The sequence below is a fragment of the Carettochelys insculpta genome, chromosome 6, assembly GCF_033958435.1.
Source record: "Carettochelys insculpta isolate YL-2023 chromosome 6, ASM3395843v1, whole genome shotgun sequence".
NCBI lineage: Eukaryota > Metazoa > Chordata > Testudines > Carettochelyidae > Carettochelys > Carettochelys insculpta.
The window spans coordinates 98,313,569-98,890,284 of record NC_134142.1 but is presented as its reverse complement, the minus strand read 5'-3'; the positions used below and the strand labels follow the sequence as shown (position 1 = coordinate 98,890,284).

The 576,716-nt window shown below is 40.6% G+C and overlaps 1 protein-coding gene across 3 annotated transcripts; it reads left to right on the top strand.

Annotated features, from left to right (window-relative positions):
• Positions 1–96,769: 96,769 nt before the first annotated feature.
• Positions 96,770–559,242, top strand: LUZP2 (leucine zipper protein 2). Of its 3 annotated transcripts, XM_074999009.1 has the most exons (12): positions 96,770–96,790; positions 369,583–369,700; positions 370,034–370,104; positions 374,234–374,315; positions 382,549–382,611; positions 433,060–433,122; positions 442,020–442,082; positions 475,922–475,996; positions 481,132–481,296; positions 537,639–537,731; positions 557,055–557,135; positions 558,880–559,242. In XM_074999009.1, the coding sequence occupies exons 4-12, from the start codon at positions 374,241–374,243 to the stop codon at positions 558,982–558,984; spliced, it is 783 nt and encodes a 260-aa protein (XP_074855110.1). In that variant the 5' UTR covers positions 96,770–96,790; positions 369,583–369,700; positions 370,034–370,104; positions 374,234–374,240; the 3' UTR covers positions 558,985–559,242. The 3 variants fall into 3 exon arrangements, with proteins under 3 accessions (XP_074855110.1, XP_074855109.1, XP_074855108.1); XM_074999008.1 differs by lacking the exons at positions 96,770–96,790; positions 374,234–374,315 and having other exon boundaries at positions 369,650–369,700; XM_074999007.1 differs by lacking the exons at positions 96,770–96,790; positions 369,583–369,700; positions 537,639–537,731 and having other exon boundaries at positions 370,044–370,104.
• The last annotated feature ends 17,474 nt before the right edge of the window (positions 559,243–576,716 follow it).

Here is a 576,716-nt window from a genome sequence, read left to right as displayed (position 1 = left end):
CCTAGTGGCTTACTAGCAAGCTTTAAGTAGCCCTGGCCTGCCTTCCTCATGGCCCCAATGCCTGGTTAAGGGTTGACAAATGAGTAAACAGGTTTCAAAATCTTGTTAAAATGGTTTCTCAAACAGCTCAGCACATGGACCTCTAAACAGAAGCTCAGCGCACATATCTTTCAGAAAACCAGCAAATACCTCCTGTCCCCTACAACTCGCTTGCACTCTGTCTCATACCCAAAGAATTCTGTAACAGTTCCTTCACCTGGAGAATCGCACATGAAACTGTCTTAGCTGCTCCTGGTAGCTAAGATAAAACAACTCTGGTGGTTACTATTAAATGTAGTACCTTTTAAAGTCCAATTATTCAAAGTAGTTTGGATTTTGGATTCAATATGGCTTTTAGTGTCTAACTTTGGGAACCCATGTACTAAAATGTTGGTTGTCCTAACTAACTGGAAAATAGGTTTTTTCCCTGCTGGATTTACAGTAATGGCTCTGGAATCTAGGATTTTCTAAAATGTCCTATTATGCTATGATGACAAACTTAATAAAATGAAACCATCCTCTTAACATTACGCAGATTTGCTCATTGAACATAAGAAGATTGGAAAGGGGAAGTAAATGTGAAAAGTGTTCCATGAAAATATCCTGAGAGATTTTCAATGATTTAGTATGGACCAGTAAGTAATGTAAATATTTACACATTTATTGAGAATTAGCATAATTTGCAGCTTGAAATTGTCAAGACTCCCTCCTATCTAAGAGAGATGCTGTTGGGATAGGGTGGTGACATTGCCCTATGGTGAATACAGGACACTCACTTCCAGAGATGCACTCCCATGTCAGGGCTCCTTGGTGTTGGAAGCTGTTGTCCCAGGGTGAGGCACTGGGGGTGGGGGCTCCACATCCTTTTGATGAGGAAGAGCAGAGGATGGGGGCTTAGCAACCTCTTGGAGGTAGGGTGGGAGCTGAGAATAGGGGCTTCACTGTCTCTCAGTGGTGGGAGGAGGCAGGAAACAGGGTGGCCACCCCCATCGAGGAGCTTCACTGCAGCAGGAGCTGCTTCCTTTTAGGCATGGGGCAGCGGGAAACAAGGAAGCTGGCCCATGGCAGAGCTTGCTGGCAGCAGGGGCTGACATCCTGGGGTGTCAGGGAATGGGACAGCTTCCCCATCGAGGAGCTCACCTGTAACAAGCTGCTGCCCTGAGGTGCAGGGCAGCCTCGCTACAGTGGGGGTGCTGCCCCAGGGCACCCTGTGGCTTGGAGCAACTGTGCAGCTACCATGCAGTGGAGCCCCGGATGGCAGACACTGTTGCCCTGAGACACGGCATGCTGGGGAACAGAGCCCTACAAAATACAGGGAAACTTGCCCATTTTCTTAGGATGCCTGTGGGATAGCTTAAATAAGGGACACTCCTGGGGAAAAATGAGATGGATGGTTACACTGCCCTGGGAACACAATTATACAATCTCAAACACTTTAAAGCATCTTCCTGCTTTACAGCCGTAGCTATTACTTTAGGAATTCAGAGCTGTGTGTCTGGCTGTTTGCGGTGCAGTGGTAAAATTTGGTTTAAAATGTACAATGTATGTTTTCACTAGTCAGCCTGATGGCTGTTTAAACCAAATCAGTGCACATACAGAGCCCCTATTTTGCTGCTGCAGTAATGAAACATACCAAACCCACAGCCCTGAGAGGCTTTCTCACTGCAACGAAGTGCTGCAGTAGCAGTTGGCTAGCTTCACTTATTTTGGTTCATTCACTGCAGCTTTTATCTCAGAAAAGAACTCTTTTTTCCTCCACTGTTTCCCAGATGTCAGTTTCTTTTCACTTCTCACGTGGACCAGGTTTTATCTGAGTGACACATAAGTGCGTGTGTTCAGAAGAGGCAGACCTCCAATGTCAAGATCAGATGCTATCATAGTCCCTACCCTTAGGGGAGTTAATGACTTCTTCTGAGGCCTTGGCTATGCTTACTGGCACTGACCTAGTTCTTGTTGGTATTATGGTTTCAAGTATATTTTGCCTCCTTCCAAGCTACTTGTGCAGTGGGACCATACGAGCTATTTATTTTAAAAGCAGGGTGTTCGCAAGCAAATGTGGCTTTTTAAACCTCTGGAACAGCTGGCTTTTGGCTCTGCTGCATCATACCTGCTAATATTTAGTCCTTCATTTACAGACATTACTGTGAGCATTTAATGCTTAGTAGCCAAGGGCTGCTTTACCCTAGAAACATGAGTGGCAAAACTGCTGGAGCTGTAAGGCAAGAGGAGAAATTTTGTATTGGCATAATATAAGCACTTTCTGGGAGAGGCAGTAGCTATGTCCTTGGAAGGAGCTCTCCCACCAACTGTCCACAGGGGTGTTCAGGTCAGTATGACTTCTGTCACGGTGGGGAGTGAAGCAGGGATGGCTTAGTCACATCCCTAGTGACATAAATTATGCTAATATAAATAGTAGTGTGTACAAGCCCTAAAGCAAAAAGCAAGCAACCTCATACTGAGAGGTGCCTGACTCACTTCAAGGATGGGTGATACAGTTAAAACAAGGCAGGAAACTACCATAAATTGATGGGGCAGCGTGCAGTGGATCAGAGATTTAAAGAGAAGGATGAATAAAAGACTGGCTCATCTGGCTTAAAGATTTAGAGCTTTTCACAGAAAAATATGGTAACATTTTAGCACAGGGACTAGAAAATCACTGCTTGTTACTTAGGTGAAAGAGGGGAGACTGCTACAATCGGTAATCTCTCTAAATTTACCAAGATTCAAATATACAAGTGCAGAATGTTCTGTCAAGTGGAGCGATATGATACCAAACAAATACAGTGAGCTACATAAAAATATAATTTTATATAAAGAAACAAAAAAATATTGCTGCATATGCATGTAGCTGTTAGTAAAGAAATATATGCCCAATAGAAGAATATATGGGTAAGCATGGGATGACAGCTAGAATAATACTGATCCTGGTGGCTCTAATTCTGTAGAACATAAGAGATGCATAACTTTATGCAAGTAAGTATCCCACTGAGGTCTACAATGTCATTCATACGCTTGATTGGAGCCTTTTGTGTTTGCTTCCAATTGTATTCACACCCAAGTAAATTAGGAGATGCTCCACACAGCAGTCAGGGAGACACACACACACACACACACACACACACCCACCCACCCACACCGTAGTACCTCACTGATGCAACTGTCAACTGTTTTGAATTTTTAAAAGGTTACAGAATTTGCACAGTTCTTTCCAATTTCAATCTGCTTATGGGACTGGTGTAAATGTTTCAAAAATTGGAAATTTGGGGGGGATTTTTGTTCTACTTTTTATTCATTGGTCATGTCTACTCAATCTGAATTAAATAAATTGTAATCTGTAACTGAGATCCAAGTCAGGCCTGTGGCAATTCAGGTGAATCAATCATTAGTGTTCCTTTAAACTGTGAGGCACAATCACAGGGCAAGGTGAATGCATGGGAGTTTCCCCTCCTAGGTCCGTTTCACTTGTCCTCTGAAATATTTTTCTGTCTTGGGTTGTCAGTCTAGTGCCTTTCTAAAATGTTAATATTTAACCTAGACTATAGAAATGAAATTAAGAGATCAATAGTAGCGCTCCAGTGGTTTTAAAGCTTTCTTGAAGGAAGCCCATTTGTCTATTTCCACTCTCGGGCTGCTTGGTAACATTTTTATTTTCTCCCTTTTAGTAACTATTTGAGTTACACAGTTAAAGAGCTGGTCAGTTGGAGCATATTGTGAGTTGTGGAGTGTGGAGGTTGCTTGGCAACCCAAATTGTTGAAAGTGGACATCCAGTTTTCTCCTATTGACATCTTTGTTTTGAGAGGACTTTAGGGAAGGATTGTAACATCCTAGTATGTGATTGCATTTTACAAGTCTGTGTCTTCAATAAATCCTTAAGTTGTAACAAGATAGCTTTGCTTTTTGTGTTAAGCATGAGCTGTCGCACTTGAAATTTGGCAACCCAAAGGGGTGCAGGTCCTTGAAAGGCCCTCTGAGACATAGTGGCAAGTGATGTTGACTGCCAAGAACAAAAGTTTTAGTCAAATGTGAAGTCCCACTGCAATGTGTAAGGCAGCTTGCATAATAGCTCATGTGAAAGGGAAATGGCAATGCTGAGCCATTAATGATGGGGAATATTGAATGTGTCATGTATACAGATGGGCCGAAAGGCATGTAGGTATGGTAGGGACAATAACAATCCCACTGAAGCCAAGTGGCCTTTCGGTCAGACCCTACATTTGGAGTGAGAATAAAAAATTTGAGGATATTTGCGTTTGGGACTTTTGTTCAACTCCATCTCTAGATAAAGGTTCCAGCTCTACAATGGGCCAAGGCCTTTAGTTTGGAAAACATGGTTGGCTGGGTTACTTTGTTTTTTGAAGACTCAAATGAGGTGCTTATCAGATCCAGATACAATGTTTCAATTTGTGCAGATAACTTATTAGGAACAGAATAATTAGTTCTTTTAAACTACTGTCTTAACCCTTTGCAAAGGATTTGCTCTCCAGGTGGAGAGAGAGAGGGTGGGGGGCCATTATTGAAAATTGTTGTGCACCTTTCCCCGTTCTCTTGGAATATCACTTTCAGGCCAAGCATCTAATGGCATAAATGAAATGTGGTACAGTATGAAGCAACCAGACAGTGGATGTTATGTTCTACAGCTAGCTTAACTCTCGCAGGCATCAAATGTAGGCAGCAACGCAAACAGTCCTTTTTTAAATTTAAAGCAGATTCAGAATAACATCTCTTGTCTTCAGTAGTGTTATTACTAGTATTTGCTTGTCTGCAATATAAAAATACAGAACAGACAGTGCCTGTGCTTTTAGATAGTGTTCACCTTACAAGACATAACAGCAAGAATGTGCTATGATTGAGAAAGAAATGGCCTAACTCAGTGGTTCCAAATCAGAGTATAGGCACCCTTGAGGCTCAGAGCCCTTCCAAGGGTACATCCACTCATTTAGATGTTTGCCTAGTTTTACAAAAGGCAACGTAAAAAGCACTAGCTATGTCAGTACAAACTAAAATTTCATACAATGTCGTCTTTACACTGCTCTATATACTGTCAACTGAAATATAAGCTAATATTTATATTCTAATTTATAACTGTATTGTAACAGCTGGAAAGTAAGCAACTAAATATTTCGGTAATAGTGTGCTGTTACTTTTGTGGGTTTTTAAATGTCTTATTTTGTAAGCAAGTCATTTTTAAATGAGGTAGAACTCTGGCATGAAGAAGACAAATCAGGTCTGGCCTACAGTAGGGATCAAAGTCAATCCCAGAAATGCCATTCTAGTCTCACTATTTGCATTGCTAGAATTGATGTATCAGGATCACCTTTCTTCCCTGGTATAGATCAGCGATCTTCAGGCTTGTGCTGACATCCCTTACTCTATGCGTCAGAGTGAAGTACCAGGGTTGATGGCCGTGCCCAGAGAGATGAATTTTTGCCGCATGTTCACACATTAACAATACTATGATGAGGATTTTCTGCAGTAGATTGTGTGAGCGATTTTAGAGCTGTCCAAGAGTCAAGTCAGAGCTATGCAAGTGTTTGAAATGTAAGTTGAGGGGTGACTGAAATATAATGTGGTGGTACTGAATGCTTATGAAGGCCTCTATTTTACCATTAGTCAGTGGGCCATTGACAAGAAATTTATTTACTGCACTTATATTTAAAGTACATGAAGGGACATTGCATTTTGTGTTTAAGAATTATAACCCCGTCCTTTACAAAAATATAAATATGTGCTAAAGAGAGTGCTTTTACCACAGTTGAATGGAATCCAAAAAAGAGAGTGAGCATCCTGCTGAAGAGGCGGGACAGTTTAATATGTGTGAATTGAGAGAGCCAGTCTGACTCAGAAAACCTGCTAGTTGATGTCCCTCCTTTCAAAATGCATCTGTATTTTTTTAATTTCTTCTGGACCTGCTCCCATTAGCTTAGTGGTGAAGCTTCAATTAACTCCAAATGAGAGTGGGATATGGCTTTAGAAACAACTACAAAATCAGGAATACAATGTTGGCACACAGTATGAGTCTATTTTTGTGGAAGCCCAGAGTCAGCATACACAGTTCTTCCTGCATTGGTTAAAGGGCCTCTGTTCACGATCTCCTAGCTGATAAACCCTTCACTCCACAGTCTGTGCGTGTTGGAATTTGTGTATAGCACTTCTGCAGAAATTGATATTTCTTGTTGCATGAACGTGTGAACACCCACTACCCATTATGAAGATAACATTCCAAATAAGCAAATGCAGACCCCTGCTCTGTGATCATGGATTAGTCTATCTGTAGTACAAGCTGTTGGTTTCCATGAAGGGAATGGATTTCTGTCTGCTCTATGGAGAATTTGCTCTGGAGTCTAGCTCCACAGCGTTCCATCTGTGGCCTTGCACAGCAGGATTGCATAGTAGATTTTAGGATGCCTGTTTGGATATGCAGCAATATGCAGACTAATGTATATAGTCCACAACCAGCAGCTACTTGCTTTTAGCTCCTGGAGAGAAGGGGCTCAATCTTGCCAAGTGCTGTTGCAAAATCATGCCTACAGTATTGGATGTGGAATGGTTCTAGGAGAAGGAAAATGGATTATTTACCATTCTCTAATGGAACTCCCTTGCACTAAGTACATATCTCAAGCTTCAACAGGGTATGTATTATGTCCCTAATGAGTGTGAGATGTAGGAAGAAGTGTTGAATGGAAAGTAAAAACAAGGAATACAGATGGGGGGGCGGAGATTGAGTTGGGATGTTTGAGAGAGAGGAAAGGGGAGGTTTATTAAATAATTACCATTATTCGTAGTTTCAGGATTGCTGTACTGCTGAGAATGCGTAAAGAAGATTTTGCAAATGGAATCTTCACTCTATATTGCTACACCTAGTGTGTTGAGATTTACAAGTGTGTAAAGCGTAATGAAGGTGAACTGAATAATTTAGCAGAACAACAAAATAAAACGGTCCATAGCCCTGCCTGTTGCTTGTAAAGTGGTTTATTACTATTCATCATTTTGCTGGGTGAAACAAGTACTTAAGGATTCTGTCCTATAGAATCCAGGTTTTTCTTTAACAAACGTTGTGAGACTGAAATGGACTTTTTTTTTGTATCCTCCTTTTCTGGCTGAAAAATCTCTTATGAAAAGACTTATTTTAGTACTATGGCAGGCATCAGATTTTATTTTCATTCTCTGTCATAATGAAGGCAATGGAGATTTTGAATAAAATAATGACAGACAGAAGTGGCACCCCATCTGCTGGACTGTCACCTAGAATATAATTCTTCAAAGCCAACATCCACAGGGATGGGGTAAAATAACCTTGGATGGAAAGTAAATTCAAGAATGCAAAATGTTTTAGTTTCAATGGCATTTCTAGTGATGATTTTTTTCAGTTTGCTTCTTTTCTAGTTTTAAGAGTGAAAAGAGAAATCTGAGAGGTGCCTTTACTGAAATATTAAATGTTTGTTTACAATAAATATGATTTCAACTGCAGTATTGAGAAACTCATTGACTTTACTGAACTAGCATATGGTACGTTACTTGGGACCCTATGCAAACCAATCTTTAATTTCCTATTATTGAATAACTGATAGTAGGGGTGTGCCACCTGAAAATTACTTTATTTTGTGACTTAAGAACTCTTGCCATTGTGACCAGCATGGAGGGTGAAGTTGTCTCCTATCCTTTGAAGAAATGGGGTGTGTGTGCATGCATGCAATAAAAATGCTAGCTTCCCATAATGCCTTGATGATTCTTCCCCATCAGAGTTTTCGCTCAAAGGGGGCATGGATGTGTGCAAAAATTAACTTAAACCTTTCTGTTGGGGGGCAGGGAGGGACAGCACATTCTGTGCCCTCCGGCTGTGGCAGGAGGTTGCTCTACCCTCTCCCACCCTTTTCTAACTCAGCTCTGTCAGGAGCTCACTTTCTCTGCCACTATGGCCCCAGGGATGACAGAACTATTTGCCCCCCTGTAATCATTAGGGGTTGGGGGGGAATATCCTCTGCTGGTCCGTTCTTGTGTGGGGGTGAGAGGATAGCACAGTTTACATACCCTTTCCTCAGTGGTTTCTCTTCCCAGGTTTTAATCAATAATTAATAATACTTTTCTAAAATTTCAAATGGTGTCCCCTTCTGATTGTGGTTTGGCATAGCTACTTCTCTGCTGGAACCTGGACTGAGACCTCTAGATGTCCTTCATGGTGAACACAATGTCAGTCACATGGTGACAACTTCTGGTTTCTGATAGCTTAGGAGCTGAAGTACAGCTCAGGCTATCTATAGCTCATCTTTGCAGTCATCTTCAGAGTAACCAAGTTCCCTTAAACCAACCTATGAATACATGAGCTTTATTTAAAAGTAGTCAAATACTCAAGAGTTTCCAGTTCAAAGGGATGGACATGGGCCACGGAAGACTGCTGAATGATTTGGAAGTTGAAATGCAGGTGGGAGAGCAGGGAAGCTGTTACTTAAGACTTTGGCTGCAGCTTTCTCAAGCTAGCAGTATGCAGGAGGATATTTTTGTTTAAGAAAAGGAAAGGATTGGTGGTGTGGGACATTAAGTCGCAGAAGAAAAGGAAGGCATTCAGTAATTGCAGATGGATTTTAGATAGTGGAATCTTAGAAGTATACGATACTAGAACTCAGAAGGACCTATTTGGTTATAGGAATAAGGGGATTTCAAAATGTGCAGGGTCCTCTTGAAAAGAAACCCATGTAGAAGAGCTGCACATGATTGAAAGGGGCACTTTGGAAGTGCTGCAGCTCCCACTATGCTAATGACGCTGCATATTCATTGCAGTGCTTCATTAGCATATCCCACAGTTTCTTATTAGCATTCCCCTTTCAAAAGGGGGGTGCTAGTGTAGACCTAGTCTGTGTCCTCTTCTTGTGAACTGCCTTTTCTGATCACGTTGAACTGCCTTGTCTGATGATTCTAGCATGTCTCTTGTCCTAGTCTTAGATTTTTAAGTGTTTGCAGACAGGGACATTGTTTGTTCTGTGTTTTGTGTATCACGTAGCATATCAGGGCTGATAAAGGTACTCTTTTCATGCTTGTCTCCCAGGTACTGTAAATCCTGATTTTTTTTAAATGTTAAGATAATTGCTTCTGGTGAAGGATGCAAACTGGAAACTATTCATCTAAGAGGCTGGAAGAGAGAGAGAGGATTTATTCTGGTATTTGTATAAATTGATTGTTATGGAGAGCATCAGCAACATTTGCTTAAGATCTCAGAAAATAGGGCTTTTTTATTTTCCAACAATGGACACCAATGGTTTAGCACTGTTAATTTGCCTTTATACATGAAAGACCACCAAACTAAGTTGTAAAATGCTGCCTTACTGGGCTTAGTTTTGTGGTCAGATACAATAGTTTAAATCCAGAGTAATTTAGTAGTGGTACCTCCCATTTGCACCATGGATTTGAGAGTAGAATTAAGCTATTAAGTTTGAGAGACTGAGAATTTGATTGCACAAGGGCTTGTATGGTGGTTTTTCCTTTGTATAGGAGGTATAATAATACTTAATGTTTGAAAAGGCATTGAGAGCCTGGATGGAAGATGCTATAAATTGGTAGAGTATTAGTGATAATGAGCAGATGCAACAGGGACTACTGTGGAAGGAGTTAAACATTTAATACAGAATGTTTTTGCTCTGGTAAATGTTTCTCACCCTTAATGTTGTTTAGCCATCACATGTGAATACTAATAAGCAAAACCCAAAGAAAGCAAACATTATTACACTGACTGAAACTTGAGGCCTTTCTGAGTGTTTGAAATTTGTTCAGAAAGTCAGCAAAATGCTTTGCTGTTGCTAGAAGTCATATTCTGTGGGTGCCACTGAAAAGCCAATATTTGTCCCTCAGTGCCACACTGGTCTAGCTAAGATATGAAAGTTTCTCCCTTTATTTACAACAGATAATAGTTGCATTGGAGATGCTATGCGTTAAGTAATGACTTTCTAATGGGGGCCACTGTCATTCACAGCTAAGGCCCCCAGGATTGCTTAAAGTTGCTGCTATGATATGATTGGAGCTTGAGCAGAACTGCTTGTCCTTGGGATTCTACCCAGTAGTAATGGAATCTGCACTCTTCAGGTCAGAGTCTGCACTCATCAAAGATCTACAGAGGTTAAAAAGGAAGATCTATGCCACCTTTCTGCTCTCCGGATCCCTGGGGCTGTCCAGAACTTGTTTGAACATCTGAGATCCTCTAGTGTGTTCCACTGGCCATCCCAACCCATCGTGCCTGCCCTGCTGAAGTGAGTAGCAGGAGGCACAGAGATCCTAAAATAGAGGAATCTCTAAATGTCCCTTTCAGATGGATTTCCAGTTAATTATTGTGTAACTCACAGTAACCAGAATGTCCTGGAGTACTTGGCCCTTGTTTTTTTTTTTTTTAAGGGACAATTCAGTAGTTTTGAAACACATTTAAACTTGCATTCTCAAGGAGAAGTTGCATTACTGGCCTGATCCTTTTCTTATTAAAGCCAGTGCTAAAAATCTTGTCTGCAGTGGTTGGTTGACTGAGTGAGTCCCAAAACTGAGGGGGGGAAAAAACTGGTAACCACCGGTGTAGTTCAAAGAGCAGTATTGGAACAGAGTGAGTACAATGCATAAATGAAAAGGCTTCTGAGGGCTGATGCCAATCTAGTCTGAGAAAACAGCCTTTTCTCTGATGTGACCTACTCCTTTCTCAGAAGAGATTAAAGAAAAAAAAGTATTGCGGCCCTTAGCTTTTGGAGAGCTTAAAAAAAAAAAAAAAAAAAAAAAAAAAAAGCTAATTTAACTCTAGCGTGCCCTAGTATCATTTCTTCAGCGTCATCTTACCGAAGGGCATTGTGAGCTTAAAAAATAAACACAAAAGCTCTTCCCATGCCAGATTAATTTTCCTAGTTTTTATGTATGTTTGAACAAACTGTTTCAAAATGCAGTTTTGATCTCTTCTCTTGTTTTTCGTCTTCTAATGACATCAATTATCTTGCTCTGCTCATAGACAAAAGGGTAAAAGCAAATTCTGAGAGAGAGTTTCCATTAACATAGCAAATTTTAATGCAACTAGCCTGTGGTACATACAAATAGCACCTGGAAAATTGAAGATTGTCTTAAGTGTCAAACATTGACTGTAAATGAAATACATTCTGTCATCTTGGAGGATATACTCCTGTTTTCATCCCATTATTTTCTTATTTCCGTTTGCAAAAATAACAGAGAGGGTGAGGGAGTCAACACCATTGTTGTGTCTCAAGAGCCAGGACATGAAATAGCACAGTGACTTCCTTACAAGTTTGTGCTAAAACCATTTAAACAAACCCCTTGTGCTTATTGGTTGCCACAAACTTCTGTTTTAGTTAAGAAAATATGGGTGTAGAAAAATAATCTTTGCATCCTCCAGCAATAATCCCCTTTATAAATAAACACGTACATTTTAAAGTACAGTATGATAGTCTGGCTCAGACTTCATACCACTCATTTGTGTTTTTTGCATATGTTATCCCTTAATTTCATAAGCAAGTGCAACAAGATTGTGTCCATTATGCGCTGTGTTGAGATCTCAAGCCATTATTATATTGTCCTGGTGCTATCTGAGAGAGCTTTTATTCCAAATTAAAATATTTTCTTTAGCTCAATGTGACCTTTAATCCTTTACATTCTGCATTCCTATCATTTGTGGGGCTGTAGCTCATAAATGAAATGAGGATAGGCATTAATTTACAGGGCTTTGAAAATGCAAGGAATGAACATTAATGGTAAATTGACACAGTGAAATTGCATGATTCAAGGTAATTGTGAGCAAATGTTGTCATGAGAGAGATTTACATAATTAAAAGTTCCAAACTTCATTAACATACTTTCTCCAAAGGGAGCGCTAGACAATTAGATGATGCCAGCACAGAAATGTAAATAGCTATTACTTGAGAAAGATTCATTGATATGCTTTGAGAGAGTCAAAACAAAATAATCAAACAAAATCAAGCTGAATGAATCTCAACAATTTGCATGGAATTTTGTTGTGTTAGAATTTCTGTGGTTTGAAAGCTGGGTTGGAAACACATTTCTCCTGAGATGACTGATTTTGCCATTTCCTGTCAGGCCAGGAACTCCATGAGAATAAAGATCTCACAAATTCAGCATCTCTTTTCCAACCCCTGCTGGGAGCAGGAAATGTCTCTCCCCAGTAAACATTTTTATGTGAGCACTTGCGAAGTACTTTTTCAAAGTCAGTTTAGGTTTTTGGAGATGGCTCAAGTCAATTTTTATCTAATGAAAAAGTGCTATTGTGTGGAAAAGCAGTATCAATAACCCCTGGCTTCCTGAGCTATACCAGGGGGATAGCAACTTACAAAAGTGATAGGAGAGAAGAGACAAAAAGAGTGAACAGAGCTATTAGTGGAAATGTAATGGCATATGCTGGCTCTTTGAATCTCACCAGGGAAGCCACTGGGGCAGCAGTGTTTGTCAGTTTTCATGATTTTATTTGCATGTTTGATATTTCATATTTTACTTCAAGCCCCAGAACTTGGATTCATGAATATTTCAGCTTTCATAAATCCAAATAGAGGTCAATTTGTGCTCCTCAGAGTTCTGAAACAAAGGTTGAAAACATTAGGGAGATTTCTGGGAAGGGGAAACCTGGTGTTTTACAAGGCTTTGAAAAGACCTTCATTGGGAAGTATGAGATGCTAAAAAACTGGCAAGACCTACGGTGCTGGGAAATTATCAGCTTTTTTGGTTAACTTTCAGCATCCTTTCATGAACTTTGGCTTACCACAGTAGACAGAGGGCTGTGATGCATGAAGTCAGATTAGATTAGTGTGTACATAAAGCCCATGCTGGGTCATACCAAAGGTCCCTTTAGCCCCATATCCTGTCTGCTGACAGTGGCCAATGAGGGAGTGAATAGAACAGATAATCACCAAGTGATCCCTGTCCTGCCATCAATTTCCAGCCTCTGACAAACAGGCTAGAGACCCCATTCCAACCCATGCTGGCTAATGGCCTCTGAAAAACTCCATGAATTTATCTTGCTCTTTTTTGAACCCTGTTAATGTCCTGGTCTTACACTTAACTTGCATCAACTAATGTCAGTGTGTTGCTTAGAGGTGGGCAATAAGTCACCTGCACGATGCAACGTGAGTTGCACAGGCTTAAGCACCATTGTGGGCGGCATTGTGTTAACAGGAGAGCTTCTTGCAGGGGGCTGAAGTAATTAACTCTATGGGAGAGCTCACTGCCTTCAGCTTAGCGTGTCTGCGCTGGTAGTGCTACCGCAGCACAGTTGTATTTGTAAACTGTCATGTTGCCATCGCCTCAACGAGCAACAATGCTGCTCGAGTGACAAGGAGAACTAGTTGAGGCCCCTTGGCCTTTCAAAAACCTAATTGCATTTCACAGAAAATGTGTGTGAGGAGGAAGAGTGACGCTCATGTTAAACTACACTTCAAAGCCAGAAATAATTTGACAGTTTTGAGAAAAAGGATTCCCAGAGGGAAAACTTGGTGAAGTGATTTATTCCCAGGCAGAAAGTGGTTTTATCTAATGAACATATAAAAAAAAGTTGGAAAAATTGTATCAGCAGAATTAAACAAAGACGACTTGATCAAATCTCTTCAGTAAGGGTTACACAAAGAACAGTGGCAAGAAGAAAAGAAGCATTGTCAGTGTTTTGGATGCAGCCATTGTTCTCCAGCAGTAGTTGCATCATTCCGAACAGCCAAGTGCACAACTGGAAAAACAGTGTTTGCAGGGATCTCAGTCTCAATGAGGTAGAGAGCTGCAAAATACATGCTGATATTTAGTGCTTCAGTGTGGTAGTGTGCATGGTCTGTCCCTCTAAGCATAACTCTGAGTTGAATTAGTTTTACCTGACCTAGAAGCGAGAAGATGTGACACTGCAGAACACAGCTGAAAGTCTGTTTTGATTTATTTTTATGTAGTTGGAAGCGCAGTCTCCTTGTGATGGAGTTCATGCAGCACAGCAGCACCTCCTGCACGCCGTCTTGGAGGTTCCCTCTGAGTCAGTGTGCCCTCATAGTGTTGCCTTTCTGCTGCAAACCTGCCTCAGTACAGGAATTGCAGCATCCTTTTCCTGACTCAGCCCTCGATCTGTGGGCTCTTTCCCCTGCAACTGGGAAGTGGGTGGCAGGGAGGAGGAGAGAATCTCTCTCATTTCTATAGTCCAGCCACTTCCCCAGTGGTGAGAGAGAGGACATGCAGTCTTTTCTTGTACCCCATGTCTTAGTCTAGGGGCCCTGTCAAGAGTAACTTTGTACTACCTCTCCCAAGCTGCTCTGCAAGTTGCAATACCATGGCCCACTTTTCTCTGCGGTCCCAGCACCTTCTTTGCTCTCTCGTCAGTGTCCCCAGCCTGCAAGAAGCACCCTCATGCTCCCCATGTCTCCTCCAGCAATGGCTTTGTCCAAGGTGCCACTTTCCTACAGGTTGCTGGGAAAAGTCATCTCTCCTGGGAATTGCTGCAGCAGCTGATCCTGCTCTTCCCTGCAAAGCCTCCTGTAGCTGCTTTAAACCTTTTCCTTTCTGGCACGGGTGAACACACTCTACTACTCACAGAATTCTGGTTTGAACTACAGTGATTGTGAGGCTACTGAATGAGAATGAACATGAGAATGGAGCAGATTGGGAACGTGAATTATACTAGAGCCTCAGTTATGAACCTCTCAGGAATGGAGGTTGTTTATAGTTCTCTGAAATGTTCGTAACAGTGAGCAACGTGTTTATGGTTGTTCTTTCCATGTGTTAAGGTGGTTCTTTCCAACATTTACAACTGAATATTTATTTAATGCACCTTTGAAACTTTGCTGTTCAGAAAGTTAAAAGCAGCACTTGTAGAAAGTTTCCCTTCCATGTCAAATTTTGTAAACTTCCCCCCTTTTTAGGAGTTTATGGTTAACACAGTACTGTGCTGTAATTGCCTTTTTTGTTTTTCTGGTCTCTGCTGCTGCCTGTTCGCATCCTTCCAGTTTCAATGAAGTGTGCAGTTGGCTGCTTAGTTTAACTCTGGAGTTTTGCTATATCTGTAAAAATCTTCTGTCTGTCTGTCTCTCTGCATGCAAAGGTCAACTAAAGCTTATCCTTGAGAGCAACAGTGCATAGGGCGCTAGATTGAGAATTGGGATAATAGTGTGCTCTGTTCCTTGTTCTGCCATTCCCCCACCTACTGCCTAAGTGTCATCACTTCTATGTGACTCACTTTCTCCATCTGTAAAATGGGAGAAATTTCCTTCCTTTGTGGAGTACCTTGACAATTACATGTTAAAAGATCTCTATATAAGATGAGTAGTATTTATAGAATCTTCAAAAATTAACCTCTGAATAATTTGACTCAAAGGTTTGCTGTTTTTCTTAATACTTGGTTCTAAAATAAGGGCTTTTTTTCTTGTTGGGAGGGTCAGGAGAGTCTTTTTAAAAATGTATTGGTTTGCTTAACTATAATCAAGGGTGGGGTGGTGCATAGACAGGTGGTAAAAGAAGCTGTTGTAGCCTTTTTGGGCAGGAGACATAAGTACGCATTCTAGTTATAAGCCACATTAGGTTGACTGTTCTGGTATACTAGTTTCCAGATGCCAAACTGTTTGGTTAATGTACCACAATTAAGAGTCTCTGCATGAGAGAGCTTGAATAGGGTTTCGTGGAGGACTTATGGCAGGAGTGAGGTGCACAGACAAAGCTACAATATACTTGGAAATCTGGGGTGTACTTGCCTGACCTTGACTCTACTAATCCTTTTCTTGAGAATAAACTTTTTTAATTTCATTCAAAGGAAAGTCCACTTTGGCAAGGATGTTACAAAGGCAGCATCCAGCATGGTGCATTAAAAATTGTCATTATATACAGTATCTACCGAAAAACAAGCCAGAAGGCTTAGAGAAAGGAAATTGAAAGGAATATACTGCAAAGAGCTTTAGCAAGATTATTTTTTCTAGTCTTATTGCAAGTCTGGCCTAGGATGATAAGACATACAATTAAACACAAGCTGATGCCTCCTGGAAAATTTTGAAAAACATCATATCTGAACACAGTTCTGTTCATATACCCTATTCCTTTCTCTCATTTTCTTTCCCTGTTCTTAATTACTAAGAGTATTGCCATTAGAAATTAGATCTTTTTGTTGATTGCTTATCTGAAATCCTTATCCTGTATTTTTAATATCAGTGTTGGGAGCAGTGGAACAATAATGAAGAGAAACCAGTGGTTTATTACGCCAAAGGCCATATTGTCGATAAGGAAGCTCCGCTCTTTGTACAAATACATATGAAGAGGTTCAATTGCTTTAAAGGCAGTGTCCCATTTTGGGGGTAATCTGAGTCAGTTGCAGATCTTATGGGATCATTAACAGACCTATACTACTAGAGCAAATACGGAGCACACAGCCCGTGCTAACACCTGACCCTTGTGTGAGATGTTCCTTATGCCATTTCCCCACATGTATCTGCACCTGAATTCCTCATAACATCTTCCTTAGGATTTACCTTGCGCCTCAGTGAGCAATAGCCTGATGTTCACACGCAATAGCAGTAACTGTGTTTTATTGTGCTCAAAAAAACTGTGCTCCTTGGTTGTGAATTTAGACTTGAATGGGAATACGGACATCAGTTAACTCTTCAAGAACTAAGACCCCTTTTCATGTAAGGTGCTTTGCAATATAGAATATTTTAAAAATATAGGACATCAAACCAGGAATATATCCAAATAGCATTTTTTTTAATGCTACTAGGTTACATCAGCCATTTTTAGGGGATACAAATGGGCTGGTTTATATTTCTGGTATGTATTCCAAGCATAGGTAATACTCAGGACTTTAAAATAATTGATAATGGATCTTATCCAGGGAAGGTAGAACACTTTTTTAAAAAAAATCAGGATTAAGGTGAGATCATCCGACACAAAACTGGGACAATGCCATAGGTATACATTTTGATTATCTTTAGAACCATTTTAAAAATAAAGTAGTGTTAAGTCTTTGTGTTATGATTAGAGCTTTCAGACTTTATAATCTTCTTCCAAGACCTTTTTCTACTGGGTTTGCCTTGGAGTCCTATCTCTTTCTCTTTATGCATCAAGGCCTCATTTCTCTTCCTATTTGGATATTCGTAATGTTGCTGTCAAGTTTGAGTTACCCAAGATGCCTTCATTTTTTAATCCCACAAGCAAAAACTGCTGATTCAGTTAACCCTTATTTGCATGCTTAACTTTAATTCATTCCTGTAGTCTCACAAACATCAAGAATTTGATAGATCTAAGTCCAAACTGTCATGGTATTTTTAATCTGTCTTTAACTCCCAATCCATAAAACACTTAGCATGAGTGGACTTTGTTCACAGAACAAAATACCATTGACATCAAAGTAGCTATTCACGTGACTAAAGTTATTCTTATGTCTGCTTATTGTCAGGACCTTAGATGATGATGATAACCTCATGTCAGGAACAGTATCGCCTATAGGATGCTGGCACTGAAATATTAAATAATAAGGTAGCTGCAAAACTCGACAAATTGATGGACAAGTTCTGAGAGAACATGGTTAATACAGGATGTGGCAGAACAATTTCTCAAATGGGCTACCCTCTTTTTTGTATCACATCCCTGCCTACCCTTACTGCACCATAGACCTGTGATGATACAAGGATAAAGGTCATTTGCGCAAGAAACTGAGCCTTTCCATGGGCCAAACACCTAAGAACCTCCCCAGATTCCTCACCTAAAATGGAAGGCATGCTTATTTGACTCTGCCTCCATTGCTCACTAGGTATGTATGTAAAACAGCTTGCTAAATACGAGTTTCCTCTGTGGTGAAGATAGGAAAAAGAGCAAATCACACATGTCAGCTATTAGACTTACTGCTTAGAGCGCTACAGGAAAGTGCTCCAATGTCATGGCCATGAAAATGGTGTAAGAACCTGACTAGAACACAGGTTCCATAATTCAGATTGACTTCCATTGTAAGTCTTCATCTGTTTTGTTGGATAGCTTGATCATTTCAAACTTATATTTAAATCTTAAAATAGCAATTGACTGACTTTTTTGAAGCTTTAAGCATGTTAGCTTTCTAATTTCTGTTCCATACACTATTTTTATTTAGAAAAATTTTTAATGGGGGGCAGGGGGGGAAGATACCCCAGCTGCAAATTCTTTAAGTGCAATAAGCCATTGCAGCTCATTGCAAGGTATATTTTAAATCAGTTATGACATGACATTTAGAGATTGGAAGACATTGATTGTGGTACATTCACTATTTTTAAACACTCTGTTATGAAGCTAATGAAACTTTTTGCTTTACTTTGTGACTGAAGACTTGTATGGATTACATCCAGCAGGTGATATGAAATAAACTATTACCTTAGCAGCATGGTATAGTAGGAATGATAATTAGGAATTCTAAGTAAAGCAGGCAGGAAAAAAAAAAGATGAAACTTTGCAGTTGGAAAATGCAGTTCTAAACTTCAATAATTCACAAAATTGTATCTTTCCACAAAAAAGTTGTAAAAAGAAAATAAGAGAAATTCTGACATCAGAATAGAACACTTAATTTTTTTTAAAATATTTCATATTTTTGTTATGTACTGTAAAATAGTCAGAATTGAAATAAAATGGGCAAGGAATAGGATTTTCCTGTCTGGGTAAGTAGAGACAAATCCAAAGAGGGTCAGTTAATTGTTTTGTTTGATTTTCATTGGTCATTTTTATTACTGTTTCTAAGCAAGTCTCCCTTTCTATTTTTGACTTTCCCTATCAACATTTTTGCCTTTGATTCAGTGAAAATATACCAAAGGTATGATCTGTTTTTCTGGTTTTGTTTGGCCTAATCTTGTCTGGTATCTGGTCATGTAATGAAAATCTAAATTATAAGATTGATTACAGTAGCTGATGATCTTTTTTAATTTAAACAAAACCTAGACATGTTACTTTATACAAGTTTAAACACTGAGTTGAAAAGGAAACCCTTAATGATTATGCAAACATACCATAGTTTTAAATCCTCTATATTAATAAGCATAAGTTCCTATTTCATATGCACAAGTAGTTAGTCTGACTGTCCATCTAGATTTTACACATGTATTTTTAATTCTTTTTAACATTGCCAAATACCCTGTAATTTTATTTCTGTACATAATTTACTCTTGCAAGTTCCACCCTCATTAGTATTTGATAACTTCAGTACGTTGCTAATTTTACAGTCCAGCAGAGTATATATACCATTTGGAAACTTAAGTTTCCTCAAGAATAGTTAGGCACATAACCAATGAGCTGAATGAAGATACTGCGATGACAGGGTGTATACTGTAGCAATTATATAGTGCAGCCATTCTTGGATATTAGTCCCAGAAGTATTAAATGTATATAACTTTGTAAAATGAGTGTTCTATAGCATCACCAAGAATGACATAATTCAAAATGGACCATCACCAAAACCAGCGATGGGTTGGGTAGTAGAATCTATGCCAGGGGTCCACAACCTTTCCAAGATAGAGTGCTGAAATTTAACCTTTTTGATTTCTGTGTATGGTTGGAGTGCTGGTGATACTTTTTAAAATCATTACTATTCCTATTTACAACAGCTTCATTAATATATTAAGAAGCTGGGTGTCACGGTTTAGGCACAGGTAGTTAACATTAGCTGGTCTTTTGTTAATCCACAGGTGACGTGGTTTTGTGAAGCACCTGGCTGCATGGGGTAAGATGGGCAGGGATGAGCTTCTACCTCATATACCAATGAAAATTAGCTCAAGTACCACTCTTGGAACCTATGACAGGGGTTGCTGACCCCTGACCTTTCCAGTGAACCTCTGAGCACTTTTAAGACTCTGTCCTTACAATTTGCATTTCATGTGTAGCTCCACATCCATTTGGAGCCCTACAGACTAAGAATCTACTTGAAAGGTGCTGACTGCAGGATTGAGGCTATAATCTGGAAATATCAGGTTTTTTCCCTTTAAATCTATTCAGCCCTTCTCAAGAGGATGTGTTTATTAATTTCAAGAGTGAGACATGTGGATGACAATTGAACATGTGAATTACAACTGTTGCTTTCTCCTGGGCAGAAATTAATCTCCTGTATCATATTATTTGTAGACTGAAAGTATTGGATATGCAATTATGGCAATGTAACTGACGTAGTGTCAATGTATGCAAGACTTTTTTCTTCAACTGAACACTGAAATTTCTTCAGCCTGCTGTTCCTAGAATTCATTAGCCAGTAGTTTTTATATCCTTAGGGGTTTTTCAAAATGAAGGAAAGAAAAGCAATTAATAGTGAAATGACAGACTCAGCAGCTCTTCACAGTGAAGCTTTCTATGCTGAAGGAAATTTTCTGGCACATCTGCTAGCTACTGTCAAGTGCATGATGAGAAATTGCCCCTGGCTATTAAAATATACTTATTAACTTTTGTGACCCTGCTCTGCATAATTATTCTGACATAAGTATCAATTAAAATTTAGGCATTTTAATTTAATTAATTACATTAGTTTAAAGGAAATGTCTTCTCTGTGCTGGCCAGGCGCTTTCTCCTGGTAGGGACAGATTTGTAGCTTCCATTTCAAACCCTACTTTGGTTACCTAAAATGTCTTCATTTTAAGCTGCTATTTTTTTATGCTTATCATACTCCAAAACTAATTTTTCAGCAAAGAAGCAGACTTTGTCCAGCTGTTTTTGAATCACTGGAATAAATTAAACTAATTTTTTAGAAGAAAAATTTGTCTGTTTGCCTCAAAGAAACTGAAGAAGTGGGTCTGTCCCACGAAAGCTCATCACCTAATAAATCATTTTGTTAGTCTTAAAAGTGCTACACAGCTGCTGTTTGTTTTAGAACACAGACTAACATGGCTACCTCTGTGTTACTATTCAACATGTAAAGAGTTAACTCAGGTTGATTCTGAGGATTTCTGCTTCTTTTTTTATAGTTCTAATCCTCAGAAAAACCAAACACTAAAAGATTTTTTTCTTGTCAGCTGTATTTATTTTCTCTTCCATCAGTTTGAATTATGGAAGAAGCTCCTTTGCAGAAAGTTTCGTCATGTATATGAAGGGGTAATTAACAAAACCTTTTTGTGATGTCCCACGATGGTCCAGTTATTTTTTTTATAGGCTTTCTGATTGAAAGGCAATCCATCCTGACTTGATTCTCATAGTTTCAAAGCATAGAATTTTTAGTTTTAAAGCAAAACCATTAAATTTATTACATTAGAGCATGTGGTAAAGATATTAAAGGTCAATGCATGCATCAATTTCCAAGCATTTCATAAAGTCTAAACATAGTATTATAAGTTCAGTATCAATACTAGCACATAAGTGAAAAGTCTAGTTTCCAGCTATGAATGTCCATACTCCACTGAGAAGGGTGTTTTACAGACAAGCAACCCAGAAGCCTGTTTTGATCTCATGTTACTGTATTTAATAAATTAGAAAGTAGAGCCATAGTGAAATGGTCCCTAGAGATCATAGGTTTATGGCATTAGCAGGGCCAACTGATCTTAATAGAAAAACTTTCAGTTCCCTGATTGGGAAGTGGACCAAATGCTTGGTGAACAAATCTGCTTAGGTACTGTGTCTGACCGCCATTCTTTGCGGGGGGGGGGGGATCATCAAAAATCTGAGAACGGACAGTCAATTCCAAAAGTTTGGTCAGGGACGCCAATGGATGGATTGAAAACATGTATATGAAATAGGAGCTCTTTTGTGTAAGAGATGCAATGCCATTTGGACAAAGCACAGTCAGTCCTAAGTAGAAGCTAAGCGTGAAAGGCAAATCGAGATTTGACTGAAGGATGAGAGCATGAGGAATTCAAAAGGAAAAGGTGTGCTTGAATTTCTTCTCAGACAGCATTTTTAAAATGGGGAATGTGATTGAAATAGTGTCAGAAAGGAGGAAAGCTGAAATGTAAAGTGACAAACACAAATCTTAATCCCCAAGCTACAAATTTTATATTGTTTGATATATATAATAGACATTTCACATTAGCTGGAATTTCTGGTCACCAAATCACATTTATGCCATGACTGCTCATTGTGCCCATTTAATTAAGATTGCACTTCATACTTGATGGGGGGAAGAGACTGTAATTTTTTTAAAAATACTTTATTTCAATCAAACGCTTACAAGAGGTGAACATGCTTTATAAGCAATTCATCATGGTTTTACAAACTTACTAAATAGTCACCTAATTAAAGGTCTACTTTTGACCTAACCAGGTTACTCACAGAATCACGGGCACTTTCTCATGCTCCTCTACTAACATCATATATGCCATCATGTGCCACAATGCCCAGATGCTTTGTATATTGGACAGACTTCTAACTCCCTTAGACAAAGGGTCAATGGGCACAAAACAGACATCAAAACACTCCAGATCCACAAACCAGTTAGTCAACATTTTAATGGAATGGGGCATTCTGTCAATGACCTCAGGGTATGTGTGTTACTGAAGAGAAATTATCGCACTGTTTTAGAAAGAGAAGTGGACGAGCTGACTTTTATGTTCAAATTTGGCACATTAACACATGGTTTAAATCGTGATGGGAACTTTCTGAGTCACTATAGGGGCTCGTCTGCATACTTAGCTCAATCTAACTCTTGACCTTCTTCCCCCCCCCACACTCTGATTTGCTCACCTTGATCATCTTTTTCTGATTTGTCCTCCTTGCTTCCTGTTTTTGGTTCTCTGTGTCTTAAATATTGAGTCTGTTCTGGTCTGGATATGATCTGAAGAAGTGGGTCTGTCCCACGAAAGCTCACCTAATAAACCATTTTGCTAGTCTTTAAAGTGCTACTTGACTGCTTTTTGTTTTGATAGTGTATAGACTAGCATGGGTTACTCTTAGTTCTTCAGGTTACAGCTGTGAGAGAGTGAGACCCTTGGCTGGGAAATGACATTTTCTTTTTAAAAGTGTGAGTCCTGGGGTCTGAAGCTCTGACAGGCAAGCAGCTTTCTGCTCCCATTTATTTGTGAACCAGGGGAAGAATGACAGGGTTCCATTGCTTTCAGAGGCTGCTATTCAGAATTGCAGAGAACAGAAGGGAAGGTGCACTCACCCACTTATTGGTGCTCCCAGGGAAGCACAGTTTCCCTGAGATTTGTCTGCATGAGCTTTCTGTGCACAATTTTTCCAGTGATACTCTGTCAGTCGTCAATATATTCAAACCTGGAATTAGACAGGTTGTGGGACTGAATGGCAAAAGGGGGCAGAGCTGCTCTCTAACAAGGTACATATCCTCGGTGGCAAGAATGACATTACTAGTTCCTATCCACTGAGGATCCTGTGTTGGTGTGAACGTTCTTAAATGGGAGATAGGCAGCTTTCGAGGGGTGCAACACAGAAGTGGCTTTTTAAAGCAGCAAACATCATCAGAGCTGTGGGAACTCTGGTATGAGGTGGCTCCTACCTAGCCACTAAATGCCACTATAAGATGTGGAGCCTCAAGACAGGATGAGACAGTTCTTCCCAAGTGTCTGGAGACACCTTTTCAAGTGTACTTCAGGACTATGCTCTCTTCTGACACCACATTGTAGGGAAGAGAACAGAAAATGACATGATAAAAAGAAATTTGCCTAATGGCTGTTCACACCACAGGGTAGGGAACCAAGCCTACTACCAGATTTACTATGGGGAGTGTTACTTATTCATTTAGATATATTATTGCTTTTTTTTCAAGTTAATATTATGTTCAACAATTTCCGTATTTCATGCATGGACTCAGTGCTTGCAATTGGGAAGTATTGGCTCGTAAGCGTACCCTGGGGAGGTATTCAGTAATCTCAAATTCTTGATAGGGATCAAGTAACAGGGTGCTTGCTAATTTTGAGACACTCCTTACCTGTCCATTGCAGTGGCTGCTGCTGCTAATGCCTGGTAGAAGGTTTATATAAGCAATACATACTTTAATTTGATGCTTCCATGCACAAATTTAACTTAGTTAAAACCAGCAAAGAGCAGGTAACACAAGTGGCAACAGAAAATGTGATGGAAGTCAAAGGGAGATTAAATTACAGCAGTGTGGGAAATAAGTTCCCTCACATGATGCATGTGCCATACAGATCTGCAAAGTCTCCTTGATTTTTCCAGTGAAACTTAAATACTCGCCATGTATCAGACACTATAGACTTCTGAACGAGAAAGCTCAACACTCAAAAGCACCTACAACTGCAAGTATGAGACATGCAATGTGCCTTAAAACCAAGGATTCTGACTCTGATCCTAAACAGTATTTTTTCACCGAGTAGTAATTAAATGGATACAGTTGTGTGCAACTCTAAATTTCAATTTTTCACCTCCTGCAATATTTGTTTTAGTACTCACAAACTTTTTGCCTTTCTGAGCTGTAGTTTGCAAATCTCAGTTTTCTATCAATTATTGTAAGTTGTAAGAGCTTGTCGCATTACATTTTACCTGGTATGGGATCCTGGCTACATACCAGTATTTCCTTAATGTGGAGGTGACTCTACTTGAGTGCAGTCAAAATTCTTTCATGGGATTTCTGAACATTGATAGCCCCTTAAATCAGATGATCTCCATCCCTTCAAAACCATTGTGTGGTAACTAAAAATAAGGAGCATGCCAAAGGCCAGAAAGACACTATGTAAAGTCCAATTGTTACTGCTGCTGGAAAGCCCGTATTTGTAGTGCTGTCCTGCATTTAGAATGGTCTAATAATAATGGAAGGAGAGCTTTCAGAGATCATTAGATACCGACTGTCTCCCAGTCCTGCTCAAAGACTTGCTCAGTCATGCAGAGTTGTCTTTGGTGAGAGTGCCTCACAGTGTGGGGTTTGTGTCAGCTATCAATAAACCTGCTTGCCAGAGAGCAATGGAGTGTGGACTGGGAGCAGGGCTCACTTGATCTCAATAATAATCTCTTTAGACAATTTCAGTTCTGTTGAAGTCAGTAGTAAAGGTCCTGTTAGCCACTGCTGCATCCATCTGGTGGGGCTGGGCCTGCATAGAGAGGGTACCTCCAAGTCGGGCTATATTAACCTTTTTGATTATCCTCTGCTGGGCTATAATGATATAGGATATAATGTGAGGTGTGTTTGAACCAGCCCTTCCATCTTTGCTAGGCTGGCCCTATGTCAACCCCTCCCATCAGATCTGAAAACATCAAAGTTCTAGTCAGAGACCAGAAGTGTTGGTGGGACTTTTGGCTGAAGACGGCAATGAGACCCGTAGATCTGAACTGATTTTCTTTAAAATGACCTGCTTGTAGGTCTTGCTGAGACTTGCTGTCAAGCCAGATCTGGAGACTATGTACTTTAATGAATTTTACAGTTGGTAACGTTTATATAAGAAATTTAAGCTTGCATTATTCTCTGCATTGTATTTATTTACAAACAAGTTATGTTACAAAGGTAAAACTATTTCAAGAAATAAGCCCAAGAGGGCAAGTTTAAGGTTGAACTTTTAGCTTACTCTATACTTTATTTCTGAGTATTCAGTTTTCCATCCTCACTGTTACATGAAGACATGATTCTCTTTCATAGCATATCGTAAAGTTTGATGCTACAGGCGTTACCTGGCGGGGGGGTCACAGTGATGAGTTTTAAACTTCGATTAAAGATTAAAAGTGAGAGATTCAATTTTTTTTTTCTCAGTCACAGTGTAATATAAATGTAAATATCATTGGTTTGTTTGGTCTAAGCTGTTTTTTGTGCGTTGAAGTAGTTTGAGCTTAAATTCATCATTATACACGAATAAAAGTGCAGTTACATTTTTACTTGATGAAAATCCACTCAGTTAAAATGTTTGAGTTATTTCTTAAATGAGCAAACTGTACTTTTATTAGTAATTTTATTACCCAAAAGATTTTAGTTATGAGGAAGGGAGCGCTGCCTAAGCACTTACTTTAGATTTACAAGATAGTATTTGAATATTGTTAGAGCTGATATTTTTGTGGGACAGATGTATCCTATGTAGTCTGTGTATTCTGTATCTCTAATTTTTGTGGAATCCTATTTCTCTGTTTGGAAAGAACAAATTAATAGTAGAGCAAATAAATATCTAATTTCAAGTTGCACATGAGTGCTTTATGTGTAGACATTAAACCATCTGCTTTTGGATCATATAGAAAACTGCTGAACTGGACATTTGTAGTCATTAATCATCTCATGCCTCTTTCTAAGAGTAGAGGTAACAGATGTGGTGTCATGGCTAAAGTCCAATTGGATAATTATATTGTGCTTGCTTTAAAAAAATCCCCAGTGGCTAATAATTTTTTTCCTCTAAGTTGTGTGCTGTCCTGATTAAGGGCTCTTACCCTCCACCCCAATGGAAATTGCTTATCCCAGTGGGTTTCAGTAAGGGGTGAAGTTTCTTAGTTTTTCAGGTGCTGCATAAATAGAATTATATAAGGTGCTACATAAAAATCAGTCCTTCAATTCATCCTTTCTTCATCTCTGAACCTTATGGACCACACCACAACTTGGTTTTAATGACTGAATTTATAAAGGAAATAGTTTAAAGTAAAAACGTAGAAATTAAACTGGCAAAATTCATGCTCTTTGTGAACTTTTTGATATGCCATGATAGAAAAGAGATGTCCTCAGGGGATTAGGCGTTAGATTTGGCTTCCAGTTGCTAAATCATCATACAGAGAATAATGAAGATGTGTGTAACTAAAATATAAAGAATTACATGTCAAATCAAGTGAAACTGCAGTGATTTACTCTAGCTGTGGATCTGGCTCTGTGTATATATAGTATCACACTTGTGTGATGCTGTTCACTAGTGTCAGCTTTTTGCAAACATGAATTTATTAGAAGTGGAATGTATTCAGGGTTGCAAGACCTGTGGTGGGACCTCAACGCTGCTGCACAGAATGATCCAAGATGGAAAGGACAATTTAGTGGCTGCCAAAGGAGTTGTCGGAGACAGATTCTGCCTCCAGAATTACACAAATCAAGAGACCACAAATTCTGCCTGCATGGGTTGTAGACCCCTTCTTCCAGCTTCAGAACTTGAATAGCAGCTTCAGACAGGATTTACAACTACCCCTGGGACTTAGCTTATGCTGGGATGGATTTTTGAGTACCATCACTTGCACAAAGCATATGTACTCCAGCTTCCTTCATGCAGGAAAAATAGGCATATAATTTAATTCTTAACACAACCTCTCCTTGCCTCAGTTTCACCTTTTACAAAATAACTGTGGATTCTGGGGTTGGTACTATGCTAGTTCCCCCATGCTAGACACGCCTCAGAACTGCTGAATAGTACACTAGCTGATATTTGACAATTAGGGACCGTCACTAGACAAGAATAGCTAAAGTGCAGTAAGTTTCTTGAGGCAACCTAGAGATTTCAAACAACCACTCTTACATAGCCACTGTCTTAAGAGAATTTAAAACTTCTAATTGGATTGTCAAAACAAAAGTAGTCGACTTATTTCATAATAATTCATTGGAAGGTCTGAACAATTAAACACAGAAAATAAGAGCGCACATCCCTGCTTAATCAAACTTCCTTCTTCATTCAAAATAGTAAATTAAAATGTAAATTAAAGTGTTGGTTTTGTTCCAGACATAAAAGTACTATGAAAAATAAACTTCAAAGGTTCATGATTCCTCACGAGAATTTAGGTAAGTCATTAAGCTATACTGACTTCACAGGTCTATTGTATTTGTTAGGGTTTTTTTTAAATATCAGTCACTTGAATAACTTTACAGATGTTTACGTTCCGCTACAATAATATTCAAAGGGTAGGCTGAGGATTCTTAATAGGTAGAATCAGATTTGTTTTTTCTGAGAAAATAATCTGAAATGGAAATCTAGGAACAGTTTTTATTACCTCATGTTCTTTATTACAAGATAGCAATAGGTGCATCTGTCACACCTACTATCATTTTTGAAGAAAAAAATTACAGGTAAAATGTTGTCTCTTTTGCTTCTATGTAGAAGACACTGATGATGAATTAGTACTTTATTATCCAGCTTTAAAAACTGTTTTGGGAGACAATATTGAAACAAATTGCTGAAATAACCTAATCCCTCATTATTTTGTTCACCAATTAGACCTAATTTCCAATACCCCAATTATGGTCCATTGATTTTTGGATCCCACACTTTTCTCATTTACCAGACATAATTTTAAGTCTGAGTTTATATACGTAGACCTTTTGTTTGGGCTCTTCTGTGTCTTTTTTGCAGCTTTTGCTGTAATCTATTATGACATTCTGCAGACTTTCATTCATTTTTGGCAGTTAATTAGGGTAAATTTGTAAATTTAGATATATGAAATGTCTACTACGTGCTAGGTTGCAGATGTCTTTTGTTGAAGGGTGGTGAGGAATATTCCCAGCAGCTGAAGCTACATGGGACTCCATAATGCGCTCTGATCATAATTCCTGTAATATGGAGAACCACCCTTCCAAAGGAAACAGAAATTCAGGACTATTCTGTCCTCCACAACCCTTCTTTCCCCCCGTTGTTCAACATGTAGTGTTACACCATTTAACGAATTGCATGCTTTTTGCAGAAGCCAGCCAAAGCCCTAAGTGTCACTTAATAAACTTTTAATTCCAACTGTATTTGTCTGCATACGCCTTGTGCTGGTCTGCTGAATAAGGATTAATTTCACTCACATTCTATATGTAATGCATATATACTGGAGGTTACTTAAAATTAAATGTTACTGCAACATATGACTTAAATTTACAGTGCCTGAGCATTCTGATCTCTCTTGCTAAAACTAAACTCAAACTTTCATGGTTTCAGAGAGACTTCATTAAAATGTGTCTATCTACTTAATTAAAAGCAAGCTTCCCTATATAGAGACAGACAAACAAATTAACATAATATGCCTCAGCTTCTCTTGGGGAATGCAAAGTACTTATCTTTAGAACGCTAATTGCTGCATTTAAGGTTTTGTTAAAATGAATTGATACTTGCTAAGAGTGCAGATGTGACAGATGCAGAAGATGGGTGAATAGAACAACATTCAGATACCCACATGAAACATGGTATTTAAATGTTAATGCATTTATTACAATAAAAAGAAAAAATTCATGTAACAAATTATTCCCAGTACATTGAAATCCTTTATAGAGTTCTGGTGACTTGAAAACCTACACATTATGAAAAAGGATTAAATACAAGATTTAGCTAATAAAGAATTGTTGCAACATATTTAACACGGAGGATTAGTTTCTCACTAAACAATCAAGCATTGTTCAGCACGAGTACAATTACGGCATGTACATCATAAATTGGTGCTTAATATTGTGTATTCTGAATAGTTTGATCAACAGCATAATGCTGCCAGTCAGTTCTGTAAGTTTATGTTTCATAGGGTATAATGAAGCCAATGTGTTCTGCTGTCTCCTATCAAATATTTCCTAAATGTACAGAGTAAATGGAGACTGAGGAACAAAATATTTCTTCAATGTCATTTTTATATGAATAAATAATTCCCATATCCTACAAATTCAAGTGGTTGGTTAGAATCCTAGGGAGAAGTCACAGGAGGCAAACAAGTAGAGGGATTGAGTGGAACAGCCAATCACAACCTGCAAGGCCCATATAAGAAGAGCTGCATGGTAGAGCAGAGTAAGTGACTTCCTGTAGCACTAGGAGGAAGAAATGAATGAAAGAAAACATGTTTATTTTTGTTTCTCTCTCTCTCTCTCTCTCTCTCTCCCTGTGGATGGAGCAGGATTGCTTGCAGGGTTTGGAGAGAGCTGGAGACAGCTGCTGGCTGGCTGGCTGCTGGGATCTGAAAGTCTGAGATGCTGAGGCAAGGGTCAAAAGGGTGCTGGGTTTGTGGGGAAAGTGGCTAGATAATTGGCTGCAGTCACTCATGGGGAAATAGCAGGACAGCTGTAGAAGCAGAATTGATGGTGGGAGACAGCATGCCAACCTGTGGTGCTAATCCCCAAGATGACCAGAAGGTACTCATCCAGTGAGGGGGAGTCACACTAGTCTTTTCACTTTCACAAGAAAGTCAAAAAGCACAGCCCATCACAAAAAAGACAGTCCTCTGCCAAATTTCAAGTCATTGTTCCTAAATATGAGATTGCTAATGTGCTCGCATCTTCCAGTAAAATACAGCCAAAGGCGGGTACCTAGCTTATAAAGTTTAAGATCAAATGATTAATATTTAGCCAAGTTACAAGTAAATGGGAAATGTTGGTCAACTTGACCAATAGGTGGACTTTTCAATCTTACCTATAATGTATTAATTCAGCAATGAATATGTGGGAGTCAGGAAGGAAAAAAATAAAGGTCCTCTTTCTAGATTTCAGAAGACTATCCGGCACAACAAAGCAAAGCTATATGAAACATTGGAGACACCCTTTCAAAAGGATATAATACATGGCCATTGGGACATTCCTATACAATAGTCTTACTGATTACTTAGTACTTTTTAGCTTGAATACTTTTTCAAAAAGGGCTAACCCTAAAAGCTTCTTTGTGAAGTAGCCCCATTCAGCAGAGGGGAAGTGGAGGAAGAGAAGTGAAATGATTTGCCATCTCCAAAAAGGAACTTTATGAGAAGCAGCACTAGAAATGAGATGTTCCAAGGGTGAGGCTCAGAGATCTACTCAGTCTGTAGTTTGTCTCCTGACAGTTCTGGGGCCCGATTCTGTTTCCATTAAATTCTGTAATCTACTCATTTTCTTCAATGTGTGCAGAGCCTTTTTTGTTAAACTGCTCATTAGAGCATAATGCATTATTTAATCACTGAAGAAATTAAATTGGTAAGGGTTCATTGCCAATTCACACCACTTGGAGACCTGTCCCAGGCCATTTATTTTCAGTGGACCAAATACCTATGCCTCTTACAAGAAAAAGGCAAAAGTCCGGCAGTAGTGCTGTGTGGACAGACAGAACAGACACCCTCTTCAGGGCAGTTCACCAGCCCTTGTATATCCCAGAACAGGTCTCATGCCAGTTTGGAGTCGCATAGGATTATGCATACCTCAGTAGCATGAATCTTCATGATCACAAAGCCAAGTGCTGGAGGGAAGCAGCGTGCTATGTCCGAAACTTGTCCCCATCCTTGGCAACAGGCTGTAGCTTGATTACATGGGTAACTCTAATGCTTAAAATTGAATGAGGGTTTTATTGTCTTGTACTGTCACACAATGCTTTTATTTTGGCTTTAAGCCATCAAATCTGGATCTTTGCTATGAAATCAATTTATACCAATGGTTTGTATACTTTTTGAGCAGAACCTCCGCTTTTGAATTGTAATATTTGTGTCCCCCTGAACCAGACAAAACAGATACTCACAAAAGTATGCCTAATAGCCTACTCCTAAACCTAACGGAGACTTTAATGCAGCTTTAAGTACTTCTACCTGTAAGTTTCAAATAAGCAGACCCTTATCAAGGACCCAGACAAGGGTTCCTTAGCAGCAGGATGCTTCTACCTTGCAGCCAGGCTGTACCACTAGTGCAGGACCAATAGCTGTTCTATGCCCCTTCCACCTCATGCTTTCAGGGTAGGAGAAGGTGCATGTGATTGGTCTCTCGGGTGGGCCAATGCTGGGTATGGAGGCTTCTGAGAGCAGAAATGGTCTCACTCATGCTGAATATTGACTGACCACTGACCCATAGGCTGGGTGGTCTGCTGAGGTGAGTTGGGTGGAGGTGACTCACCCTCCCTGCCCCCCATGGGGGGGCTGGCCCAAGCCCTACCAGGAAGGGCTGATAGGAGCTGGTGGGTATTGCCACTCTTGTTGCTCCAAAGTTCCTGCACGCTCCACATAGGGGCACACCACCCAGTTTGAAAACCTCTGATTCGTACACACCTTTAAATGTCAGAACAATGGACTTTTAATAATAATAATAAAAATAAATGTAGCAATTGCTTTAGAATTCCAGTTAGAAAAATATATTAAGATGACATTAAGGCAGAAGAAAATGAGAATAAAACCCATTGAAACTGAAACAACTTAGTACAGAAAATATTTAAAGCTGACTGTTCCCTACATGTATTGTGAAGATATGTTTCATATGCACTAATCATAAATGGGAGGATCTTGTTCCTCACTATTGAGTAATCTTGCATGAATATTTTTTACTCTAAAAATAGTGGTTTAAAGTAGTGATGGCAAAAAAATTCAGGCCATTCTTTTTCTTCAGATAGGTCCTAAAAGCATAGGTGCTTATCCAACTCATCTGAGGCTTTGAACACTTCAAAATTTAGTAGTAAATCTATTGAGAACTGACTATCATAAAGTTTTCTGCATTCTGTTGCTTCTATAAATGTCCCCAAAAGCAGTTACTCTCTCATTTCAGCTCTCTGTTCTGTAATCCAGCTGGAAATTGAAAATTCAGGGAAGTACAAAAGAAAAAAAAATATGAAAAAACAAGTTGATCAAAAATGTCAGGAAACCTTAATGGATAGCAGGAATTCAGTGCTAGAAGTGGGTTAAGGAGTGTGTATGTATTAAATGCTGTGCATTCTATTTTTAAAAAGTTTACCTTAGCCAGCTTAAATAATACAAGGCAGAGAGTGCTGAAAAAATGGTAAATCTAATTCATGAATATTTGTGAAAGCTGCTTTTAATTAGGAAATATTCAAAATGTTCTGAGCTTTTTCAAATAAAAATATAGATTTTTTTAAACCAATTTTTATATCAGATTTCTGCTTTTCCTCCCTTTCATTCCCTCTTCCATTTCCAGTGTCTAAATGGGGAAAAACATTAAAAAGTGTTGAAAGAAAAAATGGGCTTGCTTGGATTATCATAGTATGTAGGAGCCCAGGTATGGACCAGAATGGGCTAGGTGCTATACACAAACAGCCATCATTGGTCCCCCTTCATGTCGTCTCAAAGTACCTACAACTTAAATAAAATAGACAGACCAGGTGGGGGAACAGTTAGGCATACAACCAGCATAAGTAGTTGGAGGGATTAGAAATAATATTAGTTCCACAATTTGATTGGAGGGGGTTATATTGTAGGTCATCAGCTAGATGTAAACAGAAAGGAAGAGGTGTGTGGGCAGGGGAGAAAGGAATAAATGGGGTAGTGTGGAGTGAAGCTGAGTGTGCGGGAGGTGGAGGATTACTGCAAACAGCGCATCAGCACAGGACAGAGAAAGTCAGAGGACATGCTGAGATCATGACTAGAATGTCCACAGGTCCCTGTTTTGGCTCTTTCTGTTCCTACTGGCTGGAGTATCTGGAAGGCAGCTCTCAGCAGTTTTCCTTCACGGCCACCTGCTGAGGTGAATGAGATGCACAGCTTGGTTTCTAGTGCCCTTAGAACTGGAGAGGGTCTCCCCTGCACAGTTCTGAGTTAAGGTAAGTGCTGGGAGTAGGATGGAGTGGTCCTGGCTTGCCCCTGTCTTACCTCAACCCTTTGTGCATCAGAGCTAAAAAAGTACAACCTTCACTTTTAGTTAACTCAGTTGTTTTCTCCGCCGTGGGTTCTGGTTGTTTAGTACAGAACGTCTACCTTATCCCTGAATGTAGGTGAAATACAGTAAATTATTGACAATTTTTGACCTTGGCAATTGTTTATCATTAATCTATTACTGACAGCAAGCAATGTAAAGCTAGGAAAGGAATATTGATCTCAGTGTTGACCTAAATATGGCAAGTGCTGTAGAAAATGAGAACTGTTTTATTGTAGCAATTTGACTTCAGTTGTCACTTCTAATTTTCTGTGGTTTTGTTGTTTTTGGTTTTTAAAAAGCTGCCATTTCCATAAATGAATTTAATGTTTGTGAAATGTCACATTCGTGTGCTGGAACCTGAAATGCTCAATTTATTCGCATACAAAGTGGCAGTAGCCCTCCACTGCTCTGCAAAGCTGATGCAACCCTGTTTTTTTTCCAAGCAGTGCTGTGTATGAAACATTACCCCAGTATCTGTGGTCAGGTATGGTGGGACAGTCCACTAAGGTGCTCATTAGTGCCAGCTGCATTATGCTGTGTGTTCCTGTTCTGTAAGAACTGAGCTAAGCCACCATTTCATTTCAGAGGTTAATGGTTTCAGTCAACTTAGAGATGAAAGACTCCGGCAGGGGTAGGTCTACATTTCAGAGGACAAAATAGCGGGCAGACGACACTTTTTTTTTTTTTCCCCTTGGCTACTAAGAAAAGTCCAGGGGAGCCTTGCTACTTCCCTTCTGTCTCACCAGGTACAGTGCCACTCTAGTGCCCTCAGGGGGAGAAATGGTAGAGAGGCCCCATGTTTTTAATCATTCGAAGTAGCATCAAGTTCGTAGTGTGGAATAGTGACTACAGTGAAGGCATAGAAGTGGAACCATAGGGTCCCTATTTTGTGCTGCACCCAGGGCACTGGGGTGCTTTTAGTTTAGCCTTGCATAATGTAAAAATGCGTGCACCATGTGAAGAAGAAAGTATGTGCCACCGTTCTTGGGAAAAGTACAGCGCTAGACATGCAGAATCAATAAAATATATTAAAATATGAAGAAGGCATGCCTGTTCTGAGTGCTCATTAACTCATAGGACCATCACAAAATATGTAGTGCTAACTATTGAAAACTTTCCTATTGCCTTAATACTAATACAGCATTCCTCTTGCAGTAGTACTCCCCGTGCTAAGCATAAGCAAGTAAAATGGATTACTAGAATTACTGTGGTAATGCACAGATACGTAAGGCAATGTTTTAGAGTGACCTCTGGGAAAGGTAAAGATGGCAACAGGCATCTTCTTTCTTTTTCCCCACTGCAAGGGCAGGACTGGTCTCCATTTTCTGGAACTTTGTTTTTCTATCCTCAAACCTCATATCAACTCTCTATAATTTATTAGCAAACATGGAGCTTGATTATGATCAGTCACACCAGCATTCTTCCACTGCAGCAATGTATTTGTCAGTGTAACTGAGACCAGGGCTTCCCCATTTTCCTCAGCATTTGCAGAGTGGAAGATTAGGTTCTGCTCTTGCAATTTATCTGCTCTCTTTTAATATGGACCTTGCATGTTGGTTCTGATTATCTCATAAAGTGACACACATTGTTCAGTCATGTACAAATCCAGTCAGACACAATTCACAAACTTCCTATGCATGTGATTGGCTCAGGAGAAAACAGGGACAATTCAGTATTTTCCTTAAATATGTTTTGCCTCAAATCAGATTATTCACAATCTTTTTCAAAAAATCACTGAAGACCAAACCTTATTTTTACTTCCTTTGGGATTTAATTTGTTTTTAATTGTACATACACTAAAAAAAGCTGTTCATTTCTAAGATATAGGCACCCTAGATTTTAAAAATTTATCATCTCCTATAACTGAAATACAGCAATACAATTGTTTTGCTATGAATGGGCTATAATCAGCCTAAGTGTTCAAATCATCTTTCTCTAGCAGTTCTCCCTTGATTTCAATGCCTGGGAAATAAAAATGTCAGCAGAATTACTGATTAAAGGCATGCATTAGTTCGTTCTGACTGCTTTTCCATGGAGTCAAAGAGCACAGCCCTTTTGTACAGGTGAACGCCATTCTGTTGACTGCCCTCTGTGGGGCAGCTGGAAGCCACTTCAAAGCAGGGTGGTAGAAAACACCTGAAAAGAATTAAGGCTTTTGATCAAAATGAAAAATTGTCATTTTGGGTTCACACTTAGCACAGTATCCCCCTCTCAGCTTTACTGATATAGTCCAAAGGAGAGGATAACCTCCATGTCTGGTACCAGCTCAGCTGCAGGAGGTGCCAGGACAGTGCTAGAAGCTGACACTGAACTGCCTTCAGACTCCACTCCAGATTTTCTGTCAGGGTTTACTCCCTTAGCCTTGCTCCTTCCGAGGATAACCCGCAAGGCAGTGGGGTGTGGAGAATGTGGTTAAGGATCCCACTACTTCATACCTCCCTGTTACCACGAGTCGCCATAGCTCCCTGTGGAGCAATGACCTCATATCCCTGGGACCCTCTTCCCCACCTTTTGCCCCCGCCCCCCCAGCTACCATCACCATAGGACCCTCCCCAACCCACTACCCCCATCTGCTCCCATGTCCGCCTTCCTCACTGCACTGGCCCCTCTCCCTGCAGCTGCTCTCAGTGCCCCCAGGTCCACCTTCCCCCATCGCTCTTCGGGCTCTTCTCTTCAGAGACTACTTTTCCTGATAGTGCTGCCTTGCAGGGCACAGGTGGAACACCATACCTGAAAAGGACAACAAACATGGGGCTCCTCCCTTGGCAAACTCCCAGAGGCAAACTGCCTTCCCTGTTAGCTGCTGCCCCGTTCCCTGCTCAGAGTGTTCGCTGAAAGCTCCCTTCTTATAGAGAGAGCTGCTAGCTGGTTAGGTCTGGCTCAAAGCCTTGCCTCCAGTCTAATCAGCCCTTGCAGGCTCACCTGGCAGCTAGCAGAGGAGAAGTGAGCACACAGAGAGCACACTAAAGACTTGCCAGACACCCTCCACATCTGCAAGAGATGCAGCCAGGACTGTCACTCTCGTGTGGGTCTTCATAGTCACAGTAGATGCTGTAAATGAAGTCCTCAATTGAAATTATAAAGGGCGCGATCCATAGTCTCTGCAGGCTGAAGGATGCCTATCACTATTTAATTATAGTCATTCAGATGCTGTTAATGGGCATTCTATAAGAATCAGTTAATTGTATTCAACCTACAAGTATGTATTTAAAATTGAAATCTCATTTCAAATTACCTTTACATTAAATTCTTGGTTCAAAAGTCTACTAATGAAAAGCACAAACGCCTGTGTTATTTCTTGTCCTCCTAGTTCACTGCTTTTTGTGTGGCATTATAGTTGTTCTACCTTGATATTTCTAGCTCTAAGCATGATATATATTCTGAGTTTCCCATGGGGAGGGTTGCAAGTACTGTAATAGATTACTTCAAAGCACACTGAAAAGAAAAATGCAACCAGCCATATTTATGATTCTAACCATTTTCTTCTCATCATTTTGAGTGATGAAAATGGAGCAGTGTATTCTATCTTAGCTTATAATCCTTTTGTACTTGGAAGACTTCAAACACAGACTGGGCTGTTTGAAATGGCAAGATCATGACTGACTGAATGATTCAATACTTTGAAGTACACAATACAATAAAATTACAAAAATATAAATGTGGCTTACTAGGACTAGCATAAAGAAAAATATGCACTGGTCATTTTAACAACTTTATTTTCCTTGACTTGCAAGTTACCTTATGCACATTACTATTAATATACATTAGTGAAAACATGCTTCAGTTTCTAGGAAGGCTGGTAGAAAAATTGTTAGAGATGCAAAAACAATTCAGAAGTTTTTAATTTCTCTTTTAAGAGGGAAGAAATTATAAATTAAAATGACAAACATTAAAAGGTGACTCGAGAGGTCCCATTTTAAAGACCAGGCCCATATAGTTGTTTGCAGATTGCACCAGTTGAAAATTATGGAATGAACTATTTGACCCAACTAGGAGTGATATTCCCTTTTTTCTCCTTTCATATTTTGGAAGATGTTTGATTAACAGTACTTATGGCTCCCAAGGCAATTTTGGGATGTGCATTGGAGAAATGCAAATGATCAAAGTATATTATACTCTTACTCCTGTTGCATTGGTAGCTACTCCAGAAGTGGCTTGTTGACTCATCTAGTAGGGCAATACTAATGAGTATAGCAACCAGAATATACTACAATATTAATATCAACAAACCTATCACTGATGATCTAATGGGGAGATAATTCAGGGAACTTTACCTTTTGACATTTAATACGTTTACAAAGCGATTAATTATTTTAGGCACCCAAGCACCAAGTCTTAAAGAGCCTAGCTTTCACTGGGTGGGTGTTCAACATTTTCTGAAACTCTGGGCATTTTAAGTTGGTGACTCAAAAAAATCAACATACCCAAAATCATTAGTCACTCTTGAAAATGTAGGCCAAAAGATATAATTTGCTGCCCCGCCCCTCCCCCATCATCAACAAGCCCACATATGCATAGAGGTAGATCTTCTGTGCCCAACATGAAGAAAAATTGCAGGTTACTGAACAGATCAAGAGTTTGCAGAACTAGAGTATTGTAACATCTGAAGTTAGCAACATAATCTCAGGAGTTTGGTGACGAGATGGACATTAGGCAAGCTAAGCATCCATAGATTGAATTAGGATGCTACTATGCGCAAATGGTGACAGTCTGTGAGAACTTTGTGGTGGGAGATGGCAGGAGTGGTTCTTCGTAGTCTGGGTGCAAATGGTGACAGTCTGTGAGAACTTTGTGGTGGGAGATGGCAGGAGTGGTTCTTCGTAGTCTGGGTGCAAATCCTAGTAAACTGATGACCTTTATGGTGCCATTTTGTCATTTTCAATGACAGCATATGCTGAGAGACAAAAGTCTGGAAACAGAGGAGACTAATGAAAGTGACACACTTAACTTCTGTTTGAGAGAGAGAGACAAAATGAAGAATGTTAAATGTTTACCTTATTGTTATTGGGTAACTATGGGAAGGAAGTGACAAGCAATTAAAATCAGTTCCACGGCACATTGGTCTGCCTAAGCTACTCCCCTCTTCAAATATCTTCGCTATCCTCTCCTTTGCCATTGCACAAGTTCAAGCTTTTCATCCTCACCCTAGCTATATCCCTTTGTACTAATCTGCTTTTGTATTTTACTGAACAATCTCCAAATGCCTTCATTCAATTACATTCAGCCATCTGCCTCTCTTCATCTCACAAGTTTCTTCTTCGTACCGATGAAATACTCTTCCTGAACAAATCTCTAAAGCTGCTACCTTGTCCTCCTACAAATTCATCTTCAGAGGCCTCCTCTTACATGATGCCTGCAGAAAATAATAGTTGATAATGGCTAGTTAAGTGGGAGGTAAAGGTGGAATGCCTCATATTTAATGGTATATAATATGTATGGAAATTCTTAGGTCATCCGTGGCACTGTAAACCTTTGTGCAAGGCTAGTGTGTGTCAATGTTTATTTCTTATGACTCTTAACCTTGTTTCTTTACCCTTCTTATTTTACACATGTGGTGACTATTGCCTCACACTAAGTTGTCATTTCTTTTGGGAGCAGGGACTGTATCTTAGGATCCATACAAAGAGATCTTAAATTTGATTCATGAAAATTAGTAATTATTTTTCAAAGTGTGGACTATTAACTTTTTTTCCCAGTGCTTAGAAGATGTCAGCAGAAAGTTTTAGGGTGAAGTAGAGCTTAATACAATACTTGTGTGTGTGGTTTTTCCCCCCCCACTTTTAAAGAAGATGCTATCTAGCACATGTTAATAGAGCCAAGCATCTACGTGACAATGGCCCCTAATGTGAGATACAGAATGGTTTAGGTTTATTGCATGTTCATATAATAAAGATTGGTTCTCTGCCATTCAAGCTCACCCGAACCTGCTTCCATCCTTCTAGCCATGCTCTCAAAGCATCCCTGTGACATCTTCAGCAATTATATTCATGGAAGAATATTGGGACAGCATTTATATAATATCATCCAGCTGTGGTGTGCCAAGTATAGTGTTCCTTTGTGAAAGCTACTGGGCACACTGTCTACTTTCTCCATGACATTCCACTCCTCGCTGTTTGCTTTTTTCATCTTTTCTCCTGCTCACTTGCATGGTCTTCCTTGTCACCTGGTCATCTTCTCCACCTCCATGCAAAAGATTCCTTGCTACCCAATCATTCTTCTCACTGTACTTGATTTCCTTCTCCTCTGCTACTTTGGGCATGCTGATCTGCTTGTTTTTTCCTTTCCCTCTGCATCCATGGACATGATGCCTTGTTTTCTTTTTCCAATGACTTGTCCATCCACTTCTGCTGGCATTCCTGGTATCTTTGGAAGCATCTGGGAAGGGTGAATTGTAGCTGTGATCATCACTTTTCAGAGTGATTTGCCTGTAATATAGAAAGTGAAGATGGGTCCAAACACAGAAACAAAAACAGCTACCTCTCTGTGAATGTATGTGAAATATGACTGAATTTTATACCTGGGGTGTAACTTTTTGAAGGAATAACTTTGCGTGAATACATGCTTGCAGAGCTGCCATTAACAGCTTGAGTCTATTTTCAACTATTTCCATATATTTCTAAAAATGTTATTCACATTATCATATGGAATAGTTGAAAATAGACTCTGACTGTTAAGATTAAGTTGAAGATGCCTGAATTCTGTCTAAATGGAAATGCTCTGATGCCATCTTGCTTTGTTTGCAGAAAATAGGTATGCATGCCAGCAAAACAAGTTACTTTTTACTCTAATTCTTTTTTAAATTGTTGTTTTCCATAGGGCTCTACTTACAATTTTGTATATTCATGTAGTATTAAAGGTGAACAGAATTATAGATTTATTAACACCCCATGAGTTTTATTAGATTAAGCTGCTAAATCTTGAAGTTTTGCCATTCACTTGAATTGGAATAAGTCCAAGCCCCTATGGCTGCATCTACACTAGCAAGTTTTTTTTTTTTTTTAAAAAAGGCCTTTTTTGAAAAAAAACCTCAGTGTGTGTACACACAATGCACTCATCTGAAATCCAAAGAATACAGCCCTTTTCCTGATGGCCTTCTTCCTCTCCTAGATGAGGAAGAGTTCCTTTTCCTGATTTTCTCTTTTTTTTTAGGGGGGTGGGGAGCATGTGTAGACACTGCATAGGCCCTTCTTTCAAAGCATTTTTCACTGGGTTGATTAAAGGTTGCAAGAATTTTTCATTCACTAACTTTGTTTTGAAGCTTTTTTCACTCTGAATCCTTCTGATGAATTATAAAAAAAAAATACAAATATCAGTTGCATAAACTTTATAGTTATGATATACATCTCTAAAATCTGTGGATGAGTAATAAGTAGAAGTGAAATGTAGATGTTTCTGGAAGACAAGGTACTAATGACTGAGCTGAAGGGGAATCTCTACAATAGTAGTAGTATTGGAGCTTCTATTCCTCATATTGTATCCTCTAGGAAGAGAGAGCTGCTTGCATGATTGAGCAGGGTATGATTCTATTCTCTAGAAGGAGGTAGTGACATACACAGAAAATCATCTTAATGACGTTAAGAAGAACAAAGAACTCAATAAACAAGACTATGCTGCATCATTAACACTTGTCAAACATGTTTCTAATCAACAGTAAAATTCACAAGAGGTACACTGATCCAGTCCGTTGTCCACATTTGGTAGTGTTTCTAGTTTAAATGGTCTACTAGTATGCCTGATGAAGTCAGAGAAAATGACAACCACTTTTTCCAGATACAGAACCATGTTAGGAAGCACAGATGCCATCATAGATCTGAGGGCTTAATCACTTGAAAGCATTTGTAATTTTCTGAATATATACTCCAGCATGAATTTTAATACTGCAATATTATATTTTCCCCTGCCCTCCAGAAACTTCACCTTGTTGCTGATAAATACCAGGGGGACATCTCTACCAGACAGAACAGATTAGGTAAGTAATTTAAATGCAATAAATAGAATATTACCTCAAGGTGTTTTTATTTGCTTTTGTTCCAAATTGCATGGATTGCCAGGGGAAAGGACTTCAATTTAGTAATTCAATAAAAAAAACAAAACCCTTCCTTCTTGTTGTAAATTGCTCATTGGCTTTTCTTCCTAAGTTGAAAGTTTCCATTCTTTAGTGACCGATAACTCGTTTTGCTCCTTCAATTTCCTGTCATGCATACCTGAAGAGCATCTTGTAACTTATTTTCAGTTTGTTTTGCTTTCCGTTGCAAATTGGTTTCCCTACATGTTCACTCTGTTACCTATGTCTCAGGGTTACTTTCTTATTTGGGAGTATTCAGTGTTTTTTGTTTTTCTTTCTGGTACTGGCCCATATGGCATTCTTCACTTCTAAGTGTGGGGCCTCATTAATTTTTCATTGTATTTATCATCACACTCCCTAAAAGGTACTTTTAACATTACTCTGTTGTTGGCTTGTTGAGATTATTGGAGATTTATTCCCTTCGTTCCAGTTAGTTCTCTCCAGGGGCATGTTGATGGGTGCAAATTATTGTTTCACAGGTATATGAGAAGTGACTACGGGAAATTAGAGGGCATCTTGTTGCAATGCAGAATAAGATAAGGAAGTTCTGGCACCAGATGGATTAAGGGGAGATAGTTGTGGGAAGGGAGATCTGTTATACTCTCAATTTGCTACACTTTTGGAGCATTTTATTTTCTGTGACTGAATCCTTATGCAGAAAGCCTGTATAAGGCCTTAAACAGCACTGAAGTTCTACTTACAAGTTGCCTACATATTTCGTATCACTTCAACGATATCAGCTGAGAAAACCGTACAGTTACATCTATGCAGCCCCTAATATGAGCAGTTATACTGATATATATTGTATTTTTTAAAATCGATACAAATCAACCATCTTTATACCAGTACGACTAGGTCCACACTGTGAGTGGTACTGAATAAACTATATCAATCTTGTTAGTGGTACAAAAACTGCACGTGGCCCAACCCTAAATCTTATTTTAAAGAATTAGGAAGGACTTAAGTGATGCACAGGCTTTGTTGATTTTCTGCACAGAGACGAATTCAGCTTGAGAGTGTGTACATTTAAAGATGCTCTTTGTTCTTGTTGATGCATTTTTCAAAAATACTGAGTTTGATTCTTTAAACCTTCAGAAAAAAGAAAAAAATCTTCCTCCCCTGGAAGTGGTACAAAAAGTTGTAGATCCATATCCTTTCCCCTCATTGGGCTGATGCTAGAGCCACTTACTCTAAACCTGTCCTTAAACAGCACATTGAGCATTACATACTTGCTTTCCATTTATATTATGGGGTTTGTCTCAGTGCCAACCTTTCTTTTTTACCTGCTTTAGCTATGTTTGTATGTTTTCATTTTTCATATAATGCAAGCACCTTCTTCATCATTTGTATTGTCTTAACTCTAATCACTACAAGGACCAAAAGTACTCATTGATATTTGGGTGCCTCACTTTTTGAGCGCAAAACCTGAAACACCTTGAACTATTAGCACAGTTCATATGGCATGTGTTTTTGCTGAGATGATGGCTGCTCTGCTTTTCCTGTAGTAATTAGTGGGTAGCATGTGTTCACACAGAAGAAATTGTACTTAAATACCTGTAATTATCTTTATCCTTCAGCAAGTTTATCAAGTCTTTGAGCACCAGAGCTAGAATTTTGAAACATACATATTTATGCAGGTGTGTGTGTATAGATTAATGGAAACCACAAACATTTTCAGTAACTTGGCCAATACATGCTGCATCTTTCTCTCCTTAAATCTGAAGTACAAAGAGTGCGAGTTACAATGAGAAATAAAGCATAAGGGCAAACTTTTACCTTCTGACTCCAGTTTGGGTTGGCTTTTCTAACCTCTTGCCTTCGTGTGGGATTAACAGATGATTTGACAGAAGACAAAGTATTGATTCATTTACACTGGTATCCTTCAAGGCTGCAAACATGCACCCTCCTTCTTAGATTCTTGTGACTAATGCAATATCCTGAGTCTGTTCTGATATGTCTATGATAGAAGAAGTGGAGCTGTCCCACAAAAGCTCATCACCTAATAAATTATTTTGATAGCCTTTAAAGTGCTACTGGACTGCTTTTTGTTTTGATAGTACATAGACGAGCATGGCTATCTCTCTGTAAATATCCTTTCGTGTGTGCCGATAGATTCATTGATCAATATCTCCCATCTAACTTAAAAATAAGTACCAAATATCATTTTGCAAATGAGAACAACAAGAAGTCTTATGGCACCTTACAGACTAACAGATATTTTGGAGCATAAGCTTTCATGGGCAAAGACCCGCTTCATCAGATGCATGAGTGGGCGTGGTTCAGAGAAGTATTTAAAGAGTGGGGCCCCAGAGCTGTTAGTCTATAAGGTACCACAAGACTTCTTGTTGTTCTCAAAGCTACAGACTAACACAGCTACCTCTCTGATATTTAGCAAATGGTAATTTGTTTCCTACTGACTCTTGGTTTAATGCAACTGCCACCCCTGACAGCAAAAGTCAGGATGCCGTCCCTGACAGGAGTGGGGAAACTGCTCTCGTTTGGGTGTCAGCCTGACTCTTGACAGTTGCCCAGTCCCAGGAGTGTCAGCCTCGTTCTTGGCTCCTCTCTATTTGCAGAGCCGGGAAATGGACCGGGCAGCAGCCCTGGTTAGCTTCCTGGCTCCAAGGAGTGGAGGGGAGCTGGGAGCAAGGTTGCCTCTTGTTCCTGGCTCCCCTCCGCTGGCTGGGGCCAGGAAACTAGTGGCAGGGAGATGGGAACCAGGCTGCCCCTTGGTTTCTGGCTCCCCACCACTCTGGGAACCACGAAGCTGACCAGCCCTGGTGAGCGGTCAGTTTCCTGGCTCCACTCCCCTTGCAGACACAGGAAACTGACCATGGCATTGGACTTGTTCAGTTTCTTGGCTCCAGCCAGTGGAGGGGTGCCAAGAACCAGGGGCAGCCCTGACTTGTGCAAAAATTTGAATTACACGGGGGTTGCAGGAATGCAATGCCTGTGTAACAAGGGTTTGCTGTATCTTCAACTCATCCCATTTTGCAGTGAATGTCACAGCTTATCCAGTTGCAATAATAGTCTGTACTGAAAGTCCTGTAATGCTTATACCACTAAGGTGAAGGAAGGGCATAGTGATTAAGCTTAATCTTAATGTCCTGGGTTTTATGTCTTCACTCCAAATCCTTGTGTACTGATTCTGTATCCAGAAAAAATACACAAAACATATTATTGAAACTGTAACTTAATTCAATTGAAGTTGCACCTGACTAATGATTGGCTCCTTCAACATTCATTAAAATGGATGACATGTATTTCTCTTTATTTGATTTTTTTATGACCAATGGATCAGAGTGCAATATTTTCTAATCTGGATTTGAAATTGTGCTATTCAAAATCGTGGTGTTTGCTATGGCTGTAGGGGCCAGTCTGAAAATCTGGATTTGCTCAAAACCAAATTAGTCTGAATGTCATACAGTCAAAAGCTGGCCTTGATTTCGCTCTTTAGCTTTAATAATATCACTGCCCTATATATTAAAGTTATTTTGTACTGTACTCCTCCCTCATCTCCCTCCATCACTTGTTCCCTGCTGTGGGCACTAAGTGCCCCTAATCTAGGGGTGACTTATTTGGAACTCAGAAGGATATTGATGAAGAACAAACACCTTTACTTTTAAGAGGAACTAGGTAAAAAGAGACTTCCAGAATTCTGAAAATGATTTCCCAGTGGAAGATAGATGCAGGCTCCCCTGAAATAGTTTAATTTCCCCTTTGGCATATGACTCAATCATTCTTTGTCTGCTCCAAATATATTGCCTAGGCTATCTGCACCTGTTGGAAAGGGCTTGGCAATGGATCTCTGCTTTATTTAATAGGTGAATAGCAGAAAAATCAATAGCCTGTGGCAGTTAACTAATATGTTATAGGTTTCATACCTTATTCTATGCTTTAATAATTCCCCAATGAAAGGCACTTGGTAAATGCTGGACATTATACATTTTGATTCTACAGTTCTTACTACTGTATAAGAAAAAGGTCTTGAGTAGTTTTATTACTATTTTTAATATTACAACTCAGATCCATTAAAGCAAACCTCTCCAATGACTGTGATTTAAATTTAAAAATTTGAATAGCCAGTTCACGTATTATAAATAAAATATTTTAAGCTGGAAAGAATCCCCTGGAATTCCATTAGTGTAATGACAATTTATAGAAAAACACATGAAGAAGGCTAAATACCATACTTGTTGCTTACTTAGTTTTATGCATTTACATTAAATATATTTAATTTCACCAGCTATTCTGCTGAGGCAACTCAATCCTGAAGCCTAGTCATTTGAAACTCAGGTGATTTCTTTTAAACTGAGAGGGGAAAAAAGATAGGTAATTGATTTTTCCACATAGGACTTGAATGCTTTTTTTATTATAATAGGTTCACTTTGATTTGGAATTATTCATAAAATAGTTTAAAAAGATGTTACATGGAGAGTGTGTGTTCTGTTATTTGTGAAGCAAAATTGGAAAGATCACAGAATAACTTTCTCTAGGATATAAAGAGGACAGCGGGAGAAAGTTTTTGAGGAACCAGCAGTAGCTGACTGCCTTGCTATGATCTAAAGCTCACTGAATTCAGTGGGAGACTGAGTTCACTGGGGCTTTGGATTAGGTCTAAGCCATGTATTAGATTTTAAATGATGTTATGCAGGTAAACAGAATGAAAGTTAAGTACTGCAAGTCTGAAGAGAAAGCTACACGTTAGAAAACCTGCAGGGGTTTAATTGGAAAAGTTGCTAAAGAGACAACAAGGGTGGAGTTAGAAGTGCACACAGATTTCATTCAGTTGGTTACAATGAGGCTTCCTTGCATTTAGTCTGTGTACAGGCTAGGTATCTTGCACTACAAAGTAGTTGCATTTAACATTAAAAAGTAACTTCTTTTAAAATGGCAAGTGAGTGTGGGAACTCTCTCCTGGGCTGAGTTACAGCCTTTAAGTTGGTATTTACAGACTGTCCAGAAAGAATAAGATTTATGTCCATATTTTATCTGGCTCCTTCAAATTTTTTTCAACTTGAAACTTGAACATAATACAATCCCTATACTGCATTTTTATTTGTATTCTGGGTGCAACAAGTGACCAGGGTCCCGTTATGCTAATACTATACCAATATATCCTATCCTGCATGCCTTCTGCCTCACCAAAGCTCAAATATCCCTTAAAGTTTTGTCAAAGAAAGGATTGTGGAATCAAGCCTAGTAATAATATCCTACTGCTATCTAATTCAATTGCTTTACCTGGAAAATGTAGATTGCTAAACAATGTATGTAAGTTGTCTCTCTTTTCCTCAAGCACTTGTTGTAACTACATGTGTTCCTTGGAGCTCCAGATGCTTGAACTAGGCTGGGAAAGTGAAGAGTTAACTCTTGGTATTCTGCATCTGTACTTTTCTTTCATTTGCATTGAAATTCACCCTGGCTTTGACCAGAATGGAAGGAGTGAGGTTATCCTTTTTGGGATGTGTGAGAAAGATGCTTTCGGTAGTAACTGCAGTTTCATACCTATCACAAGAGCCCTCTAAAAATTGTGCATGGAGACATAAACAATTGCTGAACTTTCAGGGCAGAAACGAGGTGTTCTTTTTCGCAGTTCATTAATTTGTTTGCTCATTTTTGGACTCTTACTTGGATATGGAGTCAAAGGTGCTCCAGCAGTCCTTAGCCAGTGGAGCATTTTCTCAGAGACCATCCTAGCATACTTTAAAGGAGCCTTTTGTCTATTCTACATCATATTACCAAGGATGCCAGCTTCAGGATTAATTATGTTGAAAGGTGGCATGAGCCTTTAGGAAATTGGCTTCTCATATATTTGTACTGCATAATGGGGCCCAGATAGCAACAGTGGCCTTTGGATTCTACCATAATATAAATATTTATGAATATAAATAGAGAGAGCTACCTTACTCCTGCTGGATCCTGTACGAGACACAGTTTAATTGAATTTGGTATTCTGGCTTTAAGAGCAGAGTATTTTTAAAGATTAGTCTTACAGGGACAATCTTTTTTTTTTTTTTGCATATTTGTGTTTTAACTAATGCTATTTAACCAATGCTTCCCTGAAAAACAACAACTAAGGTAACTAAGCAATTGGTGCAAAACTAGTTTTATAATTTTTCCTTCAGTCTATGGACACTTACCAGTGTCTCTTACTGGAGATGGCTTTTTATATGCGTTTCCATTTGCAAAACTCAGACTAGAAATTATTACACCATCATTAGCTGCTTACTTTTTTGTTGGGTTGAGAGGTGATTATACTTAATGCTTTGATTATTTCAATTATGGTGTTTACACAGTTCAAATTTTTTCTACACGCTTAGGTTGGTTTTTATCCTGACACCTGAAGCGTTAAGTATTCTGCACTCTATTTGGGGTCCAGCTTTATACTCCTGTCAGTGTTGAATTATTTCAGTCCAATAACTCATGCAGATATTAACCCTCCTCTGCCCACAAATCTTTGCCCCAAACTCAAACCAAAAATTTTTCCCTCGTTCCTTTCAGCTTTTGTAGCTATTTGAAGTTACGGGTTTCATTTGAAAATGGAAGTGTTGAAATATTATGAAAATCACATTCTTATAACCAGGGTACATGAATGTCTTACAAATTCTTAAAATATATACACACAAACTACATTTCTTCTCCTTTCCCTTTACATGGATGACCCTTGTATTTTGTTGTTTTGGCTTTTTCATGAGAAACAATTTAAGATGTTTCAAATTTGATTCTGAAAAGGTTCTTGTCATTGTCTAGTAGAAACCAAAAAATAAAAATAGAAAAAAAGTCATCCTTGTAAGATTTTTCTGCTGAAATTGTAGAGGCAAAATGTTTGTTTTAGGAAAAGCGTCTAAACTGTACGTTATTTCTACAAATCAAAAGCTGGTCTAAGTTTTAAAAATCCTCCATTACTAGAACCCTTTCCTAAATGCCTGGTCCCGAGTGCCTTGTAACTTCACCGCAAAGCTGAAAACTCCTGTCATTGTCTCTGGAATAAGCTCTAAATCTAATCTACCTTCTTGGAGAACTGTACTTTAGCTAGGGTTCATTGGTCCTTCTTTTTGAAGCAAACAACTCAAACTCTTCGATTGCATTGACTAGCACGTATTACTTTTACAGGAACAGTAGCAACAGCAGCCATTTAATTTTTTTATAAATTAATCCAAGGTAAGAAGCTGAGGTTTCATTGCACCCCATTTTAGAGGCTTTGCTCTTCCTTTCTCTCCATAAGCAGCCCTTGCCTTTGTAACTCAAGTGGGAGACTGGAAACAGGTGACGCTATATTCCTTTTTAGTTTCTGGATTTCTGGGCCTGCATTTTCTAAGTGAAAGACCTGATACAATCAGAGGGAAACAGCTGGAAAAGAACAGGCAGCCAATAAGTGAGACTTTAAGAAGATTAAATCAGTTGATTTTGCTATTTCCAGCACATGAGCTTGTCTGCCTTGGCAAATGATTTTGCTTAGTAGAATCACTTAAAGGAATATTTCCAGTCTGTTGTATTTTAGACAAATTGGCTTAGACTAATTCTCAGTTTTCCCAGAGAACAACAGGAAGCAAACCTGCAGGCGTTTCCCATAAAATTCCTGCTGATGTGCACTTTTCTCAGTATTTTACTTGGATAAAGATTTCACTGGTGGAAAATTTATATTTAAAGTGTCTAGGTTTGTCCTTACATCCTTTGTTAATGTGGGGAAATTCTGTTGAACACAAGGCAGGTTGTAGGCCTGTGATGGGGTGTACCAACTCTACAGTGGCTAGCAGTGTGGGGACAAGGCTTGCTGGGTGGAGAAGGCCCCACCCTCACATCCCTGCTTGGCACACTCCAACTGCAGTCCAAGAAAAAAGACCAGGGAGGCCAGTCATTTGGGACTGGACACCAGGGGAGAAGCTCCTGCTATACCTTGGGAGCAGCAGCCACTGGAGGTGGAGCAGCCAGAGTAACAGCAGCCAGAGCCAGGACAGCACCTTTCAACTGGAATAGGGTAGGAAGTAGCCTAGGGCAGGGAGCTGGGAGGCTGCCCATGAGCTAAGCATTTAGCAGCAGGAATCTCTGCTGGGCTGGTGGTTGGGGAGTCATGCACACCACTGACAGGGCCCTGGGCTGGAGCCCAGTGAAGAGAGGGGGCCTGGGCTGTCCTTCTCCTGTCCTTGTGATTCCAAGGAAGTGAGAGCACTGTCCTGCTAAGATTGGTTAGGTCATTGAGGCCTGATTGGGGAAATAATGACTGGGGCACTGGGCCTGGATGTGATATTGACTAGGCCACTGAGGCCTGACTGGGAAATATTGACTCGGTTGCTGGGCCTGACTGTGCTGTTGACTAGGCTAAAGAGGCCAGAGCTTGCTAACATTGACTAGGCCACTGGGCCTCGTTATGGAGGGGGGAGCCCTCAGAAGAGGCACAGGGCTGGATGCCCTGGCACAACTGGGGGAGAATGTGGGCATGAATCAATTCCCCTGGGTATTAGGGGAAAGGTTAGGGACCTGAGAGGAAAGCCCTAATTTAAAAAAAAAAAAAAAAAAAAGGGCGGGGTGGAGAAAATATATTTTTTGGAATGCTCCCCACATACAGGCTGCAAGGGCAGGTAGACGAGGCGTGCAGCCATGCTGTACCCCGTTAAGCTCTTGGAGTGGCTGATGGACCACCAGGAGAAACAGCTGCAGAACTAACTGCTCCACAACTGGTGACTAGCAACAGCTGCAGGCTGTTCACCAACAGGAGCAACAGCAACTGCTTGAGGATCTCACCAGTCAACAACAAGCCCAGCAAGAATGCTTGGTGCAGCAGATGGCTTCACTGTGGAAGAAGCACCCCCCCAATATCCCCAGATGCAACTGAAAGATGCCAGAGGTGGACTGGAGGGCTTACCCCTGAGGCTCACAAAGATGGGACCGCATGATGAGCCCACGGTGTACCTGGTAATAGTTGTGTGTTGTGGCTGCTGCAGGATTGCCCCCAGAACATAGCCCCACCTTACTAGCCGCCTCTGTGATCAGGCCAGGCCAGCTGACCTACCGCATTATGGACCCCTAGGATGTGAAGGAATACTCTGTGGGTGAAGGCAGCCATCCTGGACCAAGCAGGGATAAGTATGAAGGTGTACCACCAGCGGATGCAAAGGGAGTGGTACCCCATGGAAGCAAGACCCTGGGCAGTGGCCTGAGACCAGTGCTGCTGGAGGCTGGAGCTGGACTGGAGGATGGCAGCCCAGCTAGCTGAAATGGTGGGCCTGGAGCAGTTTATGCAAATCCTACCCTACAGTGGGAAAGAGTGGGTAAAATGGAACCACCTCAATCCATCTCCCTAATTGAGGACTATATGGAAGTGGATGAGCCCCCAATGGCTCAGCTGCCACCGCCACACAACCCAGAACCAGCAGGGAAGAGACTGAATGGGGGTCCAGCGGCACCCGGGGAAGGGGCCAGCACCACCTTCAGTCGCCCTCCCTACCCAAGGCTCCCACCAGGAAGCTCCTATGTGAGAAGGAGACAGACCTGCCTTAGGAGTGAGAGACTCCTCCCTGGGAGCCCCCACCAGCTGGTCCAAGCAAGGACCACTCTTACAACTGTGGTCAGTAGGGCCATTTTAAGGGGATATGCCCATTTATGAACTGTAGTTGTGGACAGGGTCCTGAGCCTAGAATAGGGACCAATCCAAGACAGTGGTTCTGGTCAGCATAAATGGGATAGAGTCTGTGGCCCTAGTGGACTAAGGGTGAAGTCAAACTTTGATCCAGGAGGGACCAACTGCCGGGCCTGTCCAGAGGGGCATGATGGTGCAGCTACAATGCATCCATGGACATGTGAGGGCATACTCCATGACCCCGGTGTAGCATATAGTTGGGGGCTTATTAGGAACAGTGTGTGGTGGTGGTGGTCTCAAAGCTGGCATACCTGGTCTGGGATGGGCCTCACTTTGCAGACCTCCTGTGAGGCAAACTCCCTGGAATCTGCTGAAGGAGGGACCCCCATCCCAGACAGTGCTGTCTGAGTGGGAATCAGGAGAGGACCAGAGGAGGGAACATTGGATGCCCCACATGGGGGCATAGGAAAGAACTGGGCTTGTTTAGTTTGGAAAAGAGAAGACTTAGAGGGGACATGATAGTGGTTTTCAAGTACCCCAAAGAGGGTTACAAGGAGGAAGGAGACAAATTGTTCTCCTTGGCCTTTGAGGCTAGGACAAGGAGCAATGAGCTCAAACTGCAGCAATGGGCTCAAACTGTTAGATTAGACATTAGGAAAAACTTTAACTATCAGAGTGGTTAAACATTGGAATAAGTTACCTCGGGAGGTTGTGGAATTTCCATCACTGAAGATATTTAAGAGCAGGTTAGACAGACACCTGCTGGGGATGGTCTAGATGATGTTTGATCCTGCTAAGAGGGCAGGGAACAGGGCTTGATGACCTCTTGAGGGTTCTTCCAGTTCTAGTGTTCTATGGCTCTGCCTGGCACCCCGGAGACAGTGCTAGCCATCGACCTCTGGCAGACAGGCATTCACCTGGGAAGGATTACTTGGAGGAGCAGAGGAGTAACATAACCCTTAGTCAGGCCTGGGAGCAGGCAGGAGGATCCCATCTGGAGGGGGTCCCATCACAGCACAGGGTTAAGGGACCCTGGTTAGAGATCCAGAACTATCTGTTATATCAGTTGGTACAGAGTCCTCATACTAAGAGTGAGATTTGCCAGGTACTGGTGCCCCAGCGATTCTGATGGGCATTACTGCAGCTAGCCAATACCATATCCCTGGGCCAGACACTGGCACCATGAAAAGATGCTGCATAGGTTGGCCCAGTGATTATTTTGGCTGGGAATTCACTGAGGTCAATGACTATTGTGCCTCATGCACTGAGTGCCAGAAGACTAGCCCAGTCAGAGGCCCATGGATACCACTGATACCATTAGCAGTTGTGGGGATGCATTTGAATACATAGGCTTGGAATTAGTGGAGGTGGAGCATAAATGGAAACAAATATATTTTGTTTTTTGTGGACTATACCACTTGCTATTGGAGGCACTCCCATGATGAGTCATGACCGCCCATGATTGCCCAGGCTAGCTCCTAAAGGTGTTTGCAAGGATCAGACTTCTGAAGGAGATCCTGATGGACCAGGAAACAAATAAGTTCCAAGCTCATGGCTGGGCTATGCTGCCTGCTGAACATCTGCACCCTAAAGACTTCTGTATACCATCCACAGACAGATGGGTTGGTTGAGCATTATAACCGGGTTCTCAAAACTGTGCTATGCAAGTTCAGGGACGAGGACGTGCATCTGTGGGATAAATGGGTACTGGCTCTGCTTTTTGCTTTGAGAGAGGTACCCCAGGCTTCCACTGGGTTTTCTCCCTTTGAACTGCTGCATGGGTGCCACCCATGGGGGATTCTGGCCTTAGTGTGGGAGGCATGGGAAGAGCAGGAGACCCATACCCAGGGTCCATCCACCATGTGCTACAGTTGAAGGCACAGGAGGGCCAGGTGCGAAATTGTAACTAGGGAGCGAGGTGAGGCCCTTTCAATTCAGGGACTGGGTGTTGCTTTTACTAGCTGTTAGCAAAATGTCAGGGCTCAGTCAAAGTGACATGCAGAGTGAGGCCCATAGACTACAAAGTGTGGCTGCTGGGATGGTATAAAGAGACCTGCATTTACCATGTGAATCTCCTAAAGGCATGGAAAGAATGAGAGGCCATGATGATTGCTCCTTGCCCCCCAGAGCTTGGGCCACAGACTTGGGATTCACAGGAACCCTGTCCAGTTCACCTTGTACCAGACTTAAAGTTGAAACATTGGGAAGATATCTCCAAAAGATGATTGCCCCTTTCCCGCAAGTCTTGTTGGAAAAGCCAGGGAGGGCCAGGTTAACCAGCCATCACAACACTACTACCCGAGGCCAAAAGGTGAGGGATAACCATTGCCCCCACCCCAGGAAGATGTGGGACTCCATTAGGGAGGAACTGGGTAAGATGCTGGCATTGGGGGTGGTTGAGGGGCGAGTGGCGCAGCCCCATCATATTAGTCCCCAAACCAGATGGGACAGTGAGGTGCTGTGTTGATTTCCACAAGATGAATGCCATCTTAAGATTCAATACATACCTCATGCCCCAGATGGATGAATTGCTAGAGCGGTTGGGGCATGCTGAGTTCATTTTGACACTGGACTTCACAAAGGGATACTAGCAGATCCCTTTGACCTTCTGGGCAAAGGAAAAGACTGTTTCCCCAACCCCATTTGGACTATACTAACTCACAGTGATGCCTTTTGGACTTCATGGGGTGGCAGCTGTGTTTCAGCACCTTGTGAATCAGGTGCTGGGCCCCTATAATTGGTGTGTAGGTGCATACATTGATTACATCATTGTGTACAGGATGAGTTGGAAAGTGCCAGAGAAGAGAAGTTGCTATGGGCACTGAGGAAGGCTGGATTGACAGCAAATCTCACCGTGTCACCTGGGCCAATGAGAAATGATGTACCTGGGATACACGGTGGATAAAGGGAAGTTGTGGTTGCTAATTGGTAAAGTATGGGTCCTTTGGGACTACTCCACACCAACTACAAAGTGCCATGTGTAGCAGTTCCTGTATCTGGTGCACTATTATCGCTGGTTCATCCCTAACTTTTCGACCATAGCTGCCCCATTGACTGATTTGATGAGGAACCATCAACCCTGAAGAGTGGAGTGGTCCGGGGAATGTAAGGTAGTGTTTCTGCACTCTGAGAGACCAACTAACCTGGGACTCATCCTCACTCAGATGGATTTTGACAGGCCATTCATCCCACAGACAGATGCTTCTGAGGTGGGCTTAGGCATTGTGTTGTCCCAGGGGGTAGACAAAGAAGAGCACCCCATATTCTATTTAAGCCACAAGCTGTTTCCCTGTGGGGTTAGGTACTCCACAATAGAAACAGAGGTTTTGGTGGTAAAATGGACTATTGAAGCCCTTCATTATTATCTGCAGGGCAGCTTTTTTTACCTTAGTGATGGACCATGCCTCACTTACATGGCTGAAACAATGAAGGACTCTACTGCATGAATTATGAGTTGGTATTTGTCTCTGTAATTGCTGGGCTGGTGGCTAGGGAGGCACGCCCACCACTGACAGGATCCTGGGCTGAAGCCTGGTGGAGAGTGAGGACCTGGTCTCCTGTACACCAACCCCAGTGACCCCAAGGACGGGAGATCACTCTCCTGCTAAGATTGATTAGCCCACTGATGCCTGATGGAGAACGTACTGACTAGACCACTGAGGTCTGATTGAAGCAACATTGATTAGGTCACTGGGCCTGACTGTGTTATTGAACAGGCCACAGAGACCAGATATTGCTAACACTAACTAGGCCTCTGGGCCTGGTAATAGAGGGGAGCCCTCAGAAGAGATGGAGGGCTGGAGACTCCACCACAAGGCCTAATACAAGGTTAGTGTTTACCTCAGCCTACCAGTAAATGTGGAAAGTACAAATTCCTAGTCTTCAATGGAATTTTACCTTGCATTGGGTAACACAAAGTAAGAGTGCACCTTTTCCTTTGAAGATGCATTGTGACAGTATTCAAAATGTCAGAGAGGGATCAGATGGCCTGTGATGGAATGCTGGGATCCTAGTGGCAGAGCTGAGAATGTTGCAAAGGGAGGAGTTAGCATGGGCACCTCCATCAACCCAGACATTTCCAGGGCATTCTTTCAGCAATGAAGTATTATTCAAAATGAGCTAAGGTGAGATCCTTGTCCCTTAGGGTATGTCTGCGCTGCCATAAGACACTTGTGACTGGCCCATGCCAGCCAGCTTGGGCTCACAGGTCTGTTTAATGTCAGTGTAGACATTTTGGGCTTGGACTGGAGTCTGAGCTCTGGGACCCTTTCCACCCTTGCAGGGTATACATAGGTCTAACAAAGGCCTAGCGCTCGGGCTCCAGCCTGAGCCTAAAAGGTTCCACTGTAATTAAACAGGCCTTTAATCCAATCCCATGAATTTGGGCCAGTGCATTTTTAACTGCAATGTAGACCTACTCTTAGTTTGTACTCGGGCGGCACGCCTATTGACTTCAATGATAACATTGCCTGAATGAGTTCTGAGTGAAGAAAATCTGGATTTGCTCAAAAGAGGGCTAAAGAAGTCTCATCAGCCCATCTACGCAGGGAAAAAAATAGGGGGGAATATTTTAATTTAGAACTTAACTCAATTTATAACTTAACTAGGGGGCTGGATTTGATGACCTCCTGAGGTCCCTTCTAGTCCTAGGATTCTATGATACAAGCCAAATCTTCTTGAAACACACATGTTTTTGGATAACTTTATTTTATTCATTGTCATGTGCCTTTCCACATCTGCTTTTCAGCTGGCATGAGACCTGAATTGTGTAAAGATTTATTGTACCCTTTAGTGTTGGGACTTAAGGGCACAGACTCATGTAAGCCTTGCTCTTTTAAGATTTCCTGAAGAGCACGGATGCTGATGATCTAGAGAGTCTGGCTAAGGTTCACATCAGCATTTGCAACTTTTGGTCCTTATTTGAACTGAAGAGTGACTCTGAAAGTTTTGGGGTTTGATCATTGCTCCATGAAAGGAGTTTAACAAGAAAATACAGTCAGGCTGCATCTCCACTACAAAAATAACTTCAAAGTTGCTTAGTTTGATGTACAACTTTGAAGTAACAGACTTTGAAGCTGTGTGTCTACAGACACCCAACTTTGATGTAGGGCACTACTCCATTCCCGGGAATGGAACAAGGACTTTGAAGCTGGGCTCCCTACTGTGAAGTAAGGGAAAAATGTGTGTACACTGTCTGCTGGCTACTTCGACGTCATACCTAACTTCCAAGTTAACTTTGGAGTTAGTTCCTAGTGTAGATGCATCCCCAATGTCAGAAAACTGCTCTTGGCCTCAGATTGGAGCAGAAATTTTAAAACACTGGTGTAAAAGACAAACTTCTTATTGCCACCTAGTTTTTAGCCAAGGTATGAGAGACTATTTCACTGCACAGTAAATAAAAGAGGAAACTTAAAATGTGGGAATTCATGACTTCATTCTGAGCAATATGGATAACAAGATTTGAGAGGTAATGGTGGGTGAACAGTTGGAAAGACTGAGTAATCTAATTAGGTCTGCAGTCAGGATATGGAGTGAATCATAAAAGTAAAGTGAGAACTTTGAATTTCAGGACAAAAAGTTAGCAAGAGCAAGGACAGTGCAGGGTGTGATGCCTTAACAGTGGAACAGAGGGAAATGGAAGGTGTCTGGGAGAAATTGGTGTATGCAAAGGTTATGCATGTCATCTAGCAATAAATATACCAGCAACAAAGAGAGAGCAGAGCACATGAATACAGAAGTGCATTAAGCAATCCTAGTCAAGGGAAAAATATATATTTGATATCAGAGAACAGGAATGATTGCACCCTGTACATGTTTGGGGGGCGGCGGGGGGAAGGAAAGCTGGTAGCTACGTCTCTAAAAGCATACAGGTACCTAAGCCACTACAGGATCTTAAGACCAACATTTAGATCCTCAGCCTCCCTGTTTAGCTTCTGCCTAAGCCTGTGGGTAGTGTCTTTAGCTGCCTGTATTATTCAACATTAAAGTCCCTGTGGCACCCTACCCTAGATACTGAAGTCCTGACACAGCTGAGTGGCTCAGTGTCTAAAGTCCAGTGGTATTCTCAAACTATCCATTCCCCCACGGATATGAATTGTCAGGATGTAGTTGGTTTCACTCACCACTGGGGCACCTCTGTGTGTCATGGGATTAGCTCAGCCTGATCTGATGCACACTTCTTGTGCTTGCTTGAGCCATGGCTCCTCTTGCTCTTCATGAGTCTAAATCCTCCTCAGAGCTTTACCCTTCCTTTTTTGAGGTTTGGTCCTCCAGCTAGCTCACTATCCATTATTCTCCTGATAGGATAACAAAGTCTTACTGGACTAGCTGTCCAGGTGCCGTTTTCAGCAGTCTTCCTGTTCAGGACTGTACCAGTTTCCCAGTGTCTGCTAGTAGAAGCTAGGTTCCTCAGCTATGCCATGTTCCAGGCCAGAGAACTTACCATCAGCACCAACGGTTGTAAGATTTTAAGAGAACTTAGAAGCTGCACCATCCCAACCCTTGCTGCTGTTTCCCTGGGCTTCTTCCTACTCCACTCTTTTCAGGATTTTTTTTTCTCCACCTTCCCTCAAGTTCAAGATCCCAAGCTTCTGGTTTTCCCTCGTTTTTTCTCTTCATGTCTCATTAGGCCCATACATACACACTGGTGTTCCATTCTGTTCTTTTCTCTAAGGCCTTGCAGAGATGACTGAATAGTCTCTAGATGCTACTAACTGCAATTTCTCAATTCTTAGAGGTTTCTAATCACCCAATAATACTCCTGTTATAACTAAATAACAATATCATTTTTGTTACTTCTGAATTCCTGAAGTCTTTTTCCTTTCTTTATCCAAGTGCTTACATATGTGTAGAAGGTGATTCATGATTTCTTCCACTTTGGATGGAACACAGTGCAAAAATGACCAAGATATTTAGTAATCTAAACAATAGCATGTCATTTATTCTATCCAAGCCCTGACGTATGTTCTCATTCTTAACTCTAGGGCACAATGCAAAAAGTAACTTTCCTCTCTTTGTCATTAATCCATTTTTTGCCAATCCACTTCAAATAATTCTGTACTAGGCTTTTGAATTCTTGTTTACTCAAGGATATATCTGTCAATACTCCCATTTCTTTCAGCATTTTATCCGCTGTGGTTGCCTAAGCAGGATAAATTAATGTTGGCTGTATTAAATCTAGCTAGGGCGCCATTTTTTAAAACCTCTAGATTTTCACCAAACTTTTTCAATCATTATCATCAGTTGTCTTATTTCTCCACAATTATGAGGACTTAAGTCACAGCATTCACTAGGTAGTCTTTGAGCATTCTTTATTATGTATTGTAGCTCCAAACATTCTGATTTCCTATATGATAAAAACATACTAAATCCTTAAAGAAATGTTCTCTTTCTGCATATGGATCTCAACTACGTTACATTCCAGACTTACTACTTCATTCTCTACTGGTATGTAGTTGAATATTTCTCTTATGAAAATAAAACACCTTCTCCCCTTCCTATATGCTGGATTCTGATTACTGTCCTATGTATAGTTTTCCGAGGAGTACTCACGTCCATTTATCATGTCATTTTCCCTTGAGAAATATCTCCTACATGCCTATACCTTAAGGCTATATCGACACTAGAGTCTTGTCAACAAAACTCATGGAGCCTCAACATACAAAATATATTTTTTGACAGTCTGACAAAACCGGGCACTTCCGCCAAGAGCCTTCTGCCTCTCTGCAATGCGGAATAACATCTTTGTGGACAGATTCTGTTGACAAAAAGGATGTGTTTTTGCTACAGGGAGCCCTTGCTTGACCAGAAAGGGCTTCTGGTTCACTGAGCAGCCTGGCTGCTCTCTGTCAACAGAGTGGATTGCTCTTTTGATACACTTTTGTGTGTGGACATGATCTGTTGACTGAAGTTTTGCAGGAAGATCTCTTGTGACAGTGATTTCTGGTAAAACATAGTCTAGGACTTGCAACACCTTAGGAGAGGAAGGACATGTGGCTTTCTGAATATCTGAAATGCCAATGTAATTTCTTAAGTAGAGTTCTTCCTTTAAATGTAACCAGTGCTGCTGTTGATCACTTGGTTTTTAATCCTCATTTAATAATTAGCCACTTAATAAATACTTTATCCTCGTCTGTTTTTTTGTTTATCTCCTCATTGGTTTGCTATTATGACACTATATATTACCCAATTCATTTCCATCAAATACTTTAGTAGATGGCAAAATATTTTAACTTTCCACAGCATTTGTTTTGAAAAGTTTCAGGTTGCTCTTTGTTTTTTTACATGTAACTAAAACATCTGTCAGCCTCCTTCCATTTACAATATTCTGTTTTTTTAAACAGTCAGCTGCTTTCACAGGATTAATATCACCTAATCTTATCTCTTTAGTTGGGATCTTGTAATAACATGTTGGTTTATTTCTTCCTCAATGTTGGATGTAGAATTTGTTTCTCTTTCCTGATATAATAAACTTCTAAATATGCTTCTTCTTACTCTACACTATATCATTCTCATCCCTTAATAGATTCTTTTTCAGGTTTTCTGAGTGACTTCATTTGGGGTCAGACAATCTCCCATCTCAATCTTCACTATTTCTCATTTACACAAACACTCACTTACTCCTGTCAAGATGAGCTCCAATACAACTTCAATTAGTGCTTGTCAATCAAGTCTAAGACTCCCCCAGGTGCAGCCTACCAAGTTAATTAGCCTCTTCTGAGCCACTTTTATTTCTTCACAGGTGGTGTTTGCAGGAGAGGAGGGACTCCATATGCCACATACCAGATTGGATCTCTCACAAAACAGGAGAGGAAGGGCTGGTAATGGGATAAGAAAGTTAAAATGACTGTATTGCCAATTGGGTAGAGCAGTCCAGGGGGAATATTTTAAGTCAGAGGTAGGAAACCTCATGCAACTCATCTGGCTAAGCCAGTTGTGGGCTAACAGACAGGCTGTCTACCTTACATCCACAGGTACCAGTGCCCAGAGCGCCTATTGGCTGTAGTTCACCATTGCTGGTCAGTGGGAGCTGTGAAAAGTGGATTCCAGAAGTCCCTGCAGGTAATGCTGCTTCTCACAGCTTCCATTTTTCGAGAACGATGAATGGCAAACTCCAATCAATGGGAGCTTTAGGCATTCACTACATGTGTGTACAAAGCCAACAACCTGTCTGTTGGCCTGCCAGTGGCTTACAAGCTGCATGAGGCTGGTTGCCCACTATAGTTTTAGGTAGAACAGCTTCAATAGGAGAAATATAAGGATATCAAGAATGTGAGCCTAGTTAAAAAGCAGCAAGAGGGGTCATCAGTAAAAGATGGTGGAGAGTAATTTAAATCCCTCACATGTTTGGTGTTTCGAATTCTATTATAGTTTTATACAAAAAATGTATTTTATAATCTGTCAGCTGTTTAACCATAATTACAACTTCTCTGTTTTGTCCCTACATAGGAAGAATTTTTTTAAATTTCCCATGAGCTCTAATTAACTGGTGAAACCATATGCTTGATTTCCCTTTATTAAATATATAGGGAAGTCAGCTGTTTTGGGAACAAAGTAAACATTTGTAATTAGGATCATATGCTAGTTCCCCTATTGGTTTGTGCTTGTGTATGTGTGTTAGTTAAATGCTGGAGGTGAACATTGAGGAGGGATAAATAATTCTTGGAGAAAAAACTTTGTCCAGCTATTTCTCAAAGATGTTTTATTTGTTTTGAAAGTAATATGTATTTTCTTTTGAATTCATTATAGAACTAAAGAACCAATACAAGATTAATTTGTGATAGATCAGGATTTGCACTCATACAGCAAGACTGCACATGATAGTACTCCAACGCTATTCTACTTCCTTCAATTTTCCAGGCCAACTTCTCTCCTTTGATTTACAATAGTCACTTTCCCTAAGTAAACACTTTTTCACATGCCAAAATACACGAAATACAACAGTAACAAATCACCCAGCTGAGCTGAAGGTGCTTGGAACACATTTTTTTTTTAATTTATAGCAATGCTTGTGCATTTTGAGTCCTATACCCACTCAAATATGATATTATTAGAATGTGGTGTTCATCTTTTAGTACCGCTGGCCTCTGAACAGAGTGAGGCTCTGTTGTGTGAAACACAGTGGATTGGTACAGTCACATAAGAGGTCCATGGTGGCATCTCTTACTCTTTGGATAATAAGTATCAGAGAGGTAGCCGTGTTACTCTGTAGCCGTTACTCTGTAGCTTCAAGAACAGCAAGATGTCTTGTGGCACCTTATAGACTAACATATTTTGGAGTATAAGCTTTCGTGGGCAAAGAACCACTTCATCAGCTGCATGAGTGGGGGGCGGGTTACAGAGGGTGTATTTAAAGAGTGAGGTCCCAGTAAAAGGGAGGGCCAGAGCTGACAAGGTCTATTCAGTAAGGTGGAAATGGCCCAGTATCAACAATACTTATCAAAAGAGGAAAAAACAAGTCAGATCAGACAGGGGGATGTAAGCCTTTGTCAGAGTCTAATGGGGAGATATTAACACCCAGGGTAAAGACAGCTTCTTTGTAAGCGTCTTTGTACCCCCCCGCCCCCATGCATCTGATGAAGCAGGTCTTTGCCCATGAAAGCTTATGCTCCAAAATATCTGTTAGTCTATAAGGTGCCACAAGATTTCTTGTTGTTCTCTTCAGATAATGGTATTTAAAGAAGCTAGATGTAGGGAAGGGAATATTGCTACCAAATCTGAAACTTTTTTTTTCTAAATTTGGTGAAATTTTGAATAACTTTTTTGTCTTACCATCAATTTTATCTGTCTTTGCACTTATGAGCAGAGCCCACTTGGACAGCCAGTCTGGGAAGAATCATCTAGGAAATGGAAAGGCAGAAGAGTACCAATAAAGCAAAGACTTCAGATGGATAAGTAGACATACCCCCAGAGGCTGCAGGCTATACAAAGCAGTAACAGGATCCAGTAAGAGACGGAAGCTGTTGCTTTGTATTAGTGTGCCTGGTAAGCTGAGTTCTTGGGCCTCTGGCCAGGACACATTGCGGTACCGCTCATCTAAATGGCAGAGTGCCAACAGTGGGCAGCATATATTTCTATTCATGATGCACATCTGCATGTACCTTGGGGCCCATAACAAATTTATTTGACCCATGGATGACAAAAAATAGAGGAAACACTGCCGTGTGTGCTGGAGCAGGTGAATCCCAGCTGGTGGGATGATTGGGGTGGTGAGATAGAAGTGGAAAGAGGGAACTGTACAAAGCTAGTACTACTGCAAAGAAGGTTTCAGTGTGCTGGAAGAGCGCTTCTCCACTCCATAGATTCCCCTTCCCAGACATGACTGTGGATTCATGTGGCTTTGGACCTGAGTCTCTGAGCATGTCCCCTGCAAGACATTCAATTCAGAAATATCTGCATGATTCTGGTTGTATTTGCACATGAATAAAAGTAGGAAGGGATGAGTGTGATGATGTGGATTCTTTTTTGGTGGAGGGGTCTTTGCAAAATCTGGTTCTAAGGTGCTTCTGCAGGTGTGTCTGTGTTGCCTCCCCCCATTACATGAGTAAAAGGTGGTATAATTACCCTTCTTAGTGATTAAAAGTAGTTCTGGGGAGGGAGAGAGAGAGACAGAGAATTTGCTAATTCTTCTAGTGCAGGAGGAAAGCCATGCAATTCCTTTCCAAGCCTAGCATGATTGTTTTCCGTGAGTGGTCCAGAGGGTGCATGCATCAGAGTAAAGCATCAATACCAGTTTCAGAAATGCACTTGCTACTTGAATGCTAATCTGTGGGGATCAGGACACAAAATTAGCCCAAACTTTCGTTCATGTAAAGGGGATGACAAAACCATAGGGTTTTTCCAGAATAAACAGAAAGGTTTTATTGGAGTCTGTCCTCCTTTGAAACTCCTGCAAGCCAAAGTGAAGAGAGGTAGGCAAGCCAGTGTATCAGAAAAAAAAAAATCTCTGTTCTGGCTTGATTCTACCACATTTACTCACTTTAAGCAGCATGTAATTTGAGTCATCCCACTGAAGTCAGTGGGATTAGGGAGGGATGGTATGGTACTGTACTGCCCTAAGTGTAGTAGCAAGAGCCATTCTGCCTTAGTTAAACTTCCCAAACTTTTATATCTTGGGATTGTTTAAAAAAGCTTCAGTGTACCACATTTATTGGCACATACTGATGTGTGAGTATTTATAGACCTCTTCCCTCAAATCCCCATGCACGCGCATGAAAATAAGTACCTTTGCTTTCCACAGTCAGTATTATGAGAAGATAGAGACATTGGGAGCTCAGAGTGCATTATCAATGATATTGTACTTGGGTGTTGCCTGGAAATACATTTAAAAACCAGCTGCTATATTTAAAAACAATCTTTAGCTAGCTAAGGGAATGGTATAGAACAGACAAAGCAATAATGGCTTTGGATACTGGTTAAATGTTAGAGTAAATCTGAAACATCTCACGGCTGCAAAAGCTGTTTACTGATAAGTATGTTCCAGTGCAATGCATTAGTCCTGTTATATGAAAACATAAAGCAATACAGAGTACTCCAGCATGAAATATATATTGCTACCTTCCCCCAGGAAGGTTTACAAGTGCTGTTCTGTTTATTCAGGCTTCCGATTGACTTTATTTTTCTAGCAAAGGAAGGATGAAAGAGTCTGCCTGGGTCCCTCTGCTCTGTGCTTATGGACTTAACCACTGATCTTGCAATTGAATCTAAGTGGGATGAATTGGAGGGTCCAATGGTTGGACTGAGACCTAAGACATGGACCCAGCTTCAAGAACAGTAAAGCTTGAAGTCACACAGAAAATACAGATCATAAAGCAAAACAAAAAGTCCACCACAAACGCAGAGTGCAAGTTTGGGCTGGAGGAGGTGTGGAGAGATTATCACAAAACAACTCCATTTCACAGAAATGTATTTGGAGGTGGGGTTTGAAAGACAAGAAGAGAGAATTTGTTAGAGGAAGAGGTATAATACAGGGTCAGCATAGAAGAAAGTATAAACATGACTGGGAGAAGTATGCATACCTTCTATTAAGAGCTCAGAATGAAATTGTAGAAGTGTGTACACACAAGTGGGGGCATAATGATCTCATGCAACACACGATTTCTGCATGGAATTGTGGTTATTGTGCATACCAGCTGAGTCACAGGACTTTCTGAAATTGTCTTCATTACTGATGTAATGCTCAACTTTTCTGGGCTGTGATTGGTTATTTTTTTATTGTCATACAGTGAAGTACATGCAGTGGTTCTGAAAAGAAAGTACAGTGTGGTGAGAGTCATTGGGCAAACAATTTAGAGTTAACAGTTGGCTAGTACATTTTGCCTTCATTCTCTTTGGGAATAAAATGTGAGTATTTACAAATTGCCCTATGAACAGCCAAATTTCTGTCTATGGGTTGCTTGTGAAATTACACTTTTTATTCACAGTTGTCCCTGTAAGATTGGTTCTTACCGACCTGGCATTATTCTTTTCTGTTAACTGTATGATTGTCTATGTAACAGAGTGGTGGTGACGGAGTGGGACAGAACAGCAGGTCCTTTCATGATTCCAGGGTGAGGATATGAGGGTGAGTTAGGGAAGCAGAATTAGGGTGTCTGTGGGACATTGTGATATTCTTCTTGGCTGGGGTATTTCAGTAAAGGCTTGTGAGAGAAATCACTTCTAGAAGTAGTAGCGAAGGGTAATTTCTGATCCCAAAATTAATTTTCTAGTTACTTTTTTTACAAATACTTTACTTCTTCAAGCTCTATGAAAAGTAAAGGAGTGGGAATGCAGTAAATCCAAATGTATTTGTCCAAATATTTGCAAATATAGTTCCCCATTATAAGCCTCACTTCCATTCTACACCATAAAATAATATGCTGAGTCACTGCAATTACATTTTGATTTACTTTGAAGATCTTCTGTCTCTTGGTAGTATGACTCCTGGGTATTGAAATATGTATTTTATATTGTAAATTGTATTAGGGGGCTGCTTAATCCCACTGGAAGTCATAATTTCCACATACATCAATTGTGAAGAGAATGAATTTGGGTGGAGAATTAGCATCATCAGTAGATGAAACTGAGTAAACTCGGCTTAGATTGTAATATCTCTGGCGTGGAGAGCCAAATGTTTTGTATAATGCTTTAACCAATGGGACACTGATCTTAATTGATGTTTCTAAGGGCTTGTCTCCACTACTGGGTCACATCAATTCACCGGGGATTGATTTAGCAGGACTAGTGAAGGTCCAGTAAATTGATTGCTTGGACATGAACTGAACTAGAATGAGATGAATAAGCAGAGTCGATGGGAAAGTTCCTCCCACCGATCCAGCATAATGTTAACTCCAGGGTAAATGGATGTAAGCTATGTTGACTAGTCATGCTACTAATGTGCGTAGATAAACTTTCCCATGTGGTGTAGACCTGCCCTATGTTCTACTTCCAAAGCAGAACCTTGCCCTTTGGCCAAGACTGTGAGTGCAGTTAGTAACATCCCAAATGATGGATGCTGAAAACTGACTTAAGACATGGATATGAATTTGGTGACTCAGAGGCATCTCCTGTATAGAGATGGTTGATTTCTCATCAGCTGTTGCAGCTGGTAATGATTGTCACTTAATACGAATGGATTAGGTGTGTTCAGCCAGCTCAATTCTAATGAAATGTGCTGTATTTTGAAGATACAGTGCATGTGTTGTGGTTATTTGACCAATTGTAACTGTTTCATAAAATTAGCCACTGTGCTAATAGACAAAGAGCAAGCTGCTTACAATGAAATACTTACTCAAAATTGAAGATTAAAGCATTTTTAGCGCTGATTGGTTTTCTAAGATAAAAAACCGTTGAGCTCGCTGTTTCTAAACTCAGGGATGCCCTGTCTATTTTAGACATAAATCTTAATCAAGGGATTTCAATAATCCCTTCTTCATGCCTCACTTTCACTAGCAGGAGCAGAGACTTTTCACGGCAATCCCAGATGGGATGCTGCTGTTTCATTAGTGTAGTTGATTATATTCCTAAATTGTTTGCTTCGTTTTGCTCCTTATTCTTTTGTTATCTTAACAATTTTTGCCAGAAATTTTCACCTTTTTAATATATTTATCTGTTGGCATCCAGGGATTGTCACTTGTTTTTAATCTTATCTGCTATCTGGGGGAATGGAACAAGACAACTATTGTTATATTTCACACCAGCCCTATTTGAAATTTAATTATGAACATCTATGCCATTTGGATGAGCATCCTGATAGAGGAATGATGTGACTTGACTAAGGATGAGGCATTGGAGAAGACAGGGAAAAATGGTCCATAAGGTGATTGTGTGACTTTTGTTATATTTTTATTGTGCTGTATCAATAATTTGCAACAGTATCAATGACACAGTGGTTTGCAATTGATAATTTATTTTACTAGTTTGACGTATATCTCTGTCTGTGAAATACCTGCCAGCTTGCTGCAGTATCCTCAAACTTGCCTTTATCTATTCTATCTACTCCATTTTCAAGCAGATTTAGTCTATGGCTTACTCATGGGTATTTTGATATGAGCTATGTTGCTTAGGTGTGATCTATTAGATAAGTCATATTGTACTGTTTCAGTTCCCTCACCGGATGAGCACACTCTTCCAGCACAAATGCTTGTCAATGTAAATTTAAAAATGGGTTTCTGCAAAATCTACAGTATATGATTTGAAAGTCACTTTCTATCAACATTTCTTTGAGTAAAATGTACATGGCTGAATATATGTGGAAAGGAATCACAGCCTAAATGGATATTTAGTTCTATGGAGGATAGACTAAAAGATCAGAAAGGACTACATTTGCACAGTTATTAGGAGCCTTGAGTAAAGACAGCTCACAGTTATGCTGCCTCAGAAACAAACCAATGATCCAATTGTGGCTCAAAGAAACACAATGCAGTCCCTTCTCCTTGCCAGACCTATTTCTACTAATCTCTGCTTGCCATTATATTTTCTCCACCCACTCCTTACCCACCTACATGGGACTGGAAATAGGGATCAGATCTGGCTACTCTCACCCTCTTTTCTACAGAAAAGCCTGTAGTATGGGAAATAAACACGGGGGGCACCTTATGCATCCTCATTTCTCTACAAAGACATGATTAAGCCAAAAGTTAATTCACTGGAAAATTAGAATGAGCATTTGTTGAAAATATTTTACATTATCCACTTAATTTTTATCAGCTCAGGGTTGCAGAAATTAAAAAGGGAATACCTGAACTTCAGAGTTATTAGCACCAGACTTATGAACTGACCAGTCAACCACTCACCTCATTTTGAGCTGGATATGCAATGCGCGCACACTTACAGTACGTTGTTAAAAGTAAGCTATTAAAATATAAAGGGAACACTTTGGGGGGAAAAAATTCACAAGGTAAGGAAGTTGTTTCAGTGCTTATTTAAATTACAATGGCTAAGAACAGCATTTTTCTTCTGAGTTACAAACAACTTCCTCTCTTGAGGTGCTTGTAACTCTGAGGTTCAACTGTACTTAATTTAACTATCTAAAACAGGCCATTATGAATATTCTGTTTATGGTTATGATCAGTAAATACCATTCTCAAGCTCTTAAGAGTTGATAAAAATACTTGATTGTTACATGTAAAGGAGTAAGATGAAAAATGTTATGTACTAAGATTTCCCAAAAATTGATTTTATTTATTAGCAAATTAGCTCTTCCCCCTCAAACAGCAGAAAACTTGTTCTCATGTTTCATGCCTGTTGGCTATTTGAGAAAACAAAAAAAAAAAACAAACAAAAAAGCTTTTTTCTGGATAGAATCTTTCTTTTGACTCCAACGAAACCCCATCAGTCAGAAAATAAAGAAATTTAAGTAAAAGCCATGAGGGTAAAACAGGGTTGGACTAAGATCCCACCAAGCCAGAAAATATATAGTTAAAAGGCAAAGAAGCAGTATTATGATGTAACTATACAAACTGACTTTAATAATGAATCAAAGCCAATGCTCATAAATTACACTATGGGACTGGTCAGAAATATACTTTGGGCCATTGTACACTGTGGTGAAATAAGATTATTTCCATTAACTTCAGTGGGAATAGGATTTGGCCCCTAAGGAGAGAACTTTTAAGTTATCATTGTTTAGTGAGTCTCATAATTTTGAGTTGGAATGGAAAAGTGAATCAGGACAGACACAGGAAAGTATTTTAAATCACAGGCTGAGACTTTATTAAACTTGACATTGGAGAGAGGTATTATGTAGGGCCACTTCATATCAGGCAGTGTAGAGTGTACATAGCTTCTGTTAGTTAGACTCTCTACTGCCTCCTCTAAATATTCAACTTCTGTAAATCCTTCCTGCTCCCTCTATCCCCCCAATAATAAGACCTCAGTCTACAAAGAATTCAGCTCTCATTTTTCAGGTAGCCTCTAGGTTTGGCACCAAACCCCCAGTTCTTTTATGGCTGGGTGCTGGACCTTCTGGCCTTTTGTCTGCTCTGCATGCCAGCTGCAAGTTGTGAACAGCTAAACATTTATACCATTCCTAACATTTACATTTTAAATCCTATTTCTACTTAACCTTAGTGTCTCTATGAGGAAGGTGAAAAAATGGAGTCTGTTGGGAATAACATTTCTTCCTGACCACTGAACAGGTGATCAGTGAGAGCCACAGCAGCTACAGAAAAGGAGAGTAGGTTCAGCTAAAATTGGGACTAGAGACTTCAAGAAACCATAAGCAAATGTTTAATTTAAAGACAGCTGAGAGCTAGAAGATGGTTGACTCCTCTTGCTCCCTGTGAGCTGACCCTGCTAACTCTTCCCCTTTTACTCTAAAGCTGTCCAGCACCTTGCAGATGGACTAGTCTTCCATCTGTTTAAACCAGCTGGGTGGCATTTTAACAACTTTGGGACACTGTAGACAGTTGGGAGATATTAAGATTTCATAAGGGCCAGATTCAGGCAACACTGCTAATGGCAAGCAGCCTCTTAAATGGAGTACTCCCCACCAAAATCAACATGAGTAAGAGTGGCAGAATTTGTTCCTGAACATTAGTAAAAATTTTCAGTTTTCTTTCAGATTGATTTATAAAAAAAAGGGGGGGGGACTTGGCAAAATAACTTTAATTATTACTCAAACTGTCAATGAAACAAAGGCATGATTATATGCAAACCCTCCTGAAAAGTACTTGCGGGGAGGAAAGATGCTGCAGGAATAGATGGCGGTACATTAGCAGAAAGAGGTGAGGTAAAGTTGTCTTGGCCTCAGCTAGTATATGAATCCTTTATCTGATAAGCAATGAAGTCACATTCAAATATAGATCTTGATCCAAAATCTTATGAAATCAATGAGCGCTTTTGGATCAGGCCTATCCTGACTGCTTCACTAATCCTCCTAGAATTCTGTATACCAAATATTTACAATCTGAGTCTTGAAGAAAGAAGAAAAGCTAGTTGTGTTGTGAATCTTCCCTGTTTTTTATTGCTAAAGCTTGATTCAAGCAAAGAACTCTGATATTTTTCTGTCCTGAATGGAGCTAACAATAGTCCATAAATTCATGTAATGCTGTGAAAGAAGCAAACAAAGAAACAGTGGCTAATGCACAAAAGGAAACACACATACTCTGTATCCACGTGGTAAGACTGCTATGTAATGGAAAAATAACTCTTAGATAAAAAAATCTTCTTTGTTGAAGAAGAGAAAAGGCACTGCATGCAATAACATTGCTTTCTGATATTCTTAGTGAGACTAAGTGCAGTCTTCCACAAACAATTCCACTGCAGTGAATTGTACCAATTGTACAAACACTGACACATGTACTTAGCTTTCCACTTGGATACGAAGCCTTAGATTTCAATGGGAGTGCACCTGTGCATGAAATAAAACAAGTGTGTAAATGTTTGCAGCCCTGAGCCTTAGTAAGGGACTGTCCTGTATGGCAAAATTCTACTTTGAAACCATCCTCTTGTGAAACTATCCTTTCCTCACAGACCCATTACTATGGTCTCAGCTCTGCAGTGTTCTGAGTATTCTAATGATGCTCTGGCAAAGCATTTAAGCATGAGCTTAACTTGAAACTTAAAAATTACATGATCAGTAGGACTGCCCCATACCATGCTTTGTTTTGCACAGAACCAGAGGGCCCAGTGCATTTCAAAAATGAGTCCTGTAACAAGAACTGCAATTTGCACATTAAAAGGAATTTAAATAATTCCAGGCATCCATTCCACTTTATTATTGATGGAGTTATACAATATTGGAGATCACTGAATCAGTACAAATGAGCCCTATTGTAATAGCATGCGGTAGAATCATTTATAGGTTTTATGGGCTATTAACAGTAATATGCAAGCTATTTCCCCTTCACAAGTGGATGGAAACACAAAAATACTTTGCAACGAATTTTAACCATGCCAAACATTCACATTTTATTTTTCTGAGAAATACTGACTATCTCTTGGTTACCTGTTTTGGAAAAACTGCAGCAGAATTCCAGAATTAAATACAAGTAGCTTTTGAAATGGTTATCAATAGATATGAAGCCTTCATGTTCATCTGTGAAATCTAATAGCGGTCTGAAAGATTCAAAAATAATTCAAGATTTTTTTTAAAAATGAATGAACCAAGAATGTTTTTGGAGTGCAACTGTGGGACTGTGGAACGCTTTTAGAAGGCAGTAAACTATTTTGGGGGATTGAAACTCTGAAATTTGGGCAGGACCACATATGCTGCTGGACCAGATAGCCCTGGTGGCTAGGAGGGGGAAGAGCCAGCTAGACCAGTGACTGGAGCTCTGGCAGGGCAGCTACAATTGGGTTGGTGGTAAAGGGGGCCAGAAAAAGCAAGAGAGCCTTGTCCTGGGAGCAGTGGCCAGGAAGTGGCTTATGGCTGGGGCTAGGTGGAAAGCCATGGCCTGGGGAACTTGCAACTGGATCCTTGGAGCTTGCACCCAGCAGTTGGGAAGGAGTGGCCATGGCCAGGAACTGGTGGCTGGGGACCCATGTCCAGGGAGCCTGCAAAGGCTGGGAAGCCATAGGCAACAGCTCAGAGGAGAGCCTAGGAGTCAGGGCTGGAGGCCAGAAGGGGAGGATTAACCTCCACCCATGTGGCAAAAATCCCTGATCTGTGCGCTCTGGTCCTGAGGGCATCTGACCAGGGAGGTTCAACCTGTACAAAGCAATTCTGATAAAATTGGGTTAGAAATCATTGCACCATATTTCATTTGATTTTTATCAGATTAAATAACTATTTCTAGGGGTAGAGTCTGCTGCCAGCTACAACAGTGTGAATCTGGCAATATGCCCACTATAATTTTCACTTCAGTATTTATTTTTTTGTTTTGAAATGTTGTCTTGTTTTGAATTTGAGAGACATATGACTGTTTGAATGTTAATGGTTCATACAACATGAATTTGACCACCAATGTGGAACACCAGTTTTATGCTGGTGTAACTCCACTGAAATCATTGGAGTTATACCAGGTCTATACTCTGGTAAAATGAGCAAATCAATTGAACAGGCCCAGACTGTAGTTTGAAATGTAGGTAGAAATGAAAAGTGAATAAATTAAGCATGAAATTCTTGTAATTGCAATTTATTTGAATAAAAATCCTTGTATTCATTTAAAGAGATGAAACAAGTCTATCAATATATCAACAAAACATGAAAAAAATGGACAAGTAGCTTTATATAACCTGTGAACACTGTTCTTAATTTTGAGGGAATCAATATATAAATTGTTACAGAAACGATCAAAATCCATGATAGTATCACACAGAGAGGAAAGTGTTTCAATAGTTGCAGCAATGGTTACATGGCAAAACTCCTATTGCTTTTAACAAAAAAGAGTCAAGGCCATAATTTGTTGCATTAAAATCAATGGGACTACCAATGAGTTTAAACTTAAGCATGTGGATATTTTCTTTGCTAGACTAGGCTAGTGTGCTTAGTCTCTTGCAGAATCAAGACTTTCATTAAATCAGAAGTTCATAATCCTTTGAATATCCATAGAGAACTTAGTTTACCTTTGTACTCTTTGGCTCCCTGGAGCATTTTTGTATCCTGAGATCATTCTTTGCCTAATGCTTTGATGGGATAATAAATTAAGTTTCCTTTACATCTTTACCATAAGAATGAGTTATTACTCCATCATGGTGTTGTTTTGGTGCAGTCTGGTAAAGCATTATGTATTTTGCTTGGTAAATGAACATTACAAGACAGTAAAATGGGACAAATTAGAAGTTTAAAGTGGGAAGTTATTAAAAATTATTTTAAATATATGTTTGGCTGACAGTTCTGCAAACAGATATACTACATGGAATATAGGCTAGGTAAAAAGTTATGTGGAAAAATATTTTGAATAGTATGTTAAAATTGTTGCAAAATAATGAAACACTTTCATTGTGTTGGAAGTAGCAATATCCTTTTCAAATTTTGTTCGCACTTTAAAAGAATTAGTTGGAGGATGCAGGGATAATGGAACAATTTTTAGGAATGGGGTACTCAGCTGTGCCTCCCATGCCTTACCCCATCCACACTCCTCGCTGCCTGAGGTTGGGGCCACATCTGAGGCGTGGCTAATGAGCCCTGTGTGTGAAGGGGGAGCTCATGGTTAAGGCCCCAGGGCCTGAAGTGAACCTTCAGGCTTGGTGGTCTGGACTCCAGAGCAGGTAACAAAGTCTCTGGGGCCAGTGGTTGGGAGTCCCAGAGGTCCTGGGGCCTCTGGCTGTTAAATGAGGATATGTCTATTAATAAGGAGGAGCAGAAATAGTGTTCTTACCCTGTTTGCCAGAAGTCAGTAATGGAGGACAAGGGATGGGTCACCTTTTCTCTACATTCCCTCTGAGGCACCTGACGCTGGCTACTGTTGGAAGAGAGGACACTGAGCTAGATAGACCTTTGGTGTGGCCCACTATGGCCATTCTTAAGTTCTATGTTATGTTAATTACCAGTACAAATGCAGCAGTTCATATAAAATCTGTAACTTTCAGAAGCTCTAATAATCAGTGACATCTGGAAATTATTTGCATCATTCAAATTCAGAAAATAAATATCTAAGATCACACTTTTGAAGGAGCTTACTCAACCTGGTCATCAGTTTTGTTCCCCAGACTCTGCTTCTGGTACTAATAATATTTAAATATTGTAATTTTGTGCCCACAAAACTAAAATCCTCTGAGGAAAATTGACTGACAACCTGAAAATACAAAACACTGAAGAACATCCACTACAGTGAATAGTCCTACATTGGCAGATAGGGATAGGAGGGACTGCTCGGTAAAACATGCTCATCTCTGTTGTTTAATTCTATCATACAAAATGCTTTGTATGACTAAGATCAAGATGAACCTGAATAATATAGTACAATGTAACTAATAATAATGATAAAATAGTAAGATTGTTTGAAGTTGCAGACTCAGACCTTGTGCACGTCTGAATAAGGATCTGAAGTAGTAGTAATGCATATTCCTATTGAAGTCCATGGAATAACTCATATTGGCATCCATAGTCCTGAACCAAGTCCGAGAAAGTGAAAGAAGAATTAGCTCTGATATTTTCATGTTTTCCATTGCTTTTGGATGAAGCAATAGATATTTATTTTTAATTATAGCCCATCAACATTTCCAGCTCTGGTTCACAGTTATAGAGCATTGCTAATTCACTTTTTGTCACTTCACTGTTGGCACTTGGCCTGGAACCATGTCAGGCTCTGATGCCTCCTGATCTGCAGCTGGAATTTGTCAGTCCTGGCATGGCTTTGATTCAAAGTGATTGTGTCACAAACCAATTTTTTTTTCACAAGCCATAAATGGGCTGCTATTTGCACAGGCTGATTTACTAGACAGTCAACCTAACTTATTATTTTCTCTAGAAAAATGTTGATGTTTGGTCTTCAGCTGCAATGTTTGTGTATCATGTTAGGATGGATCAGCTTGTACACAAAAAAAAAACAACAGAAAAACCCCACAGTTAGTGACCATATTTCCCTGGACCAAATATGGGAGGTGGAGGGTGGCTCCTTGGGATGTCAGGAATGGGATGGCAGCCATTTCAGTGCTCCTCTTTGCTCCCTGGAAGTGCCAGAAGTTGGGAACCAGGCACCTGTACTCCTCCCAGCTCCTATGAGGTGTGGGGAGCTGGGAGCTGAGTGGCAGCTGCATCAGTGCTCCTCCCGGCTTCCCACCTGCTGTCTCCTTCTCCATGTGACCAGAGAGCACATGAGTACATGCTTTCCGGCCAGTGGCTTCACCTTCACTGGGGGGCAGGAGGTTGGACTCGATGACCTCTTGAGGTCCCTTCCAGCTCTGTGATTCTATGATTCCAAGGGTTAGCTCTGTAGGGGGCCTGAATACAGGGCAATTAGCCTCTTTGTTTAATATAAATTGGAACTGCTTCCTCCTGCCTTCCAGGCTGTCCCAGAGAAAATGGGAAGATGGTCACTCTGCTCATAGTAAATAAATACGGTATGGGAAGACTAAAGAGAAAAAAATCCCCAAAATACAATAAAAATTGAAAAAGGGTGGGGAGGTGGCTAAGGGGAACTGGATAAATAATCTCACTTAAACAAACCAGACAATCAACACAGTTAACAGGAGAATGGCTCTCCTGTCAGTTACACTCATGTAAACTAGGACTAACTGGATTAATTTCAGTCCAGTCATTTCAGATACACGCTATGAGGTGAATGACCACAAAATTTCGTGGCAATGCTTGCTTTGATGAATACTTTATTTAAAGCAAATGAAAAAAATAAAACTGAAAAGAGAGAACCCATAGCTACAGTCAGAAGTAAAAAGTCTGTTGAGAGCTCTAAAAAGCAATTGTGGGAGTTAGAGCCCCATTCCAGCAAAGTATTTTATCAAATGCTTAACTTAAAACACACAGGCAGCCATGTAATTAGGGCCTAAATATGTATTGTTGCAGTCCAAGACTTAAATTCACCTGGAGGTTTCTGAAGCAGAGTTCTATCGCATCTGTAGGGTGTGATCTTATAGGGGTGGAAGGAAGTTATTCTATGGATTGGGTGCCATTTCAAATCAAGAAGGATGAGGAAGATATGGTGCTGCTGCCTACTTTACAAGCTTTAGCTCATTGGTTAGAACTGTCAAGGAAGGATGTAGGAGAAAACTTCTTTAGCTGCCTGAGGAGGAGAAGAGATTTGAAGATGGATCTCCCAGCTCTCAGGAGATAGCTCTAATCTGTGCTGCAGGTTATTCTGGTGGAGGACTGGAACCTAGCTCTGCTATTTCCTTGGTAGATGACCTGATCATGAGCCTATCAAATCTCTTGTCTCTGCACTGCTTCTCTGCTTCTGGGTGAAGTTGTCTTTGGTGTGTGTTGTGTGTTCTAGCTGTGTTTGTGTGTTGGTATCTGATTTTGTGTCTGTCGCTTGACGTGTTTTGTTGTTTTTCCCTGCTTTTCTTTGCAGGGGTAGGGAGTTTTTTTATGGGATTTACTTCTGAAGGGTTTGGACATTTAACCTTCAAACGTGGGTTCAAGGTGGACCTGATGTCTTCTGGGCTGGGTCTACACGTGCCCCTTCCTTTCAAAAGGGACATGTTAATGAGCGGGTTTGAAAGATGCTAATGAGGCGCTGCAATGAATATGCGGTGCCTTATTAGCAGCCTGGGGTGGCCTATAATGATGTGTAGCTGATCTGTGATTGCAGGCAGCAAATCTTTCTAACGGCTGGTGATTGAACACTAGCCAGGGAAGGCTTTGTGTTTCTCTACACTCTTTCCTGGGTGTCTAACAGAAAGGCCTTGCCAACTCATTGTCATATTTGGGATTGTGAAGGAATTTCCCCCATGTCAGAGTGGCAGAGACAATGGGTAATTTTTGTCTTCCTCTGCAGCCTGGGGCACAGGTCAATGTCAGATACTTTGTAACTTGCAGTCTGGAAATTACGACTTGAGCGTTTCAGTAAGTTGGCCAGAGGTTATGTAGTTGGCAAGGTTCTGTGGCCTGCAATTTGCAGGATGTCTAACTAGATGATCATGACAGTCAATTTAGACCTCACTCTTTGAATAAGTAAGTTGGATTATCATAATTTAACTTTCACCTTTTGAAATTTTTCACATGAAAATATTTTGATCTTATATCATACTGTTTAAATGTTATACTAACTCTTAAGTGTTGGCAATTTCCCCATTCACTTCAGTATACAATCATACTGCCCTTGAAAAACAGGGAAATGCAATAAACTTTTTTCCCTATTCTTTGGTTTCATTTTCTTGTATACAACTCATTGATCTATTTTTCTCCACTGATGGATTGTTAACCTTTCTGCAAAATATTTTAATGTATAAACTAAACATCACACTCAAACCTTGAAGACATCCTATGTTTTCAAACAACATGGGAAGTGATATTAATTGAATTGATATAACTGAAAGCTAATAGACAATTAATAAAGGAAACAGTTTTCTCTTGGAGCATAACTTGAATGCATTTTTAGCACCTTCTGTGTCCATGGAAACAATTAGAAGTTGGTAACAAAATCTTATGGCAGTAAAGCTTTCATTTTCTGCTTCGCTGCCAAATTACTCAGCATTTGAATTGGGAAATAAGCATCTGATTTCTTTTAGTACCCAACTGCCATTTTTCCCTCCTTTTAAAGAAAGGCTCATGCTGCAGCTGCCTTTCAGACCTAGTCATGCTGCCTGATACTAAAATTAAGCTAAATACCCTAACAATACATATTCAACAGCCAAGTGAAACTATACATCCATCATCCCCATTATCAAGCCAAAAAAAGTTTAAAAATGCATTGACAATTGGTGTGAAGAGAACAATTACAAATTGCCCTTTGAGTTTGCATATTTTGCTAATTAAAACAATTTGAAATATAATTAAGAACACCAAGTACTGTTACTATAGATAATGGGCCAGATAAGACATCATTCAGGGTTACAAGGCACAGCTGAGAAGCAATAATGATGGCATTCACTCTTTTAATAAGGCTAAGCACATAGATCTTTTGGGAAGAAAGAGGCTGCAGTAGTAATTTACCTTAAATGAAATTCTAATAGTCCTATTAAGGAAAGATCCCAATGCCATTACTTAGAAACCTTTCTAAGGGGAACTACTGCAGTAATAAGTTTCATATTTCTATAAGTTACAACAAAGTGGTTTATTGTACTTTTCTTCCAAACTTAGCGCCTGCTCCTGCAAATCCTTTTGAAATATATAGAACTACTTGGCTAGTACAGACTATTCAAATGAATTGGAACTCGCAGCATGAGACTGTTTTTTTATTAAAAAAAAAAAAAATCCAACACAAGTCAGGCAGCATTTCAACTTGTATACTCCAATGTTTACACAGGTCATATCTTAATCACTCCCCATTGTCACTCTCTTACTAGGCAAATATTGGAAACAAATTTTTACTGTACATGTTTTGGTAGAGTTGAAAACTAACATGGCATTGGCATGAACTTCCTTTTGCATACTATATTAAACAGGCAAAGTCTACAGAGTAGCACTGGATGGTATAACAATATGAACAAAGCTATGATTGAATTACATTGGTAGCACTAGAGTAAGGCTACTGTGACGTGTTTAGACACTCAGGCAAACCAAAGATGGCACATTTTTAGGGACAACCTGAGATATTCTTGTGGCTTGGGTTAAACCGAGTTTAAACTGTTGGGTGTGACCTCCACACATCATTTAAGACAAAAAAGCAGTCAAGTAGCACTTTAAGACTGAAAAATAATTTATTAGGTGAGCTTTCATGGGACAGACCCACTTCTTCAGACCATAGCCATACCAGATCAGATTCAATATTTAAGGCACAGAGAACCAAAAATAGTAATCAAGGTTGACAAATAAGAAAAACATTATCTAGGTGATCAAATCAGAGAGTCGAGGGGCAGAAGGCGGGTGGGAGTCAAGAATTAGATTAAGCCAAGTACGCAAAAGAGCCCCTATAATGACCCAGAAAATTCCCATCCCGGTTCAAACCATGTGTTAATGTGTCGAATTTGAATATAAAAAGAGTTCAGTAGCCTCTTTCAAGACTGTTGTGAAAATTCCTCTTCAGTAAGATGTAAACTTCTAAGTCATTAACAGAATGGCCCACTCCATTAAAATGCTGGCTGACTGGTTTGTGGATCAGGAGTGGTTTTATGTCTGTGGTGTTGATAGTATATAGACTAGCATGGCTTTCTCTCTGTTACATATCACTTAAGGTAGCAGAAGGAGACCTCTAAACAGCCATCTCCTAAGTCAAATGGGTGTGCCAGCCCATCCAGGACTCTGGCCTGTGCATGTGAAGAGCTTCACTGTGTATATGTCTTTGAATGGAAGAGAAGTTGCAGGGGGAGGGCCTAGGGACAATACACATACTGGACAGCTTTATAGAAGCTTGGAGCTGTAAGCAAAGAAACTGCCTCCTGTTGTTTTGGTGGCTCTTGTGTTCAGCAAAACAGTACTCTATGTTCTTGGTAAATAAGACTGCATAATAGATACCAACCCTACATTTTGACTTTTATCCTGCAAAAGCCTATTGGATTCTGAAAGCTGACTAGCTGCTCAGGTTGAAAAAAAATATTGATGTAAAATATTTACGACGTCTATTAGTAAAATGAGAAGTAGAGCTGACAAGCATCAAGTGATCTGAGCTGTAATAGATTTAAGAAAAGTAAGTAGCTAAGGAGTTGACTCTTCTCTTTTTCTGGTCCTTGGAATGAAGGAGGACACATTTGGTGAGAAATTTATCGTACTTGGGGAAACATAAAAATTTCAACATACTGTAATGAAAATCAATCCTTCGAACCAAGAAAAAGAGTAAATCATTTTTAAAGGGCTAAGTCATGTTCTCATTGCCATCACAGTGACTTCAGCTGGAGCAGGGTTAGGCTCAAAGGCTGTTTCTACACATGCCACTTTCTCTGAAAAATTTTGGGAAGAAGGGGCCTACAGAAGGACTTCCTTCTGGAAGACTCCCCAGGGGCCATGCTTCTACATGTTGTTTTGGAGTCTGGAAGAGCATATTCTGGACTCCAAATCATGTGACCTTATGCTAATGAGGTGTGGGGAATTTGCATCCATGCCTCATTAGCATCTTTTGGGCCATTTATTAGCATGTGGCATGTGTAGAAACGGCCAAAGTGAATTTCTTTACCATAATCTTTTTTAGGACTTGAGTTACTGCATTTAAGTTCTTTACTATTGTATCTATTTCAGATTCTAGAATTACATTTTCGTAGCATAGGCTTAGATCCTCGATAGGATTTAAGCACCTAATTCTCACTAGTTTTAGTGGGAGCTAGGCACCTATTGATCTCTTTGAGGATCTGGACCAGAGTTTATTCCAGATTTATGCCATTGGATGTAATAAATAAATTTATTTTTTAAAATAGCCATTGAGATTTTAAAAGGTAAGGAAGAAATGTAAAATATAAGAAGGATGCAATAGTTAAATTATTTTACTTTCTTTACTGGACTTTTGAAAAGCTTTTTTCCATGGGATTGCCAACCATGTTCTTTGAAATAGAATGACTGAATAAGGTTGTCAATATGCATTGTCTGACCAACTGATTAATTGAGGAGATGATTTGTTTTGTAGTATTCTTTCCTCTATACTGTCTCTAGTTTCAGGTAACTCATGAGCAACAGGGATAGACAGAATCAAATGAAGTCACGGCATTGCACAAATCAGAGTTCATCTATTGATGCTTCTAGATGCTTTCGTGGTAAAGGTACAATAAAACACTGTAGAGTAGAGATTGCAAACAGGAATTCAGTGTTCTGGTGAACTTCAAGCATTTATTTTTCCTTATTGTGATAACTCAATAGCTCCTGACATGGAAACGTGACAGGGGACATTGACAAGTTAAAAGAAAAAATTCTTGTTTAGCTAGAGTTCATAACTTATGAACAACTTAAAGAATTTAGACTTACAAGAGCAGGTTATCTTTCACATAAAACAGTGGTGAAAATGTTCCTGTGCAATCCCTGAATCTGTTAAATTGAACTCAGATTTTTTTATTTATGTTTGCCTTGTGAGGGTTTTACAATTAACACACAATATTCATCTCACCTTAACACATGTTAATTCTTGGGGTGTATAATTTCAGGAGGTTTGCTTCTCCTGCACCATTGAGCTCTGTGGATAACCAATTAAAATAATTTCCAGGATGTCTGGAATCTGACCAATAGTGAGGGAATTATTTTTGTCCAGATTATGAATTTACTCCCCATATATAAGCCATGGGAGAAGTTCCATAAGTCCAGGGAATTACTGGCCTTTTGTCGAAGGTGGGGCATGGATGGCAGGAGACTAATCGCTTTATCATTGTCTTCGGTTCACCTCCTTTGGGGCACCTGGTGTTGGCTACTGTCAGCAGACAGGATACTGGGCTAGATGGACCTTTGGTCTGACCCAGTATGGCCGTTCTTATGTACTTGTGTGAGTAACTATTCACCAGTAGGAATAAGGACTTCACAATCTGTGTTTTGGTTATTAGTATCACTAATTTAAAATGGGTTATGTTTAATTATGTTTTGAATATAGAACAAAGAACATTCATCTTATGCTCTCAAATAATTTTATAAATATTAGCTAATTATCATAAAAGTAGACATGCAGTTGCATCCATTCTACAGATTGTGACATTGAGGCACAGTGAGGTAGTAGTAGTAGAAGGCATCCTTCAGTCTGCATAGACTATGGATTGCGCCCTTTAAAGTTTCAATTGAGGACTTCATTTACAGTGTCTATTGTGACTGAGACCCACACGAGAGTGACAGTCCTTGCTGCATCTCTTGCAGATGTAGTGGGTGTCTGGCAAGTCCTTATTGTGCTTTCTGTGTGCTTGCTTCTCCTCTGCTAGCTGTCTGATCTTCATCTCACCCTTCTGAAGGCCCTTGTGTAACCCCTGCCTCCATCTGCTGCGGTCGTCTGCTAGTTCTTCCCAGTTGTCCAGCTCGATGTCTACCTCTCTGAGGTCTCTCTTGCAGACATCTTTGTAGCGCAACTGGGGGCGTCCGGGAGGTCTTTTGCCAGAGGCTAGCTCACCATACAGGATGTCTTTTGGAATCCTTCCATCGTTCATCCTGTGGACGTGGCCAAGCCAGCGGAGTCGACGCTGCCTGAGGAGGGTATGCATGGTTGGGATTCCAGCTTGCTCGGGGACGGCGGTGTTGGTCACTCTGTCCTTCCATGATATTCCAAGGATGCGCCTGAGGCAGCGCAAGTGGAAGACGTTCAGCCTCTTTTCCTGGCGGGCATACAGGGTCCAAGTCTCGCTGCCATAAAGGAGGGTGCTGAGGATGCAGGCTCTGTAGACTTGCATTTTGGTGTGAGTGTACAGCTTGTTGTTATTCCACACTCTTGCTGAGTCTGGACAGAGTTGTGGCTGCTTTTCTGATCCTCCTGTTTAGCTCAGTGTCCAACGACAGGGTGTCAGTGATGGTGGACCCGAGGTAAACGAACTCGTGGACGACCTCTAACGTATAGTTGTCAATGCTGATTGATGGGGATTCAGCAACATCCTGACCGAGTACATTTGTCTTCTTTAGGCTGATGGTAAGCCCAAAGTCCTTGCACGCTTTGGAGAACTGATCCAGCAGTTTTTGAAGCTGGTCTTCTGTGTGAGACACTACAGCAGCATCGTCTGCGAACAGCGTGTCTCTGACGAAGACTTCTCGCACCTTAGACTTAGCTTTCAGCCTTGCAAGATTAAACAGTTTCCCATCAGATCTTGTGTGCAGCAAGATGCCCTCTGTTGAAGATGCAAAGGCATGCTTCAGGAGGAGTACGAAGAAGATCCCGAACAATGTTGGGGCAAGCATGTATCCTTGTTTGACGCCGCTCCTGATTCTGAAAGCATCCGATAATGCGCCGTCATATTGGATGATTGCTGAGAGGGTGTACCCCGAATCGCAGTGCGGATTCTGTGCAGAGAGGTCTACCGTTGACATGGTCTTCTCTCTAAGGCAGCTGCAGGAGAAGTGCAGAGAGCAGGGAAAGCCACTCTACATAGCCTTCATCGACCTGACCAAGGTCTTTGACTTGGTCAGCAGGGATGGTCTGTTCAAACTGCTCCACAAGATAGGCTGTCCTCCATGGTTACTCAAGATGATCCAGTCGTTCCACGAAGACATGAGAGGAGCCATCCAATATGATGGCACAGTGAGTTACTCATACAGATTCTCAGCTGGATGATACCATGAGCTCCAGCAGAAGTAATCTGATTTCCACCACCTGATGCCCCAATTCAGAGAACATTTCTCTCCAGGAACACATTTAACCTGTTTTTAAAAGCATGTGTTCAAGTGATTTTCTGAATAGGAGTGGACTTATCCTCATCTGAGGAGCTTTCCAGAAGCATTCTAGTGATCTGCTGAATGACAGTAACATCACTGTCTTGAAAATTAAATGGCGCACAAAATAATGTTGATCCAATAAATTCACCTGTACTCTTAGCTAAGAGAATTAGTCTATACATAACTTTCCAACTTTCTACTTGCAGAAATCCAGACACCCTTTTCATGCCCTCGATCCTGTCCCTTCCCCAAGACACCACACCTGCTTACTCTATCATCTCTCCCTCTGTCATTCACTTTTTCTTGGGTTTGGGTACCTAGCAAATAGCAGCTGCAAAGCCAGCACTTGGGGCTGGGGCAGCATACAAAGTCCCTGTGGTCATCTCTGAGACTAAGGAGCAACACACGATGGCTGATTCCAGAAGCTGAGTGGAACCATGACAGGCAGGGAGCCTGCCTGAGTCCCACTGCACTTCTGCCCAGGGTTTTAATGGCCCTGGTCAGAAGCTGAGTGGAACCACTAGGGTCCCATTTTGAAAACAAGATGCCTGGCAACCCTACATGGAACACTAACACATTAATTCTCTTTCTGCCATTCATCTGCCAAAGGTTTGTTTTCATTTCTTTTCATTGCCAAAGTGGATCTATACCTCAAAAGTTTTCTATTTAATTACTTCTGTTTTTTTTTCTTTCCTCTGTCTCATTCATCCTTGGAACAACACCAGTAAATCCAGCAATATTATGCCATTGATCTTATATTCTTTTTAGTATTTGATATACTTTAAAGTAATGATTATGAAATAGCATTGCCAAAACAAACAAACAAAAAAAAAAACAAATCCACCAAATTAGTCTCTGCTCAAAACTTCAAAGAAACTTTGTCATTCAATTGGTAATGTGCTTACTCTTTTGTTTGGATAATGTAATATGGAAAGGAGACTAAAATATACCTGGAAGAAAAGGAAGGCATAGCTATTTTAAAAGGTAAATCTAAATCACTTGTTTGCTCATCCTGTCCTCCTTTTGATCCAGTCTCTGAATAAAGACTATATTTTAGTAAGACTGAAAAAGTATGGTCGTATTGCCCCTAAATACCAGATTATCAAAGGAATAAACATTTGATCTTGGTGGCCTGGTGAATTTTATTCTGAGAAACTGCTTGTCATTTTATTGGCTCGGTCGTCGTCGTTGCTATTGCCAGTGCTTATGTTTCTGTGGCTATTTGGGATGAGAATGAGTTGCTCAGTTTGCTGGAATATTTAGTCAGATACCTACCACCTGTATTCTTCTGAACTTACAAGGTTCCCATAACCATTCCTTTTGTCGCCCAACAATTTAGATGGTAAGATGTGAGGTTTGATAAAATCATGATTGTAACTAAATAATTAAAAGAACATGATGGTGAGGAGAAGAAGAAAAAATGAAATGGTAGAGAAAGAAAAATGATCAGCTCCCACATGAACCCCAGTAAATCTCTAGAGCACTGTCTTTACTAGAAAACTGGATGATGTTAGTAATGACCTTGACCAGCTATGGTAATTAGCACAATTCTATGCATGATTATGTGGTTCAATATGTCAGCTGGTCATAGTTAAATTTTTGAGCGGCAGTATGGATTGGTGCAGGTGTGGGCAATAAAAAGTGGTCCCCGGTGGGCTGCTGCTGCTATATCTACCTGCACCACCTCAGTTATTGGATGATCACAGCTCTCATTGGCTGCAGATGGCCATTTGTAGCCACTGGGAGTGTTTGGGAACTGGTGCAGACTGGGACACTGCTTCCTACTGCTCCCATTGACCATGAATGGTGATCCATGGCCAGTGACAGCTGCAATTGCTTGTTACCTGTGGAGGCACAGCTAAACACAGAAGCTGGGTTCCCACCACAGACTAACCCTGGTGGACTATATCTGGCCTACAGGCTGGTATTTGCACACCCCTGGTCTGTGAATAGGGCAGAAGGTAAGGAATCTGCATACTTGTGTTCTACTTCTAGCATGGAAGATCAATCTTGGTCATGATTTAATTTTGTGCATCTAGTAGGGACATGCAAAATCGACCTCTCAGGGTTGCTGTCAGCCCCTGTACTCCTGGTGAGTAGTAAGAGAGGTCAATAGGAGAAATTCTCCTATAGACCTTGCTCAGTATGGACAGCCAAGTAAGCCGAGCTCAGATTGATTCTAGCTACGCAGTTGCCATAGCTACAATTGTGCATCTGTGGTCAGTGATTATCTAGTACTGCCTCTAAGTTTGTGTTAATTACTAGATACTGGAATGATGAAGCACCTGAAATCCATCAAGAACAGGATGAAAGAATACACTGCATTGAAGTTCAGACCTGTAAAGTGGGAATGCCTAAAATGATGTATTCTCCGTTTTATGCTATCTGTTGGAGACTGAAGGCTAAAAGGAAGACCTCCACAACCTCAATCATGGAGCTCCAGTATGTGGATAACTATATAGTTGTTGCTCTTTCTTCTGCAGCCCTTCAGACCATCTTAAGTGCCTTTGCTAAAGCATACAAGAATCTCAGCCTCACACTGAACATCAAAAAGACCAACGTGCTCCACCAACCTTCACCAATGGGACAATCTCATGCACCTTCTATTGAAGTCAATAGAGAACTGCTGGAAAATGTGGTGCACTTCCCATACCTTGGAAGTCATTTTTCATCTAAAGTTGACATTGATGTGGAAATCCAGCATCATCTGAACTGTGCAAGCTTTGTTTTCACTCACCTAAGACAAAGGGTCTTCGTGAACTGGGACATCGATCCCAAGATAGTGCTTCTTGTATACTGTGCAGTGGCTTTTTCCAATGCTACTATACGTGTGTGAAACCTGGACAACACACATGTCATTTGAGGGCATTGAACAGCATCGTCAATGCTGCCTCAAGGGAATCCTAAATATGTCTTGGGAGGATAGGTGCATGAACACCAGCATCCTGGAGGAGTCAAACATGACCAGCATTGAAGACATTCATTCATTAAACTTAGTTGGACTGGTCACATGGTTTAGATATCTGATTAGCGCCTCCCAAAACAGATATTCCAAATTGGAGGAAGGACAGAGGAGTGTTGGGAGCCTGCAGAAGTGATATAAGGACATGGTGAAGGCACACATGAAAAAGTGCAGCAGTGGTGTCAACACTTGGGAGAACCTTGCCCAAGACTGTCCCCAGTGGCAAATGATAATCTGTGAGGGGGTGGCACAATATGAGAGATCCCACTGCAGTGTGGATGAGGGCAGATGGAAAAGTGTCAAAAACTGCCCTGTGCCTCTCTAACAGCTACTAATACCTGCCTCTTCTGTGGTAAGATCTGTGGCTCCAGAATTTGGCTGATCAGCCATCATTGGACTCACAAATAGGAGTGTGACATCAATATGCCTTTTTCATTATCAAGGGACCACCAAGAGAGAGATTCTTATAATGACCACTGGTGGTCAAGCTTTGCTTGATTCTTTGCCATATAGTATCAAGGAAGATAAAAATCCTAAAGTGGTATCTAAGGTGACTTTGGCAATTAAGATCCACCTCCTCAAGTCAACAGTGACACACGTGCTTTAATATCTTTCTGAACTGAGGATTAGTTGACATGTTGACCCCTCTATCAAGTTTCTAAGGCAGTTGTGAAAACCTCTAAGAGAAAATTTATTTATAATTTTACTAGTTTTAATAACAAATTGCTGATGTAAGACTGCAACGATAGGTTTCTGCTGACATTATTTATAAAAAGCAAACCAACAGTAGTTGAGTTGAAAATCAGAAGAAAGAGTTGGATTTTCTGAATGTCACTGATGTATATTTGTGAATTTTCATATTCTAATATTTAGCATTAGGATAAAAGGAAAACATCATACATGGAGTAATATATCCTTATATCATACAGTAATTAGTCATGAAACTTTTTATGTTCACTTATTCATCAAGCTATTTTGAGAAAAAAGGGATAAATATGAAATAACTGGTTGAGAGACTAATAAAGGGAAAGGGTTTGCTGCTATTTTATGAAGAACATCTTAGTTATACTGAAAATTGAATTCCATCCTCACTGTAACTCAGTCATTTTCAATTGGGCACATGTTTTTTTGCCTGCATGTTCTTGAGATACAGGTGAATTTTTAGATTGGAATGAAATATATTTGGCCATTGAATTCTGCATTTTTAAATTTAGATACTTCATCTAATCTTCCTCATAGATCTTATGGAGAAAGGGGCAAGTACAGTACATAACAAATCTAAGATCCATAAATTGAAAAAAAATTACAATAACTCTTGTGATTTCTCCAGAACTTAAAATGACACCACCTCTGCTCTTACGGCAAATTAAGGATACAAATATTTTTGTATGATTATGTCATAAGATTGGCCTTCCCTTATATTTTTTGCTTCTTGCATTTAGGGTGTCCGTATTTTATAAATTCCAGAACTGAAATGAATTTTTCTTGGTAACTTATCACTGAAGTAAATGTGTCATACTGTTGGGCTTTCACGAAAAATTAAGGGAATGAACATGTTCGTCTGCAACTGTAGTGTGTGACTACTGACCATCACACACTCTTCTATATCTCTAAAACAGTGAAGTCAGTGGGGAACTATGCTGCTTTCTTTGTGAGAGACCAAGACGCATACCTGAGTAAATTAGTAATTGTCTGCTTTGATCATAGATTAAAAAAAAGATTTTTGGATTTGAAAACAGTAGAAAACACCTGTGTGTGGAACTGTCAGACCTGTTTTAAGCTCATCATTTGAATCAATATGGACAAATTTATAAAGAAATGCAATTCTGAATACCCAAAGAAATAGATTCAAATATTTAAAGGTACAGTTTTACAAAGTAGTCAGTGACTTTTGAATACTTCAGTTGTTGATTGCCCACACTGACACACTCAAAATGGAGACCTTCAAAATCAGTGACTGGTTCTGAAAATGTCGAACTACCCATCATTTCACCGCATTTTTTTCCAAATACTCAACAAAAAATGTCAGCTTCTCAGTTGGTATATATTGGTGAGACTCCACTGGAGTCAAAGAGCTGTGCTGGTTTTCATCCGCTGCACATCCAGTCCCTGTGCTTCTAAAACAAGTCCTCAGGTATCTTATTTCAAACATCTCAGGAAAACAGCAGCAGAGAAGAATATATAAAAGCCCCCAAAGTGTGGAAAGGAAATATTTTAGCTGAAGAGACTTACAGAAATTAATCATGCATTAAGGAAATCTTACCTGCAGAAAGGCAAGTGTGTATTAAACTATTAATTGCGAGAGCAAGGCTCAGGAATGAGTGTGAAAGATTTCAAATGGGAATGAATTTTGGCCTGGTAGAGGTATGTCAAGTTGTGAAAAGGATGCCTTAGCATTATGAAATGGAAGTACCTTCTGTTTCTGTGCACAATACTTGACAACTTATATAACAGATGAAGTCTGATTCAATTAAATATTCACAGCAATGTCTGCTTTTCTCATTTGTGATTTCATCATTATGTAATTGAATGCCAGAGCTAATGCTATCTGATCTCCCCTGTTTCTCTGAAGAGCAGTTCCAGGTACAATTTGAAATTATTATGTAGATAATTTCATTTTCCTACTGCTCTAGTTCAATAAGGGATTACTTCTAGGGAGTCCACATTTCTCCACAGATCTCTTTATAAAAAAAAAAGTCTGTTTGATGCACTAAATCTGTATAAGGAATTTACTGGAATGAGCCAGGAGTGGAATAAGCTATTGTAAATTTATTACCATTAACACATTCAGATTGTGGCACCAAAATGCTGTTTGTTATGCAAACTCTTCACTAGATACAATTATGTACAGAGGTTATAACCCAAATTCTATCCAAGCATAAACAGTCACAGATCTAGTATTGTTAACAAATGGACAAGAACTAGAGGGAAGAGTAAAGAAATTTTGTACTTCTAAACAATAGTGTTACTTTTGCCACTTTGGAAGGAAGAGGAGAATTCCAGGAAAGCTCCCTCTATAGAAATTATTAGGCAAAGGAGGATCACTAAATGTCCCAACCCAACTTGGGAAAACACTTAACTTGAAGCATGTAGTTAGGTCTCATGACCATTTTCAGACAGCTTAGTGTTGAATACCTCCAGCTGGGTGCTTGTCCCCAGGTCTCCATGGGCCACAGATGAGGGTATGAGGTTAAAGACAAACTCTGAGAGAGAGGTCAGACTCACCCTAGATTGGTGGTGGTGATTTCATTAAATATAACAGTCAAGTAACAAAAGTAAACTTCCACTTGACCACATCACAAAGAAGTCCAAACTGTAATCATCTTATGCATCCCTGACTTTGTAACACCATTCAGATAAATGGCGAGTTGTTGTTTAAAACCAGTTTCTTCAAATAAAGGGCCCCTATAATTGCAAGAGGTCAGAAACACAGCCTAGTATAATTCAGATCTTACTCAATAATCACACTGTTGCCAATCCTTTAGTATCTAATACCTAGATGTTTATAAGAGAAAAGAAAGAGGGACGAATTTAAATGGTCAAAGAAAACAAGCACATACACTTAATAAATGTACTTTTATCAGCTTTGAAGCAACGATGGAATAAACCGTGAGCTTGTGAAGTCTGCAGTCAGAGGTGCTGGGTTAAAGGAATTTTGCTGTATAGATAAGAAATATGCTTAGACCAAGACTGAAACTGACTTAAATTTGGTATAGTCACTAGCAAGCTTGTTTTGTTTGTAACTTTTCACATCTTTCACTATTATTAGAAATCACTTCATCTTATGTTCTTTGTGAACAAATTGTTTTAGTATTTACTATGACCAGTCTCAGTGCCATATATTAAAATGACATGTGAATTCTCCCTGAAATTAAGAGGTTGCTGCTGCCCTTTTAAAAGGAGCAGTAAACTGAATACGCATCTGTGTATAATAGTCACAAAGACACTGGACCCTAAAGGGCACATGTTTTGGGGGAGTGTCACACTATGGAATTGTAGTGGATGTCTTGTGAGAGTTCTCATGAGTAATATGGTTGCATCTGTTTGTATGGAAAGATGAGAGGATCCATATAGTAATCATTCCTCCAGGCCCACACTATGCCTTATTCTTTCAGCACCTTCCACACTTTACAGGTGATTTGTCCTTGAATGAGTATGTAGTGTTGGCACGTATAACTGAGGCTATCAGTATTTTTTCTTCCACCTTGACTGTTCTTCACCAAAATGCAACATATTAACAGAGGAAAATACCGTGTACTTAATAGCAGTGAGATTTTTGAAAAGCTGTTAGTTTTGTACCAACTACCATTCTTTTGAACTCAGTGGGAGTTTTGATATTTATCTCAATAAGAGCAAAATTAGCCTGAGGCTGAGGACTTTTGAAAATCTTGAAGTTTGTATTCCTGATCCATTGATGTTCTTAGTGGAGAAGGGATAGAAAACTATTTCTGAATCTTCTTAAATTGTGGGAAAAATTTGGATCTAGCACCCCTTCTGGCTCTTCTGAGTTAGTTCCATCACAAGTAACAATATCTAATAAACCAAGCTGGATCTGATTACAAGCAGTTACATGTCTAATTCATCAAACCAACCATGATAACCTAGACACATGCACAATGGGAAAAATGTAGTCTCCCATGAGAAATTTAATTCCGTATACTTGGCTCTTTTGACTTGTCAAGCCCCATTTGAAACAGGTCATGAGTAGTTGAATTCAGAAGACAGGAGATTAGATCTTTCTCTGGGTTTCCTGCTGTTACACCAACAATTTAGTATGTCATGTTATGTGACATTTTCTCACATATTTATAATACCAGACCCATTTTCTTGCAGGCTTGCCTAGCTATGAAAACCATTTTCCTGGCCTGTCCCTTATGCATTTGAGAGTGCAACAAAAATTCCTTTCAATTACCAAAAACATTCCAATATTTAATTCATTGTTCAGTTTTTAATCTTTATTTTAAAAAAAAGGCAATTTCTCCAAAAGGCTCAATGAACTTTCAAGCCTTCAAGCACAGGTGACAGATTGAAAATCCTGGAGCAGATTACATCATTCACATAATGAAAATGGGAAATGCCTCATCACAAAACTCTGTGGACCAGTTGATTACCCATGTCAGCCACAAAGATTACTTGCAACTGCTTTGAAGGGTAATTTTGACTTTCCAAAAGCTCAACTGAAGATGCTTAAGAACACTCAGAAATGATATCTACGTAAAATGTTACATTCTTAACCTTTCCTCGCCATTCCATCCAGCAGCTCATTCAAAGCAAGCTGCCAAAATGTCAAAGCAGCAAATGAAATACAAAAATGTAGTTAAGTTCAAGATTGCTCCCTCTGCTACTCTCACATGGCATATGGCAAGGAAAATCTCATTTGTTGCATTGATCATTGTATTGCGAAACTTAGATTAACAGATGCAAAATTAGTGCAATTCATACATTGTTAGCCAAATGTTCAGCTTTACACCACAGCGATGTCATATACACAGTAGTTTGATTGTTTGGGGTATTTTGCTGCGTACGCCTGTTTGCAAGATCAAACCTAATAAAGTGACTTTGAGGATTACCAGCACTACTCTGACAAAAATTACCATGGAGCCTCTGATAATCCATATATATCTCATCTACAGCTACATTTCAATTTTATGTTGCATTTGAAAGAGGACATTTCCAGAAGCATAACAACATAGCAGTGATGTGCACAGTACAGATGTGGATGGAAAAGTGCACCAATTCGAAGGACAAATCACTTCTATATCTCCTATGGGATGGGCATTCTATTAGGGAGCCATGACTCTGGGGCCCCACCTTTATCACTCACTGTGCCCTGTCAGAGCCACAAGTTGCCACAGGACTTTTTGTTGTAATAGAGACAAAAGTGTAACCCTGGGGCATTTGGAGGGAATGATAGAAACATGTCTCCTCACCCACTGCAGCTTTTTACTCTCCTCTTGAAATCCTCAGTTAGGCAGCTGGAAGATGAGTAGTGTTTCAGCGATTAATGTTCTCCTTCCCAGTCATAGGGTACGTCAACACATTTCACTCTAACATCAAAATTGGTTATTTCTGAAAAGAACGATCACACTGCAAGAGCATTTTGAAATTTGGCATTCGCAGCAGCCAGCCCAATTTCAGTATGAGAACAACGATTAGGGACACCATATTTCCCTCGGCCAAATACGGGACATGAGGCTGGGGTGATGCCTTCATGGCACCTGAAATATGACTGTCCTGGCCAAAACAGGAGGGATGGTCACCCTACTCAGGTGGCAGCTGCCCCTGTGGGGGCTGCCACCATGTGGGGTGGGGGGAGCTCCCTGGCTGCAGGGGGCAGCTGTGACTCCTAGCTGCTCCGTACCTTGGGGCATCAGAAATGGAGCTGCTGCCCCTCAGGGGACCTCCCTGGCTGTCCTATACCTCAGGGCATTGGGAGTGGGACTGCAGCCCTGCTGGCAAATCTCCTGGCTTTCCTGAGCCATGAGTAGCTTGGTACAGGCGGCAGCTGCGCCAGTGCTCCTCTCCACTCCCCTAAGCAACAGGGAGTAAGGAAAAGGGGGGCAGCTGCACTGATCCTCCTCCCAGCTCCACTGCCAGTATGGTTCCCGACTCCCCTGAGGTGGGGTGGGGAGCCAGGCAGCAACTGCACCTGGGTGGTCCTGGCTCTTCCAAACCACCAGGAGACAGCATCAGGTGGCAGCTGTGCCAGTCCAGCTCCTGGCTCCCCTGCTGGTCCAGCTCCCCTGAGCTGTGGGGAGCTGGGTGGCAGCCACACCAGTCCAGCTCCCCTGAGCTCCAGGCAGCTGGCCAGCAGGTGGCAGCTGTGTGGATCCAGCTTCCAGTACCCATGCTAGTCCATCTCCCGTCACCCCGAACTGCGGGGAGCTAGAAGCCAGGTGGCAGCTGCGCTGGTCCAGCTCCCAGCTCTCCTGAGCCACAAGGAGCCAGGTGGCAGCTGTGCCTGTCTAGATACCAGCTCCATTGAACCGTGGGGAGCTGGGAACCAGGTGGCAGCCACACCCTGGATTGGGGGAAAAGGGCAGCTCAGCAGGGGACCCTAGTCTGGGGCAACTAGCCCTTTTTCTAAAAAATGTTCCAGTTCTCACTTGGAGTTATTTATTCACAGCTAGTCTGTTCCTAGGCTAAACTGTGAGCTGCCATCCTGTCTGCTGCTCCCAGAACCCAGAGAGGAAAGAGCCCAGCCGAAAAGTAATCCCGCTGAATGTCCCCTGTTTCTAGAGTTAGTATATTGAAGTAACAGTTGATAACTTGGTCTGTCATAGGATCTTGTGAAATTTCCCACCAGAAATGGTTAGTCTCTATTGCAATAGGGAGAGGGCTTGCTGCCTCACAATGAAAATCAGTGGTAAGGTTCCCTATGAGATCTCATTAAATAATAAAGTTGATTTTACCTAACCTGTTGTTGCTTTCCTCTGATAAACATGGTTCTACCATAGCTTTTGATATACAAGCATGTACACGTCAAATATGCATAAACACAATCTTGGATTGATTGTTGGGGTGAGTTTGACTGATTTAATTTCAGGCTCTTTTTGGTAGCACCTTCAAGGTGAGGCACTTCAGGCTTATTCAGCCTCCATTATTCTCAAGTTTCTGCTTTTAATAGGCAATATTTAATCATTCTAAATATTCACTGAAATAAATTGAAGTGTAACATAACTTATTAATTTATTACTATGCCTGCATCCACTTTTCATGAAATTTAACTTAATTTGCTGTGGAAGGATATTTCCCCTATGAACTACAGGTTGAACTTGTGTAGTCCAGCACAGTCTCATCTGGTAACATCTTTCGTCCAACATGATTTTAGTTAGCTGAGTGACCATTTAACATGGGCATGGCCAAGCTTCCTGTGGTCCTATTAAGTTTGTTTACAGCCAGTCAGTGTTCTGTGCTGTTCTACAGATATAATTTACCTCTAAATGTCTTCTCTGAACCCAGTAAGCAGTGGAAGTGTTGGTAATGCTGCAAGACATTTACTGCAGGGCTGTCTACGCTAGAAGCATTAGTTGACAGCATTTACTATTGACAGGGTAATCTCGACAGAACCTCTGTCAACAGATTGCATCTACACACAACTTGCTTTGTCGACAGAGAATTGCCAGACTGAACTGCCCTGTGGTGCTAGAAAGCAGAATGGTAGCTCTAAGAGGGCTGCCCGGTGACAGCAGTGTCTAAGCTTTATTTTTGTCGACAGTACTATGTCCAGAGATTGTTATGCCTCAAATTTTTGAGGGATAATATTGTCACAAAAAATGCAGAGTTCTGTCGAGACTTTGTCAGCAGAACGCATTGTGCGTAGACGCTACCTGAATTATGTCGACATAAGGCCCCTTTTGTCAATAAAACTCTCTAGTGTAGATGCAGCTCAGGTGTGAGAATAGTGGAATGTTTTAGTTGTTTCCTTTGAAAATGACCTGGTCATTTGGGTATCAGTCCTTTAGTGGTAAGAAATTATCTGAAACAGAGAAGCTGTCTCCTCAGGGATTGACTAAACTGGGAATTGGGGGATGGTGCTTAGAAGTCTACTTGCACCAGACCTGCTTTCTTTTCACCTCCCTCATGTTTTTCTTTTTATTCAAGCAGATGGAAGTAGCCCTGGCTGACCCTGTTTCCTTTCAGTTATCCTGTGGCATGAGCAATGAGGCATTATGAGCTGTAGAGTCATATGAATAATTTGTATAATGGCAGGATTAAAAGGGATTGCCCGTCTGGGTTTGCCAGGAGATTGAAAACTATTTTTGCTTCTTCCTGGCACCCTGAAATGCTTCTGTCACTTGTCTATCTTATTTCTTTGCTGATATAATCAATATTTTTATATTGGGCTTTGAGTGACAGTTGCTTTCACACTCCAGAGGAGTTTTAACTGATCCTTGCCTGCTCAGGCTTAAACTGATCACTCAAGTTGGAGCTGAGAATGACTTTACTCCAACAGTACATGGACTACAGTACATGGCGTTTATCTACTTATCCCCAACATTTCCCTGGAGAAGTTTGGTGTGAGTGGAAGTTGAAAGATGGATGACCAATGACAAGAACACGATTCCTACTCAGTGCAGACCTATCCAATACAATTCTGGCAACTTTAAAAAAAGAGTGTAAGTTCCCTTCTATGTTGAACTGGAATGCTGAAGCCTAGAGCATTTGATATTAATGGTAAGATGGAGAGCCTTACTTTAGCAGTTGCCTGTCATGGCCCCATTTTCTATCATTTATGCACAGGACTAGAAACAGTTGTGCTGAGAGTAGCTGAGGGATGACTAGACAGATGGGGTGAGGTGGCAGAGGTATGCAAGAGGGACTAAATCTAGTACACAGATAAAGGGTTCCTTCCACTTGACAAAAATGCTAAATAGTGCTTGTAGTTGAACCCGGGAGTTGTAACTGGTTGGTGACCTGAGTACAAGGGACAGGGCTCACTTATTTCAATTACTTACTACTACAGGCAAAATTGTTGCCCAGGTAATAGTTTATAGAGGTTTGCCAATAAAAACATCAGCACTGTCCTCTAATCCAGTGTCTAGTGTGTTCCTTGTTTCAAAATTATTGAAGCCAAGGAACACCAGGATGCAAGCCACCCCTATTTACACCTTCACTGGCCACATACCCTGTGCCAGCCACTGGGAGAGGAGGTGATACAGGAGTTGTTTTCTGTCCAGGCACTCTTTGGGGCATGCCCTTGTGCTAGTTGATACTCATCCATCTGGCTATCTGTGCTGTTAGACTGCCTCACAACAGCTCCAGCATCAGTGCCAATTGGGATTAATCATTTTACACAATATTTTGCATTCGAGGAAACTGATATTTTCAGATTGATTGACTAAAGAGGGTAACTGTTTGCTTGTGAAAGGAAAATTAAATCAGTGATCACTTAATCAGAGACATTTATATAGCCTCCCTCCATCTGGTATCTATTTAGGATTTATTCTCTCAATACCCCTGTGACATAGGTAAATGCCATTATCTCTACTTTACAGATAACAACTGAGGCTTAGGGAGACTAAGTAAGTGATTGGATCAAGGTACCACAGGAGAGTAAGGGAAAGAAAGTGGGTCTCAGAAGTCACAGGTTAGCAGTCTGACCATAAGCCATATTTTCCCCCAATGTAACCGTGCATCCGCAAAGTTCTTCTATAATATTTCGAGACTTATGTGCTCCAATATATTAACTATTCAGTATTGAATCTGACTTCTTTATCATGTAAGTGCCTCAAGGTAATTAACAGGGCAATTAAATTGAATTAAGGACTAGTAAAACATTTTGAACTGTTTTTCTATTGTCAAATAATGGGATATTGTCCTACCCTCTCTCCTGTTCTTCCCAAGGCAGAGAAAAGAATTGCACCATAAGGTTCACTTTGTATTCCATGCTTAACAAAAAGAGAAAGCAAGCTTCCATTTCTCATTTTTTAAAACCATAGAATGCAGATGTAGTGCTGAAAACTTGGAATACTACTACCCCTGCTTTGAGGTTAAGTGGTATTAATGCAAAATTAAGCTGCCTGTCCCTGCATGGGTCTGCAAAGAGAAATTTACATGGTGAATGGAACTTCCCTACGGTGTTCTCCTGATGGAGAAGTGAGGTAGAATTTTGCTTCTTGCATCCAAAAGACTTTTGTGGACAAGAATCTCCAAGTACCAGAGTTTGTGTCGCTCCTCCACTATCATTTTATTGCTGGCTGAGGTTACTGTTTGGGTCTTTCTGTAAGTCAGCTGGAGGCAGGAAGTGCTTTTTTAATTAAATTATTTTTTTTTAAACTCACCTAAGGACTCTTAAGGACAGATTTTTTTTATAAAACAGCACTAGTAAATGCTGCTTCTCAGAGAGACTTGTTGCACTTTGTTCTCTCAAGGGCTACAACTGTTATTTCCAGATCACAGCTAGCTCTTTCCAGCTCAAGGAGCAAAACCCTGACCTTAGTCTTATCTGTGCGTTTCCAGTAGAGCAGGGAGGTGGCCTGCTAATTCTTTTTTGCTTTTTACAGTCTATTAGAAGTCACTAAATGATTTCTAGCATGCAGCATCTGAGACAACAGATTTATAATTCATCAAACTGTCCCTTGTGCAAATGAATAAAACAGATGTATGCCACTATGCATTACAGAATCTTGAGTTCTCTTGTAAAAACAATTTTTGCATTTGAGTTGGCCTGTGCAATGGTTCTGTGTTATGAAATTCTGGGGTATTGGCAACAAGTTTCATTTTTGATTTTGGTTTTTTCCTGAGAGTTGTGTAAAGCAGAATCCCATTAAATGGACAATCTTTTCTCAATTATTTAGAGATCATATATCAAATGGAAACTACAGAAACCCATTACAAAGGTACTTATAATAAATGACAGCCATTAATTTTCTTATAGTGACCTTCATAAGTGATTTCTGTGTAGGGAGTCAACTAAAGACTAAAGGGACAAGGATGGTTTTCAGTTAATATTTAAATAGAGGTAGTTCAGAAGGAGAGAGTCCATAAGGCATGCAAGTGGAACTGTGACCTCTCCCATCTGTGAAGAATGAAAGGGAAGGGAAGGGAAGGAAAGAGCCCAAGACTGTGGGAGCACGACAAGCAGGTAGGAGTGCAAGTTGTGACAGTATGAGGCCAGTGGAGTAACTTACAAAGGGAAATGTGCTTCAGAAAGCAGAAACAGCCCTGGCAATCCAGCAGAGTAGGAGCAGCAGAGAAAGAGGATGCTGTAAATTAGGGCCAGCTGGTTTCACTTAAGGATTCCATGGGTCTTTTAAAAGCCTTCCCCCAGAAGGGGGCGGGGGTGGTAACTGGGAGAAGAAGTTAGAGAGGAGTAGAGAGTGTTAGTGTGGTGCAGGAAAATAACAGTGGCACCCAAGACAGCAGGGGAGGTGAGCAGCTCCCACAGGGAGTGTTTGGGGCTCACTGCCCCTGAAAACCTTACGGTTCAGCCAAAGGCTGTGGGGACTGGGTACTTAGCCTGACCAAACCAGAGGGGCTCCTATCTACTGCCCTTTGAGAAAGGGGACTGAAGCCTGAGACCCACTGTGGACTAAGCCGAGGTCTGCGCCCAGGAGTGAAGCTGACCTTGCCACAAATTTTAATATTAGATTCATAAGTGGTAGCAGGAGGCCACTTGGGTTTTGGAAGAGTAGTAGGACCATTTTGAAGCAAATGTGATGGTGGAGATGATGCTTACGGGAGGAGCTGAAGATTAAGGGTAGTATAGGTACCCTCCTCTGAGCATCTAAAATCAGTTTTATCTTTTTCTAATGCACGCAGGGTTTGACCAGGTTGAAAAACTGACTGTACATATCCATAGTATACTTCTGTTAAATATATTCCCTGCACTAGACAACATAATTACCTGTGACCCTTTGCTGCTGCTAGTAAAACAGCCAACTTAAGTAAACACTTTTAAAATACTTTTGTGATGGGGTAAATAGAATCTTTATGGCAGGATTAATGTGAGCCCAGTTAGCACTTGAATAAGAAATGGGTAATTAAGGATTAGCCCCATTTTAGAAGAACTAGCTTTGGTGAAAGGATTGAAGGACTGAGAGAGGAAAGCAGTAGTAAGGAATAGATACCCTGGAACTGGCCCTGAAGAGAAAGGGTACTGGGGGAATCAGTTCCAGCAGTTGCCAGAGATATTCAGAGCTAAGAGAACTCCTCAGCAATAAACAAATTGGGAAAAGCTATATGGAGAGATGGAAATCCAGAGAGACAGGATTGGAGAGTGCAGCTCTATGCCAGATGCCCATATAGAGCAAAAGGTCATAAGAACTAGGTGCTAGTTACTTATTACAATGGCTTTGGGCTGGAACCCAGCAGAGATCGTGGGCCTGTTTTCCTACCAGGCCTTGCAAGCAGGGCAATGTAAGCTTCAGAAATAGAGGCAAGATTGAAGCTAAAGGCCTGCTACCTTGTCACCAAGGCCTACATTTGAAAACATTTTTCACCCAGTCCTATAATTCCAAATTGATTTAGGAGCCTCAGTGCAGCCAAAGGGATCATTGGAAGGGGGAGGATTTAACCAGCTTGGCTGCATCTACACTAGCAAGCTTTTTCTTGGAAAACCAGGCCTTTCTTTAAAAAAGAAAAAAAAATGCAGCACATCTACACACAATGCACTATTTTAACCTGAAATTGAAAGGACACAGCCCTTTTTCCGGCATCCCTCTCCCTCTCCCAGATGATCAAGAGTGCCTTTTTCCACAAGAGTCTTTCAGAAAAAAAGTATATGTAGATGCTATGCAGGCCCCTCTTTTGAAAAGGCAGTTCTCATGGCACCAGATTTTTTGATCCCTGGCCCATTCTTTCAAATGAGCTGGGGCCGTGTGCATGCTTTTTATCAAAAGAGTGGATCGATCTTTTGATCTGCTTTTTTTTGTGTGTGGACGTGATCTTTGGAAAAAAAAAAAAAAACTTTTGGGAGATCTCTTCCAGAAGAACTTCTTTCAAAGGATCGCTGCAGTGTAGATGTAGCCCTAGAGAAGAGAACTGTATTAAAAGAAAGCCCAAATAACTGCCTGCAAGGGGAAATAAAGACAGAAAAAGTCCATGCCATGGTGAGATCCACTAGTGAGTGAAGCCTCTACACAATTGCATACACAATAGCCTTTATTATTCAAAATGTACGATTTTCAATTCACCCAATTACAATAATCTTTATGTTTTAAAATATCATCCTGCAGTGATTTAGTATAATTTGTAATTAGAGATGGTTGGGAATTTTCCAGTGAAAGTTTTTAGGAGGTGATAAATGGTGGTTGGAAAACTGGTTCATTAATACTCAAACAGGTTGTGGAAAGCGGTCAATTCTCATGAATTTTTCAACTCAAAAATTTCTTAGAGAAAAGTGACACAGGCAAAATATTTCACTGTGTTTTAATTGAAATATTTTTCTCATTCAAATCCCATGTGAAATTTCAGCTACTTACAATAAAAATGTTTCAAGGGGGGTTAAAAATGAAAGGCAAATTAGGCATTGATCCTGCTAAAGACTGTTTGGTAGGTCCTTACAAAACCTGTAGATGAGCTTTTAAATAAAGCTGAAGGTAGTTTAGGTACCCATATCACACTGACATTCAACAGGATTTGGACACCTGTTTCTCATGGGCTCCACGGACAATCCCAGCTTTAGTTACTATGTCTAATGTTTCATAGCTAAAGCACTGCATTTAGTAACTGTCAGTCAACATGCACCTGTCATTATGTTGCCCAGAATTTAATAGGTTAAATGGATAAAATATTTTAGAAGGCACCTAATCTTCCTGGAATGGGGAAAGGTACCCCCCCCCCTCATATGGTGGATTATTTCAAAATTGTCTACAATGTTTTGTCTTCATTCTTTCCTTGAAGTGTTTGATACTGGCTAGTTTAGGGATAGGATAGTGTGCTAGGTGAGATTTGAGTCCAATCCATAGGTAATGATTTTTCTTATATTTGTCTGTTGAGGATTTCATGCATATGACAAATACTAGATTTAAATATGACTTTTCTTTACAACTCCATCAACTCTTCCAATCTTTCCTTATTATTGCCATTTTTTTCTTTTTCCATTTACGTATAGTAGATTTGAAAAAGGTTGTGAATGGGCTGAATGCTGATATCTCACTCTGCTTAAGGTGTTTTGTAACTTAAACTTTTTAAAAATATGCTAGCACTGGTACATCTCCCTATCATCTAATTTGCAATTTGTCACATGCAGTAAATAAATATTTGGAAACACTTGGATTATGCACTAGAAAAGCTAAATCTTTTCATTTCTTTGGATTTTTCACTGAGTACTTTGGCTAGTTCATATCCCCTCAAATAATCAGTAATGTAATGCATAGTATGTCATTGTCATGTAAGTTATGCATTTTTTTTGCCCATTGTCTAAGTGTGCTTGAGAGAGACAGCTAGTACTTACAGAATGCTAAAAAGCTGTTTCAAGTCCTTGGTTGATGGAATAAATGGGATCATACAAAATTCAAGGGGATTTCAGATGCTGACAGTCTGCAAATTTAACCCTTGCTCTGCCTCCAAGTCCCTTACCCATAAACCCAACACAGCATAAATTCCAAAGGTGCCTCAGAACTTTAATGAATGTTTGCACAGTGGAGCAGGGCAAATAATTATATTTTTCATTGGCAAGAATTGAGAGGACAAATACATAATTAGGAGCTGGAATACAAACAGAAGTGCCACTATTTCTGAAGGGACACCACCACTGAAAATGACTATGCTATCTGTTTTCGTTCTCTCCTTCCACTGCAGTTTTTCACAGCATCTGACTTCCCTGTTGTTTGTTAGCAGCTCCAATTACAGTGGATTTTTCTATATGATCATAAGAATAGGTGGCTGGACTGAGATCATCGACTCATTGACATAGATGCACTTTATCATAACTTCTGATCATATATCAAGCAGATATACATAAAAATGAATAAGAACGAAGAAGTGAGGATCTTTGTATCTCATTGCCAAGCCACTAAGATATCCAGCTTACTACTGCAGAGTACTTATGCCTGTCAAAAGATTTTTTTGACCTTGCTTCTCTTCTGAAATGGTCTAAATGAGAGGAACCTGATGCAAAACCCTAGCTGCAAATATAACAAACAGAGGGAGGATTGTGTAAGCTATAAACCATCTGAGAATGTTAAATTAGTTTGGATGTCTTGTGATCAGACCTTACACTGAGAGTTTTCCAGTATTACCTGCCTCCCTTCAGGCCAGCTTAGAGCATGGTCTTCTGTAAGGCACTTCATTAGACAGACTTCCAGATTGTAATTAGGACCATTTGAGGAGAAAAATATTAAGGGTAAAGAGAGAAAGCTAACTGAACGTATTAGGGAAAAAAGCAACAACAAAAGATTCAGGTTCAGCTCTAGGTAAAGACTTTTTACAGAGGACAAATGTTATATTTCAAAACCAGTCTGCTTATTCCTGTTGCTAGTTCAGAGACCTCATTTATATCAAATCATCCATTTCTGAGGTTCAGTGACAGAAGGACGACTTATCTTGGTTTAGTGAATAATTTGTAGTAAACATGCCCTCAATGTATTTAATCAATATATCTGGTCATGGAGGAGCCTGACTCATGATGCAAGAGAACAAGTAGTGTTACATGTAATAGTCTATTTAGGTTCTTATACTGTACCCATTACTATAAATCTGTGCATACTGGTCTGCAGGTCTATCTCTAGAAGTAAAAGAACGGGCTCAGAGCAACTGTTCAAATCACCCTTTCACACTGAGAGTGAGAGAAATGGGAAACAGTCATTGCTGTGTCTCCATGGCAACATGCATGGAAGGAAAAGGAGAAAAGACCTCCAGCAAACAGATCCTGGATGGAGAAGAAAAGCTAAAGAATAGCTGACCTATTTTAAAGTTGTTAAACATGGAAAAATTACTTATGTTCAGTGACAATAACTGAGACCATTATATTTTGTATTGAGAAACCACCTAAAACCAACTGGCACTGGGATAAGAAAAGCCACGAGACTGGGCTCTGTAGTGATCCATCCCCTTGTATGGCCGAAAAAGTTCAACTAAGCTTCCAAGATATTCATCTGAACTGCCAACCACTATGAGTTTTTTTTGCTCATAGCCACTGCTAATGTCAAGTATAAGATGGCTTTAACATTGTAATGAGCGTAAGGTTCTTTTTTGCCTGATGCTTTTGTTTCCTAGCATGCTATAATAAGGAATTCATGCTTTGTTACAGATAAGGGTACAGCAGGCAACCCATCACTCAAATAACATTCAGCAAGTTTGCAGACATTTAATGATATGTTTTGACAACTGTTGTTGGTTTTCTTTCTAGATGGATAATAATGGATTTTATCCTCCATTAATTTCAGATTTCTTTGTTTGATAACCTGTCTTCCTTGCCAGAAAAGTCATTTCAGCACTATATGCAACATACTTATTTTATAAAATAATTCTGTTTATATTCTTGGAGTTTTTGCTCTCTGGGTCAGTTACTCATCATGAATTCCACTGAAGTCACTAGAGCTATGCTAGTATAAAAGCTTCATAGGTCTGCTGCTTCTTATCAGATGAGACAGTAACTAACCTCACTATCTCCCTTGCAAAACAGGGTAGTAGGTGGGGGGTGTGGGAGAAAGGAGGATTGGGATTTTGTGTGGGGAATGAGGGTACTTGATCAAACAAAAAACAAAGAACCTCACAGTATGGCCAAATAATTCAGACACATCAGCATCTTTGGGTGTTTATCATCAAATCTAAACTCAGAACCTTGAGAAATTTGCTTCGAACTAAGGGAAATATGGCTTTAAGTCCTCCTTGTTACATAGAAGAGATGAGTACAAGGTGGTCACATCATATCTAAGCATCATTCTTGCACTTAGATCTGCTAGCACTGATCTCATCATCCACAAGGATCTGAATGCCTGGGCCTGTGATTCATGAATCTTTGCTTCCAGTGGACTACGGAAGGCTTGTAGTTTACATACATCAGCATGTGGCACCTTTCGCATAAATGCTTATCAGAGTACCAAGGTCAAATGAATTAGGATGATACATCACTATCCAGAGGTCAAAGGTGTCAAGTTCATTTCTCTAACCTTCCCAGTTTGATGGAATTTCATAGATGCAGTCTGACAGCAGATAAGAGAGACATTAATAGGCACTCAAGTATTTTCATATTTGGTGTTTAAGATAATTGAGGCCAATTCTGGTAAACGAGCCAGATTCAGTTTTGTTTGGCCAGTCTGGAAAACCATTTATATCTAGTAATCTGGGACATGGCTGGAGATAGTATTTGCTAGTCTATGCTTAGGAAATGAAGTGTATTAATTTGGCAGTTCAGTATCTTTAGTAGAAAATAATAGAATTCTACATCTTGACATTAAAAGGGGAAAAGAGAGAGAGTATTTTTGGATAGGCTGTGCTGGTTTGAAAAAAAAATGGAAACAAGATGCTTCTATTTCTCATCCTGTAAAAACATCAGCTTCCAGATCTGCGCATACCTTCCAAAGTCGCGAATCTTCTATCTCAGAATATACCAGATCTGTTTCATGTGACTCGCTCCCATCTTAAGTAAAACACGTCAAAGAAGAGAGCTCTGAGTATACATTAAACCTTTATTTCCATTCCAAAACCCCTAACTTGGCATTATTTATCACTTCAATCACTGTAGCACTCAAAATGTGTTAGCTGTCTTCAAAACAATAATTGCATCAAAGGCTTCAGAATCTGAAGTTTTGATCTTGCAGCCATTGACTTTAATTACACTAGTGCTTAGAAGTGCATAAGAGTTCCCAGGATCAGGGAACTTATTAAGGGAATTTATTAAGCTCCCAAACCTCTTGAAACTATATATCGAAAAAGCTGTGAAATCTGGTACTTGGATAACTGGCATGCTCAGTTAACCAGCATCTGCCAGGGACACCTCCAGTAACTGGCATGTTTTATTATCTGGCAACACCCATTTTCCAGGAATGCTGGATAATAAAGCTTGTGCTGTGCAACACTTTCTTCAAGTCTAATACTGAAGGATGCTCCTGATCGCTCTCACCTCTCTTTGAAATCTAAGAGGGTAAATCATCAGCTGATCTAAACTGTCAGACATCTCCAGTAAAAACTGTTCATTTCACTGGAAATTATGCAGCGGGGGGGGGGGGCGGGGGAGGATTAATTTCAGGTCAAATCCCAAACTCTCCCTCCCCTCAACGTTTTAGGAAATAAAGTTAGAAAAAAAAGCATTTATGGTCAAAACCTTCCTTTTTTATTTTGACAATTTTTAAGGATTTCAAAAGTAAAAGGTACTTTTCATAGAAAAACTGATATCTTTCAATTTAAAAAATTTAGTTATATTTACTTTAATAAATATTAACTAATAATTCATTAAAATCAACATGAATTTGCTTAATGTTTGTCACTGAAAACCCTAAATTAATCAGATTTCACCCCGGTCTAACATTCGGTACCGTAGGGCTCAGATGCTGAACCATTTTGTTCATTCAGATGTTTTTTAATTCATTGACCAGTAGAGGAAAAGCTGGTATTAGTTTACACTAAAACATAACTGAAGGCTATGGACAGTGTGTAACTTATTTCCCTTTTGTTATTTAAATACACACTCACTCACTCACTCTGGTGTCAATGACTCTCTGGTGATCCTCACAAGGAGTTCAAATTCCACTGATAATGAATATTGTATAAGAACCTAGATATGCAGATGTACAGAGGTTTATCCATACTAACGCTATAATTTCTATAGTAGCTAATATATTTCCAGGGTGGAAAAATCTAGACGAGGGGCATATGCGGATATCTAATGTAGGATGACAGGTCGTCCAAGTGTATAATTAGGCTATGCTGGGGAGTTAGTTATTATTGAGCTGTTATTCCCAGTAGTTGGAAATGAACATATAGCTTTACTACTTAATAATAAAAGTTTAGTGGTGCACAGTGGTTATTAGTCAATTATTCAGTTGTCCAGTAGTTTCTGATATAGGCCCTGATCTTACAATAGGTACTCCAGATTGTTGACCCCATGCACAGCCTCATTAACTTCAGTTTGCCTTCCCACTATGCTTTGCAAGATTGAAACTAAAGTCTTCCCCTGTACACAGGATAAGAAATAATTGTGGTAATGGTTGAAATGTGTTAACCTTCTAAGGGGTCTTATTATACCCCTTTCCAATGCACATTCCATCTGCAGGAAGAGCCAGACTGTGCCATTCATACAGAAACCTGTGTATGGGACAATATTGTACAGCCTTGGTAGCACTATTCAGCCCTGGCATTGATCAGGTCAAGGCAGAAGAACATATGTGGTGCCCCATATTAGGCTGGCAGATGGCATAGAGCAGAAGAGAGTAGTCTTCCTCTATATAGGCTGGACAAAGAGGCTTAGGAGTATGGCACCATTTTTCCCCTCATCCTGAGTAATTTAATCACGGAGGTTATTACTGTGATCAGCATACCTGGAGGCAGCACAAGTGGAGATGATCCCTACATAAATATCATTGATCTGATTCTTCTTTCACAGAAGTTCAAGAGTTCATATAATTGAAATCAAATCCTTTGTAAACAGGGGAAAAAGCAATAGGAGAATAAGGTAACATATATACTAAAACTTTCAATCCCCAGAAGAGGCAAATGATAGCACAAAAACCATGCCATAAGAGGCGGATGTGTGAAACTGCATGCAAACCCACAGCCACAAAACAGGAACTCAAAACTGGAACTTCTGAGCTAAGCCTGTTTAAACTGCAGAAAATGAGGTTCACATATTTATTCCTGGATTCCAACCTGTTCTATGAGACTGGCTTTGTGTCTTACCCACCAGAATCAGAGGACTATTTTCCTGTTCCATTTATATGAGACCGAAGTCTTACATCAACAACCGTTCTTTTGATATCTCAGATATATGGCAGAAAATGTGTGAGCCATTAGCATAACTTTGGTGCTCACTAAGTCCATCACAAACCCTTGTCTTATTGTAGTTCCTTCTCAGCCCTGTACTTTGACTCTGTTTTAGATTGCTTCCTTGTCCACCTCTGAACATGCGGTGTAACTTCAATTTAATACATGCCATAGTGTTTTACTTTAAAAAAGTGTGCCATTTAGTCTAATATTAATTTTTTCCAAAAATTGGCTATAAAGTAACATTCAGATAGCACATTTTAAATTCTCTTATTTATTGTTGTCAGGTCAGGTTTTTTTATGTCATGCATCTGATGCATGCAATCTTTTGTGGTGTGGCTGCTGTTTGCACTACCATTTAACTTTGCTTTATTAGAAACAGGGGACTTTTCTGTGCTCCCTGATGTAAAATTTGTTGCACATGTGTAGGCCCTACAGCAAGATTTGGAGGCAGTTTATCTATTTAATTTAATCCTTTCTAATCTAATCTAGCTACTTATATGACCCCAATCATTGCAGAGCCTGAGGGTCTGTTTTCTCTCTCACTATCTGTGGTGTAAGTCTGAAATAGCTCCCATGGACTTCAGTATTAATGATTTGCAAGTTCAGCTACTCATCTTTTCAGTTTAGCCTCTGGTTAGTATGTCTCTATCTGTTCTTTTGCCTAAACTCTTAAAGACAGTAACTGCGTCTTACTTTATAGCTGTATAGCACATTTTTAGGTAGCATTGCAAAGTGCTGCAAGGCACTGTTACGGTGTTTTTATTGCTTGTCAGATAAATATGCAATCACAAAACAAAAAAAAATGCTAGAGTTCTGCTGATGAGACTCTAGTGCTATGCCTCCTTTGTTGTTTGAGAACTCAGAAATTATATCTTTAAATTGCCTGATTATCTATTATTTATATCATGTACAGTGCTGACATCTTTTAAATGCAGTGCTAGAATTCAACACAAATCTTACTTTATACTAAAAGGGGAATAAGTATAATTTCTAAGACTGGATTTAGGGTTATGATGATAATGCTTTAAATTACAACTTGAAACAAATAACATAATTTGAGTGGTAGAAAATTTCTGAAAAGTCAGTGAATAATGTAAAATATATTAGTAATGTCACCTTATTCCTTTAGGTAATATATTTACAAATATTACCCCAGCAACATACAGCTAGAGATAAATTATATACTTTTTCATTGAAAAAAAGAATTCTAAACTCCCAAATCTGATGGTGAATACAGCAAACCATTCTAACTGTGAGATCATTCGAAATGTCTCTGCATTGGTAAGTAGAATCCACCAGATGGCGTAAGGGAATGACTCTCAATAAAATTGTTCATATGCAATTTTGTGGATTTAGACTAAACTAGACAACCAGCATTGGCATAAGAAGGAAGCAGAAAGAAACTCTTGTGGCTAAAACATAAGATTGATACAGCTTCTATGCCTGGCCATGTTCCCGTCCTTTTTTTTTTTTTTTTTTTTGAGAGGGGAAATTTCGCTTCATTCTTTCTATAGATTTATTTTTCCCATCTGCAGACATGGGATGATAATATGTAACTATTTTATGGAAATGTTATCTCCTTTTAAGTATTTGAGGTATATCTCAGCATGGGACCTAGGCAATGTCAGTCTTTCTTAGATTCAGGAAGGCACTTAGACATGTATGTAACTGTAACCATCTGAGTGCTACTACTGACTTAACCAATTTGGAAACTAAGCACATGCTTTACTGAATTGGGGCCTTAGGAGTTAAATTCTTTGGCCTAGGGAATCAGTTTTCATAACTCTCTGCACAGTGCCAAGCACCTGGGTGCTTTATGAATAGCAATAATGACTCACATTTATTAAAGGTATTGTGATCCTTGAATAAATGCTTTATTAAAGTGTTAAATTATTGCTACAGAGCTGTCATCTTAATACTGCAGCCATAGAAAGAGGTTTAACCAAGTATTTGCTGGTTCAGTCCACCTTGATCATTCATGATTAAGTTGAGTGCAGCATAGAACTTTCATACCTGACTGCAGATATCCCATGATACGTACAGATGGATGCCTAAGTTCACCTTCTTCCATAAAAGATACCACAGAGGTATGGTAAGTAAAATTCCTAATTTGTTTTTCTTTCCCCATAATTCTTTTTAAAAATTTGCTGGATGGGGCTAAGATTTAGGAAACTGCATTGCCTGTGAGCTACAATATGTACAGCAGACTGGAAACTGTATTAATTTTAACACATTAATTTTGCGCCATAAAAGTCAAATTTAATTGTCCCCCTGTTCACTTCACATCAATTTTATTGAAATCAAAATAATGTAAAAATTTAAATTACAGGTCTAGTACATTTCCCCAGATACTGCACATAAACCAAAACTCTGCAATTCTAACTCAAGATCTGATCTTTTGGCCACTGAATTCAATGGAAAAACTCCTGCTGTCTTCAACTGGAAAATGATCAAATCCTCAGTGCTTACTCAGGCAAACTGGAGTAGGACTGGGCCTTCAGTCAAACTCAGGTAACCTGAGTAAGTTTTGTCTGAGTAGTGAAGGCTGCCAGAATTGTATACCTTTAGAATTACATTTTCCAGTAAGAGGTGAGGAACCAGAAATGCTCAGCTAGGGGAGACATTGCTTCTGATTTATTCTAAATTATCTTGTATGAAACTTCACTGCTGTCAGAATTCTGTGCAGTCTGAGGGCACAGATTTTCTGAATTATTAGTAGTTAGTGTTACCTGCATTCGGACTCTCCATGTTCTCCTATGCCATTTGTTGTTGTGAGTGCTGATGACTAAAGCTATGTGGTCTGATTCACTGTGTTGGCACAGAAGGTACATTTTTCAATTCGCTGCACCACTGACAGTCCCAGTGCCCCAAGGAGACTTCACCTCCAGAGGAATACAGGCTGTGTTTTCACAATCGCCCTCCCTCTTGGAGGACCATGGCAAATTTCATTAAGCGTTCCATGGGAGCCTCATCATGTCAAGGCGTAAAAAGCATGTGCTGAATAACAGCATCCCTTTCACCAGTAGATTGAGATCACCCTTCATCACCATAACCTGATATGGCAGACTGTGTCACCTTAGGCCAAGCTTCAGACTTCAACAAATCAGATTTCCAGTAAGGAGTGAATTTAGTCAACAGGCTTTAAATCAGAGTGCCCACTGAAAATGGAATTCTAAATGGTGTGTCTGCCCATCCTTGCTTTCTGTGGTAGATGAGTGGTCTGCACCTTGCAGCATCAGACACAATGGCTGGCAAATGGTGATCAGTGGCCTATGGTCCATGTAGGAGCAGAGGAGGCTTGTGGCTGATGGGGTGTGTGTATGTGTTTTTCTGGAGGGCAACTCTGGCAGACCTCTAGCTGACATTTAGTGATGTGCTCTCATGGTCTGCATCTGTTCTGAAGAAAAGTCTTTGTTTTATTAGTAGCCAGCAAACTTTGGATTTTGTGTGAGAGTTTGAAAATCAAGGAATAGCAGAGAATCGACTGCTTCCTTTTCTTTTGCGTGAACTGTTGTCTTCTGTCAAGCATGTGCTGTCTGTAACTGTGTTCCCTGCTGTTGCACCAGCATTTTTTTTATCATAACAAGGAGAAACCCCGCAGTGATATCAGCAGACATTTTACTTTCTGAATGGTACACAGAGTTGGCTTCAGTTAGAGTGAAAATTTCCAAGAAGGACTAAAAATAAAGAAAATTATTGCCGTATAAGACAAGTCCCCAGTGTAGAATAACAGGCAGAAGTAGAAAATGATATCTGAGAAATCCAGGACTAGGTCGGGGCTGGGAGAGAATAGTGATGGGATCAGTTTTCAGCATCAAGCTCCTGAATGGACTGAAATTAGTTATTGTTCAGTGCCTGGAGTCCCAGACTCTGATTGACTGTTTTGTTCTGGGCATCATACAATTTACTCATGGGGGAATTCTGCACCAAAAAATGGAATATTTTAAAATGGATTGTCACGCTAAGACTATCAGATCAGTTTTGGTATCTTATTTCAAAAGGCCTGTCAGCAGCTATGTATGCAACAGTACAGATGACCTCCACCCCCACAACAAAAATTGCTAGAAGCAGAGAGTTAAAGAAGCCACTATCCTAACCCAGATCCTGTTTCTCTGACTCATCCTAACCAGAGCTGAGCTGCAGAAGTGAGGAGGGCACCCCCATCCCCTTCCTGCAAAGCCTAGCTGAGTAGCACCTCCCAGACCAGATTTCCATACTCCTACCTTTAAAATCATAAAATCATAGACCACTAGAAGTGGATGGGACCTCAAGAGGTCATAGAGTCCAGTCCCCTGCCCTCACAGCAGGACCAAGCACCATCTAGACTATTCCCGATAGAAGTCTAATTTGCTCTTAAACCTCTCCAGTGATGGAGATTTGACAACCTCTTTATGCAATTTACTCCACCGTGTAACCACACTGACAGTTTTTCCTAACGTCCACCCTAAACCTCACTTGCTGCAGTTTAAGCCCATTGCTCCTTGTCCTATCCAAGGTGAACAAGTTTCTCCCTCCTCCTCCTAACTCTTTTTTAGGTACTTGAAAGCCACTATCATGTCCCCTCTAAGACTTCTCTTTTTTTAAACTAAACAAGCCCAGCTCTTTGTCTTCCCCCATAGCTCATGTTCTCTAGACCTTTAATCATTCTTGTTGCTCTTCTCTGGACACAATATGCCATTTGCATCCTAATCAGCACTGAGTACAGTGGAAGAATGACTTCTCATGCCTTGATCTCAACACTCCTATTAATGCATCCCAGAATCATGCTTGCTTTTTTGCAACAGCTTGACTCTGACTCATAGTTAGCTTGTTGTCCACTATGATTCCTGAATACCTTTTTGCAGTACTTCTTCCTAGACATTCGTTTCCCATTCTGTATGCATGAAGCTCATTGTTCCTTCCTAAGTGGAGTACTTTGCATTTGTCCTTATTAAACTTCATCCTGGTTACCTCAGATCATTTCTCCAGTTTGTCCAGATCATTTTGAATTATGACTCTATCCTCCCAGCTTGGTATCATCTGCAAACTTAATAAGCGTACTCTGTCAATTGTTGATGAAGATATTGAATAGAACTGATCCCAAACAGAACCCTGCAGAACGCCAATTATGCCTTTCCATTATAAGTTGACTGTGACACATTAGTGACTACTCTGAGAGTGGTTTTCCAGCTACCTTCCTTATAGTAACCCCGTCTAAGTTGTATTTGCCCCCTTTATTGATAAGATCATGTGAGACCATATCAAATGCCTTCCTAAAGTCTAGGTATACCACATCCACCAGTTTTTCCTTTATCCACAAGTTTTGTTATCCTGTCAAAGAAAGTTACCAGATTGGTCTAGCATCATTTGTTCTTTATGAATCCATGCTGGATGTTAGCTATCACCTTATTTTCTTTCAGATGTTTGCAGGTCAATTTCTTAATTGCTTGCTGCATTGTCTTTTCCAGCACAGGTCTGTAGCTTCCTGGATTGTTCTTTTTTGCCTTTTTATAGGTGTGCACTATATTTGTGCTTTTCCAGTCTTCCTAACTTCCAGGACTTTTCAAAGATGGCAGCTGAAGGTTCCATTACCACCTCTATCAGCTTCTTGGTTATTGTAGGATGCATTTTACCAGGCCCTGGTGACTTGCAGACATCTAATTGTCTAAGTAATTTTTAACTTGTTTTTTTAATTTTATCCTCTTACCCTACCACCTCCCACTAGCATTCACTATGTTAGGCATTTCTGCATCCAACTTCTTGGTGAAGACTGAAAAAGAGAAGTCATTAAGCACCTCTGCCATTTCCAAGTTTCCTGATACTGTTTCTCCCTCCTCACTGAGCAGTGGGTCTACCATGTTCTTGGTCTTTCTCTTGTTTCTAATATATTTAAAGAATGTCTTCTTGTTACCCGTTATGTCTCTGGATAGTTTGAGCTCATTTTGTGCTTTTGCCTTTCTAACCTTGCTCCTGCATACACATATTGTTGGCTTGTAGTCATACTTGGTAATTTCTCCTGATTTCCACTTTTTATATGACTCCTACTAGAGGTCAGCTGTATTTTTCCCATCCCCAAAACCCAAATGCTCTCCCAACTATACCCAGAGCCCAGGGATCTAATACATACTAGGCTTGCATGACATTACTTTCATGCTGCTTCCTTCATTGCATGCCAGGGCTTATTTTTGTTGGAAACCTTCCAGATCCTTCTAATCTTTCTCCTGGCATTGCCTTCTATTTCTAAGCTGTGGAGCTGGGCTCTACTGGGCTCAGCAGACACTAATGGTGGCCAGCAGGTATGCAACCTGTTTCTGTAGGGGGAAAGCAAATTCTGTGCAGACAGAGCTGCCCCTTCCATTAGATGGACCAGGGCAACCACCAAAACTCCAGATCTGGGGTGCTTCCTGTGCCTCTGGGAAAAGAGCTCCGGAGCAGCTTGGGGTTGTGCAGGGCGGTTAGTGTGGACCAGATCCCATGAGACTCCTGGCTCCAGCCCACCCCACCAGCATTGCTCAGGGGCAGCAGCCAAAAAGAGGTGGAATGAGGTGGGGCTGGAGGGGGCCCGCTGGTGGAATGGAGCTGGAGCAGTGCCAAGAAGGTGCAGGGCTGGGGTGGAGCAGGAGTAAGAATAGGTGGGTTGGGGGCAGGGCCTGACATAGAAAGCAGGTTGTTCTGGGCCCCCCATCCCCCTAGGAACGGCTCTGTTTTCAGAACATTAATTTTGTAGAAACTCTGCATTACACAGAGGCACAGACAATCTCTTAGGAGTAGAACATACACACACTGAAAGCCAGTCCCTGTGCCAAAGTTCTTACAATCTAATTGATAAAACAGAGGAAAGGTAGGAGAAACTGAGTTAAATGACTTCCCAAGGACTGCGCTGCAGATCAGTGGCAGAGCTAAGAATACACTCTAGTTCTGATTTAGTGTCCTGTCCACTATGACATTCCTACCTCAATCTTGCCCTGCGCCCCACTACTGTGGGTGAGGTGACAATTCTGAATAATTAAAGAAAAAAATTAATACCTTTCCTAGCATAACTGTGGTTTTGGTGTGAAATTAACCCTTTCACCTAACTGTATCCTAAGGTTGAATCACCAAAGGAAGACCAGGGCAGTTCACCTCTAGAACAGACAGGCTCAGTCCAATAACTCCCATCTTCTTGTGATCTGAAGCCAGAAAATATTGTTTTCCAAGAAATGAAATTAGCTTCTATTAGTCTTGTTCTGTTGTGGGTAGATAAGTGTGCTGGTAGGAAAGATTGGCTCACACTCCAGTGTCTTATCAGATAATTATATTTTATTTAACCTCAAACAATTTTTAAAAAAATGACCATGTGCTTCCCTCAGATAATAGCATCTGTATAACTCTTAGAGCACATTATGGGAACTGTTTGCTGTCATTGTCTGTGGGGGGAATTTAGTTCTCTCCATTGTGAGATCCTAACAAGGAATCTCCAAATAAAGCTAGTCTAAAATGCTACTTAAGGTCAGAAGGCCACCCCAAAGCTCACTGACTTCTATGAGAGCCATTCAACTGACAGCAGCAGTCTGTGGGTCAGGACCCAAGAAGAGGAAAACATTATTCCCAGTTAGACCCTCGTAAAAAAGTTCTAGTAGTCAGCTGAAATGAGTTAGAATATACCTAGATTGGGAGTGAGCATCCCAGTCTGAACAGGCAGGTCTGTGCTAGTGGACCTCATGTTGGATGATGAAAATAGCTGATGAAGTGGCAGGGCTGAAGCAGTCATGTTAGCCATTGGAAGTTCATACCTGCGCTTTCCCCTGGGTCCAACTTCCTGTGGATAGCCTGAGGTCAGGTCTACGCTAGGGGATAGAATTGATTTAAAATATGAGAATTGCATAGCTGGAGTTGACATATATTAAATCAGTTTTTGCCGCTGTCCCCACAGTGGGAAGTCTATGGGAGAAACTCTCCTGTTGACTTCCCTTACTCTTTGCGACCGTGAGGAGGAGTGGGATTGATGGCAATGCCCAGATCATTTGATATAGTGCAGCCACACTAAGCGCTGATCAGCTTTGTATTCTGGGATCAATCTAAATTATTACTCATATGCATGAAGATTTGACAATTTCGGGTGTTTTTCCTTGTTTTAATTATATTTGACAGTGTTTAATTTAAAAATGTAAAACCGTAGAGGAACACCCCTGCAGATACCTGTTGTTTTTAATTATTTTTTGCATAATACAGTGCGAAGAAATTCATCAATCTGAAGATTTTAAAGCTACAAAGGAACTTTATAATCATCTCCAAAGGGACCTCTTGCACAGAACGTCACCCAGTAGTTCCTCCATGAAAGCCATAACTTTTTTTTCCACATAGCATACCTTCTAGAAAGCATACAGACTTAATTTGTAGACTTCAAAGATGGAGAATACCACCCCCACCTTAGTAAATTACAATGGTTATTTATGTTCACTATTAAAAATGCACACCCTATTTCTAATCTGAATTTGTCTACCTTCAGCTTCCAAACCTTGCATCTTATCCCTATTCCTTCTAGAATAAAAAACAAACAAAAACTGTCTATTCCTATCTTCCTCCTCTTGGTGCTTCTACACACTGACCAAGTGATCTCGTAACCTTCAAATGGATAATCAATATAGGTTTAGGTCTTTTAATCTCTCATTAGAAGACATGCTTTTCAGACCCTGAATCATTCTTTTAGCTATTTTCTGAATCCTTTACAGTTTTTCCATATTTTTCTGAGGCAGTTTACGTGCAAGGATGGATTGTTAAAGCATACTTTTTTTATATTGCTATAGTAGCTCCTCACTCCAGAAATTGATGGCTGTTTGCCTGCATAGTACTAGCATGAATCCAAATGACAACTCTTGTTTTGTGTGTTCCTGCTTACTCCACATCAGGAGTTGGTTCCTGCTTTCACGCTGTACTGATTTCACACTTGAACTTCCTTGGAAATTGATAGGAAAACAGCATATAAAAAGACAATTCTGCCGTTCACTTTATCTGGCTTCACCTGTTTCATTGTCTTTCCTGTCTCATTTACTAATAGGCTTACGTTATCCCTAGCTTTCCTCTTGCTTCTCATGTATTTGTAAAATGCTTTCTTGTTACCTTTTATGATCCTAATCCCTAGCTAGTATAATCTTGTTTTGTGTCTTGGTCTTTCTAATTTTGTCTATACATACTTGTGTTGCTTTTATATATGTATTCATCCTTTGGAATTTGACCAAGTAACCACTTCTTGCACGATTCTTCCATGAGTTTCAGATCATTGACAATCTCTCAGTGAAACCAGGGTGTCGTCTTATTGTAACTTCTCATTTTCCTACACATACACATAGTACCCTTAATATCTGTTCTTGTACCCTTAATATCTCTCTTGAAAAAGTTGCCAACTCACTTGAACTTTTTACTTAGACTTTCTTCCCATAGGCCATTACTTGCTAATTGTTTTCAAAAGTTTTAAATTTGCTTCTTCCAAGTCCATTGTCTTTCCTCTATTTTTTTAAGTACTGTTACTTAGACTCAGATGTAGAAAAAGTACCCCGAAAGTTAGTTAAGTAAAGGTACAGCTGCTTGCGGGGTGACAAGATACTTAAGGTGCAAGTCACCAGTGTTTTTCTGGAAAACACACATCACATCGTGATTGTTTGCAAGTATCTTTCCACCTCTGTCTAGACTCAAGAATGCCAGCTTTCCATGATCATTTTTGTGCAAGCTATATGTCACCTTCATATTCTCAAATAGTTCCTCCCTGTTTTTCAGAATCAAATCCAGAATAGCATGTCCTCTATTCATTTTTCCATCTTCTGTAATAAAATATTGTTTACAGTGTATTTTGAGTACTAGTTGGATAATCTATGCTATAATTTCATAGAATCATAGAATACTAGGACTGGAAAGGACCTCAAGAGGCCATCGAGTCCAGCCCCCTGCCCCATGGCAGGACCAAGTACTGTCTAAACCATCCCCAACAGACATCTATCTAACCTGTTCTTAAATATCTCCAGTGATGGAGATTCCACAACCTCCCTTGGCAATTTATTCCACTGTTTGACCACCCTGACAGTTAGGAACTTTTTCCTAATGTCCAACCTAAACCTCCCTTGCTGCAGTTTAAGCCGATTGCTCTTGTTCTATCCTCAGAGGCCAAGAAGAACAAATTTTCTCCCTTCTCCTTGTGACACCCTTTTAGATACCTGAAAACCATTATCATGTCTCCTTTCAATGGCCATGTCTACACTAGCCCCAAACTTCAAAATGGCCATTTCCAAGTTTACTAATGAAGGGCTGAAATACATATTCAGCGCCTCATTAGCATGCAGGTGGCCGTGGCACTTCGAAATTGACATGCCTCGCTGCTGCGCAGCTCGTCCCGACAGGGCTCCTTTTTGAAAGGACCCCGCCTACTTTGAAGTCCCCTTATTCCTATGAGCAGATGGGAATTTGCATGGCCATTTCAAAGTTTGGGGCTAGTGTAGACACGGCCAATCTTTTCTTTTCCAAACTAAACAAGCCCAATTCTTTCAGCCTTTCTTCATAGGTCACATTCTCTAGACCTTTAATCATTCTTGTCACTCTTTTCTGGACCCTCTCTAATTTCTCCACATCTTTCTTGAACTGCGGTGCCCAGAACTGGACACAATACTCTAGCTGAGGCCTAACCAGACATTTCCCCAGGATGTCTGCGTAGTTGATGCCCCAACCCTACCAAGTGCTGTGTTTTTGGTTAATATTGTTCTCAGAGGGGTAATTGTGTTAATCTGTAGCTTCACAAATAATTAGAAGTGTTTGTAGGCTATGTCTACCCTAGGCTTATGCCAGCATACCCTATGCTATGTCTAGACTGCAGGGTTTTGCCAAAAAAAATGGTTGTTTTGTCAACCAAACCTGGTGAATGGCCAGATTGCAAAGTGCATTCCGTTGACAGCAAGTAGACAGAATGGAGCGGCTTTGTCAACAGTTGTAACCCACTCACCATGAGGAAGAATGCCTCTGTCTAATGAGATCTGTAGATGAAAGGCAGGTGTGGACATTCCATGGGACCTTTTATTAACAGAAGAGGCTTCTGGGATGCCACACATGCCCCAGTGAACACCCTATCCACAGCAATTAGCACTCTATGGTTCCTGCCTCCAGTCCTTCTTAAAGCCACAGGAGCCTGGGGAACCCCATGGCAGGAAGCTGAGAGGGTAGGAGCAGCCATGTGTCACACAGCTGTCTCCAACGTGCTCAGAGCCTCACCCAAAGCACAAACAGCAGAGCCACAGGTCCTGCAAGACCCCTCTGGACCATTGAGAAAGCAGCCCTCCTTGGGGCTCAAAGAGACTTGCCCCTTCATGGTACAGAGCAGATATCCTGGCCTTTCTGGATCTATGGGCTGAGGAAGAGACTTTCCAAGATCCCAGGGCCAGGCATCACAATGCAGACATTTATGGCCACATGGTTGAACAGGGCCACTCCCGCCACACACTTGAGCAGGTCAGGACCAAGGTGAAAGAACAGCAGCAGAGGTACATCCAAGCCTAAGATGCCACAGGCCACTTGGGCAGAACTCCCAGCCTAAGCCTGGATTTGGGGCTTGATGCCCTGATCATCGGTCATGAGCAGGATGAGTCAGGAAAAAAAGGGCAAGCCAGAGGAGAGGCACCAGTGGGACCCTGTTGAGACTGGCAGTCTTTTGATCATCCTCGACCCAGTCTTTGGCAGCCAGGATGCCTTCTGGGCCGCCTCAGACCTTGGGGAGGGTTCCTCAGGTGACCGCTCCATTTGTCACACACCCCAGGGTATGGGACGTGGGCAAACATGGGGTAGGGTGTTAGTGTCACTTGGCTGGCTTGGACAGGACCATACACTGTGGTCCAAGCATGTGAAACCAGGTGCAACATTAGCATGCACCACCCAAACCCAGCAGACAGCCCTAGGGTATGGGAGGCCAGAAGAGTGTCAGGCCACGTGGGAGGGGGAACCCTCCCAGTATCTGCCATGGCTGGAAGCAGGCTAGCCACAAGAGTGCCAGCAGCACCTGCTCTCTCAGGTAGTAGTGAGAGCAATGGGTGCATGAATGGCCCCATGGAGGGTCAGTCTGCACCCGGCTTCCCTGCCGCCCATGAGGGAGCCCCTCTCTGTCTGGACACCCTCCGTGGCCCTTAGCCTTTGTACTGGGAGGAGGGGTAGAGTCCCTATGTTGCAGGCCCACTGTGGAAATCATGCATGCATTTGCTTCTGGGACTTCTCCATCCCTTGGCCTGAGGAGTGTTGGTTGCTGCTCACGGTGGGGGTCATGGGTTCAGGGGCAGTTATGAATGAATGAATGACTGTCTCCCTCCTTGTGTTCCATAAAGCTGAATCAGCACTGACTGAGGGTGGGGCTACCCCCACATTGCCCCCACACCACCTCTGGAGCTGGAGGAAGAAGTCATAGGTACCGGAGGACATCACACACCAGCATGTGTCGATCTTAAAGGACATCCAAATAACTCTTATCTACTGCATTTGTGAGGACATGGAGTGGCAGTCACGGGCATACAATCAGCTAATGTTCTGCTGTGGTGCTGTAGACATGGTGTGGTGGGACATGCTGGCCCAGATGCCTGCTGCTTACCCCACCACCCTACACACACTTGCTCTCCCACAAGGTGTCCTGGACCCTTGCCTGCTCCCCTGGGTGATGGTCATGCCCCCTCGTCCTCCACCAACCTGCAGCCCACCTCAGCCCCTTCTTGTCCATACCTTCCCCATTCTTGGCAGCCAGCCAGCCAGCCCCAACAGGGGCCCTGAACACATGGCAGGAGGGGATCCCAAGGCCAATACCACTCAGGAGTCCACTCTTTCCTGGGTTTGTGCTTCATATTCTAAGGCCTCTCATCTCATGTCCCCAGCTCCTCCAACAAGTTCAGAGGCTCCCCAAATCATTCCACAGTCCTAGCCACCAACCCCCATACTTTTTGTGAATAGTTAAAGCACACATTTGTTGTATTATTTATTATTCTAGGGTTGGGGAGGGGGTGAAGGGACAAAGGAGGGGTCATGGTGGTGATGAGCTAGGGCTGTAGGACCTGGGGCAGGTTACTGGGGTCTGTGGGAGAAGCTTTCCACACTCCATCCCAATGGGCCTGGCAGATGGCAGCCATGCTCGGCTGCTTGTAGGCTCACCCCTCGTGGCCAGCGGCCACCTCGACCCTGGGAGGAAGGCCTTCCTCCTCCTTCCCCTCCACTTTGTGAAGGATACAACAAGCTCCCACAGCCTCACGGATGTTGAACTCCCTCACGGTGAGACAGGTCAGCAGGCACCTGAACCATGCCTTGAGGCAGCTGAAGACACATCGGCCTGCAGCCTGGCATGGTTCAGGCACTTACTGGGATCCAGAAATCTGGTATATGGCTTCATCTGACATGGCATGAGGGGATATGCCATGTACCCCATGATGCAGATTGGCACCTGCACATTCCCAACTGCCAGCTCCTGGTGGGGGTGAATGTGCCCATCTCCAGCTTTCAGAACAGGCTGGAATTGCAGAAGAGGCAGGCGTCATGTGCCTTGCCTGACAATCTGATGTAAATGTTCCTGCACTGTCCATGGTGGTCAACCAGGGCCTGTAGCACCATGGAGAAGTTGCCCTTCCTGTTGATAAACTTGGCCATATGATGCTCCAGGGCATGGATCAGAATGCAGGTATCATAGATGTCTCTGTCACAGTTCAGGAATCCCAAGGTAGCAAATCTGGCCATGAACTGGTCAAGGTCTCCCAGATACATGACGCCCCCCACAACCAGATCAAGATGATGGCCCTCATGACCTGCAGGGGGGTGGGGGTGGGGTTGGGGGTGGGGTGGATGAACACACATGACAGGGACTGAGGGAGGGAGTATCTGAGTCCTTGGGAGGTGCCCATCTACTTTCTGTCCTCCCCCAACTTTTCTGGGAGCCTCCTCCGTGAGGCCACCCTCTGAGCAGCAGGGCTGCATGAGGGTAGGATGGCACAATCCTCTGGGGATGGGGCTTTCCCCTGTCCCCCACTCCACCTCTCACACACCCCAACCCCACTTCCCAAGTGTCCCTCTTTAGTGCAGGACCGCAGTCCAAGAGTGCATTACCTCCATGAAGAGGGCCCCGATGATGGACTTCCCCATGCCAAACTGGTTGCCCACTGTCTGGTAGCTGTTAGGTGAGATTCCAGAGGGCATTTGTGACCCTTCTCCACAGGGATGGCAGGCAGCAGCTGAATGTCATGTCTCCAGAGGGCCAGGGTGATCTAGGCACAGAGATCCAAGAAGATGGCCTTCCACATGCGTAAGTTTTGAAGCCATTGCTGGTTATCCAACCTCTCCATGACTCACCAGTCCAAACTAATGTGGTTTCTGCAGAGCCACCTGTTCACTGTAGGGTGTGGTTGCAAGTGTGTAGCTCCTGCAGCCAGGATGACAGCCCCAAAGATCATTTTGGGCTCAACCTTGTTGAGGAACTGGAAGGCAGCTGCCAGAAAGTTCAGCACAGCCACAGCATGTCTGTGTGGGGCCACTGCAAGTTCCAGCTCCATGGCACCAAGGGACCAGCTGTGTCATCTGCAAATACAGAGCAAGCACAGCTGGTACTTGGAGAGCTCTGCTGTCCCTTGTAGGGGTAGGTGAGCCCACAGCAGGGACAGTGAACAGCTCGCTGAAGGGATCGCTTTAAGCATGCATCTACACAGGGCTCTGGTACCAGCTCTCGGAAGGATCTGGTGACCTGCAATCCTGACTGATGTGGTTCCGTGTGGCTGTTTTGCTGAGAGTGCCTCCCATCTGTCTGGCTGCTCTCTGTCGAGAGCAGATCACTCTTTCAATGAGCTTAGGTGTCCGGACATGCTCTGTCAGCAGAGGTTTTGTAGAAAGATGCCTTCCGACAAAAGTTTCTTTCAACAAAGGCCTGCAATCTAGACTCAGCCTTAGAGATTGAATTCTTTAGTGTCTAAGGTGCTACAGGACTGTTTGTTAGTAGTGATAGCTCTGACAGTTAACACCAGTTGAGGCTCCAGAGACCCTTTTGTACAGGTGTAGGAGCTTATCTGAATCTTGTTGGCCTTTGCAGGGCAGGGGTTGGTTCCCATTGGACTCCCACTGCCATTCCAAGAGAACAGTAATAATTGCTGCTACTACTTACTAATAACTGGTTAATATTTATTTTAAACATGGAGATCTCTAATGATCTGCATCACCACGGTTATTGGTAAGAACCAAGAACATAGAGGTTTAATTTTTAACCACACTGTATCGTTTAAACAGGATGGTGGTGATATATTAGAAAATAGCTACAGAGATGTGATCTGAATGACAAACATGAACCTCAGAGGATGGGTAATATTGAAGAGGGAAATAAAGTGTCTTTGTTTGACTTTATTGATTGCATAAAAACTCTGTTTTGGCAGAATTGTACCATGCTATTTTACAATCTGTTGCTGAATGTATCTCTGTGTAAATGATTCCTTGATTTATTTGTATTGGTACAATACAGTGAAAAATGATATCTGGTTTATCATTAAAAGTTTGACTATTCTGAAAAATATTTATGCATTTAAATATAATAATCAATAGGCCTGAAATCAAGAAATTAATCATAAGTCAAACAAAAAGCTAATATTTTTCCTAGCATAAAGAAGCTCTTATAAAATCTTCAACTGAAAAGGTATGAACATAATAAAAAAGAACCACACCTAATAAAAGGAGAAAACAGATAATTTAGTTTATGGTAGCTGTGAAATGCTCTTGAAAAAGAAATCTATCTCGAAAACTTTTTTAAGCTATAGTTACAGCCACTAATAATTTCTCACTAACAGTTGACAAGCAAAAGAGACCATTGCAATAAACAAAGAGGGGCAAAAAGTATCTATTTGGCATGGGAGTATATTCAATACTGCAAAATAGAGGATATACGTCTGACTGTAATTTCCATATGAACATTATCCTTCCCTGGTGAGGCTAGGGCTTAAGTGTAACAAAAGATTTTCTTTCTTCATAGTATTTAACAATGTTTTTGAGATTCACAAATTACATAAAATCTGTCAGGGGGGAAAAAAAAAAGAAAACCCTGCACATCTCAGCATCTAAATATTTAAATTTAGAATTTAAAGATTAGAAAATCTAGTGAAAGGATGACATGTCCTGAGTTACACTGACATACATGTTAGAAGATACTTAGGAGGCTGAGAATGTAGAAGTTTCAACTAAGGTCAGTGGTGCCCTAATTTATGCCCTGCTCAAACATAATAAAGAGTCAGTCCCCACCCTGGAGACCTCACAGCCTAAAGAGACATCATAAACAAAGGGTGAGAATGTTGTGCATGGCAATAATTCAGGAGTGTGTGATTTTTCCTTCTGTGGTGTCACTTTTATGCAGCTTCCCTTCAGGATGCTCTGTCTTGCACTTGGGGGCCTTGTGCAGTACTGAGCAACATAAGGATTGTGTCAGCACTTTTCTCCATGCTGAACTTTGCGTTGGTTATAGCCAGGATTTTGAACTTAATGTCTCCTTGCCTGGGATAAAAATACTGTTACTCCTTTTTGGCTAGGCAAAGTTTGGCAGGTCTTGCATATTGGTCTAGTGAAGAAAAGAAACGGGATGGGGCTGGTACCTTTGATGCAACCCTGCTGATCTAAGAGTATGTACAGCAATCTGGTTCCCTGAAAGTAAGAAGAGCCAAACAACAGGAGAGAGGCTTCTGACAAAAGTCACTATTTTTGCCAGCTCCACATTCAGCTTGTCCTGGCTGTGTGTGTCATTTCTGTTCCTGCTTGTTTGTTTCTCTACACATCTGAATCTAAAACAATACCTAGGGGAGCCTTCCAGCTGCATATTTTTAATCCCTGGGGTGACTTGCATCTGCTTTTGCTTTAGTTTGAGGTGGCTATGAAGATGCTTGTTTCTTACAGCTCTCTTAAATGAATGTGGCTGTTCCAGTCACCAGCTTTAAAGATGTTTTACCCAATCTTCAGTGATTCTGTCTCAATAGGACATTGAGGCACTGTTATTTTTTGTTGATAGTTTAGCATCTTTAAAATTCTCTCCAGTTTTCTGATCCTTATCAAAAGAAGGCTTTGTCTAAACTACAGACCTTGCAACAGTATAGCTGTGCCTCTGAAAGATCTCCTGTGTAGCCACTCTATGCCGGCAGGACAGCACTCTCCCACTGGCTGAACTAAACCACCCACAATAAATGGTGCCCCCTATGTCCGCAGGAGAATGTTTGCCACTGAGATAGCACTAGCTACACTCGTGTTTTCAATGATGAAGCTTGTGTTGGCTGGGGGTTGTGGTTTTCCCCACATCCCTGACTGACAAAAGTTTTGCCAACAAAAGTGCTAGTGTAGACAAACCCTTAGAAATCCTTCAGAGATTGCATAGGTTGGCTTGCTAAAAGAAGAAAGATGAGCAAAATCAAAATCCTTAAGTCAGCGTCCATTTTACTTGACCTCCCTAAATAAAGGAGAAAAGAATAGGCATTTGGATAAATGGTTGAATGGGCAGAAATTTCCATCTTGCTTTCTCTGCTTGCCTGACTCTCTTACCACTTGGTTTTTTTTTATCAGTATGGAGTTAGGACAGAGCAGATCTTTCTTCTCTTATGTGTTTGTGTGTGTGACACATCCTCTTATTCCAGCACTCTTTGGGTGGCTTGCAGAGAAGACATCTTAGTTTCTACTAGCCTTGACATAGAGGGTTCCTCAGGACAAGGCTGTGCTGTCTCAGTGGTGAACTCAGCACATTGGAGAATCAAATCCACCATGTTTACTACAAAAATACATACAAACAGCTCCTCCTTCACATAGCTCTCTTGAATTTGAGCCACAGGGTTTTCCCTGCTGCCACTGATCAGCCATAATAAGTTACTTTGTCATTAATTTGTTTCAAGATTCATTAATTATGAGCTTGAGCCAATACCCATTCATGTCACCAGGAAACATCCTATTAAATGGGAGCTGGATTTGGCTCTGTGATTTTTAACAACAGGAGTCACAAGTTGTTTATGCAGCCCCTGAGATTCTTAAAAATCATTTTTAATGACTTATCTGTTTGGTTTGACTGAATGTGGTACCCATTTTTGCAATGTGTTATGAGGCAATGTATATATTTCAGTAACAGTCACTGAAATTATTGCTCTGGTTGTGGAGCAGACAACCATTTCAAAGTCCCCTTTCCCTTTGATTTCAGCATTCTATTCATTTCAAAGGGGTGGAAGGAGGGGAAAGGAGAATTTAAGGGTGAAGACAATTAACAGTTATAATGGGCAAATAGGTGGAAGAGCACAGAACGTACACATCGAAGCTTACCCTAATTTTCAGTGGAAAGGACAGGAAAGCAAGTCCATTATTTTTAACTTCCCAACTTCATCCATACATTAATAATTTATTGTTCACGCTTGTTTTTTTTCTCACATTCAGCTATATTAAATGACTTAGTGGGGGTTGATCCTACTTGAAGCAGGGGGCTGGACTAGATGACCTCCTGAGGTCCCTTCCAGCCCTATGATTCTGTAAATGTCCAATCATTTTTCTGGTGCTTCACAATTAGTCTTTTGACAATCAAGTGGTGGTGGTGGGGCAGGTGGGTGGGGGGGGAGGCAAAGAGGGAATCACACAAATAGACCTTGTGCATTCCTCATTCCTGAAAGATCATCTAGAACCCACACAACAAACAAAGTTACAAGTTAAACTGTTATTTAGGATCATGTTTAATCTCTATCCCACTATCTTTTGAAGTCAAAATATAACAAGACAATGACAGCATGCAGTGTAGGAAGTGAGAGATGCTCCTTGTTCACATTTTAAGGCAGGTATCAGAGAGGTAGCAGTGTTAGTCTGTAGCTTTGAGAACAACAAGAAGTCTTGTGGCACCTTATAGACTAACGGATATTTTGGAGCATAAGCTTTTGTGGGCAAAGACCCGCTTCATCAGATGCAACCCTAAGAAGGTGGTAACTTGAAGTCTCACTCATTATGTTGCAGGTGCTATCTTTCCTCCCCAGTCCTTAGTAAGGGGGCTGTCGAAGAGTAGCAGACACACTGAAGGAGTGAGGGTTCATCCCACATCTGACAGACTCCACAATGGGTAAGGGGCAGCTCAGATTCACCTGGGAATAATTAATTTGTTGATTAATATGGTGGAAGTTAATTAGGAAAAGAAGCACTTGGGCATGATAAAATTTCAAAGACTGCAATTAGAGAAGGCACTCACATGTAGAAAGACATCTGTTAGAGGAATGAGACATCCATACTCCAAAGAGAGGAAAATAGGGCAAGAGGCTAGGGCTGCCTACAGGGGACAATAAATTCAGGGAGCAGAACGAAATTAAGGTAGGTAGGTTCTGGCTATTTTGAACAAGTCCCTTAGCTACAACCCAATGGAGTGGGTGTGTCTTGGCTTTCCCACTACCCCAGATGTGAACTTTGGAGATGCAGGGTCTAACTCCCAGAGACATAGATCTGCTTAGTCCCACTTCCTCCTCCCTATGTGTCTGCAAGTGACGGAGACTACTAAGGACCTGACCAGAGGGCTGGAATATTGATTTGAGTGTGATGGCATAAGTGGGAGGGAGCCATCCTGTTGCAAAGGTACTACCAGAGAAAGTCCCTGTATTTCAAGGGCAGACTAAGGCTTCAACTGACTTTGTCTAAGCTCTGCTCTAACTTAGACTATCTGGAAAATGGACCTCAGAGATGCAGCAACACAGCAGAGGAATAATCTGGCTATACGGCATGTTCCTTACTAGGCTAGTAGAAGTAAAGAAGAGGCTCTTATCCCCCTATGCTAATTCTGCAGAAGTGAAGGATTGCTCTTGCAGTGATTCTCCCTGGCTTAGCTGTATTGATTTTAGAGTTACATCTAGCTGGACTCATTTAAATGATGTAGTCGAACAGGTCTGATTACATTGAACACAAGCACAACAGCATTTATTTTAGTAATTACAGGGCTGGATTTTGGTACCGATGATTGTGTTTTTCTATTAATTTGAATGGAAACAGGATGTGGTACAGAGAATATGTGTCTTACCAATGTGAATTAGGTGATAAGTTGGGTGTAACGTATTCATATCCCTGCTGCTTCTTCCTGAAGTGCGCACATGCCTGGAGTTTGCGATATTGCTTTAGCCATGTTGGTCCGAGGATGTTATGTGGGTGAGGTGGTATCTTTTATCGAACCAACTTCTGTTGGGGAAAGAGAAACTTACACCGAGTTCTTAAGGGTTGGAAACATATTGAGGATGTTGCAGCTAAATGCAAGGGGGAAAGATAACAATTTAACAGGTTGCAAGAGTCAATATGAGGTGAAGTGGGCAGTTAACACTATTATGGCCATAAGTCAAAGGAGGGCTACTGGGTTACAGGATGTTGTAAAGAGCCATAAATCCAGTGTCTTTATTAAATCCATAATGTTTGGTGTGTGAGTTATGCATTTCTGTTCTTTGGCTCATCTTCGAAAGTATGTGTTACCTACAGATAGGCACTCAGATACCGCAAGACATGCTCTGAGGGGAGAGCCTGTGATATAGATCTTACAGGCCTACATGCAGGAGGGTGTGAATGCACCACCCTTGCCCATGTCTGGTCTCTCTCCCTGTTCACCTGGTGTGATGTGCAGGAGGAGCCTGTAAGGCCTGATGGGGGAACTCAAGGCACCCTGGAAGCTGTAGTTCTTTGGCCAGCTCCCCACCTAGAGAACTGGCCATGGAGCGGAGAAGGTACTGCATTTCCCAGTATGCCCTGGCTTCTATCAACAGAAAATGGGTGGGATGAATATTTTGGAATATTGTTTTTCACTTTTGATATTGAAGGAAGATCCCAGAATGTAATTGCTGTAAAATCTTTTATTACTATATACATTTTTAATATCCAAAAAAGCAGTCATGTATCACTTTCAAGACTAACAAAATAATTTATTATTTATAATTTATTTGTTAGTCTTTAAAGTGCTGCATGACTGTTTTTTTTGTTTTGATAGAATACAACCTAACCCAGCTATCTCTCTGTCCCTATTCAACATTTTTAGTATAACAAACCATTTTACCAATCACTGTTTCCACTGATATTTTTCATTAACCTCTCTTCTGTACACTCATTACATGACTACTTTGAACTCCTTTATATTTTAAAAAATTGCAGTCCACAATTATTAGAAAAAAGATCCTCCCCTCCCAGTAATTCCTGCATACGGGCCTGTCTTAACACATTTAAAACTGTCGTCTTCGGTGAACAAGAACACTCCACCAGAGAAGTAGGTCACATCATTGAATAGATCTTTCAGACGCCCTGTGAGAAATTACTTCAATACTGTGTGTGTGTGTGTGTGTGTGTGTGTGTGTGTGTAAGTAAACCTTTTGACCACACAGCCCATAACAATCTATAACCACTAACTCTTCTTTGTCCAACAGCTGTAGAGTTGAGAATTTGCCCATTTCCTTTGAATGATCTCTTGCAACTCTCATTCCCCATTGGTTCCACCCTATGTTTTGTAGTGACAGAGTACCTCTCCCAGATCTGAAGAGAAGCTCAAATAGTTGTCTTTTTCCCCCTGCAGAAGCTGGTAAAATGAGATATTACCTCACCTGCATTTTCTATTTGTTCGTGATGAACGTTCCATCCATTTTCCCTTTTTCTAACAAACACAAGTGCCCATCTCTCAACTGATGATAATTGGAGTTACAGCAGAGTTACAGTTAACCCTGGATAAGGAAGGGGTGTTCTTGTTGTCTTGCTGCTGAGGATTATATATGCTCAGCTGGTGTTAGTCAATGCACTTCAACTAAAGAGGACCTAAGTTTATTTGTTCCAATCGATCTATATAACAGCTCAAACATTAGAAAAGTATGTTAGTATGCTCTTTGGCATACTTGGCTTAACCCAATTCTTGACTCCCCACCAACACCACCCCTCTACTCTCTGATTTGCTCAACTTGATAATTTTTTTTCTGATTTGTCAACTTTGATTACTGTTTTTGGTTCTCTATGCCTTAAATATTGAGTCTGTTCTGGTATGGCTATGGTCCAAAGTTAGAAGGGCCACAACTGGCCAAATCTTTAAGTTTATGCAAGTTGAACATTTCTGCTGGTTTGTTTTGTTGGAGTAAAGACTAACACAATTACCTCTGCTACTATTAGTATACACATGGTAGTTCTGGCACCAGCTAAGGATTTGGCCCAATACTTCTTTTCATGCTGCTTCTCCTCAGACTTTTCGTATGACAATACAGCTGAAAAGAATGATCTGTTCTGTTCCATCCTTCCTGGAACCATCCTCCATCCAGACTACCATCTAAACTTGTTTGTAGTTTAGTTCTTATATGTTTTAAATTGTTGAGTGAACACTGGCTATTTTCTTGCTCTCTAAGTCAACAGTGCTGCAAATAACCTTTATAAAAAACTTACTTTTTGCTTCAGCCCAGATAGCAGTTCTGACTTCTACACAGATTTGCCTTCCTTTTTGCTATGACTTTATTGTATGAGCCCTTTGACTCTTACCTTAGCGCACAAGCTGTTCTGTCTGGATATTAATTACAGCTTCTTTGTTGCAATTCAAAATCAATTGCCATGTTGATTCTTTTACATCTTGCTGTTACTTCTGAGACTATGGATATCTGCTGAAGGGGAAATGTACAACATTTGTAACTGACAGGTTGATTAAATATTCATTGCTTCTTACTGCCAATGGGTCTGAATCTCCTCACATTGATTTTTACACCAGTCTAACGCCAAGGACTTCATCTGAATTATCCCAGTTGACACCTGTATAAGTGAGAGAAGATTGAGGCCCACTGCATGTCTATCAACTAAGCTCTGGTGTATTCCACAGTCTCTTTACTGCTTGATATTGTTCCTTATCCATATACTACCACTTAATGAACAGATTCAAAACCTTTGAGTTTCTACTTCCCTGGCTGATGATGATGATCGGCTACATTTTCCTCCTTAAAATTGTCTCTCTAAAGAGTGATCAGCACCTTTCTCCTTACATACCACAGTGTCTGCTCCGACATCATTCTAGCCATAGCAACCAATGGCAATGAAACCTAGTAACTTAAGAAAAAGATGGTCAGAAATTAGATGTTTCATATAAGTATTTGTGGATATTAGCAGTAAGCTATGAGGACAGAAATATGAACAAAGAGGTCATAAAAAGAGCTAAAGTGAGGTCTCCATGACAATTAATTTGTAAGAGAAGACACCAATGGCTAGGCCGTGAGTTACAAATGGATCATAATTGACTGCTGATTATGGATCTCAGTTGGAAGCCAGAAAATCCAGCAAGAAAGAGGAGTAGACCTAGGATTACCTGGAAGCATACAATTATCAATGACATTGAAAAACATTACTTTGAAATGGGAGGATTTAGGTTACATGGCAGAAGATATGCAAGCATGGAGAACATTGATAGCCTGATGTATTCAGAATTATGGACTGGTCTAAGGATCCTTTTTGTTAGGTGTCTGAAAAATCTCAAAAACCTATGCATTTCCTGTTAGTTAAGAACAGCCCATGGAATCACATTTACATTGCTCATTTGTAAAGCAGTTATTTCTCTGGCCCCTTGAAAACACGTGAGGACATACCCCATTTACCAGTGAACCAAGCATGCTCTTGCCTTTTGCTTTTCTTTCGCTTTTCTTACTCAGCTCCAGAACCATGAAATTTCTTTTAAGGATTCTAGAAAATCTAGTTCTTCTATTCCACTCTAATATATCAGTTTTAAGTTATTTTGATTCCACTGATGTCAATGGAGTTACATAGTTGAGAAAACATTGGTATAACGGAATGGACAATTACAGTCAGCCATTTTGCCATTCCATATCAGGTATCTGATTTTTTTTGCTGCAAATCACTTTTACTCTTATTTTAGTGTCTCTTGGACTGTGATATTATATTTGATCAATAAAATAACAAAAATTATATTAACAGTACATCAATGAGAAATAGTCCATGTTAAACCATTGGATTTATATTCTGAACTCTGTCTTGTGAGAACTGTAGCATATAAAATTGCACATGTATTACATATGCCTGACTTCCCACCCCCTCCATAGGATGTGAAGGTGAAAGTTGTATTATGGATGCCACGAGGTAGCATGATAACAAAATGCACGCTTGAGAGCCATAGCCAATGTTTTAGTTGAAGGGAATTCTAGATTAAATATTTCCTCTTAAAAATATCTTGTAAGTACAAAGTAGGTTTATAACTTTCTGAATAGCAGATATTGTAATGGTACTTTTATATTCCACAGTACCAATTTAAATATCATGAGTATTTTAGTACAGTTATGCACCTCATTTTTAACTTACCCTATATCAAGAAGCTGCTATGTGCCAGGTTTACCATGCAGTTGCTGCTGGCTTCCCATTCACAGGTGTGCCAGAAGCAGTGTATGTACTTAGCTGACAGAAAAGGCTGTTTCAAGAAGAGCAGACCCAGCAGAGAGGGACATTTTCCTTTTCTTCTCTCTTTTTCTCATTAGAAGCATAAACTCTCCTAGAGCTAAATTCTAGGAGGCCACTTCTTCTGAACCACTTTTTTCACAATATACCTGTGATTGTAGGTGACAGATCACTGTACGTTGTTATCCTGCTGACGTATTTAAACATGTCCTCAACTTTAATTATGCTGGCAGACATTAACTAAAATGGAATTTCTCACTTGAATTTGAGAACAGTCTTGAGTACTTGGTTGGATTAGGGTTGAAGTATTCCTTATCTTGTAGGATTCAGTCCATATTTATTATTATTTTTTTAAAAAAAACGACTCTGAGATCATTAAATGGGAAATGCTAGAGAAGTCCAAATCGAGCTCTTTTATTATCCCATATGCAGAAAAATACTGATTTGGTAAAAACTGGGAGATAATTGTATTTAAAATTAAATTAAACAACTTAGAAAACAAATGTTATTTTAATGGAAAGAACTCAAAACAAGAAGGCTCCTAAATGTTTTTTTCCCCCACAAGATTGTGTAAATCAGCAGATAAAGGGCTAAATTGTGTTGAGCCTGGAGTGGGAGTACAAGAGGGAAGGAAGAAAGGGGACAACAGTTTACCGCTTTGTGTGCCTTAAAAAATGTCAGTAATATCCTCTGTCCTTCTCTACAAGATGTGGTAATTTTAGTATCAAGATCTAACCTCTTAAAGGTTATAAAAGAATATGACATCCTGGGGTTAGGTTGTAATAGGTATGGTGTAATGGGGAATATCAGGGCTGCGATCCATATACGTATGCAAGAATCATTTAAGTCTGTAGGGTTAACTTTAGACTTTACACTGGTATGAAGGCATGCAGAACCAGAAAATTTGCATCTCGATTCAAACCATGTGTGAATGTATCGAATTTGAATATGAAAGAGTTCAGCAGTTTCTCTTCCTAAAGCAGACTGAGAATTCTTCTTCAATAAGATGCAAACTGTTAAGTCGTAAACAGAATGGCCCACTCCATTAAATGTAGACTAACTGGTTTGTGGATCAGGAATGTTTTGATGTCTGTTCTGTGCCCATTAACTCTTTGTGTGAGAGAGTTTGAAGTCTGTCCAATATACAAAGCATCTGGGCATTGTTGGCACGGATGGCATGTATGATGTTAGCTGAGGAACATGAGTGTGCAACAAAGCCCACTGCCAGCTTTGTCCACATCTATTCTGGTGATACCATCACTGGACCTAACCAGGTTTTTCACAGAATCGTGGTGGTGCATGGAAATGCATTGCCTAGAGAGGTGGTGGATTCTCCATCCCTCGAGGTTTTTAAGTCCCGGCTTGACAAGGTCCTGGCTGGGATGACTTAGTGGGGGTTGATCCTGCTTGAAGCACGGGGCTGGACTAGATGACCTCCTGAGGTTCCTTCCAGCCCTGTGATTCTGTGAATTCCACTTAGCCTGTCACTTTAACATATCATTTCTGACACTTTCCTTCATATCTTCTCTTTCTAATCTCATTGGGTGAAATCTTTACATTCTTTTAGTTTTTATCTAGTCAATGCTCTTTTAATGACTTCATTGCAAGGATCCTAGAGAAAGAGCTTCATTTATTTCTGCAGGCAATCTCAAGTATAGAGCATGTGAATGTTTCTGTCTCCAGGATACAAGCCACAAGCATAACAGAAAGAACAGTAGAACAACAAATAGCTCAGCATGCTGAACAGAGAAAAAAATGTGCATTTTTAAAAAAAAAATCACTCTCTACTAAAATATTTAGTGTGTGTTTACCTGGTGGTGCTTGTATTCACAGGCCTCTGAGTACTGCAAGGTCCTGACATTCACGAGTTTAACATTCACAAATTCAATTATTCATGAGTGGCTGCTGCTTTCCCAGGGCTTCAGGCTGGGAGTGCTGGCAGACGCCACTTCCATGGCACTCCAGGGCCGGGAGTGCCAGCAGCTGCTGCTTCCCCATAGTGGGGAGCACCAACAGCCACTGCTTCCCTGGGCTCCAGGGCAGGGAGCACCAGTGGCCACTGCTTTTTTGGGACCCCAGGCAGAGAGCACCAGTGGCCACTGCTTTTTTGGGACCCCAGGCAGAGAGCACCCACAGCCACCACCTCCCTGGGTTCCGGGGCATGAACGCCGTCAGCTGCCACTTTGTCAGGGCTGCAGGGGTGGGAGCGCCAGCAGCCACCACCTTGCCAGGAACCTGAACAGGGAGCGATGGTGGTGGCTGCCTTGCCGGGGCTCTGGGTAAATGACACTCATCATTTGTGAAATTCAGCATTCACAGGGGTTCTCAACAGTGAAACCGTGTGAATGTTGTTACCCTACTGTAGTAAAACCACTCAAAATTAGTACTTCAAAAAGACAGCATAGTCCAGTAAGCAGGTACCATAACTGGCATTAAAAATAGCCTGTATTACCCATGCACTCAAAAGGAAACAAAAATCTATAAGCCAGACTCTACTGCCCTCAATGGGCAGCACCTTGCTCTTCCAGGAGTCTCGCTATAGGGTATATGTTGCCTTTTCCATATGCTGGGAGTAAGACAGGGACAGAGCAGAATTGTTCCTGCCCTGCTTCCCACCTTGCTTCCAAGGAAGAACAAGATGCATCAACCCTGTGCCTGGCACAGATTACTTCAGCAGCAGCCAGAGGGAACAGCCAGTATTTGATGTCCAAAGCAAATTACAACTCTCCCATCTAAATTCATCTACTCAGGGTAGCAAGGAAGGAGCAGCAGTTGGCAGCTCTCTTAATCTAGTGGACTGATAATTAGCATTGGGGTTGACAGCAAGTACTCAAAGGGTGGAGCAAGGAGGTTTTTATTCCCTCACACTTACATTCAGGCAAGTAGGCCAAGATAGAATCTAGGCTACAATCTTTAGTGTCAGTTGGAAAGGGAGGAAACTGATTGGTGTTATACTTTGGCTTTTAGTGAGGAGGACAGCACTTATATTTTTAGGGATTTGGATATTTAAGAGAAGTACAGGTTGCTTAGTGTGGCCCACAGTACCTCTGGGGAAGTATTTGTCCTACTCCTTTCTAATGCAGCTGCCGTCTGAATGCCATTTAATGATAGCCCCTACTGGAGCACAGTTCAGAGGTCACACACAATGCAATTCTTAAGTGGCCCCATGTCACAAAATATGTTCAATATAGTTGCTTGTAGAGGCTTTAATGATACAGCACATGATGTTCATTGCAATTACTTTAAAAAGGAGCAGATGAGTGATAATACTACACTAGATTCCTAAAACCAGTCAGAGAAGCAGTACCCTGTACATGATGAAGAGCATTTAATGAGCAAGAGGTCAAAGAGAGAGGATTCTTGCTGCTTGCAGGGTCTGTATAAAGGATATGTGTATTTACAGTATTATGTAGATGAACTGATCCCGATGCTTCCTTCACCTACACACCCACCTGCTTTTTGCTTGCCTTTGAGCTTCTTCCAGCTGATTTAAGGTACTAAGGCAGAAGGGCACAAACTTACAGCCTCTGTTAAATAACAAGGGTGGTAGGCAGAGCTCTGGAACTAGTAGATACAGTAGTCTAATCAGCAGGTGAGTAAATGTATAAAATCCAATTATCTCCAAATCATCAAGTGTTAGAGCAGAGCAAATCATTCAAAATTAAAAATTGTATGTCAAATTTCTGTTGTGGAGTGTCTATGAGCAGGTCCTTTAATTTGGTTAGTTAAAACTCTCTGTGTGTTTTCTCACTAATTTCATTTGCTGCATGGCTAGCCGTTTGATACTTAGCTTAGAAAGCCAAGTAGAAATTAGACCGCTTCATTGCAATTGGCCACTCATGGCTCTTATTATCAAGCTTCTGATATGGGTTTGCTTGAAGAAAAAAAATTAAATTTGCTTACTGAGAGCACTTGAATATGAAATCTTAAAGCTAGGTTTTTTGCAGGAATTCATTATACAGAATTCAGTTTGGTTTGTTGAAGCAAATTGGAAACTCTGAATTTGTGCTCACTTTGCTAGCTTGAGCAGAAGGCCATGGCACTGCATCTACACTGCTGGCCTAGCATTGGTGGTGCAGCTAAAGCTTGCATGAATATATAGACCAACACTACAGTGACATCTGGGTTTGCAGTGAAAACATAAGTTTTAGGTGTTATCAGTCAACAAAGACAAAAGATTTGTTTATTGACATGCAAATTCGAATATACAGGTTGAACTTCTCTAATTTGGAAGTCTCTTGTCTGGTAACATCTGTGGTCCATCACGATATAAGTTAGCTGGAAATCCACTTAGCATGGGTGTGGCCAAATTTCTTGTGGTCCCATAAAATCTGTTTCCAGCCACCAGTCTTGGCTCTCAGTATTCTGTGCTGTTCTTCATCTGTAATTTACCCCACATGTCTTCTAAGAGCCCAGTAAACAGTGGAAGTGTCAGTAATGCTACTAGGCAATAATGACCTCGTGTTTGGCAAATTTTCTCATTTGGAATCAGTCATGTCTCGAGGGTGCTGGATAAGAGAGGTTCAAACTGTTTTAGTAAGGCATTTCCTTTTTCTTATTTACCCACATCTACACAGTAGTCGCACCCAGCAGTAATGGTAAAAAACCTTTTTTCTAGCAATGTAGGCACTGGGCTCAGAAGAGGCCGAGACACTATTATTGTAATAGTAAATAAGTTTAAAGGAAAGCCACACATGTTCACAAAGACACAAGTGTTTGTTTAGATAAGATTTTTCATTTCAAAGAATAATGCCAAGGAAATGTTTTCGATATGTCCTATCCCAAAGTTGCTGCATTTATTATAGTGGGCATCTTATAAAATATGTAACAAAGAAACAAAATGTTTTCATAAATTGTTAAACCACAGAATTATAATATATTTGGTTAACAGATAAACTCTGGGGGACTGTTTATCTATAAAACAGATTGGGTGCTGCATCATTGAAATCAGTGGAGTTGTGCCTGATAGTACCAGGTCTGAATTTGTCCCTGTATCTTTCAGGGAAGCTTTCTTCAGTTTTGAAACTGGCATCAGCAGTTTAGTGAAATATACACTATTGACCTGCAGTAACATACATAAATAACCACAAGCGACTGTTTCTTTCTAATCTTTACATTTTCATTCCTTTAACAAATTGTAGGAAGTTCCTAAACTCCATTCTTTCTACAAGAAGTTTTACCAAACATAACCTGCTAATATGAGGTCTAAATTTAAAGTATGCTTCTCTCAACAATATAAGGTCAAATGCAGACCTGACATTAACAGGTATGATTCCACTGATTTTAATGACACTACACCCAATTATGACAGGCCTGTGACGTAAGAGGAGCAAAAGATTGTACTAATGAGTGCCAGAATTTATCCAATGTATATCCATTATGCAAATATATTAATCTATAGAAACAGAACAATTTATGAAAAATACAACCTGTTATAGTTTGTATGAGGTGAAATATATATTATAAATGTGTGAGAACTATTGCACAGAAACTTCTGGGTAGACCATGTATCTATGTTCATTTGTAAAGAAGTTTGTTTGCGAACATTCCCTACAGGAGCTTTCCTAACCTCCATTCTTCCTAACATTTCTTGAGAGAATGAAAATGCAAAGATTAGAAAGGAATGGAGCTGTGGGTATTTGTTTATGATATTGCAGGTAAATAGAGTACTGGACTTTCATTTCTCTACCTGTATTTCAGAAAAATGCTGTAACACAGAATGAACCTTAACTTTGCTGGAGGAGAGGAAATGCCTAAGGTAGGAGTGCAAGGTTCCTTCATTCATTCTGAAATGCAGAGCTAGATCCTCACCCCTTGCAAATCTGCATAGAACAATTAACAATAGCCAGTTGATAATCTTGCCCTAGATTTCAAACATACGGTGAGCCAGTAAACAGTAAAACATTATAGTGAGCTAAAATTAATAATCAATGCTGCAGTCCTTTCTCTCTCAGTCTAGAATGTGTGTTTGTGTAAGTAAGCAGCAAAAAATCATGTTAGTCCATGCTTTTCCAGAATTCCTGGCATGAAATATCTTTGTATGTTTTATATCTAAAAATAATTCAAACAGGAATCAGATGCACATGAACAAGTTATGCTGAACATATTTTTCTGTTTGTTCATTTTTTGTCCATGGTTCAGCTTGTAAGAGCTGTTAGCAACACCCTGCTGGACATCTCAGGCAAAAAAGATTACATCAAAAACAACACCTACAGCTATACCACCTTATGTTGTGCTCCTGTCAGATCTCATAACTGGAAAGGGTGAAAGTATGTCACTGTCTGAAGGGGAGACTGCCCAGGAAAACCTGCATGCATGGTACTTGACAATTTCAGTACATAGACAATAACACCCAAAGTGAAACTCAGGTGATAGTCAGCAGAAGCCAATAGAAAGCAAGCCAAAAAGACATCATCACTGAGACTATGAACTCATATTAATTGTTTAGACACTGTTTTAAATGTTTCATTAACTTCCATGTTTATTTGAATATTTGCTTTGCTTTAATGATATTCAGGTGCTGATTTGCTGAACCAAACTGAGTAGCACAGCAAGAAAAGATAACCATAGAATTTTCCTCCTCTCCTGAGCCAAGCACCCCCAGCCCCACATCTAATGCCATCCTATTCCTCCTACCCCTCCCACTTCTCCTCAGCCCACGCTCACTCACCTTGTAGGAGACAGCTTGCTCCATGGGGGTCTTCACCAGCTGTCTGCTTTTTCACAGCAGCTGTGCCAGGTTGCTCTCGTAAAATGGCAGGGGCTGAGAACTGGAAGCAAAGGCCAGCTCTTTGTTGGAGTGCGGGAATGACGGGGGGGGGGACTTCATGCCCCCCCCCCCGAATTTCACATACCCCCAGGGAGAAATCATGCTCTAAGGGGACTCGGCTACCTTGTGTTTGTGGGGGGGGGGGGCACTTCTGTGCTGATATTCTACCTCTAGTAGATATCCCCCACTAAAGGGTGAAATATCTGGCTGCTACTACTTCTGGGAGCATGGAACAACATCTTCCCCCTTTGCAATTTTCCTGAGGCAAGTTATTTATTAACAGGTAGAAGGAGCCATTTCAGTCATCAACATGTTCATACCTTAGACATGAAAGAGCTTGCTTCGGTGGATGGGGTATTGGATCGAATACTATTCCTGACTCTTCTACTGATTTTTTTTTTTTGTGTAAGTTTAGGTACATCATTTCGTCTCTGTGTACTTAAATGTCTCCACTTGCAATGTGGGACTAATCACTTTCTTGAGACAGTGTTATAAGATTGACAGCTGAAAGGTATTAAGTATTAAATATATTTGTCTTTGCTGAAGTTAGAGTGAAATATTTCTTCTGCTCCTCTTAGTTCTACTCTAATCAGCAGTAATTATGAGAACTGAACAGTGGCACTAGTAAACAAGAAGACTGGCTCTTATAACACATAGCTTGACTAGAATGATGTTTGTTTGCTGCTGTTTCATTGAAAAAAGGTATGAACTTGCACAACTTTTGTGAATGTTGAAAAGTTGCTTAACTTTTTTCCACCCTATATTTATCATTTTTCCCATATTTGTTAGTTTTTTGCTGCTTGTATCCTGTTGAATATGCAGCTTGTTCCTCTCAGCCAAAGTTGGAATTTTTAAAAACAAATACCAGAGTTAGACATCCACCTCCCACAAAAAAAAAGGTGAGAGTTGGCTCTTTATTCCCTTAGGCTCCTTTGAAATTTCCAGGATCAAATTGCAGCCTTAAAAGGTTTGGAGATAAATTTTGGATGTTTATCAAAACCAAAGTCCTGAACATCTTTAATTAAAAAAAAAAAAAAAAAAAAAAGGCAGGACATAAATCTGACATCCGGAATTGGAATACACATAAACCTACATGGGAACGCTTTAATCTCCATCGACATTCAATAAAAGATTTGAAAGTAGCCATTCTTCTACAAAAGGATTTTACCACAAGATTACAAGAGGGAAACATCTGAATTGGAATTCATTTGCAAATATGAAACATTTAACCTGGGGTTTAACAATGATCTCAGTTATCCTCCACATTACAAGCGCAGTTTTTCCACCTTTGATATTAGCAGGATTGGTACCCATGCCACTTAACTTAATTTACTTCTTCCACTGGTCCTATTAATGACAGATGACTTCCCACCTTTTTTCTTCTCCTCGTCCTACCCCCCTCCACCTCCCACTGCTATATAAATCCTGGATTATTCTTATCTGCTCTAAATCTGAAGAAGTGGGTCTTACACATGAAAGCTCATTATCTAATAAATATTTGTTTAATCTTTAAGGTGCTACAGGACAGCTTGTTATTTCTGAAGCTGCAACTAACACTGCTGAACATTTTGAGATTTATCCCTGTATTTTTCTCTAGTACTTCTTTTCACTGTGATAAAATTTGGAGTGGTTTCTGGAGCACATCATCACTGATGGAACATCCTACTCTTTAAGCTTTGTACATGCATTGCAAAACATTCTGCCAGATAACACTTAAATGTATGGACAACTTCCTGATCTGGGTATAACATGATTTTGTTATCAGATGCTAAGCATGTAGAAGTTTTAGGTTCCTATAGAAAATTGCATAGTAAATATGTGTTTCATGATGGTATAGGACTAGATTTTTTGTAGCACATACAGCTGAAGGACTAATCACTCTTTATCACATGAACTCTTGATTTGAGCTCTCTTCTTCATTTGAGCTCTGTTCCAGCTGACCTCAGTACAACTTCTGTATGGAGTGGTGACAAACTCAGGCCTAAAGCAATTTCCTTTCTTGCAGCACTATGTATACTCATGAGATAAGGGCAGAGCAATGGTTAAATATCTGAAGTGAACATAGTGTTAGTGACTTGAGGTTAAAAGAGAGAGAATTCAGTTCATGAGCATCAAATTAAATGAGAAGTGTTTTGCAAAAAATTTTTACCTTGAAATTTGTGTCCTTCAAACCAGTTCCAGTCTGATACGGTAGTGCTTATCATTGTAGCACTTAACTCTTACATAGCAATTTCCATCCATAGATCTCAAAGCTCTTTGAGTGCTCTGACAATAGAAACAGTCAGCTATTGTTAGCTGTAAATAAAGCAGTTGTAAATGTAATGGACAAGTATCAACATGGCATAATCAGCCTGTGCAGTACTGTACAGCTATGAATAAATTGTCATGCTACTCCTTGCCTTATGGGAAACAAAGGTGATTGTATAACATGTGTTTAAGGGAATTATTTTGCCATTTCATGGATTTTTTGCACATTATGAAGGAGACAGCAATGAGCTTCCTTATTTAAATTACATGAGCTGGGTACTTCCATCTCAGGAACACTCTGCACATTTTTGAAAAAGAGAATTACTGAAAAGGGATCAAGTAATAGAGTTTGAAATGGGCCTTACAGGACTTTTTAAAGTGACCTGAGGATAATTTTGTGTGATATCATACATAAAAGATAATGTTATGTGATGTCAGACACAAAGGCCAGATTCTTGCAAAAAGCATGAATTTTATTTTAGGTGAGGAAAAGAACTAATCCAAGGGGTGAAAAAGGTGAAAGGGTGAAATTTCCTTTAGAGAGCACACAGTGGGATTGATTCACTCGTATTGTTCCACCTTTGTCCTTCTATTATTCCATTTAAAGTAACCGAGTATGACTAACATAGAAATCGCATCCCAAAGCGAAGAATCAGGCCCAATATAAGTGACAATGTGTACTGAACTGAACAGAACAGGAATGCCTGTACCTGCTGCAGCCAGCCATAACCTTTGAGATGTTTAAATCAGGATATGTAATAAATACAAACATTAGACGTCATAATTAAAATGCTTCACGGACAAATGTAGATGCTGATCTTTTACAGCCCTGTCTTTTACAAACATTTGGTGTCTTTCTATAAAACTGCAGACACTCTTTACTTAGTCATAGAGAGTGGGCTGTACTTGTGTATTTCCATCATTCATAATCACATGAACAAATCCACTCAGCTGAGCTGCTTGCCATTTGCATATGAACCTGTGCCATGAATGCATTCTCTGTGAACACACCAAAATATCTGTTAGTCTATAAGGCGCCACAGGACTTCTTGTGTTCCTGCAAGCACATGGTTGATCAGAATTAAATAATGAGAGAAGGGGGACACTTGCTGCCTGATTAATAACTGTGAATAAACAAGGTTAAAAATGACCATAAGCATTTCTAAAGAAATTATTAATTCAAATTAAAAAATGTATACCCATTGAAACACAACTGATACTGCCTCAGCCCTACTATATTCCTCATCTTGGGAATCTTAGATTCATAGGATTCAAGGCCAGAAGAGGTCATCTAGTCTGACTTTCCTGCATATTCCACAGGTCATGGAATTCCCCAAAATAATTCCTATAATAAATCATTTTAGAAAAACGTCTAATCTTGATTTAAAAATTATCTGTGACGGAAAATTCATCACAATGCTGGGTAAATTGTGCCAGTAGTTAATTAGTCTCACTATTGAATTTCTTTTGCCTTGTTTCCATTCTGAATTTGTTTAGATGCAACTTCCCCAATTAGATTGCAGTATGCTTATTTCGCTAGATTGAAATGCCCAGTATTAAACCTTTTTCCCTTGTAACTACATATGGGCTACGTCTACACGAGCCCCAAACTTCGAAATGGCCACGCAAATGAGCTCATGGGAATATGGGGACTTAGAAGTAGGCGGGGTCCTTTCGAAAAGGAGCCCCATTGGGATGAGCCGCGCGGCGGGGAGGCGCATCAATTTCAAAGTGCCGTGGCCGCCTGCATGCTAATGAAGTGCTGAATATGCATTTCAGCGCTTCATTAGTAAACTTCGAAATGGCCATTTGCGTGGCCATTTCGAAGTTTGGGGCTTGTGTAGACACGGCCATGGACTGTAATCAAGACACCCTTTTAACCTACCCGTTGTTAAGATAAATATGTTGGAAAATGTGCTCAGTCTTTCTCTTGATCTTGTTACTTTTCCCTGAACCCTCTCCAATGTTTCAACATCCTTGAATTTTGGACACCTGAACTGGATAGAGCATTCAAATCAGCATTTACATCAGTGCCAAAGGTAAAATAGTTTGTCTACTCCTGTGTGAGATCCCCCTTGTATGCATCCAAGGCTTCCATTGGACCTTTGAGTCACTGTCCTCCTGAATGCTCATATTCAGCTGATTATCCATCAGGATCTGAAATATTTTTCAGAGTCGTTGCTTCCAGGATAGAGTCCATCTTCATCATAAGTATGACACATCTTCTGTGTTCCTAGATGCTTATATTTACATTTATCTATATTAAAACACACATTGTTTGCTACTTCTCAGTTTACCATATGACCCAGATCAGCTTGTATCTGTTCTCTGGTTTGTATTTTTCAAACCACTCTCCTAATTGTTGTGTGAGTGGCCAGCTTTATCAGTGACAATTTAATAGTTTTTGGTCACTCTGCCTTTTAATACTTTTATCAGCTGTAAGAGACCCAGACCAGCAGGCTGCCACAATCTAATGGAGGGCAGACACACTGAGCTCTTGGGAAACAGTTTCCTCTTCCCTTAGTTATTAGGGCCAAGCCTAGTGTAGCACAGTCAAGCAGGCACCTGGGGCAAACTGAGAGCTTGCCAGAAGCAGCAGGCTAATCAGAGCATCTGCTGCCTATTAAAGTAAGAATTCATGTTCTAACGTGACTCTTTGAGTAGCAGAGAATTATTGGCAGAAGACACACAGTGGGGAGAGCTGGTACTGGGATCCTCTCCTGAGAAGAGAACTCTGCTAAGAGCTCAGGGCATAGATGGAAAAGCCTCTAGTGGAGAAAGTTCTGATTGTAAGCCCTGACAAGATGAGATGTTGGCAGGATGGGGAGAAGCCCAGGGAACTATTCATCTCAAAAGCAGAGCACAGGAGAAGCCTGAGAAAAATAAGTTCAAGCATGAAGTGAGCCGAAGAGAGAGTGTATTTGGTATATATATTTTCAGCTGAAATATATTGGAGGAAATCAAAGTGGGAGATCTTGCCTTAAAAGGCTAGTGGCCCTTTAGAGGTTATGAAGTGTACAGGTACACAGCAGTACAGGAATGGGTTGTAGGACAGTCGTGGTGACAGTCTGCAATAGACAGAAGATTAGGGGTGTGGGTGTAAAGGGATAGACCTTGACTACCTACTCTGGTATCCTTGGGAGAGAGGAAGGAGTCTCCTACTACCATTTACTAACAAAAGCGACATGAAGGTCATTCATAAAGAATAAGGATTTCTCAAAGCATTGAGATGAGAGGGTTTGAAAATGATGGTGCAGAGTGTCATGGACTGAACCTGATATAAGGATATTAGCTTTTATTTGTTGTACTCTGTTACCCTGAAAGAGATGGAGGTGGGATCTGGGGGGAAACTATGTGGTGTAGCTGAAAGGCTGAGTCACAAGGTGAAGCAGAGCACCACAAAACCAGGGTGGTTATTGATAGAGAAACCAGATGAGGAGAGCTTGCTTTGCCAGGCCAAGCATGAGGGGGTTTGCCAACAGAGAACCTACTTATGTATGCTCAGTTGCAGGGGTGGGAGGGGGATCTGATCCAAATACTACTTAGACCCAGTGGAAGTGACTTGACCAACCAATGATTGTGGGAATGAGTAGCAGACAATACAACAGGAACCCGGTTTCACCTCTCCAAACCTGCACCAGACTCCAGCTGACTAGCACGAGGGGCAGAAATTACTTTGTGATTAAGGCCTGGTTTACACTAGGATGTTAGTCAAACTTAGCTGACTTAGGTCAATTTTCTAAGGAATCAGTCCACATTACTGGGTTTGTTCTGCCACCTTTAAGGAATCTATACCTGATACTGGTACTCCTGCTTTTCGTGAGGAGTAATGCCAAAATTGGCCTTGCTTGGTTGACTTTAGAGTAGTGCAGACAGAGTTGTGAAATTCAAGATTCTTGGCCTCCTGGAGATGTCCCACAGTACCCCAATGTGATGACGCTGGGCAAAATTTTCAGCTCCACTGCTCTCCAGGGCCAAGTCTACACTAGCCCCAGACTTTGAAATGGCCATGCAAATGGCCATTTCAAAGTCTACTAATGAAGCGCTGAAATACATATTCAGCACCTCATTAACATGAGGATGGCTGCGGCACTTTGAAATTGACGCGGCTCGTCCCGACAGGGCTCCTTTTCGAAAGGACCCCGCCTACTTTGAAGTCCCCTTATTCCCATCTGCACATAGGAATAAGGGGACTTCGAAGTAGGTGGGGTCCTTTCGAAAAGGTGCCCCGTTGGGATGAGCCGTGCAGCGGCGAGCCGCATCAATTTCGAAGTGCCACGGCCACCCACATGCTAATGAGGTGCTGAGTATATATTTCAGCACTTCATTAGTAAACTTCGAACTGGCCATTTGCATGGCCATTTTGAAGTTCGGGGATAGTGTAGACGTAGCCCAGGTGTGCAGGAAACAGCATGAGAAATTTTAATTTTCATTTCTTGTTTGGCCAGCATGGTGATCAGAGCAGGCAGCACACCTGAGCAGCACATCTGGCCATTAATTCTCATGGTCACAGATAAGCTCCAGCATGGAGCATCCAGGAGATCATGACCTTATTTTTGTGGAGGGGTTGGGGGGCAGGACTCAAGATGTGCTGGCAGAACAATGAAACAGCGAAAGAAAAACACATCCATGCCAAACATCTCACAGGGCATGGCAGGGGAAGAAAAGGATACACCCCGGATGCGCATGATGGGGATGTTGCTTTTGCTGAGTTCTAAGTGAGGAGGCTTCTGCAAATGGCTTTTAAATGGCCAAATGCACATGCTAACACCATTTTGCACTTGCTTAGCCTGTAATTGAACTGCTCCTCACTGCAGTCCAGGCTGCTGCCCATGTATAGCTTTATGATACCAGGGAGCCAGGGATAAGCTGGGTCTCCCAGGATCACTGTTTGCATCTCCAGGTTTTCAGTGGTGATTTTATGGTCTAAGTTGAAAATTCCATTCTGCAGCTTTCTGAACAGACCAGAGCTCCAAAAGATGTGTGCGTCATGCACCTTTCCCAACAATTCCACACTCATGTCAGTGAAACAGCCTTTGTGATTCACAATGCCTATAACACCATGCAGAAGTATCCCTCATTGTTTATGTACTCTGTGGCGTGGTAGTCTGATGCCATGATAGGGATGTGTGTTCCCACCTCTGCAGTTAGCGAACCCCATAACGGCAAAACCATTTGCTGCAAGAGATTGAAGCTGGAGAGGGGTCCATGGTAGCCTTGCAATAAGGTCTATGTGGATACTCAGCAAAAAAGGTGTGCAAATGTTGTTTCTGGTTGCTTTCCAAGGGGAGGGCAAGGCGATAAGTGCAATATAGGAGGCTGACAACACATACCCAGAAATACCTGTGGCACTGTTTTGTCTCAGCAGACACTGAGAGCTTAACTCAGAATGCAATGGGGGGGGGCAATCAGGAACTATGGGATAGTTACCCACAGTGCACTGCTGACAAACTGAAAGCACCATTGACTTGATGTGCCAGTGGGGATGTGTAGCCTCAACTTAAAACCGGTTGCTAAAAATTCACCTTAATATATTTGACCTCTTGTCCTAGTGGTAGATGTACTCTAAGAGTGGGCCTAGAGTCAGTCTGGCGTCTGCAGCAGAGTAGAGTGTATTCCTCTGTATATGTAAGCACTGGGGACTTGGTACTTTGTGCTATTGCTGTAGTGGACCTATATGGGCTATCTAATATGTGCCCCAGAAAGATGTCTTTTCCTAATGGATGGCTTATTATGTGCAGGTAGATGTTATTTTGTTGATGAGGACATTATTTGTTTCTGGACTTAATTCCTGTCTCTTCAAAGGGAGGAGTCAAGAGTTCTGGACCTCTTGGCTATGTCTACACTAGCCCCAAACTTCGAAATGGCCACACAAATGGCCATTTCGAAGTTTACTAATGAAGCGCTGAAATGCATATTCAGCGCTTCATTAGCATGCGGGCGGCCGCGGCACTTCGAAATTGACGCACCTCGCCGCTGCACGGCTCATCCCGACAGGGCTCCTTTTTGAAAGGACCCCGCCTACTTCAAAGTCCCCTTATTCCCATCAGCTGAATTGCTGCCTACCTAACCTTTTATTTCTCTTTATTCTTCCATTGATCAATGATGATTCATTTTTTGTTCATGTCAGTGTGATTCATTTTAGATGTCAGAATTAAGATCTTATCCACAGTGCATGTTGGGGAGAAAAAGAAGAAAATATTGAACTTCTTTATACTTCTCCTGTTCGGAATGCGGAAACAAGTGATCTGAATCACTACCATGAATGTCACTCCTGAGTTCAGGAAAAATATGGAAAAACGAGAGATTATACTTTGCAAATAAAGTTTGTTTCAGTAGAAATATTTTCAGTGACCCCTCTGATTAAAGCATATTGACTATTTCCTTCTGAAACTTTGACTAGGAACTTAAGAAAAATGACAGAGAAATATTAGGGGCTAAATTCTTAGTTAGCAAAATTTAGTGTACTTACATTGAAGTAATTAATTTGCTTTAAGAATTTCGTTGTAGGTGTGGCCCTTCTCCAAAACAAACTCTTGTGCTCCCACTTCGGTATCTAAAATTTGCTAAATATAATGCGGCTATCTAAAAAAAACCAGAGTTTGAAGTTATATGTTGTTTACATCTACAAGGTGTATTTGCTTAGCCAGTAGGCTGGCTTATTCATTGAGAAGTCAAGCTGATCCTGAATTCCCTCTGAATTTCCAATTGAATACAGTATGCCTCCTAATGTCCTATTCTGTAGTGTTGCTGTTCACTGTTAGAGGAAGCTGTGCTGATGCTCAGTAAAACAAGCACTAGAAAACATACATCTGAGATGATGAGACTTACTTGGTTCATGTGGGTGCTGTGATGATTTCTCAAAGCTTTCACTGAATTCTAACGTTATAATGGCATTAATACTCATTGACATCAATAAGAATTGTATGTGTAAAACTCCAAGCCCGTGAAGTGGTAGGCATGAAGCTTACCAAATTGCTTGTTCCCATATGTGGGGTGGTGGGCAAACCTGCAAATGGTGCTGGAAAATCCAAGAATTTCTAGTAGCATAGTTCATTGGGAGTAGAGGCACAAGGGCCCAATGAGTTTGGCACCTGAAAACTCATGAGGCCTCATTTGGAGTCAACTGTTAAGCTCTGGGTGCAAAACCTTAAAGTATGTGCACAAATTACAGGGAGTGCAAAAATCAACAAAAGTTGCTCGATCAAGCCACAGTGGGAGAAAGGTGGTGGATTGCCTATCACATCTCCCCCAGGGGCCTTGATCTAGTAGACATGTTTAGTGTGGGAGACACAATTCTGAATTTACTGGCTTTTTAATGGTGACTTTGAGTTCAATTTTTTACTAATCAAAAGATTCTTGTGAGGTTTTTTATGCTTTAACTTAATTTTGTGCACACTCATTCTCATATTAGATAAATCTTTTTGTCTGTAGAATTCTGTCACCAAATTAATTTTGCTGGCTTTTGATATCTGTATTATTTATCTTGGTTAATCAATGAAATGTCTACAGTTTTCATTTCCAAGTTAGTACAGTTTTTAACTGTCCATTAAAGCATTATACACTTGATATATAACTTTTAGTACTGGTCATGGACAGTACATTGTTTTGACACACACACATTTTCTGATTAAGCTCAACACTCCTAAAGATACTGTATGTTGTTGAGGTCAGTTCCAACATTCTCAAAGGTCTCAAATAATGATGGGCACGACAACAGTGACGTAACAGTATATTCTCAACTGAAATATTTGAAGTGATTTTTTGTTACCATAGATTCCTTTTACCGTGCTTGGACCTGAATCTTATTGCTTCTAATCACCAGTGTTAATTTTTCAACCTACTTTCTGTTGCTTTTGCCTGAAAGTATCTGGAAGTTTGCTGCTAAAGTTCATTATCATGCTGTCACAAAATAATGCAACGGTGATAACAAAAGGCACCATGGCTGAAGATCGTTATTTTTGAGGCTCAGCTTTTCACTGAGATAATAATTAGCCTGTGCTACAGTTGTAGTATAGTCTACATTTCATGAGATGAAATTGACATTCCCTGTAATTAGCTTCTTGATTTTCAGCAGAGTTTCTGCATGTAGACAAGAAAAGAGGAAGAGGGAAAATAAAGCAAGGAAAGAAGATGCCACCATATGGGTCAGTGACTTTCATTTGCAGTGAGTCTCAGCTTCAAGGGAAGAAAGACAGAGCTGCTATTCAGCTGATCACTTGGTTTCATGTGCCCAGTTTTGGTTACAGGTACTCTGAGATGGTTCTGAAGAACTTCAGTGGTCACAGGACGATGCTTTAAAGTAGAGCATCCAATCTAAAATGTAGATTATCGCATAATCCCAGTAGCAAAATCAGAGTAGATAAATCAAATAGATCTCTGCCACCTCAACTTTCATGAAATAAACACAAACAGCCCTGCTCAGAATCTCACTCGAATAAAATGCAGTAAAAAATGCAGCAGTGAAACTTTTGCTAGTAGTAGTCCAGCATATGATTGTCAATTTTTTCCCAGTCTCCCATTTCATAAAGAAGTTAGATGGCTCCTGATGCAGAATATACAGATGTGAATTCAATGATTTGCCAAATAGTTTGCCCAAAAATTGGTTAAGTAGTAAATGACAGCTCAGATATTTAGATTTCTCTGTATCACTTGGAGAGCTGGGTTCATTTAAATAATGTGCAGTTTAATCCAGTCAAATACAGCATATATTAACTTTCTTTCTCCTAGATGTATGTCTCACTTTTAGGTTGAGTGACTGTATGGTAGAAAGCAGTGTGGACTTTAAAACAAATTAATGGTTATGGATTTTCAGTCTGATATGAGGATTTTACATAATCAGATGAATGGGTTAACAGGTCAGCAATGAATGGCAGTTTGGAGGAAGTGTTACCTTTGACTATATCACTGGTGACAATGTTCTGACAAGTTTTGCTGTCCACAATTGGCAACAGTTGAGATGATGGAACAGGTTTGGAAAAGAACTGTGAGAATGATTTAAGGACTAGAAAACATCCCTTAGCTTGAAAGATGGAAAATGTAATCTCTCATCAGAGGGAGGGTAAGTAGGTTGATTGCTTGTGGTTTGCATAGCACCTGTAAAGTGAAATTTGTAGTGATGGGGCAGGCTCTTTAATCTAGCAGATAGCAGTTAGAATAACAAGATATAGGCTGTGTCTACACGTGCACGCTACTTCGAAGTAGCGGCACTAACTTCGAAATAGCACCCGTCGCGGCTACACGTGTCGGGCGCTATTTCGAAGTTAACTTCGATGTTAGGCGGCGAGACGTCGAAGTCGCTAACCTCATGAGGGGATCGGAATAGCGCCCTACTTCGACGTTCAACGTCGAAGTAGGGACCATGTAGACAATCCGCGTCCCGCAACGTCGAAATTGTGGGGTCCTCCATGGCAGCCATCAGCTGAGGGGTTGAGAGATGCTGTCTCTCCAGCCCGTGCGGGGCTCTATGGTCACCGTGTGCAGCAGCCTTTAGCCCAGGGCTTCTGGCTGCTGCTGCTGCAGCGGGGGATTCATGCTGCATGCACAGGGTCTGCAACTCGTTGTCGGCTCTGTGTATCTTGTGCTGTTTAGTGCAAGTGTGTCTGGGAGGGGCCCTTTAAGGGAGCGGCTGGCTGTTGAGTCCGCCCTGTGACCCTGTCTGCAGCTGTGCCTGGCACCCTTATTTCGATGTGTGCTACTGTGGCGTGTAGACGTTCCCTCGCAGTACCTATTTCGATGTGGTGCTGTGCAATGTCGATGTTGAACATCGACGTTGCCAGCCCTGGAGGACGTGTAGACGTTATTCATCGAAATAGCCTATTTCGATGTCGCCACATCGAAATAGGCTACTTCGATTTAGGCTTCACGTGTAGACGTAGCCATAGTGGCTAGAAGCTCAAGTGAAAGATATGGTGCAATTATTTAATAGCTAGGATAAGTACCTATATGAACATCTTACTTAGAGATGTACTGGGTTCCTCATCACACACAGTCTCTAAGTATGGACATCCTGTATTCTTTTAAACAAACAAAGCCTCACATATATATGGGCTTGTTACCAGAATTACATATTGAAATTCCAAAGTGTGTTGTGCAGGATGCCAGACAAGGTGATTGTAGTTGCCCCTTTGGCCTTAAAATATCAAATGAATCTGTAGACATTTCTTTCTTTAAACAGGACAAATGGGGAGAGCAGGACCTTCTCAGAGCTCCACTCATTCTGTATTGAATTCTTGCAAGAAATCCCAGGAAAACAGGCACCTCTTCACTTCCCAGCTCCCTCAGTAACACAACAATTTGATTCCTGGAGCAGCAGGAAATAGGAAGTAAAAACATGGATCTAAACTCTGCAGAATCTCAAAGAATATTTGGGATAGTTCTTCAGCTGGAGTAGATCAGCAGACCTTTTGACCCACAGTGTCATGCTGGATGTGATGTGGATATGGCTGATTCCTTACTCCATCTCTTTGTTCCCTCCTCAGTTTCCTTTGTCAGCTTTCTTTAACCTCCCACTCCTTTTTCTCTTTATCCCAACTCCAGCTACTCATCTCTTCTTCCTCCTTGCCTGAGTCCCCAATTAAGAGTTCTTCATTGGTCAGAAATAATACACTTAAAGTACGCAGGCACTCTAGTGGCATATTCATTTATTAGCTTGAATTGTTTGCTTTGTTTCAAGAGACTGAACAAATAACTATCTTTACCTTGTGTGTATGAGAGAGATGCAGCACTTGCCTCTCTGAGGGATGCTTTCCAATATAATTTAAATTGTATCCAACCAAGCTTGCTTGTGCTCATATTTTAAAATCTCCATTGTGAACATTCAGTTGAAATGTATTTGCCATCCAAGGTCAGAAACTGTGCTGCAGAACTGAATATCTTCTGTAAGGAATGAATCATGAGAGGAGGATTTTTATATAGTGGAATATTTATTTGCAAATTTTAAAATCAGTACCAGAAATTTTGAACTGTTTGCACCTACAAACCACTTCTTTGATCTCTTGGTGGAAATGTGTGCCAAACATGAATAATTTACCAAAGCCACATTATTTTCCTAATATGCCTGAAGAATTGACTTAATATCTAGGAAATAACCACTTGAGAAGCTCTTGCATAGCAGGAAGTTACCGAGAGCAATTGGAAGCTACTACAGTAAATGATTCCTGTTAGTAATGGTTCTTAACTCTGACATTACTCTCTTGCACTAAATCATTTGTGGTTATGTACATTTAATGTCCATTGCCCCTAACATTAATTACTTGATCCACAGAAGTGCTGAGTACCCACAACTATGGCTCGCTCACTACGTTCAGATGATGGAAAGCTCTGAAGCAGTATTGGCTTTATCAGAGCTATGTGGATTTACAGAGGAGCTTGCTTGATGGGAGTTGAGTCCTTCTTGAATTAAATGGAAGTTAGATAGTGCTCACTATTGTCCATTAAGTAGCTTGCTCTCCCACTGATGAAAAACAGCTCGTCATATTATTCACAGGCAGCAGAAAAGGAATCCATTCCTTGTACATTCATACATAATTTGGTTATGTCTACACTACAGTGATCTTTTGAAAGAAGCTCTTCCAGAAGATCTCTTCTGGAGGAAGTCTTTTGGAAGAGTGCATCCACACAAATAAAAAGCGGATAAAAAAAATCAATCTACTCTTCTGCTAGAGAGTGTCTACACAGCCCCCACTCTGTAGTAAGAACATACCAGGGATCAAAAAATCTGGTGCTATGTGGACTGCTCTATTGAAAAAAGGGCCCAAGGTTCATCTCCACACACTTTTTTTTTTTTTTTTTTTTTTTGAAAGATGCTTTCTAAAGAATGCACACTTCCTGATCTGGGAGCGGAAAAGGGCTTCTGGAAAAAAATCTGTTCTTTTGATTTTGAATCAGAAGAGCACATTTTGTGTATAGATGCTGTGTGTTCTTTTGAAAAAGGGCTGGATTTTCCGAAAGAACTTGCTAGTGTAGATGAAGCCTTTAAGAACTTCCAAATTAGAATGGAGACCTTGATGTAGGGAGGCATTCACCTGCCAGGAAGAACCCACCTAAAATAATGGTGATCTGGGTGTTGATCAAGGTCCTAATGAAGTTGATGGGAAGTCTGTTGGGCTGATGGGTATTCCGTGCCTTTTTAAATATTACAACAGAATGACCAGTGTGTCTGCAAACCGTATGGATTTACTAGCCATAAATCTTACATGGAGGAAGTACAGCAAGCAGCAGGTACAATGATAGCACAAGCAAGCAGCACCAGACCTGTTTGGCAGGTGTCCCTGATGCTGTCTTTAGATTGGAGGGTGGATACTCTTTCCCATGCCTCAGAATAATCCCCACTGAAATACTGATTCACATGGGTGAGTACTGAGATGGTCTAAGCCTGTAAGGAAGGTGTGATTTTGTGCAAGTTGTGTTCATAATGAATGTTACAGGGAGGTTTCCATTGACTCTTTCCAGTGAAAAAGTTTTATTCAAGAAAGTGTTGGTTATGGTGATTTTTTTCTTTTGTCTGAAACAGTTCATTCCAGGACAAGATGACATTAGTTTGCCTCCATTTGATCTCCAGTTGTGCCCCATGACAATTGCAGTTGAGGTGTCCCATGCCCCGTTTCTTGCCTATGGACATAGTTCTGGGGCTTTACTTCCACCTCCATAAAGCCTCTGATGATGCACCATGGTTGTTCATTTATCAAAATGTTTCAGTATTTCCAAATGAAGTTTTCAGAAACGTTTGTTCTGCATGAAGTTTTCGTATTGACTTCTGATTTTGATCTGCATAACGTCTATTTAAGTTTACTATGGGATGGAAATTGTGCTTTTCAGTGAGCTCTGCTGAGCCTCCATCCCTATAGAGGAATTCCAAGTATTTCATCTGTACCTTTTCAATCTGAAATAGCTGATTACCAAATGCAATTTAATTGTATATTTTAACATAGCTGGCAAATGGAGAAAAAACACTTCCTGCCACATGGCAGCCAGTTGAATATTCGTTTTATGAAATCGATTTAGCATGTCATCCTGGTATAGGCAAAGTTAAAAATTGTATCCATTTTTTAATGATTTACATTGAAATTTATTTCTGTGTCTTAAGAGCATTGTGACTGCAATTGTGGCTCTTCCTATGCTTATCTAGGCCCACTCCAGGAAAACAGACTCTGTATGTGGTAATATGCTGTTCTTGGTACCCTGCAGAACTTTTAGAAGCTGAAGCTAGCCTACAATAAGGCAAGCTTGCTTACTTAGCATACCTTTACATGTCAACAAATAACCCTAAGGCTTCGTGAGCTATTACCTGATTTTCTCCCTGGACAGCAAGAATACTGCCCACTAAAATCCTAAATGAGAAATTGTCTTTCTTTCAATGCCGTACTGCCAGCCAGGGGAGGCATTTAAGCTGGATCTCTCTTGATACTGAATAGGAGTTGCCAGAAGGGTGCTTTTTGCTTTTCTCTGACCCTTTATCTATGTCAGAGCCCTGATCTGTTGGTGTTGCAAAACTGCTCTCGTTCCCCCTTTCTCTCCCCTGCCCTAGCCTCAGGTATTTATGGAAGGGACAAGAAGATGACTTGGATGTGGATGAGCTGATGTTTGTAGCTTGATCTATTGGCAGTGTTTCATATGATGCTGTTTTATTATGAATTTTAAGTCTGGGATGCTGAAAATTTATAAATCTCAATAAGCAAACTGTTTTTAAGCAAACAAATTTTATTTCCCTTTTACACAGAATAGGATTCTAACAACAGCATTAACTTAGTCTCATGTTAAATGGAATATATCATGTATTGCAATAATGGAAAGCAGTGTTAAAAGTAAGTGAAGGAAAAATACATTTGCTGGCTTTAAAGGTATATTGTGTTTAAAGCCAGGAAATAAATAGGGATTTTAATATTCTCATTTGGTGGGGAAGTAGGAAACTTTCTGGGCTTCACTTTTTAAAATAACTGCTGCAAATCCTATTTGAAGTTTAAGGAATATAACTGTCTTTGAGTGATCGAAAAAGAACATTCAGCTGGAGCCATTGTAATACTGCTCAAGAATTTTGAGACAAGTGTCCTGAATCCTCACAGCTTCACATCCACTTATGGTCAGCTTGCACAGATAACTGAGTTAGGTGTTTGTCTGCAGCCAACTGTGATACCCTTGGTGCTGCTGAGACCACGGGAGCACAAGTTTGCAGCTGCCTGAATCTAGGGTGGGTGGAAGTTTGTTTTAGCTTCCAAACAACTTACGGCTGTTTTCAGAAATGGGCTGTTCAGGCAACCAAAGATTGTTATAATGCAAGGAAATTCTGTGAATTCTTACTTATTTGCCAGAAAGGGGATGCCGCTGGGCCATAGGATAGCAAGGTTACAAAGACTTACTAATGCCAGGCTACAGAGAAATTCTTCCATGCAAGTGGAGTTTTCAGTTAAGTAGATTCACCATGTTTCCATTGGTAGAGCCATGCAAAGTAGGTGAAATTAAGCCAAGGTCTTGCCTATCCTGTTTCCAAGTGAGTACTGAAGCCTATCGGTACAGAAATACAATTCATACTGTACTTGTTTTGAATAGGTGCAAGAGAGAACAAGATGTCAAGAGTGGAGAATCCAGCCCAAAGCTAGTAAGTGTAATTACCAAAACAGAAGATAGTCTGATGGAGGGTATGCATTTCAATGTGACTATGACTTCGGAAATACCTTATTAACATATCTCCTGGTGACTACTGTTCACTAGTTGACCGTAGATATGTTTATATTGTGGTTACAAGCAGCTTTTGTGATACATGATGGAATGTATAATTTAATGTCACTTGAGGATATACGTTACCTTTAGTTGTATTACATGGCTGTCAGACTCTTCCGTCACCTTTTGTCAACCAGATATCATAGCTCAAATCATTAATGTAAAATGAAAATATCCCCTACAATGTTGAATCCTACATATATCATGTACTCAATGAATCTGAGTAATTTGCAACTAAATGTGGATGCATTACACTGTCTTATGCTTTCTTTACATTGTTTAATTTTATATACTAAATTACAATACTTTCCAAAGAGTCACTTATTGCTACCATGCTACCATGATAGGTGTGCAAAGGGTCTGGGCATGACTATGCCTTATAAATCAAATATGATCATTAGGAAATCCCTGGAGAAATTAGAAGCTAGTTTTCTCACATACAACCTTATCTAACTGGCTTTTGAAATACAGAGTTCCCCCTCCAGCCAAGCGTTCCAGATGCTTACTTTTAAATTCATAAACAGTCCTAGTGAAGAGTCTTGTTGTCCAAAATATAACTAACTAATCAAAATTGTTTCTATAGATGCTACAGAGCATCTGGGGGTATTTTAGCCAATTTTGGAACCACGTGACCTGTAACTTGAATTCGCAGATTCAGCTTGTAATGAATTCTAATATGAAATCTGAAATGAAAACACAAGACAAAAAGCTATGTGGAAATTCTTTGTGAATGTCCCAGAATTACAAAAATAAGGTCAAGTCCAACTTCAATAAAAAGGTGCTGATTCAAATGTGATAAAAATATAGCATGTTCACAGTTGCCCCAAAAAATTCAAAGCATAAATTAGAAGTGACATTTAATATCACTACTACTGTATTCCTGGTCCTACTGCTACAGTCATGATCTGGGCTAACAAATTCAATCAATTTCTTGCTTCTGTGCAAGAAATTGAGTATTTCTAATCCCAAAGAATCCCCAAATGTTCTATGAAGTCTAGAAATAAGAATGTGTTCAGGTACCACTGAAAAGCACCTCATTTTGTCATGAAATATGGTAGATCTTTGAGAAAGCACACACAACTTGCAGCTTAGGGTAGCAAGTGAATAAAATTTTACTCAGCACTTGGCTGAATTTACCAGGGAAGCTTATTAATGAAATTACCAGAAACTGGAACTCTCCCTATCTAGGGAGGTATGCATTTAGGCTGTGTAAGGCCTTGCATATTGGCCCCACACATTAAGGGAATTATCTCATAAGCTACTGAGTTGGCCTATACCATCAAAGAAAGAAATAAGGGCATCATACGTGCACTTGTAGCCTTGATCATTTATAGAAGTATCTCCTAAGATACATTAGCAGCTCAGAGGTCAAACACAAGGGATATGGTTCATGTAACTGTGATTCATATTGGACATAAGCATAATTTTATGCTGTTTTATAAAGTCTACATTGTATGTTTGATCCCTGAGATCCCAACAAAGGAAAGAGCCAGAGAAAAAGTCATGGCAGGAATCATTAGGGGAAGGAGAGATCTGGAAAGTTCCTCTTAAACAGTTTTCTGAAAAAAATCTCTTGTCAAGAATTTTAGTATCTCCCACAGAAAAGCAATATTTGGATCCCTAAACCTCTGCAGAGCTTCAGGGTGCATCAGGATCCCCATGCATTTGCCCTTGGGACAGTCTAAAATGATGATTTGCTCATGGGCTTCCTCTGAGAAGTGGTACACCCTAATCTCTTTCTTCCACAGCTCTCTGGGCTCATGGACCACCCCTTCTTCTCCAGTGATAGTGGATTTACATTCATAGAGAGCCTCCTCCATCTTTAGATAATGAAAATTCAAACTCTCACTCAGAAAATTCTTGCATAAATGTTTATTTCGTATTCTTTTCATACATCAAAAATACCCGTGAGTTAGTTGGTAGAGAAACTGTTAGACAACAAATGCTCTTAAAATTGCAAATGGGCAACCCTGCTTTGGCGCATACAACTTACATTTCCCCCTTCATTTGTTTTTTAGAACCAAATAATGCTGTGCTCACAGGTTTAGTGCTCTTAACCCAAGTCCAATGTTTAAAATAATTTATTTACAAGTTGATCAGTGATCTAAAAACACGCTGCCCAAAACAAATGTCTGTTACAAGTTATTCCAATTACTTTTCTGGGAAGTTTTATGCCAATAACTGGGAACACTAGTTTCTGCAACTGTTCCTGTGTACCTAGAAAAATTACTGTGCTTTTCTAAAGAAGCTAACGCTAAAGTACTGTGCTTATTCTGGACACAGAAATAATTTAATTTAAAATTTAAAAAGTGGGGGTTTGCCGAGTTTAAAATCTTTGATTGCAGATGTTTTGTTACGGAATGGAGTAACTTTAACTTACCAGGTTTGATATCTCATCTGATTGGTAAAGCCAGATCTTACTCCTCTACAGTGAGTAGACTAAGACAGTCATACCACCAATTTTTAGATATTAAGCTCAACCTAAACAAGACACTTATTTGTTTTAAGAATGTGGTAATCAAGGTGCTAAGCAAGTTTTGCAATGTGAACTCAGACCAAACTTCAAGTAACTGCACAGTTCCCACTGAATTGATGGAAAGCTCATGTGTCTGAAGAGTCTGCCCACATGTATTTCCAGCAAACTTTAAATTTCTTCTCTCCTCTCCTGGCTCTCTTTCTTTACCAAAGGAAACTTGTGACTTCTGAAGGGAGGCAGAGGGATGCTTAGAAGAGGAGAATAGAGCAAGGTGGGAGCATAGATTTCTGGCAGTAGACATGCAAATAATTTGAAGTAATTTAATTTTTCCGTAGCTTATTCTTTACAATATATCTGCTCTTGCTTTGAGACTGGTAGAGGTCACTATCCAGAACTGTGTATGTGAGATGTGTGTTATGGTTTTGTGTGTGTGTGACTTTTTGTCTTTTAAATTTCTGGAAATACTAAAACTATCTCTAGCGAGCTGCAGTGCAAACAAATGGTTTTTGATGTAGCCTTTTCTATTTTTCCTTAGGCTTGAGGGCATCCATAACTAGAATGTTCATTCAAGCTATTTTGTGGCTCTCTTCCACGGAAATACATACAAAATTATAGAGAATAGTTTGATGATATGGATTACTGACCACTAGAGAACACCTGCTTTGTACTAAGAACCTGAATGAGTATCTTAAGCAAATAAGAAACAGAAAGGTAGCTAGGTAACTATTCAATTTTAGATTAATTTAGGAGGTTTTCAGCAACATTTAAATGGAATTATTTAAATATTGCTGATGGGAAAACTAACTCTTGTGTCTCAAGAATTTTGTGGTTTACACAGCTGCAAGATGACACCTGGATTTCATAGTTTGGACTAATGCCTCAAAGTATGGGAAAACATCAAAAGAAATAGGTGCTACTGTCCCTTTCTAAGGTGCCACAAACAATTGAAGGGAGTTTAGCCTGGGTAAGAGAATGGAAGATGAAGCCTAAAACTTGGCCATGTTGTAAGATTGGAATAAGTTCCCACTTCAAATTTTGGAACTTGTGGGGCTTGGTTTTTGCTCCCCCACAAAAACAAATGGAGTAGTTTCAGTGTAAGTAATACAGGAATCTGGTTCTATGGACCTCAGCTGATGTGGAAAAAATACCTTAGAATACAGAGCAAATCTCATTGCTTTGCAGGCAAATTACACTGCCTAGAAGGACATCTTAGTGTTCCAGAGCCTCACTCATGATTTCCTATTCTGTAAGTTACAGAAACAGAATTTGGGACTTCATCCTGTGGAGGAAAATTAATTACTGAAGGGAAGGAAAAAGAAAGCAAGTGCTAACAATGGCTGTAGCCATCTCCTCTCTATCTAAAAGTTCTCAGTTTTTCAGAGCCTCTTCGCACCTTCAGCTTCTCTTTTCTTCTGCAATAATCATCTCTGATGTGGTCAGAATCCTTATTCATGAGAATCTGTTCTTTAGTGTACCTGGTTAGTGTGCTATCAAATTCTCTCAACCACAGACCAAGAGATAGCGTGAAGTGCATTTCAACTTTGACCCTCTTCTTCACCTCCGCTGTGTGAGACACACTGCGGACTCGGAAAATGAAAGCCAGCTTGCTTTTTTTTTTTCTTTTTTTTTTGAACTGAAAACTTTGTCCTAACCCCTGTAACTGTGATGGAAGAATGGGTGGGAAGAGAACAGTAACCTGTTCTCAGGAGATGTAATTAAGTGGGAGGTAGATAAGGAGCAAGGCACCACTGGATGCCAGTCAACTTCTTATGCTTTTTGCTCTAGACACTAGCAGCTATGTTCGAACCCTTATTCTGAGTCCTTGTGCATGCTTGGATTCCAGACTCCTGAGGCATTAAGTGATACCAAAAGCCTTAATGCTTTTATCATCTGGGTGCATTTGAATGAAATTGAGGATGTGGGGGCAAGGGAAGGACAGAGTTAGAATAGTACAGGGAGGTATAACAAGAAGGAACAGGATAAACATTATAAATTAAGAAATAAATCTGAAGATCAGGGGAAAATGAATTGTTATGGTTCTTATGGGAAAAGGGACAGTCGTTGTGTGTGTGTGGGCGGGGGGGGGGGGGGGGGAAGATTCCAAACAAGGCCAAAGTAAGCTCTAGAAAATATAGAGAATGAGAGTAAGCTAATAGCTATTCTTCTTCTGACTTCTGTGCTTCTCTGTCCTCTATAGATGGCAATGACTAATTTTAGACATGAATTATAGGTTAGATTGGTCCTCCTAAAATAAGTTTCCCCATTATCAGTTGGCAATCTTGGGTAACCCAGTGCTTTTTCTGTGCCAGTACTTGCCAGTATGGAGTACATACTCCTCGGCAGCCCCAGCTGTTTGGGGGGAACTGACTGATTATTGGCTCCTCTTTTCTTGTCTTTTTTTCCCCTTTAAAATGAAAAAAGAACTGATTGTAACCTTTCAGAGAGACTAGACTTATCTGAATCATGTCTTAAGTAATATGTCCAAGAGATTTTAATGGGACTGCTAGTGTAATAAGGTGCAACTCGAGGTTGTCTGGTGTGGCAGGTGGGGTGGGAGAGGAGAGATTCACAATCTGGTCCAAAACAAACAAGATTAAATCTGTGATGGGTCACTGCCCACACTAATTTATCTTATAGAAACATGGTAATAAGTAACACTTAGGATTTCCAAATCCTTCACTCTGGATAGTCTCAAAGGACTCTTTAATCACAGATCATGCCTCATAACACCTCTAAGTGGTGTCTACTCACTTTTGTTTTAAAAAATAAGAAGCTCGTGAATATATGAGTCAAATAGTAATGTGGTGGGGCACCTAATTCTAAAAATCAGACTCCCAATCCTGGAGCTTTTTGCATCCAGCCTGAGAAAATCTCCAATTTTCTCCCGTAGTCATAGACTTTAAGGTCAGAAGAGAGCATCATGATTATCTTATCCGGCATATCACAGGCCACAAGATCTTATCCACTGCTCCTTTAAATAAATTTTTAACCTCTGGCTGAAGTACTGAAATTCTCAAATCTCCTTTTTAAAAACTTCACTTGACAGAGAATCCACCACTGACTAATTCAAACCATCAGATTAACATTGGATGCGTGCTTCAGAGGAAGGCAAATCTCCTCACAAGGCCTTTATCAATCTGACCTGAGGGGAATTTTTTTTCAACCTCAAATATGTGATCAATATGTGGGCAGAGATGGTGTTCACCTTTCGAGGAGGGGAAAGACCGTATTTGGACACAGACTGGCTAACCTAGTGAGGAGGGCTTTAAACTAGGTTCGACGGGGGCAGGGGAGCAAAGCCCACAGGTAAGTGGAGAATATGGAAACCTGGGTGATGGGTCAGAAATGGGAGACAGCATGGTCAACAATGTCAGAGTAAAAAGAGGGTCAGGGCAAAACAGGGAGGCAAGATCAAATCAATATCTTAGATGCCTATATACAAATGCAAGAAGTATGGGTAATAAGCAGGAAGAACTGGAAGTGCTAATAAATAAATATAACTATGACATCGTTGGCATCACAGAAACTTGGTGGGATAATACGCATGATTAGAATGTTGGTATTGAAGGGTACAGCCTGCTTAGGAAGGATAGACAGGGAAGAAAGCGGGGAGGTGTTACCTTATATATTAAAAATATATTAAAAATGTATACACTTGGTCTGAGGTGGAGATGGACGTGTTGAGAGTCTCTGGGTTAGACTTAGAGGGGTAAAAAACAAGGGTGATGTCCTGATAGGCGTCCACTACAGGCTGCCTAGCCAGGTGGAAGAGGTGGATGAGGCTTTTTTTAAACAACTAACAAAGTCAAGGAGGGCCCCAGATTTGGTGGTGATGGGGGACTTCAACTGCCCAGATATATGTTGGGAAACTAATACAGCGGGGCACAGAATATCCAGTAAGTTCTTGGATTGTATTGGAGACAATTTTTTATTCCAAAAAGTTGAAAAAGCTACTGGGGGGAAGCTGTTTTAGATTTGATTTTAACAAATAGAGAGGAATTGGTAGAGAAATTGAAGGTGGAAGGCAGCTTGGGTGAAAGTGATCATGAAATCATAGAGTTCACAATCCTAAGGAAGGGTAGAACAGAAAATAGCAAAATAGAGATGATGGATTTCAGGAGGGCAGATTTTGGTAAACTCAGAGAGCTGGTAGGTAAGGTCCCATGGGAAGCAAAATTGAGGGGAAAAACAGCTGAGGAGAGTTTGCAGTTTTTCAAAGGGACATTATTAAGGGCCCAAAAGCAAGCTATCCCACTGTGTAGGAAAGATAGAAAACATGGCAAAAGACTGCCTTGGCTTACCCAGGAGATCTTGCATGATCTCAAAATAAAAAAGGAATTGTATAAAAAATGGAAACAAGGAAAAATTACAAAGGATGAATATAGGCAAACAACACAAGAATGCAGGAGCAAGATCAGAAAGGCTAAGGCACAAAATGAGCTCAAACTAGCTACAGACATAAAGGGAAACAAGAAGGCTTTTTTATAAATATATTAGAAACAAGAGGAAGACCAGGGACAGGGTAGGGCCATTGCTCAGTGAGGAGGGAGAAACAGTAACAGGGAACTTGGAAATGGCAGAGATGCTTAATGAATTCTTTGTTTCGGTCTTCACTGAGAAGTCTGATGGAGGAATGCCCAACATAGTGAATGCTAGTGGGAAAGGGGTAGGGTTGGAAGTGGAAATAAAAAAAGAACAAGTTAAAAATCGCTTAGGAAAATTAGCTGTCTGCAAGTCACCAGGGCCTGATGAAATGCGCCCTAGAATACTCAAGGAGCTGATAGAGGAGGTATCTGAGCTTTTATCTACCATCTTTGGAAAATCATGGGAGACAGGAGAAATTCCAGAAGACTGGAAAAGGGCAAATATAGTGCCCATCTATAAAAAGGGGAATAAGAATAACCCAGGAAACTACAGGCCAGTCAGCTTAACTTCAGTGCCAAGAAAGATAATGGAGCAGGTAATTAAAGAAATCATCTGCAAGCACTTGGAAGGTGGTAAGGTAATAGGAAGCAGCCAGCATGGGTTTGTAAAGAATAAATCTTGTCAAACTAATCTGATAGCTTTCTTTGACAGGATAACGAGCCTTGTGGATAGGAGAGAAGTGGTAGATGTGGTATACCTAGATTTTATTAAAGCATTTGATACGGTCTCTCATGATATTCTCATTAAAAAAAAAACTAGGCAAATACAATGTAGATGAGGCTACTATAAGGTGGGTGCATAACTGGCTGGATAACCATACCCAGAGAGTAGTTCTTAATGGTTTTCAGTCCTGCAGGAAAAGTATAACAAGTGGGGTTCCGCAGGGGTCTGTGTTAGGACCGGTTCTGTTCAATGTCTTCATCAATGGTTTAGATATTGGCATAGAAAGTACGCTTATTATGTTTGCAGATGATACCAAGCTGGGAGGGGTTGCAACTGCTTTGGAGGATAGGGTCATAATTCAAAATGATCTGGATAAATTGGAGAAATGGTCTGAGGTAAACAGGATGAAGTTTAATAAGGACAAATGCAAAGTGCTCCACTTGGGAAGGAACAATCAGTTTCACACATACAGAATGGGGAGAGACTGTCTAGGAACGACTACAGCAGAAAGGGATCTAGGGGTTATAGTGGACCACAAGCTAAATATGAGTCAACAGTGTGATGCTGTTGCAAAAAAAGCAAACATGATTCTGGGATGCATTAACAGGTGTGTTGTGAACAAGACATGAGAAGTCATTCTTCCGCTCTGCTCTGCGCTGATTAGGCCTCAACTGGAGTATTGTGTCCAGTTCTGGGCACCGCACTTCGAAAAAGATGTGGAGAAACTAGAGAGGGTCCAGAAAAGAGCGACAAGAATGATTAAAGGTGAGAGAATGTGACCTATGAAAAAAGGTTGAAAGAATTGGGCTTGTTTAGTTTGGAAAAGAAAAGATTGAGGATTTCAGGTATCTGAAAGGGAGTCATAAGGAGGAAGGAGAAAACTTGTTCTTTTTGGCCTCTGAGGATAGAACAAGAGGCAATGGGCTTAAACTGCAGCAAGGGAGGTTTAGGTTGGACATTAGGAAAAAGTTCCTAACTGTCAGGGTGGTCAAACAGTGGAATAAATTGCCAAGGGAGGTTGTGGAATCTCCATCGCTGGAGATATTTAAGAACAAGTTAGAGGTCTATCAGGGGTGGTTTAGATAGTACTTGGTCCTGCCATTGGGGCAGAGGGCTGAACTCAATGGCCTCTTGAGGTCCTTTCCAGTCCTAGTGTTCTATGATTCGAAGATCACTTAGACCCTGAGCATGTGGGTGAGACCCACCAGCAGAGAGAGAATTCCTTAAATGCATTTCTCGTTGAGTGATTAGGTGGACCAGATAGGAAGAGGCTGAAGGGTACTTAGTCTTGCTCTCCTTTCTATTCCATAGCTTTGTTTCATATCAGATTTTTACAGTGTTTACTGAAGCAAATAAATGCCCAGTGTTGCATAATTTAGCGCACATTTTGCATATCAGACTGTCATCACATCTGCAATATTCATTTATGTACAAATGTTTGTGTATTATGCTAATATTCCCATTTCTTTATGCCACTGTAAAAGGGAAGAAAAGAAAAATCCCACTTAGCTGCTTATATTTTATGCATTTATTTAAGCAGTTAACATTTCCAACATCTTAAATGTTTGCACTTGTAACAGAGAGGAAGCCGTGCTAGTCCTTACACTATCAAAACAAAAAGCAGTCAAGTAGCACCTTAAAGACTAGCAAAATAGTTTATTAGGTGAGCTTTCGTGGGTGAGCTCACCTAATAAACTATTTTGCTAGTCTTTAAAGTGCTACTTGACTGCTTTTTGTTTGCACTTGTGTACAGTCAACTTTGAAAAAGGAAGCAACACAACCCAGGACAGAGAAGGAAACTTTTCTTAATTCGCTCTTTATCTTTTCATTTTAAATTAGCATAGTGAATCAGCAAAAATAATTAATAGGCATGTACTCAATTTGATTTAATTCAGGCTACGTGCGCAGCCATATGAGGTGGTAATTCTTCAAAAAAATATATTGGCTGAGAGACAGGGCCCGTTGGTAGTTCACTACTATGTCAGCGACTGGTGTCAGGCCTTGTATGCTCGCTATGCTGTGTCAGAATCTGTAAGGTAATGCAAGATACATGCAAACTGATAATACACGCATCCTGGAAACTGATAGGTGCTATATGTATGCGATGTATACAAATGGTTAAGTAGATGGTAGTCTTTAAAATGTATTTGACAAACAATGCCTAAGCTATGCCTATTCCAGACAAAGTAATGTGATTTCACCTGCTTGAATGAATCTCCAATGTACATCAAGATACATTGGAAATGCATTTACATGAAAGTTAAACAAAGCCATCAGGCTAGTCAGCTGGGAAAAGTGATCATTTAAGAGTCTCAACAGGGGGTGGAGCCTGCATCTGCTGGTAACCTTCCTCTCTTTTGAAGCCTGAATTCAGACCCATTGTTCCTTTTTCCATAGCACTAACCTGAAGGAATATGTGAAAACATCGAGGTTTAGTTAAAGCATGAAATATATTTTCTGTGAAATATAAAAGCTATTTTTTTCCCACAAGTGGTTTTAGTCAGGTGAATAATGAACAGGTACTTTCCTATGAACTGTGAAGTATAATTTTGGTTGCTACGGGGTCTGTGTAGCTTTTTGTGTGTTCACTTTCTTACACAACACAGAAAGCCTGGAGCCTCTAAACAAACAAATTACTAACATTCTGAGAACAAATTTTGTAAGGAAATAGATGTGTGGCTAACTTGTGCATTTTCTTCTCTGACAGGTGACTGGCAGATGAGCTGAGAGGTAGTGGTTGATGGTCAATTGACCTCCTTTCTCTTTGTTCTTTTATTGTGTGTAGTTAATGGTCCTGCAAATACTGACAGTACTCAATTCCCTTGGAAATCAGTGGCTGATATTGCTCTTCACCCTCCTGTGGAATGTCAGTGGACTTCCAAGGAAGTTCCATGCATGACCTGACAGAATTATATAATCACTGGAGAGTTTGTGATTTGACAAGTCCAGAAGATAAAATCATCCAGAGGAGTTTATATATACATTGTTCAGCAAGAGAGAAAAATATTGTCTCTTAAAAATAGATAAATCTATTCACCTGGTCACATTTCTTACCTCAAAATTTCATTGTGTAAAAGGAAAACTGGTAGAGGAAGAAGCAAGAACTCAAGTAATCTGCCAGGATCACAGCTCTGTTAGAGTTGTGCAGAAAGAGTTAAAAATTGATGTAGCCAACTTGCACAGCACATATACATTTTTGCCCATAAACAGAAAGGAAAACAGTAGAGAAGAGGCATTTGGTGAAGTGACTGTAGTTAGATACAGTTAGACTTGTTTCATATGGCTTGTTGCCTCCCACATGCCAAGTTCAGACATACCCCATTATGACACACACAATGTGTGTTTCTGCTTCTTTATGATGATTTAAATTGTATTTCATTTCCAATATAGAATATTAATATTAATCTTTTGTTGAATCACTATTGAAATCAGTTGGCCACTAGTACTGACCCTTTTTTATTGGCATCTACCTCGGTATTATATGAAAAAGAATGCTTAAGCTTCTGTTGTAATTAAAATATGTTTTGCCATAATTCACAACCACTGTGCTTTCTATGATGTGAAGTTTGAAACTGAGCTGAGCAATGAATTACGTGTTTAAAAATATATATATGCTATGAAGCAGCAATGTCAGAGGAAGCTGAAAATATTACAAAAGACTCAAGGAGAGCATTAAAGTGCAGAAAGCAAAGGTGAAGCATGAAAGAAATATGGAAAAAAGTATAGAAAATAAGGAATTCATAAGAAACAAAAGGTCAGGGAAGGATGTAGCAAGGCCTATTAATGGAAGTAGTAATTTATTGACAAAGTAGACAGTGCTAAAATTAAATTAATTCCCTTTCAGAGGTCGCAAAGTGGGAGGGAATCGAGGTGCCTGAACTATTTACATAAATTTCCCAAGAGCGAATAGTAATAATGAATAAAATAAGAATGTTGCCAGAACAGATGTGTTAGAAATTAGAGTGTCTTTAACTCAGAAGACCGATTAGACTACAGACAGGACCACAGTTAGGGAAAGAATCCAAGCTACAGTAGAGCACTGCTATAGAGATATCCCTATCTTGCTGCTTCCTTGACCCCACTGATTGCAGAAGGAAGAGGAAATTCCCTGTTGTTCACTTGCTTGCAATATTCTGGAGTGATCGGAGCCTCCCTGCCTGTGGGGTAGTCTCACACAACTTGGTAATGATGCCTATGCAGCCCACAGTTCGCTTTATCCAAGGTCCTCCATAGTGGTGATATCATTCTTGGGCTTGGCAGTTTGCAATCTGTTGCTATCTGTGCAACATAGATATAGTGTGCTGCCAACCATTTGGATTAGTCTTCTTGCACCTATGTAAAATTGCACATGCTGCAAGGTATTGGAAAATCAAGCTTGGTAGCTCGAGGAAACACTGGGCAGTAATAAGTGGACTGTGCAAACAACTTGTGGATTTCTCTTTCTAGGGTTCTAAAATTTTGCCTCCAGAGATTTGAGATGTGTGGTACACATGCACAGATGACTAAATCTTTAGGGAAAATGTTTTATTTATATTGGCCAAGACATGTATGTTTCACCAATTAATGTCTGAATTTATTCTGCTACTGGAAACTTCAAATCCTCCTGCCCACAAGAGCCATTGGAAGAGGAGGACATTTTAGAAGTTAAATGGGCATCCATTCTGAAGGTTTTTTTTTTAAATAGAGGAAATTAGATTTGTTTACTGTGTCAGTTGGACCAAATTATGTGCCCAGACAATACATTTTGCTGTGAGATTCATTTAACAGGCTTCATGTTTAAAACAAAATAAAGTAATTCTTTACACAGCACAGTCACCCTATGGAACTCCTTGCCAGAGGATGTTCTGAGGGCCAAGAATATAAAGGGATTTAAAATACTCTAGATAAATTCATGGAGGATTGATCCATCAATGAGTATTATTGAGCATGAGCTGGGATGATGTCTCTAGCCTCTATTGGAGCTGGGGATGAGCAACAGGGGATGGATCACCTGAGTGCCTCTTCTGTTAATTTCCTCTGAAGCAGTTGGCATTGGACTAGATGGACCATTATTCTGATCCAGTCTGCAGGTCTTATGTTCACTGTCATGTACATCAACATTACAAACAACTTCAATTCTAGATATGTATTTTCTCATTTGGACCATGAGGCATGAACACTTTTCTTTCGTCATTTGAAAATGAAAATAATAACATTAATCTAGATCATGAAAACCCTGGACAATATTTAGTAGTTTAGTCTTCTAAAACATCACAATAAAATGAACGTGTGTGTACCCCTGCTTTTTGCCGAGTTCAAACTGGTCTGCTGGCTACTGTTTGCTCAGAATGCACTGATAGGTAAGGGTCAGTCTTCTTTTGTTCAAAAGGTAAGAACTTGTGCCTTTCTAATAAAGGGATTTGAAGTCTATGCCTGCTGCTGCTTAAAGTTCTTTAAGACCACATTAACAGGTATGTACTCTTACTATAGGTATGCTAACCTGCATAAAACAGGGAAAACATTGATTAATAGAATGCTAGGCTGAAAGGACTGGGAGTCAACTGTGGAAAAATGATTTGTCTTGCACACATGCTCAAGAGTTTAACTGATATCCATATTTGAGGTCAGCAAGGATTTTCTCTGGGTCAGGTTGTCTGAGACCCTTGGAATTTTTCACCTTCCTCTACTGCATGGGATATGGGTCATGTGTAGTTTAAAATTATATAAATGATGAGTTCTCTGTACCTTGAAGTCTTTAAACGGTGATTTCAGTTTTTTCAGCTAGCTGATAGGGGTGTGTTTCATTAGTGGATGAAGTTCTGCAGAATGCAATGTGCAGTCAGATGAAACGATGATGATGGTGCCTTCTGAACACAAAGTCTGAGTAATCTTTCTATTTGCTAATCATCAATGTGATAAAGAGAGAATTATTTTTGACTGCTGTGTTGCAAGAGATGAACTAGTGGTCATTGCCTTTTTCCTTCATCTTCCTGCCTCATCTCCTCTTGGAGCATCCATTTACTTTTCATAAGGAAGGCAGGGAAGGGTGTGTGTGGATGCACGGTTTCTACCAAAAAAGAATATTATGCACGGTTTGTAGGAGGGTACAGATTGAATGCTATAAAGTTACACCCTGCCCCTCTCCCAGTGCAAAATATTCACTTGTTGAACTTCAATGATTTGCTTTTATCCATTGTTTGTCAAAGGTAATTGTGGGTGAGACTGGCAAGTGTTTTGGCTTTCTCTGTCAGACAAAAGGGGCATAAATTAGTATTTTTCTACAAAGTGTAAAAATTAGTTTGCTACTTGTGCTATCATAATTTTGTCATCAGAAGTTTGGAAAATTCCTAGCAGAATTAAAAAGTGAATTAAGAATTTCTAATTTTTCAGATGCAGTCATGCAAACTGTTCTTCTCTCTCCTTTTATGTATAATGTATCTGCCCTCTGGAGGAGAAAACCAAACCAAATCAAAACTTTCACCTGAGCTCGCATGTTTCATCTTATTTCCCAGAATTCGAATCTGAGCAAACAATGCCTTCAAACTTGTTCTCTTTTACAAGACTTGAGTGGGCAGTTACTGCCACTTCTGCACACGAATGTCTGTCAAACATTTCATTCATTCACAGTCTGATAATGTTTGAGTTCTGCTGTCTGCTTGTGTTACTGGAAATACTCAGGGTTTCTGTTGGTTCCAAGAAGCTGTCATGCAATACATCTCTTTTAACTTTACATCTGAAGCACTTGCCCATATGATGCTTTACTTTGATGGTGAGCTTCCAACTGGCAAAACTTGATCCGTAGTAATGGGGATTCCACCCTGAGCGCTCTTGCTGATATTTATTGATAGTTTGATGACCAAGACGAAGCATTGCCTTCACTTGTCTGTGCCACAATGCTTGTGGCACATAAGAATATTTTTATACTGAGACAATACAGCAAAGATGCTAAAAGAACTGGAAAAAAACCCCAACATATTGCTACAAACGTGAAGAATCCATTTTTATTCCCAATGGAAAAGTGAGTTGGAGGGGCCCTAATAAGAATTAATGAAGAATATTATATCATTTTTAGTTGCTTACATTTTAATGGGGGTTAGGGCTTACAATTTAGGGACATGACCTTAAAGTGAGCTGGAGCCCTGATTCTTGAATAGCTATGAAAACTCCCATTTAAAGTCATTTTTATAATTGGATGTGTATAAGGACGACAGGATTGGTTTGGGGAGCATAACTCGGGAATTCAAGCATGACAAAATAGCATTTACAGTTCAGGTGATATATATTTTAGGGGTAATGCAAACGGTCTTGTGTTTTTTTTCCAGTTTTCTTTCAGTATAACATAACTTACATCATGAGCATTATTCCTGACTTACTAAAGTAAAAAGAATCCCACTCTAATTGTATTATTCAGTTGAAGTGCTTCATTCCTTTCCAAGAAAATGGCAAGATATAGAATAAATATGGGAAAGAAAAAATATTGAACACAAAGGAGCAGGCTTATCCAGATGGATTCTTTTTTTTTTCCTGCTCATGGCAACAGGAAAATTACTGTATGGGTTGAGCCTCTTTAGTCTGGTGCCCTCGGGATCTAACCAGTGCCCAATAAGAGAATTTGCTAGACCACAGGAGGTCAATATTGTCTAACAGCATTGCCAACACTTCCACTGCTTACTGGGCTCTTAGAACACATTTAGGGGTAAATTACAGCTAAATAACAGCATAGAATACTGACAGCCAGGGCTGTTGGATGGAGACAAAGTTTATGGGACCACGGGGAAACCTTGCCACACCCATAAATGGTCATCCATCTTACTGAAATCATGCTGGATTATGGATGTTGCTGGGCAAGAGTGCGCTTGAGTGGAGAGGTTCAACCTGTATTCATTAACATTTGGCATCCTCATGTTATCCATATATCCTAAAGAACCATTGTCATCACTGTTGTAGACTGGATAACTAAAACACTGTAAGAACAAGAACCAGTTTTTTAAAGGTAAATGTAATGCTGCAGATAGTAGGACTTTCAGAAGTGCTCAGAGGCAGAACTTCTTCCTGTCCAGCTGTACAGTACAAACAAGTACTATATTAGGAAAAAAACTATTTCACCAGGAGGGTGGTGAAGCACTGGAATGCATTACCAAGAGAGGTGGTGGAATCATCATTGATAGAGGTTTGTAAGTCCCAGCTTGACATAGTCATGGCTGGGGTGATTTAGTTGGGGTTGATCCTGCTTTATGCAGGGGCCTGGACAAGACGACCTCCTGAGGTCCCTTCCAGCCCTAGAATTCTATGATTCTATGAAATTCAGAATAAAATTATGTTGGTTATCATTTGGTGATGGTGATGAGAAGGAAAAGTAGTTGAAGGAGGCAGGTAGTCAGGCAGTTTTTGGCATCTCTGCACCATATAAGCCAAACAGTGTTAGGACAGAGATCATCACAGACCAGTGGGGAGGCAAAATTAGATTTATAGGCTGCATGGATTACACCCACTACTCTTCCTGAGGAAGGAATTTAACCTTGCTCCACTGCCATAAGAATTATTTGGTGAGTGTATGGTCCCCTCTTTGGGGTTTTGACATGTAAATTAACATGGAGCTCTCATCTATTAAGAAGCTAAATAATGTTCTTCATTATGCAGAGGCAATTGTAGCAATTTCAGTGAGGGCTGTATATATTTGTCTATGAGTAGTCTATGGATTTCTATTATGCATCTAACCTGTATATCAAACTCAGCACACATGCACAGCATGTGTACATACAGCACTAACTGAAAGCTGAGAACATTGTGTTAACAAGGCAATTGAAACCTGCAAGTTAAATGAAACAAAATCCCCTTTTGGATAAGCAGCTTTGTTGAAAATGCTTTTCTGTACAACTTCATTAGTTGTCAGCTCTACAATTAATATATTATGGCTGTGCCCAATGTTTGTGACTGGGTAGTACAAACTCCACTTTCTCAAGACTAGTGTTTGTATAAATAATTGTCAGAAACACATAATCAATGTCCCTTACACAAATAATATTTCCATTAGAAATAAAAATGGCTTCCTGCAGCTTTGTTATGCTAGATTAAAGAGGTTCTTTAACTTTAGAAATACCTGAATTCTGCAAAATCAGTTTATGGAAAATTGTTTCCCAGCAAATAAAGATAGATGTAGGACAAACAAATGATACTGGAGATGAAGAGGAAACTTTAAGCAGATAGTTTATATATTTCTATTGCAAGTGCCCAGAATGAAATATTAATAGGTTACTTCTAAATAAATATTATTCAAGATGATTGCACAAAAGCAACCTATAAATTGAAAAGTAAATACACATCCAACTTCAAAATATTTTCTAGAAGAGATGTAAAACAGTAGTTCGGAGCTCTCATGTTCCACTAAGATTATTCCACCAGTTTTTCTAAACTGGGAGTGGTTCCTAGATGTGGCCCATCATGCCTCTTGAGCCACAAAAAAGTCATACGAGGCTAAATTATTAGGGTCTGATTCACCAGAATACAAAATACCAGGAAAACTTGGTGATTCAGATTATCGGCATACCTGTGCATCTAGTGCTTAATATATGGAAATAATGTCAAGATCCATGAACAGCACAATTGAAATGCAAAATATAATGCAAATCATTATTTTTAAAATGAGCTAATCCCACATTTGAATTTCTGGGTAATACTATTTTTCTACATACTCAATAAATAGCTTCAAGCAGCCCATTATCTCAAAATTTGCATTTTGATGTCACGAGAGAGAAGGGTAGGGCTAAAGTAACTTTTTGAAGGAATATAATAGCTTGGGATACTGTGCACTGGTGACAGGCATGTCATGTTGTTGGCTACTTTTATTTTGGCAGCATGATTGAACAAAGTGAGCAAGAGAGAGAACCTGAAATACTGACTGACTGATTGACAAGGCATACCTGTGTAACACATGAGGTTGAAGTCTCGATTCCATGCCAGTGTCATTTGGATTTTATTTTAGAGGAGGAGACAAAAAAAACATTAATCAGTGCTTTTAGTGGATGACTCTTTCTGTAGCAATGGCATGCCTTAATTATCTCTAGCAGATGGGGAGTAGGTAGCTTATGCAGAAGTACAGAAGTGAACCATATAGAAAATGTCAGAATTGTCCAAAGTGTTTGACAGTTCTGTTTAGCAAACTATGCCCAGTGTGGGGGGGAGAATTATTTGGGTCCAATGATGGAAGCTAATTATTTTCTGTTATAACGTTTTACCCCTAAGCAGCCACAGAGTTCTTAACACATTGAGCTCTCAGATCTTCTAGTGTTCTAGATATTTGAGTCAATTCGGAGGATTCCAAAGATGGCAGCCCTTGGGGGAATCTTAGCAGCTGCTGTGGTGACTGTATTCCAAACAGTGCCATCAGCAGTTGGTACAAATGTTATGACCTAGGGAAAAGAGATTTACCAAGGGTGGTGTCATGCTATGGCAGTTCCACCAGCTGCTAAGGAATGAGGTCTATTGATTTTATTGTTTGTAGTCTGTCCTCGGTGGACAAATAGCTTCCTATTCTGAAATATACAAAACTTACCGGGTGTTGTCACTGTTCAGCACTTCATTAGACACTGTAAAACCATACAGCTGTGTAGGAGTACTCTCTTTGCTTGCCCTTTTTGTTATAAATTAGTTGCAAGTTGTTCGTTATGAGCTTATTCTATGCTAGTATATGGGCAATAAGACTTGAAATGCTGCAGCAGTATTCTGCATTGCTACACAGCCCATATAATTATATAACAATATCAGCTTCTAAGGGTTAAATGCAGTCTTCTGGCATCTCTCTAACATACATTTTTTTTCCTCAGCAGGCTGGTCCCGAGGGGATTAGAACTAGAATACCAGTGAATTTACAGAAGGCATTGTATTATTGAATAATTATTCTGAGTCATTCATTAGATTGCTTGCATCTGAGACTGTGTTTTAATTAGCTATATGTAAAGGATTTGCTATCGGTAACATCTAGAACATCATGAAAAATAAGATTAAAAGCATGTTAATCATGTTTGATTATTTAGGGAAGGATCAACAGAGTTTCATAGGCTTTTCTGCTGGAACTTCTTGTGCCATAATTTTACAGTTTGCCTGGCTTATGCAGAAAAAATGGTGAGATGTGGTGTAGCCTTTGATAAGTTAGGGGTGTGAGAAATGAGATAAGCCATCAATGTCAATTCAAAAGAACACAGTTATCAAAAAACAGGACTGACTCAATTGACACATACTCATTTTCACAGCATTAGGGCATAACATGAAGTACGGGGGAGAAAAGAAGGCATAGCTCAGTCAAATCTAACAGTATAGGTTGAACCTCTCTACTCTGGAATAATCTCATCCAGAGAACATCTATGGACCGTCATGATCTTAATTAGCCATATCATGGCCAAGTTTCTCTCAGTTCCATAAGGTTTGTTTCCAGTCCCCAATGCTTGCTGTCAGTGTTCTCTGCTGTAATTTATCTCGAAATGTCTTGTAAGAGCCCAATAAGCAGTGAAGTGGTGGCAATGTGCTAGACATTACTGACCTCCCTTAGTCTGGCACCAGTCAGATCCAAAGGGTACCAGACAAGAAATATTCAACCTGTACTAAATTTCAAAATCTTGTCAGTAGAGTAGAAAGAGCCAGTGTCCAATTTCTTATGTTGTTGTTAAGCTTAATTACTTTCGCTTGTGTACAATAGATTAATCACCCATCTAGTTTTTGGGCATTTTTGAGTGGGGCAAAGTAAAATAATTTCTTGTCCTGTTCTGCACAAATATCTGTGCCCTTTCCATACTAAAGACAGTGTACATATTCTGTTCTCATTTGCACTTGTGAAAATTTCTAGTAACTCTAGAGATGGGTGGTGTTCCTGGAATAACATATAGCACAATTCGGCCAATAATACTGGTACTGGCCTAAATCAAATTTAATTCTTGGGGGAGTATGTGGGAATAAGAAGTGAGTACGCATACCTGAATCATAGGCTGGTATTCACAAATGCTTCAAAATATTTAGTTTTACAAAATTTCACAGTACACTTGGGATGAATTTCTATGTCACTTGTACCCTGTGCAGATCCACTGATCTTGCTGAGCATGTAAGACTGAATAGAATTTGGCTATTTATTAAGCCTGATTATTCCTCCCTTATGTAGCTTTATATTGGGAGTAATTTCACTGAAGACAGTCATTGAACAGTTCTGTAAAAGGAGTCAAGCCTGGGAGTCTTAATTACTGCACCAGAGCTGGCAGGTTCAGCTAATTGGACAATCTCTTTGATCAACAGGTTTCTCTGGTGTGAATATTCAAGTAGCGAATAGTGCCAGAAACTTAACTAGTGCACAAGCTGTATGCATATAAAATTCAGATCCCTGAATTCAGCCACATCTTAAATCATGGCTGTTTATCGGGACTAAAACGATGCATTTAATGTGTTTTGTTTTTTTTAAATTATTATTGGGTCGGAAGAATTTCTTAAAGTTGATCAACTGACTACATCCAGCCAAAACCGAGGTGGGGGTGGAGAGCTCAGTTACCAAACATTTTTTTGGACAACAGTTCAGATAAATATTATACAACCTGTTCTCCATTGCCTTGTACCCATTTATACAGGCGTGAAACAATATTATTGTTGCTTTTAATAATGAAATGTGTATAGCAACATTGTACGTAAAGTTATGAATGCTCCTTTGTTATTAGAACTTGCATTTTGCCAGTGTTTAGACTAGATGACCCTTATGGGTCTATGATTCTATTACTAGCACGTTTAAACCTGATTTTATTGAACAAGTCTATCCTGAAGAAAGGATGTGTTGGTTTACCTTTTTGTACATATAAGTTGTAAACATGGTCCTTGGGACAGAAACACCATGTCTACACTAGCACAAATCTTTGAAATGGCTATGCAAATGGCCATTTCGAAGATTACTAATGAGGTGCTGAAATGCATATTCAGCGCCTCCTTAGCCTGCTGCCGGCTGCGGCTCTTCGAAATTGCTGCATTTCACTGCCACGCGGCTCATCCAAACGGGGGACCTTTTCAAAAGTACCCTGCCAACTTCGAAATCCCCTTATTCCTATCAGCAGCTAGTGTAGATGTAGCCAAAGAGTGATAAATCAGTTTCTCAAAGGGCATGGTTACACTACCAAAGTTTGTTACCAAAATTTGCCTTTTGGTGATAAAACAGGGACAGAGTACAAACTGCAATGTGATTTTGTAGGAAAAAAAATGCCGTTTCAATGACAAGCTTCCATCTCATGAAGGAATTTTTATTTCTTTTCTCTCTCTCTTGACTGTTGAGAGAAAAGCCACGTACAAGCTATAAGAGGCTGTTTTTCAACCTGATTGCCCTCCAGGAAATTTTTCACAATGCCCAGTGCAGCTGCTCTGGTAAGCACTGTGAACCCTACTGCCCTGCAGCTGGATAAACAGCAAACCACCCCTCTCCCTTGAGAGCCCTGGAAACTTTAAATTCTATTTCCTACTTTCTGGCTTAGCATGGACTGGTCTCATGGCATCTTCCCAGCAGATCATAGCTCTCTATTGCACAGATATGCTCTCCAGCTTGGACCACTGTAGAACATTTAGATCTAATCAGTTTTTGGGGAGAGGCGTTTGTGCAGTCCAGGCTGAGAGAGATCATAGGAATTTGGACTCTTATGGGCAAATTTTGCAAAGCTTGTGTGAAAATAGCACATTGCAGTGCAGAACAAATATAAAGGAGCAGAGGCAGGCAAACAGTGACTGAAACACACCAGGATCTCTCTCTTTCTCCATCTCTCTTTCACCTAAGAAGGCAAAGGAACCAGCTCTTTTACCTTGCAAGTGTTATTGAGCTGAGAATTTGTTGCAAAGGTTTTACCTTGAACCAGTTATAGTTTTGTTAAATTTAACCAAGTGGAAGGTGTGATGGTGGTGGTAGTTTTTTGGCAACTATTTCTGATTTGACTCTTGTTCTCACTTAACATCTATCTCTTCTAGTTAAATAACCTTATTTTAGTTTTTAACTTAAAAATAAACTCATATGTTATTTAAAAGGAATAGTTTGGCAACTTCAGATAAAGTATCAAACTGTTGCATGTGGAACTGTCCAAGAGAGGCCTGTGTAGTGCATGGAGATATTTTTGGGGAAATTTTAGGACTGAGAATTTTGGGGTTATTTTATAAGTAGTAATCAAGGCTTCTGGAAGCTGGCTGGAATTCTGGTGTGTTGCTGACAGGTTGCTGGAACCAGGATGCTGGATTAGGGCTATGACTATACAGAGACATTCAGGAAGTGACCAGCATGCTCTTGGTGAGAGTTCCAGGTAGTGAGCCAGAGGAAAGCATTGTGAGGCACCCAAGGCTGTGGTTCAGGAGATGATGCAGTTTCTCTCTGGTATGTGAGGCACCCTGGGATGTGACAGAAGGATACTGGTTTTCTCCTCTGGTCTGACAATATTTTTGCTTCTCTGGGTATTTGAACAGCAGTGAAGTCTTACGGAACGGGAGATAAATACCTGCTTCTTTTACCAGCTTGCAATTATATCTAATTTATCAAAACAGCCATAGCTGCAGGGAGATGTGTCATTCTCCAGTCTTTGGAGATTTTAGGTTATATTTTGCTAATACTTCAAGTGGTGATTTGCATTAAGGGTCCAGATCCTCATTTCTCCATCTCTGGTTTCTTATTTTTTGCTCACTACGCCCATACTGAATTACAGAATATTAAGCGACTGTATGGACCAGTCATTCTGCTTCTTGAAGGAGGAAATGCTTCCTCCTCCACTGGCTTGTGAGGAGTCAGATTCCCCATGAACAATTTGAGCTTGTGCCACTATCACCAGAGACTGAGGTTGCTGAGACAGCAGCAGATCTAAAAACCAGAAGTGGCAACAGCTAATTAATTAAATGTTAATTGGGCCAGGCAGGGTTAGGATGAGTCTATAGCCTAGTGTTTAGGGCATTCACCCAAAGAGATGTGGTTAATACTTTTGGGGTGGGCTAGCTCAGTGGTTAGAGCACTGGTCTTTTGAACACAGGCTTGTGAGTTCAATCCTTGACGGGGGCCACTTCAGGGTCTGGGGCATATAGATTTAAAAAAAAAGTCACTGATGGTGATAGGTCCTGCTGTGTGTGTGCAGGGGACTGGACTTGATGACCTCTCAAGGTCCCTTCCAGCTCAGAGGTATATCTCCACATCCCTTCTCCTCCACCATGGAGGGAAGGTTGTCTTCATTTGAACTATCCTATTGATGTTGAGAACTAAATTCCATTTTAAGAAAAGCATAGCCACATCTAGAAATAATTGGATGCCATCTGTCCGTCACGAGATAGCGTCATGTGTACTATGTTGGTGGCTGGGGGCAGTTTAACAAAGTTGTTGTCTGGGCTTACAGGACAAGGGCAGTTCTGTGTTATGGTATGTGTGCACCAGGGACAAGTGGTCAGTGACATCTGCAAAGGGATAGATGGCAGGAAATTTTCAGCACCACGACACCTCTTCAGAAATGTGAGATCTGAAAGGTGTAAATGTACAAACCTGGGTGAGAAAGCCTTTCATATATACAGCGAGCAACTCTAACACCCATCCTTCTTCCCCAAGTACAGGTAAACACGAGGCTGGATTAGGACCTGTTTGGGGCATCACACTACTCACTCCTTTTTTAAGTAGGGCTTGGAAAGAGTTTTTCCTCCACCATCAGATAGGCTTCAGCAGAGTGAGGTTTTCTCACCCTCCCTACAGTGAGAGTCAAGAACAATCTTCTCAGATATGAAGAAAAGGTGGTAGGCCATTTGTCATAACTTATTCCGTATGTTTAGACAGATGCTCAGTGCAGTTATTCCATTGGGAAGGCATCCAGGGACCAGATAAATGGTCTGGTGAAGGACTTAAAAGGAGTTACTCTGTAAAGGAACAGAATGTGGCAGGAGACGTGGAGACTCTTCTGGTACATTGGGGACCCAGTACCCCTGTTGTTCTCATTGCCTTCCTTAATCTCTTATAAGCATGGTGGATGGTAAACTCCAAGCAATAAGTTGGCTGGGGGACCTGAATGTAAATCAGAGGGGGCTAGTGGAGCCACAGTAATGATTTAAAACAACATGGGTTGACCCGCACTGTACATTTTATTTCCTGAGTAGTCCCAGACATCAGTGTAATAAAGTTGTGGCCTGATGAAAAACCCACATCAGGTATCTTCTGTCCTTTCAGTGTACTTGGACAATGGACATAGCTACACTAAATGAGTAGCAGGCTAACTGGCAGTGGGCTGTTTTGCATTCATTTAAAGATCCACATGGTACCTATTGAGGAGCAAATAAGCTGTGCTGCAAGTCCTAAATAAGGGTGGAGGTGAGTGGAGTGTTGAACTGGGAAAAAAGGAGGGCTGCTTCTCGGTGATGACCCACACCACTGAGATTGATTCTGCTTTTACGAAACTGGTGTAGTTATAGCTGTGGCTTACACCGCGCTGCTAACAGAAGGAATAGGATTATGCCCAACAGAAAGAGAAGCACCCCCTGGGGTTTTTCTAACTCCCACTAGTTATCTAAAACAGCCCAGGAGTTGGTGGAATTCATTGGCTGTTATCTATCCCAATTTCTAAGAGCTGTTATCTATCCCCAAAAAGTGTGAGTTTTGAGTTTCAGGGGATGGGGCTACTTAAATGTTAATAGGAGGGTATGACATACTGACACAAATGACACTCTGTCCTGTAGAACACGGAGGTTCAGCGGATCACGCTTCCCAGCTGAGGCAGCTTGCTTTCAGAACTTCCCGGTCATTAGGTCAAAGCCTTTTTGGGGGTTCTGGGGCATCTTTGCCTTAGCCTTACACATGACCCTTATAGGTTCATGAAACTAAAACATAAACACATCACCATATAGACAGACTTGCCACAGGACAGGATACAAACAGACAGAATACAAATAGAGTTAATGAGAGCATTTACTGAGAGGATATACTTACATAGTTAAGCAGATACCAGAATAAGATGCACCATTGCATCATGTTACTTCAGCTAGCTATACTACTAATACAGATTTTTGTGGTACTGTTAGGTATTCACACCCTACTCTATCTAACTCATGAGCAGGCGGGAGGAGTGGCAAAGGGTGATCAGGCCTTGTCACAGTAACAGCGTTTGGTCTCTCCAGGATTCGGAGAAGTTCCTCCTCCTCCTCCTCCTTACGTTGTAGCCCCCCTTTATAATCCTACTGTTTGCTGGCTCCACCCGAGGCCTGACACATCACAGCCTGGCTGCCCCCCCTCAGCCACCTTCCCCATTTTACACAACTACATATCTCATTCTTATTTTTTCCTTGTTAAAGTATGCATCTGGCTCCTCTGGGCTGATGGGTCAGAGGCCATGGTCTTTCCTGTTTTTCAATTTAGGCCGAGAGAATGTGGATGCTGCTGAAGTTACATACTGCTGTTGATGCAGGCTGTATACAATCCAGTAAATCCTGGTGCTAACTGGTTTAGACTTGCCCAATTTACTCAGTTCCTCTCTTCTTCTCCTGGGGTTAATGTTTTAGCCAAATTTGTGGCAGAGTTAAATCCTAAGATTTCAATTCAAACGCTAAACATGATACATACTTGGGGAACTACTCTTGTGACTAAAGTGGCATAACCCTTCACCCTTTTCTGAATAGTTATAACTATGTAGCATGAGGTTTTGCTCATTAAAAATAGTAAGAATCTATATACTTTTATCTATATTGGCTTTTGTCATCTATAGTGCAGATGTTCTTCTCTTACCTCTATATACGTTGTACATTGTAATAAAAGAGAAACCTTTCTATTTCACTTTGAAAAGTTGTTTGCCTATTTCATTTGCAGATATTTTTAAATACCAAAATATTAGTAGGGATTAAATATTTTGGAACTGGAAAAATAGGAAGGTTTTTTAAATTATTATGTGTGATATATTTGATGTTTGAATCACTGTAGAAGTGAGCCTAATTTAGAACTTGACTGCACAAACTAAAATTACTGTCTTTTAACTTGACAATATAATCAATGATCTATAGCAGCAGATTTTGAGAAATGATTTTATACTAAGAAATAATCACAATTTTCACATCTGATGTTTTACAGGAAAAATCTGAACAAAAAAAGTATTCATTTAGCTATTTTTCTTTTGATTTGCTTCATAAACAGCATAGGTGGTGGTTTGTCAAAATCAGACATGGAAAACTTTTTTGTCAGCTATAAATATTTTTAGTATTATTTGGTCCATACCAGTATATTGTCGTTTAGAATGTTAATATTTTGATGGCCAACCTTTGTTCTTGTATAACATCAATATAACTCTGGAGTCTCATTAGTAGTGCAATAAATTTGCTCTTACTTTTTCCATCCAGGCACACACCCAATGTTACATGAAATTAGAAAACACTAATAGCCAAACTGAAATATAGAACTGGTTAAAAAATTTTGGTAAAAATACAGTAAGTTATGGCACTTTGGATTAAGGTTTTACTACAGGCAGTCACTATGGAGTGACACTGGAACAAGTTTCAGTGGGAGTTATCAGCTGCATGCCCCACCCCACATGCACACCTTGACCCTTCTGCACATCACACTGCCTCAACTGAGGCAACCACTAGGTGCAGCTGTGGTGCCCTAGACATAAAACCAACAGCTGGGGACTTGGGAGACTAGGACTCTGTGGCTGACAGCAGAACTCCTGGGGCTGGCAGCTGGGATCATCAGAAGCAGCTTAAAATGTAAGTTCCCCATCTGTCTTATGAAGGTGCTCTGCAGGTTTCCTGAAAACAAGGACTCACCAGTCTGATTTGGACTGATTGTTTTGTGAAAAGTTTTGCCCACAGGTAATGTGGCACTTTTGCCTTATAATTTTTGTATGTAATCTACTGTTATGCTTACTATTGCTTTAACTATCACCAGTGGGCACACATTTATAGCAAAACACTTGCAGAATGACGAGCAGATTGTGCATGCCGTTTTTGTTCACTTTGTGCAAACCTGAATGATTGCAGAAAGTGAATTTGGTAGGAGCACCTGCAAATGTGTAAACATTTTAAATTCTCATGTGACCATTTGCATTGGCAATGCTTGCATTTTCATCCAATCAAATAGCATTGATCTTCCCATCTGATTTATCTAAACAAGTACTTCTCACAGGCACCAATAAATGTTTAATATACATAGAGACCTGTTTGCCAACATTTTTAGGTTTAAAAAACAGAAAACAACCCCTCATTGAATAATTTTACATGATTAAGCTTGAAGAAGCAACACTCTGCGTAGAGCATCCACCAGCAATAAGAGGTTATATTCATCACATAATCTGTGAAATATTCATTCAGCAGTAGTTTATAGCCAAGGTCTTCCACTCAGAAATTTTCCATTCTGTAAATGACTAAAGGGACAGTGACAAACACTGACTACAGGGAGGTAGGTTTAATGGGCTGCGGTTTCTTTGTGGTTTGGTTTAGGTGCATTATACTTTTCTTACAATGTCCTATCGGGGAGGAAGAAACCGAAGCAACTGTAAAGTTTCCATAGTATCTGTGTGATAATCCATCAAAAACATAATCAGCATCACAAACATAATCAAAATCTACAGGCACAGTCTCTGGTAAAATGTTTTCTATCCAGGGTTCTCATGAGAACCTGGACAGTTGAACCTCAAAAATCACTCTTCAGACATTCCATGTTGGCAAAAGTTCTTGAAAGAAGGACAATAGTGTGGTCTAATTCTGTAGCATCATCTTGCATAATGCAAATGATCTCTGAAGAGATGGTTTTCATGTGAATTGGTTCAAGGTTGTAAGTCGTAAAGGCTTTGGTCCTGCACCCACTGATGTCCCTGACAAAACTTTTGTTGACTACTATTATGCCCCATTATAAGGACACTCTTACATACTTTGATCTAACACTTACTTCCCCATCTCTTACCACCATCTCTTGCTCTTCCATCTGGTTTGCCAACAATGATAAAAAATTTTCTGATTTGTCACCTTGATAACAATTTTTGGACCTCTGTGCTTTATATATTGAGTATTCTGGTAGGGCTGTAGATCTGAAGAAGTGGGTCTGTCCCATGAAATCTCATCTAATAAATTAATTTGTTAGTCTTTAAAGTGCTACACGACTACTGTTTTGTTTTGATAGAATACAGACTAACATGATTATTGCTTTGTTACTGTTGACTACTATGTACAAGATCAGAAGGCTCAGTCTAACTCCCAGAGAAATCAGTGAGTTTTTTCTCTTATTTAGCCTGTATCAGGACCTGAAAGATTTTCTTTATTTTAACAAAAACATTTTAATATTCCAAAAAATAAGAAACAAAAAGTATCTTAATGATTCGAAACAGGCAAGGCTAAGGAAGAACTGCTGCCAGCATAGAGCCGTATTGTGGTGAGAATGAGGCTCCTGAAGATCCTTCTAAATCAGGTTCTTCCTGGAAGTGATACAGTGCTGACACTTTACTAACAAAAACATGAGGGCATGTGGTACTATATGGGTGGAGTATGACACAATTGAGACTCACGTCATGTACTCACTCAAATAAGGACCTCTTGCAAGAGTGAGCACTGCAAAATTAGTTCCCATGTGAGTAGCCTGACTCTGCTGATTCCTGTGCAGTGGTGTATATGACATCTGAAGTTTGCTGCTCATGATGATTTAGAGAAAGGATGAAGGGGAAGGAGTGTCGAACACATTTTTTGTCTTCCCTGTACGAGAAAAAAGTATTTTAGCTGAATCAGCTCTGCTCAGTTACTTTCAGGTGATCAATTAAGATTCCAAACAGCCATTCTGAATTTGAGGTAACTTGCACGTTGGATTATGGGCCAATGCCAAGGGCTGGTTCATTTTAGCTGTTTCAATTGATTGGCAAGTATTTTAGCTGCTGAATGGTTCCACTGCTTAATCACTCTAGACTGTGCATTAGGGAATTTCATCACTATCTTCAACAAGCTACTTTGGAAAGAGGAACTACTTATCATGTCTTGCTGTGTGTAACAACTCCAAGAATAATCAATAACCAGATATAGTGTTAAATAAAACCAATTAGAGAAAATTAAATATCTTTTTTACAAGGAAAATCCTGTCACTGGTAAGTGACAGGGTTTTTTCCTTCCTTAATAGGAGCACTATTGTTTGAAGTAAATGGAATTGTATGTATATGATTGCATAATATTTTTGAGTTGGAATATTTAATATTATAGTTAAATATAGCCAGCCTTCATCCTTGTAAAACTTACAATTTCTGTTGCAAATGAGGCTGGGAATGTGTTGTATGAAATCAGGCTTCCATACATCCAGCCATAAAATGGCATACAATACAATTTTCCTTTTCATGCAGATTGTATACTTTTCTTTTGGCCAGGCAATAGGATTTTTATTTGCAGTAGGTAATGTCATGAAAATAGCTTCAGTTATCTGTTCTGTTTATCAGAGGAATTTATTCAGCACAAAATCCAAATGCATCAAAATTTCCAAATATTCCGTTCTTTCTAGAGCAAATACATTTTCCAAAGTGAGTTCAAATTTACCTGATCTCACAGAGATGGGGGCAGTATAAATACTTACACAGATGTCTGGGGGCCTGTACATGTGTAATTAATATATTTGATATACTTCTGGTATTTTTCCAAGAACAAGCAAATATAGATATGAAAGCAGTTTACACACTTAGCAAAACCTAGCATAGATCCTGAGCACTCACAGCTCTCACTGATTTCCACAGAAATGACAAGTGCTCTGAATCATTTAAGGTGAGAGTGTAAGGCCAGTATTTAGGTTATGCCTTTCTGGGCTAGTATTGCTAGCTTTGCAAAATACCCAAACCAGTATGTGCTTTAAGCCTGGGATCTTTCAAAGGGGCGCAAAGGTTTTTGAGTGCATAATTGCTTTAGCTACTTTCAAAACTGCCATCTGAAATGTTCCTATCCCACAGCCATTTGTTGATATATTCAGGAAAATATTTCTTTCCATGACATACTGTGTGTTTTCTTGTCTAATTAATTAGGATGACCAGATCTACCAATTTTTAGCAATTGTCTCAATATTTGAGGCTCACATATAAGACAAAATCCATTACCTCCCCCTCCCATCCTTCTTATTTTTTTTCTTTCTTTCCACATTTGCTGTCTGGTCACCCTCGAAATAACAACTCGGTGATGAGACTGATAATATCACATTTGTCAGAATGAATAAGCTGGTAATCGTAGATGGTAACTGACTGAAGGCTTAGCCAGTGAAAATTATTTCAGAACAATACTTGATACTTAACATGCAAAACAGAATTGTCTCATTATGTTTTCACCACCCAATTCACTTTGTTGATTAAAGAAGGCATGACTGGCTTCTTTTCACTGTGGAGAAGAGGTAGATAGGTGAACCTTTCTGGAAGCTTCACCTCTTCCTGGATAACTAAACATCTCAAATTGGGAAGCTTTTCTTAAGGCTTCCGTGAAAGAAAAGCATATATACAAAACTGATTTATTAATATGATTCTACCTATATATATTATAGAATAATGATGGTAAATATTTTTGTAATGTAAAAATACTTGAAGGATTTTTTCCAAAAATATTATTTTATTCCAAAATTTTCTACACTTTCAAAGGTTCAGTTAAATAATTAATTTAATGTAATTTAAAATAAATAATTTGATCTTTGTATGTTGAAAAACCAGGAAGAGTCATCAATAAAAAAACTCTGATCAAATTTTCTGCGAAATTTTAAACTCAGTTTGAAAAATTATTATAACTTTCTTATACAGCTTGAATGGAAAACATAGGGGGTATATATTTAACTCATACATTTGAAGTCTGCATATAAACTCATATTTTTTTCATTTTATTTACCAATTCATAAGAATTATGAAATACTTAAAGCTGTAAGATGAGCTAAACGGCATGTGTTTAGCTTTAGCTGTCCATGTATTTTCATTAACTACAAAAGAATTGCTCACATGCTTTAATGTTCCTAAATTCTTTGAAAGCTGCTTAGTTTCTATAAGATATTAATGATGCTGTATGAAGTTTTAATAGAAAAACTCACCTAATGAATCAGGGAGGGGAAGTGGGGGGAATAAATTTACATATATCTGTCATGCAGGGTTTGATTGTGCCACTGAACTACAACCCTGAGTTTGGGTGTAGTCCTTGGCTACGTCTACATGTGCATGCTACATCAAAACAGCTTATTTCGATGTAGCGACATTGAAATAGTCTATTTCAATGAATAATGTCTACACGTCCTCCAGGGCTGGCAACGTCGACGTTCAACGTTGGGCAGCACCACATCGAAATAGGCACTGCGAGGGAACGTCTACACGCCAAAGTAGCACACATCGAAATAAGGGTGCCAGGAACAGCTGCAGACAGGGTCACAGGGCAGACTCAACAGCAAGCCGCTCCCTTAAAGGGCCCCTCCCAGACACAGTTGCACTAAACAACACAAGATCCACAGAGCCGACAACTGGTTGCAGACCCTGTGCATGCAGCATGGATCCCCAGCTGCCGCAGCAGCAGCCAGAAGCCCTGGGCTAACGGCTGCTGCACGCGGTGACCATAGAGCCCCGCAGGGGCTGGAGAGAGTGTGTCTCTCAACCCCTCAGCTGATGGCCGCCATGGCGGAACCCACTATTTCGATGTTGCGGGAAGCAGATCGTCTACAAGTGCCCTACTTCGACATTCAACTTCGAAGTAGGGCGCTATTCCCATCCCCTCATGGGGTTAGCGACTTCGACGTCTCGCCACCTAATGTCGATTTCAACTTCGAAATAGCGCCCAACACATGTAGCCGTGACGGGCGCTATTTCGAAGTTGGCGCCGCTACTTCGAAGTAGCATGCACGTGTAGATGCGGCCCTTGTGTGGAGTCAGACCACAACAAGGGGCAATGTGGCCTGTTGTTTGAAGAGGCCCACGGATTGTTACACACCTTTTTAGGGATGTGACGTACTACCCTAACACACCTCATGGTTGGGCTGATCAGAGTGTAGAGGAAGGAATGATAACTCCACCTATACTCATCCTCATCTTTCTGCCCTCTCCTCCCCCTTCCCCACCATAATGTCAGACCCCTTATGAGCAATTCTGGCAGTGCTTTGACTGGGGAGGGAGAGGCAGCTACTTATTCTTGTTTCTGGACTGGGCACCCATGTAGAAGCCAAACAGAATCTGTCTCACTCTCATTATAGTTGCTCAGCATAGCATAACAATTATTACATTACAGTCGATTGCCTCTATTGAATTAATAGTAGATGTTTATCTGAAGGCTGAGAGAACCAATTATCCAGACTTTTTTTTTTAAATTTTTAGTGTGTGAAGTGAGAGATTTTTGTTCACCTTTGCTAAAATAAAGTTTGTGGGGTTTTTTTAATTTAACTATGTCTTGGCTAGAAACTAAAACAAACACACAAGCAAAGAATAGCAAATTCTGGCAAAAGCAAAAAAATTAAAAATATATATCTGTAAATACATATTTCATACCACCACTTATTTCTTCTCATAGAAACTATAACACCAACTAGTCATATGAAGCGACAAAGGATATATATGGGGTACCAGCAGCAGAAATTTTTATCTTTTGCTTGTACAAAAGTAATGTCTAGGACCCCAGACATAGACCAGGAGCTCATTGTACCAAGCAGAATGTAAGAAGAAAGATCAAAATGAAGGCCCCATCCTGAATAAGCATTGTTATAGGCTGGGGACTGACTGGCTAAGCAGCAGTACAGTGGAAAGGAACCTTGGGGTTATGGTGGTGGAAAGGCTGGATATGAGTAAACAGTGTGCCCTTGTAGCCAAGAAGGCTAACAGCATATTAGGGTGCATTCGGAGGAGAATTTTGAGCAGATCTAGAGAAGTGTCTGTTCCCTTCTATTTGGCACTGGTGAGGCCACATCTGGAATATTGAGTCCAGTTTTGAGTCTTCCAGTATAAAAAGGATGTGGAAGTGCTGGAGCAGGTTCAGCAGAGGCCAACAAAAATGGTTCAAAAGGCCTATGAGGATAGGCTGAGGGATTTGGGCTTGTTTAGCTTACAGAAGAGAAGACTAAGGGGTGATTTAACAGCAGCCTTCAACTTCCTGAAGGGGAGCTCTAAAGAGGAGGGTGACAAACTGTTCTCAGGGGTGTCAGATGGCAGAACAAGGAGTAATAGTCTGAAGTTAAAGAGGGAGGGGTGTAGGTGGGATATTAGGAAAAACTACTTCACCAGGCAGGTGGTGAAGCATTGGAATGCATTGCCTAGAGAGGTGGTGGATTCTCCATCCGTCGAGGTTTTTAAGTCCTGGCCTGACAAGGTCCTGGTTGGGATGACTTCGAGGGGGTTGATCCTGCTTGAAGCAGGGGGTGGGATTAGATGACCTGAGGTTCCTCCTTTCCAGCTCTATAATTCTATGAATACTTATGCTCCAGTTAGTATACAGGATACCAACTGACAGGGTAAAGTCAGATGAGAGCACAGGGAAAAAATGAAATGGTGCTCGGCAGCATGATTGGCAACTGTTTCAGTATACCAGCTATCTTGTTATACATACAAAAACTCCAGCAACTTCACAGTCATGGCAGGGGAGGGATTTCAAGGAGGATCCAATTTTGCACATCGATGAGAAGCTTCTGTTGTCTGTGAGGGGCACCATTGTAGAATGCATGATAGTGGTAGCTAGAGTACTTAACTAGGAAGAGGTGGTCACCGGGGAAGAGCTGGAATCTATATTTCCATGAAAGGAAGGATGTGAATGAGCCTTGAAGTGAAGACAAGATGGTTGATATTTATTTAAACTGTATCTCCTTACCTCTGACACCTCATGCTTGGTGTAGTAGTCTTACTTCTCCAGGCGCCTGTGATTGTTGGCCATATGCCAAAGCTATAGTTCCTGACTCTCTTGCTGCTCATCCCTGAATACAGGCCTGAGCAAGAGACTCTGCTGCCATGACCTGACTAAGAGGTTGGGGGTCACAACTGACTGACTGCTGCTCAGCCATAAGTACAAGCCCAAACCATAGACTCTTGGCTGTTGTTCCCTGATGAAGGGCTTGAACTCTCAGCTATTGCTATTTTTCTCCTTTACCCTGATCAAAGGCTAAAGACTATCCAATGACCCCCTCTGCCATACGATGTTTGTGTACATACATACACACTTTGCCTTTTTTGTGTTTAAAACAAAAACAAAACAAAACATGAAACCAGTACGCAGCTGGCTCCCTACCCCTTCCCCCCATGCAATCCCATGGCTGGAGCTGCCAAGGTGATGGTATTCAGTACCAGCACAAAAAAGGTGCACATGCACTCTGTGTGTGTGTGTGTGTGTGTGTGTGTGTGTGTGTGTACATATATTTTTCCATCCCTTATTTATATTGCCTTAAAATTAACTTACACATTTTAAAAAGCCTGGGCTGAGTACAGAAAGCTGTATTAGTCCAGGCACAAGAATGAATCAATTTTGCTGTTTTTGATGCAAGAGTTATAGCTCTACTCAGGAGCCATGATTTAAATTTTTGAAATGGAAAGGTTACCTAATGAAATTAAAGCCTCCATATATATAGAATTACTTTCAATTTATCATCTAGTTGCTGGGGTATCAGAACAGATTTTGTTGGCATAAATGAGAATTCCATGAAGCTGCTAAGTTGCATTGTGACTGATAAATATGAAATCAACCATGTCCTGATATTTCAGCACAAAGTTTGGGGGTGTTTTAATTGGGAATTTAATTTAGTCACTTATAAAACTTTTATAAGAGTGAATTGGAAAAAAATGGATGCTAATGTGTTTATGATTTGAAGGGTTTACACTTCTGAATGGTAGCCAGTAACATGTATTTGAGAAGATCCAGTTTCCTGTTTGGGAGGTTGGTGACCCAGATCCTGTGACATGGCCACTTCGTGCAATGTGGTTAATGTAGGATTTTGAACACTGAAGTGGTGTATCTGGCCCAGGAAAATTATCCAGCATGGTGAGCGCTCTGATGTTTGAGTCCAATGCCACTCACCCCCACAAAAACCATAAAATCATAAGAACATAAGAACATAAGAACATAAGAATGGCCATACTGGGTCAGACCAAAGGTCCATCAAGCCCAGCATCCCATCTGCCGACGGTGGCCAATGCCAGGTGCCCCAGAGAAGGAGAACAGAAGACAAGTGATTTATCTCCTGTCATCCATCTCCTGCCCTTGTTATGAAGGCTAGGGCACCATACTTTATCCCTGGCTAATAGCCATTTATGGACCTGACCTGCAAAAATTTATCAAGCTCTTTTTTAAACCCTAATAGAGTCCTGGCCTTCACAGCCTCCTCGGGCAAGGAGTTCCACAGGTTGACTGTGCGCTGTGTGAAGAAAAATTTCCTTTTATTAGTTTTGAACCTACTACCCATCAATTTCATTTGGTGTCCCCTAGTTCTTGTATTATGGGAAAAGGTAAATAATTTTTCTATATTCACTTTCTCCACACCATTCATGATTTTATATACCTCTATCATATCGCCCCTCAATCGCCTCTTTTCCAAACTGAAAAGTCCCAGTCTCTCTAGCCTCTCCCCATATGGGACCCTTTCCAAGCCCCTAATCATCTTAGTCGCCCTTTTCTGAACCTTTTCTAATGCCAATATATCTTTTTTGAGGTGAGGAGACCACATCTGCACGCAGTACTCGAGATGTGGGCGTACCATAGTTTTATATAGGGGAAGTATGATATCTTTTGTCTTATTATCGATCCCTTTTTTAATAATTCCTAACATCCTATTTGCCTTACTAACTGCCGCTGCACACTGCGTGGATGTCTTCAGAGAACTATCCACTATAACTCCAAGATCCCTTTCCTGATCTGTCGTAGCTAAATTTGACCCCATCATGTAGTACGTGTAATTTGGGTTATTTTTTCCAACATGCATTACCTTACACTTACCCACATTAAATTTCATTTGCCATTTTGCTGCCCAATCACTCAGTTTGCTGAGATCTTTTTGGAGTTCTTCACAATCCCTTTTGCTTTTGACTGTCCTGAACAACTTGGTGTCATCTGCAAACTTTGCCACCTCACTGCTTACCTCATTTTCTAGATCATTGATGAACAAGTTGAACAGGATCGGTCCCAGGACTGAGCCCTGGGGAACACCACTAGTTACCCCCCTCCATTGTGAAAATTTACCATTTATTCCAACCCTTTGTTTTCTGTCTTTTAACCAATTCCCGATCCATGAAAGGACCTTTCCTCCTATCCCATGACCACCTAATTTACATAAAAGCCTTTGGTGTGGGACCGTGTCAAAGGCTTTCTGGAAATCTAGGTATATTATGTCCACTGGGTGCCCCTTGTCCGCATGTTTATTAACCCCTTCAAAGAATTCTAATAGATTAGACAGACACGACTTCCCTCTGCAGAAACCATGCTGACTTTTGCCCAACAATTCGTGCTCTTCTATGTGCCTTGCAATTTTACTCTTTACTAGTGTTTCTACTAATTTACCTGGTACTGATGTTAAACTTATCGGTCTATAATTGCCAGGATCTCCTCTAGAGCCTTTTTTAAATATTGGTGTTATATTGGCCGTCTTCCAGTCATTTGGTACCAAAGTGGATTTAAAGGATAGGTTACAAACCACTGTTAATAACTCCGCAATTTCACATTTGAGTTCTTTCAGAACCCTTGGGTGAATGCCATCTGGTCCTGGAGACTTGTTACTATTCAGCTTATCAATTAATTCCAAAACCTCCTCTAATGTCACTTCAATCTGAGTGAGTTCCTCAGATTTGTTGCCTAAAAAGGCTGGCTCAGATTTAGGAACCTCTGTAACATCTTCAGCCGTGAAGACTGAAGCAAAGAAATCATTTAATCGCTCCGCAATGGCACTGTCTTCCTTGATCGCTCCTTTTATATCTTTATCATCCAAGGGCCCCACTGCTTTTTTAGCAGGCTTCCTGCTTCTAATGTATTTAAAAAACATTTTACTATTGTTTTTTGAATTTTTGGCTAGCTGTTCCTCAAACTCTTTTTTGGCTTTTCTTACTACATTATGACAGTTAATTTGGGAGTGTTTATGTTCCTTTCTATTTTCCTCACTAGGATTTGACTTCCACTTTTTAAAAGCTGCCCTTTTCTCTCTCACTGCCTTTTTAACATGGCTGTTTAGCCATGGTGGTTCTTTGTTAGGTCTCTTACTGTGTTTTTTTATTTGGGGTATACATTTAAGTTGGGCCTCTAGTATGGTGTCTTTAAACAGTTTCCATGCAGCTTCCAGGGATTTTAGTTTAATTACTCTACCTTTTAGTTTCTGTTTAACTAGCTTCCTCATTTTAGTGTAATTCCCCTTTTTGAAATTAAATGCCAGAGTGTTTGACCGCTGCGGTGTTCTTCCCAACACAGGAATATTAAAAGTTATTATATTGTGGTCACTATTTCCAAGCGGTCCAGTAACAGTTACCTCTTGGACCAGATCCTGCGTTCCAGTCAAGACTAGATCGAGAATCGACTCTCCCCTTGTGGGTTCCTGTACTAGCTGCTCCAAGAAGCAGTCATTTAAGGCATCAAGAAATTTAATCTCTGAATCCCGTCCTGAGGTGACATGCACCCAATCAATATGGGGATAATTGAAATCTCCTATTATTACTGTGTTTTTTATTTTGATAGCCTCTCTAATCTCCCTTAACATTTCAGCATCACTATCACTGTCCTGGTTAGGTGGTCGGTAATATATTCCTAATGCCATATTCATATTAGAGGAATGAATTGTTATCCATAATGATTCTATGGAACATTTTGATTCCTTTAGGATTTTTACTTCATTTGATTCTATATTATCCTTCACATATAGTACCACTCCGCCACCCGCACGACCTGTTCTGTCTTTCCGATATAATTTATATCCCGGTATGATAGTGTCCCACTGATTGTCCTCATTCCACCATGTTTCTGAGATGCCTATTATGTCAACTTCCTCCTTTGATATGAGGTACTCCAGTTCACCCATCTTATTAGACAGACTCCTAGCATTAGTGTAAAAGCATGTTAGAAAACTACCACTATTTATATGTCCGCCTTTCACAGACGTGGTGGATTTTTTTATGCACGATTGTTTCACATCTGATCTTGCCCATATATTATTTCCCACGTTCCCTATCTGACTAACTTCTAGGAAATCCCTGTCTATGGAGCCTCGTGTAAGAGAAGTCTCCGTCCGATCCAGGTGCTCCCCCGCACCAATCGGCTTTCCCCCACCTCTTAGTTTAAAAACTGCTCTATGTCCTTTTTAATGTTTAATGCCAGCAGTCTGGATCCACCTTGATTTAGGTGGAGCCCATCCTTCCTGTATAGGCTCCCCCTACCCCAAAAGTGTCCCCAGTTCCTAATAAATCTAAACCCCTCTTCCCTACACCATCGTCTCATCCACGCATTGAGACTCTGAAGTTCTGCCTGTCTATCTGGCCCTGCGCGTGGAACTGGAAGCATTTCAGAGAATGCCACCAAAGATGTTCTGGATTTCAGTCTCTTTCCTAGTAACCTAAATTTAGCCTCCAGAACATCTCTTCTACCCTTCCCTATGTCATTGGTACCAACATGTACCACGACGACCGGCTCCTCCCCAGCACTGCCCATAAGTCTGTCTAGATGCCTCGAGAGATCCGCAACCTTCGCACCAGGCAGGCAAGTCACCATACGGTTCTCCCGGTCATCACAAACCCAACTATCTATATTTCTAATGATCGAATCCCCCACTACTAAAACCTGCTTCTTCCTAACAGCTGGCGCTCCCTCCCCCGGAGAAGTATCCTCGGCACGAGAGGATACAACATCACCCTCTGGAAGGAGGGTCCCAACTACGGGATGGTTTCCCTCTGCTCCCCTTGACTGCTCTCCTTCCCTGAGCCTTTCATCCTCCGTAACAGCCTCAGGACTGTCAGATTGGAGGTGGGACAGCCCTACTATGTCCCGGAAAGTCTCATCCACAAACACCTCTGCCTTCGTTAGCTCCTCCAGTTCAGCCACCCTGGCCTCCAAAGCACGCACTCGGTCTCTGAGGGCCAGGAGCTCCTTGCATCGAGCGCACACATACGCCACCCGCCCACAGGGTAGGTAGTCATACATACTGCACTCGACACAATAAACAGGATAGCCCCCACTCTGCTGCTGGGCTTCTGCCTCCATTTCCTACTCTAGTTATATATGAGGGTTAATTAAATGTTTCAGATAGAGGTTGTTATAAAGGATTTAGTTTAAGGGCAACAGAAGTAAGTCACTGGCTCCCTCCAAGCTCCCCCTCTCAACTCCCCTCTCCAAACTCCCTCCTGTTAGCACGCACCCTGTTTGCCAGCACCCGGTCGCAAAGCTCCCTGGTCGCTTACTAGCAGGGTTTAAGTGCTCAGCCTCCCTGATAGCTCCTCCCTCTGCCTACAGCTCAGCCAATCAGCACACGGTGTTTCAATTCAAACCTAATCAGCTTCCAACTGCCTGCCTGCCTGCCTGCCTGAGCACACGGCCTTTCAAACAAACACACACACTCAGCTCAGCACTCCAAACAAACAAACTCCAAACTCCAAACAAACACACAAGCCCAAAACCTCCAAATATAAGCAGCCACTTACCCCAAGGTGCTTTAGTTTGCTCCTTCCTTCTCCTCCTCCAGGAGAGCCTCTCCAAACTCCCTCCTGTTAGCACGCACCCTGTTTGCCAGCACCCGGTCGCAAATCATAGAATCATAGAACACTAGTACCGGAAGGGGCCTCGAGAGGCCATCGAGTCCAGTCCCCTGCCCCGACGGCAGGACCGACCACTATCTACACCATCCCTGATAGACATTCTATCTAATCTGTTCTTAAATATCTCCAGCGAGGGAGATTCCACAACCTCCCTTGGCAACTTATTCCAGTACTTGACCACCCTGACAGTTAAGAACTTTTTCCTAATGTCCAACCTAAACTTCCCTTGCTGCAGCTTAAGTCCATTGCCTCTTGTTCTCTCCTCAGAGGCAAAGAAGAACAAGTTTTCTCCCTCCTCCTTATGACACCCTTTAAGATATCTGAAAACTACTATCATGTCCCCCCTCAATCTTCTCTTTTCCAAGCTAAACAAGCCCAATTCTTTCAGCCTTTCTTCATAAGTCATGTTCTCCAGACCTTTTATCATTCTAGTTGCTCTTCTCTGGACCTTCTCTAATTTCTCCACATCTTTCTTGAATTGGGGTGCCCAGAACTGGACACAATATTCCAGCTGAGGCCTAACCAGCGCAGAGTAGAGCGGAAGAATGATTTCTCGTGTCTTGTTCACAACACACCTGCTAATGCATCCCAAAATCATGTTTGCTTTTTTTGCAACAGCATCACACTGTTGACTCATATTTAACTTGTGATCTACTAGAACCCCTAGATCCCTTTCTGCTGTACTCCTTCCTAGACAGTCTTTTCCCATTCTGTATGTGTGAAACAGATTATTCCTTCCTAAGTGCAACACCTTACATTTATCTTTATTAAACTTCATCCTGTTTACTTCAGACCATTTCTCCAATTTATCTAGATCATTCTGAATTATGACCCTATCCTCCAAGGTAGTTGCAACCCCTCCCAGCTTGGTGGTATCTGCAAACTTAATAAGCGTACTTTCTATACCAATATCCAAATCATTAATGAAGATATTGAACAGAACTGGTCCCAAAACAGACCCCTGTGGAACCCCACTTGTTATGCTTTTCCAGCAGGATTGGGCACCATTAACAACTACTCTCTGGGTACGATTAGCCAGCCAGTTATGCACCCACCTTATTGCAGCTCCATTTAAGTTGGACTTGCCTAGTTTGTTGATAAGAATATTATGCAAGACCGTATCAAATGCTTTACTAAAGTCTAGGTATACCACATCCACTGCTTCTCCCTTATCTACGAGTCTCGTTATCGTGTCAAAAAAAGCTATCAGGTTGGTTTGACACGATTTGTTTTTTACAAAACCATGCTGGCTGTTCCCTATCACTTTACTACCTTCCAAGTGCTTGCAGATGACTTCCTTAACTACCTGCTCCTGGCACAGAAGTTAAGCTGACTGGCCTGTAATTTCCTGGGTTGTTCTTGTTCCCCTTTTTGTAGATGGGCACTATATTTGCCCTCTTCCAGTCTTCTGGAATCTCTCCTGTCTCCCATGACTTTCCAAAAATGAGAGCTAACGGCTCAGCTACCTCTTCTATCAGCTCCTTGAGGATTCTAGGATGCATTTCATCAGGCCCTGGTGACTTGCAGACATCTAATTTTTCCAAATGGTTTTTAACTTGTTCTTTTTATGCTGTTGTTTTATGGGGAATGGACGGGGCACCCCTCTGCCCAACTGTTCTTGTGTAAGTTAGCAGACCACTCTAGCTGCCCTAAACAGCTGACTCAGCCTCAGGATCAGAAGAGCCTAAAGTCATCTTTCACACACACGCACCCCACCTATCCTCCTAGGCTATGGTGTGTGCTCCTCAGTCATAGTTTTATTTGAGCATGTTTACAAAGGTGGATAATGCTGAAGCTGTTGTTTTTCTGGGCTGTCTCTAAAAATCCTTTGAAAAGTCTCTCCCAAAAGTCTATAACAAAAAATAGGTGGCCTTGAGGTGGGTAATGAAGTATTTTCATGGGTTAGAAATTAGCCAAGAGAATCAAAAAAGAAAATAATTGGTCAGTTACAGTAAGGGAAAAGATTAAAAGCTGGAACAGCCCAGGGTTGGTCCTAGGACCTAGAGTGTTTAACATAAAAATCAATTATTTTGGAGAAGAGGATTAACAGTGATATAGCAAAATGTGGAGGTTTTAGAAAATTATTTGTTAGTCAAGAGAAGAGAAGACTGATGGATTCCAGAACAACTTAAGAAAGATGAATTGCTACCTGATGGAACACAAAATTTAATGTTGATGAATGCAAGGAACATCTATCAGAAGGAATCATGTTAATTCCCCAGACATGTTTGTGTTCTAAAATAAGTTTGCTGACTTAGAAAATAGCCTTAGTTGTCATTGATCAACAAACATATTTTCAGTCTGCAGCCATAGTTAAAACGGAAATCTTAATATTACGATGTATATGAGGAATACAATTGAAAATGGTGCTGAAATTATTATAGTTGTATTACATACATAGATGAGACACAATCTAGGGGTGAAAAATAATGAAAAGGATGGAATGGCTAATTCAATGCGCCTGTTTACATCCTTCTATCCCTTCCCATAGGGAGAAAAAAAAAAGGCCCAAAGGAAATAATTAAAACAGATAAAAGGAATTTTTTTAATGTAATACATTGTTAACATGTGAAACTTATTCCAACAAAATATCATTGAGGTCAAGAGCTTAGCAGGAATCAAAATGATTATGTGTTTATACGAATGAGAGAATCTATGCTTTACTCAGTTCAAGGAAAACAAGTGTAATAGCTTGTGTTCAGTTTAGGATTTTATGCAGAGGAAAATGAGATATTTAAGAACAGGTTAGATAGATGTCTATCAGGGATGGTTTAGATAGTACTTGGTCCTGCCATTGGGGCAGGGGGCTGGACTCAATGGCCTCTCGAGGTCCCTTCCAGTCCTAGTGTTCTATGATTCTATGATTTTGCAAGTATATTTTTATTTCCAAGCCTGCCCACACATGGTCTTTAAAGAAGGCATTGGTGTTGCAATATGCTGTGTGGAACCTCTGACAGAGCTTTGAGGGTTCGTAAGGAGGGGCCTAGCTCTCTGGTGATTTGATAGATTTACAGGATGATATCAAGCTGACTGATTTTCCTTATTAATCCAAGTGAAGGTTGTACTGCAGCTTGTTGAAATGATCTTTCAAATGGTTATAGAAACAAGAGATGAGGGCAGGGAGACAGGCTTTCTAACTTGGTTTAAGGCCAAGAGAATACATCAAGAAATGTCAGGCTTTGCAAAATAGGATCATCCCCTCTTTGTGGGCTTTGGTTATTGGCTGCCCAGCTGAATTCTTATATAGGGCATTCTGAACCTTTTTCAAATTGAACAGCATGTCCTAGCATTTCTCTTCCCTCCCTCGTTACGCACTGAATAAAGGGCCACATATGAGACTTCTAAACATGTATAAGTTATTTATTAGTTCACAGAAACTCCACAGAATTAACTCCATGGAATGTGGCAAAAGAGATATTATCAAGTAGGAATCCATCTGATTTCTGTTTCCTTAGTAAAGCTGTTCATTAGCAACTCCAAACAAATGCAAGGACGAGAACTAGTTGCCACTGGAAGCCCAGAATGAAACTCCAGCTGATGGATACTGTGGAGCCTGCTCCCATTGACATCAGTATTACAATGAATGCAGAACCAGTGGCAGGTATGAAAAGAGCTATACAAAATAAATATTTTAAACTGTGTAATTTCATTATCAGACTTGTGGCTGAATCACCAAGTTCTTATCTAGATCTAAGCATCTAATATTGGGTAATAGAGAAATTTGGGGTTTTCATTCAAGGTCATCCCTAGTGTATTAAACAGCCTGAACTTTTAGAACCAAACTGTTAAAAAATAAGGTTAATATTCATTCATGTCAGCTACTGCAGATTTGTTCCTTGGGCATATATCTGGATAGTTATTTTTTAGCTATATGTTGAAACTCTGAAATCCAGGATATTCTTGTCCAGCAACAAATCTTCCAGTCCTGGGGCTGGGGGGGGCGGGGGGAGGGGACAGCTAGACAAGCGGTTGGAGCCCAAGGTAGGGGCAGTCCAGATGGGTTGGTGGCAAGGGGGGAGCCAGCAGCAGTCAATGAGCCCAGGCTGGAAGCAGCAGTGAACTTGCCTTACTGCAAGAGCAGTGCTTGGGCAGGGAACCCAGCAGCCCAGGCTAGGGAGTGGCAGCTTGTGGTAGCTCATTGTTGGGGTCAGGCAAGAAGCTGTGGTCCAGGGACACTGAGGCCAGTGGGCAGTTGCAGTTGGGGAACAGCTGGCTGGGGCTGGGAGATGCGGTTGGGACCAGGAAATGACAGCTGCATCTGAGCCATGGCTGAGGAGCCTGCAGGGGTACGGTGACAGCTGGGAGGGTCTCCCAGGAGCATCACGCTTCTCTCCCAATTTAGTGCAAAACAATTTAGTAAATAAAGTAACTACAAATATTTGAGAGATTTGATTCCCACAAAAGGAATCCCCAAATGAAGTTGGTGTTAACAAGCAAATATCAGCACAATTTCAAATGATGTTTCAAAAGTCTCCAAAATACTGTGTACCACAGTTTAAAGATATTCTCCTTTATTTCGATTGCACATTAAGAAGCTCGCTATCCTTGGATTAAGCACTGGATTTTCACCTTTTAAAGTTCTGGCTGGTATGTTTTCAACGTTCATCCCAGATGGAATTAGTTTGAAGGTTTTAGCTAAAGCACCTTAGCAGATAGTTCCTTACGTCATCACAACTGCTATATCCTAATCAGGTTAGCCTAGAAATGAGCTAGCATGAAAACTGAATGTTTTTTAATTTAATTACACTGTAATGATCCTTTTTTTGTTTTTTATAAAGGCAATCACTTACTGAGAACCAAATCCTTCCACCTCCCATAAAGCTCAAGTCAAAGGGCTTTGCAGAAAACAGATTTGCAGTACTGAATAGATTTGCCGTGTTTGCAACATGGAATTCATGGGAGCCACAGTTCTGTCTATAGCTATTGTCTATTCATTTGGACATTCCCCTCGTGAGTTTTCTGTGATGCACCTCATCTCTTCACAGCAAAATCATACCACTGTTACTGCCATTCAGCCCAGAGCTTCAATAGGAGTATTTGCATCTGGAAATGCTCACCAGTATGATTAAGGATGGTGAGTTGCTGGAACTGAGCCAAGGAGGCTTGTGTCCCAGCCCCATGCTGGAAGTGCCAGACAATGGTTCCTTTTGACAGACTGATTGCACGTCCACTCCTAATACTAATAGCTGATGGATATTTTTTCCTCTTTCTCCTATTGTGCAGCTGTCCCAAAAAAAGGCAGGTGGGGCAGGACTGTGAGGTGAAAGCTGTGGGACAGATGGAAGACTTCTTAATGTTGCAATGGTGCCTCTCAGTATCTTGAACAATTTGACAAGAGCTTCCCCTACAATCCAGACAGGCAGATTATAAATGAAAGAAACCTTGTTAATAAATGAAGGTAAATTAAACTGTTACACTGAGGTCAAACATTTATTGAACCTCATAGGTTTTTACATCCTTTTCTTGCCATTCTAAGTCTGGTAAAATTATCCCAGAATTAACTCGTATCTTCCGAGAGTTAAGGGCAAGAGGGTACATCAGATTTTTTTCCTGCTACTTCACTTATTTTCTTTTTTATTTTGAGCCCATATGGGACAGATGTATTTTTGTGCCCAGTGAGTCTCTCAGATTAGCATTTATTTTCCTAGAGCATAGGAAAGTAAACAAAAAAATCCTCCCAAGTCCCCTTTTTCATATTTTATAAAGGGCCTCTTTGTACATATGTGTTTGCTTGTGTGTCCTTTTTCTGTCTTGCTACAATCTTGAAATGGCTTACTCTTGTGTTCATCCTTGTTGGGCTTTCGAGCTCCAGATACCTAACAGGAAGGCTTACTAACTCTTTGTTATTTAATTCCTTTAAAACACATTTTGCTGTGACCAGATCTTGTATCTACATAAGTTGCCACAAACATGAACAAATCAGGCAACAAAGCTCAGCAGTAAAGTTCAGCTGCTTTGTGAAAGGCCTCTTTGCAAGGTGAGCTGTGGAAAACTAGAGTTGCAGGGATTTCACTTTTAGCTTACGGGCTATACTAGCCTTAATTCTGTGAATCAAGGGTTTGATGGTAGATTTCAGTGTTAGTCTTTAAAGTGCTACAGAACTGCTTGAGTTTCATGAGAGATTTCACATGTTCCAGACCGGTGTGTCCTCTTCTTGACCTGATTCCCAGTGATAAGAACATTTTACCTTTTATGAAATTTCCAAAATATTTAATCAAAAAGGTGAAAGACAAGAACAAGCTCAGTGAGTTCTTCCTCCGAAGAACAATTGAAAAGACATTTATTTTTAAAGTTGATAGGACAGATGAGCTATGAAGGCAAGTGGCAAGCATTTTGCAAGTTTTGCAAAACTAGAAAGTGCATAATGTTTTTGTTTTTATAACACTCAAGTGTGCTAGTTTCTTTGTAGGCACATGCATAAGGTCCCTACTTTGAAGAGTTTATATCTCTGCCCCCAAACTTGTGATCACTAAAATGTATGAATAATTTTATTAATCTGAGTGATTCTGTAGCTGTCCTGCTATTTTTCCCATGGGATTTCTTAGGTGAAGAAACTTAAGATGTTAGTGCTTAAGAAGTTGACACAAAACTGACAACACACACTTCAATCCCTTTACTAATTGCAGTTTTATTTTTTGACCCTTGCCTACCTTAACTCTTTCTTTTTTTTTTTTTTTTTTTTTTTTTTTTTTTTTTTTTGGTCTGGATAGTTTAGTCTGACTGTTTTTGGAATACTTTTTATGCTTGAAAATAGGTACCAAGTGTAAGTACTTTAGATTCATATTATATATAGCCCTGACTCCCACGTTTCCTTGTTTACTCTAGTTTCTTTAATTTAATTGCAAACTCTGCTCAATCTCCATCCACAAAAAAGTAGCCTAGGAATTGGAGATTTGTTTCAGTACATATCTGGGGCCTCACTGGGTTCACACTGCTGTAGCTGAGGGCAGATTCCAACCTGCTATGTCTTTGAGTAATGTAGTTAGACATTAGATCCATTAAACATTGTAAAGAAATGGATCATTCACACTAGAGCTATTTTATAAGCTTTACTTGCCATTTCATATTGCTCTTTCAATGCACACATATATAATTAGTAAAAGCATCAGCATTGGCCTAATAACTGAGTTAGAAATTGGTGCTCTTCATCAAGTTTAATTTTCTGTCAATATAATCTTAGCTGTGCCACTGAAAGAATTGAGGGATAGACTTCAATCTGTTGTCCCCAGACAATCAGTTGAATGAAATTTGGAATTTTTCATATCATAGGAAACTTTAAAACTTAATATTGGTTTTCATTCCAAATCTGGATGAAAATATGAAATTGATTTTTTTGCTGAATTTGATTACTAAATATCAAAATGTTAGATCAAAATGAAACAGTAATACTCAAAATTAAACTGTTTCCATTTCTGAGATTGTACATTTTGTGCTGGTTCAGAGTTAAACTTCATTTCCTGATATTGTGCAATGCCTCAAGAGAGCTGTAGTTTGGAAGCTTCATGTCCCCAGTTGTCCCTATGGACCTGACTTCATCTTCCACAAAGTGCTAGATGTTTTCAGGATTGTTGTATCCGTATGGATTCCAGAATATTAGAGACACAAGATGGGTGATGTAATGTCTTTATCGGACCAGCTTCTATTTGTGAGAGACACAAGCTTTCAAGCCACACAGAGCATTTTTTTTCAGGGCTGCAAAAAAGTAGTTCAAGTGTTGCAGCTAAATGGAAAGTAGAATGTTATTTAGCATATGTAGTTAGCACAGATTCTAAGGGATCACCTTGAATATAGCTTTAACAGTCATGCTGCTTTGTTTGTAGTTCTGAAGAACTCTGTGTGGCTTGAAAGATTGTCTCCCTTGCCAGCAGAAGTTGGTTCAATAGAAGATACGTGCCTTAGCTGTCTTGTGTCTCTACTATCCTGGGGTCAACAAAGCTCCCACTGCACTATGTATACATCCAAAGAGACCATGCAAGGTGAACTAGTCTGTTGACTACAGAGGAGTTATAGTACAAAAAATGGGTAGTGGTTGATGGGTTACAAATTGGATTTAAGGTTTATTATCAATTTATGACTAGATTTTAGTGTCCAAATTATGAATTTAAGTCTTAGGCTCATCTTTTGAAGATGATATTCAAGTTTCCCTTGAGAACAAATACTGTGAGAGGTCAAATATAGTGACAGTTTTGTGAAGAAAGTATACCTATGGATGAAATGGATTCTTTGTCTTACACAATTTTTCTTTGAGTTCTCCTGAGTGCAATTGTCTAGTTTCACCCACATAGTTACTGGAACACTTAGTGTGCTGGCAAAACAAAAAGCAGTCAAGTAGCACTTTAAAGACTAGCAAAATGGTTTATTAGGTGAGCTTTTGTGGGACAGACCCACTTCTTCAGACCATAGCCAGACCAGAACAGACTCAATATTTAAGGCATAGAGAACCAAAAACAGTAGGCAAGGAGGACAAATCAGAAAAAGTAAGCAAAAAAAAAAGTTATTAGTGCGCTGGATGATCCATGTGGCATGTCATGTGTACAACCCATGGATCTGGAAAAGCATTTTGGTGACTATATCAATGAAAATATGTCTGCAGGTTTTGTACCTGTTATGGTAGGGTCCAGTGTGGCTTTGGTTTGAAGGGTTCTAGTATGTGAGAGGCTTGCTTCTGAAGATGAACCTGGAAATTTCAACTGATAATTTTTCTAGATCCTAAAAATCATGATATTCATTCAGACTCTGTATTACTCTGCTCATTACACCAATCTGTAACCCACTAACCTCCCCTGTTCCCCTGACCATTGGGCTTCTGAGACACAACTCAAGCTGGAGCTGCATGTACAGAAGAAAGTGATAGACATGGACCCTTGGTCACACCTTAACACAGGCTCAGAACCTCTATCTTTACAGGGAGGGTGACTCCAGGTCTAAGCCCTAGGCAGGCACAATTGGTTATTCTTGAGTCCAGGCTCACACTGCTTCATAGACATGGACTAGTGGTAACTGCTAATGCTAAACAACAAGAAGCCCTGTGACACCTTATAGACTAACAGATATTTTGGAGCATAAGATTTTGTGGGCAAAGACCCTGTTGCGCCTTATTTTGATGTCACCCAGAGTACCTTTCTCACATCTGGGCCATGTCTACACTAGCCAAAAACTTTGAAATGGCCATGAAAATGGCCATTTTGAAGTTTACTAATGAAGTGCTGAAATACATATTCAGCACCTCATTAGCATGCGGGTGGCCACAGCACTTCGAAATTGACGCGACTCGCCACCACGTGGCTCATCCAGATGGAGGCTCCTTTTCGAAAGGACCCCGGCTACTTCGAAGTCCCCTTATTCCTATGACCAGATGGGAATAAGGGGACTTCAAAATAGGCGGGGTCCTTTCAAAAAGGAGCCCCTCTGCATGAGCTGCACGGCGGCGAGATGCGTCAATTTCGAAGTGCCGCGGCCCCCCTCATGCTAATGAGGTGCTGAATATGTATTTCAGCACTTCATTAGTAAACTTCAAAATGGCCATTTGCATGGCCATTTTGAAGTTTTTGGATAGTGTAGACACGGCCCTGAAGAAGAGTTCTGTGTTGCTGTAAAGCTTGACTCTTTTACCAACTGAAGTTAGTCCAATACAAGATATAACCCACCCATCTCATTTATAATGTACTGAAGTCATTTGACTCTGATGCACCATGTGATATGGTCAGAGGAAAATCCACATTGCTTGGAGATGTTCCATGGAGGACTATCTGACCCAAAGGAGATGATGGGGGAGGGGTTTTGAAAAACATTTCTATATGAGAATGTAATTGATAAGGAAATAAAGCTTAATGGCTTCTTCAACTGATTAAAAACAAATTATGTATTAATTTAGGGTCAGTTAAAGAACCAGATCCAGTTCTGATTGAACTAGTCAGGAACGAAATATTTCATTTAAACATCTATTTTCCCATGGGAGAAAGCAATATTTGTGCAATCTGCATGTTCTGTTAGCAAATCATTCCGATGGAACATTTCCCTATCATATTTTATAACAATGATAGCTAACACCTTTGAAATCGAAAGAAGTGACAGCAGATTCATTCAAGACAGAAGGTAGCCCCATGATATGTCTGAGCAGTTAGGGGGAAAAAAAGGCAGGAAATATTCTAGTAGGATTTTCATAAACCAATAATTTTCACAATGCAGTTCAATAGACTTATGTTCATGCTATTGCTAAATTATTCTAGTTTTTTAAATCAGTGTCATGAAATATATTCTAATATGGGTGAATTCCTGCAACAGCAGTGACACAGACTGGGGTCAGCAGTTTTTCTGAGGCACAGTGCCAAAATCTGACCTTTTGATCTCTCTATATGCTCTAAGTGTTGATGATACCTTTTTAAAGTCAGTGATAATCCTAATTAAAACAGCTTCATTAATAAATAAAGATGCAGAATTTTATCATTTAGATGGTGGCTGATAGCATTAGCTAGTCTTTCATCAATCCACAGGCGGTGTGACTTTGAGCAAGCTCCCGGCTGCATTGGGAAGGAGGAGTGGGGCTGACATCCCACTTCATGTGCCAATGAAAATCAGCTCATGTGCCACTCTTGGAACCTGTGATGGGGGCTACTGACCCTGACATAGACTAATATCAGATTATTTAGATATCTACGGATATATTCTGGATAATTAGTATGACATTCTAGGCCAGGTCTTACCAGATGTAAATCACCACTGTAAGGAACTATGCCACTTTTGTCTGAGAATCTGGTCTTGCATCTGGAAAAATAACTGTGATTCTTTGGTTTCTTTGTTTCATCTTTCTTGTTTTGCACTGCACGTGATGCTTAATTTTATTTTTTAAAAAGAGATCCTGCATTTAGTATGAGAAAACTATTAAAAAAAATTATGGCTACAACTTGCAAACCAATATGCTTTGCAACATACAATTTTGGAACCAAACCAAATAGAATTGTTTCTAAATAGAAAGTTGTTCAAAGATTTCCCATGAAAGCCAAACTGCTCTGTGTCAGCTATTAAAACCCATTCACTTCAATTAACATTCAGTGAGAAGCAAAGAATGCATTTGTGTCAAGTTTGGTTCATTTTCTGGAAATGGAGCAGAAGAAGATCCAGTGAAAGAAAAGAGGAATTTACTGAAAGGATGGTGGAAGTGGCATCTGCTAATATTATAGTATTTTGCCTTCATATAAGCGATATTGCAAATATTCTGGTGAAAGATTAGAAAACTGACTTTTTAAACTATGTGATTGATATGTAACAAACGTCCACCATAATTGCTATAATTCCCTTTGATCTTTATAATACAGTACAGAAGCTTAAACATGTACATGTTTGACCTCTATGGGTCAGACTATGATAGTCCAGCACCATCCATAGTCCAGGATACCCATACTCCTGGACTGGAGCACCCATGCAGAAAATCCAGACCCTATGCTCAGTAATTCATATTCCCCCACGCCCCCATCTCCCAGAGCTTCTGGAGCACTGGAAGGGAGGGAAGGGAGAAGCAGGGACTGGTGGGGGTGGGCTGCTCAGAAGAACAGGCAGGGAGGCTGCTCTGCTTCTCAGCTGGGGTCCAGGAACACAGCCTTGCAGACAGCAGTGGTGTCTAGGAGCACAGCCTGGAGACCAAAGGGTTAAGTGTGCTCCCATGGGGCTCCGTTTTGTCATTTCTTGCCCCTGTCATGGATCTCCACAGCCATAATATCTCCTCCCGAGTATCTCCCTCCCTCCCTCCACCTCACTGATCCACTGCTTGGTCAATGCCGGCCCCTCTGTTGCTGTTTGAAGCAGAGCCCAGCAGCCAATGGCAGCAGAAGGGCTGGCAGTGACCTGCCATGGTCCAGCAAATTTCCTGGTTCATGAACAGTCAGGTCCCAAGGGCACTGAACCTGGGAGGCACGATATGTATCAGGAAGTTTCTAATAAAATTTGATTAGAGCTAAATATTTTTTAGCCTTTAAAATACTATATTAATAGTATATAATGAAAATGATAAACTAAGAATTCCATATAAATCAGTAAAAGAAATCCTGTTAATACTCTCCTGATTTATTTCCTGTTAGAGCCCTGCACTCCTGCCATGTTGAAAAGAATGGCACAGACTTCTCCAGGGGAAAAAAAAACATACCTTTATAAAGGCAGACACAAATGGCTTTATCTTCTTCCTTGTTTGGCAATGTATAAATGAGGATAAATTTATCCCATATTTTGTAGAGCTATAATGGCATCGTAGGATTTTACCTCTTGCCTACACTTTTTCTCATGCCATCCTCTAGAGAACTTTGCAAAAAGAACATTAAAATAATCTAAATATTGCAACACTGATTAAGCACTAAAGGCTGAAGTGGAAAATATAAAGTTGCACTGATGACCAAGATAAAAACAGAAAATAAAATATCATATGGCCTCCAATACATACTCTGCCACAACAAAAATGTTGCACTTGATGTCCATTTTTCTTGACTATTAGAGAAAATCTGCATAACTTAACCATGGTGGGGGGTGTGGCTTTCTTGTTTTTGGTGCAACAATCTAAGTATTTTTGTAGAGTTTTACAAGAGTCTTTTTTTCTTGAGAATTTTCCCTCTATGAAGATATTTTGACCTGACTGCCCACTATTAATTTGTGTTACTTAAACAAAAATCAGCTATTTTTAAATATGCATTCAAAAAGCAAATTTTTTATTATTTTTTTTTTCTTTCTCTCTGTATGTGATACAGGTGCCAGTACATGGGACAGTGACCCACGCCCGTTAGGTACAACTTTGTAATAGCAACTTTCTTCCATAAGAGTTTAAACCACAGTAATACCACTAACATAAGCACTGGTGGTCTAAACCATTACTGTAGGGTTTTTATAAGGAAAAAACAGTGATGGAGCCAAATAGGGCTGATGAAAGTTCTCTCTTGGATCCCATTTAGTACCACTATAGCTAACAAAGCCAAATGCTTTAGCAGTGATTGAACTGGATTTAAATATGATTGTACCGGGCCCTATTAAATTCACAATCCACTTTGACCAATTTTGTGCTCATAGGATTTTAAAAGTAGTATATTTAATTATTTTGCTATCTGAATCTGTTTCATGGTGTTATAATTGTAGGGATCCCTATCCAGAAAGGTGTTGCTGCAAGGTTATTAGGGGAGAGGGGTTTGTGGTACTGCTACCTTTACTTATATGGGGCTGCCTGCTGGGAGTCCAGCTCTGAAGGCAGAGCCACTACCAGGAGCAGTACAGTAGTAAAGATGGCATGGTATTGTTTACTTCTGTGTTGCAGGGTGCTACTCTCTGGTCACCCATCCTGCAGAAGGTGCATAAGTAACATTGAGAATACTGTGACCTTCCCATAATAAACTTGAACTCCCTTTTTGGTGAGGACTCCCAATTTGACAAACACCGTTTGCTCCTATAAAATCTATATAGAATCATAGAACAGACCTGTGAAGATCAGCTTGTCTAACTTCCTGCTTGAAGCAGGAGCAACCCCAGCTGAATCAATCAATCATCTGTTGAGCCTGGTGATCTAGCTAGCTTTCTATCTACCTTATAGTCAATTAATCCAATTCATACTCCTAAAAAGACTTGTGAATATGCCACATAGTGCTGGGGTCCATCTTGAATCTGGTATCTGAAATGGCTTTCTCACCCTAAGAGGATACACACAATGAAATCTGAAAGCAAAGAACCCTAAGGACACAAGAAACAACGAAGGAGCAAGTTGAAGGGAGAGCTACCACTGTATGCATCTCTTTTGTTGGCAGAGAGCTAACCTTATGAGCTTTCTTTGTGTAAAACTTGAGTTTGGGTTGAGTTTCTGGATGCTATCAAAGCCCTATAGCACAGCACTCTTTGTATTGCTTTGCTTGGGAGATCGTGACCCCAACTCTGTGCTTTGGCTGGGAAGAGATCAAAGGTTCTGGCCCAGTAAGACAGGGTGTCCCAGAAAGCAGGTAGGCAGGCTCAGTGGCATGATTTGGCACACTGGGTGATAGCCCCAAGGGGATCTCTGTGATGCTAAAGTCAAGATATATCACATCCACCACTTTTCCTAAATCCACAGAATCCATTTTCTCATGATAATAGGCAGTTAGATGGGTTAGAATTGACTTGCCCTTGGTGAATCTACATTGACTGTTCCTGATCACCTTCATCTCCACCAAGTGCTTCAAAATGGATTGCTTAAAGATCTGCCCCAACTTTTTTTAAGGGACTGAGGTAAGGTTGATCTGCCTGTAGTTCCCCAGATTCCCCTCCTTCCTTTTAATAAAAAGTGCACTATATTGGACCTTGTCCACTTATGTGTTACCACCCTGATCACCACAAGTTTCCAAAGATAATGGTTAATGGCTTTGCAATCACATCAGCCAACTTGCTCAACACCCTTGGATACATTAGATCCAGCCCCAAGGACTTGTGCATGCCCAACTTGTCTAAATGGTCCTTAACCTGCTAAAATGCTGCTTGCTTCCTCTCCATACTGTTCTGCCCAGTGCAGCAATCTGGGATTTGACCTTGTCTGAAGATTGAAGCAAAAAACTTTGCTACATCCTTTCCTACATCATCTGTCATTTGGTTGTCGTCTTCGTTCAGTAAGGGTTTCATGTTTTCCCAGACCACCTGCTTGTTGTTAGTGTACTGTAGAAATCCTTATTACCCTTCACATCCCATGCTAGTTGCAACTCCATTTGTACTTTAGACTTCCTGATGATACCTCTGAATGCTTGGGCAATGTTGTTATAGTCCTTCCTAGTCATTTGTCCATGCTTCAACTTCTGGTCAGCTTTCTTTTTATGTTTAAGCTCACCAAAAATTTCTCTGTTACACTATGCTGGTTGCCTGCAGTAGTTGATATTTTTTCTATAGATAGCGATTGTTTGTTTCTGCACCCTCAAGGCTTCTTTAAAATACAGCCAGCTTTCCGGGACTCCTTTCCCACTCATATTAGCTTCCCAGTTGATCCTGCCCATCAGTTCCCTGAAGGAGTCAGTCTGCTCTTCTGAAGTCCAGGGCCTGTACTCCTTTCTTCATTGTGCCAGGATCCTGAACTTTTTCATCTCATGGTCACTGCAAACCAGGTTGCCACCTACTTCTGCTTCCACTACCAATGCTTTGCTGTTTGTGAGCAGCAGGTCAGTAGGAATTCCTTCAGCACTCTCACCAGGAAGTTGTCTTCAACACCACCCAAAAGCTTCTTGGATTGTCAGTGAACTGCTGTATTGTCCTCCCAGCAGATGTCAGGGTGATTTGAAGTCCTCCATGAGAAACAGGGCCCGTGATCTGGAAACCTCTGTTAGTTTTCTGAAGAAAGCCTTGTCTACCTTATTTTTTTGGTCTGATGGTTAATATCATCCTCAGTGATATCTCCTGTGAAGCTCTTGCTGAAAACTTAACCCAAAAATGCTTGACAGGCTTTTTCTCTAGCAATTATACTGCTCTCTCACATACAGGGTGTCTTTTCTATCTTTTATCCCCTTGAACAGTTTATACCCATCTATGAAAATGCTTCAGTATGCAAGTTACCCCACTAAGCCTCTTTAATTCCAGTCACATCATAATTTCTTGATTGTACTGGGGCTTTCAATTCCTCCTGCTTCTTTTCCAGGCTTCTTGCATTGGTGCATATATACCGAAGATAATTGGTGGTTGCCCTACTTTCTCAATGTGAGTCAGAAGATCTCCCCTCATGCATCCTTCTCCTTGTTTTCCTTCCTGGTGTCCCCCTCCCCTCCTTCCCCCTGCCCTTACCTCAGGGCTTAGCTGCATACTTGATCTAGGAGAATGTTTACCATAATAAATAAGGTGAGTCTCTTAACACTTCTTCCATTTTTAATATTATGTGTATGTTTCACATAATGTTCCAAACTCTGATCTGTGTTGGTCATTTTACTCAGAAATTATCTGAGCCACCTGTATGTGCCTTTTACCTCACTGCACTTGCTATGTACAAGCTTTCCTTCCATTATATGTTATACATCTTTTTGGTATCTGGAGAAGCAGCTGTTATGAAACCCTTGTGTCTCATACTTTTATATGTTAGACTAGAAATTGAAATAATGTGTTCAGTGGTGCATCATCTTCTCCCAAAACCACTCTGCAGTTTATTTATAATGCCATTGTTTTTCAAATTGGCAAATAAAAGATTGGTTCCCCTTTCATGCCACAATTTTACCAAGTCTGAACATAATAAGGTAATTGATAGGCAGCTGGCTTACACTTTTAAGGGTCATTTGCCTGGTTTTCATATTGAAATTACTACTGCTTGTATCCAATGTATCTGCATCACTCCTCTTTCTCCAAACAGCCAATGTAGTTAGGCTAATTTAACAGTATGACTAAAAGCAAAATAAGATTTCTCCTCTCCGTTTGTTACGAAATAAAATTGGGAGCCTCTCTGCCAAGAGGGAAGTTCAAAAATCCATGGGTAAGTTGTAATTTTCTGCTGAACCATCCAAGTGAAAAAACGGATCTTTTTCGGAATGAAATAATGTACTCTATTTTTTTCTAATCACAGGACTGTGAAACTCTAAATAAAATAATCACAAAATCCTCATGTGCATTGCACAGATTATTTTCCTCTATCAAATGTTATGAAGACAGGTATAAATTTAGTTTGCTTTCCAGTCTGTGCTCAGAAGAATTTCAGGATTGAGTTAAAAAATGAATTGCTTCAGAGGTTGGATTAAAGGATAAATAATTATGTCAGGGAGACAGGACTGATAATTCTGTTCTGTAGTAACTTAAATTGCTTCAACCACCTTTTTTTTTTGAGGAAGAAAGGGATAGTATTAAGGAAGGAAGAACTTCTTTCAAAAGAGTGTGTCCACACAAAAAAGCAGATCAAAACAGTTATCTGCTCTTTCAAAAGAGAGCATCCACACAGCCTCTGCGTTTTCGAAAGGCTGGGTCAGGGATCAAAAAATCAGGTCCCATGACGACTGCTCTTTCGGAAAAAAAAGGGCCTGCAGAGCACCTACATGTTGTCTTTTGAAAGAAGCTTTCAAAGAGTGTGCTGTTCCTAAAATGGGAAAGGAAGAACAATTGCAAAAGGCTCACCACATTCTTTCGATTTACTTTTGAAAGAATGCTTTTTGTGTGTAAATGCTCTGCGGGATCTTTCTAAAGAGCCCCCTTTTGAAAAATCTTTTGAAGGAACTTTCTAGTGTAGATGCAGCCTTACTGTTTGCAATGCACCTGTTTAGAGAACATGTCTCAGTGAAGTGTATGCTTTATATGTTATCTGTGTAAGGTTTATATAACTCATGTTTTACAAGCTATTTTGCAGTTCCCTCAGATTTTTGCCAAAATCATCCAACTTACTTTGTGTACATTTAACACATTTGCTAAACTGAACTTGATCTAAATGTATTTTTATATTGCTCTTTAGTTTTGAACCTATTAGTTTTGCATTAAAGGTGGCACTTAGTTAAATTTTACATAATGTATAGTCTTGCCAATTTTTGAAAGTGACCTCTATGGCAACTTTTGTTACCTCCTCAGAGATTTAAGCTGGTAACGTGATTGCCATTTTTTTTCTTTTTTTCTTTTCTCTCTTGTTTTTGTGCTGGAGATAGTGAAGTACAAGCCTCGGGCAATTGCATCAGTGTCTTAGCTGTGTAGAAATGAAGCAGCATGTATCAATGCATTAACTTTGTTGCTATTCTAACATTGTATCTGCCTGTGAGGTGATATTTAAATTAGACTCAGACATTTTAATACCTTGAGATGATACAGTTTGACTACTTTCAATTTCTTTCCAGAGCTGAATTTCATGTTCTGATTTATGTAACTATGTGATTTTGAATATTTCCTAAGTAGCATCCTGGATTATGATAGGTGATAATCTGCCCTCTTCACTTTTGGAATAACTCCACTTAAATGAGAGAGACGATTTTCTTAAAGCCATCGCTGTTCATGGCATTTCATCTTCCCTTGCCTGCCACTCCCACCCATCCACTTACTTCCATCCCCAACCCCCATGCAAGTACAGGAAGCTGGCTTCCTTGTCTAAATGTTGGATCCTGCAATGCCCCTAAAAACATCAGCAAATCCCTCAGTAGCATAGTGTCATTTTCACAGAGGAGCCTCTGCTCAGTCACCAGCTCCTGTTATTCCTCATATCCATCTGACTCTTCTGCTGCTCAAGCAATGTTATTTGAACTTCCAGAGCCTCTCCAGCCCCAGCCTCATCTTTTGTCCCAAGGATAGTAGCTTTCTGCAGTCAGTTTACCATTTCATAATGATCTTCCATCTCGAGCAAACAATCTACAATTATTAAGAGAAAATACTATTTTCTACTAAGGGCCAAATTCATCACTGACATAAGGAAGAACATATCCAACTGATAGTCATACCTGCTTATGACTGCAGTGAATCTGGTCCTCATTGGAGTGAAAAAGAAGAGGCTTGTGAACAATATGCTGAATCATGGTTTATCAAAGCTGGTAAATTTGATTGCTTTTTGATAGAATTATGAAATTATTAGATTAAGAGAACACAGAAATGGAGTATATGTGGGTTGCATCTGATGCTATCTCTCTATACTTAACCTCAGTCAAATCGGATTTGTCTTGAATGTGAGCACTGTCAAGTTTAAAAAAAAAACCCAAAACTTTCTGGAGGGCAACAAAGGTGATCGTAATCAGTGACAATGTACTGTTATGTACCGAGTTGAGTGAGGCATCCAGTGGTCACCTTTATTAGTAATTTAAACAAAGATCCCATTGATGCAATGCCTCATGATTCAGAAGGTCACGTATCAGAGACCCTTTCTGTGAATATACCTGCTGACTTAGTTGGAGTTTGGAGTGCTTAGCACTGAACAAGAAGCATTTAGATCTTTGCATTATTAGGCTGTAAAATTCAGGAGTTTGCACCAGCAAAGACTCTCTAATTAGAAAGACAGACAGAAAGTGACAAAATGAACTCCTAAAAGAGATCTAGGGTTACTGGTAGATAGAAAAAAATGCATAATTTTGCAATACATGACAATAAAATCCAGCTCTTGATGCTTGTAGTCAGTTGTAACTATCTTGTAACTTGATGCTTGCAGTCACTTGTAACTATCTGCTTCTATCCTCTGAGAACCAGCAGACATAGCAGTGTTCTATACATGTTATGAAACACAGGTAGAGCACACTGTTCCATGTGCCTATTGTAATGAATCTGGTTTGTTATCAACACAGTGCCCATTAAATTGATTTTTTTTGAACTGACATGAAGACATACTAAATATTAGGTTATATTTAAAAATGCAAAGCAATTGAAGCTGTCATGTTAATTGACCAGAAAAAAGGATGTGATTATAGTCAGATACCATTAATGAACATTATATCAAATGAATGATAGCATCATAGAACACTAGGACTGAAAGGGACCTCAAGAGGCCATCAAGTCCAGCCCTCTGCCCCAATGGCAGCACCAAGTACTGTCTAAACCATCCCTGATAGACATCTATCTAACCTGTTCTTAAACATTCCCAGTGATGGAGATTCCACAACCTGTCTCGGCAATTTATTCTACTGTTTGACCACCCTGACAGTTAGGAACTTTTTCCTAATGTCCAACCTAAACCTCCCTTGCTGCAGTTTAAGTCCATTGCCTCTTGTTCTATCCTCAGAGGCCAAGAAGAGCAAGTTTTCTCCCTCCTCCTTATGACACCCTTTTAGATACCTGAAAATCGCTATCATGTCTCCCCTAAATCTTCTCTTTTCCAAACTAAACAAGCCCGTTCTTTCAGCCTTTCTTCATAGGTCACATTCTCTAGACCTTTAATCATTCTTGTCGCTCTTCTCTGGACTGTCTCTAACTTCTCCACATCTTTCTTGAACTGCGACGCCTAGAACGGACACAATACTCCAGTTGAGGCCTAATCAGCACAGAGCAGAGCAGAAGAATGACTTCTCATGTCTTGTTCACAACACACCTGTTGTTGCATCCCAGAATCATGTTTGCTTTTTTTGCAACAGCATCACACTGTTGACTCATATTTAGCTTGTGGTCCACTATAACCCCTAGATCCCTTTCTGCTGTACTCATTCCTAGACAGTTTCTCCCCAATCTGTATGTGTGAAACTGATTGTTCCTTCCCAAGTGGAGCCCTTTGCATTTGTCCTTATTAAACTTCATCTTCTTTACCTCAGACCATTTCTCCAATTTATCCAGATAATTTTGAATTATGACCCTATCCTCCAAAGCAGTTGTGATCCCTCCCAACTTGGTATCATCTGCAAACTTAATAAGTGTATTTTCTGTGCCAATATCTAAATCATTGATGATATTGAACAGAACCGGTCGTAACGCAGACCCCTGCGGAACCCCACTTGTTATACTTTCTCAGCAGGACTGAGAACCATTAAGAACTACTCTCTGGGTATGGTTATCCAGCCAGTTATGCACCCACCTTATAGTAGCCTCATCTACATTGTATTTGCCTATTTTTTTTTTTATAAGAATATCATGAGAGACCGTATCAAATGCTTTAATAAAGTCTAGGTATACCACATCTACCACTTCTCCCCTATCCACAAGGCTCATTATCCTATCAAAGAAAGCTGTCACGTTAGTTTGACATGGTTTGTTCTTTACAAATCCATGCTGGCTGTTCCCTATCACCTTTGCACCTTCCAAGTGCTTGCAGATGATTTCTTTAATTACCTGCTCCATTATCTTTCTTGGCACTGAAGTTAAGCTGACTGGCCTGTAGTTTCCTGGGTTATTCGTATTCCCCTTTTTATAGATGGGCACTGTATTTGCCCTTTTCCAGTCTTCTGGAATTTCTCTTGTCTCCCATGATTTTCCAAAGATGATAGATAAAGGCTCAGATACCTCCTCTATCAGCTCCTTGAGTATTCTAGGGCGCATTTCATCAGGCCCTGGTGACTTGCAGACAGCTAATTTTCCTAAGTGATTTTTAACTTGTTATTTTTTTATTTCAACTTCTAACCCTACCTCTAAATCCCAACTAAATTCACTGAGTAATTTGTGACCTTTTATTTTCTCTGTGATTTTAAAAGAATCATTAACCTGCCCTTATTTGGAGTATTTTATCATCATTACTGACTATACTACAAGTGTGTGTCAGTGTACATGTGTGTCTGTGTGGAAAAACAGTGATCTATCCAAAGTCTGTGTAATAGCTCAAATTAGTTTCAAAATATCAGCTAACTTTTTGGTAATGTGTGAGGCAGTTTCTCCCAGTGGTCAGAGCATTGGACTGTGACTCTGAGCAGCCTGCTGGCCTTCAGTTTCCCCGGCTGTAAAAACGGCATGGTATACAGACCTCCATCGTAAAGTTTGCTAATCTGTTAATGAAAAGGCCTATATAAGAGTAAGTTGGCATCATTTGTTCACTCACTATGAAATTTGCACAGTAATGGCTCAGCCCAAACACTAGAAATAATAGTTTGGGATGAATATTCTACAGTCTTATAGTTGTTACAAAAAAATCTGTAATCTGGTTTCCTCCTTGTCTTCAGTACACTCCAACATTTCAAATAGACTAAGCATGCAGTAGGCTGCTATACTCTCTCTTACAGTGATAGCGTCTCAAAGGATCTACTCAGAACTGGGGAATCATTGTAGGAATTAATGCAAAATGCCACATGCACGTGGGTCTCTCCTGAAAGATGTGTTTATGCTATCTTACAAAAAGGAGTATCTAGTGTTATCCTTCCTTCAAAAGTCTTTGAGTATGGATTGGTGCTTTCAAAGAGTCATTGTGTGTAATCAAGCCTGCAGAAAACTGTGTGACCATCTTATAGTTGTTTAAAAAAAAATGAAAATAAAAATACAGCATTACTGGGCAAAAAAAAGTCATCTGGCACTTTAAAGAATAACAATATAATTTTTTAGGTGATGAGCTTTCGTGGGGCAGACCTGGAGGTATCTGATCTGGAAATTCTGATGAAAGTTGTTATAATCATGAGGGTTAGCCAGCAGCCTGGAAGTAAAAGGGTTAACCTCCTTAGCCAGGTGGGGTTGGCCTATAAAAATGTAGGTAAAAATTAAATTTTGGCTCCTCCCTTCTTCTGTTCTCTGTTCTTCTTCTTCTTTTCAGCTATAAGGGGGAGAGAGACACAATATCTCCCTCCAAAAACAGGCCCTCCAATCTTCTGTAAGTAGTTTAAATAAATCTGTTAGGCTTTATTGTTTTATGGTTTGAGAAGTGGGGTCTAATGTCTGTGCACTTCTTAAAAATGTTCTTTTACACTCCTTGTACTAAGTTCTAGGCCCATGGTGGAGACTTTCCATGTGTTTTACTTTGTAACTCTTCCATGAAGGCATAAGGCTTGCAACATAAATATTGTTGTAATAATAAAAATACTCTATTTTTCTTTTTATTAACCTGGTCCTGGCTTTTACTTTTGGGGTTAAAATTTCCCAAGTAGTCTCTCCCTGGTTTCCTTATTATTACTTGGGTGGTGACAGCAAATTTGATCCCCAAAATCTAAGGTTTTTTTTTTTAAATTTTTTGGGGAAAGTTTATACCAAAACCTGGTAAATAAGGTTTTGAAGGTACTTTTGCTGGCCCTCACTTCTGCATTTATCTTGCTAAAGTGGGAAAGAAGCCATAACATAGTGGCAGTGGCACTTTAAAGACTAACAATATAATTTTTTAGGTGATGAGCTTTCGTGGGGCAGACCCACTTATTCAGATCTGGAAATTCTGATGAAAGTAAACTGGCATGGCAAAAATATAATAGTGAGATTGGAAAAAAATTAAATGAAAACTGACAAATCAGCTGTATAGGACAGTAGAGGAGGGGCTGAAGGGTGGGGAAGAAAATTACTTAGTTCAAGTGTTTATTAAGGTAAGTGACTTGCCTGAGATTACTCTGAATATCAAAGATGGGGAAGCTGTCTTTGTAATATGTAAGATAATTGCTATCTCTATTCAGACCACGTATCAAAGGCATAGCCATGTTACTCTGTCTCTAACAAAGTGTTTCTTTGTTCACAAAATCTTATGCCCAAATAAATCTGCTAGTTTTTAAGTTACCACAGGACTCCTCATTGTTTGAACATTACTAGAAGTTATTGTGTAGTGTACTAGTACTGTTGTTTCCCATTCAGTTATTTTATATTAAGGAAGTATGAAAAGAACTGTATCATCAGAAGTTTTACTTACCAGTATGGTTGCAATTATTTTATTTAAGAAGACTGTTTATAATTCTAGCCATAGAAAGGTAATCCTTGATGTTTAAGGCGAAGATAGTGCATTTCTTCAGATGGGTTTGTGCGATTTCTTTGTATTTCCTTCCAATAGGTTTTTAATTAAATTATTACAAGTTAATAAATATTTGTCAACAATTTCAACAGGCAAAGCATGAGAGAAATGATATTTTTATAAATCAAATGAAAACCAGAACCAATCTTCAATTTATATTAAAAAAAAAAAGAATCAGCTCTACTGTTAAAATGACAGGGGTTAAAAGATATATAGCACAATAAAAGATGGAAAAGCAAGGTCAGTTCTTCACATTTCACATGGCTTAAATCAAGACAGCTGTATACAAGACATCTTATAACAGCATATCTGAATATGAGTAGCTCAGTTTTCCCAAGGACAGCACCAAGAGGGTTCCCTTCAAAATGTGGATTTTTGTGAGTGCCAGTTCTGCCTTTTAGGGAGACTGTTGGATTCAGATTTGTATTAGCTGCTCTTGTGACCCCATACTGCCTGGGGGCCTTAGTTCTGTTCAGGGAATTATAAGCAGAATGCTTCTGGGTGTACAGGGAGACCCCTCAATTCCTAGAGCTCTATTTAGGGTGCAGGGACCACCTTCTAAATACTCTGGGTGGATGGTTATCAGGCAGAGTACGTGCATGGGGCTAGTTAGGAGATGGCACTCTCCAGAGTTCTGAGTTTGCAATAGGATAGATGTGGGTAGCATACACTGCAATACTGTTTATGTAGGGGTGATATAGTTGGGAGGTATCTTTCTTCCTCAGATGTCCAAGGATTTCTTGCCTCATTTAACTAGGGCTAATGCTCCTCCCCTCCCCCACAAACACACCTGAGGTATCCTTTGGTATAGGGATGGGAGGACAGCCTGCATCAGTCAATCAGTTTCCCATGACCTCCCGGCTGCTTAAGAGGATCTTGCTGGTTAATCTGACTAAATCATTTAGGAAAATACGTTCATGGAGTCATCACTTATTTATTTGTATTGTGGAAGGGCCGACCCAGGTTGTGCTTGAACTGCACAGATATACCATCAGACACCATATGTTTTAATGTATCTCTGAATTTAGTAGTTTTGTTTGGTTAGGATATAGCAAATGCAAGTGAGTTTTGTTTGGTTAGGCTATAGTAAATGCAAGTACTGCTGAGCACACTAACAGAGTGACGGTCACTTACAGTACTTCTACGTAGCCATACAATACCGTTTCTATCACATTGGAGTTGTAGTGCCAATTGTGGATTTGAGATTTCTCATAACAGCATGGACAAAATGTCAGGGAAGAAGAATGTTGGCACTGTGATTTCCCTCAAAAGAGAGAACTTATGTACAGAGGGAGAACCGTAACAGAATTCAGGACTAATTCTTCGGCTTGCAGAATTGTATGCGATTCCAAAGCTCACTTCTGACTTTGGTGCATCAGGGGAATGCACCATTGCCCTTTCATCAGTCAACTTTGTATGCACAGAAGGGGATGAAGGAGGGATTAAACAATTGGCATATGACTGTAGCTGTGTGCCTAGTAACCTGGAAATCTTGGCATTTTCTGGGTGAGAAACTGACAGGCAGGCCACACTTTTTTGACCTTTTCACTATTGAGTCATCTGTAACTATGGCAATATGACTCCCTTTGGTGTGGTCTGTAATATGAAAAACATTGCCTCAAATTAATATAGTGAGGCACATGTGGAGAATCATGCTGACCTAAGTGCCAACTGTAATGAACCAGGAAGCTTCCTAGCAGTAACGCTTAAGCTGTGTCTACACATGCCCCCTCATTTCAGAAGGGACATGTTAATGAGGCACTTCAGAAGATGCTAATGAGGCATTGACATGAATGTGTAGTGCCTCATTAGCATAATGGTGGCTGAAAGTGATTCAAATATGTTGCTTTCAGAATGCTGCCTCCCATGTAGACTTTGAAAGGACTCCCCTGACTTTGAAAGCCCCTTCTTCCTAAAACTAAATAGGAAGAAGGGGCTTTTGAAGCCACAGGGGTCCTTTCAAAAGATCCCCATCTACATGGGCAGTGTGCATGCTAAAAGAGGCACTTTTGAATCGTGCGTGGCCACCATTAGATACACATGTAGATACAGCTTTGGTGTGGGGGGGAAGTTAGAGTTCCTATTTTCAGTGATGTATTTTATTTCTCAGATGACATATGCTTCACAAGTTAGTTGGATATTAGTTTTATTTGTGCATGTTGGGAATGTCTTACTAATTCCCCAAAGGAAGCTCTCACTCACTGCAACTTGTGTATCTGTAATTACTGTAATGGTGTTCAAATATCTCCCATTTTATCCAAGGAGGAGCAATAGAAACATGGGTTAAAATCTGAATACTTTCCTCTGTAGCATATTATTGAAATGGAAAACTCCAGACTCCTTTTACATGAACAATTAACTCCAACTCCCTTTTGTTATGACCATGGGTGCCTCATTCACTTTGCAGAAAAAGTTGTTCTCGTTACACAAAACTACATACTTTCGTTTTAAATTCCACACTTTTGTTGTACTTTAAACTCTGAACACTTGTTACCTGCTATGCACTGTAGTTTCTATCCATTCACAAGATAGGGCCATTTACTACTGACGCACACAATTTGAGAAGAATCCTCTACCACCTAACAAGTTTAACCCTAATGCAAGGGAATTATGGATTAAAATCTGGAAGCACCTCCATCACTGACTTTTAAAAATCAAGATCAGAAAGTCCAGAAACATAAAGGGGGAGGGTAGACCCTCATAAATCTGCAGCCGCTTAAGAATTTCCCTTGTCTATTAAGGTTATTTTAAAGTTGACATGAACATCTTAGGGTACACAAGCCTATTTCTGCTCTTCTCATTTTAGTATTAGCATGAAGTTGTGATGGTATGAATTTTAAATTAGACTAATAAGGTTTAATTCCTACATTGCAGAGGACCACTTTTCCAGGCAGCACACATTAGATTGATTTTGTTACTTTAGATGAATAGAACCTACTTTTCAGCTATGAACTTAGTACAGGTCCCCTTCTGCTAAGCAATACAATGTATAATCAGAGTAGATATTTTGTATATATTATTTTTCTTCCCTCTTCCAGGCAAAATCTACAAATCTGCTATGCATTCTATAACCTTAGAGTTAAGTGCCATCCAGTGTGTTTTCTCCCTCCCTGGTTGCCACTTAAACTGCTAGTAATAACAAATCCTTCAGGACATCAATAGAGTCACTGTGTTGAATAATCACAGCCTATCAGGCACTAGGCTTGCAGCAGCAGCTCTATTGCCTGTGACATCACTCCTGAAGCTCAAACCTCACTCTAAGCTCCCTTCATTAGTCAGTCTATTGGTCTGTCTCCTTTTCCACATCTACAGACCTTTGCACACCAGAGTATGTTGCTCTAAGAAGAAGCGCTGTTGAAATCAGAAGCTGAGAGAAAGAAAGAAAAGGATACAGAGAAAGAAAAGGGAGGGAGGCAGTCTACAACATGAAATTAATCTCAGCTTGTTACTTGCTGCTGCTTTTCCCTGTTTTAGTTTTCAGCACTAGGTAAGTACAGAAAGCTATTTTACTTGGAGTTGTCTTGTTCTGTCTGTTATGTCTTTAAGATCTATTCTGCTTTCTTCAATCGTAGATATTCCAGCTTCTTCTTCGATGGCTGTAAGTTTAAAGTGTCTGTCTTTTCCTCAGATTATTCCATTTCACCCACCTTAACGCCAGACACTTTGAGGGACTGGGTCTTAAATTCATTACTCCAGTTTATTTATGCCTTTACCTCTTTCATAGGGAAGCTGATTGCTCTATAGTAACCTGAAGCCTCTGTGATGAAAGAAAATGTTTAACAGAAATAAGCTTGATATACAGTGCAGTTATAGCTAGGGGACTGTGTGCCAGTGCAATTCAGGGAGCCAAAGGAAAAAAATGAACATAATAAATATTTTCCCATTAGAGAGCTGAAATAAAAATAAATATTACAACAGTCTTACTGCAGTGAGGGTTTTGCATGTGAACAGAGCCTATTCGAAGGCTTATTGTTTTTCATCTTAAACATGAGAGAGATGCTGCAGTGGCAGCAGGATGCCTGAAAACATGTTAAAAAGTTCTTGCAATCTAGAAACCTTACTCTGTACTGTGTGAGCACAATAGACCTTGGATAAAATATGAACATTGTCTATTACAGGTTAAAATCAGGGTTGACTACGCAGCATTCTGAGATGCACAATTTCCTAGGAGATATGTTCATAGAGCTGGAGGCATAGCATGTGTAGCAAGGAAAGGTAAAGCTACAACAGTCTATCCTACTGTCACATTCTTCATTGATGGAAAGTTAATATTGTGCACAGACTAGGTGTCTTAGGCAAAGGCATTTTTAACTGATACTGCTGTTGACATGGGCTTTCTAGCTTCCTGATGTTTATCAACAAACAAGTGACATTTCTGTGCTATGTTTTTTAATAAGTAGTCGATAAACTTTGCTGTCCCTGGAGCATGTTATCAGCGCATGCACATCAGTGTTTGTCAGGGAAATATGTCCAACTACTTATTCTTAGCACCTTGCCATAGAATCTTCAGATAACACTGCTCTCGGTGATAACGCCCCATTTTAAGCTGAAGCACCCTCAGATCTAAAGGATGGTGAGAGTTAATATTTAACGTGTGTGAACATAAGCACACAACAGCTGCAAGTGTACCTGATAAGAACTGGGTCAGAATGCAGGGAGTGAAGTTGTAAGCTTAGCAAGGGTGTGAATGCAGGTGAAAAAAGTCACTGTTGGACTGTCTTATTACTTTTTATGTGATTAATATCCATTAGCCCCAATCACTGTGAATCACTTTCATATTCTTTGAAATATCTTGCAATTCCCCTTTGTATGTCTTTGTGTTGTGATTCAGTAATTATCCATGGATCCTTTTTGATTTAATAAGTAGACCGACGAAACATTGTGTCAGTGAAATGAAATTCAGAATAATAATTTTACTTTATCTTAAAACTGTATGTTCTTTGCTAAATTACACTGTTGACTTTAAAAAGAGTGGATACAGGGAGCCAACTTCTCCAGGTGTAATTTTTCATCTTAAATGGGCTTCTGAGTGAAGAGCTTTGTGACAGAGTAATTGTGTGCCTGTGTATTGGTTAGTTAAAATGAGGCAAAAAAAAAAAGAATTATCACACATTTCCATATTTGATAAAAATCAAATCCACTTTGGCAAAAATGAAGGGATAGAGATGAAACTGCAACTGGGGATCTGGCCCAACACAGCATTAAAAAGAAAATCTGACATCTTAAGAAAAAGCAGGGCTTGCATATAAAGATGAACTTCAGTCAATAGCTCATGATTTAAGATTGGCTTATACTTCTCCCTGCCTTTTGTCAGGGTCCAAATAGGGAGTTGAAGTTGACATTTGAATGCCACATGTGATCAGTGTAACTCCTGGGGGGAAAAAGAAAAAAACCAACAATAACAGAGAAAGATTTGAATGGCATGTGATAAGTTACAGTCCTGTATGATTTAATGTTGGTAATAGGCAAAGAGCACACAAATAGAATGATTATAGTAGTCAATATGAATCCATATTCAGGCAGAGATTTCAATCTCAAATCTTGTTTTAGTTTTCTTAATTTCAGGCTTCTGCACCATAGATTGTAAGATGCAGCTGTTACTTATTCTATGCCTCTGAAACTCTTCTGGCTTATCCATTCAACAGAGAAGTAAGCAGAATTCTAAAAATGGGGATTTGGAAGTATACAAAAAGAAATGTCCTGAAATAATGGAACACTATACTAGTGATATTTTTTATTCCTTGATTGCACTGCTTACCTAAACAATGGAGTGATTTTTTTGTGATCATGATGGAAGTTAAAAAGTGACACAGTGCTATCAACGTGCCATTCAGCAGGGGGAGATTGTGCTTTAATCTGTTTCAGCAGAAGGCTATTTTATATGTGACACTAAGTAGTTCTTGCAAACATATGGTTAATGTATAGGCTGGAACCCAAACAGGGCAGCTTTGCAAGAACAGTTGCTTTAGCAAAACGGGAACCTATTATCCTGCTGTGTGAAACTGCTTAGCTTAGGCAAAGTAAAGATCATGAGTGACAATATGTTGTCTACCAGGGGATTTCTTTAGAAGCACTTTCTTAAGTTATTGTATGTGCAGGAATATCTCCATATAACCTGTCCGCCAGTGCTGACATCAGTGAGCAGTTACATGAGGAGACGTGAGTAATTACCATTTACCATCTTTGCCATTTGGTGATGTCATCTTCTTTGCATCATTTTATTGTTATAGTTTTTGAGACCTCCGCTGAGAAGCCTAATTTTAAACGGATTTGCATTCACATAGCAAACTGTGCACATAATGCATGTTGATTTTGATTCTGGAATTTAGCATCTGAAAAGAACAAAGTGTCAGGGGTGATGATTACTGTGGATTTTTTAAATCAAATTATATGGACTTTCCATAAATATTGGATTCAGATGTTATACTCCCACTGAGGATCTGGTCCTTGATGTGTCATTGTAAAGAAAACCCAGGGCCGTTGAAACATTCTTAACAATATATCCTTTTCATAAATTGTTGGGGTTGTTCACAGCATCAAAGAATCATTATTTAATGCAGTCAGAGGAATTTGAACAATTGCAAACATCTAAGGTTTGATTCAAGATGTATTGACCAGTCTAATATGCAATATTAACATCAGTGACTAACTCGTGAATAAAAACTCTGCTTTGAGGCTTATTAGAGGTAAAGAGCACAAGAGCAGCAACTCTGTGGGACTAAAAATGTCACCCCTCCATTTACCCAGTGGCACTTTTTCTGAAGTTTGGAAAACTCTCTTTGTTGTCAGGTGTTCAATGTTTTTTGCACTCACTAGTTTTAGTAGGACTGAGATGTTCTCCTGGTATTTCCTCATGAGAAGGAATGATGGAAAAAATACTCTTAAAGAATTATTATATTGTGGTAGTACTCACAGGCTTCAGTCAGGACTGGAGCCCCATTGTGCTAGATGCTTCTTAAATATATGTGAAGACAGAGCCTTTGCTTATAAGAGCTTACTGCCCGAGGCCCTGATTCTAGAACTGACAATCTGGAGGCAGTCCCAAACTCTTTTGTGAATCCCCACAGATATATCTAGGTGCAGGAGTGCATCTATGTTCAGTTAGCTTCAGGCTTGAATTGTAAATACTGGAGATCTCACAGGGTTTCTAGCCTGTGTTATATAAACAAATAAGGCTTTGAGTAAGTTCAGGTAAATGCTTCTGCATGCTTATTTACATGTATTCTCTAAAGACCAGATATTTAATTTTTTCTTCAATGAGCATTTTGCCTGGACTTCGATTAGCTGTAGGTATTTGAAAATCGCCTAGTGCAATGAAAGTGTTTTTCCCCTCCAAACTCACTGGCCATGGCCACACTAGCCCCCTCCCTTTGGAAGGGACATGATAATGAGCCACTTTGGCAGATGCTAATGAGGTGCTGCCATGAATATGCAGCACCTCACTAGCATAATGCAAGCCGCGTGTGTTTTGAAAGTTCCACTTTCAAAATTCACACTGTTCATGTAGATGGGGTATTTCAAAAGGACACCTGGACTTCGAAAGCCCCTTATTCCCATTTGATTTTGGGGAGAAGGGGCTTGTGAAGTCCAGGGGTCCTTTTGAAAGGACCCTGTCTATTTGGGAGGTGTGCATTTTGAAAGTGGCACTTTCGAAATGCGTGCGGCTGCCATTATGATAATGATGTTCTGCATATTCATGGCAGTGCCTCATTAGCATCTGCCAAAGTGGCTCATTACCATGCCCCTTCTGAAAGGAGGGGGGTTAGTGTAGCCTCAGCCATCTAGAACAATGTTTATGGTACTATGTTCCTGCTTGCTTATCAAATGCCTGTTATGAAACTGAACTTTCAATGTCCTGTGGTAGCAAAGCCATTCCTTTATAAGGACTATGTGTGACCATGATGAGAACATGCTGCAATTTGATTTCAGGGCGATGTTAGTCAGCACCATATCTACAAACACTGCAAATTTAACATAATAATTGTAATAACGCTTCTAACAAAGAAAACCATTAAATGATCATATAAATAACAGGAGTAAAAGTCATATTGCTTCAATAGCAGAAGAAGGGATGATAGTAGTTTTTTTTAATAGGATAGTTCCACAGAAATCTTAAATTGATAATACTAATCACTCAGTAATTCACTTTGGAAGAACAGACACTACTTCAGGGGCTTGTGACAGGATGAAATTGCTTGGTAATTTGTGGCAGACGTGCTGGGCAGGCTGCTAGTGAAGTTACATATTTGGATATTTTACACTTTTGCTACTAGAAGTGGCAGAGGAGGGAGTGGAGCTTTGCTGAATTCCCTGTACCTTGTAGTGCACACCAGCCTGTGCTAGTATGCCTTTGCACCATCAGTGCCTCCTTGCGATGCACCTACACTGCAATTAAACACCAGTGGCTGGTCTGCATTAGCTGACCAGGGCTCACTGGTCTAAAGCAGAGGTCTGCTACCTGAGGCTCCGGAGACGCAAATGGCTCTTTAAGGATGTCTGCGTCTCCCAACGCTATAATTGCAAAGTAAAACAAAACAAAAACAAAACAAAACAAAACAAATCTCTGTGAATGTCAAAAAAGCTGAAAATGAACAACTCGTATCTAAAGAGCAAACAATATGAGATCTCAAGATGTTGGATAACTTCCCCTAGTGTTCTCCAGAGAGAGAGAGGCAGTTCAGGAGTGAAAGTCAGGAAGATAGTGGCGTGTGCGCGCGTGCACACACGTAAATTGTCAAGAAATAGCATATGTAAAAAATCATGTATCACATTACAAATCATTTGCTGTGTCTATGCTATGCACGAATCTCGAAAGGGGAACATCGAAAACCTAAGTCGAAACAAGGGATCTCGAAGTAACATAAAATGGATCACTGTACCAGTCCCCTATTTCAAAAGAGCCCCCTGGTCTTTCAAAGGGGAGTGTCTGCCCCGCGACGTGAGCCCTTTAGAAAGAGCAAGACAGGAAACACCATGCATGGAGTCATATGGGCAGCAAGCCCTTCCAGGTCCCACAGCCAGCTGCTTCCTTAAAGGGCTCCTCTCAAACACACCCGCCCTGCACACACACAGCACTGATGAGCAGCAGACAGCACTGCAGGGACCGTGCCCTGGGAAACTTGGTGTGCATGGAGCACCTGCAGCTGCCCAAGCCTGATGCATCCACTGACACCAGGGCCCAGATGGCCATGGTCATCCTGGCCATGGTGGAAGCCCTGCAGCCCGAAAACCTCTCACTGCCACTGGGGTCCTGCAGGCCCTGGCCACTGGGCAACTGCTGCACCCTATTCCCTGTCCCCTGCAGCGCCTCTGGAGTCACCCTAGCAGTGGGGACTGGTGGGAGAGGCTGGTATTGGGCCATGAACTATGTTGGACAATGAAAGGTGGCTCCAGAACTTCCAAATGTCAAGGCAGACATTCATGGAGATGTGCCAGTGGCTCCACCCACCCTGCAGCATATGGACACCTGCATGCGGCCTGTACCCCGGTCGACAAATGTGTGGGGATCACACTGTGGAAGCTGGCCACACCAGAAAGCCACCATTTGGTGGGACACAACCCCGGAAGGTCACCCTGGGAGCCATCCTCCTGGAGGTAAGCCAGGCTGTGGCCCCACACCCACTCTGCAAAGGGAGGAGCGAGCCCCTGGGTGGGGAGGCCATGCAGGGGAGAATCATGGAGGTGGTCCAGGCAGTCAACTGTGTGATCCTGTGGAGGGCCGTCTGCCTCAGGGACCCAGGTGACCCCATGGTGAGATTCTCTCAGGGTTTCAGTGGCCATGCAGCTTTAAGAGGCTGGCCCAGAGACTATAGAGCCCCGCTGGGGCTTGATAGACCATCTCTGCACTCCTTGAGGTGGCTACCATGGAGGACCTGCTATTTTGAAATAGTGGCCCAAGAGTGTTTACACATGCCCTGTTTTGAAATTCAATTTTGAAAGGGGCCACTCTTCCTGAAATCAGATGGGAAGAGTGATTTTGAAATGCATGCCCCCTTTTCACTGAAAACAATTCGAAAGAGGCTGTTATGCATGTGGATTGGATGTTCTGTGGCCTCCTTTTAAATTGCTCCCCCTTTTGAAATTAATTATGTAGCATGGGGCTAGTGTAGATACACCCATTGTCTGTGTGCTGGCCTTAAAACAAGGGTTACAACAAGGGTTACAAAAAGTATGGTTTAATGTTATTTATTAAGGGCCATCTTGTATTCACATGTATGATACTCCTGAATTGTTCATTTATTTACTAAATTGGCAAAAATGGCTCTTCTTGCTATTTTGGTTGCAGACCCCTGGTCTACAGGGCTGTTTAACTGCAGTGTAGACTTCCAGGCTGCAGCTGAAGCCTGAACTCTGAAACCCTCCCATCTCACAGGGTCCTAGAGCCTCAGCCTAAGCTTAAGTATCTATGTTGCAATTAATCAGCCTTTAGACTGAGCCTCAGGAGCCTGTCAAGTGGCATAGGTCAGCTACATTTTTAATGTGGTATAGTTTTACCCTTAAAGGTTGAATTTGCTCTCCTAGTTGCTTGTCCGTATTCACAGCATCTCTTGGCTTTTGTGTCTATTTTAGGTAATAAGTAGGTGGATCTCAGAGTATTCTTTCCCTCTCACATATGTTTGAAGTATTCCCATGCCTACTGTTAAATCTGGAAGAAGATTACATGTGGGTGCCCCTAGAGCATATTAGATTGATGATAAAAGCAAAATGTTTAAAAAATTTCTCCTCAATTCAAATCTTCCCCATGCTGTAAACATTTATTACTTATTATTTATTACTGTTACTGGAAGATGAAGGTGGCTATATTTGTGAACACTGCCATGGTAGCAGCTAACTACTTCCTGCCTTTCTAGTTGGAAGAGCAAGCCTCAGACATGGAATTGGTATCATCAGCTAGTGTTGAATACCTGAAGACTGTTCTCCTCTGAGACACAATGGTGCCCTTCCTTTTCCCCATGACAGCATATGTGGTATGTAAGAAAGTTCTGGAGACAGTCTGACAAGGGATTACCATGCTCGCAGGAAAGAGCAATTAACGTGTCTCTTGATTTTGAGAATTATCAAGACCACTCGTATGTTGTTCTTTCTGAATTCCTTCTGGAATTCTGGGGTGCTGACCGCTTATAATTCTTTTCATATTCTATTATTTGGTGTAAAGGCATTCTTATATTTATCTAGCTGGAAACTGATATGTGCTTGATAAATGGGACTTGTGCATTGGGATAGGTGGCAAGTGGGATAAGGTATATCACTTGTATAGCAAGCAGTACAGAATGTCCAGATGCAGGCTCCTCAATGGACCATTTTGCTGAACTGCAACCACACTTATTTTTTAGTGTATCGCTGCTAGTCAATTCCCATGATTTCCATTATACTTAATGGTCCAAATCTACCCCTGGTATAATTGCATTCATTTCAACTTCACTGCAATCGATGTACTTAAATCAGAGGATGGATTTGGCCCAACTACTATACAATTACTTTAATGACTTATGATTTAGGGTCTAATACTGAAAGAGGCTAAAGTTGCTCAATGCCGATAACTCGCAGTATTCTTGCTGAGAGACAAAGCTGCTCTGAACCTTACAGAATGTGATTTTTAATGCTAGTCTTATTATGTAATGGGCAGATATTCGGTAATTGTTCATGTGTAGCTTTGGGTTTAATAAATAATGGACTTGCTTTCTCCAAATGTTCACATTTTAGCGTTGAGACTGGTGTATCTAGATTTAACGTTATATACCAGTACTATTTCCCCTTGTGTATTACACAATGTTTATACACCTATAAACTGTATCAAAGGGTTGTTTTCTTCCATGACTTTCTTTTCCAATGATAGAACTAATTTCTAGTTGAAAAGCAGAATGTGGGATCTGCTACATTTTTGCCTGACGTATTTCAATCAGTACGCTTAAGTTAGGAATATTTTCACAAAGTTAGGCTATGTCGACACAAGATAAATTCAACATTATTAATATTGATTTTGTAATTCTGGAATTAATAAGTTTGAATTTGACCATCCTCCCCTATCACGTGCTCCTCACAAAGTTGACTGCCACACTCAAATTGGCAAACATTGACTGCAGTAGTGTATTGTGGGAACCTATCCCCCAGTTCCCTCAGCCCCACAGCATTATGGGTATGCTTGCTGGTCTTTGACATAGAATCATAGGGCTGGAAGGGACCTTAGGAGGTCATCTAGTCCAGCCCCCTGCTTCAACAGGACATCATCTTCCCCCATTGTATTTTCCTCATTCCCCTCCCATGCTAAGCAAACATCCGTTTTTCCTGTTGAAAAGAAGGAAAAGTAGGGCATCCACACAGATGGCAAAAAAAACATTTACATAAATGTTTTTCTTCTGTAGCTGAATTCTCAACTGGCCAGCCACTGAGTGTCCCCCATCCTGTGATTGCATCTGATCCCTGAAAAAAATACAGGGACCCTGACTATACTCTCAAAATTAGAAGAAAGAGGATAGAAAAGTCTAGACAAAAAGATGTTTGACTTTATTGAAAATAATACAGCAACCCCAAAAAGCATGGAGAAAGAGAATATAGGAAAGTTCTTCAGACAAGATTGTTGCTGAGGGGAGTGTCTTTGGCTTTCCAGTGCTCTATAAGGCTTCTGTTCAAAGACAGTGTTCTCAACTGGCCATCCACTGAGTGTGGTCCTCCTCAAGTATCTTAACCACTGGGGGAGACTTCCCCCCACAGCAGGTGCAAGCCCTCAATTATCTTATCCAGTAGGGGAGACTTCTGCCTGGTGGCGGCAAGCCCCTGAATATCTTAGCTGCTGAGGAAGACTTCCCCCCCATGGCTGCAAGTCCCCGAATATCTTTCCTGACCTTGGAGCCCTAAACGCGCATAAGAGAGGACATGGTGCTGCCTGGCAGCATGGTCAGCCCGGAACAGCAGGCACATCCTTTTATTGAGTTGGGGGCTACCCACATGATGTGGCTGAATGTCGCAAAGTCCCATACTGTGTGGTGCCTGTGAGGGAGGGAAGGGGGTTCATGCATAAATGTAAACTACTGAGAAGAAGTTTTTCGGCATCTTATGCAAGCACAACCCCCACAACAGCCTTGTTGCTATGTGATGCGGCAGGGCAGCATCTGGCATCAGGCAACACAGAAAAAAATTAGTGTAGAGACAGAACTATGAACTCCCTGCAGGGGCTATTTGTAGATGCATGCAAAGTGCTTATAGCAAAGAAAGAAAGTAATTTCTCAGGCTCTTACATAAACATGAGCCCACAGCCACATGCTTGCCACTCCTGCTTTGAAATTCAAGGTCTTCCTGTTACCTAATTAACTGGAGGGCAGCCACCACAGTGGAGCACTCAGAGGTATTGTAGGTTTCATACAGGACAACTCTGGAGGCTAATAAATTCAATTTTAAGAGCTGGTGCTTCCATGTTGGCCTTTAGTCGAACTTCTGAATTTGAGCTTGACGCTATACTCGTCAGGTAACTGCAATATTGTAATCTCGATATTAATGCCCCCTAAATCGAGCTAATGGTATTTACAGTGAAGACAGTCACATGATAATATCAAGCTAACTGCCTTAAATTTGAATTTATCTTGTAGTATAGATGCAGCCTCAGTAAACCTTTCCAGTCTGCCAAACTGAATTAAAAATCCCAGGATCCAGAAGGGACTCAAAGAACTTCTTGTATGATTTTTGACACTGTAATTTCTGGCCCTTGCTAGGAAATATACAAAGATCTGAATTAATTTTTAAATGAAATTTGAAGACAGTGCCTAAAACTTTTGGAAACCTCACACAACTCACCTCATTTCATGGCTGGCTTTGTGTTCTAGTTGTTACTTTGTCGTAGAAACAGATATACATTTTTTGTCATTAAGCTTCCTAGAACTCACTTTGAAAAGTTACAGTAGCACTGTATGGCTCTGGTTGTCTGTGGTGCATTCTGTAGCGTTGCACTGCAGACAAATAAAATTACAGTAGAAGTTACTTTTGGCCTTTGCAGTTTGAAATCGGTAGGTTTTTATTTTTTTTTTCATGCAGGCTATGCTAAATTAGATCATGTTGTCAGTCTTTTTTAATGATTATTATAATTGTGGCCATATATTAATTACTGCTGCATGTTGTTCGTCGTCCATAAATTAAATTATTCTGTCTTTTTTTCAAGGTATTGTGCTTTGATTTTTTTTCCATGTTTGACTAGGACCAGTTCTCAAATAGCAATTTTTATAATGTGGAACTGAGAAGATAGCTAAGTCATATATGGATCTGATACTGTGTTTTCTTGTTATCTTGGTTTACTCAATGGCTATTTAGCTGCCTTGCTAGTGCCAAATCCAGAAATATCACCTATATCCACGAGAGAGAGAATTTGGTGTAGATCTTTCTCTACTTTTTCAAGTCTCCTTTATTTTGTAATATTCTGTCCAGGTTTTAGATACAGACTATAAATTCTGTTCAATTATTACATTTAACTCTTTATACTCTACTATGGTGTCAGGTGTCACAGGCATACGAGAGACTAAATCTGAAAACAGATTAAATAACTTGAAAATTACAGTGTAAAAATAGCTATTGAAGGTGAATTAAAATTTTGACTCACCCTCCTTTCAGACCTGTATTAACAACTTCCTCTTCACCAGGCAGTGACCTGCACGTTGCTTTAGGGACTGTATGTTAGCAAAATTAATTTATTGTATATTGATATAAATTATGAAGGGAAGTAATAATTCTTAGTTCCTATCCTTTTATTGCCCCTCCTCATGGCTGAATTGGCAGAAACAGGACTGGACTTTGGTAAACCGAGAAGAAAGAAAAATGTCTATATATATATATATATATATGAAATATTAAATTTGAACAAACGGGATGTGTGTGAAATGCCCAAGTACTTGCTAACCGATATTTACAAAAGGCAAACAGAACTTGTGGGAGAAGATCAATTACGTCATGGGTGTCCAACCTTTTGGCTTGCCTGGGCTGCATTGAGTGAAGAGGAATTGTCTTGGGCCGCATATAAAATATATAATATAGTTAATGTATATAAATCACATAATAATGTTAAAAGTTTACGATCTTCTGGGGCCGCATTACTAGCTGTCCAGGGCCGCATGCGGCCTGTGGGCCGTAGGTTGGACACGCCTGAATTACGTGATGCATCCCTGAGGTCTTTCTGCTCCTTGGGGAAGGTGAAGTTGCAGTGTTCCCAACTGGTGTATATTAGCCCTGTAATCTGTGAAAGAGAGCTCTACACCATCTTTCCATCTACTTAACGTGCCATTGCCATTATAATGTCTAAATACCTCACAAACATTCATTTATGCTCACAGTACCTCTCTGAGTTAGGGAAGTATCACCCCCATTTTACAGGTGGAGGAGACTTGTGACGGAGAAATTAAGTACCTTGTCCAGGTTACGCATATTCTTTTGAATCCCGTATCACTTGAATTCCAAACAAGTGCACTAACCACAAACCATACTTCTTTGTTTTGGGCTCTACGTTGAGCTGCAGCATTACTTGACTCCTACTTTATATGTGGGGGTTGGAGGTGTATTTTTAAACTCCTACAGCCTAACAAGCCCTTCCTCAGAAAGCATTGATATCATTGTCACCTACTTCATGCACCATCCATCCTGGCACCCATCATGGTTTTAGAGTGACTTCTATTCTGAATAAAGCAAATATGGGTTCATGAGAGATCACATTACTTGCTACTACTTATCCTATCTTCAATAACTTGTGTGGTTCTTGGTTATCATTGCTTTGGTGTTGGGAGGAGGGAAAAGGATTATTTCATCATTATTGGTAAGCAACAGGAATGCTTTTAGAGCATTCTATGGCACTTGGATTAGCAGTATTTGGTGCTACATTACAGGTGCTTGGGTGGTTTCATTGACATGGGCCAGAGGAGTGACAGCAGTAGAAGCAGTTCCTGTGGTTCCCTAATTTAGAATTGCTAAATGGTCTCCGAGTGGTAGCTGTGTTAGTCTTTAGCTTCACAAATAACTAGCAATCCTGTAGCACCTCAAAGACTAAAAAATATATATGGTAATGAGCTTTCACGGGAAAGATCCTCTTTCTCAGATTATTGGAGTAGACAATTAGAATCCAGCTGATAGGGGATTTTGAAGGACCCTTTGTGTAGACAAGCTGCACGCGATCGAAATGTGGCACCATCAAGGGCTCCTACACCGGCGCGTTCACTAATGTGATAGATGCCATCTTGTGCCAGCAATTCCCCTGTGCCATGTATATTAGACAAACCAGACAGTCTCTGTGTTAAAGGATGAATGGACTTAAATCCAACATCAGGAATTGGAATACACACAAACCCATAGGGGAACATTTTTAACCTCTCTGGACATTCAAAAAAGGATATTCATTTCAGTGTCTCATTAGTATTCTCAGATTTGGCCATTAGCATGGCCATTTTGATGTTTTCCCCTAGTGTAGACATAGCCATACTGAGCCATCCCTCACTCTCTCAGCCCTTGGATGATAGGCCTGTCCTCTCCTACAGACAGCCACTCAATCTAAAGAAAATATTCATTAGCAGCCACACAACATCCCACAGAAACACTACCCCAGGAACCTATCCTTGCAACAAACCCAGTTGCCAAAAATCTGTCAGCATATCTATATTAGCGGCACAATCACTGATTTAGCCACATCAGCTACCCCGTCAAGTGCTCCTACACCTGCACATTCACTAATGTGATAGATGCCATCTTGTGTCAGCAATTCCCCTGTGCCATGTATATTAGACAAACCAGACAGTCTGTGTTAAAGGATGAATGGACTTAAATCCAACATCAGAAAATGGAATACACACAAACCCATAGGGGAACACTTTTAACCTCTCTGGACATTCAGAAAAGGATTTTAAAGTAACCATTCATCTACAGAGGGAAACATCTGAATTAGAAATTGTTTACAAATTTGACACATTTAAATAAGGACTTAACACAGATCTCCATTATATTATGCATTACCAAGCTCAATTTTCTATCTTTGATATTTGCAAGAGTAGCACACATCCTACTTAACTTAATTTGCTTCGTCTACTGGTCTTAGTCTTATTTTCCTTCCCCTCCCTGTTGCTCCATAAACCATGGATTCAAACTGTATACTCCAATACTCTGAGGAAGTAGGTCTTATCCATGGAAGCTAATTCAATACTCAATAAATTTGTTCACCTTAGAGTTGCTAGTTGAACTATAACAATGTCCTGAGCCCAGGATGGTGGGAGCCAGGGTTGTAAATTGTGCACAACGTGTATCTTTTGGGTGATTTTTTTCATAGTGTTTGATTGGCTGACTGATGTTTACTACAGATTACCCTATGACAATTGGGGGGAGATAGGTGAGACTTGACTGAAATGTAGATGAGAGAGAAAAATGTGTGAGAAATTGAATCAACAAGGTTGTGAAAAGAGGACATGCTTCAGATACTTTTAGATTTGTTGTTGAGGGAGAACAGTTAGCTCTTCCTGGTACAGCAAAAGGATTACCAATTTATTGTGCAAACAGAAAAGTGTGTGTGTGTGTTGTAATATTTGTGTTCAGATTCCATCCCCAGCTCTTGATAGGTAAAACTTCGGCAAAAGGGTGCAAATCCTGCTCCTGAAATGGTGTTTAGCTTCACAATTAATTTTAATTACCAATTCTGAAATAGCCACAAAGGCCATTGCACACACACCAATAAATTATTTTGTTAGTCTTTAAAGTGCTACTTGACTGCTTTTTTTCCCCTCTCTCTCTCTCTGGGGAAGTAGCCAAAAGATCGTTCAGTCCTGGCTCAGATCTATTCACACAAAGCCCCCTCATGCATGATTTCCTGATACTTTCCCCTGTTTCCTAGTCCTGAATCACCCATACACACAGAGAGACTGGACCCGGTCCATTAGAACATTCAAAGTGTTCTGCATCTCCCATCTGTGTCAAATTTTTCTGAGCACTGCATTCCCATCTCTGCTTGTTGCCTGATGAGTGTGTGTTGATATTTCTGCTTTATTTCTGTTCTAGTAAGAAACTCCGATTTCACAATCAATACAGGTTTACCATTTAATGTAATGAAACTTCACACTCAAGATACTGATTTCTGTGGACTCTCTGCAGTCAGTTTTGACTGAGTGATTTTTTTTCCCCCACACATCATTGTAAGTGCATGTATAGTGAATGCAATTGCTCTGGAATTGCTTTCTTATTTACTTGAATGAAAGCTGTTTGCTTTTCAATATACATAGATGTGCAAGTTTTCAGCCTGAAAACTTTATGAATCCAAGCATTTAATTTAATATTTTTTCCTTTAAACCATCCTTTCTTCTATCCTGCCTTGAGAGTATGCCCATTCTCACTCCATCTGTCCTGGATGATCACCTGGCATCTTAAGTGTTGTTGCAGTGTACAACAAGGTCAATGGAAGGACAGCCACTGATTTCAGTGCGTATTCATTCAGAGAAAAGAAATAGCCCAGTTCCAATGCAAAAAAAGCATCAATGCCATTTGAAATATTTCATAAAAATTTGCTTTGAAAATATCATTTTAAATTTTTTTAATACAAATTGATTCCATCTGTTAGGTCTGCTACGGTTGCATCTGGTTGAAAACCACATTTATTGGTCCTGTAGCCCAAGACAAAATATTCAGTTGTTTCTAGCTTTTTCAGAAGTCATGTAAGAGAAAATACGTAGGAAGTAACAGCCTCCAAGTTATTGAGTTCTTTTGTCCAAGGTGACTTACATAATTTGTTTATACAGTTTAATTTGAAAAGCTAAGGCCATTTGCATTAAGTAGGTGGTTCACAAGAGATGGTAAAAATATTTGTTTTGTAAGTCAGACATAGGACATATTAAGACTGTATAACCCATCTCTCCCTCTTTTCTGCAGTGTCGTTACATCTCCCGTGTATCTCAAGATTCCTTTTCATATGACATTTTACATTAATTGTGAAGGGAAATCCTTCTTTGGATATAAATCAGTATGTCTAATTATGTTTGGTTTTTATTATGGGAATGTGAGAGATGTCATAGTGGATCAGACCCATGATCCACCTAGTTTAATATTCCGTTATTAACAGTAGCCAGTACCAGATGCTACAAACAAAGGTGCAAAGAACTCTGAAATACTCATTATGAGACAACCTCAGGGAAAATCTATTCCTGTGTCAGGGAGGCAAATGGTCCATCAGATAGTTTGAACCAATCTTGCAAAAACAATCAAACAAATTTTTTTTAGAACTCTTTGAAAAGTCACTGTATGTCTGTCATGCTAGTTCTTCTTTGTTTTCTCTTCTCACATAGAAGTGTCAGCCTCCCCAATTAAAGGAAGGTTGCAAATCCAAATTAATGGTAAAAGCCAATACGGGCTGAACCTCTCTAGTCCAGCCCCTTTGGACCTGACTGGTGCCAAATGAGAGAATTTGCCATGGGAGGTCAATATTATCTAGCAACAGTAGCAACAATTCCACTGCTTAATATGCTCTTGGAAGATATTTAAGAGTAAATTGAAGCTAAATAACAGCAAAGGACAGAGATCCAGGACTGGTGGCTGTAAACAAACTTTATGTGACCACAGGAAACTTGGCTACACCCATGATAAGTGATCCTCTGGCTAACTAACATCATGCTGGGTTACAGATAATGAGAGAGTGTTCTACATGCTGCCTTACATCAACCCGTGTAGTATATTAAACTTGTATTTTTATAATTTTTCCCATTTGAATTTGAACACTTATTAGAGGAACAAAAGTTGACCCTATGTTATCTACACAGATAAATTCACACCTTGTGTATATATAAGGTATGTGCAAAAGTAAAGGGCTTATTTAAAGAAACAAGTATCACTGGATATGTAATAAAATCTTCAAAATTTGTGGGTTTTTTTAGGCAGCTGAGAAAGGATAGGTCTACAACCAACTAAAATTCATATTACTTCCCCACTCTCAGCAAATAACACCTCTTAGGCCTCTTATATTCACATTTACAGTTAAGCTTTTTGACTGACACTGACATTTAGAGCTTAGCAGGCTTATGTTTGCTACACCACAATAAATTTTGTATCTTTTAGTCGCTTGTTATTATGGACTTTATGATAGTGGTTGGGTTTTTGACACTACTCCAGTTAGTTTTCCCATTTCATTTTTCTTTCCCCCCCTATTTTCCCCATTATTAAAGTCTATCTGCTTGCTAGTGGGTAGTCATAAAAAGAACTGGAAAAAAAATCTAGCTGTGAATCTTTCATATCATCAAGCTAGCATTAGACGTGCATCACTTTTTAAACTTGGCAGTGAGCATTCTGATACAGTATGTGACGTGATTGATTAATCCTTAATATTACCCTAGACTGAAGCTAACGTGAAGTTGCAGCTCATTACATTTGTTTACATTTGAAAAACTTTGTTCGAATGATGGTGCAGAATATCCTCATTGGTTTGGCAGATTTGGGGAGTGTAGCTAGATTTAAGCTCCCTGAATGAAATAAGCAGAGCAGCCACCCACACAGGATTTCTTTCATCAGCAATCAGTGGGGCCTGGTTGGTATTTTTGGCTTTAAACTTATCAGTGATCTGAAAGCAATCATTGCTATGATTGACTTGCTCAGAATTACTACAGTTTGAACATCTCTAATTTGACACTCTCTTGTCCAGAATATTCATAATCCAGCACGATGTTAGCTAGCCAGACAACCAATTATCATGGGTGTAGCCGAGTTTACTGTGGTCCTGTAATGTTTAGAGCCACCAACTCTGTTTTGTGTGCTGTTATTTAGCTTCAATTTACACTTAAATGTCTTCTAAGAGTCCTTTAAGCAGCAGCAGTGTTGGTAATGCTGCTAAACAATATTGGACTCCCGTGATCCAACAAATTCTCTTGTTTGGCACTAGTCACGTCCTGAGAGTGCTGGATTAGGGAAGTTCAACCTGTACTATTATTATTATATCTTTAATACCCATCTTATAATATTCACATCAGAGGAACCTGAATAAAGGACTCTATTAACGAGACATTGATAAGAAAAAAACAGGTTTTATATGGGGAAGGAGGTGGTATAGATAAAAATACAAATGATTCAGAACCTGATCACTGGTATAAATTTGAGGTAATGACACCGTTATGGAATTATACCAAATTTACGTCACTATAACTGCGATGAGCATTTGTCCCTGTGACTCAGGGTGCTTTATGCATTCAGGAGTCCAGATTGCTGCAACCTATTGAGAGAGACAAGTGTTTTGGTAGTGGAACATATGTGTATTTTTATCTATATCCAATCCCAACTGCTTGCTATCTTATAAAAATAGTTATGAAAAAAAATCACTGAAGCTATCACCTCAATGGAAATGATAATCTGAGGGAGGTTTTTGAAAAGTTTCACCAGTTAATTTTTCTGATGCTTGCTCTTCTCCCTAATAATCTCATCACTAAACTATGGAGAGATACTGTAATTACTTTCTGTAACCAAAGAATGCCTTTATTTTCCAGAGTACAGAATAATATTTAAGATGAACATGCTGCTGTGTAAAGCAGTTTCTGTACATATTAAGATACATTTTGAGATACAATCATGGCAATTATGACTCTGGGAAAATTTGCTTTCAAATACATGCAGTCTCTAAGGCTGGCGGAAGCACTTTGGACATTGTCCTGAAATAGTTGTGCCCACAAGTGTATTATTACTTCCAGGGAGGAATAAACTAAGGCTGCAGGAGGAAATAAATTTGGAGTCATAAATGAATTTAAAGGTGGAAGCTCAAGTTGCACGAATCCCTTTCCAGTTTTTGCTTTATATTAGTTTTTTGTTTTTATAGCTAAGATACTTTATTTTGTATACAGTGTCCATATGAAAACAGAGTTGGGGTATATTTTAGAGCAGCGGTTGATTCGCTGACTTGAGATACAGAGGGACAAGCCAGAAAGAGTCTGCTTCCATTATGAGAAATAGTGATTGATATCCCATCGAGAGAAACAATGGGTGACCAGTAGAATTTTTATCTGGATGGGGAAGAAATAGAGAAACAAAACCAAAATAAATTTTTGATTTATCCATAGGTCAGGGACATGGACGTTTGTATTGTTCATCAGATACGTGTCACTGATGGTATTAACTGGCCTGCCATGACTCCGCTGCAGTGAAATTTATACTGGGCAGTAGCTTTAAATCAATTATTTGATCAGCCTCAGTAATTACTCACCAAAATACCCATTTAACTCCTTTGATGGTCTCACTGTACCATCAACTTAAAACGAAATTTAATTTTGACTTCTTTTGAAATGGCACTGTAATATGTTTGATGATCTATTTTCTACTCCATATTAAGAGTATTTTGTGACTGAAGAAAAATTATTTTAACATGAAGCCGTATATGAAATCATTAGTATGACAATTATTAAAAGCAAGACAAAAAAACTGTGCTGTCAGCCTTTGTTCACTTAAAGAAAAGGGTAACACAAGAAACTGCTAATATCGTTTAATTAAAGGCACAAAATAACCTTCAATCGAGGTTTAAAGGTTCTGTTCTTTAAAGAAAGCTAAATGTTTTTATATACACACTGAAGTTTGTGAGCTCTCCATCACTGTGTCACTTGACATTTGATGGTAAAGTAAACTTACTGTAATCAGAGTTACACCGGTGCTTAGGTGCAGTAAAAGAGTTGATGGAACAACCCCCACATTATTAATTGCGGAATCAAAATGGCTTCAATTCAGTTAAACGTCTAAAGACACTGGGAGCTGAACTCCTTGTCATTTATAGTGGAGTGTGGCTCCTTGGATGTCATGGAGCTGCACAAGTGTCAAACAGTTGTGGCAACAGAATTAGGCTTCTGTTTATCTGAGCATCCTTGACCTGGGAGTTTCACAAGGATCAAGTTTCCCTGTAAGAATTTGCTATTGCTACTTAATTTTGAATACTCAAAAATGCCTACTGGGTGTAATTTTGTTCTTTCTGCTTCTCATTTTAGTATTAGATCAGGCATTCAGCAACATAAACAACAAAAAAACTATAGGAGATTTTCTGTAAAAACTCCAGATGCTGCCTGTCTGACTACATCTCAGTCCTCGTTTCCATGTTATAGCCTTTGGCTCGTGACTGTAAGATCTAATTGAGTACTCTCTTATACTTCAGTTTCACTGATTTTAAGCTGGTGTAAAGGGACAGAGTCTTGGGTCTTGTGTGTCCTGCCCAGGTCTTTTGCCATTAGGGGAAATACATGCCTGTGTTGGTACTGAGACTCGGGCATGGATAGCATAGCAATGAAAGGACATGATTGCCTTCCCTTGATTCAAAGGTAGTTGAGAGCCAAAATGATGATGATGTGAAGATCAGGGCTGCCCTGAGGGATGCTTTAATTCCAGTTTATGCCCAGACACAATGGATCTGAATCCTTGACCACACCTTTCATTCTTTCAACAGGCACACTAGCCTGCCTGCAATACTTCTTCCTGAAGAACTTCCCGTTCTTCATTTTGCTCCGGAATAAATGCCTGGTACTGCAGTCTCACATTGGGCTATTGCTGTTCTGCATCTTCATGATCCTGAAACCATAAACTTTTTTGTAAGATATGATTATAAGCCATACTTAACCCTGCCTCCCTCCTTTTATCTCTGTCTCACATCTGTAGCTTCATTTCTTTGCATCCTTATTTATCTGTTTAATAGCAGGCAGGAGACCAGTGCCCCTTCAACATTTGGTGTTGTAGAAATATGAATAGATATCTGGTTAAATGAGAATGGGCAGAATGTGTTGTTTTATGGTGCCCATAATATCCATCATGCTCTGTTCTCCTGACCATGTGCCGTCTCCTAGTGATTGAAGGAACTGGTGTGTAATGGGCCAGATCCTCAGCTGGTCTAAATTATTGTTGCTCTGCTGAGCTTTACCAGGATCTAGCTTGCTATTATCAGGTCACATGATTTATTTTTAACCAGCTATTGAACAGATAAAAAATCAAGAGACAGACATTCAGGTGTCACAATGAGGGGAATGTGATGTAAATCTATATAGAGAGAGATTCTATAAAGGCAGATTGGTCTCAACTGTTCAAGTGGGGTAGAACTCAGGATAGAACATTGCACGGTGTGCTTGCTGGTTTGGTCCTTAGTTAAGAGTAAATTATCAATGTATTTATTTATTCCCTATCACTTTAGTGTTCTTTAGCAGGCATAGTTGTGTGACAGAGATCTTTACAGAACATACACACCTCACTGAGTATTATATTACTGAGAGGCCTGTGTTTATTTGTTAGGAGCCAAACCCAGCTTGCACTTCTGAGCTGCTTCTGTCATTCCAGCTAGGTTCCTCCTGAAACCTAACACTCTCTGGCCAATTGACATTGTGAATACTTAGAAAATTTTCCAACTTCCTTAGATAGCTGTGTGTGTTATAAACTATATAGGTATGTGCAATTATGTGTATGCTAGTTATTATTCAAGTTGTCTTCTATTTCGATTTACCATATTGTTGGTAACGTGTTAGTGTCTCATCTGGTATAATCTGCCTGGTAATTATTCACTGTTTCACTTTGAGTAGTACACAGCCCAAACCTGTTGTTTCGATTGGAAATGTCAGTTGATGTTGCCAGAGGAGAACTGAAATGCTGAGGCTTCCATTAGTACAGATACATGCATTGATCTTAGGTTATAAAGAAAGTTAAGATCTGTGGCTGAATCTTTGAAGAAAAATGAGGGACACAGGTTGGGTAGAATGCAGACAGAGGAGAAAAAGCATGTCTGAAAGGAAGGATGTAACTGTATTTAACGTGAGGTGAGGCATGTTTTGTTGAAGAACTTCCTAAATCAAGCTAAGCTGAAACAGTAAGCCTACAAAGAAATCTAGCTTGTTTATCCTTCTTCTCATCCTTTAAAATAGATGTTTATGCTGCTCTTGAAGGGGAGAGAGCAGATAGAAAATATCTGGGATCTTTAAATGTGAAAAATTTTGACAGGTATATGAGAGACATCTCTCCATGTGTTGTCTGAAAAAAAGGAAGTCATCCAGAAAAAGTTACTCATAGAAATACAGCTGTCACCATGTGGTAGAGTTATTAGTAGCAGCACAGTAGCAGCAAGGAATGACATCAGCATTTGCAGAATAACTGATACCTAGCTAGTCAAGACCCAAATAGAGCACTGATGCAAAAAAATCTATGAATCTGGAGCAAGGGAGTCATATATATTAGTTAAAATATTTTCAGATTTATTCTCAGCCAATGTAATTGGAATAGCATTTGAAACTGACTCGTAGTATATATATCTAGATACTGTATCAGGTGGTGGTCAGCTCAATTATTTTGGTGGAGGATGGGGTGGAAAAACTTGCGGCATTCCCCATATGAGTGTCTCATCTCCTGTGTCAGAAGAGGTATTAACCACTTCTGTGAAACCTGTTCTCTGCAGGGATTCATACAGGGAGAGTGGCCAAGGCGTATAGTTTCCTATTTGCCCCACTAATTCTGTGGAAGTGTAATATTGACTGACCTGTAAGTTTTCTGTAGTCTTCCTTCCACTTTGGAGCTACCTGCTGGTATTCAGGTTCCCTTCAACTTGGAAAACGTGTATTGTCAATGGAACTACATGCAGGAATAAGTGTATGCGCAGATTGCAGGACTGGGCCCCTGGTTTATTTCATGTAAAAGCAGGATTAAGGCTCCATTTGGTAATTTACTGGTCTTTACCCTTCAAGAACAATGAATGTCCCTGTTTTGTTCTCTTTGATAGAAGGAGTTTTGCCTTTCCACCTCCTGAGCTAAAAATTCATATATTGGATTTTGGACGCAGATGAAACTGCATTGGATTTCATTGTAGGGACAGATGTTGACTCACAGAAGCTGTGTCTACACGTGCCCGCTACTTCGAAGTAGCGGCACTAACTTCGAAATAGCGCCCGTCGCGGCTACACGCGTCGGGCGTTATTTCGAAGTTAACTTCGACGTTAGGCGGCGAGACGTCGAAGTCGCTAACCTCATGAGGGGATCGGAATAGCGCCCTACTTCGACGTTCAACGTCGAAGTAGGGACCGTGTAGACGATCTGCGTCCCACAACGTCGAAATTGCCGGGTCCTCCATGGCAGCCATCAGCTGGGGGGTTGAGAGATGCTCTCTCTCCAGCCCCTGCGGGGCTCTATGGTCACCGTGGGCAGCAGCCCTTAGCCCAGGGCTTCTGGCTGCTGCTGCGGCAGCTGGGGATCCATGCTGCAGGCACAGGGTCTGCAACCAGTTGTCGGCTCTGTGGATCTTGTGTTGTTTAGTGCAACTGTGTCTGGGAGGGGCCCTTTAAGGGAGCGGCTTGCTGTTGAGTCCGCCCTGTGACTTTGTCTGCAGCTGTGCCTGGCACCCTTATTTCGATGTGTGCTACTTTGGCGTGTAGACGTACCCTCGCAGCGCCTATTTCGATGTGGTGCCGCGCAACGTCGAAGGTGAACATCAATGTTGCCAGCCCTGGAGGACGTGTAGACGTTATTCATCGAAATAGCCTATTTCGATGTTGCTACATCGAAATAAGCTATTTCGATGTTGGCTTCACGTGTAGACATAGCCAGAATGAAAACATTGTAGTGTTTGATACAGCTTGAAATATGGGTTTTAAAAAATCCTCAGTTTCAGGTGAAACTATGTATTGTATCATCATCGTCATCATCATCAATAGCTCGGGGGAGAGGTAATACGTTGGTGGGTAGAGAGAGAATCCAGAGGGACCTGGATAAATTGGAGGACTGGGCCAAAATAAATCTGATGCGGTTCAATAAGGAGAAGTGTTGAGTCCTGCACCTGGGGCGGAAGAATCCCAAGCATTGTTACAGGCTGGGGACCGACTGGCTCAGCAGCAGTATGATGGAAAGGGACCTAGGGTTATGGTGGATGAAAGGCTGGATATGAGTAAACAGTGTGCCCTTGTAGCCAAGAAGGATAACGGCATACTAGGGTGCATTAGGAGGAACATTTTGAGCAGGTCTAGAGAAGTAGTTATTTCTCTTTATTCGGACCGGTGAGGCTACATCTGGAATATTGTGTCCAGTTTTGGGCCCCCCAGTACAAAACAGGATGTGGATTTTCTGGAGTAGGTTCAGCGAAGGGCAACAAAAATGATTAAGGTTCTGGAGCACAAGACCTATGAGGATAGGCTGAGGGATTTGGGCTTGTTTAGTTTATAGAAGACAAGACTTAGAGGTGATTTAATAGCAGCCTTCAACTTCTTGAAGGGGAGCTCTAAAAAGGAGGGTGAGAAACTGTTCTCAGTGGTGTCAGATGGCAGAACGAGGAGTAATGGTCAGAATTTGAAGAGGGAAAGGTGTCGGTTACATATTAGGAAAAACTACTTCACCAGGCGGGTGGTGAAGCATTGGAACGCGTTGCCTAGAGACGTGGTGGATTCTCCATCCCTTGAGGTTAAGTCCTGGCTGGACAAGGTCCTGGCTGGGATGACTTAATAGGGGTTGATCCTGCTTGCAGGGGGCTGGACTAGATGACCTCCTGAGGTCCCTTCCAGCCTTGTGATTCTATGGGCTCAGCACCCATTGGTGTCTGATGCCTCTCGCTATTTCCTTCCATATTTCCGTATCCAGTGCAGAGTGGCTTAGTTTCTGTAGGCTAGCTCTGCACCAATCTACTACATCATCTATTCATTCTCTGTGGGGTCTGCCTCTCCTATTCGAACCATCCATTATGCTGAATACTAGGATCTTGATTTTTTTGTTCATTGTTCATTCTGCAAATATGTCCAAATAGTTGTAGCTTCCATTTTATAACCTTTTGCAGCAGGTTCTCTGTCAGCTGTATCTTCCTTTATAGTTCCTCATTGATGACTTTCTGCATCCATCCTATTCTCAGAATCTTTCTGTAACAACTCCTTTCGAACGCCAGTATTCTTCTTTTCGAATCATTCGTTATCACCCATGTCTCACATCCATACAACATGCTGCTGAATACACATTTTCAAGATGCCCAGCTTTGTTTTTAAGCTAATTGCTTTGCTTTTCCAGATCTTATCCATCGCCTTCAAATTCGCTGTTGCTTTCGCTATTCTAGTTGCTATTTCCTTCTTAGTCTAGATCATACATTATGTTGCTCCCCAGATATGTGAACTTCTCTACATTTTCTAGTTCAATACCATCAACACTGATCTTCCTTCCTATTTCCTTATCTCCAAATACCATTGTTTTATCGATGTTCATAATCAGTCCGAACAACTTCCCTTCTTTGTTTAACACCTGAACCATTTTCACTAGCTTTTCCTCATCTTCCTCAATGATAACTATATCACTGGTGAACCTCAGATTGTTAATTCTTTTCCCATTTTTTCCTTCTACCTCTGCCTTGATCTTGTCCATCACTCTCTCCAGATGTACAATGAAGATACTTGGTGATTTTGGATCTCCTTTTCTCGTACCTCTACTTGTTTTAAACCAACTTTCCAACTCCCTGCATGTTCTCACCGCTGCCTCCGCATTATCATTGATATCTTTCAACAACCATATCAGTCTGCTATCCACGCCGTATGAGTCCAACACCACCCAAGTCAGTTTCTGTTCTATACTGTCAAATGCCTTTTGAAAATTGACAAAGCAAGTGTATACATTTTTGTTCTTTTGTCAAACTTTCTCCACTATCGGTCTAAGTGCCAATATCTGCTGTATGGTAATTTCTGTCTTTTCTGAACCCTGCATGCTCGTCTGCTATATGTTCTTCTACCTGTGATCTTAGTCTCTCAGTCAGTATCATCACCAGCACCTTGCCAAGATGACTCGTTAGGGCAATTATTCTGTAGTTCTTGCAGTCCAATGTACTTCCTTTTTTGTCACGAGCACAGGTCTTGTCCATTCCTTAGGCTCCTTCCCTTCTTTCCATGCTATATTATTACATAGTCGGTGTATTTCCTGAATCATGCTTTCTCCACCGTATTTGATCATCTCTCCCGTGATCTTATCATTTCCAGGGCTCTTGTTCTTTAGTTGTTTCACTGCTTTTTCTACTTCCTCCTTTGTCATATCGGTCTCGCTGTCGATGCTCGGGGGAGATATCTTTTTCAATTCTTCAATCAGTCTCTCTGAGACGCTCGGGTCCAACTGTGCTTTGTATAGATCTGTGCAATATCTCGTCCATCACTGCACAATCTTCTCCCTGTTCATGAGCACTTCTTCGTTCTTTTCTTTGATCACCATCAGCTTCGGTTGCCATTTCCTATTAATATTCCTAATTGTATTATACATCTCCCTGGTCTTACATTCGCCATAATACTTCTCGATATCTTCACATTGCTCCTCTAACCATTTCTCCTTTATCCTTTCTGGCTGCTTTCCTTACCTCATTGCATTTCGTCCTATATTGCTGTTCTGCCATCTCAGAAACATCTCTTCTGATCTTCAACGCTCTTTTCTCTTGTACCAACTTCACGTCTTCTGGGTAATCCACTTATTGATCTTTTCTTCTTCTGGAACAGTCTGCTCAATTGCCTCTTCTATAGCGATGGCTATCCCTGTGACGCTCTTATCTAGGTCTTTCTCTGTGGCAATGTTCTTAATCTTCTCTTCGAGCGCTGCTCTGTATGCATTCCCTATTTCTTCCTCACATAGCCTCGCCACATCTCTTCTTTTCTTAAACTGTCTTACATTTTCTTTTGAGTTTTATCTTGATGGTTGCGATCACTTTACTGTGGTCTGAGTCTGTATCCACTCCTTGGAGGGTTTGGCACTGCTGTACTGATGTTATCCATCTTCTTATCAAAATCATATCTATCATGTTCTTGGACTTGCTGTCATTCAATCACCATGTCCACCTCCTGCAGTCTTTTTGTTGGAATCTCATGTTGCAAATCACCATCCCATGCTCTGTAGCAAACTCAAACAGTTTCTTACCTCGTTTGTTTCTTTCTCCATATCCAGACCTTCCCATGACTGACTCTCCACCTTCATTATCTGTTCCAACCTTCGCATTCCAATCTCCTCCGATGATCAACACATCTTTCTTCAGTATCTCCTCCACTGTTTTTGTCAAGTCTTTATAGAATAGCTCAATCTCTTCCTCTGTACTGTCCGACGTGGGTGCATACACCTGAATGACTGAAATGTTGAATGGTTTTGCTTTGAATTGCATGACCATCATTCTTGCACTCACTGGTTTGTATCCTAATAATTCTCTTCTAGCTGTTTTGCTAAGAAGGACTCCAACTCCTGCTTCATGCTTCGTTTCATTTCCTGACCAAATGACTTTGCAACCGCATATCTCTACTGATCCCATCCAAGTTTGGGTATATGAAATAAAAGCAAAGGAAATATAAATCTGGATTCAGAAAATACCCTTGTTGAAGTGGAGTGGTGCCTGCTTTAACACTTAGCCCACCAATCAGGGCATTCACTTAGGAGAGGTGAAACCTGGGTTCAAGGGTAGAGTTTCTCACCTCCTGGGGCTACAGAGCCTATGTACTAGGCTGCAGAGTATTCAGGGTTGGGAGTCTATCAGTTTCTGCCCTTGCAAATGGTTGAATACACCCAGGGGGCCATCAGACTCACCAGGCCATGGGACAAGATGCGAGGGGCTGGGACTCAGGGTGAGGGGAAGGGAATGGAGCTAGATCCCTTGTGCAGACCTCAGTGCTCCCTGGAGCATGCTGTGCAGGGCTCCAGCTGTAATGTAAAGGGTCTGGGGCTGCAGAAGTCAGGCAAATGGGAGCCCTTGGGCCTTTTGAATTGCTGGACCCTGGAGCCGTTCCCCCATTGTCCCCTTCTCAACCCTGAGGGGCGGGGGGAATGGGGTGAGGGCTGAATACGTCAGTATTCATTGGTCCGGAAAGAGAGAATGAATGACTCTACAGTCTGGTGATCAGGGTGCTCACCTGGAAGCGGGGGAAAAAACCTGAATTTCAGTTTGTGTACCATTTGATAATGGACCATGGAGCAAAATAGGGGCTTGACTTTAGCAGTGGTAATAATAAAATGGTGTCCATGTACACATTTATATACAACCTAAATTTAGGAGTTGTGAAGTCTTAAAGTAATTTTTAAATTTAAAGTTACAGCATAAACTAATCACAAGCCATTTGTTAAAAAAAATCACCAAGGTCATAGAGATTTCTTTTCTAATTATATTTTGAATACACAAACTAGAGTAATATCAGAGACCTAAATTACAAAAAGTCAGGTAGGTTGTCAGTTTTCTTCTGTAGTGAAATGAGAACGTTAGCTGTTGTTAGTAAAATAATATAGTTGTAAAAATATTCCAGAAATTTACTTCTCAGTATGCCTTGTAAATTTAATTTCGTTTCAACTGAACAGGAGATTATTTTGTTTCTTTTTGCCTTCTGCTTGCAATTCTGATTGCAGGGCTGTGACTTTAAACTCTCTGATAAGCAACCAAAATTTGTGTAATTAAAAAGAAATAGTTAGGAATTACAAGTTTAATAATTGGGTTCCAGTGAAGTAGATCACAGGGAGACAGCATCTGTCATACTTTTCAAAACAGATGGTTCCTTTCTTGCGTTGTGCAGTTTTTCCTTTGGAAATGATCTTTGTGTCTTTGAGTCTCACTCAGATACTGGGGCGTGATGACATGTTCTGACATGCAGTCTAGTGTAAACTGAACAGCAGAAGGGACAATTTGATCCCTTACAAACACAGTCTTAAAACCACCATTTTTATGCTGGTATGTTGAATAGTTGAAGAATTGTAACTGGGGATTTGAAAGGAACATATGTGAGTTAGATGTCCAGTTCCTGTTGAATTTTAACAAGACTTAGGGGCTAAGTCCTTTTGGCTCCTTTTTATGTTTTTTTAATCTTACAAAACAATGTTGCATCATTTAAGCATACTGCCATTGTACAGAGAGATGCTGCTGTGAATGAAAACCATACAATTATTTTTACTTAGCAGGTATTTGTATAGCGGTATATAATATGTGGGTTGCAGCTTGCACAACTTCAACATCATTCCTAGAGGAATGTAGTTCAAAATGGGACTTATTTAAGCTTTTATAAACCTAATGCCTATTGTTTTTTTAAAAAAAACAAAACAAAACACCTTACACTGCACCCTTCTTGTCAAGCTGTCACTGAAGAGTAGATATAGAATACATGACAAATTCTGCATAGGCATAAATGTATGAAATTGCTGCTGGGCATTTTAAACTTATAAAACAGAGCTACAGATATAATAAATAATAATGGTGTTTATGAAAGATTTGGAAGGGTTACCCCCTAGACATGTCCATGTGTTCATCCTGTCTTGTTAAAGATAATCTGTGCTGTCATTCCCATTTTAGATACAATTAAAGTCAAGTAATTTTGAGATTTTCAAAGTAATATATTAGTCTATTTGCTATCATCTTTAAGACTTTGTAAACTCTCCATTACGCAATGTTGCATAGTTCTCAGAATTATATATTATCCATTGTAAATTGCCTTCAGTTTTAAAACAAAATGCTCTGGAAAAGTTCTAGACAATGGTGTTTCCAACATACTACTTAATCTTTCTAAAACAATCCTAATCTCTCATTCCATAACAGAATATGTGTATCACATAACAGGAAATACGAACTCAGAAATAGCGACTGAATAATAAATATTGAGCATTTGGGTTTTATAGAGCAATATCCTAGTCTGATTAAAATCAATTGCAACTTTGCCATTTATTTCAGGACGTAGTCCTGTTTCTTCAAGCGCTTATAAATATTAACTACATTAATTCATTCTCCCAACAAACATGGGCCTGGTGGTATATTTGTTATTCCCACAAAACACAGTAAAGATAAATGTCCAACTTTGTTCCCACTGCTCTTAAAAACAAACAAACAAACAAAAAAAACCACGGTGAAATTATTGCCTTTCCCCAGTCATTCAGAAGTTTGCCACTGATGTCCGTGTGGCAGGATTACACCCATAGTATTTTTGTAAAGCCAACCACTAATATCTAGACACCATTGGAGAAAAAAACACAACTGAGCTGAATATCAAGAATCAACGTGAGTAACAAGAAACTATTCTCTAAGACAGACAACAACCATCCAAACAGGCCTTGAGAGATCAAAACTGACACCCAGACTTATGTGTGAAAACAGACTGGAGGTCACTGTGGTCCAAGACTCAACTGGTGTATATAAAATTATATACACACATCACTAAGCAAAGGAACTCTTGTATTTTGTGGCATCTGAAGTTTCTGATTTGCCTCCAGTTGATCCCCACAGATGATAATGTATAAATAAAAAACGGAACTCTTTTGTTAATACCGAAATCTGAGCGAAAAGGTTGCAAAAGTCTTGCCAGTTGAAGATCACAAAAGGATCTTCTGGCTGCCAGAGGTACCTGAATTTTAAGGAGCAGGTTGACGTCCCTGGATTGTGAACATTTTAAGCGAAAAGCAGTTAACTCTTCTCTCTCAGGAGTGCAGTCGTTGCCTCCACTAGAAGTGCAACTAAGAGGCATCACCTGACCTTGCTGTTTGAGCGTCAATCAAATGACTTAAAAAAAAAAAGTGGGTGCCAGCCCTTGTTCTCAGTTCAGTGGGGGTAAATCTGGAGGGTCTTTTCTGCTTATCACTCTACTTATTGTGATCTTATATTACCAATAATAAAGGAAGAATATGACTCAGGGTGTTGTAACAATAGCCTTGGATGTAGAATTCCCTTGGCATTCTCAGCCTTATTATCTCTCCTTGCTGCACCTGGCACAGGCACCAGCTGTGATCAGGACAGAGAATGGCTGTAGCATTTTGGGCTATAGGTATTCTGGGAAGTAGAAGATGGAGTATGTAAGCAGGTAGGGGAGAAAGCCTTTTTGCCACCTTTGGTCCTGGAGAGCTCCTTCTGTGCTAGTCCACCTGAGAATTGAAGCACCGCCTCCAGCTTTGTGTTTGTTTGTTTTTTTGTGAATACAGCTAGGGTGTGCATAAAATACTGAGTTAATATGCCTCTTGGAAAAATAAGGTTCATATGGATACAAAGGGGAATGCTCTCCTACCTGTTTCAAGGACAGTTCATTCTCACTATGAGCCACTGTTTATATGAAACCTGAAATTTTAAATTCTGTATATATAAAGAAATTTAAAAACAAAATTCTTCATGCATGGAATCAACAGTTTATGGGTGGGAGATCATGGTTCATCCATAGAGGCAAAAGTTTGATTCTTCAAGAAATTTGGACCATAAAAAGTATTTGAAGTTGTTGAGATGACTATACCTGTTGCCTCAACAAAACATGTACTTGCACAGAAACACAATTATGGATAAACTGAGGATACCATTAGGTATATGTCAGGGCTGTGCACTGTTATGTGGGTCTATACCATATTTGCTCATGGGCTTCTGAAGTAACATAAGGATGGAAGAAACCTATTTGTTTAGAAGATGTATTCAGATCTCTTCCTCCCCATCCAATGTCCTGGCAAGCTGGTAGGAGAAGACACCAGTCCCACTTCACCCAGATATACCATGCACTGGGGTTGCTGGTTCTACCAGCATTTTAACTGCCCCTATGTGTTCAGCTCCTCTGCAAGTGCATCATGGTTTTCACCCTCAGGGAAAAATGGTATGATGCACCCTGTTTTCTCCACATCCTGTTATTAATAACCAACATCTGTCCCAAAGAGAATATGAGGAAAAGAATTTCTAAAGAGATGTATAGAAACAGGTGCACTTTTAATAACACCAAGCAGGTGACAACATAGTTCAGTCATGAGCCTTTTTCTGTTTTGGATCCTTAGAGGGAGAGAGAGAACATAGTACAAGATACTGCATTGAATTTCAAAGTTGTATTATCAGCATTTTAGTATCATGCTTTCAAAGGAAAATGTGCAATGTCCTTGTTCTCTGTTTGCAAGATACTGTCTTAGTTTGTGATTCAGGATACACAGTGCTGGGGAATTTCCAGTTGCATTACACTGAAAATGTAACAGAGAGTAACCCGTGCTAGTCTATACACTATCAAAACAAAAAGCAGTCAAGTAGAACTTTAAAGACTAGCAAAATAGTTTATTAGGTGAGCTTTCGTGGGACAGACCCACTTCTTCAGACCAGAACAGACTCAATATTTAAGGCACAGAGAACCAAAAACAGTAAGCAAGGAGGACAAATCAGAAAAAGATAATCAAGGTGAGCAAATCAGAGAGTGGAGGGGTGGGGGGGGAAGATCAAGAATGGAGGGGGGGGGGGGGCTTAATCTTGTACTTGGCTCGCTCAGTCTAATTCTTGATCTTCCCCCCCCCACCCCTCCACTCTCTGATTTGCTCACCTTGATTATCTTTTTCTCATTTGTCCTCCTTGCTTACTGTTTTTGGTTCTCTGTGTCTTAAATATTGAGTCTGTTCTGGTCTGGCTATGGTCTGAAGAAGTGGGTCTGCCCCACGAAAGCTCACCTAATAAACTGTTTTGCTAGTATTTAAAGTGCTACTTGACTGCTTTTTGTTTTTACACTGAAAATGGTATTTGTTAGCAGGATAAGACACTGATATTTGTATAGCATACGAATAAAATAGAAAGAAAAAATCTATCATAATGTACAATATTCCATATTTGAAATCTCTAATTTTTATATTGCAAGAAAATGTAGCTAAAAGGAGGAAAAAAAAACAAAAAAAAACTTGCTGAGATTTTTCTTTACCTCAAGTATCAATTTTAAAGCCACCAGCTATGTTTCAAAATGAATTATCTATTTAATTGCAGGTGGGATTTTTCAAGAGTGTCATAGATTCCATACTTCTGAAAAATCTTATCCATATGTAAAATGAAAGAGGATGTTTCAGTTCCCAGTTAACACAATTCCATTTAAGAAAATTCGTAGGAAAAGTCAAATCAAATTATTTTGAAAGTATCACAAATCTCTAATATTAATTTCTTATAATTTCAAGTTCTTTGTCTCTTCCATCCCTGCTTTCTATAAACTGCAAAACCATATTAAGTCTACTAATACCAAATGTAATTTCATGCCATTGCCGAGGTTGAAGTCCCTAACTAAAAACAAATGGAAAAAAATACACAAATAATCTTTAACTGTATGAAAGTAATTTCACACTACTGTACTAATAACTTTCCTGGATGGTTTTACATGTTAGCACTGCATTGGGTAAAAGATGTGGACAGCATATAAACAGAAAGTGGCTTGCTTATAACTTTACTATAGCTTTAATTATTTGGCTTCTTTGCAGTTAAGTCAAATCATTGATGGTGCTTTCATGTAGCCTTTGTAGTTTAATATACTTTGAACTGATGAAAATAGGAAATTTAATTTAGCCTTTAATAAACACCATATTACAATATTTGTGAAAATCATTTTTTTTGTTTTTGTAACATTGTGTGTACATAACTTAGATTTCCGGTTTTCAAAATGACAATGCCGCTCATTTTATAAATGAAAGATCTGGAGATGTACTGGGAGTACTATTTAAGTACAACCATCCCATTTGTGCACATAGACTGTGTAATTTTTCATCACAATAAAGATTCAGAGCTATGAAATTGCCAGAGGAGAAGATTAGTGAAAAAATTTAAGTCAGTTGAACTACAGTGACATCTTCACATTTAAAATTTGCTGAATTAATGCACTTCTTTTAAGTTAATTCCTGAGGGCAGCTATGCATTTTGAACTGTTTGCCTCCTGGATTTTAATCCATGGTTCTTCTGGCTGATTTCAGTGTGGCATATACAGTGATGATACTAGTAGCTGGTAATGTAATGTTCTTAATTCAAGTGTCATGTTACTACTAAGGGTACAGATGTACTAGGACACTTCTACCAAGTTCCTTTTAAAAGACCAAAAATCAAAAACAAAATCTTCTAATGGAAGCATTTTGTGTACTTCTATCACAAAGAAAAGAAATTTCATAGAATTTATTTCTCTGGCTTTTCAGAGTTAGCCATGATGCATTTGATTGGAATATAGCAGATTATTAATCATTTTTGGTGCTGGCTAAGTAGCTTTGGGATTAGCTATCCAAAGTACGTGTAATTGAAATGTTTTAAGCCTGTGGATAACAGAATTGTATTTTTCACAAGAAAAATAAAAAATAAACCAATAGTATTTGTGTATTTTATTTACTATCAGCAGAGTAACAGGGGGATCATTAAACAAGGAAGACATGTATCATCTCTAAGTGTAGCAACCTCCTGTCTGTGCAGCATTTTAGAGTGAGCCTTTCAGTCTGAGTCAACAGACTTAGGCTATGGGGCTGACATAGTTATCAACTGCTGAAAATAATTTTATGGGCGGTAGAGAGAGGAAAAAATTAGATGATAAACCTTTTTTATGAACACATTCCTACATAGTATAAAGATGGCTCAGAAGGACAAAAATGAACAGTATACAATGTTTTTATCCATATATACAATGGCAAACTTGTTACTCTAGAGCCATGTCTACATGTGCACGCTACTTTGAAGTAGTGCCACTAACTTCGAAATAGCGCCCGTCACGGCTACACGTGTTGGGCGCTATTTCGATGTTAACATCGCCGTTAGGCGGCGAGACGTCGAAGCTGCTAACCCCATGAGGGGATGGGAATAGTGCCTTACTTCGAAGTTGAACGTCGAAGTAGGGCACGTGTAGATGATCCGCGTCCCGCAACATCGAAATAGTGGGGTCCGCCATGGTGGCCATCAGCTGAGGGGTTGAGAGATGCTCTCTCTCCAGCCCCGGTGGGGCTCTATGGTCACCGTGTGCAGCAGCCCTTAGCCCAGGGCTTCTGGCTGCTGCTGCTGCAGTGGGGGATCCATGCTGCATGCACAGGGTCTGCAACCAGTTGTCGGCTCTGTGTATCTTGTGTTGTTTAGTGCAACTGTGTCTGGGAGGGGCCCTTTAAGGGAGCGGCTTGCTTTGAGTCCGCCCTGTGACCCTGTCTGCAGCTGTGCCTGGCACCCTTATTTCGATGTGTGCTACTTTGGCGTGTAGACGTTCCCTCGCAGCGCCTATTTCGATGTGGTGCTGCACAACGTTGATGTTAAACGTCAACGTTGCCAGCCCTGGAGGACGTGTAGACGTCATTCATCGAAATAGCCTATTTCAATGTCTCCACATCGAAATAGGCTACTTCGAAGTAGGCTTCAGGTGTAGATGTAGCTTAGTTTCAGTTACTTGCTAGCCACAACAGTGTCCACCAAGTTCTCCGGTTTGTGCGCATGCGTTACAGCAGCCATACTCTCAACCACTGCTCTAGTCATTTTTCCAGGTCCATTTCAGCAACTTTGCAAACCTCAGTTATTTAATGCCTGATATCTAAATGTTTTTATGGCTTTTGTGAACAGGTCCAATTTTAGCTCTTTTTTACACACTGTTAATTTCCTGATGGTTGGAACCCTGTGCTCACACTTGTTCTCTAAAATCAGCTGCATAGACAGCACTCTAAAGTTGTGACTCAAGGTGCATCTTAGGTTCAAAAGTCGAGTCTCTCCAAAACACAGTGTGGACATTCCCATAATGTCATATAAAATGCTGTTTGCTATCCTTTGTTTCCTTCCAGGTATAAATCACAGCTGCAGTAGAAAACATTCAGGTAGAAAGTCCCTGTTTGTACGATCTCTGCTAGAAATGCCATTAGGCTGTTGTGCTATTTATAGTTCCAACAGGTGGGTTGCAATGGCAGAAATAAGTAACAGTTGTTTGAAAGGCTGCATGTTTCTGATTGTTTATTCAGCACTATCTACTGAAGTGAAAACTTCTTAATATTTGTACTCTAGAATATATAATCCCTGAAGGGCTTCCATATTAAGAGTAGACTTGGACCAATGATGTACTAGATTATATTAGGTTGAAGGCAGATTTTTGGGCCCAAAGTTGAATCACGATTAGATTTTTGGTTTGTATTTGTTGAAGAGAAATGACCCGTTCATGATGTGGGATTTTCTTCATCTTTTAATAATAGAAGTGAAAAAAGCCCAAAAAACCTTAATTCTATCCTAAATGAAAGTACGCTAGATAGCTATCCTGCAATATATCCTTGAGGATGTCTGAATAATTAAACCCCTTATATTTCTAGCTATCTTGTGTGTCAGGATCTCATGGCTCATTCAGTAATGTGTCCATCTGACATCACTGAGGCTACGTCTACACTACAGAGTTTTATTGACAAAATCAGTGGAGCATCCGCGTTCCGAAGGCATTCTGTTGACAGTAAATCAGCAGAATGCAGCACTTTTCAACAGTCTTATCCTGCTCCACACAAAGCATGACACTTCAATTGACAGAGGTCTGTTGATAGAAAGCAGGACTGGACATTCCAGGGGCCTTCTGTTGATAGACAGGGCTTCCAGGACACCAGTCTGCTGTGCTTCTGGTTGGCTGTTTTGTCAACAGGGCAGCTGGGCAGTTTGGATGCTCTCTGTCCACAGAGGGGATCACTCTTTGAATACACTTGGTAGTCTGGCCACAATATGTTGACAGAAGTTTCGTTGGAAGGTATCTTCTGACAGTAATTTCTGTCAGCGTGCTCTAGTGTAGACATAGCCTGAGATAAGACACAATATTCCCTTTTTCCCTTTGAAATCTAGTTTTATATTATTTTGGAAGAAGCTGCAAAAGGCTCGGTCAGGCAACTTCAAATTAGGAATGACCTTCTTAAACATTGATCCAGATCAGGGTAGAATGAGCCACAAATAAGCAAATGTGGAATCATTCTCTGTGGATGAAAATTATAATGCATGTCTAACGGAATAAATTAGTGAATATACAACCATTTTAAGCACTGTATTTACAACTCTTATCTCCTAAACTTGCTTTTCACCTATTATTATATTCTTACCAGAGATAAAATTATAGTGGACAATTGGTTAAAAAAATGCCTAGAAAGATGATGAACCCAGATCACATTCTTTTAAATTACTATTAAATCCTACTACTATAGCTTTAGACGCTCAGAGTGACAGTGTTTCTTACTGTTGATACTTTCGCATTTAGACATAGATATTGAAAAATATAATACCACACTAAAGTACATAGTTATTAAAATGACACTTTCATACTGGATGTAGACCTGATCCTAAGGCTATTTAGATCTGCTCCATTTATGCTACTGTCAGATGTGATTATTTTAATGGCCAGCACTTTCTTTTATTTCATTTAGTATTATGGAGCCACCATATCTAATGGAGAGCAAACGGTATTCTTTTCTTTTGTGTCATTCTTACCATAACCCTATTTCATTACCCTCTGTATTTTTTCCCATTTTTGATTATAGAGCCAACTCATGTAAACCCATTTAAGATAATGGCATCAATGAGGGCCTAATTTGGTCTTGAGAACTTTAACACTGACAATGTAAGGGAAGAAAAAAAATCCCAAACAAATGGGGGGAAAATTCCAATTTCCAGCGGAGGCTGTAGTTAGCATTTAAGGAACCAAAACAGGAATATAAGTGCAATTGTTAAGAAGTTATTGAGAAACAATAAACAAGGAACTTCACTATGAACCTTTATTTTGCAGAGTTGTGCCCATTATAGTTGACCATTTCTGTTAAAAATAATGAGCAAATAGTTCAAAGAAGTTTTAAACTTGTTCTTCTTGGCCATGTGTGCACTTAGTTGTGGAAAACAATTTAACTTGTTTGCTCAAATACTGTAGATGGTTTAAAGTTTTCTCCCCACAAGCATTTTCATCAGAGTTAGTATAATGCAATCCAAGGAACAGAAGAAAAATGATACCATGGATAGGATCCTCATCTTCATTTGAGGCACTGCACAACCAGTCTCCACCTAGGAGAGGATTCTCTGTTCAGGCACTATGGAAACAGTCTGAAGGCTGCCTCCAGAGAATGCTGTCATAAGCTCAAGCATAGACACATGTTGGAGGTGGGAGAAGCGTGCTGGATTAGGGTCATGGTTCTGAAGAGATTCCAACAACATTGCAGATGTGAAGGGAGCTTGGGGATGCTGCAGTAACTTAGGATATGTCTACCCTCCCATCAGAGGTTGGAGTACAACACATGTGGACATACCTAATGTAGCTAGTTTGAGTGCCAACAGAAGTAAAGGTATGTCAGCGCATACTTCAGCATGCAGTTCTGAACCCAAGCTCCCAGATGGTCTTGTGATATCTGTGCATCTTGGCTTTGCTACTACTGATTCTTGTACAGTAATCAACCCTCATGTACCCCAAAATTTGTGTAACTCAGTGAGTTGGGATGTGGAAGGGGGTGGGGAGGTTAAGCCTGGAGTATGTTAGGGCTGCAGGAGGGGTGGGGGGGTGGAGATGAGCCCAGTTAATGGGCAATGGAGAAAAGTCAGTGGGGGTTGTGGCTGGAGCCAGGGTGCACTGTGGTAGTTGGAGCAGGGGGCTGCAGCGAAGGCTGGAGCCAGGGTGCGTGGTGGTGGCTGGAGCAGGGGGCTGCAGCCAGGGTGCGTGGTGGTGGCTGGAGCAGGGGGCTGCAGCGACGGCTGGAGCCGGAGTCCATGGTGGTGGCTGGAGCAGGGGTGCATTGTGGTGGCTGGAGCGGGGGGCTGCAGTGAAGGCTGGAGCCAGGGAACGTGGCAGTGGCTGGCGTGCACCCCCCCCCACGCTGGCAGCCCTCGGGGAAGAGCTTCCCCTTGACAGGGGATCTCCTCCCTACCCCGCACCTCAGCATATCTCGAGGGTTTACTGTATAAAGGCTGAATCGGGGGTCAGCCGCATAAAAGCGGGGTTGTGTACTCTGGATTCGCATACTCTGAGACGTTACTGTACTAGCTAAATTTGAGCTCGCGCAGGCACTGTTACATGTGCTGCAATAATACCTCCAACGGTAGTGTTAATATATCCTCAGACAGAGGGCTCAGGCTATGTAAATTACTTTGGAGCAGCCCATGATTCCACAGAGTTCCATAGAGCAGCCCAGGATTGGGACATCATAAATGTAACTTAACACCTCATCTAGCTTAGAGGTGTGACGTAGAATGCCACTCATGTTCTCATCTACAACAAAGCACCACAGTGTCAATGGTGTATTGCAAATTTTGAATAGAAAGCCATGGAATAAATAAATTTGATAAAAATCAAATGTATTTTAAATAATAAGCAAACTTGATGAAAGCACAGTTTTTGTTCAGACCTCCTACAAACAGGAAGAAGTGGTGAACATTGCTAAATAAATTCCTTGTGTGATTTCTTTTATCTGCAATAGAGGTAGCCCTATAAAGTATATTTGCAATACTGTACTCCCAGTACAGATGGGAAAACTCACATTGAAGTTAAAGGAAGTTCATAAGGAGACAGAGATCTAAACTAACATGTCCCCGTGAAGAAATGGCACTCAATGTGCAAAAGGCTGGCACTTTGTAAGCGCATTTTTGTTGTTGGTTTGTTTCTTTATATTTGATCTGGAAATCTTTAAACTTTATTTATTTTGATACTGTCATTTTCTCTACCTCTATGTGGACATGAAAGAGCTGTTTTCTTTATTCCATTGTCAATATATTTGTCAGATTATTATTACATTAGAGAGTGAGAAAAATATTCTCTTGCAGTGATAGCTAACTCAGAGGGCCTGGCAGCACTTCAGAGAGGTGTGAAAATCCATCCATAATCAGGTTCTTCTTCTCCCTGTTAATACAGGGGGTAGACATTTGGGACCTGTAAGCACCTGTCTAAGTGGGATAGGTTACATACATGACCATAGTTTATGTGAGCTGTCCAGGAAGCAGAAGTCTTGTGGCTAGACTGCTATAGAGGAGATTGTGAAAGGCATAAATGGCCTTCAGTGGAAGTTATTTTATCTCTGCACCGCTTCCCCAAATCACTAATAGCATTCACCTATTTGTAACCTGAAAGTCAGTCTTTTACACATTTAAAGGAAGAGTAAGTAGTAACTGGACAGAGGATGTGGTTTATGACAGTTGACTGAGAACCAAGTAAGATCCCTTAAAGTGCTATGGAATTCTACCATCACGTGACCTAAAATGTTTACAGGGATTTGTTAGTTTTGCAGTAAAAGTATTAATTAATGTATTTCAACTGCTGTTTCTCCCTGTACCATTTTTACTGATCCAATGTTTGGACACTTCGAGGAATCTCTTTCAGAGATTTGTTTTGTACTTAATTGGACTATATGTAATTTCATTTATTGTTGATCAGCTCTCCAAAGTTTTATTATGCATTATACATAGAGACAGGCACACTTCTAAAGACTGAGTCAACTCAACAGCCTTGGAGCAGCTAAGGTGTGCAGAATCTATTTTAAGTAGGAGAGATTATTTAAATAAACATGCTACACAATGTGCACAAAGAAGCTTCCACTTAGCGTCACATCCCACTTTGTTCATGTTGTGACCACAGGCTGTTTGGAACTCTTTATAGCACACTGAGAGTAAGTGAAAATATCTTCTGTCCCAATGAAGAATCTGGAGAGAGAGAGAGACTGGGTCGTAGGTGGTCATGTCTAGAGATTAAAGCAGCAGTCATGAATTAAAGTCCCAAACCAGAGACTGGCTGCCAGGATTGTGGATTACAGCCGAAATCAGAAGTCAGGAATCAGAGCTGAGTGTCAGCAGAAGAGAGGTGAGGCAGAAGGGAAGACCAACACCAAGGCAAGAATAAGGTAAAAGCAAGGCAGGGAATGAGCAAGCTTAGGGGCTGTCAGCAAATGCTTTGAGCTGTTACTGAACTGATGCTACTGGAGGCAGGGTGGGCGGTCAGGCAACCAGCTACAGGCCAGCTGTGCTGCTTCGGTTGCTCAGAGATTGACTCTTCTGCAGTTCCTGATTCCTGACACTGGAAAAATAATTAAAAAAACAAACTTGAATGTGAATACTTTTTTCTGGTGGAAAGTTATGAACAGTTGATTGTCCCCGTGACCACTTTTTTTTTAGTTAAATTATCTACCACTTTGATCTTTTTGTATTTTTACTGTAAAGTAGATAGGCCCTGAGGTTAAATACGAACAACAAATTTCATATTTCAGTAGGAAATGCCCTTTTAAATAAATGTAATATCACTTATGTTTTCTTTCAACCTCTGAGGGGAATCATCTTCAAAGAATCTTCATGCCATAGAACACGAACACGCACCATTAAGGCTCTGAGTACCTTGGAAAATTTTCTTATTGCTGAAAATTATGCTTCAAAAGTTTTCAATCATTGGGAGCCTCTTAGAAAATTCTGTATTTGGTAGTTCATTCTCTTTTAAAAATATCTTGTGCAGATGGGAACTGTTCTTAAAGAACATGCATCAGCTGAAGTATTCATCTGAGAACTTCTTATCCTTGTAGCTTATGCATTTAACGTTTTATTACAGAGGTAACTGAGTTAGTCTGTATGTTCAAAAACAACAAGAAGTCCTGTGGCACCTTATAGACTAGCAGATATTTTGGAGCATAAGCTTTTGTGGTCAAAGACCTGCTTCGTCAGATGCATGAGTTAATTCTCTTGTGAAACGCCCCCACTCTTGCATCTGATGAAGCAGGTCATTGCCCACAAAAGTTTATGCTCCAAAATATCTGTTAGGCTATAAGGTGCCACAGGACTTGTTGTTTTTAAAATTTTATTGTAATGGTGCAATATTTTCAAAACATTATGTTTAGTCAAAAAGAGAAGTGACCCAGAGATTTCATGTGGGACCTCCTAAAATATTTCAGAGAAACTAATATAGTCATTAAACAGGTATATATATTCATGGCTCTGGGCAGTACACAGATTGGTTGTGTTTAGTCATAAAAGCAGAAATTTGAGGTTCTGTTCTCAGTTCAACCAGTAATACTCAGCTTTTTGGTAAGTCACTTAGACAAAATATTTTAACTTGAGTAACTAGGAGACTAGGATTCAAGACCAGATTAACTCTTGTTGGGGGCCCTAAGATATTAGATTTTGTGGGTTTCAGAGTGCTGGAGGAGGCTGAGGGCTGTGACTGCAGGTGTGAAATCTTGGGAAAGGTCTGAGATGAGGTTTTTGGGGTACAGGAGAGGCTCCACACTGGGGCCAAGAGGGTTAGAGAGAGGGAGGGGCTCTGGACAGGAGGTTGGGGTGGAGTGTAGAGTTGGGAGTTAAGGTGCTGGAGCAGACTTAGGGATGAGGTATGGGGTCTATAACACACAAGGAAGATAGGGCATGGGGTTGAGGTGCAAAGTGTGCTGCTCCCCCTTTGGATGTAGAGGGGAAGCAGCTGGCTCTGCATAGCCTTCACTGTGCTGCAGGCATATTCCCCCGAACACTTCTGTTGGCCACAGTTCCTGGTTAATGGGAGTGGTAGGGGTGAAGCCTGCAGGTGAGGGTAATGTGGGGATGGAGCTTCACTCAGAAGTTGAGACAATGTGACTCCAGCCCATTGGGATTTTGGGGGAACAACAAGGTGTGGAGCCACCTCCCCTCACCCCTGCTATGCAGGGCCAGATAGTTCACCAGGACTTTAGTTCCTGCAGCTTAGGGACCCAGGCTAAGGCAGTTTCACAAAAAGATTTGGACTTATGGCAGCCCAGAGATCTTTTTGCGGAGCTCCCCTTAATCTGGGGGCACTGAGCCCTGCTTGCTTAAAGTTCCTTTCTTAATCCATCTCTGCTTGCATCCTGTTTTGGGTGCATAAATAGACTTTATTGCCAGCTATAGACATTGGAGAATGAAAATTGCAGACTTGATTTCTCCACTTTTCTTTTGACCCAGCTCTAAAATTCTGAAATTTAAGATACTCTGGTTTTGTAAATCCCTGAAATTCTTAGGTGAAAAGATCTTTGTGAAAGCAAGGTATTATTTATGATGTACATTAGAGGGATCTCAGTTACTTAAAATTATGTCTGTCCATTTCCTAAGAGATGTAATGTACTTGTGTTAGAATGCTGGGCACAGGAAATAGTCTGATTTAATTTTCTGTCATTCATACAATCTCCATTCACACCCTGGTGCTGATGTATTACAGCAGTGTACCCATCAACCATTTCTAACGCCTAATGCTGTTGCAGTTGCTGTCTTCTGAGGACTATTCTACAACTCTATATTGGGGTAACTGTATAGCTCCTACACAGCCTTCACTGAAACAGCTACAGCTCAGGATGGCTAAAAGACACCCCCTCCCCCCAACTACAGACTACATCCAGCACCCGAAAATCATGACTGCTAAGGGAGATTTCCCCTGTGTGGCCAAAAGAACACCGGCTACAGCCAGCACTCGAAAATCATGACCTTCACCACGTGAAAGCTTTCTGGCACCTTGTGCAGCATGTCCTTTTACCGTTTTGGGTAATGATGCATGTGCCCACGTGATGCAGCTGGGCACGGGAAAGTTACAGACTGTGTGGTGCCTCCGGGGGGAGGGAAGGGGGAAAGGTGGGGGTCAGGATAAAATGTAAGTAGCTGAAAAGAAGTTTATCATCCAAGCACGATCCCAACTCACAGACTAGATAACACGTAGTGTGGGCGGACAGCGTTTGGTGCCAGGCAGCACAGAAAAAAAAAAAAAGGCAGCTAGCAGGGATACACATAGAACCACAGCCACACTACTAGCAAAGAAAAAGAGAGAGGATTTTTTTTTTAAGTCTCTCATGACCCTACAGCCATGGGCTTCCAGGTGCTGAATCGAAACGGTCTTCCTGTTGCCTGATTCCTCCACAGCTGAGAGCAGTGGAGATGGAAGAGACCAGAGCAGAGAACTGCAGGGACTTGTGGGGCACATACAGGACATGTCTAGAGACTAATGAATTTGATTTAAAGACATGGCGCTTCCTCACTACCCTTCATTCAGAATTTTAATTTCGAACTAAATGCTTCACCCGTCAGGTTACTACAATATTAAGATTTCAATATTATGTCAATTTTAGTGCTCCTTAAATCGAGCTAATGGAATTTACAGTGAGGAAAGGCACTTGGAAAAATTGGGACAATTGACTTAAAATCAGTATTATCTCATAGTGTAGACATAGCCATAGTTTTTCCAGCCTTTCTCTTAGTCCTTCAAGACTCCAACTCATTTTGGTTGCCTTATGTTATATCTTCTGCTTCTCCAAAGTTTTAAGGTCATTTCAAAGGAGCTGACAGCACTTGGGCCCATATTGCTCATGTGATAATACAGTAGTTCAGTCTAAACTGATTTCAGTGCTTCCTTGTATTCATTATGGAACCAGGGAGCCTGATACAGAAAACAGTCACTACTTGCTTCTTCACTGTTTCTTGGAATTGGATTAAAAACAAAACTACTTTAAAAACATTAAAGCTTGGAGTTAATTTAAAATAAAATACTCTTTTTTGCAAATCTGCATTTCCTAAAACCCCAGTACCCCAGGTGTTCTGGTATGATGTGTACTCAAATTAAAACAGAAGTACTGGGAACATTACAGGAAAGTGTGAGAGAGCCTACTTTTGCAGACCTGGGATATTTTGGACAGTGCCACTTAGAAATTAGCTCATTGATATGTCAAATATGGTACATATTGCATAGAACCTTCCACCCCTTCTCCCTGCCCCCCAACAGCTTTGCATCTTCAGTCTGCTGACATGTTGCTCAGAAACAAACTGAGTAACTGACAGTGAGGAAGAGACTGACAGGTGCAGTGACAGCAGGGTTCTTATTATGTGACATTTTGGAAGAGGAGGAAGCAATACCAGCAGCAGCCTGCACAAAGGAAAGCAAGTGGCATAAAAGCCCTGTTTCCTCTTTCAGGGTTTAAAAAATATCCAAAGCTTTCCATGATATGGTTCCTTCTTTTCTAGTGGGAGTCTGGGCTGCGGAAGGACTGCAGGAGTGAAAAAGTTAGTCATCTGAAGTTCTTATGGAATTGCATTAGAACTTAACCTAGTTTGTGACTGCAGTTCTTTTAGAATCTTCATTTCATTGTAAATAGTAACACTTTCCTCGTGAATATTTAGTTACAAAATATAAATTATTAAATAAGCTTATTTTGATTTGGGGGATAAACCTGTAATTTTAAGAGAATAGATAATTTATTAAGATGCCCACTTGAACATGAACGTGTTCCACCTGTACATTACAAAAGGCTCTTATGGTCTACTCAGTGATAATAAATTTTGGGTTGGCACAGATAGCAGAGAAACCATAATGCTCACAGCATTGCTTCCAGGAAGTACGAAAATTAGTGCCTACTTTGCTTCATAGACTACTGTCTAAATTCAACAAAACTTTACATAGTATTAAATGCAAGAAGGGTGTCACTTTGACACCAATTTTAAATACACTAAAGTCAGGAAAATGCAGTTTCTTTCCCCTGTAACTGACCCTCTTAGTGTGTGTTGTCCAACTGCTGCATTTCTAATATGCAGTTCAGTAAACTTAAAGCAAAAAGCTACTTAAATCCCAGGATAAAATATTTTTCCCAAATTTCGCAGCAAGGGGGAAAAAAGCACATTAAATGACCTTTTACCCTTCTTCTTTACCTTTGGATGTCTGAGGAGAATGAGCCCTTTTTAGCAGGTGCAATACTAAGATGGGGTCTCTCCTGATAGCTACAAGTCTGGAATTGCTTCAGAGAAGACTAGGGCAAATGAGTTATGACCTTATGTTGGTGGTCCTCAACCTCTATATTGATGTATCAGAAAAGCTGAATGACCATTAAGGCAAGGCACATGATGGTATTAGTTTTAACTGGACAATGAGGTATTGATGAATAACAACATACCTTTTGGATTGGTACTGACATTCGAGCTTTCACATGAACAATCCCTGAAGTGTTTTTTGGTGCAAAGACAGAATTATTCATTTGTCTCAAATGTATACAATGAACAGCCCAGAGCTCACTTTTACCCTACTAGTATTGTATTATTGCTCACACAGAAAATCAGGGCTTGACTGTGCAATGAAAACATTACGTATTCTCTGTGTATTGTAAGAGGGTACAGTTTTACCAAGCAGTGTTAACTGTAAATGTTCCTCTTACCAGGCAGAAACTCTTTGTGGCTATATGCCAAAATAATACCACAAGTCATCTAGAAAATGTTGTTGGCAAAAATCCTTTTTGCAAAAAGGATTTTGCAAAAGGATTTTAGTAACCCTGAAAGTTTCACAAATAAAATGTTGGGAAGCCTTTAAGGACATATTGTGTTCAGGACAAGTTGTGTTCCCTTCATTTTTATTGAATACTGACAACATAAATGGTTAGTTGATTAGCCTGAAGTGTGGCATTGATTATGGAGTATGTTACAACTGAATGACTAAGCATATCACAGTAATTATCTATGGTTTAAGGTATTACAACATGCCACTGTAACATGTGAGTGCCATTCAAGTAAAGTCAATAGCAACAGCAAAGTCCTTATAGAGTCTCTGGAACTTCTCCCATTTCACAGAGTTAGAACTGTCCTTGGGGCTGGGTTTATAGATTTGTTTTTCAATATGGATTAATTTTCTCCTTTCTTTTCCTTGTTGGTAGAGGATAAGCAGTGAAAAAGGTTTCAGTGTTGTAAGTGTCATAGTTAAGGCGAAAAGCTTTTTTGAAAAGTAAATCTGACCTTCAATTGTTTCTTATAAATAACTTATTGAATTCAGTTTTGTTGAACCTAGTGGTATGTAGTCCTGAATTAAAAATAAAAAGGAGTGAGGGAGGAAGGCTGACTTCTGACTTGTGTACTTCTCTAAATGCACATTGATATAAAGAGAGAACACAGCAGCTACCGATATTATGGAATGCCTGGTGCTCAAAGAACAAGAAGTCCTGTGGCACCTTATAGACTAACAGATATTTTGGAGCATAAGCTTTTGTGGGCAAAGACCCACTTCATCAGATGCATGAGTGGGGGCGGGGGGGTTCCAGAGGGGTATTTGAAGAGTGGGGTCCCAGTAAAAGGGAGGGCCAGAGCTGACAAGGTCTATTCAGCAAGGTAGAAAAGGCCCATTATCAGTAGTATGTATCAAAAGAGGAAAAAACAAATCAGATCAGACAGCTCCATTGTCAGTCTAATGGGGAGATATTAACACCCAGGGCTGAGAAGCTGTTTTTGTAAGGGGCGAGCCACTCCCAGGCTCTGTTTAATCCTTCGTTGATGGAGTCAACTTTGCAAATGCAGTTCAGAGATTTCTCTCTCCATTTGATTTTTGAAATTTTTTTGTTTTAGGACTGCTACTTTTAAATCCATTACTGAGCGTCCAGGGAGATTGAAGTGCTCTCCCACAGGTTTCTGTACGTTACCATTCCTGATGTGTGATTTATGTCCATTTATTCTTTTATGTAGACACTGTCCAGTTTGGCAAATTGTAGTGGGGGCATTGCTGGCACGTGATGGCATATATTAATAGATGTGCAGGTAAAGGAGCCCCTGATTATATGGTTGATATTAGGTCCTGTGATGATATCACTGGTGTAGATATGTGAACAGAGTTGGCATAGAGATTTGTTGCAGGGCTTGGTTCCAGGTTTAGAGTTCCTGTGTTGTGATATATAGTTGCTGCTGAGAATTTGTTTATGGTTGGCAGGCTGTCTGTAGGTGAGGCCAGGCCTGCCTCCCAAGATCTGTGAGAGTGAAGGATCATTGTCCAGGATGGGTTGCATAATCACTGATGATGCATTGGAGAGGCCTTAGGTAGGGGCTGTATGTGATGGCCAGTGGTGTTCTATTGTTTTCCTTGTGAGGTCTGTCTTGTAGCAGGTGGCCTCTGGGTACCCATCTGGCTCTATCAATCTGTTTCCTCACTTTCTTAGACGGGTATTGTAATTAAGGAAAGCATGGTAAAGGTCTTGTAGATATTTGTCTCTGTCTGATGGATCAGAGCAAATATGGTTGTACCTTAGTGCCTGGCTGTATATAATGGACTGTGTAGTGTGCCCTGGATGAAAGCTGGAGGCATGTAGATGAGCATAGCGGTCTGTGGGTTTTCGGTACAGGATGGTATTTATGTGACAATTGTGTATCTGCACGGTAGTGTCCAGGAAATGGATCTCTTGTGTGGTCTAGTCCAGGCTAAGGTTGATGGTGGGGTGGAAACTGTCGAAATCACAGTGGAACTCTTCAAGAACTTCCTTCCCATGGGTCCAGATGATGAAGATGTCATCAATGTAGCGAAGGTAGAGGAGGGGCACTAGGGGACGAGAACTGAGAAAGTGTTGTTCCAGGTCAGCCATAAAAATATTGGCATACTGTGGGGCCATGTGGGTGCCCAAAGCAGTGCCACTGATTTGAAGGTATAATTTGTCCTCAAATCTGAAATAGTTGTGGGTGAGGACAAAGTCACAAAGCTCCTCCACTAGTTGTGCCTTGATCTCATTAGGGATAATGTTCCTAACAACTTGGAGTCCATCTTCATGTGGGATATTGGTGTAAAGTGTCTCCACATCCATGGTGGCCATGATGGTGTTTTCAAGAAGGTCACCAATGGATTGTACTTTCCTGGGGAAGTCGATGGTATCTCAAAGAAAGCTGGGAGTGCTGGTAGCATAGGGTCTAAGTAGAGAGTCCATCTATCCAGACAATCCTGTGGTGTGAGTGCCAGTGCCTGAGATGATGGGGTGTCCGGGATTCCCAAGTTTATGGATCTTGGGTAGCAGATAGGATAAACCTGGTCTGGGATCTTCGGGATCAAGGGGTGTGTGTAGATTTGTTCCTGTGTTTTTATAGGGAGGGTCTTAAGTAGATGTTGTGGTTTTTTTGTGTATTCCTGGGACACAGGCTTGTAGAAAGCTCAAAATACATAAGGACAAATTCATCTGAAAATCTTTTCTGAGTAGACATCAGTTGGAAAGAAAAAAGCCTCACCATCTCAGTGGGCCTCCTGTTAATACATAAGCTATGTCTTTGTGTCACTTTACCTCCAAAGAAATCTTGTACACCATAACTGCGGAATTATTAAGTATATTCAGTGCAAATAATGAAGTCTTGTATGTCTCATATATCCTGCTCTGCTCCAGCTGTGATCAAATGAGTTAGAACTTTATCCCAAACCCATTTCAATATACATATTGAATTATATTTGATTAGGATTCCATCCCTGCTGTTGTACAGGACTCCCATGCAATATGCATCTTCAATTCTAATTAGAGTCAAAAAGGAAAAAGCAAATAACAAAGGATGTAAAACAGGGAAGGGTAAAATATGTTCCATGATGTAGCGCTCTGAGACATTTTGCATTTAACATGAATCGTACATGTGAAGTTGGCTCAGGATCACATGTCATTCTTAATTTTTTTTTAAAGATCCATGTAATACCTTGGCTTAACAATCATGTCTAGGTCCATTATCAAGGTTAATAAAAGTGAATGTATATTTTAGTAAAACCATAAAATATTGTTATAAACTTCAGCTAATGTGTCATGATCATGGGCATTGTGCTTCAGCCTACTTCTGTACTGGCTCCCCACTATTTCAACTATATTGTTTTGGGGGGAAAAAAGGCTGCAGATTTGTTATCTGCCCCAAACTTGGGAGGAACAAATACAGAAGATAGCAATTCTTACTCATGTTCAGGCCTAAACTGACTATCAGGTCTGGGGTCCGAAGACATTTGTTTTCCAGTGCATATCATCCTTGACTTGGCAAATATTTTGCCTTCCTCTTTGGCACTGAGTGGGTAAAATTTCTTAGGCTCAGGGGTCATGTCCCTTGCAATCAGTTTACCATATTTTAGGATTCATAATCCCAACCTTTGAAAATGTACAAAATGGATATGATAATCTCTATTATTTATGAATTGTATATCGCTCAGATTTATACAACAAATCCATATTTATCAAACCAAGTGCCTTGTTAGCCAGGGGAATGATATTTCTTCCTTCTCTATGCCAAAGTGCCTGCCAGTGTATGACAGAAGTGCTGCAGTCACCACATCTGCACAAATGCATTGCCAACATTTGCAATTAGAGAGTCTCAATTTCATATTGCTTTTTCTTGCATAAAGAATCAGCATGTGCTATTTCTTGATGCTAATAAAGGATTGGGATTCAATTTTTGGCTCTGCCACAGAGGTGCTGAATGTCCTCAAATAAGACATATGATCATCCCCGAGCCTCAACTTTCACTGTCTGTCAAGTGAAGATAACACTTCCCTGCATTGTGGGACAGAGTGAAGCATCAAAGACTGGGGGGAATACAGCTGACCATGGATCAGCTGGCAAAAGCAATGGGCCAAATGCTCACTTGTGGGGGACGGGGTAAGGAAGAGTGGGTGTGGATGAATGTACTTTGGGATGAGCAGCAAGAGCAAGTTTGAAGGCAATGGAGAAGAGCTGGAGAAACAAAGTGACTAGCTTAAGAACAAAGCTGAGTGTCTTGTAAACATGTATTCAGCAGCATGTTGTACGGATGTGAGACGGGCGATAATGAAAGATTTGAAGAGAAGAATATTGGTGTTCGAAAGTTGTTGTCATAGAAAGATTCTGAGAATAGGATGCATGCAGAAGGTCACTAATGAGGAACTATATAGAAAGGTACAGCCTGTCAGCGTCCGGTGGTTTCTCCCCACTTAGTGACCGAAATAGTGCAGGCGAGCCGGGCGCCAGGACCCACGGTTCCTCGGGGGGATCCAACCAACCCACCAGGCAGGAGAAGAGTGCAGTCATTGATGGGGCAATGCAGACACACCTGGGGCCCACCCTATCCCCCTAGCAGGCAGCGGCCAGGTCAGAGAGTGAGGCTTAGGCACAGCTTAAATGTAAAACTAATAAATGGTTTATTAATAAAACAGTAGAAAACAAACATAAACTGATCTATATAAACTACTACTATTTTAACTGCACTTAACTTACAATGATTATTTTACTCTCCATGAACACCACCTGTATGGTTAGCTTTATTTATCCGCAAGGTAAAAAGTTAGATTAATAAATTGGAGGGAAGGGGAGAAGGTAAAGGGGATCTGGGCTGGGGAGCTACTCCTGGCCCAAGTGGCTGGCAGTGGAGGCTGCCAGGGATTTCACCTGTAGCCAGCGTCATTAAACCCCAGCCCTTTCCCGGGGATCTTCGACCCACACTGGGATAAATATGCGGAAAGGAGTAAAGAGGGAAAAAGGTGGCTTTATTCACGCCTTACGGCACTGAGTCAAGTTCTTTACTACAGTAGCTCTATTTAACTAATAGTTCTAGTAACTCTATTTAACTAATATTCTTAATAACGCTATCAGATTAATAACACTAAAACTACAACTAATTAATTAATGTTTAAACAAGTGTGCCCCTAGTTGGGGATTTATGGGCTCCTTAGGCCCGGCCCTGAGGGGTTGGGCCCCCGGGCTCTGCCCTCCCCCTGCCGAGAGATGGCACAACAAAGGGCGTGACCCTCTGTCCCCCATTAGGGGTCCCGGTGCCCACTACAGCAAAGTGTCTTTTCAAGTAAGTGTGAGGATCAAATCCAGTGTGAGCGACTCCAGGCTTTGCCACGGGTCAAGTAAATAAAGGTTATGTGTCTCAATGCCAGGTGGGTGTCCAATCCGGTTTGTTGTCCAGTCCAGGTAAATAGTTGTCTCAATATGGAAGCGGCGCGTAGGTGGTGGAATGGCAGGAGGAGCGACAGTGTTGAGGAAGCATTGGTGGGCTTCTGGTTTCCCCGCTGGGTACGCAGTGCCTGTGGCTGAAGCCACGGGCCAGTTCGCTGCCCAACAGGTACGCCAAGAAGCCCAATTGTTGCTCCTCGATTGAAGCGTGCCGCTTGTGAGCGGTGAGGCGTTGGAGCGCTGATGCCGCTTCTTAGCTGGCAGACCCTGAGGTGGGCTGCAGCTGTGGTGTTTCTCAGCTCAGGGCTGGCGCTGCCTAAGGGGCAGGCGCCGCAGTGATCTCAGCTCCTTCGCCCAGGTGGGCTGGCCTAAGGATCAGTGGACGCCGCCTCTGCAGCCAATGCTTTCCTGTACTGGGTCACAGGATCCTTGCCTGTGTCCCCCAAGGGCCCCAGAATGAGCTGACAGCCCTGAATTTATAGAGTGATCTCATGATTATTCATTAGCTAATTACCATATCCTATACACCTGTTTTCGCTCAGGTCCTCTGAGGCTCCGAAGGTGCTAGAAAAGCTTACCTTGGGCCAATCAGAGGCCTGGAATTTAAACCCATGATCATGAATAATTCATGAGTTCAGGTTACCGGGGAAACCAACCGACTCAGAGTGACCGTTGGGGGGTGCTGCTAAATGGCAGCCTATGACACTTTAGATTTTCCATATACCTGCATTGATTTTTACACTGCCAGAGGCTTGTTTCCCCTGACACAGCCAAAAGAGAACCTGCTGCAGAAGGTTATAAAACGGAAGCTACAACTATTTGGGCATGTTTGCAGAAAGAACGATGAATGAAAAATTAAGACCCTGGTATTCGGCATAATGGACAGTTCGAATAGAAGAGGCAGGCCCCAGAGAGAATGGATAGATGATATAGTAGATTGGTGCGGAGCTAGTCTACAGAAACTAAGCCACTCAGCACTGGACAGGGAAAAATGGAAGGAAAAAGTGAGAGGGGCATCAGACACCAACAGACCTTGAGGCCATGGTTGATGATGATGATGAGGTACAGCAGCCCTGTACAGGGAGAGGGCCACGGGTGACAGCAGAGCATTGGGGTAAGGATTCGGGTTAGGGCACATTTTCCTTTGAGGAATATGATCACCCAAACTGTAGAATAAAATCCAACTCTTTTGAAAGCTTTAGAGAAAATGGAATTGTGTTGAAAAATTCTGTTTTGTTTTTGGAATGGAAAAGTTTAGGTTTTCCGTTCCCATCTCTGTCTGTCTTCCTCTGGAATAGACCAGAAAGCCCACTCAGAGGAGCTTTTCTGGTGAAATCTATGCCCTTATTAAATGATTTGGTTTCAACAAAATGGTGTTTTTTTCTGTTTTGACCGCCATTTGTGAAATTTCAGTATATTTATTTGTAAAATGCTTTTAGATCTGGAGATGAAGCTGCTGCAGAAGGGCAGAGATACATATTTGTTCTCAGATTAATCAGCTACAAATACAAGAGTGGGCTTGCAGTAGGTGCTCTTCATGTGCATTATATTCTTTGACAAGTTAAAGTCCTGAATTAAAAAGAAAATAATTGAAAAGTAAAGAATAGTGGCATAATGGGAATTCAGTGCTACCATCAATCTTGGCTCTAAACCTTTTGAGATAAATATTGTACTACAGTTTGAATCCTTATGAATAAAAGCAAAATTGAAAAAAATGGCTTCCTATTCTCCTGTGCTCCAAGAATGTCTACATTGCAGCTGGCTTGTGCCACTTGCCTAGGGCTCAGGGAGCTCTGTCTCAAGAGCTGCTTGCTTGCAGAGATGCGCAGTCTTGAGCTGCAGCCCAAACTCTGAGACCCTCCTGTCCTGCAGGGTTTCAGATTTCAGACTCTGGCCTGAGACCAAATTTCTACACCACTAATTATACAGGCACTGAGCCAAGTCTCCCAGTCAAGGGCATGTAATTACAGTGCAGACGTACCTTAAGTGAGCATTAACTGTTATGGAGGAGCCCCACTCAGGGCTACTTCTGTTTTCAGGCTTTGAAAGTAACATATCTTGATAAATATATTTTTAAATGCTGCCTAAACTTGTCTTTGTAGTTAGATACATACAGAAACAGAAGCCTCCTGTAAAGAGAAGGGTGATACACATTTAAAACCTTTTCTGCATCTTATATTGACAGGGTTTCATCTGAGTACTGCTTATTATTGACAAGGAAACATCCAAAAATTATTGAAGCAGATTTCATGTTACTATAACCACACTCTATACCAACTCATTTATTCCCAATTTTAGTGCACAATTTCCATATGCCTTTAATGAAATATTTTCTGTTGTTTGATCCTACTTACAGCCGAGGGAGTTGTAGCTGGATGAAAACTTCAGGATTCAGCCGTAAATATTTCCATTTTAATTAGTGGTGAAGTAATTTTAAAATATTTTAGTTAAGCAGATTAAGGAAAGAAATTAACAGTGGAGAAAACAATGACTTAAAAGCTTTCCTTTTTTCTCTAGTGTGTTTTCACTCAGTTTTATGCCAAGAAATTAGTGAGGAACACACGATCATCAAATCTGTATTCCAAGTCTAGGTAGGAACAAAACCAAATGTTTATGTACTTACTGAAAGTTTAATCAAAAACATTTGACCCACTGAAGTCCATGGATTGTAGCACATTAGAAAATGTTGAATAGTTTTAAAATTATTTTATTTATAAATTATAAATACATCCTGAAAATGCTTAGAAACCAATGGAGTCAGAGCTTCACTGTGCTCGATGTACCACAAACATCTAGGCTGAATCTACACTAGCAAATTCTTTTGGAAAATCAGGCCCTTTTTCAAAAGAACACAAGTGTCCACACACAAAATGGGCTCTTTTGATCCAAAATTGAAGGAATGCAGTTCCTCTTCTGCAAACCATCTTCCACTCCTGGATCATCTCCTTCCAAAAAAAGCATGTGCAGACCCTCTGTGGGCCCTTTTTTCAAAAAAGCAGTCCTTATGGCAACGGATTTTTCGATCTCTGGCCTGTTCTTTCAAAAGTTGGGGTGCCTTGTGGATGCTCGTTATCAAAAGTGTGTATCGATCTTTTGATATGCTTTTTTGTGTGTGGATGCCCTCTTTCCAAAGAAGATCTTCTGGAAGAGGACTTCTGGAAAAGCATCTTTAGAAAGATCACTGTAGTGTAGATGCAGCCCTAGTGAATGACAGTACCTGTTAGAAAGAGCCAAGAAAATGTAAACTCCATTCACATCTGGCTAGCACAGGTGTCTTGCATCTTGAAAGTGTGTGCTTTGTGACCCCCAAAGAGACAAGATACCTGACAACTCATGATTCTAGAGCAAAAGAATCAAAGAGAAGTATTATATCCGTAACTTGGAACATGACCTGATGAATGCAGAGATAATTGTGGCATCTGAAGGAAAGTGTTATGTCAAAAATAGCTCCCAGGCTTCCTCAGAATCCAACATAAGGATGAAATTCCTTTAAATAATATACTCAAAGATGAAACATTATGCCAGCATTTCTGTATCAACGCTTTTTGTTTTAGATGGTATTTGTTTGAGGGTACTCATTTTGGCATCGTCTTAGTGCGATACAGAAAACACTTACGTCATTTAATGTGGGGTTAAGTTTTTCAGTGCAACCAGCATAAGAGTAAAAACAACAAGAAGTTTCATGGCACCTGAAAGACGAATAAATCTATTAGGACATAAGCTTTTGTGGGATACAACTCACTTCCTCAGACGCTTGAAGGGAGGGAAACAGACTAGAGTGCAGCATCAGTGCAATTTAAATCAGGTGGATGTGGCTTGCCTCTAGTTAATACCTCAAATGAGTACCTTAGAACCATGACAGTCAGTGAACAAGGAAATCTACAGAAGGAGTTATTAATCTGAACTCCTGTCTTGCTCCTATTATCAGCTAGCATGTGTGTTGTTTGTGTGTGTTCCTGCCATATGCTGTCCTAGTTCTGCCTAGCTAAGTGGCTCAGCAGACCATGGGGAAACTACCCAGAAAGAACACAGACTTAGTTTGGTGGCAGAGATGCTCAGCTGTTTGTCGTCAAAGCACAATACTAGTTCCATGTATAATCTACAGGTGCCCTAAAATATATATGCCTCTTAGCATAGAGCAGTTCAGTTAGCAGCAGGACTCTCCACTGCCTTCTTGGCTAGATGGAGGTGCACTCTTAGCCCTTCTCTTTTATACATTGATTAAAAACAAAAAAATCATATTACACACCAGACATAGGCAGTGACTAACCCTATCCCTTATACTGCTTGCTTGAACAGCACATCTTCATCTGCAGTCCTGTCCTGTCCTCTTGTCCTTGTTTTACTTAGGGTCAGTTCATATACCATCTCCATTATTGGGTTTGTGCCATGCCTATGTGTCGGTATGTCCCTGTGCTATCCTTCTGGAATGTGCTTACATGAACCCCCTGTGCCTGCTACTTAGGAGTGCTTGCGTTTTTTAGCAACGCTAGCTGATTTCATTTTGTTTTGTTTCAAGTTGACCAACTGAACAGTGAATTTGTAAGAAGGTGTTTGCTATGTGCCACGGCCTCCCTTTTGCTCACAGTTTGACTTGTTGACCTTGGTCAGGCCACAGGCCTTGTTCCAACTTGGCCCCTTGCTGCTGGCTGTCAACAAGCATGCACCTTCCTCTCTTTTCAGTTTCACATTAAGAACCCTGAGATGCCACAGACAGAGGGAGCCTGCTTATGATCAGTGCAAAGCTCTTTTTGAGTCTGTTCCTTGATTTAATTGTTCCTTGCATAGTGACTTATGCCTCTGGAAAGTCAGATGCAAAATGCTTCCACCAATATAAGGGGATGGAGAATTGTGATTTGGTTGCTTTTTGTATCTACGTCAACAGGTATAAATAACTACAAATGGTTCAGGGCTTTGGTGAATTGGGCTTCTTACGTTTACAAGAAAATTCAAGTAGATTTTCATAAAAGGCTTATTTTAGAACAATTGGATTCTACAATGGAGTTGATTACATTTGCCTTGATTATGTGTGTGTTGTGCATGAACACTAAACTTGACGCTTTTTGAAAATAGAACTTTCGCTCTCAAACACAGTAATTAAAACAAGTGTGCTTTGCATTATAGCAATGTACTGCTAAAGTTCTCTTTAGTATTTTAATGTGCATATGAATTAGGTGGCAAAAATTTAGTTATTCTCACTTTAAAAGAAAACAGTCCCCACTTTACTATCTGGTGTCTGTATTTGTACTGATTTTTGCTTGTTTATATTGAGTAAGACACTTAATTGAGAGGAGAAAGGAGAAGTTAATATTATACATTTTGTCAAATTAATAACAATTTTAAAAATTAGAAATTAAAGATGGTATCTTTGTGCATATCAACACCAACAGGAATACCAGGTATTATTTTTATATATCTAATCAAAAAAAGAAACTGTGTTACATTTTTACGAATATTTTTCTCTAGATATGTGCAAGATTTTTTTTCTTTGAGAGAGGTTACATAGACCAACAAAATCATATGCCCTAAGTCATAGGTTTGAAGACTATATAGGAAAAATATTAAAAATTATTCCTGGCCATTCAGGCAGTTTATCTAGAAGCTACAGCTGGTATAATTTCTGTAAAGTAGTAGAGGTCTTACGTTTTAGCCCCAAGTAGATAAATAATTTAATTTTTGTCAAGCATAACTTTTAATTAAAACTTCTGGACTAGTACAAGTTAGTTTCTGATCTAGAATTCCTCTGTTGCAAAGAGCATATTTTAAGAAGAAAGTGATCATTATTTATAAACTGTTTCTTTTTTAGTAAACCCATCTGAGCAATGGAATACATGATATTTTAGTTTTGATCTTGGATTTTTTTTTTTTTTGAAAGGGCAGCTCTCTTACAATAGGCAATGTTTTCAAATATGGACTGAAAATTTTCAGAAACAACTAATGATTTTACAGAAATTTACATTCTGGACCCCATCTAGAAGGAATTTGAGACCCAGCCTTTCAACATGTCATAGTTTCCTCCCACCAACAGTGCTGATGTGGATTACTGTGCATTGGGAATTAGAACTAGAACATCAAATAAGTGCATGGAGAGGACACATGGAAAACAGCTATTAGACAGAAAAAGGGTTCTATTGACAACCACTGGGGAGAGGCCTCAAACCATTTATCACCTCTGTACTGGAGCTGGGCAAATAGTGGATTTTTTGTGGTGGTTGTTCTCTGACAATTATAAAAAATAGAAGAGGGGAAGTTATATGTAACTCACAAATGTCATTTTGATTACATTTAAAATTAAACCATTTTGAGTCAGAATGTTTCAGTAATATTGAAACCAAACACTCTTGATACTACTTTCACATCCAGGCATTTTTTACAAGGAAAGAGATACATGAAATGGGAGGAGGAGCATCCCTTACAAGCTTGAGCCCAACAGCTGAGTTACTTATCAAGACTGTGGAACACCCGAATGCAGTTCCCCCCCCCCCCACCCCCCCGCCATCTGATGGATAGAACAGATTTGAGCTTCCGTTTCTTACACTGCCTGTGATTTCCATAGTCAAGGGCCTATGGGATATAACCTTAGAAGCCTTTCCGTAGCTTGTATCTTTAAGCAGCTCCACCTTTAATTATCATGGATTAAAAGTCAGGTCTTCCACATACTCAATGAGTGCCATCAATGCCAGGCAATGGAGTTGTCTTCTTGATGTGTCCCTGACCCTATGGCTATTAAAAATGTTGTCTTTTTCAGTTCAGCTGAAACTATTCACCAAGTCAGCACAACTTTGTGACTAGCTTTGGTCACCTGGAGTGTGCATTTTTCAGTGAATAAATTATCCATATGAAAATTTCTGTACATTTATATTCTAGACTTCAGTTTATCATAGAAGTATAACATTTGGTTGGTACACAGAGGCTACTTCTTCCATATCCAGTCAAATGAATTGCTGCTGTAAAAGTCCAGTGTTAATTTATTGTACTGTATATGTGTTCATATATATATATAATGTGGGGGGGGAGAGAGAGAGAGAGAGATACACATCTCATACAGCTGAAAGGGGCCTCAAGAGGTCATTGAGTCCAGTCCCCTGCCCTCTCAGAAGGACCAAGCACCATCCCTGGCAGATTATTTTTTTCTTTTTTAAATCTATTTGACCCAAACCCTAAATGGCTTCCTGAAGGATAAGAGGGGTAGCCGTGTTAGTCTGTATCCGCAAAAACCTTGAGAAATCCTTGTGGCACCTCATAGATTAACAGATATTTTGGGGCATATGCTTTCGTGGGTCTTTGCCAAAATATCTGTTAGTCTATAAGGTGCCACAGGACTTCTCATGGATTTTCTTCAAGGACTGAATTCACAATCATGGGTTTACAAGGCCAATGCTCAAACCACTGAGCAATCTCTTCCCCGTCTCCTCCCCTATGTGGAGAAAGAGGGATAGAAGTGAATCTATTTGGTAGCATTAGAACAGGCTACTGGCAAGATTTCATAGCTGAAACAAAGAGGTATTGTAAATACCAAACCCACTTGCCCATCCTCTTTCTATCTAGTATGTGTGACTCAAAAGCACATCTCAAAATTAGCTTCCCTCATCTACATACTGACAAAGACCTGTAAGATAATACTGACATTATCCTTGCCATGTTAATAAATACAACTGGTATTTTAAATCTGTCACAATGCTACATGAAAACCAGTGAGGGCTGTGCATGCAAATTACTTTTTCCGGCACACAGGGAAATGTGAATCATTAGAGTAGGCAAACAAATGATAGGAAAGCCCAGCCATGGTCTCTGCCTATTCACAGCTATACAGGAAGGAGTGACTAGCATCAGTTTTGGTTTAATGAAATGTGTTTGCACATGATTTCCCCTGAAAATATCAGCCCCACTATAGTCTAGGTCCAATTTTTGCTTGACTGAATTTTAGTTTGCTGAATAATTCCACTGCTTGGGTAAAGATACTGTACTCATTATTGGTTGTATACCTTGGTTATGTTCCTTGATAGGTATTGTGGATGCCTGAGAAATTTCAAATAGCAGTTCCCATCAGCTCCTTAATTATAGGAAGAAGTCTCTGTGGTATAAATTAGTAAAATGTTTATCATAAATAAAATAGAAAATGCTGTTATGTTTCACAAAAATTAAGAATTATGCCTGATTCTGACTGCATTAACTTGAGCTGTGCCCCTGAGTGTCACTGGTTCGAGTTGAGAATCTGGCCCTCTGTGTAAAAGCCCTGCAGCATTTGTCTAATTATCTTTATTTATGCAGTGGGAGATACAGGAACATACAGGCACATGTTCCTGACGTAGGCGCATGTTCCTGATGCAGGTATCCCAACCCCCTCACACAGTAATCTTTTTGGTATCAAATATAAACAGGTGTGTTTTAACTTTTACCTTCATTTCTATTCATCATCCCTACCCTTCACCCACAGGACAATTTTCACAGGGCCACACAAATCAGGCAACACAACAAATGCATCAGCAGAAGGAAATGCACTGAAAGTAGGTTGACTAAAGAGTGCTTTAGATCTTCATGAATTACACAGCCACCCTTAGCATACTGCATTATCCTTTCTGGTGAGGAAAGCACTAGTTTATGGTCAGAAAGACTCAAGCTGGGGTTGCATTAAGATTTTTAGCACCAATATAGCTGAACCTCTGCAAATTCCTGGTGTAAATGCTCTGTATTGATGTAAACTCCCTGCTTGTGTGGGGATAACTTATGAGTTTGAAAGCTCATTTCATAAAGTAAACAAAATATCTTATGGGGTCTCAAATTTGCCCTGTGCTGTGCCATGTGTAAGTCACTTTTCACCAGTGAAGCGTTTAAAACAAAGCACCTGCATTTGTCTGCATTAGACTCTTACAAGGCATTAAGGTCACATTTTGACTATTACAAAAACCATCTAGATCAGTTATCCCCAGACTTTTGATGGTTGCATGCTTCTCCCCTTACTCCAGGAGCAAGGGCAAGCTGTGGGTAGGGAAGAATGTAGACAAGAGTAAAAGGGCCAGGGGACAAGGGTGAAGTTGGGGCTGGGTTGGGAGTGAGGCCGGGGTAGGAGGCAGTAGCAGAGCCAAAGACAGGCAGTGGTGGAGGCTGGTGGCTGGTCCTGTGTCCAGGTGAAGCTCCAATCCCAGCTTTACACCTGGCCTCAGACCGAGGCTGGGAGCAGAGCTGCAGCCAGTGGCCAAGGCTGAGGATCCTTGCCAGGTGTGCACAGGGCCAGGAGTCAGGGGCGCAGCTGTGGGCAGAAAGGGACTGAGTGACGCCCTCTCCCCACCTCTGTGGGGGGTGACCAAGGCCCTGCTACACCCTCCCGAATGGGGCTCAGAGCTCCCGTAATGGGTACAGACCACACTTTAGAGACCTGTGATCTAGGAGGCACAGACATAGGTTGCCATGTCTCTGGTAAGTGCTAGGATTAATGTGTTTTCAAAATCTCATAGACTCCTTGTACATCACAGGCCTTACACTGCACTCCCTTTCCAGGTAAGATCCCATCTGACATTAGTAGAAGTTTTGCCAGTGTCCTGGCAAATGGATTCTGCAGATACACAGGATGGAATTTATTACTGAAAAACCTTTACCTTTGGGCAGTAACATTAGTAACGTGCTTATAAGAGGAAACGAAATTTTGGCAAAGCACTCCAAGGCAAATTGGTAGGCTTATAAATCAAACCCATCCACTCTACCCTTCTCCTCACACTGTCCCAATACCAATACCGCAGAAATTGAGGAGGTTAGTTAATCTGCTTTGGAAGGATAAAGAGGTGAATTGCACAGGCTCTGATTAAATCCCCCTGCATGAAGTCTAGATCGAATATGCTGTTCAGATCACTGTGCCATTTCTTATGGCTTTTTTATGATCCTTTGTATAGTTCAGTTTTCTACACAGGCATGTGAAATTTACAGATAATGTAGTTCTTCATTATTTCCCTGAGGAAGATATAACTGCACTGTATTCTGGCATGATTTGGTGCGTGCAACTCAAATATCAGTTGACTCTTGGTCCTTTTTAACTGAAAGCCTTCAAAATGTGTGAGGACTCAGAAGGGATGTTCTTAAAACATTGGAATGTAAATGACTGCCTTGCACTTAGAAGTAGCGGGGGGGGCGGAATTTGGCTTGCTAAGGGAACGGAAGAGAAGAAAGAGGAGGGAAGAGGAGTGAAACTGCTGGAAAAAGGGACAAGGGCTGGTGTGACACTGACTCATCCCCTGGGAACTGGATGGGCAGAAGTCTGTAAAAGGGATGGCCCTATACAGTGCAGCCAGCTCCTACATGGATCAGACTGAGGCAGCACCCACCTGCCACCACTCCAGGTGATGGTAGACCATCTTTTGCCAAGACCTGCTGTGGCCACTGTGCTAGCTGCCCCTTTGTTAAATTCCTTCCCAGCCCCCCTGTCCTTCACCACGAGATTGGCCTAGGTGTAGTGGAAATGTTTTTTGCCTTCTCCATAGCAGGTTCAGGGACGGTTTTGTTGAGCCTGGCATGAAGAGAGAGGTAGGCTGTGTGACAACTCATTACAGAAGTTGGGCGAGATGCCCAGTGCAGGTACTCTATAGGAAAAGTACATGTCGGCCAGATGCAGGGCTTGGTGTAATGGACTTACAAAGGTGTTGTTTAAAACAAAATAATGGTGGAGGGGCTTAAGGCTCCTATGACTGGTAAAGCAGAATGCTAACAACCCATCCTTTCTTATACCACACCTTAAGTAGAGGGGCTGGCTGGGTAAGGTCCCAACAATGGGCTGCCTGGGGACTGAATAGAAAAAGAGGGAGAGATGGCAGAAGTTCCCAGGTAATTTATTGAATGAACGTGGGGTTTCTTGAACTGTGTACTTTTTTTTTAGTGGGTAATCTCAGCCATGTAATTATAAAATTCTGGAGGACTGGGGTTCAGCGAAGTTGCTGGTTGTGTCATGGTTTCCATGAATGTCATTGTGAAAATTATCAGAGAGGTAGCCAAGTTAGTCTGTATTTTTGAGAACAACATGAAGTCCTGTGGCACCTTATAGACTAACAGATATTATAGAGCATAAGCTTTCATGAGCAAAGACCTGATTCATCAGATGTATACATCTCATGTGTCTGGTGAAACGGATCTTTGCCTACGAAAGCTTATGCTCCAAAATATCTGTTAGTCTATAAGGTGCCACAGGACTTCTTGTTGTTCATTGTGAAAATTATGTAACACCTTTACACACCATCTTTGAAATGAGGGTGCAATTTCCTTTCTCCTGTTCTGGTCTATTTAGAATGTAAACTCTCTGGCAACGGGGCACACATGCAATGGGGACACTGACCTTGGCTGTGGCTTCTTAGCATTCCTGTAACACGAGTGGGTAACACTAATGACAAATGATTAGAGAGCAATAGTGTTACTGGGGGATTTAATCTCTTCCAGAGAAGCACATGCCATTTCTGTTAAAACTAAGGGAATCTTGAGCTACAGGTGATGCGTGCTCTCTTTCTCATTTTTATATTTAAATTATGTCTTCCTTGTAACAAAAAAAAAAAAAAAAAAAGGTAACCCAAAAAGTCCTTTTATAGATCATTGACCATGAAAAGATCACATATAACATGTTGGATCCAATTCTGCTTTTATATGGAACTTCATTAGGAACAATACTGGGATACACAAAACATAACTATATATATTGAACCTGCAGGTTATTCCTAATGCTGAAATCCCACTCACAAGAACAATGTGGTCCTTTCATATGTGTATGTTCCCAATCCCCTTTGAAATGAATGCATGGTGCACCTGTGTATCTGAGGGTACATCTGATCCATAGTCTGAGGAAGTCATAATGCAAAACAAAATTTCCATACACAGATGGACAATTGTGAACTTGCTTGAAATCTGTTCCAGTCTGATGATTTAAAATGAGAATATTGTTGGCTGACAGTTTTTGGTTTCTAATTGATGATTATTTAGTGCTTTCTAGAGGCTGTAGTTTATGAAACAATTTTACTCTAGCAAAATAACAAACTATCTTGGTTTTTTTAATTTGTGTAAGTATATTAATATTTTAAATTAAAGTATTAGTGGAGTCGGAAATCTCTGCACTCTGATCAGATGTGCATAAAGGTAAATATATTCAACCTGATACCATGTCTCTTCTTAGTGTCACTTAATGTCACCCTCCTAATTGTAAGTCCATTGAGGCTGATCAGCCTGATTCTGGAGCCACAGATTTTATCACAGAAGGAGCAGGAGCTGGTAGCTGTTGGAGGGGTTCATGGCAGTTTTTGATGCTTTCCTTCTTCTCTGCCTCTCCTCATCTGCAATGCCGTGGGACTTCTCAAATTGTGCCACCCCCTGATGGATCACTGTTTTCCACTGGGGACAATCTTGGGTAAGGTTCTCTCAAGTGTCAACACAGATGCTGCGCTTTTTCATGTGTGCCTTCAACATATCCTTATATCACTTCCGCTGGCCTGCAATGCTCCTTTTGTCCTTCCTCCAACTTGATAAACAGAATCTGTTTTGGGAGGCACTGATCACACATCTGAACTATGTGACCAGTCCAATAAAGTTGTTGATGAATGCTAATGTCTTCAATGCTGGTCAAGTCTGACTATTTCAGGAGATTCCTGTTTGTGTGCCTATCCTCCCAAGGTATCAGTCAAGTGCCTTTGTGTATACTGTTTATGGGGAATAAAATTAATCTCTTCCATGATTCCTGGAAAAAATGGTCAATGACCATGAGTAGGCAGATGGGAGTTGTTGATTAACATGTCGAATTAGCTGTTTCACTCTTATCTTCCTTGCTGTGTATCTGTATATTTTACTTACCTACAAATGAAGGTGGTAAATTCTACTGAGCAATTAGTTTGTTTCAGTTGTCCTATCTGTGGAAGACTTTTGAAGTCAATACATGCTGGAGAACTAGGCACGCATTCCAAATTCAAGGAATCAGCATTGTCATCGATCTTTTAAAGCCAGAAAATTTCAAAGTCTAATCAGTTGAGGGTAGTTTCAACATTTCTGCACCTGCTATTTAAAATATTTTCATGCCCTGGAGCTGAAGTCCAGCACTGTACACGAACTGAAGATAAAATAATCATAAACACAGGGCTCAAATTCTTATTAACTAACTCTATGCTAAGAATATGGCTATAGAAAGGGTCTTGGATTAATAACCACCTGAAATGGAACTGTACTTGTCCTAGAAGTATATGGACTCTGTGTTCTGATGGATATCATTCTAGGCTGGAAATCTAGAGACCTGAGTCCCATCCTAGCTCTGTTGGTAAACTCATGTGTGACTGTGGGTAAATTATATCACTTCTCCATCTCTTTTTTTTCTCCTCTCTCTAGCCAAATTATCTATTCAGGGTTAAGCAATTCAGGGCAGAGATTGTCTATTTGAAAGGGTGCTTGTTATGCCTAAAACAATCTGATCTGTAAAAATTAGTCACTGAAACATAATGCAAACAAGATAAGGCTAATTAATATTAGTGCTTCAGGTATAGAACAAAAGGAACCAATTCTGTGGAACCAATAAGAAATATTTGTATAGGAGACTTCATACTATTGATTCTACTAAGCTGTGTTCGTCCAATTAGATGAATTTTACTTACCCAACAAAACAGCAGTAAACCTTATTTCTCTTAAATTGTTGAGAAGAATGTGACTGTAAATCTAGCTATCTGTTTTGTCAGCATATGAAAGGATACAGTTCATTAAAAGACAAAAATTATAGTGATATTGAACAGTTTTATTTTATTACATTAGGTCTTTAATGCATCAATTTAAAATTTTGCTTTGTTTTAATTCTAATTTGTAAAAATGTTAGGTATATGTTAGTTGTTAAATCAATGGCTAAGGCAGTAGTAATGCTGAAGTAGTATTGGAATAAATTAATGGTGAATACTGTCCCTTACATAACAACAATGGCAGCTCATTCATGTAATATATGGGAAAATTTGTTTTCCTCTCTTATGCAGCTGGGGACTATTCCATTCTGTTCTATGGGTTCCTGTATGATTCTTGTCCTACAGTCTCTGAGCACCTGAATATTATCTGAAGTAACATATTTCCCCCAGATTCTATAGTGAAAGATATAATCCCTCAAAATCCTAAATAGATTACTCCAAGTGGGTTCCTCAGAGGTCTGTTTTGGGACTGGTTCTGTTCAATATCTTCATCAACACAGAAAGTATGCTTATTATGTTTGCAGATGATATCAAGCTGAGAGGGATTGCAACTGCTTTGGAGGACAGGGTCAAATTTCAAAATGATCTGGACAAATTGGAGAAATGGTCTGAGGTAAACAGGATGAAGCTTAATAAAGACAAATGCAAAGTGCTCCACTTAGGAAGGAACAATCAGTTTCACACATACAGAATGGGAAGAGACTGCCTAGGAAGGAATATGGCAGAAAGGATCTAGAGGTTATGGTGGACCATAAGCTAAATGAGTCAACAGTGTGATGCTGTTGCAAAAAAAGTAAACATGATTCTGGGATGCATTAACAGGTGTGTTGTGAGCAAGACATGAGAAGTCATTCTTCCGCTCTACTCTGTGCTGGTTAGGCCTCAGTTGGAGTATTATGTATAGTTCTGGGCACCACATTTCAAGAAAGATGTGGAGAAATTGGAAAGGGTCCAGAAAAGAGCAATAAGAATGATCAAAGGACTAGAGAACATGACCTATGAAAAAAGGCTGAAAGAATTGGGCTTGTTTAGTTTGGGAAAAAGAAGATTGAGGGGGGACATGGTAGCAGTTGTCAGGTATCTAAAAGGGTGTCATAAGGAAGAAGGAGAAAACTTGTTCTTCTTGGCCTCTGAGGTTAGAACAAGAAGCAATGGGCTTAAACTGCAGCAAGGGAAGTTTAGGTTGGACATTAGGAACAAGTTCCTAACTGTCAGGGTGGTCAAACAGTGGAATAAATTGCCTAGGGAGGTTGTGGCATCTCCATCTCTGGTGATATTTAAGAACAGGTTAGATAAAAGTTTCTTGGGGATGATCCAGACAGTACTCGGTCCTACCATGAGGGCAGGGAGCTGGACTCGATGACCTCTCAAGGTCCCTTCCAGTCCTAGCATTCTATGATTCTATGATTCCTATAAAATGGTGCACTTTTTTACATTTTACTATACCAATTTTGCCCAATTTTGAAGACTTTTATCAGGGAAGAGAGTGGGGGCATGGAAATTATATAAGATGCTAAAGGTGCTAAGATCATTCATTACTGGAATATCTCAGTCAATTAAATTAAGGCCAGGAGTGATTATTTTTCTTGAAATTAAACAGAGAATTATTCAGAAAACATTTACAAATCATTCACATCTCTTGATATACTAATACACTTTTGTGTGATTGTATTCTTCTGTGATAGTTTTCTTTTATAATGTATTTGCTGTAGTTAATATCATTTACTATGTGGCAGAGTACCTTGAGTGCCTGCTTCAAAGTGTGCATTTGGTTGGGGGTTACTCTGAAAAAAACAAAGCAATTGTTTTACTCCCTGTAACAGCAGAAGATTCATTTAGGAGCCATGGGAGTAAGGAACACTTTGATGTGTATGCATTGTCAGTGTGTGCATGGAAGGGCATTGGACAGCTGTTAAGAAGCCATTACTGCTCATCTGAGTAAGTATGGACAGGGAAGTAATTTGCACTAAAGAAAGATTGTTACAACTATTTGCTCCCTGGAGCAAGAGAGGAAGTGAAGAGATGATTTGTGTCTCATAATACCTAATTCAATCCTTTGTCTGCTATATTTTGTCTCTTACTCAGTGCTCTTAGTAACAGCGTGCCCTAACTTTATAATAATTACAGGAGTTACATTTCACTGTCTTAGAGCAAATAATAATAAGAGATCATCATCATATGGACCCACGGGAAGGAGACTTTGGAAAATTTCACAGGGATTTCAACAATTTCCTCCTCACCATCAGTCTCAGCCTTGATCATTCCACACAAGAGATCCATTTCCTGGACACTATAGTACAAATCAAGGATGACTGGAAATTGGGTCACTCCACGGAGGCTTATTGGAAACATGGGAAAATGCTGAGTGTACAATTAATAGTGAAGGTGAAGAAAGAGAGAGAGGAAATGAAACAATAGAAATTTACTGCCAGAAGAAGCAGAGATTGACAAGTTTAAGTCCTTTCCTCACTATTCACAAAGAAAGGTTAAAGCAAAAGTTAGCAACACCTTTTTAATGGGGGAAGAGGACAAAGGGAGGAAATCATAATATTGTCAGATCAGACAATTCAGAGAGTTCTCATTAAGTCCTTGTGTATTGTCACTATTTGAAACTATAATAGAATTCTGAAGAGATGGATAAAGAGACAAGGAAATAGATGCTATGCATTTTATTAACCAAAACTTGGTAGGATAGGAGATATCGATTTAGTAATGTTAAGAATTTTTTTGTGGGGGGTACACATCCTGTCTACCATTATTTAACAAGGGGGTGGGGTGTAGAACTCATTAACCAAAAGTGGTTTTGCAAAACTCGTACCAAGAAGTCACCATTTAATTAAAGGCAATCAACATGGATTTAAATCATAATTTAAAATTGCAGAGAATTTTTGAAGGGCAATAAAGTTATGCAAATCAAAAGAGATGTGATGCACCAGCACACACAATAATTATCATGTTTCAGCTTGAATCAGGGAAATGTAGAGTAAATATTCTAGGCAGAGAGAACAACACATGAAAAGAGAATATTCCGTTATTGGGTAGTGATGGCTAAAACTATAAAGCATGAGAATGGTGCTGAATAACCATATAAAACATGCAAAATACTGAGAGACTGCTAAGATACTGAATAAATAACTTATTCTCAGATGTATAGGTTTCACATACTGATATTACATTTGAAAAGTTCTGCTTAAGCTTGTGCACCTTATGTAAATTTTCTCTTTCTGGTCATAGAAAGACCATGGTGTCAGGTCTCTGTGCATGTTTGTGTAGGTACATTGTTTTCAATGTTCACATCAACCTTCTATCCTATTGTGCGTATTTTGGTAATAAAACAAAAAGCAGTCAAGCAGCACTTTAAAGACTAAGAAAATAATTTATCAGGTGATGAGCTTTTGTGGGACTGATGCGCTTCTTCAGATCATAGCTATTCCCGAACAGACTCAGTATATAAAGCACAGAGGTCCAAAAATTACCATCAAGGTTGGCAAATCAGAAGAGCAGAGGGGTGGCAGGAGGGGGATGTGGGGTGAGGAAGTCAAGAGTTAGATAAAACAAAATATGTAAAAGAGTCCTTATAATGAGCCAGGTATGTGCTGTCCCAGTTCAAACCATGTGTTAATGTGTCGAATTTGAATATAAATGAGAGTTCTGAGCACTCTCTCTGTAAACAATTGTTAAAGTTCATTTTCAGTAAAACACAGACTTTCAGGTCATTAACAGAATGGCCCACTCCATTAAAATGCTGGCTGACAGGTTTGTGAATCAGGAGTATTATGTCTGTTTTATGGCCATTAATTCTTTCTCTAAGAGAGTTTGAAGTCTGTCCAATATACAAAGCATCTGGGCATTGTGGGCACATGATGACATATATAATGTTAGTCGAGGAACATGAGAATGGGCCCGTGATTCTGTGTAACCTTGTTAGGTCCAGTGATGGTATCTCCAGAACAGATATGTGGACAAAGCTGGCAACGGGGCTTGTTGCAAGGAAAAGTTTCAGGATTGGTATTATGGCGGTATAGCCTGTGGTTGCAGGTGAGAATCCTCATAAGGTTGGGAAGTTGTCTATAGGAGAGAACAGGCCTGTCACCTAGGGCCTTCTGGAGTGTGGCATCCTGATTAAGGATAAGTTGTAGGTCTTTAATGATGCATTGCCATGGTTTGAGTTGGGGACTATAGGTAATGACCAGTGGTGGTGTTGGGTTTTTTTTGGGCCTATGTTGGAGTAGTTGGTTTAAGCTCGTCACCTAATAAACTATTTTGTTAGTCTTTAAAGTGCTACCTGGCTGCTTTTTTGTTTTGATAGAATATGGACTAACACGGCCATCTCTCTGTCACTATTCATTTTGGTAATATGCATTAGTTGTTCTTGGTGTGGCATGATAAAGAAATGGTTGTCTCTTGAGGATCAAATTCACTCTAGTGCAAAAGTGCAGCACAAAATACAAGGAGGCACTTAAGTCTTGTGCTAGGCTTCTGCACAAGTATGAGTATGATCCAAATTAAAAAGCCGTTTGTTGCACACAATAGTACACGGCTATGCAAGCTTTTAAATAATTGTCAGTGCCTCTTAAAAAGATCAGAAGTTCCCACTTCAGTCCAAACCCCTTCAAAATACAAACTTTTAATAATGAGAAGTAACTTAGAGGAATGGGTAAAATATATCCATTTAACATACAGGTGTCCTTTAAGATGTTGTTTTGTTTCCTGGTAGAAGTTTGCTAAGTGCTGAAGAATCCAGCATTGCATGGTGAAACACAGTAATAGCTTTGTGATTCCCCCCCGCCACCCCGCCCCAACTGCAATCTTAATATTTCCTGGCAAATATCACAGTGAATGGAATCAGTGTTTGACTTGATCAAGATGCTGAATGTTACAGTGAATTGCTGAGTGTCATCAATACCTATGGACTCCAGTGGGCATTGAAAGCATGCAGCTTATCACAGGAGTGCACAGCACCTCGCAAGCTAGTCTTTCACCTCTGCGGAACTGGATTCATAGTTTGGCTAAGGTAGCTCACAGCTCAAAAAGGTGTTAGAAAATGTAGTGATGCTGTAGCTCATTCCCACAGGGAGAGCATTACAAGCCAGCCAGAGGCAACCTGTGCAAACCGGGCTTATCAGAGTGAGGAGCAGTCAGATAATAAGTGAAAGACTGGGCCCTAAAAAGGCTACAGAGCTGAGGGGTGCTCACTCTCGCTCTGAGCAGCAAGGGAGAAGGAGCTGAGTGCCAGTAAGAGCAGGAACCAGTAGCACCTGAAGAGAACAGTGCTGGTCAGGCTCAGGGAGCCAGAGAGCATCTCCAGCCTGATGCATCCCAGGCTGGGGGCCTTGATAAAAAGGTCAAAAAGGTGCAAGGGTCACAGGGAACTGGCCCAGGGATAGGGATCAGTTAAGGGGAGTGAAGGAGGGCAGGCTGTAGGTGACACCAGAGGGTCGCTGTATTGGGACCCAGAGTAGTGTGTGTGTCTGGGTCCTTCCCTTCCCCCTGCACCACATCGAGCCACACTGAAACCTGGGCTATACAGACTGCAGCTTGCTCCTGAGGCAAGGGCCTAGACTTGGGGACTGCAATTGGCCGTGTTGACAAGTGTAAGAACTGAAGACTACTTATACCCCCTTGTCGCCTCCCCTTGGAAGGGTGTGAGGCTGGAGCAGTGGGTACTAGTGGAGCGCAGTGTCCTGAAGAGAATGCCATGGTCCGGGGAGGGCCATGGGTCTCAAGCCAGAGAAACAGATGGTGGAGGAGAGAGACGACAAACAAGAAAATGGCACACTCCAGATCTAATGCCTGGTGTGATCAGTAGGTGGTGCTGCAGCAGTGATGCAAACCTGTTACAGATGGTCTTGTTTGTTCACATCATTAAAACCATTGCAAAACTGGAAACATCTGCTCAACAGAGAGCTGGAGAAAACTAGAATCTGCTTTGCAAGCAAGGATTAATTAACATTAGGAGCATTATGGGAACTCTAACACAGGGCCTCCCTGAACTGGGTCTGATTTATGACCACACTACCAGTCCATGACATTTGTAAACAATAAATTAGCTCTCCTATTTCAGCAGAACCCCTCTTCCTATAGAAAATAGGTTCACAAGGTCCAAAGTATAAATCTTTGTCATCTCCTAGCTCCACAAGCAAAGTCAATGCACACACAAGGTGCTGTTAAGAGGAAATCCATGCATTAAATAAAACTAACATTTAGATTGGATTATCTCTCTGATTTCTTTTGAGATGAGTTGAGAGAAGCTACCTGTAGGATATTGGAAAAGTTGGCTTTTGTTGTGGTTTGAAATATGCGCCAAATGATCAGCTACACTGCCCTGTTTATCATTGCAAATTGTATCCATGAATCGATACTGTAGCTGACTATATTCAGTAGGGAGATGGTATTGAGGCTTTGTCTACACAGGCAAGTTTTGTTGAGGCAGTGTGACTTTAGAGTGTTCATGCTGCAAAGCAACTTTTGTTGTGACAAATGGCAATTTTCATCAACAAGAAACTTTCGGCACCAAGGAGGACTTATTTCTTTTCTCCTTCCTGTGTTTTCAACAAATATACAGTGTGGACACCTCAGGGTGTTTTGTTCCTGATCCTGGCCTCCAGGAAGTGACCCACAATTCCTTATCAACCCCTCTAATCATCAGTTTGAACTCTGCCCTACCCCCTTGTAAATTGTATGAAATTTGAATCCAATATTCTGCTCCCTGAGACACCCACCATGGTATCTTCCCACATGCCTTTGCCTGGCTTCCCAGATGCCTGTGCCTAGTTATCAAACCAAATGCTCACCCACAGCGACCACTGCAGAGCTGTTGGATCTGACATAGGGAAAAGATTCTGTTCAGTCACAGCTGCAAGTTGACCTGTAGGACTGGGACATGTATGGGCACATTTCTTGATCCTTATGTGAAAAGGGTATGAGTGCTATATGCTGCAGTGCAGAACAAAGATTAAAGAACTCATACAAGCCTATCATAAGGCCCATGAGTTGAGATGATGCTCTAGTGCTTCACTGAAGACTTGCCATTTCTATAGGAGCTGAACATTATCCTTGGAAGTTGAGAGAGAACAGGAGAACCAGTGTTTTCTTTCCCTCATGGTTGCCAAGAATGTCTGGCCACCAGGAGCTGTTCTGTACTACTTATGGGCAGGAGCCAGTCTGAGCAACCACTTTCAAGGGCCCAGGAATCAGGGGACGAGGTGCAGGGTAAGGGGTTATGGCCTGTGGAGTGCAGGATCGAGCATGGTTAAGTACGAGGCTGACATTGCCCACATCCCTCTGTAACTAATCAGCATGGCCAAACAGGGTGTTGATGCTCTGAAAGAGATTCTGCAGAAAGAGACGGTCAAAAACCTTTGGAGAGGTTCTTGTAATTTTTTTTTCCGAAGATTCCATGACAGTGCTGCTTTGTCTCCTCCCCCATTGCAGGGCACTAGCCTGGACCATTCATTTACCACTTGTGCAGGAACCAACATTGAACACAGATGAGCTGCATATGAAGTAGTTTCCTTGCTTACTCTGATCAGGGAGATGTTTTCCAGGATGTTAGCTGTAAGTGGAGAATTGTGGCAAAATTAAAACTATGTTCCTGGAAAGAGAATTTTTGAGATTTGGCTGGAATTTCTTTTGTCCGTCCACATAACCACCAGTCACCCTGTCACTCACCACGATTACAGTACTTGTCAAGATGAGTTCCATTCAAGTATCTGTGAGAAAGTGAGTGAACATGTTGTAAAAGAGGTTTGTCAGTGCATTGTTACAGTGTAGCACTCAATCTTAACAGATTGCTTCTTGCTCATTGTGCTGAATATTGACCTAGAAAAAACCGTAGAGGATTTTGTTCCCAAATTGCTAAATCAATCAGTGAATGAATACAGCCATTGGAAACCACAAGGACAGCCAGACCTTAGTCAGGCATGGAACTCATGGAACCATGGAACTCATGATGAGGGTCATGGAAGAACAAAGAGAGACCTGAAGTATTTAGTCATGTTCACCTCTCTCCCCTCCAGCAGATTCAAAGTTCTGTATCCAACAACGGCCCCCCCCCATACCCTCACATTGCTTTTTCCTCTCTGGGAGTCCTCATTTTCCTATGCACTTCACCCCATTGCCCAATTTTCATTACAGTACCTGGACTTACACACATTTGTGAGTTGTAAAGTGTTGCTAACAGCTCCTTTCACAGCTCTCACTGGGCGCTATATGGTTCTGAGGCATGGACCATCTACTCGAACCAGGAGAAAAAATGAACATCTTTCATCTTTGCTGCCTTCGCAGAATTAGGAATATCAGATGGCAATATAAAGTTTCAAATGCAGCTGTCCTGTCAAGATCTGGCATACCCAGCCTCATAGGGATCCTCAAAAGCAGAAGACTACAATGGCTTGGTCATGTGAGAAGAATGGGTGATGAATGTCTTCCCAAAGAAATTCTCTTTGGTGAACTGTCATGTGGGTTGAGAACAAGAGGAAGACCAAAACTAAGATTCAAGGATACATGTGTAACGCTGCCAGACTTTGATTGCCGGCACTAGGGGTAGAACCTGCGAACGTAGGGTGTAAAGCCCTGCACTCTACCACATGAGCTAAAGGCCAGCTGACTCTCAGCCAAGGCTGTAGAGCAGAGACTTCACTAACTGCAGATGAGATCTCAGTACCTGCGGGTACTACACATGTAAAAACACAATGAAAAAATTCAACATTGGTCCAAAATCCTGGGAATCTGCATTAGCAGATCGAGATACCTGGCGACAATTGCTATGACAGGGCACATCATCCGTTCGATAGTATATGTGCAAGCCATGCAAAAGAGCTTTGTTTTAGAAGGAAAAACTCTGAGACTCAAGAATTTGGAAATAGATTGACATGCAGTTATTGCAACTGACTGTGCAAATCCAATATTGGATGGATAAGCCACGAGAGAAGCTGCATACACAAACTCTGCCCAGAGATCCTCACCATCACTGCTAACCGCCATATCTCAAGATGAAAAGGGCCATAAAGCAACCAGCATCTGTAAAACATCTTCTTTTGGAAACTTGTTAAGCACCCACACAGTTAACTGAGTTGATTTGCCTGAGTTTGCAGTTGGCAACATTAACATAAAATACAAGCAATATCAAAACTTGCATGCCATCCAGTTCATTTTCAGATTATAATCTAATTTGTAGTCTTAATGATGATACTAATCTCCCTAATGATCATTGTCACTTTACAAGCATTGTGCATAACCAGCTGCTTCTAAGCTTTCTCTTGTGTTTGTTAACTGAGAGCAGTGTTTCCCAGATTTAAAACATTCATGTACCCCTTTAGGGACTTTGGACTTATCGGAGTATCCCTCTTACAGTGCTGTCCCATTCCAGTGCTTATCTGCTCACTTTTGGTAATTTGTTTTCTGCCATGTACCCCTTGAAATCCTTTTGCATACCACCGGAGGTATGTGTACCACATTTTGGGGAACACTGACCTAAAGTATTGAGACATAGGAAGTGCGAGCAGGAGGCTAAGGAAAAAAAGCCAATGGTTCTGTTTCATAGATTAATTTTTACTGTTTTCTGTCTCTTTCTGTTTTCTCAGATACTTTGAGGCTGGCAATTGTAATTTTATTTGATCTGATGGTTTGGGTTTTTCTAAATAGAAACGGTCAGTAAATAGAACAGGGCTTAACTGTAACAATTGCATTATGATACCAATGTGCTATTTGCAGTCATGTTGTGGCGTTTGGTCTTGCTCTGATGTGCCCTAGGTGGAAGAGCAAGTGTTGTCTGTTGCTGTTCAGTTCATCAAAGTTGGATGTGCTTAATAATTAAATTTTCAGATGTTTTTACAATCAGGACTATGCAGGGTGCATATGCCCCCAAACACCATGGTTGAGAGGCGTAAAGGACTGTCCAGCAGTGGCCAGGGCGAGAGTCTCTGGGTATGCGGGGGAATAGCGGCAGTGGTGGAGTGGGCACTCACAGCAGGCATCCAGCTCTCTCTCCCCACTCACAGGCAGTGGCTGGAGAAGCAGAGCAATGCAGCCAAATCTCACTCTGCTCCCCTGGAATGTGGCTGAAGGGAAGGGGCAGAACTGCCCCTGCACTGACTGATGGGAAGTGGAGTGACACACTGAGGGAGCAGAGGGAGCCTGGACCCCACTGCTGTACTTTCCCTGCCACTGCTGTGAGTGGGGGTGGGGCGGACAAACCCAGCTGTCAGTGCTGGTCCTCAGGCTTTACCAGTCTCCTGGGCCACATTGCTCAGGGAGAGGAGCTGGGGGAAGATGTGGAGCGGAGCAAAGGCAGAGTAGGCATGTGGAGGTGGGACCTGAAGTGAAGCAGGATTACCCCAACTCTTCCTCAGGCCAAGGAGACAGTCACTAGGCCGGTGGCCCCCCATGGCCCTCCCTCACCAGTCACCACTTTTTATGATTCATGAATGTTACCATTTCATTTAAGGCATTTTACTTCAGCCAGGGAAAGCTAAGAACTTTCGTATTGAAGCTGGTGTTTTATGGCTTCTAGCCATCTGGGGCCTCATACCCAAACCTAGGTAGGTGTGCATTGGCGCATGTATTACTGCATGAATACTTTGTGCACACAATTACTAGTTGGTGGTGCACAAATCTCGTTGGCATGGAAATAAGGCTAAATGATCTAGCCATGTGGAATCACATACTTGGTTTTGCATATGAGTAAACCTAACTACAGTCTGAAATTCAGAACCAGAAGTTATATTATAGCCTGGCCTGAGACTTGACCTTTGCCAGCCCAATAACACACATACAGTGGCAATATGTTTAAATTAATGTGGTAAATATGAGTATTTCCCACCTGGTAAAGACTGATATTGCTCCACAAATATTTCCAGTCTTACTGTAACAGTTTCCAAGTGCCAAATTTTTCTTTACACTTATGTCTTTCTTTACTGTAATGTCTTCTGAGAGTAGAAATGGGAGAAGCATAATAATATAATACAGACTAATCTGCAGAGCAAAATGCACAGCTTCCCAGTATAACCTATATTTCCATATCCTCTTAGTGGTGTGTTGTCTTGATTGTCATAACAATGGCACATTTCTGAAGAGATGATTTGTATCATTTCTCCACATAAACATATCCAAGTGACTTATCTATAATGAGTAAGCCAACAACGTCAGAAAATATTCCTAGTTGTCAGGCATTTAAATAAAACCTCTTTTTCTTTTCTTATTTTGAAACATCATTGAAATTAAATGACATCTACTGAAGCTGAACATGGTTTATACAAAATTAATAAAGATAGATATCTGAATAATACTCAATTGAATGTAATAGAAGTGAAATGTATTTTAAATATTACATGGTCACTAGGTTATTTCCTATTTACATTCACAAAGCATTTGTTACTGACTACACAACTTCCTGAAGTTTTCATGCATATTTGAAGTTCACCTGCATGTATAGACACATAGCAAATAAGTTTACAGTTCTTTGGGCTGATATGCTGACACAAAGTATTTACGTGGAGTTTTATTATGCTCATAGTTCAGTTTGGGAATGACATTTATTTAAATAATTTCTAATTGTTTAGAAGTCTGTTAAAGCTTCAATTAGCAGCAAAGCATCTGTGTACCTACTACATACAATACTGTAAAGATCCATTTTCTTCCTCCATTGGCTGTCAGCTCAAATAAATAGGCTGTTAGTTTATGTGTGATAAATGTACTGTATTTAATGCAATGGGACAGTCCCTTAATTTGAGCACCTAGCATGGTGTCAGCCTAAATCTCCCTTGCCTGATTTAATTAGCAAAGCTTCATGTTAATCAATTTGCAATTAAACTTTCCCAGCCTTGTGCTGGGGAAAAAATAATTCCCTCACAAAATGAAAAGTTAGAATTATCCCAGCAATAAAAGTAATTTACATGTCTTCAGTAAATGTGTTAAACAGCTGATGAATTATTCAACACTAGTTGTCTGTAGCAGATTTACAGATTTTAATGAGCTTTACTAATTTGACTTACCATACAATTTCTTGAATATTTATTAATTGAAAAAGGTTGATTAACGATATATATCTAAATCAGTACAATATCATTTCCTAATAATGGCAACTATATTTTCCAAATGCAATGATTTATTGGCTCACTGATGTGAGCAACATTCCCTCCATAGAGTAAAAATTGATCTAACCTATTTTTCGTTGCACTGTTGTACGAGGAGTAAAAAGTAGACTACCCCTCCTTGCCTTGTTTGTATTTCACATGTGCCCTTCACATTTGCGTGATGTTCAGGTACATGAAACACAATTATAAATGCTCTTTTCTTTCTGCTGCTATTTTAGCTAGAAAAATATTGAGGTCTTCATCATAGAAGTGTTGTGCTCATTGAGAGCACTGCAGAAGGATAACAGTCTTGTTTTTATGATGCCACTTCTCTGGCATGCTGGAAGTCCTTTCCAGTTCCCTCTGCTTTCTCTCCATCAGTGACATTTTGTTACGTTTATCTAATTACATAACATCTACTTGGGTGCAGAATGTGTAGCTTCACTACTTTAATTTTAAGCGCTCTATAGCTTTCAATTTTGCTATTACTCCACAGTGAGCCCTCCTATGACCTTAGAAAATTCCCGTGGCAGACTGTAAATAGCAGCAATTCTACTGAAATGGCCCAAATTTTGCTGGATTACTCACCTTCCCCTGTACAGTTGACTTAGTGGAAACCATGTCTGTGCATTTCGGACTGTGATATGGTGGTGGGATGAGAACATGCCTACTTTAGGAGAGGGAGAAACACGGATCGAAAGTTAAGCTGTGAGTTTTATCTGCCAACGATTATGTTGACTCTGTTGTTGTTATTCAGGTTTCCCCTTTGCAATCAAGCTCCCTTTCTGGGGAAGTCTTATACAAGGTTCTAATGTGTTTCTATTACAGCACTACACAGTTTAATAGAAAATTGTATACCTGTAATATTCTGATATTCTATTATTCTAGGTCAAAAAGTATAGACAAAATGTTACTCCTTTACATTTGATGCTCTAGATGAGGGATTCCCAGCCTATGGATCGAGACCCAAACATGGGTCGTCGTTAGATTTGTTAAGCGTGGCCAGCAGCTCAGAGCTGCATGTGATCTTAAAGGTGGCATTTGCAGCTCCTTACCGCTGCCGCATCCAGCAGCTCTCTCTATCAATAAAGAAGCAATTACACGTTACAAAGATCTTTGATATTCGTAGCCATGCCAGGCAAGCCACTTAGACTCCTTCAGTAAGTAATTTTTACCCCCTGCTGCCCTCTCCTTTTGCCCCTCTTCTGTTCTATGTAGCTGATTTGTCAGTTTTCATTTTTTGTTTGTACCCTCCCCCAGCCCCTGCAGTCTGAGTATGACCCCCAGTCCCCAGCCCCTGAATTTGAGTCCTTCCCCAGCCTGAGTGTGACTCAGCCAGCCCCTCCACTCTGAGCGTGGCCCTTCCAGCCTGAGTATGACCCCACAGGCCCCGAGGGTGACTCCTTCCAGCCCTTGAATGACTTCCCTCAGTCCAAGTGTGACTCCCACAGCCACAATTAGGACCCACCCACTTCCGGAGTGTGACTCCCCACAACCCCTGAGTGACTCCCCCCCAGCACTTCAGCCTCTGAGTGTGACCCTCCCAGCCCCTCCAACCTGTGTGGACCCCCCAGCCCTTGAGTGTGACTCTCCCAGCCCGAGTGTGACTCCCACAGTCTCCCAGCTCCCCTAGCTCCTGAGTGTGAGCCCCCAGCCCCACCAGCCTCTGTGTATGACCCTCCTAGCCCCCAATGTGAGTGTGAATCTCCCAGGTTCTGTGTGACCCCAGCCCATGCATGTGATCCCCCAAGCCCAAGTGTGACTCCCCCCAGCCCTGGAGTGTGATTTCCCACCAGTCCCTCCAGCCTCTGAGTGGGGTTTAAGCTGGGGGAGTGGTGCAGGGAACGATTTGGGGCTGTGAGTCTTTCCCCCACCATAGTTCAGATCAACTATAATAATAAAATAAACTGTAATAAAAGTAGTGTTGTTATTTTATTATTTATGTGTTTTCTATTTCCCTATGAAATAACTACTGTGAATATAAAATGTGAGGGGGGGCACAATTTTACTTTCTTACCTCAGGCTCAAAATTAGCTAGTTATGGCGCTGCTCCCCGCAACCCCATCCTTGTTTTTGAGTTGCCTTGGATTACCAAGTCTTCCAAAGTTTTCAAAATGGGTTCACCTCTGGAAAAGTTTGGGAACCACTGCTCTAGCTCCTCAGCTGATTTACATGGGTGATCACCATTGATTTCAAAAGAGCTATTACCCTGCTTTACCATAGCTCAGGATAGGGTCCTGTATTTTTTAATGTAACTTCTATAGAACCATGTTTGCTTCACCCCAGTTACATTCTAGAAAAGTTTAAGGTATATAGGAAATTAATAGATGGAGTGGTCCTGGTAGGCACCATAATCTCATGGGGAAGGGAATTTTTCCAGGTATCTTTACCACTACGCAAATGTCCAAGCCTTTGCGGTTTGCATGAAATCTACTAGATTTCCTGTTGTCCGCTGAGCAAACCTTGTTTTCTACAGTTGGAAGATGCAAAGGAAACTTAATGCATTGAAATCCATTCTTGACCCTTTTGCATTATTCGCCTATGAAGGCTATAATATGGCTCTAAATCTATATAATAAGATTGTAGGACTGCTGCTTGGTCTGCGCCAGTATAAAACAAATAGCTACAGGCATTGCTGAGAGCGTCTTCCATTTCAGTCTCAGACACTATCAACCGGAAAAACTGTATAGATTATTTTATTTTGTTATGTAAAATAGACAAAAGAGGTATCTCTCCTACTCTCTAGACACAAACAATTGCTTAAAAGCATAACAAAATGTGAAAACAAAATAACCCCCTAAATAATTAGGCTTCTATGAGAAGAAAAAATAAAGGAGAATACCCTACGGTTCCTTCAAATTACCCCTCCTGCAACCTTCCTCTCCTCAAAACCCTAGAGAAAAAAAATTGAGCATTCTGATATAACCCAAAGGTGAGTGCACAGACAAGAAGTCTAACATCGCTACCAGCTAATGATAGCATTGCTTTGTCTAATGTGGTACAAATCAGTGCTATAGAGCTGAAGATCCTGGATTCAGATCTTGAAGACCCCATCTGGAAGACATGCTCATGGAAGTGCTTATTTTGAAGCTGGCCCCATCTCTACTGCCAATCAGCAATTTGGTGTCTGTATTTGCAATTCACGTGGTTGTTATGCTAATGAGGTACTGAATATGCATGTTAGCACCTTATTAGCGTACTTCAAATTGCCTCTTTACCATGCCACCTTCAACAGGAGGTGACATACAGAAGCAGTCTTAGAGTCCTGGGGGGATCCTACTTGGAAAATCTCTTCCCTTCTGCCACTCCTCATGACAGTTATACTCGTATTTTTAGTGAACTAGTTTGATCAGAGTTATCACAGAAAAATCTCCTCAAGCAGAAGTGGTATAACAGGAGTAGCAACAGGAACATGATCAGTTGTAACTATGCTCAAACTATTGATCCTTCTGTCTTTATTAAAATTAATAGTAAAGGTGACACACTAATTTCAAACTCATATTAGTCTTTTATTTTACTTCATATGATTTTTGTCTTAAAACTCTCCAGCCAGGGTTTCTTTTTATATAAGTAAATATTTAACATGAAAAGATTAGAAGAGAGCCAATATGGATTAATCAGCGCAGCCGTCAGAAACTTTGAGTCATTTTTATTATAGGAGTCATCACTAAGAGTGGAATATAAAGGCAGACAGCACTAAAAGTGACCCTTTGATGACTCATCTTCCATGCTGATTGCATACCCACGAAAGAGCAGAAGGTGAGACATTGAAATAGTAAGCCTTGGTACCATTCATTTTTCACTGAATCAGAAACAGCAGCGGCCTGTACTCTGACTCATGTTGAGATGTTGCAGTAGCAATATAAATGAATTCAGCAATGAGGCATGTATTCATGTCTTTTTATGGTGTTATTTAAATGACTCCTGATAACAAGGGCTTTCTAGAATTCTTGATATTTAAGAGATGTAGCATTGATATGAATACTACTGAAGGTCCACTAAGGCTATGGCCACACTAGCCCCTTCTTACGGAGGGGCTATGGTAATGTGGCATGTTGGGATATGCTAATGAGGCACTTCCAGGAATATGCAGCATCTCATTAGCATAATGGCGGCCATGCACGCTTCAAAACTGCTGGTTTTGAAACGCATGCCACCCATGTAGCCAGGAGCCTTTTGATACAATTGCACTGATTACAAAAGCACCTTATTACCAAGACCAGATTGGAAGAAGGGGCTTTCAAAATCAGGGGTCCTTTTTAAATGGCCCCCCTGGCTACACGGGTGGTGTGCATTTCAAAACCAGCAGTTTCGAAGCAAGCATAGCTGCCATTATGCTAATGAGGTGTTGCATATTCAAGGAAGCTCCTCATTAGTATGTCCCGAAGTGCCACATTACCATAGCCCAGGGTCTTGTGTGGCCATAATCATGACATTGCTTCTTTCCATCATTGGTTTTTACTTCTACTTATTTAGTGGAAAAGCAAATAGTGGCTTAAACCTTTGTTTTCTAGTTGGGCCAAATTAAATGCAGCTACTGCTTCTGTTATTTGTGTAGCATTCTGTTTTCCGTTCAGTAGATTTTTAATTTCTGAAAGGTGCCTCCTTGGCTAGCTCTAAAGACAGGACTGGAGGCAAAAAAGTCAGTTCTGTTCATTTGACTTGTCCTTGATGTAGTTCTATGAATGCTAATGCCTGAAGCAACGCAGCCAAACATTTCATATATGGGTTCAAAATGAGTCTAGGTGACCTGGTTCTTCTGTTCTTCTACTGTCTAGAAGGAAATTCTGTTCTGTTTTATCCCTGCATCTTTTTAGACTTGCTGTAGTTGCATAGGGGCGCAAAATTTGGTCTAAATACTGTAAATTAAATGTAATAAAAATCCCCAAGACTGCAAGCAATGCTTCTTTTGAATGAATCAAGTCATAAAATAGATTGTCCTTTACCCCTCTTTATTTATTAAATATAGCTGAAGCAAACATTGATTTCCAAAAGAGGCTTTATGATCCATGTCTCATTTCCATGCATATATTACATTTATTTTAATTATTCATTTTATTTGCCCATATAGTTTCTATAGTCCAGGTAGTGCATAGTCACATTAATTTCTTCCTTTAGTTAGATTGTTATTAAGTGACTTTTAATTTTTCCAAAACTGCCCACCAGCCCACTAGTTTCAAAAACGTAGCAAAAAAATAGAATGTGATGTTAGGGTTATTATAGTCTGACTCTGTTCTCTAATTTTCACAATTAAGGCATATTGGCTCAACATTTCATTTAGAGACTGTTCCAAGTGTGCACTGTGGGTCTCTGTTACACAGGTGATGCAAGCCTGCAGGCCTATCTGCATGGAGGGGAAGGAGGAGAGCAAAGGGAGAGGGCCAAAGGGAGCAACTGCCTCTGTGTCCAGTGAGTCTATGTATTCCTTACGTACCTGAATGTGGGATTTGAAGTTGTTCAGCACCTTGCAGCATCAAGGTCCTCATGATCAAAAATTGCATATTGTCCCTTTTCTGCCAAGTTTAGCAAGGAAGACAGAATTTCCAATTCATGGTTAGTGATTGTAGCTAAACAGAACCCTCGCTTTTGCTCTAGTCCATCTTGCCTTCCCTAGGTGCTTCAGAGCACGAAATGGTTAAAAGGAATAGCCCAGCCTTGGAATGCCCAAGTGTGCAGATGGGCTTATTTTAGCCACCACCTTTGAAGCTCCCGGAGCAAAGCTAAGAACAATGGGCTAATTAACAGCTGGGCCTCAGACTGCCCTTGGCTAATTACCATCAGTTGATTCACCAGGACGCTTGTCCCAGACAGGAGGAGAATCTCCTGGCCCATTAAGATACAAATGCCCCTAATTGTCTCTATCTCACAGGTGTGAACTACACCCTTAAACTGCCTGTGTGGACCGGCATCAGACAGTTTACTTCAATTAAACCAAGGAAGAAGCCTATGTGACCCAATGGGTATAAAAGAGGGGTCTGGTAGACCCCCTATTTGAGCTCCAATCATCTTTCCTGCCAGACAGGAGGGTGGGGGTCTCACCAGGTCCCCAGGGATGCTCAACTCCTGGAAAAAAAGGACCCCTTCCCAAGGGACTGAGAGAGAAAAACTGGCCAAGCCATGTTGGTAATGCAGGGGTAAGAATAAGACCTGCTAGGTATTTTACTTTTCATTTCTTTTGCGTGCATTCAACAACTATAGATCTATGAATTTAACAAGTATAGATCTATGAATTAGAGTGTATACTAGCTATTTGTAATTGAAGTATAAACCTTGTAACAATTGTAACCACAAGAACTGAACTCACTAGGTAAACAAACAGACATTGTAACAGTAAGAGCTTAACTTGTTAGATAAATAAACAAAGTAATTGATTAAGTGGTAACCTGACTCCTCCTGTTACTGTGTAAAACCGAACACACAACAAAGAACCTAGCTGCTTTTCAGCGGCTCTCAGCCTGGTCACTAGTGAGCTCTGCCCTGGCAGTTGAAATCTCATATTAATACAAGGGCATAGTGGCATCTCACCTGACCATTGGCTAACAGAAACAGCATAAAAATTATTCCCTTCTGGAATACATTATCTCATAACAAGGCTTTGCATTTTAGACATACGCTCTCAATTTTCCAAAATATAATCCTCCTTTCCTTGATGCATGTAAGCTGTATGTACACATCTATAAAGAGCCAGTTCTGTATGCCTGATTCCTATAGATACTGATGGATGAATGCAAACACACAAATCTGGAATGCGAATCATAATTATTTGTAAATTGTGAAAGTGTTTGAAACAAACCCAGGCAAAACCATGAAGCCAGTGGCTGGTATGCTTCCCATAGTAACTAGCACTGTTTCTTATAACAGTACATTGGTGACTCTCATCCTGAACATGGGCAATGCACTGGTTTTTAAGTATTCCACAACCTCAGTTTTAACACGAGCAATTCCAAACGCATGAAGACTCCCCCTGCATAGTGGATTCTTCTGGTGCATGGAAGTTCCACCACAGTGGCCACTGTAGGGGTCACAATATCCTTATATTCCGGTGGCTATTGGCAGAAATTCTTCAGACTTCAACCAAAAGAACAAATCAGCCACACAGTAGGAGTGTGATTATTAAACACAAAGCATATCTTTGGAAACCCTTCCCTTGGCTGAAGTTGAGGTTCAGGCCCAGAAAGACTGGATTCATATCTCCCAATTGTGATTTCTTTAATCTTGGTCAAATTCTTCTGGGATTCATTTTCTGAAAAGAAACAGTTTTGAGACTCTTCAGTACTCAGATATGGGATTCTCGAATTGAGGCTACATCACGTGATGCTCTCTCCTCTGAGACTATTCCTAACCACTGTATTGGGGCGGAGTGCTATTCTGTTAGAGGTGCCGTTTCCCAAATGAAGTGTGGACCAGGTGAAACTTATTGATGTCCATCCCATAAGCACTTTTGTCAATATTAGGCCACTCCTCACCCTTGCCTGCTCATCTTCCACCTACCTTTGAAGGAAGAGCAGCAACCCTGAGGTTATTCACTGTTTCCAACTGCTCTAGCATTGTAAGCAATGCTATGTGATGCCCACTCAGGGAAATAAGGGGCTACCTATCTCCCTTTCTTCTACATAAGCAAGCTTACAACTGATCCCTTACTGATGGCAGTATAGTGTTTTGTGTTCTCCAGAGCTATATAATTACCTCTTTGCTTCCTTCCTTGCTAAAAATGCCTGAGAATGAGGGTATGTGCATCTGCATATTGAGTCGTAGTAGAATAGTTACATAAATGTGTGTGTGTTTGGGTGGGAGGCTGGGGGAGGCGTACTTGGCATGTATACAAGTATGGCATTACAATGCCGAAAAGAGAGAGACCCACAAGAGCACACTGAGGAACATTTACCTACTTGTCTGTGGTACTCTTTCTCTGAAATGTATTCCCCTCACACTGATCTCTACGTACTGACATTGCTGTTTCTGCACAGTTTGTCCCTTTTTATTGTGTGTAAATTAATGTTTAAGCGATAGTGTGTATATACAATGCAAGACTTTAAGTTTGTAATGGCAAGTGACACACTAGCAGTGCTTTTTTGTTTTTGTTTTGTTTTGTTTTGTTTTTATTTTTTTGTCTTTTTGTAGAAGAGGAGGAGCCCGTACTGATCTGGCTCCTCGCCACAGGGCTGCCAGGAAATTGTGCCAAGAGCTACAAATTTCTCTCTGTCAAATGAGTAATCACTGGAGATTTGACAGGCAAGGAGGAAGAATCAAATACATTGCACTGTTTATTCCTTGAACTTAAAATATGTGTACTGGGGTAACGTGAGATTAGAATTCACAATAGATAATATTAAACAGGTCCCTTTTAGAATAAGATAGTGCTGAATAAAAAATGACATTTCTGTCCTAAAGGGAATTTCAAAAATTTAAAATTTGGTTTTGTGCTGAATAGGAGTCAAAAGATAAAATGCCAAAATATATTGAATCAAAAAAGTTAGTGAATTTTTGATTCAGAATTGTTGAAACATTTCATCTCAGCATTTTTGTCAAATGAAATATTTAATGCCAAGTCAGGCTGACACTGATATTAGTGACCACCTGAGCCACCTTTGTTTCAAGTGAGAATTGGATTCCAGGTACTTCATGCTCTCGTTCTTGCATACTGGACCTGATCCCCATCTGGACTGCATCCCCAATGGTGAATCTCAGTGAATCAGACATAGGGTGAGACTATGGCATATCTTAGGAAATGTAGTCTGGCAGAGGAGCTAAGAGCAAAATGGGACTAGAACTACAACTTCCATGATGCACTGCAGTATCTGAAACAGATACAGAAACTAATGTTGACCTGATCAGAAACTAATATTGACCTGATCAGAAGCTATTTTTTCCTGTTCCTCACACACTATTTTATCAAAAACAACAGCTTACTACATAAAATATCACTACAAACAACCCCCCCAATTTTCCAACAGGAGAATATCTTGTTCAAAATGTGTTAGCTTCCTTAGAAACAATGGTATTTAGGCAAACGTTTTGGAGATATTGGGCTTGATTCACAAAGTAGTGAAGATTCAAGTATGCAAAGTGAGAAAGATATTCTGTTTTGTTATACTGGCTGTAGTAAAATGATGTGAGACCTGAAGTCTAGGTACAATGGTCAAGACTTTGACAATATAAAGCACATTTGAACTATGAGTAAGAGGCAGGCTCTGCTAACAGAATGTGGCACAAGCAGGAACAAGTTGTAACAGAGCAACTCATGAAGTAACATCTTTGTACGAACACACTCCCCACGAGTAACAGTCATAGGCCATTTCTACACATGCCACTTTCGAAAGTAGCGTGCTAAAAAATGGCCTGAAATATGCTAATGAGGCGTGGATGCAAATTCCCTGCATCTCGATAGCATAAGGTCATGTGATTTGGCATCCAGAAGACGTTCTTTCAGACTCCAAAACACCGTTTAGAAGCGCAGCCCCGGGGGAGGGGGGTCTCCCGGAAGGAAGTCCTTCTGGAGGCCCCTTCTTCCTGAAAAATTTTGGGAAGAAGGGGCCTCCGGAAGAAGGACTTCCTTCTGGAAGACCTGCCGGGGAGCCGCGCTTGTAAACAGCATTTTGGAGTCCAGAAGAATGTCTTCTGGACTCCAAATCACGTGAATTTATGCTAATGAGGCATGGGGAATTTGCATCCCTGCCTTATTAGCATATTTTGGGCAGTTTATTAGCATGCCACTTTTGAAGAAAGTGGCATGTGTAGAAATGGCCATAATGATCCAGGTTAATGACAGGGTCTAACCTGACAGTATAATAGATAGTCTATCCTGCCATTCAAAAGAGGGATGCTAATGAGCCACTTTGGCAAATGCTAGTGAGGTGCTTCCATGAATACGCAGTGCCTCATTAGCATAATGGCAGTGATGCACATTTTGAAAGTGCTGCTTTTGAAACATGTGCCACTTGTGTAGACAGAGGCCTTTCGAGAGGACCTACCAGATTTCTAAAGCCCCTTCTTCCCAAAACAAAATGCAGCCAAACAGATTTCATCACTGAAATAGAACAAGAAATGTATCAGGATACGGTGAGTTCTGACACAACTAGTTTTGTTGTTGCTGTTATTATTATTGCTTCTAGCCCCTATTTTCACCCTTATTAAAATGGCTTTAAATGAATCAGGAAGATGTTCTATCAGCAAATGCAGCTCCATTTCTATGCTGAGCTTGCTTTGATGAATTCTAAAGGAAAAAAGGCAATACACCTCATGAGCCACACAAATAGCTTGCACATTTGAGGCAAGGTAAAGCTGCTATATTTGTTTGCCTTTTTTTCCCCATTTTTATTCACAGAGATAGAAAAATAGACATGACCTCCTTAGCTGTGTTGGAAGTGAAGGTGTTATCTAGAGGAGGAAGGTAATGTAATATTCTTTTAACAAATGGAAGTCACATAGCAGAAGGTGTGATGACAGAAGAACAAAGTGCTATAAGAACAGAACCATTATTTCAGGAAGATTTCTCACTTACAGAAAGCAATTTGCTAAAAACACCATGATCTCAGGGAGGCAAATAGTCTGCGTGTTACAGGATATATCTACAATGCAATTAAACACCTGTTGCCAACTCTAGTCAGGTGACTCAAGCTTGGAGATCTTGGATTACAGGGATTTAAAATTGCTGTAAAAAGTGTAGATGTGTATTATCCCCTTGCTCTGCCAGTCCAGTCTCCACCCTTTCCCATCTCCACCCGTAAGTCCTCTAAATGGAGGGACATCTGTCCATTAGGTCCAAAGCAAGGAGGGGATACTATTACGGAGGTAGATGATCCCCCTTTCTGCAAGTGAGGAATTTAATAAATGAGTGCGTCGTGCAACTGTGAACAAGCCCACGGTAAAAACATCTCCAGCAATAGCCTGTGGAACACTCAGATAAACACTTGGTGTTGAAGCTCAAGAACAGCAACAAAAAAAAGAGTGATCAGGAGTCCTGATTCCTATTCCTGATCTTGCTAATGACTCATAGACATCAGGTACCCTTAATTTTTATTTCATTGCAGCATGCATGAACATACGTGAGTGAACTCGAGTGTCAGTATCAGTGTAGCCGGGCCTGTAGGACAGGGTACTTTCTGAGCCAAACGTGACCATCTGTGTACTACCACAGATGAGTTATTACTCCACATGCCTCAATTATACCACCTGATTTCACACCTGACATACCTCATGAGTACATCACCGTTTTTCTTCTCCGCCATTCTATTTTACATGGTAGCATATCTTAAACCTCATACTGCTAAGTTACAGGATATGTCTATGCAGCAATTAAACACCTGTGCCTGGTTCTTGTCTCCTTGAGGCGTTTTGAGACCCTCAGTTGAAAAACACTAGGTTTCAACACTGTTCCACTTAATATCACCTTAAGTAAATGAAGGAATGTGGTTTAGATAAAATTACCATCTGAAAAATGATGCTCAGAATAGTCATCGATAGGTTAGTGATGGACAGAAAAATATGTCTAGTGGGGTATTGCTAGTGTCTGTTCTGCATCTGGTGCAATTCAGTATCTTCATTAATGACTTGACTATTGGGGTGGAGAATATGAAGCAACATTATGTGGACACAGGCTGATTATCTGATTTCCAGGGAGGCAGGGTGGGGTGTATATAAGCTCCAGAGCTCTGCCCCCAACTACACTTTCTCCCAAGGCCTCACACTGCTTCGTCCCACCCATCTCTTCCTACCCCATTCTGCCCCACCTCTGTGAGCACCCCACCCTAAAGGATAGAGGACTGGTGCCTTGCCATAATGTGGGGAGGAAGGCAGGATCTAAAGGGGCCATGCTGATTACAGGGACAAAAAGTGGGGCATGACTTAAAAAACTTTGCTCACCTCTGTTATAAATGACCACACAGCTCTTTCTCAGCAAACACATGAATTTTTAAAGATTAGAAAAAATGGAGAAAACATATTAAATCATTAAAAAACCCTACCTATGTGCTGAAAAACCTTACTAATGGAGATGTCCAACTCTAGCTAAAAGGTCTGGTAGATCTGAGTATTTCGAATATCACAGCAGAGTTCTCCCTGTGATTAAAAGTTCATCCGTCTTAGATCCAGAGCTAGCACTGCAGCTGGATAGAACAGTAATTTCTTTAGACAGCTCAGGCTTTTGTTCTTGGACTTTATTTACTGGCTAATCAGAAAATAATGACCTTAGTTTTGAAAGTTTGGATGCTTGCATAACTGGAGCCTGGGAATTAGAAAGAACTTATCCCTGGGGATTTCCAGTGAAATCCATTTAGCACTTATTATTGTCCCAAATATATATATTTCTCTAGCACATTTTAATATAGTCTTTTGAATGTCTAGGTCTTACATTTGCCACATCTCCATGCTCAAAAAGTTATATACAGTTTCAGCCCACAATAATACATAAATTTAATACAATAAGGTCTTCCAATAATATTGTGGGAAAATGGCCAGCTTTTTCAAAGGAAGGGTAAGAAGTAATCAGCTTAATCTATAGTAATTCAGGTTTATATTTGATATTAGAAAAACAAGGGTTCTTTTAAGATTTACATTTAGGTTTGCATTTGTTATCTTTCTAACACCAAGGGTAGTTTTAACAACTGGAATCCCTGCCATTGTGGGTCTTTATGAATAGGTTACAGACAGGGATGGTCTCTGTATATTTGCTTATGCCTCAGTGAAGGGTACTGGACTAGATGGTCTCTGAAAGTCCATCTCAGCCCTGCATTTTGATGATTCTGTGGGAGTGAAACAAAAACACAATGCCTGTCTTTCTGTTCTCTTTTAGAAAGCTGAGCAAGCAGTCTTCAGAGAGAACATTTTTTATTATTCAGTCCCTCAGATATTTGTCAGTGTGTAAACTGATCTGTAAGCAAACCCCTGTGTGACCTACTAGCCTTATTTTTATTAGTACTGACCCCCAATGGGCAATTGTATCTAATATACAAGGTAGTCATGTTGCTGGCACTGAAAACAAGGTTGCATTTTGTATATGAAGCAGTTTTATTTTGCCCTGCTGTTATTGAAGTTCCATCTAGAGCAACACAAGGAGATTAAGATGTATCAGGGCAATAAGTGATTTAATTAGCAGTTCTGAAATCTTATGTACAGCCTGATATAAACTTGACAAGAATAGCTACAAAGCTATAACTGAAGTTATAGAGATTCATGATGTACACGTTAATCTGGATTTTTTACAATAGGAGGATTAAGCAAGCCTCTGTCAAGTCAAAATGTCTTTCCTGATTTGGCTCAAGCACTTTTATACAGACAGGAGTGTCGTAAGCATGTCCAGAGAGATTAAACATGCTAGATTTAATACACCTGTGCAGTAACAGCAGCTGCACAATGTAAAGCTTCCATTCTGAAAGGAACATTGTCAACTTGAAATCTAAACTATAAAAAAAAAAAAAAAAAAAAAGAAAAGTGTTAAATGTTATATACCTGCCTTTCTGCATCTCTGTTAGTCATGTGGATTTCCAGTCATAGTTTCCTGTTAAAGGCTTTTTTTCTCTCCAGCTAGGGCTAGACTACAGCACTTTTCCAGGATACTGGAGGTCTCTTGGAAAAGGTTTGCCACATCTGACAACATTCTGGCAAAACACAGACATGTTCTGTCGCCATCCCTGTAAACTTTGTTCAATGAGGAAGAAGGTGTGGCTTGCCAGAGGGTTTTTTTTCCTGAAATGTGCAGTGTGTAGACTGGCCAAATTTTTGAAAAGCACCTCCCAACAGAAAAGTGGAAAAAGATTTGCAAATTGCAGTGTGCAATTTGTTCATCGTTTCCCGACATTTCTCTGTAGAGTAGCCTAAGCCTCCTGTTGGTGTAAGAAGGACTCTCACAGATGAAAAGGGAAATTGACTACACTTATTTTTGTTGTAAAATACACAAAATAAACTTGTAATAAAGAGAATTTTCTACTAGTTTTTGATTTTACTTATAAGAATTGTAGGCAAGGCGTTTTCAGGAAGTACTTTTTAAGCTGAAGAAGTCCTCTTAACCAGTTGTTAACCGTGGCCATTACAGACAGTAAGTTGATTTTCTTTCTTTCTCTTTTTATTGTGCTTTCATGCAATGATGGTTAAGATGTTCAGTTCATTAAACTCAGTTGCATGTGTAACACTGACAGACCCAGATCATCAGCAGGAGGAACTGAACCTGTGACTTTTTGGGCTAAAGCTCTGTACTCTACCACATGAGCTAAAGGACAACTTCGCCTCAGCTGAGTCTGTACAGCAGAGAGTTCACGCTCCCTAGTAGGTGGTCTCAGTGCCTGTGGGCAATCTTCAACTGATTTTCCCAGCTACAGTTCATATATTAAATCTGTTTTCAAATACTGCACTGGACACATTAGTGGAACTTTAGTGACCCTGGCAATCATGTCCATAGTAAGTTCTTCCTTTGACAGTAAATTTTCAACCATTTTACACAGGACTAAATCATGTACGCTTTTCGATGTCTAGCACCAAATTAGAAAATTGGGTAAAATGAGCTATCTGAGTTCTGAGGGTCTTGCTAAGGTCAAAATAAAAGGACAGGCTATAATTCTGGGCCACTTTGTTGAGACGTTATAGTGGGGCCATTTATATCTGTGTTTGCTTTTCCATTGGGCCTAATCAGCACATTTGTTTTAAGAAGGAGAATATAAAATAATTGTATTTTATCTTACTCTACAAATCTGGCCATTAGGTAATTACTCCTCACAGTAGAAATGGCTCAGGGCACAAAACTGTTGCTGGATAGTGTCAGAAATGTTTCCCCAATACTGAGTTGTGCAGATATGAAGCTCATAATAGATTTATGCCTGTCCTCGAAGTAGTTGCAGTTGACCATTTAGAATATGAGTCAACAATGTGATCCTGACGACCTGTCATTCTCACATGCATCAACAGGTATTTTTTATGCAAGACTCCTTAGCTAATTGTTCTGCATTTACTTGGCACTAGTGAATCCTCATCTGTAGTGCTGTGTTCGGTCTGGGGTACCACGCTTGAAGAAAGATATGAAGAAACTGGAGGGAGTCCAAAGGAGGACAATAAAAAATGGGAAGAGGTTTAGAAAACCTAATCTATGAAGACAGATTTTAAAAACAAAAACAACCCTTTTCCCAACATTGAGATATATTTCTGAGACAAGCAGTTTCACGAGAAATGAATGATGCAAATGCCGTGTCATGCACAGTGCAGAGTTACCAGCTCAGTATAGCTACAGTTCATAGCCAGATAATACAGAGGAATGGTATCAGAAGCAAACACATGGCTTTAGATAAATTGACTTTCATGCCCCTGCAAAAACAAGAGAAAAGAGGAAGGAGAAAGACTTGCTAAAAAAGGAAGGATTAGGCAATTAAAAACAGGGTGAAAATTTACCTGCCTTCAAATTCACTCCTACATTTTTGGTTTAAATGTTGACTTTCTTATCACTGAATTTATCATCTTTGGGAGAGACTGCAGGGAAAGGCCCACAATAAGACAGAAGGGAGAAAAATAAATGGGCAAAAATGGTATAAAAATGGACCAGGTACGGTGAAAAAGGATGTGGGTGTATCTTGGAAAGGAACACAGAGGAAAAGGTAAAAAATAAATACAAGAGAACAGATGACTTAGATTTGTGAACTTCATTTTTGTGCGTATTGTTCTGTACCCAATATGGAACCAGAATGTCGTTCAGGTATTTCTATGGGAGAAAATAAAATGTTCAGTTTAAATTACAGAGGGAAATATATTTAATGTGACTTAGAAATCCTCTACAATTTAAAATCAGAAAGGATTGCAAAACTGGAAATTTGATAAACTTTACTTCTGTCCATTAAGAAATAATGTTTCTTCTCCCTTTTTAGATGTTATGTTGTGCGTTTAAGAGCACGAAAGCAGAGGTTGATGAGATGAGGCATATATCCTATTGCACCCTTAGCATTGCAGCATAACACTAAAATATGATAACTTCTTTGATACTAACTTCCAAAAAGTAGTTTGAGGCACCTAACCACCATCTAACAGTGAAATATAAGGGTAGCTAAGATTGCCTGTAATTTAATTTGTCTGATATTTTTAGATGGATCATCTTTGGAACAGGTAGGCAAACGTTTGAAATCAATCAACAAGCTTTCAGGCCATTGGTAAATTTTCCAAAGGGGCTTAACTTAAGAGCTTAAAAGCCATGAGACTTAAGTTCCTGAGTTACAATTAGACTCAAAGTTTACGTCTACACGAGAAGCATCTGTCAACAGAAGTGACTGTTGGAAGGGATTTCCTCGCAAAACTCGTGTGGACAGGTTACATCTACACATAAGAGCGGATCCACAGAGCAAGCTGCTCTGTCGACAGAGAGCAGCCAGACTGCTTGGCCCTCTCTCGACAGAATGGCTGACCAGAAGCTCTGCCAACAGGACTTTCCAGTGAACTGTAAGCCCTATTTGGTAACTAAAGGGCCCTGAAGAATCTACACAGCTGTTTTCTCAACAGAACGCTGTTGAGGAAGGCGTTATACCTGAAGAGGAGATATAATGCTTCTGACAGATGTGCCAGGTTTTACCAACAAATTGTTAACAAAGACCATTTTGCATGTAAACACTTCGAGTTTTTTTCTGGCAAAAGCCCTTTAGTGCCAGAAAGACCATCATGTGTAGATGTCGCCAAACTGTACAAATGGTGCAGGATGAAGTCAATATACATCTGCTACAAGTGGAAATAGGCAACAATATTCCTTATTCTTAAATTGAGAGATTGCATTAAGATAACACTTAAAACTTAATCATTATTAGTTGCATATTGAACTACCTTATCAAACTGTAGAAATGTCATTTAAATATTTTTGTGTTTTCAAATATAGTGATTTCACTTACAACACAGAATACAAAGTATACAGAGTTAACTTTATACTGATTTTGATTGCAACTATTTGCACTATAAAAACAATTTTTTTCAGTTCACCTACATACACCATACAGCAATTTCTTTATTGTGAAAGTTGAACTTACAAATGTAGATGTATAAATAAAAATCACTGCATTCAAAAATAATGTAATACTTTAGAGCTTAAAGTCCGCTCAGTCCTACTTCTTGTTCAGCCAATTGCTCAAACAAGTTTGGTTACAATTTGCAGGAGATAATGCTGCTTCCTTCTTATTTACAATGACACGTGAAACTGAGAACAGGCATTCACAGGTGTTGTAACTTGCATCATAAGATATTTACATGCTGAATGTTCTAAAGATTCATATGTCCCTTCATGCTTCAACCACCAATCCAGAGGACACATGTTCATGCTAATGACAAGTTGTGCTCAATAACAGTCCAAACCAGTGCAGACTGATGCATGTTCTTTTTCATTATCTGAGTCCAATGCCACTGGCGGAAAGTTGATTTTCTTTTTTGATGGTTTGGTTTCTCTGGTTTCAACTTTAAAGTGTTGCTTTTTTAAGACTTCTGAAAGCATGATCCAGCAGTGGTGTAGCTAGGGCAGGAAAAGTGGGCAGGCAGCAACTTTCCAGAGGGTGGGAAAAGATGGGACTCAGGAGGGTCCTGGAAAGAGGAAAGAAGGATACAAGGCACCAGGGGGATGCAATGCCCTGGGGAAGGGTCACTAGTGGGATGGGGGATGCACTTTGCCCCGTACCTTTTGCCACTCACCAGGCACATGGGCCATAGAGGCTGCAGGGCATTCATGTGGGGCAGAACGGATTCCTGAAGACTCAGGCTCTACCTGCCCCTTCTGAACCTTGCTTGTCTATCAGCCCAGCTGCATACCCCTCCTTCTGGTGCCATGTGCTGCTCCCGTTTCTGGCCCCTGTCCTAGCCCCATCGAGATGCATCGCACATGAGGAACATCTCCAGTGGAGCTAGCACTGGGGCTGGAGATCAGGGAGTAGCACGCAGCACCAGCAGGAGGGGACCCAGCTGGGCTGACAGACACTGAGCCTTGGTCAGAAGTCCTAGTATGTGTCTTTGAGGGACTCTGGCCCCAGTTTGTGTTGTCCCAGATGCTAAGTAGGTGGGACATAGCGTACTCAGGCCCGTCCATGGTTATGACCATGTGTTCTTTAGTTTCTCTCTCAGATGTTGGATGGAATTTAAGATTTTTACACCTTAGGGTGAGCATTGTAGTTATTTTTAGAAATCTCACATTTGTACCCTGTCTGCATTTTGTAAAATCTGCTGTGAAAGCATTCTTAAAACAAATGTGCTCAGCTGTCATATGACAGCTAAAATATGCAATATATCTCAGAAAGTGGTAACAGAACAGAAGATGTACTGCCCTCCCCTAAGTTCATTCACAACTAATACATTTTAACTAATACAGTCACGTTTAATGAGCATCATCAGCATGGAAGCATGCCTTCTGGAATGCGGGGCTAAAGTACAGAGGGGCATGTAAACATTCAGCATATCTGGCTTGTAAACATTGCCACGCGAAGGTCTGTTCTCCCTTTCAGGGGACACTGTGAACAAGAAACAAGCAGCATTATCACCTGCAAGTTCCAATCAAATTTGTTTATGTTGTCGACTAGCTGAATAAATAGTAGGACTGACTGGACGGTAGACTCCAAACCTATACATTTTTTAGGGGGGCAAGGATTTGAATGCACTTATGTAACCAAAAGATCTACATTTTAAAGTTCAACTTTCAGGGTAAACCTTACACAACAGTGCCTGTATGAGTTTAATTGAAAATATTTCTTTTGTTTATCAGATATTTGTAATCAGAAATAATAATATAAAGTGAGCAATGTACTCTTTACATTCTGTATTTTAATAAAAATAAATATATTTGAAAATGTAGAAAACATCCAAATATATTTAATGAATTTCTATTGGTATTTTATTGTTTAATAGTACAATCAATCACAATTAAGTTTTTTGAGTTAATTACGTGAGTTAACTGTGACTAATCGACAGTCCTTATTTATTTTTTTTTCTCTTCAGAGGTCCACTGGTCTAGTTGTTGAGCTGGCAAGAGTTAAGATAGTGTAAGAAATCCTCGAAATATACACACACTTGATGCTTTACTGGAAGATTTGGCTAACTATTAATCGAGCTTAAGATCATGTAAATAACACAGGCTACACAATCGTAGGAGAACACAACATGTTTATATTTTAGTTATCTCTTTAAAACCGTTTATCATTACAATGGGAGAGGTTCATTGAAATGGAGTTGCAACTTCTGTTTTAGTTCTTCCATTCCCTTTCTTCAGTTTTCTTATATAACACACATGCGTGTGCACACACATGTATGAATGTGGAGGGCTAAACTGGCCTTTGCTTGTTATAAACCCAAAGATATTTTTAACAAGGTAGAGCAAACTCAGTTGAGCTGTATTTGGGTAATGCAAATCTGAATAATACACACTTTGCTCTGCATGCTACAATCTGAAAATCTGAGCCAAAGTTACCTTTCTCTGCAGCTCACACTTTAGAAGGACTTAAAATAGTGTGAAGAAAGCTGGTTCAGAAGTTTTAAAGTAATGAACGCTTGAGGTTTCACTTGACCGGATATATTAAATTTCTTCTATTTAGTTGTTTGGCGCATGTTTTAAAGAGGTATTGTTTATGAATGCACTTGTATTGCCTTACCATTAGGGAAATGCCAAAATTTTTTTAAAGGAGGGGCAGCAAATATAATATCACACACCTTTGGGGGAAATAGATTTAATGTGAATTGTGAATGAAAAATGCCCCACTTTGCATGGCTCTATATGAAATGCCTGACTAGAGAGCACAATATGTACAGTGAAATATGTACTTTCCTATGATCTTTGTCAAGAGTCTTATTGAGCTGGAGCACATTTTGTAACAAGGTTATCTTGGAATATCTGGCACCTTTTTTTATCTGGGGAGCATGCAAAGTAAATTAAAATAGTCCTCATGTTGCTAACTCTCTAAAAATCAATGATCCATTTTAAATAGGTGAACATTTATACTTCACTGATTTATTTGAAGAGTTATGCAAATGTGGAATAATTCTTATTGTAGCCGTGTTATGAATAAAGAAAAAATACTGTCATTGTTTGAATCTCATGCAATAAATTAGTATGTTTGTTTGAAAATAGTGTATGTTATAAGTAAGTGCATTTATTTTTATGAACATGGTTGGTTTATTTCTCCACTATAGAAACAACTGGTAATAAATAATTTTTAGATTAGTAGGTACTGGAAACCCCATATCTGTTTTCTTCCACCTACAAGTATTACAGTGAGATTACTGCATCCTTCATCAGCCCAAATGTCTTGTTCTTGAAGCAGTTCAGTAATGTTTCCTTTTATCCTTTTGTCTGAAAGGAATCTTATGAGGAATCTTTCATAACACTCCTTGCAAAATGATTTTTCTCCTTTGTTCATGAAATACCTGTTCCCACACAGACTTAAAAAAAACAAAACAAAAAGTCATTCTGCTTTGTTATTTTCTTTCTATATTTTATCTCATGTAGTATTCAGTTTCTAACACTGAATCATATGTCCCAATTCTCCTCTCACACCACTAGAAAATCAGGTGTAAACCCACCAATGTCAGTGAGATACAATAGTGTAAAGATTGCTTGAAAGAGATTAGAATCTTGTCCCAAAGTTTCCTGTTGTACTTTATGATTAACTCACTAGTCCTGTGTATGAATTGATCCTCTCTGCTCTTTACATTGAGAAAACCATTATCAGAAATGGGAGAGAGAGATTGGATGGGGGTTTTAGGAATACCAGAAGCTGGGGACCAATTTTCCTGTTATCCTTCACCTTAGCTGTGTCTACACCACAAAAATAACTTTGAAGGAGGCAGTTTCGAAGTTGAGAGTCTACACACACCCTACTTCAAAGTTAAACTTTGAAGTAGGGCACTACTCCATTCCCAGCAATAGAGTAAGAACTTCAAAGTTGGGCTCCCTACTTCAAAGTTAACTTCGAAATAAGGGAAATGTATGTAGACTCTCTGCTGGCTACTTTGACAGAGTGCCTAAATTCGAAGTTATTCGAAGTTATACCCCTTGTGTATTCATATAAACCAATGCAAAGCATTGTCTGATTAGTGTTTTAAACCTATTTTGCACTGGATTAGAGTGAAATCAGTACAAGATAATGGAGCATCTAGCCCCTTGTGTCTGTTGTTCTGGATATGAGGATTCAGGTATCTTTTGACCAGTTAACAGAAAAAACAAAGGTCTTCTAATAGAACTGATATGAAGCGAGAGAAAACTCTGGTGAAAATATGTCCGGTAAGTGTAAAGGATCTGTTTGTTTATCTATGTAAAGCCAGTAGGCTTTCAGACTGGGGGGGTGGGGGAGGAGGGAATTATAGTCTTCCATACACTACTGTGTGAGAGGTGAAAAATAGTTTGCAAACTGTGACTGAATATTTGGAGTTACTGAATGGATGGACAAGGACAACAAACATTCAGATGCATTCTGGTTTACACCTGAGAAAAAGCACGTCACCAGTTCTATGCATTATGTCTCTAAAAACTTGTGAAAATCATAGCCCAAAAGGCCCAATGCCAATTAGTGAACAAACAATATCTGTGCATACCTATGACTCATGTTCCTTAATATAGTCCTCTGGTGTATGCTGAGACATCTGGACTAAAATGAACCCCCAACATATTTGTTTAGGCTGTTGCTGTCATCTTCTACCTTCCAGAATTTTTAAGTTGACTTTTTGTGTTCACAAGGCATAGAAACTCGTATCACTTAAGTAGTTTGTAGCAGAGCTGTTTGCCTAAGTTTTTGTGCTGTGTTTTTTTTCAGAAGTAGTAGAAAAACAAACAAAACAATTTCAGCAAACTTTATAATGTTCTATTAAAAATGTTGGGTAAATCAAATTGTGGAAATAAATAAGTTCAGGCCTGACAAAATGTTCATTTGACCCAAAAAGGAACGTGATGTCAGTTTTGAACTTTTAAAACATTAATAAATATATTTGAATAAAATTTGAGGCAAATTCCTAAATGAAAAAAGTCCCTTTAAATCAGTAATTTGAAACATTTATTTAGAAAACATTAAAACAAAATATTTAGAGTTTTTTTCAGAATTGTTGTCAACAAAAACAGTTTAACACATATGACATGAATTTGCAAAATGTTTAAGTTGACCTGAAACTTTTCAGGGTGGTAAAATTTTAGCCAAATAAAATAAAATAAAATGTCCAAGCTCTAGAAAACCAGATAAATTTTGCCCGACTTTCAGGAAAGGCAAATGTCTGCAGCTCTGATTTAAATTGTCTTTTCTGAAGGGGTTTTTTTGGTTCCTGATTATGGTCCATAAATTAAAATACTTTTATTAATGAAAATGTAAATTTTGAAGATTTATTACTGATTTACATTTTTAATGTGTATTACAATAGCACCTAGAACCTCAAAATGAGTTTTGAACCCCTTTTGCTGGGTGCTGTACACAAAAAAAAGAAATCAGCAAATTTCAGAATTCCTGTCCTATGGGAAATCCTGACATTTCAACATTTACTATCGCTCCACTTTGGAAAGTTGATATTTCAGTTTTCTCTGTGGAATGGAAATCTTGAAAGATTACAGTTTGGAAATTTCAGCACTCCATATCAGTTTGAACTGACCCCAAACAGCTTGGAGATAGGTGAACATTGTGTTGCAGTTCCTCATTGTAGCCCATTGTCCCAGTGGGAGGAGGAGCACTAAAATAAGCTCCTTTTGTTTCACCTAGTCCTAGGCTGTTCTGAAGACTGGAGGAACCCTAGAAATGAGTTAGACAGCCCTGAAAGTTTGTATAAATTGTGGCAGTCTCTCCACCTGTCCATATGAGGTTCCTGGAGCTTCCCCCATGCCCCTATAATCTCCTGCCCTGACCACCCTCCTCATTCTCCATCCCTGCCTTGACCCTTTCACCCCATCCACCACTGCATCTCCCCACCCTGAACCACTCCACTTCATCCTACACTTAATTACCAAACCCACTGCCCTGAACCCCTTCCCCGACCCTTGGGTGGTTGTGATAAAATAGTTTCTGTAAGACATTTGTTGTTTTCACCCCGTCACAGCAGTTTCTTATCATTTCCTTGTAGCTTTAATGTTTACCAGCTTTACTAAAAATAATGGTTAGAGAAAAGTCCTTCTCTATTTGTATTCTCTTGGTAACACATACACTATTTGTGTGTATTTGCGCATCAAATATGTGCAATATTACAAACCATGTTACAGTTCTTTTAAGTTGGACTTCAGGTGGATGATATCACAAGGTATTTTAAGAGTATTTAAGGAGATTGAATATAATCTGTACTGTATGTCATATAGTAGTGGTGGTAACCTGATGATACATTGCTTTATAAGCAATGTCAATGCTATTAAGGTAGTTGGGTTTTATTTTGTTTTTTCCCAAATGTCAGGGGAAAAATTGCTTTACATAGCAGACAAAAATGTGCCTTCAAGAAGACTTAGAAAAGTATGTCCAATCTATACATTCCTCATAGTATTTTGTGCCAACTAGCAGGTCTCTGCCTTCTCTGTTGCAGAGGGATTTGGGGATTGGTCCAAAATAATGTAAACATATTTTTTTTAAGAACAGTAAATTGCAGGTAAAAGAAAGTGCTAACACAGAAGAGACCTGGAATGTAAATTTTGATATTTAAGATGTCCCATACCTGCTTATGATTCACAGAAATAAGTCTCCAAAAATGAGTTTTAAAATGTTTTTTCTTTTGTTTTTAAAAAAAGAGATATTGAGAGAAATATGTTCTCTCCAATGTAAAGTTGCAAAATGGATCCCAAGTCTAATTTCATCTGGGAATCGTATATATTTCCCTTTTGGACACTTAAATAGTTCAGTGTTAGTGCAGGAATGTGATTGGGCCATATAAGTGCCTTTTGTTTTGCTGGGTATGCTTACTTGCTTTAACGTGTGGAATTATGTGGATTATCTGCATGCAACAATGGTCCCTACTTTACGACACAGTGCTGGGGGAATGTTCTCCTTAATGACACAATGAACATAACAGCTCTGTCAAGGAACCTGTGCAGATGGATTGTCCAGCATCTGCATGACAGCTCTGATGTGATCTGTGTGGCTGATTACCAGCACCTGAAGCATGTCAGCTTGATGCTCCATAACGTTTGAGATGCTCCATTATTTCATTCCCATGCTCATCTTTCTTCTTCTGTTCCATCCTCTCATTGTCCCTTGGCTCCTTCAATTCTTTCTTTTCAGCAGCAGCCTGAAGCAAACCTTGTGCATCAAATCATCTTTACTTTTCCTAGGCTGATTCCTTGCCCTGCACAGCTGTGCATCCAGCGATAACCAAGAAGGCTGGGATCCCCAGGTTAAATCTGTGAAGCCAAAATGCAACATTTTACAGAGAGACCATAAAGCACAGAAACAACCAATTTTTAAACACAAGCACTGTTCAGATACTTATCACCGTCTGGCTGTCCCAGGGTAAGCATGCATAAGACATAAGACCCACAAAATTGTGAGTTACCCAATGGAGCAGGAGAATTTATTGGAGCAGGTCTGGGCATAGGTGTCCTGAGGAGAGTCAACATTCCAGTGGGGCCCTTCAATCAGTAATTTCCACACATTTTCTACAGGCTGTGTTCATCCTGGGAGATATTTTGCTGCTGAGGGTGAGCAGGGAAACCGGGATGGGTCTTCTGCCAGACCACAGCTTCTGTCCTGGCCCTTATGTGGCTTATCTGCATGCAACAATGGTCCCTACTTTACGACACAGTGCTGGGGGAATGTTCTCCTTAATGACACAATGAACATAACAGCTCTGTCAAGGAACCTGTGCAGATGGATTGTCCAGCATCTGCATGACAGCTCTGATGTGATCTGTGTGGCTGATTACCATGAAATGAGAAAATGCATCAACATCCAGTTCTGCATCTGGTTAGCCCCATGTTGATACTAGCAACAGACAGACCCAAGCCTGCCTCTGCAGTCCTCCTGTCCCCAGAACTTGCTGCAGTGCTTCCAAAAATCAAAGCCACTTACCCAGCACACCCTTTGCTATCTGGGCTTCCTCATCCTCCGACTGCTGTGACTTGCTAGCCTCCTCTGGGGTAGAAAATATCCCCTGACTGCATAGATTTGTGGACACTGAGTCATCCTTTGACTAGCAGTACCCCGTCATCCATGATTTCTAACTTCTGGCTCCACCTACTCTGGGATGTCCCCTGAGGGCCTGAAGTATCCACAGGGGTCTTCACTGCAGAGATGGACTTGCCCCAAGTATATCATCCAGTTCTTTATAGAACCCTGAGTGCAGCAATGGAGCAGTGGTTTGCCTCATGTACCATGTGGTAGCCATTTTACAGCTCCTTGACTTTGACCCTGTACTGCAGTGCATCTTGGTCATGCACCTCAATATCTGTCCAAAGTTGTTATTCCTATGGCTCAAGTGCAGCTGGGACCAAACAGACTCCTGTCCCCAAACATGGATGAGATCTAGCACCTCAGCATGGTTCCACGTAGGGGAATGATGGTGTGTGGAGCTGGCATGGTTACCCAGAAAGATAAGAGGAGAGCACTCCACATGTCACTGAGCAAAGAGGAAGAGGACCAGGGCAGTAGAGCTCAAACTAATGACCAGGGAGGGAAGAACGGGCATTGTGGGACTGGTACCAGAAGCCTGTTACAGTGCTGTAGTACACCTTGGCATCCACAGTGGTACCTCGGCACTGCAGCTACTCCACAGAAAGCTCTATGCATCTCATTGAGGGGTTTACTTAGAGTGCAGCAACTGTGGAGTTAGTGAACATTTAATGCCTTACAAGAGTACTCAGGAATTACTGTACTGGGAGATGATTTACTGTGTTATAACTTGATAGTGTAGACAAGGCCTGAATTATCTCAAAAATGGAGTTACTCCATCTCTGGTGAAAAGCCAGCTGTTCCAGAGTGACTCACACTTGAACAAGAGCATATTAATACTATGGTAGAACTAGGAGAAGTAGGAATAAAAGGCTGACTTTAATTTTTCAGTTCAATTACCAACTCAACTTATTTAACCTGGAGATAACTGTCATACAACTCTGCACAAGATGGTTTTTCCAGCAAAGCTGGGCTTTTGTTGGAAAAACCCATGGAACATCAACACTCAAAATATGCTTTGTCAACAGTCTGCTGACAAAATTCAGCACGTTCACCAGCAGCATTACACCTCTCTGTGTCAAGTATAAAGCCATTCTCAACAGTTTCCTGTCGACATTACAGCTGAGTAGAAGCTCCAGTGCCCATTTATCGACACACAGGGCTTTGGGTTCACTGGGCAGCCCTGTTTGCAGAGCTTCTGGTCAGCTGTTCTGTTGAAAGAGGGCTGGGCAGTCTGGCTGCTCTCTGTTAACAGAGCGGAGTGCTCTTTCAATCAACTTTTAGGTGTAGACAATCTGTTGACAAAAGTTTTGCTGGGAAATCCCTTCCAACAGTGACTTGTGTTTATGAATGCTTCTTGTATAGACATAGGCATACATAAACATTTGAATCTCCAGAAGCAAAGAGGGGCTGTATTTACACACTCACTTGTTTAAAACGCATGTATCACACACAGTTTTGCTTTAAAAAATCACACCACTCAAATTCATGGGCCAATCCTCAAGGTTTGAAGTGCTTCCTCAAAAATGATATATGCCTTCATTTCCCTTTGACGTCTTTGAAGTCAGTGGAACTTAATGGTGTTCAACATTTGTGGGAAATTCTTTGTGTCAACTTGTTGGATTCAAACCAATAAATGCCTTAAAGTGGGAAAAAGTTACTTGGAATTCCGATCTTCTACACTAGAAGGGCAGTCCCTCACAGAAGTGATAAATCAAGAAAAGATATTCTGTTGTTTTAAGATTTTATACGTAATATAGCTTGTATACAGCACCCAAATATCCTCTGATCTTTTTGTTTCAAAACAAATAAGCCTATGTTCACTAAAATTGAAGCAATAAGCGCTCTGTAAAGTTGCCAATCACTTCATGGAAAGAATCGATGGGATTTTCTGTTACAAGGAAGAAACCCACAGAAATGGCTAGAACAATGACCATACTAAATGTAATAATTATTTTCCAGTACCTAACTTGCTTAAATAGCTTCACCAATCTAATTGACTTTCAGTAAAAGTCAATGGGACATCAGTTTCTGTTACATTCTGGTGTGTAGTTCAGACCAGTGAGGGATTATATGACCGCCCTGCCTTGTAATGCTGAGCATATCAAAGTGCTCTGCATCTGTAGTGCTATCGTTAGCTTGTCTTCCAGGTGGAAGACTCCTGTGTTTTAAGCAGAGCTGACTTGCATCCCTGATTCCAGCAGCTTGCTTGTTACCCCACTGCCACCCACTGCCACCCTCTCCTGATTACATCTGGCAAGATAACCCCGATATCCTCACTCCTAAATTTTTCCAAAACTGCTCTGCAGTGCCGAACATGCTCCTGGATCTTTCAGAGAATTGTTATTCTTTGTTTATTCCTCTAAAGATATAATATACAGCAGCTTGCCACATTAGCTGGAGTTAACATTCACTTTAAATCAAATACAGCATGCGTTGGTTTAGATTTATTACAGATTGAACCTCTCTAATCCAGAACTTTCTCATCTGGCAACATCTGTAATCCAGCATGATTTTAGCCACCCAGATGACCACTTAGCATGGGTGTGGCCAAGTTTTCTGCACTCCCATTAAGTTTGTATGCCACCACCAGTCCTGGCTCTGTGTTCTGTCCTTTTTCTTAGCTGTAATTTACCCTTAAATGTCTTCTAAGAGCCCGGTTAAGCAGTGCAAGTGTTCGTAATGCTGCTAGATAATATTGACCTACTGTAGTCTGGCAAATTCTTTTGTTTGGCACCAGTCAGGTCTGAGGGTGCCAGACCCGAGAGGTTCAACCTGTAATAAACTCACTTAAAGTCCTATATCTTTTTGAGGTATGAAGTATAGAGTTAGAAAATAGTTTCTAGAAGCTAAGACTTAGTTTAAAAAATGATAGTCTTTGTATAAGGTTGAATCTACCTTCCAGTTTTATGGTTGACCCAACTTTAGCCAAGAGCTTGCACAAAATCCAAGGTGCTAGATTTCTTTGCCAACTTAAGTGAAAGATAACTTAGGATTCTTTGGTTACACCCATAGTAAAGTTGTTTTAAGATATGAAGGAAGTTTCATGTTGGTTTCTTTCCACTGGTGTTTGCTAAAATGGAAATTGATTTGTTTCCTGCAATCTCTTCTCCATGCTGCGATTCTCTTCTTGTTGGGTTGACAGTCCCGTTTACTTTCTGCGTAAACTAAATTCGTATGGTTTCTGCATATATGTTGGAAACACATTCCAGGTGGCAATACCTTATTCTTTTGTTTGCTGAGGTAAACTCAGCAGATACACTTTAAAAACCTGGTTCCCAATTTGTTTTTAATTTTGAATGTATCCTGTACTCCACTTATTAATATTAATAATCAGTATGACAGAAGCTTTCAATCAATATGCCAAAAGATACTTTGTAGATTAAGACAGATTAAGACACTAGTGACTTGGGGGACGTTAAACTGGGTAGACTCAGCTGAAACTCGTTATCAATGAGGCCCCTGCTTTCTTGCTCTGCAGTGCTGTTAGGTTAACTTTTTGGAAAGTTATCATTTGGTGTATGTAATACTTCTGTCTTACTGCATTTGTCAGCCTGGGAATTTCTTCTCTGCACGGTATCTGAACATCTTGTAAGGTAAATGTTAAGTGCCACTTCTTCATCTGGGTTAAATGTTGTTGAAATAAATGCTGATTTACTTTAGCTGAGTACCTTTCTCATTTTGTTTCCTTCCTTCCTGTGTGTGTCCAGGAGGCCAGACACACTTTCTGGGCCTCTGGGCAAGGGGTGTGTGTGTGGGGGGGGGGAGGATGGGGGAGGGCTGGCTCTGCAGTTCCAGAGGGGGCAGGGCCTCAAGCAGAGGGAATGATGATGGAACAGTCATCCCTAAGCACCACCCACAGTGTACTGTGCAGATACTCCACGCACACTCCCTCCTGCCGACGCAGCCCTCAGACTGTCCAGAGTGTTCCATCCAGCAATTTAAAGGGCCTGGGGTGGGAAGTGTCAGACCCTGGGGCAACTGCTCCCTTTGTGGCCCTTGCCCCACCAGTCAGCAGGCCTATATGTGTCCTATGCAAGACAAGATATTTTTAAGGCAAGACAAATATTTTCAAATTGGACATATTCAATATTTGTGAACGTGCTCAAAATCTGCAATTCTAAGAACAAAATAGTGGTTTTATACATTGAACTACCTAATGTACTTATTGATTGACTTTCAGATCTAGTGTAGAACTGCCGTAAGTTTCAGTCTGAGCCACACAACCTCAAAGCACTTTCAACAAAGCTATTTTTAGAGTTGATCTTAGATATGAAGTTCCTGCTATGCAAATGGTGATGTGTGCAAATATTGTGAGCTTTTTTCTTAAATCCATTTTTAAACAGCATTTTGATGTCCCCATATGGGGGAGGAAAGCATTTTAATCCTCCTGCCTTTGTGTAAAGCCCATTGTAAATGTAATCAAACGTGTACATATAACAAAAACAATGTTTATGCAAGTCCTCATTCTTTTTTTGCTTTCTGTTTCAATTGTGCACAATTTTAATTTTTCATTCCTCCTCTTCTGCTATCACTGTACTCCTTGCAGTAAGGAAATCCTGAACGCCTGTCTCAGGATTTCAATTATTTTAGCTGGCTTCTGTGTGAGGGTGTCACAATAGCTTACCATGAATTTTCTTTCAAAATCTTGTCAGAACTACTCAAAAGAATTATGGTCCTTTATATAATTAACACCATGTGCAGTAGCAAAGATTGTGAAGGTAAAAATTAACTTTACTCCATCCCCAAAAGTGGGTAAATGCATTACAGAATGTATTATTTATTACAAACAAATCAATCAACAGGGAGTTTGGTGTGTCCATCTAACATACAAACCACATCATATAAACCACTCAAACCCTCAAGACTAGATCCAAGGTCACCTTTTGCCTTCTTTCTTCTCTTCTCGAAAGTAAGGATTTTTTTAACTACTTGACTTGAGCGTAGATTATATTGACTTTCGTTTTGTAAATTTTATTCAATGAGCTTATTTAGCCTTTAAAAGTTTATTTCGAATAACTTATGAGCTGAAGAGCCAGTGTTCAGATCCCTAGAAAGGTTCTCTTCAGGTTTAGATCATATGAGTCAGTCACAGAGGAGTCTAGTGGTGCTTTGTCATCTGTGCAGAGTCTTTTACTGCAAATCTCAATGTGATATTCTACACATAAAGGCAGATTGATCTTTGATGTGCTCTGTTGACCAAAGGGCCTCCTGGAGAGTTTTGTTGGCAGTTTCTGTAGACAAAACAATTTTTGTGTGTAGATGCTCCACGAGCTTTGTCAACAAAACCCTAAGTTTTTGTCGACAAAACTCTCTAGTGTAGGTGAAGCCTCTGGTGCTCGCCACTGAAATTTGAAAGGTTACAATTTTGGATTCTCCTTTTGATTCCTTCTTCACACCTTGCTCATGTAAAATCTTATTTCTTAGGGGATAGAATCCTTGTCTTGACTTTTTTTTTTAATGTTTAATTTTTCATAGATCCTCTCAAGGACGTCAACCAGAATATCTTCGTGCAGACAGTTAACTGCTCTGTATTTGAGCCTAAGGCAGTGGACCTTAGCAAGACACTTTCACTAATAAATTAGTGCCAGATCTTGCATCGCTGATGTCAACGGATGTTATCCCATTGACTTCAGTGAGCATAGAAAATTCTTCCAGATGGTCAGTTATAATAATGTAGATCATGAGACAGCTCCCTAGTCACTACTGTATCTATTTTGCTACTCGGTGTTCAACTCATGAAAAAAATATATAGTACAGATTGGAAAGAGCCAACAATCCCGTTACAATAATATTACTGAACTGGAAATACTCATGAGGTTCAGCTTTGGAACTTTATGAAAACTAATTTGGCAGAAATTCAAAGGCCTGGTGAATATCACAATCTGGTAAAAATCAATGCTAGAAAAACAGGAAGAATATTTGAGATACAGCTGGACAGGAAAAGCACACTGGAAGGGACAGTGCTTAAGGGTAATATAAAAGATAATTGAAATCCTTAAGTGTAGATAGACACTCATGCTTTGGTATGATAGAGGGTTAGAAGAGCTATAAAAATAAGTGCTTGAGGGACAATAATTAAAGGAACAACATGAAATACTGTGCAAGATGCAGAGAATATTTCAGCTAATGAGTTCCTCAAATATATTCAAAATGGACAGAAGGAAAGAATATATTGATTCTGAAAAATAATGGTAGTTGACAAAGTGGGTATTTAAGGAAAGAAAAGGAAAGAAAATGGTTAAACAATTATTTTTCACTTGTTTCTGCAAAAGAATATAAGAACAGGAGCTGAGTAGCTCAGAATGGGATTCCAATTTCCATCATGCAGATGTTGGACTTATGAGAAGATAGACTGGTGGCCATGACAATGAAAGGGTTGTTGTCCAGGGATCGATAAATCCAGCACCATAAGTATGGCTCTTTCGAAAAAAGGGCCTGCGGAGCAGCTACACATTTTTTTTTTTATTATTATTTTTTTTTTTTTTTGAAAAAAATCTTTCAAAAGGAGGTGCTCTTCCTGGTCTGGGAGTGGAAGATGGCTTCCGAAAGAAGAGCTGCATTCTTTTGATTGTTGAATCAAACGAGTGTATTTTGTGTGTGAGCACTTCATGTGTTCTTTTGAAAAGTGGCCTGATTTTCTGAAAGAATTTGCTAGTGGAAATGGTATTTGTGCTCACTTGAGGTACTTATCTGGGGCTGGGGCTGGAAGTATTTGGAATAGCACAAAAGGACTGTTTTTGCTAGATCTGTAATCCATTTCATAGACTTAGGAAATTTTGACAATTGAGATCACCAAGATTTTGGATGATTACTTATCCAAAGCAAACCTGAACTGTGCATCTTTTGAAGTTTTCCATCTTTAATCTAGCTGTTACTGAACTTCATTAATGACTTTTGAACATGTGAATATTCTCGTTAAGGGAAATGGAGTTGATAGTATATAAAGTATTAAATTTGGAATGTAAACACACTCTAACATAAATGTGATAGGCTGTAGATTAGCAATGAACTCTATATTTTAAGATGGTTGTGTCTGCCCCACATTTTTAAGTGAGCTCTACTATTCATTCCTTGGAAAACCTGAATAATCAATTGTTATAATCAATAGTTGGAACATCCTAGTCAGTTTAATAAAAAACAAGAAGTCCTGTGGCACCTTAGAGGCTTTCTCCCTTTTTACCCATGAAAGCTTATGACCTAATCAATTTGTTAGTCTCTAAAGTGACACACGATTGCTTGTTATTTGCGAAGCTACACACTAACGTGACTTCTCCTGTGAGACAGTTTAGCTAATAGCTAGCATATGTCCTCAGTGCAATTAGAGGTGAAAGTGCAGAGGTGGTGCCAGCCTCTTTCCAGTGGGGGCGCTGATGTGAGCCAGGCAGAAAATTGCTACCAGGCCAGGATGGAAGCTGGAACTAGGCAGTGTGAGACACTTGATGCTCACAGACAGCAAGAAATTTCCAGGTAGGAGGCGACCCAGTTCTGGGGCAGGCGGAGCCCTTGGTGAGCATCAACTGTAGGCAGTGGGGCTCAGTAACCAGGTCTCGAGTGAGTCAGTCCAAGGCCACTGTGAGGAGCACTGGACTCCCCACATAACTTAGGTGGCACTTGCTCCCCACCCCCTGGAGTCCAGCCTTGATTTACCTCTCTACTTTTGCTGGAGTTGGGTGCCCAGCCAGCAGCTGTCACTCTTTTTACTCTGCCTTCAGAATTGTGAAGCTAGGGCAAATTTTGGGGTGACTGTAGCTCTCAGAAGCCCTCCCCCTAGTACTACCCCTGCGTGTGGGCAGCACAAGCGGCCATACCCTATCCGGTTTTGATCTAGCTCGCTCGAATAATACAGGTAGTGAATATGCAGCAGTTTCGACTAGAAGCCTGAGTGCATAGCCAGAGTCTTGTCAAGTCCAACTGATTTCAGTGGGTTTTGCATTAGCTCCATAACTGACAAATGGCATAATTTGTCTTCAGACAAAGATCCGGATTTTCAGAATCAGTGATTCAACGTACCTCTGTTTTGGGGGACCCAGCTTGAGACCCTCAGGAGACGCCTGCTTTTCAGAGAACAGGTGAAGAGCACTTTCTACAAATCAGACCCTTCTCAGGTGTTTCAAGTTGGGCACTCCAAACCATGGTCATTTAGGGGAAAAATGGCAAAGTGTCCATAATGGTCAGTTTTCAAGCTTTTATATGCCTCAGACAGAGGGGTGGAGTATTTTCACACAAGCCACTTTTCTCCAAGTTGTTAGTTGCACTGCCTCATCACTGTGTGATTCTGTGGCTGTAAGGGGAACCATGTCTGTTCTTGCTTTGGAAATGAACAGTGCTAGGAAGGGAAATGCAGATTAAGTGAATGGCAATGTAATGGTGGGGAGACTAATGAAATGTTGCTGGTGTGTGGACCTGTGGTTCTTCAACTTTTCAAGGTAGTTGTCATGGCCTGGACTCCCACTGATGTCCTATCCTCATGCAGCTGGGGTGGCCGACCAGAGTGCCCCTGTTGGGAATGGCAACTCAGACCTAAACTTTGGATAGTTTGGATGCAGTTGGAATAACAAAAATTTTGGGTTTATGCAACTGAAGTGAAACTTTGAGTGTTTTGAGATTTGCTGGGAGAGAAGACAAAACTTGGCTTTGATGATGGTAAATTTTCTATCTTATATTGGCTAATGCCATGACATTCTGACCTTGCGGGATGCTTTCTGTCCTGCTTACAGCCAGCCTCTTATTAGTTCAAGTCATAATATAAGGATTAGTGGTTCCTCTCCTTTCCAGCTTTCCCCATTTTCCCTCTCCAGTTCTCGATTCTAGATTTGTCTCATGTGGATCCTAGGTTTCATTTTACTGTTGCTAGTAATGTCAGAAAAAACAGAAAATAGCAAAGCATTCATTGGGGCACTGCTTTTAAGTTCTCTTGGTTTAATCCTGTGTGGATGTCAGACAACTTTTGTCAGACACTTCGTTGAAACCAGAAAATGAAGAAATGTAGCATTAATGAAATATCATTACTCCTCTGTTTATCTTCCATTTAGCCTTCATGTCATGCAACTTTCCCTTTGGATAATACTTTTGTTAAGTTCCTTGCAGAATAAATAGGGGGAAAAATATAACTTATTTTTGTGTTTCTTTGGGCATTTATGCTGTTAGTCTGTTCCTCCTACTACCTGCTGAAGGTCAGAAGTGAATATCCTTCTCTTTGGGTTGTCTCACAGAGGCTGTTCCCAGTTTCAGTTACGAAGTGCAATGTTTATTTGGTGTGGAGTGAAAAATAACTAGAAGATCACAAAATAAAAGGTAATTGTAAATTAACACTTCTAGGTCAATACCTGGATGGAGACTGTTATTACAAGTGCAGAGCTATAGCATGTTGTTATTGAACAAATTTACTTTGTCCTTCAGTTCAGAGTTTAAACATGTTTTTGAAAATCCATTTGTCATGCCTCACCAAGTAATGTTTTTTTTCTCAGCAAGATATATGTAGTTGCCTTCCTCCCCGTTCCTTGATAGCTCTCACTTCCTTTTCATTTAAAAACAAATCGTTTATCTTATTGTTCTTCAAGACAATGTGGCATAATTTTGTGTTGTGTTTTTTTGTAACCCAACCACAGTAGTATTTCGCTATAACAAAATGTTTTCACATTTCTTTATGCTAGTTGGGGGCTTATAGAAACATTTGTGTTTAATATAAAGGCATCTCCCACTTCCATCAAAGTGATTTGAGCAAAAAAGCAGATGATGGCTAGGTAATTTGCATAAAATTATATTAGTCTCCTTGATTACTTTCAACAGTTCTTTCAAATAATGCCTAATTACTATACAAATGGAAATAGACTATTTCTAAGCTATCACATGGAGTAAAATGCAGAAGACAACCATAAAATATACATGATTTATATACAATTCATGCTGGACATCACCACATTTAGCAAGTGTTGTTAATGTTAAAAAAAAATCTAATTACACTCTAATTGCCACCTAAAGAGTGTGCTGTAACGCTCTTCAGAAACTATGATGCCAATCTTCCAGAAAACTATTACGCCTTTAATACTCCCACCAGAGAGCTGGATGGTCAGTGAAAAATGCCAACAGCTTGGGAAACACAGGCTGAAGTATAAACTAATAGAGAGCACAGGAGCAAAAAAAATATTGTCTTGTCTTTCTGTTCTTTGTAACTGTAAAACTGATGATAATTCACTGGAAGCTGCCACATATATTCCATACTCGGCTATCAGGGTTCCCAAACAATCCTGTTAATGGGTATTTTGAGGTTATTCTTATGTTATTGTATAGCATCCTTAGGGAGCCTTTGAAAGCAGAACAGGGTTATGAACTGTTTAACTACAAAGTGCACAAAACCAAGTTAAGACAAAAAACTGTCTTTGGGATCTATAGTAGTATGGTACTTCTGTGGTTATAAAAACTGTGGAGCATGTAGCTAAAACTTATCCTGATAGTATAGTTTTTGGATCAAAGACACCAAAGATTGGGATAAAAGACTTATAGCTGGCTCAGGTCAACTGGTTCTCACAGCCTGGACTCCAGCCCTAGCCTGAAAAGCTACACAGCCATTTTACAACCTCAGAGCCTGAGCTCCATGAACCTGAGTAAAGACCAAAACTTTAACAGGGTTCAAAAAAAGAACTAAATTAATTCACAGAGGATAGGTCCACCAATGGCTGTTAGCCAGGATGGATAGGGATGGTGCATGTCAGGGCTGAAAATGTGTGACAGAAGATGGATCAGTTGATGATTACGTGTATTCTTTATTCCCTCTGTGGCATCTGGCATTGGCAGGAAGACAGGATACTGGGCTAAGTCAACCTTTGGTCATTCATATGTTCTGATGTTGCTGGGAATTAAAGAGCCTACGCCTGCTACCATAGACCCAGAACTGGGAAGCCGCCAAATGGTCCTGAATCTGAAAGTTTGACTGAGTTGAAGCAGAGGAACTAGCCCTGTGGGATTTTTTTACATGTGGTGGAAGTTGTTAACACAACTTGTGGATGAATCAAAGAAGGAGACAGATCACTGGCAAGGCTGAAGTAGGTATCAACAAGGGGCACTGAGGCAGAAAAGCACTCTTTCTTTCAACCTCTGGACAGCAGCTGTTGAAAACAGCTTTCTTTGGTGTTCTACAGAAGGTTCCCTTGTCTTTGGAATTCACCTGCCATTGTCCAGAATAGCATGGACGTGATACCTTCAGTCCACCGTGCAAGGTTAATCTATTTGAACAGATGTGGAGACAGAGCTGAGCAGCTATCCTGGGGAAGGATTCACATTTAATGTATAGGGTACACCTCAATTTTATGATGCTTGATCTTATAAAGGACGGGGCATATGAATCATATTTCTGCTTCCACATCTTACTTCAATCTTTCAGCCATATTTGAATTTAGTAAGTGACTTAGTGCCAAAGAGATACATTTGTCTTTAACAAATCAAAATCAGTCATGTGGTATATACGTGTTACCATTTGTTATGCATATAATTGCTTTATGATTAAATTATGTACCCTAGTTACTGCAATTTCAATCTGTTCAGTTTTACGAATTCGGTCTCCAATTATTTCATAACAGTTATATGTTTGTGTTGTTTGACTTGTGGTATCGAGACTATATGTAGTGCAAATGAACTACTACTCACAACTGTTATATTTTATTGATTTTTTGATTGATTGATGGGAAGGACACCTAGAGCCCAGGAAGTATTTTAAGTTATTTCAGACAACTTAAATGTGGCAGAGCAAAGGAGTTTACCCTCTGACTTTGTTGCATCAAACAAAGATAATTTCCTCTGAACAATCTCTTTGGTAAGATCCGTTTAATAATTAAACTGAGAGAAACCAGAATTCATTTTCTCCCTTAAGTTTTTCATTAAATATTTTTCATGCTTCTCTATAATTAAAACACTCTGCTCTGCTTATACTAACAGTCAGCTTCCTTATAGCATCCCCAAGTTTGAGACACAGATTGGTCCTATGTGGAGATACAGTTAAATATGTAGACAAGGTAACTACAGTAATCATTCAGATTTCCAGTTACATAGTTGACTACCCTGACATTGGCTAGAGAGTGAGAATTTTAAAATAGAATTAATATTGCTGCTTCTTCCCCCTCCCTCCTACACCCTCCTCTTCCTTTTTTCAAACTTAACTGAATAAACCCCTTCAGAGACTTTTGGACCATGTGTGTGGAAATGAACTAGGAATGATGAATTGGGTATCAGTTGTTGAACATTCAGGGGCTAGTGATCATACTCTCTTTAGATTTGAGATGCTTATGCACATAATGTAAAAGGTAATAGCATAAATATTTAAGGTAAAAGATAACATTGGACTTTCAAAAGTAGATGGAGGAGATGTGGAATGAACTGCGTAATAACTGGATGAAAATCCTATATTGCATTGGAAATCAGCAGAGGGAAATATTCAAAAAGTCACTCAGAAAAAAATATAGGCTCTGGGATTTTTGCATTAAAGGATGATTATAAGACTTTTTGGGAAAAAATACACCTAGTGACAAGTCATAATTTATTTTGCTCCACATGTCTCCTCCCTTCTCCCCTCTGTTTCCTCACTCTGTGGTAGTAATTTCAGCTAAAAATTGCCTGGCAAAAATTGTCCAGCCGCAGAATCTTCATACTAGTGTTTCCCTCGTGTATATTTTCCTTTAAAAAATGCTAATACCTCTTTGGGAACAGATCCTTTTTGCCTCTCCTGTGTTCCCAATGGAATCACTAAGAAATACCAAAGCTTATCACTCATAAGTTATTTCCATTTGTAGAACCACTTGAGGACCACACTCAGTGCCATATTCTCTACATGAAGTGTGGCCTTACCACAGACTAGGAGCTATCCAATATGTGGATCTAAAGCATAAGAGCTTGATTTTGAAATTTATGGGAGGTAATCTTGTCTATAGATGTTCCAGGTATTTTAAAATTCATCCTGAAGTATTAGATTATGCAGTCAGTTAACTGGCAGAATTTTCACTTCCTATTCCAGGCATGGAACCACTTCAGAATGAAATTTGTCAACACATGTAAAAGTTGGCAATGTTGAAAAGATGAATTTTGGAAAGAGGGAAGAAAAAGAGGGAAAGTAAGGATGGAGAAGACAAATCTCATTTGGATCAGTGTGCCAAACATATGATTGTTCACCCAAATGGGGTCATAGCCACTATGTAAATCAATAATTTTGTTTTGTGAGTGCCCAGATAAATCAAGATTAAATAACTTCAGAGGGGATAATACCTCATGCTCTTCACTGCCTGTTGTGTAAGCACACATTATTGGAAAGCCATGACAGCTGCTGTCCTTAATCCAATTTAGCTTATTATTGCATAGCCTGTCTGGCCATGAAGCAAAGATCATTATTGCTGAGTAGTCTGCAACCTTTTATTTACAGCTACAGTTTAGAAATGTGGATAACTGTAACTATATTGAATTTTTGTAAATGGTTTCTTTAACTTTTTAGGTATTAAAAAAAAGGAACTGTATGAGTAAGTTACTAAATTGGGCCTAAGGAGAACGGAATTCTCTTTATAGCATTGCCAAAGGGTTTCTCTATATCCTTGAATCCCATCTTCTGCTTCTACATTGTAGCCTTTCCTCTCACCTTTTGTTTATCTTGCCAGGTGAAATAGGGATGGTGAGGAACAGGAGGGGTGGCGGTGAGATCTGCGACTCCTCGTCCATTTTCCAGCACAGTTATGCAAGGTGTACATCAAGTCAACTCTTTCGTGAAGTACTTTTTGCCACTTCTACTTGCTTAGAGAGAGAAAATGAACACATTTATTTAATGTCCAAAAAGCAGTTTGCAATTTTCTTTTTCTGAGTACATACTGAATTTCTGACTTCAAAGACACGCCAAAATAATCATCACAGAGTGAAGATGTCAACCTAGAGACAGAATGGAATTGAGCCAGCTGGACTATTTAACGAGTGTTTGTAATGAAAATATGCAGGTAGAAAAGTCATATTACGAAATGCATCATATTCAAGGCAACTTAAGCACCTAATCCACATTATATGATAAAGTCCCTCTCTTTCCACAGCTCTCCAGTGATTCAGCATTGCTCACTGAGCGATAGCTAATTGTAGAGGAAAAACGTGCTTGAAAAAAATTGTGAACTATCCTCTTATGTGTTTGAATAAGCCAAATAGTCTGCAGTTATTCAAATTCCAAGACATACTGGACACCTGCTTTATTGATTTAAAGCCACTTAATACATTTTTACTTAGTTTATCAAATTTCCATTAGTTTATAGTCCTTACTCATGCAAGAAAGGCAGCAGAGATGATATATTTATGCTTTCTGTGTTGTCAGTTTCACTATGTAACGGGACCAAGTAGGCAGCAGTTCCCTTCTTTCAGCTGTATTTTGCTTCAGAAAGAGTGGAAAGGCAAGAAGACCAAATGAATCTAAAAGGGAGTTAGAAGACATCTACATGGAAAAAATGTTATGAATAGAATGCGGGTTTGCAGGATTAGGAACAGGATATGGCACTTTCCATGTTTAGTTTGCCAGTTGAAATCTGGTTCATGGTAGTAGTGACAAAGTGTGTTGCTATTCTGCACTCCCAGTAGTAGTTCAGTGCAGGTGCTGGTGGACAGGCGCCTACCTCACAATACCACCTCTGTGCACAAGTTGAAAGTGTGCTGGCAATGTCATTGGAGGGGCCAAAAGCTGTAGGACCCTGGGGATTGAATTTCTCATTTTCTTTCTCCAAACTGTAATTTAGGGACATTGGCAGGATTAATATAGGGAAGCTTGCAGTACTCTGTGCTTTTTTGTTCTCTAGTTAAGAGGTGCCCCTCAATTCCCAGGACAATCAATCCAACATCTTCTATCAGCATCAATTTTACACTCACTTTCTCTCTCTCTCTTTCTCGATCTCTCTCTGTAAAGAAGAAGAATGAGTCAATTATGAACTTAGGTGTTTTTGATTAGACTTCATAGCAGTCATTTGCACTACAAAAATGTGTTTAAGGCTAATATTTATCTTACTACAGTTTTATAGGCTTTGCAAATGAAATGTCGTCTTATTCTAACTGCAGTGTAATGGCCTACAGGAAGTTCATAAAATCTATCCTCTCTGCAGCTAAGGTAAAGTACTGTGTGCTTTAACAACTTTTGTCACCCAGCACTAAGTGAAAAAATTGAGTGTGCATTAGAATTGGCCACCGAGATTCTCTTTCCCATTATATGGGTTTGCCGACTCTGGGGGACTAAACGGAATGGCATCTGGTCTCTCCAGTCAGGAGCTATGGCCACTGTATGTTATAAAGTCAAGACCAGGAATTTCAAATATTTATTAATATGAAACACAAGGGGAATAAAGCAACATAAATAGCAGTAGCTGAATCGCATAATGTTCATGTAAAATCCTGGTGCGCAGACTTCTGCATTTACACAATCAGTGTTAACTTACCCTCATTTTAGATTTTGGAACCACCTGCAAGAAGTAAATTCAAGAGCATTTAAGGTAGAATTTAAAAGAAAATGACACCTTTTATACAGATTTTTAGAAATCTTACACTATGTCTACACTTGCCCTCTTCTTCGAAGGGGACATGGTAATCAGGGTGATGGGAGATTACTAATGAAGTGCTGTGATGCATATGCAGCACTTCATTCAACAAATTCTCACCTGCAGCAACTGCAAAGTGTCAAACTTCAAAGTACCTGTGGCTACACAGCATGCCATCACCTTGAAGCCTGACTCTTCGAATTTGCCAAATGAAGTGCTGCGTATGCATCGCAGCACTTCATTAGTAATCTCCCACCACCTTGGTTACCATGCCCCTTTCCAAGACGAGGGCAAGTGTACGTATGGCCTTATTAATTTAGGAGAAAATATTGTACCTGCAACAGAATAGCTAGAAGGTTTGTTCTTAAGTGTTGTGGTGAGTTGCTGAGGCTGATTAATTGTTATGGCTGCTTGGTCCTGCTGTTCTTGGACCTCCAATGTCAATTACTCGAGCAGACAATTTAGTTTACTGATTCAGCAGACCATAGTGTTATTCATAAGGATAGACCACAGGCTCAGTTCAGTGGTGATTGTGCTTGCCGAGTTTATCGTTAACAAATCATGTTATTTTTGCCCAATAGGAGCCACAGGTAACACGTGTTTCTATGGCAAAGTACCTGCTCACCAGCACACCAAAATGTTGTTTCCTCAGTGAAAACAAAGATGTTCCTTATAGGACTTTTACCTATACATGGGTACGTACAAGGAAGTTATGTATCATGCTGCAGATGTTAGTTACCTCCCTTCTTCTCATACCTTTGGAACAAAGGTCTTCATTCATTAGTCTGCCATTCTCTATTTCCCTTGAAAGGAGTGGTGTGCACTTGTGCCCTCTCTCATGAATATGTTGACGTAGTTACTATAGAGATCTCTGCATGTTTGTACCATCCTCTCCAGTCAGGAATATGCTTCGTTGGCCAGATGACACCTGATGTATTACTATTTTGTCAGAGACTGGCCTGTTCTGGCTCGCCACCATTGGTTCATATTGTTACTTAGCTTAGAGTTCTGTCAAGGCTTACATCAGGGGTTAGCAACCTTTCCAAGGCGGAGTGCTGAAATTTGACCTTTTGACCTCTACGTATGGTCCGAGTGCCAGGGATATTTTTTAAAGTCACCAATAGTCCTATTAACAACAGCTTCATTAATGAGTAAATAAAGATGCAAAGCTCTACCGTTTCAGTCTTTAAATCGCCGTCCAACTTTTTTTTTTTTTAAATATCTAAAAATGTCCAGGATTTTGATACAGGTTGAATATCTGTTATCTCTGATTCTATGGTCTGGCAGTACCTGTGGTCCAGGACCACAGATGACGTTGTACCTAGGAGACCCTAGCCACAGAGGTTGCTAGGGGCTGGGATTTAGTCACTTTGTCAGGCAGCCCCACTGGCTGAGAATGGAGCTGCCACTGGCCCTTGGTAGGGAGCCTTGTGGCCCTAGTGGGGGTTGCTGGTGCCTCAGGTAGGGTGCCTTGGTGATCAGGGGTGTGGAGCCCTGGCTGGCCCTGGGCAGACAGTTGGTGCTGGCTCCAGACAAGGAGCTCTGGCGGTCAGGAGTGGAGACCTCGAGCAAACAACTCCTGCCATCCCAGGGCACAGCGCCCCGGGTGGACAGCTGAAAAGCAGCTCACATGTAAAGCATGGCACTCTTGTCGGGGGATGTCAACCCCTGCTTTAGACTTTTTGAAAGCTCACATAGATATCTCTGCTTTGATTACACCGAGTTCACATTTTGAGGTTTTCTTCTCAACCTAACAGACAGAATTGAACACTGGCCTACATTGCCAGTCTAGTGAGATGTAAGTTGGAGAAAGTCACAAGCTGCTAGAGGAAGGCATGTCCATGCTGCCTTTTCCACATTTCTTGGTTGGGAACAAGGGACAACCAGAGTCAACGATAGCATCAAATCCCTGGGCATGGACAAAACTCATTCCAGAACCCACCTGTGGCCAAATAGGCCAAAGGAGGGAAAGCATCAGGGTGACTTTTGCTTCACGGAGTGCCCCGCAGCATGAGCTTTAATGCCAGGTGGCAGCACAACTGGCTAGCCTGCCTGCACATTTCCCTCCCACTCCTGATCCCTATGCCCACAGCACACTGGGGAGCAGTGAATGCACAGCAGAAGGACCTGGTGGTGGGTGCTTACTGCTGCTTCTCTACATGCCAGGAGTCACTCTCACTCTGGGAGGAGGAGGGGTACAGCCACTCCTACCTGCTGTGACCAGGGAAGGCTCCATGTAGGGCTCCTCACTCCAGCAGCTGCCACCACCACAGCATGACTACTCCCAAGAGGGTTAAGCTCTCGGCAGAGCTGCAGATTGTGAGAAGGCTCCTGGGAGGAGAAGCGAAGGGGGCAGAACACAGCCAGAGCTGGGGGAGCCCCACAGCAGGGAGCCAGCAAGGTGTGGGAAGTCTCACTGGAGGCCCTACAGCTGTGAGCTCCCCAGCTAGGGGAGTCCCACAGCCTTGCAGTGGCAGCTGGTGAGCTCTCACCACTTGCCCTGGAAAGCAGTTCACGTGCTGTGCTTGGCACATGTGCTGGGGTTTGCCAACCCTTGACTTACATACTTCAAAAAATTTATGGAAGGAACCCCATTGGCCATTAAATTCTAATTAAGTATAGAGTAATTTCAATAGAACCTCATTCATTTTTTTTACAGAACTCTGTTGGTTTTGTGGCTGTTGAATTCTCTGTGACAGTTCTGCTCTGATGGAAGCTCTTGACCAAGTTGCTGCGATAGCTGATATTGTAGCGTGGGGTCGTTGTCCCACATCCCTATGTATCCCTCACTGTCATGGTGCCTGCACCTGGTTTGTCCAGGAATTAGCTGGTTTTCTGCAGCAGGGCACTTTGGTCTGACCGGTGAGTTGTCCACCACCACTCAGTTTGCATGATCAGTCCTGAACCCACATCAGTCTCTAGCTTGCCATGTCCTCTTCAGGACACTACACTCTGGCAGTGACTGGTCTGGTAGTCCCTTGCCCCCTTCCAGGGGATTCAGCAGTTCTAGTTAATCCCAGGGCACATACCACTGTGGCCCACTGAAGCCATGGTCTAGCCCCTCACATCAGGGCAAACTACAGGTTATTAGAGCCACCCTGGTGTGGCTAGTTGCTGCACAAGGGGAAAGGGGAGGGACTCAGACCTGCTCACTACTCTGAGTCTCAGCCCAGGAACTTTCTGGCAGCAGCCTGGTTCTGCCCTCCTCTTCTCTTCCCCTTCACTGCCTTGCTCCCTGGACCACTTCCCCTGTAGCTCCCTTGAACCATCTCTTTCGGGGCCAGCAGTCAGGCTGGAGCCTCTCTTTTACTCCACCTAGCCTGCTCAGCCTTGCTCTACTGCAGCGCCTGCTCTGTGTACGAGGCGGTCCTGCCCCTTCCCATGTACCATCGCATAACTTGAATGTCACGTAAGTTGAGATGGTGGCTTTATCCAACCTGGACCTAAAATGAAACCAGAAAAATGCTACAAGTTACATTTTCATTTATTGTTTTTGTCTGGCAGCAGGACTGGAAATGTTTGTTATATTGTAAACAAGTAGTATTCTAAAGACATTTTCAATACAGAGAGGAAGCCGTGCTAGTCTATACACTATCAAAACAAAAAGCAGTCAAGTAGCACTTTAAAGACTAGCAAAATAGTTTATTAGGTGAGTTTTTGTGGGACAGACACACTTTTTCAGACCATAGCCAGACCAGAACAGACTCAATATTTAAGGCACAGAGAACGAAAAACAGTAAGCAAGGAGGACAAATCAGAAAAAGATAATCAAGGTGAGCAAATCAGAGAGTGGAGGGGTGGGGGGGTGAAGGTCAAGAGTTCGATTGAGCCAAGTATGCAGATGAGCCCTTATAGTGACTCAGAGTTACTTTGAGTCACTATAGGGGCTCGTCTGCATACTTGTCTCAATCTAATTCTTGACCTTCACCCCCCCACCCCTCCACTCTCTGATTTGCTCACCTTGATTATCTTTTTCTGATTTGCCCTCCTTGCTTACTGTTTTTCGTTCTCTGTGCCTTAAATATTGAGTCTGTTCTGGTCTGGCTATGGTCTGAAGAAGTGCGTCTGTCCCACAAAAGTTCACCTAATAAACTATTTTGCTAGTCTTTGAAGTGCTACTTGACTGCTTTTTGTTTTGATTTTCCATACAGTTTCACATGGGGGGTGGAGTTGAGCTGGGGCTGTGTGGGTGAGGTGGAGGGTGAGTCAGAGCCATGTGGTTTACGGCGGAGGGCAAGCCAGAGCCATGTGGGGTAGTGAACTGGGGCCACAGGGGGGGTTGGGGGGGTTGAACCAGAGCAGGGGATGTTTGAACCAGGGCTGCAGGGGTTTGAACTAAGGTGTGGGGGTGTTTGAACTGGGGCAGAGGTAGTTGAACCAGGATGAGAGGAGTTTGAATGGGGAGGGTTGAACTGGGGCTGCATGGGACCAGGGGGGTTGAGCCAGGGCCGGGGGTAGCGGGATTTTGAGTTGTGCTTAACTTCTGTTAATGTGAGTTAACCACAACTCAGTCATGCATTTAGAGGGGTTACTTTTTTAGTAAAACAGATTCTTTTTGATTCATTCTGTTATAAGAAAATGTGGTGATATTCCTCTTTTTCATCCCATTGATCTTTGAACTTGCTCACAGTAGGAAAAGAACATTTTTGACACAGCAAAATTGCTAATAGGCTAGTGGAAAAGTCCTTTGGTGATTGGACTTTCTAAGAGAATAAAGGCTTCTGATTTGTTTGCTGGATAATGCAGGATGCATTGGAGAGAAAAGCTGAGAAAATATAGCAGTTATGTGTTTTGCATCCATTTATGTGGCAACATAAAAAAAAATTGTGGAAAACTGAAATAGAATTATAAGTGAGTCAATACAGTGTATTTCCCAGTCAGAAAACTTATGCAGATATGCTAGAAAAGATTATAAACTTTTAGCCTGTAAATAATATGTCTGTTGTCATACCTGATAATATGACTGACTTAAACCCTTGTACTCCAAGTGGAGTATAGGTCATCTACAAGTCTCCTCCACTTCACTTTGCCTCTGGACAAAAGTTCTGACACCAGGACTACCTTGGTGGTGGTTGTTCTTCAATCTTCTCCATATTGTCCGGGGTCTTGCTCTTTTGCATTTTCCTTGCGGGTTCCATTTGAGAGCTTGACAGACTATGCTGAATTATGGTTTTCTGAGAGTACAGCTGACACGTCCCCACTTTCTTCTCCTGATATGAGTGTCAAGTTGTTCTTGTCCTGCTCTGTTCCATAGCTCCTCATTTGTGACATAGTCTTGCCATTTGATGTGAAGGATGTACCTCAGGCATCTGTTTACGAATGGCTGTAGCTACTGATTTTTAAGACTTTTTAGTACACCAGATCTCACATGCATACAAGAGTACACTCTTGATATTTGTGTTGAAGGACCTTAGTTTCAGCTTCCCAGATATTATACATGAACTCCATATGGGATGAAGAGTCTTGAATGCAGCTGTTGCTTTCTGTACTTTGGCATTGATAGCCTCATCTGTTCCTCTGTCTCTGCCCACATTACTCCCCAAGTAGGTGAACAGCTAGAGAACAGCTTCATATCTTCCAGGTCATCCTGATGGGTCATGTGTAGGGCCAACTCCTCCCAACACTTGTAGGTTTCCTTGTAGATATTTCTGTAAATTTTGTTTTTCTACAGACAGGGTTGTTAACCCTAAGCCAACCTTTTTTACCTCAGGAAAAGATGATTCAAATGTGTCTGGTCTGTCCAGTTTTAGGTGACCCTTCCAGGAGCAGTAGCTTTGCTGGTAGAGCTCTCCGAGTGATTGAAACACACAAGGCACTTCACCATGACAAGGAATGGACCATGGCTCTATTGTGAAATAGGCACAATGTGTGTAGATGATGTATTTTGAAATAGCTAAGTGCTGTTTTGCATTTTTGTGTGACGCCGCATTATATGAAATAAGCTATTTCAGAATAGCTTATTGTTGGAATAAGGCTGCTCTGTAGACATAACCTAAGGGTACGATGAAGATCGTCTCATTCAAGTGCCTTCAGCTCCCTTGGGGTTCAACCAGATTAGGAAAAGTGTTCAAGGTTAGTTTTGGGGATAGCAGACGTGAATTAATGTGACATCAGCCTTCTTCATCAGCTGATCCTTAGCACAACATAGGAGGTACTTAGAACTATATAGGGACTAAGAAAAGCCTAGGACGTCGTCTGGCCATTGGCATGAATTTCATCCTCATTGATGAAGTCTGAGATTTTCACAGATGTCTACTGGAATTGGACATCCAGTTCTGACTGAATTTTAGTGGGAGTCAAGTTTCAGAATCTTTAAAAAAAATTGTGAGCCTTTAGAAATGTTCTTGGGACCAAATTTTCTACACTTTCCAGTGAAATTCAAACAACTGAGCTTACCCTTTCATGAAATCGAGAAATGTAACACTTTTTCAAAATTCATGGATGTAAATTGTTGGAAGTACATAGCGAGTTTTGCTCCTACAAGCAAAAAGGTGGTGAAGTAGCCCCTGGCATCCAATTGTGGAAAATCTTACTGTGAATGGTACCTACTTACACAAGCTGCTTCTAATGATCTCTCCATCCTTTGGCTGCTGATAAAGTTGTGCAGAGCTGGCGAAGGTTGATACCCTGATTCCTCATGCAGATTGCTTTGGCAAGAATACTGTTAAGCTATTCCTAAAACTTTTTGTTTGTGGCCTGGTCTACACTTGGGATCAAAGTTGATCCCAGATAGGGAATTCTAGGCATGCAATTTGCGTAGCTAGAATCAACGAATCAGGATCAACTTTCTTCTGTGGTGTAGATCAGGGGTCTTTGGGCTTGTGCTGACATCTGTCACTCTGAGTCAGCATGGAGTACCAGAGTGGATGGCCAAACCCCGAAATATCGCTTTTACTGTGTCTTTACACATGCAGCAAAACTGATCCCCAGAAAACTGATCATGGTGCACTGACCCCATTATAAATATAGGCATACCTTCTGGCAGGACACTTGTGAGATGGTACTTCCCTGTTGCTGCTACATTTCCCTTCTTGAAACAGCTACTTCTGAGCCCAGGAAAGTGCATTAAACACAAAAGGGCCTGAGAATTCTTTGAAACAGGTATAGGTAATAGCGTCTGCATGACATTTGCGCTATATTATAAAATATGTATCTACTTTGAGAGGATGATGTCCTTCTGCCTGTTGGTCCAGCAGAGCAAGAGTGTAGCAAACTCTTCATGCTTTTCTAGACAGGTGGAATTGCCATGTTGCTAACTACCCCAGAAGTCCTGGATTCTCTTTTGAACCTTCTCCAGTTTCTTTTCAGGTGAATTTTACTTGCATTTATTTGCTATTCACTTGAAGCAGCCTTTGATCTCACAATGTGTAATGGCAAAGAAGTCAGCTTTGTAGTGTTTGCTTTCTTTGACCCTGAAAATATATGCCACCTAAGCATCAGTCAAACGTGATAGGGAATGAAGAAACACAGCTGTCTTGTGTATGTGTCGATTGGACTTGCTCTGAGAAGGGTTAGATTACATGATTCATGACACCGGTGGTAACACTAGTAGAGCTGATCTAGTATTCACAACAGAAGGAATATATTGAAAAATAAAAATTTTCATGTAAATTGTACTGAACAACTCTTGATCCCTCTCTAGGTTATACCAAATATCTATTGCTGAAGTGTTCATGTTTAGAGATGTGTGTTTTGTCACATTTCCTGCTGACTTTCATTTTCTCAAGCATTTAGTTTTAACTGCTCCCTTTTGTATCTCCTTTTAAATATTGATGTGTTGCAGTTCTGCAGAAGGATTTGGCCAAAAGCCAATTAAATGAGTTTTGCATGCAGTTTGGAAAGCACATGGCCCTTTGTTTACATGAATTTTATAATCCATAAGTATGATTGTTTCCTTTATCAAGACATTGTGGATAAGGTAATATCTTCTATTGGCTCAATTATATTTTTTGGTTTTTTCCTATTGCATTCGGAAGATAATAAAGAAGTTTTCAATGGACTTGAAAATTAGACCCCCAGAAACCCTGATAGCTAGGTTACCTAACAATTTCCATTATAAACAATTTTTGTGACTTTTGTCTGAGAAGCATTTACATCATCATAATTTGTGATAGGTCTTTCAAATTCAGCTAGGAAAAAAATAGCTTTAGAAACAGATAAATGACTTTTTGTCCCATGAAATCACAAGCCACGTTAAAACTATATCTTTGAAGTCATCTTTTAATTGCACATTCCTTAGTTTCTCAATGCTCAGTTTGAAACATCTGGGGTCTGACAGGCAGAAGCTGAGCTCCCAGAGTTGCAGCTGAAGTCAGTGACAGGTGTGCTTGGCAGTGTGAGTCAGCAGAATGAACACAGATTTTAGGAACCAGGGTCTTGAGTTCTCATTCTGGCCTGCCATGGATTCACTGCGTAATCTAAGGTAATTCCCTCTATTATCAGATTTGCTATCTGTTACTTGGGGATAACAATAGTGTCTTGCTTGAGAGCAGGACAAAAAAAAAAACAATTTTGAGGCAATCAGATACTATAATGACAAGCACCATAGGAAAGCCCATTAGAAAATAGGAATTATGTTTCTATTGCAGGCTTTGGGTGGAATGTAATAAAGAAGGCAGAGACTGCTAATTAAATGAGGAACAGCAATGTTGAACATCTGCCTCATTCCCTGAATAATATCTATCCTGAGCACTGGCTGAGATGCTAGGAAAGAAATAATATATGTGATCATGGAGAATCCAGCTTAAGCACCTGATCCAAAGCTCAGAGAAGTAAAGGAAAGATTGCTGTTTATGTCACAGGGTTTTAGCTCAGGCTTATATAGTCAGTGTTCTTGTATGCAGACTAGGACTGTTCAGAAAGGATATAGATGAATGGGAAGTGCAATGCATATCAGGTAGTAATTAACCTCAAACTCTGATGATAAGCATTAAGAATTATATTAATATTTTGTGAATGCAAAGTCTGCTGAAAGAAATGTATTAAATGTGTTTGGTATAAAAAAGGAGACTGTAATTTGTTTTTCATGTGAAACTATCATCATTCAGTTATATCATATGTTTTTAATAAATCCATTAAAACATTACTGTTAACGCTCCGTGACCTGACTGAAGTTATTGAGGCTCTGTAGGTTCTACAAAGTAAGCAACTTCAAAGTTATTTTTGAAGTACAACTTCGAAGTAAGCAACTTTGAAGTAGAGTGTCTACACACACCTTACTTTGAAGCAGGGCACTACTCCATTCTCAGGAATGGAGTAAGGACTTCGAAGTAAGGGAAAATGTGTGTAAAATCTGCTGGCTACTTCGATGTAGTGCCTAACTTCGAAGTTAACGTCAAAGTTAGTTCCTACTGTAGATGCACCCTTAATCTGTTATGTCCTCTTGAAATATTTAATTCCCAAATAGAGCTGTTAATTGATTCCTGTGATATACTGCATGTGCAATATTGTCTACACATAGAATGTAGTTGTGTTGATGTTTCAGTTGAGAGGACCATATATTTGACTTGTTTTTTGCCATGTGATTACAGGTTTATGTACTCAATGATGATTTTTTTTCTAATCCTCAAATATTTTGGCACTGTATTTCTTATGCAAGTTCTACTTGATTTCTTGGCCTTTTTCAGTGATTATTTCAGTATTTCACTGACCGGCTTTGATTCTTTCTTAGGCCAACCTTCTGCTTTGATTTGTATTTTTGAATCCTTCTTGTATTTTTTTTTCTTTTTCACAAGTTCATACTGGGTTAATATCTAATTCCCTCTTCACAGATCATTCTCAAAACTTTTCGTTGTGTCTTTTGTTGCAAATAGTGAATAACATAATAAACTTCCTGCAGATGCTCCCTCATCATCTTAATCACTCATTCAATTCTCTGCTGTTCTCCTTGATTCTTCCAGCTGTTTCCAGCCTGCACTAACACTCCATCATGCTTTGTGGACTTCCTAAACATTCAGCTGTCCTCCAGAATGCCTTTGCCTACACAATGCTTTCCTGTACCTCTTTGCTGATACTTTCCTTTCTGTTATTCCCCTGATATGCATGGTATTTTTCCATTTATCTTTTTTTACAGCACTCATTTATCTCCCCTTCTGTTCTGAATTGGCCTCTTACTCTCCCCTTCCCCTTTTTTTCTGTGATAATTGTATTCAAAGATCTCTAAAGTGATTTATGTCTGAAGTCAATAATTAGCTTTTGGTGAATATGTCTGTAATAAGTGGTATATTTTGGAGTCACTATTCCTTCTGTATTTAAGACCAATGTGTAATTTCTTTGTATAGTTTCAGAAAACACACAAAAAGATTTTTAGTGGCATATATATCCTAGTTCAGGGTAGCAAATAAACACATGCTTAAATACATCCTTTTCAATACAAGTGTTCAGGATAATACTGTACTTAAATACACATTTCGCTTTAAGTATAAGCTTTATCATGTGTTTAAAGTTAAGCACAGTCTTGATTAGGGTAACCTGAATGGAGTCTGTGGAAGAATTACCTAAGTAGATCACATAATGAAGAGTGAAAGAACATTCTTTAGAAACAGCTTTGGGGCTTTTAGTGTCCTGTTTCATCACAAACAATAAAACAGAAGAAGAAAAGTATATCTCCATAAGCCTGTAGAGTTTTCCATTCATTTGTTCCCTCAGAGCTAAAGGGTTGGCAGCATTGCAAAGTGTCAGGGTCATACAAGATAAAGCTTAACAATCTGCAGGTAAAGCACAGCCGTAAAGCTCTGGATCTTGAGGTGTCTGCATAGAGAACTTCTCCATACGTGTTTCTCTTCAGTACTGTCCCTGAGAAGCCAGGCTTTTATCTACCTCCTCAGTCACGCATTTCTGCTGTGCCTCTCACCAGGGAAGGTGAGGACAAATGCCCAACCCAAGGATTGCTACATCATGCACCATAAAGCAGGTGCTTTTTGGCTCCACTTTCGTTCCTTTGTTTTCTTGTGATGCAAATGGATCCTCACACAAGAGATAAGTAGAGAGGGCCATCTTGAGACCAGCCGCCTTCTGTGGCCATTCTTTATACCAAGCAGCAAAGAGAAGTACAGGGGCAATGCTATTTATGAGCGTGGGATAATAGTCGCCTGAGATAATGTGTTCACAGTGGAATGAACAGAATTGAAGGCAGTGTAGTGTAGTGGAGAAAAAAAAATTAATGCTAAATTGTTCTGAAGTTGTCCATTTTGTCAGACTGTAGGTGAAAAATGAACTATACTGTTTCTTCTGTCTGTTTTGCTTATCGCTCCAGGACAGATGCAAGAGTGAATTGCAGGAGCGAAGAGAAAACTATTAGGAAAAATTACTGAGTGAATAATTTTTTATTCATTAGCATTGTCTTTTTTTCATTTGATGATGAAATGAGTTTAAAAACCCTTTTTCCTCCAGAAATAAATCTTTCAAGGAGGTGAAGCATCCCTAATGTGTCTGCCTCCTGTAGCAAATATTTTCTTTTCCAAAATGTCTGGCTTGCATGTAAATACTTTTCAGCAATTATAAGGAAGAAGGATTTCAACCATTCAAAGTGGAAAACAAATCAACAATCCCCTACCCCAAACCAAACCCAGTATATCATACCCTTGCTAATATCTGAATAATAGGCAGAACCTACCTATACAATGATTAATCTTTGAGAAAATTCAGGGCCGTGAAAAATGTGTCATGGGCTGTGAAATTTGATTCCCTGTCCTCAGTGAAGTCTGGTCTTCATACACGTTTACTCAGTACTATACAGATTTAATGGGGAGACTAGTGTTTCTCAGACTTGGTGTTCTGACCCAAAAAAGGAGTTGCAAAGGGAGGGCAAGGACATTTTAGGAGGGGGTGCAGTATTAGCGCCATATCTTCCATGCTACCTTCAGACCTGGGTGGCAAGAGGCCACTGGCTGCTGGCCAGCTCTGAAGGCAGTGCCCTGCCAGCAGCAGAAGTAGGGGTAGCAGTAGCATACCATGCTGCACGTACTTCTGCACTGAGGCTGACAGCAGTTCTTCCTTCAGAGCTGGGCCCCTGGTAGCAGCTGCCATTTTCTGGCTGCCCAGCTCTGAAGGCAGCAGCACCACCACCAGCAGCACAGGGTAGATAGAAGCATAGCAGAACAGCAACTGCTCTTACAATAGCTTTGCAATCCCCTACAATTCCTTTGGGTCAGGACCACTACAATTACAACATGAAGTTTCAGAAGTAAATAGGAGAAATCATAAAATTTACCATTTTAAAAAATGCAACGACTGTGAAATTGTCCAAAATGGACTGAATTTCTAAGGCCCTAACAATGAAGTTGCAATATTAGGGCTTAATTCTGCGTCCATTGAAGGCAATCATAAATGTTTCATTGGCTTTAGTTTTGCAGAATCAGGGCCATATTCTTTTATATGCTCCATGTATGAATTCACATTGATGGTGATCACCTAACTCCCTTGAGCCTGCTTTGCAAATCCTGACCTGTAATTCTTTACAGGTTACCTTTTTTTTTTCCAGAAAACACTGACTGCTGCAGATGTGGGTGTATGTATGCAGGCTGTATGTATAGAGCTCAATCCACCCCAGTCTGAAATACAGAAGTCTGCTCCCAAAGAGCCGGTGTGTCTCAAGCCAATTCCCAACAGATACTATTAATATAGTAAAATATTACCACCACAGTTGACAACTTCATTAGCAGTTTTGGAGAAGGGGCCTATGGCGTTGCACATTACTGAGAACACCAATTAGTCCTACAGCCCCATTCATTTTAGCTTTTATAATTTCCTGCCTCACAGGATTGCTTCATGGATTCATTAATTAATTGTTTTGTAGTGCTTTGAACATGCGAAGTGCTATTTTTATATGAATATTTATCTTAAAATACTATAAATTCTTGGAGATTGTTGCATTTTTAGACTTAAAGACAACCATGATTGAAATGTGTATATTTCAATTAACAAGGTGCTTGTCTGAATTTACACGAGACTTCTTTTCTTTCAAAAATCATATTGATATTTGGAATAAGTCACTTTTGATTAGATGAACCTGGAGATGAGTGTGTTCTCTCCATCAGTCAGAGTGCAGCTTTGCAATAATGCGCAGTGAACAAATGTCATTCTAATGTACCAACATCCATCACAAAATGTGGCAATATGCACATGAATCATCTGGTAGAACAGAAATAAAGAGATTAGCATAAACTGTTGTAATTTAATATATTGCACCCTTCACTTCACTTTGGATAAATGCATCAGTTTTGCTTTGGCAATTGTACAGAGAAGGGAGACCACTATTGTATGATACCAGCAATATTCCATTCCATTGACACTATCCCCTGCATTAAAGACCTGGCATTTATTGTGCAGATAAGTGTGGGCCCAGAAAAATCAGTTACTCTATTAAAAATTAGGTGACTATGAAAAGTTTTATTTAGGAACAAAAAAATTGGATCCCGCAGATTATCGTAGTCAATTCATTCTTTGTGGATGATCTGTTCAAATTAGTATATGGTTGTAAAGTGATGACCTGTAAGTCTTTTAATCGTAACAAAACAAAAAAAAATTATCAAAACAAAAAGCAGTCAAGTAGCACTTCAAAGACTAGCAAAATAATTTACTAGGTGAGCTTTCGTGGGACAGACCCACTTCTTCAGACCATAGCCGTACCAGAACAGACGATCTGTTCTGGTATGGCTATGGTCTGAAGAAGTGGGTCTGTCCCACGAAAGCTCACCTAGTAAATTATTTTGCTAGTCTTTGAAGTGCTACTTGACTGCTTTTTGTTTTGATAGTATATAGACTAGCACGGCTTCCTCTCTGTTACTAAAAAAAATTATAAACATTTCACAAATAATAGTGGTAAGTGTGGCTTGCTATGATTCATGCAATCTTTTTACCATATTCACTAAGTCTTTGGATAGTTGCCATCTGTTCTTCACTAGTCCTAAGAGCTTCATAAATTTTAGTATGAAGTTGTTTTCATACAAAAATTCAGACTGGACTTTTTGGACTGTAACCTTGTAAAAAAAAAAAAAAAAAAAAGCCACTGGGGGCAGTGGGTGACTAGTAGGCAAAAGGCTGTATCTATTTAAGTTAATTAGAACTTTCCACTAAACTTTGGGGGGCATGATTCAGACTTTAGGAGAAAAGTTCATTGAAAACGTTTAATCCAGGCTATTTGGGAAATATGTACTAACAATGGACACAATAACACTGAAATTGGGATTCAGTAGGAAATGATTTGCTGCACATAATAGGACTAAGTTCATAATGATTGTTCATACTGAGTATCTCAGCCAGCTGTAATCTGGCAACTGGGTTCTCTGTGATACCTCAGTCAAGAAGGATAAGATATAGATTTTGAGCCCTAGGATAGGTAGATGGAAGGAGGAAACCAACTCTGTGGGTACACTGAGGCATTGACAATAAAACTTTCTAAAGTACAGATCAACCAAAATCTTCCACAAGGATTGACCACAGGTGGGGTTTTCTTGACTTACGTATTTGTATAGGAAAGAGATGTTGGACTACAGAGGATACCAGATTACAGTAATAGCACAATTATGCATTCAACATTATTAAAAAAGTTACAGCCATCAGAAAACGAAATATATCACATTCTATGCAAAAACTCTTTGATCAAAGTCAAAGGTTGTTGGACTTTTACTGCATTAAAAGGTGAGTGGATAAGCTGAACATTTATGGAAGACAGTGTGGAGGATATTGCGTAATGTAACAATCTAAGGGCTAGCCCCTTCACAACCCATTTGTTGGCTAATTAGGGAGTGTCACAATGGAAGCCTTCAAGAGGAATGGTAACTAGTTGGTGTCCATCAATCCATCCAAATTACAATCCTCTCAAACTAATTTCAGATCGGAGGCTAGAACACAGTCTTCTTTAAGAAGTAAGCTTTTTTTTTTAACCTCCTATAGGTGTCAGAGACAATGGAATAGCTGTTAGCTAATGTTCTCAGTTTATGTAAGATTGCATCTGACAAAGCAGAGTAAGAACAATATGCATTTACCAACTGCTGAAAGATAGTTCTGAATGTTACCTCTCTGTATTGCCTACATGTCAGTACCAACTACTATTTCACATATTTCATGTTCCCCACATATATACCAAATAATTGTATTTTCTCTTTTTCAACTCAGTATGCTTCTTCTTCCCCTGAACACCATTAGCTCCTCAGAAACATATGATCTGTCTGTAACCCTGGGCTGATTTATTTTACTAATAAATCACAAAAATGACAGTTTGCTTTGTGATACTTTGTTATAACAGATCATCAGCCTGGCTGATCATTCTTAATTACACATCAAAGTGATACATCACAATGAAGTATCCTGATGGAGGTGTCCTTTCAAGAATATTGGTAGAAGGGAAAGATTCACTTATAGAACTAATGATATACAGCCCACAACTCTTGCAATTCCTCCTTTCTGAATTAATTTCTTTTGAGCAACCAGGAATTTTCTTAAACATTGGCAAGCTATGCTACGGTACAAGTGAAATTTTAAAGCACCAGGACACCTTTCAAATTTTCCTTGTTTTTTTTCTAAAAAACTACACTCAGTTTTGTACCAAAGCTAACTAAGTTTCACTTGTGTCATCTTTTCAATTTTTATTTAAAATTCCTTGCATCACAAATAGAGACTCATGAAATTCATAAACAGAGTCCTGTGAAATGGGAGTGTGATTTGGTTTTTCCCTGATTTGAGAGGGGTGGGGAAAGGATATTGCATGTTAAATCATGTAATGCAATTAAAATAGGGAACAATATTAGGGAGGAAGGCCCTGACACCTGATATCATCTGAGCTGATCTGTCTACTAATAGGACAGTCTTTAAAGATGGGCTACAAAGAGGAAGATGGTAAGAGAGTTTGAAGTGGTGTTCTATCAAGACAGATAACTGTAAGATCCCAGGAAAGGGAGAGGGAGCTCCTAAATCAGAGGAATACAAAAATAAAACCTTTCAGGAATCTAGCAATTCATGGTATGGCCCTGACCTAGAAAATGGTGTGCTGATATTAGTGATAAATTTGCATTTAGAGAATTGATAAACATTTGAGAATAACTGAGTGAGCAGTCATGCAAATTAGCAGAAATGGGGACTACTCAGGGAAACTGATGGTTTTCCTGCCCAGAAAGAAAACTTCTTTTTTGGACCATAAATCAGTAGTAGAATTTTTTTCTGCTATGCACAGGTAGTCTGATTAGTTGCTATATTGACAGATCCATTAGGTATCTGAATCATCTGGGCTGGGCTGAGCTGAGGCTATCATGATTTTAGAATGAATCTCACCTCAAGATTCTTGATATTAGATTAATGAACATACATTTATGAGCCCTGGCTTCCAGGAGATGAACAAATAGTCTGTAGTTCATGTTTCTTCTTCTTTCTTCTTCCTGGATTCATGTTTCTTCTGCAGCAAACACAGGACATTTCTCATTCAGATCTGTGGCAAATAGTTCTATTTTGGGCACCCTCACTTTGGAAACATACTCTACAGGACTGAATCTTAATCATAGCTCTCTGAGGACTGTGTACTGAACTGCTCCACAAGGGCATTTTGCTAGCCTAGCAGAATGTGCCAGGTACCAGCCATGTAAAATAAGATTCTAAATCATCTGGCTGGCAAGGAGTAGAAGGGATGACTGTTTCACTGGATGAAGAAAAACATTTTTCTGTTGAAATCAATGAATTATTTGTCTCCTGCAGATGTTTTTCTCACTGTCATGCTTCTTTTGGTGCAGATTATGAGACGGCACAGTTTGATCTTCTTGAATGCAGATGCAATGCCGTATAGAGGAAAGAGATCTAATTTTGGGGAGTGAGATATGGAGAAAGACTTCCTAGCTGTGTGCATTCCTCAGGGAGCATGATATGGCCAAAACTGTGTTTTGTAAGGCAATGGGCTTGACAGTCAATAAATGTTCCCCCTGAGATCATTGAGGTCCTTTTTTATAAGGACAATCCCTGCATTCCGTAACAGTCCAGTAGGGTTCATAAATGTGACAATGTGGGGTGCGGAGGAGTGCACCTTGTTGGTGTGCTCAAAAAGTGGTGAAGAAAATGAATACACTTCCAAAAGATTTGCCCTGTTTAGTGTGTGTGCGTGTGCACTCTCAAATCTCACTGTCGGTTTCAATAGTGGCACTTCTGGGGCGTATGTATAGCAAAAGTGAAATTCAGAGACAAACATTGTGACATGCCGCTGTAACATGCTTTCTTGGAAGCAGAAACGTGAAGGTTGTAGAGCCATCAAGGAGAGAGGTCCTGCTCCTGGAATGATACCTGAACACCTGAGAATGAACCATAAGCTAGGCATGTTTGGCTGTTTCCATGGTGCCTCTGAACCCTTGATCCTTGTCAGCCACAGCATGGCTATTTTCCCTGCCAAATTATCATTGGGAGGTTACCTTCTTGCTACATTTCCTGCTTTCCCTAATACAGTGCGAGCCTTGGGTAAAATTAATGTTGCTTTGTGTACCACTAGCTTTTGTGTGATATTTTCCCATGTATATTATAAATTTACCAGAGCAACCGGACAGGCAGATGCTGTACCCTGTAACTGACTTTTGTCCTCTTTGTGTCAAAAGGTTCCTTTAAGAGGGAACTGGGCCAGGCCACTTGTTCTTCATTTAATAGCCTTGCCATTGGGGCCTGATATAAGGTAGCTATTATCTATAAAGATCAGGTCTCTGAAGAGGTGGAATCAGAAAGCTGTGGAAGAGATAGCAGTGAGAAGAAGACTCCTGATGGGGATTCTTGTCTTGAGGCACAGACGAGAAGGTGGTGAGTCTGGAGGCCAACTTAGACCACGACCATGTAAAAGAATCCTAGGTAGAAAGGCCTAGGAGTAGTTGGAAAGGTAAAGAGATGGGAAAGATTCTAGGTAGGAAGGCCTGAGAGTGGTTGCTCAGAAGAGATCAGGGAAAGCTTGAAGGATTCCTGGCTGGACTCAGAAAAGACTGAACTGAAAAGGCATGCCAAGAAAAAAGTGAAGACAGACAAACCTCAAGTAAGAGGAAGTAAAAAGACTCTATTTTGAGACTGCATGTTAATAAATCTGATCCCAGGAGAGTGCATTATTGGACACACTACCTTGTGGGTTTATTGAGGAGCCTGAGTGAAAACTCAGTCAGGATGTTGCAGAGCCACCAGAGGCCATAAAGAGGCTCTCAGAATTCACTTTAACTATTTATATTTTATAGACAAACAGATATTTTGGAGCATAAGCTTTGCTGGGCAAAGACCCCCTTCGTCAGAAAGCTTATGCTCTATAAGGTGCCACAGGGCTTCTTGTTCAATAAAAGGAGTAGGGTCCCAGTAAAAGCGAGGGCCAGAGCTGACAAAGTCTATTCAGTCAGGGTGGAAATGGCCCATTATCAGTAGTGTGTATCAAAAGAAGAAAAAAACAAGTCAAATAAGTCAGAGGGGATGTGGCCCATTGGGTGGCTTTCTTGTTTTTGAGGATACAGACTAACTTGGCTACCTCACTGATATTTATATTTTACTTATACATTAGTTTAAATAGAGTCAGATTTTCATAGACTTTGCAAGAGAGAAAAAGAGAAAGAGGTCAGATTTGGAAGTTACTGCCAACCTGGAAAGTGTTCTCAATTTAAGGTTCTTCATTGTTTCTGAATTCACAGCACCGTGCAAGAGAAGAAAAGGACAATCAGTAAAATTGTGGTTGTCATACTTACTGGCAAAATTAAGGGGATAAAAAAACTAAAATGTGTTCAGAATTCAAGGGGTGGAGTGGGGTGGGGTGTGATGCAGGGATGAGGGACATAGAATATTTCCAAAAGAGATCTAACAGACCATGGAAGTATTTCCCAAATGCGGTGATATTAATTCCTTGCTTGAGACATTATGAAACTTGAATGGCTGAAAAACTAGGGAACAATCTGGCCGTCACAGGGAGATAGACTAGGCGTTTTGATAAGCCTTTTCTGTGACTAACCTCTAAATCTCATTAAAATGTTTCTCGACATTTTTATACAAATTCTCTGGTTTATTTTATTGTCTTCAGCTGAATGCCCTCTTTTATAACAGGCCAGGATACATTATATTAATGCTGGAGCAAGTAACAGAAAGGAGAGTGTATCAATTCTAAGGAACAGATTGTTCTATTCAGTTCCAAACAAAAACAATGTTGAAATTAATGTACAACAGCATTTTTAAACATTCAGGATATTAGCTGGTACAGGACAACTCTAATCCAATCATATTTTACAATGAAGTTTAAAATGGTTATGGAATCACAGTGGGAGTAGGTATACTCATCTTTCTTCTAACCCTTGATTTATATGCCCCCATATAACAGGTGATTTAATTGTTCTGTTAAGCCATTTATGAGTTATCAGGTCTCTCCTCACATGACCTTATGTGCTATATATGTAAAGCAGCAATTATTTCAGACTCCTAGGAAAATTCTTTCACTTATTAATTCTTTTGTTTAATTAAGGAGGCAGCTACTCTCAATAACAAGGGGCTAAAAATTGTTCTAGAGATAGAATCCACAATGACAACTGATCCTGGCATGCCAAAATTCTGTGGTTCAAGCACTGTACCTGCCCTTATAAAACTGCCCAGTCTACCATACTCTTAAGTGCCAGCTGTATGTAACAGTAAACTGGTGTGACCCCGAACTTTTGCTCCAGCTTTGGAAATCATTTGGCTATTACTCTGCAGGCTCAATTCAAAGAATAAAACCAGCACTGTCTTTGACAGAAGGCAAACATTGTCTGCTGCTCTGTGATCAAGCAATGCAATAACCTATCCAAGTTCATTTGCTACTATTGTCCTCTTCTCTGAAGGAAGCTGGAAGCAGCCAGGGATAGCAAAGGTATGATCTGGGTGCCTGTAGGATAAGAGCCATGAAACACAGTATCAGCACACTGGTGTGTTTTTTGGATGGCAGTTAAAAAAAACAAACAAAAAACTGAGCCAGTCTGTGGTGGGCAGAAGAGAAATATACTAGTCATGGGATCTATCATAAGCCCATGGCTAGAGAGGCAGCCAGAGAACAGTTCCCTAAACTAGAAGTGGCTTTCTAACTGCCCCCTCAGTGAAATTAGACCCATTATTTCATATGTGGAAGGGACTACAGTGGTATCCTAAAATCTAAGAGTACTATGAAGAAAGAATTGTCATACTGATCTTCATCTTGGGTTATCTAGTCCAATGGCCTTTCTCTGACTGAAGGGAGCCACACAGAGTGTGACTGATACATTTTCTAATGCATATGTGTCTTGGTATGGGCATGGCATCTTTTATCTTTGCTCTTCCTGAAGAGGGAGCTTTTCAGCTCCCTTTTTGTAGCATGAACAATTACAGTGAAAGCTGAGACTTTTCCTTGTGTCTCTGGATTGTTTGCCTACATTTCCTTTTTTTTAGCTTGTCTGATTACATTGCTTTCAGTTGCCACCTGCTTCTTGTAGCAGAGATTCATGAATCAGTGAACACTGTTTTATTAGACTAACTTTAAATTATTAAGCCATGGAACAAGGTTTCACAGTTTGACCCTTTTGTCAGTTAAAGTAGACTTTTTAAAATTTCAAGTGAGTTATGATAGGAGCTTACTGATTTAGAGAGATGGAAAAAAATTGCAGAAGTCATTACTTCAGCAGGTACATGTATGTTAACAGCACAATTAGATGTAAAAATTCCAGTGACAGCAGTGACATTACATTTTGTAACAGTCTGTGACAGACAGAAGTATTGGACTTGGCTATCCTGAAAAAGAGAATGGGGAAAAGGCATGGCTAATTAATGTAAGTAGGATTATACAGCTATGCTTTTTTCAAATCAAAGGAGTATGTACTGTAAGACAAACAGGTCATGGCTAAGAGCTTCTTTAGGCATTCAGTGGGAATGCATAGAAGATGAAGTGTGTATGTACAAATAATGAAACTCAGCAGTGTGGAAAGTGGTAATGTAATCTATCAGGAATTCCATATTAAAGACGTCATCTTGCAAGGTAGATCTGGAAAGTGCATTTTCCCCTAAGTGCGTGGGATCAGCCCATCATTCTTCTGTTAGCCTGAAAATAGTGGGAAAAGCAGAAGGCATTGGGGTGCTTTCTAGAGACTCTTAACAGCATCACTTTCAAGACTTCAACTTTAAGAAACCTATATGGAGTAAAAACAACCAGAAGCCCTGTGGCACCTTATAGACTCACAGATTCTTTTTTGGAGCATAAGCTTTTGTAGGCAAAGAAACCTTATGCGCCAAAAAAAATCTGTTCGTCTATAAGGTGCCACAGGACTTCTGGTTGTTTTCGCGGAAACAGACTAACTTGGCTACCCCTCTGATACCTGTCTATATGGAGTAATTGCTGTAAGTGATGTCTTTAATATGTGGATATTTAGAGAAAATAATTTAAATATCTTAACTGTTTACCTTTTCACAAATAGAGTTTAGTTTTTTGGCATGGTCCGAGCAAGTCAGTCTAAGTTCTTTTATTTTTGCCTCTCATCACACCAAATTTCTTCAAGCCACATTGTGTGCATGCACAAATGTCTGCAGCTAATTGCCTTCAGTGACAATGACAGTAATTGCTTCAGTGACATCTGTGCATTCCTATGGCATTCAAGTATCAGTAATCAGAGTTTAGTCAATAATTCTGTGCATGACTCACTAACTAAATAGTAGTTTACTCCACTCTATTGGCTCTGTTTGAATAATACATGTTTAAGTAATGTTAGTTATTACCCTGTATACATAAAGGGAGCTGATCCCTTATGTACAAAGGAGCCATCTTTCATAGAATTGCACTTTTATAATATTATTTTCAAAAGTAGGATCTGTAAACCAAAACTTATGGTCTTAGATGGTGCCTGAAATGTAGCTGCACCCACTAATTTCTTCTCCAAAATCATCATGCTATTTGAATAAAGACTCATCCATCTACATTTTAGTGCTTGTCTGCATGGATGGGGTCAACAAGAAGATTAACTTGATTTAACTAAAAGTGTGAATGTGTGACTTTTTGAATTAATTTTCCACATATCAAAGCCTGAAATTGACTTAAACAAGTATTGTTTTTCTGGATTGAAGTTCATATTCCAATTTTCTAGTCTAAGTCAGCTTTGAAGTAAGGGTAGTTTAAGTATACATAATAAAATAGAATGACTTACAGATTTCTGTTTCAAAGACAGGTTGTACTTTTCCCTCTGGATTTACAAATCAATTTTCCTTTGTCTTAATATTGTACGTGTTATTCAGCAAGAAACAAATTCAAACCTGATTTCGAAAACTAAAAAGCTGAGTTTATAAAATTTAAGGAAATCACACTCAGAGGTGGAGTGATCTTCAAAGATAGAAATCTCTTACATATAAGGCTATGAAAATTTGCAGATTCTGATTTGATAATGGAAACTTTCAAAGAATACTAAAAAAACATCTATATGCATGTTAAACAATTGGGTATGTAACAGAACTAAGGAGCTTGACAAGCACAAAGTTCTGCCTGTTTCTTTTTTTTTTAAAGTGCCTGCTGAAATGAGATGCATATTATAATTCTAGTTGTGTAGTACACAATGCAGAGGGTAATGCAGATCTATTTGAATTATGGGACATTTGGTGGACCAGAGTCATTCCAGCTACAACTCTGTTCAACATAATGAATTTAGCTTTCTCTGTCCTCACAATAGCTGTCTGCTGCAGCAAGGTTTATCAAGAGGTGCTGACAGTCTTCAAGTCTTATTAGAGTTAAGGGGGGTTGAGGGAATTCAGCACTGTAGCAGGCTGCGGCCAGGAGCTGGCTAGTTCCAGATGGCCTTTTTTTGCCTAAATCTCCTCAGACTTGCAGCACATTCTTTCCAGCAAACAAAGCTCATAAGAAAACCATTAATAACCAAGCCATTTCCCCTCAGGCTTCTCTGCTAGGACATAGTTTTCCAGTCTTCTTTTCATAAGTTGGAGGTTAGAGTCAAAAACATTTACTTCTTTCCTTCTGTGTTTGGTTAGTTTCCTGCTAATCTCTCTTCTGAGACCCCGCAATGGGGGATGGTTTCACAGTCGGACTCCAGTCTGAATCTGAATGTCCACAATGCAGTGATGTAGTCCTGCAACCTGAGTCAGCTGATCTGGGAACTGAGACTCAGTTCAGAGGGTTTTTTCTTCACGGTGTAGGCATATTGTAAAAGGTCAAGAGTCCTTAAAGAAATAGCAACCTTTTTGACTCTGCAGATGCTTCCATCTTCCTCACTCTTCCTCTCTCAGCACATGCTACCAATGTGTCGTCGTCTTCTCCAATACTCCTGGACTGGCATAGCCTGGTTTCCCAGATGTCCCTGTTTGACCTTAATAGGCCAGTGAATTCTGTGAAAAACACTTTTTTTTTCCAGATCTATATGTGGCCCAGATCAACTACTGATCTAAATCAGTGCATCTTTATTGGTTTCTGTGGAACTATGTTGATTTACAGATGACCCTGATCGTTTTAGATCTTGCAGTTCATACTTAAGTTGGTCATTTTCTCTGCTGGTATAAGTGGGTACATCTCTACTGAACTCAATAGGCATTTGTTGATGAAAACATGAACACAGAATTTATCCATGTGTAATTGTATATAACCATATGTACAGAGAAATACAGTTTGTCATGCTAAAATTTAGAACAGGAATGAAGTTTCATACAACAGTTAAAATATATGCAGATACATAAAGCTGTCTTACTTTAACCAGTTTGCCCATCTCTAGCTGCTATTGTATATATCGGGAAATTTACTGAAGGGAACTTATATTGGAATACCTAGAATTTCCTGAAAATGAAGCAGCATAGGCTGTAGACCTCTGTTTCCAGTGATCCACCAGAAGTTTATATAGAGGAACCCTTCCTGCTTACAGAAAGCAAATGTTGATAGTGATGGTAAATCCTGGTATGTGGGAAAAAATTAAGGTTGGTTGAGACACCGTTTTGGAGCTGCCTAAGGTAATAGGCTTTCTCTGAGGTATGTGTATCAGGGTAAATTCCTTTTTGTGAGCAGATCTCCTTTTAAGACCTGAGAGATTCTTGCTGAAGCTAATACAAATAAAAATAGACCTCTCAGACCTCAGTAGAGGATGGAACCCAATATGTTCTCACCTTTCGTGCTCCTTTATCATTGTTTCACCTCTTATCTTACTATTTTCTTTTCGGTTTTCGTGGGGTTTCTGCCACCTTTTAACTATAGGCTGTGTCTGCGCTAGCAAGTTCTTTTGAAAGATTTTTCAAAAGAAGGGGGCTCTTTTGAAAGAGCCCATGGAGCATCTACACACAAAAAGCATTCTTTCAAAAGTAAATTGAAAGAATTTGGTGTTCCTTTCAAAATCACTCTTCCTTTCTCATTTCAGGAAGAGCACCTCCTTTTGAAAAATTCTATCGAAAAAAAAAAAAAGTGTGTAGACTCTCCGTAGGGGCCCTTCTTTCATAAGAGCAGTCCTCATAGTACTTGATTTTTTCAATCCCTGGCCTATTCTTTCGACAGAGCCGTGGCTCTGTGGATGCTGTCTTTTGAAAGAGCAGATGATTCTTTCAATCCACTTTTTTGTGCGTGGACACACTCTTTCGAAAGAAGGTCTTTCAGAAGAGATCTTCCAGAAGGGATCCTTTTGACAGATCTCTTTAGTGTAGATGTAGCCATAGTATGGAAATATAGTATAGCTTATCATACTAATCAGTTGCATACCGTTCTGCATTATTGTACTCATGAGCTTCATATTGGCCTGTATTTTCTAATCAACAGAGTATCAAAAATTGTAAAGACTTTAGTCACACACAGAACAAGAGTGCACTGAATTTTAATCCATTCCTAGAACTGAGCTCACTCCCCTCTTTTTTTTTTTTCAATATTTAACTGCAGGAGCATATCACCTGTTTGTGTATGAGTAGTGTCAAAGTTAGACTCAGACTCACAATTTATCAGACCACTCTGTTTTATTAGCAAAGCCGCTCTGCTAATACATTTAGAAGTGAGCCCCCCGAGTGGGGCTTGTGTCTCTTAATTTATACAGTTTTTTGGAGAACAAGTTACAGACAAAGAAGAAAAAGAGTTTAGTCACCACCCTTCGAGATCCCTGAGACCAGTCACGTATCTTCAATTACCTGCCACCCTTAACAATCTCCTTTAACAGCTTCCAGTTAACTTAACTAATTGCCCTTCACACCTTCCATTCTGATGCCTGCTTCTTAGATGCGCTGGCTCCATCTTAATTGCTTCTCCATTCAAAAGCTAACTGTCCCTACGTGTGCTCCCTCAGATACTTTGTAACATGTTTTGGCATGCCCTCTCATATACAATGTATCCAGCATGTCCCCTTATACAACGTTATACTTATACAATGTTATACTTCCACAGTAGGTATTTGAGGATAAGGGTGGGCATAATGACTTTTGGAAGACATTTTAGGTGTGTTCTTTCTTTTCTCCCATCCTGGTATTGGTTTTGCTCAGGGAGTTGTTAACCACCTCTCTTTGTCCCTCAGGAAGTGGTCTTGGAACCTGCAGGAGACTCTCTGTACCTCACCCAGAAACTCTCTCTCTTCAAACCTAGCAGCCCATTCACACATTGCTGATTCTAGTATTGCATCCTGAGCCAGAAAGCCTTATCTGACAACTCTTGATACCTTTCTCTGAGCCCTGCAGACCTCAGTCTTTCAATTTCTTGATAATTCACACCCCAGGGTACACTCTAGACTTGAAATCTTGGAATTTGCACCAAAAGGTGTAATAAATCCTGTACTATGGTTAAAACAGGGGTACTAGTCTCCACACGTTAATGTTCTGAAGATATTTTTCTTTTATTTTTTCCTCCTTGACTCAATTTTTCCTAACTGGTCTTGCTGTTACATTTTTTAAAGCATACAAATGGTTAATCGTTTGTCCAATCACAAAAAAGTATGAAAATGTGTGTGTTAGAGTAGGGTGAATAGTATGACCCCTTCCCCTCCAGAAAAGCTTCAAATATCCCTTTGGACGTGTATTGAATTAGTCCAATATAGTTAGTCTCATTTTCTAATTACTTTAGCAAGACCATTAATGGAATCATGTTCCACAAGCCGCAAATATGTTAAGTTAATGTTAATCTCATAAACTCCAATATTGAGAAAAAAGAAATATGTATTAGTTTCCTGCATGGATTCTTATCCCATTGTTTGAACCACAGTTCAGGATAGCATCCCTATTCAGCAAAGTACATGTTTATTTATCTGCATATACATTTAAACTGATGCTTTAAGTATTTTCTTTAATTAGGAATGAGAAGTGCTGCACCCAGCCAATCAGGGAAAAGAGACCCCACCACAGAATTTCGGTAATCTGTCTATCATGCATAGCAAAGAGAAGCACAAAGTTGGACCTTGGATGGAAGAATGAGAGCTTTAGCTCTGTATATCAGCTGTTTAGGGAGACATAGGAAGCATACCACTCAGATGGGAATTATTTAAAACTTTGCACTTAACGTTGCCTGGCTTAAGCATTTAAGGATCTGGTTTATTCTAAGGGCAATCTAAGATCCTAAGCACCCTATCCTATGTGTTCCTCCATAGGTCTTCCTAGGTAGTCCCATATCTGGAGTGAGAATGTCAGGGTGGGGAACAGTAATGGTGCCTTATTTGTCCAGGCACTCTGCTAGAGTAGTAGGCACGATCAATCTCTACTTTCTTGCCTACCAAGACTGCATCTACATCAAGTTCTTTCAAAAGATTTTCAAAAGGGACCTCTTTGAAAAGATGCTATAGAGCATCTACACACAAAATGGCCATGTCTACACTGGCAAGTTCTTTCAAAAGAGCCCATGGAGCATCTACATACAACAAGCATTATTTCGAAAGTAAATTGAAAGAATGTGGCACTCCTTTCGGAATCACTCTTCCTTTCTTGTTTCAGGAAGAGCACCCCGTTTCGAAAGCATCTTTTGAGACAAAACGTGTGTAAACACTCCACAGGGCCCTTCTTTCAAAAGAAGTCTTCATTTTTGATCCTTAGCCCATTCTTTTGAAAGAGTAGGCACTGTGGGGATGCTCTTTCAAAAGAGCAGATCACTCTTTTGATCCGCTTTTTTGTGTGTAGGTGCATGGTTTCAAAATAAGTTCTTTTGGAAGAGGTCTTCTGGAAAAGCTTCTTGTGAAAGATCTCTGAAATGCAGATGTTGCCCCAGAGAGCAGGAAACATTGGGTAGCTTCACTGTAGCTGAACTGGAGTGGAGCAAGGTACCCTGTACCCTCCTCTCCACTTGCACCTATGAGTGCCTCAGGAATTATTGTTGAATTTCTTTCTCTATTCCTAGGCTTTTCAAGCCATTTCCTCCTCCTCCACTCCTTGTCCCTTGAGAAAGAAGACTAATTTTATCCATTGACTCACTTCACAAAGGTGATTGTTAGAAGAAATTGATTCCTTTTCTGGAGTGTTCTGTGATTTATTCTATGAGAGAAATAATACACAAAGAAATTGTAGTACATTTAGGTATTCTTATTAGCTCGAGTATGATTCATTTAAGTAAGTGAACATCAGAATACGTAAGGTAATGTAGTGAAGCCCATCTTAACTGACAGCTCCAGGGAGAGTGTAATTGGCAGCCAAGTACAGATGGCCTTTACCTGAAAGTTGAACAAAATGGCACTGGAAACCTTCTGAGGATTCTTTAAAAAGGTTGCTTATAAGATGGATAGATAACCTGCTACTGGTGTTTCTTCGTGCATGCTTCACTGTAAACAAGGGCATGACATAGGGTTGCTAGATGAGATCATCAAGCGTAATAAGCAGTTTCTAATGATTTTAGAGGAATGGAAAACAACAATTTTCTTAATGAAACTAACCAATTTCTGAAAGTAGAAATTCCTTTCCTGCTCATCAAGAAAGTAAAGTGGGAGGCAGTCTCTGAAGCTTGTCAAGTTGATTACAGATAATGGTTCTATTGCCACTGATGTGGGACAAGTATGCATACCTGGTTAGAAATTGCATCTAGTTGTGATAACAAAAATCTAAGATTCTTGTGCATAAAATTAGATTTTATTTTCTTTGCATTTAACCAACATAATAATCGGAAAATAGTGAACTGGCTAGGATTTCAGCCACCTTTATTTCTAGAGAGAGACTTGAAAACCCTGACCCATCTGAACACTGCTGCATTTGGAAATTTAAATCTTGGTATTAATATTGAAGCATAAATCTATGGTGGTTTGACTTTGACTCTAGTTCATTATAATCCTTATTTACTGGTGAAGATAATAGAGGAGTACTTGTGAGAGAACATACTGCTCAGTATCAGGGAGGTTTGCAGAATCAGACACTATATGTGTGTAGAATCATTAAACAAAAAGATCTCCATGTTCTTACTTTTTGTAGCTATAAGGTGACCAGATGTCTCCTTTTTAAAAGGACAAGTTCCACATTTAAGCCTCCCTGTAGATGTCTCTACTTTAAAAAACAAAAAAAGACAAATTATCCTGTATTTTCTGTCTCTTCCATCCCATCAGTTCTGGTGGGTCCTACTGCAGGCTGGATCCTCATTTACCAGCCATCCATCCACCAGCAGTGAGTGGAGAGTCCAGTGGCAGAAGATAGAGGTGGGTGCTCAGGGCTGTTGGCTGGGCAAAACTGCAGTGAATGGGGACAAAGCTGCAGTGGATGAAGCTGGGTGCTCTCCCTGATGGTCTGGCAGTGCAGTCCTTGCAGATTTCCAGTTCCTCCTACCCTATTTCTGGCCGGCACTGAGTTCTTGCTGCAGTGGCTGGTGTGTGTAGGCAGGCGGTTACGTGTCACCTCTGATGCCCACCCACTGACCCTTTACATGCTTCACCCTCATTGTCCTCTACCTGCTGTTATCATTCATCCCATGCCTCACCCTGATGTTCACCCTTCCCCCACCCAGCAGGATGCAGCCTGCTCCTAGCACTGTGCAGAGATCCAGCCCCTGGTTGGATCATTCATTTCACTAACAGACTGGCTGTCAGGCTCCTTCCCTGGCTCACTTTGGCTGGGTTGGCACCCAGGGAAAGCTCAAGACCTTCTGGCCTGGGTGCTGGCCAGGAAAAGCCAAACCCTGTATATATCAAAACCTCATGTGGCCCTGGCATGGAGAAGCTTTGCCACCCCTCAGCTAAACTCTGGAGTGGTGGGAAGAAAGCTACTTCCAGCCTGTTTGCACCCTGACCATGTGAGTTCCTAGGCAGGGGCTCTTAGCACCTTCTCCACATACTACTCCCTCCTTAGGAACTGCCCTCAGGGAATGCAAGACTGCTCTGTCCCCTAGGCAGCCTTCCCTGCTACGCTGTCTCTGTGGCCTGGTTTCCTGAAGTCAAGTTCCTGGACCCTGGTGCTCAATGCATCCTTAGAGCTTAACCCCTTTCTGCCTGTACTGTAGCCTGGGGACAGGAGGCAGCTGGGTGTTGTCATTGCCCAGCAGCCCCTTGGAGGTGTCAGCTGCTTTCTATATGCTTCTTGCTGCAGGGGTTGGGGAGAGAGAAGATATGACTTCTGGGGAAAAAAAAACATGGGCCAGGTCAGTCCTGTCCCAACTCCTTTGTCTGGAAGTCGCTCCCATCCCATCTCATTCCTCCCACCCAGTGCCAAATGGCAGCTGCTTGCAACATTCTGCTAGAAATATAAGGAGGGGAGCCTGTGATCTTGTGTGCCCCCTACATGATGCCTTGAGAACACATGGCATCAGGTATCAGGAGAGGTAGATCCATCTCAGGGAGCTAGCCACGCATGGAAGATGGAGAGCACTGAGTAGGGAGGGTTGGATCAGGTGAGATGGTCAACCCCCTCTCCACATGAAAGAAGTGTGCAGGAATTTGTGTGTCGCCTTTCATTGTACAAACCTTAAAGATAGTAATGTAAATAAAGATACCAGAATTTCTTTTTAACAGGAGCTCAATCCATTTGATACTAATTTGACCTCCTCTACTGCACAACCCTTATTCTCATTGAATTTGTGTGAACATGAGTAATTTCACCAGATCCACTATTCAGCATAGGGAAATATGGTCACCCTATATAGATAGGCAATGCCAAGCCTATGTCCTGCACAGTGGTGAATGTTGAGCTGTATAGCAAAACGTATTTTCCAAACAATGGAACAACCATCACTGAAAGGCAAACACAGACCAGACTGGGTCCCAAAAGAATATAAAATGAATGTGTTCTTTTCCTGAAACTAAAGATGGAAGCCTATCTAACTTAGCTGGCAGTGGAGAATGTGATTAGACGGGTCTGAAAATATATGTGTAGGCTGTTCATCTCATGGTTATTCCTTCTGCTAATAATTGTACATATTCAACAAGCCCGTTGTCACAAATTTACTGTCCAAAAATTCCCAAAAGTATGAAATTCAGGTGTGTCAGTTGGACCTACACAGAAATAAGTAGGTGGCATAGATGGACTAATAGTGTAAGAACAGGAATTTTTCCCCCCAGTCAGGCAAGTATATAAGGCCTAGCATCTTATGGGTTTCTCAGAGACAACAAGGAGAATAGATGTGAAAACAGTCCTGTAACCACAACACCCTTTAAATGCAGCTCTGGAGAGAGACTCCAATTTCTTTTCTTTTCTTTTCTTTTTCATTTTTATGGGTGTGGTCTTTTAATAAAAAGACAACTTTTTTTTCATAGAGACAATGTAGTGATGTAAGATCTTCCACTGGACCAACTTCTGCTGGTGAAAGAGGCAAAGTCTGAGCTACAGAGAGCTCTTTAGGTCTTCCAGACTCACCATACCTGAATTAAAACTCGCTGGCTTCATCTACACTATGACAATCTGTTGAGAAGTTACTGTTGGAAGACTTCTGTTGACAGATCACGTCCATACACAAAAACGGATCGAAAGAGCAATCTGCTCTGTTGACAGAAAGCAAACCAGACTGCCTGACCACTCTCTAACCAGAACAACCAACTGGAAGGTCAGCGAACAGGACTGCCCAGTGAACTGGAAGCCCTGTCTGTCAACACACTGTCTCTCTCACTCACTGGCATAGCTCCTAGCTCTCCCTTGCTGTGAGTGGGTCTTCAAGTACCTTCCTTTTTATTTTGGTAGTTTCATGTTTATTTTAGTTTTCCAAGTGAATTTTGGCTCTTGTGAAATAGTGGCAGCCTTTTTTTATTTTTTGTTTTGTTGTGGGATTAAGAACAGCAAAGGCAGTTGTAAGGATGGGTTACACTATGCTGCCCAACAAACTTGCTTTACCCCTTTCCTAGCAGGGAATTACATCTGGGATGGAAAGGATAGTTTGGTCTGCTAGCTCAGACAAGGTAGTCAAGTTGGCTTTTGGGGTGACTCGTGGTGTTCCAACTGACCTGAAACGACAAACTGATGTCATATTGGCCACCAAATGGATGGTAACAGTTCTTAAAAGTTTTATCCTGTTTCATATGGGGTTTTATTAACGCTGCCTGTCACTGTAGCGTCTAAACACATAACAGTAAGTTACATGCTCTAAATACCTACTAATTGGAACCTGATTTGATGCAACAGCATAGAAATCAAAGCTTCCATGTATTTCCTTTCCCCATTCCATCCTCGTTTTGGCTTAATGTGTTCACGACAGAGTGTGGGTGGCTGAATAAAATGTTATCTCTTGGTAGATGGTTGTGTGAAACAGATATTTGGGCAGACAAGGGGATAATTGGAAGTGGGTATTGATTTTATAGGACACAAATGATCTTTGATACCTGTGGCACATAGCACCATATAGGCCACTCCCTTTTGCCCCATGTTTCTATTCCTTTTCAAAATGATCTTTTGATTTATTCTTCTGACATGGAAGGAACATTTTCCCTTGATTCAGACCCACAAAAGCATAGTATTTTTAGTATCTTTGAAGATAACTAAAATGCTGCATACTATAGATTTCATATGTTTAAATGAAGGATAAAATTTCTATTGCCAATAAACTACTTGAGCACATAAGCTGGAGGCAGTAGTCTGAGATGTAGTTTTAAGAACTAACTAGATAGTGATCATCTATCAGTGTTGCTGTGGCAGGCAGAAAGTTTTGTTTCAGAATGAAACATCTCCCTGCTTTTCACAGTATTGAGAAGAAATTGCAGATGATGTAAGTTTGATTAAAGAGATGGCAGCTCAAACATTTCCACACTGTTTCCCCACAGTCACATCTATATACTGCTGGCAAAGTAAGTTAATGATATTTGCTTCTGATGAAATTTCAATTCAGTATTATGTACTGAGCAATATCAATGATCTATAAACTGATAAGTGCAGGAGAAAAAACATTTAATTAAAGCTTAAAGATATAATAAGTATCCAAAATCTGATTGCATGGTGCACTGTTTAATTTTTTCCCTTCTATCCTTCAGGTGGATTAGGTGAGCTGTGAATCACTAAATAAATAGGCTAGATTTTTCAAAACCTGACCAGTGCTCTTGATAAGTTCAGAAGCCCAGTATGGGTCTGACCCAAAGATGACCATTAACTTCAGTGGACTCTGAATAAAGCCCTAAAATAACCTCGGAAGAGGGTTGCAGGATTCAGGCCTTTGTTTCTTCTTATAAACTGATGCCCAGACTCTCAAATATATTTAGGCACCAAACTCCGATCTATGCCTGAATCACTAACTGGGTACAACAGAGGTTAATCTGAAACAGGGAAAATTCAAATCTCTTTAGAACATCCAAGAACATCCTACAAGGATGGCTCAAAAGCTCAATAATTCCTCCTGTACAATATCTTACAGGGAAGAAGAATCTCCTTTACTACCAGTCTGTGTAAAACACAGAAGCATTTGTCCCAGCCTATAACTGTGTATAAACTGTTGTCCAGACTGTGGCTGGAGGATTTTTGTGCAGAGATGCAGCATTTGACAGTTTGGCATAAAACATTTCCTAAACATTGGTACAAGGGACAGTAGAAATGGATCCTGCTTATGATTAATAAAAATTGGATGACCTAAGACACTGATATCAAGTGCTTTGAGGAGACATTTTGAGAGGATTTCCTTCCTGTGCTTTGTCTGTTAGACAGGGTTACGAAGAACTGGAAAGACAACTGAAAGAAATCTTTAAAGAAAGGAGCAATATCCTCCGTCAACTGTCGAAGACATCAAAAGAACTTGAAGGAATTAAAGTAAATCTCCAGGTTAGATTACCTTTGACATTTTTGTAATAGTCAGTTGTTCTCTTTATTTGTATCTGTTTGTTACAAACATATTTTCTTTTAATATGAGACTAATTGTAATTTATGGTCCTTTCATCAGGGAGTCACTTTTCCCACTAGGCCAAGAAAGAAAAATTCAGACAGCTTATCAGCTAGATTGTTTTTTCTGACACTTTCTCTGTCTTGCTGAGAATTATTACTTAAACCACCAGTCAACAATATGAGCATTTTAAAAAAGAGGTCACCTTTAATCACTTTATAGATGAACAATACTAAAGATCTCCTTAACAACTCTCCCTCTCTCCATTTTTTTAGACTTTGAAAAATGGCGAGGCATCTGCCAAAAGTGATGTGCAGAAACTTCTGGAGCTAGGCCAAAAGCAAAGGTAATACACTGTCTCCTTCTTTGTTTCTTGTCAACAGCTTGAAAACTGACAGATCATGGAATTGAGTCTTTCCTTTCTTTGAACACTTGTTCAAAGCATGGCACAGTAGTCATGTCTACTAGCTATCGGCCAAGACTGTTTAACAGAGGGAGAGGGAAACAAAGCAGGATTGTTTCTGTCACCCTTGAAATACTAGCTGTTACGTTACACACCTCACTTGATAGTTGGTCATTAATAATATTCATGAGAGGTGACATCAGAAATAGACCTAAAGGAACTTGGGTTGGGTTTTCAAGGATAGCTCAGAGTCAATGAAGTTCTAGACTTACTTTTTTTAAGTAATTTAGTGAACTGTGTACCTCACTGAGTCATTGTAAGTGGGCCTGATTTTCAGAGGGTGCAGCAGGGTTGAAAAATCAGCTCTATAAATTGAACCTCTCTAATCCAGAGCGCTCTCCCCAGCAACATCCACAATCCTTCATGATTTTAGTTAGCTAGACAAGCACTTATAGCTGTAGCCAAGTTTCTTGTGATTTCATAAAGTTTGTTTACAGTCACCATTCCTGGCTCTCAGTGGTCTGTGCTGTTATTTAACTCTAATTCACCCCAAATGTCTTCCAAGAGCTCAGTAAGCCATGGAAGTGTTTGCAATGGGCTAGAAAATATTGACCTCCCATGGTCTGGCAAATTCTCTTGTCAGGCACTGATCTGATCCCACGGGTGTCAGATGAGAGGTTCAACCTGTAGTTAGTTTTAACAATTGCTGGGTTTGGAAAAGGGGCATGAATTTATATAAAACTCATGAAACTGAGTACCTAGTTATGAAAATTTTACAGGGTAATCTGTGACAAGATATAAAAAAAGAAATACATTAGTTGTTGAGGGGCTGGGGTTTTGTGGATGTTCATGTCAAACTGATCCCATGACTCTAGTGAACTGGAGACTTTTCCATGACTAGGGCCAACACAGTAGCATCCTTAGCCATAGCTCAAAACAACAATAAATAGATCACATCAGTCTTAAAAATAGTCAGTCTGATAAATAGATATACCAATATAATTTTAACAAGCAGACCAATATGGGGATTATTTTTTTTCTGAAATTGATTAATGTGTCTAATAAAAGCATGTATCTTCGTTTTAACACAATAAAATATGCATTAAAATGAATTGGATATAGCCAGTGTAGGTACATCACATATTCCTTTGGTTGTTGTACAAAGTGACACTTGTAATCTTGTAATTATTTTATTGTTAATATTGTACCTAATAGTAGTTTTGTAGTGCTTACTAAAATTAGATGGCTATGGCTAGGGTCTTTCCGAATTTACAGTCCATTTTGGCCAGTTTCTTGGTCATAGCATTTTAGAAATCTTAAAATTCATTATTTTAATTAGTTTAAATCTGAAATTTCATGGTGGTGTAATTGTAAGAGTCTAGACCCGGAAGGAAGTTGGGGGGTGAGGAGAGTGGCAAGGTTATTGTAGGGAGGGTTACGGTACTGCTTTCCTTATTTCTACACTGCCGCTGGTAGGGGTGCTGCCTTCAGACATGGGCAGCTGGAGAGAGGTGGCTGCTGGCCAGGTGTCCAGCTTTGAAACCAGCTTTACTTCTGCATTGCTGCCTGAAGGGCTGTGCCCGTGATCTGTAATGGCAACTCTTGCTCAGCTCTCCAGGCAATTGAGAAAAAGTAATAGAGAAAGTATGGTATGATCATCCTTATTTCTACATTGATGCTGGTAGGGCATGGCCTTCAGAGCTGGGCTCCTGGCCAACAAACATAGCTCTCTGGCTGCCCAGCTTTGAACAGCATAGAAATAAGGGTGGCTATGCTGTATTGCCCTTTAAAATAACTTTGTGGATCCCCCCAACTCCTTTTTGGGTCAACACCCCCAATTTGAGAAATGCTGGCCTCCTCTATGAAATCTCTCTATATTCAAGCATAAAAGAACACAAAGGACAACATTTCAAGGGAGCAAAGTCTGTAGTATTTTTTTGTTTTGTTTTGTTTTTCTGGAAATGAATTTGTTAGGCCTGTAAGATACAGAAGGCTTGTGATGAAATGGTTTCCATATCACCTGTTATATACTAAAGAATATAGGGGTCTGTTTAAGTGTCCATGGAAGTCAATAAAGAGTCCTTCCATTTACATTAATGGGTGTTAGATCAGATCTTCATATGCCTTATAAATGCCAAAGATAGATATTTATGTTAAACGGGCACATTTTGGACCTGCTTGAACTGTGGAATAGTGGGATTTAGTTAATATATCTAAAGATCTTTAAACATGTTAGCACCTATGTAGTTGGACATGGTTAAAATATCACCATTGACTACTGGTAATCAGCTTTTACCAAATTAGACACTATTCTTTATCATCCGTTTTTTCATATAGTAAATGTTGGTAAAAGTCTTGAAAGTTTCATACGAGCTTTAGTGATTGCAAAGTATTTTTATACCAATAAATCTTAATGATATTAAGCAGTGATCATCACATCTTGGAACTTTTTAATATGTGAAAATTAATATAGTCTTTGCAATTAGGGAATAATTGATAATGTCCTTAAAACTTAATGAGAAGGTAAAAAGATGGTGCCAGCTGAGACTGTCATTGTTCAGTGTTTCAATTTGCAAATAGTCTCTGAAACATTTACCAAAAACATTTGTGGTTTCATCTCTGTGTATGAAAATGTCTTTTTATGGAGGTACATCAGTAAATCACATGGTTATTTCCTCAGTGTGACTGTCAATAACTATTTTGTGAATTAAAGGATTTTGGGTGCACAAATGGATTCGTCCACATAACTTACAAAAATATTCAAGAAGCCTTTTTGGAGAACTCACTCTAAATCCTCAGACATTATACAGCAAGGTATAGAATCAACCATTGCTACAAGAGCAATGTAGCACCAGTGATTTCAATGAAGCTGTGCAGATTTACACCATCTGAGGATCTGACCCTAGTAGTCACCTGTCAGAAGTCCAACTTTAATCTTTTCTTTTCTGAGCTCTGTTGTAGTTTTTATGCTGCCTTGGAACATGGTCGTCACCTATAGTGGTTCAATTTCTGTCACTTCAGTGTGCTGTCAGCACTTCAAAGTGACACAGACTTTGTTAGACAGCACTGGAAATCCTGCTGCTGATGGCTCTTGGATTTCACCAGCTGCACTATCCAGAACTGTGAAGCTTTCTAACACCAGTGTAGAGGAAGACTAATGTGGTAGATAAGCCAGCAACTTCGTGCCTTATTATGTACAAAGCTCATTCTACACCACTCAGGCAGCCACTGGGCTAAATTGTCTCCTGCACTGAGCCCTGCTTAATGCAGGCAGGGGTTCCAGTTTTCTGATTGTGAGGGTTGGTCTATGTGACTGGCATTCCTGATTATGCTGCTGGAACGCTCTGATAAGTCACTGTTGTAGTAGCACCACAACCACAGCAAACAGCCTGTGTTGGTGAAGGAGGAGGAGGAGAATGGGCTGGCTATCATAAGAACTCTATCAGACATAACTGTGCAAGACGACAATTTTCCAATTCCACAGGAATACTATGTTTGCAATATGTTGCCAGTTAATGGTACCGTTTTTGCTTCCTGAGCAATGGAAAGGGGCTGGATATCAGTAGCTAATCTATAAAATCTCATTTTTTGTTTTTAGTGGTGTCTGTTTTTGAGCAGCTAGACAACTCCTCAAAAGACTGCAGTTCATCTCTTGTTTCTAGAAGTAGTAACTAGTGGCTTCCATTTACCTGCTGGAATTTCTCTTTTCCTTAAAAGCAAGTTTAAACCAGCTCTCACACACAGTAGTGTTTAAATTCTTCACTGTTCCTATAACTAGTCTTTTCATTAGAAATTACACTCTTGGCAGATGTTGTGCACAGAAGGCTGCTTGACAGATACAAAAGTAGCCAATTACAATTATATATAAATAAAAATAGTTCTTTTTGCATCAGTGCTAGAGTTCAATGGACCATTTATGGCTTTGTCAACATAACACATGGGCATGTCATAATGGTTGTTATGCTGCATAATTAAAGGAGTGTCTTTATTAAACTAAAGTAAACAAAAAATCGTGTTTTCTAATGGGGGGCAGTGGTGAAGTTTGTGTTGTTTTTTTTTTCCAATGACCTAGGGAAGAAATGAAATCTCTCCAGGAGGCTTTTCAAAAGCAGCTTAATGAGGCAGCTGAGAAAGCAGAAAAACAGCAGGCTACTGTGAGTGATTCTCTGTCCTTTCTTTAGTATTCTTGTTTGTTTGTTCTATCTTTCTACCCCACTCCCTTGTGATTTATTTCATTAGATCAATTAACTTTGCATGAGCAAAGTTCTAATTATTTATTGATTATGCATTGTGCTGTGCCAACCAAAAGACCTTATTCCTTACTCTGAGGAAACTGTACTAAAAACTGTCTCCTCCCACCACCACTTCATACTGATGTAATTCCATTGACTTGAGCGGAGTCGTGCCAGATTGAAATTAGTGACCACAAGAATCTAACCAGGCCCAACTCCTCAATCTTGATCTCATTAAAGTCAATGCGTGGTTTGCACTTTGACTTTAAAGAAAAAAAACAAAAAAAAACAAACAGATTTTGGTTCTCCGTATTGTACTCCATGAAGTCAGATGAAAATGTGTAATTTTTTGGCTAAATCCTTTGTTAACCAAGAACAACATAATTAACCTCCATGTGTTCCCATTCTTCTGTGGAGCTTAATGGGCCAGATTTTAGTACTGTGAAGAACCTTTCCTCATTTCTCTTGAATGACATAAATAAGAAAATGTCTCATATAAATCCCAGTGGTCTAATAAACAGAACATCTTTGTAAATAATCTCTTCAGTTGGGTGACAGATAACAGAATATTTTAGTATCAATCGAAAGTGGTTTTGTCAGATTTCCTGGTGAATGTCTGCATTCACCATGGCTGGAAATGCCAGTTGATTTATATATTTGTTTGTTTATTTATTTTCATTTTGCCATATTTCACTGTTTTCCAGGGTCAGAGATCAAGAATGGGGTGAACTTAAGAATAGGGTAAATAAAAATGATTTTGCAAAGCTCTGCAAATCTTTTCCAAAATACGATTTTTAGGTGAAGGTTCATATTTCTCTTGTTCATATCTGAGCCAGATTGTGAATGCTTGTTTAGCAGGATATGGATTTATTGGTTTGGGAATTATGACAGTTTCAATTATGTTAACATCAAAATTCCCATTGGCTTCAGTGAGACAAAGATCAGATATTGTGGTCCCTCTTCAACAAGATACTTAAGGTAGTTTTATGGAAGTCAGTGGCACTATTTATATGCTTACAATTAAGTGCGTGTTTAACTGCATTGCTGAGATGTAGCCTATATCCAGTTCGTATTGCCTTTTTAGGAAAGAAATAGCTGTGTTCAAAAATGTACATAACAGCATTCTGCTGTAAAGGAGAAATAAAATGCATTTTATAACCATCAATTAAAAGAGAACTTCCAAGGCAATATTCATAGTATGTGAAAGAACTTTTTCTTCGTTGCTCTTTCAATGCTTGGGAAGGGACTCTAGTCCTTTACAAAGTGTTTTATCCCTTTGCCACATATTAAGGTATTTTATTATTATTATTATTATTATTATTGGGTGAGAGAACAAAATAATAAATTAAACCTCCAACACTAAAGCTTTGTTTTTTGGGGCAGAAAGTGAAAGAGCATGCTTAATTTGATTTATTTATCATAAAAATCAGTCACGTTATCATCAGGTCCTGTCAAGGTAGTCATGGAAATTTGTATGAAGAAACAACAAGAAGTTTTGTGGTACCTTATAGACTAACAGATTTTTGGAGCATACGCTTTTGTGGGCAAAGACGTTATTTGTTGGATGCAGTGTAGCTGGACTCCACCACATTGCATCTGCTGAAGCGGGTCTTTGATGAAAGCTTACTCTCCAAAACATCTGTTAGTCTATAAGGTGCCACAGGACTTCTTGTTTTTGAGGATACAGACTAACGTGGCTATCCCTCTGATACTTATATGAAGAAAATTAAAAACAAATGATCTAACTAATCTAGCAAGAGTATTAAAATGGGAATAATTTCTTAAAGTCAGTGGCAAAACACAGCATAGGGCTGGTTTGTCTCACTTCTCTTCTCCAACCAGTTGAAAACATGGTAGGCCAAATTCAGATTTCATTTACATTGATGGACCCCCACTGACTTGGGGAAGGATCAATAAAGTGCAATAATAAAGGTGTGTATTTAGTGGCAGAATTCATCAAGCAAAACAAAACAGACTTGAAATTACAATCTGCTGACTTCTTGTTTATGTTACAGTGTATGTTTTTAAGACAGCTTAATGAGTGCATCTTGAATTTGATCAACAGAGGTATCTCTAAAGTTTGGCATTAATTTCACTCCCTCTCCCCCTCATATTTATATAAACTTATATCTCTTTTAGCTTTTATTATCTATGGGATTTCTTTCATGGTTTATTCAGGGTAGGGTGTAATCCTGGAGTGGGATACTAGGGACCAATTCTGAATTTAGCTACCGTGCAATGATGATTCTGCACCATAGACACCTCACTTTCAGTACACAGGGAGATAAATCACCAGTGTAACAGACAGCAGAATTAATCCTAGGTTGCTGTCTTCGGGTTAGAAGAGGAGACTGTGATGTAGAAAGCTTGAGCTCTGTTTTCTCCTAATGATAGACCTCTAAATGATTTCAAGGGCAGCAAGGTTGAACTCTTGACGTTTGTCCCTGTTCAAGATAACTCATCTCTTAGAGTGTGTAGCTTTTTGGGAAAAGAGTGTAAATTTGAAAAGTGTTTACAGAACATCAGTTGAAAAATACAACAAAAATGGAAATATATTATTATTATTGTAACTTAATCCTGTGTTCTGACCTTGTTTCATACTTTTGTGCATTTGGTTCCATTTCACTGAACTGTAAAGCCTTATTCTAGTCATACATGCATATGTTTCAGTTTGTTGAAGTCAGTGGAGTTACTTCTGATTTACCTTGTGTAAATGAGATAATCATTGTTTGATCAAGCCCATTAAAAGAGCTCAAACTGGAGTATTTGCAGAAAATTGCTAGAGGACAGAAGGTTAGAATGCCATTTCTCTTCTTGGCAGCTAGGAATAATATAATCAATCTCCTACTTATTCTGTGTTACTCAATTGGTAAATTAGCATTATATATTTTAAACAAATAGAGAACACCTGCCAGAGGGCAATGATAGGATATATTAAGTAACTGCAAAATGGTTATATTTAAGAATGTGAAATAATCAAGAAAATCCAATTATATTACAAATAATGTGGAAATATTATAGAGGGCTTGACCTAAATTGGCAGGTCTAAATTAACACCACTGTAGCATCTTGAATACATTACTCAATGGTCCAAACTCTTCAGAACGTACTATATTAACCCTTTATTTCTCATGAGTCAAGTTACATAAATGAAGTCTAGGCAAAATCTTATGGACTAGTTACTGAAACATGCAATTTTGAGTCAATTGAAACTTACTAATGAAGTGGTGTGGTGAATATGCAGCACTTCATTAGGCTAATTCTCCCCCGTGGCAACTTCCATATGTCAAACTTTGAAGTGCTGGCATGCTTGTAGCCACAGGCACTTCAAAGGACTAAAAGCACTTCAAAGTAGCGTGGGCACTTGAAAGTGTCCGTGTCTACATGCATGCTGGCACTTTGAAGTTTGACAAGTGGAAGTTGCCTCAGGGGAGAATTAGCTTAATGAAGTCCTGCATATTCACTGCACCACTTATTTAGCAATCTCCCACTGCCCTGATTAACATGCCCCCTTCGAAGTTGGGGGCAAGTGTAGACAAGCCCTAAATGTTTTAGCAAACATTGTGTTTTTATTTATTCATTAGTTGTAAACCAAATAATCAATATGTGTGTGCGTAAGTGTCTCTGATTAATGTCCTACCAAATTTCCAGTCAATTTCATGGTCATAATAATAAATTTCCTTATTTCAGATATTTAAATCTAAAGTTTCAGTGTGCTTTAATTGTAAGAGTCCTGACCCAAAAAGGAATTCAGGGAGGAGGGTCAAAAGAGTATTGTATTTCAGTATTGCTACCCTTACCTTTGCACTGCTGCTGGCAGTAGCACTGACATCAGAGATGGGCAGCTGCTGACCAGGAGCCCATCTCTGAAGTCCAAGCCACCACCACCCGCAGCATGGAGGTAAGGAAGGTAAGGTTAATTTCATACTTCATTTTACCTATTTTTATATTTAAAAGTGTATTATATTTCCCCCTTCATATAACTTTGGTTAAAGCATCTGAAACAGATTTCTATTTATTGTTTCTTTAGTTCCCTTTTTTTAGATTAAGGAGTAATTGGAACAAAAATAGAGTTTATATTTAGACTCAGAGGGATATCCATTGTAGTCTGTAGCTTCACAAATAACAAGCAGTCCTGTAGCGCCTTAAAACCTAGCATTCATTTATTACAATTTTTTTACAAGCTTTGATGGCTTGCTATTTGTAGAGCTTGTATTTTTATCCCATTTTTAAATGACAGTACTTAAAATAGCTCTCTGTAGGTATATCTGCGTAGCAAAGTTATTGCTAAATATCAGCCTTTATTTTGAAATAACTTTGCTAGTGTCTACACAATGCAGCCACTATATAAAAATAATTTGGCTTGTTTTGAAATAGGTAAACCTCATTAAATGAGGAAAAGCATCTCTTTCAACTGATTTCAAAATATCTATTTTGAAACAAGGGCTGTGGAGACAGGGAATAAAGTAAATTTTGAAGTAAATCATGCCTCCAGTGGCTGTATTTTGAAATAGGCTCTATTGTGTGTAGACACTACTTCAAAATGCATTTTATCTGCATTATTTTGAAATAAACTCTTCTGTAATAGCTTATTTTGAAATAAGGGTGCTGTGTAGATACACCCTGTAGCTGTGTCTACACTTGCATTCCTCTTTCAAAAGAGTCATGCAAATGAAGGAAATTGAAAATGCAGATGAGGTATTGAATTACATATGACACCTCATTTGCATATTCCTTCAGAAGATCTTCTTTGGAAAGAAAGAAAGAAAGTGTAGAGAGGGCTCTGTCAAAAATAAACCCTATCTTCAAAAGAACCCTTCTTCCTGAAATATTCTGCTGAAAATTACAAGGGCCTCCAAGTATCCTCAACTCCAGTTCATATTAATGGCAGTTAAGAGTGCTTAAGATGTTACAGAATTAAGTCACCAAAGAGGCCAAGTGTTCACTATTTTCTTCAACTGGCAGGGCCGATCCAGCTTTTTTTTTATTTTATTTTTTTTATTTTGGAAGGTTGGGGTTTAGTAGCAACAGAATGTAATGGCCAAATCCTGGTCCTGTCAAAGCCAAAAATTTGGATTTGAACTCGCTGCGAACAGGGTCTGTCCCCAATTGAATACAATTTTCCACTTCAAAAAAAAAAATTTCCCTGGCCCTGCAAAAAAATCTGTTCTTGTACTGTCTGTTTTGTTTTAATCTCTAACCAAACTAAACTATTAGAAAATTACAACTCTCAAAGCTGAATTGTAACAGATACACTACTGACTATGACAAGCCTGCCAGTTGCAGCCATGGTAATGAACAATGTCAATGCACATGCTGTACTCCAGAGCATCCCTAATTGTTCATGGCTCAAACTGTCCTAAGCGAGACAAGTCTAAGCATACAGCTTGCAAGCTTTGACTCTGCCATAATGATTACGTGTTGGTATTCTTCTGTACTTCACATTTTTTGTTAAATAAATGATTCTTAGAATTAGATCATTGCCATCTGCTAGGGCATTTTTAGATTTCAATGGAAGGGGGCATAATTAGAAGTTTCAAGGTCCAAAACTACTGAGAGTACAGGCTGGTAGATGTAAGCAGTTGTCCTTCACAAATGTAGTAAGCCCTGAAACACACAGCTCTGAATATGCCCAATGCTTGTTTCCTAGAGACAAAAAAGCACTGTGCTTGTTTAACATTGAAACATTCACTGGCTTGGAGCTATACTATATTTTCAGTATTTACTTTTAGTTACAGCTAGATATCAGTTAAAGGAAAATAATGATAACCATTGGATGTCAAACTGGGTGAAAAGACTGAATAATGAGGTGCAGAAAACTTCTGAGTGGCTTTTCAACCTTTAATTTACACACAATGATAGAGTAGAATGTGAATGGCCAGTCATGCATACGATGGTAGGTGGTGCATTAGGGTGGAGGAGGCAGAAAGCAGAGTTTCTACACCCCCATAAGTAATGATTCATGCATGATTATCCTATGTCCCCAAGCAGCGTTTTTCAACTCAAGGTTCTTAAACTGCTTGCAGTCCTTTGTAGCCTTGAACGATGCTCTTTTCTTGGATTTGAGGAAAAACCTAATGAAACATCCTGACACTGAGACAATTGCCTTAAGGCACCAAGATATAGAAGCATACACAGACATACTCAAATGGATAGATGGGTTATCGTTATATTATCTCCAGTAGCCAAGTAATAGAAATTTAAGCCTTTTGTGTGGCTTATTGCCGCTCTGTTTTATGATTAATTGTCTCTTCAGCTGTTAAAGATTAAGTGGTGCAACATTAGAATTCCAATGAAAGTAAACAATAAATGCATTTTTCTTAATTTAGATATAATTTAACTTGAAAAGTAAAGATTTTTTACTGTGGAAAATTCAGGTTAGTTGATTTATTATATACATTCTGAAGAGCCCATATCAGTTTTGATTTACATTTACAGTTGAACCTCTGTAGTCCGACATTCTGTCGTCTGGCAACATCCATAATCCAGCATGATTTTAGGTATCTGGATGACCACTTATTGTGAGTGTGGACAAGTTTCCCATGGTCCCATGAGGTTTGTTTACATCCATCAGCCCTGATTTTGAGTGTTTTCTGCTGTTATTTAGCTGTAATTTACCCCTAAATGTTTTCTAAGAGCCCAGTAAGCAGTGGAAGTGCTGGCAATGCTGCTTGACCATCTGTGGTCTGGCAAATTCTTTTTTGACACCAGTCAGGTCCCAAGAGTGCCTCCTATGGTCTGACAAATTCTCTTGTTCAGCTCTAGTCAGGTCCCCAGGATGCCAGACCAGAGAGGTTGAACCTGTACTGTGCAAAAAATCTTAACGTGATACATAGGGCTTTGTGTAATCAGGAATAATCAGTATTTTCCACAGTGTAGGCCTTTATGCATTGGGCATGACAAGCAAGAGTTCTATAGAACTCTGCCAATCATCCCTCACTTGAAGAGACCTCTCCCTTAACTGAATGAAAGATAGCTCATTGGCTTCATGCTGGTATGGTTATTGAGGCGCCAGGTCAGATGGTGGTTTTTAATTACTGATCTCTGCCTCCTGGGAAGTGCTTGTTGTAGAGTTAAGACACTGAGGCTCGTGTTCAAGGGGTGAAAGGATCTCTATCCTATTGTCTTCCTTCTTAAAGCAGCAGGTTTTTCCAAAGTGAATTTATAGGAATACTTTCACAAGTGCTGTTACGTGAACTACAAAGTTTCCTCAGCTGTGTTTGCATGAATGCTTTTTTGTTCTTGTTTTGTTGCAGAGAAAATTGGTCTCATTATTTTTAACCTCTGCATTGCTAATTTGTGTAGGACTGCCATGGTGTTCTAACATAAAATGGATAATTTCACATCATCATATTTATTTTAACTGCATACATCCTTATCTCTCACTGTCCGGCAGCTGAGTTATCTAGCAATGAAGTGACTGCAGTCAGACACCTACAAAGAAAGTATAACTTGACTTGTGTGAACCGAAGTTCTTGATTAAACTATATGCTCTGCAGAAGCTAAGAGTCAGACTTCTAAATGTATGAATGCCTTGAGTTTATCATGGCTAGGCACAAATTGTAACACCTTTGCTCCATGATTTCTTCCAGTGGCTTCAGAAGCTTGATTGGACCATGCGTATAGAATTAATGCTCTTTAGTGTCAGGGTATAAAGATGTGATAGATGTTGTGTTAACATATAAGAGATTGAAAACTGTAGAGATTTTAAACAGGCTTTAGATTGGAAAAATAGCTAATTTAATGGTTCCAAAAATCTTCAGTTCTCTGAAGAATACCATGGAATTTTTTTTTAAAAATTCTGGATGTATCCAATCTATTCAAAAACAAAACTAGGACTCTAAGAATTCTCACGTACATTGAGTTTCTTTATTAACCTATCTTGTTTAGCAAAACCCCTACCTACCCGTGTTGTCACTTTATTACAGATTATTTAATAGATATGAAATTCAAGTCTACTAATGCTAGGCGCACCTCCTTTTGTTAAATAAGATGTCTTATCAGCAGAGACTGATATGACTAGTGGCCTCATTTTTGAATTGCTGCCAAAGGTTGTGAAGAGGAAAAGAAAAACAAGAGAATGAAAAAAACAATGATTGTGGTATTGGTAGTATGTTTCAAAATTTTACATTCAACATTTTTTTTAAACTGGCAGATTAATTTTCTGAAGACTGAAATGGAAAGGAAAAGCAAAATGATCAGAGATCTCCAGAATGAGGTAAGAGGTGATATTTTATTGTCACTAAAGCATTTTTAGAGTGAATTTAAAAGAAATTTCAATATTTGAATAACATTGAATTCACTTTAGTTTATTCTGTAATTTCAATGTTTGAATAACACTGAATGCACTTTAATTTATTCTGTGAGATTAAACCAAGAAAGGAATAGTGATGAAATTAGCCTTTATTGTAAATATACTAATGTTTTCAACTTTGTTTTACTTTCTGGAATAGTGAATTTTTCCATGTTTGCTCATATGTATCCCATTAAGCCATGATATGAGATGGTTCAGGTGCAAACACTCTCTTTTTCATCAGAGTTGTCTACCTTTATTTTTCTGAGTACGTAATCTTGAAACACCTAATGCTGGTTTGTATGTAATCCTGTAAATGCTAGCATCAGAATTAGAGTGTTTTGAATATGTTAAGCTCCTCTTTTACTATAGTAGGTGTTTAACATACATCTGATTAAGAGATGTATAGGTTGTGTTTTAAAATGATGGGCACTATAGTGCCTGATAGTTGCAGATACAGTATGTGGAACAATCAGGCATAGAGAATTTTGTTTTTTGATTCATATGGTATCCAAAAGAAGAGTGGATCAGGTATTGTGAACTAGCCAAGATTTGTCCTGAGGTTGCTGTTTCAACATGTTACGTCATTTATCAGCATTTAGCACTGTTACCTGAGCATATTGAGGAAAACAATTTGGTAGACCCAGAGATAAAGTGGAAGGAGACCACTAAAAATTAAGGCCTTCTATCATTTCTATGGATTTCCTGTCTCTTACTAATAAATTCTGTTCCAACTCTTCTTAAATCAAACAACTGGCACACAGTATTCTCTTCACATACAACAGTCATGCAGGTTTTGCACACATTTTTTTCTCAATTACTTATTTTGATTGACTTTCAAGGTAGCCAGATGATATTTGTAAAAGTGATAGAGAAAAAAACTAGCAATCTCCCACAGTTCCTACATTGAAAGAGATTATAGTTTTAATTCATAATTGGAACATATGGTAGTGTACTGTCATAATGAAATTTGGTGACATGCTGAAAGCCTATCCAAAAATGAAAACGCATTTAGGGAAAAAAAAAAAAAAGATTGGAATTACAGTGTGAACTGATGTTCTTGCTAGTAAGGTATGGCGTACAGATACATCCCATTTCAGTTGTTTGCTGGTTTTGTGGTGGTGGTGCTTTTTAAATATTGTACTTTTGTTGTGATTGCAGTGAAAGCAAATTTGCAGCCATTGTGCTTACAGGCACTCTCCTCTTACATCTATCCAAAATAAAAATATTATTTCCCTTAGTTTAAGGATATAAGATTTTATTGTCGGTGCTACATATAACATAGAATGCAGGAAAATCCACTATTGTCTAATACAGCTATGCTGCACTGCCAGAAAGAACAGTAAAAGCACTCCACAATCCATTTTTTCCAAATAACTTTGCATATGCAACTAGTAAAATGCTGCTATAGGTTTTCCCTTTTTTGGAATGGTTATTTAAAATTGAGTCAATAAGCACCTTTCTAAAGGTGAGATTCTTTTTTCTGATGTAGAATAGTATTTTATTGGCCACGCTGCTCCTTTAGAGTTAGTGGAACTATCTAAAGTTATGTCTACACTAGAGCAATCTGTTGCTAGAAGTCGCTGTCTGAAGACTCTCCCAACAGACTTCTGTTGACAGATTGCAGCCAGACTGCAAAGTGGATCAAAAGAGCAATCTCCTGTGTCACCAGAGTGTGGCTGAATTGCCCGGCCATTCTAGCAGCAAAATGGCCAACTGGAAGCCCAGCAGACATTGCTCCTTGGTGTCCCGGTGTCAACAGGCAAGCTCATCAGAACATTCAGACTGGCTTTCTGTTGACAGAGATGTTCTGCCTCATGTGGGGGAGTGGAAGAAAGCTGTTGACAAAAGTGCCATGTTCTGTCAATAGCATGTCTTGGGAATGTGGATGCTCTGTGGGTTTCGTTGACAAAACTTTCTAGTGTAGACATAGCTCAGTGGTTAGAGCATTAGCCTTGTAAACCCAGGGTTGTGAGCTCAGTCCTTCAAGAGGTCATTTAGGGGTGAGAAGACCCTTTAGGAGGGTGGGGCAAACACATTTTACAAAAATCTGCTAGGTATGGTGGCTGGTCCTGCTGAAAGGGCAGGTTACTGGACTCGATGGCCTCTCAAGGTCCCTTCCAGCTCTGAGATTTGTATATGTAAGGTACTTATAGGGACCCATCACCATAGCTTCTGAGCACCTCACAGTCTAATGTTATCTATTGTCCTAATGCCCCTGTGAGGAAGAGTTGTATGTAAGGAATGGAGAGGTTAAGGTCACACAAGATTCTGTGGTAGATTGGGGTATTGAACCAAATGCTAGGCTTGTGCCCTAACCACTGGAAAGTTCTTCCTTTTCCTTATTAGTTTCTGAGCAAGGTCCTGATCAACATAAGTAAAGGTATCTGGTCCTAAGTCAAAAGGAGGAAGCAACTATCGACAAGTATTGGGACAGTGTAAATATCAAGGAAGTAGAGACATTGTATGGAAAGCTTCAGTGGGGATAAAAACAAGGAATGAAATATACCAATTCTAAATCTTAGGCTCTCTTACCTTTTCTTAACAGGTAGATCAACTATATAGTGTGACAAGAAACAAGCAGACCTGTAGCACCTTAAAAATTAACACATTTATTTATTAGGTAAGGCACTTTTGTGGATAAGACCCACTTATTTTCAGGTTGGAGAAGATAAATAGATACAGTGGGGTGGGGGCAGAAGGAAAGAGGGGGAAATATATACAACAAACCCTCTATTTCACAGACTAATAGGGGAGAAGGGGTGTCTGGTAAACCCAAACATCCATTGAACCAGAGAGTTTAGTGAGCACCACCACCACCAGGCTCCTCCAGCCTCAGTCCCCGGCCCCCTGCCAAAAAAAAAAAAAAAAGCCTGCTACTCACCTGCTGCTGGAGGATCCAGATCCAGGTGCTGTTCGTGGCTGGAGCTGCCTCTGAGCTGCACAATTGCAGGGAAACCCAACCTGTATGGCTGGAGCTTCCCCTGTGCTGTGTGGCTGGAGCTACCCCTGTGCCACGCAGCTGCAGAGAGCCCAGTACTGCATGGCTGGAGCTTCCAGACCCCACCGTGTGGCTACTGGAGCCACCACACATTCCTCCCAATAGGATTGAGGGCACATGTGACTGCTGTCTGCCCACGTACGTTTCCCAATTCTGGAGGGAGAAGCGTATGGCAGCTCTGGCAGCAGCAATTGTTCAAGTACTAGCGGCTCTGGGGGCTGGGGTAAGTCCTTTACTTTTTTGGCAGGTGGGAGCAGAATGTAGGATTTTATGATCCCTGATTAAGTAGGCTTTGGGAACAATGGGGGTCTGGTGGACATCCATTGTTCCCGAAGTCCGCTAAATCATGGTCCATAAAATTGAGGGTTTACTTCCATCACAAACAACACTGGGCTCAGCGTCCAAAGCCTCCCTCACTATTTCTTTCCATATTTCCCTGTCCTGTGTGGAGTGGTTTAGTTTCTGTAGACTAACTGTGCACCAATCTACTATATCATCTACCCATTCTCTGTTGGGTCAGCCTCTCCTATTCAAATAGTCCATTGTACCAGATATCAGCGTCTTGATTTTTTGTGCAACGTTCATTTTGCAGATATGGCCAAATATCTGTAACTCTTGTTGTGTAATCTTCTGCAATAGGTTTTCTTTTGGCTGACTCTTCCTATATAATTCCTCACTGGTGACCTTCTGCATCCATCGTACTCCCAGGATCTTTCTAAAACAACTCCGCTCAAACACCAATTTCCTTCTCTCTGAACCTTTCTCACATGTGTACAACATGCTGGTGAATACATGCATTTTCAAGATGCTAAGCGTCATTCCTGAGCTAATCACTTTGCTTTTCCAGATCTTATCAATCACTTTCAAACTCGCTTTTGCTTTTGCTATTCTAGTCGCTAATTGGTTCTTACAGTCTAGATCATACATTATATTGCTCCCCAGATATGTGACCTTCTCTGTAATGTGAAATATTCTTCTATGGGAAGAGAAAGCTCCGTAGTTCCTATAATTTAAATGTTAGACCAGATAAAGTCTCTTGGAAGATATAAAGAAAAGATATTGGCTGGAAATGATTTAGTAGGTAATATAGAACATCCCACTATCTATGATGTGTCTATGATTTTGTTGTATGAATCATGGAATTTCTTTCTGTAAATGGTACAGTTTACTTTCAGATACTCATTTAAGGTGAACATCTGCTTCAGATCCTACTGTACAGTTGACGGGCCAAAATCCTAAGAGTTTTTATGCTGCCACTCATAAGACTGAGAAATGGGGAGAGGCAATGGATTCCAAGTTATAAAACTTCTATTGTTCTCTAGAGTCCCTTCTCAAATCTTACCCTAACTTTGAAATGCGTGCATCTTTGATGTTGTCTGAAAGAAAAGTTAAATGTAAATGCCTCTTTCTCTGGCATATTCCTGGGGCTATGGATTCTGGGATTGGCATGGAGCTCTAGACCTGTGCTTCCTGTACCTGTTAATGATTGTTTTGCAGACTGAAGCACATTTTCTGATGTTTTGAAGTTTTTATCAATTAAAGCTAAATATTTTAAATGTGTTATAACAGATTCTGCCCCACCCCTCCCGGAGGAAGGTATTTCTGGCTCTAATTAGAAGCTAGACATTATTTTTCTTGGAGGAGGAGGTATGTCATGGTTTTACTTGCTTGTCAGCCGAGGAAGCACATAAGCTCCCCGGTCAACCCCTCTGGGGATAGAAGGGAGCCCCCAAGAGACCCCAGTTAAGGACGAATTTGGACTATTGGGGCCATGCCCCAAACTTAAGGAATAGCAAGGGAATAGTTCAGGTTCCCAGGACAGGACCACATGGGGCAAGGGGCCAGCAGTTCCCCCCCTCTGGTTTTTGGCCTGCCTACTTGGTGATCTAGCCACTAGGCTACTCAGCCCCTGGTACCCAGACACAATAACATGTGGCAGATGCTGGTCGCGTTACTTATTGCCACAGTGGTAGATACTTAGGTACTACAAAGATGGGTACACTATAGGAACCTGAATAGCTAAGGTATGGGAAAGGTATTTTTGAAATGCCAGTTTTATATGTACTATAGTAGAAGACAAACAGGCCAATATTAATATCAGTCATCTTATAGATACCTTGTTTAAAAAATTGGCAATACAAGGAGAAATATCCAATTGTGATTTACTGCAAACATTTTTTTCATGTATGACGTTAGTCTCGTTTGATGTTTGCAACTCTGTCTTTTTTGAAGCTTTGATGTTAGACTGTGAAGAGCTACAAACTTCAGTGTATTTTTATATTAGTTTACATTAATGTAGTAGGCACATGTACAGGACAGTCTTCCATTTTCCACCTTGACTCCCACAGATCTCTGTGGGCTGGCAATAAAGTTTGAATAATTCTCAGGGGCTGAAGCAACATAGTCCACTGTACATGCCTCTGAACAATACAAAAATGACTAATGGTGTTAGATACATCTGATTTTTAAAGATTGTCTGTTATAGTACATCAAAAATCAGTAAAATTCAATGACCTAAAATGCAATTTGTAAAAAGATTCTCATTATTTTAAAAAGACATATCTCAATTTGAAGAGTCTCATTTTGGCGTGATTTTTCTGCAAGCCATCCTCGTTTGTCATAAAATACTATGATTTTCTGTTGATAATAAAAATAGATAATCAATCCATTGCTGGCTTAGTCCCAAAGCTGACAAAGAAGTAGGAGATTTGGGGTATTGTTTCTTTCTTTAATTAAAAAAATGTGTATGGAAATCTAGTTACACGCTCATTGGCTTTGTATGTCTATATGTCAAGAAATGATCCCTGAGTCATGGAGCACATAGAAAAGATGGTTGAGGTAAAGCATGCATCTTAAATATGAGATCAACAGAGGGGTTGACAGCCACCATGAACCCCGGGGCAAGCTGGGTCCAGGTCCACAACCCAGGAAGGGCAGGGCCAAGGGCGAAAGGGGTAGGGCCTTGGGCAGTTAACCTTTAGTGCTACTCAGGTCGCAGCACTGGTGTCACCTCCATCACTGTGCAGTGTGGCAGAGCAGCATGGTCATGATGCTTCGAAGGGATCCAGATTTCTGACCACTGCCAAAGCAGCAGCAGCAGCTGCCAGACCCATTTTCTTAAAAGCTGTGGAAGAACTGCTACACAATGCAGAGCAAAGTACAAACACATTTGCTAAATGGGTGAAATCACCAAGTAGCATAACTGTGGCTAGTTGTGTGGCAACTCATGAGATTATAAAATGAGGAAAGCCATTCACATATGGTGAATATATAAAAGAATGCTTCTTCAAAGTATCAGAGCAGCTGTACAGTGACATGAAAAACAAAAATGAAATGCTCAAAGGCTGGAGTCCTCCAGAGACAGAGAAGGTTCTGGAGTGAAAGTCAGGAAGATAGTGGTACAAGCACACAAGTAAAGTGTGAGGAAATAGAATATGTAAAAAGTTCGTGAATGTCCTGCAGTAAACGTGTATCACGTTGCAAATCATGGTGTGTGCACTGTTGTTTAAAATACAGGTTATAAAAAATATTTTTTAATGTTATTTACTAAGGGCCATGTCATATTCACATGCATTGCAGCTCTTGAATTGAGTTTTTTCCTGCATTCAAAAATAATGGCTCTTCTTCCTATTTTGGTTGCTAACCCTTGATCTAGTCTATTGGGTATTCAGAGTTGTTGCTCTCAATCCATGATTCTACCATAACAGAATTGTTCACTCACACTGGTGTTAGTCCTTTATATCCAGTTTACTGTCCCTTTCCACAAATGTAAAAGACTGTACGTGCTTCAAATCAGTGGAGAGTTAGGCCCTGATGTTGTTAGCACAAGCAACTTCAAGGCTATAGCACAAACATTTTACATTGCTTTGCTTTGCAATGAGCAGTTTTATCTTATAAGAATACCAAAGGATGCAATCATCAACCTCAAGCACTAAAGAATTTTCCTATTTTAAACAGTTTTCTTGCATTACATTTGTAACCTCAGGTACCATTTAGGAATGGTGCTCATTTCTAAAACTACACTAAAAATTAGCATAGTTGATTATTAAAATTCTCTGTACAATGAATACTGTCTGAGGGGAGAGGGAAAAAGAGTGTGAAAGACTTCTTGTCTTATCTGCTGCAAAACTAAATGTGAAAAAAAGAGAATACATATTAGTTCCATGTAAAAGATTTGTCTTGTAGAGGACTCTTTTATGGATCATTTTTCTATTACAGACCAAGTTCTGGTTTTCTGTCACATGTAATACCAGTAAATTGAAGAGGGTAACTAAGAACAGAATTTAACCCAACAAGAATCCACTTTCCACTTTACTCTTCATCCCACAACAACTATATAATTATTTTGCCCACGTCTTGTATTTGCTTTCTTCCACAATAAATGTTAATTTCTTTAATAATGCATGCCTGCATTCTGCCCATTGGTGTATTTTTGAGCCCATGTAGGTGAACTCCAAATGAAGTAATACATATTTATATTTAATTTTAAATCATGGAGGAGTTGGGTTACCAGTACAGATAGTTATATCTTCACTTAGGTCTTCCTTTGTTTCTCTTCGCTCATGTCATTCTCTGAATTCTGGATTGATTTTTGGATATTATTAGACAGTATTTTTTAGTTATTACACTTCCTGATTCTTTCTTCAGAAAAGAAAAGAGGATTTAGATGTTTTGACACTGGAGTCAGCAGTCATCCAAGTGCTCAGAACATGTTGGGTCTGGTGGGAGTGGACTATTAGTTACTCAGGAATCATAGATTGTATGGATTAAAACTTCAATTCAGTGTGACAAATGAAGTTCAACAGACCAAGGAATGGTGTCCATATTATAGTCTCCTTAAAACTTGCCATCTAAATGGCCACTGAATTTTTCTGTTTTGACCTTCAATCTTTTGGGTACTTTGAAATTACACCCACCTTTTCTAATATATCTTGTCTTGTTAGGTTTGTCTGACTTCATCTACCAGTTATGGAAAGGCCTCTCTCAATACTTAGAGAAATATTTCATTAATATAGCTAAGTTTTGAGCAGATGTAATGTTAATACCTTTCCTATGTAGATCATTTATCGCCAGATGCAAGTGTTCAATCCCTGTATTTATAGTAATTAATTTTAGTGGATTTCATTTTATTTTGTGCTTCTCAATATAAGGAGGTGATGGCTTAGAGAAATTAATTTGAAGAGGAGGGAAGAGACCTGTGTCTTAAATACCTGGACAGTCAGAGAGTCTGAGCACCCACTAGCCTAGCTAAAATCAGTGGGACCTATACCTATGTACTCAATACGTCCGAAGATCAACCCTTAGTCTATGTTTCACAATTGATACCCACAAAGGCTACGTCTACACTTACGAAAAATTTCAAAAAGGCCATCCTAATGACCAAATCAAAGAATACTAATGAGGCACTGAAATGAATATTCAGTGGCTCATTAGCATACTGCTGATAGGAATAAGGGGATTTTGGTGTTTGCAGGGTACTTTGAAAAGGACCCCTGTGTAGACAAGCTGTGCACGAGCAAAATGTGGCACTTTCAAAGTGCCACAACTGGCAGCATGCTAATGAGGTGCTGAATATTCATTTCAGCACCTCATTAGTATTCTTCAATTTGTCCATTAGCATGGCCATTTCGAAGCTTTTCATAAGTGTAGACACAGCCAAACTGAATACCCCAAATTAATTCTCATTATCGAAAATGTTTACATCTATGGCTCAGTTTAACATTTAAGAATTAGGAATAATAGATGAAACACAATCCTAGTGAAACATCATGAAAGTTGATAGTTATAAAGACATGAATTTGAACCAGTCATACAGAACAACTGGTGGCATGATACAATGAATGGGGAATAGGAAAGGACTTGGGAGGCCTGGTTTCTGTACCTGAGTGTGCTTTGACTTGTTGTGTGACCTTTTGCTGTTATGTCTATTTAAACTATGAGTCCTTCAGAGCAAAGACGGTTTCTTAGAATTTTACAGCAACTAACACAATGGGACCTAAATCCAGGTTGCTGCCTATAGGGATATGGCTACATGTCAGCTAGGAATAAGCTTTCCAGCTAGACAGACATATTCAAGTGAGGGCACTGAACATAGCAATATGGACATTGTGTCTTGTGCTAGAGCTCAGGCTCTCAAATTCAGCTGCCCCCTCAGGCATGAGAGCCCAATCTCCACTCTGAGCCACAAAATCCATTTCAAGTCCAGCTACAAAGTGTCTCAGTACCCAGGCTGGAAAAGATGCTTATAGCTGCAGTGCAGACATACCCTAGTTGCCACTGTAAATTAAATAATGATGACTATTGTGAAACTTACTGTTTAATGTTCAAAAAATCCTTTGGACCATCACAAAGATCTTGGAAACAAGCTGTTTGTCAGGGTGAAATATATGTAACAGCATGATTGTAATTAATTACACTGTAAATTCTTCAGGGACTGTTTTCTTATATGCCTGTTTTGTGCTTAGTCTATTCCTCACTGATTGCTACTGATTTACATCTATTAATACTAATGATACCAGTTTAAATGTATTTATTGACCCTGCATAAGGATTCTGGATTCCTCTCTTGAGTCATCATATTACTTATATGACTTATAAGCACCATGTTAATATACTTGGTGCTTGAATTCTATATGACTCCCCATGCTGAGTCATACTAGCAGGAGGCTTTGTTTAGCGTTCACTGGGATGCTGCAGGATTTGCAAATTAGAGATGAAAAATAAAGTCAATGACATTGTTAGTCAAATTACTATTTTAAGTTAACAATTGAATAGGGAGGATCAGAAAACACATTGGGGAAAAAAATTGGTTCTCTTACGTTTTCAACCATGCCCCCAAGCCCCATCAGAAATGAAATGGGAGGAACATGTGGGCAATTTAGTGTCACTGATGTGCCCTCATCTCTTTTTGAGAAAGAAAATGTCGGTATTGTTAGAAATCATGACTCTTACCTACTAAATAGGTTCCAGAATCAGAATTCAAATAATTCACTTTCCTTCTCCTTGAAAGCTGAAGATAATAAACAATGTACAACAGGATGGCATCATGCTTCTCGAGAAAGAATTTACACATGTGCTTTTAATAGAATTATAGAACTTGAAGTTTATGAATAGCCCTCAAATGTTTCATGTTTGATATAGAAATAGAAGCAGATCAACTTAACCTTTCTCTAAAAAGCAGTAAGTTTTTGAATCTCTGTGTTCATTGTCATTAAATAAGAGTTTGTTCCTCCCACTTACTGCAACTGTGCAAATTTAAGTAGACAAAAATCAGAGAATATTTTAAATAATCTTCAATACTATGTGCAAATTATTTAAAAATGCACTCTGCCATGCTAAATATTTATATTAAGTGACAACTTTTGGATTGCATTGTAAAAAGTATTAGTAGACTTGAAATTCATGGAGGAGTGAGACTAATAAAATGCTAGACTAACGGAACAACAAAAAAGTGAAACGAGGGCACCGGTTTAATCTACTTAATTCTTAAAGAGCTATGTGGCCTTCTTTGTGTTTCTCCAGCTGCCATTAACATCAGCTCTTCTTCCATCATGCAATGGGGCAATAGGAAATTGAATTAGATAACTTGGGTTCTTTGGTCTTTAAACTTTGAACGGTGATTTTCAGAATCACAATTATAAGCAATTTCATTCTTGAGTATAAGTTAGGATGGAGCAAAGCCACAACAAATGTGAATGATATTTAAAATCAATGCAGAAGTCTTTGGGAGCCAGTGCAAAATCAGTTAATGGGAAGAAAGAAATGTGCTGATTGTGCTTGGACCTGGTAAGAAGACAAGCATCAGGGTTTTCCACAGTTTGAAGAACTTGAAATTGCTCAGTGGGAAAACCACTTAGAAAGGGAATTGCAATTTCTATAAGGAGAAAAATAAGAACATAAATCAATACTCAAAATCTTGAGTAGCTGCTATTGATTATTTTTATCCTCAGATGAAAAAAAATAATGATCACATTTCCATGACTCTCATAAATGGTGAGTGGAGTCCAACTGTGGATTTTCACCCCACAAACAGAGCTGTCAGTTGCCAAGCTTAGATCAAAAAAGAGAGAGAATCCAGTGAGAAGGAACTCTGGGCTATTTTGTATTCAATTTCACAATTTTCCTTGCCATCTAAGACTGCAACACTCAATAGCAAAAGAAACAAACAATTTCTGAAGACACTGTCCAATATTTATGGAAATAGAAAAGAAAGTACTGCAGCACGTGACCTGAGTACATATGTGTTAATGGTAGGTTCTGAGGGGAAAAAAGACATTGATTTAATTTATTGATTAAAAAGTTTGTTTATTAGGTGCCTGATCCTGCCAAACAGCTCCTACATTGCACAGCAATTACTGAATTCAAACTAAATGGTAGTTTGAAAAATTGAGTCCTCCCTGGAGGCTTGATCCTGATCCCACTGAAGTAAATGAGTACTTGGAGGAAAAAGACTTAGGAAACCAAAATTGAACTCATTGGACTTCATTGGAGCTTAGCCACTGATTCCAGTAGAAGGAGACGATTCTAGGGGTGTGTTTTTAAATCCTCTTTATCAGCCTAGCACTGTTTCCAAAAAGTCAATAGGAGGTTTACCAATGACTTCAGCGGAGCAGATTTAGACCACTGATTTGCATACTTCAGAAATCATTTTATGGGCATTTCAGAAATGACATTGGCTTTAGTAGGTGTCATTGAAGTACCATATTGATCTCAAGAATGTGAGTTTCTTTTTTCATGTAGTTCAGAAATAAGGTTTATCTGCTAACTAGAATTGTCATGAAGCTGTAGATTCAATAATCATTTGTAAATTTTCCTGTGAAAATAATTTAATAGATCTTTTCACCACCACCCTATAATTTGATTACATAGTTATTACAAGTGAGAGTGCTAAATATCAGGGCTAAGAACACTAAGATCACTAACTGCTGTTGCTTTGGCTTACAAATAGCATTCAGCCTGAAAGATCTGGAACATATGGAAATGCATCTTAGGTGACAACCAGAAAAATTTTATCAAGGTTACCATTTCAGGCATTTTGGAGACTTTCTCCATGTCTATCTGTTTCTCCTTAGCTATTCAGTGGTTTTAAGTTCTATTTGATTTTAAAGTACATTTGTTGAAGTAAGATCAATGCAAATCTTACTATAATTCTCTACCAATACATGGTGGTGAGGCCTACTGAAACTCGAGTCAATACCATATTTCAAAGTACTGCCAATCTGGAGTGTTCTCACTTACAATACATTTTTCTATGTTTTAGTACAATATTTAGCCCTATGGATCAGATCTCACTGTAGAAAAATAGCTAGTTTGAGATTTTTTTCACTGCAGAAAAAAATGGCAGTATGATTTATAAGGTTAGGAGATATTTTTGCAAGGGACTGAAGCTCCATCACTTGAAACATTGAAAACTGGCCAAATAGCTAAGTGTGAATATACCGTCAGAAACACTACTACACTAGGAATGTCATGGATTTTGTGACTGAGTAGCTCATCTCCCTTCCTAAGTTGTATGACTCGGTGAACTGATCCCCTGGGGAAGTGGGGCAGGGAAGGTGGGTTAGGACACAACCTTGTCTCCCTGGTCTCTGACCAATTATATATAATACTCCAGAGGCATTTTTGGGCTTTTTACCCCCTTTCTTTTTTTTTCCCCCAACAGTTGGGCGTAACACCACTGGAGGCAAAATATCCGAGTAGAGAGACTAATGTTTTGCTCCGGTATGGAGACCTATACTGAATATTCCTATATGCCTATTTGTTAAAGACAGTTCTTTGCAAAGCTATTTAGAATGAGCCTCTTTGTTGTTTGTTCCAAAATTAGCCTGTCTCTTTCTGTAGGTCTCCAAACATCATGGTCTCTTATCACTCCATGGATTGTATGCAGTATCATCATAGTCAACAAAGTCCAGTTGCCTTCAGACCTGAGGATTCAGGACCCCAATTAGCAGGATCAGTGCTCCCTAAAGGAGCCTCAGCAGCGTCAATTCATTTTTTCATTTGCTATACTATCCTCCTGAGTGACATAAGTTACTCTGACCTAAGCCTCAGAGTGGCATGTTGATGGGAGAGCTTCTCCCACTGATATAGCTGCCACTACATATTGTGGGCTTGATGGATTTAGGTCAATGGAACAACTCTTTCTGTAGCTTCAGATAATAGGTGCTCTCAATAGGCTGGATACTTTCCAGTGCATGTTGGTCAATCTTGTTGCAAAGCCTGGAAGGGCAGCATTTGCTAAGAACCTGTCAGCATTTGAGACTGTTATATTATTTTGATTTAAGTGCAATTATGATGTGTTAAACAGTAACTTGAATGCAATCTCTGAGTGTACATTGTCTTTTGCCAAACTCTATTAAACAGTCCAGATCCAGAATTGGAGCACTGGTTGGAGAGGGGATGAGGACACAATAATTTGATGTTTTATTTTATCTGCTTCTACTGGCACTTTTCCTCAAGTGTATTTTGCACCCCCTTTGGGTGAATCTGTCCCATTATTTTTAACGTGACAATAGTCCAAGTGCAAGATTCAAGAATTGCTCCAATAAAAGTATTAAAGCACATGCTTAACCTTATCAATGTGAATAGTTTCATTGACTTAAATATGTGTACTGACCAAGTTGTAGTAAACAGGTGTTTACCTCCTTCGCTGAGTTAGACTCCTACTGTTCTTCCACTGCCGATTGAGGAAAAAGAGTTTTGTGAGCATCCTGCTCTTAGATCAGATGGCTAATAAAAAACAAAATTATACAATTTAGATGAACGATAAATACTGAGCAGTGAGAATTAACTTAGGTACAGAACATTTTAAAAAAATGGATGGGAAGGGAAGAGACAGATTAAAAAAGTCAATTCAAATTCTTAATACCTTTTGCCAATTCTTGCCTTATTTTATATGGGAAAAGCCCCAAGTTATTTACATTTGAAAAGCCTCAACTGTGCATATGTAAAGCCTACTATTCAAATTTGCATTGCATTCTATGCTACTTATAATATCCTCTGTGTAGTTTGGAAACTATGCAGAATCCATTTGCACTTTATTTACTAAGAGTCACCTGTTAGTTACATTTTCTTGAGCATGATTGGAAATAATGGCAAGCTTTCCAGAAATTTAATATAATATGAAATGAATGATGTGACAAATGTAGCAATTAAATTGTGTGTGTGTGTGTATTTTAAAAATTGTCTCACCCTTCTTTCTCCATGGAAACATTTTTTTCTTCCTGTAGCTTTATATCATGTGACAAGTCCCAAACAAAGGAATTTGCTTGATAAATTTGCTGTCTGCCCACGGACATCCCTGAACTCCTGGGGCTGTTGCACCACCAGCCTCTCTCCCCAAGGACTTCAGCTCCATTCTGTGCTCTCCATGGCTGCCATGGAGCTCAACACCTGCCCTTCTCCTCCCCGGCTCCCACTGGACAGCCAGGAGACCCTGGCTCTTGTCCCGGCCCCACAGGGGCTACTGCTCCCACCTTGTGCTTCTGTGGGGCAGGTAGGGGCTCCTGATCATCCCCCCCGCCACCCACCGTTGAGAGTCAGGCGTGATTCCTGTCCCTGCAGCTACACTAGCGTGGGAGGGGCTGTGTTCCTGTCCCCACTACCTTGGGGCAGGCACAGCTCCTGCCCCAGCCTGATACTCTCTCACTCTGGAACATCCATGGTCCTCCTCCTGACCATGGAGATTGCCAGAGGTGAGAGTACCAGACTTAAGAGGTGCAACCTGTATAATGAATACCATTAATACACCTACACAAAATATAAAATGAATTCTTAATTTTATGCTGCATGTTCCTTTGTTCCTGCCTGGTAGAGGGCACATTTAGTGCATATGAGTAAGTTTAGGCCAAGTCTATATTAGACTGAAAAGTTGATTTAAGATACGCAATTCAGCTACCACAATAGCACATCTGGAATCAACAGATCGAAGATCCATTTTTTATGGCTGTCCATACAGAGGGCGGTTGACAGCAGAAGCTCTCCCATCAACCTCTGTTACTTGTGAAAATGAGGAGTATGAAGGCCAAATATCGAGTCCTGATGGTTTGATTTAGCACATCCCCAATAGGCATGCTAAATCAAACCCCAGAAGACGTGCACTTAATTGAATTGTCATTTTATTTGTGCAAATTATCTTCACAACGGTAGATCAAGGGTTCTCAAATTTCATTGCACCATGACCCTCTTCCGACTACAAAAATTATTACATGGCCCCAGGAGCACAGACTGAAACCTGAACCTGAGTGCCCCAAGAGGGTGGGGCCAAAGTTGAATCTCTCAGATTGCAGCTTTGTCCCCAGGTAGTGTGGTTCAGGTTTTGCTTCAGCCCTATACTCCAGCATGTTTAAAGCAGCCCTGGAAACCCCATTAAAATGGAATTTTCTTAGTTTGATTCAGTGTGATTTTACAGCACTGTTCTACATTTTAACATTTAACCTCTGAATAGGACTGGCGGAATCTGATTTTTTTTAAAAAATAATTTTGATGTATATTTATTTCTATTGTAAGCATTCTTTCTATTTTTATAAATGTATACAGAATTATGGGGTTTGATCCTTTTAGGCTTTTAACCTTTAAATGTTCACAGTTGTATGAAATTATAAGGGCCTCAGACAATAGGAGAATCAGACGATTATTATTTAATGGGGCACTCAGATTCAATAAGCCATTTTATAACCATTAAAATACAAATTGTCGACATGGCATATCAAACTTGTACAAAAAGATACCCTACATCAAACTCTGCTAAGTTCTCAGTGTTGTTCTTCCTTGGCCTATCTTTATGGTATTATTAATATTAACTGACTTTTGCTAATGATAAATCTAATCATTCCATGGCTACCTATGAAGCAAAATATAATACTTGCCACTGTGGTTTTATGAAAGTACCAATATTCTTTCCATGTTGTCAGATGAGATTGTATTTTAGCTGAGGAGGGGACTTCTGTGAATGAAAGTGAACACATAAATTACCTATGCAGAATGAGGAAGATATCACATTTCTACTAGCTGCAATTTCAATTTCCAGAAGACTTTTGGGGAGCTTTATGGAAACATGTAAATCACGTTTATTTTGCATAGTGCCTCCCCCTCCCCACCCACTAAAAGCAACATTAAATTCTACTGCAACTACGTTCTCCCATGTTCAATGCCTGGTCTTTCTAAAGTAGATAAACTGAAGCACATATCATATTTTGGTAGATAAGGCTATGCAGTTTAATCTGTGGCATGTTATATGAAGACCCAACAAGTATATCTAGATGTTTTCCTTTTCTGTGGTCTCACTTTGGCCATAGTATCAAGAGGTCACCTTGAAGTTTACCTCCTCTCTGTCTTAGCAGTGAGCATTTCCATCAGTGGTTCTGAGTTAGTTTCTCTCTAGACCCTCAGATCAAATTTTTTGCCCCTTATTCACGCCAAACACAGCAGCAGATTATTTCTTAGAGTAACTGCATATCCAAACAGCACTCCATGCAACCAAGGCTTACTGAGCAAAGAAAATAGTTTATGTACCCACAGTTAAATGGAATAAATAAAGTAGTCAGTAGAAAACATGAAAGTCTGACTTGCTTGGCTAAAAATCTACTTAAAGATGATGATTAAGAATCTTCAAAGAGCCCAAAAATGTGATCAGTGCCTCATTTAACAATTAAAACAAAATCCTTAACCCAAAGAGTTCACAAGCAGAGGTCCAAAGAGTTCAGAAAGCTGTAAGCATTTGGGGTGTCTTTGCTGGAACTAGAAGGCATAATTTCCATCTTTTAAATGATATAATCATACCAGCTCTCACAGAATAAGCATGCTAAACATAGAAAGGTAGATACAGTGGTGCAAGTATGGGGCTAAAGAGCCTAGCTAGGTTCTCAGATGGAAGAGTAGCCAGGGTGACTAGGACCTTCCTCTGCTCACCTGACTATGGTTGTATCTCTATTTTTAGTGTGCTAGTTTGATCATAGTTAGTGAGGGTATGTCTTCTCAAGCTGGAAACTTTACCGTACACCTGCATTGCAGACAAATCCTTACACATGTCCATAATTTTACATATGTGAGTATCCTACTGCAATCACAATAAGACTACTCACATGCATAAAACGAACCACAAAAGTATGCTTGATTATGGGCAAAATTGGACGTGACATAACAATTGTCAGTCATAAACCAACAAAAAGGGTAAGGAGATGGAAGAAGGACAATGATTACAGTAATAATGCACCATAATATGATGCAATGCACGATTATGAAATGCAAATATAACACAATCATGCTTTATATGTAGTGTCTGAAATCCAGTCTACTAGACATTATAAGCTGTTTGATATTAAATTGGAGGGGCCACTTCACTGCTTCCTTACTAGCTTTACAGAACTTCTGTGGACATGGATGTACTCTTTGTCCTATTTGCAGGATTCAAGGTTACCCAAAGGTTTAGCTGGATCAGTATCAAAATAATGGCTAGTGCTATTAAGATTAATATGCTTCTGTCTTGCTTCACTAAATAACAAATCTAAGAAATACCAAGTTTGTGTTTGTCATAAAGGTTGTTTCCAGGGTGGCCAGACATCAAGTGGGAAAAATCAGAACAGGGGAGTAATAGATGCCTATATAAGACAATTCTCCAGGTATCAGGACTGCCCCTATAAAGCTGGGATGTCCTCTCACCCTAGTTGTTTCCAGTCTTAAAAATATCTAACTGATAAATGTAAGTTGCATTTATTTAAGCTCCAGTAAACAAAATTAAGCAGTTGTAGTTCAGGCCATTTATCAACCCAGGCACTTAAGCGCAACTGTTACTGGTTTGAAAATATTTTGGCAGTTGATGTTTATTTAGCTGTTGTCCAGAAGGCAGAAAAAATAAACTGTATAATACCATGTAACATTTAAAACTGGCATCTTGCTGCACAGTTGACCTGAGAGCCTCGGAAGGTAGTTGCAGTTTATCGGCTCAGCTGTATGTTTGAGTACATATTATTAAGGGCAGTTCAAACTGGTTGTACTGTGTGAATTCATGGATATAGATTAAAAGAGGTACACATTTCTTGCCCAGCTGCTGAGAAGCTGGTCTAGCTTCCTGAAAGTTAATGAGCAACACTCCCAAGGTCATACCTGAACATACATCATGCTTCACACTGCTACCTGCCACAGAAAGAATTATTCCTTTCTTCCAGATTTCAAGTGCTTCCTGTTATCAGGAGGTAAACATCCTGTAATCCTTTGCAATTTCTCTTCAGATCTGTGTAGTGAGCTCTGTTATTAGGTCTTGCCACAGTACTCAGAAGGCTCTCACTCAGTTAGCCTTAGCAAGGATAAAGAGAAATCACTCCTGAGGAGTAAATCTTGATCCTCCCTCCAAAGCTTTAGGATCCTCACCTGTTCATTTACTGGAATTGGGAAGCCTGCACCCCATTCAGCATAGAGCTTTGCTGTCAGGGCCCCATGTAGAGACAGGGGAATGTTGAGGATGGCTGAGGAACTGAGCAGAGCCAGCAGCTGGGCAGGTCATTCTTCTAACAGAAGAGGAATGGGAGCTGAATAGTGGCCATGGCATGAAGGGGAAATATTAGTTACACCATGAGCTAGAATGCTACAGTCTGGTTTTTATGGCACCCAACTCTACCATCTATTAAGAAATGGGAAGTGTCACAATTTCTTCTCTCTATCCCTCATCCCCCAAACAAAAAGTGTCAAGCATAGTAGCTTGCCGGACTTATCCTTTTTTAGATCATGAGTTTTTGAGGGCAGGGAATGCTCTGTACACTTTTCATAAAGTATTGCATCTTTCAGACCCTCTAGAAATTATTATTGATTTAATTTATCAGTAATAGATGGAAATACATTGCATACACTACACCTCACCAAAGTAAGGCTCTTTTGGGTAGTGCTGACTGAAACATAATTCTTTTTGCTAAAAATAGAATAAAAGTGAAGGTGGCAAAATACCGAAAACAAACATCACTGCTACTCTGAAGACAAGCTCCTGGGATTTAATTTACACTTCTGTTGACATAATTTATAATATCTTCCACTTTATTTGGGTATGTTATTTTAAATCCTTATTTCCCATCAACTCTTACACTAAGATGTCTAAATGTTTCATATTCAGTTGACATAGCTACAGCTTAGGCACCAATTCAAAAGACTGAAGGATCAAATAAAATTGCCAAGCAAAAACTCAGCACAGCTTGGAAGTGGGACAAGAGTCACAATGGGGTCTCACGCTGCTTTCTGCCTTAACTGAGCCTAGGTCTGGGTGGAAACCAGATCTGCTCATAGCACAAGTCAGAGTAACCAAAGTATTCCTATAACTTTTACACTGCTTTGTTATGGTCTCTAGGGTGACGGGTGATGGTGAAGGTGATTTTTGGCTCGAATGGAATATGCCCTGACCATACAATTCACTTGTAACTAGCTCTGTTCTGGACAAGGAAGCAGGTTGCACAGAGAAGATTTTGTCATTGCAGAATGTCCCTAGCCAGTAGAATCGTCAGCTTTTTGTTCAGTGACAGTTTTCTATATACTATGCACTGAGCAATGCAAAAGAACTGGACTGGAGGCCTGGGGTTTAGTGTTTATAATAAATTTGGACAGCATGAACTGCCAGAAATTCATGGAAGTAGTTTTACAGGATGATTTGATATCTCACAGTATGAATCGGTTGTTTTGTTTCAAGAATGACATGGAGCAACATGTGATGTTTTCACGACAGGTGGCTCTTTTTTTTCTTTCAGCTATTTAAATTACAGTAAATGGCCTCAAATATCCTCTCAGCCAAATTTATTTTCACAGCTTACATAAGTGGTAACGCAGCTGTTAAGAGAACACTATTAATAATGGATGATTTCTGGAATGAGAACAAAAAGCAGGATGCCAGGAGATAACAGTGGGTAGAGCCTGTCAGGATGACAACTAGTCTGTGTTCTGCAGTAAATCGCTGCTGCAGAGCTAGGAGAAACTTCTGCTGGAAAGCCACTTAATACAAAGCACGTCTGAAAGAATGAATAGTGTCTTGTCTGGAAAGGGAAGCACGTGCTTTTGTGTTGTGGGTATGAGTTACTATTTGGCAACTTCCAGAGTCTGTCTTTGCCAAATGCAATGGCAGCTCAGTCAAGCCTTCAAAGTAGAAACCAACATGTAATATTCATGAAACATTTAAATTACTCTGAGATGGTGGATTTTTGTCCACATCAGAATGTATTTTGGGTCTATGTAACTTTTGTTCAGTTAATCCAATAAGTCACATGTTGTCTAAGAGCTATTGAATGTACGAAGCAATAATTTCCCTTCACGCTAAGTGTGTGCTTGATTCCTTAACTCTGGTCAAACTGATTAGCCAAGTGACTGCATGTACAGTACTGACAAAACAGGAAACCAACATTTGGGAATAACTTGGGACTCATGGATAGGGAGGTAGATTGGCTAAATGTCTGTGTATCTGGCCACAAGCAGAAAAGGAGAGTGTTATAAAATGAGTAACTACTGAAACATACTGAGATCTATGCAGAACCTCAGCATGTATTGTTAAGGGTTTTTTAAAAAAATAAATAGTGATCCTGACTTTCTTCATGCTAGTTCTACAACCATTAAATTCCATTTTATTTCAAGATGTAGTTTGGTGTAAGTTACTTTGAAACTGAGCCTTAAAGTTCTTGTGGCTTATCTGCACATGGAAATAACTTGAAATAGCCAATATGGAATAACTGTTTGGAAGAGGGTGAAGTTAATCTAAAGAAAGATGCTCTTTGTGAGGACTAAGAGTGTTCATACAGGAAGTTGGTGCAGAATAGAATTTGTACTTTAATTTTATACCCTAAATTGTTTAGAAGTTGGCTCCTCCTATAGACAAACCTTACATAAGAAAACACCTGAGAGAGTTTTCTGAATCGAAAACAAATCTCAGTGTTAAGTCAGAACTCAAAGATGATTAAAAATGGTAACTTCTCTAGAAAGAAAAAAATCTTGCCAAACTTATATGTAAATAGTTCCAGAGGTTGTGGGATTCCTCTTAATCTTAGATTAAAAATTAACCTTGTGGTGGATTTTGCTGATACTGTCTGACACACCAAACCATTTGTTTCTGTTGCTTCTGAAAATGGCTGTGGTGATAGTTCTGATTACAAACATTATCATAGTAAGGAGAAAGCTATTAAAAATGACTATTGTGTTGCATATTTGTTTTTCCCAGGAGGCCATTTATTTTTCATGTAAGAACAATTGGCCTTAAAAGAGAACTGTTTCTGTATTATATTAAGCCCATTGATGTCAGCTGAAAAATTTTGGTTGACTTCCTTGGGCTTTGGATTAGCTCTGTAATTGTGGAAGAACTAATGAAATGTGGGAGCACATTTGGTTTGCAACCCAGGCTAATCTCTATAACTTTCTCATCAGAAACATCAGTTGTATAAGTGACCCAGCAGAATTTCTTTTATTTATTACGTTCTGTGAGAGTGAGCAACATCATGGACTGTTTGCTGCTTGTCATCCCACATAGAGCTATGTCTCCTATCTTTGGTATATCCAAATTTTTGCACCAATGTTTGATATTGGAGCCCTACCTTTTCCTGAGCTGTTTTTGAACTAACTTTTGTTTTATTCTTCCTTTTATATTCTTCTCTTGGCCGACTACCGCGGGGAGCAGATCTTACAAAGAATAGAAATTTGCCTGCGCTAAGCTAGGTCAATTCTCTAGTTAAGTGGGTTGCCCTGCTGGCCAAGCAGGGGAGAGCCCAGTATATGCGGGGTTTCCTTCTGAGAGGTTATCCCCTTAAAATGGTGCTGCCTATTTCGACCACCTTGTTATGGTAGCCCTTTATTGCAGACCCTCGTTACCCCTAAGGGGTTACAAAAAACACCAGGGTTTTCCCTTTATAGGGTTATCCCTGGCCGCTCTACCCTCCTAAATAGGGGGGAGCTTATAGCTCTGGATTATAATTATAAAGCAGTTTGCATGTAATAGTTTTAGGCTAGACCAATAGCATTGGCCTCCTGTGCCTTTACAAAGAGACAAGGGGTACAAAATATAAGACGCAGATCATGGACTTGGGGAAGTCCCAATCCACTCTCTGTTACAAAACTACATAAAGCTATCCTTACATTAACTGCTCACCAAATTACTTATATTAGCCTTAAACCCAGACCACAAATACCTCCTTATTCCTGCTCTGTAATCCAGGCACTGGGCCTGTAGTTCTCTTTGAGCTAGGAAGTTATGACCCTCACGGCGCGCTTGTACGGCAGCCGCGTCAGGTCAGATAGTAAAGGAGGAAGGAAGAAAAGGAGAGCCAGGAGGAAAAACCGGCTTGGTGTACAAAAACCTCCTGGATTTTTTCAGGAACAACCGTGATATTTCAGACACCGGCCCGAGCTAAGGTCGGTGACTGGAAGGGCAGGGTCGCTGCTGCGGTTTTCCCGTGCAGGGCACCGTTGTTTAGATGGTGCGATCTGCCGGGCAAACCCTCCGGATAAAAGAACCGGAGCCTTACTAGTGATTTTTTGCTCTTTGTAGACTGGAACTCTTCTGTTCTTTGTCAGCCCACGGCGGCTAGCGAGCGATGACTGACACGCAGGTCAGCTTCGGCTCTTCCGCCAGCGATGTTCAGCTACAGGCTCAGTCCAGCTCTTAGCTTAGTCCTTCTTTGTAGTTGTCTTTCTTCTTTCTCCGCTCTCCTCCGAGGTCAGGTCCAGAATGCCCCAAGCAGAGCTGCTCTCCTGAATATATGCAGCTTGGGTGAACCTGTTTGACAACTTCTGCCTGCTAGGTCCTCCTCAGTGCCACAATGTATCAAAGGGGCATTTGACTACTACATATGTATAAGGATTCTAAATTGACCAATCAGTTTGAAACATTTCAAACCATAACTTCATACATATTCATAGCCCGCCGAATGTTAATTGTAACTGTCATTCTCCAACTGTCATTTTCCAGCGGCCATTTTGTGTATCTAAACACCATTTTAACAGTAAATACATTTTATAATTTATCTAATTTTGATGTGGTTTGCGAGGGAAATATGTCACCACTGCTGACAAAGCAGATTATAGAATTTAAATGCTTAGCTTAAAGGCTGTTTGGTCAGGATGCAGGGCAACCACACAGACACCACAGCTCATGGACAGGGACACATAAATCACCTCAGAAGAGGATTTTTCTACATTCTTAAGACCCTTCATCTGGTTTACTCTGAGTTCTTTCAACTGCACCCTCCCTCTCCTTTTTTTCCTCTTTTGCTGAATGGTGCTGCCAGGAGATTAAAAGCTTCCAAGGAGAGAGGTTTTTCCTTACATGGAAACGCAGCACATTTTAGGTAAGGATTTTAACCACTGAGAGGAGGCACTATTGTCTAGAAGGTTAGCTTGAGTAATAAGAACAGGATAGTAGTGCCTGGAGGGAGACATGTCTAGTGCTCAGAGGGGAAGAATGGGCATGAAGACTAGAATTCTATTCCCAGTGTTGCCCGTGCCTTCAGTGAGTGACTGACCAGTCATTTAGGGTTAGATTGTCAGCTGTTCTCCATGTCTATGCAAGGGAGGAAGAGTCCCTCCACCCTCTCTGTGTGAGCTACCCACAATAGTAGGGGTAAGGAGCTGTGCACCTGCTTACTTAATCCCCAGATCAAGTGGGCATAGAAAAAGTAGGGAGGAGCAGGGAAAGGATGAATCCTTTGCTCCAACCCCTAGTTTTTATCCAGCAAAGGGATGGGCTGTGATCTACTATTGATAAATGGCCATCACAGCCCCAGGAAGTGTAAAGAAGAAAGGATAATAAACCAGAGAGTGAGGAGGCTGTGATAGTAGGGGATTCTTTTAGCTGTACAAAGAAACTAGTTAAGATTTTTTTAAGCCAGTATGGTAAGGAAGCACCACAAAGGAGGGACACAAATTGTAAGTTTTGGTAGCATGTGATTATGTACAAATTGATCCAGTAGCTCTGTCTGAAAAGTGTCCATTTCCCTGGTGAAAGTTGTTGCGGGAGCTTCCCCCAGAGTTTCTAATGTGTATGCCGGTTGCCTCTGCAAACTTCTGCTTTTAAAAATCAAATATCTGGGCAATATAATTTTGCAGTGACAAAGCTTAAATGAAAACAGGAAAATATTCAGTGTGTTTCTATAGGGAGAATTCAGAAGGTAGTGCCTATTAATATTAATGGCAATTTATGGGCTGTGATACTACAGAGAGAACTTGTGTACACCTCTATTCATCTTTAGCCCTTGTCCCTTCATAACTCTGTTGTTTATATTTTGAGGCAAATGTTCACTATATTGACACACATGTTTAGGGACCCAAAGTATGCTTAACAGCTGTTCATTTTAAGCAGCTACTACAGCAGAAAAGGTGAAGTAGTGGAATTTTATGTAGTCATTATGGCTTCTTGAACACTCAGTAAGGCAGAAGTTTGTTGGAAAGGCAGAAATGAATGAATCCAACAGTCTGGATTATTTTATTTGCATATTTGGCAACAATCAGGATGCTCTTTTCATTTTTATCAGACTGCTTTAGCGTATCTGTCATTGTACGGTAACATCTGTCATTGTACAGTAACATTGTGCATTGTAAATCCAGCCTTGCAGCCTACATCAGAACCAGCTTCTGTCTGCCTTTTGTCAAACAAATGGGAAGAAGGAGTTTCTGGCTATTTTGTTCTTAACCAGGTGCTCTCCCTTACTGATCCTGCAAATAACCCTGAGTGCACCCAGTCACATCTACCAAAGAGAAAGATCAAAGAGTTGCCAGTATTTTTGTCTAGCTAATCCTGCATGACATAGGCAATTATCCTATATTTCAGAATCAAATACTGCAAAATAGGATTCTCTGTTCTAATCCACCACTATTTTTTAAAAAAATTAGAAGTGTATGTTACATGGAAGGAATAATACATTTTGCTTCCTTTCCTACAACCAGCTGGATCCAGGTCCTGTTCACATGAATGGAGAGATTTCACTGGAAGTAAGATCAGGCCCTAGAAGTTTTTGCACTGTTTATATCATTCCTTGTGCATGAGTAATTCTGAATCCTCTTATTCACAGAGGAGAGCGGTGAAAAACAGGAATGACATAAAATACTTGTCCCAGCACAGTGAGAAAATTCCTATCAATTTCAATGAGAAGGATTGATACTTGCTTTTCTCTTATCACCCGCCAACACTCATATGTAAAATACATGTGATAAGTTAATTCCTTCCTCTTGTTTATTATTTATTTTTCTTTTAAGTAATAAGAAAAGATGTTTCCATAGCCATACACTGTCTAAGTCCTCAGTAAGCTAAGGAGTGAATTTAGAGCACACTAGCAACTTTGCACAAACTCCCCAGGAGGACCTACTTCTGCCTGTGTGCTCAGAGTGCCCTTGTACATTTCAGCTTAATGCACTTCCAAAGTAAAGGTGCAGTCAGGGTGTTCGCCCAAAGAGTTAGTGCACACTAGCTCCTCCATGCTAACTAGTGTAGAGTAGCTGCTGTGGCACCTTGGTATGTCTACACGGGGACAGTCAAATGGAAACTTGCCCACCTAGCCACCTGCAAAAAAATCCTTTTTGCAAGAGCTCACACCCAGACATCAGGGGTGCCAGTTCAGATTCTGGTCAGGGAAGGGGGTGAGGGAATGGGAATTGACTCGTTCATGCCACAATAGTGGGCAGGCAGAATGAGGCCATGGGTGAAGCACAGTAAGGACAGCAGTTTTCAGTGTGTTACTGAGCATGCTCAGTCCAAGCAAGCAGCAAATAGGGGAGGGGGGTTTTGGAGGGACCTGACCCTGTCAGCCTTCCCACACACACATCACCTCTTTCCAAGGGCTACTCACATACATGAAAACTCTAGTTTCTTGGCAGATAACTTAACTAACTGACAGGAGCACTGTATCTATTTTCTAGATAAAAGAGAGACCAATATTAGATCAATTCATCTCTAATATTAACATTCTGTGATCTTGTGGGAAGTATCTTAAGGGACACAAATTAAAATTTTAATGTATATTCTTCATTACTAACTCTACAGAGAGAGACACACACACTCACATGGTCAGGACTCATGACTCTATGTGCCCTTTGAGAGGGGAGTGTGGTCTCCTGAGTTACAGCAGGGACCAGTGCCTCTGGGTTCTATATAAGAATATCAGTGTCCATACTGGGTCAGACCCATTTCCAGCTTCTGGCAAACAGACAATAGGGACATGATGGCATATAAGATGTTAGTAGAGGAGCATGAGAAAGTGCCCGTGATTCTGTGAATAACCTGGTTAGGTCCAGTGATGGTATTTGTCCACATATCTGCCAGCTTTGTCCACATATCTTCACTGGACCTAACCAGGTTATTCAAAAAATCACGGGCACTTTCTCATGCTTCTCTACTAACATCTTATATGCCATCATGTGCCAACAATGCCCAGATGCTTTGTATATTGGACAGACTTCTAACTCCCTTAGACAAAGGGTTAATGGGCACAAAACACACATCAAAACACTCCAGATCCACAAACCAGTTAGTCAACATTTTAATGGAATGGGCCATTCTGTTAATGACTTAAGAGTATGCGTGTTACTGAAAAAAAAATTTGCACCGCTATTCAAAGGGAAACAGCCGAGCTGTCTTTTATATTCAAATTTGGCACATTAACACATGGTTTGAACCAGGATGAGAATTTTCTGAGTCACTATAGGGGCTCATCTGCATACTTGGCTTAATCTAATTCTTGACCTTCCCCCCAACCCCTCCACTCTCTGATTTGCTCACCTCGATCATCTTTTTCTGATTTGTCCTCCTTGATTACTGTTTTTGGTTCTCTGAAAATACTGAGTCTGTTCTGGTTGGGCTATGGTCTGAAGAAGTGGGTCTGTCCCACGAAAGCTCACCTAATAAATTATTTTGCTAGTCTTTAAAGTGCTACTTGACTGCTTTTTGTTTTGATAGTACATAGACTAGCACGGCTTCCTCTCTGTTACTAATCATTTTTGTTGCACTTTCTGTATATTTTCCGAATCCAGTATATCTTTTGTTAGATGGGGTGACCAGATCTGGATGTAGTATTTAAGATGTGGGCATGCCATGACTTTATAGAATTGCCATGGTTTCCATTATTTTAAAGTATTGACTTGTACTACAGGTTGAACCTCTCTGATCCAGCACTCTCTTGTCCATCAATGTCTGTAATCCAGCATGATTTTAGTTAGCTCGATGTCTACTTCTTTCTCTCTCTGTGTCTCAGTGGCCACTTAATAATGAGTAGGATATCTCCATGTCACCCTTCTATTTGTGAGTCTGTTGATGGCTGATCAGCCCAATTCTGGAACCGCAGATCTTATCACAGAAGAGGCAGGTGTTACTAGCTGTTTGAGGGGCGTGGGGCAGTTTTTGACGCTGTTTCTTCTCTGCCTCTCCTCATCTGCACTGCGGTGGGACGTCTCAAATTGTGACACCTCCTCCCAGATTGCCATTCTCCACTGGGGATGGTCTTGGGCCAGGATCTCCCAGTTGTCGAGACTCATGCTGCACTTCTTCATGTGTGCCTTCAGCGTCCTTATATTGCTTCCACTGGTTCCTGGTGCTGTTCTGTCCCTTCTCCAATTCAGAAAACAGAATCTGTTTTGGGAGGTGCTGATCAGACATCTGAACCATGTGTCTAGTCCAATGAAGTTGTTGATAAATGATCGTGGCATCAATGCTGGTCATGTTGGATTCTTCCAGTGTGCTAGTCTCCGTGCGCCTATTCTCCAAAGAGATATTTAGGATTCTCCTGAAGTCTACTTATCAGGGTTGTGGCCAAATTTCCCATGGTCCCATAAACTTTGTTTACAGCCATAAGTCCTGGCTCAGTGTTTTGTGCTTTTATTTAACTGCAGTTTATCCCTCAATGTCATCTAAGAGCCCAGTAAGCAGTGAAAGTGTTGGTAATGCTTCTAGATGATATTAACTTCCTGTAATCTAGCAAATTCTTTCATGCAGCATGTGTCAGGTCCTGAGGGTGCTGGACTAGAAACCTGTAATAAATAGCTCTTAACACCATTTGTTACCAGTGAGAGCTACACCTAGTGTAGTCCATGAAAAACATTGCTTATTGATACCCCGTTATATGTGTGGGCTAACATCAATAAAGGAATGAAGACCATTTCATTGGACTAAATATTACTGACCACATTTTCCAAAGAATTCAACTCTGATTTGTGCACCTAAAAGGAACTGCTAGATTTTAAAGAGGTCAGCCTCTGCTTCATAGTTTCTCTCGTAGACTGTGGGTAAGTGAAAGTGTCACCATGTAAGATACAAAGAACAAACTTAATAATCATGATGATTTAGTTAATCCTGTGCATTTCTATAGTTGTTTTCATCTCAGGATCTCCAAGTGATTGATAATGTTGAAGACCAGATTGGGGACGGATTGTGTACAAGCAGCACTGAGTAGAAGAGACCCCACAAAGAAGTTAACATCTTCAAAAATAAGACTGCTAAAATGGTACCCTCTGATAACAAAAGTACAAGTCCTCTGAGATGTGGGGTGGATTAAATACCAAAGACGCATCACTGAACAACTATGTGGTAGGGGGAAAAAAACGAAAAACAACAGAAAAAAAAAAACTGTCCATGGGCCATGGTATTTTTTTGGTGATGCTGAAGTTAGCTAGTTGCCACTCCTAACCTTCCTCTTCCTTATGCTGCTCATGGTGGGTGTTCCTGACATCTTAAGGGAGAGTTACAATTCTCTAAGAAATAAGTGGGCTTTTGTGAAAACATAACTAGACTAACAAGTCTGGTGTCACCTTATAGCGTAAGAAATATTTTGGAGCATAAGCTTTCATGGCCAGGACTTCTTGTTGTTCTCGAAGATACAGACTAACATGGCTACCTCTCTGATACTCATAACTAAACTGTTTTTTGAGTTCTGTTAAGTAAATAACTTAAAGCCTGGGAGAGGAAAATCCACTAATGCCATTAATTTTAGTGGGACTGATTTTTATTAAACAACTGGTGCTTAGGTTTTCTGCATGAAAATGTGAAGATGTTCAAATACAAGATAGAACACAGAAAAAAAGTGTGTGTTCGCAGGTGGGTGATTGGAAAGGTGAACAGGCTGCATAAAAACCTGTTTCAAAACATAATTACTTTGCCTTTGCATAAATATGTCAATACTTGTTATGCTGTATTAGAAATACATTACACAACTACATCAAAATTTGAAACTCCCCTCAAACTTTCACTGCTGCCTGGGTAGTAGGTGGACTTGTATTTGCACACTGAGCTGTCACATAAACCATGTAGCAATCCAGTCTCAGAATATGCTATGCATTTTATTTCTCATAGTTCCATCCTGCCAAGTACTCCACATGACCAGGTAGAAAATATGACTGGAAATTTACTGTTCAGAATGGAACCAGTTCAAGGTGTTGCCCAGCAGGAGTAATCCACAGCATGAAACATGGTTGTTACATGTGAGATCAAAGTATGTCGTGGCTTGTTAGTTCTCGGACATTTTAAAATATAGATTGCTTGAAATACAAGTATTCAAAATTATGCTTGAAAAATCTCTGTTTCTTCAGGGTACATGCTGTCTGGCAGCTTATTGCTTACTCCAGTGCATTTAACACTCTGATGTGATTTCAGGTTTACGTTGTCACATATAGGCTACGTGTACACGTGCCCCAAACTTCGAAATGGCCATTTGCATGGCCATTTCGAAGTTTACTAATGAAGCGCTGAAATGCATATTCAGCGCTTCATTAGCATGCGGGCGGCAGCCGCGCTTCGAAATTGATGCTCCTTGCCGCCACGCGGCGCGTCCAGACGGGGCTCCTTTTCGAAAGGACGCCGCCTACTTCGAAGTCCCCTTATTCCCATGGGAGCCCCGTCTGGACGCGCCGCGCGGCGGCAAGGAGCGTCAATTTCGAAGCGCGGCTGCCGCCCACATGCTAATGAAGCGCTGAATATGCATTTCAGCGCTTCATTAGTAAACTTCGAAATGGCCATGCAAATGGCCATTTCGAAGTTTGGGGCACGTGTAGACACAGCCATAGAAGTATAACCTAATCAGGGAATGGACTCTGACAGCTTGTGGCTCTCTATTGCAAACACGGCCAAAACCCAGCCCATCTCCTTGCTCCCCACAGAGCCTTTTATGTGTTGTTTGAAGCCTGAGTTAGAAGTAATGGGCGTGGCTAGGCTTCTAGTTGTTGGAGGGTCCCTTGGGGCATATGGTGCATGTTAGAGTGGCCTTCATATTATAGATATCAAAGGGGAGAATTGCAGTTTTATTTGTGTTTTTGTGCAAGTGGGCCTTATGCCCTAGATTAGAGCAGGAAATGCATGGGTGAGCTTCAGTACTGTTCTTACAAACACTGTAGGCTCTTTCTTAATCATATAACAGCAATGTTAGATGTATTGTAGGAGTATTTATGTGCAGCAGAGAAAGGGACGTGTTTATTCTGGGAAAGAAGCACATAAGCTGAAGTTATTTTATCATTCATCTTGCTCCCTTAGTAATGCCCCAGAAGGAAGGTGTAAGAAGCATCCCTTCTCTTTTTCCACTGTTGACCCAGGTACAATCCCAGTCCCTCTGTTACCTTGAACAGAAGAGCTGATCTTATAACTGTGACACACACCATTCCACATTAGGGGCTGGTACAATTTCACAGCCAGAACTATTCCATACCAAGCACCGGAAATGGTCAGTGGCGTGAAGGGATGTATGTTCCACATCCTAAAGGGATGACACAGGAGTTATTCTCCTACTTATGCCTGTAGGCTCCTACAGGCATTGTACGTCCTAGTGATTATATAGAGGACCTGCGTCTTCCAACGTAGGGCTGTAGCTAAAACATACACAACAGACCTCTACAATGTGATGCACAGATGCATCTCACTGAGGTAATTGATTTAGGATGGAACAGTAATGCTGATGTGTTTATTCACAAACTTTGAAAGTAAGGTCTCAGAGCACTGAAAAAATCCATTTGGATGAGGTGAGCAGATGTTTTTGAGGAACACTTATAGTATAAATATACATATTTTTACTTCTTTCCTCCTCATAATGATAAAGCACTTGATGCTGATAGCAGGAGTTATAAGAGAGTTCTCTTGGCCAATAACTGAACAAATATAATTTTGTGTATTAACATGGTATCTATCTAACCCAGTACCCCGTAACATTATTCCCATAATATAGGATATATTTAGCAAAACATAATGGTTCATTGTTTTATTTAAGGAGGTATTCCAGAAGTCCTTTATGATATGTGCATGTGGAGTGTATCATGCTCTGCATAAGACCATATCTCTCAAACTTTCAACGATAGCTCCTAAAGCAATGCTGCTATGAATTATAAGATAACTTACATTTACATAGCAAGAATCATTCTGAATGGTTTGAGAGCACACAGCCTCACTGCTGAAAGGTAGCCTCTGCTGGTTCAGAGGCCATCAGCTAATAACACACACAGTTATTTAACAATGAAAGGAAACTTTGGTTTAGAATACCGAGGGAAACTTCTGCTCTTACAAAAATTGTTGACTGTGTCTAATGTCCACAAAAAGCAAACAGAATGTGGGTTCTTGAAGTCCTATCTTAAAAACATGCACACAGTAAACTGTATGATGCTTATTGAGTCCACATTCATCTGAATGAAGTGATGAGTCATCTCTGATAGGATTAAAGCAGGCTCACTTTTCCATGCCACATAAAACACCTTCTGTATCTACAATACAAAGCTAATATCCAGACCGCTCAGGGTACCAGCACAATGTGACATCAGATAAGGCCTAAGTGTTTGATTTTGGTCCATTACTGCCTTCTGATTTCTTGTACCAGGGTCCTTTGAACAGCTATTATTAAATGGGAAATGGAAAACACTTTATCTTGGCAGTCAGCTCTCTCATACTACTACTGAGCAACTTTCAGCTTTAAAAAAAAACACACCCTGATGATATGAAATGTTCTAGAAATAAGTGAGGGCTCAGCATGGTTTGATTTTCACTATTCATCTAGCAGAAGCAGAGACAAATCTATCTTATGCAAAACAAATAACTCCTGCTGAAGATCATATAAAATGTCTGGATTGGCACTGATTGCCAAGAATAATCTTCTGAAGAAGAAGTGATTTTATTCACATCCAAACTCCCTCCTGGATCCCACAACTGCCACTCCCTCGCCCCGAGGTCCCTCCTACACTTCAAACTCTTCTTCTCTGGTCCCACCCCACAGCCTGAACCCTCCCCTATATCCTCCAACCAGAACCTTTATCCCCCTGCACCTCAAGCCATGGCTCTAGCCTGGAGCCACCCCCTGGAGTGGGGCTTCAGAGAAGTGGCAGGAGCTGGGAGAGGCAGGGATATTCAGTTTTGTGCCATTAGAAACTTGGCAACTCTGTCTAGGTATTCAACACCATTTTTAGGTGCCTAAATAAAAACTTAGGCCATGAAATTGGAACACTTTTTGGCCTTCATCCTATTTGTGTTTAAGTTTATCCCTTTATAAAATAGGATTATAATTCTTACTTTACTTTCCTGAGTTTAATGTCAGATGTTTCAACTGACATTTACTCAGCTACTCAAAGTATGACCTTCAGATTTGTCATGATGTTTTAGCCCTTTCAATTGAATAAGATAGAGCACATTAACATAGGATTGGTGAGAGCTATAAACTGCATACACATCTGAAAGTTATATATAAAAATTTTAACATATTTAAGTTTCAGTAAATGCCAGATTAATGATTCTTCACAAAACTTTGACACTGACTTGTTCTGTATACATCTCATATACTGAATGAAGCAGAAGTCTTGTGCAAGAAATAGCATGTGGCTGTGTAATTAAGCATTGTAGCATAATAATGCATATATTCATGTGACATTGAGGGGGACTGATGAGCCCATTGATCACAAATCTCCTTGAGACTGAGTTTGAACACTCCCTCAATTACAACTTCTGTTCCCACACTGTGCCCATATCCCGTTATCCATAAGCCCCCCTGACTAAGACAGTCTGTTAACCTGTAAGCATGGTATGACCTTGGATGCTGTGTGAAAAAATTTTAGGACTATAAGGTAAGGGTAATTTGAATCCCTCCTGCATTCAGAGAAGCAAGGTGTTGTTCATTCTTTGTAAAATAAATCAGACTGACTGCATTTAAAACCAAACAAACAAAAACCGACTTGTTGGTCAATTTCTCCTCTGAAACAAGGCATCCACAGGGCCCTGAGCTTTGACTAGCATCCTGGGTAAAAAATAAGTAACATACATAAGTGTCAAATTAAGATTTCATGAAAGTTATGTATCTGGGATTTCCTAAGATGAGTATGTGATTTTGCACCCCAAATAACTTTCTATTAATGTATCAGCAAAGATTTGAATTCTGTCTTTTGACTGGAGCCATATAATCTGTTTCATTTGAACTGCAAGGCTAATTACAACAAAAAATCTGTCATATAGCACTTTAAAAGCTAACAAAATAATTTATTAGCTGATGAGCTTTTGGGGGACAGATCCACTTCTTCATATCTGTAGCCTTGCCAGAACAGAACCAGCCTATTCTGGTATGGCTATAGCTCTGAAGAACTGGGTTTCTCCCATAAAAGCTCAGCACCTACTAAATTATTTTGTTAGTCTTTAAAATGCTACATAAGTACTTTTTTGTTTTGATGTAATACAGACTAACACAGCTATCTGTCTGTTACTAAGGCTAATTTCATTACTTTACCAACATGAAAGTGATATTATCTCAGTCAAAGAAATGGACCACTGGTACTGGGGAAGTTGTGGTAAAGACAGCAACTGTGCTGTTTCTTTCGCTCAGAATATTTCTCAGAGGCTGTCTGCACCAAAGGTTCACAAGGAAATCTTGGTGTGACCAAGGGCCCATGATATGGGCACTGTTTTGGCATTCTGCCAAACTAACAAAAGGGATATTTAAAAAAAAAAAAAACTTAACTCAGCCAAACTGAAATGTAATTTCATGGAACAAAGAAAAGGCACATAGTCTGATGAATTTCAAAGGAGTATTGTGAACAATGAAGGTTTCACAACATTCCTTTCTAAAGAAGGACTGTTTATTAAAAGACGGAAATTAAATATAAGAATTCCTATCAACTCTCCTGACGACAAATTCACCCATCTCCTTTTCCTTCACATTTTCAATTCACAGATATCACAAGATTGTGAGAGAGCCCTGTATTTACAATTAGTGTAAATGTAGTAAAAGTACTAGATAAAAAGACATATTTTGACTTTTAAAACAGCCTTTTCACCTATGTTAAAACAGCAAGAACAACATCAAAACCCCATGTGTGTCTTTTTTTTTTTTTTAAAGGCAAGGCCCAAAGATTTTTATTGTATTGTTGCCTGGATATTTGTATTAAAAGTCTGTCATCTGAACCTATCTGTTGTTAAAAGTCCTCACCTCCCCCAGAAGATGATGGCTGACCCCCTCCCCCTTTGAATCCTTTGCCATGCACATTCCTGTGTATATCAGATATATGAGTGTCCAGTGTCCAGACGGATTTGTCTGTTTCTCGGGAGGAAGATGAGTAGAGGTTTGTCTAAACAAGGCACAAGACTGCACCAGAGGGCTGTAAATTCAAGTGCACCCTAGTATCTCACGTTCTGATTGACCCATTTTTATCCTGCTGGTGCACTCTAAAAGTTCCCTAGGGCACATTAATGTAGTACTGTTTGAAAGTTCACTATATTACTATACACTAAGGAATTTTTATTTTGCCTCACTAGTCAGTTTAGCACATGACACATTAGTATGCACTGGAATTTATACCCTTCTGGTGCAGAATAATGTACTATGTATAGGAGCCCTAAGATTACTATAAGTCTGAGGAACAAGCAAGGATGATTTCAACTGAAGTTAAATTTATGGATGCACTGAAACTGCTGATGCAAAGAAGTTAAATAACGGAACAAGTATGAGCTGTTAGACCTAAATTACAGTTGTTCAGTGTGTTTAATGATACAATGATGTAAATGTTTCAGCAAAGCACTGTGTGGCATTAGCATTTCAAGCGACCTAAATACACTTAACTACACATTTAGTTTGTCTATAATAGGCTACATGCTGTAAATCTAAAGGGATATATCTAGTTAGTCATTATTGTACATTTTTAAAGTTAGCCTGACTATTAAAAACATATTTATGAATACTTATACCATTATGTTTTACATACTTATCTTGTTTTTAAACCTGAAATATCTTTGCAATCTTTCCCCCTTTAACAATATTAAAAATACAATGTTGTAATAAAGTGGCCATTCAATGTTAAATTAATCTTTCTTTTTTTCAGTTAACTTCTTCAGATGAAGGTGCTGAACTGGGAATGTAGGAAGGTCATCTAAAATCCAAATGAGACCTAATTCGGAACTTCTTTGCCTGAGTCTGTAAGAATTTGCAGCCTCAGAGTCTTGCAGACCAGTTAATTGAATCAATTACTGAGAGTATCTTTTAACAAACAGTTATGCAATACAAGTGAAGGCAGACTCTTCATGAAAATAGCTCTTAAACAAGAGTCCTGTGCTGATTATCCCTGAGGGCCAGAATCAGCAATAATACAGGCTAATTGGCTTTATGTGCTTCTGGCGGAAATCATTGATTATCATTAGGATGCAAAACAATATCTGTTGATGCAATCTAGAGCTTGGTAAATGCCAGATTGGAAATACCAAATATCTCCATGGAGACATTGGAGATGGGGCACAAATTGTGCGGAACATGGGCTGTAATAGAGACAAGACACACCCAGGGAACAAAATTAAATCAGTATTTTAGTTGTCTGTATACTGAGGTAAGAAGCATGGTGAAAAAGCAAGAAGAGCCTGAAATGCTGGTAAATAAACACAACTATGACATATTTGGTGTCACAGAAACTTGGTGAAATAGTACACAAGACTGACTTATTGATATAGAAAGAAACAGCTTGATCAGGAAAGATGGGCAAAGAAAACAAGGGAGGAGGTGTTGCCTTATGTATTAAAAGTAGAAGGCAGCCTGGGTGAAAGTGATTGTGAAATGATAGAGTTCATGATTCTAAATAATGGTAGGGAGGGAGAACAGCAAAATAAAGACAATAGGTTTCAAGAAAGGAGACTTTAGCAAACTGAGGGGTGGGTAGAGAATCTTCGAAAAGAGCCTTCACCGCCTGAGCGACTGGCCTGAAGGCTGGTGGAGGCCACACAGAGCAGCTAACACCTCTTTGTGCAGGTCACACAGTTCGTTCTGTGCTCCCCAGGGCCGCAGACTGCCTGGAAGCCCCTGCTTTTATGCAGGTGCCTCATGAATTATTCAAAGTTCTATATACATATTCATGATTCAATTGGCATGCAGACATGGTTTTCAACCAGGTCCTCCTGGGCTCAGAAGCTTCCAGAAACCTGGAGCTTTGCCCAACCAGAGGCCATGATTTCAAACACCTGCTCATTGATTATTCATGAGTTCAGGTTGCCGGGGAAGCTAACTGACAAAAAGTGACCATTGGTAATGCTACCAAATGGCAGCCTGCGACACTTTAGAATTTCATGTGTCTGCATTGATTTTACAAAGCCAAAGGCATGTTTTCCCTGGCCCATGGGGACGCTTATGTCCTTAGGTGTTAAAAAATCCTGACAATGGGAAGCAAGACTAAGAGGAAAAATAATTGAAGACAGTTGATACTTTTTCAAAGGGTAATTATTAAGGATAGCAGACTATTTCACTATATAGAAAAGATAGGAAGTATGGCAATAAATCGTCCTGGCTTAACCAGAAGATCTTGAATGAACTAAAAATCTAAAAGGAAGTTCTACAAAAAGTGGAAACTAATAATTCTTTGTAATTTGACCTAAACAAATAGCACAAATATATAGGGCCAAAATGAATTCAAGCTAGCTAAAGACACAAAGGGTGCGTCTACACTAGCCAGCTATTTCAAAGTAGCTGGCACAACGTTGAAATAGCACGCATCGCGTCTACATGCGCCATGTGCTATTTTGACGTTGAAATCGACGTTTGGTGGGAAGACGTCGAAATCGCTATTCCCATCCAAAGATGGGAATAGTGCCCTACTTCAACGTCGAAGTAGGGCATGGGTAGAAGTTCCTCATCCTGCTACTTCAAAATAGCAGGGGTCCTCCATGGCAGCCATCAGCTGAGGGGTTGAGAGATGCTCTGTCCAGCCCCTGCAGGGCTCCATGGTCACCGCGTGCAGCAGCCCTTAGCCCAGGGCTTCTGGCTGCTGCTGCTGAAGCTGGGGGTCTATGCTGCACGCACAGGGTCTGCAACCAGTTGTTGACTCTGTGGATCTTGTGCTGTGCAGGACAAGTGTGTCTGGGAGGGGCCCTTTAAGGGAGCAGCTTGGGGCTTTCCTGGCCCCTTATTTTGACAGGGAGCGCTTGTGTGTGTGGACGCTCCACATTTCCTTCCGGGGCAGCTCCTTTCGACGTTCCCTGTCGCTACTTCGACGTTGAACGTCAGTGGCACCAGCCCTGGAGGACATGTAGACAATACACTTCGAAGTAGCCTATTTTGATGTTCTTACTTCAAAATAGGCTACTTTGACATAGTGTGCTAGTGTAAGCGTAGCCCAAGTGTAACAAGAAAACATTCTACATATAAATTAGAAGCAAGAGGAAGACAAAGGAGAGAATAGGCCCATTATTCAGCCAAGAGGGAAAAAAAATAACAGAAATGGGGGGAGGTGGAAGAAATGCTTAATGACTTCTGTGTTTTGGATTCTACCAAGAAAGTTGGTGGTGACTGGAATTGTAGCACAACAAATGATGGAGAAAAACAAGTAGGTTAAAATAGAAAAAGAACAAGTTAAAATTCTTAGACATTTAAATAACGGTAAGTCACTAAGACCTTGTCTAATGTATGACAAAATAATCAAGGAGCTGATTGAACAGGTATGTGAGCCATTAGTGATCATCTTTGAAAGTCAATTAAGATGTGAGAGATTCTAGAAGGCTGGAAAAGGGCCAAATATAATGTCCACCCACAAAAATGAAATAAGGGCAACCCAGGAAACTACAGACCAATCACCATAAATTCTGTTCCAGGAAAGATAATGGAGTAAATAATTAAGGAATCCATTTGCCAATATATGATGATAAGAAATAGTCTGTGTGGTTTTGTATAAAAAAAAAAGTTACATCAAACCAATCTGATAGTTTTCTTTGATAGGATAACAAACTTTGTGGAGAAGGAGAAAGCGATGGATATGGTATATCTAGACTTTAGTAAAGCATTTGATACAGTGGACTCTCTTGTAATAAGCTAGTTGGGGAAGGACAACACTGATGATACTACTATAAAGTGGGCGCAAAACTGATTTGGTAATCATTCTCAGAGAGTAGTTATTAATGTTTCACAGTCGTACTGGAAGGGCATCACAAAAGTGGGTTCCACAGGGTTCAAGTTTGGCATGGTTTCTGTTCAATATGTTCATCAATGATTTAGATAAAGTTTGTGGGTGATATCTTACTGGGAGTGGTTGCAAATGCTTTGGAAGATAGGATCAGAATTCAAAATGACTGGATTGGAGAAATGGTCTGAGGTAAATAGGATGAAGATGAATAAGAAAACATAAGTACTACACTTAGGAAAGAACAATCAGTTTCACACGTACAGAATAGGAAGTGACTGCCTAGCAAGGAGTATTACAGTAAGTAACCTAGGAGTCATAGTGGACCACAACCTAAGTATAAGTTAATAGTGTAATACTTGTGGCAAGGTACTCCTGTGTCTGTCTAGGGTCTCACACCTCTCTCCTCTTACTGGAGGGGTTAGTCTGAACCTCCCTCTGCCAGTCTGAGCCAGCTGGTCAGTGTTTTCCCCCTTTTTGCCACAGTCAGGGCTTCATTCTCACTGTGGGAGGGGAGCCCAGGCACCGTCCAACTGAGCTGCTCCCTTTCACCCACTACACCACCCCTCTCCACCGCAGTCTTTTGCAAACACTTCCAGTTCCCTTATCTGTCTTGTCTTATTTCAATCTCTTTTACTTCCCTACCTTGTTCAGGTCCTCTCTTTCTCTTTCCTCACTCCCCTGACTGGGATAGCTTTTAAAAGCCCTGCCAGCATGCTGGCTGTGAGATCAACTGGCTCTCATTGATCAACTGCTTCCTCTTTCTGTTGCCTCTACCTGGAAGTTTAAATAGCTTGTTGTCTTCTCCTAGCCTAGGCTACTTCCTGAGCTGAATTTCCAACTGGGGTCTGCTGGCCTAACCCTGTTACACACTGTTGCAAAAAAAACAAATTTAATTATGGGATGCATTAACAGGAGTGTTTTAAGCAAGACATGAAGTAATTCTTTGTATTCTTTGTCTCTACTCTGTCCTGATTAGGACTTAGTTGGAGTACCTGTCCTGCTCTGGGCACCACATTTAAGGAAAAACGTGGAGAAATTGGAGAAAGTACATATTTGAACTTTCAAAAAAGAGGGCACACCTAGGAGGGGGTGTATCTGTACCAATATCCACCAACTCATTCTTCTTCTTAACCTCTGAGGATAGGACAAGAAGCAATGGGCATAAATTGCAGAAGGGAGGTTTAGGTCGGACACTAGGAAAAGCTACCTAATTGTCAGTGATTAAACATTTGAAAATTGCCTTGGGATTTGTGGAATCTCCATTACTGCAGATTTTTAAGAGCAGGCTAAACAAAAATCTTTCAGAGATAGTCTAGATGGTGCTTGATCCTGCCATGAGTGCAGGGAACTGGACTTGATGACGTCTCCAATATTTTGTGATTCTAAAAAATAATATAATTCTTGCATATATATACATTGAGCCCTCGTGCATGGGTGCTGGTGGTAGAACAGAGTGTACCTGCAATACAAGACTTCACAACTGACATGTTCATAGCCACTTAGTATAAAGGAAGTGGTCCCTTAACTTCTCTAATATATACTGATAGACCAGGGTCAGTGCAGCTATCTCATTGGTGCGTTGTGCTCTCCTGTTTCTTTATCCTCTATTATCTCTTGTCTCATATGTACATTGTAAACTCTTAGTCCACCAGTAAGGATTGTAGGTGGTAAGGTAATACAAAAAAACAATAGCTATTAATACAGGTTGTATCTCCCCGGTCTGGCACCCTGGGGACCTGAATGGTCCTGAACAAGGGATTTTGCTGGACCAGGGGATCTTAATGCCTCCTCCACCCCCTGCCTGGTGTTGCTCCCTGGCTGCCACTCTTGCACTGTTGGCCCTCTGACTGCCATTCTCCCATTGCCTGCCACTGCTGCCAGCTCCCCGGATGCCTGCCATTCCAACCCTACCCCACCTTGGCATGGTCACCAAGAGAACCTGGCCACTGGTGCTCCAACCCTTGTCCTGCATAGCTCCCTGGTTCTCAGGCCTTGACTCCACATGGCTACTGGCAGGGGGCACTAGACACAGGCACTTCAGCTGCAGCCCCACACAGCTGCCTGGGGGAAGCTGGCACTCCAGCCCAGGCTACTGGGGACACTATCTCCTGTCTCATGCCCACTGCCTCCTGCACAGCTCTGCTTGCCCTTCTGCCCTAGCTCTCTGGTCCAAGAGCATCCATGATTCTGCCAGACCAGGGATGTTGCCAGACCAGAGAGTGCTGGTTTTAGGAGGTGCAACCTGTGGTGAATGCACAATGAGAATTAAGGTTGCCTAACTTATTCCCCGCTTTTCCTGTAACAAATGTATCTCTGAACAGGAGAAAATTTGCAGAATAATATCATTGTATTACTGTACTGTGGTCACCCAGTTTAAGCAACTTGAAATTACTTATCGTTGCAGAATGATAGTGATAGTGTGTAATAGGAACAGAGTGAATTGTGTGTGAAACAAGATGCTGTACTTTGTCATTACCTATGAATTTTGAAAAAGATATATGAGGAAATTCAAAAAGGGTGAGAACCTTTGCTCTGGTAAAAACAACACCTGTCTAATTCACAAAGTACGCATCCAGGGTTTTCACTGAGACAGAGACTTAAATCTAAATTGATCTACTGAATCCTATTAAAATTATTTTTCAAAGACTGGTATATTTCCCATGCATAATTTAAATTTAGACAATGCCATTGCTATTCACTGATAAATTTACATGGTTGCAATGTTCTAAAGGAATCAAAGGTGGTGGATTAACATTTCCATATGTTCATAGTTCATTAGCATAGGCAGAAAGAGCTGCTCACTATTACTTTATTTTAGATTTTCTGAGCCCTTTGATTTTGATTTCTCTAGTTCCAGGAAGCCACAGTATTTGGGAAAAAAAAAAAAAAGTGAGTAGCTAAAGGTGGAATTTTTTAAAGAAGAATACTTTGTCTCTCTGGGTTCATTCTTTCCAAGAGCTACATTTAGTCAAAGAAGCTATCCTTCATCAAAGAAGGGTAGCTATTGAAATAGCCAGCTTTCCCAGCTATTCCCAAAATAGCCACCCTTTTCATTCTGGTGAATTAAATGTTCTGTCAAAAAAGTGAGAGAGTGTCTTCCGCGTGTTGTGGTTTTCACGCTGTGCTCCTGCTAAAGCTCATGCATGGTTGCATGCATGTATCTATGTGCATGTGTGTTCACGTGCAGACACACAGACCCTAAAATTGTTAGTCCAGTTTCTCAGTTTATGAAAACTAATCCAATTCCAATGACTTGAGTAAAACTAGGCTGAATTGTATGGCCTGAGAATCTGACCTGTAGACTGAACTAGAGTTGTGTAGAAAATGGCTTTCCCAGCTAGTGAAGAAAAACTGAAACATTTCCCAGCCTGGACTGGAATAAAAATGATACCTTTAAAAATTATGAAAGAAGGAAAGGAAGAAAGAGTCACTCCAGAACAGCCAATAAGCTATTGGTTGGGACACCTGGGTTGGGTGACACCTCGGTTCAAGTGCTAACTCTGCCTGATTCAGACCATGGACTTGAAAGTGTGTATCCTATAATTCAGATAAAAGCTCTTACCTTTCTGATTTTGACCAGAAAATACTCTCTGGACTGAAAAAGCTCCCCCAACAAAAGCTTTATTAGTGTGTTGCCATGAAAACTTTTGATTTCAATTTATTGTCATTTTCTGGCAAGAAGCTGGGTTACTTGAAAAACTCCAGCTATCTGCAGTTTCAATTCACCCACCTCCTGGAGTTTACATTTAACTGAAATCACAACAAACACAAGAACAATCAGTGCTTCCTCCTGTTCCTATGTCATTTTTTGTTTTCTTTTTATGCATTGGCCCTTTTTTGTTCCATGAGGGCAACTCTGATCTCACTCACCACGATGAGACCCACTTAATTTGCTTGCTAGGGTGAGTAAACATAATAGCTGTGTATATCTAGGCACCTGACAACCTGTCAAGGAAAACATTTCAAAAGCCAGCTGTGCTGGTTACTTACCTATATATTCAAGCCATATTTAAATGAGGGGAATACACCTCTCTCTCCACTTTAATATTCCCTTTTTGTGGCTTAAAACCCTTTTGAAATTTATTTTCACTTTTACTGTTCCAATCACATTAAAAAGGTTACTTTTTTTAACTGAGAGAAGACCAGAGAATTAATTCAAATAATAAAACCAAGGGTAACAGTGCTAGTTGGGATTTTTAAAGATGTTAAGTACTAAATTCTTACTGAACATCAGTGGGAGTTGGTACCTAATTCACTCAGCAACTTGAATATCCTACCTGCTAAGAAGAGTATATTAATCCTTACTGTGGACCAAGAGCCTAAGCATTCTGTATATAACCATGCAAAATTACTCCAACCAGAGAGTTCTTTTTATAAGATATTCTTTAAAATGAGAGGCTCTTTTAAATTGTGTGGTACAACAGGTCTGGGAAAAATAAATCTCTGTCTATGTTGACACAGGGTGCTTTAGGGTTAAGTCATAGGAGTTCTTCATTCTATTCATGGCTCTACCAGTGAGTGTTTATGTCACTTTGGAGAAGTCGCTAATACTCTATTCCCTGATAGTCCCATTTGTAAAATGGGAGTAATCATATTCACCATCCCTGGGATAGAATGATAATTGTTACTGAGTCTATTGCTTAGAAATTATGGGCCAGATTGTAAAAGTTTTTAGTTCCATAAAGATGCCAACGGTCACCTCTTACACTTTTGAAAATCTGGCTTGCTATCTGATAGCCCCTTCTGATATTTTTGCATTTTCATGTTCAGTTAGAAAATGGAGTCCTGTCTCCCCAAATAATTAAAAGGCATGAAATATCCTCCATATAAGTACCATCCACAGCAGGCCCATAACTTATGGTAGATCTAAATGAATGTATTCCATGTGCAGACAGTTCATCCCATACCCTACACAGTCATAGTTTTATATATTTGTGTTTTGTACCCCTCTTACATATTGGCAATGCCTCAGGCAGTACTATAGCTAGTTTGTGTTCATAAGTTACAATTTAAAAAATATCATCTGGTAATTTTAAATGCTTCTTTTTATAAATGTAAACTACAAGAAAACACAGAAAGAGCAATCCCAAAAAGGAGGTGCAGTGCAGAGAAGATCTTTGAAGGTTTTTAGTTAACCTTGTTGTACAGTGAGGGGAGAACCAAATTCTCAGTGACTGCACAAGACAACATAGGAGCATAGCCACTTGAAATGCATTCAGTGTGGAAAATGTAAATAACTTTAGCAAGGGGCAAAAAACCAAATGGTATCCCTGGCGATGAGTGACTCTGGCCCCTCACCCTCTATTTTTTTTTGAATAGCTTATATATGTATTGCATTTGTACCCTGTTTCATGATTTTGGTGCACAATTTGTATGCATGGTTTATTTCTGTCATATAAGAAATTCTACAAAGGTACAAAATATTCCCATAGGTTAATGAAAAATGAATTCACATGTAGAGTACCTGACACATTTTACTTTGACCATTCTATTTTCTTTGTTGTCACTCTCCAAGTCCAACAGCTTAGGCAATTAGCTGGGTCACCTATCCCTCTATCTGCCCCTGCCTCCAGGTTATAATTGTAGTGAGTTTCCTTCCTACATGAAGCTCTCCCCTACCCCTTCCACAATGCAGACTTCTTGTTTCCAAGAATCCCTTGGAGAGGGGTTGTTTAGGATCAGGATCCATTGCAGAGGAAGCAGCTTGGAATGGGTATCCCAGCACTGGGTATGGACATCTTCCTACCAACCCTGAATGCTGACAAGGGAAAATGATATCACATCAGGCTTTATCACTTGTCTTCTGAAGGCGGGCTCCTCCTACCAAAAGTGAACTTGCGTGCAGCTATGAGCATGGAAATTACGAGTTTCCTTTACTACAGTAGGGCTGCCCTGCAAAGGAGGAGGGCCATAGAGTGAGATCTCTGCAGAGGCACAGTCATCCATTGGTTCCATGAGATCAATGAAAACTGGAGCTGCAGCAGTTAATTTGAAGGAGGGAAAGCAGGAAGTTCAGCAGGATTCCCTCCCAGTCTACCCAATAAAATAATGTGAGGGAAATATTTACTGGGAAAGCTTTTTTGGAGACTCACTGTATTTGCAAAGTATAACTTGACAGCTGATGAACACCCCTTTCTGCTGACCTATTGAGAACACTAAGTGTTGAGCAGCTAATATTTCTCATTTCTTGCCTCATTGGATGTTACTCATGGCTACCCACTGGATAACAGTATGTGGCCTTGTTTCTACACTGTTGATAGCTTTTTTAACATTGAAAGGCATACCAACAGTATGCATTACACTGGATGATGTATCAAAAAAAAAAACTTATTGAGGTTCCCATAGGCTTAGCAATATTTAAGTGCATATAACATTTGTAAAGCCATTTCTGCCCAATACCTCCATCATATATACTATTTGGTACTACAGATCCAGATACACATCTGTACATTTGTCAATTTCCTAAAGATAAAAAATTCAGGTTCTTAGCATAAATTATGCAAGTTCTATACTAGTTTAGTGTTGTACTTAAAAATTAAAAAACACAAAGCCCAAGATCCATTAGAAACTACTTTAGGTTTTTTTCATAGTCTCCTTAATGTTCAATGTCTAATAAAGTATGAATCACATTGGGCTACAGTGTAAGAATGAGGACAGGACATTAAAATAAAGAAAAGAACTCTGTTCAGTTGTTATGGTAATGTGTTTGAGGAATTTAGTATGGTAAATTCATTCAACGTAAGTTTGTTTATAAGGTGGGAACAGAACCTCAAATGTAGTGTAACTCTATTTGTTATAATTACACTGATTTACTCCAGCTCAGGATCCAGCTGACTGGATTCTTAAGGGGAAAGAATTTAAAAAGAGGAAAAAATATTTTTTGAAGTTAGGCAGAAGTTCTTCCAGTGAAGAAGCTGCAAAAGCAAATCCCTTTTGCTAGCAAGTATAGCACAATATAAGAAAAAAAAAAAGAAATGATACAGAAAAAATGTTACAGTGTAGGAATATTACTAAACTATTTAAAATTCATTGTATCATTGCTATAATAATTTTTCTTTCGGTAAAGAAAAAGTGAAATTTAAAACTCCTGTGGTAGAAAAGAAGGCTGAATGATGGGAGTAAAAAGAGGGGACAAAGCTTTTAATGTTTCAAACTTCCGGTAATTATCCTGGTGGGGGAGGCTTTTCTCAACAGAGCGGATCAAAAGATCAATCCGCTTTTACATGTAGACAGGATCTGTTGACAGAAGTTTTGTTGGAATGTCTCTTCCAACAGTAACTTCTGTAGACAGATGCTTCTAGTGCAGATGTAGCTGCTGTGTTTTGAAAGTTTTCAGTGTGTAGTTCCATAACTGTGAATGAATATTTGTATGCAAAACACCCACAGGCCTTCTGAATTTTAGAAAGGAAAATGTTACGTACTGTTATACATTTATCTTGGCTTCATGTTTATTTGTGGCTTGATTAACATCTTAAAGATCATATCTTTAAGAGTTTGGAGTGCTGAGCTGAGTGTTTGTTTGAAAGGCCGTGTGCTCAGGCAGGCAGTTGGAAGCTGTGAGTCTTGATTAGGTTTGAATTGAAACACCGTGTGCTGATTGGCTGAGCTGTAAGCAGAGGGAGGAGCTATCAGGGAGGCCGAGCACTTAAACCCCGCTAGTAAGCGACCAGGGAGCTTTGCGACCGGGTGCTTGCGACCAGGGTGAGTGCTAACAGGAGGGAGTTTTGAGAGGGAGCTTGGAGGGAGCCAGTGACTTCTATTGCCCTTAAACTTAAATCCTTTATAACAACCTCTATCTGAAACATTTAATTAAACCCTCATATATAATTAGGGTAGGAAATGGAGGCAGAAGCCCAGCAGCAGAGTGGGGGCTATCCTGTTTAGTGTGTCAAGTGTAATATGTATGACTACCTACCCTGTGGGCGGGTGGCGTATGTGTGCACTTGATGCAAGGAGCTCCTGGCCCTCAGAGACCGAGTGCATGCTTTGGAGGCCAGGGTGGCTGAACTGGAGGAGGTAAGGAAGGCAGAGGTGTTTGTTGATGAGACTTTCCGGGACATAGTAGGGCTGTCCCACCTCCAATCTGACAGTCCTGATGCTGTTACGGAGGATGAAAGGCTCAGGGAAGGAGAGCAGTCAATAGGAGCAGAGGGAAACCATCCCATAGTTGGGACCCTCCTTCCAGAGGGTGCTATGGTATCCTCTCATGCCAAGGATACTTCTCCGGGGGAGGGAGCACCAGCTGTTAGGAAGAAGCAGGTTTTAGTAGTGGGGGATTCGATCATTAGAAATATAGATAGTTGGGTTTGTGATGACCGGGAGAACCGTATGGTGACTTGCCTGCCTGGTGCAAAGGTTGCGGATCTCTCGAGGCCTCTAGACAGACTTATGGGCAGTGCTGGGGAGGAGCCGGTGGTCATGGTATATTTCGGTACCAATGACATAGGGAAGGGTAGAAGAGATGTTCTGGAGGCCAAATTTAGGTTACTAGGAAAGAGACTGAAATCCAGAACATCTATGGTGGCATTCTCTGAAATGCTTCCAGTTCTACGCGCAGGGCCAGATAGACAGGCAGAACTTCAGAGTCTCGATGCGTGGATGAGACGATGGTGTAGGGAAGAGGGGGTTTAGATTTATTAGGAACTGGGGACACTTTTGGGGTAGGGGGAGCCTATACAGGAATGATGGGCTCCACCTAAATCAAGGTGGATCCAGACTGCTGGCATTAAACATTAAAAAGGTCGTAGAGCAGTTTTTAAACTAAGAGGTGGGGGAAAGCCGATTGGTGCGGGAGAGCATGTGGATCGGATGGAGACTTCTCTTACACGAGGCTCCATAGATAGGGATTCCCTAGAAGTTAGTCAGATAGGGAACATGGGAAATAATATATGGGCAAGATCAGATGTGAAACAATCGCATATAAAAAAATCCAAGGCGTGTGTGAAAGGCGGACATATAAATAGTGGTAGTTTTTTAAAGTGCTTTTACACAAATGCTAGGAGTCTGTCTAATAAGATGGGTCAACTGGAGTACCTCATATCAAAGGAGGAAGTTGACATAATAGGCATCACAGAAACATGGTGGAATGAGGACAATCAGTGGGACACTATCATAATGGGATATAAATTATATCGGAAAGACAGAACAGGTCGTACGGGTGGCAGAGTGGTACTAAATGTGAAGGATAATATAGAATCAAATGAAACAAAAATCCTAAAGGAATCAAAATGTTCCATAGAATCATTATGGATAACAATTCGTTCCTCTAATATGAATATGGCATTAGGAATATATTACCGACCACCTAACCAGGACAGTGATAGTGATGCTGAAATGTTAAGGGAGATTAAAGAGGCTATCACAATAAAAAACACAGTAATAATAGGAGATTTCAATTATCCCCATATTGATTGGGTACATGTCACCTCAGGATGGGATTCAGAGATTAAATTTCTTGATGCCTTAAATGACTGCTTCTTGGAGCATCTAGTACAGGAACCCACAAGGGGAGAGTCAATTCTCAATCTAGTCCTGACTGGAACGCAGGATCTGGTCCAAGAGGTAACTGTTACTGGACCGCTTGGAAATAGTGACCACAATATAATAACTTTTAATATTCCTGTGTTGGGAAGAACACCGCAGCGGTCAAGCACTCTGGCATTTAATTTCAAAAAGGGGAATTACACTAAAATGAGGAAGCTAGTTAAACAGAAACTAAAAGGTAGAGTAACTAAACTAAAATCCCTGGAAGCTGCATGGAAACTGTTTAAAGACACCATACTAGAGGCCCAACTTAAATGTATACCCCAAATAAAAAAACACAGTAAGAGACCTAACAAAGAACCACCATGGCTTAACAGCCATGTTAAAAAGGCAGTGAGAGAGAAAAGGGCAGCTTTTAAAAAGTGGAAGTCAAATCCTAGTGAATAAAATAGAAAGGAACATAAACACTCCCAAATTAAGTGTCATAATGTAGTAAGAAAAGCCAAAAAAGATTTTGAGGAACAGCTAGCCAAAAATTCAAAAAATGATAGTAAAATGTTTTTTAAATACATTAGAAGCAGGAAGCCCGCTAAAAAAGCAGTGGGGCCCTTGGACGATAAAGATACAAAAGGAGCGATCAAGGAAGACAGTGCCATTGCAGAGCGATTAAATGATTTTTCTGCTTCAGTCTTCACGGCTGAGGATGTTACAGAGGTTCCTAAATCTGAGCCAGCCTTTTTAGGTGACAAATCTGAGGAACTCTCCCAGATTGAAGTGACATTAGAGGAGGTTTTGGAGTTAATTGTTAAGCTGAATAGTAACAAGTCTCCAGGACCAGGCGGTATTCACCCAAGGGTTCTGAAAGAACTCAAATGTGAAATTGCGGAGTTATTAACAGTGGTTTGTAACCTATCCTTTAAATCCGCTTCGGTACCCAATGACTGGAAGACGGCCAATATAACGCCAATATTTAAAAAAGGCTCCAGAGGAGACCCTGGCAATTACAGACCGATAAGTCTAACATCAGTACCAGGCAAATTAGTAGAAACAATAGTAAAGAATAAAATTGCAAGGCACGTAGAAGAGCACGAATTGTTGGGCAAAAGTCAGCATGGTTTCTGCAGAGGGAAGTCGTGTCTAACTAATCTATTAGAATTCTTTGAAGGGGTTAATAAACATGCGGACAAGGGGCACCCAGTGGACATAATATACCTAGATTTCCAGAAAGCCTTTGACATGGTCCCACACCAAAGGCTTTTATGTAAATTAGGCGGTCATGGGATAGGAGGAAAGATCCTTTCATGGATCGGGAATTGGTTATAAGATAGAAAACAAAGGGTGGGAATAAATGGTAAATTTTCACAATGGAGGGGGGTAACTAGTGGTGTTCCCCAGGGGTCAGTCCTGGGACCGATCCTGTTCAGCTTGTTCATCAATGATCTAGAAAATGAGGTAAGCAGTGAGGTGGCAAAGTTTGCAGATGATACCAAGTTGTTCAGGACAGTCAAAACCAAAAGGGATTGTGAAGAACTACAAAAAGATCTCAGCAAACTGAGTGATTGGGCAGCAAAATGGCAAATGAAATTTAATGTGGGTAAGTGTAAGGTAATGCACATTGGAAAAAATAACCCAAATTACACGTACAACATGATGGGGTCAAATTTAGCTATGACAGATCAGGAAAGGGATCTTGGAGTTATAGTGGATAGTTCTCTGAAGACATCCACGCAGTGTGCAGTGACAGTTAGTAAAGCAAATAGGATGTTAGGAATTATTAAAAAAGGGATAGATAATAAGACAAAAGATATCATAATTCCCCTATATAAAACTATGGTACGCCCACATCTTGAGTACTGTGTGCAGATGTGGTCTCCTCACCTCAAAAAAGATATATTGGCATTAGAAAAGGTTCAGAGAAGGGTGACTAAGATGATTAGGGGCTTGGAACGGGTCCCATATGGGGAGAGGCTAGAGAGACTGGGACTTTTCAGTCTGGAAAAGAGGCGATTGAGGGGCGATATGATAGAGGTATATAAAATCATGAATGGTGTGAAGTGAATATAGAAAAATTATTTACCTTTTCCCATAATACAAGAACTAGGGGACACCAAATGAAATTGATGGGCAATAGGTTCAAAACTAATAAAAGGAAATTTTTCTTCACACAGCACACAGTCAACCTGTGGAACTCCTTGCCGGAGGAGGCTGTGAAGGCCAGGACTCTATTAGGGTTTAAAAAAGAGCTCGATAAATTTTTTCAGGTTAGGTCCATAAATGGCTATTAGCCAGGGATAAAGTATGGTGCCCTAGCCTTCAGTACAAGGTCAGGAGATGGATGGCAGGAGATAAATCACTTGATCATTGTCTTCTGTTCTCCTTCTCTGGGGCACCTGGCATTGGCCACTGTCGGCAGACGGGATACTGGGCTGGATGGACCTTTGGTCTGATCCAGTATGGCCATTCTTATGTTCTTATGTTATGTTCTTATCTAGTAAAAAAGTAAAACTCAGATGTTAAAATATTTAATGATTCCTTAATATTTTAGTACCTCTCAGTGGTAAAACCATGTTCTTTTCTCAGAACAAAAGCCTGAAAAACAAACTCCTGTCGGGAAACAAGCTTTGTGGTATTCATGCAGAAGAGGTGAGTAGAGTTTCTTACTGTTCTAATATTAACACACTGAGAGAAAAAGAGAGAGAGAAAAATGTTAAGGATTGCTATGAAGAATGCTGCATAGGAACTCTGGGCTAGATAATGTTGTAGTCATGTATATCTACAGCTGGAGTTCAGAGTTCATGCTTCTAAAATCTCTCATTTGCTCCCAGGAGCATTACACATACAGCAGGAAACAAAATACAGTCCCTATTTTTTCAAGTAAATCTATGCATTTAGATTTAAGGTCACTAGGAGGTGACTGCTGAATTCCGTTGATTTTCTTCATTGGTCCCAGTACCAGAAAGAAGTAGTAATAGCCGCACTGCTTAAGTAGTTGTGAAGAATTTGGAAAAAAGCACCAGAGAAATTGTTTTTAATGTTTAAAGTATGATTTAAAAATGCATGCATTGTACTTCAGCAAATGGAGAATAAGAAATGGTACCTCTGCAAAGAGCTGGCAGTCTCAGACAGATAATGTAAAAACCTTGATTCTACAAATACTTAAGTTTGTGAGTACTTTTACTCATGAACAGTTGGATTAGCTGCTAATGGCTGTTATTGAACTGAGTAAAGTCATGCAGCGATTTGAGTTGTAGGCAACCTAAGGACTCAGATGAGCTATGACAGGTTGAACCTCTTTAGTTTGGCACGCTCTGGTCCAGCAACATCCATGGTCTGGCATGATTTTAGTTAGCCAGATGTCTACTTATCAAGGATGTGGCTAAGTTTCCCGTGGTCTCAAAGTTTTACAGCCACCAGTCGTGGCTCTCAATGTTCTATGCTGTTATTTAGCTATCATTTACCCTTAAATGTCTTCTAAGAGCCTGGTAAGCAGTGGAAGAATTGGTAATGGTGCTAGACAGTATTAACCTCCCCTGGTTTGGCACTGGTCAGGTCCCAAGTGTGCTGCATTAGAGAGACTCAACCTGTATTGATTTGTACCACTCTCAGATAAGAATCAATCCCCAGTGACTTAAATTAGGGGCAACTTCAGCAAAGTCAAACTGGGGAAGCATAAAACAGAGTCATCAAGAATAGTGTACCCGAGGGTTATACATCATACAAGAAGCTAGGTAAGATGATCTAATATTTAATCTTTTTTCTAACTCTGCTGAATCTATAAAAGTAAATGAATGTGACTAGAATACCACAGAAATATTGTATTTTAATCAAGTAGATTTTGATTAAGAAACAGATTTTAAAACTTGTGTTTTCCTTATAAAGCTGGATACAGAGCTAGCTTAAATAATTAATTTCCATTTATTTCAACTGAGCTACACCTGGGGAGATCTGCAGCAGTCAAAAGCAATAGATTCTTTTCTCTCTCTTTGCTCAAGCTACATCATTGTATGTCTTCCTGGTTTACTCTACGGCATTTGTTTTTTAATGTATTTAAATGAATTTTTCTCTCCCTTTATTACAAATGAATGTTGAGGGCCTTACCTAAAAGTTTTATTTTTTCTCATTAATTTCCACAAGGTTGATCACAACTTGAAAGTTTAGTACTATTTAACTTTATTAAATAAATAGTTTATTTGTGTTGCATCTTATTTAAGTACATTTTAATGTTTGCAACCAAACTTGATAAACTAGCACTGACATCTGCATTTAAATGGAAAATAGGGAATTTGACTTTCCAATATTTTGTATGGAATCAATATCAATATATATATCACTAGTAAACCTGGTCTTTATTTTGGGGGTTTGAATTGATTAGAATCAGAAATGCTTGCTACATGTCTCCTAAATTTCAATTTTTTTGTGTATTTCAAGTCAGAACCTTCTTAAAATAATGTTATACATTTTAAAAGTAAGATGTTAAAAACCCTCTCTCACAATGTGTATTTACATGAGAGACTAGAAATAGCTGAGATCATTCATCAACACTCACAGCAGAATTATTGAGAATCTTACACATGGAGCTTAAGAAATCAAACTGCAACATTTTCCCTTGTGGTCCAGATGGTGGCTTCCTGCTTCTACAGGCACAAGAGAATCTAAAGTGCTGAAAATTGCTTTGGTTCCACCTCACAAGGGAGTTTTTGGGATAACAGGCAGCAAAAGCAGTCCAGACCCCGCCCCCACCCCTTAGCATGCTGGGGAGCTCTACTTTCTCTAGGACATCCTACAGAGAGAGAAATCAAGGCAGGCTATTTTGAAGAGGGATGAAGCAATCTATATCAACAGTCCTAATTTTTTAAGGTGATCATTATCTCATTATCAATTGATTCTGCAAATGTATGGTAGTTGCAGCAGTAGAGAGATTCTGATTAATTTCTGTGACTCAAACCAGCAGGCTGGAGAAGACTTAATGACTATACACTCAGATTATTTTCAAATTGATGCACAATATAAAATAGTATTAAATCTGGAGCTAGAGACATAAAAATAACAAGAAATATTCTAGAAATACATTAAAAACAAGAAGAAAACCAAGTATGAAGGAGGCCCGTTACTCAGTGAAGAGGGTGAAACAGTCACAGAAAATATGGAGATGGCAAAGGTACTTAATGACTTTTTTGTTTTGGTTTTCACCAAGAAAATTGGTTGGTTGGATGCTTAACATAGTGAATCCCAGTGAAAATGGGATACATTCAGAACCTAAAAGAGCAAGTTAAAAATTACTTTGACAACTTAGCTTCCCGTCAGCAGGACCTGATAAAATGTTTCCTAGAATACTGAAGGAGGTGATTGCATCCCTATCCGAGCTGTTATCTATTGTCTTTGAAAAGCCATAGAATATGAGAGATTCCAGAATACTGGAAAAAGGCAAATATGGTGACCATCAATAAAATGGGGAATTAGAATGACACATAGAACTGCACACCAGTCAGCTTAACTTCTGTACCCAGCAAAGAAAATAGAACAAACAATTAAAGAATCAATTGCAAATATCTAGAACATAGTAAGGTTGTAAGTAACAGCCAGCATGGATTTGTAAGAAACCAATTCTGTCAAACCAATGTGATATCTTTCTTTAATAGGATAGCAAGCCTTATGGATAAGGGGAAAGCAGTAGATGTAGTATATGTAGATTTTAATAACACATTTGATACAGTCTCGTATGATCGTCTCATTAATAAACTAAGAAATGAAAGCTAGTTGGAGCTACAATAAGGTGGGTGCCTAGCTTAATGGATAACCATTTCTGGAGAGTTCCTATCAATGGTTTACAATCATGCTACAAGGGCATAACAAATGGGGTTCCACATAGATGAGTTTTGGGGTAGATTCTGTTTGGTATGTTCCTCAGAGATTAGATAATGTAGTAGAGAGTATGCTTATAGGGTTAATGGATGATATCAAGCTAGGAAGGGTTGAAAGTATGCTGGAGAATAGGATGAAAATTCAAAGTGATCTGAACAAACCGAAGAAATGGTCTTTGGTAAATAAGATGAAATTCAATAAGGAAAAATGCAAAGTACTCTACTAGGGAAGGAACAATCATTGAACACATACAAAATGGGAAATGATTACCTAGGAAGGAGTGTGCTGGAAAGCGATCTAGGGATCATAGTAAACAGCATGCTAAATATAATTCAACAGTGTGATGCTCTTGAAAATTAAACAAATATAATTCTGTTTTGTGTGAAGAGGAATACTGTAAACAAGGTACAAGAAGTGATTATTCTGCTCTACCCTGCACTGATTAAGCCTCACCTGTAATATTGTGTCCAATTCTGGGTGTTATATTTCAAAAAAGATACGGACAAATTGGATAAGGTCCAGAGAAAAACAACAAAAATGATTAAAGGTCTAGAAAATATGACCTGTGAGGGAAGATATTGAAAGAACTGGGTTTGTTTAGTCTGGAAGAGAGAGACTTAGAGGGGACTTAACAATCTTGAAGTACCTAAAAGGGTGTAACAAGGAAGAGAGAGAAAAAATGTTCTCTTTAAACTCTGAAGATAGAACAAGAATCAATGGGCTTAAATGTCAGAGTGGTTAAACACTGGAATAAACTGCCTATGGAAGTTATGAAATCTCCATCATTGGAGATTTTTAAGAACTGGTTATATAAACACCTGCCTGGCATGTTTTAGCTGGTATGTGGCCCTGCTATGAGTACAAGAAACTGGACTTGAGTTCTCAAGGTTCTGTCTAGTTCCACGATTGTATGATTGTAGCAAATCTAATGAAATTCTCCACTTATTTTGTGGTGCCAAGTTCTGAGATTTTTCCTCAGCTTTTAACCTAGTGAATCTCCTTCAAATCAATGTGAAATTGATTTATGTAAAAGCTAAGCAAGGAAGTTAGGATTTTACCAGTGAACAAACTACTAATTTATTAGGCCAGCTATTTTTTTGGTCTGCTAATTGGATGACCTAAATAATAGAATTCTTAGAGTGCACAATGCAGTTCAAAGTATAGTATGATGTGAGATGCTTTGTTGGAGAATTTCAAAGAACTGAGCTTTACATTATACAAAGAATCTGTGGTAGCGGGATTACAAATGTGCCTTACTTTTTAAGTGCCAGAACTTTAAATCTTTATAGGTAGTCTTGATGAATTATGTATTAAACCCTAACCTGGCTGGCACAGCTAGGATGCGATCCTGTTCAGTGTGTCCTATGGTGCTGTACTTTTTCAAGTAAGACAGGGAAATGCACTCTGTTTGCTGCTGTTCTGAATAGAAGTAATGTATAAATTGATGGTGGATGCTGGTGTATCACTCCCTCTGTGAGTGGGTCAAAACCTTTATGCTGGTTTGTGGAATGGAATGGTGGTAGGTTGCCGAATGTTTTCTCCTTCCAATGCCACTTGGAGATGCTGCTTTGCTGACTGCAGAGGGAGAAGGAAAGACGGAAATTCCTGTGTCCTCCTTCTGCCCGCACAGTAAAGGGTAGAATCCTACCTTACCTCCATAAATTGTTAGTGGACACATCCATCATTGATCTTAGTGGAGTTACACTAGGGGGCTGCATTTACATTACAGTGATCTTTCAAGAGATGATCTTCCAGAAGATCTCTTCTGAAAAATCTCATGTGGAAAAGATGTGTCCACGCACCAAAAAAAAAAAAAAAAACAGATTGAAACATCAATCTGCTCTTTTGTTAGAAAGCATCCACGCAGTTTCCACTCTTTTTAAGGAATGGGCCTGGAATCAAAAAATCCAGTGCTATGAGGGCAGCTATTTTTGAACAAAAGGGCCCATGGAGCATCTGCACACACTTTTTCCCAAAAGAATCATTTGGAAGAAGGCACTTATCCTCATTTTGGGAGAAGAAGAGTCCCTGCAGAAGAAGTGCTGCATTCTTTCAAAAGGAATTCAGAAAAGCGTATTTTGTGTGTGGATGCTCTGCTTACTTTTTTGGAAGAGGGCCTGATTTTCCAGAAGGACTTGCTAATGTAGATGTGGCCTGGATGAACTTAGCTCTAGGAATTTTAGTTTTACTACCTAGTTGTGCAACTAGTAAATGGGTGATACTAACATAAGAATAACCTTTGTTTATTTTGCTGTAGCTGTTCTCTAAGCATCATTGGGATTTTTACGCTCAAGACTTGCACAGGCTCATCAACAGTCTAGCATTTACTAAAATGTTGCCCGTATTGTCAGGATTGAATGGTTGGTGCATGACACTGTCTCAAAATGTTAGTCAGTTGCAGACCTGACAAAGAGCCACAGAGAACAGCACTGCTAGAGTCAATTATAAAACCAGACAGTGTTTCTCACTAACATGTTCAGGAAAAAGCTGGTCAATGTGGTCTTAGGCATCAGCTGGTAAGACATGACAAAAGGTCTCCTCATTAACAAATGCCAGTCTTGATCAAAGGCGAAGAAAGCAGGGGATGCTATGTGAGCTGTACAGCTGACAAGACACATTTTTCCTTTGAAGGTCAATTTTAACTGCTTAGGAGCACTAGGCCAAAGCTCAGGGGTTTAAATTATTTTTTAAAGGCAAACCTTCAGCTTAGTTTACAATATAATGTGTCACACCTGGGCCCACCAATCTGGCATGTTTCCTCTATTTTCTCTCCTTATATATTTGTTCATTTGAGGTCCATGATTTGTTATTACAGTTCAAACCATTAAAAAGTTGCTACTAGTGACTGGAAAATGCTGAAGACTCCCCCTGCCCTTGAGCTATTGAGTGTGAGAATTTTCTAAGGGAGTGACTTGTGGATATTTTCACACTTCATTGGCAGCTGTATTAAATACTTTCTCAGGTCCAAATCCTGGTCCTATTAAGGGCAGTAACAGTGTTGCCATTATTTTCATTGGCTCAATTCTTGACCCAGAAGATTGAAAGGTATTAGTGGTTGTACCCAGTAGTCCACAGATTCATGAAGAACTTTCCATATAAAAGAGCCTTGGTATATTCTGTTCCCCAAAGGAAACATAGGAGCATAAAGGAAAGAAGAAATGTAGACTAGAAAGGTAACTCAGAAGATAGAAGTGAAATATGGTGAACTGTTTGGGTTGTTTGATTCATCAAGATTTCAGGTGAATCTTTTCTTCACATAGGCTCTGTCTACATGAGTCCCCTCCTTTTGGAAGGGGCATGTTAATGAGAGAGTTTGAAATATGCTAATGAGGCGCTGCTATGAATATGCAGCACCTCATTAGCATAATGGCAGCTACGGCGATTCAACAGTGCCGCTTTCAAATTGCGTGACACCCGAAAGCCGGGGACCTTTCAAAGCAACCCCTCAATCTTCAAAAATCCCCGCTTCCCAAAACAAATGGGAAGAAGGAATTTTTGAAGACTGAGAGGTTGTTTCAAAAGCCCCCCAGTTACACAGGCAGTGCGCGATTCAAAAGTGGCACTTTCAAATTGCCGTGGCCACCATTATGCTAATAAGGAGCTACATATCCATAGTAGCGCCTCATTAGCATTTTGCGAACTCCCTCATTAACATGCCCTTCCGAAAGGAGGGGGGTCATGTAGATACAGCCATAGTGAGCGGTCTTCAAACTTTGAGCTTCATATTCAATGATAGGTGTGAACGAACTTTGTAAACTAAAAACAAAGCAAGGGTAAAGGGAGAAGGTTTCATCTTGTTTCTCCTCAGAACCATGTGAAACTACAAATAAAATTTTTAAAAGGCACATTTATTTAGAAAACTGCTGTGGTCCAGGTCAGCTCAGAGATTTAAAATGTACTTTCAAAAAGTTTCGAGCTTTAGACATTTTTTTTCCATGTGTCTACAGATTACAGGTGAAGAAGGAACTATAGTGGTTTTCTGGACTTACTTTCTGCATAAGACCTGTTGTAGAATTTCACCCAGTGATTGCTTCATCTAACTCAAAAACTTGTCAAAGAATTATAAAAATACATGCAATCACAGGCAATATACCACCACAGCTGTAACTTAGTAAGGGATGTAGCTGCTCTTTGTCCATGGATGAGAACTCTCCCAAAAACAATATAAAATCACAGTGAGGACAGGTAGCATCCTTGAAGGACAAGTTTCTCTCACTGACAAAGCACTCTCTACACCAAAAGTTTTCATTGTTTATACTGTATTTTTTTTATTCGGGGGGGGCGTGTTTTTCAGAAGTTTCAGTGATGAAAGTTCACATGGCCTCACTTAAAAGGTTCCAGTTATGAAAAATGTTCCAAAGCCTTTGATACGTCATTCTCCAGGCAGACATCCTTTTTCAGTGGACTTGGGATGAGTTTTAAATTTCATGACACAAAACTCTAAATAGCTAAGACTATCTGATTCTGTGAAGAATATATCATTAGACATGCAAATTGATGTATGTTTGTGGGGAGGTTAAAAACCTCACAATAAAAAGTCCAAAATAGTTGAGAGAGAAGTACTTAGGTCTTTACAATGATATCTAGTCTGAAGACCAGTAGAAATGGTTACAATTGTAAAGCTGGAAAATTCTTTATTTGGGCTGGCTGTTCAAATAAAGGGAAGAAAAATAATCGATGGCTAAAAGAACTCATTATAGTTCACATACTGCTTTTTTTTAAACCCTTTAAAGAGAACCTTAAAGCTGTGGCCATACTAGCCCCTCCTTTTGGAGGGGCTGTTGTAATGTGGCACTTCAGAATATGCTAATGAGGTGTTTCTATGAATATGCAGCACCTCATTAGCATGATGGCGGCAGCACGCACTTCAAAATTGCCAGTTTCAAAACGCACACCACCCATGTAGCCGGGGGCCTTTTGAGATGACCCCCCTGATTCTGAAACCCCTTCTTCCCAAAACCAAATGGGAATAAGGGGCTTTCGAAATCAGGGGGCCATTTTGAAAGGCCCCGGCTACACGGACGGTGTATGTTTAAGCAGCATTCATGTCAGCGCCTTGTTAGCATATTCTGAAGGGCCATATTACCATAGCCCCTCTGAAAGGAGGAGCTAGTGTGGCCACAGCTTAAGAGTATAAATGGATTTGGAATTGGATTTTTTTTTGAAGTATAGCATGTTTTTCTTTAAATTAAAAACAAACTAACAGCCCTTTCTGGGCCAGATCTTCAGACCACATAATACAGCATAGCTTTGTTGACTTTCACAGGAAGTCTGCTTGATGAGTACAATATGACTCACACAAAGTAAACAAATATCAGTAAATCACTAAACTGCTGTATGTTCTCACCCTTGCAGCCTTCAGTTCTGCTTCGATGTGAATATTTAATAAAAAATTGTGTCCAGAATTGAAAAAGTAAACTAACTGGACATAACTGTGATAACTTGTGAACATACTCTAATTTCAGGTCACCATTTATCTCTTCCTTGCTTCCATGCTATTCTTGCGAAAAAAGAAAAGAAAAGGAATAAAGGGGGCAAAACTCTGACTTTTTGATTTACCTTCACCTTTTTTGTCTGAGATAATTTCATTTTGTCCCATTGTTAGAATTTGCTGTCTGTTCCACAGGTTTTCAAATGTAAATTATTTGCAATAATAATTGTTTATCTTTTATTTGCAGTCAAAAAAAATCCAAGCCCAGCTGAAGGAATTTCGCTATGGGAAAAAAGATTTGATTTTTAAGGTGAGTCAGTATTACTAGAGCTGGCTAAGATATTTACTTACAGTCAATATAACATTAAAATCATCCAGCGGAATGATAACTGCCTTTCTTGCTGCAGCACAGAAAAATCATTTCTCCAACTGTCAACATGATGAAAGAAGCTCAAAATTCTGAATCACAGACACTATTTCCATAATGCGTTCTCTGAAATACCCTCTATTTTTCAGTGTTGAAGCGACAATGCATGGTATTACAATGCTTTCTGTGGCAAAGATAGAGGTGACTTTAAAGCTTCAAAAATTTGTTATCTTGGTCATTATTTAAAATTGAAATGGAAAAGAAAGATTTAGCTTATGATTATGTACATTAAAATGCTTACATAAACCAATGACATAGTACACTGAAAGAGACCCAAATCATTCCCATTGTTGCACAGATTCCTGTGAAGGGCTTTTTATCCTTCTAACTGGGCAATAGAGCATTTTATGGCTGTCTAATGGTTTCTGTTTGATTAGCAGACCTCCATGCTGAAGCTCTAGAGGACAATATTTAAAGAAAAACCTTCTAATATCTGTGACAAGTAGACTGAATGACTTGTGACAAACATGGTAAATAAAATGTCATCTTGCAGGCATCTAGCTTTTATCCATCCACATACCCGCACTGCTGAAATTTCTATTCTACAGCTTCCTGATAACAAAATGAAGTATCTATGAGGGATATGCAAACCAAATTTAGCTTAATTCTCGTTCACATAAGCACCCAAAAGTTTAGATTCTCAACTGGCATATATTCAAATTCTTCTTTCTAAAATCAGGCAGATAATATTATGAGAAAAGAGGGTTTCATGGAATTCTACATACTGCCTACTTCTGATGTTTCCTGGAGTTTAGGTACTGTACAAACAATAAGACACTCTCTCACCCTAAAGATCTTATCAAGTAGAAAAGACAAACTGTGGGAGTGGAATGCAGACGCAGAAAAATGAAGTGACTTGCCCAGTGTTATATGGCAAGTCAGTGGCCAGCCTGAGAATACAGTTTCTCTTGTTGAATAGTGACGGAGAGATAACCGTGTTAGTCTGCATTCTATCAAAACAAAAAAGCAGTCAAGTAGCACTTTAATGACTAACAAAATAATTTATAGGTGATGAGCTTTCGTGGGGCAGACCCACGAATCTGAAGAAATGGGTCTGTCCCACGAAACCTCATCACCTAATAAATTATTTTGTTAGTTTCTCTTGTGTGTCGGTTTTTACCCTTTCTTATCTAGAGGACCATGCTGTGCCTCAGGAAGGCTGGACCTGTGGTAGAGACATAGAGATGAAGACCAGGAGGGTATCACAAAAGGATTTTTTTTTCTTACATGGTATCTGGGGTCTTCTGTCTTCTTCCTCTGAGACATTGGGTTGGCTACAGCTGGAGGTGGGACACTGGATGATGCAAGAGCAGGTTTCTGAGTTGCCACTGACTATTATTTCTGTCAGGTTCTTGGTTGGCTGGTTCTAGCACATGCATTAAGGGTCTAGCTGACTGCCATATCTGAGGTTGGGAAGGAATTTTCTTCCACATCAGATTGGCAGCAACACCGATGACATTTTGCTTTCCTCTGTAGCATGGGATGCAAATCACTCATAAGAGTCATCTGGGTTCACTGGGCATGGGGGTATCTATGTCCTTCCTATTCTATACTTGTGGCACAGAATAATGTAGCTTTGTATAATATTTCATTTTTTGTGTTAGTGGTTAGGTGCTGGGTGGAGATGGTGGTCTGTGGTATGCTGGGGCCAGCCTAGAAAATATGGTGGACTGTTCTGGCTTAAAACTCTGATTTGAATGTTCTAGTTTCTGCTATAGTAAGAATGAACTTGCAGATGTAATTTCATCTCCTTGTACCTTAGGCTACAGTTATATTACAGAGATATTTTCAAATAACACAGCTATACACACAAGCTGTGGCCATGCTACAATGCGATTTCTAAAAGCTATCTTTCGAAATCACCTTTTGAAAAACCACATTTCGAAAGCATGTGTCCACACAGGAAAAAGTGGATTGAGATTGCTATCTGTGCTTTTGAAAGACCAGTCCCCATTTTTTAAAAGGGAGCATCCACACTACCCAGGGTGCTCTTTTGAAAGAAAGGGCCTGGAAACACAATGGATGGAGTTGCATGTTGGACAAGGCCTTCGTGGGGCAGCATCCCACTGCTCCTTCAAAAGGCCCTTCCCTACGTCCATTGGTCTGCACACACTGAGGGCTGGCTTGCCACCCAGAGCACCACAGACCCAAAGCAAGCAGAGGAGACACTTTGGGGCACACCATGGACTCTGAGCAGCTACCCAACACCATAATCCTTGAGGCCATGGTCAGCCTGCTGGGCTTGGTACTATGCATCATCCTCCAGAGGCTCTGGTGGGCCATGCTGATGGCTGCCCCAGTACAGGCACCCTTCACAGGGTGACACTGGAACCCCCACCCCCAGGTCTTCCAGTGCCTGTGGGGCTATCGCACCAGCAGCAAGTGGTGGGAGTGGCTGGTACTGGAGGAGTGGGATGATGACCAGAGGCTCCAGAACCTCTGAATGAGCAAGGGGACATTACTGGAGCTGTGCAACTGGCTCGACCCAGCCCTCCAGTGCTGCAACACCTGGGTGCAGTCCACACTGCCCCTGGAGAAGAGTCACCATCACAATATGGAAGCTGGCCACCCTGAGGAGCCAGTGGTCACTTGGCTATCAGTTCGTGGTGGAAAAGGCCACCATTGGATGACGCGCTCATAGGTTTCCAGGAGCTGGGCTTCCCCAACTCTTTTTAGGCTATGAATGAAACCCACATCTCCATCTGGGCCCTGGAACACAGTGCAGGTGCCTTCATAAAGTGCAAGGGGTTACCACTGTGTGGTGCTACAGGCCCTTGTGAATGCCAAAGGGCAGTTCATGGACTGGTCTGGGTGAGCCCACAATGCCCACATCTTTTGGATCTTCTGGCATGGCCACAGGATGCAGAAGGGCACCTGTATTCCCCATGGGGGAACTCCCGATTGGGGCCACTACCACACCCCCCTGCATTGTGGCTGACGCTGCATACTGCCTGAACCCATGGCTCATGCCACCCTACCCAGGACATACGAGGCCCACCCAGGATATTTTTAATGAGCGCCTCAACACAGTCAAGTGGGTGTTTGGCCATCTCAAGAGGTGCTTTTTGTGCCGCCTCATGTGGCTGGAGGTTGGCCTCCCCAATGTTTCAGCAGGGGTGGCGGTATGCTGCACACTCCACAATATTTTGGAAGTGAAGCATGAGCCCTTCGTACAGGAATGGACTGCCATGGCCAGCCAGGGCTTTGAGCAGCCGGCTGCTGCTTTGTGCTGCCAGACACAGCACAGCAGGATGAGGTGTGGGTCAGAGTAGTCCTGCTGGAGGCCTTCACCCAGGGGCCCCTCTGACAGCCCCCCCATGAACCCACCATGACAGCCCTCCTCCTGCACACCCACCCGTTATTGCTGACCACAAACCCCCTCCTGCACTCCATACCCTTCCACCCCGTCACCATACACCCTGGGGCCAGGGACATAGGTGATAGTTGGGGTGCAGACCTGGCCCCCTCGCTTTCTGGTGCAGGGCTCTGCAGCTGATGTATGGGACTCTGCCTGCTCTCGAACAGTGGAGCTGTGGAGACAGAAGTGGACACAGGGAGGGCCATCAGTACTACACCCTGCCCCAGGGAACCGTGCCCTCTTCCCTTCCACAATCCCACCTGTCTGTTCCCCCAGGGGCCCTGTGGGGCCTGGGATATTAGGAATCCCCATGGGATTGGGGCACATGTCTGTGGCAGCCCCGTCTCCCCCTCTGGGTGAATGGCCTGTGGTGCTATCCACCAGTGCAGTTGCTGAGTGCCATGTGCAGCCTCTACCAGAGCCTGTGGAGTGCAGCCTTCTAGGGAATGTCCCATCTAGAGCTGCCATCAATGTGAATGGCCTACTGCCAGCTGTGGCAGAGGCAGGCTCCCCCTCCCTACTTGCCGTGGCACTCAAAACACACAGAACCTACCTGTGTGTCCTTTCTGGAGCTCAGGGGAGGTACTGGTGTAGGGGGCCAGCTGGATGGCTCGGAGCGGAGCACGATGATGAGGTCCCCATCACTTGAGAAGCAGTTGTCGCACTGGGGTTCAGTTTCTGTGCCCACTGGTGGGGGCTGATGCTTATGGCAGTTCCTGGTACCTTCTGGGACTTGCTCTTGGGCTCCGGCTCTGGACTGGCAGTGCCCAACATATAGGTGGGTGGGGCCACCTCCTTGGGACCCTGGAGGCAATGGAGCTCCTGATAGTGGGGGCAGGTGGTGGCCTCTGCTCCCAAGCATCTGGCCATGTCATGAGCATGGCAATAGGCCTGCTACGTCTCCTTAACTTTGCTCCGCACCTGTTCTCTGGTGCAGGCAGGGTGGCCTCAGGAGATCAGCCCTGTGGATAGGTAGTTGAAGGGCTGCTGCATTGCAGCACCTCCCTGTTGGGTGGAGCAGAGCACGAGTTCTTCATTCTCCCATAGTGCCAAGAGGTCTTTATTCTTGGCTTCGCTCCATGAGGGGGCCCTCTTTTTCTGCCCTTGGGTGCTTTGTTGGGACCCCTCTGATGGGGTAGAAGAGGGTTCTTGGGGGTTCAGGGCTCCTGGCTGCTGGCCATCAATGATCTGCAGGAGCTCGGAGACCAGTTGGCTGCTGTGGAGGGTGTGCTGGTGGGAGCTTGTGTTCTGCTGCCAGCATGCTCTCACCTTCCTGCCTAGGGGTTTCTGGGTCCTTGAATCTTTAAACATGGCCAGCTGTGCATAACATACAGCCCAGCTTGTGCTCGCAGGGGCATCTCCATGTTATGGCTGGCTGGTCCCATGGAGGACCCATGCTTTTGAAAAGGCAACCCCTAGAGCATTTACACACATTCTCTTTCAAAATAGCCTTTCAAAATGAGGCACTGTTCCTGAAATAGAAAGGGGGTGCTGTTTTCGAAATGAATGATGCATTATTTTGAACTGGCTTTCAAAATTATGATTTTTTGTGTGTGGATACTTTGCTGGGCCTTTACAAATAGCCGTTCCTTTTGAAATGTATTTCAAAAGTAAGTGCTAGTGTAGATTCGGCTAAAATGCATTTCGAAATAGCACCAGGCTATTTTGAAATAGCATTTCTGGACATGTAGAGCTATTTCAAAATGTTTTCGGTGGGTGCCATTAAGGCTTACTTTGAAACAGTGCTACTCCATATCTTAAATGTGCTTATTCCAAAAAACCTAATTCAAAACAGGCATTTTTCCTCCTGCAATGAGGGTTACCAATTTAAAAATAACCACCCATATTTTGAATTTATTTCAAAATAGCACATATGTAGCAAAGTTCTTTTGAAATAACAGTTGTTATCTCAAAATAACTCTGTAATATAGACATAGCCTTAGTGTCTTTGGGTGCAAAATGGAATAATATTGTTTGTTTGCCTCTCAGGAATATTGTTAAGATAAATAAATTTACGTAAAACAATTTTAGCTCCTTAGATGGAAAGTATTAAGAAACTGTGAAATATCCCATGGAACTCCTGAATCCTGCATGTGAAGAACTCTTATTATTTACCAGGCAATCCATTATATATCTAGAGAACAGCTCATTTATAAGGAACCTTCATTGCTTCCACCTGTTAATTTAAAATTTTACTGCATGTTTCATTTTAATAGAGAGACTAGTCAAATTTGCTTAACAGAAAAAAGATAGTAATGGTGTTTTATGTTGTAGCATTGCAAGGTGAGATGCCAGCAGCAGCAGAACAAAATAAATTTGTCAGTGAATTTCTCTGTATGTACTTTAGGGACTGACTTCTTCCCATCAAAGAAACTGTCAGTTGTAACACTTATTGTGTACATAAAATGGTGAAATGTTGACTAGAATCCCTTAGGTATGAAGCAGAGATCTCAGATTCTATGGTTCCACTGGTGATTTGATAGCTTTTCACACCTTTTGCGCTTGGTTTTAGAGGGTTCTGTCATTGCTCAGAGGTTCCCAGCCCTGTTGAAGAGTGGGTTGTGTTCCTACCACTACTTTCCTTTACGTTCCTGCTACTGCTTTCGTTCTCTGCCAAATTCTCTTCTTGAGGACAAACAGAAATCTGAAACTCTGCAGGCCCTCACCACTCAGTATTTTGTGGCATTATTTACCTTTGGGATACACTCTTCTGGTCCTTCGTGTAGAAGGGAAGGTACTTTCACACTGTGTGAGCAAATGTTGCTCCATCTGAGATCTTCCACCAGCGCAGAGTATAAATAAATGTGTCCCTTGTGTTGTAACTGGTGCTGTATGCCATACCATTAAGGTACTACTAAGGTGGCCAAGAAATGAACGATCAGATGGGTGCTGTACTGAGCGCACTGAAGAATGAGCTTCTTTGTATATTGGTATAACTGTAGATCAGTTGCAGCATTATAGTGCTCCAAACAGGCAGCCTCCACCCTACTTCTTGGGATACTCAGGATGACTATAGGGTAGAAAGAAGACGTCAATCTAGACTCATTCAGACATTGTTTTCTCTTCTGAAATTGTCAAGGGCACCAGTTGCAGTGAAGTGAGTGTGTGTGTGTGTGTGTTTGTTTTGTAGATTTTGGGAGTTGGGGGGGTTGTTTTATGGCATGTACAATATGCCATAGTCCACCAGACACTTATACACTTATTCCCCCATTTATTTCAAAAGGCTACCAGATAAACAGTAATCATATTCTCACTGAATTTCTGTTATGCTTACATCTGTAAAAAGTGAAAATGGCAACTGTCTCCTGTAATTTGCCATTGAATCAGTTAGTCTGATATTAACTTTACTCTGCAAAGCATTTTATCACTATGCAGTAAATAAAATCTAAAGTAATAATAATCCTAACACTTTCAATTAACTTTGCTTCTTTCAAAGCACTTCATAAACATGAACAAATTAATCTGCATAGTTCTCCCTGAAAGTTACAAAAGTACAATTAATTTTATCACCATTTCACAGGTGGCAAAAATGAGACAAAGATTATATGACTTGCCCATGGCTTAGAAGCAGTCAGTGCCTCGGCTAGGTTTAGAATTCAGGAGTTCCTGCCTTTCAGCCCAGTGGTCAATCCATTAGACCTTGCTGTTTGGACAGTAATGAGACCATTGTTCTTAAAAGAATCAAACTGCAATTTTCCATGTGCTGAAAGAAGAAAAAACAAGACCATCTAGTGCCAAATATCAGTGAAGATCACTTATTTTATGACTCCACTTGTGCAACAAATTTCTTCACCAAAACTGCTACAATTTCTGAATGAGACCGTTTCAATTATAATAGTATCCCCAAAACCCTTCTGAACAAAGCACTGGGAGCATGTGCTAAAGGCACTGAAACTTAAGTGCTTTGCTGAATCAAGGTTAGTGTTTGTTTCAGGCATTTTTAACCAGTTTGTTTTTCCAGGTTGCTTCTCAACAAATCAGAGATTCTAATTAAAATGTGAGAGAAATAAAAGAAAAAAGGAAGAGAGACATATTATAAGTTTAATCCTGAGAGATATTCAGGATGATGATAATAATAAAAAAGAATATTCAATAATTGCACTTGTTACACAGTTCTATACAAATACTTTGTTGCTTCTGAATTTTTTGTCTTATCAGTGATATCAGTGGTAATTTGTGCAAAATCTGATTATTTTAGTATGTTTCCAGTTTGGTTTTGTGATGTTTAAATTATGCCACTTTATAATTTCAGAAGTACATTTTTCCCAGGTTAAATAATTAATAACTGTTTCTCCAGATAATAGAAAAGTAAAGTTGGTGATCTGACAATTTTAATTATTTGTCAAAAACTTCAGAAAGTAAAGCTAAAACAAAGAGGAGAAAGGAAGTTTTAAAATGCTATTAGCTGAGATTATGAAAGAGATCTATAGAATTATGCCACACATCTGTTGGGGAACATGTAATTAAATCCTGTAGACTACAGGGATAATCTCTACTGCTACATTTTAATTATTTTAACTAGCTTTTATTGTTTAGGAAAATTTGTATCTCATCCTGAAAAATGAAGTTTTCTACAAATACAGTTGGTATGTCATGGGCAGTAGCACTACAGAATTTGTCTGCCAGCAAAATTCACATTTTTTCTATAGTACAAGTTAGGAGGCCTCTCTGTCATCCCTGGTCGAAATGCTGATACCGCTGAAAAGTTCAGTTTGTGACAATGTTTCTGTGACTGGACAATTGCTCACTAAAACCTCAACTGCCATTTTATAGTATCTCTTCCAGTAAGGAACTAAACACCCACAATTCCCATGGGTGCTAGTGAAATCTGGGAATTTTGAATACCTCAAGTGAGATACCTCCTCGGGATTGAGTCCCATCATACTATTTTCTTGACAGAGTCAATTTATAGAGACTTGGTAAAAAGCAAGGTTTTGTTAAGCAAGCTTCAAAGAAGTAAGTTCAAGTGAGTATCCCTGTTTTGAACAACATTTCAGTATCTGACTGAATAAAGCATATGCTGAAGTGCTGTCCTGATTAGGGATGGCCCACTGTATTGAGTTTACATGAAATATGTAGAATAAATGTGTTGGCATAACCCAGTCACTAACCAACAATTTAAACAAGGTTTAGGCTTGGTCTGTAGAGCCTCAGCTTGCTTAGTGCCATTACACATATCTCTCTAAAAAGTATGTTAGCCTTTTATCAAAGAGAGAGAAAAGAAGGGAAAAAATAAGGAAACATTCAAGTGTAACGTATTAAATCAGGGACAGAGACATAGCTGTGTTAATCTGTATTCTGTGAAAACAAAAAAAAAGTCACATAGCAATTTAAAGACTAACAAAATAATTTATTAGGTGATGAGCTTTCATGGGACAGACCCACTTCTTCAGATCATAGCCTTACCAGAACAGACTTAATATATAAAGCATAGAAGTCCAAAAATTATTATCAAGGTTGACAAATCAGGAAAATTGTGATCAAGGTTGGCAAATCAGAAGAGCAGAGGGAGCGCCAGGGGTGGGGGGAAGGTGTGTGTGTGTGTGTGTGTGTGTGTGTGTGTGTGTGTGTGTGTAAAGTTAAGAGTTAGATTAAAACATGAAAGTATGTAAAAGAGTCCTTTAATGAGTCAGGGTCCGTCTCATGAAAGCTCATAACCTAATAAATTATTTTGTTTGTCTTTAAAGTGCTACTGGACTGGTGTTGTATAAATCAGGCTTTCATTTTAACAACATGTGCCCCCTTTTCCTTAATCTAGTGAAAGTTTTAAAAGCAAAAAAGCCACTTTATATGGTAGTTTTGAATCAGCATAGAAGACAGTAATAACTATCCTTTTGGGGAAAAGAGAAAACATTAATTCAGAGAACCTGGAAATATTGTCATTGCTTGTGTTGTTCAAGTTAAATTTTAGAAGACAACCTCCCTCTCCCTGTTTGTAATTTTCTTACACAGTATTAAAGATGGTAATAACTGTCATCCCAGGTGGTGGCTGGGATTGTACTGGCACCAGTAGGGGTGAGGATGTCATCTGGGTCCCTCTCTTTCTTGCCCACTCTGCTCAGAATGAGGAAGGTACAGGATCCCAGGAAGCAGTGTATATGGCAGCCATGACAATGAAGCTATCTACAATACCCTCAGTTACTTCCTCTTGTGTGTCCTTTTTCTTGTTTTTTTTTTAACTTTCCTCACAAAATCTTGCTTTTAAGGACTCAGAATGGGAGAGATGGATGGAATAGGGTCGCCTCATTATTTTGTCCTAGTGTCTGGCATAATAATTTTGGATCACTATCTTCTAACTCTGAATCTCCTGTGCTTTAACAAGCTTAATTATAACATGGTCCTTGAATCTCAATCTCATCAGCTTGGCCTTTTTGTTTAGATTAAATCAGATTTTTATATACCATTTTAACTTCTTCACATCAACATTTAGTATTAACGTATCATTTCATTAAATTTTACATACTTTTTAAAACCAGGCAACCTAAAACGAGGGTAATTTGTAGGCTGTGTAGTCACAACAGGTATTAAGCATATGGTTAAGTACTTTCCAGAACCAGATCTTAAAATCAGTGTACTGCTATAAAATGCATTGTATATTACATTTCCGGGGCAAAAGTAACTTTAATTTCTTACAAGTGTTATTGTATTTCACCACCACCACCACGAACACTCCAGCAGAGGTGCCTCAGGGCATGGGTGGGGAGATGCGATTTGGCAGTATCTATAAGAAAGTTAACTGTGTGGTGGGGTGCAGAGGGTTCAGAGCAGGAGTTTGGATGCAGGGAATGTGTCTGGGGGAGCTCAGGCCAGGGAGTGGGGATGTGTGTGGGGGAGGCAGGATTGGGGATGTGAAGAGAGGCTCAGAGCAGCAGGTTTTTGTGTGCATGGAGAGGTGCAAAAATCAAATCTGGGAGTGTTCAGGTGCTCAGGCAGGGGGTTGGTGGGTATAGTCAAGAGTATGAAGAGAAGCCAGGGTGCTAAAGTCTTTCTGCCCTGATTCCTACCAACACTGCTCATTGCTTGCTGTTCCCCTTCCCTCACAGTCAGGGAGAGAGGAAAGTGCACAATGTGGATCACTCACTCTTCTGCCCTTTTCACTCTCCAGCCAGGAGGGAGAGACATGCACACACAAACTGTGCTTTCCTCTCGGTCCTTGAGAGTGATGAGAAGGAAAGAGCATTCAGCAAACAGTATCGGTAGGAATGTGGGTGTGAGCTTCAACCCCTGTCCTTCCTAACGGCACTCTGAGAGGGGCTTGGGCAATCCCAGATAAATGTGGTGCACACCCCAGCCAACCTCTTTCACCTATTTGCTGCTTAGGGAGGCAGTTTTCAGGAGCACCCTGGAAGACCTGCTGGAGGTGCACTGCCCTTTCTCCTGCACTGACTGCTACAGCCCGCTCTTACCAGAGCAGCTCATGAGGGTGCACTACCTTACTTTCATCTCTGCATTTCACTTTCAGACTGGCTTTGCAATGTGAAATAATGCCTTCCAGGAAACTCATAAAAGGTGGTGTGGTTTTCTTTTTCATACTGCTCATCTTATCTTATTGCATAGGAGGCAGCATTATTTAAGATGAGTGTCAGAGCCTGTCTGGATTCTAGCAGTAATTTGTATTATATCACCCCTTTAAAGTAAAATTAATGTTACCATACATAGGAATTTATTTCAATGTCTATTAAAAAGTAATTACATCCATAGTAAACCTATTTCCTTGAGTTGCAAAATGTTGATGTGGCACAAAGAACATAAGTTTGTATTCTCTAGAGAAAAAGAGGTAGAAGTTATAAAATGCAACTCAATAGAAGTGATGTTTTCATCATTAAACTTTAAAACGCCCTTATTCATCACTTTAGATAAATCAATGAAATGGATCATCCTTAATCTTTTAAAGGGCTGCTTTGCATAAATAAAAAAAGGTTAAATTCATATTATATACTAAAATGACGCAAAGTATTTGGCTACTGTGGCAGACATTGAAATGTGATATTGTACCATTTGGCTCAAATCCAGTCCAGGTATAAACAGATGCAGCTCTGTTTCATGTTTGTTTGAATTGCATCCGTTTATACTAAGGCTGTTTTAGGTAATAGAGTTCAGCTCAGATGGCCTTCCAAGATTTGCAATTCAAAAAACACAGTGGATTACTTTATTCATTTTCATAAAATAGTCTTTTATGTCTGTAAAAATACACTGATTTCCTTAAACATATTCACAGCTCAGGACTTTATGTACTGATAAAGTGCAGGGATTTTTGTTTTGTTTTGTTTTGTTCTTTAAAGTACTGCATAATGCTGCACCAAACCGTCTTATTGCAGGATTACCTGCACCTTTGGCCCCTCAGTCTCTCCATTGGCATCCCCTGCAGTGACAGGTCTGTACTTTCACTTCTTTCAGAGTAGAATATCACACTTCATCTCTATATACATCAACTATATGCATGCCTCAGAAAAAACAAGGTAATAGAAAAAACAGCAACAGATTGGCTAAACAGATTAAAAGAAGTGATTTACTTGACTTGATTTAAACACTTGTACTCTGCATGGAGCATAGGTCATCTACAAGTCTCCTCCACTTCTCTGTGTCTTGAGACGAACCTTCTAGGTGACTCCAGTTGTTGTCCTTCAGTCTCAGTAGATTTTCTCCACATTGTCCAAAGTCTTCCTCTTTTTGATTTTCCTTGCGGGCTACAACTAAGAACTTGATGGACTAAGCTGGATGATGGTTTTCTGAGAGTGTGACCTAGCCATCCCCATTTTCTTGTCTTGATTTGAACATCAAGTGGTTCTTGTCCTGCTCTGTTCTACAGCTCCTCACTTGTGACAAAGTTTTGCTGTTTGGTGTGAAGGATGTATCTCAGGCATCTGTTTATGAATGTCTGTAGCCTGTGGTTTGAGGACTTATTATTGTGCTAGGTCTTGCATCCATACAAGAGCACACTCTTCACATTTGTGATGAAGTTCCCCAGTTTCGTCTTTGTAGATAATTAAAGAAAAAAAGTGGTTAGAGGGGGGAAAAAAAGCCTTTTTTTTAATTGTCAGTCAAATCCTACTAAAGAAAACATAAAGGAGCATAAACTCTGGCAAGGCAAGCACAAAATAATACTTAGGAATACCAAAAAAAAAATTTGAAGAACAAGTAGCGAAAAACGCAACAGCTATTATCTTTTTCCTCGAAGCCCATGTCTACACCGCAAAAGTTAAAATGGTACATCTTACCAGTACAGCTGTGCCACTGTAAGATTGCTCATGAAGCTGATCTATACCAATGGGAGAGAGCTCTCCCATCAACATAATAAAACCATCTCAACAAGCAACAGCAGCAACTGTGCACACTACCATTTAATGCTGGAGAAATTTAGTTCTCTCAGGAGTGTGTAGTTTTTTTTTTCCACAACCCTGATCAATCTATGTGGTAGTATGGACATGACCTAAGTACATCAGAAGCAGGAAGCCTTCCAAACAATCAGTGGGGCTCTGGGCAATCAAGTACTAAAAGAACACGTAGGCAGACAACAATATTACAAGGAAGCTAAATAAATTCTTTACATCTGACTTCACTGCAGAGGATGGGAGGGAGATTTCTGTACCTGAGACATTATTTTTAGGTGATAAATCTGAGAAACTGTCTCAGAGTGAGGTATCAATTGGAGATGTTTATTAACCAGTTGTCAGTTACCAGGATCAGATGGTAACCATATAAAAGTTCTGGGGTAACTCAAATAGGAAATGTCAGAACTTCTACCTTTGAAATATAATCTTTCACATAAGTAAGCCTCTGTTCCAGATGACTGGAAAATAATACTGAAAGTAACACTGATTTTTAAGAAAATCAGTTACAGGTTGGTAAGCCTAACTTCAGTACCTGGCTATTTTTTTGAAACTGTAGAAAAGGACAAAATTATCAGATGCATAGACTGATATTATATGTTGAGGAAGTCAACCCAGCTTTTGTACAGGGAAATTATGCCTCACCAATCCATTAGACTTCCTTGAAGGTCTCTATAAGCAAGTGAACAAGGGTGATCCAGATGACAGAGTGTACCTGGACTTTAATAAACTCTTTGACAAGGTCCCTCACATCCCTAGGTGTCTGAATAAAGTAAACCGTCATGGAATGAAAGGGGAAGGTCATTTCATGGATCAGTAGCCAGTTAAAAGAAGGGTTACATGTCTAGTTTTCATAGCAGAGAGAGGTAAATAGCAGGACCTCACCCCGCCCCCCCCCCCAGGATTTGTGTTAGGACCAGTGCTGTTCAGCATATTCATAAATAATATTGAAAGGAGAAAGATAAATAGTGAGGTAGCAAAGTTTGCAGATGGTACAGAATTACTAAGATTGTTAATTCAAAAACTAACTGTGACGACTTACAAAGGGATCTCAAAGAACTTGAAACTGACACTTATATGGCTTGTTAGCACCAGTTACTGGATTTTCTGGCATTAAATGTCAGTTCCTGAAGAGGTACAAAAAAAATTTAGGTGTGAGCTCACTATTTGCACCTGTGTAGCAAATGGCATGTTCTCAGTCAAATAGACAGATATACAAAGTAGTTATTAAAAGTAATACAAAAAGTAATATGGTAATACAGATGTTTGTGAAAGATAGATCCATCAATAGCTATTAGCCAAGATAAACAGAGATGCAAGAAAATGCTCTGAAATGTCCCTTTATCTGTTCTGGTCACTCTCTCTGAAGCACCTAGCATTGGTTTATGCTAAGGGAGAGGATATTGGACTAGGTAGACCACTGTTGTGACCCAATATGAACTGTCTTATGTTCAAATTGCTTCCATATTCTTCCTTCTTTTATCTGACCTGTTTTCTCAATACCTGCAGTGCAGTGTGTTTGTCTGGAGCAGAAGACACAAGATTGCTTCTTTCCAACCCAAAAAAAAAAAAAAAAGACTTTTTCCTCCTGATACAGATTTCACACCAATGACTTTACTAAAGATGAGAAATAGAGATGGAAGCTAAAGACTAAATGCAGTGCATTAACGTAACAAAAACTGGTGTCTGGTGGCAGGGATTCGGGCATGTTACTATTTAATTGGACAGCAACATTAACCAATGAGTTGTGAAAATAAGTGTTGAAGATTGCATATAATTCTGTTCAGGTGAGCAAAAAACTTTTGACATAGCAAGCTCTTTTTACAAATTGCCCTTGTTGCCTTTAGCAAGAATGATATGTCTGGATGAAAATAACCTGTAGAGTCTTCCAAATAAGAGAAAATTAAACAAAAAAAGGGACACATTTTATTTTTTTCTGTGTTGAGGAAATTTATCTGAAGTTAATTTATCTGAAGTGTTCAAAAAGTATGCAAAAGATATGAAACATTATTTACAATCTAACTCTTATCTTTTAAAATTCTGAAAATATCATGATTTTTTCTCTTCTCATCTACTGCATTTATTTATTTTATGATGCCTTTGAATCACACCCATCTATTCCATGGTATTGCAATTGATGCACTGATTGATTTAATAGCATAAAAAGCTGGTTCTTTTCCTGGTGTTGGTTTTCTTATAAGATAAGTTTGTTTTGTTTTTGATTTTGTTTGTTTCATTTTTAAATTCACAAAAATAAATTGTTGGGTAAAAGATGAGAGAAAGAAGAAGACATTTATAATACATGCAAAATCTCATATAGTATGAAAATATACTTAAACTAAAAGTGTGCAGGTAATGTTTGAGACTGTGTCTTGATAAATTAATGAGGACTGGAGTATGGTTGGTTGCATGGTTAATGAGTTACCTTTGCAGGGATTTATGTTGCCTTTGGATAAAGACAGGTTGGAACACTTGTTTAGAATTTTTCTGTTTTATCTGTGCACTACGTGAACTTTTCTCCGTGTTCCTCATTTATAGCAAGCTTCAGTGGTTTCAGAATTACACACTTCAGCATAAAGTAGTAACAAATGTATTGTTCTTTCTTCTTGGCAATTTGTAGAGCTGACCAAAAGTTGATAAAAGTTTACCATAACTACACAACCAGATTTCTAGCACCAGAGTCAAGTACAGGGGTGCACAATAAGCAGCCAATGATGTGGACATGATTCATCAGGGTTAGTCCTGGGTGGAGCATCAAACTATTTATTTACCTGTTCATTTTCAGGGATAGCCACTTGCGGCTCCCGTTGGCCACATATCATTATTCCTGGTGCTTCCTGAAGCTCCCCATTGGTCAGGAACCCAAACCCTGGATAACCACGTCCTGCCCATGGGCAGCTTATTGCCCATCTCTATCTAGTGAACTAGATATGGGGTTGAGCAGTCTGCCCCTGACTGGCTGTTTGACTTGCAAAAGCCACTTCACCTCCCTGTACACCTTACCTTGTGTGTTTGTGGGCATGGGTTGTGTCTGTGTTTATGTGCACAACATGTAGCATAATGGGCACTGAGTTCAATTGTTTCCTCTTTGCATTAGTGGCAGACGTGCATGTAGTAGATTGCTTTATTTTGGAAGGGTTTATTTATTTGTATGTGTATACACAGAGAGAGGGATTGTTATAGGATTATGGCAGAAAAAGCAAGGTCAAAAATTTGAACCTTACAAGAGGAAGGTTCAGGACTGTAAGGAGGAGGAGGACCCCTGAGGTTTGTGATAGTCCTTACTCCCAGGGTAGTTTATTGTAGAAGTCTCAGATTGTCTGTCCAGAAAACTTTCACAGAAATGAGCTTTACTCTTTTTGCCAAAAGTTGCAATGTGCCAAGGGGATATAGTTGTGATTGTCAACCATTGTCCCAGAGTGTTAGCCAGTATTTAGACATCCTGTGCCTTGAAAATGGGAGCTGAGACTTTGAGCTGTATTCATTAGTCTATGGAAGCCTTCACCTGTGTTGCAGAGGAGACGTGCTGCAGTATTCTGTACTAATTAGAATTTCCTCAGTGGAAAAGGCTTTGTGCCCAGATCTATTATATCACTGTAGACCAGCCAATAGATGCCAAAGGCATGTATAGTATATCCCTGATTATCCAATAGCATAAGGAATATGGATTTTGTTCAGGTAATCAAGAATACAGAAGCCATTGAGTCATTCAGGATCACCCTCCTCTGTACAGTCTTGATCAGCAGTCTCTGTTTTGTCGTTCTCATTCAATCCCACGACAGCAGAGATGCAAAGTGTTCCCTGTGTTACTGCAGGGCCAATGACACCTAATCTCAGCAGGCACAGTGGGAGGAGACTGAAGTCATAGTGGGGCACAGCAAAGACCATCTGGCCAGGACTCTGCTGTGCCTCACCAGAACTATAACAAAAGGAGATGGTGAGAAAGCATTATTCACAGATCCTTTCATGTGTTAGCATCAGCAAGCAATCAAGGAACAAGCCTAAAGTAAAAATTGTGGGAGTGTGCTATCAACCAGAGAATGCTGTATGTCTGCATTGGCAAACTCTACAGTATGTTTTCCTCTGCCCACCAGTGTAACCTCTGTTTGTCTCTGGTTCAGCTTCATCCATTTGGTGTTCTTTCATGAGTTCATGTAATCCAAGACTGGCCCATCTTGATAGTAGTGGTGTGGCTATATACAGTGAATAATAAGTAGAGCTTGTATTATCTATATATTATTGATACTTAAGTATTTGTTCTGCAACCAACTCACCTACTTAGCTATGTAGATACTGAATAGGACCAGCGAGTGAACTGTTCTTCACAGCTAAGAGGTCTGGTGATGGAGATTTTCATAGATTCTAAAGCCTCCCCCACCCCAAATTGGGACCTTCTAGTCTGAGTTGCTTTATAACACAGGACCTAGAAACTTCCCAAAATCATTCCTTTAGAAGTATCTTTCAGTATCTTTTAGAAGAACTTAATCCTTAATTTAAAAATTATCCATAATGAGAATCTCTCATCATCTACCCTCTGTAAATTGCTCCAGTGACTACTTACTCTGAAGTGAAAAAGGATGCATTATTTCCAGACTGAACTTGTCTAGCTTCAACTGCCAGACATCCGATCACATTCCACCTTTCTCTGCTAGATTGAAGAGTCCATTGTTAAATATTTGTTTCCCATTTTTTGGTACTTAGACTGGAATCTATTCATTACTCACCCTTCCCTTTGTCAGTCTAAATAGATTGAGTTTTTTGAGTTTATCACCATAAGACATGTTTTCTTATCCCTTCACCATTCCTGTGGCTCTTTTCTGAACTGTTTGAATTTGCCAACATCATCATATTGCTGGCACCTGAACAAGACACAGTGTTCCAATAACATTTGCACCAGTTGCAAAAAGAGGAAAATAACTCCTCTCCTTCTATTCAAGATTCCACTGTTTCTGCATTACAGGATAAAAATAGTTCTTCTGGACACAGTGTCACGATGGGAGCTCATGCTCAGCTGATTACCCCCCAAAAATCCCTAGTATCGAGTCACCCAGCCTACAGTCTTCTTTCCTAGAGGTATTCATCTACATTTAGCTACATTAAAATGTATGGATTTTTTCTTGTAGCCAATTTATCAACTGATCTTCTTTGTTATCATTCAGTCCCCTAATTTTTGTGTCATCTCCGGACTTGATCAGTTATGATTTTATGCTTTCTTCCAGGTCTTTAAAAATTGTTAAATAGGATAGGGTCAAGTAGAGATACTTACAGGAGGCCACTGGAAACACACCCACTCAGTAATTATTCTCCCCTTTACAATTACACTTTAAAACCTATCAGTTAGTCACTTGTTCCATTTAATATGTCTCTTATTAACTTACATCCATTCTACTTTTTTAATCAAACCAAGTCAAACATCTTACTGAACTCTATATTACATCAATTCTAAACTTTGTCAACTGAACTTTATTTTAATTTATTTTAAAAAAATATATCACGTTAGGTTGATGGGATCTCTTTTTCATAATCTCCTGTCCATATACATTAATTACAATATTCCCCTATGTATTAATTATTAATCAGTAATAGAATTATTACTTGTTAATCGGTTCCTGTATAGCCTCTTCATATCTTGCCCTATCTCGTCTAATGGATGAGGCTTTAATTACCCATGTCATCCCATTTACACTTTTGAAATTAGTACAACACTGTATTTCTTCTACTCTTTTGGGACTTCCCCATTGCTCCCAGAATTGTTGAAAAATAATTTTCCCATCACTATTTATTGGGTGCATCCTTCCTGGAAGGACTCAGATCATTTTGTCACATCTCCCTAGATTCTGGTTACTTATGTTTGCAGAGCGATTAGTAGTTTATGGTGAATGGTGTCAAATATTGCAGAGAGGTCCAGGAAGATGAGAATTGAGGTCCAAAACACAAGCAGCATCAGTTCCATGTCCTTGCCTAAACCCAAATTGAGCCAGAGCTAGGAAATTAGCTTCAAAGTGATGAGTTTGAAGTTGGTTCAAGCTAGTTTCTTTATGAGCTTGTGCAGCTTGAAGCTGAAAAGTAGACAACCAGAATAAAGGTATTCAGGGTTCACTGTTAGTTGGATGTTTGGGTATTGGAAAGAGGAAGGAAACGTTCCTTCCCGGAGTCAGGCACTGTTTATTTCAATCATGAAAATGCACTTCCTTCACACATGAAATTTGTTTAAAAAAATCTAATTAAAATGAAACATTTAATTTTAGGGCAGTTAAATCCGAATCAAAATTTTAGCTGTTTTGAGCTTAATTGAAACATGTTTTGAGTCAGTTTGACATTAAATTGCATCTGTCCATGGTGCCACAGCTTGTTCGGGAGTTTTAGGTCAGGCCATACTCAGTCTTTCCTGTGGGCAAAGCTCCTTGGCTGGAACACACCTCTTATGATGCAATACAATGATACTTCTAGTCATGCGGTGTGGTAAATAATGGCAATTATGTGACTGTGGTATTTGATGGGAGATGTAGTCCAGTGCAGTTCAGGGAGGGCAGATTAAGGTGGGAGATAGCATAAGGCAGCTGAACTACAGCTCCCAGGAGGATCTATGGTACCATAGGTACAGAGAGTTTAATGAAACAAAATATTTCAATTTGCTTCCATACACTTAAGCAAAATGTTTTGACATTTTGAAGAAAAATATCAGATTTGTTTTTATTCCCTGACTTATTTTGGTACTTTGACTTTTTCTCCTCACTCAGGTGGCAAACAAATGTGATTATAGTGCATCTCAGTTCCCTAAAAGTCAAGAACAGAGCACATTGGAATTGTCTCAACTTCATGGCAAGAAGTTAGCAATGGAGTTATACAGACCTGCATTTTTCAGTGCCTAGTTGCTGCCCTTTTTCTTTTTTCCCCTTCAACTATTAGTAGTACTACAGTTGTACACTGAAAACATAGATAGTATTGGGCCCACATATATTAGATCCTATGCAAAACACATACAGTGGAATTCTTCCTGCCTTCAAGAGCTTAAAAATCTAACCAGAGAGGTGACATGAAGGCTTCGGTTACACTACAGTGCTCTGTCAACAGAAGTCACCATCAGAGAGATTTCCCAACAAAACTTGTGTTGACAGAGTGTGGGCACACACAAAAGCCAATTGAAGGAGTTCTCGGCTCTGTCGACAGAGTGGCCGGACTGCATGGCTGCTCTCTCAACAAAACAGGCACCCAGAGCATAGTGAACAGTGCTGCCCATTGTTCTGGATGCCCTGTTGGAGAAGCCTCCCTGCCAGAGAGTCCGCATAGTTTTTTTTGTTAACAGGATCTGTCAAAAGCAGCATTATACCTCATGACTGAGAGGCAGAACACCTCTGGCAAAAATGTTGAATTTTGTCAACAAACTGTAGACAAAATGCATTTTGTGTGTTGATGTTCCACCAGTTTTATCAACAAAACCAGGGTTTTATCAGCAACTCGCTAGTGTAACCATAGACAAAGAGTAAAGGAATATAGTCAGATATATCCTCTTATACGTACACATCATTATACAAATCTGTAATCTTTCAATAATCACATCAGTCACGGCTAACCTCATCTACCCCTCAAAGCATCATTAATGTATACCGATAAAGACTATATTTTAATTAAATCAGAGAAAGTATCATCTCATACCGTATTTCTTTAATGGTTTTATAAACAGGTGGGGAAAAATGTTTCCAACATTTGGGTATAATTTCATTCCTTAGTAACTTCTGTATTAGCATATTGTTATAGGGTTTTTCATAATGTAGCCTTGAGCATTAAAATGTTATTACATCTTTAATGAACTGAAAAATCCAATTTAAAAGGTTTCTCATATATCCTTGAGATGGCCTTACGGGTCTAGACTTACATTTCAACTCAATGCTATCCTTAATAGTTTGAGTTACTATGTTTGACAAGGTTACTTAGATAAAGCTGGCAACAGCAGCAACAGTTGCATTGCTAAACAAGCTCACACGTTTCGAAAACCTCACTAGATATCTGCCCCTACTCCCACTGATGTCAGAAAGAGTTTGCCTTCAGATTCAAAGGGGAATGGATCTGGCCCCAAGTGACTGCCATTTACTCAGTGAACCTGCTTTAATTAGGGTCCAAAATGAATCTGTGGATTAGGATAATTAAGAGAATTAAGTGGAGAAGTTAGTTAAGACACTGAAAAAGCTGCTACTGTGACCCCAAATTGCCCCAAGCTCAGGCCCAAATCTTGTGATACAAATGGGAATTCAGAGCTCTAGGAAGATATAAGTCTAGCCAATGGTATATTCTTTGTCTAAGGGACAGCAAAATAAAAATAAGAGGAACAGAGAGTTTGTAATTCTCATGCAATTTCTGAATTTGTTCCTGGATGGCCTATATAACACAGTAGTGCAAGAATTCTCAAAGCCCAGGATATGCTATGTAAACAAATTTGTATTGAGACAATCATTTTTCTTTGGTATATAAGTACCACAGTGACCGGCACCATAGAAATACCTAAAGTAAATAGATAGTATTTTTTCTGTGGGACTGCTGGGGTTCAAAATTCTTTATAACAACACTGTTTGGACATGTTTTGCTCTTAGTTACAACCATGCAACTCACGTCAGCAAGACTAAAGTGATCAAATGCAAGCACATACATTGCAAAAAGAGCAGGATTCTATTTCTATATCACTACAAAGAGGGGTATATGAGAATCAGCAGGGCTTATATCTCAGACAGGGAAGGTGGGGGTGTGGTCAAATCCCAGCACAGCTGGAGGTTGGGAAAGTTGGGATAAAGCAATCAGGCTATTATTATTAAACACAAATAGGAGGGTGACTGTGTTATGAAGCACCAGAAGGGTGACTATGACTCAGACCACTGCTACATGAGAAAATGTATCTTACACAAAATTATGACTCAGGACTGTGCTTAAAATCAAAATATAGCCCCAACCCTATGAAATGAGAAAAATAAAGCTGTTCAGAAATTTTCTAACAGTATAGTTTCTTGTTGTTACATGCCTATTCAGAATTGTAGTGTTCTATAGGAAGGGCCTTATTCTGATGAAATTTCAGTGGAAACCAGGCACATTTTCAAAACTGAGTATTCTATATTGGATTGGTTATTGGGAGACAGTATTTTCTGTGTGACTGTATTTGTTTTTATAGAAGAACAGGCAGTAAGGAAGAAAATAGCTTGAAGTAAGATATTACTGAGCAAGCACTTGAGAGATGTTCCAGAACAATGCAAAAACTATTAGCACTGATGATTTTGTCTCAAGCTCCATACAAACTACACAATGAGTTTTGATGGGCTGAACCCAAGAGCACAGAAAGATTTTTTCCAAGAGTAAACAGGACTCTTTTTCAAGAGAGGCAGTAGTTCAGGGTAGCCAAATGGAGTCACATAACACTGTTGGGAAGCAGGAGTTCAAAAGACATTAGACCTGTCTAAGTTATCCTTAGGAGATGGTGTAATTTCATGAAGAGGGATATACATGTGCACTGTTTGTTGTTTTCAATTCTTTCTCTCTAAATGCTTTGTAGTGTTAAAATGGAAAATACCCTTGGTGTTGAGGAGATCATTTTGTCATTCTGCCACAGGTCGGATTCCTGAAGAGAAGATCTGCAGGTGCTTGAGTTCATTAGAACTTAGAGTAATAATGGTTGCTAAACAGGGTAATTTTAGCAAGGGTCTAGCCCAGTGGTGGGTAACCTCCAGCCCACAAGATGCATGCAGCCCATCAGAGTTCTGTGTATGCCCTGCGAGTCATTGTGTTTAATCTTGCCCGCATGCTGGGTTGCCAAATTCTGCTGGTTTCCATCTGCATCCTTTTTTTCCCCCTACTATTATTACTAAAACTGACACACTTGTAAAGCAAGGGCAAATGAAATGACTGCATACAACATTGACTTTGAGAGCCAAGTACTCCCTTTGCGTCCAATCACAGCACTGCTACAGTTCACAGAATCATAGGTCTGGAAGGGACCTCAGGAAGTCATCTAGTCCAGCCCTGTGCTTCAGGCAGGATCAACCCCTACTAAGTCATCCCAGCCAGGACCTTGTCCAGCCGGGACTTAAAAACCTCAAGGGATGGAGAATCCACCACCTGTCTAGGCAACGCATTCCAATGCTTCACCACCCGCCTGGTGAAGAAGTTTTTCCTAATATCTAACCTACACCTTTCCCTCTTCAACTTCTGACCACTACTCTTTGTTCTGCCATCTGACACCACTGAGAACAGTTTCTCACCCTCCTTTTTAGAGCTCCCCTTCAGGAAGTTGAAGGCTGCTATTAAATCACCTCTAAGTCTTCTCTTCTGTAAACTAAACAAGCCCAGATCCCTCAGCCTATCCTCATAGGTCTTGTGCTCCAGACCCTTAATCATTTTTGTTGCCCTTCGCTGAACCTGCTCCAGCAAATCCACATCCTTTTTATACTGGAGGGCCCAAAACTGGACACAGTATTCCAGATGTGGCCTCACCAGTGCCAAATAAAGAGGAATAACTACTTCTCTAGATCTGCTCGAAATGCACCCGAGTATGCCGTTAGCTTTCTTGGCTACAAGGGCACACTGTTTACTCATATCCAGCCTTTCATCCACCATAACCCCTAGGTCCCTTTCCATCATATTGCTGCTGAGCCAGTTGGTCCCCAGGCTGTAAGAATGTTTGGGATTCTTCCGCCCCAGGTGCAGGACTCTACACTTCTCCTTATTGAACCACATATTTATTTTGGCCCAGTCCTCCAATTTATCCAGGTCCCTCTGGATTCTCTCTCTACCCTCCAACGTATCTACCTCTCCCCCTAGTTTTGTGTCATCCGCAAACTTGCTGAGGGTGCAACCCAGTCCCTCATCCAGGTCATTAATAAAGATGTTGAATAACACCGGCCCCAGAACCCAGCCTTGCGGCACTCCGCTTGAAACAGACCGCCATCCATATATTGAGTCATTGACCACTACCCATTGGGCCCGACCATCAAGCCAGTTCATTTGGCCCACCCTTCAGATTCTAGGTACACAAGCAGTTAGCAAAAAAAAATCTTTCCCAGGAGACTGTATTAGTTACAATAATTTTGCAGCCCATTGAGGTAAAGGAGGGCCATTCACGTGGTTCCGTCCGTAGCCTAGGTTACTCATCACTATTCTACTCTAAAAGTTGGACAATTGCAAAATCGACCTAAAAATAGGGAAAGGCACAAGCCTCAACCCCTGAAGAAGGCCTTCTGAGAAATCAGAAAAGGGACAGAAGTCCAGCTGTAGCTATGAAACCCTTACTCATGAGAACTGAGTTTAAACCGTTTTCTCTCACATCTCAGCATACTGTCATGTATTAGAGAGATGCTAGTTTCTTGTCACTTACAAAAAACTAAAATGTGAATGAACTGCTATTTTGGTTGAGTCACAGGCTGGAATTTTGGTAAACTCAGACAGCTGGTAGGTAAGGTCCCATGGGAAGCTAAACTGAGGGGAAAAACGGCTGACGAGAGTTGTCAGTTTTTCAAAGGGACATTATTAAGGGCCCAAAAGCAAGCTATCCCACTGCGTAGGAAAGCTAGAAAACATGGCAAAAGACTACCTTGGCTTAATCAGGAGATCTTGCATGATCTCAAAATAAAAAAGGAATCGTATAAGAAATGGAAACTAGGACAAATTACAAAGGACGAATAAAAGCAAACAACACGAGCATGCAGGAGCAAGATTAGAAAGGCTAAGGCACAAAATGAGCTCAAACAAACTACAAGCATAAAGGGAAACAAGAAGGCTTTTTACAAATACATTGGTAACAAGAAGGCGACCAAGGAGAGGGTAGGGCCATTGGTCAGTGAGGAGGGAGAAACAGAACAGGGAATTTGGAAATGGCGGAGATGTTTAATGATTTCTTTGTTTCGGTCTTCACTGAGAAATCTGAAGGAATGCCTGACATAGAGAATGCTAGTGAAAAAGGGGTAGGTTTAAAAGTTGAAATAAGAAAAGAACAAATTAAACTTTACTTAGAAAAATTAGATGTCTGCAAATCACCAGGGCCTGATGAAATGCATCCTAGAATCCTCAAGGAGCTGGTAGAAGAGGTATCTGAGCCTTTAGCAATCATTGTTGGAAGATTGTGGGAGACGGGAGAGATTCCAGAAGACTGGAAAAGGGCAAATATAGTACCCATTTATAAAAAGGGGAACAAGAATAACCCGGGAAACTACAGGCCAGTCAGCTTAACTTCTGTGCCAGGAAAGATAATGGAGCAGGTAATTAAAGAAATCATCTGCAAGCATTTGGAAGGTGGTAAGGTGATAGGGAACAGCCAGCATGGTTTTGTTAAAAACAGATCATGTTAAACCAATCTAATAGCTTTCTTTGATAGAATAACGAGCCTTGTGGATAAGGGAGAAACGGTGGATGTGGTATACCTAGACTTCAGTAAAGCATTTGACACGGTCTCACATAATATACTTACCAATAAACTATGCAAATAAAACTTAGATGAGGCTACTATAAGGTGAGTGAACAACTGGCTGGATAACCATACCCAGAGAGTAGTTATTAATGGTTGTCAATCCTGCTGGAAAAGTATAACTAGTGGGGTTCCGCAGGGGTCTGTTTTAGTACCGGTTCTGTTCAATATCTTCATTAACAATTTAGATATTGACATAGAAAGTACACTTACTAAGTTTGCAGAAGATACCAAGCTGGGAGGGGTTGCACCTTCTTTGGAGGATAGGGTCATAATTCAAAAGGATCTGGATAAACTGGAGAAATATGCTGAGGTAAACAGGATGATGTTTAATAAGGACAAATGCAAAGTGCTCCAGTTAGGAAGGAACAATCAGTGTCACACATACAGAATGGGAAAGGACTGCCTAGGAATGAGTACAGCAGAAAAGGGATCTGGGGGTTATAGTGGACCACAAGCTAAATATGAGTCAGCAGTGTGATGCTGTTGCAAAAAAAGCAAACATGATTCTTGGATGCATTAACCGGTGTGTTGTGAACAAGACACGAGAAGTCATTCTCCCGCTCTGCGCTGGTTAGGCCTCAGCTGGAGTATTGCGTCCAGTTCTGGGCACCGCAGTTCAGGAAGGATGTGGAGAAATTGGAGAGGGTCCAGAGGAGAGCAACGAGAATGATCAAAGGTCTGGAGAACATGACCTATGAAGAAAGGCTAAAAGAATTGGCCTTGTTTAGTTTGGAAAAGAGAAGATTGAGGGGGGACATGATAGCAGTTTTCAGGTATTTAAAAGGGTGTCATAAGGCAGAGGGAGGGAACTTGTTCTTCCTTGCCTCTGAGGATAGAACAAGAGGCAATGGACTGAAATGGCAGCAGGGGAGGTTCAGGTTGGACATTAGGAAAAAGTTCCTAACTGTCAGGGTGATCAAACACTGGAATGAATTGCCAAGGGAGGTGGTAGAATCTCCATCAATGGAGATATTTAAGAAGGGGTTAGATAGATGGATTTCAGGGATGGTCTAGAAAATGCTTGGTCCTGCCATGAGGGCAGGGGGCTGGACTCGATGGCCTCTCAAGGTCCCTTCCAGTCCTACTCTTCTATGATTCTTTGATTCTATTTTATGCTCAGAAAGAAACATGGACTGGAAAAAATGTTAATAAAAAGGTAGAAGTGAAGCTTAAGCTACTAAAAACCATGGAGGTCAAGATTCTGTGCTTAGATTGGACATCTAAAAGTCACTGAGGAGAATAACAGTGTTGAGGTACTAATGAGCATCAGGAAAATGCGAACAAACTGGAAAGGTTTTGAGGGGAATCATGTTTTAAATTTTCTTTTTCTTTCTTTCTTTCTTTCTTTCTTATTCAGATATTATTGAATGGCTGGATTTTGTTTCGCTGCACATCTGCTTAAACATCAATGATGTGCCATTTTCAACTATCTTTCAAATGCTGTATTATATTAAATAGTACAGTTCTGTGGCACCAAGCATTTGTTTTTTCCTAAAAGGCAAACAGTGTCCAGAGAGGAAAAAACATTGGTTCCTCTTCACAGTACAGTTCATGCAGTGTTTGTTTCTATTCCCAGTTAAACAGGAGTCCCAGTTAGAAAATACAATTATAAAATAAATACAAGACAAAAATACTGAAAAGAAAATGGTATTCAACTTTTTATAAATTTAAATATTTCAATATTACATGAGGTATTAGAGCTAAAAATTTCACTCCTATGATTACACATCATTTAAGTACTAGCTCCTGTCTGGATGTTTCCTGCTGAAGTAGAAATTGTGTTCATTATTTCAATAAGCAACCAATGGTTCCAATAAAATTGCACTTTACCATATCCTGAATAAGGCTCTGATCCTCCCAAAACTTATATATGTATTTACCTTTGCACAAGTGAATAGCCCCTTGGCTGAGGGGGTAATCTAGCCCTTCCTAACTATATGTGGGTGAAATATTTTGAATTTTTGACCTTGCCCCCAACCAAAAAGGCACCAGTTCAATTTGTCATGATTCAGTCTGTTATTTGTGACACCAGGTTTTCAATTATATCTGAGACCTCATTTTAAATTTAGAGGAAATTACCTCATGAGTGACAGATGACATAAAATGTCAGTCCCAAATAGTATTCATATATTGTATTTTTTTCTGCATTTTATTTAAATTATCATCATGAGTATTATGTAATATTCAGGTAATATAAAAATCCATTTTGTAACACACTCTAAGAAGATTTATAGATTCATTGTGATCACCTGGTCAGACCTACATAATACAGGGTATAGAACTTTCCTAAAATCATTCCTGAAGCAGATATTTTAGAAAAACTTTCAATACATTTAAAAATGGCCAGTCATGAAGTATTTGCTATCAGTCCCTCGTGAACTGTATCAATGTTTAACTACCATCACTTTTAACAACTAACACTTTATATCCATTCCGAATTAGTCTAGCTTTAACTTACAGACATTGGATCATGTTGTCACTTTCTCTGCAAGGTCGATGAGCTTGTAATAAGCTATTTGTTCCCCACCTAGACACTTACAGACTGTCATCTAGTAACTCATTTTCGCTTTTCAAGGTAAATACACTGATTTGCTTGAGAACATACTTTAGTCCTTTGATCATTCTTCTTGCTCTTCCCTGAACCCTTATACTTTACAATTTTGGCATGTCTTTACATTCTTAGTATTCTAGGAAGCACTCATGACCAATCACTAAAACATCGCTAGTTAAATTATGGCTAGACAGAGATTGGAGGTAGGAGGGGAGGAGACTGTGAAGAAGCCACTTGTTGGGATGGCTGTGTCTCCTATGCAGAAGGCAGACATAATTTGTGTGCAACTATAACAGGATGGCAGGTTACAGAGCTTCACAAAGGGATACAGAATGTTTCTGGTAAGCCATCTTGATATCAGGTGCATGAAACCATGGATAGAGCTAGAACTGGATAAGCATATTTTTTTCTGAGTCATGCCAGCAAAAGAATTGTATTAATTCCAAGGCACGAATGTTTAGATATCTCTTTGAAACAGAAGGTGCTAGGGATTAGGATAAGGAGAACCTGCAAGAAAAACCCTGTGGGCTAAAGATCTTCCACGAGAAGGAAAGTGCAGAGGCTATATATATTTGGAATGTTCCTTGAAAGTAGATTGATTGGTAGATGCTACTTTGCAAGTAATAAGCAGTGTTCCATGCTTCAAATATATATCTGGATGATGGATTTATGCCCTTTCTTTCATGCCTCCCCTGTGAAAAATTTATATTTTCAGGGAGCAACAGTAACGTATCTTAAGACATTATGCCTGGTCTCTAAAATCATAACATTTCTAGCCTCTGAGGATCATAGAGTATATTACCTTTATTGCTTTCTGTACATATTTGAGTTTGAGAGAGAGATCTCATTCTTTAGCGCTTCAATATGATATGGAGCATGCAATAGTTATAGATCTTTGTTAAACAAAGACATTGTGCCAAGGAAAATAAGGCATTGTTTGCACACCTTTTGAAATATCGCAGATGTAGACTGATACACATATCCTCATTCTGATCCAGAGACACTCTGGATTTTAATCCGTGTAACTGAGGTCAGCCTCTAGCCCAATAGCCATCTGTCTTTATTTTGCCCTCTATCTACAGGTATTTGCTGAAATTCAGGATTTTTTCTAAGATAATTTTAAGAGAAATATGATGAGTCTGAGTTCAGTGGAAGTCTGGGTGTTATTTCATTTATCCTCTCATCTGATTCTTCAAGGTGCTGACTCCTATGACAATATCAGTACTATGAACATTAGTGCAAGTGTGAGAACCTTCTGTGCCTTGCAGTATCATGCTGTTATAGTGAGCCTACTTAAATTTTTTTATGAGTAAGAGATCACAAATTCCAGCAGTATTCTCCATTGTAGCAATTATTGTAAACAGCTACTCAAACTGGTACTCTCTTTCTTTCTGGTAAAAAAGGAAAATATATTTTTTAAGCTGTGTTCATTCTCCATAGCATTTTAGAAGAATGTTAAAATAAAATACACATTGAAATAGTTGTGCTCATTCTGGGTGTCAGCTGCACTCTTTTGTAGCCTCTCTTCACTGTCTGGATTATGTTGATTAGCAATTTTTTCCGAAATGATTAGCGCAAAATAGCAGCAAAATTCTATAGCCAGGGAAGGAATTTAACAGAGAATTTGGGGGGAAAAAAAAGCTGAGGGGGAGGTGGAATAATTTGGTTATTGTAAAATTACAGGAGGATAAAAAGTTGAACTGGGAGTTAAAATCAGCTCTATTATTTCAATAAAAAAGAATTTTTTGTGCAGGAACTTAATGTCAGTTTACAGCAGCTGGATTGATACCTTTGGCCTATTGGTTCAATAGACTGTGAAGTAAAATAATTTACATGATAGACTCAGCCATTTAAGTAAATCAATCAACCCAAACTATTATTTTAAAAATACACTCAAGTAAATGTATATCGTTTAAATAATTGCTGCCTGCAAAATTGTTCTGTGATAAATCTTAGCTCTCCTTTTGAAGAATGCTATCTATGCTCCGTAAAGGCAGAATATTTAATATGATATGAAGTAAAGTTATAGAAGAGTTAGTCATTGGAAATAAGCCTGGATCAATTGATCACAAGTTGTTTCAGTTTATATTAAATGGTTAGTAACCAAAATCAGCTTGTTAGCGATATTTTTTTTTGTTTTAAAATTGCAGATTTTGGGAAAATAAAGGACTTAAAGTTGACTGGACTAAAATTTTCAGTAACTTAAATATGCAGGAGGCTTAGAAATTCTTCAGGTTAGCTGCATAAAAACTATCTGAAATTTGCATCCAAAGCAAGATGGGAGAAAATGTAGAGAAAAACTGCACATCCAGGTGGATGAATAACGATGTCAAAAATATAATTAGGCTTTATCAAAGACCCTATTTTGAATGCAAAAGGGGTCTACTAGCGAAAAAAAAATGTAATTATGGAGGCTAGGCAAAGTAGGAGTAAACTGAGAATTGGTACAAATATATCTTAATTAGGTTTTCCCAATGAAATTCAGAAAGGTAAAAGGTGTTTCAATTACAAATAGAAGGAGAATAAGGAAAGATGTAGTTGGAATGTCATAACATTCCATATGGATGTGACCTGAATTTTCATCCTGCCTGATCTTATAACATCAGTTTTTAGTCCAGTAGCAAGAATTTTTAATGTGTCTATCTGAGGGTGGTTCGATATGATGGGATGAAAATTAACTTCATAGCTGTACTTAAGAAAGGGAACAAAAGTGATCTAATCTATTACAAGATGTGGAAGTCTGACCTCAGTAGTATGCAAGGCTTTAGAATAAATCTGAAAGGATGTATTGTTGTGTTGTATGTATTGTTGGCACATAATGGCACACGTGAGGTTAGTTGAGGAACATGAGAATGTGCCCGTGATTCTGTGAATAACCTGGTTAGGTCCAGTGATGGTATCTCCAGAAAATATATGTGGACAAAGCTGGCAGTGGGCTTTGTTGCAAGGAAAAGTCCCAGGACTGGTGTTACTGCAGTATAGACTGTGGCTGTTGGTGAGAATCCTGATAAGGATTCTTTTCTGGAGATATCATCACTGGACCTAACCAGGTTATTCACAGAATCATGGGCACGTTCTCATGTTCGTCAGCTAACATCATATATGCCATCATGTGCCAACAATGCCCAGATGCTTTGTATATTGGACAGACTTCAAACTCTCTTAGTTGAAACAGTTTCACAATGCAGCCCAGGATTACGGGTAGGAGTGGGGAAGGCTTGTCCAGTCCTTTTCCACAAGTCCCACCTCTTTCTGCCATTATCATGCCCTCTCCCCTCATTACACCCTGTCCTCCCACGGATAAGGCCTACAGGATTATGTGGGGCCAGTGCAGAGCAGCAGCTCCTCTCAGGTCCCTCCCATAATCCCAAGGGTCTTGTCCCTGGAGTGCAATGGGAGAGTGTGACAGTGACAGATAGTGGGAGGTTTGAGGGATGGGAGCAGACAGGCCCACCCCTGGCCCATTGGTACTCCTGTGACAGATGGTGAAATTGCTCTAGACAGGGATGGTCTGCAGGTCATGAATTTGAGACCCCTGATGTAGGTCAAAACTCTATCTCTGTATCATGTCAAACACTTAAAAGATGGTGCAAGAAACCATGTGCTGGAAAATTATGGCAATAGGTGATGTTTCATCCTAACCCTTACTAATTACAAGGTGGCTTATGCCAGGAAGAATGATAAGCTTTTCAGACATATTTGTAAAATAATAAAAATGAGAGTTCTATGTTTCTAACCAATATTCGCTAGATAAATGTGTAATCCATTTCTGAATCCAAGGAAGCTTTTCTTCATATCAGCCGAAGAAGAGTGCCATAACACTGAATGTCATGACATTTAAAACTACACATTTGATATAACTCTTTACATTTAGTTCTGTACATAAGTCTGTTAATTTCACATTGTTCAAGTCCCTATGGCTTAGCAAAAGCCCATCAGATAATAAAATAGGACAACATCACTCATGAGTCCTTTAGCAGAGTGTGAAGTAGGTATGTCAGCCCATCTGGACTGTGATATCTCTGGGAGAAATTAGGAACATGCTTTAGCAATTGGTTGGTTGATTAAACATTTACAAAGACCTAAAACACAGTGTCCTTTCTGACTGATGGGTTAGACCCCTACAGAGCTGTTCAGAGGCAAGAAATGTTCAATGCCTCATTACAGTTTCAGATGGAGAAGATAACCATCTGGTCCAATGTCTTTTCCTTCCTTCTCCTTCATAAACATTGAAAATAGGTTCAAAATTATTTATATTTTCAAATAAAACAATAAAAACAAACACCTCCAACCAAATTAGATATACAGTATGTGCTGTTACTTTGTAGGTGGCACAATCATAGAAATCTAGGACATCTTAACACCTTAAAAGTTTAATTCCCAGGTAGAATTTTCTTTCTCATCTGGCAAAATTCTACCAAATGGTACTGTGTTGGGGTTGGGAGGGCAGAGCCCTGGCTACTTTTATCATTCCTGGGTCTTACTGATGGGGGCAGGTCATCCTGGGACATCTAGGAAACAGGCAGCAGATCTTGCAGAACTGACTAGAGTGACTCCTTACTGGTCCATGAAGGGAAACATCCCTGGAGCCTCCCCGGAAGCCAATAAAGTCAATAATACCTCTGCCTGATACACAAATACAGTGGTGCCTTGATTTATGGGGGGTTGTTCCCACCCACCCTCGTGTAATTCTAATTTTGCATAAGTCGGGGGTGGTGTTTTTCCCTGGTAGAACTCAAATTCTTCAGCCAGGAAAGCAGCAGGACCACTGGAGCTCCTTTTGAAAGTTAAGTCTTGGGGTTGTGGGGAGGCAGTTGGGGAGGGTTAAGCCTGGTGGTGGGCTGGTGCCATGGGAGGGGGCATGGGGGTTAAGCTGGGGTGAGTTTGGGCTGCAGGGGGGAGAGGAGTGGGCCAGAGCCAGGCTACAGGGGAAGTGGTTGAATTGGGACAGGGGATGGGTTGAACTAGAGCCACGTGCAAGGGTGGGGAGCTGGAGCTGTGCTCAGGTAATAAGCCAGGCTGCTGGGGCGGGGGGGAGGGGAGTTTAAACTCGGCCGGGAGGGTTTGAACTGGGGCGGGTGGAAGTTGAGCCACAGCTGAACGTGGAGGTGGGTATTGAGCCAGAGCTGCACTTGGGTGGTAAGCTGAGGGTGGGGGAGTTGAGCCAGAGCCATGTGTGAGGGGTGGTGAGCTGGAGCCAGAGCCAGGCGTGAGTGGTGAACGGGGCTGGGAGAATGTGGAGGTTGAACCAGGGCCACCTAGGGCTGAGGTAGGGGGGTTAAGTGAGTTAAGCACAACCCAAAATTGCTCATTTCAAGGGTTTACTGTAGTCACTTTCAACCTGGAAAGCGGGGGTTCATTGGGCTGGAGTAACTGTTTTGAGGTAAAAGCCCTTTTATTGCAGATAATCAAGCTTGTCTGCATGAATGCTTGAGTGGGTTTCTTCATTTGTTTGTTTAAAAAAAAAACAAAACACCACCACCACCAATGACAATTACAAAAATCCAGTGTAGTTAAAATCTCGATCTTGTGAACAGCTATTTCTGTAGCCCTGGGTTTTTTGTGTTCAATATGCAAAGGGAGGGAAAAGAAGAAATGAAGTAACTCCATAGGGAATAAGCACTGTACCCGCTGACATCATGTATGCACGCGTGTGGACTAATTTCCAGCTTAGACAAGACAGTATGAATGGGAATTACGAATACAAAACTAGCCAAGGGAAAAAAGTTTGCAAATATTTTAGCTTTTATAAACCATACGCTACATTGTATTTTCTAAATGTTTCCGAGCACAACTAGGGACTTTTCCTAATGCCATTCATTTAATGACCAAACTTTATTGACATAAACAGAGAAAGTATGGGGCCAGTTCCCAATAAAAAACCACATTTCACAGCAAAAAGTTATCTCTTGGGGCTTGGCAATTTTGACTGTAATCTGCAGCGTGAAGCCCTTTCCTCTGCCACAGGCTTTGCATGCAAAATTACTGGCGAAATCGTTTTACTGTAACTTACATCAACTACTATTTCTTTTATTCCCACAGGCACAACAGCTAACAGACCTCGAGCAAAAGCTAGCAGTTGCAAAAGATGAGCTGGAAAAAGCAGCCCTTGACAAAGTAAGAATTTATCTGGGTGTTATAAACATGTTTAGCTCTATTAGCTATGAACACCTCAGTGTAACTTGACAAGAAATACAAATTAAGGCATCAGTTCTGCAAAGATTTACACTTAATGGACTGAGGTAGTCTCAATGAAGTCAATTAAACTAATCAGTTCATAAAGTTAAACTTGTATGTAGGGTTTTGACAGTTGGGATTGATAAGATTAAAGCAAGATAACAGAAATTCTAATCAAATTCTATGGTTACTTACAACAAGATGTTGATACTTGCTTATCTTTTGGGCTCAGTTTTATCATACAGCCCCAGTCCCAAGTAGGATGTGGAGAATATGCACGTAATCCGCGCGGGAATGGCTGAGCCACAGTTCATCCCTTACCTTCTGGGAGCCTAAAGGGAATATGCAAGCTAGGCTATCCCTTGAGATTTTGCAGCATTCTTCCCTCAGTGCAAAACTCTCTTTGAAGGCCACGTATTGGTTGCAGGGAATTGTATGATAGATTTGCCTCCCATAGTTGCTTTGGGGAACAGAGGAAGCAATCACTGATATTCCATAAGTGCAGAACCGTGATTGTCCGTGGGCTTTCATTGAGGTGGGTTTGAGTGTTCTTTGAACCCTTCCAAATTTCATTTGCATGATCACAAAAGTCAGGAACTATCTTATGCTTTGTGAGCTGTAGACCTCAGCTGTATCCACTAGTTAAACTTCTGCTACTGAACATTTTTCCTTTAAAAATAACAGTTCGACAAAATTAAGATGTTTTGCGGGAAGTTATAAGACAGAATTCTAATGGCTCCAATTAGCTAAACAATCACCAGTTAGAATAAAAATTACAAATGACTAGATGCTGACTGAGCAAATCAAGAACCAGCTAACTATAACAGTACAGCATATAGTGTATAAAATTTGAGTTGATCAGGTTGATCCAAAAAGTTGTCACCTTATTGAAATGAAACTTTTTTGACCTTACCGTAATAAACATTTTTTGCCCCAAAATGAAATTTTGATTTGTTCCAATTCAGAACAACAACAACAACGAAAGGTTTTCAGAATTTCCTTTGGGACAAGAATTTTGGGTTGTCATCTGCACTGACTTTTATTGATGACTCTTTGGCCATGTCTGCACTTACTAAGTACTTCAAAATGGCCATAGGAATAAGGAGATTTCAATGTTGCTGGGGTCCTTTCGAAAAGGACCCCCGTGTAGCCAAGTCATGCAGGAGCGAAATGCAATTTCAAAGTGCTGCGGCTGGCAGCATGCTAATGAGGTGCTGAATATGCATTTCAGCACCTCATTAATATTCTTCGATCTGACCATTAGCATGGCCATTTTGAAGTTTTTGGTAATTGTACACATAGCCTTTGTGTTTTGATATAGCAACTGATCTGACAACTGCTCCGCATTCTCTCTCAAAGTACTAAGCTAACCTTATATGGCGACTAGGAAGATTGGAAGGTAGAGAAGAACAGCCTAAAAACAGAAAAAAGTAGATACAGCTACTGTACAATGCAAAGCATAATGCTAGCGTGTTTTTATTAAATATACTTTATTGGCAAATCTTTGAGTTTCTGTGATTTGAACTATTCTCCTTCCATTGAGCTAGAAGGCTTTCTTTATCAGACAAATCTCCTCTGAAAGAACTTTCTTTGAAAGACTGCATCCACACACCACAAAGCAGATCAAAAGGGTAATGTGCTCTTTCGAAAGAGAGAATCCGCACAGCCCGTGCTCTTTTGGAAGAATGGACGAAGGATTGAAAATCAGGCACCATGAGGACCACTGTTTCGGGGGGGCGGCCCATGGAATATCCACACAAGTTTTCTTTTGAAAGAATTTGCTCTTCCTGAAATGGGAGTGGAAGAGCACTTTTGAAAGGACCACCGCGTTTTTCAATTAAATTTAGAAACAATGATTTTTGTGTGTAGATGCTCCACTGGATATTTCAAAAGAGCCCCATATTTTGAAAAATATTTCAAAGAACTTGCTAGTATAGACACGGCCCCTGTTTCTGGAGGAGAGGAAAGATGACAGCAGAATATACAGTTTGAAAAATATAACTGCTCTGACAAAGGATAACTTACACAGCCTGTTTTGAACCAGTCAGATACTTCAAATATCAGCCAAAACTTGAAGTTGGATCCACATTCTTGGCTCCAATTACGTTTCTTTGTGCCACTCTGGTGATATAAAGGAAGCTTAAAACTGGCCTAGTTGACCAGAGGCTGATTCTCTGCTTTATGTAATTGCCCCTCAGAAATCCAGTGTAGGAAATATATTGTGTGGAAGGGGTTTGGCTGGAGTAGGAGTGGGCAATAATTTTTGATGTGGTGACACTACAAGATTTTGGTAAATGGTCGAGGACTGAACTTTTTTATGGAGCACGTGCAGGGTCTGGGATGAGATAATGTGCTGGGTTAGTGTACTGTGGTGCAGGAGATTGTGGGTGGTCTGTGAGGGAGTTTGGATGTAGGAAGGGGTTGTGACCTCTGACAAAGTATTTAGTATTTGAAGCTCTACCCCCTCTGCAGCCCTAGGGGCCTGCTGTAGGCTGGATTAAAATGCTGGAGGAGGGGGACTGATCCAGCTCCTGGAGTCTATCTTGCATGCCCCTGGGCTGGACCGTATATAGAGCCATACAGTGATCTACAGGAGGAGTCCTGGGGCTTTTCAGATGCATTAGTTGGCCTCCAGTAGCCATAGGAATCTTGGGACTGCAAAGAGGATATAAGGCGATTCTTTTTGTTTCCTTCCCACCCCTAGCCAGGTCCTGCACTGTGACAAAGTATCCAGACTTAAAGATCAAGAATTCACTGTTTATTGAGCCCTTAATCTCAGGCAAAATGCTTTCCTATTGGATTATTCATATTCGCTTACTCTGGCAAGCCTAGACAATCAGTACACAAAATTGCAGATTTTTCTCTCCATTAAGGAAACAGGAAAACTATTCCATTTTGTCCTGTTTTTCCTCCTTTACTCTTCTATCCTTCTCCTATTTCTGTGATTTTTCTCCTTCTCATCCAAATAGTACTTTTGCAATACTGCTTCGTCATGCTTTTGGGAGTTTTCAGAGTTGTTTTTTTTTTTTAAATAAAACCCAAATTGTGCTCTCCTGGATTCCAAGCAAGGCTCTTCATGTGACTTATCTCTAGGTTCTAATTTGTTAGAAGCAAGGTGGGACAGACCTGTTCTATTGTTCTCAGAGGCTATGTCAAGATTACAGGCATTTGTTGACAGAAGTTTTTATCAGAAGATATCTTCTGACAAAACATCTGTTTACAGATTGCAGCCAAACTGCCAAGCAGATAGCAAGAGCAATCTTCTCTTTGGACAGAGAGCAGCTGGACTGCCCAGCCCTCTGTATCAGCAAAACAGCCAACCAGAAGTACAGCAGACATAGCTGCCTGGTGTCCCAGAAGCATTGCCTGTCGACAGAGGGCCTCCCCGGAATGTCCAGACTATTTGTCTGAAAACACCTCTCTGTCAAAAGAGGCGTTATTCCTCATGGGGAGCAGGGTAGACACTAAGTCGACAAAAGTGCTGCATTCTGTCGACTTACTGTCGAAAGAATGACTTGGGAAACTGGATGCTCCACGAATTTTGTCGGCAAAACCCTATAGTAGACATTGCCTAATAGAAAACACATCAGCTTTAGCAGGATATAAAAATGGAAGATATCTCAGGACATTGGTCAGTTGACTTTTCAGTACTAAAGGAATGCTGAATTGCACTAGGTATAACCAGCTAAATTGCTTTGGAAACATAGTTACACCTGCACTGTAATATGGCTCTTTTTTTCTTGCTCACCTTTACATTTTGCTGCATGTTTCCAACTGTCTTTTCTAAGATATTTGTGTGTCCCTCATTTTCTTATAGTTTGAGCACCATATAATTATTAGTGTATTTATTTTCACAATACTCCTATGAGAGAGGGAAGTTCTATTAAACTCATTTTATATGGAGGGAACTGAAGCACAGAGAAGCTAAGTGATTGCTTGATTTCACACAAGGAAGTCTTTGAAAGAGTAATCTCTGAGAGATAGCCATGTTAGTCTGTCGCTTCACAAAAAGACAAGCAGTCCTGTAGCACCTCAAAGACTAACAATTTAATTTATTAGGTTGTGAGATTGGAAGAGTAACTAAGCTAATTGAGGTCTCCCAAGTCCCAGGCTGGAGCCCTGATCACTGGGAAATCCCTACTCTGCTTACAGTATATCAGTTGGACACACTCAGTCGTCTATAAAGGAGTAGTTAGTATCCTTTCTATAGGACCATATCTCCTTGGAAGTATCTGTCACTAATTCACAATATTCAGTATTACTGTCCAAATCAATAGAATATTTAGTTTCCTTGATTTTCTATTCAAATTGTTGAGTCAATATCCATGGATTGGGTGTTGTAAAATGAATTGGTGTTTTAAATGTTAGGAGGGTCCCTGCAATTATTTGCCACAATTTTCGGTATAATTGTCGGAAGTGCCTCCTAAATATTTTGAGAATAACAGCTGATTTTGCCATTCACGATTCTTGGATCCTGAGTAGGTTTTATTTTAATCTAGGCAATGATAATTTTCATTTTCCCAAACGAGACCCAATCTATGAACATTATAAGTACGTGACAGTATAATCGTGTGAGAGAAAAAGTATCTTTCACAATAAATACACTTGTGCAGATAAACTGAATATTCTGAATAAGTGACCATATACTACAGACGTTTGTAAGTATGTATTTATGTTTCTATAAAAAACAAAATGAAAGTCTGTTTCTCTTTAGCAAATGTAAAAGACAAAAGACGTTAAAGCCCTGTAAACTGTATAATATTTGGTAGATTATGCCCTAGTTCTTTTAAATATAAGTGGCCTTCAAAAAAAAGACACCCTGGTAAAGTTATATGAGACTGGAAGGGAATTTACTGAGACTTTTCCTAGTCTGTTTGATATGTGATGTGCATACAATAACTCACAGGGCAGTTATGCAAGTTATACAGTGCATTCAAGTGCTTTAATTTTTTGCTTTAATAAGAAAAAGATTCCTACAGCTGTTTCCAAAGGTTTGGTTCAGAGAAGAAAGAAAAGAAGCTGTACTGTTTACTGTAGCCTATCTGTAAGAGCTGATGACTTCTCATTTTCCCCAGGAGTCACAGCTGAAAGCTCTGAAGGAGACTGTACAACTCTGCCTGTCTTCTGTTCTGCACAATCAACCGCCCGCTACAAATATTATCCCTTCAAAACCAACTGAGAAGCTGACATCCCCAGTTACAAATGACTCTAGAGTTCCATTCCAAGTGACAAATAGCAAGGTATGTTTCCCCTCCCCCACATTTATTTTTTAAACAGATTTTAGAGTTTGTCCTGTAAGACCATCAGAGTGGAACTGAGGAGGATTTTAAATTCATTGAAAGATTACGATGAATTTTAAAGATAATTCTGAGCCTCTTTCTGATGTTACTAATGTTACATTTAACAAGTTGGAAAACCAATACTTTTCTTACCAGTTAAATCTTCTGTCAAGGAGTGTGGGCTTGAGGCTACAATAGTTGATTGCACTAATTCATCTTGGTTTGTTTTAATTGTTAGACACTGAAAATTGCATTTGATGTTGTACAGCGCAAAATGGAAAGAAAATTTCTGACAGCCATGTTTTACAATATATATAGACTTAGAAATGAAAGATGAAGTTGCAGGCCCAAAGAGAGGGAATCTGTTTGTTTTTCTCAGTTTCATGATTGATTACACTTGGGGGCCATGTAGGGAAGGTGGCTGTTTAGGAGAGATCCAAATGAAAACTCACTGGGCTTGGGAGAATGTGTGATATATAGAGGAGCTGCATGGGAGAAACCGTGAATGGAACAAAAAAGAGACAATATGGTCTAGTTGGCATGAGCTTCAGTTTAGAGCTGGGAAAACTTGGGTTCAAACCCTGTTCTTCACACTAATTCTCTTCCAGTGGGTGTGCAGTCTTCAGTTCCCAATCTACTCTCAAGCAAAATGTGAACACACCCAGGTCCACTGGTGGGGCGAATGGCACAGTTGTCCCAGACTCTGGCTTTTCAAAGGGGATCAGAGCTCCAGATGCTGCCGCTGCTACTTTGGGTGAAGTGCTTAAGGAAGCCTTGCTCCACTGCTCTGCCCAGCCATGGGTGGGTGGGTGAGTGAGTGGGGGAGCTCTGCAGAGTGGTCAGTGCTAAGGGATGACTGCCCTTGGCCTCGCCCCTTCTGCCCTTCTTGGAGTACAGAACTGGCCCTCCCCCACACCTGGACTCAGTGCCTGTGGTGGCTTTCAGCCCCACTGACCACACCTATCACATCAGACCAGCAGTAAAGATAAGTGGGAAATATCTAATATGAGGGTCTCCTCAGGGTATAGGCCTGAATTAAACACTAGGCTGCAGGATTTAGGCAGAAATATAGGCATCTAGCAGACTTTTATGGTGCAAACTTAGGTGCCTTGGGAAATTAGGAATCTACAGACTTAGCTGTAAGAGGAAAAAGAGGTCTAAATTTTAGACTTTGGCAGTTAGGCACCTAAATCCCTTTGAGAATCTGTGTCCTCATCCTTGCAGCATATATAAAGATTTTATGACAATCAATGAGCAACAATTATATTTTGCATTCATATCCAGTTGTGTAAATCTAGAAAAACTATCGGTTTCAATAGAGGCATTTGAGGTTTACAAAGTAATATATGAGAATTCATGTTGTCATGTCATGTTCCACTTTCATTCCAAAAAATCACAAAATACTTTCCCAAATTACAGAAAGGAATCACTTTACTTACTGTAAAATGCAGGCTCCTGTAAGACAGGGTCTGGCAACAATTTAAGTTCCTAATCAGTTCAGAATTTTACATCAGGAATCAGTGATTTTTTTTTTTGTCCATTTAAAGTTGTAGTAGTAGTATTCAGTGAGCAGAATATAAGTATTCAATTTGGAAATTGTGACTAGGTAATGGAGTCTCAAATAACTATTCATGCAAAAAGTGCTATGGAATCATTAATGCATGCCTGCATGGTCAGAAACTTCTCATGAACAAGAACAGGATGTCTAGGAACAAACATGGTGTCTTTAGTAACGTCAGAGGGGATTTCCATTTCAGTGCTAATTTAGAAGAGAAATATCCTGTTACTCTGCTTCCTGCAGTGTCCTGAGGTTTTCTGGGAGGTCAGTCATACTAAACCGCAATATGCAAAATCTTAAGAGACACCCTAATCAATAAACTATGTCTGAAACATGTTTTTATTATATGCTTTGTTTTATGTTTTACTACACCAGTAGAAGTTTCATATATCCATTTATTTTGCTTCACTGTGAAAACAGTAGTGCCAACCTATTACTATGCAGCAAAACCAATAATGCTTAGTAGTAATCGCCAAAAAAGCAACTGTGGATCTGGCTAATTTATATGTCATGTTATAGATTTTATTGTATTTAATCCTTGACTGATGCTGTTCTGCTCTCCTTAACTTTACAGAAGTTACTGCAGTGCAGATTTTGAGGCAGAGTGGGAATAAAGCAGTGTAAATATGAAGTGAAGAACTTTTAAATTCTGGGTTCTGAAAAAAACACACGTAGCTGATTTTCTCTCTCGTCCTGTACATGTTGTGTCTGTTGCATATTTCTTAAGTTATGTCAGTATTTCCATGGTAATACAAACATGTATTTCCATGTCTACAAACATGAAGAGGTAGGCTTCTGTACATCCATCCACATGAGTATATTTGAATAAAAATATGCGTTATTGCCTCTTCCATCGTCATCGTTCGCATTTCTGTGTGCTTGGCACATGCCATGAAAATGTCTGAGGAAATAATGGGTCTCAGTCCTGCTGTTCCACCCATTGATAAGCCATTATTATAAATCTGCGCATTATCTGTGATTATAAAGCCACTGAAATCTGCTACTGTGAAATAGATTGTCAAAGAATCACAGCCTGGACCAGAATTATACTCTGTGCTGGAATTATATGAGGACTTTTTGTAATGCCATTTATTGTTATGTATTCAGTCCTTGACTTTGCCTTCTGATTACGGGCCAACTAGCTGAAGCTAGATGTGTGTATATACGTGTATGCATTTTTCCATTCCTTCACATTCTCACCTGCATTTTCACACTGCAGGCTATTGAATTCTCTTTGTGCATGTACATTTTTAATACAAAGATAGGGACCTTCAGTGGAAAAATACTCATGAATCCTGTCACTTTTGATAAGTGTCAGCTCAGCCTTCAGGGGAAAATGTGACGCTTGATCTGGTAAATACCTTAACTTCAAAGAATTACTCATTCAGCTTGAAAAATTGCTTTTTAAAAATGTCAAATTTACATACCACTTACAAATTAAAATGTATAATGTGTGGTCTACATCACTCAGAGACAATAGTCACTGGAACTGGTTTTAGTTGACTTTGGAGAACATGGATGTGTAGATTGCACACTTGTGTCAATGACTAATCATTACCATATGTAGGGTGATTCAGGCACCTCACTTCCTAGAGGTTTGAGACTCAAGTTATCACAAGCAAAAAATGGGAGGAGGATGTGATAAGACGTTTGCTTCTCTTGCCACTAGCCAACAGGAAAAAATTAATATCTCGATGATTATCTGCAGAATTGGTCTATGAGGAGCTTGTTTATTTGAGAACATTTATCTTGATAAAAATTACAAGCTATGAAGTTGGATAGCTCAAGAGTCTGGAGTATTAGTCAGTAATAGAAATTTTCACATTTAGGTCATGGAAATGATTCAAACCCAGCAAATGAAAACATTGCAATGTGAATTCCATTCAGCTTTATATGTTAAATGAGTTGGTGGTCTTGAATCCTAATTTTAATGGACAACACAGAGGTCATAGAAATTATCCTGCCCTATCTTACCAGTAATTCACATCATTATTGTCAGTATAACCAGAGATGAAAAAATAGTTATACGTAAACTTTTCTTACCACTAGCTGTGTTGGACACTCAAAATCAGACCTGGAGATATATAGGCAGGAAAGTGTGCAAAGGCTTACCCCGCCATTTGTGTGTCTTACTTCTTTCTGGGATAAAAAAGAAGGTGAGAATATGAATCTAGCATGTCTACTGTGAGGGGCTGCTCTTGCCATATTTTTCCAGCTCTAAAAATTTACTTACTTAAAAAACAGGTAAAGATAAAATTGTAAGGACAAGAAAAAACTTAGATTGATTTAATTTTTCTTTCTTCACAAAGGACAACTGAAAGAAACTACATTGTGTTCCCTCAATCAATATATTTTCTGATCAAAAAGATTTCTACCGAAAATAACACTTCCAGTTCCCATGTTGGTGGTCAGAACATTTGACATTGCAAATAAACAACCAAAGGAAGAGTCAATGGATGCAAGCCAACCTCATGTGGAAATCCTGACATTAAGCCTGAACGGTGAGAGCTCTGCTCTCCTACAGTAACTCATGGTTGATATAAGGTCTCAAACGTGTCATAGCTGGCTGTCATAAGTTACTGTGTTCCCATATGACATTCAAAACAATCATGATTGCCCACTATGATCTTAATATGTGGAAGGAAATGTACAAATTCAATGTTCTGCATGAGATTTCCAAGAAGAAATTTCAAGCTTTCACCAATGATAGGGCCTCAGAAGCCAGGGCTGCACTTCAGGCAACCTCTGTTGCAACAGACTCTGTGGCTCCTTCCAAAGCAACTATGGTCTCCATGCACAAGGTGTATTGGCTGCTCCTCTCAGGACTCTAAGCAGAGGCACCGCAGCCCATTCAGGATGTTCCCTTTGGTGAGATCGCCTTGTTTGCAGAGTACACAGACACTAAGCTTCATGGGTTTCATACTGCCCAAAAAGACTCTTGGCTTGTCCATCCCTAGGCCTACAAGTAAACAACTCAAGCCATGGCCCCAGGGATCCCATTCCCATCAGGAGCTAGCACAGCGATAATAGGAGGAAACCAAACAAACCACCCCAGCCTCCTTCCCAATTGGGCTACAACCATGTTAAGCAAGTGGGCAAACACCCTTGCTGAGGGTGCACCTAATGAAGTCGTACCAACTCAGTTTCCCTTATCTTCCCCTTTTATTTTCCAGTTGTTTATGCCTTTTCCTTCTCACCTGGGACTCCATAATTGAGCCCAGTCCAGGAAGGCTATACCTTTCAAGTCTTCTCCGCCCTCCCCTTCCACTTCTCCCCAGTTCTCTTCCAGGATCTTTCTCCCAAGAGGGCTTGGTGTGGATGTGTGTGGTGGAGATTCCACACCAAAATAGAAAATCAGGGATCTATTCCTGATATTGTTTTAGTCCCCAAGGCCAAGGACAGCCTTCAGCTCATCCTGGACCTGTGAGATCTGAATTGCTACCTAGTGAAACTCAAGTTCCGCATACTGTGCCTCATCTCCATCATCCCTTCCCCAGATCCAGTGGATTGGCTGCCCTCAATCTCAAGGACACATTTTCATATCACAATTTTGGAAAGACACAGATGCTTCCTCTAGTTTACAGTGGACAAGAAGGAACTGAAGGTGAAGGGGGGTGGGTCTGGCAGCACCCTACATAGCATAACATTTGTGCACCACTCCCTGAGGCGTTGGAGCTGGTGCTGTAGGTCTACAACTGAGGGAAAATCTTCCAGTGCCAGTTCATGTGGTGAGCACACGCACCTATATTGAATGGACATGAGCAACACATCTTGAAGAACACCACTTATGGAAACAGGCAACTGTGTTTTTCCACACACACACACCCCTCCCCCGAAGTACTGGAATTTGGAGTTGGGGAGCTGTGACTCTCTTTTGGGAAGGTATAAGGCTGCAGGGAGTGAAACCAATGGGTGCCTGCCGGGGAACAGGATGACCCTGAATAACAATTACAAGGAACTGAAGATCACGTGCACAGATCAGATGGGGCATATTTGATATGTATTTAAATTTGCAATTTCTACCTGTAATTGTTAGAGACTCATTGAATGTGGGCAGAAGGATTAAAAAAAACTAGAAGACAACCAAATATAATTTACTCTTAATATAGATATTATTTTTAGACAGTTCCTTTGTTTTTACTCTTGGGGTTGGCAATGCCACATCTATTGCTTCTCAGAAGCATTATAAGCATTATTTCAGACTCTTTTCATCCTTTTATTCAAGGAGTATCTGTAGGATCACCTCTGTGTCAGTAAAATGCCAAGGAAAATATGACTGTTGAGTCATATTTTGTCATAATTTGCAAGATCTTCCCAACACAGCAGCTGTTTCCAGTGGCTGGCTACAGGTTCTTTAAGCAATTACAGTAATGCATCATTTCAACCATGTCCGTTTGTGGAAGGTCAAGAAAAAAAAACCAAATCAGAACAAGTTTTTAAAATCATCCATATTTGCGAAAATTAGTACCAATGCTGCTAACATCAATTTTCATAATGCCCAATTTAAATGCAGGTTTTGACCTTTTGCACATGGCTGTCATATATTCTTATATGAAGAATATCTAAAACAATACAAATTTAATTATGGGATTATTTTTATCCTAATAAGAGAGGGTACTGATATAATGAAAGCTTTTCTAATGTGTATAATTTTTTCCCTGGGTGACCTTGGTTACCATAACATGTTGAAAAACCTTATTTTTGAAAGTTGCTTTTTTTAGCAACAGCTTGAAATGGATTACCTTTGACATTACAACATGGAGCACCCACTTATTTCTTGTCTGTAACAGTCCAACTCCTTCAACTGAATGAGGTGCATCATTCAGCCAGCAGAATTCTTTTGAAACATAGATTTCAACAACAAGGGACACACCAGGTTACTCTTAGTTCATTTGTTTTTAAGACAGGCCTTTTGGAATGAATCTGACAGTTTGATATGCAAAATGTAACTGAGCCTTTATTGGAAATGTGTATCAGGAACCACCTATTTCTTCTTCAGACTATGTTCATGCTTGAAGTTTTTCTCAGTTTTCCTTCTACTTAGCTGACTTCTTCATTGCTGCTATCTCTGACTCATCCACCTGAATTCTGTTGGTATTTCTGGACTGTTCAAGTCCTCGTATCTCTCTGTATTCACTCCCAGGATGACCTCATCTGTGATTTTTGTGGCTGAGAGGTTCAGACCTCCTTCCTCTCCCCACCCCAGGCTTACATTTCCTTCTGGCTCTCCTGATCCTTCTTCAAATTTAAAGCTAAAATCTCAACATATAATTTTCCTTCCTCTATACTTTCCCTGTTCCCTCTGACTATCACCATTCCCTTTTTAGTCTATCCAGCATGGCGATGTTGTAGTTGTTATTAATTATAGTGGTGGTACATAGAGACCTCTGTTGGTCTAGGAACTGTGCTCATACATAAGGAAGATAGTCCTGGTCCAAAGAAATTGGCAATCTAATCAGCTTTCTTTTACCTTATTTTAATTTATCCAACTCCTCTTTCCTACCCTCTCCCAACACAGGTGGGATCACTTTTTTACATTGGCTCCATCCTTATGGATTACATTGTGAACTTTCTATCCTCACTTTCAAGGTATTGCATAGCTCTGCAAGTGCATCCATCTTAGCTCTGTGCTCCTTTTAGTGTCACACCTTGTCTTTTGTCTTGATAACCCAGTCACAAGTTTATCCTCTCTCTTAGTAATGTCACCAGTGATTGAATCCAAAGATTCATGTTACTTCTACAAAGTACCCTGCAAACTGATGTCGCTACATAAATATTTAATAATAATCTCTCTTTTAAAGTCCAGTCCTCAAGTTCTTAATCAGGCTAGACTCGCAGGAGTTTCACTGTTAGTTTTGCCTGTAAACAGATTTCAGGTTTGGGCACGTAAATATTTTTAACCCAGACACTGAAAACTCCATCTTCCATTCCTTTTCTTTTTGCTTCATTCACAGCATATTTTTGCAGCAGCCCAAGGCAAAATGAAAACACCAGATTTACGATGTTTTGTCTCGACTCCACCAAAGCTATCTACTTAAAAAAACCAAGTGCCGCTTTCAGATGCACATGTGCAGTTTTCTTTGATGTGAGTGGTATCTCCAAATAAATAGCTTGAAAAACCCTCTCCTCCACTTTCAGAAGGAGTTCAAGAATTAATGTGATTTTTTTAAGGAGAGGATCACTGAAGGAGCATTTAGATTTGTAACAGAGGCAGAAAGTGTGTTGCTTTTGCATTTTGTGTTCTGCAGCAAGAATTCCTTTGTAAGTGCTATGGAAATGGGAACAGAAGAAAAGAGCATCACTGACTTTTAATTTGCTCCAGAAAAGGATGATTGCTAATTTATTTATTAATAGTATTGTCAAAACTTGGCCTTTTATCTAGAAATCATTATCATCCCCTACTGCACCTTAGTCCAGTGTGATATGTGGGCTTGTTTTTTTTTTCCCCTTGAGAAGGATTTGGAAGATCATTATAGCTGTTACCATAACTTAAAATCCTTTTGTTATCTCCATTTTTGATGTCACTTCACTGTGGACAGGTTTCCTCCATTTCCTCAGAAACAATCCTTTGTACATGTTGAGGCCCTTCTGCCCCAGTGGGGAATTTTAAGGAAGATTTGGTGAGCGGCCATTATGTGCTAGAAAAGGTTTAATATCAATGTTCATTAAATGAAAAGGTGAAGCAGTTTAGTTTTATTGCTACTTTTAAAGGAGTCTTCATTATTAGCACATTAACTTTATAGAGAAATAGGTTTATAGTTTTTATAGCCATCTGCAACAAGATGACTTTGAAAGAAAAACACCTGACAAATATTTATAACCTAAGTCTTTAAAACCCTTCGCTTTTCTTGATTATTTAATGTCATAGCCTTTATAACCTACTGTAATTCAAAGACAAGCTGACTCTCTGACCTTACTTTTTGGCTTCATTGTTAATAACCCCATTATTCTGCTTGAATGTCATTCTTTGCCTTACTCTTATCTGAAAGTGAAGATAGGAAATGTTGCTATGTAACCTAAAACCTATCTGAGAATTGTCCAGGCTTATCTAGTATCACTGTCTTCACTTGACTCTCTAGAATGAGAGTTGCGGTCTGGAGGTGGGGCAAGGATCGCATCAAGAACCAGGTATTCCCAATCCCTTTTCCTCACTGTGATTGATTTAAGAACTTTACCCTGGAGAAATAATTTAACTGGATTGTGCCTATTACTGCAATCATAAATCTGTCTCAAACCTTTATTTTATTTCACTGTACAGTAAACTCTGTTTTAACTGGCATTCTGTCATTTGGAATTCCCAAATCACCACCACTGTAGTTGTTTAAGTTAAAGAGGTAAAATAAAGTTAAGTTTAAGTTAAAGCTAAGGTAAATTTAGTTAAGATTCATATAAGGACAGTACAGCTGCGTCTACACTACAGTTCTGTTTAGAAAGAAGGTCTTTTGAAAAAGAAAGTCAAAAGATGCTCTTTTGAAACGGAGTGTCCACACACACCAGCGGGGACTGAGGGTTCGGTCCGTTCTTTTGAAAGGCTCCCAGCACAATTTCGAAAGAAAGCATCCACACATGCCAGGGTGCTCTTTCGAAAGAGCAGGGATAGGAATCACCATGGCCAGGGTCACATGGGGGACAAGCCCTTCTGTGACAGCCACCCTCTGTCCCCTTAAAGGCCCCCCCCGACCCTCCGGACTGCAGCCTGCACATGCCGAGGGCCAGTAACCCTGTCCCTAGGCAGAGCAAGAGCAAGAGAGACTGAGAGCGAGAGGCATCAGAGGTGGCACCCCGATCCCCCATGGACCCTGAGCAGCAACCCCCCTCCATCGCAGCCATGGCCAGCGCTTTGGCCGGAGTCCTGGCCACCATGCTGCAGCAGCTCCAGGTGGCCACCACAGTAGCCACCCTCCTGGATGCCATCCTCAGGGCACAACATCCCCACCTGGTCCCCTGGGTCATCCACCACCTGTGGAGCTTCCCCACAAACAGCGACTGGTGGGACCAGCTGGTGCTAGAGGACTGGGGCTATGACTGGTGGCTACAGAACTTGAGGATGACCAAGGGGACATTCCTGGAGCTGTGCCACTGCCTCGCCCCAGTCTTCCAGCACCAGGACACACACCTGAGGCCAGTGCTCCCCCTGAACAAAAGAGTGGCCATCGCCCTGTGGAAGCTGGCCACCCCAGACAGATACTGATCTGTTGGCCACCACTTCGGGGTGGGCAAAGCCACCGTTGGGGCCATCCTCATCGAGGTAAGCTGTGCCCAGCTCACACCTAGACTGCATGCAGGGGGGCAGGGGACGGCCTGGTGACGGGCACTGTCAGGAGAAGGGCGGGCACCCCTGGGCTGGGGCGGGGATGGAGGTGGGCACCCTGGGGTCAGGGGAGGGGATGGAGGCGGGCACCCTGGGGCCAGGGGAGGGAATGGGGATGGGCACAGGCGGGCAAGCCACACTCCACCCCACACTCACAAGTGTGCCCCCCTATGCCTGCAGGTAATCCGGGTGATCAACAAGGTGGTCCTGTGGCAGTTGGTGCAAGCTGGAGACCTGGATGATGTCATCTGGGAATTCCAGAAGCTGGGCTTCCCCAACCGCTTCGGGGCACTGGATGTCACCCACATCGCCATCCGGGCCCGGAGCACAGCCGCAGGGCCTACGTGAAGTGCAAGGGCTACCACTCAGTGGTCCTGCAGGCCCTGGTCGATGCCAATGGCCAGTTTGAGGACATCTATGTGGGCTGGTCGGGCCTTGCCCTCCACACAAGGGTCTCTGGAACTCAGAGCTGGCATGTTGTATGGCCGAGGGGACCTTCATCCCCCAGCAGGAGCTCCCCATTGGGGACACAACAATGCCACCGGGCATCATGGTGGATGCAGCCTACCCCCTGCAGGTCTGGTTGATGCGGCCATACACCGGGCACACCGAGCCAAGCCAGGACCTTTTTAACGAGCGGTTGCACTGCGCCCGGAACACCATTGAGCAGGCGTTCGGCCACCTCAAGGGACATTTTAGATGCCTGTACACCAGGCTAGAGGTGGACCTCCCCAATGTCCCGGTGGTGGTCAGGGCCTGCTGCACCCTCCATAACCTGGTGGAGGTGAAATGCAAGCCCTATATGGAGAGGTGGGCCGCCAAGGCAGGGCACGGGTATGAACAGGCTCCCTGCCGCCCTATGCCACCAGGCCCAGCAGGATAGGATGCATGTAAAGGAGGCCCTGCACCAGGCCTTTGATTGGGGACCATGGTAACCCCCCCTGCATACATGCCCCCGCCACCTGCACCCTGCACCCTGCACGCGCGCACACACACACACACACACACACACACACACACACCAGCACCCATGCATGGGAGGACATAGGGTAAACCATAAAAGTAAACTGTTTATAAGGAAAAATTGTGCCTCTCATTATTCAGGGGGAACTATATACATGTGTGGTGGGAGGGTGAACGGGGAGAACTATATACATGTGGGGGGGGAATATTTACATGGGAGGGGGGAAGGTGAATAGGGAGAACTATTTACATGGGAGCAGGGAGGGGAGCCAGGGTGGGGGAGGCCCAACCCCTCCAGGGACTCGATGGTTGGGAGCCCCATATCTCGCACCCGCCCCTTCCTCCCTGGGTCCAGGGGGCCCCGCTGGGGCCTGTGGCACAAGGAGGTAGGGGCATGGCTCGGGCTTGGCCCCAGGCCTGTGCTAGGCTTGGCACGGAGGGAGAGGGGCCGGGGTCATGGGCTCCACCTAGTCAGCCATGGCCAGCAGGCTGTGGGCCAGGCAGGTGAGGCTGGCTGGAGGGAGATGGGGAGGGAGCAGGGCCTCCAGGTTGACTTTCTCCAGGGAGGACATTGTGGTGGGGACAGGGGGCTGTGGAATTGGGGTGGAGGGAACCACTGGGAGGGAGGGCGGGATGCACAGGCGAGGGGGGCATGGGGAATGGTGGGGGCGTGACCTGCGATGGAGCAGTGGCAGGGGCCAGGTGGCCAACCACAGTGTGGGTGAAGGCATCCAAGTTGGACCTCACCCAGTCCCATGCCTGCTGCTCCATGGCAAGTCACTCCCGCACAATGCCTGTCAGCTCCCTGAGGGCAGCCATGTGGGCCGTGTCCCCTGCCTCCTCCTCCTCCCCGACCTGGTGACACTGGTGGAGGGACCAGCGGTGGCCCTGCACTGTCCCAGACTGAGGCCTGGGCTGCTCTCCCTCGCCCTCTGTAGTGGGTCTCCCTGGGCCCGTTGCAGGGCTGGTCCAGCTGCTGGAGCTGTGTCGATGAAAGGGGAGAGGAACAGGCCATTAGTCCTGGTGCGGGACCCCCTGAACCCACATCCCCATCCCACCCACCCTATCTTGGCGGTCCTGCAGGGACCACATCCAGGGTTCCCAGTCTGGGTTGTGGGAGCGCTGGGTCTCCTCTGGCCCCCTCGGTCCCTCTGCGGCCCAGCAGCCTGTGGTACTGTCCAGCCTGCATGATGCTGAGTGCCACATGTCAGCCCTGTGAGGCCAGGGCAGTTGGGCTGTCTAGCCTGCCCGTGCCCTGGGGCTGATGTCCCTGAGGGTGGGCTGCAGCCACCCTGGGCAGGACTGCATGCCCCTTCCCCTGGCTCCGCAGCCACCAGCGTACACCATACATACCTGTGGGTACCTCCAGGAACTCGGGCGAGGCATGGTCGGAGGGGGCCGGGCTGGATGGGCCCGAGGGGAAGTCAATGATGAGGGCCCCTCGCTCAAGCCCTCATCATTGCTGGTGTCCTGGATCCTTGGGGGATGCCTGCGGGTGGCCAGTGGTCCAGGCTGCTCCTCCCCCTCAGTCCCCATCCCCATCTCCTCCAGCTTGGGCCCAAGGAGGTGGTCCAGTTCTCAATAATAGGAGAGGCTGGTGGCCGCTGCCCCTGACCACCTGGCCGTGTCCCAAGCCCAGCCGTGCACCTGCTGAAATTCCTTGATCTTGAACCTCGCCTGGTTTCAGCATTTGACCTCACCTGGTTTTGCATGTTTCGGCGCTGGACCCCCATCTGCTGCAGGACCTCCTCATCTTCCCACAGGGTGCGGAGGTCCTGCAGGTTGGCCTCTGTCCAGGAGGGAGCCCAACGTTTGGGGGGCTGGCTCCCCTCCTGGGAGGAACCCCCCCCCCCCGGTCCCTGAATGGCCCCTGGGATGGGCTGGAGTCCCGGCTGCTGGCCATGGTGCCGGAGGTGCTGCGGTTTCCCCCAGGGTGTTGCGGCTGGGAGCAGTGCGGGCGGCAGCATGAGGTCCCTGCTGCCTGTATGCTCTCAGCTTCCTGCCTGAGGGCTTCTGGGAGCCTGCATGCTAGGGGCGACTGGACGCAAGAGCCATAGAGCTCTGCTTGTGCTGTGAGCGGCGCCACTGCCTGCCAGCTGATCGCGGCCATGGAGGACCCACTCTTTCAAAAGAGTGGCCCACAGAGAGGCTACACTTGCTCTCTTTTGAAACTGTCTTTTGAAAGAGGGCACTTTTCCCATTCCGGGAGTGGAGAACTGACTCCAAAAGAATGGGAGGGGTTCTTTCAAAGTTAATTTCGAAAGAGCGCCGTGTCAGTGTAGATGCTCCGCAGCTTCTTTCAGAAGAACTCAGTCTTTCGATCCTAACTTCGAAGGTACTTGCTAGTGTAGCGGCACCCTACATGTACAGTTAAAATTATCCAGTATACGGTATTGTTTAAGTTAAAGATCAAATAAATTGTAGTTATGTTTTCCGTAAGAACAGTGTAGTGAAGGTAAATACAAATAAATACAGCAAATACAGTGTAAGTTTGCAGAGTACAATATTATTGTTGGTGGTAAATAAATACTCTGTATGCATTTTTGTTTGTTTCTTAATATAAGCTTTTTTTTTCTCTAGTGTTATGCATTGTGAGGTATAGCTCTCTATGGGCTTGTCTACACTAGCCCCCTCCACTGAAGGGGGCATGTAAACGACTCCGATCCGAGAATAGCAATGAGATGCTGCACTGCACGTACACCATCTTATTAGCATAATTCCCACAGTGCAAACTTCAAAGTTCCCTTACTCCCAAAGCATCTATGGCGATCTATCATTCAGCTAGTAAAATTCTTTAGTACGGGAACTTCAAAGGTGCACAGGTACTTCGAAGTGCCTATAGCTACACGGCTTGCTGCCGCTTCAAAGTTAGCAACTTTGAAGTTTGTATGATGGGAATTATACTCATGAGGTGCTGCATATGCAGCATGGCATTTCATTGCTATTCTCCAATCAGGCTTGTTTACATGCCCCCTTCAAGGTGTGGGTGTAGTGTAGATGAGCCCTAATATTTGAACATCCGGCAGCTTCCTACTCCTGGTGCTGCCAGATATGAAAGAGTTTACCTTATCTAGGTTTACTATACCCATCTAACTAATAACAGAGAGGGAGCCGTGTTAGTCTATATACTATCAAAACAAAAAAGCAGCTAATGTTTTTCACAAGGATGTGATGAGGCTTTATTTAGTTATTGCTGCAAGGCACTAGGAAAACAGTGGATGAAAAATATTAAAGAAGTTTATTGTGTGATCCAGATCTTTGTTTGCAGTCCAGACTATGGTCAACACAAGCGTAAAAACATGAAAGATCACTTGAAGCCATCTTTGGCTTCCCAAAAGCAGCTGATGTCCAAAATAGTCCCTGTTGTTTCTTAGAGTAACTTCTGGGCTACTCAAGTTTCTTTTATTTGCCTTAGTCTTCTAAAGGTTCTTCCACTATTTCTTCCATCCCCAATATTCCTCCTGTGTCTGTCATACAGCCAGAGATAACAAGCAGTCCTCTAACACCTTAGAGACTAACAAATTTATTACCAGAGAGAAACTGAGACCAATTGACCTACATTTCACACATTATTTTAAAAAGTCTGTTGCATTGACAAAGAGCAATATTTAGTATCTTTTTAAACTGGCTACCCAAATCACAATGGAACTATCTGATGGACAGACTCTTTTATCACTTTATCAATATCAGTCATGTTTCATGGGAACGGGTAGTAAAATCAGTGTAAGATAAATTTTAAAACCTTACAGTTTGGATTCACTATCTTTTACAAAAATACACATGTACATCTCCAAAGGCTTGGTTCCCAGCAGGCTGCCTGAAGTATTTTATTATTTTAATTTGCTGGTAAGAATAATGAAAATCTAACCAAGACACAGCAATATGGAATACATGTAGCTAGGCATATCCTGTATGGGCCTATTAGGTAGTGGGCCTATTTGAAGTTTACAGTTGTGCTTTTTTTTTCTAGCACTGTCTTACCGTATTATATGATATGAACAACTATATTTAGTGTCTTAACTATAATTTAAAATGCCTTATCAAATTAAATGTAATTTCCAAAAATTTTGGTGTTAAGAATCCATTAATGAACTGTGTAGGTACGAATGTTGTCCCCTTTTATGTAATATATGGTGTAATTTTATAAGATTTCACTTAACATATCTTAAAGGGAAACCAAGAACATTAGTCCCAGTTTAGTATTCCTCTCTTGAATCTGTCTAAACAAAGATATAATTTAGAAAATTTCTAATATGCAAGACTATTAATTACCATCAATGAATCAGGCAGTCGAACCTTTAAAACACAACCAGAGCCTTTACATTTTCCAATAATTTAACGGAAATGTTATATTGACTCATCAGCCATTAAAAAAAAAATCCACAATGCCTTGGACACCAGCAATAAATAAAGCCAATTTGCCTTTGTCTTGAATGATTTGAAACACTATCTGGTGGCCTAACAGGAAGTCCTGGCGACTCTCAAGGACTTAACAGAACTTCATCTCTGATTTTATATTTGAAATCTGGCAAAAACTAAAAAGGTTCTGTTTGACCTTTAATGAGGAACTAGTGTAATCAGTTCAACTAAATATAGCCTACTCTAGTTTGAAAAACTGGCCTCTAAAGGCTTGTGAAAAAACATATGATAATGAGAAAAACAGAAATATAAAATCACCCTACCTTCTCCTCAGCCTGCCTCAGCTGTCTAGAAAAAGAAGATTTTTTTTTCTTTTAAATAACAAACAAAATTACAATGTATTTTTCTGTCATTACTAGATGATCTGGAATGGATTGCTAGGCATTTAAACATATGTGACCCTGATGCTGTAGTGACTTTATTTTGCTCACCGCCTTTAATTCAGGGGCTGCCCAGCTGGTACAACACCCCCTGAGAACTGCTGGAAAGTACTGTGCAACCTACAAAAGTATGTCGTTCACCCCTGACTAGCTTCTTATCCTTTTTACAATCTAAAACACAGTCTTCCTAGAATTTAGTGCATGCTGGAACATGGATAATACACTACAAATGATCAACAAAGAAAAACATTTTTGTAGGATTTTTTTCCCCTATTTTCTCATTGAAAATATTATTCGGTGAAAAATTTCTAGACATACTTATCTATGACTACAGCTAGTTGGGCATTTCCAAAAAAAATACTTTTTCAAAGGAAAATTCTGATATGTGAAAACTGAAGTCGTTTCTGGGAACGTGTCCATTTTGACTACTCTATCTATTCAAAGAAATGCTGAAAGAAAAGTTTGAGTGTTGAATAGGATGTGTCAGCATTTTCAAAGTGAAAAGTTTCTTTATTTTGGTTTGAAATGGCTTTTTGATTGAAAAATTGTCAATACTAAAAATAAAACATCACCAACCAGTAGAAAACATTTTTAAATTATTGAAACAAAACATTTTGAATGTCTTGATTTGGAATGTTTTGGAATTTATCAGTTTGGGAACAAATTAAGATTTTAACTTTTCATCCTGATTCAGGTTGGGATTTTTGTTTTTTGGAATCTGAAAGATTCTCACAGGATAGAAAAACAACTGTGACCCCCCCTCTGTCTGAGAGCTCATCATTTGGGAACCAATGGCTGTTCTCCCTTTGTCAGTATTCCAACATTTTTTTCTAATTCTTCCTGATATTTGTGCCTTTTCAGTCTCACCTTCCTGAAAATACAAATGCTACTCCACGGCATACTGTCACCTACATTGTTTTCTTATATTTAGCTAGATTGTAATTGCCCATGAAGCATTCTATAATATTCTGTGTGACTGATGCTTTACAAACATAAAATGTGTTGCATAAATGAATGTTCATTAGCCTATGACTAATTACTTTTTGCTGTCATGGTAGCTGCTAAAATCAAAATACAAGCATAGCAACAAGTTTCTCTAAATAGTTCCATTTCTTCTGAAATCGGATTGTCAAAAAAGTACAAAATTGAATTATGTTATCTAAAGGCTGCTTGTAACCTTTTGTTGGTGGTGATCTCTGTGTTGATTAAGTTACACACATTCATTAAAAACTATGAAGAGGCAAATCAGCAGAATCATGAAGCAGTAAAAAAAATTCCTACAACAGGACCAAATTTTGAATCTGCTAAGTCAAAGGCAAAATGCCATTAAATTCACTTGGTTCAAGATTTAGCCCTTAGGAATTATTAAAGATAAACCAAACCAAGATGCAAGCCACTGAAAGCAATGAAATCCACCCTATAAATTGCATTATTGTCCAAATCAAATACAGGTTGAACCTCTAATCCAGAACTCACTCTTCCAACAACAGCCATAATCTGGCATGATTTTTGTTAGTTGGATGACAACTTATCATTCATGAGACCAAGTTACCCATGATCCCATGAAGTTTGTTTCCAGCCATCAGGCCTAGATCAGCATTCTGTGCTGTTAGTTAGCTGTAACTTACTCCTAAATGTCTTCTAAGAGCCCAGTAAAGAGAGAAAATGCTAGACAATGTTGACCTCCCGTGGCCCAGTAAATTCACTCATCTGGCATCATTCAGGTCCCAAGGGTACTGGCTTAGAGGTGATCAGCCTGTACTTAGAACTCTCTCTCTAATGCAGAGATTTTTGCAGGCGGAGACTTCCTAATCCTTAAAACAGCCCTTGGTTCATGAAGATACAGCTTTAGCCATTTTGAGTGCAAAAACTCTGCTATATTCTTTCCCGAAGAAGGCCTTCCATCTTATCCACAACTTTCATTTGAAATATAGCCCTTGTGGCATCTTGCTAAAGGTGTAGAGTCACAGCTTCAGAGCTGCCACCATCAACCAAGAGGCAGTACCCAACCAGTGGAAAAACAGAGAGTGGGATGATGGCATAGCTCAATAGTGGGACTAGCTTAAAATGGTCTGTGGTGCAGGCTGGACAATGGTCTGAAGTACCAGTGTATTTGAGCCTGGCAATTAGATTAAGTCTTTGGATTATAAGGTGCTGGATAATGCTCGTCAATAAATAAATAAATAAAAAAATGAAAGGAGCTTTCATCAAAATTGAAAAAAAAGAAATCTGGAAGAAAACATTGGATTTGGCAAAATTTTCTTTCAGTGAAGCTCTTGATGCAGGGTGGTTTCCTCACATGGAAGGACTACACTGCATCATGTGTGGTATGGTCTGGGCAGCAAACAGGGTACAAAGGGGAGAATAAGATCATGAGGTACCCAGGACTACAACTTCAACTGGGCAGATTTGGGGCTCAGACAGAGTTTAATCTCCCCTTGACCAGAAAGGAAAGGTTTCACACTGTGTCTGCAAACAGAAAGAAGTATCTTGATTCAGGAATGTCAAAACATTTCAAGTCAATTAACAAAAAAAAACCCCTCATTTTTGTTATCATTTCCGAATAGAAATTCTCTAATTTTATTTTTGTGCTGCAAAATGCTTAGATCTTGGAACATATTATCCCAATTCACTGTGAAAACAAGTACTGAAATATGGGAAATGGAATCTATTTTTCACTCAACTCAGGTGTTGTATAAGATTTACAAGTCATTTTAAATACTGGTAACTATATTTAGCCTCTCACCTTCTCTATTATACCATCTCATTCCCTGGTTAATAGTTTTCCCCTTACATTATATTTTAGGCACAAATGACCCTGAAATAACTATCTATTGCTGCTACTAAACAATTTATACCATAATGTAGCTTACAGTAAAGTATCAGTACTAACTTGGCTACCTGCTAACAGCATTGTAATCTACAATACAATATATTTGAAGTAACATATTGTCAGAGAAATTGGATAGTTCACACTTAAAATCCATAGATTTTAAAGCCATAAGGGTCTATTATGAACCTCTAGTCTGACAGCTTGTGTAGCAAAGACCATACAATTTCACCATGAGTTTCTCTAGCCTGAGCTACATTTTATTCTAGCAGCTTACTTCTGTGCTAGAAACTCTTTAATGATTATACCTTTGTCCACAGCACTGGGGACTAATGAAAATTACCCCCTCAGGGCACATTTAAACTGATTCTTTTTGATCCTGTAGTATTATAGTTCAGGTATAGGGCCAGATTCTGACTCAATCTTACATGTGTGTGCAATGGGAGAAAGAGCATAGTGATTCTTCCCTCTTCCTTTTCATTAGCTATGTAGTAGCTGGGCAGAATTATAGCCCCTGTTCCCTATCTACTCCCTGCTAGGTTCCTGTTGCCTCCTCTACAGTAATCGTCAAAGGTGGTCAGCCAGTCAGCAAGACAGGGTAGTGAGATGTACAAAGAAATGTAGCAAAAGCCATATTGAATCAGTATCTCTGGGTCTCCAAGAGTCATTCTACCACCATGAATGAAAACACCTCCTGATAATCCAGGAGGTTACAATGAAGCCCATACTTATTACTTATTTATTATATTGTAGTAGTTTCTACCATTTGCTGAATGCCTTCCAAACACAGAGGAAGATGTAGTCTTTGCTTCAAAGAACATATGGCCTGAACTTCAGCTGGTCTAAATGGGTATTAACACTGTAGACATTGCTGGAGCGATGAAGAATTACACCAGTGGTGGGATCTGGCCCACAGTCTAAAAAGAGAAAACAACCAAAAAGTTGTAGGAAAAGAGTGCTGTTCAACACATCACACTGTGCTGAGCTGAGATTCAAATTGAAAATGTTTAAATGGCTCCTGCATCAGCAATAAAAAGATCCATTTGAGCAAATGGTGCAGAAATAAATTAATGAACTAGTAAACAGTCTTTCAGGCATGTGTCACTTTTCTTTCTTTTTCATACTTTTGTCAGTATGATCTTCCATTATAACGGATGCCATTCATTTTCAATTAAAATGTGCTACTGTCTTACGTAAACTTGTTTTACCTTGCTATATAAGCATTTTTAGTCGTATGCAATAGGCAGTGAATCCTGGACTTTTTTTTTTCCTAGTGAAATTTCCATTATCATTCAAGCAATGACATGGTTATGAGGAATTCAATTCCAATATCACTGATCAATGCTGTTTTTTGTGAAAAGTTACCATGAATAGTTTAGGGGGAAATTTGAGGGTTTTCAGATTAGCCTTGGTGAGGAAGCAGACATCCAGGCAATAGTCTGTATTCCTGAGCCTCTGTCTTTGGATCATAAAGGCAACATGTGCCTTGATGTGTTTGATAACCATAGCCTTCACTCATGTAGTTTCTTGAGAAATCACCAACATACATAGATGGGTGACAGACTTTTAGGAGGACAGTATTTATTTCGCAGATGATACATATTAATTGTCATTGTCTTGATGATTCTACCAACCATATGTTTCCACTGACCAATCATCTACATTGTTTTACCCACCTCATTCAAATAGCAGCAATAAAAATCCTTTTCCGAGTCATTGATAAAGAAAATTTCCTAAATTGGAAATCAGAAACAGACTGTTTGTTAAAGACAAATCAGATGTCTGGTAGCCAAAATACAGTGATTGAACTTAGCTCTCCATCAAAAATGGATTAAGATAGTTGAAGCTCTGGATGTCACTCACCTCAGCCATAAAAACTTGGGATCCAAAGCCCACACTTTCGCCTCCATTGGAGGACCTATTTATGTCTCATTCCTCAGGAATGAGTTTGGCAAGGCTACAAGCCTCCAGTATGGGGCTTCAGAGCCCAATCCACCCAGCCATTTCTGAAGAAAATGGAAAGGGAAGTCAGAGGTACACCAAACCAAAGTCTCTTCAAGGAGCCAAACAAAGGACCCAGTGTCTTTTCAGTCCCATGGAAAATATAGTCCATAGCAGATGCACCTACCTTCTCCAAAAGTGGGGACTGAGAGACAACCCTGTCTGTGATTGTGGAAATGGACTTCAAACTAAGGAGCACGTCCTCAACCAATGGACAAAATTATTATTTCTTGTGGTGTGTTTGTTATACAAATCTGTGTCACTTGGAACAATCAATTAGATTGTAAGCTATCTGAAAAAAGAATTACAATAGTGATTAGTTATATAGAAATGAAAAAAAAATAAATTCAAGCCTTCTGCTTTGCTAGAGCACTAGTTCTGGAGCTTGTTTTATATTATACTTTGTTTTCTGAGGACCACTAATTATCTTCTGTTTCAATAAAATGACCACATCAAACTGTTAAATGGAGATGGGGGCCAGGGAGGCTGCTGCCTGGTTTGCTGAGATAATGGAAAGAGTGTTTTATAGAACTGAGGGGGAGAGAGGTCAGAATCAAATGCGAAAAGGGTGAGGGGTTGAAAAAGAGGAAGCCTAGGCATAAGACGCATTTTTTTTTCCACAGAGTAGATGAGGCAGCACCCATTTCCTTCCCCCCCCTCCACCTTGCAGGAGGCAAAATACCAGTTTTTGTCAGGACCTGCTGGTGGCATCATGCTAGCTGCTCCTTTTTAGAGATGCTGAGAGGGAATTGTCTCCTTACCACCAGATTGTCCTAGGTGCAGTGGAGGGGATTTTGCTTTCCCCACAGCAAGTTCAGAAACAGCTTCATTATGTTGAGGAGTGTAGGGAGTTAGGGTATATGTTGCAATTCTTTGTGTAACTGTGGGACAGATGTCTGGAGAAGGTACTCCATAGGGAAGGCATATAAAGATCAGATATATAATTTGGTGAAGGATTTAAAAATATATAAAGGTAAAGGAACAGAAAGAGACAGTCTTCTTTATAGCCCAGTTTTAAGCTCTGAGGTGGCAAGGTCCCAGCAACAGGTTCTCTGGGGGACTTGGATGGGAAAGGTGTATGGTGGGAGAGGGGAGGGTGGAATTTGGCAGTATCATCCAAGTCAGTTAATGAATGAACATGGGGCTGCCTACATTGTACACTTTTTTTTTTTGCTAGATTGTCCCATACACCTAATAATAAGTTGTAGCCTGATTAAAACTGTATCAGGTGTCTCCTGTTCTTCTTTTAGTATAGCTGGATAATTATTTTCAGAGGACTCTATGGGCACTGGATTATAATTGCTTTACAGGGCAATAAGATACTGAAAATATTTTAAATGAATATACATAGGAATACAAGTGGCCAGTGCTGGAACAATTTTTATAGTGCTTCAGTATGCTTCTCTTCTTGTCCCTCCCTGCCCCATCCCTCCTTTCTCCCCTCCCCACCCCTTCACACTCTTAGTCAAGCACTATGCAGTGCAACTCTGCACTTACATTGTTAAAAGTCCTGAGTGGTCTTGGTTGTGCCGTTTATTGGTGGGGAGGCAGTGATATGTGCCTTTGTTTTAGTTTGGAAGCTTTTATATGGTAAAGGATGGTAGTTATACCCAACAAGCTTCAACAAGGGCTAAGTTGACCTACAGCAATATAGTAACAGAGAGGAAGCCGTGCTAGACTATACACTATCAAAACAAAAGCAGTCAAGTAGCACTTTAAAGACTAGCAAAATAGTTTATTAGGTGAGCTTTCGTGGGACAGACCCACGTCTTCAGACTATAGCCAGACCAGAACAGACTCAATATTTAAGACACAGAGAACCAAAAACAGTAAGCAAGGAGGACAAATCAGAAAAACATAATCAAGGTGAGCAAATCAGAGTGGAGGGGTGGCGGGGAAGGTCAAGAATTAGATTGAGCCAAGTATGCAGACGAGCCCCTATAGTGACTCAGAAAGTTCCCATCACGATTTAAACCATGTGTTAATGTGCTGAATTTGAATATAAAAGCCAGCTCAGCTGCTTCTCTTTCCAGAACGGTGCGATAATTCTTCTTCAGTAACACACATACCTTTAGGTCATGGACAGAATGCCCCATGGGGCCCCAATTTTGCTTCTGATTGTGTACTCAGTAGTATTCCTGACAAGAGCCGAGATGAAGTTCTATGGTGACAGCAAAAGCATAAAGGCTGTGGCCACGGTATCCCTGCCTTTCGGAAGGGGCGTGTTAATGAACCAGTATGGAAGATGCTAATGCAACACCTCATTAGCATAATGGCAGCTGTGCATGACTCAAAAGTGCAGGTTTCAGAATGCAAGCCACCTGTGTAGATGGGGGCCTTTCGAAAGGATCCCCTGACTTTGAAAGCCCCTTCTTCCTAAAACTAAACATATGTGAGCACCTCATTAGCATCTTCCGAACTGTCTCGTTAATGCGCCCCTTCCAAAAGGGAAGGGTAGTGTGGCCACAGCCAAGGAGAATATGATGCCTGTGACAGGAATAGATGATAAATCATCTTGTAAAAAAAAGTCTCTCTTCATTGACAATTAAAGAAATAAAATCTTCTGTAATAAGGAAAACATGTTAATTTTTTATTTTAAAAATGGAATAACAATCTAATTATCTTAAAAGAATATTCTCCAGCAGTCTCACATAAACAACAAATGGATCCAAGAAAAGGGACTTTTTACTGTTTTCTCCAATAGAAAAAAGTGAATGATAATACATTTATATTACCTCCTATTTTTATTCTATCTTCCTTCAAATGTTGTATCACAAGCCTTCCTCTTCTCTTAAAAATTGCTACATAACTTGACTAAAATGCTATATAGTTGCTTCAAGTACTTTTTTTTGCAGTGTTTTGGACCATTATTCTATAAGATTATGGTATTAATTTATATGCATGCTGTGTAGCTTGATTTAATTATATGCATCCTTCATTTTCATCTGTTGTAGATTGCATCTCCCCTATTCAGAACAGTAAACTAGAATTTATTATTTCTAATATATATCTAATTTTGTCCTTTGCTTCAGTCCCAGGAAAAAAAATCACAGCTACTTCAAATGCATCTTAAACTGTAACATTGGAGAACTTCACTATTCTGTTTTAATGGCCCTGAGTTCATAAGCCAGCACCTTTGTGCAGGATGTTCATTTGACCCAAGAAGATATTTTTCCCATTTCAAGATTCTACTTCCAGTGTTCGTTGCTATTAATTAATAAAGTTTGAATCACCATTTTTCTAAATCTTGTCACACATAGGTCATGATTAGAGTAAGATTCTGAATATTGCCTATATGGTAATTTTTGTATTTCATCCTCCTTATTTGTCTTTCAGTAAACTCCTCTAAAATGATACAACAGCCTATTATCCACACCCCCCACCGATATTAAATTTCATGTTAGGATGTGCACACATAATAAAGGGAAGCCAAAAGTCAGACATTCTCCCTTCCCCATTTTTGACAAACAAACATGTCATGAATATATCACCATGGCTCTCGGTCCAGCTTTACCTTGTTTACTGATGGTATATTTTTCATTAGACATTAGGGAAACATGAGGTAAATCCTTTGGTCCACTATTACATCTCATTATTGAAAAAACCTCCTTTAGATGGGAGCATTTTGGAGATCACTAACAGGCTGCATAATGTATGGCTAAGTGGTTTTTTGAATGCAGTACAGAGGAAGCAGAGAAAATAACATAGATTAGTGGGAAAGATTGTGAGTGCATATATAAAATGGTTAGTGAAGTTTACTGGGCAACCTGAAGAACGGCTACATTAATATTCAGTATCTTGTTGTTCATGGTTAATGGCAAGGAACAGAGAGAGAAATACATATCAACTAAGTTTTGTTTCAAAGAACCCAGAATCACTAAATTCCACTTTGTCTTGCTGTTAGCTTTGTTTTGCTGTAATGAAAGCTGTGCTGAATGTTGGCGGATTCAGGAAATGAAAATCTTTTCCCGTCTATTATGGGCTGATTTGAAACATTCTTGGTAATTCAATGCTTTTGTGTCCATCCAAATACATGAAAGACACAAATGCAAATGGGAAACCTCTTTAGCTGTATGGATGACATTGAATTCACATGGCTTAGAACTGTACAGTATTCACAGAAAAGGTAATATGATCACAAAAGATGAGTTAATGTTTGTTAGATATTTGGAAGATGAAAAGTGGTTTGAAAGCATTCTAGTGGCATACTTTTTTGGCAAAGTAGTGCTAATAGGACTTTGATGTCAGATCCAGGGTCAGATCCTTAGCTCATAGGTCAATATAGTTCCTTTTGAGGTCAGTGGAGCTGTGCCAGTTTGCACCATCTGAATATTCCCCCAGAATCTTTACTCACTAATATAATGTGGATATGTTGTCTGAGAGGGAAGACCTATTCTGTGAGCTAGGAAGACATTAAATATTGTGTTTCTTATAGTTCTGTCATTTTATGCTTCTGAAGAGAGCCAGGAAAGGTAAGAACAAAGTACAAGAGCCCATGCACTCAGGAGCAATGTCTGCATAAGGTGGCAGTGGCCCATGGAGCCCACAGACGTTCCAGAGTAGTTAATTTGTGCCATTAGGGGCTTGTCTGGTCTGGTGGGAGAATGCTGATATGGATATTTGGAAGTGAAATTCTACACAACATGCTGCTCTCAACCACTGGTGATTTAACCAGCATTAAATACCATCTGTGCCTTTTCCTTACAATGTGGCACTGGCACTAGCCACTCTGAAATTTGCATGGACTTTTAATCCAGAATTTTGATACTTTGCTTCCTATGCCTGTGTAAACCCCAGATATGCTTCCTATTCAGGGAAATATACTGAGTAAAATCCATGAGTTTCATCCGCTGGTCTGGATATTTCTCTATGTACATTTTCTCCCTTCATATATAGCCCTGTAGGAATATCAAATCCTTATACTGGATCAAATCCTGAAATCCTTAATGAACTTTACTCATGTAAGGCTTCTGAGAGTTGAAAAACAAAAAACTAGTTAAGGAATTCCTCCAACGAAGCAGAATTTGCTTTTATGTTTGTTTTCATGTTCTAAGTATCCCAAGAACTTAAGTGTAATGAATCACAAATTTAACTTACATTGGGCAGTCTCAGAGATAGCCTTGTTCATCTGCATTTTCACAAAACAAAGTAAAAAAGCAGCCCTGTAGCACTTTAAACACTAACAACGTAATTTATTATGTGCTGAGCTTTCGTGGGACAGACGCACTTCTACAGATCTGGAAAATCCTGATAAATGGCAACAGACAAAGAAGCTGCAGCTACACATGCACAAAAAATTGAAATAAGTGGCCCTTTTGCGAAAGAGCGGGAGGAGCATCCACACATGTAAACCTGTCTTTCAAGAGAAAATCGAAAGAATGGGGCGCAGACTTCGAAATCCGCACCCCAATCCCAGATCAGAAAGATCGGCCCCTTTTGAAATACTAAATCGAAAGAGTACATGTGTAGACAATCCACAGTCTGCTTTTTCAAAATACGGGTCCACCATGGCGCCGGTCAGCTGGAGCGTAGGGCTGCTCCAGCCGGCAGCAGCGGGGCTCTATGGGCCCTGTGTTTGGCTGCCTTAAAGCCGCACGCGTGCAGGAAACCTCTGGCAGGGAGCTGAGAACATGTTAGGAGAAGCCTCTGCATGTGCTCCAGCCCCACACTCCAGCGCTGCAGCATGGCCAGCAGCCAGCCCCCCCGTGAGCCCCGCAGGCCCCCCTCTGAGCCCCCGCAGGGCTCCCAGGGACAGAAAAAAAAAGGGCCCCCTCCTGGATGGAGCGGGAGCTGCGGGACCTCCTTAGCCTCTGGAAGGATGAGGATGTCCTGCACGAGATTGGGGGGAAGTGATGCAATGCTGCTGCCTTCACCCACCTGGCGCAGGGCCTCCACACCAGGGGCCACTGGGAGCGTACCGCAGAGCAGGTACACTCCAAGGTAACGTAGCTGTGGCAGGGCTATGCCCAAGCCAGGGACCAGGCCAGCCACTCTGGGACAGCTCCAGCCACAGGCCCCTTTTTCCAGGAGCTCTGGGGCATCCTGGGGCACCAGGACAGCTCTCCACCTCCATCGTTCCTGGACATCGTGGCTGAGGAGCTGCAGCCGGAGGTGGAGGAAGAGCAGCCTGGACTGGGGACCCAGGAGGGCGAGGGGACCACCGAGTGGTCAAGTGAGGAGGGGGACCTCACCATCATCATCCCCTTCCACTCCTCCAGCCAGGTGACTGGGAGCCGGACATCCCCGGACGTCGCCGAGGAACCCGCCGGTATGTACAGGGAGGGGCACACACCTGCTCCACAGGGTGGGGGTGATGCAACAGCTAGTTGCCTGAACACAGGACCGGTGGTCCCAGGCTGCACACAGGACACCACCCACATGGGATGCAGCACCCTGTGGTGGCCCATCAGCGATGCCCAGCACCCGCCTTCAGTGGAGAGCACCGCAAGCCGCACAGGGGTGCTGGCCAGTCAGTGCTGCACGGCACCTGGGGCCTGCACACCTCAGACAGGGAAGGGCCACCTGCATGAGACACCCCTGGATGCACTCCCGAGCCAGAAGGCCCAGCCCATGGGCAGGTGGGTCGGTGCACTTTGCGGGGGTCAGTGTCCTTTGTGGGTGTGGGGCCCACATGGGGTGGGCTCGGGCGGGTGGGCCACAGCCTGGTACTCCTCCTTCCAGGGTATGTTACTGACATGCTGTTCTCCTCTCCACACAGCCGCACCATCCGTGGGCCAGGAGAACCCTTCGGTGTACCTCATCCCTGAGAGCCACGCCGACCCCCGCAGCCCTCGGAGGCACCCGGAGGCCACCCCAAGCAGCGTGCCATCGGGGCGTGGCTGGAGGCCCTCCTGCTGAGCCAAGGAGGACCCAGCCAGCCAGCGCCAGGCTGAGGTGGCTGAGCAGCACCTGAGGCTCACCCAGGCCAACGTGGAATGGAGGAGGGCAGCCTGGGAGAGGCTGCTGACCATCCTGGAGGACATTGACTACACCCTCTAGGACCATATGGCCACCATTGCCCACCTCCTGGACCCCCAGCAGCACCCCCTCCAGGCCCACTCACTGGCATTATCTGCTGGTGCTACCCGCACCCTCTCCTCCTTGCCAGGGACCCCGCATCTGGGGAATCAGGGGCTCCATGGGCCAACAGGGCTTGCAGCCCACCACCCCTGCCCCAGAATGAGTTCATCGCCCTCCTCCAAATTTGGTTCCCACCCCCTGTACATAGTTAACAAGAATAGTGTAGATAAATATTTATTTTATTGTTTACCACCCATGCTGTGCTCCTCAAGGGGGTGGTGGGTGGTGGATGTGCGGGTATGGTGGTGCTGGTGGGGGTGGGGGTGGCAGGGATGGTGGGTGGCAGATGTGTGTGGGATGTGGGTATGCATGCAGGTTACCATCTGCAAAGGCCTGCCTGAGGGACTCCCAGATGCGATGGCCATCCTGATGAGCCTGGTGGATGGGGACGGTGCCCGGCTGCTCATAGCTGGTGCAGGCCAGAGGCCCCCCCGCCCCAGGGACATAGGCGTCCCCCTTTCCCTCCACAACATTTTGGAGGATGCAACAGGTGTCCACCACCTGGGGCACACTGTGAGGGCCCCGACCTGTAGCCATGGGTGGAGGCACCTCCACTGCCTCTTTAGGTGCCCGAAGGCCCACTCCACAATGTTGCGGGCATGGTTGAAGTGCTGATTGAATGCCTTCCAGGTGGGGTTGAGGTGTCCTGTGTACAGCCTCATGAGCCATGGCTGCAGAGGGTATGCCGCATCTGCCACCATGAAGAGTGGCATGGTGACATCCTCCACTACCAGGATCTCCTGCTGGGGGATGAAGGTGCTGGCCCCCATGCACCAGCAGAAGCCGAAGTTTTGGAAGACCTGGGCATCATGGGTGTGGCCAGCCCAGCCCATATAGATGTCAGTGAACCAGCCCCTTATGTCCAGCAGGGCCTGGAGCACCACTGAATGGTAGCCCTTCCTGTTGACATACCAGCCGGTGCTATATAGCAGGGCATGGATGGGGATGTATGTGCCATCCAAAGTGCCAATGCAGTTTGGAAAGCCCAGGTCCTGGAAGCCGGCAACAGTGTTGTCCAGATCCGCCAGGCAGATGCCCCTATGGAGCAGCATTGCATTGATGGTTCTGATGACCTGTGGGGGGGAAGGGGGGACACATGCTCTAGTTTGGGTGTGCCTGCTGTCTTCCCCCACCTCGGGCCCATTCTGCTCCCCTCCCATCCAGCCCCACCCCATCCGGCTCTTTGCAGCAGTGGTTTCCCCTTGCCCCAGCCCCTGCACCCACCCAGCCCCACCTTACCTCCACCAGTACAACCCCGACAGTGGCCTTGCCCACCCCAAACTGCTGTCCCACAGAGCAGTAGGAGTTTGGGGTGTCCAGCTTCCAGATGGCGATTGCGACCTGTTTCTCCAGCATGAGGGCTGGCCGCATGCAGGTGTGCTGGTGCCGATGTGCGGGGGCCAGCCAGTGGCAGATCTCGTTGAAAGTCTGCCTTGACTTGCGGAAGTTCCACAGCCACCTTTCCTCACCCCACTCCCCTAGCACCAAGCGCTCCCACCAGTAGGTGTTCCTGGGGTGGGTCCAGAGGCATCGAGGCACCTGGGGGGGTTGTCCAGGGGTGCCCTGGGTGGGGGACCCCCATGGACCCAGGGGGACCACCCAGCCACCCGATGAGGTCAGGTGCAGCTACGGTGAGGGTGCACAGCACTGCGAGCAGGACGTCCATAATGTGGGTGTCCTCCTGCGGAAGCTGTTGCTGGGCCTCCATCATGGGCACAGGTGGGCTCTGCCAGGCTGGGAAAGGCTGGGCAGCACACAGCTCATGTGAAGGGAGGGGCCCTTTAAAGGGGCGGCTGGCTGTGGCCTCAGAAGGGCTTGTCGGCCATGGGACCCCGTCAGTGACGTTTCCTGCCTCCCTTCTTTTGAAAGAGGGCTTGGAGCCATGTGGACACTCTCTCTTTCGAAAGACCTGCGGCGGCACTTCGAACAAGCAGATTGAAATGCCGATCCGATAATGGCGGCAGCTGCTCCCTTTCAATGGCTGCTATTTTGACCACTGAACTTCTATTTTCACTCTTTCGAAAGTGTGCTCACATGTAGACCCAGTGAGAGAATTTAACAGAAAGATATAGAAAAAAAAATAAAAACTGGCAAATCAGCTAGATAGGACAGAAAGAGGAGGGAAGTGGGAAATAAATGTAGTTTCTGCAAGTGTCTTATGATAAGTGGGCTTCCTGGGATCACAGTGAATATCAAAATATTTACAAAGGCCTAGTTCCCTGGCTTGAGTAAATCAGAGTTCTGGTGAACTTGTTGGAGCTATGAGCCACTTTATTCTATCTGAGGAAACTGGCCCCAAAAATTCTGATGCACATTGAGAAAATACCGAGTCATTGTTCAGGTTCAAATTTAGCAGAGAACCTACTTAGTAAGTTTTTGACAATGTTCAGTCCTGACTGCCTTGATTTAACTTGGTTCTTATTTTGCAGTACGTATAGTAAATGTGGCAGCAACCTACAATGAGGAATACTTATGAAGCTAAGCTAGCAATTATCAAATCTTATTTGTCTTCATTTGCTATACAACTGAGTGAATCCCAGAAAACTTACATAGATATGATTATGAAACTGATATGCATGTTAATTTCTAGCATGATAGCCAGCCAGAGATGTGTAGATAATTACAAAATTATATTCTGATCTAATTTGCATAAGCGTAAATCAGAGTAGTTCTGCAGAGCTGAGTGAAGTCACGCTAGACCCCCATCTATACCGTCAATCTGCAATTTGAAGTTTGCATTTCAAAATTTGTGTGGCCACTATTATTCTAAAGAGGTATTGGGTTTGTGCGTTAGTGCCTCATTAGTCTGCTTTGAATTGCCTTATTACCATGCCACTTCTGATGGAAGGTGGCATGTGTTGAAGTGGCCTCACTCTCCCATCGAAGGTGGCATGGTAATGAGGCAATTTGAAGCAGGCTAATGAGGTGCTAAAGTGCATATTCTGTGCCTCATTAGCATAATGGCGACTGTGTGGCTTCTGACGTGCAGACTTCAAATTGCAGATTGACAATGAAGATGGGGGCAGCTTTGAAATAAGAGCCCCACTTTGACAGTCACTTACTCTTATCTAGTTCTGTGGGAGTAAGAGAATGTCAAAGCAGGGTGCTTATTTTGAAGCTGCCCCTATCTACACTGTCAATCTGCAATTCGGAGTCTGCACTTTGAAATTCAGGTGGCTGCCATTATTCTAATGAAGTGCTGAATATGCATGTTAGCGCCTCATTAGCCTGCTTCAAATTGCCTCATTACTGTGCCACCTCCAATGGGAGAGTGAGCATGTAGAAGCAGCCTACAGAACCTGAGATCGCAAACTGGTCCGCCATGTATATTTGTGTAACCCAGCATTTTAAACAACTGAAATTAAACATACAATTGAATGATTTCTTTTCCAGTGAGTTCAAAGGCATTGTTTCCTATCCTAAATAAAATAATAGGATTTCTGAAGTAGCCTTGAGATTTTTTTCAGAAGCATAAATAGAAGGCAAGGTGCCAAATTCTCGTTGGAGCCAAACTGGGAAAAAAATTCAGGCTGTTCCTGAAAGGTTAACTGCACACGAAAAATGTATCACTTCAAGTTTCCCCAGCTGTGATAGTATCCAATAATATTGTCACAATGTGCCAATAGGAAAGCTGTTTTCCTGCAGTATTCCATTCTTGCTCTTGTGATGGAAAAAAGAATAAATTAGCACAGTACATCAAAAGAGCTTTCAGTTGAACAAGGGGGGCGTAAAAAACCAAAGTTACTAACTCCTGTAGAGATGATGCTTAAAGAGTGGAAAAGTTGTTAAACAATTTCCATAAACAAACAGCTGTGAAGTCAAGGTGACCGTTCATCCATAAATGTGTTTTTCTTGCAAATGGTGTGGGATTACATACCCTCTGATTTGAGACCTCAAAGAATAACAGTCAAACCTAAATCATCATTTTGCAGACATTTAAAGACGCACCTTAACTATTTATCTTTTTAGGGATTCAAATGACTACTTACTATAGAGGCTGAATATCTTAGATATTTTGAAAAATGTATATTTAGGGGCTTAATGAAAAGTGGATTATTGACTAGGCAGAAATTTTGGCAGACAATGTACCCGGTAGTCTGTAACAGCCCTATGGATGTTACTTTCATAGATGAGCTATATTTATTGGCACCATTAGTGTGCAAGATGGCTGTGTGGCAAAACATATGTAAACATTTTAGAACTGTTTACTTTTTCATTGCATAACAAATCTATAAAGCTTTTCCACTTGTATGCAAAATGCAACTCTGCACACTATATGGCTGACCATGAGCTCAGGGGGTGACAGCTGGGACTTCTATAAGTCCCTGCAAAGACTTACTCCTATGATTAAATTTTAAGCAAATAAGCAGTCCCATTGAAGATGAAGTCAAGTGTGACTGTGAGCCTGAGCTTTTATAGGGTCAGGACATATAAGACTATACTCTGGAGAAACTGGGTAGGAGTGATTTAAGGAAGAAACAATTTCAGCTTCTCACACAAATATTAATAGTATTTTCTATTAATTTTATAGTGCCCAAAGACCCTATTCTAGGGCTGTGTCTAGACTAGCCCCCAACTTTGACGGGGGCGTGTTAATCAGGGCAAAAGGCGACAACTAATGAAGCACTGCAGTGCAGATGCAGCACTTCTTTAGGCTAAATCTCCTCACAGCAACTTCCAAGTGTGAAAATTTTGAGGTGTAAAGGGACTTGGAAAGAGCACAGGCACATCAAAGTACCCATGGCTGACCCACAGCTACATGCAAGCTGGAACTTTCAAGTTTCACACTTGGAAGTTGCTGCAGGAGAGATTTAGACTAATGAAGTGTTGCATACCACAGCACTTCATTAGTAATCTCCCAACACTCTAATTACCATGCCCCCTTTGAAGTTGGGGGCTAGTATAGACACAGCCCTAGACAAGGGAGTCCATGGGAGGGTGTGGATAGAGCAAGACTAGTGTTCTATTCTTGGCACTGCCTCTGATCCATTGAGAGACTTCAGGTGCATCAGTTCCCTTCTCCATGCCATGGCTTCCCTATCTTTCAAATGTAAAGGACTATGAGACCTACTTATAGCAAGTGTTATATAAGAGCTTGGAGATATTAATAACCATAATTGTATTGTACCAACAGTTATCAAACACATAGACTTGTCTGATACAGCTTGCAGACTATGATGTGATAAATCAAATTGGGAGATTGAAAAAAGGATGGGGACAGCAGTATGAACTGGGCATATAAACTAAAGCTGAATTCCAGGGCTTCATCTCATTTAAATGTATTCTAATTTGAGTTTTAAATATTGCATAGCAAACTGTGACCCCTCATGTTCATTTATCATGTCTCTCCATGAAAATTGATTGTGATACTAATACTGATTCTTTTACTCACTATTCTTTTATGTATTATTTTATTGCCTATTTGTTATTCTCCCTCTGTTCTGTGCTGACTGTTTCCTACTTAGCCGTACGACATTGTTTAACATTTATCTAACCAGTGTGTCAGAGGTGACTACTTTGGTGGCTTCTCTGGGTTTGTCTACACTGGAATTAAAATCTGCGTTCAACTGTGCCACCTGACTCAGGCTCGTGCGGCTCAGGCAAAGGGGCTTTTCAACTGAGGTGGAAAAAGCTGTGGTTGGAACCTGGGCTCTGGGACCCTGTGCATGGGAGAATCCCAGTGCTTGGGCTGCAGTCTAAGTACAAATGTCCACACTGCAATTAACCAGACCCTTAGCCCAAGCCCTGTAAGCTCCAGACATGTACAGGCCATTTGTGGCTGTCTGCCATATAGACATACTCATTAAGGTCCCAGTGTCCCTCACTGTATAAGCTTCCCTCTTCACTGGGATCCCTGCTCCATGTGGGGCTAAGTGCCTCCTACAACTCTGAAGTTTCTTCCATTCTATCTGTTGCCACTATTCTGAAGCAAGGTCCTTTCAGGTGATGATGCAAACGTACAGAAAGTTTATTGACACAAATCAGTTTGGGTCCATACCTTCTGTTACTACTGTCGTCCAAGGCTGTGCAGGTGCTACTAGACCTGCTCATTACTTCTCCTCTTTTCAGTTCCCCTCTGTCCCTCCCCCTAGCCCCCTAGCCCCACACCTCCCAAACTGCAAAGGAACAGTCCCATAGAACAGTTCACAGACCTTGAAACATTTGACATTAACAGCCATCCTGAGACTTTGACAGCCATGGCCCCTGGTGCTCCATGGAGTTCTAGAGTTAAGTGCCACCAAAGTACTGAATTCTTGAAGGCTAGCTGGACTTCAACTTATCTCTTCTGATTCTGGATCCTGATTCTAGTGCTTCTGGCAGACTCTGATGATGAATCTCTCATTCTTGAAGGATGTTGGTGTCGTCTTAAAGGGCCACTTTCCTTTGGGAAGATGTGTGGACATCCCCATCCCATGTGTCCTGGGAGTGAGGACTACGGGTTATGTTTCTCTAAATGTTCTAGATCTGTGCATGGCAAAGGGAGTGAAGCTCACAGTAGCAGCTGCATTTCCAGAATATCTCCTAAAATCAAATAACTGGGCATTATTTCTATGTAAAAGTAAAGCAACTTTTAAGCTATTATGCATTAGGGAAAGTGTCTCCTCTGTGGGCTTGTTCAGAAATCAGTACAATTATTAGCATACTATAGATATTACTGTAATGTGCAGAAACCTAGTTGTGGATTTGGTCCTCGATGTGCTAGGTGCTGTACAAAAACAGAACAAAAGGATAATTCCTGTCCCAAAGAGGTGGCAGGGCCGCAATTCTGATTCTGGGCCTCTGAAAACTATGGCAAAACAAGTAAATAATTACGAATGAAAAAATTACCTTATAGTTTAATAGCAACACCTGAAATGTTTAGGAGTATTTTGAGATATGAATCTTCTGAAAAATCTGACTCAAGGAAAGTATTTGTTTTCAAACCCATGCTGCTGTAAAACTGTTCAAGCTAAATCCCAAAGTGAGATAGGTTTTGCACTAGGTGCACTTCTATACTAAGCAGAAGATCAACCTGGTCAGGGTCAATCTTCTGGAGTTCAATTTTGCATGTCTGGTAAAGATGCAGCAAAATTGATCTCTCTGGGGTCATCAGTCAACCCCTGTACTCCATGCTATCATGTGGAGTAAGGGAGGTCATTGCTAGAGTATAGCGGCTAGGCTCTCACTAGGAAAATAAGTCAGTTCTGATACATCAATTCCACTTATGCAGATGCCGTGGCTAGATTTGTGTATTTGAAGTCTACTTCTTTCCATAGTATAGACATAGCTTAGGAGTTACACTCTTTCTCCTTCATTATTTTCTTTTGGGTGCAGGGGCAGAGAGAGAATCTAAATCTTTTCAGGAAAAATGCCTTTAAAGATTGTCTTTTATTTAAAAATTACTTTGGAAACAAAGTATTATAGAATTTGATTTTAGAGAAACATAGGAGACCCCATAGGTCAAGTCCAAATAAAGATGTTTCATGTTTCTCAAAAAATATATTTTTTCATCATACACTTCAGGACAATGGAGTATAAACTCATCCCTCATTAAATTTTAAGAGGGGGAAATATTTTACTAGTACTCGCTTAAACAAGCGACACATAAAATTACCTTTTGTTCACTAGGGCTACGTCTACACGTGCAGCCAACATCGAAATAGTCTATTTCGATGAATAACGTCTACACGTCCTCCAGGGCCGGCAACGTCGATGTTCAACTTCGACGTTGCTCAGCCCAACATCGAAATAGGCGCAGCGAGGGAATGTCTACACGTCAAAGTAGCACACATCGAAATAGGGATGCCAGGCACAGCTGCAGACAGGGTCACAGGGCGGACTCAACAGCCAGCCGCTCCCTTAAAGGGCCCCTCCCAGACACAGTTGCACTAAACAACACAAGATACACAGATCTGACAACTGGTTGCAGACCTTGTGCCTGCAGCATAGATCCCCAGCTGCCGCAGAAGCAGCCAGAAGCCCTGGGCTAAGGGCTGCTGCCCACGGTGACCATAGAGCCCAGCAGGGGCTGGAGAGAGAGCATCTCTCAACCCCCCAGCTGATGGCCGCCATGGAGGACCCAGCAATTTCGACGTTGCGGGACGCGGATCGTCTACACGGTCCCTACTTCGACGTTGAACGTCGAAGTAGGGCGCTATTCCTATCTCCTCATGAGGTTAGCGACTTCGACGTCTCGCCGCCTAACGTCGAAGTTGGTGCCGCTACTTCGAAGTAGCGTGCACGTGTAGACGCAGCTTAGATGAGTTAACTCCCCCAGCTAATACGAGCTTTACCCCTCCCCGCAGCCACAACCCGCCGCAGTCTGACCCCCTCCCCCATTGGCCCCGCAGACCTAAACCGCTGAAACCTAATCCCCACCCCTGGCCCTGCACACACCAAACTGCTAAAACCTAAACCCGACCCCCCCACGGACCCCTAACTGCTCAAACCTAACCCCCCCCAATGCCCGCCGGCCCCGCAGACATCAAAATTCCAAAACCTAAACCTCCCTGCTGGCCCCACAGACCCCAAAAGGCTGCAACCTTAACCCCCCCCATCTCCCTGCCGGCCCTGTGCACCTAGACCAGCGCAACCTAACCCCACCAGCCCCACAGACCAAAACCGTTGCACCTTTAACCCTCCTGCTGGTCCCACAGATCCAACCTGCAGCAGCCTGAACCCCGCCTCCCCACAGACCCGATCCACTACCATGTTTTAACCCTCCCTCCCACTTATGTCCCCAAACTGCCCCCAGCCTTTGACCCCCACCCCCCAACCCCAGGGTCACTTACCTTTCAAAAACAGTGCCACCTGCTACAACTCCAAGCACTTGGAACCAATCAGAGACTTTTACATGTATTTTAATGGGAATTTGGTGTCACTCTTACAAGTTTTTGCCTACAAGCAAAATGTTGGGAACCAATTATGTTTGTATAGTGAGGGATGAGTGTATTATGTCCAATCCTGCTCCCAATACAGTCATTAGGAAAACATTGATTTCAATGGGAGTAGTATTCTTATTTTACAAAATAAATACTTTTCTTAATGATAGGGATATGAAAAGTATATGTAACTTCTCTATATTATGTAAGAACAACTTAAGAAGTCTGATGCACAAATTGATTGTGAAGCAAGACCTTGAGTTTAGGCAAAGTTATACAGCTGAATTTAAAAATTGAAAACAAGCATTTAAAATGAAAATAGTAACAGAATTTTAATGACATAAATGTCACAAGTCTAATAAAATCTGTTAATACTGTAATAAATCAACTGGGAAACTGACATGCTAGGTGATTAATCTAATCAGATTTACAGGCAAAATTAATCGTTCTGTAAAGGGTCTTATAATAAATATAATACTTTTCTCCAGTCCCTCAGTGGTTATTTTGTTTTATTTTTTTTATCTTACTACTTCCTACAACACATAACCATTTCCATGTAGGAAGAGAGTATTGAAGGATCCATTTCTCATCTGTAAAGAATGCATTACTGCAAATCTTGCTAACTCAATAGGCCATACTTGTAAAAAGTGTCTACAATGCAACTTGAGAAACACCTTGGTAGCCTAGCTGCAATGCATTGCTGCTCGAGTAGGTCCAAATTCAGGTAATAAGAAACCCACATAATAATGTCACTTAATCCTGGGTGGGTCACAAAGTGAGAAACAAAGAGGCAGTCTGCATTACGAAGGTTGCATTGCATGTAGGAATTGGAGTATTGGAAACAAAAGGCTCAGTTGTGCAAAGCACTGACCATTCTTGTAAGGTGCAGAGTGCCCTTAACTCCCTTGAAATAAGTTGGAGTTCTGTTGGTCAGCACTTTGCAGGACTGAGTCCAAATGTGGACTCAGCCTTCCAGGAGTTATTAACAAACTCTCTTCCAATGGAGGAAAAGAGTTCTCAACATTTTGTAAATCCTCACACTTCATTCTACATCTTATCCTCACAGATGATGCTTTCCTTAAGAAAGGGTTCAAATTACTAGCTAAATTGGTTGTAAAGAAGCACAATCACATGGCAGCAAAATATTTCCCCCTTAAAAATTTAAGAGAAAGAAAAGTCAGATCCATGACTGAGGAAGCACAAGTTAATGGGACTTTTTTAGCTCTCTGGCTGGAATGAAACTATATTTTTGACGTTCTTTAAATAAAAGCATTTATGTACTGGTATATACATTAAAAGGGGAGAAGGATTTTTTTTGAAACTACATTACTCTTCACTCTGCATAGCAGCTAAAATATTTAAAAGAGACAGACGTTCTGGGCAGGTGTGGGAACACCTACCCAGTTACACTCAAAATACCCATAGATGATAATATAAACCAATTACAATGCCATTGTCACTGTCCTCTTATGTGGAATACAGCTGTGGCACATTGACACAAAGCTTGTGTTGTGTATTAATGGATGGAATTTTCTCCCAGCTCATTTTTGTCTTGTGTGAAGGCTAACATTTATTTTAGAGTTATCTTTGTATCTATGCTATTTCCTCTTAAAATATGCTGTATTGGTGCAAAAATGACAAGACTTGGTACTATTGTACTACACAAAGGAAGAATTAGTGTCTTTTGTGAAACTTTTACAAGAAGTCATTTAAATTCACATGGAATTATGTTCCTTTATTGCAGTAAAGCAGGCAAACAATGGGCTACAGGTTATAAATGAGAAATTATGTAGATGTTTGATGCTCATTGTTGCAGTTGCAATTGGATTAGCATAAAATTAATGAGCACAGGTGTTTCAGTAATTGGGTAGCATTTGGAATATTCAGTGTTCAATGACCTCAAATTTCACAGCCACTTATTATGGTGACATTGTGTTATTGTTCTGGACTGCTGTGTCAAATAATGTTTTAATACAAGCTGGACGCAAACTTCTTTTTTATACTACACATACTTCTTTCACTCATTTAACTGCATTTCTCTGATTTTTCATATATCATAAAGCATATTGGCTATTTCTACAGTACAGAGATCTTTCAAAAGAAGCCCTTCTGGAAGATCTCTTCTAAAAGAACTTCTTTCAAAAGAGTGCTGTCCACACACAATAAAGCGGATCAGAGCAGTGATCTGCTCTTTCAAAAGAGAGTGTCCACACAACCCCTGGTCTTTCAGAAGAATGGATTAAAAAATGAGGCTCAAGGAGGACTGCTCTTTTAAAAAAAAAAAAAAAAAAAAAAGGACCCTGTGAATGTATACACACATTTTATTTCAAAAAGGTTTTTTTAAATGTAAATCCTTAATTCTGAATGATTTCCAAACATGTTTTAAATTCACATCTAAAGAACCCATCCTTGGCAGTTCTGTTGTTGGGTATTGAAGTTTTTGAAAGAGGGCACTCTTCCTGAAACAGGAAAGGAAGAGAAATTTCAAAAGGAATGCTAGATTCTTTTGATTTACTTTTGAAGGAACACTTTTTGTGTGTACATGCTCTCTGGGATCTTTGGAAAGAGCCTCTTTCATTTATCTTTTGAAAGAATTAGCTAATGTAGACACAGCCATTAAGAAAATAGCTTTACAAACTTACCTTTCAATGTAGGTATCATCCCTACCAGAAAGTAAGTCCTGCCTCCTAAAAGTTCACAATACATACCCAACAACAGAACTACCAAGGATGGGTTCTTTAGATGTGAATTTAAAATGCATTTTGAAATCATTCAGGATTGAGGATTTACACTTAAAAATGTTGAGCCAAGTCCTCAGCTGTTGTAAAGTGAAGACAATAGAGCTATGCTGATTTATGCTGAAGGCCCAACCCAAAGTATTTACACCTACTGGTAAATTCACTTATCTCTGAAATGCAGTCATCTCTGCACAGAAATGAGCAGCTGTTTTGTTAATACTCAGCAACATTGCACAAAACTATGAGGGAAGAAATAAAGAATATTGTAACCAAAATGAATTTACAGAGGGAATTTTAGCTATTTAGAATGTATCCAAACTAGAATTTTGCTAGGATATCTAGTGAGTGAAATTAAAGATGATCCTGACACAGAAAGAGCCCTAGTAATGTTCTGCATTATTAGTGCTAGACTTTAGGCTATTTTGAAGCCAGGTTCAAGCCCCTCATGTCAGCCTTTATAACCACCAGAAAGAGAAATGGGATTCTCAGGGATAATTGAGTCTTGTCCTTTGTTCAGTTTTCAGAGGGATTCAGAATGCTAGAGAGAAAAGTGCAGGTATAAATCTGACCCCTATTCTTTAATGAAGCTTAAATTACGATTTATATTTTCCCTTTCTTTTAATTAGACACACAAGTTTATGGCAACACAGAGCATATGCCTACAGTGGAAAGTTCTGTAGACAAAATTTGGGTTTTGTCGACAGAACTTATGGAGCAGCTACACAAAAAATGTCTTTTTTCTTCAGAAATAGTGGACAGAAATGCCATGTAGATGCTGTAGGTGGGGGAGTCCTTTTGTCATCAGAGTGGGTCAAAAGATAAATCCACTTTTATGTGCAGACAAAATCTGTAGACGCAAGTTTTGTCAGAACATAACTTCTGACAGTAACTTTTGTAGATAGATGCTTCTAGTGTAGACATAGCCAGCGAGAATAACAGCAGAAATATTAAGACTATGAAATTGCTGTGCTGAATTAGCAGGGGCTAAAACCAAGTCCCTATTGAAAGTAAGATGGGGTTAGATCTGTCAGAGATTGAATTTTCTTCCCAGAGATGACCAAAGTCACTATTCCTTTATTCACCAGGTATTTCCATTTGGGATACCTGAAGGGCTGAATAGTGTACATCTTTACCTTGGAGTCCACTGTCTGGGCTCTTCAAGGCATGTAATTGCAAATCAATCACGGTGTATATTTTATTGAATGAATTTGGTAGCTCTTTTATTTTTATTTTTATATCTATTTTTTGTGAATTTTCCATAGCCATCTTATCATATTCCTACTATTGTTGTTTCTGCTGTTCTTATTTGGAGCAATTCTAAAAGGCACAAATGGTACATGGATTCATAGGTTATAAAGCCGGAAAAGGCCATTGGGATCATTTAGCCTCATGGTATGTATAATACAAGCCATGTGACTTCCATGAGTTAATTCCTGTTTATAGTAGAGCATAACTTTTGGAAAACATCAATCTTAAAATTTTTCCACAACACTTGGTAAATTTTTCCAATGGGGAATTGCCCTTGCTGTTAAATATGTGCTACTTTTACTTAGTCTGAATTTGTCTAGCTTCCACTTCCAGCCATTGGATCTTGTCATACCTGTGCTAGACAGAAGAGCCATTTATTAATGCATTTCAGTTCCCCATGCAGGTGGCCACCCATTATCATTGAAATATAAGTCTGATTGAAGAGTCATTATTGAGCAGTTATTTCTAATCTAGTCCCCAAAGGATCAATTGTTGACCCTAAGTTATTTAATATTTTTTCTCAATGGCCTGATAAAAACATAAAACCAACACTGTTAAAGTTTGCAGATGACCCAAATGTGGGGGAGATTGGTAAATAGTAAAGCTAGTAGAGAAATATGGATTCTTTGGTAAATTGGGTGTAAACAAATAACATTGAGCTTCTTGAGTCTAAGGAATTATAAATTATAAATGGATGTGTCCAATACTTTAATTATTTTGTGGCTCAATCTTCTCCAATTTTTCAACATCCTCCTTGACCTGTGAACACCAGAACTGGATGCAAGATCCCATTACTAAATGCAACTGTGCTGGGTGAAGAGGTAATAAACCTTAATACTCCTACAGAAGGTACCTATGTTTATACAGCCAAGGATCTCAGTAGCTCTTTTATCCACAATGTCATAATGTGAGTTCATGTTCACCTGATTATCCATCTTGATCTTTAAATCCTTATTACTGTTACTGCTTCGCAGCATACACTCTTCCATCTTGTAAATATAGTCTATGTTAGACACCCAACTCTCATAATAAGAGACATTATATATATGAAAATCAACGTTATTTTTAAAAAATTGTGGCTATGCATTGTACAAGCATAAGCATTTCTCCAAAGAACTTTTAATGTCATTCAGATCTCGACAGATCAGGTAACATAGTAAACAATTGGAGGGAAGGGTAAAAAGAGAATACACATAATTTAGTTCTCTACTAGTTATTTACTCTTGCAGTTCGAAAAGAATCCACATGCAGAAGAATTTATTCTTTGCTTTGTCTGATTTTTCGGAAAGTTGTCCTCACATTATCATTTATTCTATGAACATGAAATTGTTTTCCCCAGAAACAGAGTGGAAATATTTGCCTATCACCTTCAGACACCAATAACATTAACCCAGTGCATTTCAAACCTGGTGTTATAATAGCCAATATGCAAACTGCTCAAAAATACTAAGTGTCATAGTGTAGACAGTTAACATCAGGAACATTACACACAGCATGAACCATTCTGTAAGGCTACATCTACACTAGAAGCATCAGTCTACAGAAGTTACTGTTGAAAGAGATGTTCTGACAAAACTTCTGTCGACAGATCATGCCCACACATAAAAACAGATAGATCTCGTGATCCACTCTGTCAATAGAAGGGCATCTGCTCAACTTTTTTGTCTACAGTTTCTGCTGACAAAACCCATTTTTTGTGTAGACACTCTGTGAGCTTTGGCTACAAAATTCTCTAGTGTAGGCATAGGCTAAGTGTTCGTGACAATAGTTACAGAAATCCCACTCTGGCTTACCTTAAGGATCATCTTATAGTGTGGCACTATTCATCTTTTTTATGTCTTGGCTTATTGAATTATCATTTATGAGGCATAATATCCATGGCAGTGATATGCACTGGTAGCAAGGGGATTTTGTATTTAAGAGCTTTGGCATTTAATCACCCAGAACAGCAATGAACATTATCTCTTAAGTATTATTTGTACTCATGTAGCTATTTTTGGAACCAAGTGAGGCTGGGTGATATATTAGATCTTTTTGGGTACTTGATTTTCCCTAGTAGCCTATCAAATGAATTATAAACTAACTCCAGTATCTTCAGTATCTCCACTTCTTTGCTGTCTTTTCCAGATAGTCCAAGTATCATATTTTCACATGATTAAAAATGTCTTTTGTGTCCAACATAATAAACTACATTTTATTTTAAAACTCTCAAATGGCCATTAGTGTACAATATTTTAGTAAGCTTTATACAAGAGACCTATTGATAAGATACAGGTTAGAAACTGTACATTTTTCAAATTCCTCACAGAGGGGTATCCATGTTAGGCTGGTTCTACATGGAGATCTTTTCATTGTTGCTTCCAGCAGAGCTATGCAAAGTGAGCTTCTCAGGATTTCAAATGTCTGCTTATTTGCATGCTCCCGAGTCTCAGCACCATGGCTCCATGAAAATTCGATTTTGGCAGAAGAGGGTGCTGGCACTGCAGAGGCCATGTGGACGTGCCTCTGCTGGCTAAACCCCCCTCTGTTGCCAGTCCTTTATGCCTGAAATATTTCAGTTACAAGGGACTGGTGACAAAGGGGGGTTTAGCCTGCAGATGTATGTCCACATGGCCTCCGCAATGATGGCACTGAACTCTTGCTGGGCTATGGTGGTGAGCTTCAGGAGTATGCAAATAAACAGTCATTTGCAATCCTGAGAAGCTCACTTTGCACACCTCTGCTGGCAGCAGCGCTGAACAGAGCTCTGTGTAGAACCAGCCTTATGGTATGTGTAAACAGCAGCCTTATTTCCCAGAATAGCTTATTTCAAATTAACGCTGTTACACACAAAAATGCACTTCAAAATAGCACTTAGCATCTACGCGCACACAGCCTATTTCTAAATACAGACATTGGACACATTGGCTACGTCTACACGTGCACGCTACATCGAAATAGCTAATTTCGAAGTAGCGACATCGAAATAGCCTATTTCGATGAATAACGTCTACACGTCCTCCAGGGCCGGCAACGTCGATGTTCAACTTCGACGTTGCTCAGCCCAACATCGAAATAGGCGCAGCGAGGGAACGTCTACACGCCAAAGTAGCACACATCAAAATAAGGGAGCCAGGCACAGCTGCAGACAGGGTCACGGGGCGGACTCAACAGCAAGTCGCTCCCTTAAAGGGCCCCTCCCAGACACACTTTCATTAAACAGTGCAAGATACACAGAGCCAACAACTAGTTGCAGACCCTGTATATGCAGCACGGACCCCCAGCTGCAGCAGCAGCAGCCAGAAGCCCTGGGCTAAGGGCTGCTGCACACGGTGACCACAGAGCCCCGCAAGGGCTGGAGAGAGAGTATCTCTCAACCCCTCAGCTGATGGCCGCCATGGCGGACCCCGCTATTTCGATGTTGCGGGACGCGGATCGTCTACACGTCCCTACTTCGATGTTGAACGTCGAAGTAGGGCGCTATTCCCATCCCCTCATGGGGTTAGCGACTTCGACGTCTCGCCGCCTAACGTCGATTTCAACTTCGAAATAGCGCCCAACACGTGTAGCCGCGACGGGCACTATTTCGAAGTTACTGCCGCTACTTCGAAGTAGCGTGCACGTGTAGACGCAGCTATTATGGCTTATATCGAAATAAGCTATATTCCCTGACTTACCAGCAGCTCTTTCGAAATAGATATTTTCAAATAAGCAATGTTCCTCAGAGAATGAGGTTTACCAATTTCAAAATAAGCCATCTGGTTGTACAGTGTAGATGACAGGTTAGTTATTTCGAAATAACAGCTGTTATTTTGAAATAACTTTGCAGTATAGACCTATCCTTAGTCTGTAGCTTCACAAAAACAAAACAAAACAAAAACAAATACCCTAGGGTCTCAACATTCACAAAGGTTCCATGTTGGGTTCCATGTTGGGAACCCTTGCAAAAGTTGAATTTCACAAAGATGGCAGCCTCCAGCTGCTGGCACTCCTGCCCAGAGCCTGAGGAGAAGCAGCAGCTGCCGGCATGACTGCCAGGGACCACGGGGGAAGCAGTGGCTGCCAGAGCTCCTTACTGGGGCCCCAGGAGAAGTGGTGTTTGCCGGTGCTCCTACCCAGGGCCCCAGAGAAGTGGCGGCTGCTGGTGGTCCATGCCCCAGAGCCTAAGGGGAAGTGGTGGCTACTGGGGCTCCGTGTCCTGGAGCTCCGGGGGAGGTGGCCACTCCAGCCCCTGGTAAATAATTAAATTCATGACCTGTAGGTTCACCAATATTAATTCTCTACTGTAAATAAAAATAAGCAGTCCTGTAGCACCTTCAGGTCTTACTCACAAAAGCTCATTACCTAGTAAATAAAATTATTAGTTTTTAAGGTGCTATAGGACTACTTATTTTTCAAATTATCTCACAATAGTTAAACAGGTATAAATTCTCATAAACTAGTACGTATATAGGCACATTACCATCCAGTAATGTTCATTGTCATCTCAGAAAGGCCCTATTAAACAAAATGAATGAGATTCATGTTCATCATCATTCAGTGGTTGTTGGAGAAGGTACATTTGTAATATATAATTTAGATTGTTTATTGGAAATTGGGACTTACCTCAAACGGGGCAAAAGCAAGTGAGAACCAAGTGCTGCTGTTGGCTTTGGTTTGGAAGCTTGCTACTGACACCCCTTGATACTTGAGACAGGAAGATGTTGGGGAAAGCTGCTTTATGTTTATTGTAGAAAATGTAAAATAATTTTACTGCAGGGTTTAGAGAAAGAAGAACATGAGTTTTTGTGAAATTATGCCCAGAGATAAGCTTTGTATTTTGCAAAACAAAAAGCCAGTCTGGTAGCACTTTAAAGACTAACAAAATAATTTATTAAGTGGTGAGCTTCTGTGGGGCAGACCAGTGGGCATGGGTTGTGATATGTAAGCACTTAGCTGTAGATAACAGACTTCTCAGTTATTAAATCTGTGATGGTAAGTGTTGTGATTGGTATTTATGTTGTTTATACTTGTCTGTAAGGTTCCACTTATTTCTACACTTCAATAGGAGACAGAGAGAGATAGATACTCACCTCAGAACACTTGCTAGCCTGGTGAGTAGGACAATCATTGCGGACAAGGGAAAATCCTGGGATTTAAACCATGGTGAATGTCTTAACCACTGGTCTCTTGAGTAAAAGTAGCAAAGGTGTGGGTGGGGGGGTGGAGGGGAGAATAGCACTTTCTGCACTTTTGTTTTAATTATTCTAACCTTTCATTTATTTTGTTTATTTTTATTGCCCAAAAATATGTTTCCTTTGACCCAAAATGAAATGCTTCTTAATTTTTTCAATTTGGTAATAATTTCTGTGTGTATGCTTGTTTGTTTCAATCTGACCTGAAATGAATTCTTTTTTCCATGTTTCTAAACTCCCAGCAAACCAAAAAATCAGTTATTTACAACTAACACTGATCTAAAATATAGTTGTTTTTAGTTTTGAATTTTTGAAAATATTTTCTAAATAAAACTGAACTAAAATTTGAAATGGAAATTCAACACAAGGCCACCAAATGTTTTGGTTGTCCCAGGTCTATGTTTTTCACTGAAAAAAGTTTTGGCCATATTTTTTTTTCTGCCTAGCTCTACTTAATCAGCTGTTCAGTAGTAATGTACTTTTCCCCGTCATAATTTCATACGCAGGATTTAAGATAATTCAGGGTGACATGGAAACTCCAGGACACCACATGCATGGGACAGTTATGTGAGTAATAGGTTTCTAAACTGAACACCAACTGTCCTCTAGTCTGTACACAAACTTAAGTTAGTAAAGTAAATGGAATTTAGTTAAAAATGTTTTATTAGAAAATCACAAATAAAATCTTTTCTCTTGGATGTATTTATTCCTGGAAGACTGCATGACATCCAATAATGTATCGCATTAGTGTGTTGGCAGCATTGTAATAGAGTTGGCTTCCTTGCACTTGCCTTCTGGCAAAGTGAATAGTGCTGAGGAGATAGGGTGAGGGTGGATCAGGGACATTATTAACAACATAATCTGTCTTTCCTCCAGTTATCCTTAAGGTCTTCCCACCCCACTTTTTCTTCTGCACACCCATGCATTCTGTTGATGGTGTTCTACTCTGAGCTGTGCTTATGTCTAATAATTTTAGCCAAAAATGTACTTGCCAGGGTCAAAGCAAAACAAATTTTCCTGAATGCCAGCTGCCCTCACAGCATATGGGAATTTGTGATAACAGTGGTGTTAAACAATGGATACTGCCTTGAAGTGTGGTGCACCCCTTGCCTACACTTTGAATAAGAATGAGGCTGTTTCTTTACCTCCAAATATGCATGATTATGTATCTTCACATGATTGCTTATGCATATGAGAACCTCCCAAACATGAATATTCTCCTTTATTCTTAGAAATTGCAACAGAAAATCTAATGACAATCATTTGAGCAAACAATGGCTATCAATGAGGAATTTAGGTTTAGTTAAATTTTTGACTTGTTAGTAGGTTTATGCAATTTGCTTAATATAGTGAATGGAGATTGTAGCAGTAATTGGGAATGCTTAGTTAGGTCTCTCTTATAAAAGGTTGTTACAAATGATAGATTGGTATCAGCGGTTTTAGACTGTTATCAATTTATTTGGATAAAGAAAAGTATTTTAGGCTGAAGAGTTACACAGTCTAAATACCAAAAGTCAGCCCCATCTCTCTTGCCCTCTCAACAACTACAAAATCTGAAATTAAAGAGCTCTTTCCTAATTCTTACCTATACAACTTTTTATGAATGTGCTTTTTATTCATGTCTTGTAACTACAGTAGAGATTTAAGAGCGAAGAGCACAGAATAACAAAAAAAACATAGAACCATTGATCATCCATGTTATATACTACAGTGAAACAACTATGTAGTCACAAGTATGTTACAATATTTCAAAAGTTTAAAGTGTTTGTCAAATTTTCTGGCTCTGCTTGAGAAAAAGAACAATTATAACTTGTCTCATTAAAATTTGAGCATCAGCAGATTGATAATTGCTGAGGAGACTTTTAAGTACAGATCATCTTTTTGACACCAAAAGTAATCACTATCTGATGGACATTTTGAGGTTTGTGTGAGATAAGGTGACTGAATCTCTGCATTTCCAAGATGAGAAGTGTTCAGATTTCATAATTACCATTACAACTGGTATTAGTTCACTTGAGACTTAAGTAAAAAGAAGGAAAGCATTGGATTTTTTTGCAATGATGTCGAAGGCTACCTGGGAGTTTTCAAAAGTGTAGGGATTTATCCTGGTGTTCTGAACAAAATGTCCCTGCAGCACAAAATGTACCAATTAGCAGCCACTTTTCCACACTAAAGATGCTTGAATATCATGGGTGCTAAAGAGATAAAATCCAGATTCTGGAATCATTAATTTTAATTCCACACCTTGCAAGTGTGGAATTTGCAGTGAAAGTTGTCTGCTTAAAAACTGAATACATAAGGCTTTTGCAAACAGTGCATAAACTGATATTGGAATCTATGTAAGTGGTATAATATACAAAGGTTCTTGGATTTATTAGGCCAGAGGGAACAAGGTTTGAACAGGGATGAAAACTAAACTCCCTCTTACTGACAAGAGACCTCTGGGTCTTCGCTGAGTGGCAGTGTCTGCGGAGGATACAAAGGCTTTCTAGGAGTCCTTGCTAGTTGTGCTGCATTTGTTGACCATCAAACCCAGGGAACTGTTGCCTGTATAGTTTCATTATTACCTGGAATTTGATTCTTTTCATGTATTGGTTTCTCATTAGTTGTTTCTTATATGTAAGCTTTTACAGTCAGACTTCCAAGAAACTAACTCAGGGTTTATTTTACACTTCTGTATTTGCAGAAAAGTTGTACAGACTTCAGTGTAGTTTTCCATAAGGGGACTGTCTTGTGTATTCATCTCCAGTTATTAAGAAGCCCCCAGATAATTCTGATTATGTCCAAATTTATGTGGAAACATATGTCATTTCACATTTTGTACAAAAAAGAATGAATCAGGAAGCACAAAGCAATTCTAAGCTGCCCAGAAATGATTCAAAGCTGTCAGGTCAAGCATCTTTTCCTAATGGACACTTCAAAAAAATCATGTGGGGAGTGCTTGCCCTGTGCATGTATGTGGTGTGCAACTAGACAATCAGAGCCTTGGTTTCTGGGGAGAATGTGACAAATGCTACAGGTTACAGGGTGAGAGATTTCTGGATACTTCACAATGCAGATGGCCCATAAAAACACTCCAGTGATCAAACCAACACACAACTCCCTGACCGGTTACCAGTTCTTCCTAGACATGACCAGCACCTTGATCCCATAGAACTAATTTAAGTCCTTCAAGTAAACTGAAGAATGCAGTTCTGAGGAAATTTTGTATCTTGATTTGCATAGAGTCTTGCAAAGTTTCTGACCAGACTAGGTATTAGTTGATTTATCTTTTTATATGAATTTCATTTTTCCAGTTGTTCATCTGTCCCTCTGGTTTCCCATCTGTTGGAAACTCCCATCAGCCTTTGAGGGTGGCTTTAGCTGTCCAGATGGATACCACAGAGTAGGGTGTCAGTCGCTTCCTGTAAAAAAAATTTAAATGTTGCTAATCTTGGCCTTTGATGTTTCTAAAGAAAACATTTATTTCTGGGCAAACTCCAGTGGTACACGCATCTTCCATTTAAACCAAAATAGTTTGTAGGTTTCTGAACGTGGGTATACTGTGGGTTTGACATCTAACATCCTGATGAACTATACAGGTATTAGTGTGGTGGTGAGACCACTGCGTTTTATAATATCATGCGGTGTAGGAGTCCTGGGACACCCAGCCCTTGGCCTAGGGCGGGGGGGTAACCAAAAAGGGTTATAACACTGGCCCAGCCCTCAGTTTGGGGCAGGGCAGCAATTCACCGGTAATACAATACAGGCCCAGCCCTCAGTTCAGGGCGGGCAGCAGTTCACAGTTGTAACACAATCCCAGCCCAGCCCGCAGTCTAGGGTGGGGCAGCAGTTCACAATGGTAATACAGTACAGGCCCAGCCCTCAGTTCAGGGCAGGTAGCAGTTCACAGTTGTAACACAATCCTGGCCCAGCCCTCAGTCTAGGGCGGGGCAGCAGCACAAGGGTTTGAGCACAGGCCCAGCATGGGCTGGCCCTGTCAAGGAGGGGGGAGGGGGTCGCAGGCCCTCCCACTCCACTGCGACCGGGCCTGGGGCCCTGGGAGTCGCTCACACATGACCACGGCAGTGGGGATCCAGGCCGCAACACACTGCCATGGGTTCAGGAGCGTCATTCCCCGGGCCACTTCCTACCTCTACCTCCACCAGGGGAAGGTCCCAGTCCATCTGGTCAGGGGGTCCCGCGGGGTCGGTTTCCTCCAAATCATCCACCTTCGGGGGCTCCGACCAGTCGCTCATGTCGATATCATTGGGATAGTCAGGCGGCGGTAGCACGGTGGGCCCAAGGCGATCCTGGGTCTGAGGGCTGCGGGGGTCCGCCGGGACTCAGGGGCAGGCCGCTTCTGGGGCCTCGTGGTCACTTACCCTTGTTGGTCTGGTCGCGTCTGGGGCTTCCTCCAAGGCGGGGGGTCTACGCCGGCGTAAGGGTCCTGGCAGGTCTGGGAAGTCCGGGTAGTCCCCCTGGGGCATCTGCATCCGTGGTTGCTTGGGGCTGCTGGGGGTTGCTCCTCCAACCCGGCCCGGCCTGGCAGCGATGGGCCCTCTGCCCCTGGCGGCGGGGAGCTCGCGCAGGCCCTTCCTCCCTGCCCGACAGCCCAGGCTTTAATGGGTCCCTAGCCCTGGGCCCTGCCCTCTGAGGGGCGGGCCTCTGGTGTTCTGGCTCCGGGCTCGCCCACCAGGGCCTCTGCGCAGCTTCCTCTGCCTCTGAGTCAGCAGGAGGCCATACTGACTCTGTACATGCGGGTACTTAGATTTATAAAAGTTGGACATGTTTGAGATCAAAGTCAAGGCAGAAATTCTTTAGTTTATATAAAGGCCTTTAACTTAAATTGCTTCTCAGAATGCAGAATAATTCACTGTCACTGCAAAACTTAAACTGAGCACAAAGAAAGCAAGTGGGTTGTGTGTAAGGGAAAATAAATGTCCTGGAGTTGGAGCATTTATTCATGTTGCTGGGCACTGTGGCAGGTAATCTGAACAGTGCTGAGACTTCTCATGTCAATGCTTTCTGACTTAAGTAATGGCTGCACAGTCAGTCCCAACAAGCCTTGTAAGGAGAAGAGAAAGAAGCACTTAAATAACAGTATAATTGAATAAGGAGTTCAACTACATATCAAAGTCACACAAGATGACAAGACAGTAATTCAGTTGCCATAATGAAGTAGTGGTATGAGTCAGTAAAGGAATAATGGTGAGACCAAAGGGATTATGATAATGTATCATATTTTGGGGAAAAAAAAGAAGTATAAGAAGCTTGAATGGGGAAAATATATGGATAGAAGCTAAGAACATTTGGAAAGCACATGCTGGAACTGGAGTCAGTCATTTATTCCACTGCAGTTTGCAGGAGAAATCAGATAAATGATTTTAGCTTGCTTTTCTGTTATAAATATATGGCAATTTTAATTCTAAGACAGGCACACATGAATGCATTCTAGTTTTAGCTGCAAATATATATGTTAAATGGGTTTCAAAGGCTGTGTCTACACGTGCCCCAAACTTCGAAATGGCCATGCAAATGGCCATTTCGAAGTTTACTAATGAAGCGCTGAAATGCATATTCAGCGCTTCATTAGCATGCGGGCGGCAGCGGCGCTTCGAAATTGACGAGCCTCGCCGCCGCGCGGCGCGTCCAGACGGGGCTCCTTTTCGAAAGGACGCCACCTTCTTCGAAGTCCCCTTATTCCCATGAGCTCATGGGAATAAGGGGACTTCGAAGTAGGCGGGGCCCTTTCGAAAAGGAGCCCCGTCTGGACGCGCCGCGCGGCGGCGAGGCTCGTCAATTTCGAAGCGCCGCTGCCGCCCGCATGCTAATGAAGCGCTGAATATGCATTTCAGCGCTTCATTAGTAAACTTCGAAATGGCCATTTGCATGGCCATTTCGAAGTTTGGGGCACGTGTAGACGTAGGAACAGTGTTATTTAGTGCAAATATGTAAATTTTGAAAACTGATTTTTGGAGGGGGCAAACTTGAGAGGTCTCACATGCAAATATCTATATCTTTTCCAAGTAGCACTAGAGGATGCAGATCCACTGAAAAAATTCAGAGATTAAATGCTGAATTTAAAATCTTTGGAAAGGGTTCAGAAGGACTTAATCAAAATAGAAAGGAGTCCAGGAGGTGTTTCCAAATTGTTTTGCCCCCAAATGCATTTTTATGTTCTAAACAATCTATCTACTAAGTGATTTGATTAAGCTAGTGAATGCTGTTTCCATTTTTATTAGACCTGAACTTTTTTTTTCAAAAAAAAAATTAAATGTTTGTTATGAGGCATTCATTCTCATAATCTGAGAGTGACCTCTTTGAACATGAGCTTCTAGTACAATACTGTGACCAACAGAGTTAATACAATCTTTGGGGGTGCACATGGGAATTTTAAATAAGAGTAAAGCAGTTGTTTACCTCTATACCTGGCATGGCTGTAATTGCTGCTGAAACCAGTTCAGATATCAACAATTCAGAAAAAAAAACCATGGATGGTGAAAAAAGAGGGAGGGTCAAAGAGGAGCGAGGAGAATGATCTCTTTGAGCCTCTCACTATATTTTAATCAATCCATTTAGCTTAACAAAGAAAATGTCAAGGGGATTCTTGATTAAAGTCTATGAGTAGAAACTTGGGAAATAAATATTTTAAAATGGGCTCTTCAGTGTGGAAGAGAAAGGTATAACATGAGCCAGATGCTGGAACTAAGGTGCAAATGTTTTATAGTGAGGGTAATTAATCATTGGTATGACGTACCTAGGGTCTTGGTGGAATGTGAATCACTAACAATTTCTAAACCAATGTTGGACATTTTTTTCTAAAATATATACTATAGGAGTAATTCTGGGGGGATTTCTCTACACTGCAGTGTAAAGGAGGCCAGAATGGATCATCACAGTGGTTCCTTCTGACCTTGGTGTCTATTAATCTATAAATGCGAAACAAAAGATTTTTATTATGTGTAAAGAATATAATTTGTGACTTTTTAGATAAGAAACTAATTTCCAATTATTCCTAGAGCCCCAGAACAGCCTTTAGGAAACTAGCTAATCACAGTGGTCAAATGCTGAAGCTCTTACTCAGGTAAAATTACTATTGAAAAGAATGGGAAAGGACAGAACAGGGAATGAGTATGCACTTCATAATGTGTAACCAAACCTATCCATGAACAACCTGGATTTTAGCCACTTTCCAGGATTTTGAAGTGACCAGTTATGATGTGCCAGGGTTTCTGACCAATGGGACATGAAGCAAGTTAGAATTCTTAGAAGGAAGCAGGCTGGTAGTAGGGAAGCCATCCTTGTTTCTGTCTGGCACTCACCAGGATCTGCTTCCCGTCCTACTGTTTTCTGAACCCTTATTGGTGTGAAGACATAACAGGCTATGTGTATGTTGCAAATTTAATCAGGAACCGAGGACATGAGCAGGAGACAACTGACATGCAGCCACATCATGAAAAAGAACCGTAGAAAAATAATGGGTGCTCAGGAAATGTGGAGAAAGAAGCATGAACCATTTTTAAGGGTAGGATGGCAGGAATGTCTAGAGAAATGGGAGAAGGCTCATTTGGTCAAGAAAAGGAAGAGAAATGGAATAGGCATATGAATGGATATGGAGGTTCTGAAGTGCATGGGGGTGAAGGGAGGAACAGACGAAGTGGGAAGGGACTTGTTTGGCACCAGCACCTCCATCAAGAGCATTTAGACTGTGTATGTTTGTCCATGGTGTTCTAGAAAGGGAGAAAGAAACAAAAACATCTGATCACATGGTATGTGTATTGATGAACTTGAAGTAATGAACCTTAATGTGTCAATTGTCTTATGGGAACAGGGAGGTTTTATACAAGAACTCAGTGTTATTCAATTATATTTACTGTGTGAAGCAAGAAAACACCTGTAGAACATTTGGAATTCCAAGTTTACAGAACTTGAATATTATCCCTCAACATCATTGAGATAGGTAGATGACTTAATCAAATTGGTCAATTGTTATGAAAGAAAATTCATTACGTCACCAAAGTGATTTGCCAAATAATATAATTAGCAATGTTTTGCCTTTTTTCAAATATTCAGCTTTCACTTGGTCTGAGATTTGTAAGGTGTGTATCATATTCTATGCCAAAGTTCTGGGACTTCTCCCCTTACTGCTAAAAATACCAGAGAAGCGAGGATTGATTTGGTGTTGCATTAGAGTAAGACTAATAATCTTTCCCAGACTAGGCAGACCACATCCTATCACTACAGCTTGTGTGTCACTTGCCAGTCTCCATGAAACAAAAGTCCTTCACTCAAGAGTTCCTTCTATTATTATAGAAAATATTAATTTTTAGGCCGTACAAATTCTGATTTCTTCTCTTCTGAATTTGTACTGCCTACAAAATAACATTTTCTTTAATAATAGGAGGAGCTCTAGCTAATCTTGACATTTCTATAATGTTGGTGTCTCTTCTTGGTGGTCACTCAATAATGAGTAAGACACCTTCACGTCACCCTCCTATTTCGGAGTCCGTTGATGGCTGATCAGCCCAATTCTGGAGCCGCAGATCTTATCACAAAAGAGGCAGGTGTCAGTAGCTGTTGGAGGGAAGGACAGAGGGATATAGCCCTACACAGATAAAAAATATTTTTGCATATCCAATCCATAATCTGCAAACATGGTCTATAGATATCCACAGATATAAAATGAATTTCCACATAATTGCAGCATTCTTAAAATGGATATACTTTCAAAACTGGTCACTGAAGATCACGAAAGTTGAAGATTTGGTTGGATCTTGTGAAATTTTGAACAGAATGCTAGATTTACTTGCTTCAAGATCTCAGCCAAGATTATACAGTATCCTCATCTCATCTAAATGTATTTATCAGGATACAGCTGCTAAACTTTTCGTGACTTGAAACTCTCATCAAAATCAATGAAGGTTCATAAACACTGATTTTGAAATTTATTGTGGGCTTTATTCTCTGAGCACATATATCAATATATACTCAGAGCATAAATCCTACAATGAAATCCAAAATCAATGTTTATGAGACTTATTGCAGCACCATAATCACTGCAATGAGTCATCAGTTCTCTTTCTGGTGGTTCAAGGATATCACCCTTTTGAGGGACATAGGGCCTGATTCAAATTTTGCTGGTATCAACTGAACTCTTCCTCATAATTTCAGTGGACTTTGGCGCAGACCCTAAAGAATTTCTGATAGAAGTAGTACAATAAAAATACTGTAGCAATTTTCTCTATGATCATGGGTTTAGTGCTTTCAGAACAGATATTCCTATATAACTGATAATGACCAAGCTGTGATAATGATCCACTGTAATTCATCATTATTGTGTTGTATGTTGTACCATAACTGAAATTCTATGTCAAGTTTTATTTTGTAGCATGGTGTGTGTCCTAATTTATTGATGACCTGTATATCAAACTGATCTGAAGATAAAATCTTCTAATTTAATGACTCATATATTTAAATGTTGTGTATGCTTATGCGGCCAACTACTCTATGGTAGTTCTTGTTAGGGCTGAGGGAAGCTGGAGCTATGATAATGTAAACAACAAAAGTATGATGCTGATGCCTATCTATATAAAGAAACTGTATAAAGTCTGTATCAAAATAACATCCAGACTCACTTGTTCTGTTTCAGTTTCTTTGCACCATTGTAATGACGTGTTGGAACATAGCTGAAAAAGGACAATTGAGAATTTTCCCAGTGTTAGAAAAAACAGCTGCTTTATTGTGGTGTTGCAGCTCCTTCACAAACTGATCTCTACATACAAACACCCTGACTTCAGGGGCATATTGTGGGCATAGAGAGGAACGTGTTTGCACCACTCCAATTCACAATCTGTGTAAGGTCCCCTAGGTCACAACCAGTTAGAGTAAGATAAGGAAGTTCTTAAGGGCCGTGTCTACACGTGCCCCAAACTTCAAAATGGCCATGCAAATGGCCATTTCGAAGTTTACTAATGAAGCGCTGAAATGCATATTCAGCGCTTTGTTAGCATGCGGGTGGCCGCAGCACTTCGAAATTGATGCACCTCACCGCCACGCATCTCGTCCAGACGGGGCTCCTTTTTGAAAGGACCCCGCCTACTTCGAAGTCCCGTTATTCCCATCAGCTCATGGGAATAAGGGGACTTCGAAGTAGGCGGCGTCCTTTCGAAAAAGAGCCCAGTCTGGACGAGACGTGAGGCGGCGAGGCACGTCAATTTCAAAATGCTGTGGCCGCTCGCATGCTAATGAAGCACTGAATATGCATTTCAGCGCTTAATTAGTAAACTTCGAAATGGCCATTTGCGTGGCCATTTCAAAGTTTTGGCTACGTCTACACGTGCCCCAGATGTTCCAACTCATGCTAGTCAGCTAGACTATCTCAAAAGTAACAAGAGATTAGGATAGGCACTTGATATTCCTTTTCCCTTCCCTGCATTGTGTGTTGACTGTATCAGGGTGCAGGGGAGAAGCTAAGTCAAATTGTACTTGATTAGCCACTAATATAAAGGAAGTGCTATCAAAGGCAAAGCTTATCATTAAATAAAATAATCATCATGTTTCAGTCTTTGGAGCTGACATCTTGATTATTATGGATTTACCCTATTTAATTCCATGTATCAGAATACTTTGCAAGAAGCAAATGCCCTGAAAATACACGATAGAGTGTAATTGACAATTTAACAATACACTTAATTACATTTTGTTTGCGATTCTGATTTGTCAGGTGTGTTATATTTACAGATTTACTATTTTTTTTCATTTTCTTCTTTTTTTTCCTAGCTTCAGCAGAATATCTCAGTTGATAGGGAGACCGTTCGTGGTGCCTCAAGAAAGGAAGCAAATGAAAGCGTCCAGGATTGTGATTCTCAGAATGTAAGATTAAATTAATTTGGGAGTCAGTACTTAATATACACTGAAAGTAATCATTAAATCTTTAGAGACAGTTTTAATGCTATCCATTTTTAATAATTAAGCCAGTACATATATTTGAAAAGCTATTTCATGTTCAGTTGATTTGAAGCAAATGTTGTTTAGTGTGCAAGGATGCAGTGTACTCCCTGAGTTTTCTTTAGGGATTGGTTAACAGGGTTTGTAAAGCTTTTGTGGAAGAAAAGCAGTAGAGAGATGTGATTTAATGATTAACCAGTTCAGCAATCTATTCATCCCCTCAGAGGTTTGGTTGGACGGCTGCTGGGACATAGGGAGGTACATAATACAGTTATACAACATTCACATTACTAAACAAGAACAAATGCTTCATTTGGGAACAAGAAAGGGAACCTGAGAAAGATTTTTAACTTCAGTATTAACAATGACAATGTAATGGTAAAAATCTGCAATCCTGTCCACTGACAGTCAGCAGCTAGGGAACAAGCTGAAAGCTCAAATCTGTGATATAGCAGAGAAAATGGACAGCAGCCCTTACTGAGTTCAAACATTGCTGTAGCATCCTAATATGAATCTCAAAGCAATTTATCATGTCCTGTTCACAGTGAAAAACAAAAATAGCAGAGGGTTGTTAATGTGAATGATTCACTGCATTTTGCAAAGGATATCACACCAATATGGTCTTAGAAAATGTCCTGATGAGACATGAGAATCAGTAAGAAAAGATGAGAAAAATGAACCTGGGGTGAAATACTCAACACACTCGATTTATTTAAATATAACAACCACTAATATCTCCAGGACACTGGAAAGCCTGCTGGCAGCAATAAACACACCTTTAATCCATGCACTTAAACTGTTAAAACAAAAAAGCATTTAGTAGCACTTTAAAGACTAACAAATTAATTTATTAGGTGATGAGCTTTGGTGGGACACACCCACTTCTTCAGATCATAGCCATACCAGAACAGACTCAATATTTATGGCAAAGAGAACCAACAACAGTAATCAAGGTTGACAAATCAGAAAAATTATTATCAAGGTGAGCAAATCCTCTACTCTCTGATTTGCTCACCTTGATGATAATTTTTCTGATTTGTCAGCCTTGATTACTATTTTTTGTTCTCTGTGCATTAAATATTCAGTCTGTTCTGGTATGGCTATGATCTGAAGAAGTGGGTCTGTCCCACCAAAGCTCATCACCTAATAAATTATTTTGTTAGTCTTTAAAGTGCTACTGGAATGCTTTTTTGTTTTGATAGTATATAGACTAGCACAGCTATATCTCTTTTACTTCTTAAACTGTTATGCAGGGATTGCTTTGCTCACCTCAAAAGTGCAGCTCCCTTTCAGTTGAAACAAAAAAAACCATTTAACAGCACAAAGGAGCTTAGTATACAACAGGAACATGCTACACGACATTTTAAGGAAGGAATTGATTTGATTAGCACTGCAAAGTAGAGAGATGAGCCCTCTGCCTTCATCTCTGTACCACTTATTTGGATATTTTTTTAACAAATAGTTCATGAACTGCTTCCTACTTCTGAGGAATGTTTTTGTTTCTTCTAAGAACCTGCTAAATGGTCACAACAACTTATGTTATAATTATGATGTAGACTACTTGCAAATATGATCCCTATCAGATAGTGTCTCAGTGTAATAAATTATATCTGTATCACAAGATATATTTTGCTCACTGATTTCCAGCACTGCATGTTTAAAAACAAGAGAATATCATTGTGTAAATAGTAAATGACAAATAATTTATTATTTCAGCAGCTGTAGTTAAAATATTACAAGAAGGGATTACTAAGGAGGACTAATTGCCACTATGCATTATTTGTTATACTTTTTAAATAGGGTTGGTAAAAAATTTCATGTTGCAATTTTTCATCAGAAAATTAGGTTATTGACTAAATATAACTTTTCAGAAAAAGTGCCTGCTGCCTGCAGCAAATTTTGACTTTTTAAAAACAAAAAAAACAACAAAAAAAACCAACAAAAAAAACTGCCAACAGAAACACTTTTGGTTTTCAGCTAAAAGTTGAAAAAATATGATTCGGATATGCTGTCATGGAGCCTTATGGGAGCTATATTTTTGTTGCCACATGCCCCAACTCTTCCCTGTGGACTGCTTTCCCCAGCTGAACTACATCTCCCATGATACTCCACCTTGGTTCAACAAAAATTATAACTAGGCAAGCCAAAATCATTGGAAGCACAACTAGGCAAAGAATCAAATACTAACAGCAATTTTTTTAGAAGTACATATTGGGGTGCATTAGGAAGAGCACTGTAAGCAGATCTAAAGAAGTTATTATTCCCCTCTGTTTGGCACAGGTGATGCCACATCTGGAGTATTGCATCAGCTCTGGGCTCCTGGGTGTAGAAAGGATGTGGATGCTTTGGAGAGGGTCCAGCAGAGGGCAATGAAAATGATTAGGGGGCTGGAGCACATGACCTACGAGGAAAGGCTGAGGAATTTGGACTTATTTAGTTTGCAGAAGAGAAGACTGAGGGACAATTTAATAGCAGCCTTCAACTTCCTGAAGGGAGCTGTAAAGAGCATGGAGAGAAGCTGTTCTCAGTAATGACGGATGGCAGAACAAGAAGCAATGGTCTCAAGTTACAGAGCAAGAGGTGTAGGTTGGATATTAGAAAAAACTATTTCGCCAGGAGTGTGGTGAAGCACTGGCATGGCGTTATCTAGAGAGGTGGTGGGGTCTCTGTCCCTAGAGGTTTTTAAGTCCTGACTTTACAAAGTCCTGTCTGGGATGATTTAGTTAGGGTTCATTCTGCGTTGGGCAGGGGACTGGACCACATTAGCCTCCTGATGTTCCTTCCAGGCCTAGGATTCTATGATTTAAATATGAAGCCTACTAAACAAATAGTGACATGACAGGAAAACTGATTTGCTAGCAGTAACAGAGAGGGAGCCGTGCCAGTCTATACACTATCAGAACAAAAAGCAGTCAAGTAGCACTTTAAAGACTAGCAAAATACTTTATTAGGTGAGCTTTTGTGGGACAGACCCACTGGTCTGGAGAAGTGGGTCTGTCCCACGATAGCTCACCTAATAAACTATTTTGCTAGTCTTTAAAGTGCTACTTGACTGCTTTTTGTTCTGATTTGCTAGCAGAGCACTCAAAGAACATAAAGCTCTTATGGAAAAGCTACATGAATTCTTTCCATCAGTCTTCACTTTAGAAGGGTGATGGGCAAACTGGGAACCACAGGGCGAATACAGCTCTTTGGGATTCTGTGTGTGGCCCATCAGACATTTTATTTACCATTGCCCACATGAAGGGTGGCCAGATTCCACTAGTTTCCATCCGTTTAGTTTAGTTTTGTTTTTTTGTTTTTCTTTTGTTTTGTTTTGTTTTTTTTTCCAACCGGTGTTACTAAAATGAACCCACACATAAAGCAGGGGCACATGAAGTGAGGTGTGTGCTGGCTGCACACCCCTGTGAGAGCCATGAGATCCCTCTTCATCCAATCAAAGCATTGCTGTGGTTCAATTGGCACACCCCACACAGTCTAGGTATTCAAGTATAGTTAATAAAATGACCGTGTCCTGAGAACCTATCTTCATTACAACAATCTTGCAGCTCACAGAGATGAAGGAGGGCCACACATGCAGCCCATTCACTAACCTAGGCTGCCTGTTGCAAATGTTCCCACATGTGAACCATTTCTTTAGGTGGCAAATCAGAGCAACTATCCCAGTTTAAAGTGTCAGTGAGGAGGTCTGGTTGTGCCAGGACAATGGGATGTGTGTGGCGAGTGTTTCTCATCAAGCAGAAAGTAAGGGGCCTGGTAGAAGGGCACTTACACTCCAGAATGACAGTAGGGGGCAGCAAGCAAGAATGCCCCCAACAGCCTCAGAGAGCCATGGAGCAGCTGCCATCTGACCCATGCAGCAGGCTGATCTCAGGGAGGACTGCTGATGCCGGGGCAGCATGGCACCCACTGCCATAGGTCACTCATAGGGAGCAGCTGTTGGCTGGCCCCACTTTCTCCCCTCATATCTCCTTGCTCTGATTCCTGCACTCCCTGACCCAAGTTCCTTACCTCCTGCCCTGATTTCTGCAACTTCACCCCCTCTCCAGAGTACTCCACTTTTGGCCCTGCCTCCTGCAGCCCCCTATACCTTCAGCCCCGCCCCCCTCCTCTGAGCCCCATCTCTAAGTCCTGGTCCTGGCCCTGGCCCTGACTTCTGCACCCCACCCCCCAACCTCCAGCCCTGAAGAACCTGAGCAATGCTGGATAAATCTTGAGTAGCAAACAAAAGTGAGATGGAATTGAATACACGTAATGGTACATGTAGCTTTAAAGGCTTTATTGCATCATCCTATTATTACCTGATCTATTGATTATATATTGATCTTATTACAGATCTGTTTTTTCCAATTAGCACTCAGAAATTTTCCCAAGATCAGCCTAGAGTTAGCAGTTGCTCAGCTGGGCGCCTTGATGTGTGTGGCTACAACACAGAGAGTAGGAGAATCAGGCTGCATCTACCTATGAGTTAAAATCAAATTTAAAGGTGTTAGCTCAACATTAAAATGTCACTGTCTTCATTGTAAGTGTTATTAGCTTGATTTAGTCTTCCCTAATATTAATAACAAAATGTTGATATTAAATGGTGGGTATAGCATCAATCTTGAGTTTAAAATGTCAGATAAAGGCTAATGTGGAGGTGGCATGTCTTTCATTTGAATTTATTAGCCTCCGCAATTGTCCTGCATTTATCACACAAAGCTACACAAAGCTCTCAGCTCCCTGCTACTTGTGGGAGCTGGGAAACTGACCAGGGCTGCTGTGCTGTCAGTTTCCTAGGTCCTGCAGCTTGGGGAAGCCAAGAAATTGACTGGGGCTGCTCCACTGTCAGTTTCCCAGATCCCCCAAGCGTCAGATATTTGGGAAACTGACAGAGCTACTGCACGTGGCACCTAGTTCCTCACTACTAGCAGGTCCCAGGAAACTGACCAGGGCTGCTGTGCTGTCAGTTTCTTGGGTCCCCAACCTGCAGGGACCCGGGAAAATAACAGTGGTGCTGTACCCTACTCACGGCTCAGAATGCGGGGCTGAGGGAACTGTGGTATAGGTTCCCACAATGCACTGTTTCAACAGTTGATGTTTAGTGATTTCAGTGTGGAAGCAATATGTCAAATATGTTGGGAGCCTGTGGGAAGTGAGGACACTCAAAATTGAATTTAAAAAAATGCCATTATAAAATAGATTTTTAATAAATTCAAATTTATCTTTTAGTGTAGATGTAGCTTCACACTAAATTAGTAATAGTTGTATTAATACAGTTAGCAACTTTGCAAATGCGCCAACCCAGCAAGGCTGGAGAAGATTAAACAGAAGGCACTGAGCATCCATTATACTTAAACCATCCCTTGAAAAATAACCTGAAGGGTTAGTTATCTTCTTCCCCTTCACCATTATAACCATCACCAGTGGTCATTATGCTAGCATCTCCCAAAGCCTTCATCACTCCCTCACAAAATACGTGGACTTGGATACAACTGTGTAATGTGTTACACTGCCATGCCTAATGCATATTCACTGGAGGGTTCTTCCCTTTGTCTTATTTGTATTTCATCACTTAACTGCTGTTGGAGTGCACATCATTCTCCCATAAGTGACTAATCCTTTTACCTCAAGCTTATTAGGATATATGTCAATCTGTTACCATGGAATTCTTGTGGCCACACATCTGCTGATGTCCCTAACTAAATATAGCCCAAGCTGGTATAAAGTAGCATCTTGTCATTACTTTCCAGCTGTTTAGTCATGAAAGCAGCCTCTCTTGTGATAACTTATGAACTAGCATTACTTTTGGATAGCTCCTTATGCTAAGGCTGTTTGGTTCTTATGCCTTAATTAATTTAGCTAAGATATTGTAGTGTGTCTTTTGGATAAAATATCTTAATTTATCCTCATGCCTTATATAACAAATTACTATATCTATAGAATACACCATTTTAGTTGTGATGGTCACATTACACCCAAGGGGAAATGGAGTAATATATACCACCTCAAAAGAGAGCTCACACAGTCATAATACTACACTACACGGTAGTATTTTAAGAACATGCTGCATATTTTACAGGAAGGCTATGTCTACACTTGCATTCCTCTTTTGAAAGAGGCATGCAAATGAGGGAAATCAAAATGCAAATGAGGCACTGATTTACATATCTGGTGCCTCATTGCATAATCTCTTTTCGAAAGAGCTTCTTTCAAAAGAAGAAAAGCAGTGTACATGGGGCTCTTTCAAAAGTTGACAGAGACTTTTTTATGGTGGTTATCAGAGACATTTTTTATGGGAAGAGAGGTTCCTTTGAAGATAGGGTTTACTTTTAAAAGAGCCCCATCTATGCGGTTGTTCTTCTTTACAAAGGAGCACTTTCGAAAAGAGATTATGCAAATGAGGTACCACATATGTAAATCACATCTCATTTTCATTTTTGATTTCCCTCATTTGCATGCCACTTTTGAAAGAGGAATGCAAGTGCAGACAGAGCCGAAGAGTTTTTCACATGTTTTCGGCTTACTTTTGTAAAGAAAAATTGGCACTATCTTCATGTTCTTTGTCCTGTAAATCCAGGTCTCTGAATCTGCACCCTTCCTGCCATTTACTTTGGGCATGAACAAAGTCTCTGTCAACCACAACTATCTTTCCACAATAGCTGCCTTTCAGTTCTATAATTTTGTTATGAGGATTGGTTGTTGAACTGTCTTTCAGCCACCACCCTGGAAGACCAGTGGACTACTTTTAATTTGATTCCACCCTTTGGCCTATCTGGTTTGGGTGACCCTATCAGGCACTGAAACATTTTCCAACGTAACTCTTAAGGCCAAATGAGAAAACAAAAACTGAGCCATTGCACCAAGCTGTGGTCTCCCAGGGAAGGTAGTGATGCAATTGCCTCCAGTCCAGCTTCCGAGGTGGGGAGAGAAACTAATTTGACATTTTTAGAAATTTGAAAAGCATCTTTAAATTTCATCCCTTTAATTTTTTTTTCTGAAATGTTATTTGTCTTAGGACTTTTCAGAACTTGAAACTAATACCTTCAATACATTATCTCTTTTCTCAGAGTGGTAGAAAAAAACTTTAATTGTTTATCCAATTAACAAGATTCCATTAATTTTGTAGGATTACTCTTCTGCTGACTGATTGCCATAGTAGAGCATAAGTATTTTAGACATCTAAATAAAAGAGACAGAATGTAAATGGCTTGTCAAATAGATCTGATTTTTCCTCTGCACTCCTTATGGCCAAATACTTTGGCAATATTTAGTTTGCTATTCCTACTGCAGGTTTTGTTTATGGTTTATGTGTGTTCATATTAATTAATGTATGTGACTTCTAAAGAGATACACATAAAATTTTATTTATAGGTTGGATGGATCTAGATATGTAGAATGAAATCAATAAATTTGGAAATTGGACAGATTGGAAAAACAGAGCTGCTCCCCATGGGACATTCAATCACTACACGAAGTTAAATCATCTGGTAATATTAATGTTTTGGATTAAATCTGTGAAATTTTCCCTAATTTAGGGCTTCTATTTGTCTCTCCAACACCAACTTTCTTTTCCTTCCCTCTAACATTTAGAAAACACTTTCAGAAGAATTTTCTGTTTCTAGAGGATTTTGTCCAGTGATCAAACTGCTAGGAAATTATCAGTGATATTGTGACTCAACTGATGTGAAAGGGATGGTTGGTTTTGTTTTGGTTTTTTTTTCTATTGGCTTCTGTGGAATCAGGATTTCATCTCATGTACTTTTACAAAGCCCTTCTGGTGTAGAATCCTGGACTGAATAATATCAAACAGAAAGTATGCATGTGCACTCAATCATCCAAAAGCCATTCACTACCTACTTCAGTGCAGAAGAACACACAATTTAGAATCACCAATTGAAGGGAGTCAGAAATAACAACATACAGTTTATAAAATATTACCTTATTTAAACATCTTGCAGTCATAGAATCTTAAGGCTAGAGTCCAGCCCCCTTTCCAAAGCAGGATGAATCCTAGATTCATCATCTTGTGTTCAGTTTCTAGCTCTGTCCTTGCACAGCTTTTTCTGAAAAATAAAAGGGGTACAGATTTTCTTTTCTCTTCTTTGTTGCTTTTCCTGCAATAAGGAAACACAATAAATTCATTAATCATTCAGTGGCAGAGAACATTGAGCATTGGACCAAAACACGCACATGTTTCTAAGCAACCGTGGCAATTAGCTTCATAAGTTTTGCATCATTCTTAACAGCAAAACTTTGATCATTCTATTAGCTTCCACCCTCTCTTAATCACTGTGGTTACGATGCTGAAATTTCTGACAGTAGCAATTTTACCTTTATTTCAGGTTGGCTCATTTCTGAATGCCAAAAGAAATACTATACAGGTCATGAACGGTTACTGTAATTTGATTTTTACTGTTAAGCCAGTACACTGAATGCCTAAAATAATAAAAAAAAACCAACCACCATCTTAATCAAGAACCAATGGCAATGCACACTCAAGCATATTACATATTATAGTATATGAAGCACTACATTTTTAATAAGCTGTTTGGAGGATCACCAGATATTTAAGTAGATTATTATAATAATTCATGAGAGGCTTATTTGTGTGTCCTTGTATAAAATATGGAAGTAATTTGAATAATCATACAGGAAATTCTAAGAAGAAAAATCTATTTAGTATCTTATCATAGTTATGCTATATTTTAATACATTGAATTTTCATCTGGAAAACCCATACTTCATGTGTATGCAATAGTAAAGTTTGTATAAACATGAGCCAGCTGTGTAGCTTGGAGGATTATCATAAGGTGAAAGAATCTAACTGTTAACAAATCAAGTTCAACTCCTTTAAATCACCTTTGAGTTAGTTAAGGTTTTGGCCTTGCATCTTTGAGGCGATAAGTGAAAACATTCTTCTCAGTATGCAGCACCAGAATTGGTCAAGGGAAAGAAATCTCAGCATCTAGAATGGGGAGAAAGGAACGGTATGTGTTTAATGTCTTCAGACCTAAAATATTACATCTAAATTCTCTCAGTATGTCTAATGCAAGTCCAGTGAGAGCAGAATTAATATTAGATTAGATTAGTGTGAAATATTTGCAAACAGCATGAAAACACTTTAAACTTGGTGACTGGAGTTTGGTACAAATTCCAATGTCAAAGATAATGGAAAAGTTTGGAAAGGATAATGAATTTTTGAACAAATCTGGACAATGTATAATTTTGACTTTAAATCATTTACATTTCTTCTTTCTTTTGGTTTTAAACCAATATACCAAAGTTAGCATATTTTACTTCCCCTTGGAAAGTTTCAAATTTTTGAACCAATAACACAAGAAAAAAATTGGGAATTGTAAACTCACCCAAGCCCCAAATATATTTTATCTCTGTAAAGTAAATCCAGGAGACCTCAGATCAGACTCTGTTCTTACAGTTATTTTTATACCATCTTAACTCCACTGACATTGCAGAACGTTAACATGAAGGGCTTGTCTACACTGCTGCTAGAACATGTCTCACAACATGAGTACACTGATACACCAGCACTGCTTTATCAAGCATGATAAACGTGGTGTGGCAATTGTGGCCCAGGCTAGCCACTCAAGAATAGATCCTAATAAACAAATGGCATGATTAGTTGATCTACAGTATGCAGTCTTCTTTTTGAGCATTTTACTTCACTGATTTAACCGTATGCTTTCATTGTCATGTTGCTGTATAGTTTGTAAATCAAATTGAATAGCATGCCTAGTTTTCCCATGCTATTTTTAAAAAATAATTTAATGGGGTTGAATACTGGGCTGGTCCACTTTCATAATTTATGCACCCAGGAATGCATCTCCCCAGCTTTGCTGTATAATTCATTGGATGTGCCAAATACTATTGGTGTTAAATTTTTGCATGCTTTCCTGATCAAGCCGCATATTTCATCAACTGAATTTTCACATACAGATATGTTGCTGATCAAGCTGCATACTAAACTGATCAAGAAGCATTAATACTTTGTCATATGCCATGCCTTGATTGTCTACTTGTTTTAATATTTAGTATTCCAGATCCTTTTTGCTTTAAAGTATATAAAAATAAATTGTGTGAGGTGTGAGAGGTGTTGCTTCATGGATACTTTATTTTACAAATGTGAAAGATCATTAATATTTTCCTTAATCTTCACATAGAAAAAGTGAAATGAACCCAATAAATTCAACCCATGGAAGCATTGCTGTATTGTTTAGAAGGGAAAATAATAATATCCCCTGCCCCCCCTTTTTTCTCCAGAGAACTAAATTCATACATAGTCACAAAAATTGTAATTCTTGTCAAGACTAAATATTAATAAGATGCTGTGGGAAAATATACAATTGAAACAGAAACATGTATAAAATAAAGTTAATATAGTCTATAAATAAATTAATGTGACTGATCATTTTTAACCATGAAGCTTTCATCTCTGGATCAGAAAGCATTCAGCTCTTTGCATACGCAATTTGCATTGATTTAACGGAGATTTCTGCACTGAGTGCCTGAAGGACTGGGGACTCCATAATGCCTCCAAATCAATGGACAGCATATACAACACAGTTAATAAATAATCTGTAAACACTAGATTCTGGATCAGAAAACTTAACGTAGTACTAAAGCTTTAAAGTCAGTGAGACATTGACTATCAATACATCAAAGGAGTTCAGGATTTCTCTGCAGTTAATCTGTAATGTTAATTTATTAGTGAAATATCCCCAGGTACTATTGGCACCTATTGAGTACTGAGGGCGAAAGAGGGAAGGACATGTGCAGGAAAGGGAAAGAAAGACCACCTCTCCCTGTTTATGGGTGTCTTCCATTACTGTTTGAATTTGAAGAGTAACAGAATTGCAGCTGCATAATTAAAAGGCTGTGTAGGCCAGAGGAATAGGCAAAAGATGAGGAGGGGCTTGCATTCTAATCCCAGCTCCGCCTTTTTCTGTCTGTTTCCTGTTGTCCAATATCTGTGTGCAAATTAGGAAGTGAAAATTGTTTCCCTGTGAGGGGAGGGCAGGAAGCGTGTAGAAGAAAATCTGGCTTTACCTGCTACCCACCACTTTCTGGGCTTGTCTACGCTAGCCCCTCTCCTTCGAAAGGGGCATGTAAACGAGCCCGAGTAGTGAATAGCAATGAGGTGCTGTGCTGTGTATGCGGCACCCCATCAGCCTAATTCCTGCCACACAAACTTCTAAGTTGCTAACTTCAAAGCGTCGGCAAGCCATATAGCTGTAGGCATTTCGAAGTACCCATTCTATTTTGAAGTTCCATTACTCCCAAAATGTTGGGGGCTGGTGAAAAAAGCCCTCAGAGTGATTTACTCTTTAGCTGGACTAAAGACTTTAGGGACTTATATTTGGTCCATCGTTCCACTGGCTTAGTAGAGACAGGTGTGTGTTGGGAAGAATGAAGTCTTCTAGCTCGCATCCAAGTCCTGTGCACTGGCAAGGGCAGATTACTGCTTAACCCAATTTGCTTTACATATGCATCCATAAAGGAGTAAATCTCCACATTTATAGTTCTTGCTCCACCTTCTTAGCTTCCCAAAGCTATCTGTATCAAAGTCTCAGTGAGTTAATGTTTGTTTATATGTATATGAATTTATCTCTTTATTGTTAAGAATCCTGAACAATAATTTTCTTCTGTTTATAACTGCGAAAAAAACCCCAAATTCGTAATATCTAGTAAAATACTATAAAGCCCATAATCTCAGGTTCACTCTTGTTATCTTAAAAATATGTTTGGAATTTGTGAAATAAATTTGGTATAATGTACCAAAGCTGATTAAAAACACTATAAACAGAAGGCGGTCTGCCTTTTTAATTCTGTGAATTACTGTGATATGTGGCAAGGTGCATTGTAATAAAAATACAGTAAACTGCATTGCGACTCTAGTGGAAATAATGGCCACTGTGCCGTGACTAAGCATGTTTTACAGTAATATAGTGTTGTAAATTATTTTTGTCTCTCATTCATATATCCTATATTAACAGTTATACAAACACATTATGAGATACAGTGTTCCATTGAGGCTTTGTCACTATGAAGAAACAGTGGTCATGACACATTAGGTAGAGTTGTAAATAGTTTTCATTTTAACCTCTATTTTTACCCTTCTGATACCTAAGAAGATTGGTTTGGCTGAAAAACTGCCGTATTTACTTGAAAGCAAAAAGTATTTTTATCCAAAATTTGGATAAAGTTTATTCAAGCATTATGGCCCATTTAGCAAGCGTTCCAACGTGAAATGATGATGAGTTTCCACTCTCTGTTTCAGTTCTTCTATGTCAGAAACAGCTGGTTGCTCCCTTTTAAGAGGTTAATAGGGTAACCATTAGCAGGAATAAATTAGGATAGCTATGGTATTCTAATTTACACCAGCAGAGCATCTGGCCTTCCATATAGTTTACTATCCTTCAAATCTTAGACTTAGTTGCGGGGGCGTGTCCTTAGAGCAGGGTTTTGAACAAGATGACCTCCTGAGGTCTTTTCCAACCCTAATCTTCTATGTGTCTATGAAAATTAGTGCTCACAAGACAGTTGAAGATTATATTTCAACAAAATAAGGGCTTTCCTCTATCAAACTAACAGTAGTGCCAGTCACATTCCTACCCTCCTTACATTCCTATACACTTCATTCCTAGATAAGAAAGCAGTTTTGACATGTTAGGCTATGTTGCTTTTTGAGGGATGGTGTACAGATGAACCCTGTCAATGCACTGGCTGCCTCTCAGTAGGATGAAACTGGGATATGGCAGGAGACACTGCTTCCCTGGTTATCAATTATGGTGAGTCTACTATAATAAGACTGACCCCAAGCCAACTAAGATCTATGGGAGTCAGTCCATTTCAGTGAGATTAGGTAAAGCTGAGTGAGATTGGGTGAGCTGAGAAGGGTGGAATCTTGGAGTCTGCTTCTGGGAGGGACTACAATGTTCCTCAAAGGCTACCTGAATCCTCCTCCTTATTGATTTCCAGTAGTGCTGTGCAGAAGCATGGACAGTTGGGACATGGAGCTCTGGAGAGGGTCTGGGAATGAATGGGAATGAAAGCTTGTCCTTTTGTCTGTGCATTTTCTAGAAAGCTTGTGAACACACACACACACACACACACACACACACAAAGTACAGAGGAACACCACAGTGTATTTATCTATACGAACGTAACCATTTATTGCCCACTACCCCTACCCAAAATCCTATTACTGTTATTAAAATGCTCATTTCAGTTTACAAACATCTTAAATTGCGGCAGGTAGTTTTTCTATTCTTTCATAATTTCCTTCTCTCTATGAGGCTTTGCAGCTGACACCATTGTCATAATGGGCAAGCACTGAAATTTGCACTTTTTGATCTGCCTGGTGAACACACTCAGTTACATCTGAAAAAGCTTCTGTGTTTGTTCTTAGATATTAGAAAGCTCATTGGTTGGCTTTGTTGGTTTTCTTTATTCATGTGTATTTTTGCTTTTATAGTGGAAGAGCTTTAGGTAGGCAGGGTGGATCTTGCAGGGTATTCTAAAAGTGGCCAAAATTGGTCTTGTTAAAACTTCATTTGGTAACTAATTTCACAAACAAGCTCCTTTGTCTGAGATATTTATCTCCGAGTCTCATAAACTTTGTCTTGAATTCATTTGCTGCTTTGTCGTAGGAAGCATTTGCCCATTTTTTCAGATCATGAATGAATGGAGAGGCAGGCTCTAAAATAGACAGGACTTGGCCCCAAGGGCCTTAGTTATTAGGAACTGTTATTAGGAACTGGTTTCAAATGGGTAACCAGTCAGGGTATGCAGTGTAATGATATGATCTCTTATCAGTATTTCTTGTTTAAGATGCAGGCTGTAGTTCATTTTTGCTGGTTGATATAACCATTATTTGCTGGTTACTAATAATGAAGAGTTCATTGTGACAGGATGATAAAATTAAAAGTGTGTTTAAACACTTAGACTGTGGCCACACTAGGAAGTGATGTCGAGAGGGGGAATCCCTATCTGTCACTTTGAAGTGAGCCACTTCGAAAGGAAGTGACTACACACAAACCGCGGATTGATGTTGTGATCAGCAGCATTGAAGAGACACCTCGTCATTTTGAAATGGAGTGGCTACACAGCCACAGCTTCATTTCTAAATAACGGAGCAGGAAATGGTGAGCGCAGGGTCGGATGGCCGACAAGCCCTTCCTGGAGCAAAGGCCAGCTGCCCTATTAAGGGGCCCAGCCTAAACACCCCCCCCGCGCACATGCTGAGGACCCCGGCTGCTTGCAGCATGCTACCTCCAGCACAGCACTCGGCAGAGCCTTGCTTAGCACCACACCTGTGCCTACCATGGACCCACAGCACTTCACTAATGGGGACACCTTGTAAATCATGGCCAGCCTGATGGCCATCCTGACAGCACGCAATATGAGGCTACGTGCTACCCAACACATGGCCGGCCTCCTGTAGGCCTTCCCCACAGTGCATCCAGAGCACCCCCGTCCCAGCCCCACCATCGCCTCTGGCGGTACCCCACCAGCATGGAATGGTGGGACATAGTTCTCGGGGAGTGGGACAATGACCAGTGGCTCCACAACTCCCAGATGACTCGGGCCATGTTCATGGAGCTGTGCCATTGGCTGGCACGAGCACCTCACCACCAGGACACCCATATGAGGCCTGCACTCACCTTGAAGAAATGAGTAACCATCGCCGTGTGGAAGCTGGCCACCCCAGACAGCAATCGCTCGGTTGGCCACCAATTTGGGGTGGGGAAGGCCACCATCAGGGTTGTCCTCCTTGAGGTAAGACACCTGGGGACTCACCCCACGGTGGGGTTCTGGGGAGGGGCCTCCTAGGGAGTGGGGTCCCAGGGAACAGGGTTCCAGTGTGGGGGGCCCCCATATGCTACCTGGCACCTGTGACCTCTACCCCCTCCCTACAAGTTGTCGCCACCATCAACAGGATCCTCCTGCACTGCCTGATCCACCTTGGAGACGTGGATGCTGCCATGACCGGCTTCCAACAGCTGGGATTCCTCAACTGCATCGGTGCATTGGACAACACCTACATCGCCATCCGGGCCCCACCACACAGCCAGGGACGGTACCTCAACCGAAAGGGATACCATCCTGTCATCACCCAGGCCCTCATGGATATACGAGGACATTTTATGGACATTTGTGTGGGCTGGCCAGCCAGGGCCCACGATGCCTGTGTCCTTCAGAACTCATGGCTTGGTCACAGGATGGCAGAGGACACCTACATCTTCCCACGGGAGCTTCTGGTGGGGGATGTGACCATACCCCCGTGCATTGTTGGCGATGCTGCCTACCCTCTCCAGGCATGGCTAATGCACCTCTACATGGGACACACCAATGAGAACCAGGACCTCTACAACGCCAGCCTCAACCAAGTCAGGAACACAGTTGAGCAGGCATTCGGCCTCCTGAAGGCATGCTTCAGGTGCACTCTGATGCATATCGAGGTAGGCCTGCCCAGTGTGCCTGCAGTTGTGCGCACCTGCTGTGCTCTCCACAACCTCATGGAGAGCAAGCAGGAGCTCTTTGTGGTGCACTGGGCGGCCAAGGCCATGCCACACTATGAGCAACCAGGTAGGGTATTTTGTTGCCAGGGTGCACCTTTGCCCGTGGACCCCCATGACCTGGCCTGGCCCACTCTGTGCAATGCCCCCCAATTCTCAGCCCTGCCCCACCAGCACCCCCACTCGTATGCACCCCCCCTCGCCATCCCCACCCAAGGCAAGACACATACCACCATTAAATAAATTCAACTGTTATTTTTGGAAAACAAAGAACATGTGACTATTTACATGGGGGGGGTGAAATATTTACATGGGGGCAGCGGTGAACTATGTATATGGGTGGGTGGGGGAGCCTCGGAGTGGCTGGTCAGGAGCCACGATGGCCCCTGGTGCCACGACCTCCCTGGGTCCGTGGACCACGGTGGGGCTGGAATGGGGCAGGTGGAACAGGGAGGTAGGGCCAGACCAGAGTATCTTGGGGCTTGGACTCATGGGGAGGAGTGGAGGGAGCCACAGACAGGCAGGGCTCACCCAGCCACAGCCAGCGTGCCAGCTCCTGCCACTTGGCTGGGGACATGTCAGCTCGGAGCAGAGCTGCAAGGGTGGGGGGTGGGGGGGAAGGGCGCGGGGGGAGAAGCTGAGGAGTGGTGGGCTGGGGAAGAGGGGGAAACTGGGATGGGGGGGCATGACAGAGGAGGGGACCAGAGAGGAAGGGAGGCCTGGGGCAGGGTGGGGTTCCAGGAAAGGCAGGCAGCTGGGCCAGGTGGTTGATGACAGCCTGGGTCAGGGTGTCTAGATACCCAGCCACTCAGTCCCATGCCGCCTGCTCCATGGAGAGCCATCCCCACAGCAAGCAGTTCTGCTCCCACCATGCAGCTGCGTGGGCTGCTGCCAGACCATCTGCCTGGATGCAGCAGCAGCTCCTCCCACCATGGCTCCCGGTCCAGGGAGGCATCACCCCTGTGCCCTCCTCAGCTGCTGCAGGCCTCCCGGTCATGTCCAGGGGGCTGGGATGGCTGGCAGATGTCAAGGCTGCGAAGACGTAAGGGGAGAGGGTGGTGCCCTGTCAGTCACAAGCCCGGGTACCATGGGCCAGCAGCCTTGTCCCCACTGCCATCCCACCCTGCTAGTGGTGAGGGGTTCTGGGGTGGCCCATCTGCTGTGGGGTCTGTCAATGCAGGGCCGTTAGAGTGGCTGCCCCAGCCCTCCCTGCCTTCCCGGGCTTATGACCCTCATGGCAGCACATGGCTCCATGTGGGGAACCCCCCACAAATGCATGCCCCCCCAGCAGCGATGATGGCCATCCCTGGGTCCCTGGTCAGTGACCACATGCCCAGGCCCGGGCCAGCTGTGTCACGAACTGCCCCCCCCTCACATGACCAGGGCACCCCACACCTGGCCCTACCTGAGGGTTCCTCAGGTGGTTCAGGGGAGGCCCGGGTGGAGGTAGCCTGGCTAGGACCCTTGGAGGCCTCGGCTATATACAGAGGTCCCTCGCTCCTGCTGTCACTGTCCCCAGTGCCAACAGGTACTTTGGGGCCTGAAGTGGGGGGGGCCATTGAGGGTCCTGGCTGGGGCTCCTCTCTCTGACCCTCCAGTTCTGCCGTGTCCAGGGTCTCATTGGATGGTGCAGCCTCCCTGGGTCCCAGCAGCTTGTGGAGCTCCTTGAAGTAGGGGCATGTGGCCAGCACTGCCCCTGACTGCCAGGCTGAGTCCCTTGCTTGGGCATAGTCCTGCCGCATCTCCTGAACTTTGGAGTGGACCTGGTAGGGGGTCCAGAGGGGGCAGCCCCTTGCAGTGATGTTGCTGGCAAGGCAAGCAAAGGCATCTGCATTTCTCTTCTGCCCCTCCATCCTGAGCAGGACGTCCTCATCCTCCCAGACAGCCAGCAGGTCCTGGACTTCAGCTTCCAGCTAGAGGGCCCCCCCTCCTTTTTAGGGGCTTCCCAGAGCCCTGCCGCACAGAACTCTTGGCTCCATGGGGATCCTGTGGGTCTTGGCTACTGGCCATCAGGCCGGCCATGGAGGGGTGTTGCTTTTTGGGGGTACTTGTGAGTGTTGCCTGGTCACCTCATGCTCCTACATCTGCCAGCACACACTCAGCTTCCTGCATGAGGTTTCTGTGTCCCTGAAGCTTTAAGGCACCCGCAGCTGACAGCCATAGAGCTTTGGCTGCTGGCCAGGGAGTCTCTGTGCTCTGGGGAGGGGCTGGCTCTGTGGAGGACTTTTCATTTCAAAATGGCGGCCGAGGAGCAACTACACAAATTTCATTTCAAAATCAACATCGAAAGGAGGCATTATTCCCAACACGGGAGTGCAATAACGACTTGAAAATGAACGTCTTTTAATTTTGAAGTTGATTTCGAAACGAGCAATTTCTGTGTAGTCTCTCTTTTGCTCATTTCGAATTGCCCCTTATTTCAAAATCGGTTTTGAAATGAACGGCTGGTGTGGCCACAGCCTAAGGCTGTGTCTACACTTGCATTCCTCTTTTGAAAGAGGCATGCAAATAAGGGTAATCAAAATGCAAATGAGGTACAGATTTGAATATCTGGCACCTCATTTGCATATTCTTATTTCGAAAGCGCTTCTTTTGAAAGAAGAAAACCAGTGTAGACACTGCTCTTTGGAAAATAAACCCCATCTTTGAAAGAATCCTTCTTCCCTTTTTTTCAATAGAAATTACTGTCAACAGATGCTTCTAGGGTACACATAGCCTAAAAGAAAATGGCTACATCTACACTACAGCACACTGTCAACAGTAGTTTCTGTTGACAGAGTTGTGTTGACAGAAATCTACACAACCTAATATTTTGTTTGTTAATTTTGTTTGTTTTTATGCCCCTTCAGTAAATTTCATTTTGTCATCATGCTGCCAGTTCACCTAGGTTTGTTAGGTCTTTCTGAAATTTCTCGAGGTTTGCCCTAGACATGACAAAACTGAACAATTATACACCACCGTTCCTTTCCTTTCCACCTCATGAATAAATGTACCACATGCCAGTCCTGATAGGCACTCTGCTGTTAGACTTTTGACATTTTGAAAATTGAGTAAATATTTCTACTGTTTTCTGTCTATGAGAAAGTCCCTGATCTATAACAGAACTTACCTCTCAGCCTATGATTATGTTTCTTGTCAGTAAGAGTTTTTAAGAATTTCAAATAAATGATAACCAATTCTGTTTTATTCACTCATCTGTTAATGTGCTCAAAAGATTTTAACAGTCAACAAAGGCACAGCCTTCCTTTCCAGAGTCTGTGCTGATTTGTCCCTCTCACCTCATGTTCATCGGAAGAGCTAGACATAATGCTCCTTCTGTACTCAGAGAACAAGATGCTCTCCTCCTACTCAATCTCTGATAAATTCAGTTGCTCTACTGATGACATGGGGATAGCCTAGTGGTTTAGTTAAAGGAACGGAAATTGTGAATTCCTGAATCATCATAATACTTTTTACACCAGATCCTTCTGTGGCATTGGCCAAGCTACTTAAATTTTCTGTCACAATTTCTTCATGTGAAATATAGGTATTGGGATTACTTATTCACTGGCCTACGAGGATGTTGTGAGGACAAACTGGGTAATGTTGCTAGAGAGTTCTGAACATGAAAATTGCTATATAAAGCATCAATCCCATCTACTGTAAGAAAACCAGAAAATCTCTGATTCTTTTTTTTTTTTCATCCAAAACCTTTCTAACAGTGATATGGCTTCAATGATTATATTTACAGGCTGGCAAGGCTTGTTTGGGGAACCTCAATAACTCAACATCTCTTCAGCTCAAGGAGGCAGAAACAGATCTCAGCTTTCAGGTACATAAGTCTTTGCATAATTGAGGCCATTTATAAGTGTCTCTTTATTCAGGGTAAGTTCCTTGAACGGTATCTGACCATTCCAAGTGAATGATTTCTAGCTAGCACGTCATGAACTGCAATGGGGACTTCTGCTCCACTTGGCTGAAGTTGGTGGTATGAGATGGCCTTCTTTTAGGAACAATTTTAATACTTAAAGAACTTAACTGTCCTAATCAGCTAAACTGTTCTTATAAACTTGGGGACGGGGGAGAGGCTTGGGGGGAAGGCAATTTCCAGACCCTGGATATAAATATGATATGATGAAATTTCCCTAATTCAGCATGTTACACAAAGAAAAAGCTTCAGAAGAGCATATCATAGGACCCTTCATCTGCATGTTCAATAAAAATACAGTTACGTACGTATTCTGTGATAGAGCTAAGGCAGCATTGTACCTCTGGGCAGCTCAACCTTTTTGCTCCACTCTCATTCCCTAACCACTGATTAACCAGCTGTTTTTGTCCCTTGTACCCATGATGCAGTGGGGAATGTGGGGAGGAGCAGCACCAAAAGACATACTACAGTTATGTAAAAAACAGTACAAAGACGATCACAAATAAATACAGCTGTGTGTACTTAATGCCTATGGTTCTTTAAGCTCTTGGGGTGTGTCTACACTTGCATTCCTCTTTCAAAAGAGGTATGCAAATGAGGCAAATTGAAAATGCAAATGAGATATAAATTGCGTATTCAGCACCTCAATTAGATATTCTAATTTTGAAAGAGCTTCTTTCAGAAGAAGAAAGCCAGTGTAGACGCTGCTCTTTCAAAAGTAAACCCCATCTTCAAAAGAATCCTTCTTCCCTTTATTTAATGTGAAGAGGGATTCTTTCGAAGATGGGGTTTACTTTCAAAAGATCAGCATCTACACTGGCTTTCTTCTTTTGAAAGAAGCTCTTTTGAAATTAGAATATGCAAAATGAGGTGATGAATACGCAAATTTATATCTCATTGAATTTTTGATTTACCTCATTTGCATGCCTCTTTCGAAAGAGAAATGCAAGTGTAGACACGCCCTTGGGCCGTATCTACATTAGCCAAAAACTTCGAAATGGCCATTCAAATGGCCATTTCAAAGTTTACTAATGAAGCGCTGAAATACATATTCAGTGCTTCATTAGCATGTGGGCGGCCATGGCACTTTGAAATTGACATGGCTTGCCGCCACATGGCTCGTTCAGACAGGGCTCCTTTTCGAAAGGACCCCGCCTACTTCAAAGTCCCCTTATTCCCATCTGCTCATAGGAATAAAGGGACTTCGAAGTAGGCAGGGTCCTTTCGAAAAGGAGCCCCGTCTGGGCGAGCCACGTCAATTTCGAAGTGCCACGGCCGCCCGCATGCTAATGAAGCGCTATTGAATATGTATTTCAGCGCTTCATTAGTGAACTTCGAAATGGCCATTTGCATGGCCATTTCGAAGTTTTTGGCTAGTGTAGACATAGCCTTGGTGTTGATTTCTAGTATTCCAATGCAATATGATGAACCTCAGGTTGTTAGCTGGATTCTCCTCTCACTTACACAAGTGTAAATTCACTGACTTCTGTTCGGGATCTCTTGATTTAAATCAGGATTGATTTCAAATGAAATCAAAATCAGGGCCTGTGTTGATAACCCTCTTTTGAGCATCCCACTATACATCTGTATAACATTCTGCAATATTATAGTACTTATATTATCTTTTCCCCACTGTGTTGGTTCACAGAAATTGCACAGCCCTCCATGGATTAAACCTGAAGGTAAAAAATCAGCAGAGACAAATGAGAAGAAACATGAAGAGTCAGATAAAATAGAAGAAAAAGCACTGTAAACATCACCAAGCTATTTTAACAATGATCTTCATTTGCTATTGTCTTCATATTCTTTTTAGTCCAGAGGCATGATAATGTATCAGGTTTCTAAAGCATGCAACTTTTTCACTATTTTATGAATGTTTGTAAATTAGTCCAGTTTCTGAAATAGGCCAATTAGTATCTCTCAGCAATAATCCCACAGAAATGGATGTTGGCAGACATGCTTTGTAATACAGTCCAGTTTTTTGAAATATTATTCTGCTCTTATCAGTAACTTGCTTATTATAAATCAGTCTGTTTTGTAAAGAACTGCCACTCAGAAGTTTTCTTTTCTTAGCCTGTTCTCTTTAATAGCTATCTTTGTTGTATACTATGGGGGTTGAAGACAAAATGGAGATAAAAGCCTGCTAACATAAAGTAATAATAATAATTACATAGTTAAAATGCAATGTTACTCAGAAGAGGGTGTATGAAAATAGCACAATAGGATTCTATATTTACCAGCTCTCAATGTCTTCTCTCTCAAGTCTACTCAGTTAACAGGTAAAAAGACTTTACTGCAACCATTATGAACTCAGAGGAATCTTACAGTTGTTGGGTTCTTGTTCTGTTTGGTTTGGTTAGCTGGCTGGATTTTTCTTTGTTTTTGGGGGTGGTGTATGCAGCTCCAACAAAAGCTTCTGCCTTTGAAACAAAGTTAACCATTTGATTGGTGACACACAATTCAGAATGGTATCCATCTCCCATAGCTCTGTTGGTCCTGCTAGCCTAAGTAGAGTGAAAAAGTGTAAAAACTTACTTAGCCTTCCGTAATTGGCAATATACAGGGAAAGGGAATTTGATGAGTACTTTCAATGGGATTTGCTACATGTATAGTTCTTAAGATTCTCTTAGCTGTGCCTAGAGTGCACTTTGTGTATCTGCTCTGCAGGATAAAGAAGTGGACCTGTAGGGAGTAAATGTCTGGAGAATTGACTCAGCTGAGGTTAATTCAAGGAACAGGGGCTGGCTGCAAGCCCTAAAAGGGGAAGAGAAGGTGAGTCTGGGGCTAGAGAAATGCAGATTCTTCTTGGGGAATATGTTAGAGACAACAGAGGTATGACTTTGTCTCATGCACAAAACTGGAAACATTTGATTAACAATGTCTGTTGGGCCTTGATTGTGCTATGGACATCCTCAATCTCCTGCCATAGCAAAAAGACAGAACTACCCTCTTACTAACTTTTTAATGTGCTCTTTATCTCTTTCTATTTAAATGAAGGAAACAAGTAAATAACACTCTCCTTTTCTCTTCCTATCCATGACCCTTGTCTTAACATAATTGTGCACTCACAGCCTTTACGTTTTGCCTGTTTTACAGTCACTTAAGCCTACTAAACAATGGCATAGCTGCCATCTATTTTGCCCTGGTGAGGTGCATACTCTGAACATGTTCTCCATGTGCAATTTTCTCTGTGTGGGTATGGAAATCCTGAGATGCTGACTCAAAGCTCCATTTTTGAGAAAATTCATGAGCTTTACATCCAGCTCAGATGGAAAAGAGATTGACCTACCAACAGCTAATGGGAAAGTTTTCCACTGTAAGTATCCACAGCAGACATCACACAACCCCAAAGAGTTGCACCAAAAAGAAATTAATGGAAAATCTTGGAAATGAAGTGACTGCTGGTGCCAAAAATCTGTACCACCTCATCATATGAAGAGGGAAGTCCAGAACAGAGACATAATTCTTGGCAGTGCTCTGTGCCATCCCCTAAGGAGAGATCAAATATCAGCCCTCCAGGGAGGAGGCCATGAAATGTTTGCTACCAGAGTGGCTAAAGATACACAAAAATACACAATAAAAACACACAAGCCCAGCACCAACCTTGACAATGCTCACTACAGTATTTTGGTTGGCATCTACAACAGAATCACTCAGGGTACCAGCAGAGGAACTGCTATCCTTAGTGGCAATGTATCTGGCATCAAGATCTTCATCAACAGCAGTGCATGTACCTATTCTTCCACCACCAAGCAAATATCAGCACCACCCCTGGAAAAATCTATTCATCATCCCCATTAGCAGGGCATACCTTCTCACCAACATACGGCAGGAAATCTTGGGAGTAGCTCAAAGTCAGTGTTTGGAAATGGACTGTCCACCTCAACCAAACTAGACACATCAATATGTTTAGTGATAGGAGAGAGGGAATATAGTACCTTAAAGGCAGGACTATATATATATATATATATATATATATATATAAAGTGATTCCCTCTCTCCTATCACTTGCAACTCCTTCCCAGCTCCCTGATATATATATATCAGGGAGCTGGGAAGGAGTTGGAAGCCTCTGGTGCTCCCCTGGCTTCCCAAAGGCTTAGGGAAGCAGATTATTGACTTACTCAATCTTTGGCGGTCCCCCCACTGGCTCTTTCATCCTGTAGCCTGTGACCACATAAGCTCTCCATGTGATCTCTGGCTAGCAGATGTGCCTGCACATGCTGTTGCAGGAAGAGGTCAGCAAATACTGGACAATTAGCTCTTTTTAAAAAATAAGTCAGGATGACTTTCTGGTGCCTGAAATATGGGGCTGTCCCACCCAATACAGGATGGATGGTCACTCTATCCCCTTGGATACAAAATTTGAATCAGCAGCTGGCCATCCATCAAGTCCGCCTTGCAGTAATCTCTGCATGTCACCTACCGATCAGTTCTCTTTAGACCTCGTGAAGCCCGGGTTGTTGCATATTTACCCGCCTTTTAGAGAGTGCTGCTTGCATTGGATTTCAATGCTGTCCTTTCAAGCCTTTCATTGTGAAATGATCCCTACACCATCTGACATTCAAGACGGTCATCTTAGTTGTCAGCTCATCAGCTGGGAGTGCTGAGCCCTCATCTGATTTTTATCCCAAAAGTGATTTCATAAATTCATTTCAACCAGTGCATCACTAATGCCCATACCACACTGGAGGAGAAGCCATTCCATGTTCTTGATGTATTTTTGTTATATTAAGTTACTTAAAAAAACCTTCCAGTCTGGCACTACTTTTTGTGAGCCGCTATGGTGCATTAAATGTTGAAGTCCTCTTCTTCCAGAGTATACATAAAGGGATCACACAGTGAATATCAATCACCCCCAGATCACAGAGATGCAATTTCCTAGAAACCACTTCCACTAAAACATAAGCCACATCCACTGCCTACTCCAGAAGCATATCCATATTGGAAAACTGTAAAGTTGCTGAGCGGCATGACTCCTTGACATTAATTAAGTACTATGCTCTCAATTTAGCTGCAAGGTCAGATGCCAAGTTCAAGAAGGTAGTGTTAACAATCATCTTCCAGTTAGGTCAAGGAGAGCTGGGCACTTCTTTCCAGTCATCTACAGTGAGCTTCTCCATGGAGATGTAGTCAAATATGAAATAATGGTTATTTTCCTTATAGTAACTATGGTTCTATGAGATGTAATCAGTGTAGATGTCAAGAACCATCTCTATCCCTGCTTTTCAGAGTTCTCTATTATGGGATTATGATTTAGGAAGGAAACTGATGGATAAATGCAGCCATTCTGCACTGTATGGCTTTTGGGCAGAGGAGCATTAAGACACACTCTGTGCAGTTGTGACCCAGTGGATGCTGCCATTTAAAAGACTGATCTCACACAAGACATTTACAGAATGTCCATATTGAAGTTATAAACCCGTGGCTGGTCCAGGCCACCTGAGTAAGGGGCTGTTTAATAATGATATAGATGGTTTGGCTTGAGATGGGGGGCGGAATTCAAGCCCTATAACACTGCCAAGTGAAAGAGTCACAGAACTTGGACTGCAGCCTGAGCTGCCACATCTACACATCAGTTAAACAACTCCTTAGCTCAAACCCCAGGAGCCTGAGTCAGCCATGAGTTGTTAATTGCAGCAGACGCAGCTTTAAATGGGATCCAGGATGATAACATTTTGAGGATTACATTTAGTATATGATAAGTAACTGTTCTTATTACTCAAGGAGGAGTCTGGATGACCCTTCTCACAGCCTGAAAGGGTGATAAAATTGTGTTGCAGGGGATTTTACAGAGTGGTGTGATGAATGTAACCCTGGGGATGGAAAATTATGTTTTTTTATACCTTATGAGGGGGAAGGACCATGGACCCTGGGCCCCAGTACAAGGAGGACTGTTATTTTCAGCCCCACAGCTTTGTCCCTTGGAACTCCAGCAGATTGACCTGGGCTTTAACAACTTTGCACTGTGGGCTCGTCTTTGATGTGTAGGCATACTGTTTTCAGCATCAAATGCAAAACTTGACTGCCTTTCTGAATGCCCCCAAAACTTCTGATTCACTGGAATACACGAGGGCCAAGGTAGATAGTCAGTGGGGCCTTCCTCACTGGTCAATCAAGACATAACCTAGATGCATGATACTCCCCTGTAATATAACCTGAATGTGCAATTTGTCATAAAAATCACAGGGCACAATGTCAAATCTTTCATTTTGCAAGTAAAAGCTAGTTTTAAAGCAAATACATCTAACATGTTTAGACTTCTCTTTTGGATTATCTGTAGGTCATCTGTTAAAAGCAGGTTTTACTTTTAAAAACAGCCTTTCTATATTGTACTGCACAGGCCATGCAACAGGTACAAGGGAAAAGCAGTATCCTGGATCACTGCACATTGTTACATCTCACTATTGTTTTTCTGCTGGATTGCACAATAGGATATAATCCAAGACTTTTCTTGTCTCTTTTCTGGAAGAAAGTTCATCCATGTCGCATATATTGATTTTTATATAAAGGCCGTAACCAAGAAGTGTTCACTTATGCAAAAGTGGAAAGACACATTGGCTCAAAATAATGAGCGCTATAAACCAGAATGTTCAAATACTTGTTAAAATCCCTAGAAACTATGCCGGTTGTTTTGAAATGGGGCTTTTGGCAGTGAATAGGGCTCAGTAACTTATTTTTCTTAAGAGAATATGCCTGTTTTACTAGATGTGATTTTCATTTTGTTTATCAAGAAATACAAAAATAGCCCTCAGGGCTTCACTCCTTGAAATTAAGTCGCTCAACTCCAATTCATTGTTTATTTTTCATATTGAATTATTACTCTCCTAGGAAGATGAATGGGACATAGGTAAGTGACATGAAAACATACTTTATGACATAAATATTGTGGGGATACTGGGCCCAATTCATTCCAATGAAAGCCTATCAAATACAATGGTTTTCCACTACCGATTTGGCTGGCTCAATGTATTCTTCAGGAATAAATTTCCAACTGGAGCATGGATTTCTTTGAACATTAGGGAAGAGGAACTAGCTGACATTACAGCAGATTGCTTGAGGAGGGCAGATCTGGATGCATTTTTGGTTAACTCACTGACTCAGCCTGTAATTTGGAAGAGCTGTATCAACTTCCTCGTTTCTATTTCTATACTTATGTCACTTATTTGAACCAGTTTGTAATCCTGAGATGAAAGACATTTGGTTAGTGCTAAGTATTCCCAATACTTTATTTAGTGCTTTTGCTTGCCTGACTTGGCAAAATTTCCGTTTAAGAACTGTCAAATTCAATATAGTGTAATCAAACTGTATACAAGGGCACTTTCCTACACAATATGACTTTCAGAAGCTTTCTTCATAGATACAAATATTAGCGTCTTAATGAACTTCCATTTTTAGCATGACCTGAATATTATCTTTGCTATAATAGCTATATTAAGTTGCATTTGCTGTAAATATGAAGTGGTAAATTATTCTCATTTGAATGTGTTATAGAAACAGCAGCAATATTTGCACAAAGTAAAATTAGTATGTACCAAAAATAACTAGGAACATTCTATATAGGGCTTTAAATTGATTCCTACTGGAATATTTCAAGCTGCACAATATTAGGCTCTGATTCTGCCTGTGCATACATGTCAAGCTGTACAACACCTGCCCCTTTCTGGAGGCCCCATAGTCCTTCCACACCCTGCCTCCAGGAAAAAGCAGCAGTCTTGAAAAAAGAAAAAGTCCAAGCCTATCTAGAGAGGCTGCACAGAAGCAGTGAATCAGAGACAGCAGACTCAAATAAACAGGTTAATTGCCAGTATAATGCAGTGGAAATGAGATCACTGAGAAGGGAGATTGACATCTGTCCTGCAGCCTTAGCTGAGAGCCAGTTGGCTTTTAGCTCATGCAGACAAACTTAGGGTGTTATCTCCAAAGATTCCACCTTTCATTGGATCCATTGCCTTTACAAGTGGGCTTGAGCCTGGGAGCTTAGGGGCTAAAGTCATGAGTTAAAAGCCGCAACCAGTTCTGTCTCACTGCCACTGGGTTACATACTTCCCTCAGCTGAGGAAGTGTATCATGAGCTTCAGAGACTTTCCTCTGGGTTATACTAGCTAAGACCAAAATGGTGAGGAAGGGTTAGAAGGCTTCAAAAACTCTCTGGCAATTAGGCCTGCAAGACATCTTGCTTGGGCAGGGAACTGACAGAAAGAGCCCAAGGATTATAATCCAAAAATAGTGGATGAAGGTGACAGGATTGAGGTGGAAGCAGCACAGGGAATGCAGCACTAGCAAATATTAAGAGAGCAGCACATAGTTGCTTATGACAGGATCTCTAGGTCGGGACCCTGAGTGGTAGATAAGCTTCATTCCCCTGGTCCATCAAGGAGGAAGTAGCCTGAGCCCCAAAAAGGTGACAAGGCTCTTGGATAAATGCTTTAGAAAGGGGCAGGAATTTGAAGAAGACTGCTGATGGGGCTGAAGACTCTGGTTGAGGGCTAACTATGTGTTGAATTCTTGGGCCAGTGAGAACCTTGGAAGAGGAAGAGTCCTCAGGGAGAAAGGTCTGGTAGCAGTGTTTAATAATGCATTGGGGAAGGACTTAGCCTTACCTGTGTTTGAGAACTGATCCCAGAAAGTAGCCTGAAGAATACACCCAAAGGAAGAAAAGATCATTTGCTCAGATGTTTGTTTAGGCTACCCCAGCTCCCAAGAAGAGGATCATTTTTCATCAACTGTGATTTGGTTCGAGGACTGAGTGGCAAAGATCCACCTACTGTAGCTCAGAACCTAGAGCTGGTTCCAGGAGCAGAAAAGGGGACTGTAACACAGTACCCAGCTAACAGGGAACATTCACGAGAGGTGAGTGTACCCCGCCAAAATATCTTTATTTTAAGTCAATGAAACCAGTGGTTTGTAATACTGTACTGTGTCCATTTCAACAAAACTATGTGACGCATTAGCTACATAGAAATGAAAGCTTGTGCTTTGGATGCCTGAAGTTTTGTTTAAGAAAAAATAGGGAAAAAAAGTACTAAGGAGCCTGTCACGGGGTGGTCCCCGGTGAGTCTCTTACCTTAGGCACAGATTACATTCACTCTAGCCTACAACTTCTATGACTGTACTTTTGCAATAGTGTTCCAGCAGACCACTGCCTGAAATGCTATTTCCATATTATCAAGTCCCAGTGAGTTCCCCCTCTTACATCTGGAAACAGAGAGACTCGGTGTTGGCAACAGGTGCCAGCTCTTTTCTCCTTTAGGCTCCCTAGTGTATCCAGGATACTTATTTGTTTCAGCTGTTGGGGATTTCTACCTCTAATTAACCTGTCAGCTGTGACCCTAATTCTCAGCTGTTTATCTCTCTAGATCTCAGTTAACAAAATTAGAGGGGATTTGAGTGACAGAGTACTGAGTGAACTCCTGACTCAGAATCCTTGTAACACACCAAGCTGGTTTCTTCATAATGTATTGATGTATGTATTACATTACTGCCAGTAACTTGCAGTGATTCAGAAAATTATACAATTTTGTAGTATACTGTGGACATCAACTTAGAAACTTTTTTTGGTTGGCAAATGAAAAGTGTACAATAACTTCAGAAGATGTTCTTGCCTGCACTACAACAATTACAGACATAATGATGTCTTGATGCTTTAATCGTGTTGACTATTTCAATCATACAGGCTCAGGTACTTTGACAAATGCTAATTACCACAGACTAGCATTACTTATTGGTACGTGTTGATAAGCTCTTTACACGAAGGCTGCATGTACACTAGCAAGTTCTTTCAAAAGACTTTTTGAATGAAGGGGGCTCTTTCGAAAGATCCTATGGAGCGTCTACATGCACAAAGTATTCTTTCAAAAGTAAATTGAAATAATTCGGTGCTCCTTTCAAAAATCGCTCTTCCTTTCCCATTTTAGGAAGAGTGCCCCCTTTCAAAAGTTTATTTTGAAAGAAAATTTGTAGATGCTCCACAGGCCCTTTTTTTTGAAAGAGCAGTCCTCATGGCCCCTGATATTTTTTATCCCTGGCCTGTTCTTTCGAAAAAGCAGGGACGGTGTGGATGCCCTCTTTTGAAAGAAGCTCTTTCAGAAGAGATCTTGAAGAGCTTCTTTTGAAAGACATCTGTAGTGTAGACATAGCCTAAAGGAATATAAGCAAGTGTGGTGGCCGATACACATTTATCTGGTCACTTTTAAATTATTTAGGGCTTGGGTGAGTGTGTCCTGCAAGTACAGACAGCTTCTAGGGCTCTGGACAACTATTAGTATGCAAAAAGTCTGAAGACAAAATTGGCATTTAAATCCATATTTAGGCACTTGTATAAAAGTAGCATGTTTTGAAAATTGCTGAGCACCTGGTGCACAGCTTGTAGTAAAAAGTAACCATTAGTTTTGTACAGACATCGATGATCTGATTTTTCCCCCATAGTACTTCACATTATACGGTGCACTTAGCACAAAATAACTATCTGTTAAGTGAATTGCCTAGCCTCAGACAGGAACTCTGGCAGAAATAGTGGTATAATCCAATTCCTAAAGGCAATCTCCAGATGAATTAACAATGAGATCATCCTTTCTCTAACTGCATTCTCCTGGCTCTTTTACTGTACAACAACCAATTTCTGTAACAAATGGGGCAAGAGTCTGACAGACAAGAGCATCCTTGGCTATACAACCTGCAAAATACTGGATCATAACCATCCTGTGCACTCCGTGAGGCAGGGATCCTATGATGTTGTATGTGATCATGTAACTAAAAACTGTACATTAATATAGAGAAATGAAGGTTCTTGTTCCCAGTCTCCTGGCCAAGCCAGTCCCACTTCCCCCTCATAGAAGTCAGGCAGAAACAGAGAACCAGTTCATCGAACTTCCTGCATAACACAGGCCAGCAACATCTACACACTTAACCCAAAGTAAATTAGCTTAAGGTACTGCAGCTCTCAGGAGACCAAACTACTGGGTGCCTCAGGCACAGAATAGGAACAACAAAGGTGCACTAATATCTGATGCCCCTGCAATTGCAGGAAAAATAATATGATAGATATGCTCGGATGATCCTGACAAGTGACCCACTCTCTCACATGCTAGAGTGGAAAATGAACAACTCCCAAAGGCGCCACCAATCATATTGTGGTGGTGGTGAGGGAATTCATTTGCAACCCCACATCTGTCAGTTTAATACTGAACATGTTGGGAAGAATCAGACAACCAAGCACCACAGAGTGGTTGGTACCCCCTTGGAGCATTGGTCAACCTTGTCCAGTGTCCCAGCTCCAGCTGCAGCCCTCTGTTTCTGAGAATGATGCATCATTACTTTTTAATCACCTACCTTAAATAGTTTTTTAAAGGGGTCAGAGAGGTTACTTCTTCCTGAGCCATGAAGAGTCCAGCTTAAGCCTTGGAACTTGAGACCTTTAGGAACATTAGACTTGACCCAGAAGGGACTGCCAAGGCTGTTGAGCCATGTTCAGCACCAGAATTTCTTTATACAATCCCACTTTTCATTGCCCTCAACACTTTTGTTGGGTGTTAGTCCCAGATGATGATTGGCTGGAACCATTTGTAACCATCTGTTCTATTAACAGAGAGATAGCTGTGTTAGTCTGTACTCTAACAAAACAAAGCAACAGAAATGTAGCATTTTAAAGACTAACAAACTGATTTCTTGTGAAATCTCGTCACCGAATAAATCATTTTCTTAGTTTTTAAAGTGCTACATTTCTCCCGCTTTGTTTCTTTTGTTTTAATGTTAACACTGACAGCGTTTCATTATCCCACGTTTACTTCCAGTACAGTTACAGAGAGCATTCAGAGCCCTTCTTGCCTTTCATTTACTAGGCTAAAGAAGTCAACATTCATAACAAGCCTTGCATTCTCTTGATCATCTGAATAGCTCTCTTCTCCAACATTTTATTTAGAATTATCTGACTTTCTCCCACCGGTCTTCTTATGATCTCTTTCACCTTCTGCCCTGGCCTTCTGTCACAGCACCTTCCAGTCTGCCCCTTCCCCAATGATTCAATCTGTTTCTTCCCTGCACATGCTCTCCTCAGCTCTTCTTCCAGCTTTTTGACCAGCTGGTCCCTCTTCTCTCCCTACGTCACATCTGTCATATCTCCTCTCAGATCTCCTTCCTGCTGTCCCCTGCTCCCCCATTCCCAGTCCCAATCACCTTGCCCAGCCAGTACCAGTGTCCTCATATCTCACTCTTTCCCTCTTTCCCTGGGGACAGGGTGGGGCTGCAGGCCCTAGGAGTCTGTGTGGGTGCCCCAGGCAGAGTCATTGGGGGCCATGGTTGCAGCTCTCTTGAAGGGCCTCCTGGATTCATAGGCTCATCATGGTGGGCTTGCTGGTTAGGGGCCATGCCTGGCTCCCCATACCTGAGAGTGGTGTCAGCCAGCCACCCCTGCAGGAAGGCCGCCTCCTTTCTGTCCACAATATTGTGGCAGGCATAGCATGCCCCCACAACTTGTGGGACATTGTACTCACAGGCAGCTAAAGCAGGTGGATGACAGCTGCTGTGTGGATCAGCAACAACTGCTGCCGCTCTTCCTGAGTCCAGGGCATGACCAGGGGCTGGTCTGTCTCCATGAAATGCAACACAATACTCCCTTATGCCATGTGCGCTCCCTGCATGGGCTCTGGTGTCCCTCATGGGGGTTGCACAGCCTCTGGTGTTCAAGGAGCAGCTGTTTGGGAGTGGGCCTTTAAGGGTACACCTGGCCAGAGTTCCCTGAAGGGCTTGCCAGCCATGCAACCCCCATCCATGGCATTTCCTGCCCCATCCTGTTGAGAGAGAAGTCGGGGCTGTGTGGCTCCTTTCTGTTCACAGAGTAGATCATTGTTTCACACTGCTTTCATGTGTAGATGCGATCTGTTGACAGAACTTTTTCAGGAAGTGCTCTTCCAACAGTAACTTCTGTTGACAGACCACTTCAGTGTAGACGTAGCCTCTATGTGCTACTTAATTCACTTGAGTCACAAAAACACAGCCTGTTAGGCAGGGGTTTTTGGATTGGAAGGGGAAACATGTTCCTTGGATACTAGGTGAATTATGCAGCTTCCTGATGACAAGAAGATGAAGGGAACACTTTAAATGTCTTTATTCTCTTTTGGGGAAATTAGAATTCCAATATTTCAGTTCAATCTTATCTTTAAAACTCTAAATTGTGATGAAATTAGGTTGAGCTCAAAGTTTGGCATTTCTATTTCCAATCTGAGAATTTCTTTTGAGAGATACAGATTTGAGTATAATCATTTCTAGCATCAAGGAGTACTGCCAGGGAGGAAGTCTTTTGAAAAATGAATGGACTGGGGACTTTTTCATTTCCTTCCCATGAAGTTTTGTGTTTCACAAAATCAAAATGGAACTTCCTGAGTGAATGTTTGGAAAATATTATTGGTTTTATTTTTTTAAAGGAGTGTAAAAATCACTTAGAAGTCAGCTAGCACTGGATATATTAGGGTAACTGAAATGTGTTGTGAATAAGAACCTAGTGAACATGCAAATGTAAGTGAAGTAGTAGATTTTCAAATGAGAAGTTAAGCTGAGCTGGAGGAAGGAAAATTGCTATTATCCATTCAAATAATCTTCTCTGCAACCATACTTGCAACCCTTTCATTTTTACTTTTGGGGATCACTTGAGCTTTACTGAAATGGACAGATAAGTAGTGCTAGAGCCATATATTAAAAATATTCTCTCCCACTTCACCAGGCTTATTAACCTAATTTAAATAATTACAATACTTCAAAGTCAGGGAAATAATAATAAGCATCAAAGCATTTTTTTTAAAAAAAAAAAGAGTTCTGGGAAGACAGAGGCCTGATCCAACTGACTATTGTCATGACATCATAGGGCTCTATCAACAGATCACTAAGCACAGAAGAGGGGAAAAGGAGGAGAGAGATCCCCAACTATCCTCTGAAGTCAAAGTTCTAAGTTCACATTTAAATAGGAAAAAGGTAACTGAATTAAGCAAATTCAACAGCCCCCCTTCCCCCGCCCCCAGCACGCATAGCAACTTTGAAGTTTTAAACTTCGAAGTACCGGCCCACGTCTAGCCGCGGCTCACCTGCTGGTACTTCGAAGTGCCAGGGCAAGTTCGAAGTCCCTTTACTCCTCAAAATTTTACTCCTCAAAAACTTCAAAGCACCAGTGGGTGAGCTGCGGCTAGATGCGTGCCGGTACTTCGAAGTTTGAAACTTTGAAGTTGCCATGGGGAGGATTTGCTTAATGAAATGTTGCGTATGCACCGCAGCACTTCATTAGTAAACTCCCAACACCCTAATTACCATCCTTCCTTTGAAGGAAGGTGGTAGTGTAGACATGCCCAGATAGTTCTAAGCCTCTAGAGCCTGTGGCTGACCAGAGACATGTATTCTCAGCTGGAACATGGATGTAATTTAAGGGCTGCTTCAGCTTATGTCAGCAGTACTAGCCTCTTTTTTGCCAGCCAGTGATCCCCAGAGTAGAAAGTGTTCCAACAAAAGTGAAGCTGTTAATTTGCTAAGTGACAGGTGCATACAAAGCTTTTTTGGTGTTCTATAAATCTAGAAGTCCTGGCCTAAAAGAGTACTCATGCCTTCAAATGCTGAAACATAAACGTTTGCTCTTAATTTGGTTTTCCCAAAATTGAAACATTCACAATGTCTCTGAGCTTTTGTGCAACTTGTTCAACTCTACATTGCCTTAGATGAGGACACAGTATACACCTAGGACCCTTTTGGTCAATTTCACTGTCATAGGGTTTAAAAAATGGGTAAATTTCAGGATTTCAGATATTTAAACCTGAAATGTCAGTGTTGTAATTGTAGGGGTCCTGACCCAAAAAGGAGTTATGTGGGGGGTCAAAGGTTATGGGGGAGTTACTTCTGCTCTGCTCTGGTGGCAGTGCTGCCTTCAGAGTTGGGGAGCTGCAAGTGTTGGATCCTGGCTGAAGTCCAGCGCTAAAGGCAGAGCTACCACCACCAGCAGCAGCACAGAAATAATGAGTATAGGATGGTATACCACTCTTATTTCTGCACTGCTGCCAACAGAGCTGAGACTTCAGTTAGCAGCTGCCACTCTCCTCATGCCCAGTTCTGGAAGCAGCAGTACAGAAGTAAGAGTAACATGGGTATAGTTCTGGCACTCTTACTTCTGCTGGCAGAGTGCTACCTTCAGACCTGGACACTAGGCCAACATTAAAACCCAAGCTCTCCAGTTGTCCATCTATGAAGGCAGCATAGTGCTAAGGATGGCAATAGCATGACCCTACTAAAATAACCTTCTGATGCCGCGGCAACTCTCCTTTGGTTTAGGAACCCCAATTTGAGAACCTCTGGTTTCCCCTGTGAAATCTGTACAGTGCAGAGTAAAAGCACACACAATGCCAGATTTCACAGGAGGACATCAGACTTCACTGTCTGTGATGCATTTTTGCATTCGGCTGTGAATTTGGTAGGGCCCTCTACATAAAGCAGAAGAATATCCCAAATGAGTGGGCCTATATTTAATCCTATGCTGTTTACTTTGTACATGCTAAAAGTTTGATCTGAAGTCAATGAAAAGTTGATTTTGGGAGATTTTGTAACAGGCCCTAATGCTTTCAATTCATTGTCTATTTCTACACTACAGTGATCCTTTGAAAGAACTTCTGGAAAAGATCTTCCAAAAATCTTCCTTCAAAATATCATGTCCACACACAAAACAAGCAGATCAAAAGATTGATCCACTCTGTCAGTAGAGGGTTTCCACACAAACCCTGCTTTTTCAAAAGAACGAATCAGAAATCAAAAATTCTGGCACCATGAGGACTGCTCTTTCAACAGAAGGGTCCCCAGCGCATCTACACCTGCTTTTTCTTCCAAAGAATCTTTCAAAAGGAGGCACTCTTCCTGATCTGGATGCAGAAGAGGGCTTCTGGAAGAAGAGCTGCATTCTTTGAATTCTGTATAGAAAGTGCATTTTGTGCGTAGATGCGCTCTGTGATCCTTTGAATAAGGGCCTGATTTTCCAAAACAACTTGCTAGTGCAGACACAGCTAGAGTCAAGAGCACCTGTGTTTTATTTCAAGCTGTGTAATAAGAATATATTTTCCATGTAGCAAGTTGGTGAGTTCCTTGCTTCACCTAAGGAAAGAGAGATCAAAATGCTGAGGCAAAACAGCCATTGGCTAATATTAGTACTGAAATAATATCTCCTAAGCTGACACATGTTGTTAACTGAGACACAGAAACTCCTTAGTGATATCCTCTTCCTGATAGGTCTTTCTTCATTCCTAAGAAGGTCTGTTAAGTCTTTAGGTATTCTTCCAGTAACACTGGCTTTTGCATTCATGAGTGGGTATTTTAAGGGGATATTTAGCTCTAACTGAACCTTTTTGGTATTTTATACAATCAAGACTGATCACAGTAGTTGCTTCTTGAAATAGGTTGTAAAGTGACAATTTTAGCTTTCCTCAGAGCTTTTAAGCACCAAGCTACCTTCATTTCTGGAACATATTATCATGATGTCTTAAGCCCCCTCTGTTTTGAAGAATTCTTGAGGAAAGCAGTGTCACTGCAATTTAATGGGCAGTTATAACTTTAAAGACAGGGGAGGAATGAATTTCAATACTGACACTTCTTTTCAGTATAATAAGCCACTTTTCAGGAGCAATGTGAGTAAGAAGCCTGCATTGAAATGCCCTCACTGTATGGATGGGAGACCTCAGACAATTTAATAGTTTTCAAAAGACATTAGAAACTTGTAAGGGAAAATGAAATAGAGGGTTTTTTTGTTTTATTTTGTTTTGTTTTAAATCTATTTAGAATTATAAGGCTCCTGCAACAAACACTCATTTTATCCAGGTGAAACTACATTGGACTTACTCCTGATTTTACACCAGCATAAAAGGCAGGCAAGCCAGGTCTTAAGCATGAAATTAAAAACAAAACCATGTTCTCAGATTTACAAGATCATCTCTTGAGTTGTTTTTTGGACTAGAAGGCTGTCAGTCAGCTTTGGAAAAGTACATCAATGGAAATGGTCATGACATAGTACTTAGCAGGACCAAAGTCTTCCTCTGATCTTAGGTACAGGTTGAACCTCTCTTGTCCAACACCCTCAGGACCTGACCAGTGCTGGGCCACTGGGGAGGGGAATATGTGTGTATCAATATTGTATAGCACATTACCAACACTTCCACTGCTTACTGGGCTCTTAGAAGATGTTTAGGGGTAAATTATGCCTAAGTAACAGCACAGAACACTGAAAGACAAGACTGGTGGTTGTAAACCAACTTTATAGAACGAGAGCAAACTTGGCCATATCTGTGATATGTTGTCATTCAGCTAACTAAAATCATGCCAGATTACAGAAATTGCTGGGTGAGAGAGTTCCAGATTAGAGAGGTTCAACAGGTACCATGTGTGAAAATTTTGGTCTTGGCTCTTTGTTACCTTTTCTATTATTTTTAAAAAGAAAATAGTTTATAAAGAGGAGTTGGTTAATAAAATTAACGGATAGCATCAAAATAATCCCAAAATTAATGAGCTTAAAATAAGAGTAGGTTACAGTAGTAATTAGATAACAGATCGTTTATACTCCAATTAAAAGAGCTTCTAAATAATAGATTAACAGTACTGGCCTAAATGATAACTTTATATGCATGGTATCATTGTGATTGTTACTAAAGAAATTTTGAAAAGGCGTAACAAATTCAAAAGCACTGCTTTTAACTGCTAACAGACCAACCCTGTTTCCTATGTCATTCATAAACAGAATAAAACCACTTCTATGTTTGCACTATGTGAATGGTGTCTAACAAATTGTGCCCTGTATAGTCAGTGGTCTCAGAGGGGTAGACACGTTAGTCTGTAGCTTTTCAAATAACAAGCAGTAACATATCAACTTAGGCTACAGCTACACTTTGTCCTAATTTGAAATAGATAAGCAATTTGTGCTATGCAAATTGCGTATCCTATTTTGAGTTTATTTTGACATAGGCTATTTTGGCATTTGGCACTGTCTACACGTGTCAAATGTTGGAATACTGAACTATTTTGAGACTTCCCTTACCTCTGCAATGAGGTGTACAGGGATGCTGAAATAGCTCACTCATTATTTCAGAACAATATTTTGAAGTAATGGGTGCACTTCATAGACATGCAGTGTAGTGTCAGAGGCTGCATCTACACTAGCCCCACCTTTTGGAAGAGGTATGCTAATGAGGGATTTTGGCAGATGCTAATGAGGCACTGACCTCATTAGCATAATAGCAGCCACATGTGATTTGGTTTGGTTTTGGGAAGAAGGGGCTTTCAAAGTCTGGACAGTCCTTTCTAAAGGCCCCCATCTACATGAGTGGTGTGTGTTTCAAAAGCAGCACTTTTGAATCATGCATGTCTGCCATTACACTAACGAGGTGCTGCATGTTCATGGAAGCATCTCATTAACATCTGCTGAATCCCTCATTTCCATGCCCCTTCTGAAACAAGGGGGATAATGTAGAAGCTGCCGTATAGTATAGTCCAGTGTAGACGTAGCCTTAGAGACCAACAAATGTATTAGGTCATGAGCTTTCGTAGGTAAGACCGCTTCTCTGAAGAAGTCTCTAAGGTTCTACATGACTGCTTGTTGTTTGTCAAATAAATAGTTAAAGTATCATCTTGTAGTGTCAGTGCTTTGCGCTGCCAGCAGCGGCTCAATGCAAATAGTGAAAGTATATTGCTTTCAGCTCTGCCAATGCAGATGAGTGCCATCTGCAAGAAATTCCCACAAGCCTCAGCATGGAGCTAAATTTAGTAGTGCCAGCTGGATCTTGTTCTCAGGGTATAATAACCTTAATATTATAATACTTCCATTGATGGGGCAAATGATACTGAATCAGAAATGAACCTCTCACTGCCGGTCTCTGGCACTGAGGACAATTCTGTCTTGTACACTATAAACAAACCAGAATCATGTTTCCCCTTCTCCCTCAGTATTTGCTACTCATTCTCTGCAATTGGCATCCCACAGCTACAGAATTGAGGTTAAGTTTAATAAAGTTAGATGCCAGGTGTTTTCCTCTGTTCTGCCGTCCAAATGTGCACTTGGATGTACATGAGGTTTACCACCCAGAAAGGAGAGGAGTGGTATTTTTTTTAAGATTTATTTCCTGTGTAATGCATGAGATTTAATTTCTTATTAATTTTAGAACAGAATAGAGTATATTTGTGAGAAACGGTACAGGGCGTGAGACCTCTTTTCCCCTCTTTTCTTTAGAACTAGTCTTACTGACACGCCTCTTTGCCTGCTTCCCTCCACTCTCCTTGTCTTTCAGATTTCCTGTTATCTAGAAAAAGCATTTTTTTAAAGTGACCCTTCATTGAGTGAAAATACCAAAATACAGGGGTTGGTGGGTCACAAGCCCAAAGAATGTTTCAAACTCAAAAAAAACAAAAACAAAAAAAGGAGGGAGGCTGGGGGGGTAAAAATAGGTTTGTCACATCTTTCAAACTCTACTGGGGTCATATGTT

Excerpts from the sequence above, each read along its gene's own strand:
- LUZP2 (XM_074999009.1), top strand. The coding sequence starts at position 374,241 with ATGAAATCTCTCCAGGAGGCTTTTCAAAAGCAGCTTAATGAGGCAGCT. Across the intron at positions 374,316-382,548 it reads CAGAAAAACAGCAGGCTACT|ATTAATTTTCTGAAGACTGA; the intron begins GTGAGTGATTCT and ends TTAAACTGGCAG. Across the intron at positions 481,297-537,638 it reads TCCAAGTGACAAATAGCAAG|CTTCAGCAGAATATCTCAGT; the intron begins GTATGTTTCCCC and ends TTTTTTTCCTAG.